We start from the raw sequence: 576716 nt of genomic DNA, 5'->3' as shown, positions 1-576716 counted from the left end.
AACTCCTTAGAACTAGACAGTGTTTCCCCTCTGGAACCATTTCAGGCTCTCAGGCAGGTCTGTGCCAAAAGGATGAGAAATGGCTGTGCTGCACACAGGCCCTGGCGAGCAGTCATTGCGGCCCAGTAGGGTCTATGCGACCGTGACCGTGTGCGTTACTCTCATGCATGTGTTCTGTCCACAGGGTCATGTCGGCACAACAGCAACCAAGAAGATCGACGTCTACCTCCCCCTGCACTCAAGCCAGGACAGACTTCTGCCAATGACTGTGGTGACAATGGCCAGCGCCAGGGTGCAGGACCTGATCGGGCTCATCTGCTGGCAGTACACAAGTGAAGGACGGGAGCCGAAGCTCAAGTAATCCTTCCTCTTTTTGGCTGCTCTAGTTTCTGGCTGTCTCCGGGCCACCCATGCTGCATTCTGGGCCCGGTCAGTCTTTCTAGGCATTGGCCTGGGAGCCAGACATCCACACGGATCCAGGTCAGGTTGCTCACCAGATCTTGGGCCTGGGTATCCCAGGCTTATCTCAGAGAATCCGCGTACAGAATAGGCTAATAAGTTTGTGAATCCAGACATGAGACAATATATTTTAGCAGTTTCCAAACCCTTTTATGATGCTTGCTGATAAAAGTTGCATGGGAGGCAGTAGGAGGGAACTAATATTTGTTGAACCCCTACCATGATTTGGGCAGTAATGCTAAACCTCTGCACGCCTGATTTCTCATTTAATTCTCCTGGCTCTCTGTGAGGTGAGCAGTGTGATCCTTATTCTGCAGAGGAGGAAACTCTGAATCAGAGAATTGATATTTGCTTAAGTTCACGCCATTGGGACATGGCAGAGTCCAGATTTGACTCCCGTTCTGTTTGATGCTAAGGTTTTTGCATTATTTCCTTTAGGTCTGAATTATAGTTTTCCTTGTTGTTAGTCAGTGGTACAGTTTTTCTCTCAATCACTAAGCTCTATTCATGATTAAACAATTATATGAAAAATGTAATGCTTCAAAGTAGAATTTCTACCTGCATATCATGTAAGGTGCTTTGCTGCATCGGTTCCCCCATACTTGAATATCTTATCTGACAGCCATCCTCTTCTGTTTGCTGTGCTCTCTTCAGCAGTAGGATTTACAATACAGCAAAATGTAGTGGATGCCTTCATTTTGGAAATGGATTCTCATGGAGACTTTCTCTTCTCTTAGAATGGTCCAGTCTGTGGTCAGTTGCTTGGTTGCTTTTTCTTCTTGAAATACATTACATTTGCACTTAGAATTATTTTTTCAAGTTCTCATTGACATTGCCTCCACTTTGCCTGAATACACTGTGAATATAATGTTTACTGCTCCTGTGGCAATAGAAAGCCTTTTCGACCACCTAGGCTCAAAAAAAGGCTTGACCAAGGCTGAGCTATAGTGTTACCCTTTTTTCAGCATGAAGTGTAAACAAAAAAGTACAGAAAGGAGTCGAAGTGCTGGTGACTTCACACATGTTGTCTGAGTTAATGAAGAGATTGCTTAGTGCAGGCACTGAGACCAAGAGACACAAAGGATTGCCTAGGGTCACACAACTAGTAAGGAACAAGAGTCAGGATTTAATTGTGACATACATGTTACAGATGAGGAAACTAAAACTTAGAGAGGCTAAGTCACTTTCCTAAATCACACAGTAAGTGGTAGAACTGGCATTAAGCCCTAGGGATCCCTGGCTTCAGAGCCCTGGCTCTTCACTATTACATTATACCCACTGTGACTGTGTTGCATTCCTACTTACTGCAGGCACAGTGCTAGATCTTGACATCCAGAAACGAAAAAGGCAGTTCATGCCATTAGAGAGCTTACTATCTAAGGTAGATAAGCAAGAGGAATACAGTACAGTACATGTAAAATCAGCTTCTGTGAGAATGTCTGATCCCATATTTGAGAATGAGAATGGAGTCATGAAGAGCTACCTTGATTATACATCTAAGCTGAAACTTGAAGGAGTAGGGAAAGTGATGCAGAGGGGTTGAGAGGAGGGTGTTCTAAAACAGAGGGAAACGCATGGACTTCTGTTATGATGATCCTTCACATTCAGGCTTTAAATTCTGAATTCTGTTCCAAATACATAGCAATGAGAAGTGAAGTATGTTACTGACGTACCTGTAGTTGAATAACAAGATAAACATCCTGGTAGGCTAAAAATGGAACCAGGTATGGAAATAGGCAGCATGTGCAGGGAGTTGATTCTTTTAGGGTGGTACTTCCCAAAAAACATGTTGTGATTATTTTCAGGCTTTGGGGTAGCTAGGCAGGGCCTGGGGTGGTTGGAGCCCCAGCTGGCATTTCTGGGTAGGGAAGAGTCTCATCCATCTACCCATGTACCATACTCATACTGTTATTTGCAAAGTATGCCGTGATGTCAGAAAAGAGTAGGAAACACTGCTTGAGGGTATGGAGACCAGAGGAACTTTGTGCCTGGATAGGGATCAGAGGAAGTCTCACTGCTAGAACCTGGGAGCTGGGATGGGACTGTCCCACTTATGAAAAGAAACTGAACAAAGCTGACTGAGTCTGTGACTTGTTTAAAGTGTGTTTCTGGGGTGGTAGGGGAATAGAGAGAGCAGTGCTGCTGGGACCTGGCCATGACATGACTGGGTTTATGATCTCCCTGGTGGTGTTTGCAAGGGATAGGGAACCCTGAGCTGCTGGTATAAGACCTGGTTGTATGGTGGAGGCCTCTGCTTGGACGGGGATGGAAGACGGTGGCAATAACTGTAAAAACAGGGAGGCAGGGAGAAGGAGGGAGAGAGAGAAAGAGAGAAACTGTTCCTATTCAAGAGGAGCTAGCAAATTAAAATTCTCAAACGAGTATAACTACTAAGACAATAATTAGGAGATGAATTCACTCCCAACAGAATATAGTAAAGCAATCTGCAAATTAACTTCAAATAAATATGTTTAAAATCATCAAAGAGATGAAGGAATAACATCCATGGTAAATTCCTAGGAAATGGTGAAACAAAACTAAGCAGATGAGAATTAACCAGTTAGAAGAGAACCGATTAAAGGTACTGGAAGTATAAAATGTGGTTTTTAAAGTAACAACAAAAGAGTATATGGGATAAACTCTAGACTGGACACAGTTAAGAGGGACTGAGATGAAAGATACTACCAGTAAATTCAACCTAGGACGTAACACTAACACACAGAGATAAGGAGACACAGAGAATGGAAGACGAGTAAGTTAAGAGACGTGGAGCAAAGATGGAGAGCCTCCCACTTGTGAGGCAGAGAATGGAAGGAATCTCAAGAAACAATATCTGAAGAGAGAATGCCAGAGTATTTCCTAGAACTGGAGGCCGATACAAACTAGTCTTCATATTAAAAGCACATACAAATGAAATGGATGAAGGTTAGCCTTTACAGCAAATTATGCTGGAGCAATGGGACATCCATACACCAAAAAAATTCAACCTAAACCTCATATACCTTGTAAAAAATTGATTCAAAAATGAGTTGAGAATGAAATGTAAAACTTTAAACTTTTAGAAGAAAGAACAGAAAACCTTTGGAACCAAGAGCTAAATGAAGAGTTCTTATACATGATACTGAAAGCAGGATCCATAGTAGAAAACAAAATGTTAATTAGGCTACATTAGAATTAAGAACTTTCCCTTCACAGGAGCATCTGTGTGGCTCAGTTGGTTAAGTGCCAGGTCATGATCTGGCAGTTCGTGAGTTTGAGCCCCACATTCGGCTCTGTGCTGACAGCTCAGAAACTGGAGCCTGCTTTGATTCTGTGCCTCCTTTCTCTGTGTCTGTGCCTCCCCTACTCGCTCTCTGACTCTCTCTGTCAAAAATAAATAAACGTTAAAAACAAACAAAAAAAGAACTTTCCCTTTACAAAAGATCCTTACTTTCTTTTTCCACTCCAGAAGCTGTCAGACAGCCATTCTGCCTTCTCCTTTCCCATGGGCCTAGAGTCTTCAGCTTTACCTGGCCAAGGGAGACAAAGCATGGTGGTGAGGTGGGGAGATGGGCCTGTTGCACAAGGAGTCAAAACAGTAGAATTTAGGGCAAAAACACATCAATAGGGATATTTTGGTAAACTACATAATGAAAAAAAGGAATAGCCCCACCAAGATAACATAATGCTTCTGACTGCATATGCACCTAGCAGTATAGTACCAAAATATTTTAAGGGAATTGTAAAGTGACATTGAGTGATCCATAGTCAAAATGTGAAATTTTGATGCATTCCTACCAAAAACTGATAAAGAGATGAAAAATAAGCGAGGATTAAGGAAGATTCAAACAATTTAATTAGCAATTCCAAACCCCCAAAGTAGAGATTATCTCTTGTACTAGTTTGTAAGCCTCTGAAATTGAATAAATCTTATTAATATTTATATTCCTGAGGTATCCAGCATGTTCACGGTTTTTAATAGTTGCTCTGTAAGTGTATTGTGAATTGCAAAGTTACATTGATTCTGAAGAAACCATTGATCCTTTGAAATTTTTTGCAATCCTCATGTAACAGTGGATTTCACAGTTTTGTTTGGTATAAGACAATCTATAAAGTAAATCCCTGGAATCTCTTCCTATCAGGCAGTACAGTACAAGGTATTTTCTTCCTGACCTATTTGTACTTAAAGTGTTAGAATAGATCCTTCTTTGATCTTTTCCAGTGGGTTGGCCCCGCAAAGAGCTCTTCATTCACAGGGGGCCAAATTGCTAGATGCATGGTTTCAGTCTGGTTGTTAAGAAAACAGTTTATTGGGGCGCCTGGGTGGCGCAGTCGGTTAAGCGTCCGACTTCAGCCAGGTCACGATCTCGCGGTCCGTGAGTTCGAGCCCCGCGTCAGGCTCTGGGCTGATGGCTCGGAGCCTGGAGCCTGGAGCCTGTTTCCGATTCTGTGTCTCCCTCTCTCTCTGCCCCTCCCCCGTTCATGCTCTGTCTCTCTCTGTCCCAAAAAAATAAAAAAAATAAAAAAATAAAAAACGTTGAAAAAAGAAAACAGTTTATTTAGAAATACTGCTCTCCTGTTTCTGTGCCTTGAAAACTATCAATAGTAGTAGGCTTTGGCCCCAGGGAAGGAATGGAGAATTTGGCTAGAATTTTTGACCTCCTTTACTCTTCTACCTGTTAACTCTTGAGCAAGATGGAATGTGGTACTTTAGCTAATTTCCTGCTTTTTTTCATACCCTGATTTTAGGAAAAAACATTTGTAAGAAATGAACTGAAATCATTTCAGTCTCTAGGTAGTTGAATTTTTATACTTTGTTGTGTAGATTCATGTTTATTGAATTTTCATCAGGAAACGTGGCCTGTAAAATTTCTGCTTAGAAATTTATTTGTTTATTTATTTATGGGGGCTTACTATACAATAAACTTTCATAAATATTTTGTGGATTCTGGAAACATTCTCTGTAGGTTATAGAATTCATTATATTCTTATTAAAATGATATATTTAATTACTATTACATTCTTATATTTTTGACTATTTGGTCTATGGATGATTAAGAGAAATGAATTAATGTTTCCATTTTCTTGTTTGTTTTTGTCAGTTTCCCCTATGATTTCAACAGTTTCCACTTTACATATTGCAGCGCACAAAAATGTTCGTGCATTTCATATCTTTATTGTGAGTTGTACTTTTTTCAATATAAAACAGCCCTCTTTGTTTCATGAATTGTGTGTCCTGCCCTTTTCTTTGCTTTATTTCAGTAATAGGAGCTTTTCCACCTCCTGTTCTTCGCGTTTTTCTAATCTGTCTTTGTTCAGCCTATTACCTTTGCCTTTTTGTTTTAGATATGTTGAATAATTTTGTGAGGTTTTTCTTTTTTAAACCTGCCTAAATCACTGTCTTTTTTTTTTTTTTTAAGATTTTATTCTTAAGTGATCTCCACACCCAACGTGGGACTTGAACTCTAAATTAGCAATAATCGCGCCTCGGATAAACCTCATTGGCTACAATACTGCCACTGCGCAAAGCTGAACTCTCAACCTCAAGTTCAAGAGTCACTGACTGAGCCAGCCAGGCGCCCCTAAATCATTGTCTTTTTTTATAGGGGAGTTTCTCTTACTAAACATTTTTTTAATATAAAATTTATTGTCCAGTTGGTTTCCATACAACACCCAGTGCTCATCCCAACAGGTGCCCTCCTCAATACCCATAATCCATCCTCCCCTCCCTCCCACCCCCCCATCAACCCTCAGTTTGTTCTCAGTTTTTAAGAGTCTCTTATGGTTTGTCTCCCTCCCTCTCTAACCTTTTGTTTTTTTCTTTTTTCCCTTCCCTCCCCCATGGTCTTCTGTTAAGTTTCTCAGGATCCACATAGGAGTGAAAACATGTGGTATCTGTCTTTCTCTGTATGACTTATTTCACTTAGCATAATACTCTCCGGTTCTATCCACGTTGCTACAAAAGGCCACATTTCATTCTTTCTCATTGCCATGTAGTATTCCATTGTGCATACGAACCACAATTTCTTTATCCATTCATCAGTTGATGGACATTTAGGCTCTTTCCATAATTTTGCTATTGTTGAAAGTGCTGCTAAAAACATTGGGGTACAAGTACCCCTATGCATCAGCACTCCTGTATCCCTTGGGTAAATTCCTAGCAGTGCTATTGCTGGATCGTGGGTAGATCTATTTTTAATTTTTTGAGGAATCTCCACACTGTTTTCCAGGGTGGCTGCACCAGTTTGCGTTCCCAGCAACAGTGCAAGAGGGTTCCTGTTTCTCCACATCCTCTCCAGCATCTATGGTCTCCTGATTTGTTCATTTTAGCTACTCTGACTGGCGTGAGTGTGGTTTTGATTTGTATTTCCCTAATGAGGAGCGACGTTGAACATCTTTTCGTGTGCCTGTTGGCCATCTGGATGTCTTCTTTAGAGAAGTGTCTATTCATGTTTTCTGCCCATTTCTTCACTGGATTATTTGTTTTTCGGGTTTTGGATACTAGCCCTTTGTCCAATATGTCATTTGCAAATATCTTTTCCCATTCCGTCGGTTGCCTTTTAGTTTTATTGATTGTTTCCTTTGCAGTGCAGAAGCTTTTTATCTTCATGAGGTCCCAATAGTTCATTTTTGCTTTTAATTCCCTTGCCTTTGGAAATGTGTCAAGTAAGAAATTGCTGCGGCTGAGGTCACAGAGGTTTTTTCCTGCTTTCTCCTCTAGGGTTTTGATGGATTCCTGTCTCACATTCAGGTCCTTTATCCATTTTGAGTTTATTTTTGTGAATGGTGTAAGAAAGTGGTCTAGTTTCAACCTTCTGCATGTTGCTGTCCAGTTCTCCCAGCACCATTTGTTAAAGAGACTGTCTTTTTTCCATTGGATATTCTTCCCTGCTTTGTCAAAGATTAGTTGGCCATACTTTTGTGGGTGCATTTCTGGAGTCTCTATTCTATTCCATTGGTCTATGTGTCTGTTTTTGTGCCAATACCATGCTGTCTTGATGATTACAAGTTTGTAGTAGAGGCTAAAGTCTGGGCTTGTGATGCCTCCTGCTTTGGTCTTCTTCAATATTACTTTGGCTATTCAGGGGTCTTTTGTGGTTCCATACAAATTTTAGGATTGCTTGTTCTAGCTTCGAGAAGAATGTTGGTGCAATTTTGATTGGGATTGCATTGAATGTGTAGATTGCTTTGGGTAGTATTGACATTTTAACAATATTTATTCTCCCAATCCATGAGCACGGAATGTTTTTCCATTTCTTTATATCTTCTTCAATTTCCTTCATAAGCTTTCTATAGTTTTCATCATACAGATCTTTTACATCTTTGGTTAGGTTTATTCCTAGGTATTTTATGCTTCTTGGTGCAATTGTGAATGGGATCAGTTTCTTTATTTGTCTTTCTGTTGCTTCATTTCTCTTACTAAATTTTATCTTCACTGTTGATGTGTTAGTTTCTTTTTTTTTTTTATTTAAAAAAAATTTTTTTTTTTAACGTTTATTTATTTTTGAGACAGAGAGAGAGCATGAACGGGGGAGGGTCAGAGAGAGAGGGAGAGACAGAATCCGAAACAGGCTCCAGGCTCTGAGCTGTCAGCACAGAGCCCGACGCGGGGCTCGAACTCACGGACCGTGAGATCGTGACCTGAGCCGAAGTCGGATGCTTAACCGACTGAGCCACCCAGGCGCCCCTAGTTTCATGTTAGTCAACTTGTTTTAAGCCTGTTTTTTTAATGCTTTCTTTGTTGTTGTTTTCTGTTTTTATTTATTTAAAATTCTGAAGTCAGTTACCCATAAGATTTTTAAAACATTTTTTATATTTATTTATTTATTTTTAAATGTTTATTTTTGAGAGAGATAGAGATAGAGCACGAGTTGGAGAGGGGCAGAGAGACAGGGAGACACAGAATCCAAAGCAGGCTCCAGGGTCTGAGCTGTCATCACAGGGCCCAACATGGGGCCCAAACCAGCGGACCACGAGGTCATGACCTGAGCTGAAGTCGGACACTTAACTGACTGAACCAGCAAGGCACCCCAAAACATTTTTTAAATAGGCTTTTTTGTTTTAATTTTTTTTATATTTATTTATTTTTGAGAGAGAGAGAGAGAGAGAGAGAGCACGAGCAGGGGAGGGGCAGAGAGAGAGAGAGGAAGACACAGAATCTGAAGGAGTCTCCAGGCTCCCAGCTGTCAGCACAGAGCCTGTTGCGGGGCTCGAACCCACAAATGGTGAGATCAGGACCTGAGCCGAAGTCAGACGCCCAACCAACTGAGCCACCCAAGCGCCCCATAAATAGGCTTTATTTTTTAGAGTGGTTTTAGGTTTATGGAAAAACTGCACAGGAAGTTCAGAGTTGCTACACATCTCATTCATGACACTTGTTTTCCCCTGTTATTAACACCTTGCATTGGTGGAGTACATCTGTTAACAATTGATGAACCAATATTGATACATTATTATTAACTAAAGACAATAGTTTACATATTAGGGTTCACTCTTTGTGTTGTTCAGTTTTTGTTTTTGTTTTTGTTTTTTTAGTTTATTTATTTGTAATCTCTATACCCAGTGTGGAGCTCAAACTCACAACCATGAGATCAAGAGTCTCCAACTCTCCTGACTTAGCCAGCCAGGCTCTGATGATTGCATCATCGCTAATTGTTTCACTGCCCTAAAAATGCCCCCATGCTCCACCTTTGCATTCTTCCCTGTTCACCTTTAGCAACCACTTATCATTTTACTGTGCCTACCATTTTGCATTTTCCAGAATGTCAGGTGTTTGGAATCCTACTATACGTAGCCTTTTCGGACTGTTGTTTTCCCTTAGCAATATGTATTTAAGGTATTTAAGGTTCCTTCATGTCTTTTTGTGGCTTGATAGTTCATCTCTTTGTATTGCTGAATAATATTCCATGGCATGAATGTACCATAGTTTGTTTTTCCATTCACCTGTTGAAGGACAGCTTGGTTGCTTCCAATCTTTATAGTAAATCTGCTATAAACATTTATGGCAGGTTTTCATGTAGACGTTAAGTTTTCAGTTCATTTTACGAATACCTAAGAGTGCAGTTGCTGGATTGTATGATAAGCCTTTGTTTATTAAATAGCTTTCTAAGAAGCTGTCCAAATGTCTTCCAAAGGGTTATACCATTTAACATTTCCATCATCAACACATGAGAGTTCCTTTTGCTACAAATCCTTTCCAGCATTTGGTTTTGTAAACGTTTTGGATTTTAGCTATTTTACTAGGTGTCCAGTGGTATCCCATTTTTGTTTTAATTTGCAGTTCCCTAAGGAAGTGGTCTTGAGCATTTTTTCACATGCTTTTTGACACCTATCTGTATTCTTTGGTGAGCTGTCTGTTCAGGTGTTTGGTCAGTTTTTTCGTTTTTGTTTTTGTTTTTAATTTATATCCAAGGTAGTTAGTATATAGTGCAACAGTGATTTCAGGAGCAGATTCCTTAATGCCCCTTACCCATTTAGCCCACCCCCCCCCCCCACAACCACTCTAGTAACCCTGTTTGTTCTCCATATTTAAGAGTCTCTTATGTTTTTCCCCCCTCCCTATTTTTATTTTTGCTTCCCTTCCCTTGTGTTCATCTGTTCTGTATCTTACAGTCCTTATATGAGTGAAGTCATATGATCTATGTCTTTCTCTGACTAATTTCGCTTAGCATAATAATACCCTCTAGTTTCACGTAGTTGCAAATGGCAAGATTTCATTCTTTTTGATTGCCGAGTAATACTGCATTATATATATATAATGGAGTATTTTATATATATATATATATATATATATATATATATATATATATATATATATATATATATAATGGAGCATTACACACACACACACACACACACACACACAGCACATCTTCTTTATTCATTCATCCATTGATGGACATTTGGTCTCTTTCTATACTTTGGCCATTGTCAATAGTGCTGCTATAAACATTGGGGTGCGTGTGCCCCTTTGAAACAGCATTCCTGTATCCCTTGGATAAATACCTAGTAGTGCAATTGTTGGGTCGTAGGGTAGTTCTATTTTTAATTTTTTGAGGAACCTCCATACTGTTTTCCAGAGTGGCTGCACCAGTTTGCATTCCCACCAGCAGTGCCGAAGAGATCCTCTTTCTCTGCATCCTCGCCAACATCTGTTGTTGCCTGAGTTGTTCATGTTAGCCATTCTGACAGGTGTGAGGTGGTATTTCATTGTGGTTTTGATTTGTATTTCCCTGATGATGAGTGATGTTGAGCATTTTTTCATGTGTTGGTCGGCCATCTGGATGTCTTCTTTGAAGAAGTGTCTATTCATGTCTTCTGCCTATTTCTTCAATGGATTATTTGTTTTTTGGGTGTTGAGTTTGATAAGTTCTTTATAGATTTTGGATACTAACCCTCTATCTGATATGTCGTTTGCAAATATCTTCTCCCATTCCGTCGGTTGCCTTTTAGTTTTACTGATTGTTTCCTTCTCTGTGCAGAAGCTTTTTATTTTGATGAGGTCCCAATAGTTCATTTCTGCTTTTGTTTCCCTTGCCTCTGGAGACTGGTGAGTAAGAATTGCTGCGGCCAAGATCAAAGAGGTTTTCGCCGCTTTCTCCTCGGGGATTTTGATGGCTTCCTGTCTTACCTTGAGGTCTTTCATCCATTTTGAGCTTATTTTTGTGTATGGTGTAAGAAAGTGGTCCAGGTTCATTCTTCTGCATGTCGCTGTCCAGTTTTCCCAGCACCACTTGCTGAAGAGACTGTCTTTATTCCATTGGATCTTCTTTCCTGCTTTGTCAAAGATTAGTTGCCCATACGTTTGTGGGTCCATTTCTGGGTTCTGTATTCTGTTCCACTGATCTGAGTGTCTGTTTTTGTGCCATGGCCAATTTTTTAATCAGGTGGTTTTCTTACTGATTTTTTTTAGAGTTCTTTGTCTATTTATCAGATATGTGTTTTGTAGGGATTTTTTTCCCCAATCGGTGGCTTACCATTTCATTTTCTTAACAGCATCAACTCCAACTTACCAGTTTTTTCTTTCATAGATTGTGTTTTGGTGTTGTGTCTAAAAAGTAATCACCAAACCCAGGGTTATCTAGATTTTCCTGTATGTTATCCTCTAGAAGTTTTATGTGATTTTTGCTTTACGTTTAGGCCTGTGATCCATTTTGAGTTAATTTTTGTTAAAGGTGTAAGGTCTGTGTCTAGATTTAATCATTTTTGCATGTGAATACCCACTTGAAAAGATTATCCTTTCTCCATTCCTTTTGCTGCTTTGCTCCCAAAGCCTTTGCTCCTTTGTCAAATATCAGTTGACTATATTAATGTAGATCTATTTTTGACATATAAAATTTTTTTAAACATTCCTTTTTAATTTATATTTAATCGGAATCAAGAGTGAAATAGTATCTTTTGAGTAACACCCATTCGTGAAAGAGAGAGAAATAAAATTCAGTGAGATTTTATCCTGTCAAGAACCTGAGGTGGGAGGTATATACTGCTCTTTGCACAGAACCACATTTACTCTACTTCATAGTTAATTTAAGGGATTTTTTTAAGGGTAATTTTGACTAGCCCCAATTTTGTGCAGAGACTGTAGTCATATGTTCTGACTCTGTGGTACACAAGAATGGCTGTTCTTTGCCTTCTTCTGTTCAGCTGTCCCTTTAACATTCAGCGTATTTCACTGGTCTCTTATTTACTGTTGCTCTTTATCAGCTACTGACAGGTGAGCTACTAAAAGCCTGAAGAGTTTTGCGATAGTCCAGAAGCTGGAGTAGTATACCTTTGAGATTATTGCATTGCTCAGGGAGTGGAAGTGTCTGGCAATAGAGCAGTGCTGTCCAAAAGAAATATAATGCAATCACCTCACACCTGTTAGAATGGCTATCATCAAAAAGACCAGATATAACAAGTGTTGGCGAGGATGTGGAGAAAAGAAAACCCTTGTGCACTGTTGCTAGCAAGGTGAAGAGGTGCAGCCACAATGGAAAGCAATATGGAGGATCCTCAAAAAATGAAAACTAGAACTACCATGTGCTCTAGTAATTCCCCTTCTGGGATCTTGAAGAGATATCTACACTCCCTTGTTCATTGCAACACTGTTCACAATAGTTAAGATATGGAAGCAACCTGAATGTCTGTCTATGGATGAAAAGATAAGATAAAGAAAGCCTGCCGTCTGCAACAACATGGATTGACCTTGAGAGCGTTATGCTGAAAGAGATAAATCAGAGAAAGACAAATACCGCATGATGTCACATATATATGGACTCTAAAACTGAACTCACAGAAACAGAGATTAGAATGGTGGTTACCACGGACTGGGGGATGGGGGAAGGGTGGGAAATACTGGTCAAAAACTACAAACTTCCAGTTAGAAAATGAATAAGCGTTGGAGATCTAATGTACAGCATTGCAATTATAGTTAATAATACTATTTTATATACTTGAAAATTGCTAAGAGAGTAGACCATTAGTATTCTTATCACAAAAAAGAAATGGTAACTATGTGATATGTTGGAGGTGTTAGCTAACTAACCCTACTTGGTGGTAATTGTTTTATAATAAGTATATCAAATACACGTATTTTACAAATTGATTACCAGGAATAAACTTTCACGATGTTATATTTCAGTTATATCTCAATAAAGCTAGAAAAAATACATAAAGCAAGCTGCAAATGTGAGCCATATTTACAATTTGAAATTCTCTAATAACCACATTTTTAAAAGTTTCCAAAAGATGGGTGAAATTTATTTCCCTAATAATTATTATAATTTAAGTAATTTTTATAATTTTCATGGGTTATATTTTCTTTAACCCATTGTATCTAACATATTATTATTTCAACATGTTATTGACAAAATTAAGGAGATTTTTAATGTTCTTTTTGGTCATAAGTTTTAAAAATTCAGTGTTTCTTTGCTATATACAGTCAGTTCAGACTAGCCATAGTTCAAGTGCTCGCTAGCTACATGTTGGAGAGTGCAGCTGTAGAGTATACCAAGACGCGGTGGAGTTCACTGGGTTTGCTTCATTCTGACATACCCTCAGCTTCTCAGAGCCCTTGGGAAACTGGGGTTTTGTAGATCGATCATTGAAGTTTATTTCATTCATTGTCACACTTTATTTTAATAATTTTTCATAGAGATTCTCTAAAATGTGTTAATATTTCCCCGTCTTCTTTTTTTTTTTTTTTAAACGTTTATTTATTTTTGAGACAGAGGGAGACAGAGCATGAACGGGGGAGGGTCAGAGAGAGAGAGGGAGACACAGCATCTGAAACAGGCTCCAGGCTCCGAGCTGTCAGCACAGAGCCTGACGCGGGGCTCGAACTCACGAACCGCGAGATCGTGACCTGAGCCGAAGTCGGACGCTTAACCGACTGAGCCACCCAGGCGCCCCTTTCCCCGTCTTCTTAATCAGAGTATAACATCGTGGGATCCAAAGCTGTAGTCTTTGTTTGAATTCTGGCATTAACACTTATCATCAGCATGGTCTTGGATGGATTGATTACTTCAGTCCTATGTACTCTAGTTATCTTGTGTGGAAAATGAGGATAAAAGCTTCTTAACAGGGTAGTTAGGAAAATAAAATGAGAAAATACATGGCAAGTGCTCAGGAAATGTTTATTTCTGTTGCTGTCAAATACTGTAACTACAGCCAGCTACTGCTACAACCAATACTGGTAGTAGTTCAGCAACAGTAGTATAACTTAGCTCTTTCTTAATGATTCAGAGAAATGCACTATGCTGTGATACAGTGGTGCCCTTGTGGGCTTATGTAAGCATATAAGAATATTTGACCTTCCATTATGTTTTCTGACAACTTTGCAATTTGAATTCTTTATATTTCCCCATTTTTGCATCTACATGACCACTTCTGTCTGCTCTCCTCCCGTTTGTAGGTTGCTGCTTCTAATTTATATTCCTTAGAGTCATCATCGAGAGGCACTTACCTAGATAATACAGCCTAAGAGAGGCCCTTCCCATTCTGACCCTCAGCTGTGATCCCATGCATCCTACAGATCACATTCTTTAACTGGCAGCTTCTTGACACTGATACCCTGTCTGCTTTTGCTGTTTCTTCAATCAGAAATGCCTTTCTCACTCTTCTCCTCTTGATATCCAGCTTAATCTTGAAGCCTTCAGTTCTTTGTTATTCCTTCATTCAGCAAATATTTATGATGGAGTTTCAGGCCTTAGGTATTGAGGATAAAATGAAGAACAAGAGAAATGTGATCGCTGCACTCAAAAAATGTGCAGTTTGATGGGGAAGAAGAAATTATCAATTGTAAGAGCACTTTGTAACTGGCTCGTTTCACTCACATTTGTATTCATTAATACATTCAATACATATTAAGTGTTTGTTATATACCATGCATTTTGCTGGGTATATACAATGGTGAGTAGAGCCAGACATGGTCTCTCTTTCATGAATTCAACAATATAGTGAGAGAAATGGGCAAATAATTCAAATAATTATATCAAATAATTAAGCCAAATAACGTTTGCATAAAAACTGAGTTGAGTAATCTGAAGGAAAGGAATGCCATTTATGAGAGCCTGGCCTTGGGAGTCAGGGAGAAATTCCCTGAGAAAGTGATACCAGAGGTATTTGGCAGGGGGAGGTTCCTGGCAGATGGAACTGCATGGCAGTGACACTGGCAGGAGGAAGCGGTGACACTGTGGCAGGGGACTAACAAAGGCCAGCATGGCTGGAACACAAAATAGGGAAGAGAAAATAGGATGGATGAGATTGAAAGATGGGCAGGGTCCACAGTGGAGATTGAGGGAAGAGGACAGATTCTGGAAATATTTAAGAGGTGAAATTCATAGGACTTAGGGATGAATTAGGTATGAGAAGTATGAGAGAGGAGAGGTACCAAAGGTGACTCCCTAGATTTCTGACTTGCACAACTTGATGTATTGTGCTGCTCACTGAATTAGGGGGCTTTGGAAGACTGGGTGTTAATTCGGTTTTTGATGTGTGTCGGGGAGTGGGAGGAGCAGCATGAATTTTGTCTTCTTTTCGAGATGACTTTGCTATACCTAAGAGAAGTTTTCAAATAGTTGTTTATACTTGCATGTTTGAAGTTTAGAAGAGAGAGAGAACTATGAGCTAGGAATGTGAATTTAGGAGTCCTATGCATAGAGAGATTAACTGGATGCGTAAGTGAAGAAAGAGAAGGGCCTAAGACTGGACATTGAAAAACTAGGTAGATGGTGGTGCTGAAATAGGGTGTCCTAGAGAAGAAACAGAGGTGAAGGAAGAGTTTGGTTTAGGATGAAATGAAGGCTGAGATGACTTGAGAGTTGTCCATGTGATGAAGAAGTCTTGTAAGCAGTAGGATAGTTATAAGTTTGGAGGCTGGACATTGTCTATTTTATTGTTTTGTTTTCCTTAGTCCCTAACACAATGCTTAGCAAATAGCAAGTACTCAATAAGTGATTTGTGGAATGGATGAGAGAACATAGGAACATTCAGATTCAGAGATGTAGACTAAACTTACCACTCATGCCATTGCCAGGGAAGAAGCCCTTCTCCACGTGTCTGCTTAGACAAGCTTCTGACGGTATACAAACCTTTATTCATCAAAAAACACCGAGTTAGATTGTCTCAACCTGGTCAGATATTTAAATGATAGATGAAGGTTTGGGAATACTGTTTACAAACACTGTCTTCATTGAGCTGCACAGAAATATTGCTCATTGTCAACATTTCCCAAGAGCCAGAGTCCTCACACTTACTAGGTAATGAATGGGTAGTTACGAACACATTGGAATGCCTGCTTTGTGTCATGACCCAGGCTAAGCATTTTACATATATTATCTTCTTCCTTATAATACCTCTGTAACTCTTAGATAACAATAGAGAAGCTGAGAATCAGGAATTTAAGGTAATGCCCAAGATCATGTATTTAGTAAGTGGCAGAGTCAGGATTTGAACCCGGGTTTGACTCCATTTCTCTTGCTCTTAACGACTATGTTATACAAAGCAATGAATTTCTTTTCCTGATAGCATCCGGAGACATAGGCATTTGAGATTTTCCTCCCTCCCTCCCTCCCATCCATCCATCCATCCATCCATCCGTCCGTCCATCCATCCATCTTTTTATTCTTGCAGTCATACACTCAGCAAGCATTTAGATGTTGTCTGCATCATCCCAGGTACTATACTAGGCACTGGGGATATAATGAGTCATAAAATAAAGCTTATGGCCTCAAGATTTAGGCTAATATATGAGACAGACACCAAATTACACAATTTTAGCTCCATTGTCATTGAGACTTGCTATAATAGTAGACATAATAGAATGCTGTGAGGACATAGAAAAGGGCTCTTCTAATTCTGCTGGAAGTTGGAGGCTTGGGTTGAGTAGGGGTGAGAGGAATGTTAGGGAAGTCTTCCCAGTAGAATGGATACTTGAGCTAAATCTCAAAAGATGACCTGGATAGACTAGGAATAGAGAGCCCCTGGGCTGAGAGGCCGGCATGAATAGTAACAGGAGCTAGCATGTATATATGCTAGGACCTGATACTGCAAGTACGTGGTGTGAATGGAGCTTAAGGTGTGTGTTCCGAAATGTCAGGAGATTGAGTTGAAAGCAGGGCAAAATATACTGGAAGGCTTTATGGAACCCAGGTACTATTAATGGTCTGTTTTGTTTTTATTTGAAAGGTTGCAAAAGGTTTTAAACAGGGAAGTGACAGTATCATGTTGTGTTTCGGAAAGATCCTACTGGACCTTTTCAAGGTCAGTTTGTAATAGAATGAACGAGTTTCTGAAACTTAGAATTTTGCCAAGTGAATTTGTTTTAAAAATGTCCGGTTCAGAACAATATGAAAAGAGGACTTCCCAGAAATGCCAGAATGACAGAACTAGCAAACAAGGATGTTAAAATAGCTATTATAAACATGTTCCATATGTTCAAGATAATACAGGGAAACATGAACATGATGAGGAAAGAAATAGAAGATATTTAAGAAAACCTAGATGGAACTTCTAGAGATGCAAAGTATAGTATCTGAAATGGAAACTATACTGCATGAGTTTAAGAGCAGATTAGACACCGCAAAAGGAAAAAATCAATGAACTTGAAGACATAGCAATAGGAACTATCTAAAAAAGGAGCTCAGATGAAACACTAAGAAGGTCTTGCTTTCATTTGGAAATTAGTGGGCATTTTCTCCTTAGAACTTCTTTGCCAGAAAATTTAGACTTAACTATTCTTGTGTGATGTGGTTGTGGCTTGACAAACCTTAAAATGTTATTTATCAGTTTTCACTTTATATTTATGGAGTTTATTTTGGAGAAGAGGAAATCTTGACAGTCTTAAAAGTCTTTTCTCTGACTTCAAAGAGATGAACTTCTGAGCTGCAATCCTCAGGGCCTTTTTTCTCTTGATAATGTCTGATGCACTGTTTATAATGATTCTGTCATCAAAATAAATAGCAAGACCCAAGTAATAAGAGTTCTGGACATTGCAGAATCGTGTGCTCTTTTTATTTTTCATCCAACCCCCCCCCCCCAAAATTTCATCTGTCCAGCCATCATGCTTAAGTACATTTTGCATGTTTTGAAGATAAAAGTGAATTTTTATGAGCAAATTGAACATGTCAGATCACATTTGGGAGAAATCTAGGATGCTTCCTGGAATGCTCCTGAATTTTCATATATGAATTAAATACCATCTATATATGGACTACAGGCTTTTGTCTCTTCATAAAAGCCAAACTGGCCTTTGAATGTGAAATGAATATTGATCAACAATTAAATGAAATAAATTTTTCTAATGCAAAATTTTGTTAGCCTTATTTGTGAAAACATGAATAAGTGAAATTCAATTGTACTCATTAACACTTTGGAGATTTAGATATATGTTTATACATACATTTATTTGTATAAATATAAAATCTCCAAAGCGTTAATGAGTACATTTAATGACGGAGTGTGTGTGTGTATGTATGTGAGAGCGCGAGAGAGAGAGAGAGAGAGAGAGAGATCTGTCCATCCTCCAGAAGGATCTCTTTTTGGCAACAGGCTTCACTTTGCATCCATTCACCGTTCTAACTTCCAGTCTTCTCACAAATATCATTGTCCCTGGAAGGGCCTGCTTTTTCCACGCTAACCCAATTCTAAAATTAAGCCTCTTTTTTTAGACACCTATGTCTTTTTAAGACACCTATGTTTTTATTGCACATTATTTACCATAACCAAGATACAAAACAACCCACGTTTTCTTCAATAGATGAGTGGATAAAGAAGATGTAATGTGATATATACGTGATATAGACACATGTATACATATATATAAATGGAAAAATACTCAGCCAAAAAAAAAAAAAAAGAATGAAATCTTGCCACTTGCAACAACATGGATGGATCTAGAGGGTATAACTAAGTGAAATAAGTCAGAGAAAGACAAATGCCATATGATCTCATTCATATGTGGGATTTAAGAAAGCAAATGAAAAAGATAAAAGAGACAAAAAAATAAGACTCTTAAATACGGAGAACAAACTGCTGGCTATTAGTCTTTTATCATTACTCAATCCCTGATAGTGACTCACAAATAGGACTTTTAGTGTTCTCTATCTCATGCTGTCCCCCATGCTTCTGTTAGTTAATTCTGCTTCTGTGTGATGAAAAGCTTAAGAGTGGTAGAAGAAATTTTGACAAAATGAGAATCTTTCTTCATGCCAGCTACTGTACAGTTAATTAACTCATAATCCTTATGAGATCCTTATGCAGCAGGTATGTATGGTTATTTTCTCCATAAATTCCAGGACTCGATAGAGAAAATGACCACTTAGGAATCAGGGGATGTGGGTGAGGCAGGAGATGCTGAGTCTCTAGAACAGGTGATTCTACAGTGGGGTGAGAGATTTCCCAACCTTTGTACTGTTCTGTATTTCTAAATTGTTCCATGTTTCTAATCATGCATTACCCTTATCAAAAAATAAGTATTTTATAAAGAAAAGAAAATGAAAGTTGTACTTAGTCATCTGGAAGGGACATCTGGGACATCTGGAAAGGACAGGAAAAAAGTGCTCGTTGCTCAATTGTAAACATAACCTTTGTAAACTTTTTGGGACCTTTCCTTCTAGGCTTTTTATATGCATACAATTAAACATTTTTACATAGTCGTAATAATTTCTCAGTGTTTTTTCTCCATAAAAAAAGTGAGGTGCCAGTACTCGTATCTTGATGAACCGTAAAAATGCGTCTTTGATCCTCACCTCTTCCTGGGACTTCTCCTTTTGTCTTGGTTTGCAATCTCTGGCACATGTGCATTGCCTAGAAAGCCCCATTTGGTTAACAGATATCAACGTGACAAGCAAGAAAAAGAAAAAGAAAAGCTTATTACTTCTCCTCATTAGCACACACATCATTAATAATACCCTTTATGTGTTTTTCATGGGTAGAGCGATTCAGTCTATACATTCATATATTCATTCATTCAACAAATATTTGTTAAGTGCCAGCCATCTTCCTCCTCAGTGAGGATGCAGAGACGATAGAATGATCCCTGCTTTTTAGGAGAACACAGAACAGTAAATAAGAAAAAGATGTGATAACTATATGCAGAAGTATTAATCAAGTTCTGAAAGACCACAGAGGAGAATCGCTTGGATTCTCCTAGAGGATCAAATGATTCTCCTAGAGAAGTCAGGGAAAGCTTTTTATAGATAAGAAAATGGAGCAGCTCAGAGAGATTTGGTCACATGGCTGGTTAGTGGTTGAGTTAGCATTCAAAGCAGATCTGACTGCAAAACCACTCTTTATTCTACCATACTAGGTCATAAGGAGGAGGCATCCCTGTTTTCATTGTTTTATCAGTTCCAGATGTCTGTATTTGGGGGATTCTTGAGTCATAGACCACAGCTTCCCCCATTTTCTCTCCCTATTTCAAAATGCCACCTGTTTCTGATTTGATCAAAGAGTAATAGAATGGCAGTGAGGAGACCTGAGTTCTTCAGAACCAGCTTTGCCACTTTTAACTGGATCGCCGTGGGCATGTTCTTCCCCATTTCTACCCATCTATTCCCCATCTGTAAAAGTGAGGAGTTGAAATAAATCTTTCTAAGCTTCTCATTTTTTGTAAGCTTCTCATTTTCCTCCTTCTTTTCAAAGCGCGTGGCATTTGCGTAGGAACAGGGGCTCCCAAGGGCCTTGGCGAGTCTAGACACACCATGGAATTGGCAGAGGGATAGGTGGGCGTCAAGGGTAAGTGCTCTTAACCGCCTGGGTTTGAATCTCAAGTCTGTCAATTACACACTATTTAATCTGGAGCAAACCATTTGACCGCATCGAGCCTCCCTTTTCCGATTTGGAAAACAGAAATCATAAGAAATGACTCTGAGAGTTGGTGGGGAGATTCAGGGAGCTTAGTATCTGTCTGTACTACTATGCACAGTGTCTGCCACAGAGCAGTCAGTGTTGCTAATGATACTAATAGCTATTGCTCTAGTACTAAGTTGGAATCCTGAAGAGGTTTTAGAAGTCAAAATACCTTGGTAGCTTTTTTGTTAATGATTCCTTTACAAAGGCACAAAGGAACCACTGTGTCCCTGAATAGAATGTGGAGTTTTAGTCATTTTCCCCTCAGATGTTCAGTTAAGGGGTCAAAAGGGTTGGAGTACTGTTTGCTGCTGAATTTTATTCATGACTCAGAAAAGACTCCCATTAGTCTTGTATAATATAGGGGAAATCATTCTTTCTTTTCTTTGCTGTGTTCCCAGCGTGCAGAGCAGGCTACAGTGCAGGGTCAGTACTTTGTGAGTTTCTTGAATGAAGAAATGATTTCACACTTTGTTTTTAGAAACTGAGGAGAATAGTAACACGCAGCAGTGAGTCTTTTGGCCCTCAGATCTTAGCCTGTGACATTTGTTGAGCTCGTTTTGAAGGGGATTTGGGGGCACCCCATGACAATCAAAACAGAATTCTTCTGATACCAATGTTTGGCTTTCTGCTTTGATCAATAGGCTTATTATTTGCCCTTGAAACCTCTGTGGTGCTGGGGAATCACAGACATTCCTCAGGACGATTTACATGGCAATAAATAATGTGTGCTGTCCATTGCCTGCTTCATCAGTGTCTGCCCTGTTCATAAAACCCTGGAGGCTCAGTGGCCCCAAGGCTGGAGCACAGTGGACATGTTAACTCCAGAACGTGTCGCTTAGTTTCGTTGTTGTTTTGTTGGCACTAATATGCATCCACAATTTCTCTTTAAGGACTGATGTAACTGTAGAAGTTATTTTCCATCTGACTTCATTATATAGTTACCATACTATACCGTACCATGGTTACCATTTATTTTTTTACCTCTGTTATATGGTAGGCTCTACATATGTTATCTAATCTTCACAATTACCTCTGAGTTAGGTTCTTGTCTTTTTATAGAAGCAGAAACTAAGGGGCGCCTTGGTGGCTCAGTCGGTTGAGCATTCAACTCTTGATTTCGGCTCAGGTCATGATCCCAGGGTTATGCGATCAAGTCCTGCGTTGGGCTTTGCACTGAATGTGGAGCCTGCTTGGGATTCTCTCTCTCTGCCCCTGTCCCCCACTTGTGCGCTCTCTCTCTCTCTCTCTCTCTCTCTCTCAAGTTAAAAAAAAAAAAAGAAGAAGAAATAGAAACTGAAACTCAAGGAAGCGAAGCTTATTTTCTGAAATCACATAGTCCATGAGCACTGGAGCTTAGGTTTTAAACTCAGGTCTTTCTGGACACAAAGCTCTTAGCTACTATACCATGACATTTTTCTTATCTAACAGACTTTCTTCTCCTATAGGTGTCTAGTGTTTGTGGTTAGCAACCTCTTGCAAAGATCCATAAGTTTCCCACATCATTCAGAGATGAATTTTAAATTTCTTAACAGCGTTGCAAATACGTGAAATTTATAGTGACAAACATAGCCAGATTACTTTCTTGTTATCCATCCATTTAGCAAATTTACAGTTCCCATTAATTTTAATCTGTCCTTATTACCTGTTTTATATAATAAATATCTCTTAGTCATGACAGACTGAGTATAGATCACCTGAAGTAGGCTCTCTCTCAATAACTAGAGTTGCAGTTAAAGATTTGTGAATTAATTGGGAAAATTGCAAATCAGGTAGTCAGTGAAATAATTCATTGTCACATCCAATCAATAAACTTTGTAAATCAACTCATTTAATTCAAAAAATGATCTATATAGATCAAGCAACCAATTAAACAATTAGCATACACTTTGCAATTAATTAATTTAAGCATCAATCATATAATTAAAATTCCAAATTTAAGCTGCACAATTTAAAACCCTACTGCCTTGTGAACTATTAGGATCATGTTTCTGAATGTTAGCAGATAAGCAGTTTCACAGTTTAACTTTGGAGCAAGGTGTTTTAAAGTGCTTCTAATTGATTTTTAAGTTTTAAATTGTCTTTATGTTGGTAGTTTCCCACCCCTTTACAGCAAATCAACTTTTTACTTCTCCGCCCAAGAAAGAGAAGGAAATGTGTGTTGACTCTAAAATGGGCAAGGCTGGAATCTGGGAGTATAGACTGGACATTGTAGGAATAGGAGAAAGGTCTAGAAGCAATGGAGAGAGCCGTTTATCTGCATCAGGATAAATCAGGTTATTTGCTTTTACTCTGTTAAGTGTCTTTGGTATTTGGAATCAGTGGATCAGTGGAATCACACTTGCTGTGTGTATTTTATTTATACTTATATTTAACTAACGTAGTACTTCCCCCCCCCCCCCGCCCCCGCTATACCATAAGCTTCCTTGAGGACTGATACTAAATATCATCTTTGATTTAAGGGACTAAGTTCTGTGTCTTATCTATAACAGGTGCTCAGTAACTATTTGTTGGAAGAATAGATTAGTAGAAAGGACCTCCTTTCACATTGCTTTTCTCCCCCTTTGTACTCCCATGTTTTCTCTTTATCAAATGAAGTAGGATTTAGGGTAATCTTACTGCTTCACCAGGCTTTCGGGTAAAAGAAGAGCAGTGCCCCAGTTTGCCTGCTGTATACTATAGCCTCTTATCTCCTTGTCCCTCCTTCACCCTGGTATTCACTCACTGTTTTGGTTTTCCTTTCAGTGACAATGTCAGTGCCTACTGCCTGCATATCGCTGAGGATGATGGGGAGGTTGACACAGACTTCCCCCCACTGGATTCCAACGAGCCCATTCATAAGTTCGGCTTCAGTACTTTGGCCCTGGTTGAAAAGTATTCATCTCCTGGTCTGACATCCAAAGAGTCACTCTTTGTGCGGATGTGAGTATTGACCCTGTTGCTAATTTCAGTATCTCATCTCTGCCTTTTAGAGTTTTTGGTTTTGCTCATCGTATGGATGATTATTAGGTATCTGGATGTCCCTTTATAGTGACTACTTGCAGAGATGTTGGGGACAGCATTTGCAATGTATTTTATGCCTCCGTACCTAGATTAAACACAGACTGCTTTGTAGTAGGGAATTGCATTAGGCAGATCTCTGAACGTAATATCTGTGAACCACGCCTCTGGACATACTGGGTGGAGTACTTTGGAGCCTGTGAAGCAGCAATTCTGAGTTTCCCTCTTTCTCTTCACAGACTACACACTAAATGAAAAATGTGCGTTGCAGCTACTTTTGTCTCGTGACTTAAAATACTTATTTTCTTCTCTCCAATTTTGTTCAGATCAAATTTGAGTTTTCCTTTCAGTTGTCCTCCTTTAGACTGATAAGGTGTTAACTCTCCTGTGCCTTTGGCAGTCTGGTAAAGCCTATAAAAACCCTTTCCAGAAAAGTATTTTTTAGGGTTTGTTTTGTTTTTTTTCTTTTTTCTTTTTTCTTTTTTGAGAGAGAGAGAGTGTGTGTGCATGCTAGCAATGGAGGGACAGAGAGAATCCTTCAAGCAGGCTCCGTGCTGTCATCCTCGTAGATCCTAACTTGGGGCTCGACCCCTCCAGTCATGAGATCGTGCATGACCTGAGCTGAAATCATGAGTAGGATGCTCAACCTACTGAGCCACCCAGGCACCTCTCCAGAAGAGTGTTTGTGAATGCAGAAAATAAAATCCACAGGAATACAAGAGAATTCCATTACATTTAAATACTTCTGAAATTATTAAACCAATCTGTGATATAGTAATATGCATAGTTTTACTAATATTTAATACCAAGATACGGCAGCAGGTCTGTCAGTAACTGCTGAAGTCTCTCGCCTCAAAGTTAAGTGATGAGTATAAATGTTACTTGGGAAATCTGCAACAACTGTAGAGTGCTGTGACATCTGTGTTTTTTCTGTTCATGGCACTGTCACTAGTACTGCCAATACAACTGGGGTTTGTTGACTACATTTATAACTCAAGGACATGGTAACTATCAGAAGTCAATGGAAATAAAAATATAATTTTTATTTATTCAAGTCTCTACGGCAGGTTTTACCCAGAGGTCCCTGTTAGAGGAAAACCCGTAGCGTTTTCTGACCAGGACTGAGACTGGCCGTCTCCTGGGAACAATAGTGATCCTTCTGGCACCCCCTGCTGTTAGGAACCAGCAAATTCACTAGCCAAAGGAAGGATTGCTTTAGAGGACTTTTCCTTGTCTCTTTAAAACATACTGCCTTTGTTTCAAATTTTTACTGAAAATAGGATTATGCTACTTATGATATATGAGTAGTTGGGGTCTCTCTACCCTTGAACAAAGAAAGAATGCTGAGTGCTTGGCGGGCAGGTAGCTAGGGGATGATTCCTCAAGTTTTTCTAGTTACCATTTCATCCCTGCTATGAAGTCACGTTTGATGTATGGAACAGTAAATATTTTCCCTCCTTTTCTATTGGGGAGGCACTAAAACAGCAATGTTAAAGAATATTGGAAGCAGTTTAAAAGTTATCCAGTGATTCCTCCACCCTAATATAACTGTTTTCATTTTTGTATCACCATTTCCAATATATGTATATTATAGTTTCACTTCTAGTGTACATATTGTGTTATTCTTAAAATTGCAAATATTTGATATCTGATCTTAGTTCCTACAATCTGCATTTATTATGTGCCAAGAATCTAGACAGAGACAACCCCTTTGCTCATGGAGCACACGCTACCTAGTGCAGGGGACAAGTCGTCAGATCATTAAAATGTGCTGAGCAGTACAATAGAGAAAGGTACAGGCTGCATCAGAGTCCTTTCACGGGATGTTTAGATTGTTTATTTGCTTTGGTTTTAATAAGTGATTCTATAATAATAGTTTTTATCTCTGTCCCTTTTATTTCTGTTGAATAACCTCCTTAGGAAGTTTTCCTGTGAGTAGGATCATTGGTCAGAATAGAAACATCTTTAGACTTGGCTTTGTATTGACATGTAGCTTTCTGAAAGATGTTCCGATTTACAGTGCTACCAATAGAATTCATAAACGCATCTTCAAAGTCTTACCATCACAGAGTGTCATTAGAACTTTTTTCTTTTCACTCTCAAAGATACGTATAGGGATATTTCAATAGTTTCCACTTGCATTTCATTTATTTATAGATGACTGGAAGAGTTGTTCTCATTAGCACATAATTTTTACTACATAAATATTAACATATGACCATAGCATTCTTTTGAACTGAAAGTCCTTTTTAAAACAAGTGTTTTTAAATCAGTGATTTTCAGTAGTTGGGGGTTGGGGTTGGAGGTAGGCCAGACATACCTCCCCAGGAGAAGCATCTAAAGACTACACAGTGTCTATGAACTCCAGCTTTTGGAGAATGGGATGAGGGAGGGGAGAGAGGTAGAGAGTAACAGCAGCGGCTTTAAACTTAACACTCTTACGTTTTTCCTGAACTACTCCCATCCCTGCACTCCCACTCCCAAATACACACACACACTAGTCAGTCCTCTTTCTATTTAAAGTTTTAGAGAGCTTATTCAACATTCCTGGAGTGTTTCTAAAAGCACAAGGTAAAGTAAAATCTTTATATGTGAGCATTTAGAACAAAAGTGTCAGTACATTTTCTGTTTCTTCTTTTTCTCAGTTGTCTGATGAAATAGTACAGATTACTGACCATTTGCCCTGTGTGTGTTTTCTTGCTTCAGCAACCTTCCATTCACCTTTCTGGTCTATATTTTAAGTTAGAAAACCCTCTCCTGCTAAAGCAGGACAGAGCAGACTTTCAAGAGTTACCAGGGATGTGTTCATAGTTTCAAGAGAGTGAAGTCTCAGCAAAATAAGTAAAGCCATCACTCCTTTTCTTCATTTCTCCCTTTCCTCCTTGCGTCTCTCTCCCAGGGGAGAATGGGCAGGGATGTATGGGAATACCCTGAACTGAACCAGAAAGAGGGAGCTAAGTTTTGACAATAAGAAGTGAATTAGTATTTACTAATTGAAACAATTTATACGTTATTCCATTTAATCTGAAAATAGCCCAGTTTTGATTATGACCGTTTTAGAGACATGAAAACTGAGGCTGACAAGGATTGCTCTCAGGCCGGGCTTCGCCCCCACGTCTGACTTCAAAGTCCACGCTCTTTGTGACACCCTGCTAAGGGTGAGGATGGCGGCAGGGAATCCCACTGTATTGAGGCCAGCATTCAGCTACTATATACCATAGTGTAGTAGATAAGAGCATGGTGGCCTCTGGAGCCAGGACGCTTGGGTGCCAAACCTGACATTACCCTTAGTACTGTGTGTGTGTGTGTGTGTGTGTGTGTGTGTGTGTGTGTGTGTGTGTGAGAGAGAGAGAGAGAGAGAGAGAGAGAGAGAGAGAGAGAGATTGAGATCTTGGATGAATTGCTTAACTTTTTTGTGGCCCAATCAAATGAGAATAATAATAATAATACCTACCTCATAGAGCCCCTGTGAGGATTGAAGGGGCTAATATATGTAAAGCACTTAGAAAGGGGCCTGTTTGTCTGTCTGCTGCAGTTATTGTTGTTATAACTAAACACTCGTCGAGGGCAAGAACTGGATCATTTATGCCCCACGAACACCCAGCATAGCTCCATTACTGTGGTAGGTATGCCACAAGTATTTCTTGAATGGGTAGCTTATTGAATAGATCTCTTTGCTGCTTCTACATTTTTCTTCTTCCCCTCCTTTCAGTTTTCTAACAGAGAGGGGCTGAGTGTGGGTAGACTCTGCCCAGCTTGCTGTTGGGCTAACTTTTGCTGAGTATGGGCAGGGGTGGAGATTGCAGATCTGTAGACTTTCAAATCCGTCCTCTTATGGACAGACATCCTTTAAGAGACAGTGGCAAGACCACAAATTCCTTGAAGGCAGGGTGCCTACAGTCTCAGTTATCTCTATATCCTTAGCAGCCAGCACAGGGCTTCTTAGAGAAGGAATGGATGAATCTTTAGGTGTCTGTGGGCTCCTGGGAGGGACCCTGGCCAAACTTTCTGTCCTGCCTCACTTTTTTTTTTTTAGCCCACTTGGCCTCTTCCTGTCTTCTGAATACCGTGCAGTTCCTAGGTTGCCTTCTGGCTTTCAGAGGCCCTCACACCCAACCACGAGGCTCCCGTATACCATCTTTCCCCCACTCCAAGTGAGGCCGCACAGACTTTGAGCGTAGTTAGCCTGACCTGGGTGCAAGTTTCAGTTTCACAGATGACTTTTGCTACATGACTGTAGTCTCCGTGTCTTCATCTGTAAAATGAGGGGAATATTAACTACCTGATGATATTGTTGTGAGGAATTTTATTAAATGTAATTTTCTTTCAAAGGAAAACGAATTCTCCTGAAGCCTCAATGTTTGCCCAAATTCGTTTTATTGTAGTGTTACTTAAATACATATAAATGTAAAACTCTAGCTATAAATTCCATGCTTTTATGCAACCCAAACAAAATTACAAATTTAATGCAAATAAAACTATAACATTAATAAAATACAATTAACAACTTAAATGCAACAGATGATGTTTTGCTGAAATTAAATCACTGATGTTGGATTTAATGGGTGTTGAATGTTTTACTTGTCAACTTGAGGTTTTTGATTTTCATACGAAACGTTGATTACCGTATTAATATTTGTCCTTTTAAACAATGAGTGTATTTTTAACTACTAGTCCATTATTTTAATGAGCCGGTTGATTTATAGTGCATCCCTTCCCCCAATTTTAAATGTGCTTTACTGGAAATAGTAAAGAACATTTCTGCAAGGATAACCAGTTTATGTCAGTTTGCCCAGGACTTTCTCTGTTTTGAAATTCAGAGTCTATACCCAGTAACCCCCACCCCTCAGCCCCAGGATAATTGATCACCCTACTTTCTGAAGTTGTCGATTGGTCTGTACCTAAATGGGCTCTCTGCCTAATTGATACCTGTACACAGTGTGACTTGGGCACTGCAGGGCATGACTTCTTCAGAGGTCAGCACGCCTGTGCCACAGGGAGAGCCTTGTGCCCACTTCTCCCATCACCACAGTGTTTTTGCCTGCAGCTTGCAGTGATGTCATTTGGCTTTGAGTCTATTAGTGATGTTAAATAACTCTAGCTGCTGGAACACACAGCCCCCCAAATCTCACCACCTCATCCAACAAGTTGGCAGACTTTTCCTATACAGGGCCAAGTAGTAAATATTTTAGTCTTGTGGGCCATACCTCTCTGTAACTCACGTCTGCCATAGTAGCAAGAAAGTAGTCATAGACGACAATACATCAACGAATGGGGGTGGAGTAGGTTTGTTGACCCTGGCTTACTAGTAAGTTTATTTCTTGTTCAGATCTGTCTAAGGAGGGTCTGGTTGCCCTCCTGGGTATTTTTCCTCTAAGCAGCGATTCAAGGCTCCTCCAACTGGGTGGGGAATGGGGAACGTGGAAGGCTATGAGTGGCCCAAATCTCTCTCTGTATTTATTTATTGTATAAGTTATTATATATATAATCCATATATAATATTGCTTTTCTAAATATATATCAGGTATATGATCCATATGTATGTGTGTGTGTGTGTGTATGTATGATTTTCATTAAACTAAAAGCAAAATTTTTAAATTCTGAAACTTAGCCTGTGAATTCATCTGTTAGGCCTGGGGGCCCTTGAACCTCAGGTAGGAAATGTAGCTATGAAGTTAGCTCAGACCCAGTTTTGTAGGAAGTGTTACATAGTTGCTTTTTTTGTTATTTCGGTCAGAGATTTAGGCTGAATAATTCACACTAAGGTGTGCATGGGGTTTAACTTTTCTTTCGGTTATTTATTGCATAATGAATACATGTCCATCATAGAAAAATTAGAAAATATGTTTCTTCACACAAAAGAAAATTTAAACCTTCACTTTCTTCCATCAGACAAGATAATCACTTACTAAATTATATAATTATTTATGTTTAGAAAGAGGAACTAATTAACTTAAATGAATCCCTAACTGGCAAAGTGTTCTGTGGAAAAGAATGTGAAGCTGAGTAGCCTCTGATGTTCTTACCAAGTCAGGGCTAGACGAGCCTTTCCCTGCCGGAGCCCTTGGTCAGAGGAGACTCAGGAAATAGAGTTGTTGTCTAGGAAAGGAGCATGGATTATGCTAAAAATTTGCAAATTAGTTGCGTTCTAATGGAAACTCTCTCCTTTTCCAGACAGGCAAGTGGATTTCTTTTTTTTTTTAATTTTTTTTTTTTTAACGTTTATTTATTTTTGAGACAGAGAGAGAGCATGAACGGGGGAGGGTCACAGAGAGAGGGAGACACAGGATCTGAAGCAGGCTCTAGCCTCTGAGCTGTCAGCACAGAGCCCGATGCGGGGCTCAAACCCACGGACCATGAGATCATGACCTGAGCCGAAGTCAGACACTTAACCGACCGAGCCACCCAGGCGCCCCGGCAAGTGGATTTCTAAGATATCCATTGTTCCTGATTGATTTTGGACAGATCAAATGTGCATGTAAACAGGAGTCCCTGACTTGCTGACTGCTAGCTGCTCTGAGCCTACGCATTGAAGGTGTTTAGGTATCAGGAGTGTAGAAGGAGAGAAGTAGGGGGCAGAAGTATGGGGGAGCATATGGTTGGCCCCCAAAACTAAATAGCTAGAGCTCTGCTGGTGCCTAGTATCCCAGGAAGTACTTCATGCCAGCAGTGACCAAACCAAGGCCTGCTGGGCCCTTAGCCATAGTGGGACAAGGGAGAATGAGATCTTGGAGTGAACAGGGGAGCAGCCTGCTTTGTCCCTGCCCGCCCCCCCCCTCCCCCCCCCCCCCCCCCCCCGCCAAGCCCCAGTACAGGGCCAATTCAATCAGAACTCATGGAACTGAATTGAGTTTAAAAGTGGCAGTGGCGCCTGGGTGGCTCCGTCGGTTGAGCGTCCGACTTCGGCTCAGGTCATGATCACACGGTTTGTGAGTTTGAGCCCTGCGTCGGGCTCTGTGCTGACAGCTCGGAGCCTGGAGTCTGCTTCGGATTCTGTGTCCCTCTCTCACTGTGCCCCTCCCTCACTCATGCTCTGTCTCTCTCTCAAGAATGAATAAAACTTCTTAAAAAAAAAATGGCAGTGATGATAGCAACTGTGATGGTGTCATTACATGTGGTGACATTGACATTTCACACTGGGCTCCTACTCGGGAAGGGGGAAGAAGGGTTTTAAAAAGGGAAGAAAAGTCCAAACCAATAAAATGGACAGACCCCCTTAATCAGAAGTCAGTAAGAACAATTAAACTTCTCTCCTATACATGTATTGACTTAAAATGTTTGATACATCAGATAGGCATGGGGAAGGAACCTTTGTAGCTAACAGCTACAGAGCAGAGCAAATAGAATCCAGGTAGGATTTTCCTGTTTGGGAAATGGATCACTGGGTAGTCAGTAGACAGTCTTCCGCCAGAAGCTGGGCTGCCTTGGACATTGTATTGTAGCCCAGAGGGTTCCCAGAGACTGCTGTGGCTTCTCTCGGCTCCGCATAAAGAGAAAGGTTAGCTGCTTTTTCAGAGGCATGGCCTAGATTCATTGCTCTTTGCCGTACCTGGGCATTTCCAAGGGTTGGTAGTTTTAGTAGACCCTCTTGATGAGATCTCCACAGTGTACCCAAAGCGACCAGACCTTTTGGAAAAGATATCATCAGTTTGAAGCCTCTCCTACTCTTATTTGATACTGCTTTGTGGTTTGGAGAGAAAAAACAAAAACAAAAACGAAATGAGCTTTTTTTACACTCACTCAGTTTAGTGCCTCTAGTAGCCATTATCTCATTTATTCCTTATAAGAAACTCATTTTTATAATATATGAGCTGAGGATCAGAGACAGGTAGTTATTTGCTCAAGGTCATACAGTTTGGTAAGGGGCAGAGCTAAATAGGATAAGGGGAAAAGAAAAACCGATGCCTGTATCCTTTGTAACCAGGCCTGACAATATGGGTATAAATTTCCTATTTATTTATTGTTTGCTCGAGTCATAGAGGACCAACTGTGTGTTGTTTCTTTTCATTCTGTTGTATTAGCAAACATTTTCATTGTCCAGATTGTCCTCGTGTATGGAAATGTAACATATGCAGCCTGTTTAATTTTGTATTTGTGAATCTGACTTGATTTCCTTTTTGGCAACAGCTACTGTCTAGAGAACAGAAAAGATTTTTCTTTGTGTCTGTTTAAAGTGACAGAAATATTGGAGCAAGTAATAAAGATGGAAAGCATTAATTACATACTTCTAAGAATTTAAAGGTCAGACAAGCTAAATATGTATGTTTTGCTCACTGGAATGTCTTGAAATTGTGCCAGGATACGCTTTGTTCCTACAATAAAAGCACACATTTTAGATAGCCATCAACTTACTTTGGTATCCAAAAATTAGACCAGTTTGTTGCTTTAGTTTCTATATATCTTAAAAGTTTAGGGCTCACATTTCTGACATTAATGTGATTTGTTTCATGATCCACCCCCTTTGGCCATGTTTAGTCACTATGTCTCATTTTGATTTCCTCTGTTCTCCCCTCAGCTTATGTTGGAGTCTGTCAGCTGCTGCTATGTACATGTCAGGCTAGTGACTTGTAATGTTTATTAATACAATGTCAGTCTTGCTGTTGAAAAAACTGTGATGCTTCTCAGAAGGTTGCAACAGAACGAAGCGTTTGATTTCCAGATCCTGTCTGCACTGCATGGTGAATACATTCTCAGATGTTATGCAGTTCACTGACCTGACAGTTATGGAACCCCGCCTGGGACCCCATTTCAGCAGGACATATTTGAACAGAAACAGTTTGCAAAACTTTACACACTTAAACTCCTGCCAAGGCAAACTGTTAGCCACTTGAGTTTGTTATAAATACCCAGTGGCAGTGGTTGGAAGTAGCCCACGGTGTGTTTTATATTCTGAACTGAATGTGAATGTCTTTGCGGTTATATAGAGTAGTAAATAATTGAGTTTGATTAGGGAGAGGGACCTCATTATCCCCCACCTGTGCCCAGCTGGAAGGGGAGGGTCGAAATGAAGCCATTAGCTGTCTCTCTTACTGGCATCTCAAAGAGCTCAAATACATCTGTGTCTTATTTTCTTTTCTGGCACAATCAGTCGAGCAAGCTAAGCAGGCATGACCGGATTTGGCAAGTCCCAAGGACTCTGGCAAAGATACACAAGGAGAAGGCGGAGGGCAGTCATTTTGGCTTCTCACTGCCCATTAGTCTAGCGAGTTATGTTTTTGGAAAATGTCTGTTTTGAAAAAGAGTACTTTGTCCAATGTCAAACATCACATACTCACACAATATGCTTTGATCTTAAAAAAAAATTTTTGTCAGTGCAAGGGGAAACAAAATGTGGCATTCACACTAGTGTAAACTCTCTTTATGGATAAAGTAATACCCGAAGGGCTTGCTTTAAAGCAGGCATGCTGCAGTTATTACAAGGCTTTCTCTTGCTCATATATTTTCATTTTCTACTTTGAAGTGCTAGAGGATGAACATGCATGGAGTTGGGACCCGTGCAGGCTGGGAGCTGGAGGAGTGTGTCTTCGTCACTATTATGGCCTGGTCAGGACTGGAGAATCGAGTGCTCCTCTTGGCAGGCTTTTCCCACTTCCACAAACCGAGACTGTGGCTCAAGAAACCATGACGTTCTTCAAGGGCTTTTAAAAAGGGATCTCGTAGTTCATATGGTTAGTCTAACAGTTGGGACATTTTATAACCAAACTGAATGTCACAGTGGAAGTTGAACCTTTGCCCCAGACTGGTCGGTAGTTCCAATCGGGAGGGTATGCTATCTGGAAGTCACTTCTTCCCCTGAGTCCTCAAGGCTCCCTTCTGGGCTACAGAGGGGTTTAAAACTCAGACTTTGGTGTCTGGCTGCCCTGGGTTCAATTCCTGGGTCTTCTACGTAGCTGTGTAGCTCCAGGCAAGTGTCCTAACCTTGCCCAACCTCAATTTCCTCCATTTTAAAATGGGACTGATAATAGCACCTACTTTTTCTGGAAGGATTAAGGGAACAAAGTAAGTGCTCAATAAATGTTCACAGCTGTCATCGTCTCATCATTTATTACTTCCTTTCTAAGAAAAGCCCGTAATTATTATATTAACTGTTGTTTATTAAACATTTATTGTAGACAGGTATTAATGTTAACTACTTTAGAAGTATTAAGCCCTCACAACAATCTTACAATCCTAAGAATTAGCCCTATTTTGTAGATGAGGAAACTGGAAGCTAGAGAGAGTATATCATTTATCCTGGGAAGGCAGAGCTGGACACCAGAGCAGGCTCTACTCTAGACTTGCTGTGTTCTGCCGCCTCTCGGTCACCACCCTCGTTCTTAGCAGGATATAGAGGGAAATGACCACTGTGTTTTGAGATATCTCCATCAAGAAGCTTTTCTGATCCCCTTCCCCTTCCCCAGCTTGGTTAAGTGCCTGTGTGTTTTGGTAGCACTCTGATCTGGCCTACATCTTTGTGCTTGTCACGAAGAACTATAGTTCTTTGTTTGTTTCTTTGTGTTTCTCTCCCCTGGACTGTGCTATTTGTGTTAGGGACCATATTGGTGATTTCCGAATCCAAAATTAGGATCTTTAATAGATGAGTGAGTTCAGGTAAATTCCCAAATTCTGCCTCCAGCCTCAGATTCCATAAAATGGATACAATAATAGCACCTATTTTAGGATTGAATGAGTTAATACAGATTTTTAAAGCTTAACATAGCACCTGGCACATAGTCAACGTCTAGTAGATAGTAGTTGCTGCTATTACTATTGTAATTGTTGAGTAATATCTTGTACTTGCAGCTCAGAAAGCTCTTAATAAGTCTCATTGAATTTCTCTGCACCACCACCATGATTTTTGACTTCCATCGTCCCTCTCCAAAGCCAGCGAGTTAAGCTGAGGTGCAGTATACCTGCTTCCCTGGTTTACTGTCCCAAAAATGAGAGCCTTGAAAACTGAGCCCAGGGTGCTCTTCTGTGAGCTTCAAGAGGGGGTTTGATGCCCAGGCCAGAGATAGTTTGCCTACAGTGCCCCGACTGTTGCCAACATGCCCAGCAAATTGCACGTTTTAATGGCCCTGTGTTACCAATTACAAGCAATGGTTAGTACCCGCTCCCCCAATAAGCAATCTCTGCTGATAGGGTAGGAGAGAGGGGGTAAATGGGGCCTCTTGTCTTGGAGCGGTGATCTGGAATTAGGAGAACACAAGAGAACTGACATTTCTAAGTTCCTTTGCCGTTTGCCAAACTTAGTGCCAGGTGCTTGGCGTGTACTGTCTATTTTATCCTCCCTGACAATTCTATAGGGAAGTGGCCTCCTCATTTCATGGATGCAGCTGAGGTTCCCACATGTTGAGGAAACATCTTGGTGAACTGTAGAACCAGGATTTGAACCAAAGGGTATTTAATTCCCAGCCCCTGTGTTTTCCTCTCCAGTAAGTTGCCTTCCAACGTGGATTCTGGTTCCAGCTCTGTCCCTGTAAATAGAATCTAAGCTTTTCAGATAAGGACCCTGTGCCCCTCCTTCCGCTCTGTGCCCGTCACCTCTGGTTTAATACTCACGAGAGAAATGCTCGTCCTGTTAGGTTAATGCTGGTATACAAACTTCCCTCTGGTAACTGAGTGGCTTTGCACTGGGACAGAGCTGAATTCCTCAAGTGAGTAATCTCTTTTTGAAATGCCCATACGTTTTTCAGTGGTTACGAGACTTGACAGGACGTAACTTTGAATTGACTGAAGCACTCCTGGCAGCATTTAGTCAGCTCCCCAAAGTGGCGCCTCGTCCTAGACCCAGCCCCGACAGCCCAGGGGGCTTGGAGGGCAGCTGCTTCTGCTCGGTGCCCCCAGAGTGCCCTGCTGGGATGGAAAACAAGCTGTCTACCCACGAGGGGAGCAGGAGGAAGAGCAGTTTCTGAGCCGAGACTCCGGGTCCGTAGCCCATCTGTCTATCCATCCGCCTGTCTGTCCAAAGGCTAGTCACCCCCAGCACGGGTCACACCTCAGGGATTGGAATGCAGGGCCACACGGAAGGGAGGCCGGACTAGCACCCTACCTGCCTGCTGCCAGCCTGTCCCTCGAAATCACTGTCTTCTCAACCGCAGACCCAACGCCCAACATTAAATAAAAGCGGCGCTAAAAGATGTATTTCAATAGACTTTTTAGAAAGCCCATAAAAATTCCTGGATATAAAGAAATGAGGCATAAAACCCAGAATGTTTGGAAGTGAAGCTGAAAATTGTGGAAGCAAGTCTCCATATCCATTTATTAAATGGGAGCATAACTTAACAGTTGCACTTAGATGTCTTCTGAGAACCACTTATATTCTGTCCTCTTGTATTCTAGAAGCAGTTTGCCCCCTTAAGTGCTGTAGACTTGAAGCAAGAGCCAAAGCTGGTGTTCGCCTGGAGGGAGAGAAGCGAGTGGTGTGGGAGGCTGGCCTGAGGAAGCTTTCATTAGGTCTGGTTGAGTGTGCCGTGTATGGGTCACGACCTCTTTCTCCTTTTAATGTGCACGATTGTACCGAAACGGAGCCCCAGAGTAAGACACCGCGCACTCGTGAAGGCACGTTCTGAGCGCCGTGCGTGCCCCTTCCCTTCACTGTTGTTTTCATTTTCCTCTCGTGAACCTTGCTACCCTGGCTTCAGCACGGAGGCTGTAAAGGAAGATGGAGAGCCGAGTTACCTCAGAATGATCACTATCGTTAACATTCACGGGTGGTTCACTTATCATTCCTGACTGCACAGACATGGCAGCCGCTCGGAAGCGTCCGCAGGTGTAGTGCGGTGATACATATTACATTGTGCCACAATGGATTTATGTATTCTGTAACAAAAGAAAAGTGTAATGAAAAAATACAGAAGGTAATCCTTTATTCCTCCACCACACAATTTATCAGTAATGCCTGTGGATGATAAGTGCCAGGGATTTCCTCTGCTTGCTTTAACCTTGTCACCCAGGTACGTTTTGGTAAAATGACAGAAAAATACAGACTAGGGATTTTCCTCTGTTCAAAAATCTTTCCAAAGGACACTTTTAATTTATGGAAGTTAGTCCAAACGCCAGGCTTTCTTTTGAGCTCCTGGTCTGCCTTTGCTACAAAAGATAAACGTATTGGTTTGAAATAATGCTGTCAGCCAGCAGCAGATTAGAAGAGAATGTAAGCAATTTATAAGCGGGCTCCAATCTAAAATAGTTCAGGTGGACCCCAGGTAGATGGAGGTTCATGAGATGTAGCCCATTACTAGGTTGCACATACCCGAGAACTTGTGTTCCCTTTTAGGCCCCACTCACCCATCGCCCAACATATTGTCACAGATGGAGCGCATACTGACTTCCGAGGAGAGAGCAGGGGAAGACAAGTCTGAACGCAGATGATTGGCGTTTGTTCCAAACACGCACTGGCCTAGAGCCAGAGCAAATACCCCCAAGTTTATAAATGCACCAGGCACTTTACATTTCAGTGCTCTTGCCAAAGTATCACTTACTGCATCGCTCCCTAAATATAGTTTTAAAAAAAAAGAGCTATTTCTTATTTTGCTTTGATCAGTAAAATAAACTTTTAAAGATTGTTCTGGGATGGGGTCCAGCTTCTGAGGTAAAGAATGGCTGGAGCTCAGGCATGATTCAGTAACAGAGTGTTCAGTAAAATTAGCTTGACAGTTCTCAGGCCTGCTGTTCAATAGCAAGAAACTTGACCAAGTTAAAATGGATGATCGTGCTGGCTAGACCAGCGTCGGCTTTTGCTTTTTAACAAATGGAATGTCAAGGATTAAACAGCAAGCCTTATGGAGAGGAGGGGTGTGGAGATGTCTTTGTATTAGGGAAGCAAATTGGGTCCTTGGTTTTGAGATCAGCCCCCAGCCCCTGTGGATAGCCGGCCACCTGGTTGGGTCGAAGCTAGGTTTAAGGGCCCCTTCCCAGCCTGTCCTACCATTGGGAAGCCTTTCCGTGGCTTAGCTTGGGACTTGGCTTTTCTTTCAGATGTCTTGTCAATATGAAGTTCTGCCATGTTTTTTGGCCGTGTGTTCTCCTTTGAGATTCTTATGAGGAAATGGGAATGCCACCAAACTCCTTGTGGTAATTCCCATGTTCCATAGTTGGAAACTTGGGTCCCATTTGTTAGATGAGCGTCTTGGAATTGGCCTGTTTTGTCCTGGTGCCCGAGCATAGTGAGTAGTATTTGTGATACTTGTTACTGCAATTAACAGTCTTAGTGAAGTTGTACCTCACCCAGGGATGGGCTTCTTTTTTTAGGGTACTTACTCCCTACCAGTTTTTTCCTGTCTAGGTGAACCACTCCCTCCAAGTTTAACTGGCTAGAAGTTTACAAGTAGTGTTCGTATTTTTTGTGTAATTATTTATGCTTCATTTCATATTTTGTTTGACCTTATAGGATTGAGTAGATTAAAACATTCCTACTGAAGTATACATAAACTGTATGGGTTTTGTTTTTTTTTTTCCTGAATGTTTATTTTTGAGAGAGAGAGACAGAGAGAGGGCAGGGGGAGGGGCAGAGAGAGGGGGAACAGAGGATCTGAAGCAGGCCTGCGCTGACAGCCCCAATGTGGGGCTCTAACTCACGAACTGTGATATAATGACCTGAGCTGAAATCCGATGCTTAACCGACTTTGCCACCCAGGTGCCCCCAAACTGTGTGTTTAAAATTTATTTATTTATGTACTTACTAGCCAGTTAGGAAGAGCCTTTTTTTCTCCTTTTTCTAAATTGCTTTGGGCTATCATATTTTCCCCTCCACCCTCCAACCCTCCTCACCCCATGAAGTTTTTTCCTCTAGGGCTCCGTGAGCTTTGATGCGATGGTGGGATCTGCCTGCAGTGACACCTGCTGACACAAGCCAAGTTTATTGTCAGTCCTTGTGCAGGATTTGGCTTGGGAGCCAACGTGAGCCAGCCCACGGCACTAGTGACCCACGCAGGCCAATTAGATTCAGTTTGAGATGAATTAGGAAAACCTTCCCTAACTCTGACCTTTCTTTCACTTGGAACTGTTCAGATTAAACTGCCTCTCTCTCTCTCTCTCTTTCTCTCTCTCTGTCTCTGTCTCTGTCTCTCTCTCTCTCTCTCATTGGAAGTAAGTTCGTTTAGTCTATTTTTAAATAATTGGCACTCTGAGGTATACTTAGTGTAAAACCTTGCTAAACATAGTGAAGACTGCAGTAACATTCCTCTGGTTGAACGTTGGTGATGATTTTGTATTTGTTTTTTCCTACAGAAATGCTGCTCATGGATTCTCCCTTATTCAGGTGGACAACACAAAGGTCACCATGAAAGAAATCTTGCTTAAGGCAGTGAAACGAAGAAAAGGATCCCAGAAAGTTTCAGGTGAGACCCAGGAAATAGACTGTTGGAAGTGCTTGGTGTGTGTGTGTGTGTGTGTGTGTGTGTGTGTGCGTGTGTGCATGATACGTGGCTAGATTGTTTTAGAGATCGTTGCTTGAAGGTTTGGTTAGCAGGTCTACAGCTTTTTTTAAGCTGCCTCTGGGCCCAAGGAAGGGGTTGGGTCAGTGGCATATGTGAGAAGAATGTGTTCATATTGACCATGGAAGTTCCATCATTAATAATTTGTGATAGATGAAGACAAAGCTATTTGAGCTATTAGTTGGTGCAAAGCTGTCTTGAAAACCAAATCCTAAATTTGAAGTGCTGCTTTCCATTTCATGTTTTCACTTAATTTTCCATGGGGGAAACTTTCAGTTGCTCGTGTTTGGGATATGGAATAAAAGAATAACAATTTTCATTTTTGCCAAATGAGGGCACCCATAAAAAGATTTTCTTAAAGATAAATCACTTGATAGGCACAAATACCTGTTAATCTTTAATTCCTCATTACCCAACTTTGTACAGAAAATCAGCTTATGGTATTAGCTACAGTATTTAAAGGATATGAGGGAAGAAATATTATCAGTATTGAGGAATAATTATTTTGAGAAATAGCTCAAAGATTTGTCATACCACAGACAACGTTAATATAAATCAACCTATATATGACATGTCAGATATCATAGCTTTATAAATAAATGAGACTTCTTAAACACCTTTGGTTTCATCTTTTGGAGAAGAAAAAAAGCATTACTCAGGTTGAAGAAAATAGTTTTGTGTTCTTTTTAAGGGGAGGCATATAATCTGTTCCAGATTTAATTAGCTATCTTCAGATGAAAGCTGAAGTTTTAATAAAAGTTAGAAGAGATAACACAGTGAAGGACACGGATGAGCTGTCTCAAGGCCATATTCCAGGGGAACGATAAGAGCTGTAAAAAATGGCAGAGGAGAGCAATTGAATGGAGCAATGAAAATCTGATTCTCATAAAAAAGAGAGAGAGAGAGAGATGCTGGTAGGGGCGGTTGTAGATGAGACCTGCTAGCGTCTGCAAGCAATTTGGATGCTTGCCAGGAGTCATTGTTCACCCTCGGCTGTGGCGGCTCTGTCCAGATGTGCCAACCGCACGTTTCGGCTTTTGCCAGCTGACTGCGCCGTTTGATAACCAGCTCTCTGGATGCCCATCACTGGCCGCAGAGATAGAATTAAATGATGATGATCTTCCCACAAGTTGGGAGAGGAAACAATGCATATAAATCTTGATTTCATCTCAGCATGAGAAGTCTTTATCCATCATCACTCATAATGAACAAGTCGTTAGCTGGGATGAATGGTGTTCTGGTTTTTCCAAACACCTCTTTTGTTCATTTTTTGGGTGACTTTTATCCATTGCATGGGGGTCAAACCTCTTTACATTTAAGGGATGATTGAAGAGGCATAGCCTCTCCTTCCCAGGGGCAAGTAGGTATTTTGGGGTTCTAGGTACCAATCTAATAGCATTTCAACAGCTTCAGATATTTAAAGATATTCAATAGGCATTCATCTTCCTTTAGGATCCTGTTTTTTCCTCTTGTTTTGTCCCTAAATTGTTTTGTATAATAGCGCATTTTGTGACACATTCATTATATTCAAAGATAAGCATTATTTCAGGTTGTCCAAGGGGAGGTGAAACCAGCTTTTTAAACCTTCTTAATAGAAATTCTGCTGTTGCAGATTTTTTTAGACCATGAAACCTCTGTGAACTTAGATGCAGCTGAACCCGTGTCTTTCCCTCTGTCTCCAGCTATCTCTCTCCAATTGTATACCTATTTATCTGTGTCCATCTCCAGCAACCACGTTTATCACACACACATTTATTTATGTTCACCTACGTGTCCACATCCCTGCCATTCCATCTGAGACTTGCCGTATCCAAAACACAGTGATCTGCATTATTTATTCCTTTTCAGACTAGAGAAGTCATTTGAAATTGATGTATTTACATAAATTACTGTCCATTTTCTTAATCCAAAAAGCTCTATAAGATGAGAAGCTCTTTCTATTGCTTTATGAAGTCTGGTCTCATGAAATAGAAGGATCTTCAGTTTGGCAAAGATGCTTATTTAAGGTTAGCTTGGTAAAGGTGGTATATTTTGTGGTTTTGAACTTTTGTATTCTGGCGTGGACTTGTTTTGGAAGGTAATTAACGAAAAGAGGAAAATCCTCTTGTCATAGACAGAAACACAGTATGTTTCCCTAAAAATAAATAAATAAATAAAAGTATGTTAGTGTTCACAGTTGGCTGTGAAATACTTAACACCCGTTATGACACATGAACTTATCATGAACTCAAGAACTTGGTGGCAAAAGATGCCAGGCTAGAGACGTTCGTCCTGCACTTCCTGAGTGTCTACCGCAGTGACCTGCACAGTCTTTGCAAGAAGGGGCCTGCCTCGCCCCACGTCCAGGACAGAAATGGAGTGCCCAGCCCTCTCTTCGAGAGCTTTTGCAGAACAGCACTTGTTTCTTGGCTGCTCTCATTTAACTGAAGCGAGAGGCAAGAAACGCCACTTGAGATGAAACAACATGTGCCATGCGAGGCGAGGGTCCTCACTGCTTGTTCATTAGAGGTTAGTTGCACTAGAACAAGATTTCAGAAATCCTTTTGCAGGCTGACAGTGAACTTCTGGTGCTTATCCACAAACCTCTAACTTCTCCCCTCTTTTTTTCAGACTGCCCGTACAACTCCCCATTTCATGATAATAATAAATTGAGAACTTGAACTATTTTATTATTAAACCCAGATGTGGGCTTAATGACTGTTCTAATGTTTAAATACTCTGTTGCTCTTCCTTCTGGCACTCCCTCCCCAATTTTCGTTTGTAAAAAATCAGAAGGTGGCAGGTATGTGAGCAAAAGAATTCTTCTTTGTTCAGGCAGATAGCTTTGTCATTGGAAACCCTTAGGGTTTTAAAGTATTTTTGCTTTGTATGGATAGAATATCATTACAGGCACTTGTAACTGATCTAGAATTTTGACTTGCATTATTTGTAATTATTTCATCGTCATAACTATTTATGAACACTGCAGGGTTTTTCTATTAATATTCATGTACTGAACTATAGTAATCTTTTTGCAGTGTGTTCCAGTCAGTTCTCTGCTAAGGCCCTTTTTTTTTTTTTTTTTTTTTTTAAACCCATCTTTAAATGTCTCTTTTAAAGTTTCTCTGCAGCTTTTCATTTTATTACTGACCCACTTGACATTTGAAAGCTACCTGCACTGGCAGAAGGTCCCCACTGTTTAAGAAAATTATAAATGGAGAATTGGGTTTTAGAAGAATTAGCTGAAACCTCTTTACTAATTTTTACAGTTGGGTGGGTGTGTTTTTGACATAATGAAGAGTAGCCTGCCAGGTCCCTTGATTTAGCTAGTAAAATACACTAACCCGTTTTTTTAGTGACTAAAGCCCTTAATTCCTCAAGTTCTCCTTTAGTCAGGTTCACCCTCACAGTTCGTGACCTTCTGAGATTCTTAGTATTTTGTTGTTGTTTAAAAATTGTATTACCACCAACCTTCACTAGCCTTCTGAAACATAGTGTTGGGTGTGGCAGGGACACTTCAGAAATGGAGACAGATAGAATTTCAATTTTACCTTGACACAGAAATATAGTTAACTCTTGATCTATAAAAGAAGGCTTCCTTTGAAGTGGGATTTTCCAGGCAGAATAGTTTTCTGCGTGGCTCTGTTTCAGTATTTGTTGTCATTTTGAAATGGAGGTATTTTTCTTTATCATCTATTGAAAAATTGAACCAGAAGCATATTAACTTTTTCTTACCCCTATTCATTCTTGCCTTTTGAAATGAAAGACCAATTTTTATTAGTCTGAAAATCCTTTTGCAAAGTTCTTACGGTATTATTAATAAAACTTGTGACATTCATTTTTGTTTTTCCCTCATAAAATGTTACCCAGATTTTGAAAGATAAACGTTAGCTTTGTCAAGTGAACTCTCTCTTACCATCTCTGTTTAGAGTCACAGACCACCTTGTTGCTTGCTAATGTACTGTGTTTTCACAAGACACCCAGAATATCATTAGTGATATGGTCTAGTCTAGGACGCCTCCACATCATTCCTAAATTACTGCTAAGCGCAGAGGGAGAGAGAACAGCTACCACGGGGTGCAGGGTTCTGATCAGAAAGACGGCTAATGATGACATCACTGGATTCTCGAGTTTTATATTAAAGGTTCATATAAAATTTTTGTAAACTTTGATCCAGAACGTATTTGTAGCTGTGTTGTACATTTCACTCCTCATGTGTTCTCAGGTATCAGGCCTGTGCTAGGTGCAGGGAGGTAGTGGGAGACAGATTCACAAGGCCCTTGCTGAGGAGGAACTTACATCCTTACATCCTAGATGGAGGATAAATAAGGGGCTGAGAGAGAATAAGATGCAGTGTATAGGATGGTCAGGGAACTCCGCCCTGAGAAATTGACATTTAAATTGTGACCTTCACATTTAAGCTGTGAAGAGTTGGGGAGGGCCAGTGTCATTCAAAGCAGTGGCTATTAAAGGCTTACTGTATTTTAATATAAAAAGAACATTGCAGATTACTTTGTAGTTAATTTACTTACCTCTCTTCCTCCTACCCACTGTTGAAAAAAGAAATGTAGTAAAATTGACCCTTGAATTGTGCCTTGTGTTAAGTCCCCACATCTTACCCACTAGCAGCTTGGATTTACCTCTAGAATATATCCTGAACGTATTCAGTCCTTTCCATCTCCACTGGATAAGTTCAGATCACCGTGACTTCACCTGGACTGTTGAGAAACAGTTTTTCTGGTTTTCCTGCCTCTGCTCTTGGCCACCTCCAGTCTGTTGTCTACACAGCAGCCAGAGAGATCTTCTAAAGTATAAATCTGATCATATCTGCTCCACATCCTTCGGTGACTCTCAGTTGCATTCAGAATAAAATTCAAACTTCTAACTACTATGAAATACTCCAAGGCCCAAAGAGGGGAAGGTACATACAGAGAATATGAGCACAAAGAAAGAAAAGAACTGGAAAGACATGCAGAATTGACAGTTGCAATATGAAAGAGGAATGTAGACAGACCAGGCGGAGAATCTGAGAAGCCAGGGTGGGCATTTGGAGCCTGTAACCTAAAGTTGTCTGTCAGGAGAGGAGTTGGTCTTTCCCCAAGATGTGGTTCCAGTGGGGTAAGAGCTGATTTATTGAGTGCCTTTGTGTACTTACACGTATTATCTCATTTAATCTGCAGACAGCAGTAGAAGGTAGATTTTATTGCGGCTGTCTTACAGATGAGACGTTACGAGAGTGTGTGTGTGTGGCGGGGGGGTGGGGTGCATGTTAGAATTAAGGAACTGTGAGGACAGTGTGTGTAATCACATACTTACCTCTCAGAGCCTCCCCTTCCTCTAAAAGAAGTTAAAGTTACCCAAATTTCCACAGTAAGTAAATGGCAGAATCTAAATTGGAGCCCAGGCTTTTTTGACCTCAAAGCCCATACTCTTTTTATTGTACCATGTTGCTTATTAGAACCCTAATGGGAGAACAAATTTAAAATTCTGTAAACAGAAATGTTCATTGATTCTAAAATCTAAATGCACTAGGGAAGTGCAGCATTTAGAGGAACCCTGTGGTGAATCTGGATATAAAGCCAGGAATTCTTTTTGTAATTGCACAGTTTGTCTGTATTGGTGTCAGTTTTAATGTTTTATGTCTAGCTTTCTTAAAGCAACATACACCTGTCCTGAGCTGCCCTATGGAAAAGAGAAGCCCATATGTTTTAGAAGAGGGATTTCTAACACTCTACTAACCTGAAATGTTCTCCAAAGACTAAAATAAAAAATCTTCTAGCTGTAGAGTTGAAAAGAATCTTACTTCATGTGTAATTGTAAAGGTGGAAAATCCAGTAACCTTTCTTCTGTGAAAGTAGTTTGCGAGCCAGAGATACAGACATGTGGTTTCCTTATGCTGTAGCTCTGTCCTTTCTTTAAAAAAAGAAGTAAAGGTAAATAGGACTGTTTAAATGTTCTTGGTCAAAAAGACAGTAATTTCTGTGGAAAACTGCACCTTCTCAAGAAATAATAAATAATCATGCTGATGCCACTCAGGCATGGGGGCCGGATAAGAAATAAAGACCTGATACTTGGTATCCAGTGCCCCAGTGGGAATATGATAGCGCAAATTAGGGCTGCTAAGGTGTTCAAATGTATAACTCAGAAATGCCCCGGGCAAGAAGCTCCAAGTTAAATATTCTTCCTTCCCTCTTCTCTCTGCCTGTTTATCTTGCTGTTTCTTCCCACCTGAGCCTCCCCTTGTCTGGAGTGCTCTGAGGCTCCTGATGGATCTTCTTGAGAATAGAGCAGAGCATGTTAAAGATGGCATTGCAGTCAACTATTTTATCTAGGAAGCCTGGAAATTTAGAGAATTTATGTCCGGCAAAAATCTTTGGGAACCACTTGAGAGACCCAATTATTTTAGAAGGGTGTTATGAGCTCTTGCAACTGCCACATCAGAAAAACCCGAAATACATCATTCGCCAAAACTACATTTGACCAGCGTTTAACTCTTCCTGCTAGTCGCTAATCTTTCAGAAGTTCCTTTTCCATCACAAAATCTATTCATTCACTCCATCTGGGGCAGTCACCAACGTGGATTAGATTAAAGCAAAAGCCGAATGAAAGAGAAAAGACATATACCTCTGACAGGCTGTGTGGTGCTGCAGGAGACACACATTTTGGAGTCAGAGGAACGACCTTTCTCTGGGCCACTAGGGACTAATTCTAGAGCATCACTAATTTAATAATAGCTTTTGAGGGAAAAAAAGAAAGAAATACTACATTAGGTGTACATATTGATTATGCCGTAGCCTGATTTTAGAAATGTTCAAAAGTGGGGGGGAAATACATCTTAGAATTAAGAACTGTGGTAGCTGAATGCATAACCCTGTGCTTATTTACTCTCTGAGCTGTGCTTTGATGTGGGAGAGGTTGAGGGAAGAGGCACGCAGGGCACCGTGGGAAGGGGGGGCAAGTGTTCTCAAGCTCTGTGTGGCTCTGACATACCCTGTTGACTTAAACAGTCATGTCCATGGCTGCCTGCTCTGGGCCAGCACTGTGCTAGAATCAGGTGGAAACCCAGTGAGAAAGCAGACTCAGAAAAGGGGGCAATAAAATATGGTAAATTCTCAAGCAGAAGTACATAAGCTACTAAAGCAGCATAGATAAGGGAGTACTTAAAACTACTTGGTGAGGCAGGGGGCTGAGAAAAGATGCTCTGGAGTAAATGATTTGACTTTTTTTTTGGAGATTAATTAGAATTTTGCTAAATGGGTAAGAGGAAGGACATTCCAGGCAGAGATGTTTTGAGATAGAGTAACAAACCATAGATATCCCAAATTACTGGAGCAAGAACAGGGCAGAGGATAAGCTGCAGAAGCCAGGCAGGGGCCAGATCTGATCGGGCAAGGCCTGATGTACTGGAAACCTGAAGGGCCGCGTTCATTTATTGTGACCTTATTTATTATGCTTATTATGCAGCAGACATTATGGAGGCACTTAGGAAATTGTTGAAGCCAAGAAGTGGTCCTTACCTTCAAGGAGCTTACTGTGTAGTTAGGGAGACAGACAGGCAGTTTTAATACCATGCATGTGGTAATTGGAAATAAGTGTAGGGGCCTGGGTACACACATCGCGGGATGGGTGCCCTCGTCCAGTCTCAGAGAGTCAGGGAGAACTGTCCTGAGCAGATCCTCCAGCTGAGACCTGAAGATGGCGGAAAAGATGGTGGCCAGATAAAGAGGGCTGGGAAAGAGCATTCAGGCTGAAGGAATGAAGTGAGAGAGTTTGATGCCTTCGGGAAATCACAATGTAACTCAGTATAATAAAGCAGTAGAGTAGGAGTTAGGAGGGTGGGGCGTGGTGAGGTTGAACTGGTCATTTGGGCGTAGGTCATGTTTGTAAGTAAACCCTGCTGAATTTGAACTTTTTTCTGTGGCAGAGGGGAACCATTGAAAGGACAGTGATAGAGTCAGAATTTCTTTTAGAAAGCACACCGTCTGCCTGATAAAAATCGATGAGAGGACGTAAAACAGGAGGCAGAGACACTGGTGAGAAGCTTTTGAGGACTCTGTCCAACAGCTGATGAGCCCTGACTTAAGGCATGGAGAGAAGCGAATGGAGCTCAGTTCAGGAAGTGGAGGGAGGGACACCTTAGTAAAGTCTGATCTCTTTCATTTGAGCTGAGTGCACGCTTTGGGGAGAATTGAAATACCCTGGAGCCGCTTCCAGTTCTGGTGTTCATATGAAAACTAGGTGTTGGTAAAAGATAGGCTTTAAAGATTTCTTTTTAATAAAATTAAATGCTTGTTGGAAGAAAATCAAACATTTAGGAAGTGTGTGAAGTAAAAAGTCTGTGAGGGTTTCCTCTGACTTTATTTGATACGAACCTTGTTTTTTTGTTTTTTTTTGTTTTTAGTCAATTGACATGCAGATACACATACGGGCTCTAAGTTTCATGTGGGCAGGACCCTGTTTTCCGGTTTTTGGGTTTTTTAAATCACTATATACCTAACATCTAACAGAGTGTCAAATAGAAGAAACTCAACAAATGTTTGTTAAATGAACTCATGAAGAATGTATCCACATAACAGTTTTAAAAAATGATACCATATAATGTTACATGATTTTGCACTTGTTTTTCACCGTCACGTCATAAGCACTCTATTAGAGTGACCCCTGCAGTTTTAGCTTTCTAGCTAAATGTATATAACTTAGATTTCTGTTGTTGGACATTTAGATCATTTCCAAATTTTTAGTTTAACATGTAAACGTACAGTGAACAATTTTGTATGAATATTCGTTGCATGTTTGTGGTAGATGTTAAACATGGAATTACTTGTCAGAGGTTCACTTACTTCAAATGTTGAGAAAAACAAATTGCCTTTTAAAAAATGTATACCCATTCTCTGACACTCTAAGAATCTAGGAGACCACCTCTTCCCCCACCCCCTTACTAACACTGATGTTATCAATCTTTCATTTTTGCCAAACTGATGGCTAGCAGTTAATATCTCATTTGAATTTGTATTTCTGGGTTTTTAGTGTAAAGTTAAGCATTTTAAAAATGTTTTTATTAGCCATTTATCTTTCTAAAAGATAGTTTTTAAGGCAGTTGTTTTAGTGAGAAGAAAGATTGAGAAGTCTAATTTCACAAAACTATTTTTAAGAAGTATCCTTTAGTTTAAAGTACACTTCAGCCCACCACCCCCTTTCCTGCTCCAGCAGGTGTACACACACACACACACACACACACACACACACACACACCAGTATGTAGAGAAAAGGCATACATCCAGTCCAGACCATTTTACTTTGTTTGCCTTCTGACCCTTCATTCACCAGCAAAGCTTTTGTTCATGTGTTTGGAGAAAGTTAGCTGGTAATTCACTAGATTCCAGTTCACCTCATTTAGGACCTTATGTTGCCTGCTTTGTCACAGAACTATTTGAAAAAACAGATTTTCTGTTAAATAGTTTATTTAAGTCTGGTACGTGTATATAGTACTTAGAAGATACATTGTAATCTGGAAATCAGAAATGTAGACAAAAAAGTTGTCACCCCTTAACAGGTTTATTTTGGGGAGGCACATCTAAGGACACGTCTGGCAGCATTATGAACAGCACTGGCACCAAGGGCAACTGTAGGGGGTTAATGGGGACCCTGCATCATTCCTTGCCATGTGCCTGGTGAGTTAACTCCTAGAAGTTTCTGGGAATGGCAGCAAGTGGGGAAAAGGCTGCAACCAACAATCAGTGTCACAAAGTGGGGATGACTAATTTGCTGAGGAGACCGTTGAGACAGATGTTTAATTAGCTGAAGTCAGAGTGGATAAATTGGGAGAGGACTGCCTATGCAGAGAGACGCCTCGTTCCCTCATCTCTCATTACCTGGTTGGGTTTTGGTTTTGTCCTTACTGTCTCTTTTTGAAGACGACAGCCTCAGACTCAGGGGAACTGGGAGGGGAGTAGGAGAGAAAGTACCCTTGGTACATTGACTGAACACTTACTGTATTTTTGTATTTAACCCTTACAAAGACCTTGTGAAATGGGCATTATCTATTTTTTATGGTTGAGAAAACAGGCTGTGTATTGTGTATATGTGTGTGCATTCTTGTGTGGGTTGCTCATGACTGACACAGGTGAGATTTGGACCTGTACGCCTTGATTTTTAAGCCCAGTGTTTTTCTCTGTACTACAACTTCCCCACTTAAAATGTAATGCAGATGAAAGAACTTTCTGGAATAAAAGTAAGCTGTATATTGACAGGAGCCGGTGTCGGACAGGTGTATGTATGCATTTGTTGGAACTGTCACGTGGCAGTCATAAAATCTGTGCATATCATTGTATGAAAATTTTACCTAAAAGTACAAAGAGAATCTCAGACAAATATTGGACACCAGTTAAGGTTCTGCTCACTGAATGTACTGATGTCTGCTCTTTGAAATGCATTAAAAAAAAAAAAAAGATGCATTGGTGGTAGATATGTGATAAAGCAAATGTAGTAAAATGCCAGTGGTAGGATCTAGGATCAATTTTTCTGTAGTTTAAAAATGTTCATAGAAACTCGGAAAGAGCTCATAAAAATTAAAAGTATATAATTTAGATTCTGCTTATATTAATTAAATTTCTGAAGTTACAGATAGATGTCTTTGTGGCATAGAAAGCACTAATCTTTACTTCCTATAGGATATTTTATCTTTCATTACCTCATATATGAAATGACATCTTTGAGATCACAGTTTCTTCCGTGGGCCTGTGGTTTTCAGCAGCATATAGAATTGTGGATATGATTGTTGTTACCACTTACTGAATATTAAAAATAGGCCAGGCAGTCTGCCAAACACTTTTAAATGATCTCATTTAATTCTTAAAACAACTATTTGAATTGGTTGTTATTTTTGTTTTATAAAAGAGAAAACTAGGGGCACCTGGGTGGCTCATTCGGTTAAACGTCTAACTCTTGATCTTGGCTCAGGTCATGATCTCACAGTTTGTGAGATTGAGCCCCACGTCAAGCTCTGTGCTGACAGTGCGGAGCCTGCTTAGGATTCTCTCTCTCCCTCTCTCTCTTTACCCCTCCCCTGCTCGTGTTCTCTCTCTCTCTCTCTTTCTCCCTCTCAAAATAAATAAACTTTTAAAAAGAGAGAGAGAGAGGGAACTAAAGCTCAGAGAATCTGTAAGACTTGTCCAGGGTCACACAGCTAGTAAGTTGGAGAACTGGGATTCAAACCCAAAGATACGATGTCAAAGTTTGTATTCCTTTTTTAAAATTTTTTAGTTATTTTTTTAATGTTTGTTTATCTTTGAGAGAGAAAGAGCATGAGTGGGGAAGGGGCAGAAAGAGAAGGGGACAGAGGATCTGAAGCAGGCTCTGCACTGACAGTGGTAAGCTCAGTGTGGGGCTCAAACTCACAAACTGCGAGATCATGACCTGAGCCGAAGTTGCACACTCAACCGACTGAGCCACCCAGGCACACCTCCCTTTTTTTTCTTTTTAATGTTTATTTATTTTTTGAGAGAGAATGCACAAGCAGGGGACGGGCAGAGTGAGAAGGACAGAGGATCCGAAGCAGACTGCGCTGACAGCTTTGGTGCTGACATCCCCAAGCCCAGTGCGGAGCTCAAACTCACGAACATCAAGATCAAGACCTGAGCCAAAGTCAGATGCTCAACTGATTGAGCCACCCAGGTGCCTCCAAAGTTTGTATTCCTAACTGCTAGGCTGTACTTCCTCCCACTGGCTAAGGTCCCAGGGTTCACACGTCAGTGGAGGCAGGTTCACTTTTCTCCCTAGAGAGACCAAGTGCACCTTCTTCATGTGGACGTGGCAGCATGATTCAGTGGAAAGAGTACAGGCTTTGGACCCAAAGCAGCCCGAGTCTCCACCCTGGCTGTGCCCTTCGGTCCAGTCTAACCTTGTGCAAGGTTAGACAAGTCATCAAACCTTTGTCACCTCGGTTATCTTTTCTGTCAACGGGGTAATAATACCTACCTGGCAGGGCTGCTGTTTTGACTAGTTGCATAGAAAACAGTTGATAGCAAGTGTTCACTGGATGTCAACTGCCTTTGTCCCTATTGCTACTGCCACACCAGGCACATCATAAAATCTGGCTTTTTAGGTTTTGATTTACTTCCTTTTCTACCCATATGACTTGGCCTTTGCCTGCAGCTTTTGTTTGCAATGAATGAAGTCTACAGAAAGCTTATACCAGTGATAGAACCAGACTGTGAATTGTGTTTGGAAATGGGTCTGCTGGAAACACCCTGTATTTTGAACAAGTAGAAAGCTAGATCCAGAGAGCAAGTTGTAATGATTTTTGACTAACAAGAAAACCCAGATCAGGCATGTAGGGGGTCCTAATGGTCACAAGGCTCATTTGTCAAGTAGCTTACATCAGCAAATTTAATTTGCTACAACAAAGAGTCTAGAGAGAAAGGGAACAAATTACAGTTACCTGTAACAAACATGTTTACAGGTGATTATAAAAAGCCTTTGTATGTACAGCCGAAGAGTTCACAGAGCCTGTTGCTTCTTCCAAGAAAACATTTAAAAGAGGAAATATAATGAAACACCAGAATGATTTTTGAGGAATGATTCTAGAAGTTACATAGAGGTCTGGAGTGCTGTGTCTGCCCCTTACAGCCTCAGTCAAGAGTCTTTGTCTCCCCCAGAGGAAACAGAAGATCCCTTTCTTTAGGGAGTTGAGCCACTTGCAGTGAAAAATCATCGCTTTATATGGGCTATGTCCCCACAGAAGACCGCTTTCAGACCAGCCCAGAGACCTGACACCCCCAGCTTCTATCTCACTGCTTTTAGAGGCCTGACACGAGAGCTGGTCTTCCCCCATAAGCAGTTTAAAAGGCAGTTTTACCAATTGCAATGACACCTTTCCACAATGAGTTTTTCCTTTTTGAGTATGTTACAAATACCGGTACTTTCTATAAGACCTTTAAATGCATTAAGAAAAAAAGAAGAAGAAAAATTGCTCGCCAATCAGGGCATTTCTTTTTCTGCCTTACAATGACAGTACCCAGAGACAAAGAGGACTTAAAATCAGGAAACGGCATTGGAGTGGCACTATGAGGCAGGTCTGGGGAGAGGACGTACCAGCACCTACTTCTCATTACCCTGCTACTGATCACAGTGGGACCGTCAGCAAAGTGGATAGATTGTACTGTGCCATCAAACCAATTTTTCAGATGGAAAGTCAGTGAGATGTGATTAAAGCCCAGGTGCTGCAGAAGATACAAGCCGGTCTATTGGAGCTCCTCAGTCTTCCCCAAAGCTGTCACAGGATCAGAGAAATATCAAATCATAACGAATGCCAGCTTTCCTTTTTTGTTTTATTTTATTTTGTACAATACATTTAGTAGAACAATGTGAATTAAGATACAATTAAGACAAACTATGACTTAAGTCTAAAGAATCCTGAGGGTCATGAAGATCTCTCAAACACAGTGTGTCCAAATCCAGACTCAGCACCCAGTAAATATTTATGGAGTCTGCTCCATTTTAGGCAGCGAACAAGGATGGCCTGTTCTCAGCTCTCCTTTTAGTAGGGTAGATGGTCAATAAAAACAGACCAACCAAGATACATTTGATAGACTCGTTTCTGGCTTTTGCCTGTCCGTTTTTTGACAAAAAGGACTTCTTTGGGTCTCCAGTTTTGTGAGGGCCCCTCCTGAAAGGAGTCCCCCTTGCCCTCATGATCAGGCATTACCTCTTTAGCAAGTTTCCATGCATCTGCTAGTTGACTACCAACACCACTCCCTGATTTAGGGAGATGTGGACAGGACAGCAGTGGCCGGGTCAATTCATGAGCAGTCAGTGACTTGCTGTGTCCAGATCAACAGTGTAAAGAAAGAGGTACAGGTTGTATCTCAGCTTTGGAAACTGCTAGAGAGAACACTGTCCCTCAGCCACTTAGCTCTGCATCAGAGGACCCATGGGTCTGCCGCAGTGAGTTCCTAATACATTGATCTTGCCAGATGTTGGTGAGTACCTTACCAAGTAAAGGGACGAGGACCCTCCATTTTCCTTTGGGATGGGGCGATTGAGCTTTCATTTGAGTGAAATGAGAGTGCTTTGTGGAGAACAGGTTCCTTTGTGTTTGCCACCACTGTAGCTGGCCTGGAGTTGGTGACCAGCATGTTTTGTGGAACGAGCTAAGGAGAAGCAGTGAAAGCCGATCTGCAGCCCATAGCTGCTTCACTCCCTGCCAGCCCAGGCCCAGGGCCACCCACTTTCTAGTCAAGAATAGATTCATTGCACTTTGATTATTGGAGATCAAACTTCCTCCAAGAATTAAATCATCGAATGAAAATGTAAATGTCTTAGAAATGAGACGCAATGCACATCAGTTGAAATTAGTGTTGCCTCCCAGGTTCCCTTAATGACATGAATCTGTAATGAGTCCTTGGGGAGCCAGTGGAATATCGCAAAAACAGACATTTTAAGCATTGATAATCAAGTAAGGGTGCCCAACAGGAAGAAGCTATTGCATACACTGTACTACAGAAAAAGAAAATTAAAGCAAATTCACTTTCCAAAGCAGGGTGTGGATGCGTGAAAGGTAGAGCACGCGCCAATTCCTCATCTTCCATAGCAGAAGTTAATACATACTGTCTGATACTTATAATCATTTTTAAAACAGCTGAGCAAGAATGCTAATAAAAAATAGGAAGATGAATACAAGGAGAAATAGCAAAAACTTTTTAAGGTAATCTCCTGTAAGAAGGGATTCAGGGATGTGCAGGGAGTCAACTTTTTCATTATAGGACTGTGGTATGATTTACTTTTAAAACTGTATGTACCGGTGATCCTTGACCAACATGGGTTTGAAGTGCATGGATCCACTCGTGTGGATTTTTTTACTGTACCGTACTGTAAATGTATTTTCCTTATTATTAGCATCTTCTTTAGCTTGCTATATTGTAAGAATACAGTATGTGATACATACACTATACAAAATATGTGTTAATCGACTGTTTATGTTATTGGTAAGGCTTCCAGTGGACAGTAGGCTATTAGTAAAGTTTTTGGAGAGTCAAAAAGTTATATGTAGATTTTCGGCTGTGTGGGGATTAGCACCCCTAACCCTGGCGTTGGTCAAAGGTCAACTCTACGTGTTCCTTCGATAAAAGTAATTTTGTTTTTTAACTTATAAAAAGAAGACTGCTTATTTTCAAAATCTAGAGCTGAGAAAGATTTCTTTCTTTCCCTTGTTTACATGGACTTTCTTCATTTGGTAACTTCCTTTCTCTTAAAAGCCACAATCCATTTTATTGTGTTGGATGTCAGTTTTCTGTGAGAACACTGTTATTAAATAGTTGCTTCCCATTACAAACATCTCCAAACCTTTCAAAACCAAAATGTTATATGAGTATAACCATTATATTGTGATTTTGCCAACATCTTGTCTCTGTGACCTGTATTTTCCGTAGGTTAAAGCACAGGCTATTAGCTGAGTACTCCTGTCCCATTCTAAGAATGACTAATATCTCAAATATAAATGAAAACAGCTGCTTTTCCATAACATTAGAGTTCCAAACAGCTGTCACATGTACATTTTGACATTCTTTTTTTTTTTTTTTCTTTTTTCCAAATTGGGACAAAAGTTCGTTTACTGAATCTACTAATCTGGTTAAGTATATCATCTAACTTCTGTGGAAAGGTGGAGAGGAGGTCACAGAAAAACCTCTCGAGCTAGAATGTAGCCATCTCCAAAGACTCAAGTTTATTTAACATAAAAACCCTCTGATGAGACCCCTCTGTGCCAAGGACATAAGGTCCGTAAGGGCCTGGCGGTGGCTGCCGCACCACTGCTGCCCTTGCCAGAGAACCTGCACCTCGGTGGACACCCATTGTTCTCTCTCTGGCTGGAGAGATGTGGAGCGCCACCCCCTTGTCTCCGGAAAGCCTGAATCTGTGCTGTCTCATCTTCTGCAGCCCTTGGAGGGTTTATTTCAGGGGCTGCTGTTGTGGATCAGAAGACCGTACTCCCTCTGTTGGCTTAAAGCTGGCCCTGCCACTACCAGCTAGGTGACCTTGGTCCGGTCATTCGCCCTCTCTGAGTTGCTTGCTTTGTTTTGATCTTCAGTAAAATAAAAGCACAACTAGATCACGGACTACTGGTTGGTAGTTGTAACTGTGGGAGAGCTTAATCCCTGAGTTCAAGAACCATCTCCCCGGCTCTGCTCTTGTTCCTGTTACACTCTTTCTAGCTCTTTGATGAGTTTCTTTACCTGTTTGAACTTCATTTTCCTCATCTATAAATGAGAATAATATTATCTTCTTTATGGCATTGTTGTGAGAATTAAATAGAAATCCAGGTGAAACACCAAACACTTAGCTATTACTATTTTATTACTCACTAAATGGTAGTCCTGCCCCCTCCCTTCAATTTCATTGTTATGAGACCCAGTCATACTCACCGTTTTGTGATCTAACACTTTGTTTTTTATGAGTGTGACTGCTTTGAGTCATGATTCAACAGAGACCCTAGCCGCGAAGGGACCCAGCTCGGATTTAGTCCACATTACGTACGGCCCAGAATGTGTGCATCTGTCTGCCCAGCTGCTCATTTGAGCTTTTCCAGGGGTCTGAGGCCCCTTGTCAGAGCAGCAAAGCATCAGTGAGAACATAGGTATGCACATGTAAGAGTGACCTGGCATTCCTCTGGAGCACTCTGCATCTGGGGCTGGATATGCAGAAGGGTTAAAAGCTGGAGAAACTTTTGTCATAAATTTCCTCTTCAGCAGGACTTCCCAGGGAACATCTGACATTAGGAGAGAGGAAATGCTGATCGGCCTCGGAGTCAGCTGAAGGAGACCGGAGCTGCAGTGGAAGCTGCGGGGATTTACTGTTATTAGCAAGGCAAATGGAAAGCCAGCAGGGCAGCCCCGCCCCCAGATAATAGATGTAACAAGAAGGAAAGCTCCCAGGAAGGAAGATGGCTGGCAGCCACGACTCCTCTACCTCCTCTGCTGCCATTTCTTTCCACTGCTTTTACCTTTTTGTTTTGTTTTGTTTTGTTACCTTCTCCTTTAGCACAAGGAGAAGCATACTTTAGCATCTTAGGTTATAAGTCACAGCTGGTTTAAAGTAAAACAGGATCTATAATTCAGCTTCGTACTGGCTTGATAGATTCATAGTTGAACATGGTGAAATGTGTAAAATTGTGTTGATATAGTATTAAGAAGTTGCCATTTATTGAGGACTTACCATGTGCCAGACTAAGTGCTTTACATGTGTTATTATCTCATTTAACCCATATAACAACTTCGTGCTTTAGAAATGATCATCATCCCCAAGTTAGAGATAAAGAAACAATGCTTAGAGCACTTAGGTAATTTCCCAAGGTCTTAAAGCTTAGTGGAGCTGGGATTTGAACCGTGCCATTAAGGTCCTACCAGTCCAGTGGAAAGTAAGCAAGAGCCCAAATGGCTATTATGGGGCCAGACGGGGTACTGGCAATAAGAAAAGTGCTTACTGAGTCCTGAAATGGCAGTGCTAACTGGGACAGTGGTGGTTAGAAGGAAGATGGGCAGGCAGAGGGGAGCCGAGTTAGCAGGCGGAGATGACACCTGAAGGGCCTGATCCCCCAAAGCAGGGAGCAGGGCAGATGGGCAGTTGATCCCTGAGGACCACAAGGAATGAGGGGGAACGGCAGGTCGTGGCAGCAAGGACCAGGGAAACAGATGATGCTCGGCATCACAAAGAGCCGTGTCCTGTGCAGGGTCAGGTCACAAAGGCAACAGGTGAGCAAAACTCCTATTGTCAAGATTACCTCTGGAAAAAAAATCCCTCTAAAAATGCCTGTGAGAGGCCAGCACACTGTAGGTTTTCTCATTAACTCCAATGCAGCGAGCTTTTGTTTTTCTAGCATGAGAACCAATGAAAACTAAAAGTACATATCTTTAAATGCTAAAATCAAACTTGGCACAGAAAGATGCTCACACTATGAGAGGAGCTACGCAACAGACACCAGCATCCACCCAATTAATTCAGTAAGTCATTCATCAGACGTTTACCAAGCTCTGTAGTTGCAACGATGACTAAGGCTCCCACCTCCCATTCACCTTCTTGTGGTTTATTGAATCACCAGGAAGACATGGTAAGTGGGATTCTCCAAACTATTTAAATTGTTCTCTTGGTCATTCCTCACTCTCTCTTTTTCCTCGTTTTTTACCAAACAAGTACAGGTGAATTCAGATAAATTAAATGTGTGGCTTGTATACAAAGAGATCCAGGCAGTAGGCGACATCAAGAACAGGCCCAGTTTCCTGAGAGGCACACTGAGGACCTAGCAGGGTACTAGACCCAGGGCAGGGTTCTGGGCAGGACTGGGCTGGGGGCAAGGGCAGTTACCTGAATGAGACGTTAAGGTCAAGATCAGATTTCAAGAAAGGAAATCTTGTTTGGGTTGGCCTAAAAGTGCAGAAATCCTCTTGCCTTAGAGCCGAGCCTGCAGCGAGAGGAATGTTAGGTGATGCAATTTTCCCTATTGTGGGAAAAGAAAGCGGGCCATTCTGGGAGTCTTGTCAGGCCCTGATGTTGTTACAGGAGTCAGAGAAAAGCATATGCAAAGAGTTGTGGAGGCCAGATAAGACTTAGGGAATGACCATAAAAGGGATGTGGTTTGACAGACTGCCAGCAGGCGGTGTGGATGAAGGGAGCCATGATACTATGCACTGAACAGGAAGGAGACCAGTTCTGCTGGCTCATAGAGGACATAGATGGGCAAGAAATTAGGATGAATAGAAGGGCTGGAGAGTAGGGTAAGGAAGTTGTGAAAGGATTTTAAGCATAAAAGTGATAGCCTTAAGAGTTGGACTCCAGAGATCCCCCTCTGACAGTTGGAGGAAGAATGGATAGCTGGAGGCCAGGAGATGAGTTGGGAAACCATTACTGAGGGCTGGACGATAAGCAGTGCGGAGGAGATGCGTTAAGTGGGTAGAGTCTGTGGAACTTGGGAGTTGACTTCACGTCAACAAGGAGGAAGGCTGTGTAAGAAGTATTCCAGACTTGCGAGTGCCTCCTCATTCACGACTCTGAATCCTTAGAGGCCAGAATCAACCTTCATGATCTCTGCATCTGTAGTGCATAGCCCGGGACTTGGCACACGGTAGGTTCAGTAAATGTTTGATGAACAACTGAGATAATCCATTGGAGACTTGTGGTGTCATCATTGGAAACCCAGTTACAAGGAAAAAGAGCTGGTTTGAGTAGAGAAGGTTCATTAGTTTGTAGTTGATTATCCTGTACAATTAGAATCAAATAGGTGCTTGGAGTTCTCTTCATTCCTGCAAAGACAGGCCTGAGTCACTTATTGTCAGCAGTACTTCCTTGGAGAGTTGGTGGATGTCCCTAAGAGGCCCTGCAGCCTTTTGTCCCGCCCAGGGTTAGAACCCCTTCCACCAGGGTCACTGGCCCCCAGCTGTTTATAAAATGCTGTCATTCCTGGTACCTGGAATCTGTTCAGTAGCCTGTCTAGTATATACAATTATTATCTCCATTTTCAGGGGAGGAGACTGAGGTTCAGAGAGGACATGGTTTACCCAAGCCAGTCTCTGCCATAAGCAGATTTGAATAGAAGTCTTCAGATTCCACTGGATCGTAACAAAGTCTGATGATTGAAAACAGTTGGCCCTAAGCCCTCTCTCCATTGACTTAGGCTGGAGTCACCACTTTTATATAGCTCAGAAAAGGCTACAGACAAAGTCTCCTTCTGGTTGTTTCTGTTGTTTTTGTCCTTAGGTGTTTGTGACTAAATTCACTAATTTTGCTGGCTGTCAAGGCTGTGTTAAGGAAAATGGGTTTGAACTGCTGTGGTTTTTGAGTACTGGACTGGATGTCAGAAACCTTTGCCATCACGGGAAATTCTGTCACTCTGGATTTACTATCTGCTCCCCACAGCTGAATTCCTCAGCAGTGTGATTTAGCACCCTGGCTCCCCATCAACCAGTTTTGGCATTTATTTGAATGCATTACCCCACTGGTTTCCATAAACTATTTTACAATTGTTTAAAATAAATGACTGTTTATTTCCACAAAAACCATCTGTATTTCTTTACAGAGTAGCAGATAACTGTACGTAAAATTTGGTAATGTCACAGTGACTCAAGTTAAGAGAAACAGATTAGATTGAAAAATTGGATGCTAAGGGACAGTGTTAAAGGTTTCCATCCTCTCTAACAAGTGATATCTGGATTTAAAGGAAGGGAAAAAAATGTTTCTCTTTTAAAAGTAATATCAGGCCTCCTTTCTCCAAAGGGAAGTGCATTCATGCCAGCTGGATAGGAACAGGATAGGGACTGTGAACATTCCTCTGCCCCTTCAGCACTCTCTCTGCCTGGGGTGGTGTGGAAGAGGCTCCTGTCCAGTGGCTTCCAGCCGTCTCCAAGTTTTGGCTTGTCCATGCCTTACCTCTTCTTGTTCTGACGTTGAGTGGATTCCCAGGCCTGTGTGTTGTAGTTCAGAGATCACTGGCAGGAAGCTCAGTGGGACAGGTTGCTGTGGGGAGAGAAGAGAGGCCTGGCTGAGGGAACTGAGCTGATGGGGAGGCAGGATTGGCCCCTGACAGTGGTGGTCTTCCATTCTCCAGCCAGTGCCCAAAACAGCACCGATCCACGCCAGCCCCGTCCATCCCCAGGAAACCCAACCAACCCCAACCCAGAGATGGAGCTGTCTTGTGATTATCGAAGCAGTGGGGACACATGGAGTCAGTTGGAGGTGGACCTCCCAATCTGCTTTGGAGGAGGAGGTAGGTAGTCAAGGTGGTAGCCAAGCAAGCTGTGTTCCCACTTAGTCACCGAAATATACACTGAAATCCACCTTTTGCTGTGACTGTCCCAGGAATGCAGAGATACTGAAGTGTGCACTCCAACCTCAGTTTGCATACAGTTAGCACAAGAGCCAGGTCCAGCCAGAGATCTGTTTAGCTGAGTCGCACAGAGCAGTCCAGAGGCAGTGGCACTTAGGCAGTTTGGACTTGTTGAGTAGGAGGGAGCGAGCACCAGAGACATGAAGAAGCAGGAAGATGACTTCAGACAGAGGGACTATGATGAGCAGACCACAGGGGTTGAAACTGCATGGTTTGGGGGATATTTCTGGATTATTGTGTAATTAGGTGGGAGTTGAGAGGAGATCACATCTGCCATCAGTGTGGCAGACCTTTAGAGGTTCCAGCCTCTGCTGAAGAACCATACCCCACTCCCCGCCCAGTGAAGTCTGGAAAGCAGAAGCAGAAACCCAGACTTGTGATCTATGGAGTCCTTGGAACAACTCTAAGAGGGAGATACTGTTATTATTCCTCTTTTACAGGTGGGAAAGCAAGGCATAGACAGTTTAAGTAACTTGCCCAGGGTCACATAGCTAGTAAGTGGTGGGACTGGGAATTCGAACCCAAGCAGTCTGGCTGATAATGAGGTCAGCGGGCGCTGCAGGGCACTCCCTAGAACACACGCACACTCAAACTACTGAGTTTAGGGCAGGGATCAAGTCCACACCTTCTTCCTGTCCTCCCAAGGTGCAGGGATAGACCCCTATCACACCGTCTCTTGTCTCAAAGCCTGAGTGGAGGCATCAGGACAATCCCAGAAGGAGGCTGAATAGGCCAGACGGAGACAGTAGGGAGTCGCCCGTTGCTTTCCACAGCCCATCTAGAATCCAGGAGGCAGACAGGGCAGGCATAGTTGTCTAGACTGTGGTGATAAGAGAAGCACATGGGCAGTCTGACCCTTGGTCTGCAGTCATGGCCTCTCTTTGTGAACAGCCTGGCCTCAGGTATTCCAGTGATTTTCACCTTTCCTGCCCAGCTCCTTTGGGCAGCTCTAGATAGCTCTGTGGTCCCCCCTGTGGCCTGACTCTGGACCATGGGAACCCGTGAAAACGCTCTGTGCCATTTTAGTTCCTGGCCCCCCAGCTGCTTACATGTCTCTCCAGTAGCCCCTGAGCCCCCATAATCTGTGAGGAGCCAGAGATGATGAGAGGAAGCTCCAGAGGCCAGAGTCCATAGCGATTCTAGCTGGAATCACCTCTAAAATTATTTAACCTCATTTTTTTAATTGGATTTTTAATGACAGAAGTGATACCAATGCATGTCAAAAATCCAAACAAGATAGAAATCCATAAAGTAAAAAAGCAAAAGCCTTTGTCTTTGCTACCACCCCATCCTACACACAAAGGTGATTCTGGTTAACTGAGTAACTGTGAGAACAATCTGGCTGATATCTTTCCAGATTGTGTGTGGGTGTGTATTTTCAACAACAACGCTTCGCACACACATATAAATGCACTTACATAATAGCTAGAGTTTTATTTTATTAATATGGTGCATACTCTGTACATTCTCTATCTTTTTTAATTTAATAATGTATCATGGAAATCTTCCCGTGTCTTATTAACTTAGTTTATTTTTTTCCTCAGGTACATAACATCCCAGTGTACAGATATACTGTAATTTATTTAATCATTTCCTGCTGGAGAATATTTAGGCTGTGTGCAGTTTTTGATTTTACAACAGTGCTGCAGTGAACATCTTTGAACATATATCATTGTGTACTTGGGAGTAATGCTCCTCAGGATAGATTCCTTTGTTGGGTCAAGAGTCAAGGTTGTTCAATTTTAAACGCCACCTTGTTGAAGTCATTCTATTGAACAAAGATTATTGAGCACCACCAGAGAGCCTGTTGCTGTGCTGGAGCTCTTGGGAATAGAGTTGGTTTTATTAAAAAGCCCCTTCACCCTCATCTTCAAAGATTTGCAGGAGTGGGGGGGGTAAACAATGACAAACAGGCAGAAATGCTTCTAATCCAGCATCCTCCACACACCCGGAGAAGCAAGGCCCCAAGGAAGTTGCAGTGAAAGAGCCCTCGATTTTGACAGGGATTCGGGCAGGGCTGCAGAGAGGAGGGGGGATGCCAAAAGGTGTGCCTCCCTACCCCTCCCGGGAGCCCATCTGTGAGGCTGGGTGTTCAAGAAGAAATTTGTTCTAAAGAATTATGATGCTCCTGCATTTTCTCCTACACAAAGAAGGAAATCTCGGCTGTACGCCCTTTCCTTTCCTCCTCTTGGCACTTTCTGATTGATGATTGGAAATGATGGCAATACATAAACTATTTTTCTTTTTATTTTATGACCTGGTAATAGCAGTAACATATTTCCAGTAAATGTTTTCTATCGCAATAAAAAAGTTGTAACAAGACTAGAAATGGGTATAGTTAAACCCTAAAGAAATCATACTTTCACAACTGTGGATTGAGGCAGTAACTCTGTAAATCATTTAACTTAGAGAAAGGTCCCCTCCACCCCAAAAAACTCAGGGCAAGCAGCTGGTGTTCACTCTGAGTGCTCGTTGGATAGATGCCTGCTATGCGGGCTGGGGGAGCCTCCAGTTTTGACCCCCATAAGACCCAACTACTCTCTGTCTTCCCACCTAGTTTCCCACCCAACAGCTCTGCTCCTTTCTGAACCAGTAAATCATCTCAACCTTACAATTCTTTTTTTCAACCCCCAAATCAAGAAGATTCTAGTACGCTCTTTCTGGAATACAGTGTGGTAGTGTGGTTAAGAGCACGGGCTCTGGGGGGCGCCTGGGTGGCGCAGTCGGTTAAGCGTCCGACTTCAGCCAGGTCACGATCTCGCGGTCCGTGAGTTCGAGCCCCGCGTCAGGCTCTGGGCTGATGGCTCGGAGCCTGGAGCCTGTTTCCGATTCTGTGTCTCCCTCTCTCTGCCCCTCCCCCGTTCATGCTCTGTCTCTCTCTGTCCCAAAAATAAATAAAAAAAAAAAAACGTTGAAAAAAAAAAAAAAAAAAAAAAAAAAAAAAAAAAAGAGCACGGGCTCTGGAATCACACACCTGGATTCTTGTCCTGGACACACTGTGGGCACATGACTTAACCACTCCACATTTTTTTTCTCCTCTGTAAAAGGAGGATGATAATGGGGCCTCCCTCATAGAGTTTTATGATTCAGAGTGCTAATGCATGTAAAGTGCTTTGTTAAGGGCCAGGAGTCCTCAGTGTCACTTACTGTTGTATTTTAAAAAAAGGGCAAATTGATGATTTTATTAAATTTGCAAAGCAGTACAACCACCAACATTTATTGAGTGCTTATTACGTCGTAGGCACTGTGTTTACTCCAGTTACTCAGTTACCCCACAAAGGTTTAGATCAGCTAATGTGCCCAGCGTCACATGGCTTGCAAAAAAGCCAATATTTTAATCAAGGTCTCTCTGACTCCAAAACCATTGTCCAACCGCCACATGTCACCTGCTAGGATTAGATACTCAATAGGAGCAGAGATGGTAAAACTGGTTAAAACTCCTCAAAAGTAGTTCTGTCTTACACAGCCATGGCCTCCTTTGGCTAACAAAGATTCTGGAGCAGATAGTGTTGAGAAACTGTGCTCTAAGAACTCCACGGTCAGGCAGAAGAAAAAAAAAAAGGCATTTCCTTTCCTAACTGCAGGCAGAGCAGCCTGCTTCTCAGCTGGTCCTTGTTTAGGGCCTGTGACTCTTCAGAGAATGAAGGTCTGCTTTTTCTGGTTGTCCGGTGTCCTTAACATGCTCTAAAAATTAGGCCTTTCCAGCCTTTGTCTTTAATTTCTGATTCTAGCTGACACCTTCATTAATGGTCCAGTACAAGCTTTCTGTCAACTTGAAGACTACTGTGTAAAAGTGGTTTTGCTGTCCTATCAATAATGGTCATAATTTCCCCAATACTCTCATCAGCAGTGAATTGAGTCTTGCAGCAAAGAAATGGAAACCCCAGTGCAGTGGTTTTAAAGTGATTTGTCTTGTAGACGGCGTCTTATTTCAGTAAAATCAGGTCAGTGCGGCACTGCTGGGTCAGATGTAAGTCTGATACAAATTACTTGGAGGAAATTGATCATTTGAACGTTAGGTTATTTTTAACTACTGTAGCTTTTTAATATCTCTTTATTTCCTTTATTTACATCTGTTTTAATAAACTTTAACCATCATCATCAGGCATATTAAATGTCTTCTCAGTTTCAGCCAAGCCTGTGAGAATAGGAAAGAGTACCCTCTGCCCACCCCGCAGGAGTGACCTTCCCTGCAGAGTTTAGGGGTTTGCCAGTTATGGCCTTGTTTAAACACTTAAGCCCACTCCTCCTCATCCGCCGGCTGGCCCCCTTACTGGGGTTTGTTTATTGCACAGACTGGCCCCTTGACCAGCCTGTTCTTCATTGCTATTGAAAGTTAATGGGGGCAAAATTGCATTCCCAAACATTTGAACCTGAAGTGGCCAGGGCCGAACTTAGTTGATCTCTGGTGATCGGTTCAATTTAGTTACGATTTTTTGCCATTAGGCTGGGGCTGAATGATGGTGATTTGGTTGAGGCCAAATGTCTGAAGAAAATTGGCTCTCTGATAAGAGTGCTGTTATCAGAGGGGGCTCCCTTCTCATTTACATTTAGATGAGTATTGATTATTTATTTACTCAGAGAAGTGAGATTCGTTTCCAATCTTATCTTTCTCGTCTCTGCTTGTCAGCAGAAAGAGAGATAGAGCTCCTGACATCAGGCCAAGATAACAGCACTTTGTAGTAAAGATAAAAGTTGGAATGGGCCTTTTTCTAGTCTTGACTGAAAGGATAAGTTTTAAAAATTAGAACTGATGGGTCATGCTTTCAAAACCTTTCCTGAAGGTTTTGCAGTTTAACTAGGCAGGAGAATTGGTTTATTGGAACAGCCTTGGTCTTTCTTCTTTTGTAATAGGAATTGTATTTAATTTGATTATATTCGGCTGTTTCACTGAGAGCAAATTGTGTATTGGCTCAGAAGAGGCTAAAGTGTGACCTTATTGTCATGTCAGCTTGTTCCTTTTTTATTATTTAAATTCCAAATTATCCAATCTGAGCCTCAGAGGGGGTATAAGCTACAGTGGCTATCACTTGAATATAATTCAGTGCTTACATTAAGATCAAGCAGAAAATGATTATAGTCTCCCCTAGAGGAAGAGTTGTAAGTGATGGCACTGACACTAAATGCAGATATTTTAGAATAGCTGATGTTGGGTCTGGGCTCTGATATTGACAGCGTCAGCTTGTCAGGGGTGGCTTTGGCTCAGTGAGGAACTCGGGATTCAGCCAGCCCCTGCCGTAGAGCAGGCAAGGCTTGGCACAGTTTGCCTCGAATGGACCTCCCTGCCACCAGTCTCCTCCAGCCCATTACCCACAGTGTCACCGGAAGAATCTTACCACAGTGTAAAGCTGATTATGTCACTTCCCTGCTCTGGTAGCATCTGTTGCTTATAACAGAGAATCCAAATCTTGACCAACAGTCTGAGCCAAGCCTGCCGACCCACTTCCCCTCGCACCCCAACACGAGCCTAGGCCTTGTCCACACTGAATTTCCTTCAGTCCGTGTGGGCTCTTCAGTCCCTCCTTGCTTTTGGACATGGTATTCCCTCTGTAGAAATGCACTGTTTCCCCTGGGTCATCTGGCTCTGAGTCCTCCTTCAAGACTCTGCTCAGATGTTTCCATCTTGGGGAAGTGGAAGTTCGGTGCTTCCCTCTTCTCTGTTTCCACAGCACCTTACCGGTCCCTGCCTGAAGGGGAGCACTGATTGGGCTCTTTGGATAATAGCTGCTCCTGGGTCTCGCCACCTCCCCCAGCCTGCCTGAAGGCAGGAATCACTAATTATTCATGTCTGTGGCTGGGACATTGTTGATGCTTAGAATATGTTTGTTCTATGGACATGCGGAAGGCATCGTAACTTCGCCTCTCCTTTGATATCTGTGCTGCCATGCTCAGCTCTGTGACCTTTACTCATCATTTTTAGACTATTTTTGTAGAACCTAAGCCTAGGGAACCTTAGGAATCCTGGCTGCCAAACAAGTCTCTCATCTTGTAGCTTAAAAGCAAACCTGTTTAAACAGATACGTACCCTCTCCCACCCTACACCCCTGCCTGGGACACACATGAGAAAGGATAGGACGTCTGCTTTGACGCAGCATTCCCCGCCACCATGTATCGTCCCTTAATAGGGCTGTTAGCCTGTTGGGACTCTTGGCCTAGGGGGTATACTTGCACCTCCCCACAGCCATCTCTGTTCCAGCCTGTGCTAGCAGGAACAGCCGCCAGCACTGAGCACTGTGCTAAGGAGTCAAGGATCATCTCTTCTAATCCTCACAGCAGCCTTCTGAGGAAGTTCTGTTATCCTCATTTTACAGATGAGAAAATACACAGAGATCAAGTAACTTCCCCAGAATGCATATCTGGTTGTGTTACTCCCTGAGAGGGTGCAAGCACCTGGAGTTTCCTGCTCAGAATCCAGCGTTTCCTCTTACTGGCTCATACTTCATCTTTTTCTGGCTACAAGAAGCTCTTTCAGATTAAAGCAGCTCTTGAAGCTGGTGAATGAAAAATAATTGACATGAAGGCACATCCGTGGAGGTATTCCACCTTCGACTTCCTCATTTTTCTCCAGACAGGTTTCTTCAGACCCTCAAACTTGTTCTGATGCTCAGCAATAATAACGATAGGTTCATTCATTTATTTATGACTTCAATCCAAAGAGCATTTGGAACATATACACCCTTACAATAGGATAAAGATACACGTATTGAACAACTACATGAAAGGAAAAGGAAAATAAAGATCCAGAGGGTTCATTGTCCTGGAAATGCGTGCCCAGTCAGCACAGTTGGGTCACGTGTTTAATGCTGAGCTTCCTAACGGGCAAAGGAGAAAGGGACGCTATCAGTTAGTTACAGGATTTATGTTAAACTGTCTAAAGATACAAAAGAGCAAGCCAGTTGCCCCAAGAAAGTACAGCTTTTACCGAGAGGTCTGAAGGAAGTTTCTCCCCTTATTTCTTTAGAAATAAGATGCAGAATGGTTGAGGCTATGGTCTCTCTCTTGGGGCTTCTGCACTTGCCTCCCGTTGAATTTCAACTCTCAGCTGGCTCTCAGCTGTTGAGGAATTGTGTGCTAAAACCTTTTATGTTTCAGCCAAGGATTGAAGGGATAGAGGAAGCTGGACTGACCATGTATGTATCCACCGTCCAACAGATACTACAGATTTTCTTTGAAACTTATGTGCTGAGATGTTTGCCTCAGGTTTACAAAATCCCATAAAAATCTTGCCTGGGTATTATAACTTGGAACCCTCCCAAAGTGCCCAGAGCAGTATATTGTTCCTAGACTGTCCAGTGACATGGTGTTACTGCAATAAATACATCATTGGAATGCCCAAGCAGGCTTCCTTGTCGCTGCATAGTAACTGCTTTGCGGAATCTTCCTTTTGTATCCACATCGACTGTGAAGTAGAAGGCATGTGGCTTCATGCGCAGCTGTGACATTTTAAAGCCTCTTTCCAAAGGTGGATGTTGCCTTGAGAGCTATGTCCTGTGCCTTGTGAAAGAGACTTTTATATTTTATAAAATCATTTCCTTAGCAAAAATTTATTAATAGAAACTGACCTCACAGCTTGTCTTTTTAAAATGGTTTTGGCTGCTGTTTTTTTCTTTTCTCCCATGTCAGCTGCCTGAAAATTAAGCATTTGATAGAAACTGTAAGTTGATAGATCTAGTAGGTCTGGGTTGTCATAATCTTGATTATCATTACCAGACTTTTATTAAAAACTTGTTATGAGGGAGGTGATGTGGTTCGTACATGTTGCAGAGTGCAGCCCTGGCTATGAATCCTAACCCCACCACTTCCTCTGGGACCTTGAGCCAGTTATTTAGCCTTTGTAAGCCCCAGTTTCTTCCCCTATAAAATGGAATTCATATTCTTTACATCCTAGGGTGACAAATCAGGCGATCTCTATAAAAGGTCTGGTAGAGTACCTGGCACATAGTAGGCCCTGTTAATGTTATGATCTCTTAGTTTTGTTACAGTCCTGTGTTGAGGATGTGGATGACAATTGACACTAGGTAGCACTGTTCATGTATCCAACACTGCTCTGCTTTACAACTATTAACTCATTAAATCCTCAGATAGGCCCATGAGGTATTATTATCTTCCCCGTCTTACAGATGAATAAACTGAGCGAGGTTGAATTGCCCCAGAACCATACAGCTAAGCTGCTCAGCCAGGACTAGACCAAGGCAATCTGGCCCCAAGCCCATACCCTTAGCCACCAGCTTAAGTTGCTTCTCATACACACCCTGCCTCTCATTACACATACGGCTTGAAGTTATCAGTCTGGCCTTTTCAGGGGAAAGTGTATATGACAGGCTTTCCATGTGAGGGGTCTTCTCCACTGTTCAGGCAAGAATTAGGAGAGAAGTTGATATTTGTAAGAGGCAATTTTCCATTTGGGTTTTGATCTCAAGTCTCATCTAGAGCTTAACCACCCTGCTTTCCCTAAAGTCAAGACCTATCAGTCTTTTGGTAAGTTCATAAATAGGTTTCCAAGTTGGTCTTTAGCTTTTATGGAAGAGTGGAGGGAGTACCCAGGGCAGAAGATGACGCTCAGAATTTCAGTTACTGACAAAACTGGGCACACATAGGCATATTCTTAAGGAAAGATGGAAGGAGAGAGTCTTCCTGGATGGATGGAAAAATAAGGTGATCCTGTCTTCATAAGGACCCAGGATACAGCCATTGGACAGGATATTTAGTATGTATGGATTTCATTAAAATAAATTATTTCAGATCATTTTCAGTTTGAATTTATAGAAAACCACAAGTTAAGTGATTCAGAACCCAAACAAAACAACAAATCTACAAAAATCTATAGTATGATATAAACTATGGCCTCTTTATAATTGGCCAGTAATTTATAGTTCACTATAAATAAAAGAGAAAGAAAGGTTCAGAACACACAGGCTTCAGAGCTTAAGACCCTTGGGTTTTATTTCCCCTGTCCTACTTCCTACCTTTGTGATCTTGGGCAAGTTACTTCACCCTGCCAACCTTCAGGGTCCCAGCCTTCAGGGTCCCAATCTGTCAAATGGGGATAATAGTATCTGCCTCTTAGAGTTGCTGTGAGCATACACTAAGGTAACATGTGGAGAGTGCTTGGCATATAATAGCCGTTCAGTAAGTGAGAGTCATCATCATATTAGGCTTCAGGGAGAAAGTCCTAAAGCTACTTTCACGAAAGAAACTGTCTTAATAGAAATATCTGCAAGACCTAAGAAACAAGAGAGTACATGTTGAATGATGGCAGTTATGACCTTGAGAGTGGTGCAGGGGCTCATGTTTGGGGACAAGGAACCTTTCCTAGTACCCCCTGCCCTCCCCTGCCCCCGCAATTTCCCTCATCATGTTTCCCAGACAGCTGCAGAGACTGGAAGGAAAAGAGTGCAAAGGAGACCAGCCTGAAATAACCCTGATGCACCCAGGCCTTGGCTCCCAGCGATCGGGAAAGGGGTGGCTCGTTTACAGTCCAGCTGTCAGGCACACGGCTTCAGAAGCCCAACCCCCTGTACCCTGGGCTCAGAGTCAGACTACGCAAGCCTAGGTTACAGGGTTACTTAAGATGAAAATAGCGATCTACATAAACAGACGAATGTCTGGTTTTGATTAAATTATCGCATGTGAAAGGCCCATTAGAGATGCCACAACGTGTGGTGATTATGGTATCCTCAGAAAAATGGTGTAGTAAGAGATCAGAAGACTTATAAGTATATATGACCTATTTTAAATGATAAAAGTAGCCTTTATTATAGGAAATGTAAAAAATACAGAAAAACACTAAGGAAAAATAAAAACACTCATTATCCCACTATCCAGTACAAACACTATTCACGTTTTTTAATGTTTATTTATTTTTGAGAGAGAGAGACAGAGTCAGAGCATGAGCTGGGGGAGAGGCAGAGAGAGAGAGGGATACATCGAATCTGAAGTAGGCTCCAGGCATGAACCTTGAGATCATGACCTGAGCCAAATTCAGAAGCTTAACTGACTGAGCCACCCAGGCGCCCCAGCACTATTCACATTTTGGAAATAACTTTGCAGTCTCTTTTCCCCTCTGTGACTTTACCTATATTTTTTCACAATTGCAATCATCCTGCATATATTGTGTTATAGTTTGCCATTTTCATAAAATAGCATATTATAAACATGTTTTATAAAATTAAGTATTTTTGCAGCATCACTTTTAATATCTCTGTGGCATTTCACAATATTTTGTTTAATCAGTCCCCTGTTGTTATATCTAGAGTGTTCCCAAATTTCGGCTGTCATTAAAAAAATGAATTATTATAGCTAAACTGTGTACCTGATTTCACTGTAAATCCATAGAGGTGGATGTCAGTGTCTTGCCCATTGTGTTGCTGGGAGGTACTGGGGGTGGGGCCGCCCAAGATTGTTTGACAGGCCAGCGTCTTAGAAAGTAGCCGTCTAGGTTCAGCAGTGACTCCCTTCCTAGTGGGCTGAAAGGCCCACAGCTATGAAAGGTAGGTGTTAGGGAGGGGAAAGGAGAGGGTGGATGGGAATCTTCTCGCCAACTAAGTTTTCTGAAAGTTCAGCTGGGCATGATTTTTCTGTGATTACGTCCACCAGTGACATCAGGAATCAACAGCAAACATGCCTGGTAATTGACAGATATCAGTGGCAAGTGACAGGTATTGAATACTAGGAATTACCTGTGTTTCCATACCTTTATTTGCTAAATCTTTTTGAAATGAAAATATAACTGGTGTATAATGTTGACCTGAATGTAGCATATTAGAGTTTATAGGAATCATGTAGGCTTCTGAGCATGTATTTGCATAAACAGTTGTATAAGTATTTTGAGCATTGTTTACTTAGTAAAAATTTAAGAGCTATCTGGAGTGTAAAAAAGACTGAACGTGTGTAATAACTCTGAGAATTGCTGATGAAATACCAATTAGAGGAAAGAGGGACTGTCCCATGAAACTGCAGTGCTCTCAGTGAACATAGAACATAGGCGAGGAGAATGACACGGAGGAGGTGAGCAAAATGCCTTCAATTGCTGAGGGAGAAGTACTGGGTGTGAATAACAGCAAGCTGACAACAGCTGAAGAACATATCTAAAAATATGTGTTCTGCCCGGGAGCCCCGGAAGGCCTCTGATGCTTTCCTCAGATCCCTTACAGCCCTCCTCTGTCTGACCAAACATGCCTTTCAGAGTCAAAATAAGAAGACAGTTTCTTACACCTCGAATCTTTTCAATAGCCATTAACAACAGGAGTAGTCTTTTGAATCTGATCATTGGACCCGTTAGGTGTTATCTGAGAAGAACAAGATTGTCACTTGGCTTGACAAAGAAATACATGAATAAATGTATAAAATGCCCAGTGTTTTATTAAGATCTGCCAGAACCCCCTGTGTGACACAGAATGGCTAGTATTCCTGGTTTTCAGTATTATTGAACCTGTGTCTTTGTGTTTTCATGAATGTTTCAACAAAAACATGAATCAGCAGCCACTGTCTATCACTGTAACCCTTAAAGCAGAGAATTTTTTTTAACCTCACCTGCTTTTTAAAATGTTTTTGAATTTTGGGGCTGTCATCATATTAGAATTCTACACATACTTTATCCCTGCTTATAATTGATTATGCATTATTATATAGTGATTATTAATAAGTACTTCTGTAGGAGTGCTTCCTATGAGGCAGGTGCATTACTATTTTTCCTGAATCATCTGTAATCGTCACAGTAATCTTTAAGGTATAAGCATTTCCCCCATCACATATTAGGGAACAGAGGCTCCGAGGGGGTAGGTTACCTGCCTCCTACCTGAGAAACCAGGTAACCCTGTTGTGATTCCAGGTCAGTCTGACTCAGAAGCCATCTGCCTTTCTGGGGGAGCTGAGCAGAAACGGAGCTGATAATAGAACAAACACGTGTGTGGAACGTTGTGGGGGAAAAAAAAAAAACAAAACCCAAACTCTTCCTTCTTGGATAGCTAGAGCCCTCAGACAGACCAGCATTTTCCTAATGCTTAAATCAGCTTTTTGCCAGTATTTGGGTGTTTTGTTTTGTTTTTTTCAATATTAAATTCACTGTTTCAGACTTCCTCCCCTCCTCCTGCCCCTTTGATCTTCCAGGCCCTCAGTACCGCCTGGAGAAGCAGAGTGAGCCCAATGTCGCCGTGGACCTGGAAAGCACTTTGGAGAGCCAGAGCGCATGGGAGTTCTGCCTGGTCCGCGAGAACAGTACGTTGGCCTCCTCGCTCCATGCCCGCTTTGTCCGTTGCAAACATGCTTAGGAGTCCTGTGTTTGGGAACACTCAGTGGTCTGGCTTCCCTTGGCAGCTTTGAGATGACTTTTTTTCCCAAGGCAGAGCTCAGCCTCCGTGCCAAAAGTGTGTCCCAAAATGAAATGATTGATTTTATGCATTTTGGTAAGAAGTCTGCATCCTGTTTAGCACTCTGTGATTAATATTTTTCTGTTGAACTGTATCTTCCTAAGTTAGGAGCAGCCCTGGAAGCAGCTTAGAAATAAATATGAGGCCTTTTCTGAGGAAAGACTATTTTGTACATAAAACAACTGGCCCCTGTCAGTATCACTGTTCAGAGTTCTAGTTTTAGAAAATTCTGTTTGCATATTTCTTAGTAGGAGGCAATGTAGTGTTTCCCAGAGCTATGCTGTAAACCCTTTTAAAACTTCGGTTAATTTCTTTCATTTTTTTCTTTAGTTTCCAAGTTGTGAATCTTTGCCATTCCCTCCTCTGTACTCCCGCTGACTTACGGGGCAGGTGACATGAAAACTGAGATTATGGCAGCCAATTCTCTGCAGTTATTCCTGCTTTGGGGCATTTACAGAGGCTGTTTCTTCTGTGAGGAACACACTTTCCCCCACTCCAGTTAACTGTTTCTCACCCTTTGTCTCTGTTCAAATGTCACATCTTCAAAAAGGCCACCTGTGATCTCCCTGTCCCCTGTCACCTAAACCTAATCCGTTCCTCATTTGGGTGCCCTGTTAGGTTCTGTCTCAGAGCATACTACTTTTTCTTCATTATATATATATTTCTGTTTATAATTATATATTTTTCTCAATGATTGTTTGATTATCTCCCCCACTAGATTGTCAAGTCTCTGAGCACATCTTTGGCTCATACCAGGTTGTCCCTCATTATTTCAGCAAATACTTGCTCATCATTCACTCTAGGCCGATACTGTGGAACTTAGTAAGTAAAGAATGAATGAATCAATGAATGAATGAATGTCAGTTTTTAGTCATGCCACTGGCCCTCTAAGCAAGACCAGCCTACTACTCATTGACCAGGGGCCCTGGCAGCCTCTGCTGGAGAGGCATGCACAAATTTCACCAGAATAGTGAAACACGATCTTGCCCTTAGCAACAGATTCTCAAAGGCAGAAGGTTGGTATCCCCACAGACTGCCGCCGGTTGTAAGTATCTTAAATAAATATGCAAAGAAATAAAAATTAATTGGATTCCCAAATGCTCCAAAAATTCAAATAAGTAGTAAAAAAAAAAAAAAAAAAAAAGTTTATCCCTGTCAACAATCTAAGATAGAAACATTTTAAAGCAACAATGTAACTCTTTTCACCAATTAAATAAGCTAGGTGTTTCCGAAAGAGTCCTTATTGCTAGGGAGAAATAGGCATATTCAAATACCTAAGTTAAGGCAAGTTAATGTAACAAAGTATCAAGAGACCTAAAGATGTTTTCCCCGGCGTGTCTTTTTTTTTCTCCTTTTTAATTTTTTTTTTAACATTTATGTATTTTTGAGAGACAGGACACAAGCAGGGGAGGGGCAGAGAGAGAGGGAAACACAGAATCCAAAACAGGCTCCAGGCTCTGAGCCGTCAGCACACAGAGCCTGATGCAGGGTCCGAACCCACAAACCATAAGATCATGACCTGAGCCAAAGTCGGATGCCCAACCAACTGAGCCACCCAGGTACCCCCTCCCTGGCATTTCTGCTTTTGGGAATCTATCTTCAGGAGAAAAAATCTAAAATGCAAAAAATATTTATGTGTAATGATAGTTGTTAGATATTTATGATGTCTAACACTAGAAGAGTAGTCAAATAAGGTATATCTATATTGGAAAATTGTGCAGGCATCACCTTTTGGTAAAGGCAGACTAAGTAGCTTGGACAAATTCCCCCACTGAAGGTAACTTAAAAAGCTGATTTTTTTAAAAAGCTGATTAAAATACATAAATCCTCACCCTAACGTCATCAGAAAACATGAGAAATAAAATAATTAATGCTCTATATCTGGAAGAAGATTGAACCTAAAGAAGGGAGATCAATACCTAGGAACAATTTTGTCCTGACATCATCTGAATTTGAGGACTACAATATTTAAAGGAAATTTTACCACCTTCAAATTCATATATTACAAAAGAAGAAATTCCAAGAAGTAATAAGCTAAGCATTCAGCTCAAGAAGTTAGAAAAGAAACCAAATAAAGAAACATAAAGAAAATAAAAAGAAAGAAGCAATAAAGAGCATAAATTAATGAAATAGAATATTTAGGGACATCAAAATCAAAGTTCTTAGAAAACACTAATAAATTACTAATCCTCTGATAAAATGGATCAAACACAAGAAATAACAGAAACAAATAGTAATAAAAATGAAAAGGAGGTTTATTATCTGTTTAATAACTACAGATCCAGCAGTTGTTAACAGATAATAGGAAATTAGTTTGAAAACCTCCATACCAAAAATTGTGAAAATGTGTATGAAATGACAAATCCCTAAAAAGAAAAAGGAAAAAAAAAAAAGACAGCTTACCAAAATTGACAGAAGAAGAAATAGGAAACTGGAATATTCCCATAACTATTTTGAAAATTGAATTCACGATTAAAAATCTGTCCACAAAGAAAACTCACACCTGGGTGATTTTGCTAGCTAGTTCTGCCAGATACTTCAGGAAGAAATAACTCCCATCTTACATCAACTATTCCAAAGAAAAGAAAAAGAAGTGACACTCTCTGATTCATTTTAAGAAACTGTCTCAGTCTTGTTACCAAACCCTAATAAGACCATACAACACAGAAAATTTAAATAGATGCAAATATCCTAAACAATATTAAACTGAATTCAGTATTATATTAAGGGAATAATATAGCATTCCCACGGTGGGTTTATTCAAAGAATTCAAGGTTAGTTTAACATTAGAAAAACCCAGTCAGGATAATTTGCCACAATAGCAGATTAAAAGAACAATCATCGGGGCACCTGGGTGGTTCAGTTGGTTGAGCATCTGACTTTTTAGCTCAGGTCATGATCTCATGGTTCATGGGATTGAGCCCCACATCAGGCTCTGTGCTGACAGCTCAGAGCCTGGAGCCTGCTTCGGGTTCTGTGTCTCCTTCTCTTTGCCCCTCCCCCACTCATGCTCTCTCTCTCTCTCTCTCTCTCTCTCAGAAATAAATAAACATTTAAAAATTTTTTTAAAAAAGGAACAGTCATTTCAGAATATGTGGAATATTCAACCATTGTAAGTTGTGTTTACCAAGAGTTTTCATAACAGGAGAAATAACTTTGATGTAATATTAAGAAGGAAGAATGTCAAGGATACAAAACAAGCTATATGGACTAATATCAACTATGTTAAAAAGAATAGAAGGAAAGTGTCAAAATATTAATAGTGGTCTCTGGTTGGCAAGATTTTGTGTAATTCATTTTTGTTCCTCTTTATACTTCATTTATACTTTCTGGAGTTTCCATAATGAGCATCCATGACTTTCTAAGAAGAAAATGCAAACAAACAATAAGGTCAAGTTGATATAGATAAAGATTATGTAATGAGAGTAGCTCTTAGTTTAATAGTCCTTGTGACATTTGAAATCTCAAACCAGGGGCGCCTGGGTGGCGCAGTCGGTTAAGCGTCCGACTTCAGCCAGGTCACGATCTCGCGGTCCGTGAGTTCGAGCCCCGCGTCAGGCTCTGGGCTGATGGCTCGGAGCCTGGAGCCTGTTTCCGATTCTGTGTCTCCCTCTCTCTCTGCCCCTCCCCCGTTCATGCTCTGTCTCTCTCTGTCCCAAAAATAAATAAAAAACGTTGAAAAAAAATTAAAAAAAAAAGAAATCTCAAACCATGTACAGTGCCACACCATGGCTCACCAAAGGGGGAATTAGAATAGCACACCCCTTTGTAACTTGCTTAACTAATTTTTTTTAACCTTATGTAAGTGGGTAATCCTTCCCCCCTGTCATTTTCTTTCATCTTTAAAGAATCTAGTCTAAAACAAACTGGGGAAACTGATTCACAGGAGTTCTGTAGTGGATTCTGTTTCAGAATATTGACTCCTTGTTAAATGATTAAGAGGAAATATCATTTGTTAGCATCTTGGTAAATTTTTTGGATATGTAGTACTTATTCACGTAAAAAAAAATTCCTCAGGTAACAAAGTGTCTCTAGTGAAAACTTCGCCTCTCTCCTCTCCCCTAGTTCTCCTTCCAGAGACCACAGTCGTTTCCAGTTTCTTTGGTGTCTTTCCAGGCATTGTCTGTGTACACGCAAGCATGTTCTGATTACGGATGTGACTGTACCCCCTACGTACATATATATGCTGACATGTATGCAATGTACACGTACATTTGTTCTTCCTCTTTTTAGAAACAAATGATAGTAAACTTACCATTAATGTTCTCATCTTTCTCTTTTCATTTTAACGATACGTTGTAGAGCTTTTTCATGTTAATCCACGTGCTGTTCCACATACAAATTCACCTCTTTCTGTTTTTTCTCTTTTTTTAAAATCTTTTTTTCACCTCTTTTTTTAACTGCGCCACAGTATTTCAAAGTGTACATAATTTCAAATCTGTTTTGTTTTGCTTTGCTTTGCTTTGCTTTGCTTTGTTTTGAAGATGAGGCCTATCGCTCATCCTAGGAAAGAGACACTGAGGATTGTTAGATAAAGCTTTGAAATCTGGGCTCTTATTCTCACTCCACTTCTAAGCATGAGCACAGTCTTAAATAACTTGTGTGATATCTGTGAGCCTCAGCATCTTAAAGGATTTGCAAGAAATTCCAATTGTCTCGCTCTGAGTCAAAATCACTGTGTTCACGAAAGAAGCCCTCACCAGCATTTACAAAGGGCACAAGGCAGTCAGTGGTTTGAAAAAGTGGAATATTATAACTACTCTTCATAAAGTGGAAGTAAATAAAAACAATTTACTCCTTTTCTAGAGAAGGGTTGTTTTTTTTAAATCTTTTTTAATTTATTTAATTTATTTTTATTTTAAGTAGTTCCAGTGTGGAGCCCAATGCAGAACTTGAACTCAAAACCCTGAGATCAAGACCTGAGATGAGATCAAGAGTCAGACACTCAACTGACTGAGCCACCCAAGTGCCCCAATCTTTGCTTTATTTTAAATAGAAATTCCAATGAGGAAAGACATATTGTTCTTCCAGTATTAAGAATAGCTTAATAGCTGTGTATTAAAAATTTGGGTTGAGACGTAAATATTTCAAAAATGGATTTTTTGCTTCTGTTGGTATGTTTGATCAGGACAAGCTTGCTGTCCATAAAGCCTTTTTTTTTTTTTTTTTACATTTATTTGTTTATTTTGAGAGACCATGCGTGAGTGGGGGACAGGCAGAGAGAGGGGGAGAAAGAGAGTATCAAGCAGGCTCCACGTTGTCAGTGTTGAGCCCAATGCAGGGCTCAATCCCATAAACCATGAGCTCATGACCCGAGCCGAAATCAAGAATCAGATGCTTAACTGATTAAGCCACCCAGGCACCCCCATAAAGCCATTATAGAAGTGAGCTAAATTGTGAACATCTATTATGCATTGTTTAAGGGACTATGCTGTTGAGCCAGACTAAGTAAAGGCAGTTTACGTTCTGGCCCTGCCACTTACTGGCTGTGTGACCTTGAACAATTTACCTAACCTTTATTGAGTAGTTTATCTGCCCTCATAAGGTTGATAGAATTCAGTGAGTTTCAATAATGATAACGTTCTTAGAATGGTGCCTGGCACATAATAAATACTCAATAAATGTTAACTGTAATTAATAAATAATGAAAGCAGCATTCTGTGGCTGACAGAGCAGATGGGCCACAGATGTGGAGATCTGGAATCATAGACCTGTCGGGGCCCACAAGGAGGTGTGTGATGGGAGAAGGAAGTGATACAGAATGGAGTGAGGAAGGGGAGTGGAGGGCAGGCATGTCTGTAATCTGTGTCATAAGATGAGAGAACTTGGAAGCAGGGTACTTTCCAGCATATATGCTTTGGGGTTCCAGAAGAGATGCATACCTTATAAGTAAAGCACACGACCGTAAAGGTAGATATAAGCCTTTCAGTTTTTCTTCCAAGTGGGATGGGCATACCTTTGTATCAACCACATCAAAGGATGTTTTTTTAATGATTTATTTAGGCCTTATTGTAAGGCATTGTGCTAGACATTTTGCAAATGCTCTCTTTTTCTCTCTCTTTTTAAAGTTTATTTATCTTCAAAGAGAAAAAGTGTGCAAGCATGCATGTGCAAGCGGGGAAGGACAGAATCCCAAGCAGGCTCTGTGCAGTCAGCACGGAGCCCAGCTCGGGACTTGATCACACAAACCATGAGATGGTGACCTGAGCTGAAATCAAGAGTTGGATGTTTAACCAACTGAGCCATCCGGGTGCCCCTACAAATGCTCTTGTAGTTTTCATAACCACCCTATAAGATACTGTTCTAATTGTGGAGAGAAGTTGTGACTTACCCAAAGTTAGCTAGCCAACAAATGTCAGAACCAGAATCCTCGGTCAGCTGTCTGATTCCAAAGCCCACCCTGAGATTGTTGATAAAATAACCTAAATTTTCAACCCTAAGAATTGTGATGACCATTGTCTTACACACTCTGAGAGAGAAGCTTGCTAATGAAGCTAATATGACAAGAGTGTCTGCCTGGGGACTGAGAGCTAACATTTGTGCTTGGATCTTGGCTTAAATAAGAAAATGACAAGCCAAAGTCCTTGAGCTTTCCAGTTTGGATTCTTGTCTGATAATCTACTACATCCTTCAGCCAACTGTCTGCCAGAAGCTGGAATCAGACCAGAAGGAGACATGAGTACATTGGAGAGGATGTAACATTAGAAGACTTCCATTCTTGTCCAAGCATCTATATAAATCCTGGCACCAAACTTGAGCCTCAGTTTCTTTTTGTGCCACGTGTTGCCGGTGACCTTTTCACTTACCCACTGATCACACATAGGTAGCCCATCCAGGTCCTTAGAAGAAAGACACAGTGTGAACCAACTTATTCTTTGCACAACTTTTAAGAGAGAAACTTGGGAATTCTCCACCGTCAGAGCTGAACTAGGCTTGAAATTAAACTGGCTTAACGGAGTACCAACAAAACGTCAGACACTGTCTTTACTGTTTGATCACTCAGTAGTCTGTCCTTCTAGTAGTTCAGCATAGTGTTTTGAAAGCACTATGCCTCTGCAGCCTCTGACATTAGACAAATCATGTTCCCTCTCTGAGCCTCAGTTTCCTATATAAATGGAGGTCGTTGAATCTGTTTTATAAGGGTTTTTTGAGGATTAAATGAGATACAAGTGCTGCCATAATAACAGCCTTTTAGGCCACTGTGCTCATCATCCTTAATTTATAGAAGAAACTGAAGCTTTACGGGATGATTTGCTCATGATCACATGAATAATGATGGGGGGTGGGGATGGGAGGCTGGAAAACTTTTCTGTCCAGTAAGTCTAGAACAACGGTTGAATCTGATTATTTTATTTCCTAAGTAGAAGTTGCCATCCAGAGGTTTCAGTTGTTCTCTAAATGCCAGCTCATCCTCCTTTGATCTTTAAAGGAGACCTTCTATTATTTCAATGCCTTACTGAAATCCTTAATTTCCTTAGGTTAAGGCTATACTGAGGAAGGCCTCAACTCAAGGTGGACAGTCACCTAGATAAGTGGACTGTGGCAGGACAGTGTCTCTGGGTCTTAGTCTGTGGGAAGCCTCTTTCAGCTTTGTTAGTTTGCCCTTGAAGACCGAAAGAGGAGGCAGCTCTGCCTAAAAAGCCTCCCAGACCACTCCCTGGACTCCGGAAGAGTCTCTCCCTACCCCAGTCTAATCACTGATTCCACTGGATGGATTACACTGGACTGTGACCACCACCACCCCTCGCCCAGGGCAGGGACCATCGGGTGCTGCGGCCAGGTATAGTTTATTCCCCTGGATGGAGTGAGCATCCTGAGTCCCTGGCATCACCAGGCCTCTCAGTAGGGCTCCAGGGGACAAGTACATGATCGCTTTTAAAGACCATTGGGGATTTAGGTAAGTATCTAAGCCTGTGTTTCTTCCTGCTGGTACTTGGGCTGCCCCCCGCCCCACTCCCTGCCGCTGCCCAATACTACTAAATAAGAAAAGAAGGCAGGAAGCAGCCATAGGCAGTGAATGTTTGTTAATCATGATGTGTTTCCAGCTCCTCTTCATGGTGCTTATTCATAGTGGGCTGATCCCTCCTCCTGTGTGTGCTCTGTGCCAGCCCTGGAGACTCCCCGGTGGTTCCATTTGGCTTCTGGAGGCTTTGCTTTCTTCAGCTACAAATTACTAATCTCTCCAATTTCTGTCATGTGACTTAAATGCCAAGGCTGTAAGCCTCTTTTATTATACCACAACAGCAGTCTTTAAATGCAAAAGGGAATGTGATTGTGCAAATAAACTCTATTTACAAATAGAAATGACCTGTGGTGTTCACGGTACGGATTTTAGGTTCAGTTGCTGCTGAAAGCCAGCTATGTGTCTGGCTTTGGTTGGGGGAAAAGCATTCACCATAAGGAGTTTTTGTACGGGTGAAGGTTTTTGCACATATATATTGGATAATAACTCCCTGCTTGCTGCACGCTAACAGAATTTAAATGAAACAAAAACGTTATCCCCAGTGTAAGAATACCTGTGTGTCTGCACCTCTTGCTTTCTAGTTAATGTGGGCTGGTTGGTAATGTGTTGTAGTGGGAAACGCAAGATGTTTACAGGTACTGTGTGACCTTGGGCAAGTCCTTCTCTGCCAACTTCGTTTTCCCATCTGTAAAATGTGATGGTAATCCCTATCCTTTGGCGATATTGGGAGGATTAAGCGACTTTGTGTGTACTAAAAGCACATAGTGATGTGTAATGCACAGGGCAAGCGTTGACCATTCCAGTGTTTGTCTGCTGTGTGCCTGAGACATAGGGCGAGCACCTGTGCCCAGACACCACAGCTAGTCCATTGCTTGTGTGTGATGGCCTCTTCCTTCCCTGTTATTCCTGGTTTCCCACTAGCTCTTAGACTTCCCACAGGCCCTTTTGGCAATGGCCAGCACCAAGGGTAGATGGTACCTAGGGCAAAAGACAGTGCTAACCTATACTAGAAGCAGACTTGTGCCCTGTCCACACCTACTTCTTCAGTAATGAATCTCTGAATTGTACTATGTGGGCTGAGAAATTCCACATGAATTGCATTTTTCGCTCTCCCCCTTTCTTGAAAGTTCCCCCCTTTTCATTTTATCATTAGGTAGTAATTAGTATTCAAGGGAAATTGGTCTTAATATATTGAAATTGGTTAAGTGCATTTAGACCTGTACCACAGCCAATGTCTTATTGGAAAATGTAATTGGGGACTCTGTGTATGTAATTAATTGAATTACAATTAAGAACTTTCATTAAGCGATACACTGGTACATTAGAGCAGTAAGGAAACATGTTTGACGAGCCACAAACCCTGTATGGGCTCTAAGTGAGGGCACAGGGATTTGCATCCCTTTGGTAAGCTCCTGGCCCCAGAGACCACCCTGCAGCCCCTGACTAATGGTTTGGTAATGCATCAGGTGACATTTCTGTAGTGATTCCCAGATGGGAGGTGGGGTTCTTCCAGTATGTGTGACCTCAGTTTCTGACTCTGGAGTCAGAGAGAGAGAAATAGAGTGAGAGGGCCTCAGTGTTGATCAGATATTACAGTTGTTAGGTATTTGGTCATGTCAGTTGTCAAAAAATGCCCAGGCTTCTTTTCCTGTGTTTTCAACAGTAACAAAGACACATTGGAGGAAGAGGAAACGATAGGAATTCTGTCATCAACCTAACATCCAAGCAAACCTGTAATGAACCAATGGTCGGGACCCTTGGATAGTCATGCTTTAACCTGTAAAAGGTGGTTAGTTTCATTCTGAGCACACATTCTTTTATTCCTCCCCAGAACCTTGATGGCATCCTCCTCCAGGCCAGCCACTATGCTGAGGCGGTGGAAAGGAGTTGCACATCATGGAGCCCACAGTTGTGATAGGTGCGACAAAAAGTATAAAAGAGTAGCTAGCAGGTGACTGGGGCCGTGAGAAAAGGAGAAAGCTTCCCTGTGGAAGAATAAAAGGAGTTTGTTAGTGAGTAAGGGAGGAATGTTTCAGTGCAAGGGACAGCTCATCTGAAGGCCTTGAGAAGGAGCTTGACCTGTTCGGGAATAAATGAATGGAGGGGGCAGGAAATGAGCAAGGGTGAGAGTGCTGGGAGTTAAGACGGAGGGCTGCGCAGGATCTAGAAAGCAGAGCCCAAAGGTCCTACTCTTTTTAGAAGTTCTGCAAACCGGAAACTGTTTCTTTCTGATCACCTCATAAAACAAGATTACCCTGATTTATTTGAAGGTCTGAAATCTCCCTGTGGAAAGGCTCTGACTCCAAGAGTTTAATCAATTAGGCCCTGACAGCAAGGATCCCTACCCTGATTGTTGCATGGAACATTCAGTGAAGGGCATATCCTACTATGTGATCCTGACGGCTTTGGAGAGATTACTACAGAGGGGCATGCCTGCACACATGTGTGTGTTATAGTATATCACCTATTGATTCTTTTTTAGAGACCAGCAAAAATGACTAGTAGCCAAAGGGAAGTGTTTAATAGAAGAGAAGTTTGGGGCTTATGAGGCTTTAGGGACTTAAAAGGCCTTTGGAAAAAAAAAAATGTGATGGATGTAGAAAGCAAGGGAGAGTTTTTCTCCTTGACTCACTTATGCAGCCAGCTTGGAGTCTTACAGAAAGAGTGAAGAGAATTAGGTTTTATCCCTGATTCTTTGTTCTGGCAAGGCCAGGCATAATTGTGTTCTCCTTAGATACTGTTATGGCCCAAGGATTTGTACATGCACAGCCCATCTAAGGAACATTTTTACCCAAAGGGTTATGTGGTGGGTAACGGCACATTTTTAGAATTAGACAGACGTGGGTTCGGTTCCTAGCTCCAGCTTATACGAGTTGCATGGCTATACCAGCCGGATGACATTCTAAGCTTCATTTTTCTCACCTGTGAAAAGTGGATAATAAACTACAACTTTGGGGAAAATTAAATGAGGGTATTGGGAAAATTAAATGAGATAACGTATTTAAAGTGCTGAACATGTGGGGCACCTGGTTGGGTGGCTCATTCGGTTAAGCTCCTGACTTTGGCTCAGGTCATGATTTCATGGTACATGAGTTCAAGCCCCACGTTGGTCTCTGTGCTGACAGTGCAGAGCCTGCTTGGGATCCTCCCCTTCCTCTGCCCCCTCTCCCACATACTCTTTCTCTCTCACGAAATAAATTTCGCCTTTAAAAAAAATAAATTGCTGAGCATAATGTCTGGCATATAGTAAACACTCAGTAAATGTTAACCTCTGTTGTGGTTGTTGTTGAGGCAGCATCCCAGTTTGGTGGGTTGCCTGAATGGAAGACTAGGAATGGTGTGTTAGGTTCTATTAACTGAGATAAATATGGGGGGTGGTATACAAACTCAGGTATACTGTTACGGTTAACCTGTGGTTCAGCAAACTTCACTCATGCCCCCAACGGCACTTATTGAACATCGACTTTGTGCTCTGTAGGATAGAATGTTCCTGCCCTCAAAGGAACTCATTGTGTAGAAACAGAATATAGATGTTTATCACATAAGAGGTTTACAAGAGCCTTCAGAATGACAGGGTTCCGGGAGAGAGATCAGGAAAGATTCTAGACTAGACCTGGAAGTGTACATATTTTATTTTATTTTTTAGAGAGAGTGTGAGTGGGGGAGAGGGGAAGAGGAAGAGAGAGAGAGAGAGAGAGAGAGAGAAAGAACCCCAAGCAGGCTCCACGCTCAGTACAGGACCGACACAGGACTTGATCCCACAACCCTGGGACTATGACCTGAGCCAAAATCGAGTCGAATACTCAACTAAGCCACCCAGGCACACTGAAGTGTATACATTTTAAAGAGTGGGGAGGATATTCTGCCAAATGGTATAACCTGAGCAAAGTCCATTTTAGCCAAAGTGCAGTGATTGTTCTATGTGGGGAATAGCAATAAGGCATCAAGATAGAGTAGGGCAGGGGTACCTGGATGGCGCAGTTGGTAGAGTGTGATCTCAGGGTCATGAGTTCAAGCCCTGTGTTGGGGGAGGGAGGGAGGAGAGTAGGGCAGAAGATGGTTTATCTCCTCTTGATTTAGTCAGTTATTTGTGCAGCAGTATTTTACTGTGTGCCAGGTCCTGCCATGGATACTGTCTCTGCCTTTGAAGAACTTATCCCCCTCCAACCCTGACTGTTTTATTTTCCACCACTCCCCTTCATACACTCTTTGCTCCAGCCAAATGCAAGCATTTGCTGATCCCTATATAAGTGCTCACACTTGGTGGACTTCATGTTTTCCCCATACTATTCCCTCTGTGGACTGCCTGTCCCCTCCCATCGTCTGGGTCTCCTGCCATCCTCCTGTGTTCCTGAAGCACTAGCATAGTCCCACAGCTGTGGTTGGTGCTGGCCTATTTGTGAACTTGATACGATCAGTCAACAGGATCAACTTGCTACAGAGAGTTAAAAGGAGAGGATGTAACAAAGGCCATCATCGTCTTCTGGTTGAGTTCTAGAGTTCGCATTGATCTTTTTGGAGAAGAAAGATTGAAGTTGTTTTAACTCATAAACTGGACTCAAGCTTTTTGACTTGGCCTAAGACTCGTTGAACCATAAAATGAAGTGTAAACTCCTGTGTAGTTTGTATCTATAAACATAAGACATCTGCCGGTAGCATACAGTGAGTTCATCTGAGCTTTGATTTGTTGATCAGTGCCCATTTGTCAGAAAGGAAGTCCCGTATGCACCTCTAAGTTTCAGTGAAATCATGTGTATGAAAACATATTTTAAATGTAAAACAGCATTAGTTATAATTCACCTTGATCTGATCACCTGACAACAAGCCTGTTACTCTTGTAATGTGTGTCCACGCTTTCTATTTGTGTTTGTTGTCAGATATGTAACACATACACAGCTGTAATCGCACTTTCACGTCTCATCATGATTGTCCAAAGGATATCCAGGGACTGAAAACATGGCATAAGAACCAATAAAGGCAGTGGCATGGCTCTCAAGCTTCTTGGTCTTAGACCCCTTTACACTCTTAAAAATTATTGAGGAGGTTGGCTGGGTGGCTCAGTTGGTTAAGCGTCCTACTTTGGCTCAGGTCACGATCTCGCAGTCCGTGAGTTCAAGCCCATGTTGGGCTCTGTGCTGACAGTTCAGAGCCTGGAGCCTGCTTGGGGTTCTGTGTTTCCTGTCTCTCTCTGCCCCTCCCCACTCACACTGTGTCTCTCTCTCAAAAATAAACATTAAAAAAAAAAAATTAAAAAAAATTATTGAGAACCCCAAAGAGCTTTTATTTATTGAGCTATATCTATTTACTAGGAATCAAAACTGAGAAATTTTTAAATATTTACAAATTTATTAAAAAGTAATAAATCCATTACATGTTAAGTTTTTATGAAAATAGCTATATTTTCTTTTGTTCTTTTTTATTTGTTTTGTTTTCCATTTTCTTTCTCTGAAGAGCATTTATTTTTGTTCCATCAGGAAGATGAATTGTTGGCTAATCACCTGAATACTATAGCGGGCACCGTTTTATATTTTTGCAAATTTCTAGAATATCTGGCTTTAGAGAAAACATCTTGATCTCCATGTCTGTTGCATTCAGTCTGCTATAACATATTGTTCCAGTTGTAGTAGGTGAAGAAAATTTGGCCTAACATAGATATGTGGTTGGAAAAGGGAGGAGTATTTCAGTAGCCTTTTCAGACAATAGTGGGTATTAATTTTCATTAATATGCCACAACTCAAGTGATTGATTCTTAAAGGGTAGTCGCAATGTGGAATCAGAACCATATCTATAAACTTGTGTACTAATTATTATTACTTTGTGCTCTTATAAGATAACAGGCATGAAAGGGGCAAATAATCTCTTACTATTAATATTGTGAAAATAGTATTGAGATTATGGCCGCCTGGACTGGTTCTTGGGGGTCACTCCCTCCAGTGAGTCCTGGACTCCTCTCCGAGAACCACTGGTTTGGGGTTTGCAGCTACCACCTACCCAGCGTCTCTGCTTGCTGCTGCTTGTAGGAATGCGGTGAGGTGGGAGGAGAAGGAGAAGCACAGCAGGAAGAACATGGATCGGGTTTAATAGAGCCGTCCCAGCTCTGCCTCTTCCCAAAAATGGTGTCTCGGGCAAGGTTTTGACCCACTCTTGACCTTTGATGTCAGAGTTAGGATTTGAACCTGCGTCTCTGAACTCTACGTTCTGGGTTCTTTCCAGTGTTTTTAAGCCTCAAGGCCACTTCCCAGCACTTGACTCTCTCAGCACCTTCTCTTTCTTTGCTGCAGGCCCTAGACTTTGCCTGCCTCCACCTTCCTCTCTTCTCTGCTTCCCTCTGACCCCTCTTGCCCTGGCCTGGTTTTGCCAGTAAGGTAGATACCCATTCCTGTTTCCTCCTTCCTGATTCCTTCCCCCACATAGCTAGGCTCCTTCCCCTTGTAGATTTTGCCCTTCAAACCTTTACCAATTGCATATGGGCTCTCTGCCATTCTTCCAGACCCTGGTGTCAGTCCATCTGAGCTCCGGTGCTCAAGTCACTTTTAGGTCCAACCCCAAAATTTGATCTATCACAATACATCTTTGAGTTATTGCAGCTCGGGCATTTTGACACGATACATTATGGTAATCCATAGCACATAGAGACATTAACACTCCCGACTTTGACAAAATACATTGTGAAGTCTTTGAAGGCACCATTACAATTTATCTTGTCATTCAGGAGGAGACCCAGTTCAGCATTAATGTAGATGAACACAGTGTGGCTTTTGTTTCATTTAATTGCTTATGACCTTTTTAATTGCTAATTTAACAAAATACCAAAGGGTTATGTTTCAATTAAATTAACACTTTGGGAGTGGTTTTTTTAATATATGTTTATTTTTAAGACATTCTGGCTCTCTCTGCTTTTTACTTGGAGTAGATAAAAATGTCTTCTCTTGAACAGAAGTGGGTTTTTAAATGTGAAGTTGATATATAGTAATAATTCTAATATGCAAATGATACAGTGCCTGCGTATGGTTGGATTCACTCCTTTCTAGAAGGATACAAACAGTAAAGGTATACATACAAAGTCTTTGAACTTTTCTGGTCCCAAAACATGCTTTTGGTATAATGCTCTGCTTTGGATGTTTGTCTTTGGATGTCATTTTGGATGTAAAATGTCTTTCGTACGCACCATTTATTGGGTGCTTCTTTCTGCCTTGTAATACTTTCTTTGTGTTCTGTAGCAAGTTTGTAAGCTCCTGAAGATCAGGAGCCCTGCCTTATCCTTACCAGTGTGCCTCCATAGGCGAGCATACTGCTGGCATGGGGACAGTAGTTGCAGGTTATATGGCTGACTGATCCGTACACACAGACGTGCCCCCTCCGAGCAGCGACACTCCTGAGCCTCTGTCAAAAAATGGCTCTATAACTCCGAAGACCGGAAGTTGTTCATGTTCGGCAGATGACCTGCTTGGGGGTGAGCAGCGTGTACTGGAGGCGAGTGCAGGGCTGTTGTCCTTTCCTACTCCCCCAGGAGCTGTTGCCCTTCTAATCATAAAAGCAAACACACCCCTTATCATCTGGGGCAAGGCTCAGAACTTACCTGAGTAACAGGGGGGCCTAAATCCTCAAATGGGATATGAATTTACACTGTTAGAGAGTAGAAGGTCAATGCAAGAAGCATTAGTGTGTTGAGCCAGCTCCAGCTACATAAGTCTTGAACAAAATTAATACAAGGGAATTGACAAGCCTTGCTGGTTATTCCATAGCTTTAAGACCTCTACTAAAATCCTATCATCTCATCTGCCCATTATTAACATTTCAGCAAAATATAAAGTTTTCATTAATCTCCCACAGCAAATTTAGGAGTGAAAACTGGCACTTGTTTGAGCTTTTAGGACTACATTAGCTGGTGTATTAAACAAAATATGTCATTCTTCAGTAGCTTCTGTAAGAAGCTAAATCAATTTCCAGCCATATTTATGCACCACTTTATCTAAAAGCATCTGAATTATCATTTACAGCTAAGATGCTTTATTAGCAGCTGGCATTGAAATTGCTCAGTAAAAAATTATATGTCACGTTATAGTAATTTTTAAATTGGTTTTAATCCAACATCATAAAATGTAAAACTCTTAAGTGTGTTTTTTTTTTTTTTTTTTTAGTAATTGGCATTTTAGCATAATGAGCTGTTACCTCTTTCCAAATCAAATACCTGCAATATTTAGAAAATACTAATTAGTAAAGAAAGCAGAAGTTCTTGAGCTAAGCTGTATCTAATAATGGCATTTTCTCAGATAAGATGACTTTAACTGGTTTTTAAAACATGAAAGGATTTTAACATTTTACCAAAAATTCTCCACAGCTCTCATATATAAAAGGTTCTAAAAATAGAAATAAACACATCTTCTCGGTTCTGTTTCAGGAAAGTGTATATTGGGGAAAGTGATTGATTATTTGAAACTCTATAAATTCTAGCCACTCTCTTGGTTTAAAATATGGACATTACCCAGAAGACAGTCATGCTCACAATGATGCCGTTTCTGTCCAAAATTACACATGTCCTAAAGAAAGGTAGTGAACTTACCTAATGATCCTCATAGATGTTGAGTGCAACTCTTCTGGTCCTCGTGATGTGATGTTGGCTAAGTCGCTCAGCCCCTCTGATTCTCCTGTGGCCGTGACAGCTGGCATTCATCAGTATATTTTTATTCAGCACTTGCTTTATCCTGGGCATGGTAGCACTAGCAGGGTTTAGGCTATAATGGTGAGTAAAGCAGTCACTCTGCCTGCTCTATTAGGGTTTGCAGTCCAGTGGCAGAGACAGACAATGACTAGCTGTGACAGCATTCTGCAGAAAAATGCTGGGTGCGGTGGCAAAGGGAGCTGAGCTACACTTGGGGGCCAGGGGTCAGGGAAGTTTCCCTGGAATGTCACTTGAGCTAGGCTCTTCAGGAAAAATACGTAGGACACCTGGAGGAATAGGTCAGGAGAGAATGAAGTGGGGAGAAGGGGACCTGGGCAGAGAGGACAGTATAATATATGCAGATGCTCAAAGATGGGACTGTATCACAGGCATGCAGTGAATGGTCCATTAAGGGAGAGGCTGCATCCTCCCTGAGCAGGGAGCATTATTGTGGGTGCTAGAGTGGTCCAAACTGGGAAAGTGTTTGGAAATCAAATGCACCGTTCCTAATAAAGGAGTTCAATGTGAAGGCATCAGAAACCAACTTTGACTTAAAAGCTTACCCTGTAGGCAATAACTGTGGGAAGGAAAAGCCTGTTAATTGTCAGGCTGCCAGTTATGTAACAGAATTTTCCCATTTTATACCCAAATCTAGAGTTTTCCGTTCCTCCAACTCTGTCCCAAGGAGTTCTCTTTGGGTTTCCCTGTGAAGCCATCTCTGAGTATTCAACACAAGGCTTGGGCACCCTGTTCTGGTTGGCCTCTGCCATACAGGTGCTTCCCTCCCACTGGTGAACGGTACCAGTAGCTGCACCTGCAGAAGACCACATTTTAAGCTGGGGAACGGGAAATAATTTAGCTTTGCTTAGTGTGGACTCAGGCACATGACTTTACCTCTCAAAGCCTCAGATTCCTCATCTGTATAATAGAGAAAATGAGTACCCACCAGGTTGGCATGAGGCTTAAGTGCATGTGTAAAGAGCTTAGCGCCATGCCTGATGTCTAGTGAGCACTCAAACGCACTGGTTCTTTATGTATTTTTTATTTATTTACTTAGCACAATTTAGTGAGGGCATACCAGTTGCCTGCACTGCTTGTAAATGATACAGAGATGAATGAGAAGCTTTACCGACCATCAAAAAGCTTCCAAATTAGGCCAGAGTGACCAGTCAACAATTCCAGTGCAAGATTGAATGTGGTCCTCTCTGACGGTAGAATAAAAACAATCATGACTGCTGTTTACTAAGTGTATTATGGTTAGATTCTTTAAATACATTTTGACATTCTGTGCATGGTAAAAACGGGCTCAGAGAGTTTAAAGTCACTTGACCTTAGATCATATAGCAAGTTAGAGGCACAGGAATTAAGCCCAGGGCTGTCTGGCCCCAGAGTCCAGTATAACCCAGATTCACAAATTCCAACTGCTGTGGAATTCAAGAGGAGATAGACTTTGAGCCGCCTTGAGTGGAGTTTTGACAAGTCCAGGGTAAGCTTGGAAGGCTACCACATGAACAAAGGGCCGGCAGTAGAAAAATCTAGACTTGTGTGCAGTCTGAGGAGTTTGGGAAGAGCTGAGAGAAGGTATGGCTGAGAAATAACAAGTAAAATTGAAAAATTACATGTTAGGCAGATTATGGACAGCCTTGATTGCTTGGCTGAAAACAGTGCCTCGTTCAGAAGGCCATGGGAAGCCAGGCAAGATTTTTGAGCACTGGCCTTCTTACTTGTCCCCAGTACACCTCTCAGGGTACTGGGCATGCACGAAGCTCTCACTAAACATTTGACGAGTGAATAAATGATCTAGGCTTTAGAAAGCTTTATGAATCAGACAGTCCTATGGTGGCTGGATCGCAGGGAGAGCTCGGTGGCTGGAAGGCCCATGAGGACACTGTTACACCCATCTGAGAGTGAGCAGGCTCGTGCCCACACCAGTGGAGACTGGGATGCAAGACGGGAAACTGATGAACACACAGTTTGAGAATCTTGCAAAGCACAAGATTTCTCCAAGAGCACGGATTACTTTTATGATCGGAAAAATTAATTCAGAAAAGAAGCAAGAAGGATGACCACCCATGCTTTTGTGGTTGTAACTTAACTCTCGTGGAGATGGAGAGCTTCTGGCGAGCAGCAGTTTTTCTATCCCTGTGAATCCCTGCTGCCCAGCCAAGGGCCTGCCATAGAATAGGCAGTGCTTGTGGTATTAATTGTTGAATGATGAATATGTTACCATTCTCTGTTTACTGGAATGGCATTATTGAGTCATCGCTCAGCCTTTTCTTCTCTAAATTAAATAGCCCATATTATTTTAATTTATCCCAGAGCATTTTAAGCAGACACCATTTTCCAAGCCTCATGTATCTTTATGTGTTAAACTGCTTTTTCTTCCCCAGGTTCAAGGGCAGACGGGGTTTTTGAGGAGGATTCACAAATTGACATAGCTACAGTACAGGATATGCTGAGCAGTCACCATTACAAGTCATTCAAAGTCAGCATGATCCACAGACTGCGATTCACCACCGATGTCCAGTTAGGTAAGTAAGTACATGAACCGATGATGGACTGAACCCTTCGTATCAGTGGTCAGTGTAGAAACAGGGAGAGAAACAACATCTGACTTTTATGTGACCTGAATGACTGACGGTAATTTGTTTTCAGAGAAAATGTTTAAACAGTGAAATATAAAGTACCTCCTTTTTCCCACCTGAGTGCTCTGTCTTGTCTTCTTTTTTTATGAAGCAGAAGATTAGAAATAGAACTAACCTGAGACTCTTTTCAAACTGATTGACTTCTGTGAAGTTCCATAAATCTTTTCGTTCTGTAATTTTCTACATGCTATCCTTAGAACCGCTTTGTAGCATTGCCACTTGCCTTTTTTAACCCAGGTGAATTCATTGCTTGTTCATTCATGACTTTATTCAGGAAGCTTTTTAATGATCTCAGAAGTTATATTTGGATCCTCACCGAATAATCCAGACCTTTCAATTAATATTTGGGATTAATCTGTGCTCGCTTCGGCAGCACATATACTCAAATATTTGGGATTAATCTGTTCCAATTAAGGCTACATTTCTGTTTTGACTTACATGTAACAAGAGTAGAAGTCTCGTAGTAGTCAACATAATATCATCATCATCACGGCTGTCATTTATAGGTGTCTGCTGTGTGTTAAACACTGTGCTAAGTGCTTTACATACTCTGCAAAACTACCTAGAAGGTGGGTATTTGTGTCTTCCCCATCTAACAAAGAAGGTAAATGAGGTGCAGAGGGGTGACGTCTGTGGCCAAGCTCACACAGCAGGTAGTGTGAGGAGCAGAACCCTGGTTTGGCCAACTGAAGTGCACCTGCTCCCTCCGAAAGGACACCGGGGGGAGCAGGGAGCAGGTGTGGGTGCCAGGCTTAGTCAGGGAGCGGACCTGGCTCTGCCACCTGCCTCTGCCACGCCACCCCTTCCCGGACCTCGTTTGCTTGTGTGTGAAGGGGGGAGGTTTGCGCTCCAACGTCGAGGCCCGCCGATTCTGGGTTTCTCACAAATGCTCCGTATGTGTCTCATAGTAAAGTCTTTTGTAATGCTGGTGTTAGTCTGGCTAATTTGTAATAAGCCTCAAAAATCTCTTCAAATACTCCTTCCCAGCCTCACTGACTGGAGCTTGAAACACGCTGACAGCACAGCTTAGTAGGTAAGAGGGGACCCTCGGATGTACAAAGCTCTGAATCGTGGCTCTGTCGGTAACCAGCTGTGTCAGGCAAGTGCCTTCATCTTTCAGAGCCTCAATTCCATTCTAACTGGGAATATCAGTAGCACCAACTTCTTAGGATTGCCTTGGGGAGCAAGTTAGGCCATGTGAAGCACTTAGTACAGGGCCCGACGGGTGGTGGACCCCCTGTAAAGGAGAACTTGTGGTGGAGAGGCAGGGCTTTGGACAGACTCTGGAGCTAGAGGCCTGGGTTCAAACCCTGGCTCGTTTGTCCGCTGTATCACCACAGGCAAATGACTCAGAGCCTCTGTTTCCTCATTTGTAAAGTGAGGATAATAATCCCTGTCTCACAGATGTCCTTACAGGGATGAAATGACACCACACATGCACACTACTCAGAAAGGCACCTGGCACATATAGCAAGTCCTCAGTAAACACCAGCTGCTAAGATGATGATGATTCGAACAGACTAACTAGATGGATTAGCACCCAGTAACTTTGAACCAAAACACAGAACCCACCTTTTTTTCCTCTTTCTGGACCTGTTTCTGCCTCCTTAAAAAAGAAGGAAAGAGGGAAGGAAGGAAGGAAGGAAGGAAGGAAGGAAGGAAGGAAAAAGAAAGAAAGAAAGAAAGAAAGAAAGAAAGAAAGAAAGAAAGAAAGAAAAAGAAAGAGAAAGAGGGAGGAAGCTAAATATCTAAATTGTAAAAAAAAATTGCTTATTTAATGTCGATTCTTAAACATAAAATTCTTTGGTGTTTTTCTTCCTGGAGCTGCTTTTCCTGGTACTTATAGAAATAAAAATAATGAGGCTACTCAAAAAGAAGCCAGATTCAAGAAAGGGGGTGGGGGGGGTAGAAGTACGTACTTTATTATTCCACTACGTACCATTCAAAAATACACAAAAATAGCGTTGGTGCTATAGTGGTGAGCGTAGCTGCCTTCCAAAAATACAGTCATCTGCTGTGCAGGAGTAATGAAGGTGGTCATCCTGCTGGGAGAGGAGGCTGTAGTGACTGCAGGGGAGACTTGGGATGCTGGTAAGGTTCTGCTTCTTGATCTGGGTACCGATTACATGGGTATGTAGACTTTGTGAAAAAAATCAAGTTACACTGGGCTCCTGGGTGGCTCAGTCAGTTGAGCTTCCAACTTTGGCTCAGGTCATGATCTCGTGGTTCATGAGTTCGAGCCCCACTGCAGCTCGGAGCCTGGAGCCTGCTTTGGATTCTGTGTCTCCCTTTCTCTCTGCCCCTCCCTAGCTCGGCTCACTCTCTCGCTTGCGCGCTCTCTCTCTCTCTCTTTCAAAAATAAATAAAAACATCAAAAAAAAATTTTTTTAAGAAAAAATCAAGTTATAGATACTCTTACAACTCATGCATTTTCTGTTGATATATTTTCAATTAAAAGTTTACTAAAATAAGAATGCTTCTCAGACATCTAGTTTGGGTTTGCCTACAGTACCTTCCCAGTAACAAAGGAGTGGCTCTGGTTTTAAGGAGCCCAGTAAGTAGCCGGACTGCAGCCAAGACAGAGGTCCAGGCTACAAGGCAGGGATTTTCCCAGGGAGCACAATCAGTAAATCCACCCATCCCCAAGGTAAAAAAGCAGTGCTTTGGAAAGATTACCAAGATCGTGAGCTTCTTTCCCTGTTTTTTTTTTCCAAAGGCAAAAAAGCCAAACTTTAATTCATTAGATTCTGACATGTATATTCATTTAAAGGAAGAAGTCCACAAAAGGATCTGTGGGAAGAGCCCAACTCTGTAGTCAGGATTGGGTTTAAATCCCAGCATTACCACTTACCCCCAGTGTCTCCTTGGACAAGTCCCTTTTCAGGCTTAGTTTTTGTCATCTGTAAAATGGGAACTCTAATGTTTACCTTTCAAGGTAGAATAAAATAAAGTGTTTGGCCCAGAGCAGCTGTATTCTGAAAGGAGGCTCATCTTAGTTGTTGTTACTATTGTCACTGTTACTTATTTTGCCCATGGCTTTCTGTCCAAGCCTACCATCTTGAAATTAGCCTGATCACTTAGATTAGGTAGTGGCTCTGTTGGCAGAGTTTCACTTGTAGCCACAGTGGAGGACACTTGTCAGGTAGAAGTGGATGATGACAGTGGTGAGGATATCTCTCCCTGGAGCAGTGGTTCTCAGAAGTGTGACTAGAGGCCAGGTCCCAGTCACCTCTGGAAGTTTCCAGTGGTACACATGGCACCCTCTGGTGGTGAGTCCTGGCTCCAAGGAGCTTCTGAACAGTCAACCGTCAGAATATCTGTTTCAGTTACGAATCTACACTCAGTCTTACAAACAGAGCATTATGAACAGAAACTTCATATATTAGTCCTAAGGAATTTTGTGACAGTTACATAAACTCTGCCTGTGAGTACTATACCATGTGATTAATAAATAAGCTCATTTCCTGTTGCCATGTAGATGAGTTCTATAACTTCAGATCCCCTTTCCCTCGCGAAGCAGGTGACACCCTTTCATTTTAACAGTAACGACAATAAAAACCGGCAGAATAATCCAGGAATTCCTTCTTTCCAAAACTGACTCTACTGTAAAGGATAGGGCAGCAAACAACGCACTTTTATGAGCATTTGAGTGAGCAGCTGGATTCTGAGATCAGTAAATAATTTATTTTATTTCAACTGACTAGCCAGGTGCTTCAGATCTTTCCTGACACTGATGGATGGTCTCCTCTGCTCATCCATCCTGTGTCAGTCAGAGCAGAGATTTCACTTGCCCCCTGTGGCAAGTTCTTCTAAGTGGTAAGTGTCTGTGTGCAGCATTTCCCCAGTAGCTCTGCTGATTCCACAGAAAACTCCCCGTCCACTCTGAGTCAGTGGTACGCAGGAGCACGCAGCAGCGATCAGAATTCCCCAGCTCCGCGGCATCATCACAGCTGCTTGTCTCCCGATCGGGTAGTCGTGGCCTGTGCTCCCGTTTTTGCCATCTGCCATCTGCTTCTGAGAAAGGCGAGGAGGGACGCAAATTTGGATCTGCAAGACCCTAACTTAAACTGATTTTCCACCAGACTTTTCTGTGATTGAAAAACTTTATTGGAGTCCCGTAGTGAAACCTGCGGCAAAGACCTGATCTTTGTAAATAATATTAAAAAGAATTACAATTTTCTTCAGTTTATTTATTTCTTTTGAGAAAAAAAGCACAAGTGGGGGAAGGGCAGAGAGAGAGAGAGAGAGAGAGAGAGGAGAGAAAGAATCCCAAGCAGGCTCTGCACTGTCAGCACAGAGCCTGATGCGGGGCTCGAACCCACAAACCGTGAGATCATGACCTGAGCTGAAGTCAGATGCTTAACAACTGAGCCACCCAGGTGCCCCAGAATTACAATTTTTAAAGGCAGTTATTTATCAAGTGCTTGCTATGTGCCAGGCACTTCGCTGATCACTCTTATATTCATTGTCTCCTATAATTATATCACTATTACTGGATAGTACTGATATTATCTCCATTTTTTATATCAGGAAACTAGGGTATAGGGAACAATTACTCATCAAGTAATGAAGCTGAGATCAGAATCCAGACTGTCTAAAGCTTCGTCCTGCACCTAACTACTATATTATGCCTTGAATGCAAATTGTCATCACACTAATACTCTTTAGCTCTAGGACAATTTTCAGTGTACTGTGAACTTTCCCCCCATCACCTTATTTAATCCACACAGAGCAGTGATGATGTTATTCCCATTTCATAACAAAAAACCAAGGCTTGGAGGAGTAAATGAAGTAATGTGATGCACATAGAGAATTTAGTGTTGACTGGCACGTAGCTATTACTTAATAAGCACTAACTTTCCTTCCCTCCCCCCTCCGCTCCCCAGCCATCAGGATAGACAGGGGGGTATCCAGTCCCAGTAACAGAACTGGGACTGAAGCCCAGTCCCATACGGCGAACCCAATCCATCAAGCCATGGATGTCTCAAATAATCTCTCTGAAAGGTTTCATGGTTTCCTTCACGAAGGAAGTGATTACTTCTAGTTGGCCAGTTCCAGAGATTCTGCACATCCTCACTCTTCCCCCTGCCCTAGCATCTGGGGGTCAGGGTCAGCATAGCATGCACGCCGCTGTTCCATCCTCTGTTCACATTGTCAGTCAGTCACTGCCCTTCTTCCCTCTGGGCCCAGAATCGTTTCTAACACAACCCTATAAGCGAGCCCTCGCAGTCAGTTCAAGTTGGTTCTTTTTTTTTTTTTTTTTTTTTTTAATGTTTATTTATTTATTTTGAGAAAGAGGGCGGGAGGGGGAGAGGGAGAGAATCCCAAGCAGGCTCTGCACTGTCAGTACAGAACCTGACAGGGGCTCAGGCCCACAAACCATGAGATCATTACCTGAGCTGAAACCAAGAGTCGGACACTTAACTGACCAAGCCACCCAGGCGCCCCTGAAGTTGGTTCTTAAGTTGAAATCTATTCACCATCCCTGCTGTGCCAGCCTGGAAGGTTTACCACACAAAACCGTCATGCCTAACCATTCGTGTATTCCTTGAAAACGTCCTTGGAATATTTCATCTTGTCTGCTTCCTCTCTGTGTTGGGCCTAAAAGTACAGATGCCCTTAAGTGTAGCCCTTGCTTGAGCTTATACCACGTTGAGGTCATTTCCATTAATGTGATCTACCCATATGTCTGATGCTGGGTGCCTGACCATAGGATCAGGCACTAGGACGTGTGCGGCCAAAAATGCCAAGGCTGAGAGCTTGAAATGGGTTTGGAGAAAATCAAACTCAAAGGGTCAAGTATGGATGCCAACCAGGATCTAGGACACCCATAGCGTTCTGTCAGTAAGTATTTGTTGGCCGCCTGGTAGAAGCCGGATTGTGATGCACCAGCCAAGAGGCTGCCAGAAATCCACGTAAGAAACGGAGCAGAGAAGGCCAAGATACCACCGTTGGGTACCTCTTAATTACGTAGTACCTCAGAGCAGCGATTGTGACCCTGACTGTATATCAGAGTCGCCGAGTCCCTGATCTCATCCCGGGCCTGCTAGTCAGAATCTCCCCGTAATTATGGGATTTGGGAAATGCAGCATCTCGGCATCCAGAGGACTTTCTTGCCCCTTACCTATTGGTCCAAGGCTTGTTTTTACTGGGAAGGTTGGCTTGGAGTCCCTGATATAGGGTCTGAGGCTGAGAAGTGCCTTGACAGTTGTGCCACTGTGCTAACTTGATCCCTTCCCTTTATCATTTGTCAGTATAGACCTATCCCCATGGCACCAAAGGTATAGGTCACTGAATCTGTAATATACCGTGAATTCCATCTGCGTCATAATTGCATATATAACCTAACATCATTCTGTGTAAGATGTACAGATTCTGTATAGGATTTACAGATAAAGACTGTTTCATAAAATCTCTCTGAAAGGTTTCGTGGTCGCCTCCACTATCTCTTCATAAAACAATCCATATGTATAATCGTAACACTTGTGATCATGGTAGTTATTTATCAAAAGTATCAAGTACAATAGCACATATCATAGAGAAGGCAGAGAGGTTTCATCTCATAAACTGACTCCAATCAAGTTTGTAATGGCTGCCCAGAGCATTATGCTGAGGCAGCATCTGGAGCTGCGTCTGAGGGCAACATAAAGAAACTCTGTGATTGATTAAAAATGCCTGCCCTGAGCCTGAGCATGATGAGAGGCAGCATATTTGCCATCTATTGTCTAACCTGGTTTATCTGTCCTGTTGCACTTACCATTTAACCCCCTGGTCAATACCTACAAGCCAGCACTCAAGGAGGACTTCATTACATTGCTATTTTTTAATATACAGCATGCAAACTTAAGAAGCACATTAATAACACAAGACTGAGTGAAAGCAAGCAGCTGTGGCCTGCACTTTTTTTTTTTTTTTTTTTTTTTTTTTTTACTCCTTGGGCTCACTCTGGTGCTGTGTGGCTCTATGAATAAAATATTTGCCCCTGTTATTTTCCACTTGGGGCACCTGTGGAGTATAGTTCGAGTAATTACATAATCTGGAAATGTAGGTTCTTAGCAAGTGAATTGATTTTCCCTCCTATTTCTGTTTCATTTTCTTACTGAGTACTAAGGAGATCTCCTCCTCCATTCAGACACATGAAAATGATCATGAGAGACATTCATCACACTTAGCTCCAAAATCCCTGGGTCCATTGAGTAATTTGAGGATGGCAATTCTAGTATCACATGATTATTCTGTCCCTGTTGTGACAACATTTTCTGAACCAAAATTTGGAATAGAGTTTAACAAGTACTAATGAGCTTATGAAATAGCAGGACAAATACTATCAAGACTGCCTCCAGAAAAAAAATTTTTTACCAGATTAGTGCTTACTGCAGTACTTGGGTTGAGGAAAGATCCCCTGATAGGAAGTGTCAGAAGCTCTAGGGGTTTTTTCTCACTGTGTACCTTCCTCTAATTCCTTGCTCCCAGATCTGCCCTTTTGAGAATACCTGTTGAGTACTCCAGGGCTACTAATGACAATGTATGAGGTTCCTCAGATGGTTAAGAAAGCCTTGAGAACTGGGAAAAGTGGAGAGCCATTGGCATAATGAAATTAATGGGAATAGGATAATGGAGTGTCAATCCAGCTTCTGTATTCCTTTTACCCTGCCCTCAACCTCGGCACTTGAGCTCCAACATGATACCAGGGCCTGAACATGAGAAAGATCTGGTCTTTCCACCCTCTGTAGGTGATAATCACAAATGCTCTTAGGAAATGACATACTGCTTCCTAACTGACGCTGAAAGCTCACCTGAAGCATCTACTTGCCAGGAGAATGTTTAGTTTGGGAATCTAACGCCCTCAGTACAAAATCTTTGTAAACGCCTTCTTACAGAGAGAGCTTAGTCCTCATCCAGGGACAGGTGTTACTGGGTGGAACAGTCTCGGGTCTCATCCAGTCAGCTCCACCCTTGTGCCCATGCGGTGCTGTGTACAGCTGTGTATTCATGGACTCATTCCTGTTCAGGCCACTGCTTAGTTTTCATTCTAAGGATAAAGGCCTAGTCAAGTATACTCACACTTGTTACCGAGTCCCTAACTGACCACACATTGGAATTGGTAGCTCTTAGCTATGGTTCCCAAAAGGTTTCAGATGATTAGCCCTTGAATGGAACCAGTGATTCTGGGGCCCAGTACCCCCACTTGATCTCAAGAATGTAAGGCTCCACTGGGTATCATTATAGTTGTGGCTAAAATATTGTATTGTTACCTATTTGGGGTCCCTTAGGGAGACAGTGCTTTTTATACTGTATTGCATTTGCTCATGATGTGAATATACCCACTATATAAACTTGATGCATTGAGACAGGAGAGGTGGTCTGTTTAAACCCTGGCCTGATAGTCTGGGGATGTGAATTACGGGTACAGCGCTGTCATTAATGGGTGACATCAGACAAGTCATATCCCCACCCTGAGCCTCAATTTCTTCATATGGAGAATGAAAGCCCCAGACTGGGTGATCTCTGAGGTCTCATTAAGCCCAAACAGCCTTTGTGTCTGATCCTGTGTGTAAATTCAGGCAAGTTTCAAAGACTTCCCTGAATGCTCTGTGGATGCTATCGATTGGCTGTGTGGATTCAGCACAATCCACTCCAGCAAAGAGTTGTTCATTGGCACTCCCAGGGGCTTTTCCAGGCTTTCACAGACTCTAGGTAACCCGAAGACAAGAGGATTGTAGAATTGTATAAAAAACTACTCCAGGATTTAACAACAGTGGAGCTTTTCTAGTCTTAGATTCAAAGTTGTAGGAAATTGATGAATGAACCACAGCTCGTGATGTCTGAACAAATAAATAACAACTGAGGAAATACACTGAGGCATGGAATATTAAATGCCCTAATTTTTGCCAAACTGGTGTTTTAGCTTCTTAGAAGGGCATTTTAAGCGTGCCTTAGGGGAGATTGTGCCTCCTGGGAGTCAAGCATGCGCCTCTGAGACAGTAGGAAGTGGCAAGCTGGTTGGGAAACAACCCAGAGTTGGTCAGATAGACCTGGTTTTCAACCCAGCTTTGCCATTTACTGACTTGATACACCCTGCCTAAGTACATCATTTCACCTTTCTGCAGTTCATCTCAGTAATAATCTTACTAAAACCTGAGCCCTTATTATTTTTTAAAAATTTGTTTTAATGTTTATTTACTTTTGAGACGGGGGTGGGGGGGGACGGGGCAAGGGCGCAGAGAGAGAGTAGGAGATGCAGAATCTGAAGCAGGCTCCAGGCTCTGAGCTGTCAGCACAGAGCCCAACACAGGGCTCTAACTCACGGACCACGAGATCGTGACCTAAGCCAAAGTCGGACACTTAACCGACTGAGCCACCCAGGCACCCCGAGGCTTATTATGTGCCAGGCATTCTGCTGAGTGTTTTACATGCTTAGGCCACCCCATCTTCATGGCATCCTGGGAGCTGGTACTGTTTGTTACCCCCTTTCACAGAGGAGGAAGCTCAGGCTTACCCAGGGAGAAGCACCTTAACCCAGGACAACAATGGGGATGTGCTGGCAAAATCAAGATCTAGAGACCTAGGAGGTGGCTGGGAGGTGCCGGGGGTTCTCCTAGCAAGAGTGGTCCCACTGCTCCAGCTGTGACAACGGTTTTCCTGGTGTCGAATATGGACTCTAGGTTGCAGAGAAGTATGGCCAATGACACTTGGTAATGGGAGGTTATTGCAAGGATGCGTGAGGGCGAGAATGTTGGTCTCCCCAGGCAGACAGTCATTCTGGATCCTGGTTCTTCCAAGGCTGTGATGTAGAGCAGGTCCCAGAGATAATGCCCCCAGACTAGGGCCAAGCAGATCCCTTGTTCACATCCCTCCCGGCTCTCCTTGTGCTCCCTGTCCAGACTTTCAGCACAGGGTCTGTGTCACATCCCTTAGCCCAGTGCCTAACTCCTGATAATGATAGTCATGAGAAATAGTGGCGTAGGTCACAGCGATATGTGAAGCCCTATTTCCAAGCACTTTACAAGTCTTATTTAATCCTCACAAAAGCCCAGAAGGTAGATTCTGTTATCATCACCATTTTACAGCACCTTGCCCAAAGTCACATAGTTAGGAATTAAGGAAACTGATATTCAAACTCAGGACTCTCTGACTCTGAAGTCTCTATGCCTAATCTCTCTGCACTACTGCCTTTAAATATAAAATGGGCTCTACTGCCTTCCAGATAGAAGTGGGTAAGCTCTCAGTAAGTTGGTCAACACAAAAGGACCCAGCACAGAGCTGCCCAAAGTAGATATTCAGTCTGTTAGCAGAAGATGATATACATGCTAATTTCCTTTTATGGCCATCTTTTGTGTAGTTAAAACAGACAAGGGTCTCCTTGTGATAACTCTAAAGCCTTGGACAAATAGTTTCCCCCAGAGAGTTGTATATACATTAGAGTTGCATTTTTGTTTATTTTGAGCTGTCTTGTTAGGGAAGGATTTATATGCTGGCATTGACTTAGGACAGCAATCAGGCATTGTTTTCCACCTTTGACAGTTGGCGTGATAGTTTGCTTCCAGTGAGGTTTGACTCACTATCTGGAAGCTGTCAGAAGTGGGAGCATGAAAAGGTCATGACGGATGGCTATGGATAAGTGGGTAGGGGGAGAGCTGGTTAAAGGAGACAGTTGGCCTCACTTATTTCTGAGGGAAGGGGCTGACCCTGTCCGCTTTGGGCCAGCCCTCATGCTCTCTTCCTCACCTACCACAGCTGGTCAGGTGAAGCCCTGCCAGGCAGCGTTTTGTGAGAGTGGCCCCAGGGTGGCCATAATGTAGCCACGGGAGCCCTTCCCAGCAGCCCAGCCACGTGGGTGCTTGAGAACTGCTAGATGGAAGTAGGTCTTTATGTAGGATTTGCCTTCATGACTATCAGTTACCGGATTCAGCATACTGCCTTCCCCACACCATAAAAGTTGGGAAAGGGTACTGAATTCTGAGTAGAAACCAAGAAAATGTCAGCTCCTAAAATGATGTTTGTTTTTATTTCGGGTGAATTTTTTGTTTTGTAAAAACACAGAAAAGGAAAGGACCTAATCCTACTAGCCAGAATTGACACTGTTCCCGTTGGGAACATATCCTTTTGATCTCTTTTCTATAAATATTTTTCCTGCTCTTTTCACTTAGCTTCAGAAGAATTTTTCCAAGTCCAAGCTTATCTCATACAGAATTTTTCGTGGTTGTGTTGTAGTCCATCGTAGTTGGATTAACTGTTCCTTTGTTGGCCATTTAAGTTGGAGAAATGGAAACTTCACAAAAGCCAACTTCCCTTGTTTTCATAGACATGTGTTTATAATTTGAAATACTTACACATACTGTGTAAGTGACACTTTAAGGAATGCCTCTGCCTTTCCTTCGGTGACTTTACACAAAAACTTTAGCCAAGGAAATTAAAACCACGCTCATTGGTCATAAAGAAGAATATTGCTAGGATTTCATGCTCCAGTTTGTCATGTCTGAACAAAAATAAGTGTGCATTTATTGGCACATTTGAATGTTTATTTTTTCCTTTGTAAAAATTTAAAAAGGACACTGGGGAGCTCAGTCAGTTAAGAGTCCGACTCTTGATTTCAGCTCAGGTCATGATCTCATAGTTCATGGGTTCAAGCCCCACATTGGACCCTGTCCTGATGGCGTGGAGCCTGCTTGGGTTTCTCTCCCTCTCTCTCTCTCTCTCCTTCTCTTCCTGTCCATCCCCGCTTTAAAAACAAAAAAACAAAAACAAAAAAACATTGAAAGAGGATACTAAAGACTAGCTGAGCAGAATTTCTCATTACATCTGGAACTCAACTGAATGCGTCCATGCAGAGCAGTGGGAAGTGCCATACTTAGGAACAAGATCGCTCTGGGCATGAAATGGCTTTTCCACTTAAAAGCTTCCCAACCTTGGACACGTACCTTCACCTCTCCTAGTGCATGTTATAGAAAATACCAAGCATGGTTTTTTGCAGAATAGCATAGTGGCTGAGAGGACAGATTTTGGGACCAAATTTTCTGACTTTCTCCAAATTCTAGCTTTGCCCCATTTTAGCTGTGTGATCTTGGGCAAGTTACTTAACTGCCCTGGGTTTCCATTTTCTCATCTATAAAATAGGAATAAATACAGTAACCAATTTGATCCGGGCATTGTGAGATTTGAATTCGTGCACACAGGATTTCTAACCATGCTAACATATATTTGGTGCCAGGTAATGTTCACCCCTCTTTGCCCCTGGCGTGGACTGTGGTGCCAGCCTCCTAACTGGTCTCCTCTCCACCAGGCTGCCTCCTCCTTCCAGCCAAGAAGGAGACCTTGGACCCCCAAGGCAGGGACAGAAGAGGTCTGTGTTTGCTTCCAGGCTAGATTCTGCAGACTGTCCTCAGCAGTGGGTTCTGGGTCTGCCCAGGAGAATGGGCTCCAAGGCTACGCCGCCCCAGGGCCTGCCAAACTGGAAGCAGAGGGTTGTCACTTGTCCAGCAAGCACAGATCAGCTCCTGTGGGCTGTGTGCCCTGTGTTATGAAGCTGAGACTCACACACATCTCAAGTACAGTGAGATTATTTAATGTACAAAAGGATTTTTCCCATCAGGAAAGATCCCCCTACAGGTTCCTTTAAATAGTGACTCCTCCAGGCAGGCGAGTGTTTTACAGATCATTAACTACTTGACTGAAAGCCTGCAGGGCAGAGAAACTTCAGACTAAAGTGTTGGGAGCCCCTGCCAATTACAGATCAATCCAAAATGAATATAAAGTATCTCTGGAACTAGAAGTCAGTGGGAAAATGTGATTTGATTCGGAAAAAATCTGATTTACAGGCAACTTTTTTGGAACACACCAGTTGTTTAAATGGTGTTCCACCTGCCTGCCCATCTTGAACCTAATGCATTCAGTCTCCCACATCTTCATCCCCAAACGCCAGAATTGGGGTTCCCCTCTGCGAACAGTGACTGCACAATAACCCCCAGAAAGGGCGTCATTGGGAAAGTGTTTTTGTGGCCATGCAGAGAGTAGGCAATTGATGCAGAGATACAGCCCGAAATGGATGAACTATACAGTAACAATTTGCAGATAAAAATAATAGAAGTTAAAGTGTACTTTACATGATAAAAGAAAGATGAAAGAGGACGAGAGTCTGTTACATCTGAGATGGTTACAAAAGTCCTGCTTTGTGAAGTAGGCTCTGTTGAAAAGATTGATGCCATGGGGAGTGACCTTGGCTTGGAGCAGGAGCTGGTGATGTATGTATGAGCATCCCTCTGCTAAATGGACCCAGATTTGTAGCACTAATATACATGGGAGCCCAGAACCAAACTCAGTACGGCAATAAATCAACAGCCACTTTGGGTGTCATTTCTGGTTTATATTCCACTATTGTTCTATCACTTTAATTCATGTCACTATCATCTTTTCATCTGGAACAGTTTTATATAATTTTCCAGTGGAGTTACCTGACAAATCCTATCAAATTAACAAGGTACATTAACAATATTGACTGACTACGGCTTCAGGAGTCGCAGGGCCGTAGAACAAAATTTTAAAGCTGTGTCTCTCTGGTGATGATTCCCCCCCCGCCCCCTTTCTGGGAAAGGAATGTGGGGCAGGGTTTATTCCACATATGAGATATGCACATTTATTTTGCTCTGCTCAGTTTTGACTGTTATAAATGTCAAAATAAGAAGAAGGAGGAGGAGGGACAAAAACAAAAACAAAAAAAACCAACGCACTTGCTACCAGCAGCCATGGCGTAAGTACTTTTCTTCTCTCAGGGAACTATAGAAATGTCCAGATCTTTAACAATTAATGGCCAAATTGGAGGGAGGAGTGTAACTGGGTAGTCGTAATCTATTTTAAGTGAAATGTAATGAAACTGGTCTCCTGATACATTCTCACCCTCCTGAAATCATCTAGACCTGAACGGCTGGAGTCCATTGGACTTATGACATTATGCCTGATTGAAATATGGAATTCCTGAAATATGTCTAATGACAAATTCCAGCGTTCAATTAATAAAAATATACCAGTTTTTCATCTTTTCCAAAGACCACACAGTAATGACCAGGGTTAAGCAACTGTGCCGCATCGTCTCCCGTGAAGACCGCAGACGAGACCGGTGTTGTCTGTATGGTCTCCTGCCTTTGTCTGACTGCTCTTTGGGATTTCTTTAGTCAGAAAATAAAATAGAAATGGAGTGTGTGGCAGACCTCATCACTAGAATGGTTTTTTTAAGATATATATATATATATATATATATATATATATATATATATATATATATATTTTGTTCGTTTGCTTAATTTTAAATTTGCTCACAGACTATGGTCATTGTGTTTTGGGGGGTTTTTTGTTTGTTTTTAATTGAGCTGTTTCTTTTATCTGCTTTTCCTTTTGGCCTACTAAGTTTTCTCAACGTCGTACTGAAAAATTTCTGAGGTGATCCATGGAACAAAACGAGTTAATTCTGATTGTCTTTTTGTTACAGTATGTACATTTGATGGCTTTAATTATCTCTTATATCTTTGCTTGATTTTGCTTTTTTTCCACTTTGCCCCTGACCTTTAAACCATGGCCTGAAATATTAGTTACTTTCAAGATTCTATCTGGGGCCCACTCTGGAAGGCATATTGAAGGTTTTTGTCTCACTTCATGAACAGATTCCTCAATTTTCAGCAAAAGAGGAAAAAGAGAGCATCTAGTCTAGATCGTGTGTGTCGGGCCGAGCATACGCTGCTCAGTGACCCTGGGAGAGCGATTGCTGTGCGTCGCCACAGTTATCCTAGGACACCTTTCATCCCAGGCATCACCTTTGTTCTCCCAACACCTTTGCTCCCAGTGACTGTACAGTATGTTATGTCTTTCACAGCTCTGAAAATGAAGCCCACAGTGCCAGTATTTAACCTGCTGCATTCCTGTTATAAAGTCTTTGTTGCATAAATCTCACACCCAGTGCTGTTTCTCCCTACGCTGGAGAAGCAGTGACCTCCGCAGACTGAAGCAAAGCTCCAAGACTTGAACTTGGAAGGTTTTATCTAAAGGACCTTTGATCCTCCTGTGACTTCTCTCAATCAATATAGCTTGGATAATTATTTAGTGTCAGAGAAGGGCAAAGATAGATTTTTCCTATTTTTAGTGTATTAAAAAAAAAAGAAGACCACTGATGAAAATGTTTTTCTTAACGAACTTTATGTTATGGTTTATTTCATTACCATACGGAGGTATAATGTAGGGTTAACTATGCAGGTGAACCCTGCGTTGTATCTGTAGTGCATCTAGGATGGCATGTTTTTTTAACCTTTCTATATGCTTCTTGGTGGTTTCTCCCCTCAACTCACCCACGCGGGAAACCAAGCTGTGCATCTTCTGTATGCCCTTTGGAATCTCCTTATGGCTGTCTTAAGCCAGTGGCATTCCCCAAAGCCCTAAGGAAGAGCTCTTGTTCATCTAATTTAAAATATACAAAACAGGTCAAATGATTACACCGAAATCACTTACACCTTCTACTTTTTGTGGCTTCTTTTTTGTCCTTCCCCCCCTCCCCCTCCCCCCCCACCCCCCCACCCCCCAACCCCGGCCTTACAGGTATCTCTGGAGACAAAGTAGAGATAGACCCTGTTACGAATCAGAAAGCCAGCACTAAGTTTTGGATTAAGCAGAAACCCATCTCAATCGATTCTGACCTGCTCTGTGCCTGTGACCTTGCTGAAGAAAAAAGCCCCAGTGAGTAGTCCCTTTTATTTATGTCTCCTTTCTCTCTTCCCCCTCTTCCCCTCTGTGTGCTGGGTGCCGGGAGAATATATTGCCACCGTGTCCTTTTTTCCTTGGGTCTGTTTAATTCATTACCAGAAATTTCTTTTAATCAGACAGGATTGTATTATGGTGCCCAGAGCCTGACATGGGCCCCCATCCTGTTCCGTCTTGATGGCAGCAGAGAACCTCACAGCCCTGGCTCCTGACCTCCAGAGCCCCGCCCTGGGGACTAGGGGCCTGGGGGCAGGTTCCTGCTGAGAACTGGACTCCCCAGAGCCCTCATTTCACTTTGTGCTCCCTTCCTCTTCCCATTTGGGGGACTTGGGCAGTCGGACCTGGACTTGCCTTCCTTCCAGATCGAGGGAGGCTGGGAGATTTCCTGTGGCAGCCTAAGACTAGATTTAGATATCCATCAAGCCGGAAGTGTCAACAGCCTCCAGATTATTGGCAGCTGCATGACCTACCAGCTCGTAATTAAACTCCTGCCTGGTCCTGCAGAAGAGATCACTGCTGGGCTGGCACTCCTCTGCTTAAATTATCAAAGTAGATACAGTCTGGTTGTATATTTTGGCATATTATATTTTTGCAGTTAAGTAATTGAGTGTAGCATTTAGATTAATCATTTTTAAGACTTCAGTCCCATCGAGAGGCAGAAAGGACACAGATCACACTGAAGTTCCTCCATGGGAGAAAAAAGTTTAAAGTAGACAAGAATTTGTTAGCTGCCTGGGAAAGGCTACAAGACAGTTATTGTCAGAGCCTGGTACGTATCGGTATCGCCTGTAGAGCCTGTTTAAAATGCAGTTATCCAAGGGCCCATCCCCAGCGGGTTCTGATTCAGTAACTTTGGAGAATGACATGATTTTTGTTAATCCCTTTACTCCAGTGCCTGCTGAATTGGGGAACAAGTGTTATAAGGAATGACGTACTCAAAAGGAACAATAAGAAATGTAAAGGCCAGCAAGTGTTTATCATATGGTTCAAGTTTTTGAGATAATACTGACTAAACTGGGACCTAAAAAGCAAAAAAAAACCCGAGGGAGGCGTACAGACAGAGCACCTGCCACACTGCCTCCTTTATGGGTGGGGTTTTTTTGGTCAGATCCAGCTATGCTGGGCTACGCAATCTCCTCCTTTCAACCTGTGAGGCTCCAGCTGGGCAAGAAGGGAGAACCTAGTGGTACCGAGGGGAAGGAGGCAGGCCGGGCCCACCCACCCCCCCCTCCCCCCAGCTTGCTGCCATTCCTGTCATCCCAGTGAGGAGATCCTGCAAGATGGCTGCCAGAAGGGGCTGGTGAGAAAATTGCTTGCTGCTCTGGGGCCCTTGCCTCTGCCTTTAGATAAACATCTTCCTAATCCCTCTCACTGCAGCTTATCAGCCAATAAAGATGTCATTGTTCTAGCATCTTTCTTCCCAAGAACTCAGGATGCTTTGAAAAGTAACATTTTATAAATTCTCCGTGTCTCTGAAAAATGAAAGGCAATCACATGTTGCATAGAGGGATAAGCTGGAGTAGAAAGGTTAGGGAAAGAACTAGAAACGGGATTCAGATTTCCCTTAACACTCATACCAAGACACTCACTTGCCAAGGAGTGTGCTTCGGGCACCGAAAGGTGAAGGGTGTAGCACAGCCAGTGTGAGAGGGAAGGAAGAAAGGATGCACAGACAGCACCTCCCGGTTGCCTCTGGCCATCAGTCAGTCAGGAAGTGATTAGCACACGTCTGTGACAGTGACCACAAGTTCCAAGCCTGGGGGATGCAGAGCAGACGTGGGGCCCACCTTTGCAATATTGACAATCCAGCAAGAGAGTCTTTTGTCATGTTTGCAGACCTACTGGATGGTTCTGTGTAAAAACCGCACATGTGGGTCGTAAAGAGGTTTCCTTCTCTCTCACTCTGGCTCCCGAGGTCTAAAAATTGTGACACTTGCCTGAACAAAGGAGCGCACTGGCCCAGTCAAACACTTCCTATGTCCCTGTGCCCTGTCAGTGCTTTCCAAACCATGTTCCTCAGAGGTCTGGGGATGGGGGAGGGGGCAGGTTTGGGCATAAGGACTCCCCTTCAACCAGTAGAGCTCTACTATTTTCTCTTTGGGGATTCTGCATTTAAAAAGTCTGTCGGGGGTGGCTCAGTCGGTTAAGCGTCTGACTCTTGATCTCAGCTCAGGTCTTGATCTCAGGGTTGTGAATTCAAGCTCCGTGTTGGGCTCTGCACTAGGTGTGAAGCCTACTTTAAAAAAAAAAAAAAGTCAACCGATAAAAAGGATTTTGCTACTTAAAAAAAATTTTTTTGAAAGTTACAGGCTCACCAAGTAAAATCCAGATTCCTCGGCATAGCCCTTAAAGACATTGACCACTTGAGGTTCATAGCCCATAATTTCCCATCCTGAACTTGAGCTGCAGTCAACTGTGAACTGCTCGCACACGAACACACCTCGAATTCTGTGCTTCTGCTGTTCCCATCACCTGGAATACGCCTCCACCCTGATTCTCCCTCTGACAGGCACCTCTGCTTCCTCAGGCCTGGCTCATTCATCTTTCTAGGGTCAGGCTCTCTCCACGACTTTGTCTCCAGGAGCTTGCACACGCCTGTGGTACAGTAGCTCTCACGCTGTGCCATATGTATCGACTTCAAGTCTGTCCCTCTCTCCCACCCCCATCTCCTTGCTGAACTAATTGACCCAGGAACTGCTTTCTGTGTCCTCAGTCTGCAGCACAGTGCCCACAGAGTTGTCCTCCATGAATGTTTGCTATCTTCGAATTGAACTTAATGTGGCCAGAATTTAGAAACCAAAAGTTACTCAGCATAATTTATGTTGTAAAGTACCCAAACAAAGGTGTACTAACTGAATCAGCTTGATGCTGTGTTATTTTTTTTTTTTATGATTTCCAGTATCTTCATCAAATTAATTCAGTGACTTAATCTAAAAAGTTCATCTTCAAGACCATCATCAGACCACAGAATTAATCTGTGGGGCTGTTTCTTCCTCTTCTTTTTTTAAAGGATTAATGGTAACCCTTTTTATCTTTTGTGTCTGTTGAACCTTAGAAAAAAAGTTATTTTAACAGCACTCAAGAAATGAAAGTCACTATATTTCCCAAGTTTAGCCTGTGATTTTTATCAGCATAGTGATATATGTTTGTAGCTGAGTTTACATCAAAAATTATTCTGGGGGCCTTCTTGAATGAATTATGGCAAAGAGAGAGAGTCTAGAAGTAGATAAGGTTTTTGATTTCTGCAATATATTTCCTTTTTCATGTTTTTATCTCTCGTAACACAAGCGTCCTGCCGAAGACTGGAACGTGTGACCAACTGGAATAATGTAGTTGTGAAAACAGCAGACGTGTTATTAAACAGCCTCTTTACAAAAAGGCAGTAAGTGTTGGAAGGATAATGAAGTTGTCCTGGTCTGTCTTGAGACATGTTTGTCAGAATTCTGAGCAGAAAAGAAATGGTTTTTAAAACCTTCGAATATGGCCAGTTTGCAGTGTTTATTGAGAAAGCCTCTGTCAAACCATTAATTTGGTCGTCATAAGGAACGCAGCTCAAGTTTAATTGACACCATATCCAAAAAGTATGTGAATAGAGGACTTGGCAAAGGGACTGAGCAACGGAGCGCCCGCAGTGAGACCCGTAATTACACATACCGTGGGTCAGAAAGACCCGGACTCTGCAGCCGTGCTCCATGAATAGCAGTTCTGTGGCTCTCTTTCCTTCTCCTAACTTCTCCGTCTTAGGCTGTGTTCTCAGAGGGAAGATTTATTGCTCTGTCCCTGTGAGTGTTTAAGGATCTGGAACTTAATGACTAAATAGATACATGCCTTAGAAGAAATTTGTACGTATAAATATAGACTCTCACCAGTTAGTTGAGAAAATCTGTGTATCAAAAGCCCAGAGAAATTGAGAATAAATTCTGCCTTTCCAGGTTGGGAGGGGGGAAGAAAGGCTGCATGCTGTCATTATTATTGCAATCAGTGACTTCTTAGTCTGGTTTTGCCACTCCTTAGGGTACCTTTTGATGTTTTGAAGGATGTCGCAAACCTCTAAAAGATGAATTAATTTTAATTCATCGTAAGTGAACAGATATGTATATGGCACATAGGAGGGGAGAATGTCTCCGTATCAGAAACTACCATGGCTAAATTATCTCAGAGAAATAATTCTCCATCCTTCTACAGGTCCAAACCTAGGCTTTAGATGCAGTGGGCTCTCTTTTTAAGTGCCAGCCTCAAACTCCAACACTGAAACAAAAGCAAGGCACCTTTTTTTTTTTTAAACTAGCGCCCTTCAGAGACTCTCAGGCTGGATTTAAATGAAGTACCAGCCTCCACCGTGCCAGGTCTGCGTTTATCATGAGAAGGTTGTGCAGGTTTCCAGGCTTCAAAGGAAGCAGCCTATCATTAAGAAATCAGATTTAAACCTTAATAAAGTAGCTGTCGTCTTTATAGCTGAAAAGAGCGCTGTATCTCAATTAAGTATAGATAATAGAAAATCTTAAGGAAGCAACATAATAGAGGTAACCTGATTATGTTCTCTTGCAATAGTATAATTTAAAGGAAATCTGATTCTGTTGATGCTGGTGGGGGATTGCTTGTTTGGTTTTTTTTATTGTTGTTTTTTGTTTTTGTTTTGTTTTGTTTGTCCAAAACAGTGTGTGGATACAGGATAGGAACTCTTTGGCATCATGAGTTAACCACAACTGCGAGAGACTGTCAAGCCCTCGTGAATAGAACCTGCTGGATGTTTGAGATGAGACTCAGTTAAGGTTATGAGTTAAATTAGCTGGGCTTATTGGTGACCTCCCGCTTAAATGAATCTTTCTTTTCATAAGTACTTGACAAGATCTGTAAAGTAGTGTATTTAATTTACTAATTAAATTAAAGCTACTGAATAATGATTTGTCCACATTGATTTAGCTTAAATAGAAAAGATCAGCATTGTTGTGATCTTCAGCCACCTTAATGACCAGGCCAGTTAGACACAAAGGCCTCTCGTGTTTTATAGGTCCGAAGTACGTAGGTAAGCCCAGGCTGTAATTGAATTGCCTGCACCGCACCCTGCAGTTGCAGATTCCCTTTGCCTTCTCGTTCCATTGTTACACTGGGGCTTAAGAGAATGTTAACGCGGTAATAGGCACAGGGCCTTCCCCATTATACGTCTTGCTATCGAGCGGTTCTGCATGACTAGTTAAAGAAGATGGCAAGAAGATTAATGAAAGCAAGGCTAATACAGAAGGGGGTACTTTTGCAAGACTTCTACCGAGGAGATATTAGAGCTGAACCAGAGCTTGGCTTTTTTCTTTATCCTGTGACCTTTGAACCTGCCTTACTGTTGAGAGCTGCCAGGGAAGTCGACATTTTGATTGATGTTGGTACACGAGTCAGTCTTTCCCATTGAATTCCACATCTGCACGAAAATAGCTTTTCCAGCAGAATTCATACTGGCCAGAAGTGATAGCCAAATTGATGGCTGAAATGCTTTTATGTAGTTTTCATTTAAACCTAAAGGTATTTGATGGTTTAATTCAGTATCCAGTTTTCATAGATTATAAGCATTCGCTTATATGTCCTTAATGGGTTCATCAACTCATAGTGAAACACCAGTATTGAGACTGTTCAGAGGTTTGCAAACAGACCTCCAAGCAGGCTTTATGGAGGAGTAAAAGCAGTCATCAAACAAACCTTCACCATCCTTAAAAAAGAAAAATCAGTCTGAGGGCCCAGGTTTTGTACATAAAGTAAAGCATCTCACTGTTTCTGGAAAGCTACAGATGGGGAAGTCTGAAATCTCTCGGTACCCCACCTCAGCCCCAGCTCAGAGGCTCTCCTGATCCACCCAAATGCTGAGTTCCCTGACCTTGCCCTTGGGACACTAGCATTCCTTCGGAAAGGGATTGTTCTGGTCTGCTTGTAAGACGGCCCCGCACAGATACAAACATCTTCATGTGTCCCCACTAATTCTGTGACCTTGCTTGTGGAGCTGCAGGCCTTTAGTGTGTGTGTGTGTGTGTGTGTGTGTGTGTGTGTGTGTGTGTGTCTTTGAATGCGCTTGTGTGTGCATCCCCCACCCCCTGTCCCAACAAAGGAGAGAGAACAGGGAGAGTGACAGAAGGATTCGGGTTTTGTTGCTAAAATCCACTTGGGTACACCCCAATCCATATGTTGAATCCTCTGATCCGCTGATTTCTTTTCTTCCTATTTGACAGGGGTAGTCATGCTAGCAGAGAACAAGCATGCACATGCACACATGCACACACGCGTGTGCACACGCACGCACACGCTGATGTGACAGGCATTCCAGTTCCTATGGCAGGAGATACCCAAGGATTTTGTCATTCTTTAGTTGCTCATGAGAATGAAAGAGAAGTGAGGAGGACGTTAGCCACCCCTGGATGAAAGAGCTGCAGCCCCTGAATGAGTGGGTGGATGGCCTTGACCGCACCGCGTGCTGTAGGCCCCAGTAAGTAAGGCACTGGCCTTTATACTCACACGGACCTGTAGCCCAGGAAGACCACAGGCTGTCCTGAGGCTCTGTTGATTCCCAGGAGGCCCGGGCATTCCAGGCATCAGGTGGATGGGCCATGTAGTGTTTTTACTCTCTGACGAGGGCTTATTTCATAAGTTCCAGATCAAATACGGTAAGTACTGCTAGATTACAGAACACAATGGACTCTAACATAGTAAATGCCCCAGTTATTGAATTGCCTTTTCATAAGAGTACTCTGGAGCACAATCAGGAGCAGGCAGTGCCTCATCCTTTTAACAGATATGTTTCCTAGCCCTATTAAAAGGGGTCTTCATCTATCCTGTCAAAGGGAGTCTGCTGGGGTTTTTTAGTTTAATTACACTATCCAATTAAAACTCCTTGCTGCATTTGGATGCGCCTCTCCTTGGGCCTGAGTGGATATGACATTTACAAGGCTCGCCTTTCAAGCAGACAATAGTGTGATTGATGAGGTGCACGTTCAGTGGAGGAGGCGAGTGCCTGTGGAAGTGCTGCTTAGTGCATTTTGATTTATTTATCATCTCCTTCCAAAACAAGGAAGCTGCTGGGGAGATGGGTTTAGGCAACCAGGGGGACCACCTCCATTTTCCAAGTGTGTGGGAGGGAAGGACCCGAGGTGTGCCAGAGAATAAAGGTGGGGGAAAACTCTTAAGTGTGGGGCCAGCGTGCATCATCTACTGCCAGGCTGTATTCTTAGGTTCTCTGACCCAGTTTGGTTTCCAGTAACCTCAAGCTGTGATCTGCTTTTAAATAGGCCATCACTATACTTCAGGGAACGGTTCTCTGGGGCTGGATAACATTGGCCAGGCCCCTGAGAACTCAGCCAGTGGGAACCAACCCAGCGTGTGTGCCATTGACCTGGTCATTAACTGACACCTGATGTTTGCACTTAAGCGTGCCTGTGTATGCTCCCATCTGCATCCTTTAGAGATCCAGCAGCTGCTGTCCAGGGGCTAACGTCAGTGCTCAATGACTGTCTAACTCCATCTGGCACCTTAAGCATTTAAAAGTTGCTTCTAGAATTTGGAATCAGTCAAGAGCAAGTGTGGCCATTCAACAAAGAGATATGGAAGCATAACGGAGAACTTCTCAAGGTTGTAGTGAAAAGGCAAACCCAACGTCTTGTTCTTAACCTACTATTGCAGTTTGCCCTCAGCATATGATAGATGGGACCAGTGTGCTTGTCTCTGTAGTTCCTGGAAAAGAGGTGCTTTGGTACAGTGTGTGGTCTCTGGAAGGTCAACGCTCTACGAATTTAGGAGGCAGGAGATTCTGCTCTGAGCCCCAGACAGGTGATAAGAACAACACGTCTCCCATATTCATTATCGTGTACCACAGTTGCTCATAGGAGCTATTGGGGGCGTGTTTGCTAACTACATAATGTGTAAGATTGTGTTTCTGAGGAAAATTGGCTGGTGCTGAGATATCCAGTGGGTTTTCATTATCTTCTTTGTAAACTTACTTCGTTTTTTTCCCTAGGACTTATTGATGAACAAAGAATATGTTTGTGTCAATTGGAATATTGATATTTGTTAGAGTAGAAAACAGTTTGGGGTATCAACTTTTTTCCCTCCCGGGAAAAGCCTTCCTTTTGCTATTAAGTTTTTGCTTAGTTGTTGACTTGGGTGTTATGGACCCATAAGAACAAAACAGGTATAATAGGAAATTTGCATACATTTACATTTTCCACTTTCCTATATTTTGATTACCATTTCTTCAGATTTTTTCTTTCTTGATTTTTAACATCAGAAGAGCTCCTAATTGAGAAGAGGGTAAGGGTAGAGACTGTTCCCTACTGAAAAACTATGTGAAAGATTTCTCAGCTGGATAAATGATAGGAAAAATCTGTTTCCCTTGCCTCCTGCCAAGCTCCAAATTGTGTTTCATAATAAATAAATGGGGTGCTTAGGTTTTAAGTTATTCTCATAGACATGGAAAAAGTAAGCCATTCGTTCATTAAAATCAAAGTATGTATGGCATACAAGATTCCCACAGGCAACTTCCAGGATAGGGTGACTGCTACCAGATTAGCCTTTCTATCATAAATGACCGGAAAACTGTACAAAATATAAGAAACTGTTTTCAGACACTGGAAAACAGGCAGTACAGGACTATGAGCCCTGGGAGAAGGGAAACAAATGAGGTGAGACTTACTATCACTTCAGCTTTCTTCAGGGTTTCCCAAGGAGAGTATAACAGGCTCACCAAGCTTGGAGACAGAAATCGGAGTTGGAGGAGGCTGAAATTTACAATAAATTAAATGTGGAGAGGAGGAAGCTACATTGAGAAAAAGATCCAGAAAGACACCTTGGAATCTTTTGTTGTATACGAAGCTGTGCGTGCCTGTGGTGGGACCTCACAAGCCTGGTAAAGCACGACCACTGGGCGTTATCATCTGGAGTTCTGACCAACGAGAGGGGAGCTTCCAGGACTTGTAGCTTACAGGACTTGTAGCAGTGACTCCAGAAAGACCATGGCTTAGGAGTAAGGCTAAACTACCCCTAGATTAAAGACTGCTCTAATCCTTGCCTAATAAAGCTTTTTTTTTTTTTTTAGTTTTTATTTTAATTTTAGTAAGTTAACACAGTGTTATATTAGTTTCACGTGTACAATATTTAGTGATTGCCCAATAAAGCTTTAAAACGAGTCCTAAAAGGGTGAAGATGATCCACAAGTAAATTAACTAGCTGCTAGAATAAAATCCGGTATTCTCTAAAGGATGATGACAGAATGCAAAAAACCCACAATGTAATGTTTATAGTGTCCAGCATTCAATAAAAAATTACTAGATATGCAAAGAAGCAGGAAAATGTGTCCTATAACCAGGAGAAAAGTCAATCAATAGAAACAGCAAGAAGTGGCAGGGATCACACAACTAGCAAGTGAGCACTTTAAAATAGAGTACTTTAAAACAGCTATTAGAAATGTGTTTAAAGATTTAAAGAAAAACAAGAACTCAAAAAGAAATGTAAACTACTTAAAAAGAACCTAATGAAAATTCTAGAGCTGAGAAATACAATACCTGAGTCAAAACTGATGCAGTTAGATTAGGAAATTTGCTTAAAAGGTCCGTGTGTTAGTTGTCTATTGCCGTATAACAAATTACCCGAAAACTTGGTGGCTTAAAACAGCAAGAACATGTATTACCTTGCAGGGTTGTGGTCAGGAATCCGGCACAGCTTAGCTGAGTCCTATTGCTAAGAGTCTCTCACAAGGTTGTAGTCAAGGTGTCAACCAGGGCCACAATCCTCTTAAGATTCAGTTGGGGCAGGATCTGCATCCAAGCTCACTGAGTAGTTGCTGGCAGAGTTCATTTCTTTGTGAACACCTTCAGTTCCTTGCCACACGGTACTCTCCGTAGAGGAGCTCACAAGATGGCAGCTGGCTTCATCAAAATAACTAAGAACACAAGAGTACTACTAGCAAGGAAGAAGTCACAATCATTTACAACCTAATCTTAGAAGTGGCTTAGCAATACACTTTTGCTTAAAAAAAAAAAAAAAAAAAAAAGGAAATACACTTTTGTTGTATCTTACTCATCAGAAGTAAGTCACACGGTCTAGCCCGCACACAAGACAAGGAGATGACACGATATGAAATGCAGGAGACAGGATCATTGGGGGCCATTTCAGAATCTGCCTCCCACAATCAGTAAACTTTAAGGCAGGACAATAAAACTATTCAGCCTGGAACATGAAGACCAAAAATTGATGAGAAGAACAAACTATGGGATAATATCAAGTGTTCCAACATATAGGTAATTTAGGTCTCGGGAATGAAAGGCAAAACTATTCCAGATTTGATTTAAAATATCATCCACCAATCTTGGAAGACCAGTGAAGGCCACACAGGATAAATACAGAGAAAACCGCATCAAGGCACATCATAATCCAATTGCTGAAAACCAGTGATAAAGAGAAAAATTTTAAGAGCAGCCAGAGAAACCAAGAATGATTGCTGACTTCTCATCAGAACTAATGCAATTCAGAAGACAATGGAGTGACATCTTTTAAAGTGCTAAAAGAAAACCTGTCAATCTAGAATTCTATCTATATTCAGTGAAAGGATCCTTCAGAAATAAAGGTGAAATAAAGACATTTTCAGACACTCAAAAGATGAAGGAATGTGTTGCTGTTAAGCCTTTCCTGCAAGAAAGGTTAAGGCTGGAGTGGGGGAAAATGCCAGATAAAAACTCAGATCTACACAAGTTGCCCTCAGAATGTCATTATTAGCAACTGCATGGAATGAGCCAAGAAAAAGGAAATAAACAAGAGAGACCTGTTTGAGCAGGGATTGGCAAACTATGGCCCAAAGGTAAATCCAGCCTACCACTTGTGAGCTAAGCATGGTTTTTATAGGTGAACATTTGCAATTGATTTGATGATAGGGAATACTGACGTTGAATTTCCATTTAAGGAAAGTTATTCACCACCCTCAAAAAGTTCTATCCTTCTCTTTGGTAGACTGTATTACACCCCCCCAAAAATTTGATTTGATCATTATATTTGATCATTATATTTCACATTTTGACAATAAGAAACAAATTTGGAATTTTTTTTCCTCATTAAGTATCTACAGAATATCCTTAATTTTGCCTCTTGGCCTGAAAAACCTAAAATATTTACTATTTCCTTTTCAGGTAAAGTTTGCTGGTCTTAGAGAATGGAAGTAAAAAACAGAGGGAAACTACCATGTAAAGGCAGTGTCCCCATGTACTTTATATATAAAGCACTATTTAATTTGTATAACAGCTCTATGAGGTTTTATATACATTTATTATATAATTCGAGCTGATTTTATCCTAGCATCAACACTGTGAAGCTGATATTATTCCCATTTTATAATACTGAGGAAACTGGGGCTCAGAGAATTTATTTAACTTCTCCAAAGTTATATACAGTTGACCCTTGAACAACATGGGGCATTAGGGGCATTGACCCCCACGTAGTCAAAAATCTATGTATAGCTTTTAACTCCCCCGTAACTTAACTACTAATAGCTTACAGTTGACCAGAAGTGTTACCGATAACATAAACAGTCCATCAACACATTTTGTATGTTGTATGTATTATATACTGTATTCTCGCAATAAAGTAAGCTAGAGAAAAGAAAATGTTAAGAAAATCACAAGGATTGCTTGTGAAAATAGCATTTATAATACTATACTGTATTTGTTGATACCATAAGTGTATAGATTCACTGAAAAAACTCTAGCCATAAGTGAACCTACACAGTTCAAACCCACGCTGTTGAGTGGTCAACTGTACAAATAGTAATAGAGGTTTATATTCTTCTCTCTGCCACTGACACAAAGCCAAGGCACCTAAACTTCTGGGCTGCTTTCGTGGAAGGGTATATCCGTAGCCCCAACTCAGACCCTATATAAAGTCTTATTTTTTAGCACATTTCAACCATGCTTGATTTTATGGGTTTTATTCCTAAAGAATATTAAATGCAGAAAATTGGAAGAGGAGGAGAAAGAATGACAACTTAATGAAGACCGTGGGAAGTGAAAACTTACAAGAGTTGACCAAAAATGAAACAAAAGAAAAACTATTAAAAAGCAGTCCAAAAACTCAGTAAGCAGAGTAGTATGGCAGCATGCTACTATTTTGTGCCAGACTTAGAGCCTTTTGAATCCTGAAAAAATCATAATATTCCATACCTATAAAGATGAACATAACAGGAATTTATTTTCCCTATACTCTAATACAGAAGGAAATTTTGTAATGTGGAATTTTAATGCTAAAAATTAGAAAAGGTTTTTTTTGCACAAAGGTCACCCTAGCTGTCTGCTCTAAGGATCCTGGATAGAAGGTATTTCATGTGTTTGTTATAATTTAGCTCCCAAGAGTACTTGGAAACTCAGACTTGTTGCAAACTGTGGAAGAAAGCCCAGATACAAAACTTGTTTCTTGCCTATCTACCTTTCTAAAAGCTAAAGGGTAAAACTCAGCCAGTACTTGATTACTGAAATGCCATATATTTTGTTAGAACAACTTGCACATGAAGAATCCAAAGACTCCATAAACCATTGCTGTGAATTCATTTCCTAACGTACACAAAGGCATTTCTGTTGCATGTGGGAGTAGAATACTTGTTTCAAGGAAAACATTCATACGGTTGTTTGAGTTGCAAGCTGAACTAGCCATTGATCTCACGGAACACCATCTTTTCATGAAAGAAAGACTGACAAACCATGCTTATTCAAATTTGAGTACTTAGCAGACATTTTCCTGAAAATGAAGGAGAGAGGCCCTTCACTTCAAAGAAAGTAAGTGATAATATTTTATTGCAATGATGAAATTCGAGATTTCAGGTGACAGTTTCTGACAAAATTCAGAATTTTGGGAAACTTGTATCTGTCACTGGGCTTCGTTTCTCAGAGCTTAAAGACTTTTCTGATGGGATCAGTGGTGAATGTGAAAGACTGGAATTTTCTTGTGATACTTTTTGTATAATGAAACATGTCAACATTTGGAAGACCTGCATAACTCCATGAACCAGTATTTTCCAGAAAGTGCCAGACCAAAAACCAAAGTGTCAGACAGACCAGTGGATTTTAATGTAAGAGAATACAGGCTTATTAATGTGGTTTTAAATTCCACATTGCGGCCACTCTAAGAAACTACCATTTATCAAATTTGGTATAGTATCAAAGAAGAATATTTGCAAAGAAGAATATGAAAATATTGCAAAAAAGAATATTTTTATATTTTCCAAAAACATATCTGTGTGAGGCTGGCTTTTTTTCACATGCTTCAACCAAAACTGTATATCACAGCAGACAAAATGCAGCAGCAGATAGGATAATCCCACTGTTTTCTGTTAATATTAAAGAGACTTCAAAACTATAAACTAATGCCACTCATTAGAATTTTTTTGTTTGAGGAAACACCAGGGTTTTTGCATTTTAAAAAAATACATTGTTTATATTAACTTGTAATGGGTTTGTTATTTTTAATGAATTAAATATTTTTTAAATTTCTTGGTTTGAATTTCAAATGCGATAAATATCGATGTAATTCACACAAACAAAGCTTTTTGGGTTCCTCGATAATGTTTATGACATAAAGGGATTCTGAGACCAAAGTTTGAGAACTGCCGATCTAGGGTCTTGAAAATCATCTTAAGTTTGGACTTCACTGTAAGGACAACAGGAAATGGAGCTGCGCAGTGTTTTAGGGCCATTATGTGTGTTACAAAAGGATGACTCCTGTGGCTGGGTGTTTGAATCTGAAGAAGACATGATCGAAAGTACAAAAACCAGAGAGGAGGCAACTGATGGTCAGGACCTGGGTGAAGACTGATGACCACAGGATGGAAGAGGGTGGAAGGTGACTATGTGAGAGAGCTATTTAGGAGACCGGATGCCTGGAACAGTTTTTGGTTTAAAGGGAAATATTGACATTGATTCAGGACATGCTGCACTGTAGGCCATGGGAAGGTGACAGCTCTCCTCACCAGCTGACTCTGAAACTCTGGAGAAAAGTCTAGGTCATATTTCTGCTTCAAGGTCATCAACATGAGTAGTAATTAAAACCTAAGGAGCAAACCTGAAAGAGGAGGAATGCAGTCAGAAGGAACGAGGGTCAAGCATAGGACTGGGAAGACTACCATTTAAAGGACAGGTGAAGGACAAGATCACAAAATAAGAATGAAGAAGATTGGCTGGAGAAGGCTACTGAAGAATCTGCTGACTGTGGTTCCGTGGAAGCCCAGGGAAGAGAGGAGTTCAGGGAGAAGTATCAAATACAGCTGAGAAGCCAAGCAAGCTAAAAGCTGAGAAGTATCTACTGGACCTCTCAACATAAAGGTCACAGTGACCTTAGCAAGAGTGTTTTCAATAAATTAGAGGAAGGAGGGGAATCACATTGCCATGGGAATTGTTATAATCAGAGAGCTTTAATTATGTTGATAGGAAGGAGCCAAAGAGAGAGAAGGTTTGAAAGATGCAGGCAGAAGTGTAAGTAGGTCAGACAAGGTCCCTGCTCTAGAGGTCAAAGAGGTCATTATAGTCCCTGGTCCTCTGCCACTGTAGGAGTGCTGGGGAAGAGGCACCAGCCTTTGCCAGTTGAATTACATTGGCCTGAAGTTCCCACAAGCAGCTCAGAACTGCTGCTTACAGTGGAGCCTGGATCCAGAGGGGGTTTCCACCCAGAAACCAAAGAATCCCAGCCCATCCTTTACCCCAGGACCTATAGGAAGGCACAGCTTTACCTAAAAGAACGGTGTGTTCCCATTTGTTTCTCCCCAAGAAATCCAGTAAGAGCTTCCTACTTCTTTCCAGGCCAGATGAACCAGAAACGAGCAGACCCTGGACACCCAGTTTTAAAAAGTATCCATGCTGCGGCAGCTGTTATAATTTATAAATGTTTGTCTTCCTTCTCTGGGTCCACAGGTGGGGAGGATAAATTTTGGCTAGGATGCACTGGTTTGCAAGGAGGCCTTTTAGAATTATAAAGACAGCAAGGGGTTGGGACCCCACCCTGTAGATGTTTGAATGCTATTTCTGCCACTTACACATTGGATAATCTTGGGCAATACGAATTACAAATGCCTTAAAACTCAGTTTCCTCAAAAACAATCCAATTCAAAAGTGAGCTAAGGACTCGAATAGACATTTCTCCAAAGAAGGTATACAGATGGCCAATAAGCACATGAAAAGATGTTTAACATCACTAGTCACTACCCATTGGGATGGCCGATATTAAAGAAAAAAAGAAAAGAACAAATGTGAGGATGTGGAGAAATTAGAACCTTTGTGCACTCCTGGGGGGAATGTAAAATGGTGCAGCACAAAACAGTTTGGCTCAGAAAGTTGAACACAGACTTACCATATGATCCACCAGCCCCACTTCTATGTATAGACCCAGAAGAATTGAAAGCAGAGGCTCGAATAGACACACATCAGTGTTCATCGCAGTACCATTCACAGTAGCTGAAGGGTAGAAACAATGCGAATGTCCCATCTCCAGGTAAATGGAGAAAAATGTGGTGTGTACATAAACTGGAATATTACTCAGCCTTGAAAAGAATGAAACTCTGATACATGGTACACAACATGGATGAACCTTGAAAAGTGCTAAATAAGCCAAACCAAAAGGACAAACACTATGATTCCCCTGCTCTGTGTCACCTAGAATAAGCAATCTCTTAAGATGCGGCAAGTGGAATAGAGAATAGAGGTTACCGGGAGATGGTGAGAAGGGAGAAAGGATGTTACTATTTAGTAAGTACAGTGTGTCTGTTGGGGATGATGAAAAATTTCTGGAAATGGATAGTGGTGGTTGCAGAACATTGCAAACGTACTTAATACAATTTAATTTTACATTTAAAAGTGGTTGAATGGTAAATTTTACCACAATTTAAAAAAGAAACTGTCTCCTGAGTAAAATTAGAATTATCTATCCTCTTAAAAAAAAAAAAGATCCATGCCTGATGTAAAGGAATGGAGAAAGAATCCAAATCCTCAATGTTTTGTTTATAATACTGGCAATTTTATAAGTATCTTAAATGCCCATGAGAGAGAGCATGAACCCTGATACACATCTACCTGTGGCAATAAAATGCAGCTATTGAAAAACATGGTTGTAGAGACAATGTAGCAGCAGGGAAAGGGCTATGGTAAAATGTTAACTAAAAAATAAAAAAAAAAAATTTTAAAAGGTCCCAAATTGTGGGATCCTGTCAGATTACAGCTATGTGAAAACAGACATGTGGGAATGATAAAAAAAAAAAAAAAAAAGACCATAGAAATCACGCTGGGTATTGGTATTAGTGGGGGGCAGAGTGTGGAGGTTTTTCCTCTCTTCTAAATTTTTAGTAGTTTTTTTTATATGTAATTTATTGTCAAATTGGTTTCCATACAGCACCCAGTGCTCATCCCAACAGGTGCCCTCAATGCCAATCACCCTAAATTTTTAATAGTTTTAAAATACATTGTATATGTTTTTAATTGAAAAGGAGAAGAAGGAATGTTTGTTTCTGGCTTTCCTGACCATTGGTGACACCTGGGGTGTTTTACACAAAGGTGGACTGCAGGCTCGGATTGAAAAGGCAGCTCTGCCCAGTTATTGCCAACCACAGTCCATGCCAGCAGGTTATGTTAGAAGGGGGCTCCTTTCAAATAGTAATCTCCATCCCATTTGCAGAGGAAATCTGGGAGCGCTTCTAGCAAACTATAGAAGCTCCTGTCCCTCTGCCCTTACACCGACCTTCGTGTGACATCTGCTTTTTGGGAATGATTTCTGGTCATTACCCTCTGAATGACCAGAGGAACCTGTTTTTCTGGCACCGCCTCTTGTTTAAGTTAAAATTCATAACACAGAAGGGAAATTAGAGCACGAAATCTCCAGCGTTTCCACTTCTGACATTTGTGCTGCTAATTAGTTTCCGTTTGGCGTTCCATTCCATCTTCTCTGTTTTACTTGGGAAAAAATGTATAATGTAAATACATTTTTACATATCCAGATTTCCCTTTCAGTGTTCAGAAGCATATGTATAGTTTCAGTGTCTGCCCTGAGCATGTGACCATAGCTTAGGTGCCCATTTTATGCCCCATTATATTTCATTTTCTTTCTACAACACTAAAAGCAAATCTCAGAGGCGGCCCAATTAAAAACACAGTCTTCAAAATAATGAGGATTTTCTCTTCAGATATCGGTTCCATCACATTTGTAAGAACAGTCGCCACCGCCCACGGAGCCCCACTATATCCGGGCGCCACACGAGATGCCTCGGGGCAGACCTGGGCACCTGGAGGGATGGTGCCTTGCCCCGGTCCTGCCGCTGGAACTCCCTCGCCCGTCTGAATCCAGAGCTCGCACTTTCCCCTCTGTGTCCCAGGCTTTTTGTCATGCCTTAGTTTCCAACCAGAATTTAGCAATCCAAGCAAAATAATTCAGACTGATTAAAGTATTAGATTTTGCATTTTCTTTTCAATCATGCTGATAGATAATTTTTTCTCAGCTGACATTTTTACAAAGACTGTTTGCCCCTCTGGCTTACCACCACCCCACCCCACCCCCCCACCCCCACCCCCCATGAAAGCGATGCTCTTTGAGTGTTCAAGGATGTGGATGACCTACCCAGCTCAGATTCCCACCAACATCCCAGGACAGATGTCCCGGTAGGCTGCAGCTCAGGAGGTCATCCGCCCCCTTCCTCCCTTACCTAAGGTGAGCCTGGAGGTGCCTGAGGCTGATAAAGATTTGATAACAGACTTTTCTTATTCTGTTTTTAATTGAACACCTGTTCAATTGGTATTGAAATGCCAGTGATTCCTTCTTCCCTTCTGCCTCTGGTGGAAATTTACCATGTAGTATGTATAACTCATGTCTATTGATGGATTTGTTTCCAGCAAGAGGTCAACGAACTTGTTATACCTTAATATATAGGTTTTGGACTCCATGAAATTACACAAGTGTGAATCCTGCTTATTAACTGTTACTCTGTCATAAAACAATCCCCAAATCCTGCCAGTGTTATCTTCTCTACAGTTCTCAAGTGAGTCCCTTTCTCAGCATCCTTTTTGCCCCCTGTGCAGCTCAAAACCGCATACACTCCTACCTGGGTGACTGGCTGCTGGTCTCCCTGCCTCCTGGCCCTGGGAGCCAGGGTGAACACCCAAAAGCACAGTTTGACCATTTACTTCACTGCCCAGCTTTGCAGCCCACTAGGGGCTCCCTGAGCTGGCCAGTCCAGCATTTCCAGCACTTGGTGTCTGCTGTGTGTCATCTCCTGCCTGCCCCGCTGCTCGTGAGCTTGCTCGGGTCTCCCGGAGGTGTACTGCCTCTGGCCCCCGTACCTCTGTCCTGACCCCGGTGCTTCTTTCCCCACCCCTGCCTTTACCCAGCCGACTCCCCATCTTCCTTTAAGGCTGCTCCAGTATCAGCTCCTCCAAGAAACTCTGATGACCCTTCCCTGCCTGGGCCACCCACCTCCATCTGGGGTCTCCACAGCAGCAACCTGCACCCAGCACCCTCTTGGCGCTCATTATTCTCGGCTCTCTGTTCATTCCTCTGGCTCTTGCACAAGTCTGTGCTGCTGGCAGGTCCTGAACTGAGTAAAACCGGCCACCAAACAAAACAGTCCTCACAGCAAAAACTCTCACTTGGATTGAGCTGACCCCATAGCCCATGGCTCCGGTATAAGTGAAACCATGGCTGCTGATTTTAACCTGAGCTTATACACTAGAGCTGTCCCTCAGGATTTCTCCCACAGAGTAAGAAGGGGCTGTGCTGTCACTGTCTCCCCACACCTCATCCCGGTTATTAACATCTGTGGCTCGGTAATAATCATAAAAGGGCTGATTCGTTGAAATTCAAATACAAGTACTCTAGATAACATTCTCAGTGTTCTCTTCTCTCTGTGATGTGAATGCTTTCCCTGGAAAGGACAAATAAATCAGAGGCTTCAGAGAGGCGGTGAGTGGCGGACTCTTCATCATTCCTGTCGGCTTCACTTTTCCTTGGAGCTCTGGAATGAGCACCGGGAACAAGCAGGGAACGCACGCAGCCCCCCAGTACAGCAAAATACAGATGTTAGTGTGCTTGTGTTCACCTGGCCCAAATATGCAGCCTTTCAGGAGACTTGGGATGTTTTCTTTTTGTTTTTCATGTGACCGTTGTACAGATGAGCTGCAGACCTCCCCTCTATCAGCCCGCAGTCGATACGCTCCACAGGCAGTGTGATCCCAAGAGGACAGGGTCCGGGTTTCTAGAGGCTCCCGCAGGCCGGTGCAGACTGCATATCACATATTGCCATGTATAGATTTGGCTCTCCCTAAACAGTGCAGAAAAGGTTTTTATAGCATTTCAGTTTTCGGGCAAAACATGGTCTAGCATCTTGAGGTTTGGTTTTGTTTTGCCAGTGATGAGTGGGAGCAGGTGGTGTAGACCGTCCATGAGATCCCTTATCAAAGTGGTCAGTGAACCCTGAAGCTTCAGGTCTACAGGCCTCCCCAAGACCTTCTGGTCCTTTTTAGCCCCAGGCCCTGGTGTCTGTGTCTGTCATGGCCAGGTGTCAGCGGTAAGGCCTCCTGGAGGGCGTGTCTCTGTTTGTCCTTCACAGCCCTGTGACCTTCATGGATGTCCCTACTTGATCACAGCGTGGCCAACGGTTAACTGCATTGTTCTTCCACACAGTGATATCACCATCAAGACTACTCTTCCAAAGCAGGTCCTGTGAAGATAAAGAAACACACACCATACATACAGATACATCTTTTTATGTGAGATTCACTTTCTTATCAGAAGCAAGTCATTTACATATTAACGGAATGATTAGCTTCTGGCTAGGAATTCTAACATTTTAGTACCATGATTTAGAATCAGGCTAAATTTGTCAAGTGACCGAAAGTGAGGTTTTTCAGAAATTATTAGCTAATTTTTTTCAATATAGAATTTATAGTCACAATTAGTATATCATAATGATGTTTCCAGGATAAAATACCAGCAGCTCAACTTTCCTGGCCACAAATGTACAACATATATCAGTTTATTTTTGGAGATCTGAAGAATTAGCTACTGTAAATAAAGTCCCCAAGAAGATTTCTCCGGGAAAGAAGTGAACTTACAGTAATATGGGTGATATATTATTAATTAATAACTATGACCAGGGCTGTTTCAATTAAAAGCAAAACGGATGAGAAGGCCTATTAGAAAGGATATGCTTAATCTCACCAGCACTGAGGTCTACAGAGCAGACCAGGGAAGGTTGTTTCTGAGGCTGTCTGCAGGAGGAGGTCACCAGCCGCTCCTGAGTCTGGGAACTTTGCTGAGCGCTGACTGCATGTCTCTCGGAAGCAATGCTCATTGGGTTGCCAGTAATGGAAACCGACTTCAAAATAGCTTAAGGAGCAAGAGGACTTTCTTAGAGTGCCACAGGGTCTCCCACAACTCAAGGACAGCACGTGCTGATGGGCCAGGGAGGGCTTCACTTGGGACTGAAACAGGCTGGCATCTCTATTTAGAGGAGGGAATGTGGCACATCTGGCCCGAAGGACAGGCACATCACCCCTGTCTGCAGGTGTCATGGACGATATAGGCCGCATGTATTATAGGAGGCCTGCATGAGAAGGGTATCTAGGAGTATAGCTAAGAAGATTCGCCCCAGGAGGGAGCAGGTGAGCCGTGTGACCCAGGGTCAGCAGGTCTTTTCCGGACTGGTCAGTGAGAGACGATGCCCCAGGCCTTGGCTGGTGGGCGTGTGCAGTGCCACGGGGCTGGCCTGTGCACAGGAGGACAGCATGAGGGGAGGCTGGACAGGAAGCAGTCCCAGAAATGACAAGGTTATCCTGAAGGTGGTAGGAAAGGAGCGTGCAGGAACTTGATTTTGGGGAAGAGTTGTGTGTTCAGAGGGTCTGGCCCCCCAAGGTCAGACAGCTGGGTGAAGTGCCGTCCTTCTAGGATAGAAGTGACCAGAGGTCCAGGAGCAGCTTCCACTCAGGGTCGCAAGACCAGGACTGCCCTTCCCTGCTGTAGCCAGAGCCACAGAAAAGCCTTGCGATGGCATTGCCGGCAGCCTCTGTCCTTCTTGTTGCTCGTTTGGCTTTAAGCACAGTTTTATTTTCACGGTAATCGTTTGGGGTTAACTGGTCGTGTACCTTAGAACTGCCACCTGTTCCATGTACTCACCGTATAGACATAGTTCTGCACAGCGTTCCTAATGTGGCATGCCCTGAACACGCTCCAGAGTGGAAGGAGACCTAACTAGCCATTTGATTTCTTTTTTTTTTTTTACCTGTCCATTTTCTCCCCAGCCTGTGATGAGAAAAATGAACTGCTCCTGGGAGCATTCGGCCTCACCGCCTCCCCTTGCTCTTGCTTGAACTGGAATACAAGGGGAGAATATGTGAGGGCCTCCCCAAAGAGAAGTCGCCAGAACCCCCTCATTGCCTTTTCTCTCTCTCTCTCTCCAGGTCATGCAATATTTAAACTCACGTATCTAAGCAATCATGACTATAAACACCTCTACTTTGAATCTGACGCTGCTACCGTCAACGAAATCGTACTCAAGGTGAGTGTTCCTCCTCGGCCCGTGTGCGGGGTGGGCTTCTGCACGGCCGGTTCTCAGGCCAGCGGCAGCCCCCTCCTCCCCGCACTGGACAGGGCTCCACACCCGCTTCAGCCAAAGCGGAGCCCCTGGGGCTTCCTCCTCCAGTAATCCTGCTTCTTCGCGTATTTATCCTTTTTATGCACCATTTTTCTCCTCCCATCCATTGTCGGGAGCTCCTTGAGGCTCCAGGAACGGGTTCCAAGGAGATTGTTGTTCTTGTGTGGAGACACTTAATGTATTCAAGGTAATTTTAGCAACCTGTCATAAACATGTTCAACTTGACGGTACAATCGTATGTTACTGGACCTCAGCCGTGCCCACTGAGCACTTTCTGTGTGCCAGGCTAGCATTCAGGATGCTGCGGTGACGGACCCGGCCCTGCCCCCAGAAAGCTCTTCCTCTGTCAGAGCAGACACACGTTAAACATTAGATTACACAGATTGTTAAACAGTCACAAAGGTACCACGTGGATGTGGAAAAGGTAAACTGACGGGGGTAGAGGGGACGGGTGGAGAGCTGAACCCTGACGGCTAGATGAAAGGCACAGATTTTACCAGGTGGGGAGAGAGAAAACGCATCTCCGGGAGCAGCCTGTGAAGGGCAGAGAAGCAGGGCAAGCGTGTGAGGCTGGGGGGTGGCACCCAGGCCCATATGGCTGGAGCAGAGCGGGGCAGAAAGGTCAGGTCACGCAGAACCTTGCAAAATGGAGACGGGCTGAGAAGAGCTCCCCTGGGGTCTTGGGAGGGCTGGGGTAGGGCCCGAGACCGTGCATCTCTAAGAGGTTCCCAGGTCCTGCCCAGGCCGTTGGTCTGTGCACCACACTCTGAGTCGCCCTGGACTAGTGGTTTTCAGACTTCTCAAAACCAAAAGTGCTTTCTTCAAGCCAAATCTTCCACAGACGGAACAGATAGCAACAACAGAGCTGCTTAGTTCGGGTGGAGCAGGGCTTACAGCCAGAGGGTGACTCTGGTAACTCTGTGTGACTCTGGCTGGTCACATCACCTCTCAGGGCCTCAGTTTCTCTGCCTGTAAAATGGAGATAATGGTAGGTACCCTGCCCCACGGCAGCAAAGGGCTCCTGGAACAGGGGTCGAATGAGGTCGTGTAAACCTACCTAAGTTAGTGTTCATTCTCCTCTTGAGAGTGGAAGCCGTCGAGTAATAATAATAAAAGTAGCTAAGCTGTACTTGAGGGCTTGCAGAATACAGGACCTGAGCTAAGCACTATCTACCTTCTTTCACAGAATCTCCATGGTTCTGCAAGACGGTACTGTAAAAATCTTTCCCACTTCATCCCATTTCCTAGATGAAAACTGAGACTCAGAAACAGATCTTAGCCAGGGCCATGAATGGCAGAACTGGACCTGACCGCAGGTTTGGCAGCTTCCAGAACTTGGGCTCCTAACCCCCCGGATGTGTGCACCCTTGAGGAGTTGAAGGAGAGGTTTCCATGAAATGGCATTGTTTTGCAGAGCCATTTCGAGGCCACGTCCTCATGGCTGCCAAACATTTCCAAAAGTAGTAGATGGACATGGAAGGATAAAGCTGGTGGGGGGGACAGTCGGGACCAGGGCCCACCTTGGACCAGGTGGTGGGGACACGGGGCGTGCTGCGGTGCCTGAAACCAGCAAGCTAATAGTTAACTTGCCAGATTGTCACCAGACAGCACAGGGAACTTGTGCAGTGTTCGGGGACCAGGTAAAGAAATATTCCATTACCCCATCAGGGGCTGGCCTTTTTTTATAGCCAGCATTAAAATATTCAAGACTTGAGAAGGATTCTAGTAAAATTATAATCCTGTGTTTGACATCAAAATAATTTTCACAACAGCAGATTGATGACAGAAACACGGGTTTATGACTTCAGTCCGAGGCTCTGCGAGAGCAAGTGCAGAGAAATCATTTTCCAGGACCAAATGCTCCCTCGAAGCAGATGCTTTTCTGCAAAATCCCTGAGGCCTGTCGCCTCTCCTGAAATGTCTGTTTTCATATGAAAATGTTTGCAGAAATATTGCATCACGCCCGAGACTCCAGGAGAGTCACAGCGAGCCCAGACCTGATTTACTTAGAGAGCTAATGGTCATGATCCTGATGGAAGATTAAATTTCATGTTTTCTGTCTCTGATTTTTATAGCAATTTAAATACTTAGCCTTCTCTGCCATCCCCACAGTGACTGCAGGCTTTGCACCGGCACCGAGTGACTGAGGCCCCGGCCCCGTGTCCCAGAATTTGCCAGAAATGTTTCCATCGGAGGCTCTTCCAGGTGTCAGGCCTAAACTCAAGTGCTGCATGTGGTGGTTCTAGAATTCAGAAGTTGTACATAAAATGAGAGCTTTTGATGGAAACTGAAGGGAGGAGATAAGGGCCAGAGGCCAATGTGAAGGAAGATGTTATGAACAGGCAGTCTCCGTCCAGTGATTTTATCCCGTCATGTTTTTCTCTCGTGTGGAAACATTAATGTCTCATTTCTTGAACGCTAACGGCATACAAGACATTGTATGTAATTATTTAATCTTCACGACTGCCCTGCAGAGTATAGACATTATCATCCCCATTTTGGAGATGAGGAAATAGAGGCCCAAAGCCAGAGAATGTGCTACGGTTGGAGCCTCTGCTTGAACGCCAGCCCGAAGGAGTCCCAGGCCTGTCCCTTCAACCCCGAGCTGTAACTGAGCTAAGCCATGTGTGGTCCCTAATTCTGCAGGCTTCGAGATGAATCTCAGAGGAATCATTGGTCTCTTCAAATTGGGTTCTTCTCGTGATCGAGTGATGGAGGCTGTGGCTTTATTGACCATGAAAACTCCCTATATTTTTATGCCGTAAGCTGTAAAATGCATTGAAAGTGAAACACTCTATAGTGCATAAAATTGTGCCAGTTTTAAGCCACAGCATATTAACCAACTAATGGCAGACCAAAGGGCGTTTTTATCTTTTGATTATTACATTAATCTTCCATTAAAATTATCTATGTGATTATCACAAAGCACTGAAGATAATAAATTTAGGAGATAGTTGGCTAGTTAAGGATCATTTTTAAATGCTTTTGTCAAGTTATGTGTGCCAGAAATACACTGAAAACACTAGGTTGGCTGAGTGTGCAAACAGTATAATCCAAAGATTGCTCTTATTAAGAATGATAAAACCTCTTATTTCCATGCATTGTAGTGTCCCACATCGTCAGCCCGGCCCCGCGGTCCTCATGATTTATTGCTCTCAGCTGGTAGCTCAGCGAGGCAGTGGGCCAAGCATGTCAGGCCTTCTGTACTCACACACCAGTCCTTAACGCCTGCTGCTGCTGGCGACTGTCAGAGCAGGAAGTTTGGAGGGGGACACCGTGTCTGTGAGGCATCCGTCCCGCACCGCTTCCCCACGACACCCCCGACTCCTTTCTCACAGTCAGCGCGGCCCTCGCCCGCTTAGGGTGTGGGACGCGGGGCCCTCAGAGGGGAATCAACGGACGTGGTGGCTGGTCGATGGAGTCAAAATACTTGGGTTCCCTAGCATAACTTTTAGATACTCGAGAGTGAAGAGAAAGGTGTTTGTTCAAAAAAAAGCCCCAGCCAGAGGGCGGCAGGGGCAGTGGGAGGAATGGTATCTGGGCGGGGTGGGGGGGCACGCCTCTCTGGAGGCCAGGGGCCTGGGAGACTAGAAGCATGTTAATCAAGGGCAATCCCGGCGCAGACACTTGCTGGCTTTGTGGCCTTGAGTAAACGCACCGCCATTCTGTGCCTTGATTTTCTCATCTGCACAAGGGGATGATGACGGCATCGATGTCGCGGGCTTTTGTGAAGGTTCCATGAGTTGGTCCTTGCAGAGCACCCCAGCAGCGCCACCACCACGCTGCCCAGCCTGGAGTTCACGGTCCACACTGTGGCACAGGCCTGATCCCGGCACCACTGCCCTCGCTGGCTCCTCCCGGCCCACCTGGACTGGCCACTAAGTTGTTCGGTTCCACGGATCCCTCGCTGTCTTCCGCTGCTGCGCTGGGACGCGTGCCGGTTCTCCCCTGCCCCTTGTACACCCCAGACCCCTATTTCTCTCTCAGAACCCAACTGGCTCATTCCCTCTGCAAGACGTCCCTGCCCCACGTCTCCCTGATCATTACCCCATTCTTTCGTGCTCCTTCTGTCTCGGGTGTCACACTTGTCATGCTCTTGGGTACTCACCAGGCTGTGAGTGCCTCGGAGCAGGGACCATGTCTTACTTATCCCTCAGTCTCTTGAACCAAGCATGGGGCCAGGCTCAGACACGGAGGTGCTTGGGTGCCGGAGGTGCTTGGGTGCCGGAGGTGCTGCGGACGTTGACCGTGCGCAGCCGCCACCCGGGCGCGTCCCAGCTGTGTGCTCCCCACAGAGGACCCTCCCAGCTCTGACCCTCGCCTCTGGGTGATCCTGGTCAGCGAGGTGCCCTTTCCTGAGGCTCACTCCTTTTTATCAGATGAGCCCAGGTGGGCAGGGTGCTCGTGGGCAGTAGAGGAAATCCCGTAAGTAGAAGCTCTGTACCTTCGGGGGCGGGGTGGGGGGAGGCTGCGTTCAGAGCCTCGGTTCAGTTGGTTTCTCATCCCTGCAATGTCCTCGTCTTTCAGACGAGGAAAGCGGGGCTCAAGGAAGTCCTGTGCGGGCCCAGGACTGCACAGCAGGCGGACAGAACCAGGAAGCCTGGCGCACGGCCTTCCGGAAGGCAGCGTGTGCTGAGGAGGGAGCACAGGCTCTGCAATCAGAAAAGCTCCACCACTGGTGGCTGAAAGGCCCGCAGCAGCCACTTGTCGCCTCCAGGCCTCCATCTTCCGGCGTAAAGCGGGCTCCGTCCCAGCCTGCCAGGTTGCTGTGGTGACTCGGCTCCGGGCACGAGAGAGCACCTGGGCTCCCAGCCTGGGTCAGGGCCCGTCCCTTCTTCGCCCTGGGCGAACGGAGAGGCTGCCGAGTGACTGGACTGTGTCCTCTTGCTTTCTAGGTGAACTACATCCTGGAATCACGAGCAAGCACTGCCCGGGCTGACTATTTTGCTCAAAAACAAAGAAAACTGAACAGACGTACAAGCTTCAGCTTCCAGAAGGAGAAGAAATCAGGGCAGCAATGACACCGGCCTCCAACCCCAATCTGTCGCCGTAGCTCAGAGCCTGCCTGCCGGGGCCAGGTGGCCCTAGAGCCCACCCCGTGTCCCGCAGTCCTCAGGGGCAGGCCAGCCCCTGGCTCACGGCCACAAGGCTGGGGGGCTCTTGGGGAACGGAGCCGGGGACATCTCCACGGGACCGAAGCCTGAGCGGCAGTGGCTTTGATGAGCAGTGCCAGGGGCCAGAACACAGACACCCCGCCCAGCCGTCTTCACTGCCCGACGGCCCTGCTGAGGATGTACATAGCCATGCCCAGACATTTCCTTGCAACTTGATCAAATTTCTTAAAACAAACGAAGAACAAAAATGTACATTTCTTTTTTTTTTTTTTTTCCTTTTAATAAACAGGTGTACTCTTTACCACGGTTGGTATGACGGGCCATTCTTTGGGGCAGAGGATTGATCATGTCATTCTCTTTAAAATCTGTTCCCATATTGAACAAGCAGATTGGAAAAGCTATGGCTCGATTTCTCAGAAGAAATGTTTAGGGCTTAGTCAACAGTTTTAACTACGCCATTTGTTTAAATGAGTGCATTGCTTTGAGGATAGTATCTTACTAAAGTTAGGAAGGGGAGCCGGCGATGTGTGTCCCAGGCTGTGCCCCTTCAGGCGTCACCTCTCGCCCGCTCATCCCAGAACCTCTTGGTTTTAGAGACGCGGCACTGCGTGCAGTTTATTCCCGGGGCGCCGGGAGAATGGGGTGACGGCTGGTCTTCGGGTCACGCTGAGCTCCCGGCACAAGCGGGCTTTTCCATTTCTTAACTAGCAAGTGTCCGTTTCAGCTAGCAATTAGACCTGCATGTGGACTTCTCCTGGAATTGGGAGAGTCTCTGCTCTACTGACTCAGAAGGGCCCCCGCTCCCCTTCCTCCTGTCCACACAGTGCCTGCCTCCTTGTCTGAGCAGGCGGGACGCTGCTTTGTCTCACTCTGTCAGGGCGCGGTGAGCAGAGATGGCAGGGCAGAGGGGCGCCTGCTCCCCCGGGTCCGACTGCGCGGGTGGGGGGCGGGCAAGGATCGAGCATCGCTGACACCACACCTCTGGCCACACCAGATGCCTCTGCGGTCCTCACCAGCCACTCCAGGGTCCCTCCCAGGGTGACGTCCTTTCGCACGGTCCCCGGCCAGGGTCGAGGACCGGATGTTTCACTGAGGACCCGCGTTTCAAACAGTTTTTTAAATTGTTGTACAGGAAGAGATGTGACGAAAACAGCATCTCGAAGTCGAGTGTGTTTCTTTGCACTGGGGGCATTTTAATGAATTCCTCTTTCATTCTGATCTTTGTTCAGCCAACAGAAGCATCCTTTTCTAACGTCTTCCATTCCTACCCACCCCAGAAACAAAAGAAATATTATTTGTAGCTTGCTATCTGTATTTGGATTTTTAGCAATTTTATATTTAGATACCTTTGAAAAATGTAAATGACTAATTTGGTCATTAAATCTTGTGACATATTCAATATTAAAACGATATTAAAATAAAAGTCATATAAATACCATCTTTTGCGTATTGCTTTGAATTCTCGAAGTCTCGAGCACATTATCCAGACTTGCGCGTCACTCTGGGGAGGGGCATTCGCGGCAGCTGATGTGCCGAAGGTCTCTGAAATGCACCGCGGGCCTCCTCACATACTGAGCAAGACAGGATGACCCTCTTCACTCGGGGGTGACATCGAGATCTTGACCTCCCTCCAGTACGAGACCCACCCCGTTCTCGTATCGGGAAGTATGGCACGCGTGCAGTTTACGTAAAGCTCGTCCATCCAGCTGACGCAAGAATTGAAGGGGGAACACCGTAAAACCACCCAGGCCGACCAGATATCAGAACCATTTAAACTCAGTTTTTCCTCGGCCCCTCTCTCACACCCCACACCTGGATTTTAAGAGGACCAGGAGCTCCTCGGGGATACACCTGACAAAGCAGGAGCTCAGCAGAGCCAAGGTAAGGTCCCCCCGGGCCCCACTTGCTCTCCCAGCAGCACCCCTGACCTGGCTCCGGGGCGGCCCCGCCCCCACCCCACATGACAGTGCGGGCAGCCCCGCTCCCTGGAGCCCTGGCCTCAGCTGCCCGCTGGGAACCACACCCCCCTGCCCCCCACCCCGGCCTGTTGGCCTACAGCACACCAGGCGGGCTGTGTGCTGGGCCCCGACCCATACGCCTGGGCCCCTGTAACTCCCACAGCCGACTTGTGGCAGGTCCTGGCATTACCTCCGTTCCAGAGGTGAGGACTTGGGGCGTGGAAGGGTCTCACCTCCCATTGGGACACACCACGACCGTCACCCGCAGCCACAGCTGGTGGCTTTGCGGCCTTGAGGTGGGCACTGCCTCCGCGGGGCCTCGGTTTCCTCATCCGTAAATAGAGATGCTGGAGTAGGTGACCTCTGTGGAGCTTTCTAGAGAGTGTCTTACATGTCTCGGAATCAGTGAGCCCAGCCTTCTTTCCGGCGGTTTCTGTTTGCCAAAACTTGCAGGAGCCTTTCTGCTTCTGAACAAGAATTCCGAGAAAGTCTCGCGGCCGTTTAGTCCATCCTCCTCTCTTGGGGCGGCAAGTGCGTGTGCCCTCCCAGTCTTTGAGCCCCTGCTTGCACACCTCCGCCAGTGGAGCACGCGCCCCCGTGCGGCTCAGTGCTTTTCCTGGTTGGCCCATTTGGTCACCCTAGGCTGACCTTCCCTAGTGGCCTGCCAGAACCACCCAGCGCGCCTCAGCCTCTGCACGTCAGATCCCTTTTCCACCCTGAGCGGCAGCTGCCTCCCAGCACCCCCTACCGCGGCCCCAGGACCGGTGTCCACACTGACCCCCACCCTGAGTCTTCTCTTCATGGTGAAGAAGCTTACCCCCACCCCCGTTGTGCCCCTGAAAACCCACCAGCTGCTTCCGTTCCCCGGGTCAGGTTGCCAAACATCAGCGGTGGGAGGGGAGCGAGGTTCTGACGTAGCGGTCAAGGCGCTCACGGTCTGGTGAGGCCAGGAGATGGACAAGTGATCTCCAGGCTACCCCGGAGTGGCTGCCATGGAAACTCTGGGGGGACCAGCGTGGGCCTGGAGGCCTGAGGTATGTGGTGCGGCGGCCAGTTCCAGGTGTCACGGGTGTCCTGGGGCTCCCTGAGGGGTAGGTTACACAGCGTGCAGGAGTGTGTCAGGAAGCTGGAACCGTTCCCACCAACCGGGCTGGAAGGGCCCGGCGTGATGGCCCCCGGCCCCCTAATCCTCCTTCTGCAGGTGCGGTAGCAGGCAGAGTAGCAGAGTCCCTCCCCTGGGAAGTGGCTAGGTCGGCCTCCAGCCTCCCGACCGGCCTCCGTCTTGGCCCCCGATGGCCGATGAGGCCTAAACGCCCTACATCCTGCAGGCACCACCAAGGCCCCACGGGGAGGGCCCTGCTGTTCACAGAGCAGCCCAGGAGGGGGAAAGAGTTAAGCCTGTCATGTTCCGTTCCCACCAAACACCTCTGCTTAAATGCAAAGTCCCAACAGGGTGGTGTTTGCTATAAAAGCCCTAAGAGTGATTTGTGAAGTCTCGAAGCCCTGTAATCTCGTCAGCGTAATGGGATTATATTTCAAATCACCACAGCCTGTTCATTACCCATTTAAACTCCTCTGACAGAGGAAAACTTACATGAAACGTGCACGGCAGCCCTTGCCGACTTCCCCACTCTCCTTCCTGATTAGACAAACAGATGCTGAGGTCTGGAATGAAAAAATAATGTGCCCATTTATTCATTTTTCTGACAAGTCACAATAGATTTTTAACTGCCAATGAGTGACCTCCCGGAGGTGCGGCGGCTGGGGAGGCGCCCGCCAGGCAGCGAGTGGTCATTTCTGCCCGTGCCGGCCCCTGTCCTGGCCGGGATTCCTCCTGGGACCAGAGCTGGCTGCCAGTCTGAGCCGCTCTCCCCTCCCCGTCCCGGCCGACTGCAGGTGCCCTCAGCCAGGGTGGGGAGGGCTGTCTGCTGGGCCTTTCCGCTGTCACCAACCCCAGGGGTTCAGGGGCCTCCTCCAGGATACAGCCGTGGCCTAAAGTCAAAGCCCCAGGTAGGAAGCCCCGGCCTGCCCTTGTCCAGCCAGGTGATTGGGGAGCCTCAGTTTCCCCATCTGTAAAATGGAGAAAGTAGAACTCCTCTCAGGGGTGCCTGGGTGGCACTTATCGGTCAGATAAGTGTCTGACTCTAGATTTTGGCTCAGGTCGTGACCTCACGGTTCGTGAGATCGAGCCCCGAGTCGGGGTCTGTGCTGACAGTGCAGAGCCTGCTTGAGATTCTCTCCCTCTCTCTCTCTGCCCCTCACCCACATACATGCGTGCTCTCTTTCTCTCTCTCTCAAAATAAATAAACTTAAAAAAAAAATGTTTTTTTAAATAAACTGCTTAGAGAGAGCTCATCTCAGTGATAAGGGGTTAGTGACCCAGCCTGGGCTGGTATGCACTCAGCTCCCACTCTGGGCTGCCTAGGACAACCGTCCCCAGTCAGCGCCCCCCAGGCTGTGACAAGGACTGAATGGGCCACCAAGTGCGGGGCCCTCCCTTGACCATGACCTCTAGTGTAATAGGCCTTTGGGGACCCTTGCTGGGTCACAGGGTCCCAGAGCAGGTGGGCAGAGGAGCCCCTCTGGCTCTCTGCCCTGTGACGATACCTGGAGCAGGGGTGGGCTGGGGAGAGGCACCTGTGTCAGGGACCCAGCTCTGCCCATCCCTGGGGCTCCCCCCTCCTAATTCAGAAGCAGGACACTGCTCCTGAGCTGCGCCACCGGCTGGAGGGAGCCCTATGGCAGTTGCATGAGGCATAAATAAGATAATGTCGCAGGCCTGGTGCACAGTGGGGGATGGGCAGCCATGAGACAAGGGTGCCCAGGTCACATACTCACTGGGAACACCCTGGCCAAGGTCTTCCCGGCCAGCAGGACTTCAGGCCTCAGGGCGTGAACCCAGGCCCCTAGGGAAGGTCTCTGAGCCCCCCTCCCCGCCCTCCTCTCAGTGCCCACCCGCCCCCTTCCACCCCACGCCCACCCCCCCCGCCTGCCTCTGCAGAGAAACTCCAGACAGAGCTCCCATCTGTATGCATTCCCTCCATGAATACGTAAGAAATACTGTGAGGCTAATTCTTTTTAAAATGATAAAATTCGTCTGTGTTATAGCATTCCAGCCCCCAGCTTCCTGAAAGCTAAAAATATTTTAATGTCATATTCCCATGTAAATTTTAGTTTAGAATTTAATACCCTTTTAACATACATTAAATTTTTAGCATTCTTCAAGCCCTTGACTCTTTTAAGGGTTTAGCTGATGTACATTGGAGAAAAAGGATGGCGGAGGCTGTAAATTAGGAGAGAAGGAAAGTTCTAGATCAAAGTGGCCCCCAAACCTCTGCACCCACCTCATCTTGGGGGTTACTCCTCTGGACTGGGGAGCATCTGAGCCAAACCCTGGGATCCTGGGGAGGTGTCAGAAGTCTCGTTTCCTTACTGGAAAGTCACAGCTGCTTTGTGGCTATGGGGAGAATTCACTAGAGCAGCCCCGGTCTGGGGAGCCAGGATGGCCCGGGGCCAAGGGCATGGGTGCTGCGGTCAGGATGGGGTCAAGCGCTAGTTCTGCCACTTGCCAGCAGGTGACTTTGGTGTGCTTTCTGTGCCTGTTTCCTGGCCCCCAAACAGGGCCAAGGTCAGCTTGTGCACAGGTGATGTTTGAGAGAATACACATGAAAGGGGGCTGTCATCGGCTCCACAGAGTAGGTGACCTCCAGGGTGAACTGGCTGGCCTTGCTGAGGGGTCCACGATGATGACATGTGTGCAAACTCGAGTAGATCGTTTGGGTTGATCTGTACCTGGCTCCAGCCCCTAGAGTGAGTCCTCAATCACCCCACAATGCAGGGCCCCCCAAAGCTGTCTTTGTGAAGCCTCATGATTGGCCCACCGGCTGTGGCCTCCTAGGACTCCCCCTCCCGGGGGGTAGGCCTTGAAGAGCCAGGGGAAGGCTCTGATAATGGCGGGGAGGGGGGTCCACAGTTGCCTTTAGGGGCAAATAGGGTGGGGGCTTCATGTCCCCCGGGGCATCCAAGGTCAGGGCCTGGGGCCTGCATGAACACTCTCCCCACAGCTGGCACTCTGGGGTCGGGGGCTGCACTGACCGGGGCCCACACCCTCCTGCCGGAGTCACCGTGCCAGGGTCTTGGAGTGAATCCTTCCATCTGCCTGACGGCCCATCTGTGAGACGCAGGCAGAAATAATAAGACGTCTCTCATGGGCTGCTGAGGGGATCCGGTGAGGTCACGCCCAGGGAGGCCCCGGGGCCATAGGAGCCGCCATGATCGAGGCAATGTGGAGGAAAGGCCTCTGTCCAAGCAATCACTAACCAGAATTACAAATTTAGCGCGGAGACCTGAAATCCGGTGAGAGGGCAGCTCTGCTTTCTAATGGCTTTCAGGGGAAGATAGAATGCCTTGACTGACAGAGACAAGCCACAGTTTAGACTCCAACCAGGGTCTGCGACTAAAGCAGCCGCCGTGTTAACTTAGATTTACAAAGACTGTCTCCATCCTGGCAAGAGGAAGGCATGGGGAGAGGGAGATGCTGCCATTGTGGGAGGCTGGGGGACCCGGGAGCCAGGTAGGGACCCCCGTCTAACCCACCCCAGAAGAAACCCAAGGAATCCTTCCAAGGCAGCTACTATAAGGTGAGAGCAGTTTCCTGATGAGGAGTGAGTTCCTCAACTCTGGCAGAATGTAAGCATTCAGCATTCATTCAACAAGCATCCACCAGTGCCTACCTTGGAGTCTGCCCAAACAGGCCCTGAATGTGTGGAAAATGATCTGATGTAGAGCCTGCCCTTGGGAACTCCTGGTCCATGAGGCCATGACCCTGTCTCTAAGTGCTCAGGTGGCCAGATGTCTGTAACAGAAGCTGCTGGGCCTGGGGAGTAGAAGCAGACACAGCCCTCTTCTGTTCGCGGCCAGGGGCTCCTGGTAAAGGCTCCGGGTGGCTCAGAATGATCTAGTTGGAGGACGACAAGTGGTGAATGCCGGGGGAGGACAGGTTCCAAGGCAGAGAACTGCAAGGGGAACTCTCCAAGGAGGAGAAAGGCCAGTGCCTTTCAAGTCCAGCCCGTCCGTGGGGAGAGCTGTTAGCAAGAGGTGACTCCTCGGCCTCCCTCTGAGCTCAGGCAGCCTTGCTGTGGGACCCACGGCCGTGGTGCCACAGGGGCCTAGAGCTCACAGATGGTTGTCTTCATGCTTAGCCAAGAAATCCTCCACTTCTATGGAGAGGGGGCCTCCCGGCGGCTACTCCCGGATGGGATTTCTCCCGTGCTGGAAAAGGAGACTTTTGGGCTCAGGGGAGGGACTTATCTCCCTGGGGAGCAGGGACCAGATGTCCTTCCTAGGCTGCCACAGAGCCCCTCCCAGCTGATACTCGCACCTCCCAACGCGGGAGACCAGCCTTTGGTCAACGTAAGTGTCACCAGTGCCCTGTGTCACCTTGATGCCCCTCAGCTCTACTGTCCCGTTTCTGGGCTTCATTTTCTGTTCCTGAGAAGGACGTCCTTGGGGCACCTGGCTGGCTCAGTTGGTAGAGCATGCAACCCTTGATCTCAGGGTTATGAGTTCAAGCCCCACCCTGGGTGTAGACATTACTTAAATAAGTGAATAAATAAACTTAAAAAAAAAGAAGAAGAAGAAGAAAGAAGAAAGAAGGCATCCTCCACGTGGCAAGAATGACCTAGACAAGATTTCCAAGCCTCAGAAGGATCTCTCTCCCAAATACCATATACACATCCCAGGCCAGGTCTCTGATTGGCCCCACAGGGATCACATGTCCATCCCTGGGCCAATCCCTGGGGCTAGGGGCTGAGCTACCATGATGGGCAGCAGGTCCATGACTTTGGGGCTCGGGGGAAGGGGCCCCATTTACCAGAGCAGGGGAGGGGGCAGGTAAAATCAGGGCACCTCTTTAGCAGTTATTATGTGCCAACCACTCTGCTAAATACCTTTTTTTTTTTTTAATTTTTTCAAACTCAGCGCGAAGTGGGGGTCCACAGCATCCTTCCACGATAACAAGGCCTAAAGGGTGAAAGAGTTTGCCCAGCAAGGAAAGGGGCGTTCGTGGGACCTGGACCTGCCTCTGACTCCAGTCCCGAATGTCCCCACCTGTAGGGCTCCCTCCTCCATACGGGCACAGTGGAGGTGGAATCCTCGCTTCGACCACAGCGCCCCCGGGGAATAGTGGTGTGTGTGTGTGTGTGTGTGTGTGTGTGTGTGTGAGCTTCATCCACCAGCAGCCCGCTAACCCTCCCTCCCCTCCCAGGCAGGGGCGCCCACCCTCACACACCTGTGCTCCGGGCACAGCCGAAGCTGACGGCCGTCTGCTCTCCGAGGAGGCCGAACACGTCTCCAAGCAGCCCCTTCCCCACAGCCGAACAGCTGGCCACCATCTTGGCACACGTTTCCCTGTCACATCTGATTTGCAAAGTCATGTCTGGAACAGACCCACAGGAGCGTCCATTTGGGGGCTTTTTCAGGTCAAAGAGTACTTTCCAGAGAGTCTCTGGTTCTTCGGAGGAGAAAAAGAATGTGAAGACCAGGAAAAGAACCCTGTCTCTGTTGCGGGGCCAACACTCCCACCAGTGGAATCTTCCTCTGGGCCACTCTGGGCTACGGCCTTTAAAGATCACCTTGAGGCTCTGTCATTATCCCATTTGACAGATGAGGAAATCGAGGCTCACAGGAGTCCTTCGCTTTCCCAAGGTCACACGGCTGCTGAGGGCGGAACTGGGATTTGAACAGGGCCGTTCCAGCTGCCCAAGCCCCTGCTCCTCACGTCATATCCACAGCCTTCCAGCAGATGCCTGAACTGGGCTGTCCGGCTGGCCTGACTCCAACACCTCCTCCTCCTCTAGGAAGCCTGCCTGAGCTGGCAAGGCCCGCCTCTGCTGCTCTGCTCCTTCCGCTGCTGACTGGAGTTTCTGGTTTCCAGGGCATCCAGGGAGGGCCCCGCCAGAGCTGGGTGGCTTTGACCCCCCGAAGGCATCCTCTTAGCCAAGGCATTTTGACTGCAAGGAACAGAAGCCCACGAGAACGCAGGCAACGGGAGCCCCATAAAAACCCACAGGCCTCAGCACAGCCAGGCACTGTGGGAACCAAGCGGGGCCCTCGAGGACCAGGCCACACTCCCCTTCTCAGAGGCCTGGGCTGTGGGTCACCTCTCCCTCTCTCTGGCTCCTTTTGGGCATCCTGGTGGTGAAGATACCCATAAGCACCAGCCCCCAAGACCGCATGCTCCCCATCTGCACGGCCACCACCCTGTCACTCCTTCACCTCTGAGCACCAACTCCCAGGGGGAGACTGTGGGGGCGTCAGAGAGCCCCGGTGGGACCAGCAGCTGGGCCAAGGAGGGGGTCGTGCAGGCAGGTATCTGTCCACAGGAACTCAGGAATGTGCAGGTGGGTGACAATCTTCTACACCCTCCTCCTGCCCAGGTGCACTGTCTTAGGGTGAAGGCCCAGGGAAGTGACTTACACTAACTGTCTGCAACCTGGGGGTGGGGACTACAGGGGTCAGTGCCTGGCATGTAGTATGTGCCCAACAAAGGTTTGTGAATGAATGGAACGAAGCCAGAAGGCGTCCCGGCCCCAGAAAGGGTTCCATGGACATAGATGGGAAATGCTGTGTTGTACCTGTTCAGCAGGCTCTTCTCCTGCAGGACTTCTCAGAGCCTTTAACTAACCACCGTTTACTGTGCTCTGGGAAGGGGCTGACGCAGGCAGCATTTCCCAAGCACCCTTTTGCCAAAGCATGTGTACATGTTTCTAGAACTGGGGTAAGTCAGAACTCAGGCTGGTAATGCTCTTTCAGGCAATCCAAGGGAAACCGTGTCAGGGACCAGCTGAGAGCGTGGCCTCCAGAGTCAGGCAAACCAGCTGTGTCGCCTACTAACTGTGTGACCTTGGGCAAATCACTTTGCCTCTCTGAGCCTCAGTTATCCCATAGGCTTCCATGGGGATCATCACTCCATCTTTGTCCAGACTCCCATCTTCACCATTCTGTACCACACAGCAGTGGCCTCCTCCCTGGCTTCTTTGGCTCCCATCTGCCTCTCAGCCTTGGATATGATTTCTGAGCCCGGGGGACTCAGGTCCTCTTGGTCCCCGTTCACTGTATTCCCAGCACCTAGCAGAGCAGGCCCTCCACACAATAACATTTGTGGAATGAATGAATCAACGAATGAATCAATGAATCAATGAACAATATTCCTATGTGAACACTCTGGGTTTAGTTTGGGGCGGGCACGGCCACCCCCCTCTCTGATCCTCCGCCTACCCTTCTTTTGCACCTCAGTCTGCCTTGAACCTGAAGGAAGTCTATGGCCCACTCAGCAAACATTTATTCAATTGGAATAAGTATACCCTTTTGGGAGCTGGTTGACCAGAAAGATGACTGGGAGAAATCCCATACACAGATATTCACGAATAAACCACGGCCTCCACCTCTAGAGGGCGGTAGAGGCTCCAGGCCTGGGCTCCACACTCTGGGTGCATAAGCCTCTCGACTCCACAGCACACACAGCAAGGGGAGGGGCGTGGGCAGAGCTATAGCACTGCGCCCATTAGACAGATGAAGAGAGTGAGGTTCAGAGTGCTCAGTGACTCGCCCAAGATCGATCACACAGCTAGGAGGAAGCAGGGCAGCAGTTTCGACCCAGGTTTCATCCGACTCCCGACCCAGCAGTCTTAACCCTCCATTGTTCTTGACCGAAAGGCATGGACACAAGGAAGAACACACACAGTTCTGGAGTCTGGATTGAAATCCTACCTCTCTGCTTTATCCCCTATTTGTGTGGCACTAAGCCAATCATTTCCCCTCTCGGAGCCTCAGTTTCCTTATCTGTAACATAGGGCTAATAATCCCTCTTCTCACAAGGTCGTGAGGATTAAATGAGCTAGTAGATGGGAGAGAGATTTCTGAGGTAGCACCAATTTTGTGGCCAGAGGACAGGGAAACCTAGGAAATGCCTGCCTCCCAAAGGAAGCCCTCAGCTGAGCCTGAGGCAGCAGGGACCACAGGGTGGCTGGCATATAACCGCTCTCAATAAACTGATGCAGAATGAATTATCATCTCCTGCTGGTGCTGCAGATTGTCCCAGAACACAGAGACACAGAGGCACAGAGTTTGAACCGGGGTTCCCCTTGGACAGACAATGGGAAAACAGGGGATACAGCAGAGCAGTGAGTTTGAGGCCAGGCACAGTCTAGACCCACACTGCAGCCTCAGGACCCTGAATGTGGTGCACATGAGCCAAGAGGACCGCCACATAGGCCAAGGCACCGCCTCTTCAGTCAGAATGGCCACCACGTTTGTCAAGATGGCCGCCACACGGCTGCCACATCTGCCCCCCAAAAGCTGAGCCCCGCTGAGACTGGACTTGAAACGGAACACATTAATTGTTAAACTGTGACCAGACTCCAAATGGAGTGAGTCAAAACCCAGGGCAGCCTACACACTCCAAGGAATAAGAAGAAACCCGTTAGCCCTTCCCTGTGCCCCTGAGAATGCTGGGTAATTACTTTTTCCCCTTTGTCTTTTTGTTTTCTTTTAGCAGAACCACCAGGAAGCGGCCGCAAAAATCAGTTAAAGCTTCCAAAGTGCTTCTTCCCCCAGAAATCTTTTATAAAAGGTGAAAGATTTACAAGACCCGAAGAGCAAACCAAGCAGGATAATTGTTTTTGGAATGACCCCAATATTTTCACCCCGGCGACCCCGGCTGGGCATCTTGCCCCATATTTATGATTCCTGGTCCTCTGCACGCCGCCAGGCGACCTTTCTGAGCCCCCTCTGTGAGCCCCCAGTCCCTTATCGGGCCTGTAACTCACCCTGACATTATCTCTCGGGAGGGTTTTATGCACTTTAATTTAACTCCCCCCATCATTATTTCCCGGACTTCAAGGTTTTCTCTTTCGAGCTGCCCTTCCCAGGACAAGCATAATCTGTTTGCCATCAAGCCCAATAAATATGTTTGTGCGGGAGACGGAACCGTTTGGGGAGGGTGGCCCAGGCCTGGGAAGCAGCCTCCGGCTCTCGCCGGGGTCTGGGCGGCAGGACTGGCCCGTGTGTCCTTGAGCCACTGTCCTGCTGGGAGCCTCTCTGCCTCAGGTCTCAGGCCGGTGGCCAGATCCAGATCGAGCAAACGAAAATGCAGGCCAGCCGGTTACATTTGAATTTCAGGTGAACGATGACTTTTTTTACTTTTAGTGGAAGTGTATCCCACTCAATTTATGCTAAAAAAAAAAAAAAAGAAAAAAAAAGTGTTTGTTGTTTATCTGTGATTCTAATTGGACTGAGTATCTTATGTTTCATCTGATCTCGGCTCCTGGGGGCCACCCTGCTCCCTCCCCTGAGTGTAGGTTAATCCACTGGAGAGTGGATTCCTTGATGAGGGCTCCCATAACACTGTACCACCGGCTTAAACAAAAGAAATTTACTTTCTTGCAGTACTTTTTTTTTTATATATATGTTTAATTTTGAGAGACAGAGCACAACCGGGGAACGGGCAGAGAGAGGGAGACGCAGAATCTGAAGCAGGCTCCAGGCACTGAGCTGTCAGCACAGAGCCTGACGTGAGGCTTGAACTCACAAACTGTGAGATCATGACCTGAGCCGAACGAAGCAGGCTCCAGGCTCCAAGCTGTCAGCACAGAGCCTGACACGGGGCTCAGACTCACAAACCATGAGATCGTGACCTCAGCCAAAGTCAGATGCTTAACCGACTGAGCCCCCCAGGCACCGAGCTTTCTTGCAGTTCTGAAAGCCGGAAGTGTAAGATCAAGGTATCGGCAGGGTTGGTTTCTCCCGAAGTCTCTCTCCTTGGCTTGCAGATGGCTGACTTCTCCCTGGATCCCTCTGTGTCCTAATTTCCTCTTTTCATAAGGACACCAGTCATTCTGGATCAGAACTCACCCTCATGACTTCATTTCAACCTCATTAATTCCCCGAAGACCCTATCTCCAAATACTGTCTCATTCTGAGGTACAGGGGTTAGGACTTCAACATACAAATGTGGGAGGGGACACGTTGAAGCTCCCAACAAGAGGTCCCAGAGAGTGAAGGGGGCAGGGCAGTTCTGTGCCGAATAAATAGTCCTGCCTGGAGCACAGCTGTTTACTCCTGACCCACCCAGCCCCCCACTCTCAAAGTCCGGGAATACCATGGTGAGAAACTTCTGTCCTCGTGGCCTGACGCGGGCCTCACCCTGCTGGCGTGGGGTGGGGGGAATGGTCCTCCCCTGGCGCCCGGCTACCCCCACGAGCCCCCGAGGTGCACGGAGCTGATCCCCGTGGAGCTGGTCCTTTAGGGCAGCACCTTGACGGCCCGGCCTTGGAAGACACTCTCGTCCAGCTCCACGGCGGCCTAGGCTGAGCTCTCGGAGGCAAACTCCATGTAGGCATAGCCCTCGGGGTGTCCGGGGAACTTGTCACACAGCCTGGTGACCCGGTGGGCGTCCCCACAGGAAATGAAGTAGGCCTCCAGCTCCTGGGCCCTGCCCCCTTGTCCACGTTGTCCACGTTGTCCACGTAGACTGGTCTTCGGTCCTACTCCACCTTCTCCGTGGGGGTCCCAGGGCTCATCCCTGGCCCTCGAGGTCCCTGTGCCCTCCTCCTCCCCGGCCTGGCCCTGCGCCCCGGGCTGCTTCAGCCCCTGGGCCCGCTCCATGGCCCACAGCTTCAGTTCGATGGCCTCCAGCTCCCGGTACCGGCCAGGCCCTCCCCTTGCAAGAGATGGATCTAACCACCTCCCGCGGCAAGTCAGAGTCGAAGGCGTGCTGACCAGCCACCCCGTGAAGACAAGAACCCTGCGCGTCTGGCCACCGCTGGCTCCCCAGCACCCGCACCTGGCTCAGAGCAGGGCCGCAGGGAATGTGATCGGGGCCCCGTCAGATGTCCTCCGCACTGTCACCTGACCTCGCCATTGTGCGTGGAGATGCTGAGCGGTCCCCGAGGGCCCCGCGGGGCAGGTATGATCGGTCAAGGAGTGCAGGAGTTCCTGGGCAGGAACGAGGCCCAGGGAGGCACAGGGGCAAATGAAGGCAATTGGAAAGTATCCAAACTATCCAATCCTGAACCGGTTCAAACGTGCCTATGTGGCCTCGCCCGTTCGTTTCCACACTAGAGGCTCTTCCGGCTCTGCCCAAAACACAGCCCATAGATATTTACTGAACAAATGGCGTCAACACAGACTTCCCTAACCATGGTTAATGCCAGCGATGAAATCACCACACTATACCCCTGACAAAAGGTGTCCGCGAGAACCTCCCAGAACACGCCCCCCTCAACCCTCCAAAAGAACCGGGCTCTGAGAGCACAAACTGTGCCTTGAAGTTCAAGAACAGTCAAAACTCCTCCATGCTGCCAGTTCCCACAGTGGGCCTACCGTCCAGAGCGCGGTCACACATGTACACACTTACGCTCTGTGCACCTTGCACTGTGAAAGTTGTACCTCGGTTCAAAAGTTAGGGGAAATAAACATAATGTTAAATGCATCTGAGTCATACAAACTGCATGGAAACACAGAAATGAAATCATGTGAAATCTGGAGAAATTTGTGTTAGGCTGTTTCTTTTTTTTTTTTCTTAATAACCTTTTTTAATGTTTATTTTTGAGAGAGCGCAAGTGGAGGAGGGGCCGAGAGAGAGAGGGAGACACTGAACCCAAAGTGGGTTCTGCGCTAAAAGCAGCGAGCCCGAAGCGGGGCTCGAACTCACGAACCGTGAGATCATGACCTGAGCCGAAGTCAGACAACCAACTGAGCCACTCAGGCGGCCCCCCTGATTTTCCTGGTTTTGGTAACGTCTCACAGCTCTGCAAGATACTACCTTTGTGGGAAGCTGGGGGAAGGGTATCCTGGACTCTCATGACTATTTTTGCAACTTTCGTTAAGTCTACATAATTAACGATAAAATAAAAAGTTAAAAAAAATTTTTAATGTTTATTTTTGAGAGAGAGAGACAGAGTTATGAGCAGGGGAGGGGCAGAGAGGGAGACACACAATCTAAAGCAGACTCCAGGCTCTGAAGTGTCAGCACAGAGCCCAACACAGGACTTGGACCCACGAACTGTGAGATCATGACCTGAGCCAAAGTCGGGCACTTAACCGAGCCACCCAGGTGTCCCTAAAAAGTATTTTAGAAAATTTAAAAACACGAGCGCTTGAGGGGCTCAGTCGTTAAGCATCTGCTTCGGTTCAGGTCATGCTTTCCCAGTTCATGAGTTCAAGTCCCACATCGGGTGAGCTCGAGCCCTGCTTCGTGTGAGCCCCGCTTCTCTCTTTCCCTCAATCTCTCTCTCTCTCTCTCTCTCTCTCTCTCTGTCCCTCACTCACTTGCGCCCTCTCTCTCAAAAAAAAAAAAAATGGAAAATTTAAAAATGAGAAATGTATTGAAATCAGAACCAAATTTTTATTTACATAACATTTATGAAGCCCTAGGGAGAATTAAAAAGAGTCTAGTGAGCCCGGGTTGAGCTATGAAAGATATGATAGATATGACTTATAAACACAAAGAATTTTGTGTGGGAAAGTTTATTAATACATAACAAAGCTTGGCTGATACTAGCATAAAGAGGCACACTAAAAAGAATGATAGTAAAAAATTCATAAACATTGGATGAAGTAGAACTCTAGTATCTTAATGCTGTCTGATTTTCTCTCCTGACCCCAAGGTTATTGGATTTTTTTGTGATCATTATCCAATCATGTGCCCCTTTGATGTGAAGATTTGCTTTTACTCATCTTTGGAAGACTCTATCAACTCCTAATACTTCTAAATATTATTAATATCTTGGCTTCTGTCCTTAATAGCCCATATGAAATAAAAAAAACCAAACAGAGAAAAAGAATACGCCTGAGTCAGAGAAAATGGCACACGAGGAGGAAATGTAATCAGATAATACAGTAAAACAAAGGCTTTACTCCAGGAAAGGCCATAACTACAGACGGCTGGAACCTGTCTGTCTCGTCACTTCTTATTCCTGGAGTCTGGCACAGAGAAGGCCCACGATAAATATTTGCTGAGTGAGTGAGTGAGTGACGCCTCGGTTGGACTTTGCCCCCAGCCTCACTGGCGGATGAGCCTCCTTGGGTTGGTACCCAGAACACAAAATGCTGCCATTGGAGGCCCAGAGGTCCATAGAGGCCTGGGTCTGTGCACTGGAGCCGGAGGCGGCCACTGCCCGTCCCTTCCCTGGTGCCCTGGGACCCGAGAATCCACCCTTCGGGGTCCTTGGCACTGTGGCGTGCAGAAAGGGGAAGACACTCGGGAGATGGGGGGAGCATGTGCTCCACTCAGGAGGCCTGGCCCAGCGGTCTGGGGAGGCCTCGGATCTGTAGAGACATGGTGCTTCTGGGAGGGTCTCCTGATACAATAAAAGATTATCAGCTAAATAAAACAAGAAGTGACTGGGGCCACTATGCCCTGTTGGATTGAAATCGTGTGAGCAAAGTGGTTTTCTCTGAGAGATTTATTTCCTGCGCTGGCTTCAGGCAGCCAGCCCAGCCGGAAAGAACAGGGCTGGTCTCCCTCTATGTGTGTTGGGGGGGGGTGGGGGGTGGGGGGGGGGTGGCGCGGGTTTTTATTTAATCTTCCAATGAGCTGGAACAGCGAAGATGGCGTGAATGGACATTAATTCTGAAACAAATTATTAAAGCGCGATCTGGGATTCCGGGAAAGCCATCTACCCCCTGCCTTTCTGCCACTTCCCCTCACCAAGGCCATAAAATCCCTCCTCTCCACTCAAAACCCAACACCAAGCCAACCGGGTCTCCCGTTCAGGCTGAGGAGAGAGGCCTGGAATTGACCTCAGCCCAGGGCCAATGGAGCAGGACTGTCCATGCCTCCAGACCTAGGCCACCTGCCTGCCTGGGCCTTGGCCCCTGACAAAGATCCCCACATTTCTTGCTCCCTCTTACTTGTATTTGCGTTCAAGGGGGCCACGAGCAAGATGGCCACCACCTCTCTCGCTCATGTGGGCTCAACCTCTGTCTCCTCCATCATAGGTACGTCAGCTCTTCTTGGGCCTTCCGGCCCCCTTCCTCACACCTAGCCCAGCCCAGGCCAGTGTGGATCCTGGATCCTGCCCTCTTCAGCTGACATCCCACACCTCACTGCCGGGCCCTGCCCAGGCCTCCCAATGCTGAGCCCAGAGGGTTCAGCATCTGAGGGTAGAGAGAGCCAGAGTTCAAGTAAGGAGCCAGAAAGCATGATATGGGGGTTTCTGGGGCCTCTGGCTGGGCCCTGGAGACACAGAGAAAAGTCAGACCCAGCACCCCTGGTGGCCAGTCTAGGAGAGGAGAGACAGCCATTGGTGAGCCTGTGCCGTGAAGAGGGCACACCAGGCATAGGGCGGTACACAGACTGATGAATCAAGTCGGCTGGGTGCCGGGGTGAGCCTGGAGGGGCTTCCAAGATAAGATCCCTGACGTGGACACTGAGTAAACCAACGGGACCAGGACATTCTGAGGGGGGAAAACAACATTTGCAAAGGTCTGGAAGTAGAATATTTATCGTTGTGTGCAAGATCTATAATAATAGTAATAATAATACCAACAACACTTAAAATTTAGTGAGAATTTACTACGTGCTGAGCTATTTCATGCATGTTCCCTAATTTTAGCCTTTCCAACAAGCCTATAAGGAGGTAGGAATTATCATTATTTCCATTCACAGATGGGGAGACTGAGGCTCAGAGAGGCCCCGTTGCCCAACATCAAGCCAGTATGTGGGAGAGCCAGAATTTGAACCCACGTCTGCCTGACTCCAGAGACAGTGCTCGTTGCCCCCACCATTCACTACCCCACCCCACCCCCCAACGAGATCCAGGCTTCTCCTGCTGGCCCAGCTGTGGAGGACCAGCAGGCTTTGCATCCAGGTCCATTCCCCTGAGTAAGACACTAGGGAGCCCAGGGCCCCTTCTTTTTTTTTTTATTTTTTTTTTTATTTTTTTTTTAAATTTTTTTTTTCAACGTTTTTTATTTATTTTTGGGACAGAGAGAGACAGAGCATGAACGGGGGAGGGTCAGAGAGAGAGGGAGACACAGAATCGGAAACAGGCTCCAGGCTCCAAGCCATCAGCCCAGAGCCTGACGCGGGGCTCGAACTCACAGACCGCGAGATCGTGACCTGGCTGAAGTCGGACGCTTAACCGACTGCGCCACCCAGGCGCCCCAGCCCAGGGCCCCTTCTGATGGAGCCGAGCAGCTCACCATGCCCATGGCCATGGGCCCACTTGCCCAGGACTCACATTCTTCAATGATCAGGAAACATCTGGAGGCCATATGGCTTGACATCCAATGTATGGCCACTCAAGGCTCCTGAGTCCCAGAGCCTGGCATGGATCAGAGCCAAAGGCTCGCCAGGGCTCCCATCAGGCCTGGCTGGGAGTCCCTGACCTGCTCCTTCTCCTGGCCATGGCACCTCCATCCACTAGGCTGCACGAGCCAGAAACCTGGGAGGGCCCTCCTGTCTCCTGCCTATCACTCCCCACCCCATCCCTCAGCAAGTGCCGGTACCCCCATCACAAAGCACATCCCCAAACCAACCACTCCTTCCTGTCCACCTCGCCCCCTCCCTTGGCCCAGCACCCCCACCCCTCCCCCTCCACGACTCCCACCCATCCTCCCCTCCACAGACTAAGGAAGATCCTTTAGAAACCCAGATCCAGTCGGGTCCCTCCACCTTCCCACCTCATTTTGTTTTAAAACGCCTCAACGGGCATCAGTTAGGCACCCGACTTCAGCTCAGGTCACGATCTCGCTGTTCATGGGCTCCAGCCCTGCGTGGGTCTCTGTGCTGACAGCTCAGAGCCTGGAGCCTGCTTCAAATTCTGTGTCTCCCTCTCTCTCTGCCCCTCCCCTGCTTGCTCTCTCTCTCTCTCTCAAAAATAAATACTAAAAAAAATAAAATAAGAAAATAAAACCCTCCAATGGCTGCTCCCCACAGGCTGTGGACCGCGCCCAGGGTCTTTGCCACGTCTGGGTTCCGACGTGCTTGTTTTCCACAGGCCTCACCTACCTCAGCCCTCACTACTCACCCCCTCTCAGAGCCCTGGCTCCATGGCTTGCCTTCCTGTCCTCAAAAAATGCCGTCCCTCCTGCTTCAGGACCTGCACCTGGCTGGCTGGCCCCTCCATCCAAACTTGCCCTTTGGGCCCTTCATTCTGTCACCTTTGAGGTCCCAGCTCCCACCACCCCCAGTGGAGACCAAGCCCTGCTATGAGTTCGTGTCCTCCTTGAAATCAAATAATGTATAATTAGTGTCCAGCCCTTGATAGACCTGGAACCCAGGGAGGCAGGGCTCTCGATGCTCAGCATGGACTCTGGCAAACAGTAAGTGCTCAATAAATGACTACTGTTTCGTAAAGAAAAGCAGCAGCCCCCAGCCCTTCAGCATCCCTCGAACCCTCCCCAGTGCCCAGCCCTGCTGGGGGAGGAGGGCTGGGGGAAGAGCCAGATGGACCTGCCCCTAAGGAGTCCAGATCGCATGGAGGGTGGGGTGAAGCAGGCGGGAAAGAGGGGAAGGCTCGGGAAGGGGGCGGGGTCATGCCCCTCCCTCCACGTGCCTCCGTAACTTCCCAGAAGCAGGAACACCTGACAGTTGTCCGTGTCGGGATCACAGACAGGGGGACGCAAAACCAGTGCGTGGTAAAAAGAAGTCGTCATCCTCTGAGTTCTCTGATGGCGGGGAAAGAGTACATTTTTCATCAGCCTAGACAACAAAAACAAAGCAAAACCAAGCATTTGGAAAGAACTTAGTTGGCCATGGCCCTTGAAGTGTGTCACCTTTCCAGCTAGTGATGCGCTCAGCACCCTGCCCGAGCCAGTGTGCTCAGCTCGTTTTGCCTTGCTCAGGACACAACGTGGAGTCTTTCTAGTTTGCCAGAATGATTTGCCGTGTCTCTTTATTCTCCAGGTCCCTCTGGGGGCTCTCCACTGGCCATAGGGCCAGGTGTCCCCCCGTCCCTGGATTTGGGTCTGAGTTCCTGGGAAGAGTAGCTGGGGACACAAGCAGAGGGTGACAATGGCCCCACCCCAAAGACTCATCCTGCCACCCTGGTGGGAACAAAGCCTTGAGGAATGAGAGAAGGGGGCGAGGGTCTGGGTGGGTGGCCAGCAAGAGCTCTTAGGGGGCTGGGCTAAGAGCCTGGATGGGGCTTCCTCAGACCGGCATTGACGATGACGACGAATCACAGGTCCCCGGGTCTGGCCCCGGGTGGAACGCTGGCTGCCCTAGAGGCCTAGTGCAGCCTGCGCTCACACAATCACCTATAGGTTCAGGACCTTAGCGCACAGATGGTGGGGTTCGCCGGTGTCACGCAGATAGGACAGAGGACAGGCCCACGTGCAGGGTCAGGAGGCCCTCGAGAACACAGTTCACCCAGCACATGTGGACGCGGTACAGCAAGACGGAGGCGGAAGGCCCGGCAGGTCCCCGAGGGTGGTTCGGGGATTCAGGATGTGGTCCAGCGCGGCTCATAGTTGCATTTGGATTTGAGGTCACCGGGCTGTCCTGTGGCGAGTAGGTGAGAGAGAGACTGGAGGGCAAGAAGGGGCAGCGGTGGCCAGAGAGAGAGAAGGGGCGAGGAGGGATAGTGGGCCAGAGAGCTCAGGGATAGGAGCACCATTGTCGCAGACATCTCTGCTTGGTGAGCAGAGCTGGTGGGGCTCCAGGTGTCCGGGCTCAGAGGCTCGCGCACCTGTCAGAGCATCTCTACCACCTGTCACAGCGTCTCCACCCTCTGGCTCCAGCCAGCAGCTAGTCTGCCTCCTCTCTCTCTCCTGCTGGCTCTTCCTGGTTCCTTGTCCCCAGCTGGAGGAGGGGGTTCTGAGCCCACCAGCAAAACTGCAGCCTCCTACCTTTGATCTGGGCAAGGCAAGAATGGGGGTCCCCCGGCCCCCGCCACTGCACTCCCTCACTCCTGCAGTCCCCACTGTGGCCACACAGCCCCAGCCCTCTTCAGTCAGGGAGCCTTCGCCCCCTGGCCGCCCCTCTTCTGAACCCTCTCACTCAGGAGGCCCAGGACAGCCATTCCTGCCCCCTCCAGCAAGCCCACCACTGCCATGACCGAGCCCTGGCAGCTGCCCCGAGAGAGGAACTATGTGTCTATTTTACACACAAGGAAACTAAGGCTCGGGAGGGGGCAGTGACCTGTCCAGGGTCACTCAGGGAGGAACTGAAGAGATGGGGTCCCTGAGATCTGTCTGTCTCTCAATCTCAGCTCTTTCCCCCTACCCAAAGCAGCTCCCATAAAGAAGGGCACGCCACACACAGCGTCAATGAACCTGCCGCACAGGAAGTACTTTATTATTTCTGATCTGCTCAGGGCTCTCCCAATCGCAGAACAGTGAAAATGCAAACCAGCTAAGGTCGATAAGGGATTTATGGCTCAAAAGCCAAAGAAAGAACGCGGTAGTGAAGGTTCCAAAGCCATTCCAGCAGAAAAGCTTCTGGCCAAGGGGGTCACATGCCCATCTCTGAACCAACCACAGCGCCAGGATGGGGCACTCTGATTGGCCAGGCCTGGATCATGCCTCCTTTGCTGTCCTCAGTAGTGGGCACAGGGCTTGCTACCAAGACGGAAGGGAAGAAAATACAGCTCAGAGAGATTAAGCAACTCTCCCAGATCACACAGCATGCCCTGAATCCGTGTGTGTGTGTGTGTGTGTGTGTGTGTCTATGTCTAGGTGGGGTGAGGGTGGTGACACAGTAGTTTAGGAGAGAGATTCTCCCGGCTTCTATGGGAGAAAGTTCAAATTTCCTCTTTTCTGGCACTGAGGTCCTCCAACCTCTGGCTCCTGCTAGGCCGTCTCTCTCCCCACGTCCCCTTCTGATCACCACCGCCCCCCAACACGTGCAGCCCCCAAAGATGTGTCCTACCTGCTCTGCTGGACTAGGTATGTCTGACAGGGGTGGGGCCTTACTCCTCTCTAAACCCCCTCTCCCAACCCTACTTCCCCGACTCCAGGCTCAGAGCTCAGGGCAGCTACTTATGAAATGTGTGGATTCTGGAATAAGCTGGAAAGGATACAACGGTCCTCAGGTCAAAAACCTCCACACAGTCAGCTCACCACCTCCAAGGCCATACAAATCTGCTGCTGCTGCTGATTTGGGGCAAGTCAGTCCCACCCCCACCCCTCAAGCTGGCCCCCCCGAGCTCACCTGCCTTCGGGGCTTCGCCTCCAGGCCTTCTCTGGGAGATCAAAAGTTTTCTTTGGGCCCAGCGTATACTCAAGAGGATGCCCTACAAAGACACACACTTAGATGCATGCACACACACACACACACACACACCACAGCACCCCAGCTGTTTCCTTCAAAAAGGGATGGTGACCATCTCCCACTCAAGTCTTCCCTTTGGGGAAGCAGCCCAGGAACCCGGAGATGGGGATTTAAGGGGGAGGAAGAGACACCCCATCTCTCTGCCCCTGCGGGGACCTCTGCTAAGAACAAAGAAAGAATTCCCCGGGCTGGACGCACGTGCCCAGCACCCACCCCAGGCACCCAAACCCGTGCACAGCACACGCAGGCCTCCCCATGGACTCTCAAGGCCGGAACACGTCCCTGTTCCCACTCATGACTACCCTCACCACACGGGTGGACTCCACTCAATGTCGCACAGCCACCAGGACCCTCCCCAGCCCCCCCACCAGAGCACAGCCGCTGCAGAGAGCCGGTCCATCCACCCCGCAGGCCCAGGAAAGCCCGAGGGTGTAGGGCCCGCGTCTCCGGAGCCTCGGTCGCCCAGGCCTGGGTGGCAGCTGCGGGGACAGTGTATGAGGTGGGGGATCCGGCCGCTCGAAGGTCCGCCTGTCCCCTGCCCGCGCGTCCGTCTGGGCCTTGGCCTTGGCTTCCGCCGGCGGGGGTGCGACCCCTAGCGCCCCAAACACATACGGGGGTCTCCGCGGACCGACGGGCCGATGGCGGCGGGGACGGCCACGCGGGACCGAGAACGGCCGAGACGCGCGGCCGCGGGAGCCGCCGGGGAGGCCCAACTGCAGCCTCGTGGCGCCACCTATGGTCCGCACTGCGGCGGCTTCCCGGCCCCCGGCGCCCGCGGCTCGGTCCTGCAGCCCGTCTCCGAGTCTCAGGGTGGCCCCGCCGCCCCTCCCGGATTCAGCCCCGGGGTTGGGGTTGGCGCGGGCGCTGCCACCGCGTCACGTGCAGAGAGGCCCCGGAGCCCGCAGCTGCGACCTCACCTGCCCCTCTGCTCTGCTGCCCCCCCCCCCCCCTTCCCGGTTACAGAAGGGGACACGGAGGCTCGGCCACAACCCGGAAGTGGAGAGACCAGGCCGGGACCTTGACTCTGGGGCTTGTGGAATCGGGACAGCTGAAGCTGGCCTGCCACCCCCCTGGCCACTGACCATGCTCACCTGTACCCACCGGCCTCATCCGAGAAGATCCATCTGCCTCCAGTCCTCCTCTGAGCCCCCAGCCTCCCCCTGAGCCCCCCACCCACAGCCTGCCCCTCGTCCTCGGGAACTGCTCCCACCTAACACTGTCCTGGAGTCTTAGAAAAGTCACACCAGGAAACAAGAAGCTTGGAAACCCAGCCTCACTACTCACCTTGGGCCCAGAAAACCGAGACCTGTGCAGTCTCCTTTGCCCTGGCCTGGCCTCTGTGAGTCAGATTGTCTGTCTAGACTGAGATCCTCAGGCCCCTCTGTCTGCCACCACCTACTGTGGCCTGCAGGGACAGGGTGATGACAGTGGTGAGAACCTTTGGAGCATATGCTCTGGGCCAGGCCCTGAAATCCTCACTCCGAATCAACCGGTGTGGGAGTATTATTACTATTCTGTACTGAACTGAGAATCAGGAAGCTCGCCGGAGCTCACATGTAGCAGGTGAGGGACAGAGTTGAGATTGGCCTGGTGACGTGACCCACCCTGGCACGACCCGCTCACTCATATGTACATCACAAGAGTCACAATAATACTGGTCACGTGTGTGAGATTCCAGCCCAAGCCTGGCCCTCAATGTCCCCAGCATGGCAGATGCCTCCAGGCTGACCCTCCAGGTTTACATGCGGGCAGAATGAGTCCACAGAGATCCGGGGCCTGGCTCAGGATCACACAGAGCTGCTGTGGCCTAGGCTGCTCAAAACCCAGGCAAGACAAGAGTCTAGGGCCCAGCTGGGCCTCCAGGGTCACAACCCCCACTGTGTAGGGTCAACAGCTCAGCTGCAGCTCTTTGTCTGGGAAGGGGGGGGACAGACATTGACACAAGCAATAACAAACTCAGAGGTCAGAGTTGACGTGAAGTCTTGGCTGGGGCTTGGAGAAGCCCAGGGAAGAGACTAGATGTGGGAGGGGCCCGTCAGGGAAGGAGTCCCAAGCAAGTGGCATCCAGTGGGTTTTAAAGGATGAGTAGGAGTTTGCCAGTGGAAAAAATGCAGGCAGGGATATTTCAGGGGACCCGGGGATTTCAAGGCCTGAGGGAGCATGGCCAGTTCCATCTATACCTTGGTAGTTAAGAGTATGGACTAGATAGGCCTGGATTGGGGTCCCAGTCCTGTTGTGTGACCCGTGGCAGGTGACTTAACCTTTTGAGTTTGCATTTCCTCATCTGTAAAATGAAAGCCATGATGATCTCTTCAGTCACGGGGCAATTGCAGAGTTAGCACAGGGTGGGACGCACAGAGGGGAACACACAGGTACCCAGTAGAAAAGACTAAAGGCTATTGGTGGGGACCAGATAGGAACAATGAATGATGTGGCTGAGGAGGTCATCCGAGATCAGATAGCGAGGGACCTTGAAAGTCAAGCTAAGGAATTTGGCTTCCTGCTGAAGGCAGTGGGAGGGCGTGGAAGGGCTTTGAGTCAAGGGGTTACAAATGGGATTTATGTTTTAGAGGGTGCCCACGGAGCAAAGGCGAGGGTGTCCCCGAAGAAGGATGGAGAAAAGGGCCCTGAGCTCTAACCCCAGCCGTGTCCTTGCCCCTCTGCCCCCTCGGCCCCGATGCTTCTCATCCTCAGCTCTGTGAGGTAGAGACACCGCCCTACCCGATTCTGAGGCTGAGAGGGGCTGGGGTGGGGCCAGCCTGCAGCTACGGCCCCAGACACCTCAGGCCCAAGCACCTGCATCCCAGAGAAAGACCCAGGGTTCCTGGTGACCAGGCCTCTGCCTTCCTCAGAGCTGCCCTGCCCCCCACCACACAGAGACACTCCGAAGTCCCCATTACAGAGAAAGGACAGGCGGTGCCGCCATAATTTCTATTTCCTTCTAAATAGATGCTCCCAGACCTGCTCCCACAAAACCAATTAAAGCACCTGCCTGGGATGGGGCTTTGTCAGCAAATTATTTCCAGGCTCTGAGGCCCAGGAATAAATCTCGGAAGGAAGAAGTGGATCAGACGAGGAGGGGAGCTGGAGATGGGGGGCCGGAGCAGCCAGGCAGGACAGAGGGTCACTCTGCGTCCAGGCAGCTGCAGACGGGGTCTTTTGCGCAGCCCTCAAACCCCGAGCCCAGACCTCTACAGCTGTGCCAGAGAATCGGTCACCAAGGTGTCCAGACATTCTGGCTTCGTGTCGAGAACTCTCCCTGGGAAGCTGCTTGGAAATGACTTCCGGGGCGGTGGTTGGGAGTGGTGGCCTGAATATCTCCACGTTATCCTCAACACCACCCATCCCGCACCCCTGGGGGGCTTCTCTACCACGTAGCGGGAAGCAGGTGCAGACAGCCTCAGTGGGAGTCGAGAGGCTTTGGCTCCCAACTCACTGTTGGGACCTTGTCCAAGTACTTCCCTGCTTTGGCCCTCAGTGTTTTTATCTGTAAAATGGAGGTGGATGGGAGTTTGGCCAGCCCTCCCAGCTCCAACATTACTGGCACCTGTGAAACTCCATCAGCCTTCCAGTTCAGGCCCAGGCTGGCCTTCTAGAATGCCATGGACTCTCTCCTTGGGCAGGCAAAGGCCAGAGGGTGGGTGGAGTCCCATCCAGTGCAACCATTATTGCACCCAGGAGCTCAGAGCCTGGCAGAGGGAAGGGAGGAGCTGAGGGAGCCCTGGATGGGGAAATGGGCAGTGATTCCTACATAGAGAGCAGAGGCTGTCCGGGGAGGAATCATCGGAACTATGCTTTGAAAGTCGAATGGAGTTCACTGGGTCGAGATGTCATTCTCCCAAAATAGAAATGGTTCCGGTTCACATTGGCATCTCTGTGAGAATTCGTAAAAGACACCCTTTCTTCCTCTTTACTCCCATCTTTCAGGAAATTGTCCTAACTTTAGAAAATCTGCCATGTCTTCGACATGAACAGTGAATGCCCCTGGGATTGTGCAGTGTACAACTTCCACAACTGCACTGTAGCTCTAGGAGAATCAAGCCAGAAGGGGCAAGGAGCTGCCCATCCCAGCAACCTTGAGAGGAACAGAGGGAGGAGCACAGAGTCCTCCTGCCAGCAGAGGAGTGCAAGGGGACGGTCCTCAGGGGTGACATGCGATGGACATGCTCCATCCCCCAAAACACTATCGACTCAGAAGAATCTATCTGTGGATACAGAAGAATCAGTAGAGTGACCGACACCACCATGAATCCTCACTGAACCCCGCAGCAGGACACAGTGGAAGAAACTGAGGCAGCTGGAGACCACGTCACAGAAGGACTACACGTCCATGTTTGGAGAGGCAGATACCACTTCCTCCCTCTCCATTTGCACACAGGCGACTGCGGCCCCCTGGTGAAGGGACAGGAGCGGAAAACCTGAGCAGGCTATTGGGTGTAAGTCCATGCCAGGCTGCGTGTGGGCACTCTGGCCAGTGTGCAGTCACTAAGCATCAATGACTTCCCACGGCCCCTTCGTGCCAAGTCTGTGGGGAGCCAGGGACACGGAGGAGTTCACCTTCTAGACACAACTTCTGTCGTGACAGGGGCGAGACAGAGGCTCAGAGGTTAAGTGCACATGCCCGAGGGTTCTTGGCTGGCACACTGAACAGGGGGCTTCCAGAATCAGCTCCCACACTGAGGAGAGAGAAGCTGGGCTTGCCTGAGGAAGTTTCCCGGGCCTGCAGGATCTCCGCAGAGCCTTGCTCTTGCACAGCTGGGCAGGGCTGGAAGGGCCTGGAAGTCAGGATTTGTTTTGGTTTTAGTTTTTAATAAAGGTGATTCTAAAAAGCAGCCTAGTACAATACAGTGATACAAGCTCACACAGCTTGTGACAAGCTGTGTGGCTTTGGGGCACATTACTCAGCTTCTCTGAGCATGAGCTTCCTCATCTGCAAAGTAGGAATCCTAACACCTCCCGCAGAGGGGCATTTTGAGGACAAAATGAGATAACGTATGTGTATCAGTTAATGTCCAGCCAGGAACACGGTATTTAAACAGGGAATGTGATCCAAGGAATTAACCACACAGGAGACAGAAGAGCTGAGAAGCCAAATTGGATAGGGCAGTGACCCAGAGACGATTGTAGCGGGAAGCCACTTTCCCTCTGGGCACAAAGGGAGGACATGGGGTTTCCAGGGGCCACCTGGTGGAAGCTGGAACCAGGGAGGACTCATCCAGGTGACAGGCGGCACAGCACAAAGTACCCAGCGCAGTCAGTGAATGGCTGTGATTCCTATTCTTTTCCTTTCTACTATTAAAATGCAGCCTCAATATATTAAAACTGCTTTGGTTGTAGCAGAAACCCACCCAAGCCAGGTTAAACATGAAAAAAAGCGAATTTAATAAAATGCTGCAGGGGAGTCTCTAAAACCAAAGGCAGGACCGTGGCCTTGACCCAGGACCAGGAAAGGTCTGGTCTCCCCAGCGCTCTCCCGCTGCTTCTCTCCTTGTGTCTGCTTCATGCTTGTGGTGGCACTCAAGGGCCTGAGCCCCCATGGCAGCAGGAAGGCCCCTGATAGCTCCCAGATTTCCCGCGGAGTCTGGGATTCCTTAGTCACCTTTCCAAATTCCTGGAGAAGGCCTTCTGATTGGCCTGGCTTGGGTACCAGTGCCCATCCTCGTCCAATCAGCTATAGCCAAGGGGGTGGAGTCACAGGCTGCCAGTCACTTTGCCCACCGTAGGTGGGGAGTATGGCCCACGGATTTGTGAGCCCGCACTGCAAAATCTGTTGAGACAAACAGAAAGTGTTAAAATGCACCTTATTGTTGGAATTATAAAGAAATTTTTGACTTTTCTTTTCAGATTTTTCTATTTTGGTTGGTCCTACCGTTATTTTTAACATAAACGATCTTGCAGCCAACAGCCTTCCCCCCCACCATGTCTCCTAGGGATGAATTCCCAGAAGTGACAGTCAACTACACAGCACCAGCCCACCAGCCTGGCTGAAAGGGTCCCTTTACTGCCCCTCCCCGCCCCCCCACTCCCCCCGACGCCGGCCATCAGTGGGTAAGAGCTGCTGGTATTTTCTCACGAATGATTTTTCCTTGCAAGGGGAGCCCGAATTGAGGGTTTCAGAAGCAAAAAAAGGCAAGTTAGGTATGACGGCTCACTTACCCTCCCTGTGGCTTTCTTTTGTTTTTTTTGGTTTGTACATATTTATTTGATTAATTATTATTTGATTATCTGATTAGTTATTATTCCAGACCTCAGTAATCCATTAATCAAAATTATACAGACAAAGTCTGGGCTTAATTAAATGGAACTTTGACCTCTGTTGGGGGAAAAGGAGTTTACTTAACAAGAAAAGAAGGCAAAATAATTTGTGGAAGCCAGAGGGATGATGGTTTTTTTCCCCCGATTTTTATTATAATTATTATAACTTATATATTTATAATATGATATATTATAATTATTCCATTATAAAAATTTCAAAACACAGGAAAGTTGAAAGAATTGGCCAATGTACACTTGTATACCCTCTATCTGGATTCAACAATGATTCATACTTTGTCCAGTTATCACTCTCTGTATATATATTTTTTTTCTTTCCTGAGCCATTTAGAAGAAAGTGGCAGACATCATGACCCTTCATCCCCAAACTTCTTTTCCTCTACTAAGATAAAAACATTCTTCTGTATAACAACAATGCCACTATTATGCCCACAAAAATTAAAAAATATTCCATCATTCCGTTAAGCATTTCAGAGGGATCAGTTCAAAATTCAGGGAGACTAATTGCCTTTGATAAGCAGGGTTTTTTTTTCAGTAGTCTCCACTCCCAGAATAGAGCCCAATGCAGGACTTGAACTAATGACTCAGATCAAGACCTGAGCTGAGATCAAGATTCGATGCTTAACCGACTGAACCACCCCAGCGCCCCAAGGAATAAATAATATGTGTAAAAGTACCCAGCCTAGTGTCTAAATACGATAGGAACTTAGTAAACTTAATAGACGAACTTCCATCACCACCACCTTTGAAAACACGGTAATTCTGACCAGCTTGCCTCTCAATGTGAGGCCACGTCAGAGCAGCGTGCACAGGCCTCCAGTGCTCCTGATGGGGCTCCCCCAACTCTCCCCAGCAGCCACAAGGGCAGACACTGAAGGCAAGAGGAAAATTGCTGGAAACAAAAGACAGAGTCACAGGGCGCTGAACTTGGCCTCAGCAGCCTCCCAGTAATGGCACCAGAGGGGATCCGTGCCAGCCCATGCTGGATGTGGCAGCCAGAGCCGGGCTCCTGGCCGGGGTCCCTCCACTTACCAGGGCAAGAGCGGGTTTTTTTTTTTAATTGTTTTCAAAACAGATTTCATGTGGTCCCAAAATGAGACCATGATTGTAAATTAAAGTGTAATTAGCCTTTACGCTTTTATATTCATTAACTCTTCTCTGTTAATGATGCTAGGCTAGAGCAGAAACCCTGCATTATGAAACCACATCCAGGAAATAAAATAGTGATTTAGATAATGGCCACAATGTATTGCTACTTACACATAATTAAACAAATGCTCCATTTAAACTTGGAAACATGACTGAATGTTGATTAACCCTCGCCCGGCGATTCTGTTCGGAACTGGGGAAGGAGAGGCGCCGTGAGCTGGTCCGGAACAAAGTGTCTGGGCCAGCCACGTCTGCCTGCCGCATCCGCCAGCCTCGTCCACCAGCTGCACCTGCAGGTCTCATGCCAGGAAGCATGGCCACCAGTGGCCGTGACCATGGGCCGTGACCCTGGGACCTCTTCAGAAACCATCACCCTATGTGAAATAAGCCAGATGCAAAAGGGCAGATAGTGTGTGATTCCTCTTAGATGAGGTCCCCAGAGCAGTCAAGTTCGTAGCGACGGAAAATAGACAGGCGGCTGCCAGGGGCTGGGGGAGGAGGGAATGGGGAGTTCGTGTTTAAGGGGTACAGAGCCTCAGCTTGGGGAGATGAAGAAGTTCTGTGGATGGATGATGGTGAGGGTTGTACAACAGTGTGAATGTGCTTCGTGCCATTATGTTATGTGTATGAAGCTCAATTTTCTTAGTTTATGTAAAGCTTAAAAAAGGGGAGCCTGGGTGGCTAAGTCAGTTGAATGACTGACTCTCGATTTCAGCTCAGGTCATGATACCAGGGTCATGGGATCGAGCCCCATATCGGGCTCCACGCTAAGTGTGGAACCTGCTCAGGATTCTTCCTTTCCCTCTGCCCCTCTCCCCAACTTGTGCTCTCTTTCTCTAAAATAATAAATAAATAATAAATAATAAATAAAATATTTTTTTTTAAATGATAGGTAAAGTGTAAGAAGAAGGGGGAGGGGGAAGGACTCATCCCATCCCACTTAGCTGCTGGACGGGTGCTGACGACAGAAGCTGTCCTCCTCAAGTCAACCCATTCTATCCATTGTGTCTTATGAGAACTGCCTCTGGTTTTATGGACAATTTTTGTATTTTTAAAAAATATTTTTTAATGTTTATTTATTTTTGAGAGAGAGACAGAGCACAAGTAGGGGAGGGGCAGAGAAAGAGGGAGACAGAATCTGAAGCAGGCTCTAGGCTCTGAGCTGTCACAGGCTCAAACTCACAATTTTTGTATTTTTAGAAATTATAATGAAGAATTGTTTAAAATGTAAATTATTTAAAATTAAAATAATAAAACAAAAAAAAGTCACTTATTCAGATACATTGACTAAAACGTAAAGTTTCTGGTTCTCAAACCCACCTAGAGAAAGTACTCAATAATTTTCCATTTGCCACTTTCCTGCATGTATCTTTTCCAGATAATGTGTGCCTTTGCTGGCTCCCCCAGAACAGACCCTGAGACGAGAACCAGAAGGCAGGTGGATGGTCTAGGAGGTGACCCAGGAAAAGCGAGAAGAGGAAAGTGGGGAAATCAGGTGAGGAAAGGGAAGGGACTGTCCTGGTCACTTATTGCTATGCAACAAACAGCTCCAAAAGCTAGTAGCTTAAAACAGCAACGATGATTTGCTACTTCTCAAGATTTCTGTGGGTTAGGAAAGCAGACTGCAGGGACGAATTCTCTCTCCTCCATAGTGAAGCCTCCGCTGGAAGACTCCAAGGCTGGGGCTGGAATCCTCGGAAGGTCTCTTGCTTACACGTGGGGTAGCTGATGCTGGCTGCCCACTGGGGGACCTAGCTGAGGCTGTCACCTGAGACCCCCACAGGTACCCTCTCCAGGTGGCCTGGGTTCCTGAAACATGTGGCCAGGTTCCAAGAGCAATCACCCCCCCCCCCCCGCCCCGCCCCGCCAACACACATACAGAAAACGTCAGGTGGAAACCATGGGTCCTGTCACCACCGGCCTCAGACGTCATGCAGCATCACTTCTGCCACCAGTCAGGAAGTTTCTGCCCGGGTTCAGATTGGGTGGAATGTCAATAACCCATTGTATGTGGGGAGATACAATTAGCCACAGTTACCAGGCAAGTTACCCTAGTGCGCGCTTGGAACTCAGTTCTACTGGGAGCCACTGGGAGGTAGCTGCCACACTAAAATTTATTGAGCATTCACAATAGGCCGGGGCTGTGATAAGGACACAGACCTTATGCCATTTCCTGTGCAGTGGCTACTGTTATTGCCCCCATTCTAAAGGCTTAGAATGTACTGGGGCAGAGACATCCCATCCATCCACCAAAACCCAACTTTTCCTCTTCCCAGACTCACGGCTAGACATTTTCCAGCCTCCTTGCAGCTCTGTTTGACACATGACTGAGTTCTCTGGCAGCCGAATGGGAGCCCAGGTCAGAGGTGCCCCTTCTAGGCCTGGGTCACGTGCTCCTCTATGCTCCTTCCCTTCAGGCCAACAAGGAAACACAACACAACACACCCGCTGAAGATGTCAGACTCTTCCTTCAGCCCGGGTCCCAGAAGCACCTAAGGGAAGAGAGCCCCCTCTCCTTCACTGATCACGCCTCTGTAGCCGGGGTCTGTTACTGTAGCAACAAACACGTTGGGTTTGTTTGTTACCGTAGCTCAGTCTGCGCTAACCCAAGTGCGCCATATTGGATTACGTCATCTGCAATTGCCACGTTACCACTTGGTAAATCAAAAATGGTCAAATGTTAGCAAGTTCAGATGACTCAACCCAATACACGAAACTTATTCTTTTCCCCTGTGGGTAGTCCCCCACTTGCTGAAGTACCTTAATTTATTTAACCACTCCCCTTTTGATTAAACATCTGTATCGTTTCCATTTTTTTGACCTCACAAATAACACTGCAGTAGACATTCTTCATTATTTATCATGATGAATTTGTATGGATGTGTCTGCCAGATAGAGTCCACACAGTGGCACTGCTGAATCGGCGCTGCTCATTTAAAACTTTGATAGGTAGGGGCGCCTGGGTGGCTCGGTCGCTCAGGCATCTGACCCTTGATCTCAGTTCAGGTCTTGATCTCAGGGTGGTAAGTTCAAGCCCTGTGTCGGGCTCCACGCTGGGCGTGGAGCCTACTTTTTAAAAAATGTGACACGTACTGCTCAGATCACTCTCAAACGTTTTCTAGCAATTATGTGTGTATGTGTATTTGTGCGTGTGTGTTTAAGCAAATGCTGTTACGGGACTTAACTATGTGCCAGTCGCTGTTGTATGTTCTTTGCAAATATTAATTTGCTTGATCTTCAAACAACCCTGTGAGGTAGGTTCTATTATTATCCCCATTTTACAGATGGGATGACTGAGGCCAAGAGAGGAAACCTGCCCAAAATCATGCCACTAATACGTGGTGAAGGTGGAGTTGGGATTTGAGCCCGGGCACGCTGTTCCAGAAGCATCTTTATGACCACTGTGAGGGTGAGGCTTGCCCTGAGAGGCCCCCTCGACTCCAATGTGGCCTCTGGGTTGGGTCCTGGGAGGCTTGCTCTGTCCCCTTTCAGGAAAATTAAACAAATAATGATAACAGCAGGGTCACTGCCATTGTGAGCACTGGGCAGTAAGGGCTGCACGTGCTCAGTAAAAAACAATTTAAAAATGAGTAACTCACAGGAATCTTCCCCTGACTTCCTTTCTTCTTACCCAGGTGCATGGCTTCATGTGTTTATTGGTCCCTGGAATCAGACCAAGCTGAGCATGCCATCTGGCCCAGAGGCAGTCATGTGCCCTTCTCTGAGCCTTTGTTCTTTTGTCGGAAAAGTGGGGATAATGACTGGACTTAGCCCAGAGTTTGCGAGGACGACGTGAGAGCGACATAAGTAAAAGCAGCACAATTTCCATCATTTACTTAAGAGCCCCTCGCTTAAACATGAGCAACAGTAGCACCAGGCCGAGAACCCACAGGGGTGGCAGCTTCCAGCGGCCGCAGACATCCCTGGCTTCTCAGGCTGCCCTGGGGGGAGAATCTTTCTCTGACCCCAAGTCCCCCTTCGCATCCCCAGCCCCTCCCACAATCATGTCAGGCCTAATATAGTATACACATGGGGGGCCCCCCGGGTGGCTCAGTCAGTTAAGCGTCCGACTTCGGCTCGGGTCACGATCTCACAGCCTGTGAGTTCGAGCCCCACGTCGGGCTCTGGGCTGACAGCTCAGAGCCTGGCACCTGCTTCAGATTCTGTGTCTCCCTCTCTCTCTCTCTGTCCCTCCCCCACTCATGCTCTGTCTCTCTCACTCTCTCAAGAATAAATCAACATTAAAAATTTTTCTAAAAATAATATACACATGATGAGTCCCTGTCCTGTAACACTCACAGTGGCTCTGCTTCCCGACCGCCACCTTGCCGGATAGCTATTGGCATTGGCAATGCTTCCGGAACAGAGAACCTTCAGGATGGGAATCTGGCATTGGTTCTCTGTTCTGGGTAGATCTGGAGGTGTTAAATACCTGCTATTGGGGTGCCTGGGGGTGCCGGGGACACTGCTGGTCCATGGCATGCAACAGTGAAGTAGTCACTTAAATTATCACCTTTAGACCCCTGCAGTCAAGGCCTCTGGCAGGCTCTGGGTGACCAAGCAGCAGCTGGCATAGCATGAGTCAGTGGAAATAAATAGGGACTGTGGGCTGCTTGGTTGCTTCTAAGTGCACTGGAAACTTTGGAAAACAAAGATGAGCTCAGGGCTTTCCAAATCAAAGTCTGACTGAAGAGCCAGAGGTCCTCTCTATACCTGGAGAATCTCTGGTGGCCTGTCCTGAGGTGGTGTCCTTGCAGGGGAAAAATGACCTTCCTCAAGACCACCTCCCCCCGCCCCCACCCCATTTCTCGTTGCTTCTAGATTTATAACCAGACTCAAGACCTGGAAGTTTCAGGTCAGGTATAAGGTGTGACCCATGAGGAGGCGTGGGACACACCAAAGCATTACAAGATGTTGCCAGCTCATATCAACAGGGAAACGTGTATGGCAATGGACCCCAAGTGTGGCACATCCTAACAGAAGGAATGCAATGTTGCATCTGGGGGAATTTATTGATGTGGGTGGGTGTGCTAAGCACCCAATCCGATCCTGGATTCCTTGTGTTAGCTCAAGCAACTAGAAGTGGCTCTAAAGGTTTGCTCAGTTGGTTCTTGAAACCTGGACCCCAAGTGCAGCCTACCCTGAGTGTAGCTGAGATTCTAGAATTTCTTTTTTATTTTTTTTTATTTTTTTTTTTAACGTTTATTTATTTTTGAGACAGAGAGAGACAGAGCATGAACGGGGGAGGGTCAGAGAGAGGGAGACACAGAATCTGAAACAGGCTCCAGGCTCTGAGCGGTCAGCACAGAGCCCGACGCGGGGCTCGAACTCACAGACCGCAAGATCATGACCTGAGCCGAAGTCGGTGGCTTAACCGACTGAGCCACCCAGGCGCCCCTAGAATTTCTTTAGTGTAGAAGAAAGTATTCAATAATTCAAGAGAGTGCCCAAATGCAGAAGTGGGCTTATTATTTAATACCTGTTCAACCATCCCCTAAGTTTGGGGGGTGGTCAGGGGAATGGGATTAATTAATTGATCAATCAATCAATCACAGTGCTCCCAAGACTGAAATAAGTGGGCAGCCTAATAAAATCTTGATTTGTATAAGCAGAAAACTGCAGGTCTGGTAAATAGAAATCTAACTGAAGCAACAAAGTAGAAAATGGCGGCCCCTCCAGACTGGGCCGTTCACGGACGCAGAGCCCCTTGAGTGAAAGAGGAGTCCGGATCCGCTTGAGGAAGGACCCTGCCACACAGCCACGTTGTATGCTGTAAAATTTCCTCCTGATTTTCCTCCAAAGGGCCCTGAGGCCACTTACCAGAGTGTGCATTGGAGAGAAGGAACTACAAGATATTTTAGGGATTATTGGAGGCTGGTTCGGAGCCAACATTAGTTCCAGAAGACCCAAAATGCCGCCACGGTCCACTCAGAGTCAGGGCTTCTGGAGGTATTCTGGCTATCTACTGCTGTGTAACAAACCACAACCATCTTCTTATCTTGTAAATCAGGAGTGCGGATGGGGCTCAGTGGGATTCTCTCATTCCTTGTGCGGTCAACTGAGATCACTGGCAAGGGGTGCTCTGGGGGGTCTGAGGTCCTTTCGCTCACATATCTGGTTCCCTGGCAAGGTTGGCTGGTAGGCAGGCCTCAGCTGAGACCGGTGACGGTCTGGGAGGAGTCTGACTTCCCTGAGCAAGTGTGCCAAAAAACAAGGTAGAAAGTGCCTCACCTTGTGTGACCTGGCCTCAGATGTCACACAGCGTCACTTCCTTTACAGTCTATTGCTTGAAGCAGCCACAAGCCCACCCGCAGTCAAGGGAAGAGGACACAGACCCCACCTCTTGATGGGGGAAACGTCAAAGCATGCATGGCCATGTGTTAAGAATACTGCAGGAAATCACCTCAGGTAATTAGGATAAGCTGGCTGAGCGCCAGGTCATGTGGACGCAGTAGGTCCCTGAACACAGCTCAGGGTTGTTTTCCCAGTTTTGGAAAGCACAGTTGGAGTTGACATCTTGAACAACCGGTGGTTCCCCTACCTGTGCAGTGAGGGCTCTTACGGGAGGCAAGGCCAAAAGAAAGCCCCCCACCAAAAGGGTAAGCCAGAAGCAAACCGCATTCCCAAAGGGATTGCAGGGAGAGTGTGCACCCCCCCAAGGACATGCAGGATGTGGGGGTGGTGATTCCCATGACGTCCCCATTCAACTCACCGAGATCGGGTCTGTACAGAAGACTGATGGAGCTTGCAGAAAGGCAGGAGACATCGTAAACTCATTCAGGTGGGGATCCCAATTGCAGCTGCTGTTCCAGATGTGGTTTCTTTGGCTGGAGCTGACCAGTGCATCTGGTACCCCTTCCCTGATCAAAGCAGTTAACTTTCAGTTGGTAGGGTGGGCAATAGACCCTCCCCATCCTACTTCAGGGCTGTGTCAACTATCCAGCCGTCTCTCACAGGCTAGACCACGGGGGCTTTGAGACTCCTCCTCTTCCACAGGCCATCACACTAGCGTCCTGAGCCCCCCGATGACCACTCCCCAGGGACATCAGACAGCTACCTGGCAGCAGGTGGATTACAGTGAGCCACTCCCATCATAGAAGGAGCAGTACTCTGTCCTCCTTGGTATAGACGCTTATCCCGAGCGTGCATTTCCCTGCCAAAACCACTACACCTACAGAATGCCTCAGCCACCATTGTGGTGTACCGACAAGCTTGGCTTCTGACCAAGGAACTCGTTTTGCACCAAAGTAAAGGGCCTGTGGAATCCCTATCGTGCTAAAGCAGGTGGCTTTATGGAATGGTGGAACGGCTTTTTGAAGATACACTGCAGGGCTGGGGCAGTGTCCCCCAGGATGGGCACGTGATCTGAATGAGTAGGCAACATGGGTTGCTATTGCGCCCACGGCCAGGATGCATGGGTCCGGGGGTCGAAGGATAGAAAAGGCCTAGCCCGTCTCCTTATCATCCCTAGTGACCCACTAGCAAAATTTTGTTTCCCATTCTGCAATTCTGAGTTCCCAAGGGAGGAAAATTCCTACCAGGGACACAACAATAGTTCCACTAAAGCTGGAAGCTGAGCCTGCCATCTGGCCACACTGGGTTCTTTATACAGTGAAATAGTGTTGCTAAATATATAGTGGGGGTTTGGACGGGTATGATTGGAATGGAAAACGGGCAGGAGCATTAGTGACATAGACCCTTCAGGAATGAAGGTCTGGGTCACCCCAGCAGGCAAGGAACCACACCGGCGGCTGCTTGACGTGGACAAAGAGCATGTGAAACGTTAGCGGAAGAGGAATTCATTCCAGCTCCTGCCATGTGGCCTGTGGTAGAAGCAAGGACTGTAGTCACTTGTATTTTTTTTTTAATTTTTTGATGTTTATTTATTTTTGAGAGAGACAGAGACAGAGACAGAGCACGAGTGGAAGAGGGACAGAGAGACAGAGGGAGACACAGAATCCGAAGCAGGCTCCAGGCTCTGAGCTGTCGGCACAGAGCCCGATGCGGGGCTCAAACTCACGGACCGTGAGATCATGACCTGAGCCAAAGTCAGATGTTTGACTGAGCCACACAGGTGCCCCTGTAGTCACTTGTATTTCTTCCTTGTCTCCATAGAGATGTATTTATATAGAATCAATTCTTTTTCTTTCTCTCCCTCTCCCATCACCTCATTAGAGAATGTGAAGTGCACGGAGGCAGGTATCGTGCTCCAGTCTAGGATATCGGAAGGCGAGTGTGACACAGTTGGAAGGGAGATAACCATCACCCTGACATCAAGGGGACTGTGTGTGCCTTGTGTAACCCACAGCTGCAGACCCCCCGAGGGGAGCCCCACATCAGCAACTGCCCCGCATAGACTTCTCCCTGAGCGCCCCCTTTACAGCCAACAGCTGGGTGGCTGGCCAGGCTTTGGACTGGCCGGCCAGTAAGACTTCCCCAGGTCCCCCAATTTCTCCTTCAGGGGCATCACTTTCCCAAGCCCTTCCACACCATGTCAGGCCTAACGGTATATAGACCGTTATCCCATAACACTCTCGGTGGCCCAGGAGGGACCCTGCTGGGCACCAGAGACACCTGTGTCAGGGCTGGGAGGTGAGAGAGCATAGAGACAAATTCTGTCCGGTCCTCGAGTGGAGAAGGACAGTAGGAAGCAGCTCTGGGGGAGGGGGTGGAGAGGAGGGCCTTGGTCCCTCTGCCAGATAGAGTTTTCTGCTCGAGGAAGCTTGTGGGACATGGCCCCACACCACCAAAGTCCCCTCCCTGCCCTTCTGCGGGGCCTTGGGCCAGGCCCTGCCTTTCCTGTGTCTGTTTCCCCACCTGTACGCAAAGAGAAAGAGTCATCCATGAAAGCATTTCCAGCTTCCAAACTTGCTGAGTCTCCTCTGGGAAGTATCTGGTTTGGGAGAACAGAGTATTCCTGCCCCACTAGACCTGACTCACATCTTGGAGAGCATAGCCCCAGCCCTGGGCCAGCCCTGCAGCGGGACGCAGACCCTGGGCCATGTCTGAGGTCGGACAGAAAGCGGAGTCTGGTGACCCACATCATCTCTGCTTGATGGATGTTCTCTAGCTGGAGGGCAGCAGGGTCCAGGCTACGCAGAAAGGGGACACTTCCCCTCCAAAACCAAGAGCACGTGGCCCTGTGATACTGGAAATAGCTCTGGTGGGGTGGCTTGGCGGGGACACTCGCCCCCCAGCACGGATGAGGAAAGCCAGGTTCAGGGAGGGAAATAACTCCAAGGCACCACAGGAAGTGAAGGGTGAAGGAGCCGGAGTCAACCTGGCCCCCAAGCCCTGTCCAGTGAAGACAGTGTGGTTTAGTGGCTGTAGGAGTGTTCTAGGGCCACCGCAGCAAAATCCCATAGCCTGGGTGGAGGAATGGCTGACACTTACTGTCCCATAGTCGTGGAGGCCAGAAGACTGAAATCCTGGTGTGAGCCAGGTTGATTCCTTCTGGGGGAGGACCTTTTCCCAGTTTCTGGTGGTCGTAATTTTTGTGTCCCTTGGCTATCCCTTCTGTGCTGTAACTTCACATGGTGCTCTCCCTGTGTGCTCTCTGGGCCCACATTCCCCCTTTATAGGAGGACACTAGTCTCCACCAGTCATACCGGATTAGGGCCCAATGACGAATGACTTCCTTACTTGAAGACAGGGTCTTTACAGAGGTAATCAAGTGTTGTAACCATTGCACTGACTCTGGGGGAGGGCGGTGAGGCGTGCTGAGAACTGGGGTTTGTGTGATAGATGGTATGAGCCACACCCCTCCATGGATGAGCCTGGGTCGGGGGGCCTCCAGCATCCAGAGCACCCAAGTGTTTCTCATCCCAGGACTCTCCTGTCAACCCGTAGATCATCCAAGATTCTGCACATCAGGCTTCCTCTGGGAAGAGTAGTCAGGGCTGCAAGGCCTCCAACCGGAGTCCCCATTCTCTAAGCCGCCCCCAATGCTCAGTCCATCCCAGCCCCACCTCCTCCAGCCCCTCCATCAAAACCTGCACTTCCTCCTACAACATAAAAGTAAAGATTTTAAGGGGTGCCTGGTGGCTCGGTCGGTTAGGCGTCTGACTCTCGGTTTTGGCTCAGGTCATGATCTCACAGTTCATGGGATCGAGTCCCACGTCGGGCTCTGTGCTGACAGCCCAGGACCTGCTCAGGATTCTCTCTCTCTCTCTGTCTCTCTCTGCCCCTCCCCCCTTTGCACTCGTGTGTGATCTCTCTCTCAAAATAAATAAAACTTTAAAAAAAGATTTTAACTTGATTACCACGGTAAAGACCCTGTCTCCAAATCAGGTCACGTTCTGAGGTACTGGGGGTCAGGATTTCAACATAGGAATGGGGAGGGGGATATCAGAGATACATTCAACTCCTAACAGTGGCTGAAAGCCCAGATTTGCTACCTGGGTCCTGGGCTGCCCTAAATCTTCCCTGGATGGCTTCATTGTTAAATTCACAACAGGCTGGTCTGAGTTCATTCAGAAGGCAGACTGGCAGGCTGCCCCTTTGGAGCATGTCTGGGTAGAGCATGGTGGCCGACAGCAGATGCCATCCTGGACGGTCTGATAAACCAGTTAAGCAGCTTCTGGGCAGAGCAGCCTCCTCCCCACCCAGCTCTGTCCTTGCCAGGGGCCTGGTACGGTGGGCACCTCACATATTCTTTCATGTGGGCCTCACAACCACCTGCAAGGTAGGGATACACTACTCCCATTTTACAGAGGAGGAAACTGAGGCTCAGAGGAGAGAATTCACCTTCCCGGTGTCACAGCTAATGAGTGACAGAGCCAGATTCAAAGCCTGACAATCCACCTCCCGAGCCTGGCCTCCCACCCCTCACACTCAGCCTCAGAAATGGATACAGGGCCCAGTCTACCTCCTGTGGGGCTGAGGGCATGGACTGGTGAGCAAGGGGGAAGGGAAGAGGAGACCCAGGTCCAGTGACCAAAGCCCGGGACACCAGCCCCAGGCAGGACTCAGCTGCCACCTGGACCTGGGGAGGAGTTAGACCAGGACCAGAACTGCCTCCCCAGCTTTGGTGGGCTGGCTTCCCCTCCAGAGCTCAGCTCTGCCATTGTACAGTAGAGATAGTAATTCCCAATGATTCAGGATGCTACAGGGCTCCAACAAGATCCACTAGGACAGCTAAGTGTCCATCAGGCCGGGGCCGGCACCTGTGTTATCCCCTTTTGGGCCCAGCCTGGCACTTAGTACAAGCACAACAGTAGACTTGCAGCTTCTATAAAGGTGGATAATTAACAAAATCACAGCTTTTCTAAGCTAAGGTTATGGGACCACTAACTAAACTCCAAGGAGAGACAGGACCCATGGTACAGACTTCAGACGCCATGCAAGCTGTTAAGAATTCAGGTAAAATGTGGGTAACTTGCTAAAGGTGTAGTGTGAGATAGTGTGAGGTACAGAATCCTGGGAGCTGCAGACACAGGGGAGTTCCTACCCACTCACAAGCTCGCCTCCAAATACCTCACCCGGTGCTCGTAAGAAAGATTGAGGGCAGGGCAAGAGGCCTCCTAGATCACTGATCCCTGTGGGAAAGGTATGAAGCCTTTCCACCCTCTCCACTATGGAACAAGAGCCTCAAGTAACCGAGAGCCAGTCAGAGAAAGCCCTCAGACCCATTGCAGTTATGGGAATCAAACAGAAACACCCTCCTACTCTGGGGGAGGAATAGAAATACATCCTGGGAGGGGTGCGTGGTGGGCTCAGTCTGTGGAGAGTGCAACTCTTAATCTCCAGGTCATGAGTTCCAGCCCCACGATGGGTGTAGAGTTTACTTAAAATAATAAATAAATAAATAAATAAATAAATGAAAGAAAGAAATCTTGGGCTCTGGGCATTAGAAAGTGAAATGGCAACCTGGAGAAGATATACATCTAATAAGGGATTAATATCAAGAATGTGTGTGTATATATATATATATATATATATATATATATATATATCAACTCAATAACAGAAAACCAAACACCCGAGTCAAAAATGGGCAAAAGACTTGAATAGACAATTCTCCCAAGAAGATATACACATGACCGATAAGCACGTGGAAAGATGTTCAATATCATTAATCATTAGGGAAATACAAATCAAAATTACTATGAGATACCACCTCACACGCATTAGAACAGCTATTATTTGAAATAAACAAATGAACAATCAAAACAGAAAAAAACAAGCATTGTTCAAGGAAGTGTTCAAGAAATCAGAACACTTGTGCCTCCCTGGTGAAAATGGAAAATGGTGCAGCCACTATGGAGACGGTATGGTGGTTCCTCAAAAAATTAAACATGGAATTACCATAGGATCCAACAACTCCACTTTGGGGTATACTCAAAAGAACTTAAAGTAGGGACTTGAAGAGATATTTGCTCACCCATACTCATAGCAGCATTATTCACAGCAGCTAAAATGTGGAAACAAGCTAAGTGTCCACCGATGGATGAATAGGTAAGCAAGGTGGGGTGTATACATACAAGGAGGTAGGGATGGGTCAAGGGCCAGCAGGCTTTCATTAGGAGCTTTTGGTACCATTTGGATTTTTTAAACTTGGTATTTGTTTGCTTTTAGGGGAAAAACTGCTTTTAGGGGAAAAATGTGTTTGCTTTTAGAGTAATTAAGATACAAATAAAGGAGTGCCTGGGTGGCTCAGTTGGTTAAGTGTCCAACTCTTGATCTAGGCTCAGGTCATGATCTCACAGATCATAAGACACCCCCACATTGGGCTGTGTGCTGACAGCACATAGCCTGCTTGGGATTTTCTCTCTCCTTCCCTCTCTCTGCCCCTCCCTTCTCGCTCTCTCTCAAAAATAACTAAATGTTAAAAAATGTTTTAAAAATTAAAAAAAAATACAAATAAAGAAGATGATGGGGTCGAACTGGTCTCAGGAAGTGTTCCCAGTTCTGCCAATCTGTGGTTCTACAACTGCCTTGGAAACTGGGACCTCAAGGACCGTCTATAATAGAGTCCAGCCTTGGACACATCATTACAGTAAGGCCCGAACTTCAACATCTGAAAACCCATTCACAAATCCTGCCAATTGTACTAGTATTTGCCTAATGATATGGCTAATATTAATATTTCAGAAGGTGTTATGGTTTGAATTGTGTCCCCCCCCCCCAAAAGATATGTTAAAGTCCCAACCCCCAATACCCGAGGATGTGGCCTCATTTCGGGAGAGTCCTTGCAGATGCAATTGAGTTAATGTGAGGTCATTAGCGCGGGTCCTAATTCAACAGGACTGGTATCCTCATAAGAAAAGGAGGGAGATGCATGGCCAGGAGACGGCCGTGTGACGACAGAGGCAGGGGCTGGAGGGGTGTGGCCACAAGCCAAGGACCCCAAGGGCTGCCACTGCCGCCAGAGGCTAGGAGACAGGAAGGGTTCTACCCAGAGTCTCAGAGGGAGCACGGCCCTGCTGACACCCTGATCTCAGACCTTGGCCTCTAAGAACATTAGTTTCTTTTGTTTTAAGCCCCCCAGTTTGTGCTGTTTTCTTACAGGAGCCCTAGGAAACACAGAAGGCAACGGAAAATCAGCACTAGTCTGCCATTAAATCTAAGACATCTACAATGTCTGGGCCCCACCAGCCCTGGCAGCTACACTGCCCATCCCGTCTGTGGAAGCAGGTCTGCCGACTGGGCCAGGCCTCGGGATGCCTGAAGAACTGGGCCCACTGACGCACCGTTTCTCCAGCCACCCATCCGCTGCCACTGGTGGCCACCGTCCTGCTGGCCGCTTCCAAATCCCTGCAGAATCTTTGGAAATGCTCTTTCTGCCACAAGGGAGGGCTCCTGCCCAGGTTAGGAGTCTCAGGGGAGATTCCTGGTGATGTACAGCTGGGGCGGGGGGGTGGGGGGGTGGTGTTACCAGGACGGTCGCAGGGGACTTCCCTCCCCAGCAGATGGAGGGAGCTGACCTGGCACAGATGAGCACACTCAGGGGGGCCGGACATGCCCTGGTGGGAGCAGTCCTCACAGACAGTCCTGCGCAGGCTCTGCCCTGAAGAGGCCTCTTCTCCCGCTGTCTCTATCCCTGCCTTCCCTGCCCCACAACGTCTTCTGGCTCGGTGCCTCTGACTCTTTGTCAAATGAGTTCATCAATCTGGAACGTAGGTTCATGGAGAGTTCCAGAGATAGGAAGAGAGTCCAGGCTAGTGGGAAAACAGCATGAGGTCAAGAGGCTAGGCTCTCTTGAACTTGGAGTTCAGACATGTGCCTCATGGTCACATGTGTGAATGCTGTGAGGATATGTGCCCGTGCATTGATATACATGCCTGTGTGTGCACATGGACACATGTGCACGTGTGTGTGTGTGTGTGCGTGTGTGTGTGGTTCAGACAGGAGCAGGGGAGCTCCATAAGCCAACTAGGCCCACTTAAGATGGCTTTCCATCCCCAAACTTTTTGCCCAGGAAATGTAATTAATTTAAACACTATTCCACCTCCTTTCCCCCCACCCCCAACCCATCACTATTGATCACAACAACCCCAGTCTCGGGTCCTCTGTTTGGAAAGTCTTTTTCAGCCTGGTGCTCACCAGCTCGTGACCAACTTCCAGGTAGAGTAAAGGATTAAATGGAAGGCACAATAAGAAGTGAAACAATTAGAATTTCTGCCTCATTATCATGGTAATCTTATCAGTCGGATAATGAGGTATTAATGGAGATTTAATGTGCATCTCATAACAGAATCCCTTGGAGAAAACACACAGGGAAATTGCTGTAAATCCACTTAATGATGGAGAAGTCCCAAAACACCATATTCCAAAGGATGAAAAATGCAGGATGCAAATGAGAAAGAATCAAGGTCAATAACACCACGGGGACAGGCCTAATGGCAGATTTGGAGATATATGTAATAAAAATTGCATGTTGCTTTTAAACCTCACCCTCTGTTGTTTTCAAATGTGCATTCCTAGTAATGAAACACAGAAGTGCAGCCAGAATGATTTGTATGTTTTAGAAACCATAGGGGGGATGGAAACATGTCTCACAACCCATCAGGCCCCCTGAGGGGAGCCATGGGAAATGGGGTGTTTTACCGAGAGGTCTCCAAGTGAAGGGGGGCAGAAGGAGAGCCCTTTGGTTGGCAGAGGGGGAAGCAGCCTATCTGAGTTCAAGGTCATTTGGGAAACAAGCATGCATTTACTTCCGCTCCTTCATTCAACCCTGTCAGTTGCCTGCCACGTGGCTGACCACAGACAACTCAGAAAGATGAAGGACACACACCGATACAAGCCAAACATAAGAGCTCTAATTCATAGAGCACCTACTATGTGCCACGTATGGCATCACTGAAATGCCATACATGGATGATCTCATTTAATTCCAACAGCAACACTGGGACAGAGAAACTATTAATATCCCCATTTCTCAGATGAGAAACTGAGGCTCAGAGAAATTAACAGTCTCAGGTTGCATCGTGGCCTGAACTTCACCACTACTGTATTAGGTTGAACCGTATGAAGCTGCCCATATTTGACCGGGACCCACAAAAAGAGTAATTTCAGATGGATCAGGCTAGTATTTTACTTTGTGGCTAGGGTCCCTTTCTAAGATATGGAAGCCTCTGAAAAAGGCAGAGAGAGGGACAGAAACCGTGCAGCTGAGTCTGCTCCGAGGGGCTGCCAGCTCTGAGGCTTCACAGGGGACCAGGGACGAGAACCCAGTGCTTCTGCTACAGCCCCTGGATTCCTATTTCCCACATCAGCTCTGGGGGCTCAGCCAGTGGGTGCTGAGTAAATGGAAAGGAAGCCCCAAAACACCCATCCGGTAAATTAAAAGCACTTTGTGAATCAGAAAATGCTAAGCAAATGTTGGCTGTTCAGTTCTTATAATTTATTGATGATAATAAACAACCCGTGGGCCTCCCAGACATTTACAAGGACTGAAGATCAAGTTAGCTCTATTTTCCACTTTAATTTTAGGGCACATAGATAAGGAGGGGTTTTGGGGACTCTGAGCACAGGGTGACTAACTGTCCGGGTTTGCCTGGAACTGTCTAGGTTTTAGTCCCGAAAATCCCACACCCCAGGAAACACCTCAGCCCTGGGTAAATTGAGACAGCTGGTCACCCCGCCCCAGAGGGACACCTGGACTCCCAGGGTCATGGGTAGGAGACATCAGGCCAGTTCCATCCAGCACTGGGCAGGCAGCCCACTGTACAGAGGTGGAATGGGAAGGCAGACAAGGAATCTTCACACGCAGCCACTGTCTGAGTTCTGGAACGGCCACTGAACATCCATCACCTCCTTATTCCTTGGGAACCCAGAGAGCCAGAGGAAAAGGGACCCACTATACAGATGAGGAAACTGAGACGTGGGCTGGTGAAGGGACCTGCCCAAAGTCACAAGTAGCCAGCGAGTGTCTGAAGGGCTGAAGAAGGGTGACAAGACCCTGCTTGAGGGTAGAAATGGCCCCCAGAGAAGAGGTCAGTCTCAACCAGGGAAAAGGCGGGGATCAGGCAACATTTCTGGAGTCTTGCAGCTGTGTTCCGTTTAATCACAGACTGCAAATTGAATGAAGTTAAGACAGTGTTGCCTCTTTGAATTTCCCCCAGGCCCTTTTTAATGAATAAATAGGCATGATTTGTAATTAGCTTATCCATTGTGCGAATCTTCTAGAGCACCTGAAGTGAGTTAAACATGCCCCCTGCAATCTCGTCGACAATATTAATTCGCTCAGCAAACATTTCTTCCTGATCCACTGTGCATGCGACCGAATGATCACATATTGCTCTGCAGTGGACGTATTGAGAAAAATTGGGATTTTTCGGCCTGGAAAGATGAAGACACAGTGTCCTCATCAGTTCTGCCTCCCAGTGTGGGATTTGGAAGCGACAAGTTGGGTTTGTTTTCATCAGCAAACGCTAGATAACCCGCAAAACAATCTCCCACCTTCCCCCTCACCCACCCAGCCTTTAAAATCCCCACAGCCACCGGCTCCAGAGGCTTCTGGTCATTAAGGCCACCTCACAGAGGGGCCCGAGGCGGGGGCCAGCGGTCCTCACCAATCTGGGCTGCCTTTCTTTTGTGCGAGCTGTCATCCGCCCCGGACCCGCCCGCAGCCGCTGTTTGAGTCCGCTGACTCCTGCCAAGCTAACGGGCGTCCTGTATCATTTATCCTGTAATTGGGGCCGCTTGTCACGAGTTTCGCCTGGTTTCTGGGCTAACCACGTGGCCGCGGCTGAAATTCCGAATCCTAACATTTCCCTGCTCAGAGCTGGTGGGAGGGCCCCTCGGCACAGGTAGCTGTCTTGATTGCCTCCACATTTTCCAGCAAAGGCGTTTCCATTCATCTTCATCATGGGCTCAATCTGTGCGCAGAGAGGAGGCGCTGCCCTGGTGGGTCCTCTCCACCCAGTCACCTGGAGGCTCTCTCTCATCTGTTCCTCTGCGTTCACAGCCGCATTTATATTCCGCCTGCCCTGCTGTTTCCTCAGGGGTCTGCGAGGGGTCCCCAGCAACCAGGCCCCCTCCCCCCACCGGTCCCTGCACGGGAGTCCAGGTGCCAGCCTGTCACAACAAAGGCGAAGGTCACCCCTTCTTCTGAACAAGGCGAATCAGGAGGTGGAGACGCTCCGTCTGTCCTTGGCGTGGCCTTGACACTGGCAAAGTGGACCGGGTTGTGTGTGGGGAAGGGGGAAGTAGGCTGTCCCTGCTCCAAAGAATCCTATTCAGCCTGATCTGCTGGTGCCCGCTGGGTGGCAGGCTTCATGTTGGGCACCGGGGAGGCGACTAGTGTCTAGCCCTGTCCTCCAAAGGATCGTCTGCGCAGGAGTGCACCCAGGATCAGGATAATGACCCATCATGGGTACCATCCTGTACAGTTTGCGAAGCTCCTTCTGCTCCCACCTCATGGGAGCTGCCCCTGACCCCATCCTGTCGGGCTGATATTTTGCAGAGGGCCAGACAGGACCCCCAAGTAGCTAAAAAACAAGGACTTGGAAATCCTCTAGACCTGGATCAGATCCGAGCCTTGCCATTTATTTTCTACGTGGCTTCGGATAAACCACCTCACCTCTCTGAACCTCAGCTTCCTCATCTGTCAAATGGGGCTCATAATACTACCCAGTTCACAGGTGAGGGCTCTGTGACGTATCGTGTATAAAGCACTCAACGCTGTGCCAGGCACATGAAGATGGTCCCAGAACCCGAGGCATTATTGTGACTAACAGTATGTGCACCCTCGGTAGCACCTCCCTGAAGGACAGGGTGCGAGGGTCCTCACAGTTTGAGAACTGGACTGTGTCCAGCAAGATCATCTCGCTTTGGAACCTGTCAGAGCTGGGCTCAAGTCCTGACTGGGTTACTCATTGGCTATGTGACTGAGGGCTGCTGCCTCATCTGTGAAATGGGAATAATAACCTTGCTACAGAAATACTTTCTAGATCGGGTATAATGGTTACTGTTTGCTAGAACATAGGGCGGGCAAAGAGGACTGTGGTGTGCCTAGTTGGGGGGGGGCATGAAGGAGTCCCGGGGTCCATCTAGAGCTGGCCAGTTTGGTGAAAGACCCGATGAAGGGGGCTGGTCCCTTCTGTGTCCAGGAGCCTCTCGCTCTCCTGGGCACACTGACCCCTCCTCCAAAGGGGCCCGGTGGGGTGGGGTGGGAGGGGGTGGCGGGGAACCTTCACCAGGAAGCCCTTTCAGCCAATTGTCTGTACCTGTCCTTGGCCACAAGATGTCACCCAAGGAACAGCAAAGCAGGGACCTGGGAGGAAACCGGCTAGCCCAAAGCCAGCCCAGGAAATGGCAAATCCCAGCCCTTCTCACAGGACCGCCCCCCCGGGAAGCCTCAGGGGTAGAGCCCGCGAATTGGACGTGCTGCAGTGAGTTCAGGTCCCAGACTTCCAGCAGGATGTGACCCTGTTGCCCCAGTGAACACTAGTTTGTATAGCCCCCCCCCCCCCGAATTAATAAGTAGATATGATAATTCCCACCTCACAGAGCAGGAGTAAATAGTGCCTGGGGAACAAGGGTGGGGAGGAAGGAGGCGACGACACCCACACTTTGGTGTGACTGGGCTACATTTGGGGCAGGCGCTCAGCAGGATACCTGACAGCGTCCATCCCTGCCCCGTGCTTGCTAAGGTGTGGGGAGCACACACTGAGAGCACATGCTCTGCACCCCCAGGCTCCCTCTTCTGATGACTCCACCTTCCTGGTTGTTCAGCTCCACGTGGCCCAGCAGGACCCGTACCAATTCTTTGTGTGGCAACCACCTGGTGCCTGGATCTAGAACGGGGAAGATGGGGAGCAAGGGTATGACTCCGGCCCTGGAGTCCCGGGGGCAGCCCCAAGTGAACCACCCCAATGGTGGGCAGCCCACAGTCTGGAGTCCGGGGACCCCCTGCCCAGCCAGGGCACGCAGCAGGAGTTGTCGAGGCCCAGCCAGTGCCCTGGTGTCTCCAGACCCGAGGACCAGCTGCAGGTGAAGAACCCAGGTGTTCTGGGCCCCCATCCTGACCCACAGGGCCTGCAGAACTTGACCCTGGCCCAGGGGCCCAGTGTGCAGCCTAAGTTCTTCGCAGACTTGTCACAGACTTGGCATAGCTGTGCTGGCACTTTGGTGGGTGCAAGGCTCCTCATCACTTCCTCCACTAGATGGGGCTGCGGAGGAGTGTCCCCCCACCTACGTGCCTACCAGGTGGAGGCCACGGGCTTGGGGCAGGGTGCCTTCCCAGAGGATGTGAAGGTGGGGAAAGAAGGAGGAACCCCCTTTGCTGAGGAGCTACTGTCTGTCCTCTCCTCCATCCCCATCTGCAGACATTTGGGGACACCTGCAATTTGGGATGGGACAGTCCCCTAGGAGAGCACAGACTCCAGGGAGATCATTGCTTTGTAGAGAAGTGTACAGGGGATGTGGCCTCACTGTGGACGCAGGGAAGGATGGGGGCATCTGGGAAGACTTCCTCCGGAAGGGACATTTGAAGTTGGAGGAGTGTTTAGGGAGAGGTATTGAAGCCAGAAGGACCCAGCAAAGGCAAAGGCTTATAGGCAGCAAAGCATGACCCTCAGGGTAGAGGTGAGAGCTTTGAGGCCCCAGGTGGAGCTGGAGAAGGAGACGGGACAGGGAGAGGCATATAGCTGAAAAGTAGGTTGGAACCAAAATAGAAGAGAGAATTTTAGGCAGAAGGGGAATCTGATTAGACCTAATTGTAAGAGCACCTAGGAGAAAGGGCCTGGAGGGAGTCGGAAGGTGGTTGCGGGAACGGAGGTGGGGGAAAACGGCTGTGGTAGTGGACGTATATTCAGGAGAAGTTGCTCGGGAGACATCAGGAGGTTTGGGTGACCCAGAGATGGGGGCAGTGAAGCAAAGCGCCAGAGGCAGGATGGGGCAGGATGCTTATGGACTGAAGTATCCAAATCCAGAAGGGTAAAAAGGAAAGCTTCAGAAATGGTTCCACTCTAGTTAGTATTCATGACCACAGCACAAAAGACGTAGGTTCACTACAGAGCCTTTCAGTTAAAAATGGGTTCCTTTGGAGTGGTTTCTGTGCTCACGGGTTGTTCATGTGTGCCTGGAATGTCTAGGGGCATAGCCACTGCTGCCCGTCTAGGGTGACCTCCACGGTGTCAGTGCGCTTTAGCTACATCCCTCAAACGATAGGGCAGGAGAAATATTTCAAGATGATATATATAATCCTAATATACATATGACAAAATCAGATACTGGAAGGGTCATTGAGATAATAGAGCCCAACCGGAAACAGCCCTTCGAAGTTGTCACTTGCCTTAGGTCTGGTTCGTGGCGAAGCTTAGAACCGTCTTCCGGTGCTACAGCCACACACAACTCAAAACCATGGCTTTTCAGGTGGCAGGAACCTTCCAGGGAGGGAAGACACTTCAGGCTGGTGGGTGTGGTCCAGTTTTGCAGTGGAGGAAGTGCTAGGGGGAGGCCCTTACCACCTTCCCTTTCTGTCATCTGTCACTTTTTTATGCTCTTCCCTCCTTCCCCTTCCTCTCCTGGAGCGGGCTCACTCCCCACTCGGCCCCAGGGCCTCATTAGTCATTAGCAACAGCCACAAGAGAAGGGACACAGGGTTGTTGGTGATCAAGAAATTAGGGGCACCTGGGTGGCGCAGTCGGTTAAGCGTCCGACTTCAGCCAGGTCACGATCTCGCGGTCCGTGAGTTCCAGCCCCGCGTCAGGCTCTGGGCCGATGGCTCGGAGCCTGGAGCCTGTTTCCGATTCTGTGTCTCCCTCTCTCTCTGCCCCTCCCCCGTTCATGCTCTGTCTCTCTCTGTCCCAAAAATAAATAAAAAACGTTGAAAAAAATTTTTTTTTAAAGAAATGAGTGGGCAGGAAGGAGGTAAATAAATCCAGGAGTTGGATTCCATGGATTGAGGGGCTTGGAAAGAGAGGAAAGTCAAGTCAGAAGCCAGGGGCTGCGAGAACTAATGGGACGCCAATTGTAAGCGGAAACAAAACACAACAGAAATCAGACATTTTGAAAGCGAAATAGTGAGGATTATGAGGAAGAAGATTAGACAAATATTTTTTTCATACAGAAATTTGAACACTGCGATCCTCTGGAGATGTTCAGGCATTTGAGATTTGGGGAAAAGATAGTTTTTACATAACCACCCTGGTTATGAGTAAAGAAAACACTTGTATTTAAGCAAATAAAAAGAGCTATCCTTACAGGATAAACTGGACTGGCCATCTGGTGAAAGTTGTGGTTTTTTGTTTTTTTTTTAAATATTTATTTGTTTTTGAGAGAGACAAGCAGGGGAGGTGCAGAGGGAGAGGGGGACAGAAGATCAAGCCCTCTGTGGGGCTTGAACCCACAAACCATGAGATCATGACCCGAGCTGAAGTCAGACACTCAACTGACTGAGCCACCCAGGCACCCCTGTGTAAGGGTCTGCCTTCCTCACACCTGTCATCCTTATAGGATGTGGGGCCAAGCCTTTAAAAATTGAACAACTTCTGCAGTGGATCCTGAATTTTAACAAGCATCAGAGTCAGATGGGGAGCTCGCTAGGAATGTAGATTCCTGGACTTTCCCCCAGAAATCTGACTCAATGGCTGCGGGGTGAGATCACAAGTTTATGGATGTCGCCAGTTAGGCAGTGCACGTGGTCCACTGGTTCATACTTGGTGAAAGGCTGGCTGTCATGGCACTTCTCAAACTTCCCTGAGGATGCCACCTGGAGGACTTACTTTTGTTTTTATATAAAAGAAAACTTTGAATGCTTGCCCTTAAAAATTATAAAGACTAGGGGCACCGGGGTGACTCAGGTGTCTGACTTTGGCTCAGGTCATGATCTCACGGTTTGTGAGTTTGAGCCTCATCTCAGGTTCTGTGCTGATGGCTCGGAGCCTGGAGCCTGCTTCAGATTCTGTGCGTGTCTCTCTCTCTGCCTCTCCCCCAGTCACGCTCTGTCTCTGTGTCAAAAATAAACATTAAAAAAAAAAATTGTCTTAATAATAAGGACTATACATGATTTGGAAATAAGACTACCAAACAATGGCCAAATAAGAACTGTCCATTCCATGCCTTCGTTTGGTCACTTGGTCACTCAGAAATAAAAATGTTATCAGCTACTGCTGTTGTTCCTTGTCACCTTCCATTATTTTTGTCCGTGAATTCACCATAGTCTATTTCCCTTTCCATATAAATTTGAGACCCTTCTTCGTATACCAATAGGCCACATCTCTGAAACTTGCCTGGAATAATGACATACTGTGCCACATTGTCATTTGACTGACATCACCCACTTGGTATGCTTCACTTTTCTCTTATTGCCACATCTCATTTGCTGCTGGAGAAAATACTGTGACTGGGTGTTTTTCTTCCACCTGTGTCATGACTGGGTCCTGACCCACTTGCCCTAGTAAATGCACACGATTCAGAGATCTTTCAAGAACGAAACTGCTCGCTATTTCAGACTCTGCTCTTAAAAACTGATCAAGTACCTGTAATACAGTTCTTTGAAATATGGCTTCTATTTTCTTTTTTTCTACAATTTAATCGTTAGCCTTTTCCTGACTCTCTAGGACCACTTGAGCATGTAAAGATTCCTGGTTCCATCCTCAATAAATTCAGATTTACAAACAAGAGTACCAGGTGATTCTCAACAGGGAAGTTTGGAAAAGCATGGTTTACAGAACTCCCTGGGGCATAATTTTAGGTCCCAACCCCAGAGATTATAATTCCTTTGACCAGAGTGAGTTGGAACAGAGCCCTTGACTCAATTCATCAGGAATGATCAAGAAACATCAGCGGCTATGTATATTAATCAACAGCCCTGGTTAAAAAACTTTTGTCAAGCCTACAAATTAAGAGCAGTAAGGAAAGCTGAAGTGAAAATGTCCTATATTTTTAAAAATCACATTAAAAGGGGCACCTGGCTGGTTCTGTCAGTGGAGCGGGCTAATCCTGATCTCGAGGTTGTGAGTTCAGGCCCCACGTTAGGCACAGAGCTTACTTTAAAAAATCACATCAGATACTCTTTTCACACGAACATAAAATTTAATGGTTTTGGCCAGCAACATGCTGAATTCCTAGTTAACAGAATTAGGTTTACTGTGGTTTTCATGTTCAGCATCCACAACAGGTTCAATGACTTGGAACTGAGCACTATTCCCAAATGCGGAAGATGTTTTCAGGATTCTCGCAACCAGAGATTTTCCAGCCTCTTTGGTCAATTTTCTAAAAAGTCTATGTACTGCATTTTGGTACCACCAAGAAGATGGAAAAGGATTCTCCTGGAATGAAATGACCGAAGCAAAAGCTCTCCGATGAAAACTGAAATCTCTAGTTTACAGCCAAGAGGAGCTTCTGAGAAAGGATTTCCCTTTTCAGGATCATGACACGTTTTACAGGCAGTGCTGCATGGAGGCCTAGCTAAACAGTGCCACTGGCTCAGCCTCCTTTGGGAAAAGCTACAGAGCCACTTCTTTGGAGAGAAGGGTTGAGTGGGTACAAATGTAACAGGAGTCCAAGCACACAGGTAATGCCAAGTTGGCAAGTAGAGTCGAATTCTATGTCCAGTTTTAGGCCAGTGATAGCATGAACTTTAATACTGAACGACCGAATGAACACTGAGCCCTAATCAAATTTTTTTAATGTTTCCTTCTAAATAAGGAGCAATCAATACAGGGAAAGCACCTTTCCACCAGCAAGGGAAGCCTGCAGAGTGAGCTTGTGACAAGGGCTCCTTGTCTAATAGCACCTCCCCTGGGCCGAAAAGGTTAATAAAGGCTTCAGGGAATACTGTGATTAGGACTTTTGCTCTCAGAACTAAGGCTGATGAATCGCTACCAAATACAAGGGCCAGATACAAACTGTGTTAAAACAGTAAACGTTCACAATCTCGTTAGTAACCGCTAGCTCATTCTAATTCCTTCCTGGACCACACTTAACAAATATCCTTAGATGTTCAGATGAAAAAAAGGCAAGTGTGAATTCTTGGAGAACATTAGTAATATTTGGAGTGAAAGAAACTTTCAGAAATGCTTCTGCGTACAAAATAGATGATGGAAACATAAAACGCAGTGAATTCAACTGCTCTCCCTTTTTAATCAGTTTTACAGAATGAGACTGTACATTAGTGATCACATTAGAAGACAGGATGAGTCTCCTGTACATATACAAGATTGTGCAAGCTCATTAACTGAGGCTTAGGTAAGGTTTTATCAGTTTCGAGAGGAGAGGCAGTACAAAGCTTTTTAGTACAGGAGAAGCACAAGAATACGGTAAACAAGACAGAGAGTATCAACTCAGCAGGGGTGAATTTTTAAGGCGTGTGGCCCCTGCCCACACTGTCTGCCATTAACCAAGTGGAGAGGACCTCCCCACTCTCGAACTTAACCATTGCTGAGCGCAGGCCTGTGGGACACATGAGCTCCACCGTGACTCCATAGCTCAACCACACCAACCGTGACAATGCGCAAACTATGTTTCCCTTTCTCTAAGTGTTCTCCAGGGTAATAAAGCCGTTCCTGGTCATCTTACTTCTTGGGTAACCTACATTCTAAGGTATATTAAGTATTAACCTGGGAAATTCTCAAGCATTTTGGCATTCAAAATATCTAAAATACCTCGTCACTGTTAATCTACTTACTAAAAATTCTTTGAGCTTCAAGATGGTTTCTGATTTCCCCCCACCCCCCGAATTATGGCAATCAAATACAGAATAAATTCACTAGATTTAAAAGAACTAGAAAGAGGGCAAATATAGACTTTTCCTTAAAGAAATAAAGCAGGAACGGAGAAGCAGGAGGAAAACGTTTAAGAAGCTAACCCCGCTACATTTCTATCCCTCCCATGCAACCCACTAATGATTTTGAGCAAGTGTGGTCCTCCTTTTCCCTTTCCACACCCAATCACATCAGAGAACGGGGTCTTTAAAGCCTCACCCATTTAAAACATGAAGTTGACCTTTACTTGGCTCAAACCGGAATCCGCAAGGCAGGTTACACAAAGATGGTGCTGGATGGGCACGCGCGCTCAGCTGCTGGGTCTGACGAGAGCGCAGCCTCACTACCATTTGGGCCAGGTTCCTGTTCTCTGGCTTAGCACCTCAGCAACGTGTATATTGAAAGTCTGGATTAAACAAAGGCTTCCAGGACGCAACAGGAAAAGGGAAAACCATGCATCACATCTATTTTCAATCCCTCACGAAGCCTAATTCTCTTACTACAGCAATTTAATATCTGTATAAAAAAAGGCTTTCATAAGCAGGTTTTAAAAAGAAAAAGCAGAAGCCAGCAATTCCTGGGGCTGAGACGTAAACTAAAGCGGAGAAAGAAAACAAAAACGTTTACCAGGTTTAAAAAAAAATAGTAATTTTATGAAGACAATCCTCAGTCTGTGTTTCTCCTGCTTAACTTTCAGGAAGCAGAATATTAACACAAAACATAAACTGATTTTTCACTAGAGAAGTTAACTGTAGAATATTTCAGTGAACTGAGCCACTCTCTCTCCATTTAACAACATCATTGCAAATTCCACATAATACTCAGCGGCTACTGTTTCCTATGGGTGATTTTATACTTTTGCACTAATCCCTCATAGAAAATAAGTGCTGGGAGGAAATGTAATAAGAACCAAAGAACAACTATCCCTCCTTCCCAAAGGAGCATAGTCAAATTACTCCCTGTCTCCCACCCTACCGCTGCCACGCAGATAGTCACCAACTCCTAAATTCAGAAATCAACACTATAAGAAAATCATGCCATGAAATCAAGCCAGCAAAATGGCTGATGCTGATTGGTTCTTGCTCCTAAAAGGGTTTGCAGAGGGAGATGTAGCTACTCCTTAAAGAGCCGGGCTGTGCTTCTCCGCCAGCTCCCGAGTTAAGCCCCAGGCCCCGGCCTCTGTCTCAGAGGTGTAATCGGATGCCAGATCCCTGGGGTTCCACCCTCACCCCTGGCCCCAGCACTGCATGGCTCTTACCTCCTGCCTCCAGCACAGCCCTACACCCACAGCTCACCACCTTCTCCACAGAAAAGAGCCCTGTGCAATGTCCACAGCTTCATATTTATTTCTATAGTGATAACACAGAATGGATTTAGCAACCATTTGGAGAGGAAAAAAAATCCGTTAAAGCCCATAAAAATGAATTTCAACTATTCCAAGTCTTCTATTGACTTAACATTTATTGACTCAAATACTGAAATAAATGGACTCGCCCTAGGTCTTAGAAATCGTGTCAGACTGTTTGTCTTGTAAAGTATTTAATGACAGGATCTGACTTCTAATACGTAGGCAGGTTTGACAGTCACAGCCCATGAAGCACAGGACTCTACACAGATTTCTTGACCTAACATTCAAAAGGACATTTTGTAGTACTAGTTTAATTTTGATCTCTCCCTAAAAGGCAGAAACCACATCCCACACTCCTATGTAACTTATCTCGGTATTCTAAAATAAATGAATGAGAAGAGATGGGAGCATAAAGAAAATCCAGCTTCTTTAGGCACAATTAAACACAGAGGTCTCGGAGAGAAGAAGATGGCCTCCGGATTCATCTGCTCACCGCTGTTTGTCACAGTTCCCTTAAAAATGCCTAGAAATGCTGCTAGCAACAAGGGACTCAAAGTATGGGACTGAGTTTGTTATAAAAGAAGCTAACCAAGTTTAGGAAACATACAGAGTGAGAGCAGTCGGGGATGACTTACACCCCAGACTTGTGCTTGAAGCTCTGGTGTGCCTCCCTAGCCAATTTCTCACACACCAACACCCATTCCTGATTAATTATCAATATACAATCAAACCAAAATACTGAAACCCAGACTTTTGTTCAGAAGAGGGAAATAAAGGCACAGAAACCTGCCAAAATAGATTTTTTTCCATAAGAATAATATGGTTGATTAAAATAGTTTATCACTAGTAAAACTTGTATCACTAGAGCAGACAATACAAATTAGTTTTTAAAAAAATGACATTCACTGAATTCCTGGTCTGTCATTCAATGTGAATAATCATCAAAAATATATTACAATGAAAGGTTTAAAAGGAGTTCTGTTTGGGGTTTCTACACTGTATTTAGTATGTACCACAGTAACATGTTAGGTATCTACTGTTCCTCTGTATGTAACGCATGGCGATTAAACAGTCTACCTCGCTCCTCCTGCAGGCTCAAAGACGTCTGTGGTGAGGAATGTCTAAGTGATTGTTATACCCCTCATCAAAGGCAGCCTTGTGCATCAAACTCCACACCTAGAAAGTTCAAGAAACTGTTTTACACTTTAATAAATATTTCTGTGTATTTGTTGCTTTTAAGCTCAGCTTAAACTTTGTCAAGGAAACCATTTCACAAGAGGGTACGTCACAACCTACTATCAGCAATATTCCTTGTTTATTAGAATCTGAAGATGTCCATATTACATCAAATATAAATATATATTATATTTACATTTCCTTCTTAGCTTTTCGATCTAGGTGAGTGTATTTATATAATGCCACTAATGTCACCACTATTATAATCCTCAGTGCAACTGCTATTTTCCTTCCATTAGATGCATAGAAGATTACGCAGCATCTAAAAAGAGGTGTACTGTTCTTTTCTTTTTCTTTTTTGTTTTTTTAAATAAAAGGAAAGAATGGGTATTCGTGAATGGAGATCTAGGAATTTTCTAGATTTTGTTGTGTTTTTTAATATTTCAAAATACCTGAAAAATGTGGTCCCTTTTTGCAGTACTAGTCTCTACTTGGGACAAGAAAATAACCAAATATGCAACAGAAAAGAAAAGAGCCCAAAGAAAAGAGAACCTGCTTGTTAGCTCATTAATCTGTTTAGTAAAGATCTGTTTTAAAATGTCTGAACGCTGTACAATATTATACAAAAACAATCTTCAGCCTTCAAAGCAGCTGGTACATTTTCTAAGAGAGCTGTTTGCCCGCCTAACAGTCTGCTGCCTCGGTGGGCCTTGGTCTTGGTCACTTCCGGTCATCAATCGTTTTAATGAATTCCACCGCTGCCGTGAACTGCATCCACCAGTAGGACTCCTCTCCAGACAGACAGCTGGCATAAAAGCTACTGATATACTGGACGGTAGACAGCAAACAGGGTGGATTTGCCTAGAGAAGTGAAAACGAAGAGAGTCAATTACTCAGATGTACAACTCCGCGAAAACCCTCTAAGCTCACATCTTTCAATGTCTTCCTATGAAAGAGACACCAGTCCTTTTGAAAATAATCCCCAAAGTCTTCTTCGGGAGCAATTTATAAACCTTAGCCACTATGAGTAACAACGGTATACTGGAAAGGCAACTCAGGTTCTAATGCCAGCTGAACTATCTAGACCTTTCTATCCTTGTAAGTCAATGAAGCTTGCTGGTCCTTATGGAGGCTGAGCTAATCCTAGTGGACTTTACTCAACACATCCCAGGATTCCAGAATGTTAGATAAGGAAATAAAGGCTGTACACCAATTGAGAAAGAAAAAAAACTAAAAAGATAATATGGTGAGCTGCCTGCTTTTTCACTTTCTTCACATAGACAGAAAAGACACAGGCGTTGTAAGTGGTTGGGAGGACACACTAAGGCCTGTGCCCCAGAACGAGCTCGCACTGGCTCTGCAAAGAACGAGACACATCACACCTGGAAGATACAAGGACAACGGCCGACAGCAGGAGTCGGGAAGGCTGACCGCACACTGATCCTATAGGCTGTCGACTGAGCTAAGAATTCAGATTGCAGAAATACCGCAATATCAAGAATTAGTAAAACCTATGTCAGATATACTTTAGACGTCAACAGGTGGTCTGAGCTAACTGGAACACATAAGTGACACAGTCACTTGGCAGCTGTGTGCGCTCAAACTGCATGGTTCCCCTGAAAATGCTCACAATAAACCATTTAAACGATGACATTTCAATTTTAAAGTAAAAAAAAAAACCACAAGAGACACCAGTACATTTTAAGATAATATGGCACAGGGGCGCCTGGGTGGCCCAGTAGGTTAAGCATCTGACTCCTGATTTCGGCTCAGGTCATGATCTCACAGTTCATGGGATCAAGCCCCACGTCAGGCTCTGTGCTGACAGCCCAGAACCTGCTTGGGATTCTCTCTCTCCCTCCCTCTATCCCTTCCCTGCTTGCTCTCTCTCCCTCTCTCAAAATAAATAAACAAACCTTTAAAAAGATAACATGGAGACAGGTGTTTGGTAGATTTGACGGTTCAGGTGACAAGGACTATGAGGAATTCAGTGTGGAAGAAGATGGTAAGAGCACAATAAAAAGAATTTTCCCTCATTCACTCACTCAATAATTACATACCAAGCCCCAACCAAGAACCTCAGGCATGTAAAAGTTGAAAATGTTCATCTAGGAATCCGGTCCTCCTATCCTTTCTTTCGAAAATCTTAACTTTTGGACAGAACAAGACTTCACATTAGACTCTTTCTGGGTAACACAGAGCTTGAGACTGGGAAGAGCACGTGAAGCCCCGCACCAACCTGCTTGGAACCGCCAAATAAACTCTCTTCATTAATAGTAGTGAGGGGCCCACCTTTATCAACACAAATACCAAAACAGGGACAAAGTCATCTGCTCCGGGGACGGAGTCCTCATTGGCCAGACTCAGGAGGTTCATGATCGTGGAGCACATTCGCAGGATGCACTGCACTTTGTCCCGGGGCGTCTTGTAAGCACTTATTGTCCTGATTTCTGACTGTGCGGATGGCCATGGTGCCTCCCGAAGATAAACCTAAGCGAGATCACAAACAGACCCGAATCTTGAATTCAACAGCAACTACAGGAAGCGACCAGGACAACCTCCATGTCAGGAAGCAGAAGGGTAAGCTTGGTGCCTTTTCCTTTCTTCTGTAAAACCAGATTGTGGTTCCCTCCCTTCCACTAAGACTGAAGTTTAGTAAATTTTTAAATAATTTGCTTTGCATTTTCAAATGAATCAATCCTCCATTAATGGAGGAAAGGACATATGATAACACCAACCTAGACCTCATAAAATGCCAAACAATTATCTTTCTTAAATAGCTAGAATGGAACTTATCTACAAGGAGCAGCTGATTCTAAAAGTACAAACAAGCTACTTCTGAAGGAAAATATCGTAAAAATATGTTACCTTTGTTGCAGTAGTTCTAGAAAGAACAGATTAAAAAAAACCAAGGTAATTTATAAACTTATACTGACACTTCATTAGTGGGGACACTAATAAAACAACCAGAAAAGTCAAATACCTGAAATTTTCCATTATTTTGTAGACGTTGTATGACACTAACAGGTAACTTTGATGTCACATTCAGATTCAATTTGTTCCCCTGGAATAGCTGTCACATTCTGTGGAGTGCCACCAGATCCCTTACTGGAATGGGACATTTCTGCAGAAACCTGGCTATAAAAACATCCCTGGAGAGCAAGGCTGCTGCAGGCGGAGCAGGTGTAGGCAGAAGCCCCGCCCGCACGCTGAGTGGCATCTGGGCAGGGGCCCCTCAGTGCAGCCCTCCTCCTCCTCTCCCCAAGGCCCCTTCCATGCCAGGATATGTTAATCCTAGGACCTCTGAGAACTTTAAAGTTAGAAATACCTTGAATGCAAATTGTGTTTTATAATTTATTATGTTCTGAACGTGCATACGGCGTTATCAAGCAACTACTAATACTACATAAAACTGTATTACCTCTGGTATCTGTAGAGCTCTGTGATTCGCAGTCACTACTTTAGACAATCTCTGAATATGTTCATGAAGGACTCTGAAAACCCCAAAAACACATATGTAAATACATATTTCAGAAAAAAAGGCACATAAAAAATGTTCTTTTTCAAAACATTTAAAACGTTAAAGACTTCTTTCGAGAGACAGATTACAATTACAGTTGAGACGCTTAGCTGTAAGTATTCCCTCTTGTCAAAAGTGTCTCACACTTAGGATCTCCTTAGAAATGCTGAGTGGGCTGAGGGGAGGCAAGGAGAGTAGGGACGTCCTTCCTTCCCAGCCCAGTTCAGCATTCCAAAGGAGAAAGGGGAGGAGCCCTAGCCCAGAAGCCACCCGGACACACTCATTAGTAAAAAGCACAGAGGAAGTAGAGGGATTAAAAGCCAGAAACCAAAGACCACAGAAGCTCAGACAGAGAAGGGACTCTGAGAACACTCAACCTCTCTCCTATTTCATAGATGAAAATAATCAGGCTTAGACAGGTGAAAAGCTTGCCTGAGGTCACACAAGGGTTAGCAGCAGGGGCTAAACCCAGCCTTCCTGGCTTCTACTGTTTTTTCCAGAGCACTGGTTAACTGTGCACTCTATAAAACCTGAAGACATGCCACGGAGGAGAGGGTACCTAATACTGCTCTTTGCAGGAAATACAGTTTGAATGCCCCTACTCCCATTTATCCCATTCTGGAAGCTAAAAACTGGTCTCCGGAAAGAAAATATGTCCCATTTGGTGAATGAGGCACAGAAGCCGGGGTGTGCCTCTTAATGTTTATTTATTTTTGAGAGAGAGAGAGAGACAGAGCATGAGCGGGGGAGGGGCAGAGAGAGAGGGAGACACAGAATCCAAAGCGCAGTCCAGGTTCCAAGCTGTCAGAACAGAGCCCGACGTGGGGCTCGAACCCATGAACCGTGAGATGACCCGAGCTGAAGTCGGATGCTCAACTGACTGAGCCCCCCAGGCGCCCCATGGGGTGTGCCTCTTAGACTATGAAGAGCGGGAGAGGCAGGCTAGAACAACCCTAACCCATTCACAGAAGAGTGAGTGCTCTCAAACATACATGTAAGACCTTAGCATTTCTGTGAAAGAAAGCTTCTATTAACCACTCATGACTCATCCTGAGGTCCTATCACATGGACCCCTTGAGAGTCACTGGCACAGTAAGCTGGTGTTACTGCTGGGGACAGAGTAGCCACCTCAACATGCCTGGGGCAGAAACAGGGTTGTGAAGCAGTGTTCAAGAAAGTGCGAGAGAGGGAAAATGAAAATGAGAAATCACCCATAGTCTCATTACCCCAAATATAACCACTGTTACCACTCCAGGTTTCTTTTTTTTTTTTTCCCCCAGGATAAATTTTTTTTAGGATTACTTTTTAAAACCAGCTTTATCGAGACATGACTCATACATCATAGATTTCCAGATATTTTTTGATATTCAAACATACAGCTTTTCATTCTTAATAAATAAATAATGAGCATACAGAAGTCAAGCCCTGTGCTTGATGCTGGGACAGAGTGGTAACTAACAGCGTTATGTTCCTGCTCTCACGGAGACGACAATCCAGTGGAGGAGAGAAGCGTTCACCAGATGACCACACACAGCAGGGATCACTAAGGGGGTGATTCTGCACCTCCCCTCCTCCCGAGGGACATCTGGCAATGTCTGGAGACATTCTGGTTCTTACAACTGGTGGGGAACTACCAGCATCTCCTGTGTACAGACCAGAGATGCTGCCAAACATCCTGCAAGGCACACAGCAGCCTCCCACACCAAGGAGTTACCTGGCCCCACGTGCCAGTAGTGCCAGGCCGAGGAACTGTGACTCTACCAGATGTGAAACCCCAACAGTGGCAAGTGCTAAAGAAAGGTACACAGGTCCGAGAGAGCCCTGCCAGGGACTGACCCTGGTCAGAAAGGTCAGAAGAGTGGTGCTGCAGTCAAGATGTGAAGGATAAGGAAGAGCAGGAAGAGGAAAGAAGGGGAGAACAGCTAAGGCAGAATAGCAGCAGGGCCTTCCAGGAAGGCCATACCGATTGATATGCCCTCCGGCCCAATTCCCCACTCCCTGAAAACAGAGTGCCATCCTTCTTTCTCCCTTGTCACTCAGATGGGGGAAAACGATAGCACGCATTGCCTTTACTGGCATCACTAAGTCTCATGCACAGCTTGTGTAAAACACGGGACTGGCTGATGTACCCCTACGTGGTCAACACAGGTGCGGTAAACATGGGAGTGCTCACTGGTCACGAAGTATGTCCCCATCCTGGTTAGGGTAGAAAGCAAGCTTGAAAATCCGATTCATCACACTTCGTTCAATGGCCAGCTGAGCATCCTGAAGCTGCTCCTCACTCGCGTTCTGCCATATGACGTCCTGGGCCATTGCACCATAAAGGAACTGCAGAAAATCCTCTACCTGAGCAGTTTTATCATCAGCTGCTGTGAGTTTCTGAAAGTCTCCAATGCAAAATAATAATTTTTTATAATATACTATCTGAATAATCTTAAAAAGGAAATTACAGAAATCATTTTAATCACTAGCTCTGCAGATATTATGTTCTTAAAGCCAAAAGTGTATATGGATATGGCTTATTTTAGGAGAATGTGGTCAGATCATTAAAATCAGAAGATAGGTAGGAGATATGCAAAAGTTTAAAAGCAAGGGGTTTGTCATTAAAATGACATACTTTGAAAAAAAAGGTTTTTTGACTTTAAGAAAAAAAATAAAAATTTAAAAACGATATAAAAATGACATACTTTCACTAATGTATAGACTTACTGAATCTCTACACTGTACACCTAAAACTAATAGAACACCATATATATATTATTATAGTGGAATTTAAAAAATTAAAAAGTTAAAAGCTTTTTAAAAATGATATGCTTTATTTTTAAATGTGAGAAAAACATACACAGGATCCAAAACTCGAACCAATTTTCCCAATTTTGTATAAACTACAGATATTCGATCCAGGATAAAAATGGAATGTATTGGTTGGACATTAAGGTTTAATTAAGAATCCATAAAACACGTGGGAATTTAAGGGACTACTTGTAGACATGCAGATACTCAAATCAGCAAAACAAAAATTTCCAAATCTCCCCACGAATCCATGGCTGAAGAGATGCTTCAACTAAAGGTCTTTAGTTACCTTGAATGAATTCCCTGATCTTCTTTTCTTTGCTCTCAAGCAGCAACCTTACACAGACGGTGGTAAAGTATCGATTGGCCACCTCTTTGTCCCGCAAGACCCTTTGCAGTAGCCTTTCCAGGTGAGCCTGCGTGGTCTGCAGTCCTTGCCGACAGCGAGTGAGATAAGCAATATAGGGGGCCCTTTTCCTAAAAGGAAATATGCTTTGCAGGACATCACATACGTACAGTGCACGCTTTTTTGGAGACTAAGAGTCTTAATTTTTTCTCTCATAGACTTTGGTTTTACCAATTAGCCACGTCAGGCTACAGACAACTGTCTTGAGGACTAATAATGCTGCCTGCTTAAGAAACAGAACCATTGTGCGTATTTGTGAAGAATAACGTCTACTGGGCTGAACACTTAGCTACCCAACTCACTAAATGTTGCTAAGTCCCTTGGCATCGTTGGTCTATTTTATCTTGGCCCACAGTCTCCATGTTGGTAGGATAGGACCTCATACTTCACAGGAAATTGATAGCTATAGAAGACTAAAATAATTACAAAATATAGGTTAATACACCACTAGACCATTAAACGTATCATCAATTATTTGCTTATAGTCTAATTGTAACAATCACTAAAGTGCCCATTCCCTAAGCCCAGGGGCCTCTTCATTTCCCAAGGATCTCTATTACATTCTTCTCCTGAACTGTTAGCAAAGGGCTAGCAGCAGACAGAGGGCAGCAATTTTTAGGCCTACTCCTTCCCTACTCCAGGAAATTGTTTTTCCTATCACCCCGAAAAAAAGGAGAAGGATATCCTAGCTATTCTGGCCTCACCTCTGCTAGCACGGCTTCTGTGCAAAGCTGAAGGAAACTGAATTTCTCTGTTAGTCAGAACTGCTCATTTACAACTACACTTCCAGATAAATATCCAAACGTGTTCGTCATCCGGGTAAACACAGCCAAGCACATTGCAGTAAGCCCAGATTCACTTGTGAAATAAAAAAAGACACGTGGAGCTGAAAATAGGCTGACAAGTGAAGCAAGCTGGGCAATTACCTGTAGTCCTCGGCAATAGAGGCCAGCAGTTTCCTACAAGTTCTGTTATCAAAGCGGCACACACAGCGCATAGTTTCTTGAAGTTGAGCCATTAAGTTCTTATCTTGTAAGTTAATTGCTTCAGCTATTTGAACTTTTAGGAAGCAAACAATTTCATTGTCTAAACAAACAAACAAACAAACAAAAGAATTCTGTTATTGTTGAGAATTTCCATTGTATACCATCCCTCAGCCTTTGGGATATCCCATTCTGCTCTACCATGGATCAGCAGAACTAAACCATATGGAATTGTTACACAGCTTAAATACAGTGGAATACAGGCGGTTTCATATGATCCAACCTATAAATACAGGAAAAACTTACCTTCTGGGTCTGTGTGGTCTGGTAGACCATTCCTTGTTGAATGGGTTAGCACTGGGAAAGCAACGGAATCCGCAGAGCAAAGAGCAAGTCTCAGTTTCTTTTTTGCATCTCTGAAGAATGAACCAAAAGTGCATTAATTTCTTTATCCAGAGATGGTCATATTTTATGAACACTCACTATACAAACTAATATGCTACCTCAGGACTCAGATGTTTCGAGCAGAAATAAATAAAAAATTAATTTTTAATTTACTGACAGCTCACTTAAAGGAACAGGCTTTACTTGTTACCCGAGGAGCAAGGCTATATAAAAATGCTCTGGGCAAGGACTATTCTGTAAAGTCACCAGAATCAAACAAATCCTTTTGGACCCTGTAACATAAACCAAATCCCACAATGGCCACTGGGAGGAGAATGAGAAAGCGCCATGATGCCAGGGTCAGGAGGGACCACAGAAGTCACCAGAACCATCTCACCATCCAAACTAAGGACACTGTCCACCAGGTCTCCTGAGAAAGGTTGATCTTGACACAAGACAAGCTCACCACTCGACAAGAAGCCCTTTCTATCACTCTACTGCTTGAAACTGCGGCTCACCCTACCACCCACTTGGTCTCCCCCAGCATTTCCCACGTGGGCAGAGAGCTTGGGGTCTGCAAAGGCACTGCCACTTGTTTCATTTAAAGGATGTATGTGGTCCCTGTGAGCACACGAGGTGGATGTTTCTTCACTCCTGAATTACAGTGTTTGATGTATGGAATCCAAAGTGAAGCAAGGTTTTCTCAGGAAACTGCATTTCATTCATTCTCTCTGCTTTATACATTTTTTTTTTTTTTTTTTTTTTTTGGTTTGGTTTTTTTCTCTTAAGAGAGAGAGCACAAACGAGGGAGAAGGCCAGAGGGATAATCTTGAGCAGGCTCCACACTCAGCACAGAGCCTGATGTGGGGTTCGATCCCACAACCATGGGATCAGGACCTGAGCCGAAATCAAGATTCAGATGCTCAACTGAACGAGCCACCCAGACGACTCCCCTGCTTTATACATTTACTAGGTGGCTCAATGAATCCTGACTTGCAGTGACAGCAGTGCTGATGGAAAGTCCAAACCCACAAATTCGCAATCCTCTCAAAGAAATACCTGTACGAAAAAGCGGAGTCCTGAGGGTGGGCCGCTTGGCTCGCGGAGTCCGGGAGATCATCAGCCGACATGTTCTGCAGTGTTTCCTCACGAGGAGAGTCCTGTGCACTCTCACCATCACCCATGACCTCTACACAAACCCACCCCCAGAGAGGATAAGCAGGTTAACCTGGGGGTCTAGCACTAGTACGTGTTCAGAGCAACTCAACAATAAATTTGCACTGTGCTTTTCAGCCGGAGTGCTTGGAGAAAGAAGGAAAAGCATTCATTTAAACAAGCTGATAGCAATGACAATAAATCAAGGGAGCAGTTGTTGAGAAGTGAATGATTTTTACTTCCTGTACCAATCTTAACTCAAAACAACAAACGTCTGTGACTAAACAGATAATGCTCTAATCAGATTCACTGAACCACAGAACCAAGAGGAGCCTCAAAAATCATTCTACATAAAACCCTCTTTTATAGACATGGGGTCTTGCCCAATCAGAAAGCGGCTTGCTGTAAAGCCCTGGGCTAGCTGGCTGCTGAGGTGAACCACGCGCCCTAGTAAGGAGGCTGGGAGACCTGAGCGCCCTTCCCACTGCCCAAGAATGAGCTGGGACGAACTCACAAATGCAGCCAGGACCGATCTGTGGTTCCCGCAGCGGTTTTTATGTTTCTAATTAACCAATTTAGAGAATATGTTCATGTACAAAATCAAAAGGAATAAAAATTCATTAGTATAATAAAGATCCTGTCCTTACGTAGAGCAAATATGTTTACTAGGAGATAATTTCAAATGCTTCAGGAAAAAATACATGGAGAGAAGGTGGCAAAATGTTAACACCTGATAAAGGTAGAGGGACTATGGACCTCCACTGTACTATTCTTTCAAATCTTTTGTTATTTATTTTTTCAAAATAGTCAGTATGGGAAGTTCTCCTCTACTCCGGCTTCCCACTGTGCTCCCTATGAATTTCCCTTGAGTCAGCTCACATTACAGCTTTGTCAGATTCTTCCAGAGACACTGTGCACATACAAGCATAAACACATGTGCATACAATTTATGCTTTTATATACTTTTCCTCTCCTCCTCATCATGGGGATTATACCATATTTTTCTGAACACTATTCAAAGTAGCTATTAAAAAGCTACTTTTTATTCAGATCACTTTTTTCACTGTGATACCAAAGTTAGTACAGTTGACCCTTGAACAACACAGGTTTGAAATGCATGGGTCCACATACATATGGATTTGTTTTCCTTATTTTTTTTTAAATTTTATTTTTAAGCAATGTCTACACCCAAAGCGGGGGCTCAAACTCACAACCCCAAGATCAAGAGTCATAGGCTCTTCCGACTGAGCCAGTCAGGCACCCCTACATGGATTTTTTTCAATAAATACATACGGTACTGTGACTGTATTTCCTTAACAATGATTTCCTTAACAACACTGTCTTTCCTCTAGCTTACTTTACGGTAAGAATACAGTGTATTAAACGTGTAACATACAGATATGTGTTAACTATTTGTTACTGTTAAGGTTTCCAGTCAACAGCAGGCTATTAGCAGTTAAGTTTTGGGGGAGTCAAAAGTCACATATGAATTTTTAACTATGCAGGAGGTTGGTGCCCCTACCCCCTTTCCCACCCGCCACCCCCACACTGTTTAGGGTTAACTATATTCAAATCTTTATCATGATTATCACCTGTACTTTCATAGTTTGCCATTGCTCCTTCACTGGGGCTGGTTCGTTTAATGGCATTCCTGTATTTGTCCAGAATATCCTCAGCGACCTGAGCTTGTGCACTGAGTCTAGGGCTGGGATCATCTGCAGGGGAAAGGAGAGTGAGAGAATTAGCTTCCCTTGGTTTGCACCAACTCTGATGTTAGTATGATACCAGTAGCATAATCCCAAAGACGGATTAGGAGGTGAGACTTAAAAAGAGCACATATCTCAATGTTAAGAGGCACCATGCAGCTGCCTGCTCGTCCCATTTCTAGGTCTGAGAGCCTTGCCAAAGCACGCAATTGGGAGGATTAGCTCCACTTTCTCATCATCGCCAAAATTCTGCATGATGGTGTTAAGAAATTCAGTGCAGACTAAATGGATGATGGGTTTCTAAAGTGCTTATAACTCAAGTCACTGTTATTAGCAATGCATGCTAACAGAACTTCCAACAATGCATTGTTATAGGCAGATTCATTTATTCAGACATCTCCATGCTGAAGGGTAAAAAAAAGTATCAAATTTAGAATTAATCCCTTTTAAATAAAAAAAAAAAAAAAGCCTTCTTCCATTCTTGCTGTATGACTTTCTCTCTCTACACATTTCAAACCTTTAGATATTAATATTCTGTCTCACTAAATCTGACCACGACAGTGAAGCTGCTGGAAGAGAGCACTTTTGTGAATCTAGCCACTGCTGGAGAGTGCTGGAAATGTACCCGGGGTATAGGGAGAAAAAGCTTATCACAATCACAGATGTAGCACTGTTTACTTTCAGGACCATTATCCTGTCAGCAAAATCAGCACACTGAAATGTGTTCCTGGAGCCTAAGATGGCAGAGTCATTAATTAACAGTCATCAAAGCAAAGAGCTGCTACAGATCTATGGGACAAAATAAAGTTCTATAGTGAAATGCAAACTCCTGAGATAGATCCAGACCAAGCAGGTAACCACAAATGTCCATATTCTGGTAGAATCCCATTTTTCAAGAAGTCTAACAACACATAAAAAATCACTAGATTATATATGTGGGTGCGTAATAGCAGCTAATAATAATAGCAGCTAACATTTCTTGAGCACTTACCACATGCCAGAAACTGTGCTAAGCACCTTTTACGAACAATCTCAATCATCACAACAACCCTACAGGGAGGTACTTTTATCACCTTCACTCTCTAGAGGAGGAAATCAGGTATAGAAAGGTTAAGCAGTATATGCTCATGGGCTCTTCCGTCTCCATGGAAAATAAAATTTAGTATCCATGTCTCTGTATAATTGCAGTAAATTACAGAAAAAGAGGATTTCCAAAGTAATTGAATCTTTCTGCTGTAATGGTATTTGAATTCATGAGAAAAGAGTTCTAATAAAATCTGATCTTCAAAATGTAAACTGATAAAACATCTATCATTACAAAATCTTTCTTTGGAAGGGGAGTACCTTTTTGCTATTGGTTTTGAGTGCTGTTGAGGGCTCTGAAAAAGGGAATAAAATTTGGCTAATCGTATAGCCATAATGTCACTTATAACCTCTAATTCTATGCCGTTCTTAAGAATTTTTTTCCAGGAAGGGGTACCTGGGTGGCTCAGTAGGTTAAGCATCTGACTTGACCTCAGCTCAGGTCATCATCTCACAGTTGGTGGGATCGAGCCCCACATTGGGCTTGGTGCAGACAGTACAGAGCCTGCTTGGGATTCTCTCTCTTCCTTTCTCTCTCAAATAAACATTAGCAATTAAAAAAAAAAAGAATTTTATCCCAGGAAAATAATGGAAATAAACAAAAAATGCTGTATATACGAAGCTGTGAGCATTATTTTCACAGTAAAAAACTGGATACCATTTAAGTATCCAAAAGTAAGAGAACATTCAGGAGGCCATAAAATGATATGACAGATTATCTGTGAGTCACTACAAATTATTAAAAACCAACCATGTCTAGTAGAAACTGGAGAGGGTTTATGAAATCACATTTGGTGAAAGAAGGATGCAAAGTTACACACATAATCTGATTCCGTCATGAAAAAGCCACATACAAATATGGAAAGACTGGGAAACAACACGGGGGAAAAAAAAAAAAAAGAACAGTTAGGGTGACTGGATTATGGACAGACTGTTAAGAAATATCCTTTCATAACATTTAAAAATTGTTTTAACGATAATTTTCAACAGGTAACTAATTAGAACTGGGTAGAAATATTTCTACATTAGTAGGGAATCTAAGTTGCTTGAATCAAATACAAAGAAAATGAAGTATCTTATGGAAAAAAAACTTACCCTACTTAGCTTCTAGATTAGGCACCAAGAACCAAGAAATATGTTTGCCCAAAGACACAAGTAAAAAATAACTTATAACTTCTCCAATGACTGATTCGACATTTTAAAAACAGATTTCATTATAAGAATTTCCCTCCATAAATGCTGGTGGTGTTCTAATACTAGGAACATGGACAGGAAACAAATGTTTCCAATTCTTCTCAATCAGACTGTAATTCCTGAAGAAGACGGGACATGTGATTTGACTTAATAACTACAACACTCAGCACAGTGCCTGGCACGAGTCAGATGTTCAGAAAGTATTTGCTGATTGAATAAGAGAGGCTTGCTGGCTCTCGCACAGAACCATGGCCTGGAAGCCCAGCGCCTGCTCTCCAAAGCCCTTCATTCCCACAAAGTCACCTCACCAGACAGTATGCTAGACCATGGAAATACATCCAATTAGAAGGAGCCAGATATTAGAATAACATGCATTAAAATGGGATTCTACCTGTACTATACTGAGCTCTCTGAGGAGGATGTTCTTTGGAAACCTATGCCATTTTTTAATAAAAATCTTCATTTTAACTTAGTGGGATAACATAATTGAAAATCAAGGTAAGAAAAAAAGGAGGTGAGAAATTAATTTCCCTCTAGATGCTCGACAGTCCTTGGAAACAGTACAAAGCCATCAGACTCAAGCTTGGGTCATTAACACTACTCCTCAAACTCATTCCTTTTAGGGTGCTCATTCATAATATGCCAAACAGAAAGCTGCAAAAATACAAATGCTGAATAAAGTAAAACCCAACCCCTAGGTGTCTTTTCCTTGGGCCAGACAGCAATGTTAAAAGGATTCAAGCTGTAAAAAACTGGCAAAGTTCATAAATTTATGATACTGTTTGAACATTTTATCACACAAAAAGGAAATGATTAGGTCAAGCAGAATTTCCCTATGATCCCGAATAATCAAGAACTATAGATGGAAATAAATTTAGAATTCTCTGATCAACATTAGCGAAAACTATACAATCAACGTTCCAAAGATGTGGCATGCATCGCACTAGAACCATCACCACACTCTCCTAAAAGGCACTGCGTGTCATCATCCCACTGACATGTCGAGTTGTAGGGAATGCCTAGAGGCCCAGGATCAGGAGCCTCCTCATAAACAGAAGTTATGATAATGAGGATGATGATGGTGGTGGCGGTCTGCAGGAAGAGCACACTGAGATTCACTGTGGCCACCAACTGGATACCACAGAGCTATGAAGAACATACTCCCCACTGTACACACACAAACACATTCTTCTAGAAAGGCAACGCTTATGGCACCCAAGAAAAAGTGTTATGAAATATGTGCTCTGGGAATGAAGGAGCCAGGAAGTCCATGGTCTACAAACCTGTGAGTGTTGAGAATCTGTCAGGCCCCAGATCATCTTTGTCTTTTTCTTGTTTTTCTTTCTTTCTAAATGGTATAGGAGCTGGAAATTAAATAAAGTCAGTAGTGTGACATATAACATACTGCACTACTCGGAAGACAGCAGTCATTTTGGAGTATTAACTGGTGTGCCAACATTTCTAAGTGAAAGGAAGGTGAAAAGTTTAAAAGCTAAGAAATCCCGAGTGTCAACTGATCATCGTTCTTAAGATAGCATTGAAGGTTCTTACAGAAGCTTGCAGAATCTGCTTTGGGGTCATCTGCCACAGGAAGAATGATTTAATTCGGATCTATTGGGACTAAATCAAAACCACTGCCTCTTAACCTCTGCTCAAAAACAACACACTCAAAGCTCTCAGTCTCATTCTCTCCTCATCAAGTGGGCTTGAGTGCGGCGTGAAAGCAGTGTTCCTCAGCTCCTGAGTGCCACAGTGCCGAGAAGAGGCCTTCAGAAGAAGTCCCTAGCTTTAATCCTGGACGATCTCTCCTTGCAGGAAGAGACGCTTTTGTCAACTCAATTCTCAATATCTACTGGTACAATGCCAGGCTATTCACAAGGAAAAAAAAAAAAAAGAGAAAGCAAATAAAACGATTTTATACAACTGCCTTCCAAAATACTCACTAATATTCAGGATATAAACATTCTCAACGAACATAACCATAAAAAGCTTAAGTTATTCCAGGAATGTAAAGGATAAATTTTCAATGTTTTATTACCAATAGCACCCCTTTTTCCTGCAATAATTATTAGCAATACATATGTCAAAAGTCCTATCTTTAACTTCAACAATATATGATATTTAAACAACCGTCACCTGCCTGACTTCCATGTATGAAACCACTACCACTTCATGCAATGAACAAGAACTATCATTTCTAAAGGTCTGTCTTAGCATTCACCTGAGTGAAACCATTCTCTATACCCTCAAAACAGCTAGAAACTTAGGCCCAGCAAGCCTCACAGAGAAGTTGACATACTGGCTCTCTGGAAGAGATTTGGGGGCTTTGCTTCTTGTTGCTAATATAATTCTAATATTTTATAAAATTACCTTTAGGCATGGCAGAAACAAAACGTTTTCTCCACCAAGGTCTGTTCCTGTCTGATTTCTCATCATCGCTATCTTTGCGTTCTTCAGTCTGTAGAAAAAGTTTGATGCTTTATTTGGAGTTGGACAGCAGGATAAATTACTATGAAAAGGATTTCAGTTTGTCTGTGAAATACAAAAACCACTCTTGTTTGTCTTAAAAGCAAACTGTTCTTATCGCTTCTGAAATATGGAAGTACACCTTTTAAGCACCAGACTATGATCTGCTTGAGGGCAGGCACTATCTCATTACTGTTAATAAACTGAAACTTTAATACAGAGCCTAGCATACAGCAGGCACTCAATAAATACTTAGGGAAGGTGTAAGCGTAATGCAAATAAAGTCTAGAGGGGTAGCAGAGACGACAGCAGCAGTAGTACTAATAAAACTGAGTATGCGCTGCGTGACAAATATTGAGTGTAAGGATATATATAGTCCCACTTAAACCTCACAGTCACCTTAGGAGATAAATACTACTATTAAACTTTTTACAGATGAGAAATAAGGGGCTAAAAAAGGTTATCTCCCCATCTTCCCCAAAGTTACATAGTCTGCCTGTGGCATAGCTGGGACTCAAACCCAGATCCAACCAACTTCAGAGTTCTTGTTTTGATCACCAATTATAATGAGTTATTAAGATCACATGTCAAAGAGCAGAAACTGTAATTCCTTTACTGGCCTATCATGTGGCCTCAGACAAATCATTTACTTTCTCAACTCAGAAGGAAACTGTAAGGTTTATGAAATTAAATAAAAAATTGCTTGCAGAAAAGTTGAAAGTGTCACAAAAATGCATAACATATTACTACAAAAGCAAAACAGTACAGGTTTCCCATGGACCACAGTTGTGAACAAACTAGATGGACAGATCACCCTTAATCATGACTACTGTCTGTCCTTCCTCTTAGATTTATATATGCCATGTTAATTTCAGATAACAAGACAGCCAGGCAGAACACTAAAGCTGACCACAATCAGCACAATTCTTCGATATGGCCTGTGTCCCATACCTCTCCTCTTGAGGAGTCCTTACTCGGGGATGAAGATGATGAATGAGGTGCAGCCACCAAAGAAGTAGCACCAATGGCTGCAGCTGGAGGGAGTTCTCGTTCTTCGTTCCCTGGACGTCGGTTCCAGCTGGGATCGCTCATAGGTCGCCGGACAGATGAGACTATATCAGAGCTCCTGCTGCGAACTAATCTTTCAGGGTATGAATGCCTTTGCTTGAATGCTTCCATCTCAGCTGGAGTTAAAACATGGGAACCAAAATTTGGCAACCTGGCCTCGTTTCCTCCCACAGCTCCTTCCAGGATTGGGGGATCTGGTGGTGGATGCGATGGCCTGGCATAGTGAACCTTTGGCCTTACCACAGCAGAAGCCCCTGGAACAAGAGGAAAAAAAGTTTGCAACTGAGACAGAACTAGGCATTTTAATGCCAAAAAAGGCATTAACAAAGGATTTTGGCTCTGTTCTCCTGCTCAGGGTAAGAGTCAAAAAGCTCATTTGACTAGTTTACCTTCATGTGAAGACAGTGGATCAAACATGGCAAGTAGAGACTCTGACTGAGAAGGAGGAGAGGTCAGCTGGTGGGCGCCTAAAACAAACAGGCAAACTATAAGAAATCAGAACTCATCACTCAGTAAGAGTTCCTACACAGTGAAAAAGGTTCTAGCATTCTTCCAAGGTTTTCCTTTTCTGATCAATAAAACTTGAGGGGCATATCAGGAAAAAAAAAGAATGTGGGGTGCCTGCGTGGTTTGGTCAGTTAAGCATCCAACTCTGGATTTCAGATGGTCATGATCTCATGGTTCGGGAGTTCGAGCCCCCTTCGGGCTCTGCCCTGACAGGGAGGAGCCTGCTTGGGATTCTCTCTCTGCCCCTCCCTTGTTTGCTTGGTCCTCTTTACTCTCTCTCAAAATAAATAAATAAACAAACATAGAAAGAAAGAAAGAAAGAAAGAAAGAAAGAAAGAAAGAAAGAAAAGAAAGGAAGGAAAAGAAAGAGAAAGAAAGAAAGAAAGAAAGAAAGAAAGAAAGAAAGAAAAGAAGGAAGGAAGAAAGGAAGGAAGGAAAAGAAAGAGAAAGAAAGAAGGAAAGAAAAGAAAAGAAGAAAGAAAGAAAGAAAGAAAGAAAGAAAAAGAAAGAAAGAAAAGGAAGGGAGGGAGGGAGGGAGGGAGAAAACAAGGCACCTGGGTGGCTCAGTTGGTTAAGTATCTGGCTTTTGATTTCAGCTCAGGGCATGGACTTGCAGTTTGTGAGATTGAGCCTCACGTTGGGCTCTAAGCTGATAGTGCCGAGCCTACTTGCGATTCTCTCTCTCTCTCCCTCTCTGTGACTCTCCCCTGCTCGTGCACACTTTCAAATGGAATAAATAAACATTTAGGGGGCACCTAGGTGGCTCAGTTGGTTAAGCATCCAACTTCAGCTCAGGTCATGATCTCACAGTTTGTGAGTTCAGGCCCCAAATCGGGCTTTGTGCTGACGGCTCAGAGCCTGGAGCCTGCTTCGGACTCTGTGGCTCCTTCTCTCTCTGCCCCTCCCCCGCTTGTGCTCTGTCTCTGTCTCTCAAAAATAAACGTTAAAAAAAATTTTTTTTAATAATAAACAAACAAACAAAAAAAGAACCTAATATATTCTGATTACTTCAAATTCATGGTATGTTTTTATCTACCTACATGGATTTTAATGACATTTAAGTGGTCTAGCATCCTCATGTTGATTACTTTTAATGGCCAAACTGTATTATATTTAATGTAAAGAGTAGAGCCAAAAAATGTAAATCACATCAAAATCTTCAGAATGTCACAACTTCCCTGAGTCTCGTCTTCCTTCTACCTATAAAAGTAAGGGCAATATTACCTAGAAGGAGTATAAATAGAAAGTTGTAAAATTTGAAATTCTGATATTGTTCTCAGCAAATGACAATTTATAAAAGAACTCATAACAAAAATGAATAATAATACTACATTACACCACAAAACAAACTCGAAGTATTTTCAGCTACAGAGTAAAAATGACTCCTCTAAGCATATGTCTACACAGCCAAAATCAGAAATATTAAAACAGCTAATTAAGTATGTAGAGGCTAAAATTTTTAAATATATAAAAGAAACTATTACTCTAAACTTTTTGAGTCTGAGCTCTTTCATGATAATGAATGCTAGTACTTGGATTTTAAGCCTTTTGATTCTTCTTTTGTTCTAGGTCTTATATTCACCTTCCTTTATTAAAATTATAAAAATAGTGTATTGTTATGAAAGGCAGCTTAGAATATCAGTTCTAACATTTTGGTCTTAGGACTCTCTCACATTCTTTTGTTGTTGTTGTTAGGACACTTTGACATTCTTAAAAACTATTGCCCCTCAGAGCCTGTTTATGTTGGTTGTGCCTATTGATAGTTACCAGATCATAAATTACAACTGAAAACAAACATAAATATTTATATATTAATTCATTTAAACATATCCATTAAATGGTAACACAAATAACTCTTTTTTAATGAAAAAGTATTTCCCAAAGTAAAAAACAAGTAGAGTGACACTGTTTGACATTTTTACGAATTCCTTTAACATGTGGCTTAACAGAACACCTCTGGATTCTCATATGCTTCTACTTTCAATCTGTTGCGGATGTATTCTGGTTGAAGTATATAAAGCTGGCCTCACGCAGACATGTAGTTGGAAATGGGAAGATATTTTAATATAACAGCCTTTTCAGATAACTGGGGACATTCTTCTGTGCTACCACACCAAATCTTGACAAGGAGTATTTTAAAGGTAAGCTACAATTTGGAATGTGATACCAAATCAATGAACTTTTTGTACTCTGTTACATTAAAATTAGTTGGTCTGTCTTTCTTGCACTTTAAATGATTTTTGTAACATCATGTATTCATCACCTGGAAAATATTGGTGTAATTAGATACACAGATCTTCCACAGGTTGACACATTTCAATACATAATATTAAAAAACCACAATCTTAATAATACCACCAATCTCCCCAGAAAAGTCTTTACGTATCAGAAAGCTGTCAAGGTCATGGAGGTGGATACAAGTTTTCCGAAATTCTGATTTTTATATGAAAGCGTGAATTTTATCATTGGCAATAAAGTCTATTGTCAGTTGTTTTCCTTGAAGCGATAGGCTCACTCTGTTAATTTTCAAGAAATGCCTGCCAAATACCCAAATCTGAATAACTACAGTTTTTGTCAGTCATTCTTTCAAGCAAAAATGGTGTTTTGTGAAGAACAAACAAGAAAAGAAACAGCTAGTTAAGCTCACAGCTCCAATAACCATACAAGTGCTTTTCCTTGAGACACTTCACCACATTTCAGAATGCAGGAGAAATGCGTTAGGGGTATTTCATATTTCCTCAGAATTTTAGACAGATGTGTACTCAGGGTTGAGATGTAATTAAATAATTTTTACTGCTTCATGAAAGACACTCTAAGTAAAGCTTTCTAACTAACGGAGTATACAGTGACCACTAAGACTTTGCTATCACTGCTCTGCTTCATGCTAAGGCTCCAGCAAATTTACCCACCTTGGCCTGTGCACCATCAGTGTCAATGTCGACACAGAGAAAAGACAACAACCTTTTACTATTATGAAAACAGTTCTGACATCATACCCTGCAGCCCCCAAAAGGGCCTTAAGGGCCCTTAGTGGTCCATGAAGACTATACTCTGAAAATTGCTCATTTAGAACAGTACTTCTCAAATCAGGCTACTTTGTGCCCCAAGGGATCATTTGGCACTATCTGGAGACATTTTTGGTTGTCACAACCAGAGCGGAAGAAGAGGGGTGCTGTGCTCCTGGTAGAGGCCAGAGATGCCACTAAACATCCTATAATGCACAGAACGGGCTTGCGTAACAAAAGAGTTACCTGGCCCCAAATGCCAATAGTGTGGAGGATCAGAAACCTTGGTTCAGAAAAAACAAAGAATTTTTTTATAAAAAAGAAAAAGAATCTAAAAACCCAGTACTCAGTACAAAAAACTACTGCTAGCATTTTGGTAGTTCTTTCCTGAACCTTCTCTATGATCGGTTTTGTAATGTTTCATTATCTTATATGTGGAAGTTCTTTAGGATAAATTTTCCAAAATTTTCCATGTTATTTCACATGCTTTAGAGGATTTAAAATCCAGTTGCATAAATTCTGAGTGGTTGCATCAAAATGCATGTAGGAATTCTAGTTTCCAATTCTCAGGTTGTTTCTTGTTTTCTGCCGAATCAATGTTATGGAGAACACCGGTATAAATGTTATGAACAACACCAGTATAAATGCTATTAGAAGCACAAGACTTTCTGCATACATGGAACTGTTTCCTTACGATTCATTCCTAAAGTGGACTAACTGAACCACATTGAGTTTTGAATTTTCAAGGCCTTCTATCCTGCTGCCAAATCATGCCCCAAAGTGCTAGAACAACTGGTACTATCACCAACAGACACGGAAGACTGCCAATGTCACCCACGAATGGGATCATTTTTAGGTCACTCTCATTTCTACTTCTTACCATGAGTTACTTCATCCATGTCTGGACTAGTGACAGAATCTTTACCCCCAAAATCAGAGCTGCACTCAGATCTCAGGTCTTCAATCTTATTGGGAATATCCTCGGAGGTTGCACTTATGCCTTTAAAATAAATAAAGTAAAAAATAAATAGCAAGAAGAACAAAATAACCACACAAAAAGTATATGAAGTTTGGAGAAATGTAAATATTCTCAAATTTTTTGTGTCCCAGTTTTATACATGTGAGACATTGGGTATCATATCCTTTTTATTGTACTACTGCCTAAATATGTTTACCTTGATTTGTACAACATAATCACAAGTATCATGTGGTATCTAAATACAGTAGCAGAGGCCACCAAGAACAGATAGAATTAGAGAGAGAACACGCACAGACCGTTGGCCAATTACTTCAACAGACTCCATAGAGCCACGTATTAAGTTCTCAGAGATTTAAGGTCCCTCAGAAACAATTCTGTTTCCAGAAAATTCCTCAACTCGTAAATAAAACATCTCTCTCTGTTAGCAATTTTATAAATGGGGAGGTGGGAACACACCTTGCAATCCTTATTCCTTAAAACAAGACAGACATACCCGACACAACACTGAGGCCTGGTGTGCTGGGGCGGGAACTGACCTCCCTGACATCCGTATCATCAGATGTGCTGCCCAGTCCAGAACAGCTCTCCAGTTCTTGTAGACGTTCCTCCTGCTTTAGATCCGGGGCCTCTAAATAGAAGACATGAGGCGCCACATTAGTGATTCTGTTAGTATGCCACAGTTTCAGCTTGTGACCCAGATGAGGAAAGCTACCAGAGCATGAATGAAATCATTGTAAACAGATTTCTAAGTCTGGGCCAGTTAGCACAGCTGATCAGATCGAGTGTTAAAGAAGTTGAGGTTGTGATTTTCATCCCAATATGAGCCAGTCTATCGTGCAAAAGTGAAAACTCCGCCTGCAGATCACTAATCTCATAAAGTATGCTGTTGGTTAACAAGTAAACTCAACAAGAAAATACAGAATAGCTTAGCATTAAACCAACTATTTTCTAAAAAATAACTCCTATGGATGCTCAATAGATGGTAAGCTAATCCTACTGTCTCCTTATCTAAAGGTTAGCATGTCTGAATGCATTAATATTATAAAACACATATCAGAATCACTTAACTATTCTTGAGCTGAGCAGATCACAAAGAATGTAATTCAGACATACAGTTACTTAAATCTGCATTTTGGTAGTTGACATTTCATTGAAAGCAAAGATTTATCTTCATAATCAGCAAAGCAGAAATGCAATACGTAAGAAAAGAGAAAGTACAAAACACTTTATATGCATTTATGATAATCCTGCACAAAATAATTCTCAGGACTCCAGAGTCTCAATTTCAGTACATTTCAAAAATATACTAGATACCTTTTAAAGAGTCAAGTTCTCACCAGGATAAATCTAGGCATGCTTACCAGACACCCAACCACTCAGGGTCCAAGTTGTACTGCTATTCCTATTTCGTGACGAGTTAGTGGGAGATACCAAACTCAATGTCCCACACAGAACTCCGGTGAGTTGCTAACAAATGCTTACAAGTAACTACACACAGAGTCAAAAAGCACCTGCCATCTTTGCCTATGTCCTGCAACACTGCATTTTTTCTTGATGGACAGAAAATGCCTTAACCTAACTGTCCATTTGAAATTCTTAGCAATGTGATTGCCTCACACTTAACAAAATGTACATGATACAGAAATTAAGATACCTTACATTTAAAACTTCTGTGCAAATCAGAAAGCAAACAATGACGGCATACTAACCTGAGTCACTTGGCAATACCTCTACACTCCAAGCTTCGCTTGTTGTCTCTGATATGGTAGAACCAGTGCAGGGGTCAAGAAGCACTGACCCTGAACCTGGCAGGCACAGTAAACTGCCTAACATGTTCTCTGCTGCTGCACCTGTATAACCAGTGGGGAGCAAAGGGTTAACGAAGATCCTGATGGAAAGAGCAGTGATCATGGAGAAGGACCAAACGCTAAAACAACACATAATCTCTACTCTACCCACAAGAAGGAAGCCAAGGTAAGTGTGATTTCAATCAATAACACCACTAAAATCACAAATTTCCCACTTTGGTCACAAAGGCACATGCTCCTTTTCCTCAGTTTCCTCCTGTTCACCTTGGACTCTTCATAGAGAAAACACACATTAGATCATTTCAGCTAGCTTTCATCTTGGTTTTTTAGCAAATTTTTACATGTGTCCCTAAGTATCTAAAATGTACAGTCCTAACAGGGATTAAAACCTCTCAAACAGAGACACTTAACCACAGAAAGGTATACTGGCCAGATACGTTTTCTTCTGGCACATCAGCCACATATTCAGAGCAATAAAATATATTTGCAGGAAAATACACATCTTCTGGAACGCTCACTCCACTGCAAATATAGCTCATTGCTCAAAGAGAGCTTATTGCCAGAAAAAATACTACTTTGGCACCAGAAGCAAAGTAATGCAGAACCAATTAACAAGTCTATTTACACCACTGAAAAATACCAATAGAAAGGACTGAACATTATAATACACCTGTGTTAAAAATACTCAAGTTCAGAATGCTCCACTACTTCTGATTACGCCTAATAAAAGAACAATGCTACTTCAGTGCCTGAAAAAACTTCTGGCAAACGGTTACTGGTAAAAGTTACATTTTTAAAGATACATCGTGAAATAATTACAAATAAAATAATGTCTGGAACTTGCCTACACAGAACTGGGTTGGGTTGGGGAGAGGATAAAAGGGTAGTGGGTGAGAGAAGAGATGAAACAAAACCAGCCACCTGTGTCTGTGTAATAGTTGAAAACGAGTGATGTGCACAGAGTTCCTTATTCTCTCTTGTATCTGCCTGAGAGGTTCCATGATTTAAAGAGAAAACGAAGATGGTGCTTATGAGACTGTATGAAACCTTTCAGAGCTCACAAAACGGTATCCTAAAAAGGGTGAATTTTAAATTATGGACGTTGTACCTCAATAAACTTGGTACTAAAAAAAAGAAAAAAGTAGTTACTCTTTGGAACTGAATTAATCCTTCCGGGAATTTTTTTTTTTTTTTTTTTAAGTAAGCTCTATGACTTGAACTCATGAACTTGATATCACGAGTCACATGTTTTACTGAATGAGCCAGTCAGGTGCCACATTAAATTCAATTTTTGGAGAATCTCAATATTATATTATTCTGAAAGTTTTAGGGCTATAATCTGTTAAGAATTTCCATCTTCACGTAATGTGCTTAGTTTCAAAAGAATATCCTAAGAATATGTACTATGTCCTGAAAACAAGAAGCTAATTCAGAAGATTAGTTTCTTTTTTGGTGGGGGAGGGGGAGTTAAGTGCAGGCAGGGAAAACACTACCTACATTTAGGCAAAGAAAAAAAATACACAAGTGCCTGGTTACATACACTTTTCTCAGTTCCCCAGTTAGTGCGAACACACACACCATGTCTGTCAGAGGCTGAAGTTCCCACCCATGAAGGGCAGGTGGATATGAATAACTAAATACCAATCTTCCAGAGAAATTTAACAGCAGTTACCTGCAATTTCTTGTAAGCGATCTTCATCAATGTTAGGGTCGAAATCACTTCCTAAGACATCTGTACTCCACGTCTCACTCACTGTTTCTGATATATCTCTATCATCTGTCAGTCCCATCATGTCACGTATTTCAAACTTTCTTAGCTTATCATCAAGATTATCTTGTGTTGTAGCTATCAAAAACAAAATTAAGCACTTTAAAAATGGTAGCACAGCTATAATTTTTTAAATCAACTTTAAAGATACATATTTTATCATTAACACAGAGCATGCAGTACCAAAACACTGCATCATTGCCCTATAAATGTACTCTTTCACCTTCTGAACTTTCAGCAATATGTACCCCCACTTCTGGTAGATTAACTGGGGTAATTTCTGCAGTGTGACTTTGATAAAAAACAAAAACAAAAACAAACAAACAAAAAAAAAACGGGAAACATTCCCCTCTTTGTCTTTGCAAAGGCCTTGTTACTTGCTTTGGCCAAAAGAGTAAGGAGGAAGTGTACCAGTTTCAAGGCTAGGCCTTAAAAGTCCTTGTAAACTTCTGCTCTCTTTTCACCCTTGCTTCTCCCATGAGAATAAGCTTAAGTTAATCTGCTGGAGGATGAGGGACCACACAAAACACAGCAAAGGTCATCCTAGAGCAGCTCCTCACGGGCCAACTGTCCCCCAGCTAAGATTAGCAGAGCTCCCTACTGGTGACTATAGATACATGAGTTTGCCCAGCCCAAATCAGAACCTCCCAGCTGACCCACAGACTTGAGAGCACAAATAAATGTTTATTGTTGTAAAGTCACTAAGTTTTGAGGTGGTTTGGTATGTAGCATTACTCTGGCGATAATCAACTGATAAACCCATACTAAAAAAAAAAAAACTTTTGTTTGACTTGAATACATCCACCTGATACTAGTTTTCTCTCTTCCCTTGACTAATGACAAGCAGTCTATAATTTGCCTCAATTTACTTCTTAACCTAGTGTTCACAAAATGTAGACCACCAACCACTTACAAGATCAATCACCTAGAGGGCTTGTTAAAAAAGTGATATTCTTGGGGGCGCCTGGGGCTCAGTCGATTAAGCGTCGACTCTTGCTTTCGGCTCAGGTCATGATCTCCTGGTTTGTGGGTTTGAGCCCCACATTGGGATCTACACTGGCAGTGCGAAGCCTGCTTGGGATTCTCTCTCTTCCTCTCTCTCTCTCTGCCCCTCTCCTGTTCATGCTCTGTCTCAAAATAAATAAACTTAAAAAAAAAAAAAAAAAAGGTGATATTCTTTCAACTTCTGTCTTAAGCTACTATTTTAGGTTTCTCTCTTTTTTTTTTTAATTTTTTTTTTTAATGTTTATTTATTTTTGAGACAGAGAGAGACACAGCATGAGCAGGGAAGGGGCAGAGAGACAGGGAGACACAGAATGTGAAGCAGGCTCCAGGCTCTGAGCTATCAGCACAGAGCCCGACGCGGGGCTCGAACCCACAAACTGTGAGATCATGACCTGAGCCGAAGTCAAACGCTTAACCGACTGAGCCACCCAGGCGCCCCTAGGTTTCTCTCTTATTTGCAGAAAATTTAAACCTAATTGACACAAGGACAAACTAATTCAGTAAAATTTAACATTACATTTATTCAAGCCACACATATCCCAACTAGCAACGCTCTTTTCCTTTCTAAAAATGGACTGCACCAGGATTTCTGGAAATGAGATATGGGAAATGGCCTTTTTTTTTTTTTATTTCCCAGGTAATTTTTATGCTCACCCAGGTCTCAGAATCATTGCCTCAGACCCAGTTGATCTGCATCTGCCGTCAACACTCCCTTGAAGGCCATCAGTGATCTTTTTTTTAAGTTTATTTATTTCTTATTAGAGAGAGAGAGAGAAAGAAAGAATGAACAGGGCAGGGACAGAGACAAAGGGGGAGAGAGAGAATCCCAAACAGGCTCCACAATGCCAGTGCAGAGCCCCAGGTGGGGCTCGATCCCACGAACTGTGAGATCATGACCTGAGCCTAAATCAAGAATCGGATGCTTAACTGACTGAGCCACCCAGGCTCCCCATGATCTTTAAATGGACAAATCCAAACAACTTTTTCAAACTAATCTTCCTAGAGCACAAAAGGGATCCATCTACTTCTCAGTCCTTACCCCGCATTATTCCCCTACCTGCTAGTTCCTGAGTAAGTACTATGGTTTCCCACCTCTACGACTTGCTTATACTACTCTATTCCTTCACCTAGAATGCCCTGTCTTTCGTTTCTGCCAACACAATGCCAGCCAGACTTTAAGGCTAGCATTTTTTCCCACTAAGCTTTTCCCTACACTTTAAGCCACATGTATCTCTAATTCAGAACTGCTAAAGCACTTTTATGATACTGTTAATTATTTGTGTACCATCCTCTCCCTATCTTAAGTTCCTTAAGCCCTAAGTATTTATCTTCATATCCTTTAAAATGTCAGTACTACAGAACTAAAATGCCAAATATTATAGAATTCAAGCAATTCATTTTAATTATTCTATGTAATTTAAGCCTAAAAAATTCATTTACCATCCAAACATTTTTAGGAACTCAAAGAACCATGTATAAATGCAGGTTTAACGGTCATTATATAATCAGCTTAAATTTATTCTTTTACTGAACACAGCTAGCCTACATGGAAACACAGTTTATCTCGCAACCAGGTAAATTCTCTGCTACTTGAGCAACTGTGTTCAACTTAACTTTACCTTGCTCATGCTCCAATAGCTGTAGAGCTTCGACTCCATTGCTCCCAGAAGGTCCTGCTCCAAGTTCTGATACAGACTCTCCTTCCAGGTCTAGAGAAGATACCGAATTGGAGCGATTTGAAGGACCTAGAGAAATGTTTCAACTGTGAGTGAGCTTTTTAATACTCGTGAGCCACCATGCAACTTTTCATGCCTTGATAACAGACAACAGATTAAGATGCTTTCATTTGTTTGTTTTTATTAAGGTGTTTTTAATACTGCATTTGTACCTTAAAAATATAAATGCCCTTTAAGCCAGCAATTGTGCTTCTAAGAATTTATCCTAAGAAAACAATTCAAAAATTCATGTAAGGTTGCTTGTTGAAGGGCTTTTTATAATTCTTGAAAAGTGGAAGCAACCTATATGTTTAACCACAGAAGAACGTTTAAGTAAATTATGCCAATTTGAAGTTAAAGAAAAAAAATTAAAAACCTAGGCTATTTAAGAATGTTAAATTACAAAGAGAAATATCACTGCTATACTGTTAGACAAAAAATGGTTACAAAAAAACATAAACCTAATTTGGCTATAAATAAACCAAATTGCTGTTACTAATAGAATGGTAAAATTACAGATGATTCCATTTATGTTCTGCATTTTCTAGAATGACTATATACTACCTATTCTGAAAAGTTAGAGAAAAAGAAGTTATTATTTTATGTTTGAAATGATAGTAAACTTGGGCTTTTTTCATTAAAAAAGTTTGTCCTTGTCCATGAAATGATGAATTCTCAATCTTAGCTTTCAACTTTCTATTTTATTCCTACTTCCATTCTATCTTCCTGCTTTATCAAGGTATGAGTGTGTGAATAAAGAAATACAGAACATTAAAAGTATACACAACATCCTGAAATACTAGTGAGTCCATTTATTTCCCACTTAGACATGCATTATCCTCTAAAGGAGCTCTATAAGCATTGGTATATATCAATACTACAGAAACTTGGTATTATTCAAGCCTCAATAAAGACATATCTTCTCCATTGTATACGATCAAAGGTCTCTTGCAATCTTTTTCTTTTTTAAATTTTTTTCTTAAAATCTTAATTTATTCTAGAAACAATCTTTATAGCCAACTGTTCAAGATCATTAGAAGAAAACTTCATTACTCTCCCCAGGGAGAGAAACAGATGGTATAATTATAATTTATAAGGCTCCTTTAAAGATCGCAAAACAAAGTATTACTTGAATCACACAACTCTTTGAATGAAGTAACCCTTCACCTTCAGATATTCCTTCCAGATTATCACTGCAGAGGGAAAAGCGCAAGGTTTTATCAGGTTTACCGTGGAGTTTGTTTTCATCGACAGGGACATCTCCTTGTCCTCCATCCGAAAGTTGCATGTTTAGGACCTGAAAAATAAAATGCCTTTGGTTTATCACAACTGAAAGACAGATTACTGATATGAAAACAGACCGCAACAAATGCATATTACGAGATTCTGATCAAGCTTTTAAGTACCCCTAGAATAAAAGTTTATCAGTTAAAAAAAACCTGAACCTATGCCTTTCCATCACCCAGTGTCAGAGATTGAACAATCAGGTATCAGTGACTGGTGGGTAGGATCATAAAAATCAAAAGGCTTCGGAATCAGCAGTGGGGTCTGTCTGGTTCTGCCATATACCAACTATGTAATCTTGGGTAAATTTATTTACCCTAAACCTCAGTTTCTTGATTTCTAAAACAGCAATAGTAACAGTATGCATGCCATGGAGTTGTTGAGGGTTAAATAAAAAAATGCACAGAAATCATTTTGCACGGTAAAATGACATTAAATTTGCAGTACATTTTTTCAAAAGTTAATAAACTAATTCAACAGAAAGAAAACATAGGAACATCCTGTTTTCTGTAGGCATCAGAATTCAATCAGTCTAGTTTGAACCTTGCCTTGATCACCATATACACAGCCACAAAAGTCCATACCAGAAGCTACAGTGTTTTCAGAGCCATCTCTAGCTTAGAGCTGATGGCCTTTTAAAAATGTTTTCTATTTGTTAGATGACTCCCAAATAACATAATTACTTTTCAATCCCCACAAGCCTCGTAACTCAGCTTTATATGTGTATCTTCAACTGAATGAAGAATTGAGGGCTTTGCTGGAAGTCAGCATGTTTTAAGCACACCCGGAACTCAAAATCACAGCCACCATGCTCCTAGGCTACTGGTAAAACATGAAGGAAGAATAGTATCCTCCCATGAAAAGGAAAAACAAACAACCGCTCTAGGTGCTTTTGGCCCTGCATTTAAATGAGTAAATTAAAGGGTTTTTAACGACTCTATACGTTTACTCAGGTGATGCTTTTAAAGTCATTTAAAAATAGAATTTTTTTCCTACTTGCTGGAAATTAAACGTGGACATAAAACTTTCACATTTTGTATTTTTAAGATAACTTGGATCTTTAAACTCCTAGTGAGCAATGTGTAAAGAATCTTCAGGAAAAATCTATCCAAAGGTCTAAAGAGCGATTTGATTAACGGCAAACAAAAGGCTCCTCCTACCACAGTGGAGAGACTGCCCTGCAAGGGGATACAGGCTGCTGTCCGCGAGGCTGCCAGAACTGTGAGCTGGGGGAAGGCTAACAGGGAAGGCAGAGTGCCACAGAGTTCCCTGGCTGAAATTCAGTGGTTGTTTTTCCTCATTCAGCATTCCCCTGGTTCTGGTAAGGCTTTTATTACATTCTGGAGTTCCTAAAAAGTTGATTCTGACAGTTTTTGCCAGCTCATTTGTGTGTGTGTGTGTGTGTGTGTGTGTGTGTGTGTGTGTGTGTGTGGACAGAGTTCTGGAGTTTGACAGAATTCTTTCGTATGGGTCATGCCACAGTTCCAAAAACCGCCTTACCAACCACCATCGTCACTTTATCAACCACTATAACTGGTCCCTTTGTCCCAGGCCAGGAATTTTTCTTGACTAATAAGCAGTCACTGTTGAATATAAAATGATGCTTCTTTTATATTTCTTCTTTCCTTTTGCCTCTGTCCCAAGCTCTTCTGTTTACAAATATCTTAAAAGTGATGCCCACACCCCAAGTCCACTTCTTCAAAATATTTTACTTTCTTAGTTTTCTTTTCAGTTATCTCTTCCATTTCTTCCTAACCAACCAAAGAACAGAAAATATTTCTAAAGAATGTCTGGCTCTTTAAAGCAGCAATACCACTAGTTTATCATTAAAAAGAAAAGAAAAAAAATTTCCTACAGGTCAATGTCCATACCACAATTTCCCAGCTTCCTATCTCTTCTATACTATTAGGAAAATTCCTCCTGGTGTGGACCTAATCACCAATGACAGTGCTATTGATATGTTAATGTGAAAGGCCCCTGAAACGTTCATAGGGAATTTGGCATTTAATGCATTCATTAAACACATACTGACTTATACATAAGAGACCATTAATTAGAAAAAAGAAGTAAGTTTCTTAACACTGATGGCTATAAGTTAAATGTAACAATACGTTCATACCTCATTTTCCGACATCATCCCTGGAGTGAGCTGGGGACCTGTCCCTAAGGAAATGACCAACACCTCTTCAGGCTGCACTTCCTGGATGGTTTCTTGAGATGACCCTTCATGGTCCATATGTAAGTCCATTAGCACATTGGTGCGGCTTCTACTCCGAGTTGCTAATAAAAAGATTTTCAAATACAATAATTTAGAGAACAAGACAAAACAAAGAAAATGGTACACTAAACACAAAAATATATTTTCTATTAATGTAGGACTTTTGCATATGCACAAAAAAAGGGTGGTGAGAATATGAATTAAAACAAAACCCTCCACCTTCCCAGTTCTCTGCTGATAACTAACACAGATCCTCCTTCAAAACTGATAGAAACAGGGGCGCCTGGGTGGCTCAGTCGGTTAAGTGTCCGACTTCAGCTCAGGTCATGATCTCACCGTCTGTGAGTTCGAGCCCCGCGTCAGGCTCTGTGCTGACAGTTCAGAGCCTGGAGCCTGCTTCGGATTCTGTGTCTCCCTCTCTCTCTGACCCTCCCCTGTTCATGCTCTGTCTCTGTCTCAAAAAATAAATAAACATTAAAAAAAATTAGAAAAAAAAAGATTTAAAACAAAACTGATAGAAACATTGATCTGTGTGCACCTACCAGGAAGTGACACACAGATGAGCGCACCTGCAAAACAGCAAACACATCTCTCAACTGAAGACTTGGGGTGACAAAAAAAAGCATTACCTTATTTCTTATCAGTGTACCTTCAACTCTTTCTCCTGGAAAATGACTGAACTGCCACAGGTCTCCCATACTAATAACTGAACTTACAATCATTTGAAAATTTCATATAGAGGGGCGCCTGAGTGGCTCAGTCGGTTAAGCGTCTGACTTCGGCTCAGGTCATGACCTCATGATACATGAGTTCTAGGCCCACACTGGGCTCTATGCTGACAGCTGGGAGCCTGGAGCCTGGTTCAGATTCTGTGTGTGTGTCTCTCTCTCTGCCCCTCCCCCGTGCTCACTCTCACTCTCGCTCTCTCTCTCAAAAATGAATAAACATCAAAAAGAAAATTTCATATAGAAATCTGCTAGCCATATAACGTACACTAATTAGACAATCGTTGACAAAATCAGAATCAGTTTTTGAAAACACATTGATTTTCCTGAAAAGTATTAACTTCTTTTCAAAGATGCAGAAAAAAAGATTTCCCTATGTTTGAGTAGAAGTTTCTCCTCTGCTTTATGGAAACATTCTAAATTAGTAAAAAATCTAATTATTTTGGGATTTTTCTTCCTCCTACCTATAAGTACACAAGTAATACTTTTTTCTAAAATAATCTGTCAGGGCGCCTGGGTGGCTGAGTTGGTTGGGCATCTGACTCGTTTTTGGCTCAGGTGATGATCTCTCAGGTTCGTGGGTTCAAGCCGTAGGTAGGGTTCCACACTGGCAGGGCAGAGCCTGCTTGGGATTCTCTGTCTGTCTCTCTCTCTCTCTGCCCCTCCCCTGCTTGCACACACTCTTCTCTCTCTCTCTCTCAAAATAAATAAACTTAAAAAAAAAAATACAACAAATAATCCATCCCACACATCTTACAAGAACTTTTAGACACCGAAAGACTTAGTTTGACAATTTCTCTACAAGTTTAAGTCTCCTGTGATAAATTCAATTTTCTTTCAGAGGGCAATAAAATTTGGTACAACTAGAATACTAAACAGAAATTCTATTTCAGTGCAAAATAATCAAAAGTACAGACATAAAGCAAAAACGCTCTGTAGCAACAAGTCTTTCAACCTCACTTTGAATGAAAGTTGACCTACTTGAAGACAGAATTATAAAGAATCCTCTCTACACAATGCTGTAGATGTGTTCATTAATCACTCTTACTTTCAAAATTCAGAGCACACGTCAATTTCCCAAAGTGTAACCCAGGTTCACTCCCACCTTTATTTGCTGACCCTCACTCACTGTTTTCTAACGAACTGTGAAATTAAATTCAACTTCATGAACAACTTATGAATCTTAAGCAACAAACTTTATAATTTATAAAAATGCAAGTAACAAAAATCCATATAGCAATTTACATAAAGCAAAAGCAACATCCACACAGAGCACAGTTTCATAAACTATTTCTTAAATGAAAGTTATATAAGAACAGGAAGAACAGCCTATTACGCACAAAATGGGGTTACTAGAGTAATATGAGCAGTTAGATTAGTGGCTGAGGAATCCCAGAGAGTGATGGCTGCTAACTGTTGTCCTGGGTTGCAAAAGCATTAAACAGAAAGAAAATCAACCCTCTGAATAATGGGCACATTTTTAAAAAATATGAAATAAATTCAGTGACCAGGTCATACGACTATACAAAGTATATGGGGCAAACATCTGAATATTTACTTTCCGTTATACCCATATTTAATGACACTTCTAGATGACAAGAAATGAAAGAACTCATGTGCAGGAGTGAATAATGGAGGAAAAAAATCTCTGATTTACCAAAAATCATTCATTTCTTGTTAAAAAAGTGCAAATAGGCTATAATATTAAAAATCCCCAAGTGTCAAAAAAAAAATCACCCAGTGTCAAAATTCATCTTTTTTCTATTTTTAATTCTGAAAACTGACATTTCAGGATGATGAAAGCCAAAGACTTGAAGAATATGATATCATATTCTTGTTGATATTATTCTATTAAATGTAAGATGGATTAATTTTAAGAAACTGACAATTCTTGGGGCGCCTGGGTGGCTCAGTCGGTTAAGCGTCCAACTTCAGCTCAGGTAGTGATCACCGTTCATGAGTTCAAGTCCCACACTGAGCTCTGTGCTGACAGCTCAGAGCCTGGAGCCTGCCTCAGATTCTGTGTCTCCCTCTCTCTGCCCCTACCCTGCTTGCAATCTGTCTCTCTCTCTCAAAAATAAACATTTAAAAAAATTAAAAAGAAATCAACAGTTCATAACAAATCAGCTCATGGAAGTTTAAAAATGAAATCCCATTCTGTAAAATGTATAAAATAAAGTACCTATTCATGTTCACTAACTTGCTGAGCTCCTCCTCATTTTCATTAAAAAAATGGCACTAAAATACTGCTCTCTTGGCCTAAACACTCTTTTCCTCCCTGTCTTGGCTATTTTGTCTCACTCCCATTCATCCTTCAAGAGAAAGTATTAGCTTCACCTGTTCTAGGATCATCTCCTGACATTATCACCGCTTGGACAACATGGGTGCCCCATAAACCTCCATGCATGCTTATCTCCATCAGACACTTAGTATAATGAAGGGAAATGGTCTCCTCTTATTCTCCCCAATAGACTATCAGCAACTAGAGAGTAGCAGCCTATCCTAATGCTCTCTGCATTCCCAGTGTCCAACACAGTGCCCCCACCCCTACCCCGCAGGATAGTGATTATACCTACTCTTTTTGTGGGGACTTTTTGCATGATTAAATGAAACTACATCTATAAAGTGCTCATCCAGAGTCTGGTACATGGTAATTCTGAATCAATTTGTGTGAGTGTGTTTATAGATAGATAATAGAAGTTTACTAGGTGAATAGAACTTAATTAAACCCAATTGTTTTAAATAAGCTTGACTAAATAAAAAGAAACTTTATTTTATAAAATACAGGTATCTTAGCTCACTTGATAAAACATTATTAACAATATTGGGGGGGCGCCTGGGTGGCTCAGTTGGTTAAACGTCCGACTTCAGCTCAGGTCATGATCTCGCAGTCTGTGAGTTCGAGCCCCGCCATTGGGCTCTGTGCTGACAGCTCAGAGCCTGGAGCCTGTTTTGGATTCTGTGTCTCCCTCTCTCTCTGACCCTCCCCCATTCATGCTCTCTGTCTCAAAAATAAATAAATGTTAAAAAAAAAAAAACAAAAAAAAAACCAATATTGGGGAAATAGTAACTGTGTATTTCCCACTTTACTGACAGAAACTACTAAGTTATTATTTTATTATTTAGAACTTTGAACAAAGGACAGGGCTACATAATCCAAATACTGACTACTTATAACAAATGGCACATCCAGATTTCCAAGAAAAGTTACTAAAATATAATCAAAGTATACTGTTGGTGCATGATCTCAATTAATTATGAAAAGTAGGTCTAGATAAAGCTAGAACTTACTCATAAACCATAACTAATTGGTGCAATTTTTAAAAATTGCATTAGTATCAGTAAACATAAAGAGAAAGGCTTTCCCAAATTATTCAAAACCATATTGCAAAACACTGAACAGAAACAAAAGCTAAAAAAATATATATATACTAAATTAAGGAGAGCCTGAATATGAGAAATTCTCTTTACCTATAGGCAATCGATTCTTCTTATTTGCTGGAGTGGTTGCTGGAGACAGCTGAGGAGTATTATAGGGAGTCATTTCTAAACTGCTACTTTTTCCTGGCTTTGCCTGGGGCAGGTTTGCCAATAAATTGTCAAGAGCCATCCTATCTTCTCTTAGTTGATCTCCAGACATTACACTCTTCATAAAATTCACCTGGCAAAAGTAAAAGGACATTAGCTAGTGAGATCAATTTTTCAAATACAATATATATTTCTCACACAATGTACTCATCTATGACTCTGCCCATGCTTAGATAAATGACTTTTGAGAAAATCCTATTAAAGAATAAAGCCATTACCAGAGTAATAAGCTGACTGTAGGTTATATAAACCACAGTTCTGCTCAATCCTTCCAGAAGATTAACGGAGGACATTGGAGGGGTCTCCACTGCGCGGCCCCCAATCACAACATCAAGGAAAGCAGCAACACAGCTCTGTTAAACAGGGAAAAATCAAAGTGAAATATTTCCCCTTTAAAAGAAGGGAACAAAATGTCTAATCAAGGGGGACAAGCATGCAAAAAGTTTTTCTTGAAAATTATATTAAACCCAACATTGTTTCAATTTGTTTCAAATTAAACTCTTCATGAATTAATATAGCATTGTCTACACAAAATTCTGGTAAGTGAAACAAACATGACACAGAACAGTGCACACTACACCACCATTTGTGAAAAGGGAGGGATGGGGTGCCTAGGAAAATATATGTAAGAGTTTGCTTGTTTACATATAGACCTCTTGAAGAAAACATAAAAGACTGAGAACATCAAGAACCTTTTGGGGAGGAAGGGTGCCTGGGTGGCTCGGCTCAGTTGGTTAGGCATCCGAGTCTTGATTCTGGCTCAGGTCATGATCTCACAAGTTCATGAGACTGAGCCCTGCATCCAGCTCTGCACTGGCGGCATGGAGCCTGCTTGGGATCCTCTCTCTCCTCTCCCTCTGCCCCTACTGCACACATGCACGTGCTTTCTCCCTCTCTCTCAAAATAAATAAATAAACATTAAAAAAGAAAAAAAGAAGAAGAATCTTTTGGGGAGGAAATAAAGGCTAGAAATCAGAGGTGGAAGGAGAATTTGACTATATAACCTCTGAATTTTAAACAAAGTAGAATGTATAGCCTACTTGACTATGATTAATTAAAATCTAACTTAATTAAAGTGAACAATGCCATAAAACATATTTATGAAATACACTTAAAACTATACAATTATCTCTTGTTTGCTTTAGTAACTTATTAAAAAAAGTTTTAGTTTTTATTTTTGAGAGAGAACGTGAGCAGGGGAAGGGCAGAGAGAGAAGGGGACAGAGGATCCAAAGTGGGCCCTCCACTGATAGCAGAGAATCCAACATGGGGCTCTAACTCACGAACTGTGAGATTATGACCTGAGTCAAAGTCAGATGCTTAACCAATTGAGCCACCCAGGCTCCCAACTTTAGTGACTTTTTAAAAAATTAAACTACTTATTTACTTAAACATTTTCAATTTTTTTAAAGTAATCTCTACACCCAACATGGGGCTTGAACTCACAACCCTGAGACTGAGTTACATGCTCTACCCACTAAGCCAGCCAGATGCCTTAAATTAAACTTTTTAAAATAATAGCTCTTTGGCTCTCTTATGGCATCTCCTCAACACTTCATTAATTGAGAATAATCTCTAGTGACATCATCATCTTTAAACTTTTTGTATTTTAGAGAGAGAAAGAGAGAGTGTGTGTGCACATACACAAGAGCAGGAGAGAGGGGCAGAGGGAGTGAAGGAGAGAATCTCAAGTAGGCTCCATGCTCAGCGTGAGCTACCCAGGTGCCCCATGACATCTTCCTTTAAATATTGCTTATCCAGGGTGCCTGGGTGGCTCAGTCAGTTGAGTGTCCAGCTCTTGATTTCAGCTCAGGTCATGATCCCAGGGTCATGGAATTGAGCCCTGCATCGGGCTCCTCCCTGAGCATGGAGCCTGCTTGAGATTCCATTCCCTCCCTTCCCCACCCTCCTTCCCACCTCTCTCTCCCGCTCACACGTGCACACGCTCTCTCTCTCTAAAATGAAAAAAATGAATGCTGCCGATCCAATATTGTATCCTTCTATGGCTATACCAAGGGTAATTGAAATGAATATTTAATTTATACACCACCGAAAGACAATAAAGACAGTAGTTAAGTTCACTAATACTCTGGCAAAATTGTCTATAAATAGTATTTCACACGAGACAGTATTCATTCTTACTTTGTCAAATTTTCCAAGGCTGCTCTTTGTCCGGGGGTCTCCCTCTTCAGAGCCAGTCATTGCCAATTGCTGCAAAAGGCGGCCAACCTGCAACCCAAAGCAGTGGCAGGGAGACACAGGCTATAGATACTTACAGATTCTTCTCTATGAAAGCACTTCCATTCTAGTCTAAACATCTGTTTCATAGTAATATTCACACAATCTGACCAAGCATGCAAAAGAGGGTCCCAAATAAAACGTGTATCTTCTCTACATCAGCTTTTACTATATTTAGATTAAGAGTTATGGACAATAAACAGAAAATTTTGCTTTATACATTATACTGACAATATGAAATAAAAATGCAACACCTTTGTTTCTGATATTATACTTTTCATACATTTAGAAATCTTAAAATTCATTTGCAAAAATTCAAACTACTTCAAGTTAATATGAAGTACTTTTCCCTTATATAGTTCATAAAATACTCAAGGTAGAATTTTTTTTTCTAGATTTAAAAATCCTACAGAACATAGCTGCTTGGAAGGTAAATATTAATTCACAGAGCAAGTTTCTTACTGGTAAGAGAGAACTGTTAATCTACTCTCTTTAAAGACACTTTGGAGAAAACTAATATAGCATTATCTTAATATCTGGGACAATTCCCCTTTTTGCTCATTTTGAAAATAAGTGACTCAATCTTTATTGGAACGACAAAAATAAAAACTACAACTACACTATCTTAGAATAAATTTAGTGTTTCACAGGTAATAAAAATTTTTTAATTTTATTTTGGGGATTCTTTATAGTTAATTGCTAAACATACCAATATAATAGAACTAACCATGAAAAAAAAGCTTATCGTTTAAAAATAAAATCATCCAAAGATATAATCTATTCCAAATAAACTCAATCTCTTCTTCACAGTATTTCTGTGGGATAGGATATGATTAAAAGATTGTCTTAAGAAGTAACATGATTTCAGTAGTTCAGATGATTGGGGGGGGGGGGGCGGTAAGGAATGCTAATACACACACAGAACTCCTCTTGCTAAAACTCTTAGGTCCTGAAGAGTTTCAGATTTCAAAATTTGTAATTTTTGAAAGGCTGATCAGTGCATAGATGTAACACAGCCAGTATTAAGGGTGGCATTCTGTAATCAAATGTATTAACATTTCTGCAGCAAAACAGGAATATTCATTAGCAGCAAATGGAGTAACGATGATAAACAGCCTCATGTGAGTTCAAGTTAAGTTTTGCTACTAAACAATGTATAGAAAATGATGTATAGGGGCGCCTGGGTGGCTCAGTCGGTTAAGCGTCCGACTTCGGCTCAGGTCACGATCTCGCGGTCCGTGAGTTCAAGCCCCGCGTCGGGCTCTGACTGCTCAGAGCCTGGAGCCTGTTTCAGATTCTGTCTCCCTCTCTCTCTGAGCCTCCCCCGTTCATGCTCTGTCTCTCTCTGTCTCAAAAATAAATAAACATTAAAAAAAAAAGAAAGAAAGAAAATGATGTATAAAGATTTTCAATCATGCTAGGTTTTGAAATCATGGGAAAGGGACGGTGGCCCTGTTCTAGACAATCTAACCAACTATACATTCAAATCTGAGGACTCTATTTAAAAACTAACACAAAATATTTTATGACTAAAATATTTGACAATATTTTTAAATCCCAATATAATAACTGCTTCCATTTCTTAAGAAGAAAACATTTAAGGCAGTTTGAGGCAAAGGAATGGTAAGAATATATAAATATTATCATCGTATTTTCTATTCGCATCTACCTAATCAAATGATTTTCAACTGAACGCCACACTAATAATAATAGCAAAAGCATACCTGCATCAGATTAAATCTTGCCACCTCATTAATAGGAGCATCAGAAATTATTCCATACTGTTCTGGATTGACAACTGCAGGACAGATGAAGCAGGCCAAAAGGAGATCAGTACACATTGCCCTGACTTCCCCAACTTCCAGTCTATCTACACAGGAGAGGGTTTTGTACATCTGTGACACAATCCACCTCAAACTATGTGGAAAGCAGTACGTGTTCTGTTTGAGATAACCAATGAATTTGTTCACCAAAGCCACCAGTTTGGCTTCATTGGAATCCACCATCTCTTGAACCTTTTGCCTGAATCTATCTGAGCCTTTCTCTCCGAAGAGTTTTTCCTGTTGAGATGGGGAGAACCTCTCGATTAGCTTGTTTGGATCTGTTTCCAGGTGATCTTCATCTTCAACAAGTAGTTGCATGATTGGCTCATGTAAAGTAGCTGTGAGAAAAAGTTTGGCAGAAAACAGTCCTTCAGAAAAAAGTTTAAATAAGATGCTGAAGGCACAAGTTCCTCTCCTCAAAAGTCGCCTGGGGTTGTCACTTTCTTTAAGTTCAAATTCAATCAAGTATCTCAAAACCTGAAGGAGGTAGCTTTCATCTTCTTGCATAATGCAGTTGCCATAGAGGGAGGTAAAAACTGTGTAAATAACACTTTGTGTGTTCTCCTGATTAAGTTTCTCCCCAGCAACCAAAGAGGAGGCAATAAGACGAGGATTTTCCCTTAACCGACTCAAGAATTCTCCATAAGCAGTCTCCTGAAATCCTAATTGCTTATATCCATCAACAAACTGTGTATCTTCCAAAATCTTGGCATGCTGGCAACATTCAGCAGGGGAAGCTTCAGCACTAAAAAATGAGCAGACAAGCAAAACAACAAAATCAACAACAATAATATAACACATATACTCCATTGAAACTCCACTGAAACTCCACTAAAACTCCACTGAAACGTAGACTGATTATAGTCCCAGCAATGAGATCACTCCAAAGTGCTCAAATCTTTCAGCCCACCAGCATCTCAATGTGTAAAGAAAGGCAAAACCAAAAGTACAAAGGAGGACAAATTCCTCATATTAAATCAGGTCCAATGAAAAGTATCAAAAAAATAACCATTATTCTGATTTCTTTTTTTAATTATATTTCTATTTTTTACATTTATTTATTTTTGAGAGACAGAGTGAAACAGTGCAAGCAGGGGAGGGGCAGAGAGAGAAGGAGACACAGAATCCGAAGTAGGCTGCAGGCTCTGAGCTGTCAGCACAGAGCCCAACGCGGGGCTCAAACCCACAAACCGTGAGATCAACACGTGAGCCGAAGTCGGATGCTCAAACAACTGAGCCACCCAGGCGCCCCACCATTATTCTGATTTCTCCCATCAAAGATTGGTCCTATTTTTTTTCAATGTCACATAAATGGAATCATACAGTATGTACTTTTCTGTGTCTCGCTTTTCTCAACGTTATACCTCAGCACCACTCTTCTTACAGTTAAAAACTGCTTCTTAGAACAATAGAACAATAAGGTATTAACACAGTGAAAAACATTTCTAAACGAAGAAGTAGACAAATAGTATCAAAACATGGAAATGTATACAGTTGGCCCTTGAACAATGCAGGCATCAGGGGCACTGACCCCAGGTGCAGTGGAAAATCCACGTCTAACTTCTGACTCCTCAAACACTTAACTACTAATAGTCTACTGTTGACCAGAAGAAAGCCTTACAGATAACATAAAGTCGATTAACACATATTTTGTATAAGTATTATATACTGTATTCTTACAATAAAGTAAGCTAGAGAAAAGAAAATGTCATAAGAAAATCATAAGACAAAAATACATTTACAGTACTTTACTCTAAAAAATCCACATATAAGTGGACCCGCCAAGGTCAAACCTATTTGTTGTTCAAGAGCCAACTATATGTTAAATAATATTAGGAAAAAAGGGCATGTCTGGCTGGCTCAGTCAGTGGAACACGCAACTCTTCATCTCAGGGTTATGAGTTCAAGCCCCACGTTGGGTGTAGAGATTACTTAAAAACTGGGTCACTCGCCTGGATGGCTCAGTCGGTTAAGTGTCCCTTGATTTCAGCTCAGGTCATAATTTCACAGGTTCTTGAGATCAAGGCCCTTGGGCTCTGAGCTGCTTGGGATTCTCTCTCTCTCCCTTTTTGCCTCTCCCCTGCCTGCACGCACAAGCACGCACGCACTCTCTCTCTCTCTCTCTCAAAATAAATAAATAAACTTAAAAAAATTTTTTTCATCTCTAAAATAACAACAGTAATATTAGGAAAGCAGAGAGGTGCCTAGCTTCCTCACTTGGTAGAGCATGAAACTCTTGATCTCAGGTCATGAGTTCAAGCCCCATGATGGGTATGGAGCCTACTTAAAAAAATGAAAAAAAGTGGAACACAAGATAATTTACTCTCAGCAACAATAAAATGTTACATATATAAAGAGACAAAATTAATTGATGTGGTATAAAATATTAACACTAAAGGTATAATTCTCTGTAACAGTGCTTAATTAATAGACAAAAACTCACCTTAATGTTGACTCAAACTGTCTGAAACCATGCACTTTGTAGGAAATAGATTTACAGTTACCAGTGAGCACAGAACTCCAGTGGTTCATAAAACTTTTTCTTTACCTGGTTATGATAAGCCGGTCCAAATTAATTCTCTGCTGCTTAGCAATCCATGCTGTCCGATACAACTTTTCAGCCGTCTTAAGTACATCTGCATTTAGCCTCTGAATGAGCTGTTTCTCAGAGTTTACATACAAGCGTTCCTGCTTGAGGTGATGGGCCAGAGTATGAATATCCAGCTTCACCATCTTCAAATGCAGGGCAGGTACAAAGGCTAATCACTAAGAGGAAAAAGACAAATTTAAAAATTTGATGTCACTTAAATTGTTTTCCAAAATCAAAAGGGGTAGGAGAATACATTAAGAATTAGGCTACATTTAGGGGCATTTAGTCAGTTGAGTGTCCGACTCTTGATTCCAGCTCCGGTCATGATCTCACAGTTCATGAGACTGAGGCCCAAGGAGGGCTCAGCACTGACAGCACAGAGCCTGCCTGGGGCTTGCTCTCTCTCCCTCTCTCTCTGCCCTCCCCCTGCTCATGCTCTCTCTCACTCTCTCTCTCGAATAATAAGTAAACTTAAAAAAAAAAAAGAATTAACATTACGATTGTACACTAGAAAATTACTATGACAGTATAGCTTCAATGTCCTTACCATAACTACAACAACAAAACGGTAATTATATGAGGTAAAGGAGGTGTTAATTAACCTTATTAACCTTTGCAATACGTTTGTGTATCAAATCATCACATTATGTACCTTAAACTTACACAATGTTATATGTCAATTATATCTCAATAAAGCTAGGAAAAAAGTTGTCCCAGCCAATCAGATTCACGAGTGACCTTAATGGATTTGGAATTGATAAAACAATACATTTGTAGTGAATTCACATTTTAACGGAGATGACAACCCAGACCTCAAAGCTCTCAATATGTTTACAGATCCATTAAAAACTGTTCACATATGGGGAGCCCGGGTGGCTCAGTCGGTTGAGCAACTGACTTCGGCTCATGACATGATCTCGCAGTCTGTGAGTTCAGGTCCCGCGTCAGGCTCTGTGCTGACAGCTCAGGGCCTGGAGCCTGCTTCGGATTCTGTGTCTCCCTCTCTCTCTGCCCCTCCCCCGCTCATGCTTGCTCGCTCTCTCTCTCTGTCAAAAATAAATAAACATTAAAAAATTAAAAAAAAAAACTGCTCATATATTGAAATTTTTTTTTTTTTGGTGCTAAGACCAAAAAAACAGAATTAAACATTATGGTAGCAGCTAGAAATGTTTTTTTAAAGCTGCCTGACATAAACAGGTTTAGCAATTAATAATTTTCATTTCAGGAATTTTTTTAACTTTCTTATTTTAATGAACTACTGAAAACTAGGAAAATTTCAGATATTACCATCTAACCTGAATCTTATTGCTTCCAAAGACCACTCTCTTATACTTTATCAATTCCCCAGCAAACCACACGAAGCTGTTATTCTAAATCGCCTGTATCATGAAGGCCCTCATATTGCTCTCTTCTCAAAAGATGTAAGTATGTCCACTAAGATGATTCATTGTTAATAACAAAAGTATCTGGGTACGTTCAAAAAATAACTGGTGACATACAGACATATAAAATCGTATTAACTCAGTTTACAGACAATTTGTAGACTTCCATGTGGGAACTCTAACATCCTCTAGGGGGCTCTAGGTTCATAGACTAAGAACAGAATCACTGAATAAATGATTGCAATTGTAAGAAGTATTACAGTTAATGAAAACAGTACTGAAATGGGCTCTTAAAGACCTGAATACTTCATTAATTAGTGCTATTACTTGGGCACATAAAGCATATTCTCTGAACCTCAGATTTTTTTCACCCATAAAAAGTGGACACAATATCTACATTTATCATCCTGGTACAAGCAACATATTAGGTACCAGAAATACAAAAGGAATAAAATCTAATGTGTACCCTCAAGAACTTCCTAACCTAGCAGAATGAAGCAGACGCGCAAGCAAATGGCTGTCCGAAAATGTAATGGGTGTTATGCTAGAAGACTGTACAATGTGGAGGGGGGGACAAAAAGAGAAGAAACGATTGAGGAGTTAGATACCTGCACCTAGTCTTGAAAGGCAAGTTGAGGGGCTGGGGAGGGGAGAGACGAGTATTTGCCAGACATAAAGAGGATGGTGGGTGGGGTGGAGTTCCAGATAGAACCAAGCAAAGGCACAGAGGCGTATAACGAAGAGTACATTTAGAGAGTTACTCATGGCTTCCTACAGTCTGGGGGACTGTGTCTGTGTGTTCAGTGAGGTGGGGAGAGGTGGAGAATGGGTAAAATGAGAGATAAGGCTGCAGAGACAAAAGGTACACAAAAGCCAGAGTCAAGAAACTTAGACTTTGCACTGTAGGTGTTGGGAAAAGTTTTAAATAGGAGTTTAAGCTCCTATTATGATAATATTATATTTGAGAACATAAACTCCAGCAGTAAGGAAAAAAATGAGGACACGGGGATAAGACTAGATGAAGAGAGACAACAAAGTTGTTGGTAGGCAGGAAATGCAGTAGCAATAGAAAGAACAGGACAAGTTTGGGACATGTTACGAGGCAGAAACACAAGATTTGTTCATCACAATTGGGGAAAATAAGGTAAAAGTTTCCAACTCTAGGAACAAGAGTAGGTATGGTATTATTCACCACAGTTGAGTATCATATGGAGAAACAGGTTATAAACTGAAAATGGTGCCTGGTGTGCTTCTAGGAACTTTAAACATTCCCTCTTCATAATATCCCTCTGAAACAAGGGCTCTGAAGCCCAGGAAACTGAGGCTCGGGGATGCTGAGTAATTTGCTCAGGGCCACACAAGTGGTAGATAGATGATACAGCCAGTACGCCATTATTATTACCCTGATCCCTACAAGAATGACGCAAAAATCCTGTGGTTACTCAGGAGAATATCTTATTTTTAAGAGATGCATGCTCAAGTATATAAAAGTATAGTGTTAAGGATGTCTGCAACTTCCTTGTATATGGTTCAGCAAAAAAATAAGAGATTAAAAACAATTTTTTCTTTATTTTTGACAGAGAGCGAGCGAGCCAGAGCATGAGTAGGGGAGGCTCAGAGAGAGAGGGAGATAACAGACTCTGAAACAGGCTCCAGGTTCCAAGCTGTTAGCACAGAGCCCGACGTGGGGCTCAAACCCACAGACTACAAGACCATGACCTGAGCTAAGGTCAGACGCTTAACCAACAGAGCTACCCAGGTGCCCCAGGAGATTTTTTAAATGCAGCAAAATGTAAACAATTGTTGAATCTAGGTGAAGGGTAGTTGATGATCACTATACTATCCTTCAACAATTTCAGTTATGTTAGAAATTTTTCATAATAAAAAACAGGAAAAAATATTTTAGAAATTCTCAAACTGTGCCATTCTTGCTGCTTTAATACAATTTAATTCAACAAATATATTACTGAGCTTTTCTGGAGCTTAGCCAGGTCCCCTAATCTCAAGGAGCTCACAGTCTAATTATAACCGAAATACTGTTCAAGATAGAGAGGACACATAAAATGTTTCCAGTGACATAGCAAAATATGAACCAATTTATGCAATTTAGAAATTAAAACCTTCAAATATAGCTTCACTTAAAAAAAATTTAACACATGCAAGTAATGCTCCACCTAATCTAAACAAGAATTCACCTTCTAAATCCCTCAATAGCTCCAAATCAAAGATATTTTAGGTAAGTCTAGACAAACTTGCTAAGCATTTTTTTTCCTTTCATCAAGTTCAAGAATTGTATGTTTCAGTACTTTTTCTTTCTATAATTAGCTGGTCTGAGTGGTGGCAAAAAAAACAGGTTAATAGGTTACCATACAAGATGATACTTTTTAAAACATTATTATATAAAAAAATAAAAATAAAAATTATAAATAAAATAAAATATTATTGTATAAATCCATAATCTTCTCATTACCATATAAACATAAGAAAATGTCAGTAAATGGCAATCAAACCAATGAAATCTTGCCATTTGCAACTACATTGATGGAACTAGAGGGTATTATGCTAAGCGAAATTAGTCAGAGAAAGACAAATATCATAGGACTTCACTCATATGAGGACTTTAAGACATTTGCAACTACATTGATGGAACTAGAGGGTATTATGCTAAGCGAAATTAGTCAGAGAAAGACAAATATCATAGGACTTCACTCATATGAGGACTTTAAGACATAGAACAGATAAACACAAGGGAAGCAAAAATAATATAAAAACAGGGAGGGGGACAAAACATAAGAGACTCTTAAATATGGAGAACAGAGGGTTACTGGAAGGGTTGTGGGAGGAGGGATGAGCTACATGGGTAAGGGGCATTAAGGAATGTACCCCTAAAATCATTGTTGCACTATAAGCTAACTAACTTGGATGTAAATTTTAAAAATTGAATTAAATTTAAAAAAAAAAAAAAGAAAATGTCAGTAAACCACTGGGTAAAATGTTAAGAGGTTAAAAATATGAACTCTGACCTACATTTATGTCCAGTTTACCTAAATTGAATTCATATGCTGAATACTATTTTATACAACATGTACCACACACTGGAGTATAATGATATTACATCTCTATCTCTCCTCTTAGACTGTAAACACTGAGGGAGAGAATTCAACTTTGTGTCCTAACATACCTCATGGCAGGTAGGAGGATCTCAATCATGTTAAGTGAACTCAAATCAGGTACAGCACCAAGATTATTATTAGCTCACACATTCTGAAAAAAAAATACTCCCCCCCCCTCCAACACACACAAATAATAATACCTAACAGGTCACTGCTTAAATTTTTTTTTTTTTTTTCAACGTTTTTTTTTTTATTTATTTTTGGGACAGAGAGAGACAGAGCATGAACGGGGGAGGGGCAGAGAGAGGGAGACACAGAATCAGAAACAGGCTCCAAGCCATCAGCCCAGAGCCCGACGCGGGGCTCGAACTCACGGACCGCGAGATCGTGACCTGGCTGAAGTCGGACGCTTAACCGACTGCACCACCCAGGCGCCCCAGGTCACTGCTTAAAAACAATAGTTGCCGGGGTGCATGGGTGGCTCAGTCGGTTAAGCATCCGACTTCATCTCAGGTCATGATCTCACAGTTCATGGGTTCGAGCCCTGAATCGGGCTCTGTGCTGACAGCTAGGACCCTGGAGCCTGCTTCGGATTCTGTGTCCCCTTTCTCTCTCTCTCTCTCTGCCCCTCCCCTGTTGCGCTGTCTCTCTCTCTCTCTCTCTCAAAAGTAAATAAACATTAAAAAAAGCAAAAAAAAAAAAAAAAAAAAACCCACAGTTGCCAAAAGAGGGTTGGAGAATGTAAAAAGTAAAGTCTATAAAGTTGTTCTGCTCTTCTAAGGCACCCTATAACACAAGAGGAGTTAACAGCTACCGGGAAATAGCTTAAATAAAATATAGGCAGAAACAACTAAAAGTGGGAAATTTTACCATACTGAAGACAACAGGAAAGTACAAACATCTGCAAATAAGTTAGTATCCTGAAAAGTAACAACATTGTCAATATCAAACAAACAATAATACTCTATCAAGCTAACATTTATTTAGAACTTTATTATTCCAGGCACTGCTATTTTTTCCTCATTGAATCCTTAAAACCCTATGATGACTGTGCTCTCATTAACTTCATTTAACAGTTGAGAAAAGTGTTGATGTATCTAGCAAGTAGCTACATCAAAATTCACACTGACTCAGTTCTGATTCAAAAACAGCCCTTGCTCTCAACAGACTAACCTAAACATTTTGTCACTCACATCTACCTTAATTTTCAGTTCTGTTAATAATTGACTCCTTAAAGTTCCTTTTATCTATTGGTTTTTACTTCAACTGGCTTCTAGTGATATCTACTTCATCTGAGTTTACACTCATTTAAAATACAGGTGGATAATGGCCCAAAAACAGACACTTAAATCAACAGAACAGAACAGAGAACCCAGAAATGGACCCACAAACTTATGGCCAATTAATCTTTGACAAAGCAGGAAAGAATATCCAATGGAATAAAGACAGTCTCTTCAGCAAGTGGTGCTAGGAAAACTGGACAGCAACATGCAAAAAAATGAACCTGGACCACTTTCTTACACCATACACAAAAATAAACTCAAAGTGGATGAAAGACCTAGATGTAAGACAGGAAGCCATCAAAATCCTCTAGGAGAAAGCAGGCAAAAACCTCTTTGACCTTGGCCGCAGCAACTTCTTACTCAACACGCCTCCACAGGCAAGGGAAACAAAAGCAAAAATGACCTATCAGGAACTCATCGAAATAAAAAGCTTCTGCACAGCAAAAGAAACAATCAGCACAACTAAAAGGCAACCAACAGAATGGGAGAAGATATTTGCAATTGACACATCAGATAAAGGGTTAGTATCCAAAATCTATAAAGAACTTATCAAACTCAACACCCCAAAAGTAAATAATCCAGTAAAGAAATGGGCAAAAGACATGAATAGACACTTCTCCAAAGAAGACATCCAGACGGCCAACCAACACATGAAAAAATGCTCAATTATCACTCATTATCGTGCTCTCATCTACTCGTGCTCTCTCTTTAAAAAAAAAAAAAAAAAAAAAAAAAAAAAAAGTGAGGGTGCCTGGGAGGCTCAGTTGGTTAAGCGTCTGACTTCGGCTCAAGTCATGACCTCACGGTTCATGGGTTTGAGCCCTGCATCGGGCTCTGTGTTGACAGCTGAGAGCCTGGAGCCTGCTTCAGGTTCTTTGTGTCTCCCTCTCTCTCTTTCTGCCCTTCCCCTGCTCATGCTCTGTGTCTCTCTCTCTGTCTCTCAAAACTAAACATTAACAGGGGTGCCTGGGTGGCTCAGTCAGTTAGGCGTCCGACTTCGGCTCAGGTCATGATCTTGCAGTTTGTGAGTTTGGGCCCCGCGTCGGGCTCTGTGCTGACAGCTCAGAGCCTGGAGCCTGCTTCCAATTCTGTGTCTCCCTCTCTCTCTGTCCCTCCCCTGCTCAAGCTCTGTCTCTCTCTGTCTCTCAATAACAAATAAACGTTTAAAAAAATTAAAAAAATTTTTTAAATAAACATTAACAAAAAAATTAAAGGGCGGGCACCTGGGTGGCTCAGTCGGTAAAGCGTCCGGCTTACACTCAAGTCATGATCTCATGGTTCAGGAGTTTGAGCCCTGCTTCAGGCTCTGTGCCAATAGCTCAGAGCCCGGAGCCTGCTTCAGATTCCGTGTCTCCCTCTCTCTCTCTGCCCCTCCCCCACTCATGCACTGTCTCTCTCTCAAAAATAAAAAGCATTAAAGAAAAATAAAAAAAAGAATCTTAGAATTGGTAAGGCTGTTAAAAGCCATCTTCTCCAACTTAATTCAATTCAACAAATATTTTCTGAATGTCTTCATTGTACCAGGCACTAATAGTACAAGACAGAACACACACAGCCTCCGTCCTCATAAAGTTTAGTCAACTTGGACGCCAGGAACAACTAAACTACAAGTAACTACAAGTATATATATATATGTGTGTACACACACACACATGCTCTACCTTTTATTTTGAATGGACTGCCTTTCTCATGATCAAAGCCAACCCTCACTTTTATGCTAATTTCCTCCCTTCACATCTATCTACTCAAGAATATTACTGCAGTAATCCCAACTACCCCATCCCCCCACCCATATTTCGCTCTCTACTGGATATTCTCACCAATATATAAACATGCTATTATTTTTCATCTTTTTTTAATATGAAATTTATTGTCAAATTGGTTTCCATACAACACCCATTGCTCATCGCAACAGGTGCCCTCCTCAATGCCCATCACCCACTTTCCCCTCCCTTCCACCCCCCATCAACCCTCAGTGTATTCTCAGTTTTTAGGAGTCTCTTATGGTTTGGCTTCCGCCCTCCCTAACCTTTTTTTTTTCTTCCCCTCCCCCATGGTCTTCTGTTAAGTTTCTCAGGATCCACATAAGAGTGAAAACATATGGTACCTGTCTTTCTCTGTATGACTTATTTCACTTAGCATCACACTCTCCAGTTCCATCCACGTTGCTACAAAAGGCCATATTTCATTCTTTCTCATTGCCAAGTAGTATTCCATTGTGTATATAAACCATAATTTCTTTATCCATTCATCAGTTGATGGACATTTAGGCTCTTTCCATAATTTGGCTATTGTTGAAAGTGCTGCTATAAACATTGGGGTACAAGTGCCCCTATGCATCAGCACTCCTGTATCCCTTGGGTAAATTCGTAGCAGTGCTATTGCCGGGTCATAGGGTAGATCTATTTTTAATTTTTTGAGGAACCTCCACACTGTTTTCTCGAGAGGCTGCACCAGTTTGCATTCCCACCAACAGCGCAAGAGAGTTCCCGTTTCTCCACATCCTCCCCAGCGCCTACAGTCTCCTGATTTGTTCATTTTAGCCACTCTGACTGGCGTGAGGTGGTATCTCAGTGTGGTTTTGATTTGTATTTCCCTGAAGAGGAGTGACATTGAGCATCCTTTCATGTGCCTGTTGGCCATCTGGGTATCTTCTTTAGAGAAGCATCTATTCATGTTTTCTGCCCATTTCTTCACTGGATTATTTGTTTCTCGGGTGTGGAGTTTGGTGAGTTCTTTATAGAGTTTGGATACTAGTCGTTTGTCTGATATGTCATTTGCAAATATCTTTTCCCATTCCATCGGTTGCCTTTAGTTTTGTTGATTGTTTCCTTTGCAGTGCAAAGGAAGCTTTTTATCTTCATGAGGTCCCAATAGTTCATTTTTGCTTTTAATTCCCTTACCTTTGGAGATGTGTCAAGTAAGAAATTGCTGCGGCTGAGGTCACAGAGGTTTTTTCCTGCTTTCTCCTCTAGGGTTTTGATGGATTCCTGTCTCACATTCAGGTCCTTTATCCATTTTGAGTTTATTTTTGTGAATGGTGTAAGAAAGTGGTCTAGTTTCATTCTTCTGCATGTTGCTGTCCAGTTCTCCCAGCACCATTTGTTAAAGAGACTGTCTTTTTTCCATTGGATATTCTTTCCTGCTTTGTCAAAGATTAGTTGGCCATACTCTTGTGGGTCTAATTCTGGAGTCTCTATTCTATTCCATTGGTCTATGTGTCTGTTTTTGGGCCAATACCATGCTGTCTTGATGATTACAGCTTTGTAGTAGAAGCTAAAGTCTGGGATTGTGATGCCTCCTGCTTTGGTCTTCTTCAATATTACTTTGGCTATTCAGGGGTCTTTTGTGGTTCCATACAAGTTTTAGGACTGCTTGTTCTAGCTCCGAGAAGAATGCTGGTGCAATTTTGATTGGGATTGCATTGAATGTGTAGATTGCTTTGGGTAGTATTGACATTTTAACAATATTTATTCTTCCAATCCACGAGCACGGAATGTTTTTCCATTTCTTTGTATCTTCTTCAATTTCCTTCATAATCTTTCTATAGTTTTCAGCATACAGATCTTTTACATCGTTGGTTAGGTTTATTCCTAGGTATTTTATGATTCTTGGTGCAAATGTGAATGGGATCAGTTTCTTTTTCTGTTGCTTCGTTATTAGTGTATAAGAACGCAACTGATTTCTGTACATTAATTTTGCATCCTGTGACTTTGTTGAATTCATGTATCAGTTCTAGCAGACTTTTGGTGGAGTCTATAGGGTTTTCCATGTATAGTATCATGTCACCTGCAAAAAGTAAAAGCTTGACTTCATCTTTGCCAATTTTGATGCCTTTGATTTCCTTTTGTTGTCTGATTGCTGATGCAAGAACATCCAACACTATGTTAAACAACCTCTCAGAACACCTGGGTGGTTCAGTTGGTTAAGTGTCTGACTCTTGATCTTGGTTCTGGTCATGATCTCACGGTTTGTGAGTTCGAGCCCCAGGTCAGGCTCTGTGCTGACAATGCTGAGCCTGGTTGGGATCGTCTCCCTCTCTCTCTCTCTAAAAGTAAATAAATAGGGGCGCCTGAGTGGCTCAGTTGGTTAAGCATCTGACTTCAGCTCTGGTCATGATCTCGTGGTTCATGAGTCTCAGCCCCATGTCAGGCTCTGTGCTGACAGATTGGAGCCTGGAGCTTGCTTCGGATTCTATGTCTCCCTCGCTCCCTGCCCCTCCTCCACTTGTGCTCTGTCTCTCTCTCTCTCTCTCAAAAATAAAATAAACATTAAAAATAAAAATAAAAAAACTTCAAAAATATTACAGAGATAATGACAACTACATATAAAGTGGGATCCTAGAACAGGAAAAGGACATCAGGTGAAAACTAAGGAAATCTAAATAACATATGAACTTTAATAATAATGTGTCAATATATTGGTTCAGTGGGGCCCCTGGCTGGCTCAGTTGGTTAAGCATCCAACTTCAGCTCAGGTCACGATCTCATGGTTCAGTTTGTGAATTCGAGTCCCGCATCAAGCTTTCTGCTGTCAGTGTGGAGCCTGCTTCAGATCCTCTGTCCTCCTCGCTCTCTGCCCCTCCCCCACTTGCTCTCAGAAATAAAAACGTTTAAAAAAACATATATATATATATATATATATATATATATATATATATATATATTCACTAAGTGTAACAAATATACCATGCTAAGGGTAAGATGTAAATGATAGGGGCAACTTGGTGCTAGGTACATGGGAACTCCTTATACTATTCTCTCAATTTTTCCGTAAAACTTAAACTGTTCTAAAAATATATAAATTTTTAAAGTTTTTAAAAGTTCATTTATTTATTTTTGAGACAAAGAGAGAGCATACACAGGAGGGGCAGAGAGAATCCCAAGCAGGCTCCACGCTGTCAGCAGAGCCTGATGCAGGGCTTGAACCCACAGACCATGAAGGAGATCATGACCTGAGCCGAAACAAGAGTCAGATGCTCAACCGACTGAGCCACCCAGGTGCCTCTATTAATTTCCATATAACAACAAACTTTTTAAAACTGCATTATAAACAGTAATGGTTGAGGGGCACCTGGGTAGCTTAGTTGGTTAAGCATTCGACTCCAGCTTAGGTCATGATCTCGCAGTTCATGAGTTCAAGCCCTGCACCAGGCTCTGTGCTAACAGCTCAGAGCCTGAAACGTGCTTCGGGATTCTGTGTCTCCCTCTCTCTCTGCCGCCCCCAACACTTGCACTCGTGCTCTCTCTCAAAAATAAATAAACATTAAAAATTTTTATATAAATAGTAATGGTTGAGCTTGAAAAGAATTTTAATTAACTGGTCATAGTAAAATATATCAGTGTTCAGTAAATACAAATAATAACTACCATATATTTCAGGCTTGTCATGTACTAGGCACCAACCAGGTGTTTTAAATGAATATTCTCATCTAATCTGTATAACATCCCTGAAAGGCAGGTATTCTTATCCATGTTTTACAGGTGAGGAAACTGAGGAAATTAATTTGCCCAAGGTCAAATTAGTAACTGGCAAAGATGAAACCAGAATCCAAGTACATGTGACTCACTGAGCTCTTACCACTACACCATCTGTGAGTGCTGTAATTCATAAGTCAAGGCCACTTCTAATCGCCCCAGTCTTTCAACAACTATTCATTGGTTAGTCAGTATCTGGACAAGTCCCTTTTTCTTTGAAAGTTTCAAACTGTCAGGGTGTCTGGGTGGCTCAGTCAGTTAAGCGTCTGACTTTGGCTAAAGTCATAATCTTGCAGTTCGTGGGTTCGAGCCCCTCGTCAGGCTCTCTGCTGTCAGCAGTTCGGATCCTATGACTTCCTCTCTCTCTCTGCCTTTTCCCTTTCACGCTCTCTCTCTCTCTCTCTCAAAAATAAGTAAACAGTAAAAAATGTGTGTGTTTATTATTAAAATAATAAGCATTATTTTTTTTTTTAATTGGGGTGCTTGGGTGGCTCAGTCGGTTAAGCGTCCAACTTTTGATTTCAGCCAGGTCATGATCTCATGGTTCGTGGGATCGGGCTCCATGTCAGGGTGTGGTGTGTGCTGACAGTGCACAGCCTGCTTGGGATTCTCTCTCTCCCTCTCTTTCTGCCCCTCCCGGCTGACACACACACTCTCTCTCAAAACAATAAATAAATCAACATTTAAAAAAAAAAAAAAAAGATTCACTCTCTCTCACTGATACCGTATTAACCCAATACGGCAAAAAGGACATGACTGCCAATTTTTAATGACCTACCACAATGTTAGCTTCCGTGGTTTATCAATCAAATAATTTAAATTTGAGGATCTGTTAAAAAAATTTTTTTAATGTTTATTCTTTATTTTTGAGAGAGAGTGAGCGGTGTAGGAGCAAAGAGAGGGAGACAGAGAGTCCAAAGCAGACTCTGCACTGTCAGCACAAAGCTCAACATGGGGCCCAAACCCACAAACCACGAGACCATGACCCCAGCAGAAGTCAGAAGCTCAACTGACTGAGCCACTCAGGCACCCCTTGAGGATTTATTTTAATTACCCACCACTTTTCAGGGATCTAACCAATCCATACAAGAGATGGACATCTTTTGCAAATATTTTTCATAAATAACCATTTTGAATTACAAGGATTTGTCTACATGTGTTTCCTTTTATAAAACTTAACCTCCTTCAGTGTGGAACAGTTTATTACTCATTTTATGTTTTGTTAAATTACATGATCTAAAAATCGTCAGGTATTAAAAATAATGAGTTCATCTCTTTCTAAAAAAAGGACAAGCACAGTAAACTTTAACACACTTCCTCCACTCACTCATTCAACAAATGTTTGTTAAAGATCTACAATGTGCTAGGCACTAATGAACAAGACAGGCAAAGTCTGCTCTTGAGGGGCCCTCATTCTCACAGGGATATGTGATCATAACAAATCTGAATAGATTCCACAGACCAGATTTCTACATACCCTCTGGAATTCTTGACCCATGCTTGTCACTAGCCAGTTAAATCTCACTTAAGCATCAGAGCCCAGCTCAAACCAAGGAGTCTTTCCTGGCCATTCTCATACTTTCTCCTTTGGGCTCATCTCTATCATAGCTTTCCATATTTTATACTGTTTGCAACAAAGTGTTGTTTTCTCAACAAAACTCCAAGTTACCTGAAGGAGTGACACAGTCATCTTGGTATCCCCATTTTCTTAGCAGACAGGCTGGCACTTAGCAGGTACTTGTTTAACATCTGAATTTATAAAAAATTATTACACAAATGACTGAATGACATATTTCTTCACAATTAAAAAATAGCTATTGGGGTGCCTGGGTGGTTCAATTGGTTAAGTGTCCGAAATTGGCTCAGGTCATGACTGCACATTTCGTGAGTTCGAGCCCTACACCGGGCTCCACGCTGGCAGTGCAAAGCCTGCTTGGGATTCTTGCTCTCTCTTCTCTCTCTGCCCCTCACCTGCTCGTACTTTCTCTCTCAAAATTAATAAATAAACTTTCAAAGAAATAAAAATAAAAAATAACCGTCAATGAGGAAAAAAAATGGAAGCAAATCATACTTTAATTATCTTTAGTTGGTATATTTGAAAAAACAGTGAAACACTGTAGGGGGAAAAAAAGGACTTAGTACCAACTATTCCTGGCACAAGTACAAGGAACTGAAAGGCACACTACTTTGAAGATGCAAGTCATATAAAGCCAGACAGTATTCACATCTCAAATTAACACCAAACCAGATTTCTTGCTATGACACCAAAATTCTACAGCCTGCCAAAAATAAATAAAATCCAAGCAGATGTCGATTTTTTTTGCCCCCAATACACTACTAATTTTCGAGAATTAAAGAAGACAGACTAACCACAAAAATAATGAATTCATGCATACCAAATGGCTCGTGGGTTAAGCTCAGATTTTATTACACAACCCAACTGAGAGAATATCAAAATCCCTGGACAGCAAATATGCATTACTTAGTAAATACTAATGTATCCTCACTTATTCCAGTTCGAAAACCTTGACTTTTTATTTATTTAATGTATTTACTTATTTTGAGAGAGCAAGTGCACACACGTGCACACAGTGGGGGCGGGGCAGGGAGATAGAGAGTCCCAAGCAGGTGCTTGGGGTGCCTGTGTGGCTCAGTCCATTAAGTGTCTGACTCTTGATTTCAGCTCAGCTCATGAACTCACAGTTTGTGGGATTGAGCCCTGAGTCTGGCTCCAGGCTGACAGTGCAGAGCCTGCTTGGGAATCTCTCCCTCTCTCTCTGCCCCTCCCCCACTCACCTTTGTACGTGTGCTCTCTCTCTCTCTCAAAATAAATAAATAAATAAATAAATAAGAGTTGGGGGGCACCTGGGTGGCTCACTCAGTTAAGCATCAGACTTCAGCTCAGGTCATAATCTCAAGGCTTGTGACTTTGGGCCCCTCATCTGGCTCTGTGCTAACAGCTCACAGCCTAGAGCCTGCTTCGGATTCTGTGTCTCCCTCTCACTCTGCCACTCCCCCGATGACGCTCTGTCTCTCTCTCGCAAAAATAAACATGAAAATAAATTTAAAAAAAAAAAAAAAGAGTTGGACATTTAACCAACTGAGCTACCCAGACACCCCTAAAAAAAGTATTACTTGAAATCATTACTAATGTAACTGACAATATTAAACAAGATTAATTTTGAAAAACATTGTTATGGTACATCTCTGTCACTGAGTACTACATAATTATTGAGAAGCAATACATAATTATTGAGAGAGGCACACAGAAAGTTGTCCATGGTGTACCATTACAGGAAAAAAGCACACTGAAGAATGATACCCAAGGTAAGACCCAAGAGGCAGCTAAACCACAAACCCTTGAGCAAGGCTCCCTGTGCTCCAATATCAGCTTGGCCACTCACTAGTTGTGCAACCTTTGATAATTCTCCTCGCCTTGCTTTCTTCATCTACAAAAGGATATAAAATAGAATCTACTTCATAAGGTATGTTCATGGGCTGTAAAAGTTTAACAAGTTAATATATGTAAAGCACTACAAGTATTGACAATTTCTGGGGGAAGAAAAGAAAAACTGAAAACATATAGCATGTGCATATATATGTGGGGAAGAAAAGCTTCCATTTTTTTGTATTTTTAGGTTTTTTTTAAACAAAGAACGTTACTTTCATAATTAAAAAAAAAAAAGAAAACAAAATAAAAACTTGGGACATGGGGCGCCTGGGTGGCTCAGTCAGTTGAAATTCCAACTTTGGCTCAGGTCATGATCTCATGGTCTGTGAGTTTGAGCCCCACGTCGGGCTCTGTGCTGACAGCTCAGAGCCTGGAGCCTGCTTCAGATTCTGTGTCTCCCTCTGTCTCTGACCCTCCCCCATTCATGCTCTGTCTCTCTCTCTCTCAAAAATAAATAAACTAAAAAAAAAAAAATTTTTTTTTTTTTTTTTAAATAAAAACTTGGGACTAAGATTCCTCCGCTAAATGATCTGTTAGTGCAATTACTTAAACACTCAGGACCAGACAAATTCCGTGAATAATAATATATTACACATGGGCAATTTTTATTTATTTTTTTTTAACATTTATTATTTTTGAGAGGGAGAGAGAAAGAGAGAGACAAAGCATGAGTGGGGAAGGGGCAGAGAGAGAGGAAGAGACAGAATCCGAAGCAGGGTCCAGGCTCTGAGCTGTCAGCATACAGACTGACACAGGGGTCGAACCCACAAACCATGGGATCATGACCTGGACTGAAATCAGATGCTTTTTTTTTTTTCTTAATGTTTTATTTATTTTTGAGAGAGAGAGAGTGTGTGTGTGTGTGAGGAGGGGAGGGGCAGAGAGAGAGAGAGAGACACACACACACAGACAGACACAGAATCAGAAGCAGGCTCCAGGCTCCGAGCTGTCAGCACAGAGCCCAAAGCGGGGCTCAAACCCATAAGCTGTGAGATCATGACCTGAGTCAAAGTCGGACGTCTCAACTGACTGAGCCACCCAGGCGCCCCATAAGTGAAAAATTTCAAGTGCAACAAAAAGGACAGTACTTATGGACACAGTTCAACAATAACAAGCTATACACTAATAAGCAGAACTGCAATGGCACCAATCTAGAAATGGGTATCAGGAACTTTCACAATTAGATAAATCTCCATTAATTTTATTAGTCTGAAATTAAATACCACCAAATCTAATTTCTTCCAATTCAACAATCTCTAATGACAACTCACTAGACATACATAAAGCTGGAGCTCAAGATAAACTACATAATTTAAATTAAAAAAAACCTAAAGTCCTTAAGAGCCCTTTGAGAATTTTGGAGAGAATGATTTCACCACCTCACATGCTTTGAGGAAGCTTTGGTCCCTGCATAAACTTAGCTTCCTCCATAAGTACAGTGGGTGTACAAAACAACCAAACAGAAAGAGAACTGTGAGCTTCAGCTGCATTTTTTGCTGAGCTGTAATACTGGTAAAGCCTGTTTCAAGATCCAAGAGTCCACCCTCAAAATTAGGGAAGGTATAATAAACAGCAGGCTGTCAGTCCATTTCATCAAATTTACCAGAATGGTATCTCATAAAATTATGAATATTTTTTAAAGTTTATTTTTATTTTGAGAGATGGAGAGCAAGCAGGGGAGGGGCAGAGAGAGAGGGAGACAGATACAATCTCAAGCAGACTCTGCACCGTCAGCATGGAGCCCTATGCAGGGCTCGAACCCACAAACTGATATCATGACCTGAGCCGAGATCAAGAGTTGGTCGGACACTTAACCAACTGAGCCACCCAGACACCCCATAAATTTATAAATATTATCAAACTTCAAGCAGCATTATTTATTACCATTGACTATGTTTTACCTAAAAGGAACCTCCTGGACCACAAAAAATAAATAAATAAAAATAAATAATAAATAAATCTAGTTGCCTAAAATAGCTTTTCAAAAAGAAATCAATCATTAAGATCCCTCCACAGAATTATGGAATTCATAATTTTAACTAGTTTACCTAATGTCTACAAAGAGAGAAAGAACTCAATAAATGCCAATTACTATTATCATTAATGATGGAACAGAAATTTACTCATAAGGACACTTAATAGGTCACTTTCTCAGAATCCAAGCTGGCCCATCACAACCTTGAATAGTTATTTATCAAAAAACACTTGGTTTCAGAGGACTCAAAAATTCCTTGGGTTCTAAAGGAGGTGATAAAGATGAAACAAATTCTGCAAAAATAATTCACCTATGCTTTCTTAAGCTCTTCTAGTACAAAAATCTGTATTTGTAAACATTTTGCAATTCTGCCTTACGATTTTTAGACCAAATGTATTTTTTATCAGCTAGTCATGATTTATAAGTAATGAAAGTAAAATCAAGAGATGGGTCAGTTTTGCATTAGAAAGTGAAAGAAGACAGTTCAGAGTGGGTTAAAAATAGGTGAGGTTAGCCTAAGTCCTTAAAACTTTAAAAATGAATGTATTTGGGTAAAATTCAGACTGCTTGGGAAGATAATTTGACTCTGATCCTATAAAAAGAGAAACAGGCTAATATCCCTTGACTAACATTTTTTTCCTTAAAATTTTCCAATTTTAATCAAAGATTCACAGAAAATAAACTGAAAACATAAATTAGTAAGTAAAAAAAAAGGAAGAAGAGCTGAACATGTTTGATGACATGCTTCCCACTAATCTCTAGGGTGGGTGTACCAGCATTACATGGGAGCAAGACCAAGCAAGCATCTTTTCAGACACAAAGATTAATGAGCAGATATCTCGCTGCTTTTACAGTTACATTATGCTTAAAGCCTTATATTTTAAATGGCATATGAAAAGGTATATACAAAGACAATTTTGGCTTGATTTATATCTGTCTATATACACATACACACATGCACACATATATACACATATATAAAATTACACTGTTAGCATTTGTTTAAACATTTGTTTAACCTTTTATTTATATATAGTGAATATGAGAACTTGTAGTATCAACAGATATTCACCACTTCTGACTACTACATTGCAGAGTTCAAAACTGGATTTCAGGGGCACCTGGCTGACTCAGGTGCAAGAGCATACAACTTTTAATCTCTTGGTCCAGTTCGAGCCCCATGTTGGGTGTAGAGATTGAACAAAAAAACTTAAAAAACAAAACAAGAGGTGCCTGGGTGGCTTAGTCGGTTAAGTGTCCAGCTCTTGATTTTGACTCAGGTCATGATCTCACAGTTGGTTTGTGGGTTCAGGCCCCGAGTTTGGCTCAGTGCTGACAGTGCAGAGCCTGCTTGGGATTCTCTCTCTCCTCCTCTCTCTCTGGCCTTCCCCAACCTGTGTGTGCTCACAGTCTCTCTCTCAAATAAACTTTAAATAAATAAACAAATAAACAAATAAATAAATAAAGCTTTAAAACAAAACAAAACTGGGTTTCAGCTTAGGAGCAGTGAAAAACTGCCCTACTGGAAATGCTTTTAAAACTAAAAAAAAAATGGGGGGGAGCATCCTGACTTCGGCTCAGGTCAGGATCTCACAGTTCATGAGTTCAAACCCTGCATCACAGCTGTCAGCTTGGAGCTCACTTCGCATCCTCTCTCCCCCATCTCTCTGTCCTTCCCCACTGGCACTCTCTCTCAAACGTTAAAAAAAAAAAAAAAAGAAAACTTTTTAAAAAATCGTAATACATATTGAAACATACTCCCCCAAATGTGAAAATATAGGTTAAGTATAAAGAAATTTTAACAAACTATAATTTAAAAACAAGAAATCAAACAGCTCAGTCCCTAAAGCCTCTTCTAAAATGTATACATGATACAGAAATTATTGGGCTTAGTTCCTTTAAAAATGAAAATACCTTGATTAGGATTACTTACAGAGTTAAATCCACAAATAATTTTTTTTTTTTTTTTTTAAGAGAAAGGAAAAGAGCACAAGCATGGGAGAGGGGCAGATAGAGAAAGAATCTCAAGAAGGCTCCATGCTGAGTATGGAGCCCAACTTGGGGCCTGATCCAACCATCCTGGGATCATGACCTAAGATGAAATCAAGAGCCCGACGCTCAACCAACTGAGGCACCCAGGTGCCCCAAAGTCACAATAATTCTATGAAAATAAAAGTTTGAGCAGTTCAAATGTAAAAAGTACATAACTAAAATCCTTCATGCCTATGAAAAAATTAATTCCAGAGAAGGAATTCCATGTGGTGAAAAAACAGAAAACTGCAAGGGAAAAAAAATTAATTAACCATTTGAGAAATTCTTTTTCAAGTACTGGTCTTTCCATAGCAAATAAAAGGGATTCCATTTATATAAGACTTTTACCAAAAAAACAAACAAAAAAATTACATTTTACCTTAGAGAATCCTAGAGTAACAAGTAACCAACTTTGCCTAATACAACTCTAAAAAAAAAAAAAAAGTTTATTTATTAATTTTGAGAGAGATTGAGTGCATGCATGGGGGAGGGGCTCAATCTCACAACCATGAGACCACAACCTGAGCTGAAATCAAGAATTGGATGCTTAAATGACTGGGCCATCCAGGCGCCCGCAAATTTTTTTTAAATAATGTGAAATGTCTTAGTATTGGAAATATAACCACTTTCCCTCTTCAATTTTCTATAAAAATTAGGGGTAATTTTTCCAAATAAATTAACCTGCTGCAATTTTCAGAATGCCATTATCAGGCATCACCTCTAAGGTGGGAAGTGCTCTGTGCCATCACTGGAAAGCAGCTCACAAACTTACAGTGGAGCCAACTGAGTCAACTGAGAAGTGACAGCAATGTGACAGTGTCCAAGAATGCACGAGAAGAGTAAGGCTTGTTTTAAAGTCAGGGATATGGTGCCAAAGAGGGAAAGTGAAAGATTGAGAGCTGAAGCATCAAAAGATTAACTAGCAACTACTGAATGAAAGCCACGTTCCTGATGCTTTTCATATGGTATTGTTATTAGTCAATCCTATCACCTCCACTTTACAGATGAGGAATCAGGTTTAGAAAAGTCAAATAACTTACTGACAAATCATTCAGCTATCATGCAGCAGAGAATTCAAAACTAGATTTGTTTGATTTCACAGCCCACACTCTTTTCACTTCCCTGTGCTGCCTCTCTGGCTCTTTATTGACTTCAAGCTCTCAGTGAGAAGTTTCACCACAGTGAGCACTAGGAAGGAAGTGATATACCTGTAGGCAAATGATCACATACTATCATCTGGGTAGCCCCATTTTCCAGTATTTCTTCATCCCAAGCTATCTTTACAATCTTTCCTCCCATTTTTCCATTTCACAGACCTAACACACTAGCCAGAAAAAAAAGAAAAAAAAGGGGGGGAGGGGAGAGACTTGGATATTCTAATTTACAAATTCCTCTTCTTTGTTCAAGTTGTTCCCTACACCTCGGGCCTTTCTCCGATAGCCCTAGTGCCAGTTACATCTATGATAGTTGGTCCAGTTCAAATGTCATGTCTTTCACACAGCATTCCCTAATCTTCCACTCTCCCATTCAGTAGTATCTCCAGTCTAAATATTCTTGACTCTTTGTACTGGAACCTGTATTAACAACTCATGAGTTTGAAAAAGTTTTAAAATAATCACCCCCCTGATTACTTATTAATTACAAAGGAAAAGAGTGCCTTTACAATATAAGTTTATTAGATATTACTTTATTCAAATGATCAAATTTACATCAATAATGAAATATTGAAATATTTGCATCACCTCTGATGTGATACACTGAGACATAAAATCAACTACACAGCATTCCAACCAAAAATGTTTAACATAATGTGATCATAAATATTCTGACAAATCCAAATTGAGGGACATCCTACAATACAACTGGTCTAGATACTTACTGTTATGAAAGACCCCTCCCCTCCCCCACCAAAAAAAAAAAAAAAAAGGCTAGAAAACCAGTCCAGATTCAAACAGGCAACTAAATGCAATGTAAGCTCCTTAAGTGAATCTTGGGGCAAACGCAAAATCAAACATCTAAAGACAGTATTGGGACAACTGGGGAATTTTGAATATGTACTATACATTAAAAAATAATATCCACGTTAAATTTCTTGAGGGTGACTACTAATTGCAGATATGTAGAAGAAAGTGTCTGTTCTAGGGAAATACATGCTAAAAGTATTTAGGGGTAAAGTGTTGTGAAAGTAACTCACAAATACTTCAGCAAAAAATTGTGTCTACTAGTGCATAAAGCAAGCAGAGCAAAACTAACAACCATCGAATCTAGGTAAGGAGTACAAAGGTGTTGTTATGACACTACTGTGGCAACCCTTCTGTAGGCTTAGGATTTTTCAAAGAGTTGGAAAACAATATTTAAAAGTTATGGATTTAGGGGTGCTTGGAAGGCTCAGTGAGAACATGCAACTCCTGATCTCAGGGTCATGAGTTCAAGCCCCACAGTGGGTGTAGAGATTACTTAAAAAAAACAAAAAAACAAAACAAAAAATTACGGATTCAAAACAACAAAATCAACAGAAAATAGGGAAAGGTGCAAAGATGATTTAGTACTTGTATTCTGCCTCCCAGAATTAACTGTTAACATCGCCATAGTTGCTTTCAGTCTTTCAAAAAAAATTACAGGATCATCCCCTTTGCCCCACCCATTCTAATTGCCTGCCAGAAGCTGGGAAATTATAGGTAGGGTATGCCCATTTTCAACTTTACTAAATACTGCAAACACTGTCTCTCAAGGCAGCTGTACCAGTTTAAACTCCACCAGCAATTTCTAAATTACCATGTTCAGCGACCTCTTCACTAATATTTGATACTGTCAGACATTAAAATTTTTTATCAGTTTGATGTGAACAATTCGGTGTCATTTGTAACAATCTAGGATCGCAAAGTAGAAGAGCGTTAGCAAAATAAGAACTTCCTCAACAGGGGTGTCTGGGTGGCTCAGTCAATTAAGCATCCCAGTCTTGATTTTGGCTTAGGTCATCTCATGGTTTGTGAGATCGAGCCCCATGTTGGGCTCTTCACTGACAGCACAAAGCCTGCTTGAAATTCTCTCTCTGCCCCTCTCCTGCTCGTGCTCTCCCTCTCAAAATAAATAAATAAACTTTAAAAAAAAAAAAAAAAAAGACCTTCATCCACAGACCCTTCCTTTCATCACATCACTGCAGAAAGTTAAAAATAATCAAACATGGCAACGTGTATTAAGAACAATTAGTCCCCACATGAACCAAATGCCCACAAAAACTCCCACATAATGTTTGGGAAATAATTTGTCTTTTAAAAAATGTAAGAAGTGGGGTGCCTGGGTGACTCAGGCAGTTAAGCATCTGACTTCGGCCCAGGTCATGATCTCACAGTTTGTGAGTTCGAGCCCAGCATCGGACTCTGTGCTGTCAGCTTGGAGCCTGGAGCCTGCTTCAGATTCTGTGTGTCTCTCTCTGCCCCTTCCTTGCTCATTATCTCTCTCTCTCTCTCTCTCTCTCTCTCTCTCTCTGTCAAAAATAAATAAACTTAAAAAAATTGTTTTTTTTTAAATGTAAGAAGAAAAGGTTCAAATTCAACCAACCCAGCATACATAATACTCCTTGGAAGATTTAAAAAATAAATAGGTTTTATTCCCAGAAATAACCTAGCTATTATAAATTAACTGATTTATTTACTTATTCAGCAACTATTTACTGAATACCTGTTACGGGCCAGCCACCATTCCAGCACCATGGCGAAGACAAAGTCCCTATTCTCACAGAGCTAACATTCTAATGGGGAGACAAAAATACCTACAAATAACATAAGATCAGATAAATACATTCTATAAAAAAATGAAGGGACGGGGCGAAGAATGACAAAGGAGGCAGCCTAAGGACACAAAAAAACACCAGGCAAGACCCCTGCAAGACAAGATCCCTCCAAGGCAGTGATTTTGTAACATGGTGTGTTTAATTCAACATGAAGTATTTCAGCACCAACATCGTTTCATAAAATACTCTCCTTTATTCCCCTTTATTTTTTCCAAAAAAAAACCCAAAACAGTTTGCTGCACTGGCTTTTCCATTATTGCTATTATCTTAGAGGAAAAAAAAAATTCACACAAGATATTGACAGGTGCGTCACAAACAGGTTCAAGTTTCAAGTCACACATATTCTAGAAGAAACTTTTTTTTTTTAAGTTTATTTATTTATTTTGAGAGAGACAGAGAGACAGTGCAGGAGGGGAGGGGCAGAGAGAGAGGGACAAAGAATCTCAAGCGGACTCCCCACTGACAGCACAGAGCCCCATGTGGGGCTCGAATCCACCAACCATGAGATCATGACCTGAGCTGAAGTCAGACTCTTAAACAACTGAGCCACCCAGGCGCCCCTCAAGTCACACATATTCTAAAGAAATGTTACACAGGGTGCCTGGGTGGCTCAGTCGGTTAAGCATCCGACTTCGGCTCAGATCATGATCTCGCAGTTCTTAAGTCTGAGCCCTGCTTTGGACTCTGTGCTGACAGCTCAAAGCCTGGAGCTTGCTTCGAATTCTGTCTCTGTCTCTCTGTCCCTCCCCCACCCCTCTCTCTCAAAAATAAATAAATGTTAAAAAAATTTTTTTTAGAAATGTTACAACTGATTTGTCAGTAAGGAGTTTGATGCCAAAATGGAGCTGAACTGCAGAATTTAAAATAGAACTTCAAGGGGCACCTGGGTGGCTCAGTGGGTTGGGTGTCTGACTTCAGCTGAGGTCACGATCCCACACTTTGTGAGTTCAACCCCGAGTCGGGCTCTGTGCTGACAGCTCAGAGGCTGGAACCTGCTTTGGATTCTGTTTCTCTCTCTCTGTCCCTCCCCCATTTGCACTCTGTCTCTCTCTCTCTCCCTCTCTCAAAAATAAACATTAAAAATTTTCAAAACAAAAAAACTGTTTTAAATAAATAAATAAAATAGAATTTCAAGAAAATGACTTACCAATTCTCCAACTCTATCACCTGCACATTTACTTCCTATCATACATGAAAAGAATAATAGCAATAGGAAAATGTATTGTAAGACAGATCTTGTAGTTTTTACTTAAGGATAAAAGATTTGGAGTCTACCCCTCTTTCAAAAGCCACACTACCTACCTACACGATTTAAAGAAAACCAGCACGCATTAAAATTTCCTTCCACGGGCTTACACAAGAGCTTAGAAGGCTTCAACCACTTAGAACTAGGAGGTGCCTTACTAGAAAAAAATCGAAGGGCCAAAGTGTTCACTTCCCTTTTTTCCTAAGTTTATTTTGCTGATTCCCCAGTACCCTGAATGAAATATCTGCAGTCTATTTTTCAAAATTATACCCTGACCCAGTCAAATCTTTTCTTTTACTTCCCTATTTACAAAATTCCCTCTTTCATCTAAACTATAATACTATCTGCCTTGTCTTTTTTTTTCAAACCATTTTTTTTAATGCTTATTTATTTTTGAGAGAGAGAGTGTGTGTGAGCAGGGGTGGGGCAGAGAGAGAGGGAGACACAGAATCTGAAGCAGGCTCCAGGCTCTGAGCTGTCAGCACAGGGCCCGACACAGGGCTAAAATCCACGAGATCAAGACGGGAGCCAAAGTCGGTCACTTAACTGACTGAACCACCCTGGCATCCCTGCCTTGTCTTCTATCTTAGAAAAAAAAAAAGGGTGGGGTGGGTGCCTGGGTAGCTCAGTCAGTTAAGCGTCCGACTTCGGCTCAGGTCATGATCTCATGGTTCATGGGTTTGAGCCCCACATCGGACTCTGTGCTGACAGCTCAGAGCCTGGACCCTGCTTCGGATTCTGGGTCTTCCTCTCTCTCTGCCCCTCCCCTGCTCATACTCTGTCTGTCTCTCAAAAATAAATAAATGTAAAAAAGAAAAAAATGTTTAAAAAAATAAAAGTAAAAAAATAAAAAAATAATAATTCAAATATCCTTCCAGGCAGACTTATAGATCCCCAAACACTTACTTCTACTTCAGGAATTATTAGTCTTTATGTACCATGTATCTGTCTGCTGAAGGCTATGGACTCTCTCTCAGATTGCTTTTATTTTTATTTTATTTTAGTTAAATTTATTCTTAAGGAATCTCTAGACCCAACATGGGGTTTGAACTCATGACCCCAAGATCAAGAGTCACATGCTCTACTGACTGAGCCAGCCAGGTGCCCCTCAGATTGCTTTTAAATGCATAATTAAATATTCAAAATTACAAAAGAAACCAATTATACTGAACTATTAGCAAACCAATTTAAAAATCGTAATTCGGTAATGTACGTGCAGCTTTAACATCACATTAAATAACAAGATCTAACAGTGTGTCTAATAATGCCATAAATTCGAAGAAATAAGCATAAATGATATTTTAAGATATCTGCAAAAACTGCAAACATGATACAAAAATAGTGGTAATTTTTATTGGTGACAAAGTCACAGGCACTGCTAATTCTACTATGGTTTAATGCCTACATTTATAATTGAAAGAACTAATAAATTAGTTATCAGATAATAACAACAGATGGGATTTTATCCCCATTCTACTTCAAAGATCCCCTATACTCTACCCACCAAATGGTGAAATCCCAGGTTAGAAATCCTTTCTAGTGCAAAGCGTGCGCAAACTGACTTCTGTCACAAATTTTAATGTAAAAATAATGATTCTTCCTTTGACCTCTCATCTGAACGTTATCACCATGCCTGTTTTTCCGCAGACTTATACACAGAACCCAATTTCTATGGTTTGCCTAGCCAGCACTCATTTACATTTTGACAGTCAATAAAAGGTGAAGTTAAAGGAAAGGAGATGGAGGCAACCAACAGTCCCTCACTTCCAAGACATCCAACAGCAAGTGAAAAGATGCCGAGAGAGAGAGAGAGAGAGAGAGAGAGAGAGAGAGAGTGTGTGTGTGTGTGTGTGTGTTTCAGAGGTGGGCTACCCCCAGATCCGTGAGTCCAGCTTGTCAAGAGTCCCGGAAGCATGACATCTTCACCAGCGGCACCCAGAAGACATTCCACCTCTTTCTCGCCCCCTATACTCAGTTCTCTACCTTCCAGGTCGCTCGCCTGTGGCTCCCACCCGAAGCCGCCCCGCGGTTCTCCGGTCCCTTCCCATCCCATCCCCCACGCGTCCCTCCCTCCCATCTGCCCCAGGGCGCCCTGGCCCCTGCGCGCCGCCGAATCTCTCCCCTGGGTCTAACCGTGTGTCTCCCGACCCCCACGTCTCCCGACGCGGGAGGGAAAGGCCCGGGGCCTAGGGGTCAGCTGAACTGGGCGGTCCGGCCATTAGGCGCAGGCTGAGGCCCTAGGCCAGAGCAGCCCGGCCGCCAGGCAGCGAGCCGCGCACTCCGCGATGGTTAACCGGCGACACGCACTCACCAAGAGGATCACACGGAGGAGGGCACCCAGGCCTCCGCCGAACCGCCACTCGGTCTCGGAACCGTCGCCCTCGCCGCGAACTGCCACCGCCGCTGCCGCCGCCTCCGCCGCCACTACTCGCTAGTTGGCTTCCCTGCGTCCTGCGGCGGCGCTGCCGCCACGCCATCGCGCGTGCGCGGCGCCGCGGGGGCCCCTGGGACTGGTGGTTCTTGCGCACGACCCGCCGAGTCCTTCCGCTTTAGCCAGCCCGGTCCGCACCTGGCGTGAGTGGTCGTGGGCACCTGCGGTACCGAGAAGCGCCTTCCCGAAAGTCGTTCCTCAGGAGACGCGGGCACTTGCTGGCGCATACGGTGCTGCTAAATGTGAAAAACCCTCAGGAAGAGATACGTGTAAAGTAAGACAATTTAGAGCTTTTACATTTTCGTTAACAAGTGTCACTTGCCCAGGACACAGACACACACACACACCACCTCTCCCTTTCTGTTAAAAGTGTCGCAAATTGCCTTCAGTGGTATCTGGATTTCCGGCTTTAAACCTGACTTCCCAGTCCTCATGTTATCGTTTTACTTTGTAAAGTTGACCATGCAGTTTGAGTTGACTGACTTATCATTTTACAAAAACAATTCAGATACATTCAAATGTGAAGTTAACCTAGCCGCAGTCATAGAAACTTTAGAATCAGAAGACACCCTAAAGGTCATTAGTCCAACTCCCGCCCAGGCAGGAATTCGCTCTTGTACATGGCAGCCAGATGGTCTTCCAACTTCTATTTCAACAATCCGAATTTCAGGGACCTCAAAATCTTAGGACAGCCTGCTCCACTGTTGGACAGCTCTTTTTAAAAGTTAGAAAGTTCTGCCTTGTGTGAACTGAAACCGGCTTCCCTTTTACTTCCTTCCGCTGCTAGTAGTTATGATGCCTGGAACAATTTAGAATGTTTTCCACTTGACAACCTTTCAAAAAATTGAAAACGATGATTATATCCTCCAACACTGAGAGTCTCCAGTCAAAAAAAAACAAAAGTAATAATAGTTTTCCAACCATTTCAAATATGAATCAGCTCTGAGACTGCTTTCCACTTAGTCATTCTCTTTAATGTATTACCCTTAAAAATTGTCAAAATTTGCTTTGTATTTATTGCCTCATTTTATTACCACGATAGCATTCTATAGTTAGCTACTCAGCTATTATCACTGTCATATTGCCATTCAACTGATTCAAGAATTCAGTTCAACCAAAGACGATATATCAACTTTGTTTTAAAGCATTGCCCAAAGCCTCAGGGGAATGAGAAAAAAAAAAAAAAAACAAAGCCACTAGATACAATTTACAATCTAGGGTAGTTCTATGAGAATCCCTGAGAAAAGCTTCATCAAGTTGAGGGGCCATGACTGTAAGAAGATGATGATACTGGGGAGTTACTGGATGGCTGGATTTCAAGAAGGGAGATGGCATGTGAGGATTGCTAAGGAAGAACCCATCCTAAGCAAAATGAATGTGTAAATGAACACATTCACTGTTTGCTTTCCCTTAACACTGAGTACTCTAGATGGGCTGGAGCGCACACACCCACGCCATGGAGGAGAGGAAGAAAAGGACCCCAAAAGTTGCAAAAAGTTCTTGAGGGTCGTGAAAAGAGCACTGGGATTGTCAATTGTTTTGAGCCCTACTCTGTCATCTATAAATGAATAACTTGAATAGGTGTGGTTTTCAACTTTTTTCCCACCTAGCACACTCAAGGAACACAACCCCCACATTAGAACAATGGATCACTACAACAGTAATTCTGGTGGAATATGTAGAAGGTAGTGTTCTTAACACCTTTTACACATGGAGGAGTGAACGCAAGAGGTGAAAAGATGCTCTGGGTGCCTGAGTGGCTTAGTCAGTTAAGCATCAGACTTTGGCTCAGGTCATGATCTCACGAACCCTGAGATTCATGGAGCCCTGCATTGGGCTCTGCACTGACAGTGACAGGCTGCTTGGAATTCTGTCTCTCCTGCTCTTTGCCCCTCCTCCATCTCTGCCCCTCCCCTGCTCTCTCTCTGTCTGTCTCTCACACACACACACTCTCTCTCTCAATAAATAAAAAAAAAAATTTTTTTTTTTAAAAGAGGTGCAAAGATGCTCAAAATCAATACATAGTACTCCCTGAGGGCAGAGAACCCGTTTGTTCCCCACTGTCCCTCTGGAACCTGGCATACTGCCTAGGATGTAATACATATTTGTTCTGTTTCTGTTTTCTTTTCAACGAATGGGATGAATAAAGAGTGAGCCCTGGCTAAAGCTCGTTGTTTTCCACTACACCATTCAGCCTTCCCTGATAGGATTATGTTCTACATACAGTTCTGTGTTTTGTAATTTGTTCTTTTCATTTAAAAATAAATCCTGAGGGGCGCCTGGGTGACTCAGTCGGCTGAGCATATGACTTCGACTCGGGTCATAATCTTGCGGTTCAGGGGTTCAAGCCCTGTGGAGGGTTCTGTACTCACAGCTCAAAGCCTGGAGCCTACTTCAGATTCTGTGTGTCTCTCTCTCTCTTCGCCTCTCCCCTGCTCATGTTCTCTCTCTCTCAAAAATAAACATACATACAAACATACATACATACATACAATAAAAGTAAATCCTGGTATGCCTGGGTGGCTCAGTCAATTGAATGTTGACTCTTGATTTCAGCTCAGGTCATGATCCCAGGGTCCTGGGATCGAGCCCTGGTTGGGCTCTGCGCTAAGCGTGGAGCCTGCCTAATATATTCTCTCCCACCCCCCTCTCTTCCTCTCCCCCCACTGTCCCTCTCCCCTGCTCTCTAATTAAAATTTAAAAAATTAAAAAAAATAAATCCCGAGCTTTATTCCATATCAATACATAAAAAGCCACCTCATTGTTTTGAACCTTTGCACAATATTTCCATAGAATCACTTACCACAGCTGATTAGCATCCCCTATTGATGGACATTTAGATTGACTGTATATTCTGAATAACGAAAAATTCACATGAATTAACTACATATTTTTTAACATAGTTAAAAAAAATTTTAAGGGAAAAAATTTCTAAAGCTCTGGAAATCTGTAAGCAAACAAAAATCCAGAAAGACATGCATGGAAGCTGTTCTATACACAGGTGGCAGAAAGTATTCCTTTATAAAATGCTTTTTGCTCTTTGGAACATCCCAGTTGAAAGTAAAGGACAAGACTTTAGTCACAGTCTTACTTCGTGTTTTGGGCCCTTGGTTGTCCTACAGTGGCCCCCACTGGCAGGCTCAGAAATAGTAGCAGTACTCAGAGGTGGATTTGCTATGAAGCGTGATTTAGGGCCACTCACTTGCCTGGGGATCCTTCTAAGGCCCAAGCAATTCACAGTCAATATGGTTTTGTGACATCTGCCAAAGAAATTTTAATTATTGGCTAAATTGAGGACAACAGATAAAAGCCTAGAACTTAATAAGGAGGAAAATGACTCCTATTGAACCATCATAAATCATGTAACTCACACTTCAGCAAAGTGAAATCAGTATCAGGATGTCCACACTGATGGGAGCCATCATGTTAATGCAACATAAAATTTTGGTGTGTTATCTGTATTTCATTTAACCTATGACTAATTATAATGTATGAAATATCTTTAACATAATTATATCTTACACATCTTTTACTGACAACCTTTTTGTTCTCTTAAATTACTTTTATTTATTTACATTTTAAGGTTTTTGGAGGATTTATTAATGTTTTTAAAAGAAACCGTTGACAAAGATTCACCAGAAATAATGTGAACAAGAAGGAAAATACAGTTAATACTACTGAAACAGTAAAATAATTCAAGCCTACACGGTTTGTCTGACAAAACAGTACTTCTTAAATCCTGTCATTGAAACAAAAATGGACTGCTTTTCTAAACAAACAGTGGTATAATTAACAATATTCAATACTATTTTTTCCTGAATATATAAAAATTAGAATACCAATTAAAAATGAATATATCTCCTCTTTAAATATTTCCTACAGATACAATTTCAATATTTTCATTCAACAGTGGTGTGGTTTAAGAGATTTTTCACTCACAAGTCAAATAACAATGCACCCAAAGGGAATCAATAATCTATATAGACTCCCAGTGCGAATAAAGACTTTAGGAAACAGCAAATGATATTTCTAGCAAAAATACCAAACAGATAAAATTCTTAGAAGATATATGCAATAAGGTCTACTAAGCAGCTGGCCACAGATGTAGAACATTTGATCATTTTACTAGTGATTTCAAGGGGACTCTAGATGTCTCCAAACTCAACTGGAACACTCATCTTAGGCTTTGTATTTTGCTTTTCCAGTTTCACTAATGACACAAACATGATTCAAATCCCTGAAATATTCATTATAGTCAAGGGCATAACCTACAACAAACTTGTCTGGAATTTCAAATCCAACAAAGTCTGGTCTGTATCCAACACTTCGAGGAGTCCTTTTCACCAGCAAGCTTGCAACCCTGACCATCTTTGGATTATACTGCTTGACCAAGGAAAGCAAGGTTTGCATTGTTTTGCCAGTGTCAATTATATCTTCAACAATCAAGACATTCTTTCCAGTTAAAGTTGAGAGATCATCTCCACCAATTACTTTTATATCCCCTGTTGACTGGTCATTACAGTAGCTTTTCAGTCTAATGAAATCTACAGTCATAGGAATGGATTTGTCACTATTTCTGTTCAGTGCTTTAATGTAATCCAGCAGGTCAGCAAAGAATTTATAGCCCCCCTTGAGCACACAGAGGGCTACGATGTGATGGTTTCCCATCTCCTTCATCACATCTCGTGCAAGCCGTTCCGTCCTGTCCATAATTAATCCATGAGGAATAAACACCTTTTCCAAATCCTGAGCATAATGATTAGGTATACAAAATAAATCTAGATCATAACCCGATTCATCATCACTAATCACAATGCTGGGGCTCGGCGTTGCCATAATGGAGCTGGCTGGTGCGTGGACTGAGGGCAGTTCTCTTCTGTATTACTTTTAGTTTTTAAGTTCTTTAAGTTTTTCAAGCTTGGTAAGTTCCTGATAGATAAACAGGGATTTTTTTTAATAACAAGAAAATGTAGATTAAAAAAGTAACATACTTATGATTTACTCTTTGAAAAACATAGATATCAACAAGTTTAATTTTTTTAATGTTTATTTTTGAGAGAGAGAGCGAAAGAGCATTAGCAGGGGAAGGGCAGAGAGAGAGGGAGACACAGAATCTGAAGCAGGCTCCAGGCTCTGAGCTGTCAACACAGAGCCCGTTGCAGGGCTCGAACTCACAAACCAGGAGATCATGACTTGAGCCAAAATCAGATTGGATTTGGCCACCCAGGCGCCCCAACAATTTTAATAGCTACATAATATTTCATCATACTGAAGTATCAATCTATGATTTTGAAATAAAAATTGTTTATTCCTGATAAATTTTAAATGCTAAACTCATGCAATTTTTAAAAAAATTCTACAATACAGAAATTGAGATGTAAGACTTTGTAAAGCTTATTTAAAAATAATGGTATAGTAGGGGTGCCTAGGTGGCTCAGTCGGTTAAGCATCCAACTCTGGATTTCAGCTCAAGTCATGATCTCAGGGTTTGTGCGATCAAGCCCCAAGTTGGGCTCCACACTGACAGCTGAGCCTACTTGGGATTCTCCCTCTCACTCACTCCCTGCCCCTCCCCTGCTTGCATGTATGCTCTCTCTAAATAAATAAACTTAAAAAAATAAAGATATAGTATTATCATATTGTTGAATAACCTACTTTTCTTACTTAATGTATAATAGGTTTGTTATGCCAACTTGACAAGCAAATTCTAAAATTTTTATGGAAATACAAGTGCCAAGAATAGCGAAAAACACTCCTGAAGAAGAACAATGTGGAAGGACCTGTTCTACTGGATATCAAACTATAGTAATTAAGACAGAAGCTAATATGATAAATGGTAAAATTCTAAAGACTGTAACAATAAAGAAAAGTTAACTTTTTTATGGAAGAGGGAATTAGGATCAGCTGAGGTGAAAAAGTGAGGACTTCCGGGTGCTGACAACATTCTTTTTCTTGACTTGAATACCTAGGGATTCACTTTATGATTATTCATTAAACTGTACAATTGCATTTATGAACTTTTCTGTATTCACATAGTAATTTATTAAAAAAAAGGTTTAAAATATGTAAAACATCCAGCACATAGTAGATACTCAATTAAAGGTAGCTACTATTGACATTTAAAAAAAGAGAGAGGCAGTGGATTTGTGACAATCTCCAAGAGATACAGCTAACTGCATGGAAGCAGAACCACCTGTGTAGCATGCTCCATCACTAGTTTTAAAACAGGGATATACATCCTGTATATGAATATGAATAAAATCGCACTAGAAGACTACACAAGAAAGTGGTGACAGTGGTTACCTTCACCAGTGTAGAGGGACAAGGCTGGGGATGGGGTGGTAGGCAGACTTATTTTCATTGTATATTACAGGTTGTACCCTTCTAATTTTATACTATGTACTTACATTTCTGATTTTATTTTTATTTAAGTATTTATTTAAGTACTCTCTACACCCGATGTGGGGCTCGAACTCGCAAGCGCGAGATCGAGAGTCTCATGTTCCTCTGATGGAGCTAGCCAGGCACCCCTATATTTCCTAATTTTTAAATGTAGAAATTTAGAATACATATCGAATATTACCACTCAGATTCTACAGAGGTAGCTCTTTATACTTAGTAGCTTATTTTACTTCAAAAGACAATTTAAAACAGAAGAATTAAAGGATTTTCTGTATAAAACCAAAAGGCTTTACAACTAATCAAATACCTTTATCGTAACAACAGCCTTGTTGTTGAGGCAAAATTATATACATTTTACAGATTAGTACATTTTACAGATTAGTAAACAGAGCCTCAGAGAGATTAAATGACTTGCCCTAAATCATAGCTAGTTAAGTGACAGAACTGGAACTCTAGTTTTTATGCTTTCAAACTCCATGGGCTTTTCTATCATACTATCTGACACTGCATGCCCTCCTAAATGCCTTCCACTAAAACAAACAAAAAAGTGAAGAGTAGAAGATGCACTGCTTGTAACTTTTCATTTTGTGTGGGGAAGGTTCCCTATTAATTATAAAATTCTTAAAAAAAAAAAGTCAATACAAAGAGGGAGACTTAATTGCATAGCACACTGCACTTTCAAAAGCACAAAAAAATGCTACATGATTTATACCTAGTATTGTTCCTGGCTCAGGTGTTAGGGAGATACTTTTGTTTTACTCCTGAGTTGTTTAATGAAGGTTGAGAAATTATTCCCACTCCCTTTATAAAAAAGGCATCTGGGTGGCCAATGTAAGAAAGTAATTAGATATAGCACTTTTAAAAGCATTTCCAAAAATCTGTCAAATTCAACATAAACCACCAAACATTATTTCCCATTGAAAGAAACGTTGAAAACTGACACTCAGGAGGTGGTTTTCTTGAAAGGCTTCTAAAATTTCTTCTCACAGGGGTACCTGGCTGGCTCAGTCAGAAGAGCATGTGACTCTTGATCTCAGAGTCATGAGTTCAGGCCCCACATTTGGTAAAGACTACTTAAATAAATAAGCTTAAAAAATATTTTAAAAAAACATAAACCCATCTCACAGTATATTCATATGATTAATAGCCTCCCTATTATTCTACAACTTTCCAAACACTTTCACATACAGTATCTCATCTAATCCTAACAAGCCAATAAGACAGGACAGAAATCCCTGACATTCAATAGATGAAGAAACTGAGACTCTGGTAGGTTAGTTTTTTCCAAGGTTATGTGCTTTAACTTTTAGCTGAATATTCTCACCAACAATGGATGTGGAAAATTCTCAATTACCAGGGTCTAAACATTCAATTTGTCAGTTATATAAGCCTTTTCCTCTTCCTTCCTGTTCTGTGCCTTTAATTCCCTTTCAGATAGGAAGATTTAGGAACTAAATGACAATGACATCCAATCCTAATCAATCCTAGCTCTGCTTAGATTTCTGAGATCAGATGGGAAATAGAAATCTATTTTCTTATCCATAGGAGCACAAGTGAAGCGAGCTGGTTTAAACTACTGGATAAAAACCTACATTTGTCTATCACTCATTACCAAAATATTTGCAAACTATGTAACTCCCCTATATCCTAAGCAAGATACAAATCTTGGGGTGCCTGGGTGGCTCGGTCAGTTAAGCACCCAACTCTTGATTTCAGCCCAGGTCGTGATCTCAGTTTGTAGGATCGAGCCCCAAGTGGGACTCTGTGCTGACAGCATGGAGCCTGTTTGGGATTCTCTCTCTGACTCTCTGTCCTGCCCCTGCTTATGCACACATTCACTCTCTCTCTCTCTCTCAAAATAAATAAACCAAGAGTAAGAAAAAGATACAAATCTTATAAACCCAAAGCTCAGGATGACAACCTAGACTACAGAAATTAAAAATCAAATTGCCAAAGCTCAAATCCCGGATCCCTATCTTCTCAGCTGTGTGAACTCCTGGGCAAGTTTCTTTACCTCTTGGGTCTTCAGATTCCTTAGCTCTAAAATAAGGATAAAAAAAAAAATGCTTTCGTAAAAAGTAAAAGAGATAATGCACATAAAGTGTTTAACACAGTGTCTGGTACTTAAATATATATAATTTGGCACCAATACGATTATTGGCATTAACATTCAGGAAACTAGATTTACCTATGTGCTTTTCTATTCAATCCATAAATGATCAGTTTGGATATACTACACTACAACCACCAATATACTAGTTCCCTTTGGAAGTTAGTTAGCTATCACTTCTCTAAATCTTAGAAAAGACAGAGTTGCAGAAGATTACTCCATCAATCAAGGACAAGGCTGAAATTAGGAGCTTTGTTTTAAATGGATGTTATACATACAAAGTTTGCTTGAAATGGTATGAAGCTGTAATGTGGCTGAATAGTGACTTCTATCCTGATAATGAACTGATGCAACCTACAGAGGGTCAGTGTCACAGCAGTATTACAAGCCCTGTTGTAAGATGGGTGATGCAATTTCTATAGTCAATTCTGAGTCACCAGCATAACCTTTCAGAAGCACTGAAGGAGAAAGGAAAATTCTTGAGTACTGACTCCTAGGCATCTTAGGAAACTGTATGTAAGAGGTCTCAATGCTATGTGAACATGGTATTGTGCATACCCATGAATCTCAAAAATACATCTAGTGGGAAAAATACTGGAGCCATCAGTTCCTGACTGTGACAATCTCCCGTGCGTTTTCTGTAAGCACCTCAAAATATCTTGTATCAGGCCTTCGGGTCTGTCGATAGCAGGTCCTCCAAAAAGATTTGTTGAATGAATTAAGTGCTTAAAAAAATTGTTAGGAGCATTGGCTACAGCGCCAAGCTGACTTGGATATCAATTCTAACTCCATCACTCACCAGCTATACAACTTTAAGCTAATAATTTAATATTTCAGTCTCAATTTTCTCATTTGGAAAATGGGAAATGCCAAGTATTAAACTGAAAGACACAGGAAACAGAACCATGCTTGGCACATAGCCTAAAGTAAACAGTAGCCTCTATTATCTTTTGCTACAGGATGGCTATACAAGAGTAAAGCAATATCAAGACATCTCTATCAGATGGATTTAAGCACAATCTGACCTCCTCTAGGAAGAGTGAAGTTAGAAAGGCATCAAGAATAAAGGCTCAGGAAGGCCTTGCAAACGATAACCCAAGCCACAAAGGAGAAAGATGGGCAGAGGAGGGGAAAGCAAGGGGTGCCAAGCTAGAAAAATGATACATCGCAGGGTGTGAGCGATGGCATTAGTAAGCTCTTCAGGACAGGGTTGCCACACTGGGGTGGGGACTCAGGACGAGGAGGCAGTTACTTTGGCCAGGCCTGTCACTTACCGTGGGGCAGGGCAATGTGGAGAAAACCTGGTATAGACAAAACTAGCTGGCTAGGGAGAGCAGGGCCGACAGAACTGGCTAAGAGCCACGATCCGCAGCTGGGCGGTGCTCCGGACAGGCCTCCGCTCGAGGGCTGCGGGCCGGAGAGCAACAAAAGGCCCTGAGGCTCGGACACTCCAGAACCGTAGTAGCTATAAAGGACAGAAAAGTTTTTTTCTGAGGTAATCACAGCATCTACGCTGAGACCTGCCTGCCTGGGACGGGATGGAGGCTGGAAGAAGGAACAGACGCTTCCCGCTTCGAAATGAGGGACGAAGGATGGACAAGAGGGCAGCGGAAAAGGAGAAGCAAGGACTCAAACCCCACCGCCTCGGGGGAATCACGCACTCCAGACTGGACAGGCCCCCGGGGCCCAGCCTGAAGGCGGGACTTCTGCAATTACCGGCGGAAATGGCCTCCGGGTGAGAGGTCGCATGAGGGACAGGCAGCTGCTGAACCAATGGGGCCTATGCTTGGGGAGGATGTTGCCTTCCGTTGGTGACTGTTGGGCGCGACCAGCAGCCAATGAGCCAGCCGAGGGGGCGTAGCGGTGACGTTAGCTGCGGAGGAGGCCGCTTCGAATCGGCTGCGGCCAGCTTGGTGGCCTGGACCAATCAGCGGCCTCCAACGAGCAGGGCCTTCGCCAATCGGTGGCCTCCACGACGGGGCTGGGGGGAGGGTATATAAGCGGCGTCGGCGACGGCGCGGTCGACGCTGGCCGAGACATCACAGATTCAACGGCTTGGGAGGTTTCGTGAATCCGAGAGGTAAGCGCCGCGGCCTGCCTTTCCGGACCTGCCCATCGCGTTTTCAGCTGCTCCTGCTCACCCCGGGCCCTGTAACCTCAGATCAGTAATCTCGGTGCGCCCCCGTGCAGCGGCCTGTCGTTGGATTGCCTCTGAGGTCCTGCCTGCCTGCTGACCGACTGACTGGCCTACGGCGCCGGCAAGATGAAGCTGTCCCTGGTGGCTGCGGTGCTGCTGTTGCTCGGCGCGGCGCGGGCCGAGGAGGAGGACAAGAAGGAAGACGTGGGCACGGTGGTCGGCATCGACCTGGGGACCACCTACTCCTGGTAAGTGGGGTTTGTGGAAAGGGGGGAATGGGGCGTGGTCTCCTGGGCTGCTGTGAGGATCGCAGTGCTGATTCTTTCCGTTCTTGGTGATTTTTCCGCCAGCGTCGGGGTGTTCAAGAACGGCCGCGTGGAGATCATCGCCAACGATCAGGGCAATCGCATCACGCCGTCTTATGTGGCCTTCACTCCTGAAGGGGAGCGTCTGATCGGCGATGCAGCCAAGAACCAGCTCACCTCCAACCCTGAGAACACGGTCTTCGACGCCAAGAGGCTCATCGGCCGCACATGGAACGACCCATCTGTGCAGCAGGACATCAAGTTCTTGCCTTTCAAGGTCCGACGGGGTTTTTGTCACCCGGATAGAAAGTGGGTGGTGGTGGGAGTATTTAGGATTAATAAGCTACTGAAAAATTGTTGAGATAACAAAAAGGATGCGAACGTGGTGTATATGTAATAATTTTTATTGAGTAATCTTAGTATGTTACAAAATCTGGTAAAGTAAGCTTGGCGTACGAAGAAATGTCACACGTAACTATTCGTCTGCATCGTTTAGTATTGATAGCCTGATTGAAACTGAATATGCTTGCCTTTGTAAGGCACTCCTCATGCTCCTTAAGTGTTGCTGGTCACTATTTAGCTCCAGGCAACTAAAGTAAACCAAATAATGGGGGAGGAAGTGGGCCTCAGACCATCCTCTTTATTTAGAGTTTTGAATGTTCTTCTGTCTGAAAATAATAATTCATTCTTTAAAATAGGTGGTTGAAAAGAAAACTAAACCATATATTCAAGTTGATATTGGAGGTGGGCAGACAAAGACATTTGCTCCTGAAGAAATTTCTGCCATGGTTCTCACTAAAATGAAGGAAACTGCTGAGGCTTATTTGGGAAAGAAGGTAAATATTTCTAGAACAGTGTTAAGTAATTTTGTTTTTACTATTGATTGATTGTGTTGCGTAGATGCCTTCACTGGTTTAATAATTAGAATCTGAATGATATCTGTGTATTTCAGTTTTAGTTGTTTGTATGTCTTACTGTAGGCCAAACAAAATACTAGGCACTTTTCACGTGTTATCACTTAATGCTTGCAAATCCGTGGTATAAGATTATGTATGTTGTGTCTAACAAACTGTGTCAGAAACTAAAGTGAAGGTTGGAGTGCAACATATGAGTTAAACGATGTGATAAAATATACTTAATTATCTTTTGTTATTCTCTTAGGTTACCCATGCAGTTGTTACTGTACCAGCCTATTTCAATGATGCCCAACGCCAGGCAACCAAAGATGCTGGAACTATTGCTGGATTGAATGTTATGAGAATCATCAATGAGCCGTAAGTGTTAAACTCAGAAGTATGGTGTATTTGCCAAATAGGGATAATGTAAACTTGACTAAACTTTTTTTTTTTTTTCTTCTTTTTCATTCTCTTAATAGTACAGCAGCTGCTATTGCTTATGGCTTGGATAAAAGGGAAGGGGAAAAGAACATCCTGGTGTTTGACCTCGGTGGTGGAACTTTTGATGTGTCGCTCCTCACCATTGATAATGGTGTCTTCGAAGTTGTGGCTACTAATGGAGACACTCATCTGGGTGGAGAAGACTTTGACCAACGTGTCATGGAACACTTCATCAAGCTCTACAAAAAGAAGACAGGCAAAGATGTCCGGAAAGACAACAGAGCTGTGCAGAAACTCCGACGTGAGGTAGAAAAGGCCAAACGGGCCCTGTCTTCTCAACATCAAGCAAGAATTGAAATTGAGTCTTTCTATGAAGGAGAAGACTTCTCTGAAACTCTGACCAGGGCCAAATTTGAAGAGCTAAACATGGTATGTTCCTTGTTTTTTGCTTTGCTAACGAGATTTAGTTAGACTCTGTTGGGGACACTGCATTTAGCTATTTAGACAGTATCTAGGTATAATAGGCATCATCACAGTAATTGTTTCCTATTCTAGGACCTGTTCCGTTCTACCATGAAGCCTGTCCAGAAGGTGCTGGAGGATTCTGACTTAAAGAAGTCTGATATTGATGAAATTGTTCTTGTTGGTGGCTCTACTCGAATCCCGAAGATTCAACAACTGGTTAAAGAATTTTTCAATGGCAAGGAGCCATCCCGTGGCATAAACCCAGATGAGGCCGTAGCATATGGTGCTGCTGTCCAGGCTGGGGTACTCTCTGGTGATCAAGATACAGGTAAGTCAGTGTCACAGCATCTTCCACAGTATTTCAATAGCTTGATAGAAAGAGTACAATTAGCTGTTGCTTTAGAAAGCAAGAGAGTATGTACAACAAGGTCATACAGCTGGTGAAGGGTAAAGTGAGGACAAGACCTGGCTCAGTTTCAAGATCCTTAGCAATTACATTTAATTTACTACTTCTGAAATGATTTTGCATACAACCTCTCATTAAATGGCAAGATGGAGAAGATAAAGTTACATAGTTCATGGGGAGACTGCTTGGTAGTGCTCCTGTGACTCAAATTAGAACTTAACCTTGGTTAATTTACCTTTGCAGGTGATCTGGTACTGCTTGATGTATGTCCCCTTACACTTGGTATTGAAACTGTGGGAGGTGTCATGACCAAACTGATTCCAAGGAACACTGTGGTGCCCACCAAGAAGTCTCAGATCTTTTCTACAGCTTCCGATAATCAACCCACTGTTACAATCAAGGTCTATGAAGGTAATGCTCTATCTTTGTTAATGACATGGTATGTTTGTGGAAAGTGATCTCTTAATATATTGTATTGAAAACAGAAGGGAAAGAAAGAATCTGCTGGTTTCAGACAGGGGTCCCTAATTTAACTGGTGCTGAGTTTGGTAGAGTCAGTCCTAAAATAATAGTTATCATCTAGCTATCTAGCATTCTTTGCCATTAGAAGTAACTTCTGAGCTGGCTCCTAGAATACCGTAAGAATAGAGTTCATAATGCTGTAGATGAAATTCAATTAAAAGTTAGTAGTAATGTAACAGTTGGGCCCACTTGAAATTCCTTGTAGAGCAATACTGACTGACCCCCTTCTAGCTTGATAAACACGCCCTTGCCACTGTAGGCTCTAACAGTGTAAGGATCCAGATAATACTAATGTTGTTAGTTGTTCCTAACAAGTTTTTTGTGTGTGTGTATACCTTCTAGGTGAACGACCCCTGACCAAAGACAATCATCTTCTGGGAACTTTTGATCTGACTGGAATTCCTCCTGCTCCCCGTGGGGTCCCACAGATTGAAGTCACCTTTGAAATCGATGTGAATGGCATTCTTAGAGTGACAGCTGAAGACAAAGGTACAGGCAACAAAAATAAGATCACCATTACCAATGACCAAAATCGCCTGACACCTGAAGAAATTGAAAGGATGGTTAATGATGCTGAGAAGTTTGCCGAGGAAGACAAAAAGCTCAAGGAGCGCATTGATACTAGAAATGAGTTGGAAAGCTATGCCTACTCTTTAAAGAATCAAATTGGAGATAAAGAAAAGCTGGGAGGTAAACTCTCCTCTGAAGACAAGGAAACCATGGAAAAAGCCGTAGAGGAAAAGATTGAATGGCTAGAAAGTCACCAAGATGCTGACATTGAAGATTTCAAAGCTAAAAAGAAGGAACTAGAAGAAATTGTTCAGCCAATTATCAGCAAACTCTATGGAAGTGCAGGCCCTCCCCCAACTGGTGATGAGGAACCAGCAGATAAAGATGAGTTGTAGACATTGCTCTGCTAGTGCTGTAATATTGTAAATACTGGACTCAGGAACTTTCGTTAGGAGAAAATTGAGAGAACTTAAGTCTCGAATGTAATTGGAATCTTCACCTTGGAGTGGAGTTGAAAATGCTATAGCCCAAGTGGCTGTTTACTGCTTTTCATTAGCAGTTGCTCACATGTCTTGGGGGTGGGGGGGGGAGGAAGAATTGGCTATCTTAAAAAGTGGGTAAAAAAGCTGAGTTAGGGCGTGTGTTCATCTTGGAAATGTTCTATTTAACAATTGGGTCATGCGCATCTGGTGTAGGAACTTTTTCTACCATAAGTGACACCAATAAATGTTTGTTATTTACACTGGTCTAATTTTTGTGATAAGCTTCTAGTTAAGTCAGTTGCTTCAAGGTCACATTCTTACTTGGTGGGGTTTTGAGGTAAAGAAACCTTTTTATTTAGTTGTTTCAGGGATCTTGCCCTAACGTTAATTTAAGAAAGGGGTGGGAAAGGTAAGAAACATTCTTACCTAGGCAAGAGTCATTTCACATGCCCAAGAGCAGAATTTTCTTGAACATAGTCGAAATTTCCAATTTCCCCTTACCTTTAAAACTTTCTGGGGGCTTTTTTTACTAATAATGCTTTGTAGCTGCTAGAATTCGTTGAGACTTGCTGAGTGATGGATCACTGATGTTAACTTTATACACTGAGATTCAGTTCATAATTTTAGGATATAAAGTATTTTATTATTTTTTATAAAAGTATATTTTAACTTCCACTATGTCAGAGTCTTCATCTCTGAAATTTCTTACTAGTTGTCTGGAGTGGGGTCTAGGATGGTGAGAAATTACTTTAAGCCCTATTACAACTGTGGATCAAAGGTAGTCATTTGTATCAAGGGAGGTTCAAGATTACTTGGATTGGCTTCCTGAGGGAAAAGGATGATCTAGATAAATGATTTTACATGATCAAAAAGGGCAGGCTCTCTGGGTGCTGATATGAAACTCAATACTGCCCAAGGATAGTAGATATTTTATGGGGTGGGCAATGGGCTAAAAGGTTAATTTTCTAACGTGTCAGAACTGGAACCTGATGGCATGACTGTTTTTAGTCGGAGGCCCACACTTCTGCAGTGCCCCAGAAGCATTTGGACAAGCATGGAGTAGAATACCAAGGGTGTTCAGGCCAAGTTCAATACAACGGTTAAAAGTGACCTGCAGTGCTGTATGTTGTGGGGTTAGCAGGTGGTTAGGAAAGACAAGGGCCAGTCTTCATCCCTGTCCCCAGTGGCTCTCACATGCCAACAGGCTGCACCTCTTTCTGGAGAGCAGCTACTAGATGAATACTAGAAAGATAGGCTTCAACCTGTAAATGTCCACACTATGGTTTCTACAGCTTAATTCTCCAACATTTTTGTGATCAGTATCTTGACCAATCACACTTACCACCTAGGTTGTATTGCTGGTAAAACCCTTTATATGATAGAGGTTTTTGCACTGGGCTATCCATTTCTTCACCTCCCAAATTAGGTAAGAGTTAGAGGGATATATAGTGCAGAAAATATTTTGGAGGTATAAAATAGCTAAGGTTTCATTTAACTTCCCTGAAAAGTTGTCATTTAATAAAAATGTGGGATTAGTCAACTACAGTCACAATACAGTCACTATAGATTTCCCCTTCTGTATTCATCCCGCCGAACACAAAACAAAGCAGTGTGTCAGTCTGACTTTCCTCATGTGAGTCACCACCTTGGGTCACTCCTTTGCTGGCGGAATCCCCTTTCTCAGCATCACAGTTCAGAGTGAGAGAATTGGAATCTTCTTCCTCAGAAGTACACATCACTGGCCATGGAATGACACACATGGAATGATCCAATCGTCCAGGGGGGAGAGAAGTATCAAATTTAAGCAAGGTCCAATGCTGCTTTTCTGTGTTAGAAAAAACAATATACACAAAGGCTCTGCGTCAAAAAATTTCCAGAAATGCTCAGTGATTTGCTGTTATCGCTAAGTACTAGCAGAAATAAGAAATAAAAGGAAAAAAAAAAAATCTATTGGCAGTGTTACTGCTTTCATGATGTCATTCCCTATAAGTTTGGTTTTCATTCCTTTGGGTTATTATTTTTGACAGAGCGGGGGAGAGTGTGTGCATGTGTGCAGGGGAGGGGCAGAGGGAGAGGGAGAATTATTTTTAAGTTTTGGGTTTTTTCAAAATTTATTTACTTTGAGAGAGACTGCAAGCAGGGGAAGAGCAGAGGGAGAGAGGAAGAATCTCAAGCAGGCTCTGTGCTGTCTGTGCAGAGCCTGACACGGGGCTCAAACTCGTGAAACTTTGAGATCATGACCAGAGCCAAAATCAAGAGTCAGACACTTAACCCACTGAGCCACCCAGGCACCCCTGATTCCTTTAGATTTAGATGCGGAGGGACCAAAATGAAAAACTAAAGCGCTGTGATACTTTTCAAAGAATGGTCGCATTAGTTTAAAGATCCACAGTGAACACCTGCTCACCTATGTGATACCGATGCATTGTGTCCAGTGCTCCTGTGGGAGTCATCCCTCCAAAGATGTACAGGTGTTTCCCCACAGCCACAGCTGAGTGGGCAGCACAGGCTGCGGGAGATGCCCCAGTGGGACTTAGCTGCTGCCATTTCATCTCATCTGCCAAGAGAAAGAAAGTGGGTACAACATGGCCTAGAATATGGATTCAACCTTACTTGTCAGACTTTTGTAGTTGGCAGACCAATCACTGAAGCTCATTCACCAAGCACTCTGAGAAGTATTACAAGGTTTATTACTTGGGGGAGCTTGAGATTCTGTTTGGGTGGTCCGGGGAGGGAGGAGAGGCTCCGGAATCTAGTTTTAACAAGCACCTCAGGTAATTCTGAGGTAAGTGGTCTTTGGAGCCCACTGAGTGATACTGTCTTTGGTGACTCACCATTTACTATTTTGGAGCCCACAGGAGGGGAGTTCCATGTCTGCGTGTGTGCATTTTAAATGTTAGCAGTTCCTTAGCAACTCTGTGAGTGCTGGCTAGGCACTAAATATTTCGCTCGCTTAATTCTCCTAACAGCCCAAGAAACTGCTATTACTTCTGTCTACCCTCGTTCTTACATTTGAGGAAATGGAATTAAAGAGGGCGAGGCTTGTCCGAGATCCCACAGCTAGCAAGAAGCACAGCCATGATACTCAGGTCTGACTCTAGAACCTGTGTTCTCTCCACCGTAATGTGCTGCCTCCAACACCTACTCCCAACCTATTTGTGCAAGGATATTTGTGTCTTTTCAAACAAGCATTGAAATGAGGCAAGATAGTATTGGATTTTAGGTTTAGAGAATTACTAGAGTAGGAAAGGAAGAGAAATAACCAGGAAGTAGCTCCTCAGCACAAGGAAATAGGACTTTTTTTTTTTAAGTTTATTTTGGAAAAGAGAGCGCAGGGGTGCACGAGTGCATGTGAGTAGGGGAGGCACAGAGACAGAGGGAAATAGAGAAACCCAAGCAAGCATAGTGATTTGCTGTCCGCTGTGGGTTCGATCCCACAGGTTCAATTCCACGATCAGTGAGATCAAGACTTGAAATCCAGAGTTGGACCGCTTAACTGACTGAGCCACCCAGGCACCCCAGGACTTTCTTTTTTCTAAATAAGCATTACAACCCTAGCTGACCGCTGCAGGGAACACTTCCGTGAAGATGTTTTCCATTTGTCACTTCAAGGCAGGGGCCCAGCATCTCAGGGTTGGAAGGGAGAATCACTCAGCCCAGCCAAAACTCTAGCCAATATAAGAATCCCAGCCAGTGTCACTTGGCCTCAGATGTCACCAAGCCAGAGAACTCATTGTTGGGCAAGGCAGCCCAATACACTGAGCAGCAGTTCTCATGCCTTCTTCCCACAGCTCCAATTCTTATAGTCTAGGGCAATGCAGAACATGTTCATTTGCTTGTCTGTCCACCCAAGATACACACTCATCACCTGCAATCTGCCAGATACTGTGTTAAGTGCTGGAAACATACCGGGGAAACAGAAAAAGCCTCTGCCCTAAGGGAGCTCATCATCTAAACGAATAACCCAGAATGAGTCCAGGATCTCTAAGACATGTCAGCCCTTCAGACACTGAAAGACGATTCTCACATTCTCCCCAGCTTTCCTCTTCCAGGGGTTTTTAACCATTTAGCATGGCAATTCTGGTCCCCAACGCCCAGACATACTCCGAGGACACACATATCCCTCACGGGCATAGGGTTAATGGCTAATGGCAGTCAGGGAATCCAGTCAGGGAACCCAAAGCATAATGAGTTTTAATGAAAGAGCAGGGTTGTTGGAAGCATAAGAGATAACTAATGGCTGGTACATAGCAAGTACTCAGAAAATTATTGCTTTCATTGGTATTATTATTTATTATTATTTAGGCCACATTTGCCAGAAATCTAGCCAAGATTCCACTGGCTGGCCAAATTACCCACACTTAAGAGCAAGGCTATATTCTATCAAAGTATATTTGATTTCATTTTAAGCAGATAACTGCCCATGCCCTCTACCCTACTTACTTATATCAATGCAGTGGAGATCATCATAGAATTTGTCCCCTGCCAAGCCTCCATGGATGAAGAGCTTTGTCTCTGCTGCCACCATCACATGACCATGCCGGGGGGATGGAGGTTTTCCAAGGGTCTCTGGCTGTGACCAGGTCAGAGTGTCTAGAAAAGTAGTCATTGGCATCAGATGAAAAAGCTATGAAGCAAGAACATGAGAAATACACCCAAGCTTCACTCCCCAGCAAGCAGAGACGCTGAAAGCAAAAAGTGACCTGGGGACATTCACTCCAACTTGCCAACTCAATCCAGACCTCCTTCCTTCTACAACCTGTAGAGCCTCTGCTTGGACACTTTCAGGGCTGGAGAATTCACTACCTACCACGCCTGCCCATTCTACTGGGCTTTAGGAAACCATTCCTCGCTTTGAATTTAAAAAGACCTCCTTTAAGCTTCAGCCTGGAACTGCAGCAAAATTAAAAAGAATAGTCTGCTTCTTCTGTGACAGGCCTCAGAGTCTTTTTTTTTTTCCCCAAGACAATACCCTTAATTGACTTGCTGGAAGCATGAGGAAATAAGGCTACTTTTGAAGTTAGCAGGGCCTGCTGAAGCCGCAGTATAGGATAACAGACCAGGGAAGTTGGAGTGAAAACTGGGTCATTTCACTGAATAACTTCGTGGCCTTGCACCAGTTAATGCTCTAAGCTCTAGCCTCTACAGTTGTAAAATGGGGATAGAGATAATACCTCCTTCTCAGGGTTGAAGTATGCATCAAATGAGATAAGCACAGACAAAGTATTCAATACGTGAGAGTTTGTGTGAGAATTACTGTTTGTGGTACGCCTGAAGGTTGTGCACGGAGCCCCACCGTTCAAAGGAATACAATCTGAAATAATCTGAGAAAGGTTTATGCATAAACACGTTCATCATGGCATTGTTTGTAATAAAGAATGGAAAATAGCTTAAGTGCACAGACAAGTGAATAGTTGTTATTGCTACAGTCGTGATAGAATACTGTGCATTTATTTAAAATGTTGAAGAGTGGAGGGGTCCCTGGGTGGCTCAGCCGGTTGAGCTTCTGGCTCTTGATTTCCTCTCAGGTCATGTTCTCACAGGTTTGCGAGTTTGAGCCCCATGTCAGGCTCTGTGCTGGTAGTGCAGAGCCTGCTTGGGATTCTCTCTCTCTCCCCTCCCCCACTCACCATCTTTCTCCCTCTATCTCTCTCTCAAATAAATAAATAAACTTAAAAAAAAAAAGCAAAAAAAAAAATGTCGAAGATTGGGGCGCCTGGCTGGCTCCGTTGGTAGAGCATGTGACTCTTAATCTCAGGGTCATGAGTTCAAGCCCCACGTTGGGTGTGGAGCCTACTTAAAATAAACAAACAAACAAATAAATAGATAAATAAATAAAATTGTTGAAGACTTCATGATCACGGGAGAACTGTGCTTAAGTGAAAAATACAAGACACAAATATTACATATGAAATTATTTCTGCTTTTTCTAACTTTTTTTTTTTTAATTTTTTTTTTTTTAATGTTTATTTATTTTTGAGACAGAGAGAGACAGAGCATGAACGGGGGAGGGGCAGAGAGAGACGGAGACACAGAATCGGAAACAGGCTCCAGGCTCTGAGCCTTCAGCCCAGAGCCCAACGCGGGGCTCGAACTCACCGACCGCGAGATCGTGACCTGAGCTGAAGTCGGACGCTCAACCGACTGAGCCACCCAGGCGCCCCTAACTTTTATTTTTAAAAATATTTGTTAATGTTTACTTATTTTTTTTTTTAATTTTTTTTTTCAACGTTTTTTATTTATTTTTGGGACAGAGAGAGACAGAGCATGAACGAGGGAGGGGCAGAGAGAGAGGGAGACACAGAATCGGAAACAGGCTCCAGGCTCCGAGCCATCAGCCCAGAGCCTGATGCGGGGATCGAACTCACGGACCGCGAGATTGTGACCTGGCTGAAGTCGGACGCTTAACCAACTGCGCGACCCAGGCGCCCCATGTTTACTTATTTTTGAGAGCGAGACAGACAGACCACGAGCAGGGGAGGGGCAGAGAGAGAGGGAGCCCCCAGAATCTGAAGCAGGCTCCAGGCTCTGAGCTGCCAGCACAGAGCCCCATGCGGGGCTCGAACCCACAAACTGTGAGATCATGACCCGAACCAAAGTCAGGTTCTCAACCGACTGAACCACCCAGGCGCCCCTATTTCTGCTATTTTGTAAAAAAAAAATTTAATTAAGTAAGCTCTGCCCCCAATGTGAGGCTTGAACTCATGATCCTGAGATTAAGAGTCACTATGTTCTCACGGTTTGTGAGTTTAAGCCGCACATAAGGCTCTGTACTCACAAGTGTGGAACCTGCTTGAGATTCTCTCTTTCCCTCCCTTTTTGCCCCTGCCCTACTCTCACTCTCTCAAAATAAATAAACTTACGAAACTTTTTTTGAAATAAAAAGTGCTTTAAAAGAATTGCAAACACCATTCTTTCTGGAAAGAGAAAAGTCATACTATACTCTGTCTCCAGGCTTCCAATTTCACTTTATAAGTTTGAAAGTTTGCTTACTGTATCTTCTCAACAAAAGGCTACATCTCTCTTAAAAAACACACACGAGGGGCGCCTGGGTGGCTCAGTCGGTTGAGCGTCCGACTTCGGCTCAGGTCACGATCTTGCAGTCCGTGAGTTCGAGCCCCGTGTCGGGCTCTGGGCTGATGGCTCAGAGCCTGGAGCCTTGTTTGTAACACATACAAAAATTAATTTATGTTCACTGTGGCGCTGTCAGCAAAAAGTCAATCAGTAAGAAAATGACTGAATAAATAAGGAATACCCACAGGATATGCTCTACAAGGAAACCGGTTGTGACTTAGAAGACATCCATGATGGATGATTAAATGAAGGGATGATAACACAGTTCATGTCCCTTGGGTGCCCCCTATATGCCAGGCACTGTGCTATGCACTGTATGACATTATCTTATTTAATCTTCCCAGTTCTTTTTAGTAGGGGCACTATTACCATTTCTATTTTACAGATCAACAAACCTAGACCTAGAAAGATTAACTAGTCACAAGTAATACAGGGGTGCCTGGGTGGCTCAGTCGATTAAACATCTGGCTCTTGGGGCGCCTGGGTGGCGCAGTCGGTTAAGCGTCCGACTTCAGCCAGGTCACGATCTCGCGGTCTGTGAGTTCGAGCCCCGCGTCAGGCTCTGGGCTGATGGCTCGGAGCCTGGAGCCTGTTTCCGATTCTGTGTCTCCCTCTCTCTCTGCCCCTCCCCCGTTCACGCTCTGTCTCTCTCTGTCCCAAAAATAAAAATAAAAATAAAAATAAAAAAAAAAAAAAAAAAAAAAAATAAACATCTGGCTCTTGATCTCAGCCCAGGTCTTGATCTCAGGGTTGTGAGTTCAAGTCCCGTGTTGGGCCCCATGTCAGGCTCAGCACTGGGCGTGAAGCCTACTTGAAAAAAAAAAGCAATACAGAAAGTATGTGTCAGATCTGGTCCTGAGTCCAGGTTATGTGGCTACAAAGGGCATGTTTTCAACTACTAAGATTTAGCCTCACCCCTGCAAAAGTAAGCTATAGAACTGTATTTATTATCTGATTCCATGTATGTGTTTTAAAGTTTTTATGTAACTTCAAAATTCATAGAAATTTCATAAACGCATAAGAATGTCCGGAAGGAGACATTAGGAACAGCTAACAATGTTTACCTCTGTTTATGTAGTGGGAAGGAAAAGCTAAAGGGGAAACTCGTACTATTTTCTTTATAAATGACACTTTATGTTAAAGTGATCATTTATACCTTTTTAAATGCAAATTTTGCTGTGGGAAGAAGATATTAGCTAAGGGATACACCGAAGACATCTAGAAGAGAGACACTCAGACAAAGTGTCATTTTCTAACCTCTTCTTCCTACACCAGGTAAGCTGTAGGCCAGGGTGGCTCTGACCTGGCAAGTGGCAACCCTGGGGTGCCCTCCAGTCCATACTTGCGTCAAACACATGCAGCTTCACATCCTGCACAGGCTGGGCGCCTCTCTCTCCGCCCCCAAAGACATACAGCTGGTTTCCAATGGCTGCAGACGATGTGTGGAATGTTCTTGGGCATGGCGGGGGGCTGGTCACCTCCGGCATGGTCCAAGTCCTGGTTTCTGGTTTAGAGAGAAGGCAGTCACCTAAAATATCCAGGCTGATGGGCCTCTCATCTTGACTCTGAGGCCAGGCAGGGTTACCTTTCATACCCCTATCCCCAAGGGGGACAGCAAAGGCCTAGGCAGGGTTCTTGTGCCACCAAAGTCAAGGAGGGGTAGTGGGTGATACTTAGAATTTTCCCAGATAGAGGCAAATCCCCAAGATTGAAAAAGTCACACATGCAATTAAGAATGAGGTCGATTTGATTTTGGAGGCCTTCCTTCAAACGTCCTCTCTGAACGCTCTTCTGCTTTGCTGACTACCCTGCCCTGTGCCCATTCAGAGGAGACCAACATCTGCTAAAATGCATACCCACTAGAAGTGAGAACTAAATGTGCCAAATTACCCCAGACTATGTGGCATTAAAAGAAAGTAGACAAAGTTATCACAGTTTCAGTAGTAATAATAATAGTTCCTTATAAATAGTAAGTGCTAAGTAAATAGTAGTTCTCCATTTTACAGATAAGAGAATTGAAGCGGAGACAGATGAAGTCATTTGTTTAAAATGACATGGCTAGGGGCACCTGGCTGGCTCAGTCAGTGGAGCGTGTGACTTTGATTTTGGGGTTGTGAGTTTGAGCCCAACGTTGGGTGTAGAGATTTACTTAAAAAAAAAAATAAAATCTTGGGGCGCCTGGGTGGCTCAGTTGGTTAAGGGTCCGACTTTGGCTCCGGTAGTGATCTCACGGTTTGTGGGTTTGAGCCCCGCATCAGGCTCTGTGCTGACAGCTCGGAGCCTGCTTCAGATTCTGTGTCCCACTCTCTCTCTGCCCCTCCCTTGCTCATGCTCTGTCTCTCTCTCTCACAAATAAAATAAACAAGGGGGACAAAACAGAAGAGACTCATAAACATGGAGAACAAACTGAGGGTTGCTGGAGGGGTTGTGGGAGGGGGGATGGGCTAAATGGGTAAGGGGCATTAAGGAATCTACTCCTGAAATCATTGTTTCACTATATGCTAAATAATTTGGATGTAAGTTTAAAAAAATAAAAAAATTAAATTAAAAAAAATGATAAAATAAAATAAACATTGAAAAATTTTTTAAAAAAACAAATAAAAAAAAAATAAAGGGACATAGCTAATAAATGGCTGACTTGGGATTCAAATTCCATCTTGATAACACCAAGATCTAGGTGTTTTCCACTCGTCTGACTTGAGAATAAAATTTCACTACCTTGGGAGGTGCACAGAAGCTTATTTCTTTTTAGAGTGAAGCATGAGTTTTATAGAAACAGATGCATTACATTGAGTATCTTCCTTGTGCAGAATCATTGCCCTTAACCTTCTGTCTTGTCATTATCCACTCAACTCTAGCAGGTGGCTGGAAAGTATCCTCATTTTGCAGATGAGGGAACTGAAGCTCGGAACATGCAAGTTCTTTCCCCCAGGTCACAGTGCTTGTGAGTAGCAGAGCAGAGGTTTGAACTCAGTTCTGTCAAGACTCCCACACTCGTGCACTGCAACACACCAGGGATTATTTCTTGTCTAGGAAATTCTGTGCCTTCTGTAAAGGTCTTCACTCAGTACACAGAGTACCACAGGAAGCATCTGGAATATGTATTGGACTCAAACATGAACCTTGAGATGAAACAAGTCTCAGCCTATATCTAAAGCAAAATGTCATTATCTCTATAGCTACAGACCTTGGAGAGCTTTTGGATCTTGGGGGTGGGGGGTTAGTCGATGCTCAACCTCCAGGACCAGAAGATCCTGGGACTGTGTTGCTGCCAAGTCAAACGCTGGCACAAATAATCACAAAGGACTCCTAAGCCATTTGGCGGACTAGCCTTAGTAACAAAACAGCTAATGATTCACTCACATTTTTCCTATATCTTGGGCATGGTGTCAAATTATACTATCTAGGAGAGAAAACGGATCTGGTAGAAAATCAATTCCTCTGACAGACGCTTTCCAAATTCTCTGTATTTTATTCAAGTGGATGCCATCATTGAAAGTCAGAAGCCCAGGGATCCAGAACTGATTTCCATCTGCCAAGCCACAGTTACGTCAACTGCCACCACCACAATTATTGAGCATTAACTATGTGCCAGATACTGAGTTTATTTGAATCCTTGCCAAACTTAACCAGGTAGAAACTATTACTATCCCCAAATGACAGAAGACCAACTGTCTGCAAACAAGCATCTTAGTGATAGAGCACTGGGCAAGAGTTGACTGGCATGTGAAAATGTCCAGGTTGCTAATCGTTAACAAAGTGCATAGTTAAAGAATTAGATATAAGCTTTTTGGGCTATCCAATTAGCAGTGTTTAAAAATGATAAATTCAGGGGCGCCTGGGTGGCTCAGTCAGTTAATCATCTGACTCTTGGTTTCAGCTCAGGTCATGATCTCATGGTTGTGAGATAGAGCCCCACGTCGGGCTCCATGCTGGATATGGAGCCTGCTTGGGATTCTCTCTCCTCCCTCCCCTTCCTCTCCCCTGTTCACTGTCTCTCTCTCTCTCTCAAAAAAAAAAAAAAAAAAGATAAATTCAAGGGTGGCTGGCTGGCTCAGTCAGTGGGGCATGCAACTCTTGATCTCGGGGTTGTGAGTTCAAGCCCCACCTTGGGCATAGAGATTACTTAAAAATAAAATATTTTTTAAAAAAAGATAAATTCAAAGTCAGCCAGGAGTGAAAATGCACTATTAAACACAGCTGGAGAGAGAAGCAGTTGGAAAATTCTGGAGAGCAATTGGGTAGCATGTATCAAAAGTCTTAAAGTTCACAGTGTTTTGTTTTGTTTTAGCAGAACAAAGGAGATAGAAGTTTACTGAATATACCACAATGGAATGGCAGGCAGAACAGCAGAGGAAAGGCTGTCGGGCTCAATGTTTTATATAGTCTTTTTATTCCTAGGCATGAATTCTAAGCAAATAATTGTCAGTGACTTCTGAGCAAAAATGTTCACTGCTTTGTTATTTATAATGGTGTAAATCTGACAACCAAATGATGGTATTGTCACAAAATGGAGTATCATGCAGCCATTAAAGGTGATGTTACAGCAATGTCAGCAGGAAGTAATTTCTGCAGTAATTATGAATTTTAAAAGGAAAAAGGTACAACAGTGTGCTGGTGAAATAGTATGAACTCAGGCTTACAAAAATGCAGAGAAATAAAAGAAAGGAAGTACTGAGATGTTCTCAGTAGCCTTAATGTCACAGGATTGTGGATGCCTTTTGTCCATTTATTTACACTTTCCAAAAATTTTTTTTAATTTGCTTTCAACGTTTATTTTTAAATTTTTTTTAATGTTTATTTATTTTTGACAGAGAGAGAGAGAGAGAGAGAGAGAGATGGAGCATGAGCGGGGGAGGGGCAGAGAGAGAGAGGGAGACACAGAGTCCGAAACAGGTTCCAGGCTCTGAGCTGTCAGCACAGAGCCCGACGCGGGGCTCGAATTCATGGACCGCGAGATCATGACCTGAGCTGAAGTCAGACGCTCAACTGACTGAGCCACCCAGCTGCCCCCACTTTTCAAATATTTTAAAATGAATTTTATTTATTTATTTATTTACTTACTTATATTTATTTATATATGTATTTTTTGAGAGAGAGAGAGAGCCTGTGCTAGAGAGGGAGAGGGGTAGAGGGGGGGAGAGAGAGAAAATCTTAAGTAGGCTCCACACTCAGCACAGAACCTGATGTGCAGGCTCAATCCCACGACCGTGAGATCATGACCTGAGCCAAAATCAAGGGTCGGATACTCAACCGACTAAGCCACCCAGGCGCCCTTTATTATATTTATAAAGAGAAAACAACAACAACAAAATTTTAATTATAATTTGTAACAAAAGACAAGTCCACCTCCCATGGGTGGTTCAGCAACAATCTCTTAGAAGAGATGTTCCCAAACTGCTTTGTCAGTGAGAAAACTGCCAGTGAGACTGGGTAGGAACTTTGCACTGTTTGGCTAAAAGAAACATAATCGGAGGATCTAGGTCAGGGTTTCTTAACTTTGGCACCATTGGCATTTGAGACTAGATAATTCGCTATTCTGGGGGGCTGTCCTGGGCATTGCAGGGGGGACAGCAGCATCTCTGTCCTCTGCCCACTAGATGCGAGTAGCAACTGCCCATGCTCCACGTTTGATCACCCAAAATGTGTCCAGACATGGCCAATTGTCCCCTGAGGGACACAATCGCCCCCAGTTAAGACCCCCTGATCTAGCTGACAGGTTCTAGGCTAGCTTAGTCACTGACTCTCTTAGGACTTTAGGAAAGTCACTTCCCCTGGACCTGGGTCGCCCACTTGGCATAACTGTTCTCTGAAGTTTCTTCCAGTTTTGGCTTTTAACAAATTGATAATTGCAAATGTTATGAGATGAGGGGGTGGGGGAAATGCAATTCTGTTCTTTTCAGATTTTGCCAGAAGTTAAAATTTCTGTTTTCTATGAGGCCAGCAAGTTAAACAGATTATTCAGTACAATCCAAATGAGATTTGCTATAGGAATTGGAATTGGATTTCTTTCCTTAGGTAAATAAAAGAACCTTTGGCTACTTACCAGGATTTAGAACTTGAAGGCAATTTCGATTTCCTGACTGGTCAGCACCTCCAAACACCCAGATGGTATGAGGAGCACAAGAGGGAACAAAGCTGGCATGCTCGTACCGGGGCAAGAGGCCCTCCGAGGTGGCTAAATCCCACCGGTGTGTTCCTAGAAAACATTTCACTCAGTTCCTGCACTGGAACTGCCACTGTAGTTTATGTCAGTTGACAAACTTGGGGGAGAGTAGTGAGGAGAAAAAGTCGAAAGCATAACCACCACAACCATCAGATCACTGGCAGGGAATATGGTCAAATTCCAAAAAGTTCTATAATAGAATTTCGGGGGCTGTCTGCCTAGTCTATAAAACCTCCTCTATGGAAACTGTCCCCATTCTCCCAACCAGGGGGGTAGAGATCCCAGAAGATCTGTTTGTACTACACCTTGACTTTCTAGCTTCAGCTCATTGGGTCAAAGGTAGTTACTTGACCCCAAATGGGTCAGATCTTCCCTCCAGAGAATCTGGAATTCGAACAGATTTCTGGATTTCTTCTTGCATGTATGGAGAAGCAGCTAAAGCCAAAGTATGGAGAAGAGAAAGAAAGAAACATCTACATAAAGAAGATCTTGGGGTCGTGGGAGGGGGGATGGGCGAAATGGGTAAGGGGCACTAAGGAATCTACTCCTGAAATCATTGTTGCACTATATGCTAACTAATTTGGATGTAAATTTAAAAAAAATAAAAAACAAAACAAGTTAAAATTTAAAAAAAAGAAAAGAAATACCAAATAACTACAAAAAAAAAAAAAAAAAGATCTCCTCAGAGATGAGGGAGGAGGTAGATGATCTCTGACAGTTTTCCAATTCCTGCTTCTACTCTCTCCTGAGTCTAGGCTTTATCTCCTATGTTTAGATTCTTTCCTTTTTTTTGCTGGTTTAAGAGAGTTTCTGTTACCTGCAGCTAAATGATTTCTGGCTAAAACAAGCTCACAACTGCTCAGGGAAGTAAGACAGTAGCCCCATTTTATAGGACACTGAAGCCCAAATGGTTTACACAGGTTAACCAGAGTCACAAAGCTAGTAATAATAGGTCACACCAAAAATATAAGCGGACTACTCAGCGAGTTTCTTGAGGGCTGGAAGAAATTTTAATTGCCTTTGAATTCCTAGTGCAGGGTGTAGAAATTCAAGTGCCTACATAGGAGGGAACGTGGCAAGTTGGGGGATGAGAACCCCATTTGATAGGCGGGGCAGCTCAGTGCCAAAAATCTGTTGCCATGTAGACATACAGGCCTACTGATGTCAGAGCTTCCAAAATCATCAAAAGAAGCCAAACCATCTCAATTTTTATATGTAGACCCTTGTACGTTTGGTTGGTAAACAACTTAGATTAAATCAATAATAGCGACTTTGCATGGGCCTAACAAAACACGTATGGGGGTCTGCCATCGTGTAAAGCACATGGTGGTCACCATCCGTTCGTTTTCCATTCATCATCCATCTATCCAAATACTTGGAAAGCACCTACTCTGTGCCAGGTGCTATGGTAGTGGCTGGGGGTACAGTGATGAGTAATATAACCATGTTCCTTGTTTCCAAAGAGCTTATACTCCTGTGGGGAAGACGGATAAGAAATAATCACACGTGGTAAGAGCTGTGAAGTGGAATAAGGATGGGGAAGTACAGGATACTATGGAAATCTAGAGGGTGGTTGTGACATTGTGATTTATTATTAAGAAATTGGGGCGCCTGGGTGGCTCAGTCGGTTGGGCGTCCGACTTCGGCTCAGGTCATGATCTCGCGGTCCGTGAGTTCGAGCCCCGCGTCGGGCTCTGTGCTAACAGCTCAGAGCCTGGAGCCTGTTTCAGATTCTGTGTCTCCCTTTCTCTCTGACCTTCCCCCATTCATGCTCTGTCTCTCTCTGTCTCAAAAATGAATAAACGTTAAAAAAAATTAAAAAAAAAAAAAAAAAAAAAAAAGAAACATATATGTGATCTTGGGGCACCTGGGTAGCTCAGTCGGTTAAACATCTGACTCTTGATTCCGGCTCAGGTCATGATCTCACGGTTCGTGAGATCGAGCCCCGCATCTGTTGTCAGCACAGAGCCTGCTTGGGATTCTCCCTCTCCCCGTCTCTCTCTCAAAATAAATAAAAAATATAAAAAAGAAAGAAAGGAAGAAAAGAAAGAAAGAAAGAAAGAAAGAAAGAAAGAAAGGAAGGAAGGAAGGGAGGAAGGAAGAAATATATATGTGATCTCTGTCAGTTCCAGGCACAGAGCTCTTAAAACCCTTGGAATTTCCCAAGTGATAAGATTGAAAAGGGTGTCTTTTATAAAAAGCCCCTGTCAACCACACCTGGATTTATGTTTACGAGGTGACTTCTGGAAAGCCCTAAGGATGGGGGCTGGTTGCCAGGGGAACCAACCATATGATTAGAGGGTTGGAACTTTCACCTAGCCTCCCACATCCACCTCTGGGAAAGGCTGAATCAATCACCAATGGCCAGTAATTTAATCAATCATGCCTGCATAAAGAAGCTTCCAGAAAAAACCAGGTATTTGGTGAGCGTCCAGGTCGGTAACCACGAGGAGGTACTGGGAGGATTGTGCACCCTCAGAGTAAGGATGCTCTGTGCCCTTCTCCCCATACCTTGCCCTATGCATCTCTTCTATCTGGCTGTTCCTGAGTTATATCCTTTTATAATAAAGCAGTAATCTAATATGTAAGCTATTTTCCTAAGTTCTGTAAGCCACTCTAGCAAATTAATGGAACCGTAGGGATCATGGGACTCTCCAATTTATAGCTGGTAGGTCAGAAGCATAGGCAACAGCCTGGACTTGGGGTTAGCATCTGCAGTGGGACAGGGGCAGGACAGTTCTATGGGACCGAGCCCTTAACCTGTGAGAATGTGATGCTAAGTCCAACTGGATCTTGTCAGAACTGAATCGAGTTGTAGGACACCCAGCGGGTGTTGCAGAATTGTTTGGTATGGGGAAAGACTCCCAGACGTTTGGTGGCCAGAAATAAAGTATTGAGACTAGTGCTGGGAGGAGAGACAGGAGTAGAGAAGGAAAACAGGATTTCTCCTTTCCAGTGGTACTGCCTAAACTAGCCCAGAAGTATCAGGGAAAGCTTTCTGATGGAAGTGGCAGTTAATGTGGGATCTGAAAGAGGAATAGTAGCCAGGTGATAAGGAAAGGGAAGAGCCTTCCAAGCAGAGGGAACTATAGGTGCAAAGGCTTGGAGGCCAGAATTTAAGACATGTTCAATGAACTGAAAGATACTCAGGGTAGCAAATATGGGTTTGGGAGAGCCAAGAAAGGAGCTGGGAAAGGCTTGAAATGTAGGAATGACATGGTCAGATTTGTATTTTAGACAATACTGTCTAGGTATGGAAAATGCACGTACGGTGCATTTACGGGGTAAACTTGGAAGCAGGGAGACCAGAAAAGAGGCTGTTGTTATGTCCAGTTGAAGAGTAATAATGTTTAGGGGGTACCTGGGTGGCTCAGTCAGTTAAGTGTCTGACTCTTGATTTTGGCTCAGGTCATGATCTCGCTGTTGGTGGGTTCGAGCCCCTCACTGGGCTCTGTGCTGACAGTGCAGAGCCTGTTTGGGATTTTCTCCCTCTCTCCCTCTCTCTCTGTCCCCGCCCCCCTCAAAACAAACAAACAAACAAACAAACAAACAAACTTTAAGGGCGCCTGGGTGGCTCAGTCGGTTAAGCATCCGACTTCGGCTTAGGTCATGATCTCGTGGTTTGTGAGTTCGAGCCCTGCGTCGGGCTCGGTGCTGGCAGCTCAGAGGCTGGAGCCTGCTTCGGATTCTGTGTCTCCTCCTTTCCCTGCCCCTCCCATGCTCATGCTCTGTCTCTCTCTGTCTCTTAATAATAAATAAAAGTTAAAAAAAAAAAATAAGCAAACAACTTCAGGGACACCTGGGTGGTTAAGTGTCTGACTCTTGGTTTCAGTTCAAGTCATGGTCTCACGGTCCTTGAGATTGAGCCCCGCAAAGGCCTCCGCACTGTCAATGTGGAGCTTGCTTGGGATTTTCTCTCCTCTCTCTGGGCCCTTCTCCCTGGCTTGCTCGCTCTCTTTCAAAATAAATAAATCAACATTAAAAAAACTCTTTAAAAAAACAGACAGGCTTTAAAACAAAAAGAGAGAGAAGTAAAAATGCTTGGACTGCAGTCATAGTAGTGGAAATGGACAGATGTGGATGAAGATAGAGACGTTTAGGGCTTGGTGATTAATGAATTATGTGGATGGAAGAGGAGGTGGAGCCATCAATATCTCCCAGAAAAATATCTGATGAAGCAATGGTTGGATGTCCGGGGCTCTATAGAGACTCTTTCACCCCCCAAAATGAGGTATTGGTTGGTGGACGTCTGCTGAGACGTTAGGGGCCTCTCAGTGACGTTCATTTTCTTAGAGGAAAACCCTGCTCTCTGGTCTCAACCAGTGTTCTTACGAATGGTCTGGTCATGGCCGGTAGCACAAGCCCTGCTCTCTGGCCACAGGGCACGGGCTCCGCAGCTGCTGGTCTTACCCAGATCCATGGTGTGCACATCTGAGAAGCTCCTGCTTGGATCTGCTCCCCCAACAATGAAGACCTTCCCTCTCTTGGCATCACCAACTGGGGGTAAATATGAACAGCTGTGGCCAACCCGAGCACAGGGGCTGTCTCCAGGGGGGGTCAAGGTGTACCTGCCAAAGGAAGGATGTATTCAGGAGACCTGAGCGGAGAATAAACGGGGCCGTGTGTTCTTTCCACTCCTCATGAAATACTCACCAGAATGAAGAGTCTTATACGTACACCCACCTTAAGTTGTATCCACCAAGGCAGTATTTCCCTCATTGATAATTGTCCCTACATTTGCACATAACCTTTGACTGTTCAATTTTGTCCCCACTTGTAGCTCACATTAACCTAATGGGGTTGCACTGGACTAGTAATTGTCCCCATTTGGCAGACAGGGAAACTGACACCCAGAGAAGTTCAGTGGTGTGTCCCAGCACGAGATGGTACCTGTGAGCATGGTTTGTGAATTCCCAGCTCAGGTGCTTTTGAGATGTGTGACCTTTTAGAAGTCATTTAACCTTTCCGAACCTTAGTTTCCTCATTTGGACAGTGAGGTTGGCAATAGTTCTTTGCTGTGAAGGTAAGATGAAGTCTTGTAACAGTGCAGGGAAGGACTCAGTAAATGGTGGCTAGAGCTTCATGGCCTCTCACGTAGGAACCTACAGCCCCAACGATCCTGCCGCTAACCCATGATGCTCTGTCAAGAAATATTCTCCAAAATGTATAGATTTTAAGAGCTTTTCCAGATTACTCAGAAAGCTTGACTCAGAAGCCAGAGCTAGGACTCTGAAAAAATCAAATACAGGATCCATTCATCCCATTCTCTAAAGTCACTCTGAATGCCAACCAAAAAACATAATTCAAACTTCCCGGTTGGAAAAGAAAATTCGGTAGCTATTTTTCAGGCACTGGCTCATTAGACCTCTCAGGCATCTGGTACTCCTGACTCTTTCCTCTTTCTTGTACCTTTCTCCTCACCTGGCTTCCCCACATCCCTTCCTTTTGGTTCTCTACCCATTGTTCTGGCTGCTCTTTTCTGTTTTCTTGCCCTGACTCCTTTCCTACCAGCTTTCTCCTAACCCTTAATACCCTTGGATTCTCTTCTCAGTCTGTGTTCACTTACCCTGTCAAGTTCATCTGCACTGATGGTCTCAATTTACCACCCATCTACATACTCATCAGCGATTTCCAGTCTCAATTTCTTTTCCAGATCCCTCTTCTGATAACCAGATTCACATACCCTATGATCACCTGATGATTACTAACAATGTACCGCGTAGGCTGTGAACTTTGTTATAATCCTGGTTTCCCTTAATCTGTACAAAACCCCTTTGAGGACGGTACTATTATCACCATCTGATTTTTACAACTGAGAACCCGAGACTTAGAAAGGTTAAATAACTTACCCAAGAGCACACAGCCACCCAGATACGTGGTGAATACGACAAAAAGTCCCTGCCTTCAGAGCCCTCACAGACTAGTTGGGAAGAGAAACATTAAACAGGTAATTTCACAAATACCCATTTTATTTTAATTGTGCTATAAAGGAGTACAGGATATGTATAGGGATATATACTATGAGAACATATCCTAAGGGGACCTCAGCCTATAAGGAGAGGTGTGAGAGGGAGGGGGTCAGAGAAGTCTTCCTGAAGAAGCACCATTTGAACTGAGCTCTGAAGTATGAGAACTTAGGTGGACAAAGAGAGGAATGAAAAGATGGAGGGAAAGAGTGACCCAGGTAGAGATCAGCACATACAGTACCTGAGTGGGCAGTGCAAGGCATGTTAACGAAGAGAAAGAGAACAAAGGATGAGTAAGGGTACCTGAGGTTGGAAAAGACAGGCAGGGACAGGTGGGCCATTTTAAGGACTCTGGTTTTTATCTTAAGATCAAAGAGACACAAAAGGGTTTTAAACCAGGGAATGCCAGGAGCAGATTTACGTTGGCTAGAGAGCAGGAGGGGACATGGGGAAGCCAAACTGGAGACCCTCCTCTCCAAGGTCCTGCAGAAGCATTGTCTCCTCTCTACAGCCTTCTGTGAGCCCTCCTTCAGTACTGATCACACTCACCGCCACCACCTGCTTAGTCCGTAACCCCCACTACTAGGAGACTATTCACCTTTGTACCCTCAGCACCTACACAGCAGCTGCCCGTCAGGCCATTGTTAGTTGAATAAAGCGTTGGTTGAGCAAGCAACCAAGAAGCAGTAAGGCCAGTTTAATCCAAATCCAATTCCCTGAGAATCTTAAAAATGAGTCACAGCTTGAGGGAAGACACAGTGTTGGAGCTGTGGATGCCAGATGGTCAGTGCCTTATTCTTCCTAGTAAATGGATTTTAATAAAATCAACATCTGCTCTGTGATAATTATTGCCCCACTATCTTTCCTCTGAAGACCTTTTCAGACAGTTTGAGTCTAATTACCAGCAACTACAGACAGCTTCGTCTCTACCCTTTCACAGAGATGATCAAATATGTTAGTAAACTACTTATAAATGAAACAAAAACTCTTGTTTTTCTCTGTCTGAATCCTTCCTTACAGACCATGTTGCTTTCCTGGGCTTGTCTCCAGGCCCCAAGACTGGCAGCAGCTTCATGGTTTCCTATGCATAAGAAAAAAAGGCACTTTTTAGACACACAGGACAAATCAGGTCACTTCCTTCTTTAAAACCTTTCCTTTTGATGTGCCAATTTCTAGGGCTTGGTTCATCTGAATAAGCATTACCAACCTTTTGACATAAACTTAAATTTGGGAGGCAAATATAACACAACTTTATTGACACAATTACAGGGTTTTTCTTTATTATGTTTTATTTATTTTTGAGAAAGAGAGACAGAGGGTGAGCAGGGGAGGGGCAGAGAGAGAGGGAGACACAGAATCCGAAACAGGCTCCAGGCTCTGAGCTATCAGCAAAGAGCATGACGTGGGACTTCAACTCACAAACTGTGAGATTATGACCTGAGCCAAAATCAGATGCCTAACTGACTAAGCTACCCAGAGGCCCCCAATTACAGAGGTTTTTTGGCTAAAGTTTTCTGTGTGTCTGTGATTTTCATGGAGAAGGGACATATGTCAAAATATTTTCAGGGGTGGGGCGCCTGGGTGGCTCAGTGAGTTAAGCGCCTGACTCTTGATTTTGGCTGAGGTCATGATCTCACAGTTGGGGGGATCAAGCCCCATGTCAGGCTTTGCACTGACAGCACAGAGCCTGCTTGGGATTCTCTCTCTCTTCCTCTATCTCTGCCCCCCCCCCCCCCATGCTCTAGCACTCTCTCTCAAAATAAATAAACATTAAAAAAATATTTGCAAGGGTCATAAGATGTTTATACTCATCAAAAGATAAAATATTTTATATTTTATTTTTTTTTAAGCTTTATTAATTTATTTTAGAGGTACCTGGGTGGCTCAGTCAGTTGAGTGTCTGACTTAGGCTCAGGTCATGATCTCACAGTTTGTGGGTTCGAAACTCAGATCATCAGGCTCTGTGCTGACAGCTCGGAGCCTGGAGCCTGCTTCACATTCTGTGTCTCTCTGCTCCCCCACTCACGCTCTGTCTCTCTCTCTCTTGCTCTCAAAAATAAAATAAAAACATTAAAAAAAATTTCTTTTAGTCATGTCTGCACCCAACACGGGGCTCGAACTCACAACCCTAAGATCAAGACTCACATGTTCTCCTGACTGAGCCCGCCAGGCACCCCAAAAGATAAAATACCTTAAAAGGTTGAGAAATACTGATCTCTGGGATAAATCCATGCCTCAGCATGGCATTCAAAGCCTTCTGGACTCAACCTTTTTCCCAGGGACTCACCTCCACTGCTATAGTGAGCTACTATTGCTATATTTGTTGTTTCTAACATGTCAGGCCCTTTCATATCTCGCATCTGCGTGCTACTTCTGGTACCTGAAATGTCCCTTCCCTTCTGGTCAACTAGGAAACTCCCAACCTCCAAAGCCCAGTTCAAAAGTCCCTCCCTCAGTATAACCTTCCCTGATTTGTTGTTTTCCATTTACATCCTCAAGTTACTTCCTTCTCCCTCTGAAGGTTATCAATGAAGTCACCATCGTTGCAGGGATCACTCTGAATGTGATTATCCATTTAAAAGTCCCTAGATTAGATTCTAGAGTAAATTCCAACAGAGCTGGGCCTCTCAGATTCTTTCAAAGAACCTACCAATCAATGGGCCCCGAGTTAGAGTAGAATTGAGGGATGAGTGAATGAAGAAAGAACATAGATGAGATTTCTGGGAGATGAACGAACAAATCCAACTTTTGGCCTAAGCCACTGACCGCGGTCCCCAAAGCCCAGTGGGTAAACTTCGTATGAGCGGGGACTTCATTGCAGCTACCTCTGCCAGTCCCATCCCCCAGTTCCATCCCCGCGTGGCAGCGACAGAGGACACAGTGTCGGGAGAGAACAGGCTGGTTTCTTTCCGTCAATGAGGCCGGGCCGGAACCCGAGCACGCCCTCCCCAGGGCTCTTCACCCGGCCCGGGCCCACTCTCCTAAAGGATGCGGCGGCTCCCGCCCAGGATCGCGTCAAACCCACGGCCCGGACACCCCCAGACCCGAACCGCATTACCTGCGGCAGCTTAGGATGGTCCCGGACTGTGGCTCCGCCCCTAACATGGGCGGGGGTTGTGCCTTCGCCCCTCCCCCAGGCCCGGAAGAGCGGGACTGCCAACCGCTCTCCGTCTCCCCGCGTCATTGGCCCGGTCCCCAGGGCGCGCCCTTTGGAAGGGGACCGGGAGGGCTCCTACCCGCCAGGAATGTCGGCCTGGCTGTGCGTGTCTCGGGAGCCAAACTGGCCGGCCGTCCCTGGGGCCTTTCCTCCCCGGCGGAGTAAATAAGCCAGGGCTCCTTGGAAACGACTTAACAAGCGAAGTGCAGGGGGTTGGGCATCGGCTTAGAGGACCCAAATTCCTTCCGCAGCTGGGCTCCCCTGAAGGAGCTAGGGTGTTTTCAGTTCCAGCGGATGTTATAAATGGTTTTTGAAATGGTTTCAAAGACCCTTTCCTAGGTGTGAAATGTCCCTGCTTGGTCTTAGGTCAGTTCAAGCTTTGGTGTCTTAAGCAGCTGACTCATTCCATAATTAGCGTTTGTAACTATGGCAGGCACTATGCTGAACCAAACGTGGCCCCTGGCCTCCTGGAGTTTACAGTCTAACTAGAGAGCGAGATTAAACAGAAAAATAATTAGGTACATTTGCAAAAAGTGCAAGGAATAAAATGTTCATCGACGAGAGCATTTGGGGGGAAGTTACTTTTCTCTGGGCCTCAGTGTCACCCATCCGTAAAATCGAGCTGGTAAGATTTCTGTCACAAGGTTATGGCGGGGAATAAATGAGCTAATGAATATAAAACGCTCAGTTCACAGTCGCTGGCATAGAGCTGGTCCTCTGCAAAGTATAATGCTATTCCTATAAATAAACTCTAGACACTAGTCCTGAGCTAGACTGCTCATCTGCATTACCTCTGATCTCCATGAGCATAGGTTCTCTGCAGCTTTCCTGAAAATGCAGAGCTGACTCACCTATGTATATGTTCCAGAGAATCCCACAATCACTTAGGAGGGCTGAGGCCAGTTGTTGTGTCATAGGAAACAGGAAAAAGCTAAGGAAGGAGATCTCAGGAGCTCCTGAAGTATAGTGCCTAGTGGGAACCAGACAGCCGTGCTTGGGTTCAAATCCAGGCTCCAGCACTAACCATCTAACCCTGACATTTACCAAGTTCATGATTCTTCCTGAGCCCTTTTTTCCTCATCTCTTGAATAGGATCATAATACCTTGAATACCAATTCTTGAAATTATAACAGGAATTTATTAACATTAAAAATTTTTATTAATGTTTATTTTTGAGAGAGAGGGAGGTAGAGCATAGCAGGGAGGTACAGAGAGAGGAGGACAGAGGATCTGAGGTGGGCTCTGCGCTGACAGCAGAGCCCAATGCAGGGCTTGAACTCACGAATCATGAGATCATGACCTGAGCCAAAGTCTACCACTTAACCGACTGAACAACTCAGGCTACCCTATAACAGGAATTTATTGACAAAATGGAATTCGAGGTCTGCAGCTCTCCTCACTGCTCAAATATCTTATTTCAAACACCTGGAGTCTTTATGAGTTCCCATTATTAATGGAAAAATCTCCATTGCTGTCTGCCACATTCAGTCATTCTGCTCTCCTTCAGGAAAGAAAACCAAGGCTAAGTTGGCTCTGCCATATGTCCATGTACATCTTGATGGAGATTTCTGCTCAGAGCTGTGGAATGCTCTGATGGGCCCTGTGTCTTTTGGCTAGCTCCATTTCAAGATTCCAAACTGGAGTTGCACATAAATAAGAAAAATTGGAAGAGGTCTGTGGGCAAAACGGCAACCAACTTTCATTGTGAGACCTATGTTTTACACTAGAAGTCACATTTCAGAAATTGCTGAAAGGAAATTTTGAGATCTATTTTTAAAATGGAAATTGAGGGGCACCTGGGTGGCTTAGTCAGTTAAGTGACCAGCTTTGGCTCAGGTTCCAGTCCTGCATCAGGCTCTGTGCTGACAGCTCAGAGCCTAAAGCCTGCTTCGGATTCTGTGTCTCCCTCTCTCTCTGCCCCTTCCCCACTCGCACTCTGTCTCTGTCTCTGTCTCTCTCTCTCTCTGTGTCAAAATTAAATAAACATTAAACAAAACTTTAAAAAATGGAAATTGAGGCCCAGAGAACTTACACAATAACTAGCCTACATAAATGGCAGAAACAGGAGCCTGGATTTACTGCTTTGCCAAGGAACACTAAGAACACATTCCAGGGGGCGCCTGGCTGGCTCAGTCAGTAGAGTATGCGACTCTTGACCTCAGGGTCCTGAGTTTGAACCACACATTGGGGGAGGAGTCTACTTTAAAAAAAAAAGAAAAAAAGAACACATGGCAGTCAGCATGTTCTGTACAGTTTTCAAAGTAAATGACCGGTGTGTCTATTACCTCTTCTAAGAGCTCACCAAACACTCTGAAGAATGCTTTCCTCATCTCTCTCTGCTGTGGATGTCAAGAGTGAGGTTCACTGAATGAGGTGGGGCTGCAGGAGGGAGTTTGCCAGATGGTTTGGTAATGTGGGAACTGCCACCTGCTTTCGCTGCAAGGGGATACCATCTGCTTTCATTACCTACCTGTTCACTGACGTATCGGAGAGGGAAACAATGATGCTGATGACACCTTCCTTTCAAGCACATTATAGTTTGTAAAGAACAGTCATGTCTATCCCCCTACTTGCCTTCCTTCCCAGTTCTGAGAAAGTATCTTGAGTAGGACTAATTCCCAGTTACTGAGGTTCAGAGCCAAAAAAGTGAATTGCCATCTTTCTAAAGAGGACTGTAATAATAATTTTAAAACCTCAAAAACAATAGCATCTTTTCCTCATTTGGAATTTTTTCTCCAAGAAATTCTGAGCATGCCATCCTTATGTTGTTTTTTTTCCCCTAAAATCTCAAATGTTACCTCTTCAGAAAGGCCTTTCCTGCTCACCTAATACTAAGAGCTAACACATTGCACTCACTCTGTACATGTTATCATTTTAAGCCCTTTCTATATATTAACTCTGTTAACCCTCAGTACAAGTCTATACAGTAAGTATTATGCTTATCATCTCCATACGATATGATGGCAGTTATTATCTCCATAGAGAAGCCAAGAAAACTGAGGCACCAAAAGGATAAATAACCTTGCCAAAATCATGGTACGAGTAGTAGAGCCTAGACTTGAACTCGACCATCTGGTGCTGGAGTCTGCACACTTTACCTCTACTATATTGCCAACCTAGGGTGCCTGGGTGGACCAGCCGGTTAAGCATCTGACTTGATTTTGGCTCAGGTCATGATCTCACGGTTTGTGAGTTCAAGCCCTGCCGTCCCCTCCCCGCCTCATCCATCCCCATGTCGGCCCTACACTGACAGTGCGGAGCCTGCCTGGGGTTCTCTCTCTCCCCTTCTCTCTCTGCGCCTCCCCAAGTTTAAGTAAGTAAACTTAAAAGAAAAATATACCGCCAACCTAAAGTAGGCTTCTTTCACTCCATTTTTCTTACTTACAGTACCCCTCCTTTCCCTTTTTAGCACTAATCACACACTGCAATTAGGTATTTGCTTATTTATATTTATATCATTTGTCTCCTCTGTCTCCATGAGAGGAAGGATCATATCTGTCTCATTCACATTATAAGTGCTATATAACTATTTAGTGAATAAATGAAGAAATGTCTACTTGTGGGCATCATTCATTCTGTAACACACTTAAAATTTTTTTTAAGGAGGGGCAGAGAAAGAGAGGAAGAAAGAAAGAATCCCAAGCAGACTCTGCATTGTCAGTGCAGAGCCAGATGCAGAGCTCAAACTCAAGAACTGTGAGGTCATGACCCAGCCGAAACCAAGAGTCAGATGCTTAACCAAATGAGCCACCCGGGCACTCTGCAACAAACTAAAAATTAATTTTAGGGGTGCCCAGGTGGCTCAGTCACTACTGAGCTGTCACTGCAGCATGTGCCTCTTGATCTCGGAGTTGTGGGTGTGAGTCCCACATCGGGTGTAGAGATTACTTAAAAAGAAAATCTTAAAAAAAAATAATTTTACTTTGAAACAATTTCACAATTACAGAATAGTTGGAAAGAACTTCATTCGGAGATCTCATTAAAGTTTAGTCAAATGTCCCCCAAATACACTTTAGCGCAAGAAGATCCAGTCCTGGGTCACTTGAACAAATATCGAGCACCTGCTAGTTTTGGATTTTATAAGTCTCCTAAGTGGTCTCCCAACTGCAACAACTACCTACTACAATCTCATACAGCAACCAGAGTGATACTTTTATTTTTTGTTAAAAAAAATTTTTTTTAACGTTTATTTATTATTGAGAGACGGAGAGAGACAGAGCATGAGCATGGAAGGGGCAGAGAGAGGAGACACAGAATCTGAAGGAGGCTCCAGGCTCTGAGCTGTTAGCACAGAGCCTGACGCGGGGCTGGAACTCACAAACCCAGCGAGATTATTATCTGAGCCGAAGTCAGACGCTCAACCAACTGAGCCACCCAGGCACCCCAGAGAGTGATCCTTTTAAAATGAGTTATACATGTTACTCCTCTGCTCGAAACCCTGAAGTAACTCCCTATTAGATTAAAAGTAAAACCATTCTTTTCTCTCATCACCTCTCCTCTTGCTCCAACCACATTAATCTTCCCATTTCCAAAATTCCATCTAGATATGCTTCCACCTTAAGTTCTCTGTGCCAACCTCTTCCCTATAATTGCCCTCAAGTGTCTGACTGGCTAACTCCCCTACCTCTGGTGGTTCTTAGAAATACATCACCCCATCTCCCTATACTGCTCCCCCACCCTGGCACTTAGCACTTTCTAAAATGCTGTAGTTATTTATTATGTTGTTTATGTTCTGTCTCCTCTTCTAGAATGTACTTACAGACAGAGGATAGAGATCTCTGTCTATTTTGCTTGCTCAATATCCTAAAGGCCTACAACAGTACCTGGCATACAGTTGGTGTTCAACAAATAGCTGCTAAATGAACAATTGTTGGTTATACTAAGTGCCAGGTTCTGTTTTTTGCACTGGGAGTAGAACAGAAGACTCCCTGCCATCATCAGACTCACACTGAAGCATACTTAAACCAGTTAGACCTATGTTCCAACCTCGGCTCCTATGCCTAGTTCCTGTGTAAATTTGGGGGCAAGTTACTTAACCTCTCTGAACCTTGGTTTCCTATCAACTGTTATGAGAATTAAACGGAAAAACAGCATTTATATATCATTTAGCATCAGAAACGCTTAATCACTGTTTCCTTTTCTCCAAGGCTGCAAGATTGGTAGCCTGATGTCCCTGACAGGCTTAGACGAGGTTTTCACGAGGACTTGGATAAGTACAAACAGGTAATTATGGCGAGGCTTACCCAATTTTTAAGATGTTTTGGTGACAGAATGCTTAAAAGGCTCGAACTGAGAAACCAAGGAATGGCTAGAGTCACCTACTTTGTCTTTTTGCATCGGAAAAGTCTCTCTGGGCCGGTAGAAGTGAAAGTCTAAAGGAAGGGAAGGGGAGTAAAAGAGAAGTAGCGGGCCACTACTAAAAACTACAAATCCCAGAACCCCAGGCTGCAGACAACTACGGGTCCCAGTAGGTTTCACGGTCTGAACTAGGGTTCGCCTCTAGAAACCTGCAGCCTGGGTTCAGCTGAAGAGAGCGTATGCCGTGCGGAGGTAGCGGGGAGAATCGGGTCAAGCTTTACGCCGCTGCGCAGACGCCTCACACGGGCCGGACGTGACGTAGGAAGAGTTCCGGCTTCGGCCTCCGCCGCTGCCGCCGCCGCCGCTACTACTGCCGCCGCCGCTGCCGCCGTCGCCGTCGGGGCTTGTTATTTCTAAAATGGCGCCCCTAGACTTGGACAAGTATGTGGAGATAGCGCGGCTGTGCAAGTACCTCCCGGAGAACGACCTGAAGGTGAGTCCAGCCGGGGCGGGAGCGCTGCTTGCGGGCTCGCCCCTTCCGGCAGTGGGGCTCCCGCCGGCCCGCCCTTCCTCTCTCCGCGGGACCCCCGCCGGCATCCCGTCCGGTCCCGTTCCGGTGGAGGGCCTATTGCGGGGCGAAGCGACCGGGTCAGACCAGGCGTCACGCGGAGAGCGGGAGGGAGCCCAAGTCCCCCAAATGCTGTCCTAGTTTCCTTGGAGGGGATCCCGAGGGATGTCGCGGCCTCTGCCCCAGGGTTGCCCCTCTTGGCCTTCGGACTACCCCAGGGCTCGGAGCCCTGACAGCTTTGCTTGGAGGACTCCTCTCCCCTCTCCCCGACCCCGGTCTCCCGGAGGCCGACCGAGTCCCAGCGGACAGTGCCCTCGGGATGGGGTCATCCCTCAGAAGTGGTGACAGGAGCGTGGGGTGGCCGGCGTCTGACAGGAGATGCCACCGGCTCCCGGAACGCGACCCCAGTGTGTTCAGGTCTCGGCGGAGTGAGAAGACGGTGGGCCAGGGCGGTCGGGTAGCGATGTCAGAGAACGCCAGGTCTTCCCTCTTTCCATACCCCGCGTCCCAATTGCTTGGTAGGAGCGTTGCTTTCCTTCTGCTAATTCAGATATGAACCCGTTTTCCAGTAGGTTGTTGAGCTAATTTCAGTGTGTAAAGTAGTAGGCCTTCCATGCAAATACTTTTCTGTTCCTTAAGTGTTGTTTCCTCATAATCCCTTCTTAACTCAAGATTTCATTTTCTTGGTTTCCAAAAGGAGACGAGTCGTTCCTTGCTACTGCTTAGTCCGGGTAACAACAGTGCATGTATGTGTGGGTAAAGAATGGATGTAAGAGAAGAGGAATTCAGTTTGGGGTTTACTGCTTTTCTGACAAGTGTTCCCATGCGTTTGTTAAAACCAGTGCTTAGATGTCTGACAGTGTTTAGCGGTGAGTCCTAGTCCCCGTTTTACGTGTTCAGTTAACTTTGATTTGCTGTGTAGTAAGTGGGTAAACTGTTGATGGTTTTGAGTCCTTTTTTTTTTTTTTCTTTCATCTGTGGATTTAAAGCAATTTATCTTTGTAAATTCTTTCTCTTAAGGAAGATATTACTGTTTTTTTTTCTTTTGCTCTGTTGATACAGGAAGTTGATATTTAACATCAGTCAACAAGTATGCAAAATGTTTAAGGTCACATCAGCTCTGGTGGATGTAAGTTAAGTGTACTTGTTGATTATATGTGCTGTATGATGGGGAAGCCATTCGTGTGCATTTTCCCCTTTTTAATAGGATAATTTGATGAAAACGAGGACAAAGCCGGTACTAGAAATGTAGCTTTTATTTATGTTCATCTGAGTCTTTCAAACATGAGTTTTGTAGCTTCCTTCTGTTATATGCTTTTTTAAGGAAGTGAGGATACAACCAACATTGGGACCTAATTAGTGGAAAACTAACCAGATGTCTTGTGGTAGCGTTGTTAATTCCATAGATGAACTTGATTTTTTCATACCAGTGATTTGATGTGGACTTTTTTGTTCTTTAGCGCATATAAAGCTGTTTTAAGCTTTGTGTTTATAATTAATAAAACGTTGCTTATTACAATATGTCTTGATATTAATTTGAGATTGGCTGTTGAAATTAGTTGAAAGATGATCAGTTGGATTTTCTTTAGGTAAACTTTTAGTTTGATAAACATTGGATTTCCTTCCCATCTTAAGGAAATATAGATATCAAACCATTTCATTTCTCTTTGCAACACTATTGGACTGTGCTTAGTATGTATCTGTTTCTTAATAAAAACAATTTTTTTTTAAAACCTTCCGGGCAACTACTGGGAAGAGAGAATTCTGAATTTTTCTCTGTAAGTGGAGGCTTTTCTTCTTTGTCTTGGAAATGGTTTGATCAGATTAATGTACTTGTGCTGTTCCTGTCGGAGTATTTTTAAAGAAATTTAATTTTGTTTCTATTTCTTGGCATGAATTAGAAACTAAAATTAGACAAGCCAAGAAAGTATTTCAGGAGTACCTTTTCTGAGGCTTTAGAGCCAAAATAAAAGATTGTGTCAGAGGAAAAAAACAAACCATTGGGGCTACTTAATGGTTTGTTCTGGTAGAAAAGACAGCAATTCACCTGTATTTTCAAATTGATTAGAAGTTGGAGGCACTAAATAAAATAATAAATGCATAGGATGTTTTAGATCTAATCACGATTTCTCTATATCTGAATTGGAAGTGGTCAGATCACTAGTACTGGATTGAATGTACAAAGTTGTTTTGTAAGAATAAAGATGAAGTATATGAAAGTGAGTGGGCCAAAACATAACCTTTCTTAAAAAAGAGCTCATGTGGTTCTCATCTACAATAAAGATTTCAGAGAGGATCATAGGAGATACAGATTCCATATCTGGCCAAGTGGAAGAACGAATGATAAAGGCAGGTTTACTGAATACTGAAGAATTTTGGGGAGTAGGGATTCTATAGCTTGTAGATTGATCTTTTGAACGGTTCTTAAAGATGACATGCAAGTAAAGAAATTGCACAAGGAACTGTGCAATTCCATAATAACCACTTTTGTGAATTAATAGTTAATGTAATCTTTTTGGAACTCATTTTTGTGTTTAGTTTGAGCCATCTCTGAGTTTTTCATATAAGGCTCCTGGGTCTGCAAAGTTGTATCTTTATTTGAAATGCTTCCATAAAGCTTCAAAAAATTCTGCCTGGATTTTTTCTGAGATTTTGCACCTCCTCATTTCAAACTCTGATTTTATAGATTCTCATCATAAACAGTATGCAACCCATTAGTTTAGTCACTCACCTTAGTGCTTGTGTTATTGATCATTCTGTTTACCTGAGTGGTTTTTCATTGTATCTTTTTCAAGTAAGGAAAATCAAACCCAATGCGGCAGATAGGAATATATTATGGCTTTGTATAGGGCTAGAAGAGTGTCTTCAAGACCCTCTCTGGTAATATCTGCCATTTTGTTTATCTTTTTGGCCACAGAATCAGTCTTCTATGGCTTATGAAAATAGTCTACAACAGTGCTGTCTGGTAGAAATAAAATGGTCAGAAACATGAGCCTCGAAAGGTCAAATTTAGAAAAAATAGAAGGGAATAGTTGAAATTAATCTTTTTTTTTTTTTTTTTTTAATGTTTATTTATTTTTGAGACAGAGAGCGACAGAGCATGAACGGGGGAGGGTCAGAGAGAGGGAGACACAGAACCTGAAACAGGCTCCAGGCTCTGAGCTGTCAGCACAGAGCCCGACGTGGGGCTCGAACTCACGGACCGCGAGATCATGACCTGAGCTGAAGTTGGCCGCTTAACCGACTGAGCCACCCAGGCGCCCCTAATCTTTTTTTTTTTTAAGTTTATTTATTTATTTTGAGAGAGTGAGCAGGGGAGGGGCAGAGAGGGAGAGAAAGAATCCCAAGCAGGCTCTGCACTGCCAGTGCAGAGCCCATCGCAGGGCTCGATTGACAAACGGTAAGATCATGACCTGAGCCAAAATCAAGAGTTGGATGCTCATCCCAGGTACCCCCCCCTTTTTTTTATCTTAGTAATATTTTATTTACTAGCCACCCAGGTACCCCCCCTTTTTTTAATCTTAGTAATATTTTATTTAACCCAATTTCAACATGTAATCAGTATAGAATTATTAATTTAATATTTTATCCTTTTTGGGGTACTGTCTATGAAATATGTATATTTTACGTTTATGACACATCGACATTTGGACTAATGGCATGCAGCTGTAGATGTCCTATGGAACAGTGCATGTCTCTAATGACTCCCTAGTCCCTTTTCTAGAATTTCAGAGCTAAGAGTAAATCAGAGTTCTTCTAGTTCTGTACCCTTCTTACTTTACTGAGGGGTACTGAGCTCCACAGAGTTTATGATCTGCGTAAGGATGTACACCTAATCAACGAACTAGGTTGGAAAGCCTCCCTATTCAGAGCTCTTTCTGATGCAGTTAATAGCTTTTTTAGGATGACAAATAGTATGCTTTTCTAGGTACATCTTCCACTTTACTTTCCTTTTTACTTCCCATTCTAAGCACATTGGACTGCTCTCTTCTGACAACATGCTCTGTACTTTCCTCCTCCTTTGCTTCTGCTCAGTCTGTTTCTATCACCTACTTTTTAAATACTTACATAACACAAATATTAAATCATTTAATACTCTATGAGTTATGTATAATATTTGCTCCATTTTGTAGACAGGTAATTGAAGCACAGACAGGTTAAGTAACTTTCCAAAGTTAACAAAGCTGGGAGGTAGGTGGAGGAGCTAGGATTCAAACCTAGGCAGTCTGGGTCCAGGGTTCACATCTATAACTATCACTTATATTTCTTCTGTACAGTACCCCCCTTGCCCCTTTTGGGCTCTAGCTCAGATGCCACTTTCTCTATGCAGAGCTCCTGGATTCTACAGTCAGAATTATTAGCAATGATTAGAATGTATATCGCTGCTTACAGTTTTCAGGGTACCTTCATGTTTATCATTTACACAGTTGTGTAAGGCAAAACAAATATCAGAGCCAAGACTTGATGAGGTTTAAGTGGGTTTTGCTATAGTGACTCAGCGGAGTATATACCTGAATTTATTTGCTCTTAAAAATTCCCGTTTTGGGGGGTGCCTGGGTGGCTTAGTCGGTTAAACATCTGACTTCAGCTCAGGTCATGATCTCGCAATTCGTGGGTTCAAGCCCTGTTTTGGTCTCTGTGCCTAGAGCCTGCTTCGGATTCTGTCTCCTTCTCTCTGTCTTCCCCTCCCCCGCTTGCACGCTGTATGTGTGTCTCTCTCAAGAATAAATTACCATAAAATTTTTTTAGAAATCCTGTTTGTTTGTTTTTTCCTGCACTGACCTTTGCCACATAGCACCTTATTGTTCCACTTTACCACTCTGTCTTCTGTGGTAGGAGATATGTCAGTCTCTACTAGACTGCAAAGCTTCTATTTTTTCTTCTTCTTCTTCTTCTTTTTTTTTTTTTAAATTAGAGAAAGTGCAAGCAGGGGAGAGGGGCAGAGGGAGAGAGAATCTTAAGCAGACTCCACACTCAGCGTGGGGCCTGATGTGGATCTTGATCCCATGACCCTGGGATCGTGACCTGAGCCGAAATCAAGAGTTGAACACTCAACTGACTGAGCCATCCAGGTGCCCCTAGACTACAAGTTTCTTGAGGGCCAGGATCACGTATGTTTATTTTTGTATTCTCCATAGTCTTAGAGAACACTGCATTGTATGTGATAGACAGGTAGTTAAGGTTCGTTGAATTTAGTTGTATACTGGTTTTTGGGGGCGCCTGGGTGGCTCAGTTGGTTAAGCGTCCAGCTCTTGATTTTGGCTCAGGTCATGATCTCGTAGTTTGTGAGTTCAAGCCCCGCATCAGGCTCTGTGCTGAGAGCACGGAGCCTGCTTAGGATTCTCTCTCTCCTTCTCTCTCTGCCCTTCCCCTGCTTGTGCACGTGTTCTTTCTTTCAAAATAAATAGACTTAAAAATAAAGTAAAGTATAGGGGCACCTGGGTGGCTCAGTCGGTTAAGCGTCTGACTTCAGCTCAGGTCATGATCTCGTGTTCGTGAGTTCAAGCCACGCATCGGGCTCTGTGCTGACAGCTCAGAGCCTGGAGCCTGCTTCAGATTCTGTCTCCATCTCTCCCTCTGCCTGCCCACCCCCCACATTCTCTCTCTCTCTCTCAAAAATAAACATTAAAAAAATTTTTTTTAATGTAATTTTATACCGTTTTACAAACACACATTTCTTCAGATGTCTCCTTTTGTCAAGTACTGTTCCCTATGGGTGCTAGAGAAAGAATCTGATACTTCTCTCTACCTTTGAGGGGCTCTCAATATAGTAAAAGAAATAGATAAACAAATGATTATTGCATGGTATGTTAGGTGATATAATAGAGGGCTGTTCAGGATATTGAGGAGCATATTAAAAGCAGCATCTAACTGGAGCCAGAGATGATTTCACACAGAAGGAACAATGAGAGGATGAGCAGAGTTTGTTCAGGTAGACAAAACAGGAAGGAAAGAATGTTCAAGCAGAATAAATACCATATGCAGTGGTATAGCTTAATCTGAAAGAACATGACCAGTTCAGGGAACTTCTAGTGGTTTGGTTGGCTGGAGATGGTGCTTGGAAGGCAGGCAGAGGCCAAATCATGGAAGATTAGGCTGATAAACTTGGATTTTTGTCTTTTAGGTGGTATATGTGTAAACACTTTGAAATGCTTTTATATTTTAGGGGAAAACAAATCATACTGTGACTTTGGGATGTTGTTTAAAATATAGCTAACTAAAGAGAAAAGTAGATTCAAAGAAAACTGTTACAGGAATACACTGTATTATAGTGTATACAACATACACTGTTGTATGTGGTGGGAATATGACAAAAATCATGAAGATGTTACCTGAATAGAGTTTTGGAAACACTGCCATAGACAGAGGAGTACCTTTGAGAGATTTTTAAGGAGGACTGTGACAGTAGGTTTTAGAAATCGGGGCGCCTGGGTGGCTCAGTCGGTTAAGCGTCTGACTTCAGCTCAGGTCACGATCTCGTGGTCCATGAGTTAGAGCGCCGCGTCGGGCTCTGGGCTGATGGCTCAGAGCCTGGAGTCTGCTTCTGATTCTGTGTCTCCCTCTCTCTCTGCTCCTCCCCCGTTCATGCTCAGTCTCTCTCTGTCTCAAAAATAAATAAAAACAGTAAAAAAAAAAAAAATAATTAAAAAAAAAAAGAAAAGAAATAGTTTGGCAGCATTTGTAGACCATGGTTTGGAATGGGACAAAAATGTCACAGAAGCGGTAGGCCGAATGACAGGAGATTTTGACATAAGACAGTGACAAGTGATTGTGGTGTTTAAAAGGAGATGGGAGCGCCTGGTTGTCTCAGTCAGAAGAGCATGCGACTCTGACCTGTGGGTAGTAAATTCAAACCCATGTCCCATGTTGGGTTTAGAGATTACTAAAACAAAATAAACTTCAAAAAAAACAACTAAATAAAAGGAGATGAAGAAGGTATAGTAGGACCTGTTGACAGGTTAGGTCTAGGTTACGAGAAAGAGAGGAGTTCAACGTAACCTCAGTTTCTGGCATAGATTACTTAGTAAATACTGAAACTAGATTAAGGAATGTAAGGGAGTTTGGTTTGGGCCATACTGAGTTTGAGATGCTGCCAAGTCAAGACATCGAGGTAGAGATGGCCAGAAGACTGTTAGATACACAGGCTGGTTAGGTAACAAATATTTATTGATTGTCAAATGTGTTTTCAGACACTAATAGTTCTAATAGTTTTAACTCAAGAGAAAAGTCTAAACCAGTGGTTCTGAACTGGGGGTGATTTTGCCCCTGAGAAGATATGTGGCAGTGTCTGGAGACGTTTTTGATAGTCACAGCTAGGGAGTTACTGTGGGTATCTAGGGGGCATAGAGGCTAGAGATGGTGCTAAATATCTTATAATGCACAGGACAGCAGCCCCTCACAACAAAGAATTATCCATAGTGCCATGGCTAAGAAACTTTGGTTTAGGTTGAAGATACAGATACTCCCTTCTGCATTGTAAAGGTGTGAATGTTCTTGTCATTTTGGATTCCAGCTCCTCATCCCCAGTGGTTTGTAGAAGTTCTATACAAAGGCTATATAAAAAATAATTTTAGATAGATATTTGTTTCTTAAGCCAAGAGATTTTATAAATACCAGTATGTTAAAGGAAATAGTATGCTTTAGCTAACAAGAGCAGATAAACATAGAATTACAAAATTTAAAGCCCAGTGTTTTAAATTTGAGGGGCAAGAGGGAACAGGAAGATAGGAGCAGAGAACAGAATGGAACCTGGACTATCTTGAGGGAAAGGTAGAGAAGGGAAATAGGTTCATCTAAGAAGGGGGCTATGAACCCTTACTTGTCCAAGGATTGGGAATTCATTGGGCACTGTGGGGAGAGATGGGTGTAGTTTGCCCTAAGATTGGGGAAGATTGAGAATCCTGCCTCAGTGACTGTTTTGGAGCAATAAGAGAAACCACACTGCATACAAACTGAGCAGTAGAACAAAGCTGTAAAGGGCTTTGGAAGAAAGGGTCGTGTGTCTTCCCCATGGCAAGGGTACACTCCTTGAGGCCACTGTGTGTGTAGTTGGCTGACTCATGTAGAGTTTGTACTGAGATTTCATAGACTTCTTACTTTGTATGTGCTTGGTTTGAACTTGTAAGCTACTGCTGAACTGGAGAGATGAGAGGAAATAGCTTTGGCTTAGAGATTCAGCTCTTTAAGTCCTCATTTGGAACCACAGAAGTGTCAGTGACAAGAGGCAGCTGTTATTTTACTCCAGGTAGTGTGCCTGGCCTTGGGTTGAAGATGTTGCCTAAGTAGTTTACATGTGTTCCCTAGACACTCACCAGCTTTTAAGATTGGCAAGGTTTCACAGTAATGTTCTTGAGTTTATGGTCTACTGTCACTTTCAGATGAGCCCTGAGGGGTATGGGCCGGTCACTAGGGGTGGCTAGCAGTTAAGGGGGCATTATGGGGTAAGAGAGCCAGACATATGTGGGTGCAAATTCTGGCACATTCAACATGGGAATCATGGAGTCCCTCAGGAATCTGTGCTGTCATTAGTTTCAAAATGTTAATGATATCTTACCTTGTTCCCAAAAGAATATAGAATGGCTTATGAAGGTGCATTCAATATAGCAAGGTAAATTACATTTAGAATAAGTAAGAAAAATGAGACAAAGAATGTAAAGATAGGAAACCAAGATGGAGCCAGTGGTAAAAGTAAGAATTGTATACAAAATAAAAGCTGTGATGACTAGATTACTTCTTTGAGATTAAGTCCTAAGTTTTCTAGGAGTCTACTGAAAGACAGAAACTGATCAGTTAAAAAATTCACCAAAGATTTGTCTTTGTCTCAAAGGTGCAAACACAATCTTCTCAGGGAAATCACACCTATCCCTGATAGAGGGAGCAAAGAGACATTCCTCCATTGGGTCCTCCTTGAAGGTAACTGTTTAATAATAGCATCCTATGCACCTTGTTTATAGTCTACACAGTGACCAGCTCTGTTTCCTAGAATGTCCCTTACCACAGCTGTATGGCATGATGTTAGAGTATAAATTTGGGAGGTGCGCCTGGGTGGCTCAGTTGGTTAAGCATCCGACTCTTGATCTCAGCTTATGTCTCCATCTCAGGGTCATGAGTTCAGGCCCTGCATTTTGGGATCCACATCAGGTGTGGAGCCTACTAAAAAAATAATAATAAATAAAATATATATGTATATCTATATCTATCTATCTATCTATAGAGAGAGTGTTGTAATTTGGGAAAAAGCAATTGGGAAAGGAGGGTAGTATAATGCAGGGTGAGGACAGGCCTCCCTGAAGGACAGATTGGCTTAATTCAGGATGGAGTTTGTAGTAGGTTTGTAGGTTTGTTTGGGTAACATTTTAGTAACTGATCCTCAAAGGGATGTACACAGTGGAGCCTCCAAATTTACAAGTAACTAACAGTTTCGTGAGAGTGGGCAAGTAGCCTGATCAACATGGTAGGAAATAGAGAACTTTTCCAGAGATGCATTATGGAGAGAAGAATGGGAGGTAGCTTCTTTGGCAGCTTGTGTCAGAGGATGTATTGGGGGAAACATTGAAACTCCTGGTATGGGTTCCGACCTTCACAGATGGAAGTTTGGCCTTTTCTTAAAAGGTGTAAAATCCAGAAGGGAGTGTGAATGAGGCAAATGCCTGAAAAGATGCAGGCCTCATGGGCAACACACAGAAAACTCTGCCCAGTCTTATACAGATCAGCAAAGTACTTCTATAAATACATTGGTGAAATTCTCTTTGAGAAGGTTTGGTGAGTGTACTTGAAAAAATAGTACAGATATTAATTAGACAAGGCATTATATCTAAATAAGGTGGGTGAGGTCCCAAGATAGGTACTTTAAAACATCACTGTAGGGGTGCCTGGTGGCTCAGTCAGTTAAGTGTCTGACTTCAGCTCAGGTCATGCTCTCACAGTTTGTGAGTTCTAGCTCCATACTGGACTCTGTGCAGAGCCTGGAGCTTGCTTTGGATTCTGTGTGCCTCTCTTTCTGCCCCTCCCCTGCTCACGCTCTGTCTGTCTCTCTCAAAAATAAACATTAAAAAAAATTAAAAATCATCATATTCTCTTATTTAAAAAAATTGTATAATATCAGAAAAAACATTTCAGAAATGTTTGAAATTGGAAGAGCAGCCATCTCCATAAGGAGTGATTTTAAGTGGTTTTTATCAAGATGGTTATTATTATTATTATTATTATTATTGTTTACTTTTGAGAGAGAGAGAGTGCATGCATACACATTGGGAAGGAGCACAGAAAGAGGGAGAGGGAGAATCCCAAGCACGCTCCACATTGTCAGCACGGAGCCTGATGCGGGCTTGATCTCACAAACTGTGAGATCATGACCTGAGCCAAAATCAAGAGTCAGATGCTCACGTGACTGAGCCACTCAGGTACCCCTAATTATTATTGTTTTACAGTAACAGGTTATGTATATACATAAAGACATATATATATATATATAAATAATAGACTTATTGAGTAATTTATATCATAAAATTTAATTTATTTGTAAAAGTTTTTTAATTTTTTAAATATTTTATATTTATTTTTAAGATTATTTCTTTATAAAGATGTTATTAAAATTTTTTTTAATGTTTATTTTAGAAGGAGAGACAGAGTGTGAGTGGGGGAGGGGCAGACAGAGTCGGAGGCACAGAATCTGAAGCAGGCTCCAGGCTCCAAGCTGTCAGCACAGAGCCTGCTCAGAGCCCGACATGGGGCTCGAACTCATGAGCCGTGAGATCATGACCTGAGCTGAAGTAGGATGGTTAACTGACTGAGCCACCTAGGTGTCCCTATAAAGGTATTTTTATGTAATATCTACATCCATCATGGGGTTTGAACCCACAACGCTGAGTCGCATGTTCTTGCTGACTGAGCTAGCCAGGTGCCCTTGTTTATTTATTTTTAAGTTTTTAATTTTAAAAATCTTTTTAAAATATATATTATTAATTTTTTATGTTTATTTATTTATTTTGAGAGGGGTGGGGAGGGGCAGAGAGAGAGGGAGAGAGAATCCCAAGCAGGTTCCATGCTGTCAGTGCAGAGCTTGATGTGGGACTTGATCTCACGAACTGTGAGATCATGACCTGAGCTGACACCAAGAGTTAGGTGCTTAACCGACTGAACCACCCAGGCACCCCTCCTTCTGGGTCATGTGTTATATAACTCATTGTACACTTATTATGTATAGATCAAGGATATAACTGTGTATGTATGTGTATAAAACTCTGCAGAGCACTTTGCATGCACTGTCTCATTTAATACTTAGAATATCCCCAGGTAGGTGTCTCTGTTTTGTGGATGAAGAAACTGAGACACAGAAATCAAGTAACTTGCTCAGGGATACACAGCTAAGTAATGGACAGTAAGCTAAGTAATCTGTAAGAGATAGAGCTGATTGTTTGGCCTCTGGTCTTTTTTTTATTTCAAAGGCTGTGCTCTTAACATCTGAACTATGCTATGGCATTAATTGGTGTGCCCCTTTTCTATCTTAGAGGATAAAATAATCTGGGATTAGTACTTGTTGATTAGGAATAAAGGAGTATTGCCTCTCAGCCCTATGCTGTTTCTCCAAAATTTGACCTTGCAGTGGCATTGAATATAGTTGATCACTCACTCCTCTTTTTCTTTCTTCTTCTTCTTCTTTTTTTTTTTGTCCCCGCCCTTGATCACTCCTCTTTTGAGTCCATTTGTTTACTGGACTTCCAGGATACCACATTGTAATGGTTGCCTTTCTGTCTCACCAAGCTGTCTCTTTCGCTTTTTCCTTCTTTTTTGCCTAACTTTTAAATATTGGTATATCTGAAGGATCATTTATTGATCTTATCCTTTTCTCTGCTTGTAGCTACCACTTTAGTTATATCTTCTAGTCTCATGTATGTATGTATGTATGTATGTACGTACGTATGTATGTACGTATATCCTGACAATCTCTAAATTGGTCTCTCTGACCCATAGCCTTTTCCTTGAACTCAAAACTCATTTGATCACTTGTTTACAGCACATCTGAGGCACTTGGAAATCTGATAGGCACCTCAGACTTAATATGTCAAAATCAGATTCTTCTAGCCAAATAGTGGAAACAACCCAAATGTCTAGCGACTGGTGAATGGATAAGCAAAATGTGGTAAATACATACAATGGAATATTATTTATTTATAAAAAAGAACAAAATAATAACAGGTTACAATATGGATGGACCCGAAAAGCATTATATTAAGTGTAAGAAGCCAAAAGGCCACAAAAGGCCACATGGACAGGAGCACCTGGGTGGCTCAGTTGGTTGAGTGTCCAACTTCTGCTCAGGTCATGATCTCATGGTTTGTGAGTTTGAGCCCCTCAACAGGCTGTCTGCTGTCAGTGCAGAGCTCACTTCAGGTCCTCTGTCCCTCTCTGCCCTCCCCAGCTTGTGCTCTTGCACTCTCTCTCAGAAATAAATAAACATTAAAAAAAAAAAAAAAAAAAAAAAAAAAGGCCAGATGTCCAGAATGGACAAATCCATGGAAACAGAAAGTAGATTGATTAGTAATTGCCTAGTGCGGTGGTGTGGAGTTGTGGGAAGTGACTACCACTGGGTACATAGTTTTTTAGGGGTGATGAACATTTTTTTTTTAGTTTGTAGCTTGAGGCATTTTATTCTAAAAAGCTGGCACTTGTATACATAAACTAACAAGAACTTAAAATTCATCACGTTTACTTCATTTTTTAGCTCGACCTTCTAGTAAATCTTTAGCTTTCATTGATTTTGGCTGCTATATAAGGAGATCCTTCCTTGTCTGGGTGATTTAAAAGCATAATTTGTTGATGAGCATCTCTTATTTTTCCTTTATTGGCAGTAGGGCTTACACCTAGTATTAATGCTGCTGCTTGTTTTGTTATTTTGGATTCAAACCCACCTCTGTAATAGCCATCACTGAAGGCAGAATTTGGTAGACTTTGAAAAACTTGTTTTACTTGAGGTTCCATATTGTATTTCATGGCTTGCAAAGCATAACGGCCTGCAAATCCTGCAGCAGCAACAGTCAGTCTGACTGCTGCCGCTGCACTGGCCATGGCTTTGGCTTGGTTCCCCCACCTCCACCGAGAGCGTGGTCCTTCCCTGCCCAGAGTTTGCAACCAACCAGTTCCCACACAGTGATGAGGCCACCACCAGCAGGCACCGAAAATGTTCTAAAATTAATTACAATGATGGTTTCCCAACACTGAGTATACTAAAAAACAACTGAATTTTGGAGATATTTTTTGGTATGTGAATTATATCTCAATGAAGTTGTTGAAAATCGAATTCTTCATTCCCCATCCCTCAAACTAAACTCAAACAAATCAAAACAGTCTGCTCATGAAAGAAATCATTGATAAATTAGACTTCATTAAAATTAAAAACTTTTACTTTGTAAAAGACATTGTCAAGAGAATGGGAAGATAAGCCACAGACTGGGAGAAAAATATTTGCAAAACACTCATCTGATACCAGACTTTCATCCAAAATATGCAAATCAGGGGTGTCTGGGTGGCTCAGTCAGTTGAGCATCCGACTTAGGTGCAAGTCATGATCTCACAGTTTGTGGGTTTGAGCCCCATGTCGGGCTTTGTGCTGACAGTTTGGAGCCTGGAACCTGCTTCAGATTCTGTGTCTCCCTCTCTCTCTGCCCCTCCCCTGATCACTCTGTCTCTCAAAAATGAATAAATTAAAAAAAAAGTTTTTTAAAAAATATGCAAATCAAAGAACTCTTAAAATTCAATAATAAGAGAACTGCTCCATTAATAAATGGGCCAAAGACAGGAGCAGACACCTCACCAAAGAAGATATACAAATGACAAATAAGCATCTGAAAAGGTGCTCCTCATCATGCATCATTAGGGAAATACAAATTGAAACAACAGTGGAATACCACCACAAGACTATTGGAATGACCAGAATCCAGAACATTGACAACACCAAATGTTAGCAGAGTTGTGGAGCAGCAGGAACTCTCATTCATGCTTAATGGGAATGCAAAATAGTATAGCCACTTTGGAAGATTGGCAGTTTCTTACCAAACTCTTACCATATGATCTAGCAGTCATGTTCCTTGCTATTTGCCCAAATTAATTGAAAACTTATGTTCACCCAAAAACCTATATATGGATGTTTATGGAAGTGTTATTTATAACTGCTAAAATTTGGAAGCAACCAACATGTCCTTATTAGGTGAATGGATAAATAAGTAGGTACACCAAGATAATGGAATATCATTATTATTTTTAAAATTATTTTTAATTTGATTTATTTATTTTGAGAGAGATTGAGAGAGAAAGCAGAGGGGTGGAGAGATAGGGTGAGAGAGAATCGCAAGCAGGCTCCACACTGTCAGCACATAGCCCAATGCAGGGCTCAAACTCAAGAACTGTGAGATCATGACCTGAGCTGAAGTCAGGAGTCAGTTGCTTAACCTCATGAGCCACCCAGGTGCCCCAACAATGGAATATTATTTAGCACTAAAAAGAAATGAGCTATCAGGCCATTAAAAGACATGAAGGAAGGGTGCCTGGATGGTTCAGTTAGGCGTCCGACTTTGGCTCAGGTCATGATCTCAGGTTTCATGAGTTTGAGCCCCTCATCAGGCTCTCTGCTGTGAGCACAGAGCCCGCTTTGGATGCTCTGTCTCCCCCTCTCTCTACCCGTCCTCCGTGCGTGCATGCTCTCTCTCTTTCTCAAAAATAAATAAGCATTAAAAAAAAGTGAAGGAATCTTAAATGCATATCATTAAATGAAATAAGCAAATCTGGAGACTAAGGTATGATTCAAGCTGTATGACATTGTGGAAAAGGCAAAACTGGTGACAGTAAAAAAGATCAGTGGTTTCCAGGGTTTGGGGGAAGGGAAAGATGAATCGATGAAGCACAGAGGATTTTTAGGGCAGTGAAACTATTCTGTATGATACTGCTATTCTTTATACATGTCATTAGACATTTGTCAAAGCCCATAGAATGTATAACACCAAGAGTGAACCCTAATGTAAACTGTGGACTCTGTATAATAATGATGTATCAATGTAGGTTCATTAGTAACACGTACCACTCTGATATGGGATGTTGGTAGTGGAAGAAACTGTATGTGTTTGTGAGCAGAAGATATATGGGAATTCTCTATATCTTCTGTTCAATTTTACTATGAACCTAAAATTGCTCTAAACATTAAATCTATTTAAAAGAAAAAAAAAAAAAACTGGGGCACCTCAGTGGCCCAGTTACTTAAGAGTGTGACTCTGGATTTCAGCTCAGGTCATGATCTCAGGGTTTGTGAGATCGAACCCCTAATTGGACTGCATCCTGACAGCGTGGAGCCTGATTGGGATTCTCTCTCTCCCAAAGAATCTACAATAAGAAAATCTTTACTTGGAGTCTTAACCATCTTGATAAGACTATTAACATCCTTGTAGTTACTTAAGCCAAAAACATTGAGTCATGCTTGATTCCTTTCTTTCAACACTCTATCTAGTTGTTCTCAAACCTAGTGGATACTACATTCAGAAAACATCTGGAATCCATTCACTTGTGATCATTTCCTATTTTCATGATGTTAGTCCAAGCCGGTATTAACTTTTACCTAGATTATTGTAGAAGCATCCTAACTGGTGTCCCTGTTTCTGCCTTTGCCTCTTCCCTACTCCCATGTTCCTCATAGACCATTTTTAACATAGCAGACATAAGATCATATCACTCTTCTGCTTAGGACCTCCTAGTGGCTTCCTATTAAAAGCCCAGGTCCTTACATTCACCCCAAAGGACCTAAGTGTTCTGTGGTGCACTTCTGTTTTTCTCCTCATTCAATCCACTAACTACACCAGCCTTGATGTTTCTGAAACACCGAGCATGCTTTTACCTCTGAGCATTTTTTACTTACTGTTCTCTCTGGCTTCAGTGCTGTTTCCCCAATAAACTTACCTTTCTTAGATTTTTGCTCAGAAGTTGCTTATCAGTAAGGCTTCTGTGCTCACCCCATTTAAAATATCAGTACCTGCTTCCCACCTCTGCCATTTTTATCCCTATTACAGGGCTTCATTTTTTTCCTTCCCTCTTATTACTATCTGAAAAAGTAATATGTATATATTTTTTACTTGTTTATTTTCTATACCTCTCTTTATTAGAGTATAAGCCCCTGAGATCAGGGCTTTTATTCTGTTTGGTCATTATTATTTATTTACTTTGTTTCTAGAATAATAACTGGTAATCATATTAGACTCTCATTAAATATTTGTTGTGTTGAACAGCTGAATATTCAAGATAGTACAGTGAAAAGAGGTAGGTAACCAGGATCCCAGATCTGTTGGAAAAATTAAGTAACATTGTGACCTGAATGCTTGTGGGTCTCAGTCTTATCATCTGGGTCCAGTGAGAGATTTGACATAGGAGGGTTTTTTTTTTTTTTAATGTTTATGTATTTTTGGGGGGGGGGGGGTGTGAAGGTGCACATGCAAGTGGGGGATGGGCAGAAAATGCAAAGCTTAGAGCCCAACCTGGGGCTTGAACTTAAAAACCATGACATTATGACCTGAATGGAAGTCGGCCACTTAACCTGCTAAACCACCCAGGCGCCCCTAATGTTTATTTATTTTTAAGAGAGAGAGAGACAAAGAGCATGCGAGTGGGAGAGAGGGCCACAGAGTATTTGAAGCAGGCTCTGAGTTGAAAGCAGAGAGCCTGGTGCCAGGTCGAACTCACAAACAGTGATATCATGACCTGAGCCACCCAGGCCCCCCTGACATAGGTGGTCTTTAATGCTGTGATATAATAGAAAATGTATATTGGTCTCTGCCCCCAGTTCCTATCACAGAAACCCTTATAATGTCTTGGGTGATAGGAATGTCTTGTTCTAATGAGGTAACCCTGGGTGGGCTTCTACATGGCTCCTGGATATAGGCTGGTCACCGGGAAGGCCAAACCGTGATTAGAAGTTTAGCATTTTCAGTCCTGCCCCCCATTCTTTTCAGAGAGAGAAGGGCTGAAAATGGAGTTAATAATGGATCATGTCTACATGATGAAGTCTCCATAAAATCCCCGAAGTATGGGGGAACATTCCATCTGTTGTTCATTCATTCTCTTTGTCATATTCTTTAATAAACTGATAAATGTAAGTAAATGTTTTCCTGAGTCTGTGAGCTGCTCTAGCAAATTAATTAAACCCAAGGAGGAGAACTTTGTAACCTCCATAACCTTTGATCTGTAGCCAGTTGGTCAGAAACATAGGTGATAACCTGAACTTGTGATTGATGTCTGTAGTATGTGTCTGTGGTGGGGAAGAGGTGGCACAGTCTTGTGGGACTGAGCCCTTGTGGGATCTGGATGGGTAGTGGCAGAATTGAGTTAAATTGTAGGACAGCCAGCTGGTGTCACAGAGAATTTCTTGTTGTGGGGGGAAAAAAACCTCTGCACATTTGGTGACCAGAATGTGAATGTTCTGTGTGACTAGTAAAGGAAACACACAGGAAAGAAGCACACACTAGGGAAGACTGAGTTTTTCCCTACATAGGAAAGAAAAAGCTGGATTTTTTTTCCTTTACAAATGTAAGCCAGGATTGTGTAACTGAAAGAACCTTGAGAGACCATCTTTTATTGTAAAAGGTAAGGCTCTGAGTTCAGAAACATTGTTTTACTCACTGGTGTCTATTCCTGTTATGAATAGTGGATGGATTATTGGCAGGAGTAAAGATCGGTGAAGCATCTGAAGATTGTGGGAAATTCAACCCAAGAGGGAGCTAGCTACACAGACACCCAAGGCCAGAAGGACTCTAGGCCAAACGAAAGATCTTGCCTTTGAGGTGGTATTTGAAGATCATGAACTTACCCTAGGAATAATAACAAAGCCATTTTATTTTGAAATTTTCTGAGCAGCTATATTTCCCCTCATTTTCTTTCAAGGGGCCTCCCCCACCCCCCACCCCCCTCCCACCCCCCCCCCCCCGCCCTCTCATTGTGAGTTCTTTCCTATGCTTGGCTTTGTATACAGTAGCTATAGCTGTTAAAGTGTGTCTCTCATATGTTTAAGTAAGTTGTTGCGTTTAGATTTTTTAATGTTTAAAATAATTTCATTATGCCTGTATAGGTTTTTTTTGTTTTTTTTGTTTTTTTTTTTTTTAAGAGTAAGCTGTACACCCAACCTGGGGCTTGAACTCATGACCCTGAGATCAAGGGTCTCATGCTCTACTGACTGAGCCAGTGAGGTGCCTCCCCTTTTAATTAATTAAGTAAGTAAGTAAAATTTTTAAAATACTTTTTTAGGGGCACCTGGGTGACTCAGTCGGTTAAGCGGCCGACTTCGGCTCAGGTCATGATCTCGCGGTCCGTGAGTTCGAGCCCCACGTCGGGCTCTGTGCTGACAGCTCAGAGTCTGGAGCCTGCTTCAGATTCTGTGTCTCCCTCTCTCTGACCCTCCCCTGTTCATGCTCTGTCTCTCTCTGTCTCAAAAATAAATAAAACATTAAAAAAAATAATAAAATACTTTTTTAATGCTTGTGTAGTTTAATTTCTCCTTTCTTGGCAGACCTATCATAAAACCCAGTAGGGCCTCTGACTGTAGTATAAACTGGTCTTGGAAAGTAGGTTCTCCTCCAGTTCTCCATGGAGAGCAAGATGATATACTTCCTTCTCCATAGCACTGTTGGGAGAATCATTTTCCTTCTACAAAATCTTTTGATATGTTTTCAGAAGACAAATAGTTTTTCATTAAGTTTTTTTTTTTTTTTTTTTTTTTTTTTTAATGTGTATTTTGAGAGAGAGAGAGCAAGTGGGGAGAGGGGCAGGAGAGAGAGAATCCCAAGCAGACTCTGTGCTGCCAGCACACAGCCTGATGCAGGGCTGGAACTCATGAAGCCTTAGATCATGACCTGAGCTGAAATCAAGAGTTGGGCCCTCACCCGACTGAGCCATCCAAGTGACCCTACAGTTCTTTTTAAAAAGTAGGGTGAGTCCTCAATTTTAGGTTTACATTTTGTAATTAATTAAATTTTAATTTTTATTTCGAAATAACTGGATTTATTTGTAGTTGAAAGAAATAATATTGAGAGATCCTATGTACCCTTTACTCAGTTTTCCCTAGGAGTAAGGTCTTGTAGAACTGTGGTAGCAGTACCACAACCAGGATATTGACATTGACACAACCCATGATCTTGTTCAGATTTCACCAGTTTTTATTGTACTCATTTGTGGTGTGTGTGTGTGTGTGTGTGTATTCAGTTCTATGCAATCTTAATACATCTGTAGTTTTATGTATCCAACCCCATATTCAAGACACAGACATTTCCATTACCAAAAGGATTCCTCATTTTGTCTTTTTGTAATCATACCCACTCCCCTCCTGTTCCTCCTAACTTCTGGACCCCTGGCAATCACTAAGCTGGTCTCCATTTCTATAAATTTGTTACTTCAAGAGTGTTATATAAATGGAATCATACCTTATGTAACCTTTTGGGATAGGGTTTTTTTTTTTTTTTTTTTTTCCTCACTCAACATAAATCTCTTGAGATTCATCCATGTTGTTATGTGTCAGTAGTTTCTTTTATTATTGAATAGTAGTCCATGGAATGAATATAGCAGTTAATTCAGTTATTCACTTGTTGAAGGACACTGATTTGTTTCCAGTTTTTGGCTGTTATGAATTAAGCTTCTGTGGACACTTGTGCACAGATTTTTATGTGGACATAAATTTTCATTGCTGAGTGCAGTTGCTAGGTCATATGGTAAGTGCATGGTTTGCAATTTACTTTAAAAATTAGTAGATAGAAATCAGTAGATAAAAAACTTTTCATGTTAAAATTATTTACTCTTACATTTATTTGTTTGGTGACAAACATCATTTTACAGTTTCTTTAAAGATGTTTTCTTAAACCTATTGTCTGTGTAGCCAGGGAGTTTGTATTTTGGAATAGCCATTGTATCGTTCGCAGGCATTATGAGATGAAGGCAAAAAACAGACAGAAATCATATCATAGAATCATTAAAGGGTAGTTTCCTTTCCTATGAAACAATATACATATTAGTTCTTGTCTTTTTTGCATTTGATCTTTAGTTTTAATATTGTAGTGAAAAGTTGCGTTCTATTTTCTCTTTCTACAGCGGCTATGTGACTATGTTTGTGACCTCCTCTTAGAAGAGTCAAATGTCCAGCCAGTATCAACACCAGTAACAGTGTGTGGAGACATACATGGACAGGTAAAATTTCATGAGCAGATTTTTAGCTTTTGTACTGTCCATAGTCCATGTGTGTTTCCATTTGTGCTGCGAAAAAGCCACCGGAAAAACAACAAAAACAGCTGGTCATTTGGTAGATTGCCTCAGTCTGTGTGACACTAATGATTCCTGGTTACTAATACAGTGAGTAAAAGCAGTGATCAAATTATTCATGGAATTTGTTGAAATTATACTTGCAAAGTGGATAGAATGTAGCATTATTGCTCTGTGGAATGGGGAAGAGAGAAAATAAATGTGGACAGTTCACAGTGATTGTGATTAACAGGAGGTGCTTTGGTTTTAGGCACTAATTTTCTATTCTATTCATTTCTATTTATTCACTTTACTCATTCGTGTCATATTTTAATGTATCATTTCCTTAGTGGGAATGAGATAGCAAAAGTTCAGAAAGATAAAATTGTTGGTGCGTGATTTCACAGCAAGTCACTGCTAGAATAGGAGGAGGAGGATTTGTCTCCTTTTCTCATCTGCTAGGTTTTTGTTTGTTTTTTAAGAGTTTCAAAGCAGTGGCAGGAGGAGTACACCTCATCTTTAGACTCTTACTGTCACCATATAGCCTAGCTGGAAACCCTCTGTGTTTTGTAAAGGTATTTGTATTTGTTTTTCTTTTTTTTTTTTTTTTTTGGTTTGGTTTTTGTTTTTTGGTTTTAAACTGGGAGTGAAAGCTGAACAAAACACTCACTCAGTCTGCTGTATACATACAATGGAATTGTGGCTGTAAGACATATGATACAGTAACAGTTTTGTGGACTCAAATTTTCAATCCTATTTTTTTCATTTGAAAACTCAAATTTTGTCATTGGCAATAAATACTGTCAATTGTTTCCTTGAAGTGACTGGCTCACTTCCTTCACTGTTGCAAAGATGTTTGCCAAATACCCATAGTATGTCTTTCATGATCTCAAGTAAAAATAGTGTTCCATAAAAAAAGAGGCTACTTTAGCTTGTGACAGGCCTATGCTGTCACTTTTTTTTTTTTTTTTTTTTTTTTGAGAGGGGCCAGGGAGAGAGAGAGAACAAGAGCGCGAGTGAGCAAGTAGGGGAGGGGCAGAGAGAGGGAGAGAGAGAGAATCCCAAGCAAGCTCTGACAGTGCAGAGCCCAATGCAGGGCTTGAACCCACAAATTGTGAGATCATAACCTGAGATGAAATCAAGAGTTGGAGGTGACCGATTGAGCCACTTGGGTGCCCTGAGGCTATCAGCTTCTGATACTTAAAGACTTTTTTGGAAAATCATACATACATACATACATACATACTTACTTACTTTTCTGTTAGTGTGATATTAACAAATATGATTTTTGGTGATGTATAATGAAATATCATTTCTGTTTTCCAAATGACCAGTGTGTTAGCTACTGAGAGTGTTAGACCAGTCTATCTTTGTTACTAACAGAGTAGGAAAGACCACTTGTCAAGTTTTGATGTATTAAAAGAATATGTACCGTTATTTCTTAAAGTTCTTAAAATACTCTTTTGTAAAATAAAAATATCCCAACAGGTTGAATGTAGAGTCAGGTTATGAAAATCTAGCCATATTCTATTTAGCCAGACATTAAATTTGTTATGTTTTTGAAAACATTGTTTATTTTTCATTAGAAATCTGTGTATGTTACTATTTAATGAGTTGTTACTGATTTAAAAAATTAAATATTAAAAAGTGATTAGTTTTGATTTCTAATATGGTTAATAGCAGTTGATATAAGCAAAAAACTTTTTGGGGACCTCTGATTTTTAAGAATATGAATTATGAATGTTCCTGAAGCTAAGAAGTTTGAAAACTACTGAGCTAGCCAGCTGTTTCCTTGCCTCAAACAATGGAATAAAATCCACTTCAGGATTGCTTGTGTTTTAAAATGAGAACATTTATAGAGTTTCTGTGATGTGGAAAACATAATACACGTTAGAGATTATTTGTGAAATGATGAGGTGAGCTTCCAGTAATGTAGGACAAGCTTAGTTGTCTTCACATGTTCTCAGTAAATGTTTATTATGTTCGTTAATTCTGACAAAACTTCCATTCTGGGGCAGGAACTGTTGGGTCCCTAAAGCAGAATATTTGATCATCTTTTAAATGTATATAGGGTAAATGGGAACTTAAAAAGTTTTTATTTAAGAACATATAGCTATAAGAACTATAAGAACTATAAACATGAATAGGAGTTAAAGGACACTTCCACCATACCTTTACAAAAGCAACTGTTTTATAAAACTTTTAAATGTTCCCTTTCTAACTCTCTGTGTGTACATACTCAATTTTTACATAACAAAATTGTGTAGTTTATTATAGGTAAACTTTTGTGTTACATTCTTTTCCCTAATTGTTTTTTTTATTTTGCTACATAGTTTCCATCATAACCATTAATATTTAAAAGAAAAAAATGTTAACATTTATTTTTAAAAGAGAGTGAGTTGAGGGGCAGAGAGAGAGAGGAAGACAGAAAATCTGAAGCAGGCTCCATGCTGTCAGTGCAAAGCCTCACATGGGGCTTGAACTCATGAACCATGAGAGCCGAAGTTGGATGTTCAACTGACAAGCCACCCAGGCATTATAATCATTATTCACGATTGGTCCAGGCCTTTGAGTTGGTAGATCATACTTTGTTAAAATAGTGTCTTATGTTAGTCGTGAAGGTTGTTTCTTTTGTTGTTATAAATGATGTTGTAACACATTTTCTGTATTTTCACACAGCATATATTTCCTTCCTTCCTTCCTTCCTTCCTTCCTTCCTTCCTTCCTTCCTTCTTTTTGCCCTTAGGATATAGTCAAAGAAGTGGAAATATTAGGCCAGAGTAACACGTGTGTGCACACGCACACACACACATACTCATATTATGTGTGTGTGTGTGTGTGTGTGTAAATACTATGTAAATGATATGTATATATATCATATATACATCTGTGGGTTGGGAATTGAGAAGTATACTTTCAAAGGGAAGGTCTTTACATAGTAGAAATGGACAGCAAATACTTTGGACAAAAGTTTACCACTTGACTGAGTTGAACACTTGTTTCATTTATTTGCTTGCTAATTTTAAGAAGATAGGAAAATTTTATTGTAAACTTGTTAAAGTTTTTCTTAACTCTAAGCAAGTAACAACGCTTCAGATTTATGAAACATTATAAAGAGTAGTGCTTTATTTCTTTTAGTAGTTAACATTTAAATTTCAGTTTTTTTCACTGTGACTAAGATTTCTGTACTGTTTTAAGTGTTAGAAATTTAAGTAATAATTTTTTAGTTTCAAGTGTAGAAGATAACTGTATAGGAAATAATTAGTTGTAGTTGGTATATTACAGTCAATTCCTTTAATTCAAAATCCTTTCTTAGAAAAACTGTGAAGTTTTCTTTAGAAATTAGGATTAAGATAATCTAGTTGACTGAAGTTACCAAATGGACAATTTATCAGTTTCCAATTTTCAGTCAAATAGAATATGATGAAATAAACAGTTCTGTTTTACTAATTGTTGAGAAGACACTCCATAGCTGTAGAGCCTGAGGGTACACACATCTCCAAAGTAGAGTGTAGGAAGGTAGGTTGATTTGCTCTTCAAGATACTATGAAGTATCATGTAAATTTATTCTTTGAAAGAAATTCTTATCCACTTGTTTTCTTATCTTTTGTCTCATTAAAATAGATACTGAGTATGTGGTGGGGTGGTTAGGTTAGCTTATTGACAAGTTAGATAAATGATCAGTTATTTCAAATACTCAAGTGATGGGGGCACCTGGGTGGCGCAGTCGGTTAAGCGTCCGACTTCAGCCAGGTCACGATCTCGCGGTCCGTGAGTTCGAGCCCCGCGTCGGGCTCTGGGCTGATGGCTCGGAGCCTGGAGCCTGTTTCCGATTCTGTGTCTCCCTCTCTCTGCCCCTCCCCTGTTCATGCTCTGTCTGTCTCTCTCTGTCCCAAAAATAAATAAAAAACGTTGAAAAAAAAAAAAAATCAAATACTCAAGTGATGGAATGCCTGGCTGTCTCAGTCTGTAGAGCATGCAAGTCTTAATCTCAGAGTCATGAGTTCAAGCCCCATGCTGTGCATAGAAATTACTTCAAAAAAAAATTCTCAAGTGATAGATGGGGAGATAAATGACAGAAATTTGAGGGGGAAGGCCTGTAATATTAATGATCTAGGAATGACTTTAATGGTAATTGTGAGATTTATTTTAGTGCTTTTTTTTAAGCTTGAGAGCTGTGTGCTTGGCAGTTTTGCTCACACTTAATTTCTTTTTGTAAGTGTAAATATTTGAGGTCTTAATTAAATGCTTCTTTACACATTTCGCTCTCAGTTTTATTATTTTACTCCTTCACAGGAATTTGTAATCAGCATATATTGCCTTTCTTTTATAGTTTTATGACCTTTGTGAGCTATTCAGAACTGGAGGTCAGGTTCCTGACACAAACTACATATTTATGGTACGTAAACCCCAATGATACCAAATATTTATTAAAATGGAAAGGATCTGACTTGCTACATGTAAATTATGTAATAATTTCATTGCCATGTGACATTCACTATTTAAATATAAGAAAAGGTGATTCTGTATTTTTTTACATTTTGCCATGTCATCTAGTTGAAAATAATTGCTTTAGTATATTGCTGTGTGCATAGGACTGGGTTGTAGCCCTAAGTAGTGACTGGCACAAATATAGCCCAGAACCATAGATTTAAGACACAAATCTTAATTTTACTGTTGTTTTATCACACTTTTTGAGCAATTTCATCGTTTATTAATCTGTGGATTGATGAATATAGGCATATACACATTTAGTATTAAGGTGGATATTTGCTTAGTTTCCTTTTGGAATGTAATGTTACTGTTGAATTTTGTCTGAATCCTGTCATTTTCCTCCCTTCTAAAGGTTTATGGGTCACTTTCCTATTCTTTTAGGTGTCTTCCTATTGTTCTAATATTGTCCCAAGTAAGACATTAATGAGAAGTGTAATTAGTATGGCTTTACATGCAGTTGTTAAATACAAAGCTGAACCCAGAACAGTAGTATAATTTTGGTATCTGCTTTTACAAAAATACTATTTCTTCAATTTGGTAGCTTTTCTGATGCAGTTAAAGTGATTTTTGAAATTCATCTAAAATTTTTTGATTCACACATGACCTTTTAGAAATAGCTGCTAGTGTGGGCGATAGAGAATTGGAAAAATGGTGATTTTCCAGGGAAGATCCTTGAGAGAATTGCACAGCAGGTTCCTGCACTGCTCTTGAATCCTAAGACTAGCACAGACATTTAGTAGAAATAGTTATTTACTTCAATTTGAATTTTTTGTTAAAATCCAATATTCAAATAATTCAATGTTTGATTCTTCATTTTTGTTATTTTTGACTGGGTCTGAGTTTGTACACTTTGGTATAATTAAAAAAAATATTGTTGCTATTGTTTCTAACTGTAAACTTTTATCTTACAGGGTGATTTTGTAGACAGAGGCTACTATAGTTTGGAGACCTTCACTTACCTTCTTGCACTAAAGGCTAAATGGCCTGATCGTATTACACTTTTGCGAGGAAATCATGAGAGTAGACAGATAACACAGGTGTATGGATTTTATGGTAAGACTTTCTATTCTCTGATTTTTTTTTTTTTTTGAGAGTAAGAGAGGCAGAGGGAGAGAGAAACGGAGTCCTAAGCAGACTCTGTATTCAGTGTGGAGCCTGATGTGGGGCTCGATCCCACAACCTTGGCATCATGACTTTGGCTCAACTGACTGAGCCACGTAGGCACCCCTACTTTCTCAACCTTTAAATCCTCTTCTTTCCCCAATCAAGAACCTTACCATGGAGAGAGAACTATTCTTTTTTTTTTTTTTTTTAAATGCTTGCTTATTTATTTTGAGAGAGTGAAAGAGCATGAGCATGCATGAGAGTGGGGTAGGGGTAGAGAGAGAGGGAGAGAGAGAATCCCAAGCGGACTCTGCACTGTCAGCACAGAGCCCATTGTGGGGCTCAGTCTCATAAACTGCGAGATCATGACCTGAGCCAAAATCAAGAGTTGGACACTCAACCAACCAGGTGCCCCTGGTGAGAGAGCTATTCTTAAATTTTTGGTGTGCATCTTTCTAGATGTGTGCCTCAAACTGTAGTGCTCAGTTTACCTTATTGGAATCATCTGGGGTGCTTGTTAAAAATGTGCATTGTTGGACCCCACTGAAAACCTTTTGGAGTGGGAATCCTAGAATCTGCTAAAGGTGAATGTTCTGCTCTTGAAAGTTTGAGAACCGGGGTGCCTGGGTGGCTCAGTCGGTTAAGCGTCCGACTTCAACTCAGGTCACGATCTCGCAATCCGTGAGTTCGAGCCCCGCGTCGGGCTCTGGGCTGATGGCTCAGAGCCTGGAGCCTGCTTCAGATTCTGTGTCTCCCTCTCTCTCTGCCCCTCCCCCATTCATGCTCTGTCTCTCTCTGTCTCAAAAATAAATAAACGTTAAAATTAAAAAAAAAAAAGTTTGAGAACCTATTCTATGTATATGTGTGTATGTGTGTGTTTGTAAACGTATTTTTGTGTGTGTACATACCTGCTTTTTTCACTTAATGCTGTGACCAGCCTTTTTTCACTTCATTGACATTATTTTTATAGTTGTATCATATTACACTATATGGATGTACTATAATTGATTAAACTAATACCTTTAACATTGAACCTTGGAGTTGTTTTTAACAACACATAGCTGAAAGAATATCCTTTTACATATGTAAAATCATGTATGTATGTATGTATCCATATGTCTGCCTGTGTGCTTGCTCCAGAGAATGCCAGGACCTCAGGGATCAGAAACAGAACTTAGCCACTAAAAGCAAAATATCTGCTTCTATAAAACTTTTATATGGTTGAAAGTTTTATTTATTTTTTTATTTATTTTTTTTTTTTATTTATTTTTGGGACAGAGAGAGACAGAGCATGAACGGGGGAGGGGCAGAGAGAGAGGGAGACACAGAATCGGAAACAGGCTCCAGGCTCCGAGCCATCAGCCCAGAGCCTGACGCGGGGCTCGAACTCACGGACCGCGAGATCGTGACCTGGCTGAAGTCGGACGCTTAACCGACTGCGCCACCCAGGCGCCCCTGGTTGAAAGTTTTAAAAAATGAGGTTAGAGAGAGGCTGGCTGGCTCAGTCGGTAAAGCATGTAACTCTTGATTATTGGGTTGTGAGTTCGAGCCCTACGTTGAATATAGAGATTACTTAAAAGTAAAACCTGTTAGGGGCGCCATGAATCAATTAATCTTTCAGGGGGTGCTGATGCTGTCAGCATGAAGCCTGCTTGAGATTCTCTCTCTCCCTGTCTCTCTGTCCCCAACCCTCGTCTTGTGCATGTGCACACAAGCTCTTTCAAACTTAAATAAAATAAAATCTTTAAAAAAAAAAAAAAATGAGGTTAGGAAGCTCTTTGAAGAAGATAGCAGAGCTATTGAGATTATTAACATGAAATTTCCTTAAGCACAGTTAAGGTGGATATTGAGAAATTTGAAAATATTTATCTCATGACCCTTTAGTTTTGGATTTTATATTTTGGATTCTTTTTTGTCATTATAAAGGTAAGCTAAAAGATAAAGATAAGTAAACTCTTAACTCTTTGATTTGTAAGCCATTGTGAATTATTAAATTGAGAAATTTTGATAATTTATTGTTTATATAACTTTGTTATTAGTAATTGAAAAGTTAGATGGCTATTACTTGTTTTTACAAGTTACTTCTGGTTTTCATTCATAAAATACCAAGTACCATTTGAATTAAAATTTTTTTATTCTTTTGCAAGACAGTTAATAGTTTGGATAGTACATACTGTGGTGTTAGTAAAAGCCAACTGGCTCTAAGCTTGTTATTATACATATTACTACACCCCCAAATTTGACCAACTTTTTTTTATGTTTACATTTTTTTTAGTGTTTATTTTTGAGAGAGAGAAAGAGAGAAAGAGGCAAAGCGTGAGCAGGGGAGGGGCAGAGAGAGGGAGACACAGAATCCAATGCAGTCTCCAGGCTCTGAGCTGTCAGCACAGAGCCTGTTGCGGGGCTTGAACCTGCGAGCTTTGAGATCATGATCTGAGCCCGTTGGACGCTTAACCAACTAAGCTACTTAGGCGCCCCAATCAACATCTTTTTTTAAATTTTATTTTTTATTTTTTAAAATTTACATTCAAATTAGTTAGCATATAGTGAAACAATGATTTCAGGAGTAGATTCTTTAATGCCCCTTACCCGTTTAGCCCATCCCCCCCCCACAACCCCTCCAGCCACCCTCAGTTTGTTTTCCATATTTATGAGTCTCTTCTGTTTTGTCCCCCTCCCTGTTTTTATATTACTTTTGGTTCCCTTCCCTTATGTTCATCTGTTTTGTCTTTTAAAGTCCTCATATGAGTGAAGTCATATGATTTTTGTCTTTCTCTGACTAATTTCACTTTGCATAATACCCTCCAGTTCCATCCACGTAGTTGCAAATGGCAAGATTTCATTCTTTTTGATTGCCGAGTAAATACTCCATTGTATATATATACCACATCTTCTTTATCCATTCGTCCATCGATGGACATGTGGGCTCTTTCCATACTTTGGCTATTGTGAATAGTGCTGCTCTAAACATGGGGGTGCATGTGTCCCTTAGAAACAGCACACCTGTATCCCGTGGATAAATGCCTAGTAGTGCAATTGTTGGGTCATAGGGTAGTTCTATTTTTAGTTTTTTTGAGGAACCTCCATACTGTTTTCCAGAGTGGCTGCACCAGCTTGCATTCCCACCAACAATGCAAAAGAGATCCTCTTTCTCCACATCCTTGCCAACATCTGTTGTTGCCTGAGTTGTTAATGTTAGCCATTCTGACAGGTGTAAGGTGGTATCTCATTGTGGTTTTGATTTGTATTTCCCTGATGATGCGTGAGGTTGAGCATTTTTTCATGTGTCGGTTGGCTATCTGGATGTCTTCCTTGGAGAAGTGTCTATTCATCTCTTTCGCCCATTTCTTCACTGGATTATTTGCTTTTTGGGTGTTGAGTTTGATAAGTTCTTTATAGATTTTGGATACTAACCCTTTATCTGATATGCCATTTGCAAATATCTTCTCCCATTCTGTCGGTTGCCTTTTAGTTTTGCTGATTGTTTCCTTCTCTGTGCAGAAGCTTTTTATTTTGATGAAGTCCCAGTAGTTCATTTTTGCTCAATGTCTATTTTTTTAACGTTTATTTTTGAGAGAGAGAGAGAGAGAGAGTGCATGTGCGCATGCGCTGGCATGCTCATGAGTAGGGGAGGGGCAAAGATGGGGAACAAAGAATCCTGATGTGGGGCTTGAGCTCACGAACCTACAGCTCATGACTTGAGCTGAAGTGGGACACTAAACTCACTGAGCCATCCAGGTGCCCCTGACCAACATTTATCAATGCAAGGCAAAAAAGGAGGAAGAGAAGGAAGACTTTTTTTTTTAAAGACAACATTTTAATCAAGATGCCTTTACCGAAGAAAATGACAACAGCATAACATCTAGTATTGAATTCTCTTGTTCCCAAGCTGTGCCCATCTATGGTTTTAATGACAGGAAGCCCACGAGCTCCTCAGGTGGGAGATAATTTTAGTCAACATGGAACTTAACATTGATTTTGAAGTAGTAAAAATGTCCATATATAGCTATTAATTATATTGGGCCTTCAGTTCACACTGATAAATGTATACTGAGCAGTTATTACGAACCAAATGCTTTGTGTATGTATGAAGATGAAAAAGACAAGATTCCTGTCTGCAAGCTCAGCTCAGTGTTAGCGCTCTCATGGTGAGTTTCTTTTTTCTTTTTTTTTTTCTTTCTTTCTTTTTTTTAAATATATGAAATTTATTGTCAAATTGGTTTCCATACAACACCCAGTGCTCATCCCAAAAGATGCCCTCTTCAATACCCATCACCCACCCCCCGTCAGCCCTCAGTTTGTTCTCAGTTTTTACGAGTCTCTTATGCTTTGGCTCTCTCTCTCATGGTGAGTTTACATAAGGATCCTGCTTCACACAGACATGTAATTTGGAGAATCATGAGGATGGACCATACCCTGTAGTCTTCTATATCATTGTAATAACGATATGTTACTTTTTTTTTTTTTTCAAAATTAAGGAAGAAGTCAAAGAACAGAACTTCCATGGTATTAATTGAAAGAAGAGATGAATATCCTATTAACTGTTGTAGACAGCATAGAAAGTGTTCAGCTAGGAATATGTAAGGACCTGATTGGCAGTCTGTCTCCCAGTGATGACTGCAGGTGTACTTACTGAAGCTCAAGTATTTCATTGCATGATTTGCAGAAATCTCAGAGGAGACAATCTAGGCCTGAGAAATGTTGAGATAGGAATTACCCATGCTCCTGTAATTAAGGGTCCTCTAATTAGTTTACCCTAGGAGAATAAGGTCTTCACATTAAAGAAATTACTCAGCTTGATAGAATTGTCCAGTGTGAATAACATACTAGATAAAAGCATTTGTTTGGGGTTATGTGAATTTAATATTTAGCTCTCCCTGATTATAGCATGTTGATTTAAGCTGCTTTGTAGGGCTGCTTCTCGAATGAAAAGCAGGACCACATTCTTAGACTAGTTAAACACTCGTCTCCTTCATGGCTCTACATGGAAGACCTACCAGGGCTCAATAAGTGTCCTAATTTGCCATCCTAGTTTAAGCTAAACTTCTTTATTATTGGAAGTATTCTTTATTTTTATCAGCAGATTCAGAACTTCATTAATGAGAACTCTTCTGTTTCTTTGATAGATGAGTGCCAAACCAAATATGGAAATGCTAATGCCTGGAGATACTGTACCAAAGTTTTCGACATGCTCACAGTAGCAGCTGTAAGTTTATGGAAATCTTTGTAAAAGCTTAAGTATTTTCCTGCCAGTAACACTTTGTATACTTTCATCCAATTGCCATCTCAATTATATTGTTATCATTAGCATTCATCGATGAATTTAGATATGACTGGGTTTATTATTACACTTTCAACTCTGTTATCCTTTTTGCTAGTTAATAGATGAGCAGATTTTGTGTGTTCATGGTGGTTTATCTCCTGATATCAAAACACTGGATCAAATTCGAACCATTGAACGGAATCAGGAAATTCCTCATAAAGGAGCATTTTGTGATCTGGTTTGGTCAGATCCTGAAGATGTGGATACTTGGGCAATCAGTCCCCGAGGAGCAGGTTGGCTTTTTGGCGCAAAGGTCACAAATGAGGTAAAGCCAGTTTTTTTGAGAAAATGGTTTGTTGGTTGCTAGTAGACTACATAAAGAACTATGTGGCTATAGATAACAATCGTCTGTTTCTCATCTAGCTTATCATGTATGTCTTCCTCAGTATCCACTTGGTAATATGTATAAAATAAATGTTTCTTTTCTTTCAAATATTGCAATTAAATGTTAATATAGCAAGGGCAAGATAGACACACACAGGTAAACAATTTTTACTATATTTTTAATTGAGATGTAATTGACGTCTAACATTGTATTAGTTTTAGATGTACATCATGATGATTTGATATGTGTATTTATAGTGAAAAGCCAACTTTTGAGGTTAGGCTGTTTTCAGTTAAAAAAAATACACACACATTACATACACATGTAGGGATGAGCTTATATAAGGAAGTAATCCAGCATAATGGAATGAAAGAGCTGGGTTCAGCATAATTGAAGTAAGTTATTTATGTTCTCTGAGCTTCTGTTAAGTTACAAAAGAAGGACGATAAATCTCAGAATTCTTTTAAGGATCATACTAAACCCTCAGTATGATAGATATTAATAGCAATATACTTATTATTACACCATAAAAACTTTTTTCATATCTGCTAGTACTTATAGAATGTTTTTTTTGTCCAGAAACTTCTAAGTAATCATGTGACTGGATGATTTCCATAACTTAGGCCAAAGCAGCTGTATTTGTGTGTAACTTACTAGAATTTTGGGGGTAACTAGTAGAATGGGTTTTGTAATCATGAGAACTCTAGTAGTAACAGGATTTATACTTCATTAGATATTATTCTTTTATTGATGTAGCATGATTTTTTTTTAATGTGCTGGTTACTTAACAAAACCTTTCTAAATTGCAGTTTGTTCATATCAACAACTTAAAACTCATCTGCAGAGCACACCAACTAGTGCACGAAGGCTATAAATTTATGTTTGATGAGAAGCTGGTAACAGTATGGTCAGCTCCTAATTACTGCTATCGTTGTGGAAATATTGCTTCGATCATGGTCTTCAAAGATGTAAATACAAGAGAACCAAAGTTATTCCGGGCAGTTCCAGATTCAGAACGTGTTATTCCTCCCAGAACGACGACGCCGTATTTCCTTTGAGGCCTTCGCCCATCCTGCTGACCCATTTTTCTGCCCTCTTCTTACCCCAACTCTCGTGTATTACCCTCTTCAATATACTTTTTATCGAGCACTTTGCTGCTGAAATGCTGCCTCTTGCCTTTTTTTTTTTAATTTTAAATTATCTAAATTTATTGTTTGTTACGGTGTCTATAGCAATGTTTTTCTATCAATTTTCTCCCCCATCCCATCCCCACCTTGGACTCATTTGAAAAGACTTGAGAAATGTCTTAATACTCACACTGCTGCATGTAGCTCTTGCTTATTTACTGGTCTGGGGGAAACAGGATGTGTTTCCTCTTTTTAAAAAGCCAATTGACAGAACAGACTACACCGAAATGCTCCTCCTTTTGTATCATTCAGCCTTTTGTTTTAGTTTGGTAAGTTTTAAGAAATTTCAGCAGCAAAGTTGTTATTCAGTGGGCACGATGGACTGCAGATGCCTCGAGTTATGTATACCTGTCCCAGATGTAAACGTCATTGTCCTTTGTTGGATGATATTTTAAGTGGATATAAAATAAATTGGTCTAAAGGGCTGCCCTCCTTGTTGTGTTTTTAAATTTTAGTTAAAACTGCTACAGCATACAACTTTGTACAGTAAGATAATTGTATTGATCTTTTTTCAGATTCCTTGTATTTTTTAATAAAGTACTCTTAAATAAAACCCAGATAGGTTAAAGTGTTAGAAATTTTAAACAGCTTACATTGTTAGTTTAAAGTTATTCTTTCCCCCCCCCTCCTAATCAGAGTTCTTGACCCTTTGGTTATTGAGTTTAAAACTTCAACTGAAATTCAATACTATTTATTTAAAAAAAAAAAAATCACTAAACTGTGCCTAAAGAACATAACTGCCATATTAATGTTTTGGTTTATATTCTCTAGAGTAATAGAAAAACATTTAATACTTGTAATGCTGATGTGTTCATTTGATACCAGTTGAGTAGAATGTGATCGATCCAGTTTACAAACTATCATGAGTATCATTAAGTAAAATCTGTGTACTTTTCGATGGGAATCATTCTTCTCTTGTTGTAACACTTGACCTTAACTTTTAGAAAGTGTTCATTTTTTAACTGCAACTGGAAAGGTTGAAAAGTCAGGACTCTTGTATTTGTGAACTGTAATTGGAAGCAAAATTTAAAAAAGTGTAAGAAGAAACAAATTGTCCTTTTTTTGTAAAGGTCTGTGATACCATGTTTCGGCTCTGTGTAAGTAATTTGAATATCCAAAGGGTGTGATGATCAGTTCTTTATATGCAACTGTCCACTTAATAAGGACAAGTGTTCCAGCGTCTCTTATGACTCTGGTCATAAGTGATGTCGGAATTTACTATTTTGTGAAATAGTTGGTATCCCTTTACTACTATAATTAATTTTTGTCATTCCAGGAAATCTTTGTGAAGCCAGCCAGTTAATAAAGCACTTTAGTATCTGTTCAGGTAGTTGTGAAAACCAACTTTTCCCCTTCAGGATAAGAACTTCCAGGTTACCTAAAAATGCAATAAAAAATCTTTATAGTCTAAGCTTCTGGGCACATAATTTTTCATCAGGGTTTTTTTTTTCTTTTTTATTAAATGAGCACAATAATGTTTTGTTTTTTGTTTTTTTTTCCACAACCACCTAGCTCCTTGTTCAGTTTCTAATTGTATAGCTATATGAAAGAAGTGGCTCAGACATTTGCTGCACACACTTGAACTGTTGGGTCAGTAGCTTTGTGTTACTGCCCTGACCCCAGTGTAATTCAGGGGGAAAGGTATTTTTATCTTACAGGGATATGTAGCTATGTATTTTACTAATTGTGAAACACTGGAAATTAATGATACAGACAACTTGGTGTGGTCTTTGAACAGCTCTCTGCAGTATTTTTTTCTGTTACCATAAATTGTATTTAAGTGCTTGCTCCTCTGCTTTGAAGTTGTATCAATAAAATCGGTAACCTCAGCCCTCCCTTCCCATTTGACACTCCCTAGCTCAGATTGATGTAGTTGTTTTAGTTATCCCTGTAATGTGACCTTTATTTTGAAGTCATGGTGTACTGCATTTGTTTGTCACTAGTTGGGCATGTGCCAATAATAATCTGTCCATTCCTTAATTGCCATCTCTATTTTGTCTGATTTTTTTCTCTTCAGCTGAATAACGGCTTTTTTGCATGAAAAAAAATAGTTTTTACTATTAGACATGTAAAGGGAAGAGAGAGTGAATGTATTGGACTTTGTAAGCCTAAAAGGAATATTTGGATCCCTCTACTAAATAAGGGCTATGTACGATATAGAGTAATCATGTAGTGGAAGATACTTGCAAGTCATAGATTTGTAGGCAGGAGGATCTGTTACTCCCTGTATCTAGGCTGAATGTAAAATCCTTTATGTTGTATTAATGGGGGTGATAACTATTTTTATTTGCTGATGATAATACTTGGTTTCTAATAAAGTGTCCTAGGCTCTAGTGAGAACTGTCTACTTTTAATTGCCAATGACTCCCTTTCCCCTCTTCCTGATACGCTCTTGGCTAGCTTTTTATAGGTTAATGCTTTTTTCTGAAACATGTCACCACTTTAAATGTGTTCATTTGGCTGTGAACGTAAAAAGCCTGGATCAAGAGCACATCTCATATGCAACATGCATCAGCTCCTACTCCGTCCGGATGACTAGAACTGTTGGAAGATTGTGACGTCTTAAACCCTGGGTTTTGCTTTTGAAATAAGGTTTGAAATACTGTTCATTGCATTAAGATTTGTGTGTTTTTGCTTTGTGAGCCCAGCACCAGGTTTTGGAAATGCCTGTATTGTGAAAGCAAATCTGAACTCTTTCTGAGCCTTTTTCGTTGTCAGAAATAGAATTGCTTTCCATCAGCCTCCAGAAAATTGTGTATCTGGAGTCGAAGAGATTTAACAGCACGAATCCAGATTTTTCATTGTAATTGTTTTTTAAATGCTAATGTTTGTAAAGCACCTTCAGTTCCTTGGATGAAAGGTGCTATATTCTCTCAGTGTAAATTAATAAAAAGATTATAGGAAGTTTGTCAGAAAATTTTATCTGATGCATAGTCTGTAGCATGTCCCGACCAAAAGTTAGCATTTTATATAACACAATTTAAACTAAAAAATGCTTATTCCTTCACTTGGTTGCTTGACTAGTAAACAGAAGCGAAACTTTTTCTTGTTTTGCATTTGACTTTGAGCTAAGTGTTCCAGTTCTTTAAAGGAAGTAGTCATTGTTATGTCCTGGACCCCATGCCCAGAACCATGCATCACGAGATGTCACAACTCTTTCAATTGTGTGTTTACAGTGTGTATTCATGCTGATGAAGTATACAGTAGTAAAACACCCAGAAGCATTTGCAAAGTCCCCTAGCATGGTGTCCGATACAGTAGATGCTTGGGGGACTGTTTGTTCCTTATTCCCCTCTTCTTAATTTTCTATTTCCTTACCAATCAGTTGGTGATTGCCTTTTTTACCCTCAGGAGAGTAAGACTATTCTGACTTGGATCACTCAAATATTTTCTTTATTCAAAACTGCATGAAATTTGTGAAGATTTTTTTGTGTGTATCAACAAAAATACTTACTACGTAAGTATGTTCCACTCAAACCCTGGACATCCACTATTCTCAGCACTCTGCTTTTGGGTATAAATGGGGATGAGATATAAAAGAATACATGGAGGCGTTATGGAATAGCATAAAGAATATAGGCTCTGGGATCAGATCTATGTAAAAACTCAGCTCTGCCAGGCAGTAATAGCTAACTTAGCTAAATGATGTACATGCCCTATTTTGTGTTTACCTTTACAATGGTTCTATGACTATATTACCTCTTTCTGTGCCCTGCCCCCCTGCCCCTTCAGATGAGGAAACAGACTTAGGATAGGTAACTTGTCCAAGGTTGCATAGGAGAGCTGGAACTTCAACTCCTTTAGGATATGCAAGAGTACATCTTAAACCCTCTTAAGCCATCTGAAGCATTATTGGTTTTTGTAGCTGTATGATCCTGAGTGAGTTGGGTTCTCTAGATCCTAAAATTCTGTGTCTAAAATAATACCATACAGGGTTAACCTCCAGATTAAAAACAGCACGCATAAAGCACCTGGTCCCTGGCCCGAAGCTGCTATTTATTGAGGGCTCACTCTAATATAGTATTTGCCCAAATTAAATGTAGTTGGGAAGTAAGAGTAATCTAAGGCAATAGATAGTTGCTAATATAGTGAGGCTTCTGGAAGTACAACAAATTTGGAGAAGGAAGTGTTTGACATAGGATAGAGTAATTGGGGAAGGCTTAAAAGAGGAAGTGTGAATTAAATGTGAACTGGAATGATGGGATATACATTTCTTATATAGTAAAAACACAGAAGCGGAGATTACTAGAACTTACATGTGACATGAAGATGGGACTTGAGGGTACCTCTTGGGAAGGCATAAGAAATGAAAAGCTACAGCTCTGTTGGCAGAACCATGTATCAGAGAGGAGTTGGCCAATTATGAAAGATCTTGAAAACCACATGGGATTTTAATCCCTATTTTTAAGAAATGTAATGCATGATATTTCAAAATTAGTCTTCTAGTGAGTTGGTGATCCTACCTGGAATCAGACCCCACCTGCCACAGTCTTATCTGAAAGATATTTCTGGTTTTTCCCCCTTCCCTTTCTGGTTTGGTTGACATTGAGACCGTCTAGTTTGTTGATTTGGGGATCACATAAAATATGAATTTGGGGAAACCAACAGATGTTCGACATGTTTTTCTTGTCAAAGCCATTTTAACCGACCCCCCTACAATTTACCATCATTGTTTTGTAGAAGGAATGTTTTTAACATGAAATGTTTAAAAAAAAAAAGGCCATCTCAATAAAAATGCCCTTTATGCCAAATAAATTTGGTTTTGTGAAAAACCAGTATCCTAATTTTTGCCATTTGTGAGGGTCTGTGAGAGATTTGTCCCCAAACTGGTGGTGTAATCTGCTCTAGGCTGTCACATTATTGATGCATAAAACATGTTCTAATAAATAGGAAATAGCAAAAGAGAAAGTTTTATGCCTCCTCCCAGCTCCAAATAGATGCCAGGGATCTATCAACAACAACAACAACAACAACAAAAACCTGTTCACATGGAATGTAGAGAGGCTGTAGAATACATTTAATTAAAGGGAACAATTTTATAAAATGTTAACGAGTTATGTCTTATTTTCAAGGATGATCTTAATGTAGAAGATGAACAGTAACATACTGTGCTTATGTGCTGGTAGTCTTGCATGCTTAGGTCTGTCAACAAATGCAGTGAAATTTATTTTTAAATTGATTAGCTGGCATTGAATTTACAATCATCTGCAGTGTCACACGACGGTTAGCACACACTCAAGGATCAATTCTATTTAGCCCTTCCAAAATGGAACATACTGCTTTTAGTTATGGCATCAATTCTGTTTGCAGTGATGATTTTTCTTTCATGGTAATTTTTAAAATCTCTTGCTTTCTTGGAAGCCAGCACCCAAGCTTGTGATCTTTTCTGCAGAGGACTGAGCATCTGAAACATGCTTTATTTTGGTAGACTCTTACAGTTTTCTTGCTGGATCCTCAATGAAGGGTATCTGTGAGCTGTGAGACCATTTCAGCATGATGTAGAGTCAGGGACCGCATTGAGGTGGTTCAAAATGAAGCTCGTTTTGGAGTTACCTCACCGTCGCACCTGCCAGAGGAGTTTGGGAAATTGCAGTGCTTGGCTGTTGGTCCTGGCGTGGTGCAGTGTTGGGGGGCGCCAGCAGGTGTGTGGAATGCAGGACGCAGAGCCAGGAGAACCTGCCGGCAGGTGTCTGGCGCCGGAGATGCAGTTTCTACTTTCCAGCGCACGGTGGCGCTTAAGTCTCCCCGGCGCTGCTAGCAGTCTCTAAGGCACCTCCGCCGCCACCTGCAGTCTCAACCAAACTCTAGGTGGCGGGATGTGACGGCCCGAGCGTCCAATCGAGCGCCAGGCTTTCGGCTACACTACAGTTCTAGCCAATGGGAGCCGAGGAGAGGCGCGGAGGAGGCGGGCCCCGCGGCATGCCAGGCAGAGGCGCGAGGCCCTCCTCCCGCCTCTCCGCCTACTCCAGCCTCCGCCGCCTCAGCTTCCCGAGCGAGCCCTGCGGCCGCCGGAGCAGCTCCCGCGGCGGAGCAGGAGCCGGATGGTCAGAGGAGCCCGGCAGCCCCAGCAGCCGAGGAGTCGCCTGGCCCCCAGGTGGGGCGGGGGCTCAGTCGAGGTCGGGGTTAGGGATGGCGTGGGGGCGCGGGAGCGGGCCCACGGGCAGCGGCTCGGGGCCGTGAAGCATTCGGGGCTCCGGGAGGGGAGGGGGGTTCAGGCTGAAGGGGGGGTCCGGGGGGCGCCCAGGAGCGGGGGAGCGGGCTGCGCGGCGATCGCATCCTCGAGGCCGGACGAGAGGGGCGTGTGAGGGAAGGGTCGCCGCGGGGTGAGGCTGGGGGCGCCGGGCAGGGAGGGGCAGGGCGTGCGCGCCCCGTGGAAGGGCCGTGGAATGCGGGGGGCGCGGGGCCTGGAGGGGCGGGGCTCAGGGGGGCAGTGCACGCTCGGGAGGGGGTGGGCACGGGAGAGGGGAGGCCGGAGGGGCTTGCGGGGGTGACGAGGCAGACAATGAGTAGGTGGAGGTGGGTGGTTTTGGGGAGCGGGGCTGTGACGAATAGGAGCTGAGAATGGAGTGAGGGACTAGAAGGGAGAGCAGGGTTTGGGCAGAGCAGACATTAGGGGAACTGTGAGTCCCAGGATTGCTTGGTCTTGGTAAATAGGGGAAACAGAGAGCATAAGGCATTTGTAAGGTCAGGTATGAGCCTAGCGAGCCTATGGTCCTAGAGGGTGGTGGTACGTTCAGTTCTTGACTGGCACAGTAGGGCCAGGAGATGTGTTCTTGTATATTACTTTTAGTTACCATCTTATTTGTTTGGTCTGTAGACTGACTGGCACGGTGGAGAAACCACCTCGAAAACGGAAAAGCAGGTAAGGCAAAATGCCTTCCTATTTTGCTTCGTGTTTTTCCATTTGCTTGGCTTCACCTGTGCCATACTGCATAGTTACACACGGTCGGTAGATGAAGTTTTTTATTTAGCTCCTTTCCTTAACGAATATAACTGCATCCAAGGTCTTTCTTTTTGAGGAGTTCAAAGTACTACCCTGTACCATTTGTGTGTATGTATGTAAGATTATATGGGAAAGAGACATGGGTAATTGAGAAATCTTAGTTTTTACTTTATTTTTTTAAGTTTATTTATTTTGAGAGAGAAGAGAGCACACACGTGAACAGGTGAGGGGCAGAGAGAGAGGGAGAGAGAGGATCCCAAGCAGGCTCTGCACTGTCAGCACAGAGCCCCATATGGGGCTCAATCTCACAAACCCATGAGCTGAGCTGAAATCAGGAGTCCCTTGCTTAACTGACTGAGCCCCCCAGGCACTCCCTTAGTTTTTTTCTTTAGCTGTAATTTCAACCTCTCCACCACCTCTGTTTAAAATGCTAATGTTGGGGCGCCTGGGTGGCTTAGTAGGTTAAGCAGCCGACTTCGGCTCAGGTCATGATCTCACGGTCTGTGAGTTCAAGCTCCGTGTCCGGCTCTGTGCTGACAGCTCAGAGCCTGAAGCCTGTTTCAGATTCTGTGTCTCCCTCTCTCTGACCCTCCCCTGTTCATGCTCTGTCTCTCCCTGTCTCAAAAATAAATAAAACGTTAAAAAAAAAATTAAAAAAAAAATGCTAATGTTTGGGGCGCCTGGCTGACTCAGTCTGTAGAGTGTGCTACTCTTGATCTTGGAGTCCTGAGTTCAGGCCCCACCTTAAGCGTAGAGCTTACTTATAAAAAATAAATAAAATATATTTAAAAAGTTATTGAGCATCTACTGTGTGCTGAGTATTATGCGCAAGTGCTTTATATGTATTATCTTCTGTAATCTTTTTTTTTAATGTTTATTTTTGAGAGGAAGAGCATGAGTGGGGGAGGGGCAGAAAGAGAGGGAGACAGAGACAGAGGATCTGAAGCAGGTTCAGCGCTGACAGCAGAGATCTCGATGTGGGACCCAAACTCATGAACTACAAGATCATGACCTGAGCCGAAGTCAGATGGTTAACCAACTGAGCCACCCAGGAGCCCCATATCTTCTGTAATCTTGAAACACCCCAAGGAAGTATGTATCATAAGTTATCACTGTTTTGCAGAAGAGGGAACTGAGGCACAGAGAGGCCAAGATCACTCACTCATCTAATAAATGATAGAAACCAGATCTGAATCCAGGCGATCTGGCTCCAGAGCTTAAGCTCTTACCCATTATACTATACTGCCTCTAATAAACATACAATTGAAAATAGATTTTCTTACTGCTTCTTTCTTTTATCATTGTACATAGTATGTAGAGTCTAATAAACAATCAAACCATAGGGAACTAGAAACAGGGGGCTTAAGGAGTCCACAAACAACTGAATTATTCCCTGACTAATGAAGAAGAGCATGCATCCATCCCACAAACTTTTTTGTGTGCATTCCACATGTCAGATACTATGTAGCAGTTCTGTGTGGTCATTAGAAGGGTTCTTTTTCACAGATACAGGCCTAGAGAGAAAATAAGCTACAGTAGTGAGGATGGGACCAGTAGGACGCCTGTCGTAGTTAATACTTGGTAAGTTACTGATGTTAGTACACAGAAAACCTCAACAGTAAGTAGATATGAAGTAACGGTGGAAATGCTGTCAGTTAAAGTTCCTTTGTCACTCTAGGCCTGTGCTGTTCAATATGGTAGCTATGTGCAGCCATAAAACACTTGAAATGTGGCTCACATTACTGAGGAACTGAATTTTAAATTTTATTATTATCATTTTTAATGTTTATTTATTTTTGAGAGAGAGAGAAAGATTGGGGGAGGGGCAGAGAGAGAGGGAGACAGAATCCAAAGCAGATTCCAGGCTCCGAGCTGTCAGCACAGAGTCTGATGCAGGGCTCAAACTCACAGACTTTGAGATCATAAGCCTTGAGATCAAGTCAGACGCTTAACTGACTGAGCCACTCAGGTGCCCCTGCATTTTAAATTTTATTAATTATAATTAATTTAAATTCAGAAAGTGGTACTTGACTCACTGGAAGGTATGTTTGGAACAATTTGGGCATGGGGATCTACTTTTTCATCTGGAAGTTTTATGAAATCTGTATACAAGTCCCGTATTTCCGGTGAAAATTTAATGTCCGAAACAAGATGTGCTTGAAGTAAAAATGCACATCAGATTTCAGGTGAATATGAAAAAATGAATGTGAAATTTCTTATTTACTAATTTTTGTAGTGATTAGATGATGAAATCATTTTAGGTCTAGTGGGTAAATAAAAGTATTACTAAAATTATTTTCACTTTTTTCTTTAACTTTTTCTAACATGGCTATTCAAAACTTAAAAGCTATATATATGGCTTATATTAAATTTCTTTTGGACAGACTTTAGCTCTCGTTACCCCACTTCCAGTCTCTTGGAGTGGCCTCCTGACTGCGTTCTCTACCTTAAATCTGTAATTCATTCATTACAAGTTGATCTTGTAATTCCCCTGTTTAAATCCTTCTGTGGTTCCCCATTGCTTATTGAACATAATTCAGACTTTTGAGCCCAATCATAAAAAGAGACTGCCTTTCTCTTCTCCCTGTCTTCCCAGCCACAGTTGAATACTGTGGCCATGGAAATTCTCAATAATGGATCTATTAAATATCTACTATTAAGTGACTTAACTTTCTGCTGAATCCTGCACTATGAATTAATTGCTGAATGTAACTCTGTGTTCTGTTTGCCATTCCCAGAACTTATATACTCTCTTTGCTTTGGGTTTTTGCACATGGTTTCTCTTTCTCTCTGGATTACTTTCTCCTTGCTCCTTGGCAGGCTCCCTCTAAGACTTAGCTCATATGTCACATCCTGTGTGCAGACTTTCCCAACCTCTCCTTCACCTTATTTGCTCCCATAATAGCTTGTACATACACCTAAGGGTAATGGTTTGGGCTGCATTTGAATCCTAGCTCTGTCAAGTACAAGTTATGAGATCATGTATAAGTTAATAAACCTCCTTGAGCCCCAGTTTCCTCATCTGTATATGGAAATAATAAAAGTTCAAACCAGGGGCTCCTGGCTGGCTCAGTCGGTAGAGCATGCAACTCTTGATCTCTTGATCTCAGGGCTGTGAGTTCAAGCCCCACGTTGGGCATAGGAAAAAAAATTTTTTTTAGGGGCGCCTGGGTGGCTCACTCGGTTAAATGTCTGACTTTGGCTCAGGTCATGATCTCATGGTTCGTGGGTTCAGGCCCGTGTTGGGCTCTATGCTGACAGCTCAGAGCCTGGAGTCTACTTTGGATCCTGTGTCTCCCTCTCTGTCTCTCCCCCGCTTGTGTTCTTTCTCTGTCTCTCAAACATGAATAGACATTAAAAAAATAAATAAAATACTTAAAGAATAATTAAGAAAGAAATAGTCCAACCTTCAAGGGGTTGTAAAGTGCTTACTACAGCGCCTGGCACATAGAAAATATACAGTAAATTTTATATGAAAAAGCAGCCATCAAATACCTTTATTTCCCACCCCTTTTCTAAATATATACAGGCTAAAGGATCAAAAATAAGGTATTAAGGTAAAGAAGAAATGAGAAAAGAATAATAAAATTAAATCAGTGGCAAAAAACTGTTTTAAACCAGTGGCAAAGTTGGTATATAGACTAGAAAATACTGCACAGTCACTAAAGGTGGGTTCCATATTTGGCTCTGAGTTTCCTCAAGCAAAGCAAAGAAGAAAATAAAGCTCAACTTCCAGATCCATGGTGTTTATAAAACCAAACACATGTTGTTTAAGAGAAACACAACTTTTTTTGAGGGTTAGTTTGAGAGAGATTTTTCTCAGGGGTCTTCATAGTGGGGACACTGGTTTTGTAAGGGGCAGAATCCCTGTGATAAACATAGTAGTGAGTTTTTAAAGATTGCTTCTTATAATGCTTTAAAAAATTTTTTTTAATGTTTTATTTATTTTTGAGACAGAGGGAGACAGAGCATGAGTGGGGGAGGGGCAGAGAGAGAGGGAGACACAGAATCTGAAGCAGGCTCCAGGCTCTGAGCTGTCAGCACAGAGCCCGACGCAGGGCTCGAGCCCATGAACCGTGAGATCATGACCTGAGCCGAATTCGGACGCTTAACCAACTGAGCCACCCAGGCGGCCCAACTTCTTGTAATGCTTCTTAATCCAGGTTCATATGATGCCAGTGAACATTCTCCAAAGAGCCAAAGCAGTGTTTAAGTGTACAGCTCACTGGTGGCTTGCTTGGCTTGGTTTAGAGATAAACAGGGATGAATAAGCTCCAGGGATTCTGTTTATTCCCAGCATCTAGACTTGTGTCTGGCACTTAGAAAACAGTTGGTTGAATTATTGAATGAATGTGTCCTTAAATACTTCTCTATGAATATTAGTTTTTTAATTAAACATTTTTTTTACTTTTATTTTTTTAGTAATCCCTACACCCAACGTGGGGCTCGTACTCACGATCCTGAGATCAAGAATCCTGTGCTCTTCTGAGTCAGGCACCCCAAATCTATTTTCTTAATCATACTGAGACATTACTTGCCTTTATCATGATTCTCTCTCATTCATGGTGTGATTTTCTTAGGCTACAATTAGCAGTGATTTCATTTTTGCTCTGAAGGCTCATGGAATGTGTGCTTCTGTATTATTATATATAAACTTTTCATTTTGAAATATAAATATCGATAGATATACCCACAAACAGAGTTTTCAAAAGTGTTAAGGGGCTCTGCGACCAAAAAGCTTGAGAGCTGTATAAGAGAACGTATCATACATAAGAAAGACTAATTTTTCCTTAACTCTTAATTCTTGGGATGCTCTTTTAACACTATGTCCCTCCTAGAGGCACCTTTCCTTCCTTTGGGTGTTTGACATTTAAGGGTCCAGAATTGTTACCACCAGGAGTCCCCAGTGTGGGCTGCCTGAATATTGTTTCTTGCAACTAAGTTTTGATCAACATCAGGCAACGATGAGTTTTATCTTATATTCTCAGTGAAGAATCATGAGAGCATGTATTTTGCATGTCTGATTAAGGTCAGAGCCTGTGATCAAGTCAGGGTTTTGACCTGAATGGACAGCCAACATAAATCTATGAAGAGATCCTATGGGCAAGACAAGATTTTCCTCAGAAAACAGTCCTGAGATTGCTCTAAAAATAGCAAACAAAATGGCCAGTTAAGGCCCTAAAGATGGATTATAGGGAAAAGATGTAATGGTCATAGCCAGATTTTTTTTTTTTTTATAGCTGGTGTTATCAGTTGCATACTGTGGTCATAAAAATTCTCAGTATCAAATGAAATGACTTTGTAATGAACACTTCCAGATGAATTAATTGTTGAATTTGGTCTTAAGCGTCCCTTTGAGTTGGACTGCTGTGTAGAGTTGTTGACTATTATACCATATATCCTATTAATGTTTGGAAAACTGTTGCCGAAAGTATCATTTTTATTTTTGGATACTTGCTCTTAAGTCATAGTGACTGAGGTTTGGTTTTTTTTTTTTCCCTTAAGTTTTTATTTAAATTTCAGTTAGTTAACATATAGTGTAATATTAGTTTCAGGCGTACAATTTAGTGATTCAACACTTCTGTACATCACCCAGTGCTCACCACCACAAGTTACCCTCCTTAATCCCCATCATCTGTTTCACCCATCCCCCACCCACATCCCTCCACGTCATCTTTTTTTTTTTTTTTTTTCTCCTCCACGTCATCTTTTGAGAACATTCCTGGTGTACACCAAACTATAAGGATTTTTTTAAAAAATTAAGGTAATATGAGATAAGCATTTCATATACTACTGTTACTAATTTCGTGTGTATTTCTTTCCTCACTAAAACTTTTATTTCTTTATCTTAGTTCATCTTTGTATCCCTAGCACTGAGTGGGTGCTCAATAAAACTATAGCGAAACAATAAATGAATTAGTAGCAAGAAGGAGTTCGTGTAGGATGAGGCTTTAGTGGTTCAAAATACTGTGACACTATTTAAGGACCCTGATAAACTGTACTAGACCAAGAGGAGTTTTAAGATTAGGAAACTTGATCTCTCTGGTTTTGGAAAATTGTGAAAACTTCAACCTGTTGCTTCGTAATGTTTGGGTTATGAGTTAGAGCATCTTCCAGATCCTATTAGGAATAAGACCCATTTGTTTGGATATGATTCATGTTGATTAAAGCTTTACTGTGTGATTTGGGGGGCTTTTTTTTTTTTTAGTGATTAAAGCAAAGAGATGTAAACATTTTGATGGAATATGTAATTTGTCTGCATTACATTTGTATTCTAAAAACTTTATTTTATTTTATTTTTTAAAGTAATATTTATTTTTAGAGAGAAAACATGTGAGCAGGGGAGGGGCAAAGAGAGAGGGAGAGAGAGAATCCCAAGCAGACTCTGTGCTGTCAGCGCAGAGCCCCACGTGGGGCTCGATCTCACAAACCCAACTGTGAGATCATGACCTGAACCGATATCAAGAGTTGGATGTTTAACCAGTTGGGCCACCCAGGTGCCCCTTTAAAAACATTTAAATGCTTTCTAGTCCTGGGTACCAAGGATATAGACATGATTAAGGTTTGGTCCCTGCTGGGTAAATCTCATATAGTAGAGAAGGCAGACCCAAACAATGGGAAAGTGTAATGACTTTGTATGTATACAAAGGGTTTTAGTAATTCTGCATACTGGTAGTCAGGGCACTTTCCACAGACATTTCATCTAAGCCTTGGAGGTTTTCAGGAGGTTACTTTGGTGGTAGTATGACTATTGAAATGACAGAGTAGACCCTGGATATAGATGGACTAATGCTGAGGACTTAAGTGAGCTGAACTCAGGACCTAAACCAGGTCAGTGTCAGGTATGGAAAGGAAGGTGCTTTTCAGAGTTCTGTGCTGTGGTGTCAATTTTTAGAGATTAAGCAGTGGTTCCCAACAAAGGCAACTTTGCCTCCCGGAGCCATTTGGCAATGCTGGAGACATTCTTGCTTGTTACAACTAAGGGCATCTGGTGGGTAGAGGCCAGAAGTGCTGCTGAACACCCTACAATATATAGAATAGCCTCCCACATTGAAGAATTATCCAGCCCAAATTGTCAGTCATGTTGAAGCTGAGAAATCCTGGATTAGGGTCTAATCTCAGCTCTTCCAAATACTAGCTTTGGGCTCTAGAACAAATTATGGATTTAATCTTTCTGAACCTGAACTTTTACAAAGTGCAGGTATTGACAGTGCTTACTTTGTAGGGTTACTAGCCTCCTCTAATAGCATATAGACCATGTGAGTGCAGAGATTTTTGTCTATTTAAAAAATAGATTTAATGGTGTAATGAATGTAAAGTACTTGATAAGTTACCTGACATGTTAAAGATTCAATAAATGATACCTGTTAACTATCATTAGTTTAAATATTTTTATTTTGCCTTTCCTTCTAGCCTTTTTAAGAACATCTTTATTGAGGTATTATTTATGTTTTAAAAAAATATGACAATTTTAAGTATGCAGTTTGATGACTTTGGACAAGTGTGTTCAGCTGTGTAATCACGATTTTGAACATCACCATTGCTGCCCTCCCGAAACCACTGATCTTTTTTCTCTATTGTTATACCTTTATCTTTTCTGAAATTTCATATAAGTAAATCATTCATTAGATAGTCTTGTGTCCACTTGGTATAACACTGTTGAGATTCATTCATGTTCTTGTTTGTAACTGTAGGTAACTTCTTATTGCTGAGGAACATTCCGTTGTATGATTTTACCACAATTTATTTACGCATTTGCCAGTTGGCAGACATTTGGCTCGTTTCTGGTTTCTAATATGAATACAACTGTTAATGAACATTTGAGTTAAGACTTTGGGCAGATATGTTTTTATTTCTCTTGAGTAAATGCCTATGAGTATACTTGCTGGGTCTTATGGTAAGTGAATGTTTAACTTCTTAAGAAGTTGCCATACTGTTTTCCAAAGTGACGGCACCATTTTGCATTCCTACCAGCAATGTTTGGGATTCCATATGCTCCATATTCTTGCCAATATTTGGTATTGTCTTTCTTTTTCTTTTATTTTTTTTAATTTTTTTTTATTTTTAAAAAATTTTTTTTTCAACGTTTTTTATTTATTTTTGGGACAGAGAGAGACAGAGCATGAACGGGGAAGGGGCAGAGAGAGAGGGAGACACAGAATCGGAAGCAGGCTCCAGGCTCCGAGCCATCAGCCCAGAGCCTGACGCGGGGCTCGAACTCACGGACCGCGAGATCGTGACCTGGCTGAAGTCGGACGCTTAACCGACTGTGCCACCCAGGCGCCCCTTTCTTTTTCTTTTAAACATCTTTGTTGAGGTATAATGGCATACAGTAAGACTCACATATTTAAAGTGTACAGTTAAAAAGCATTAAAAATTTTTTTTTAATGTTTATTCCTTTTTGAAAGACAGAGAGAGACAGAGCACAAGCAGGGGTGGGGTGGAGAGAGAGGGGGACACAGAATCTGAAGCAGGCTCCAGGCTCTGAGCTGTCAGCACAGAGCCCAACGTGGGGCTTGAACTCACAGACCCGCAAAATCATGACCTGAGCCGAAGTCGGATGCTTAACCGACTGAGCCACCCAGGCTCCCCTAAAAAATGTTTTTTTAATTTAGCCTGAGAGAGAGAGTGTGTGTGTGTGCGCACAATTGGGAGGGGACAGAGAATCCGAAGCAGGCTCTACACTGAGGTCATGACCTGAGCCAAAGTCGGATGCTCAACCCACTGAGCGATCTAGGTACCCCTAAGTTTTGACACATGTGTATACCCTTGAAATCATGTGTATACATGTATATACCTTTAAAACCATTGCCATTGTTTGCTGTTCTAGGGGTGTATGGTGATATATATCATTATGTTTTTAATTTGCCTTTCCCTAATGACTAATCTTGTTGAGTATCTTTTCATGTATTAATTTGCGATTCATAAAACTTCTTCTGTGAGTTTTCTTTTCAAATCTTTTGCCCGTTTTTTAAAAATCAGTTGTTTGTCTATGTATATAGTTAAAAGGGTTCCTTTATGTATTCTGGGAATAAAGTATTTATCAGATCTATGTTGTGCAGATGTTTTTCCCCAGTGTATGGCTTGCCTTTTCCTTTTCTTCACAGTATCTTGAGCTTTTAGCTTGAATAATAGGTTGGATGGGAACATTTTTAATTGAGACAACAGAGACAGGAGCAAGTTTGGAAGGGTAAGATTATGAGTTTATTTTGACCGTATACAGTGTAAAGTGCTTCAGTGAACACTGTCTCTCATCAGGCAGGTGAAAACATGGGTCTGGAGCTGAGAAGGGAGAGAGTAGGGCTTTAGGTATAGACTTGGAAGTCATCAGTAAATACTTAGTTATCCCGGTCATGGAATGGAATAACAGAGGGGGACCACTTCGAGTGAAATGTGAAGAGTAGAGTGTCCTAAAAACAGGCTGTGGAAGTAGACCAGACTGCTTTCTGTCTTTTGGATGTTCTATCTTTGCAGTATTGTCTGTCCTTTGCAGTCTTTCTGTATGTAGTCCTCAAACAAATAGTGTTTATCTCTGGGAGATAGATCTCTGTACTCTGGTGAGAAACTGAGATTCTGGAGGGAGTTATGTTGAAAACGAGATGAACACTTTCCAATTTACACTGAAACACAGGAATGTCCTCTACTTAGAGGGTTTCTGTGTGATAGTGTTTGCCTTAGCAACGTCCCTACACAAATGCAGTGGTGTTGGTAAAGCTGTTTCTTCCAGCCTGTGTCAGTGAAAACCTAAGGACATAACACCAAAATTCGGTTCTGTAAAAACAGATTCTGCAGGAGCCCAAGGTGGTACAGTCAAAGTGGTCAGCATTTTCATGGTAATACTGTACTCGAGTAAAACCTAGACAGGCTAAAGCAGTGATTATTTATTTATTTATTTATTTATTATTAGTTTTTAAACATTTATTTATTTTTGAGAGACAGAGAGAGACAGAGCATGAGCAGGGGAGGGGGAGAGAGAGAGAGAGAGGGAGACACAGAATCCGAAACAGGCTCCAGGCTCTGAGCTGTTTGTTAGCACAGAGCCCGATGCGGGGATCGAACTCACGAACTGCGAGACCATGACCTGAGCTGAAGTCAGATGCTCAACCGACTGAGCCACCCAGGCGCCCCAAGCAGTGATTTTTAAGCGTGTTAAAAAAATGAGCCCAAAGGTTCATTGGGACTAATTCGAGGACTCCTCGGAAGGCAGGATGTCAGAAGTAGGCAGAAGAAAGTTAAACAGCCTAGCCTGTAAGGCTCCACTTCTACTTTATATGTGTATGTATATGTATTTTTAATATGGAAAATTTCAGATACAGACAATATCGGAACGCTACAGTGAACTTAAATTGTTCACCCAGCTTCAATGATTATAAGCTAAATCCCGTTTCATCTGTATACCTTCCTACTCTACCTGAAGCATATGCCATACATAGTTTTCATCTGTAAATGTGTTAGTATGTGTTGTTGAAAGATCAAGGACTCTTTTAAAACACATTACCACAATACTATTGACAATAACTTAAAAATATTCCCTTAGTGTTATCAAATATCTTATCAGTGTTCAGATTTCTACATTTGGCTAATCATTTTTTAAAATATGTGTTTGTTCAAAGATTCAGATCAGGTTTGTAACTTGCAATCTTTTGATTAGCTCTCACATTTATTTACTTAAATTTTATTTTATTTTATTTTTTTATTTGAGAGAGAGAGAGAAGGAGAGAGTGAGCAGGAGAGGGATAGAGAGTCTTCAGGCTGAGCATGGAGCCTGATGTGGGGCTTGATCCCATCACCCCGGGATCATGACTTGAGGTGAAATCAAGAGTCGGATGCTCACCCCACTGAGCCATCCAGGCGCCCTTCACAGTTTTTTAAATCTGTAGTTTTCCCACTCTGTTTTCCCCCATGCTGTTTATTTGTTGAAGGAACCATGTTCATTATTAAGAGTTTCCCACAATCTGAATTAAAAAAAAATTTTTTTTTTAACATTTATTTATTATTGAGAGACAGAGACAGACTGTGAGCAGGGGAGGGGCAGAGAGAGAGGGAGACACAGAATCTGAAGCAGGCTTCAGGCTCTGAGCTGTCAGCACAGAGCCCGATGCAGGGCTTGAACCCACGAGCCGCAAGATCATGACCTGAGCCGATGTTGGATGCTCAACCGACTGAGCCACCCAGACTCCCCAAAGCTACTATATACTTTCTATAGGAGAGAATAGCCTAGAAAAAATTGTGGGTAATAGATTACTAATGGAGGGGCGCCTGGGTGGCTCAGTCGGTTGAGTGTCCGACTTCAGCTCAGGTCATGATCTCGCAGTCTGTGAATTCAAGCCCCGTGTTGGACTCTGTGCTGACAGCTCGGAACCTGGGGCCTGCTTCGGGTTCTGTGTCTCCCTCGCTTTCTGCCCCTCCCCCACTCATGCTCTGTCTCTCTCTCTCTCTCTCTCTCTCTCTCTGTCAAAAATAAACATATAAAAAAATTTAAAAATATATATTACTAATGGAAAAATCTTAATGGAGCAACCTGTTCAGAACTTTCTTTTATTTTTTTTAATGTTTATTTATTTTTAGAGAGAGAGACAGAGACAGAGACAGAGTGTGAACCAGGGGAGGAGCAGAGAGAGAGGGAGACAAAGAATCTGAAGCAGGCACCAGGCTCTGAGCTGTCAGTACAGAGCCCGACGTGGGGCTTGAACTCAGAACCGTGAGATCATGACCTGAACCAAAGTCGGATGCTTAAGTGACTGAACCACCCAGGCGCCCCTTGTAACTTTTTTTAAAACTACCAAGGTGGATAAGTTAAAAAGATATCCATAAGTTAGTAAGTTAGTTGACCATGTAGTAGATACAAATTACATTTAACAAAATCAGGTAACCAAGAAATGTTACAATATTTTAATTCCTTCAAATGAAATTAAATCCAACCTTGGGACATGTGCTCCCCCCACCCCTAATGCACCAAACTGATGAGAAAAATTCAATCTCAGTGATTAAGAATGGGTATCCATCCCTCCTTAGGGTGGTACAGGAATCTGAGGAACCAGGCAAAGGGTGAAAGGTTCGTTTTCAGTCCATAATGGCTGTGACTGGTAAGCATGTTGTGTAAGAGGATATGGTTCCTTGAAGTTCGGTGGCTCTAACAGTTAGGGCCAACTTTAGGCACACGGATTTTTACTAGGTGTGGGGATTCTGGTGTAGAAGTGTCAGCTTTCCTGGGTACAGCACACACCCACCTCCCTCTGAGGACCTGTCATTTATCTAGAGCCCTGGCAGGAAGTGGGCTTGCAGGCCTCTTCTTTTTGTGGGTCCCAAAGAATTCCTTCCCCTTACCAAACAGTTCACTCCTTTTTTCTTCTCGTTTCTACCTTCGTGCCCTCAAAGGTATTGTAGTTCCCCCCCCCCTCCCCTCAGCATCATCTCCTCAAGGAGCTCACGTTTTCAGAAAACAAAAACGAACCTCCCTTGAGGCAAGGACCGTCTTCTTGGGGTCTGGGGAATACAGTGAAAACAAAACGTCCATTGAGGTCTTAATAACTATCCAGCTCCTTTTTTTTACGTTCAACAATTCTTTTAGTCTCTGTAGTGGTTTTTTTTTTTTTTTTTTTTTTTCAACGTTTTTTATTTATTTTTGGGACAGAGAGAGACAGAGCATGAACGGGGGAGGGGCAGAGAGAGAAGGAGACACAGAATCGGAAACAGGCTCCAGGCTCCGAGCCATCAGCCCAGAGCCTGACGCGGGGCTCGAACTCACGGACCGCGAGATCGTGACCTGGCTGAAGTCGGATGCTTAACCGACTGCGCCACCCAGGCGCCCCTCTGTAGTGGTTTTAAAGACTGTCCACAAATTCTTTGATTCTCCTTTCTTTAAAAGATGGAGCTTAATTCTCCTCTCCTTGAGTGTGGGCTGGACTTTGTGCCGTGGAAGTGATGAGACCTCACTTCCCAAATCAGGTCGTCAGGAGACTTTGGTTTGTTTCTTTGCTTCTGTCTCTCATCACTCCCTCTGAAGGAGGCTGGCTGCCATGATGTGAGACGGCCCTGGACAGACAAGAGTCACTTGCCACGTTGTGGGGACAGGCAGTCAATGGCGAGGGCCACATGGTAAGGAAGAGAGACTGCCAGCCACCAACCACATGAGTGAGCTTGGAAAGGGATCCTGAATTAGTTGAGCCTTGAGATGACTACCGCCCTGACCAAAAGCTTGACTTACTATCCTGGCTTTACAAGGGCTGAGTTATATGAGCCTGTGATTTTTTTTGGCGGGGGAGGGAGGTAGTCTCTTTTCTTTCCACACTGGCTCTATTGTACCCAAGGGATGAATCTCTGGCTAAGTTTTCTCTCCTTCTGGATAGGTCTCTGATGGGCACTGTGTGCCTGTGTGTCTGTATGTGTGTTTTGGAAGCAGCTGTCTTTTGATTAAAGGCATTGCAGGACAGTTTACTTTCAGGCAGTGATGTGTGCCTGTTGTAATAGCTGAATCTCTACCCATTTGCTTTTCTCTTCGGAGTCCCTGGTCTTTTGTCCCACAGATTGGGAGGTAGTCCCATGCTCATGTTCACTCTTATTAAGATAAGAGCCAGAAGGTCGTAGCCCAGTGAAATTCACTTTTCCTCTGCCTGGTATCTGTCACCAGGTTTTGAACTTTTTTCCTACCCCTTCTTGGCTGTCTGGGAAGAGTGGACAGATCACACTTAGGTAAGCTACTGATGGTTAATTTTATGTATCAACTTGACTCGGTCACGGGGTGCCTAGACATTTGGTCAAATATTATTTTGGCTGTGTGTCAGGATGTTTTTGGATGAGAGTAACGTTTGAATTTGTGGACTGAGTAAGGTAGCTTGCCCTCCCCGAGATGGGTTGGCCTCATTCAATCAGTTGAAGACCTGAGAAGAACAAAAAGGCTGGATAAGGGGGAACTTATCCAGTCCTGCCAGACTGCTTGAGTTGGGATATCAGTCTTCTCTTGCCTTTGGACTCAAGCTGAAACCTTGCTCTTCTTGGGTCCCGAGCCTGCTGGCTCTCAGACTGGAACTTATACCATAAACTTTCCTGGTTCTCAGGCTTTCAGACTCCAACCAGTACTACACTGTTGGCTCTCCTGGGTCTCAGCTTGTTGACTGCGGATCTCGGGACTTTTTGGCCTCCATAATTTCATAATCCAGTTATTATCCAGTCTCTCTATGTAGACACACAATTACACATCCTGTTGGTTCTGTTTCTCAGGATAACTCTAGTATATAAGCCTTGTCTTTTTAATTTTTTAAATTTTTATTATTTTTTTAAAGTAGGCTTCACACCCAGCATAGATCCCAATGAGGGGCTTGAACTCACCTGAGATCAAGACCTGAGCTGAGATCAAGAGTCAAACTCTTAACTAACTGAGCCACCCAGGCGCCCCAAGCCTTGTCTTTTTTTATCGCCTTCTTTTGTCTCATCCCTGGTTTGCCAGAGTGCTCCTAAACTTGTCATAGCTTCTGCACAATGAGCTGTGGGTTCTCTTCATGGATGCAGTCTGCTGTAAATGGCCATCTTCACCACAAGCTCAGCAAAAGAAATGCTTGTGTTTTTGTAAACTTGGCAGTTGTTTTGGAAACATTTCACACTAAGGCTAGGCATCATTCTTTTTTTTTTTTTTTTCTTTTTTAGTATTTTTTTTTAATGTTTATTTTTGAAAGAGAGAGACCGAGTGTGAGTGGGGGAGAGACAGAAAGGGAGACACAGAATCTGAAGCAGGCTCCAGGCTCTGAGCTGTCTGCACAGAGCCCAACGTGGGGCTCAAACCCACGAACTGTGAGATCATGACCTGAGCTGAAGTTGGACATTTAACCAACTGAGCCACCCAGGTGCCCCTGCACATCATTTCTTTATATTCTTATTTTGCAGTTGGGTTTCTTTTTCCAGGCTCTCTCCATATATTCTGTGGGCCTCAGAAGCATATGTACCTGTTTGGCAGTATTCTAGAAGTTCTTCCTGGATGAAGGAACCCATGATGAGAGTGTTCCCACATGGTTTCCCAAAAGTGTGAAAAGTGGCAATCAGAACTTTTAAAGTTTTATTTGTTTGTTTGTTTGTTTATTTATTTATTTATTTATAAAGTAATCTCTATGCCCAGTGTAGGGCTTGAACTCATGACCCTGAGAACAAGAGTCATATGCTCTTCTGACTGAGCCAGCCAGGTGCCCCAGAATGTTTAAATTATTGTGATAATTTCCAAACTCTAGCATTATCTATATGTTTTTAGAGAACAGCTGCTGAAAATAAAGATTTTAGATTTAGAACAGTTGCCATTAGCCTGTCTTTCCAACAATAGATAAGCAAGTCATTTATCTATTGTGGTGACTCCTGGCTGGTGATGAGAAATTGTCATCAATGAGTAAGAGGATTCTTACTTTTTTATAAAATAGGAATATGCATCTGTATTGTCTTAAACCAGTTTTAAGTTATTAAGATACAAGCTGAAAAGAAGGGGAATGCTCTTCATAATTTATAAGAGAATTATAGAATGGGTACTGGAAAAATTAGTTATTGAATCCAGCCGTAGGCACAGTAGGAGAAATCCTACGTAACATAACAGAAAAGGAAGTCCTTTAAAATTCCTCAGTCTTGGTCTTTTCAGATGTGGCTTACTTACATGTTTACTAGTAATTGATATGTATTTGGTATTTCCTAAGAATTTTATCTAAATTAAATATCTCATGTACCTGCTATTGCGTATTTTGTACGCCCTTGTACAAAATACCAATGGCATCTAGTAGAGGTTATAGTGAATTCAAAGTACTTCTATCATTATTGATTTTTCTTAATAATCAGATAATAAAACCACAGCAATTGTCATATAGGTGGCCACAGAATTTTTACTCTTAAAAAGAGGGTCTTATACTTGAAAACATTGGAAACTACTGGATTTAGATATTTTTGGATCTATTTCTAGCTCTGATAGGTGGGAAAGGAACCGTAGCTTAAGGATGGAGTCTGTAAGGGCGTGTGTAAAGAGCATCACAGAACATGCTGATGAAATCCCCAGGGCTTTGGCTGGTTTCTTAGTCACTCCTTTTTCTTTTTTTTCCCACGTGCCCTAGGGGTTTGATTCATCTTTTTCCCCCAACATTCATTTGGTAATCTCTTGTTCTCTCTGCCCATAAACCCTTCTTTGAAAGAGAATGCAGGTGCCTCAGCTTTTTCCCTTACTTTGTTAACTCTGAAACTATTTGATGCTTTTTCATTAAAAAAAATTCTTTTTAATGTTTATTTTTGAGAGGGAGACAGAGTGTGAGCAGTGGAGGGGCAGAGAGAGAGGGAGACACAGAATATGAAGCAGGCCCCAGGCTCTGAGCTGTCAGCACAGAGCTCAACGTGGGGCTCAAACCCATGAACCATGAGATCATGACTTGAGCTGAAGTTGGACGCTTAACCGACTGAGCCACCCAGGCGCCCCGATGGCTTTTTCATTTTCAGGGGTTTCTACTGCCAGTAACAATAGGCAATGAAATGAATGAATAAAAATTTATGCATTTGAGAATTTAGAGTTTTATTAAAAGCAAGATGTTTGCCAAACCTTCATTGAAGGGTAAATGAATAAAAGCTCAGTTTTCTAGTAGTTGCTAACTAGTACCTAACCATTTTTTCTTCTCTATTGTTTGGCCCTGAAGATAATTACTTGTAGGCCACTGAAGTCATTTCATCACAGAGGAGGAGAAGCTCCAGGTTAGTTTTCAGTCTCTTCACCCCTTACAGGAAAAGTCTACTTAATAGAACCCAAAAAATAGTATTAAAAAAAAATCAATTTCGATATATACGGACACGTAACCTTCCATTGATGTAATAGACTGTATTTTCCAACGATATCTGCAATAGCATCGTTCATTACACATGTTCTACTTACATTGTGACCTTGACGCTCCTCCCATCTAGTGTTGAGATCTGTGTCCCCATCTCTTAATCAGAGCAGGCCTTTGTAACTGCCACCAATAGAGCATGGCTCAGGCAAACCTCTGTGACTTATAGGTTGGGTCATGGAGATGCTGTGTGCTGCTGCCTTCCTCTCTTGGGGTATTCACTTTTGGAACCGAGTTCCCAGGCTGTGCTATGAGGGCTCAAGTGGGAGGCCTGTGTGAGAGAAACCGAAGCTCCTGGCCCTCAGCCCCAGCTGAGCTCCCAGCTGACATCTAGCCTTAGCTCACCAGCCATGTGATGAGCCATTCTAAAAGCAGATCCTAATCCTCCAGATCCCCATCATACTGCCCCTGCGGGTGCCCACTAAGGGCAGAGAAGAGCTGTCCCTGCCAAGCCCTACCCAATTGCAAATTCCCAAGGACAATTAAAGGCTGTTGTTTTAAGCCACTAAGTTAGACAACAGAAGATGACTGAATTGGTATTCCATTTTGCCAAAGCTGAGAGAAGAGACCCTGCATATATAAAACTGCTTCAACTTACAAACAAGATGTGTTTCTACCTTCAGGACCACCGTCTGTATCATAAAAGAAAAAAAAATAGATTCTGTGTCCTGTTCCCTTATAGATTTTTATCTCATAGGCTTTCACTTTCTGTATTTATTAAATTATGTGTCTTTTTTTTAATGTTTATTTTTGAGAAAGAGAGAGAGAGAGGGAGGGAGGGAGGAGGAAGGGCAGAGAGAGAGGGAGATAGAATCTGAAGCAGGCTCCAGGCTCCGAGCTCTTAGCACAGAGCCCTCCTTGGGGCTTGAACTCACAAACTGTGAGATTATGGCCTGAGCCGAAGTCGGATGCTTAGCTGACTGAGCCACCCAGGTACCTTTGGGTCTTTTTATTTATTTATTTATTTTATTTATTTTATTTAAAAAAATTTTTTTTTAATGTTTATTTATTTTTGAGACAGAGAGAGACAGAGCATGAACGGGGGAGGGCCAGAGAGAGAGGGAGACACAGAATCTGAAACAGGCTCCAGGCTCTGAGCAGTCAGCACAGAGCCCGACGCGGGGCTCGAACTCACATACCGCGAGATCGTGACCTGAGCCGAAGTCGGACGCTTAACCGACTGAGCCACCCAGGCGCCCCACCTCTGGGTCTTTTTAATTAAGAGTAGTACAAAACAGCAAAAATTGGACAGTAATATCCCTGCCCATATAACTCCATTCTTATGTCCTTCTAATATAGAAGGTTGTGTGCATGTTAGTAATGAGCAGTGACTTTAGAATGATTCAGGTGAGGTATGTGACCTTGGAAAGTGACCTCTTCTCTGTAGCACAGTTTCTTAAATAAAATGGTATCTACTTCATAGGGTTGTGGTGAGCCTTCAGTGATACATACATACAAAGTGTTAAGATGTGCCTGTCACAAAATGTTGGCTCTTCTTACCACTGCTGGTCACTATCACTATTATTGGCATTATTATTTTTAGACAAGGGAGGGGAAAGATAACCAGCAGAAAGGTTGCAATCTGAAATGATGGAGTAAATATTCCTAAGAAGTTAGGGACAGAGGGATGCTCAGAAGTCTAAAAGGACTAAAGAATTAATTGTTTTAGTTTTTTTTTAAGGCTTAAGGCTTCACTTAAGAGGTGAAGACCAGGGGTGCCTGGGTGGCTCTGTTGGTTGAGCATCTGACTCCTGATTTCAGCTCAGGTTGGGATCCCAGGGTCATGGGATCGGGTCATGGGATTGAGATCTGTGTCGGGCTCTCAACTGAGCATGGAGCCTGCTTGGGACTCTCTCTTTGCCTCTGCCCCTCTCTGCTACTCTCTCTCTTTCTCTCTCAAATAAAATTTAAAAAAAAATTAATTAAAAAAAAAAAAAAGAAATGAAGACCAGAAGGACTTCTTTGGGAAAAAAGATTAGGGAGAAAGTGATGAAGAAATTTCAGAATAAGCGTGCTGGTTTTTAGACTTCTATTTTTTTTTAATTTATTTGTTTTTATCATTATTTTTTTTATTTTCAAGAAAGAGAGAGACACTGTGAGTGGGGGAGAGGGGCAGAGAGAGGAAGAGAATCTCAAGCAAGCTCTACATTTAATACTGAGCCCAATGTAGGGCTCTATCCCACAACCCTGAGATCATGACCTGAGCTGCTGAAATCAAGAGTCCGATGCTCAACCGACTGAGCCACCCAGGCACTCCATGGACTTCTTCTTCTTCTTCTTCTTCTTCTTTTTTTTTTTTTTTTGCTCCATGGGCTTCTTGATAATGACTGGCATTTATTGATGTATTAGCCAGTGGTTTCTCAAATATGTTTTTTAACAAACCTTTTAACTTTATTAATGAATACTTTAATGCATAAAATGTATAGATCTTAGGTATTGAGTTCACTGTTTGTTTTTATCAATTCTTACTTGTTTAGCATTCAGGTTGATTACAGAGTAGAGTTAATGAACTAAATAGGAGGAGGGGTCTGAGAGAGAATTACTTAATTCCCAGGGTGCTGGTTGGTGCTTATAAGCAGTTTGGATTTGTATTTGTTTCTTCATTAGAAGACGGATGGTATTGCTCCCATTTACAAATAGAGAAACTGAGGCTTGGGAAAGTGAAGTGATTTACCCAGAATAACACAACTAGGAAGTGGCTCAGGCAAGACAAACATAGTCTTTGTCTGTCTCTATAATATTTTTACTGTTACAGGCTAAAATAGTGATATTGGCTTTTTTTTTTTTTTAAGTTTTGGTGGAGATAATTTCCTATGAGGCTTTATTAAAGTCCCATAAGTAAAATGAAAACAGTTCTTTGATATACATGTCTTCTGGTTTCAAATTTCAAACTTCCTCAAGCTTCTAAAACCATTATTTTTTATTTTACCAATTTCTATAATTGACATAGTGTAATTTATCCTCTCTAGTGGTTATTAGGTAAAAGCAGTTGTTTGGGATAATGTAGTGCAACTTTACTTTTAAGTAGTCAAGAAAATAAAGACCATTAAGAATGAAAACAATTCTGTTTCCAGAAAGCTCATGCTATTGAGAGAGCTCAAGCATCTCTTAGATAGAATATTTAAAGGCAGAGATGTAAGTGATGTCACTTGATTTTCCTGGATAACAAACAGCCTCATGCCGGAAACTAGATAGTGGACAAGTAATTTGAAATGTTACCGAGTGGAAACATCTTCAGGTGCAGGAATGCAGTCTTTGATTTAGTCAGCATCGTATTCCTGAAGGCCTCACATTTTTCTTTCTTCTCTCATATTTTAGACTGTTTTATCCTTGGCAGCATGTTCTGGTGTGTGTGTGTGTGTGTGTGTGTGTGTGTGTGTGTGTGTGTTCTACTTGAAAATTGACACTACATAAAGAAATAAATGTAATAGGTGAAGGGTAAATGGGAATTGGGCCATTCATTTTCAGAAATTCTTTAAAAATTTTATTTTATGGAAAATGATAGCTCTGAAAATGTAATTAAGACATTTCATGTACAGGCAATCATTTGTTTAACAGGTATTCTAAAAGTATCTAGACATGCTTAGTATTTTTAAAAAATATTCTGAGGCCTTTTAATGGACAATTTACTTGATTGGGATTCTCTTAATATATTGATGGTTTTCTCTTAAATATTGTTGATGGGTTTGACCTTTTAAATTTTTCCTAGTATCTTACAAACTGTTAAACATCTAAGAGTTTTTATTTATAATACAATTTTACTTGTAATAAAAATTTTAAACATCCCAAGTTAAATTCAGTATTTCATATGACAATCTGCCCTGTGCTCCTGATATCTCTTTCTCTGCTCTACTTTTAATTAAAAAAAAATTTTTTTAATGTTTATTTATTTTGAGACAGAGACAGAGACAGAGACAGAGCATGAGTGGGGGAGGGGCAGAGAGAGAGGGAGACACAGAATCCAAAGCAGGCTCCAGGCTCCGAGCCGTCAGCACAGAGCCCAACATGGGGCTTGAACTCACGAACTATGAGACCATGACCTGAGCCAAAATCAGACACTTAACTGACTGAGCCCCCCAGGCCTCCCTACTTTTAATTTTTTTAATTAAAAAAATGTTGGGCTTTGTGGGTTTTTTTTTCATTCATTTAATCTGAGTGTTGCTTTCTGTCTTCTTCCTCTACTAGAATGTAAGCTCTATGAGGGCAGGGCTGTTTCTTTGTAAAGCACAGAAAATGCCTGGAATGCAGTGGGTTTTTAAGAAATATTTTGTTGAATAAATCATGTTTACCTTAATTAATTATTTTAAAATGAAATCTAACATGTATACAAAAAAAGCACATATGACATATGTATACTTTATTAAAAAAATTTTTAATGTTTATTTTTGAGAGAGAGTGAGAGAGAGAGCACAAGACACATGTGTGGGAGGGGCAGAGAGAGGGAGACAGAGGATCCTAAGCGGGCTCTGCACTGACAGCAGAGAGCCTGATGTAGGGCTCAAACCCACAAACCGCGAGAACCGCCCCAACGTATATATACTTTAAAGAAGAATAATAAAATTAGTATCTTTGTTCCCACTGTCCAGCTTTAAAATTAGTACATTATCAATACTTTGGAAGTTCCTCCTATGCCTCTCTTGTATGGCATTCACTTCCTCCCCTCTCCTGTTAGAGGAAAGCACTATGTTGAAATTGTTTCCATTCCCTTGTATTTTCTTTCATGGTTTTACAACATATGGGTTTAACTGTACATATATTGTTTGGTTCTAGATTTGTTAAGCTTTAAATACATGACATCATACTGGATTTCTTCTTTGGTTTCCTTTAGTCAACATTAGGAGTCTGAGATCTATTCACGTTGATGCACATACACGTGTGCCGTTCGTTTTCACGGTTCCGTGATGATGGTCTCGCAGTTTATCCATTGTCTTATCTATGAGCGATTGAATTGTCTCTCAGTTACAAACAACCACAGACATTTTCTTTTTTTTTTTTTTTTTTTTTTTTTACCACAGACATTTTCTTAAAGCACCTCCTGTACATGTGCAAGAGTTTGTTAGGATATATGTCTGAAGACTTTCAGGGTCATATAAAATGGGCATTGTCAAGTAAATATTGACATTGATTCCTAAAGTGGTTGTACTATTGTAAACTCCCACCAGCTACTTCTGTGAGAATTCCAGTTTCTTACTTTCTTGCCGGCACTTGGTATTTTAAAATTTGAGCCATTGTGGTAGGTGTATAATAATACTATTATGGATCTTTTTTTTTTTTAAGAAAACATTTAAATTTTCATTCTTAAATAACTACTGTCATTTGGGCCCTTCACTTCTCAAACCATGGGATCATATTGGATACCTCATCTCGCCTCCCATACCATATGATTTTCACAGATATTTTCTTTTTATGACAACAACAGCTGAAAAACCAGCTTCACAAGATATGACATTATTGAAAGGAATATAAAGTGCCCTAATGTTAGAACTCAACTACCTAGAAATTGTAGTTTGTGTGGTATCCGACAGATGTCACTGTGTTTCCCTTGAAAGTGTAATATGTCCTGCAGTATGCTTGTAAATTTGCTGTGGTGCCCTGGGTGCCTGGACACACAGTTTGGGAACCACAGCCTTGGAGTATTAATCATGGTTATCTTCAAGGAGTAGAGGTTTTTGTTTTTGTTTTTTTTAAGATTTTTATTTTATTTTTTTAATTAAAAATTTTTTTTAACATTTATTTATTTTTGAGAGAGAGAGGGAGACAGAGTGTGAGCAGGGGAGGAGCAGAGAGAGGGAGACACAGAAACCCAAACAGGCTTCAGGCTCTGAGCTGTCAGCATAGAGCCCAATGCAGGGCTCGAACTCATGGATCTCAAGATCATGACCTGAGGCAAAGTCGGAGGCTTAACCAACTGAGCCACCCAGGCACCCTCAATTTTTTTTTAAATGTTCATTTATTTCTGAGAGACAGAGAGAGACAGAGCGTGAGAGGAGAGGGGCAGAGAGAGAGAGGGAGACCCAGAATCTGAAGCAGGCTCCAGGCTCTGAGCTGTCAGCACAGAGCCCCACGTGGGGCTCAAACTCATGGACCGAGATCATGACCTGAGCTGAAGTCAGTTGCCTAACCGACTGAGCCACCCAGGCGCCCCTAAGATTTTTATTTTTAAGTAATCTCTACACCCAGTGTGGGGGCTCCGACTCACAATGCTGAGATTGATGCTCTATTGACTGAGCCAGCCAGGTACCCCAAAGGAGTAGAATTTTTATTTATTTGTATATTTTCTGGGTTTTTCACATTTCCTCTTTTTCTTTAAATTTTTTAATGTTTATTTTTGAGAGAGGGAGAGCGTGCGCATGAGCTGGGGAAGTGCAGAGAGAGGAGGACAGAGGATCCAAAGCAGGCTCTGTGTGGACAGCAGAGAGCCTGACACAGGGCTCGAACCCATGAACCATGAGATTATGACCTGAGCCGAAGTTAGATGCTTAACTGATGAGCCACCCAGGTGCCCCCAACATTTCCTGTTTTGAAAAAAAATTTATTACTATTTTTAAGTAAACTCTACCCCCAGCACAGGGCTTAAACTCACGATCCTGAGGTCCAGAGTCCCATGCTCTACCTAGTGAGCAGCCAGGTGCCCCCACATTTCTTTTATAATGATCATGTAGCATTTAAGAGAGGTCAGAGAAAAAATTATATATATGTACTATTTTTACAAGAAATTATTAACTGACCTCCATACTTTATTTTGCTTTTTTAAGTTTTTACCTAGTTTTCTGTTCTACACATGAACATTTGCATTACATTTATTTATTTTTCTTAATTTTCTAATGTTTATTTATTTTGGGGGGGGGGAGGGGCAAAGAGAGAGACACAGAATTCGAAGTAGGCTCCAGGCTCTGAGCTGTCAGCACTGAGCCCGATGTGGGGCTCGAACTCATGAACCATGAAATCATGACCTGAGCTGAAGTTGGATGCTCAGACTACTGAGCCACCCAGGTGCCCCAAACATGCGACTCTTGATCTCAGGGCATGAATGCAAGCACCATGTTGGGCATGAAGCCTACTAAAAAAAAAAATTAAAGATCAATCAATCAATCAAAATCTAGATGTTGAGTGTGCTTGTTGCTACTGGGGTACAGTGTTGTGTCACTTAGCATTCCTCTGATGATTAATGAAGGCAAGTACCTTTATATATGTCTCTTGGTTGTTTTTTGTTGTTTGGTTTTTTTGTTTGTTTGTTTTTGATATATCCTGTTTTTCGTGTGGCAAAATTTTGTCCAACAGCAGAGTTGAATAGTTGTGACAGAGACTGTCTGGCTCACAAAGCCTAAAATATTTACTAATTTACTATCTGGCCCTTTACAGTAAAAGGTTGCTCACACCTATAGTTATGATAACTGTTTTAATGTCAGTTCTGGGTTGATTTTGATTGGTTGATTTTTCTCATCATTGCTGGCCATGTTTTCCTGTTTCTTTGCATATCTTGCAATTTTTGTTTGGATGCCAGACATTGATTGGGTGGGGGGACTGGAGTTTTGTTTTGTTCTTTCTTTCTTCTACATTTCTGGAGATTTTCCTGGCTTGCAGTTAAATTATTTAGAAATATTTTGATCCTTTTGGTTTTAAGGTTTTTAAGCAACAGTGGGACCAAAGCAACATTTAGGGCTATCATCATTAGGGCTTATCATTCTTTACTACTGTGGCAAGATCCTTTGGAATACTCTACCAGGAAATTATAAGGCTTTCTAAGGCTGGCTAGTGGAAACAGGCACTATTACTGGCCTTTGTAAACTCTAGGCACTGTTGCCTCTAATCCTCTCGGATGATTTTTTTCCTCTGTCTTTGATAGTTTTCTTGCATGCATGGACTGGTGCATACTTTAGTGGAATACTTTAGAGGAATGCCCACAAATCTCCAGTATTTTCTCTCTGTTTAGCTTTTTCCTCTACAATATTCTGCCCTGTGAACTCTAGCTGCCATGTCTCCCTGGACTCTCAGCTCCATCTTTTCAATTTAGGATATTCCTTGGGCTCTGCCTGGTCTCCTCTTCCCTGTCACACCCTGGAAATGCTCTCAAGGTTGGTGAACTGGGGCAATTGTAGGATTCACTTTTTGTCCTCAGAAATCACTGTTTTTTGTTGCCTGATGATGTACAGTGTCTTGAAAACTATTGTTTGTTATCTAAACTATTTCATCTGCTTTCTTTTGGTTGTTTTAAGGGGGTAAATCTGGTCCTTGTTATTACATCTTGGCCAGAAGTGGAAGTCTTTGAGCTCTTTGTAAAAAAACATTTTTTTAACGTTTATTCATTTTTGAGAGAGACAGAGCACAAGCTGGGGTGGGACAGAGAGAGAGGGAGACAGAATCCAAAGCAGACTCCAGGCTCTGAGTTGTCAGTACAGAGCCCGACGCAGGGCTTGAACTCGAGAGCTGTGAGATCATGACCTGAGCCAAAGTCAGACGCTTAACTGACTGAGCCACCCAGGTGCCCCTTTGAGATCTTTTTTAAAATCCTGAAAGGGTGTTTAATTTTGTCAAATGCTTTTTTTCTGCGTCTATGGAGATGATCATATGATTTTTTCCCCTTTTTTTTTTCTATTAATATGTGTTGAATTACATTAATTGGTTTTTTTCTGATGTTTTAAATCAACCTTCCATTTCTGGAATGAACCATACTTAGTCGTGATGCATTGTCTTTTTTTATATATTGCTATATTTCAATTTATTGGTATATTTTTTAGAGTTTTTGAATCTGTGTTTATGTTCACATACTGCCCTTCTTTGGGTTTTGACATCAGGGCTATCCCGGTTTATAAAATGGGTTGGGAAACATTTATTCTTCTTCTCTAGAAAAGTTCTGTTAATACTGGTGCTTTTTCTTCCATGAACGGTTAGAAAAATTCTCTGGTGAAGCCATGTGGTGATTTCTTTTTTTTTTTTTTTTGTGGTGATTTCATTAGGGAAACTGTTTAATTACAGCTGATTTTTTAATAGATACAGGACCATTCATATTTTTCATTTGTTTACATTTAAGTTTTGGTCAGCTGATTTTCTAAGAAGACAAATGATCTGTTCAAGGTCATACATCTAATAATGAATAAATCTTCCAATCCTGTGCTTTTTCAAACTTTGTCATACCAGCATAATGTATAGTTTTAAATTTGTATACTCTTTTATCTTCTGCAGTAGATTATAAACTAGCAGGCGGGTTCTATCTCTGATAAAAATGTCACTGGAAGCTTACGGCCAAGTAGATACTTAAATTGCAAATAGATATTAAAGTTACATTAAGGCATACATGGGATTTGTATTGAGATTTTAAAAGGAGAGACGGTTATTTAAGTAGTTGTTACAGAACTTCATTTGGGCTCTTTCAGTCTCTAAAGGTACATTTTAGTTCTTTGGTAATGGGCTATTGTTGGCTAGAATTATTAAATTAAAAAATGGGAATAGTATAGTTCTTATGCTTTAGATGTATCGTTTATATTGTTGTATTTATTTTTCTAGATTTTGCTCAATTGTATCTTTATTTCCTAAAATTTAGTAGATTAGATATCTGTTTATAATTCTAGGGCAATTGAAAAAAGAAAAATAATTCTAATTCAGAATATGATTTACAAAATGATTTTTTATATCCATTCAGGAGAGATTGTAACTAAGATTCTATTGCGGAAAATTTAGTGAATCACCTTTCAATACCTTAAATGTGCCCATCTTGTTGTAGTAGACTTAGTTTAACATTCACATGTTAGGGGTGCCTGGGTGACTCAGTTGGTTGAGCATCCGACTCTTGATTTCAGCTCAGGTCATGATCCCAAGGTCATAGGATCGGGTCATGGGATTGAGGCCTGTGTCGAGCTCTGCACTGAGCATGGAGCCTGGTTGGGATTCTCTCTCTCTCTCTCTCTCTCTCTCTCTCTCTGTCTCTCTCTCTCTCTCTCTGTCTCTCTCTTTCTCCCCCTCTCTCCGTGCTCTCTTTCTCTCTCTCTAAGAAAAAAAAAAGAAAAAGATTTACATGTTAGGGAAGAATGTGTGTTTGAGTGGAGAGGGTTCAATTGAAGGTCTGTTTCTATAAAGTATGTAGTCTGTTGCCAAAAGAAATATTACCTAGCAGCAGTTTACATGTGCCAAGAGAGGCCAGGAAAGTCTCGTAGTAGAAGTTGTACAGGGGAGCTGTCAAACTAGATCCCTGAGGATGTCAGGCAGGAAATAAAGCTTACAATGCTAAAAAATGTTACTGGATGGCTAGGCCATTGGAAATAAATCTTCCAATGCTTATATTTTTTATCACGCTTTTATGTTGAACAGTCAGAATTATAGTTAGGTAATTTAAACTGTTTAAAAAATTTAACCCCAAATTTAAAAATTTTTCTAAGATTATATATGTGTATTTTAATGTTTTTATTTTATTTTTGAGAAAGAGCAGAGCACGAGTGGGGGAGGGGCAGAGAGAGAGGGAGACACAGAATCCCAAGCAGGCTCCAGGCTCTGAACTATTAGCACAGAGCTTGATGTGGGGCTCGAACTCACAAACTGAGATCATGACCTGAGCTGAAGTCGGATGCTCAACCTACTGAGCCACCCAGGCGCCCCAAGAATTTTTCCAAGATTATTTTGAATAAATATTAACTTATTTATATCTTTTTCCTACATACTGTTTATTCTCTGATATTAGGTTTAGAAAAAGTATTAGGAGAGAGGCTTTAAGTTCTAGGGAATAAAATATAAGTAAACAGTTTCCTTTTCTGTGCCCAAAATGGAAATGTAGAAAATGTAAAATAAGTAATCATGCCAAAGTATTTAGCTGTGGTTCTTTTTGTTTCTAAAATAAATATTTCCCGTCTCTATACATTCAGATATAGACTATACAGAATTACAGAAATTTTGAGCCTAAAGGACTTTTAAGGAATATCTATTTGGATTCCTTTATTTTGTGGGGAAGAGAAACAAGGCAGGTACAGCTGAGATAAGAGTAACTTAATTTGCCCAGTGCCATGAAGGGAGTAGAAACACCTGTAGCACTTGGGAAACTAGAGGCTTTCCTTAATTACTGTTGGTTTAGTGAGTTACTGGAAATTTCAAATGTATGGTGATGGCATTGGTTTTCTTACCACCTCATGGCTTCTAAATGTTGGAGTGTCAGCTTTTAGTTCCCTGCCAGTAATGGTGAAAACTGCCAAGCCCCTTTGAAAACCATTTATATTCAGGAAACAAAAACGATGTTGATCCTTTATATAAAATAAGAATAGGTTTAGGTTCTGAGAATTGAGAGGTTATTAAGAAATTATTTATAAGCTTTCTCGGCTGCTTCTGCATCGATGACACACTCTCTTCCATTATGAGCGCCCCTTGAAGTTCACAGATGGGTTTTAAACTGATGTTACAAAACACTAAAAGGAATAGAGATGGCCCTGCAATTTCGGTTGTAAGCAGTCATTGTAACTGATCTACGTTAAAATCTTCTCTAGGGCAAGACTTAAAATCAGTCTGGTTTACTTCTGGACCGTAGGATGTTGATATTAATTATTTAAAAAATGTATGCTGTTTTAACAGCATTAAAGAACTTTTTGAAGGGGCGCCTGGGTGGCGTAGTCGGTTAAGCATCCGACTTCAGCCAGGTCACGATCTCGCGGTCCGTGAGTTCGAGCCCCGCGTCGGGCTCTGGGCTGATGGCTCGGAGCCTGGAGCCTGTTTCCGATTCTGTGTCTCCCTCTCTCTCTGCCCCTCCCCCGTTCATGCTCTGTCTCTCTCTGTCCCAAAAATAAATAAAAAACGTTGAAAAAAAAAATAATTAAAAAAAAAAAAAAAAGAACTTTTTGAAGAAGCAAAACTTTTTTTTTCTGCTTAATGTGAGAAAAATTTCTTTTTACAGAAAAGTTTTATTTTGAGCTCAGGCTGCAGCTACATTATAGCCTGTCCAGCAGATGCAAGTGTCGGATCGTGGTCAAGAGCTGGGCTTTGCCCTTTACTAGCTCTGGACTGTTGAGCAAGGTACTTCACTTACATGTATCTCGGTTTCTTCAACTGTAAAATGGGAATAATAATAGTATGTGCCTCAGGTACTTTGCTTTGAGGATTACATGAATGCTTGTGAAGTGCTCAGAATAGTGCTTAACATGGTAAGCACTCTGCAAATGTTAGCTATTATTATTACTATTACAACATGTGAAGCTCTTAGAATCTGGCTTCCTAGGTATTCGGTAAATGTTAGCTCTTGATGTTAGGCATTTTTAGTTAGTATGTAACAGGCTTTAGGTTCTTGAAGTAAATTAGATGGTTTAAAGTAGCACTTCCCAAAGTGTAGAGCAGTAATTCAGTATTTTGCAACCCACTCTTTTAGCCATAAATATTTCCTTCCCTTTCTTAGGCTTGTAAATTTTAGGACTTTATGTATTCTGCTCCCCAGAGACAACCCAAAAGTCCCATCTAATCAGCACCAGGCTGAAGGTCCTGGCTCTTGTGATAGTTTCTCTGTGTCAGACCCGATATGGTCTTCACATCACTTACTAATGCGGTTCTCTCTGAGCTCCTACCCCATTCCCGGCATTCAGGGGTGGGTCAGGGAGGGCATGACTGCAGGAAATTCTCCTCTTCCCCCCTCTTCCTTCTCTCACCTTTTAATCCCTTTGTCTTCCTTGTCCTCTCCTTCTCCTTTTGCTTCTGCATTTGCTGTTTCTGGCACTATTTTAAGTTCTGATATGAAGTATATATATATATATTTTGGTAATTTTCTTTCCTTGGATCAGTTGTTTTCCTTTTAATCTTATCCTTTTGTCTTTTATCTTTAAGTTCTTGGTTCATGGAGTTCATTCTGAATTTTCTTGATTTATTCCAAGAATGAGAAGAAATGTACATGGAATATACTCTTCATCTGTATATTGAATATTATATTTGTTAGCCTATTTTTATATTTTACATAATTTTATATTGGTCTCTAACCTAACGCTCCATTCTTCTTTTAATAGACGTAGATTTAAATTCGATTTGTGGGGCACCTGGGTGGCTCAGTCGGTTAAGGCCGACTTTGGCTCAGGTCATGATCTCGCGGTCCGTGAGGGCTGTGAGTTCGAGCCCCGCGTCGGGCTCTGTGCTGACAGCTCAGAGCCTGGAGCCTGTTTCAGATTCTGTGTCTCCCTCTCTCTGACCCTCCCCTGTTCATGCTCTGTCTCTCTGTGTCTCAAAAATAAATAAATGTTAAAAAAAAAATTTTTAATTCGATTTCTGTCACTTGCACCCTTTTTGACTTTCAGCATTTTACTTAATCATTTGAGACTTAGTTTTCTTATTTTTAAAAGGCACTTCATAAGATCTTCTTTCCAAGTGTTATTATAAATTTAGATTAACTTTTGCTTAAAAATGATGTATTTCCATATGAATTTACATTTTTCTTTTGATATTAAAAAAGCAGAAAAGATTAAGACTATAAAAGGAAGGAAAGTGATTGAGAACAGAATAGCTGATGAGAGATTTAATAAAAATTTTGATGGCAGAGGGGTGTCTGCGTGGCTCAGTTGGTTGTGTCCGACTCTCGGTTTCAGCTGAGGTTATGATCTCACGGTTCTTTGGTTGGAGCCCCGCATCGGGCTCCATGCTGTCAGCATGAAGCCTGCTTGGGATTTTCTCTCTCTGTCCCTCCCCTGCCTGTGTTCTCTGTCTGTCTGTCTGTCCCCCTCTCAAAATAAATGCTCAAGTCTTAAAAAAAAAGGTTTTTTTTGATGATAGAAACTCGATAAAGGGAAAAGTAATTGACATAGTAGGATAGAGAGATGTTATTACCTTCTAGGTATTACCTTTAGGACCTGAAGAATGGTTCCTACAGGAAGCACACTGATTCACTTCACAAATTTCTCAAGAGGCGGCAGCTACTTCAGAGGTGGGAGTGAGACATTGAACCAAAAATGGGTCATTGGTTCAAAGTCTGTTTACCGAAGGGCTGAATCTCCAGGTCCTCTGCCTTACGCCATGCAGCCAGACGACTCCCTGCCCTCTACCCCTCAATTATTCAGAAATCAAATGTGACCAGGGGCTGCGGTCTCTTTAAATTGGAGACATTTCAGGATGGAGTGACTCACGGGACAGAAAATGGAGCTTATCTGAGTATGGAACGGTGAACCTACAACGTCTTACCTCATCTCCCAAACACACTCTGGCTCCTGACCACTGGCCACCAGACTTCTATGGCTCATTTGGGAGACTGAAGGGATCTTTTTCAGAGAAACTGAAGAAGACTCAAAATTCTTTCTCATGCTGACATTTGGGGGTCTCTAATAAAAGAGCTATTTCCTTTAGGGAAGCTGTCTGGTTGAAAACCCTGTCTGAGGGCTTCTGGGTGGCTCATTTGGGTGAGCATCTGACTTGATTTCAGCTCAGGTTGTGATCCCACGTTTGTGGGATCGAGCTCCACATCGGGCTCCACACTGAGCATGGAGCCTGCTTAAGATTCTCTGTTTCTCTCCCTCTGCCCCTCTCCCCTACTCCTCTCTGTCTTTCTCTCTCTCTAAAGCATAAATAAATAAATAAATAAAATGAAATCTAAAAAAAAATCAAAGATTCAAATATGTTTAAAAAAAATAGAGAAAACCCTGTCTGTATACAAATCTTTCAGGGCCTCATTCTTTTTTTTTTTTTTTTTAAATAGTGCAGCCACTTTTTTTTTTTTTTTTAATGTTTATTTATTTTTGAGACACAGAGAGACAGAGCATGAATGGGGGAGGGTCAGAGAGAGAGGGAGACACAGAATCGGAAGCAGGCTCCAGGCTCTGAGCTGTCAGCACAGAGCCCGACATGGGGCTCGAATTCACGGACCGTGAGATCGTGACCTGAGCCGAAGTCGGACGCCCAACCGACTGAGCCACCCAGGCGCCCAGCTCATTCTTTTTTTGATTTTTTTTACATTTATTTATTTTTGAGAGACAGAGCACAAGTGGGGGAGGGGCAGAGAGAGAAGGAGACACAGAATCTGAAGCAGGCTCCAGGCTCTGAACTGTCAGCACAGACCCTGACGCGGGGCTCGAACTCACAAACTGTGAGTTCATGACCTGAGCAGAAGTCAGATGCTTGACCAACTGAGCCACCCAGGTGCCCCTCAGGGCCTCATTCTTAAATAGGAACAGACAGCTACTAAGGATCTATGAGACATAAGAAAAAGCCTTCAACATGAACAACAGAGACCAAAAAAACACATTGCAGAAAGGATCTGGTGGAAACAGAGGTAAGGCAGGGCTCAGAGTCAAACTGTAAAATGAAAAAAAAAAAAAAAAAACCCCACCAAACCAAAATAAAACTTCTCTAACTGATAATGTCATAGAGATACGGATTTATAAAATAAGGACTGGGTTCGCTGAGGAAAGAACAATTCAGGAATAAAAAAGATCTTTTGGATATATGTAACTAGAGCAGCTCAAATTTAAAAAAGAACATTTTTTTAAAAATGGTGGAAACCAGGTGAAGTTGAAGAAGTCTCCCAGAAACTAGAAGGAAAGATAGTGAAGTGGTGGGAAGTAAGGGAGAAAAGATGCTCTTTGAGGAAGACAGGGTCACAGCTATAGTCGTGCCTCATCCGGCCACTCCTGCCCCTGCCTCTCTGCTCTTTGCTGTCCTGGAGGAACAAGGTCAGGAAGCTGTGCCATGGCCCCAACTTTTAAAAACACTGGGAACATACCCGTGAAACCACGAGGTAGCAATTCACAGAATTAGAATTAACCTGATCAGCCATCATGTAAAACCTTTGAAGAAGATATGTACTGACTTGATCAGAGGCGCAAAGGAAAAGAATGTGAAAGGATCAGTTCAGATGCCTACCAAGACTGAGAATCACTGCAAGAAAAACTCCTTGTGCTGAAGGCTCTAAGACCCAGATCCTTTTCAGATGAGGATGTGGAAAGGACTCATTGATTTGCACTCCTTCTGAGATTGTTAAACAGGTTACTGAGATTGTTAAGCAGATTACTTCCATCAGTATTGAGCCCTTGTCCAGGTTGAAGTCACCATTGCAGATGCTCCAATCAACATTTTTGATAAATAGATTATCAGTTGTTTCAAAAAAGAAAAGATGAGAGGCTTACAAAATTAAGTGAGGAGGTTCAATGACAGACTAATATAAGCTGCATAAGGAGAGACAAGAGGAAAATCTTATAAAACAAAAAATAAGAAAATTGTCTAGAGCTGATGTTTCCAGAATGAAAAGCCTCTGAGTGGCTAGCACAGTAGATGAAAAAAGAATGAAGTAAGGTATGTAGAATTTGACGATCATCCTTTAAAAGTATAAAATAAAGGTATTGAAAACTTGCACGCACACACACACACACACACACACACACACACACACCCTCACATCACTTTTAACGAATAGAGAACAAGTGTAGCATCCAATTTCTCATTTGCAACTCTAGAGGCTGAAAGACAATGGAATAGTGCTTGAAAAATTCTGATGAAAAAATTATTTTCAACCTGAATTTGATACCTGGCCAAATTATTAATTGTTAGCAGTATCATTCAGTATCATGTTTTGGTCATCGGGGATTTGGAAATTTTATCTTTCATGTGTCCTTTCTTAAGACTACTGAAGGGTACTCTTCGGCAAAGTAAGGAGGTATTCCATGAAAGATGATGATAATGGGCTTCGGGAAACAACAGCTCCAATGTAGGAGAACATTAAAAGGGAAGTTCCAGGATGACCCAGTATAGAGCAGATCTGAGAACAATCAATCCAGTGTGTTCAAAAATGGAATGTGATGGGAAAGAGGTGTCCAGGGTAAAATAACAGATTTTACTTGGGACAAATAATAGGATATATGATAGAGCATTAGGAATAAAATTGATACACGTATGATGGAACATTTTTGAAAACTTAAAGCTAGAGATATAGATAATAGTGTAAATAAGAATACAGGCCATGTATAAACACTAGGGAAAGAGAAAGCTCTAGGTTTTTGAACAGGTGGCTGGAAAATGAAGTTTTGGAATGGCAGTCTCTTAAATGTTGGAGTATTCCTGTAACTGGAGTTTCTGAGTCTAAAAATATTCTTGATTTTTTCCTTAAAATCCTAAGTGTTCAAAACTTACTACAAAGCTACAGTAATCAAGGCAGTGTGGTAGACACACAGATCAATGGAGTAGAATTGAAAGTCCTGAAATAAAAAACTGTACATCTGTGGTCAGTTGATTTTCAGTAGGGGTACTGAAAGAAGTCAATGGTGAAATAATAGTCTTTTCAATAAATGGTCCTGGGATAACTGGATATCCACATGCAACAGAATGAAGTTGGACCCTTCACCTCACATCATATATGAAAATTAACTTAAAATGGATCACACACCTAAATATAAGAGCTAAAACTAAAACTCTTAGAAGAAAACAGAGAACTAAGTCTTTGTGACCTTGGATTAGGCAATGATTTCTTAGACATGACACTAAAAACACAAGTGGCAAAATTGAACTATATCAAAGTGAAAAACTTACTGCTTCAAAGGACACCCTCAAGAAACTGAAAAGATATCCCACAGAATGGGAGAACTGGTGTGCAAATACCATATCTGATAAGGGACTTCAATTCAAGATACATAAAAAAAGATTCCTACAGTTCAACTATAAAAAGGCAGATAACCGAATTTATCAATGACAAAAGGAGGGGCGCCTCAGTGGTTCAGTTGGTTGAGCATCTGACTTTGGCTCAGGTCGTGATCTTGTGGTCTGTGAGTCTGAGCCCTTTGTCGGGCTCTGTGCTGACAGGTTGGAGCCTGGAGCCTGCTTCGGATTCTGTGTCTCCCTCTCTCTCTGGCCCTCTTCCACTCACACTCTGTCTCTGTCTCTGTCTCTCTCTGTCTCTCATCTCTCAAAAAGGAACAAACATTAAAAACAATTAAATGACCAAAGGATTTTTTTTCATTTCATTTTATTTTTTTTTTCAATATATGAAATTTATTGTCAAATTGGTTTCCATACAACACCCAGTGCTCGTCCCAAAAGGTGCCCTCCTCAATACTCATCACCCACCCTCCCCTCCCTCCCACCCCCCATCAACCCTCAGTTTGTTTTCAGTTTTTAAGAGTCTCTTATGCTTTGGCTCTCTCCCACTCTAACCTCTTTTTTTTTTTCCTTCCCCTCCCCCATGGTCTTCTGTTAAGTTTCTCAGGATCCACATAAGAGTGAAAACATATGGTATCTGTCTTTCTCTGTATGGCTTATTTCACTTAGCATCACACTCTCCAGTTCCATCCACGTTGCTACAAAGGGCCATATTTCGTTCTTTCTCATTGCCATGTAGTACTCCATTGTGTATATAAACCACAATTTCTTTATCCATTCATCAGTTGGTGGACATTTAGGCTCTTTCCATAATTTGGCTATTGTTGAGAGTACTGCTATAAACATTGGGGTACAAGTGCCCCTATGCATCAGCACTCCTGTATCCCTTGGGTAAATTCCTAGCAGTGCTATTGCTGGGTCATAGGGTAGGTCTATTTTTAATTTTCTGAGGAGCCTCCACACTGTTTTCCAGAGTGGCTGCACCAATTTGCATTCCCACCAACAGTGCAAGAGGGTTCCCGTTTCTTCACATCCTCTCCAGCATCTGCAGTCTCCTGATTTGTTCATTTTGGCCACTCTGACTGGCGTGAGGTGATATCTGAGTGTGGTTTTGATTTGTATTTCCCTGATGAGGAGCGACGTTGAGCATCTTTTCATGTGCCTGTTGGCCATCCGGATGTCTTCTTTAGAGAAGTGTCTATTCATGTCTTCTGCCCATTTCTTCACTGGGTTATTTGTTTTTCGGGTGTGGAGTTTGGTGAGCTCTTTATAGATTTTGGATACTAGCCCTTTGTCCGATATGTCATTTGCAAATATCTTTTCCCATTCCGTTGGTTGCCTTTTAGTTTTGTTGGTTGTTTCCTTTGCTGTGCAGAAGCTTTTTATCTTCATAAGGTCCCAGTAGTTCATTTTTGCTTTTAATTCCCTTGCCTTTGGGGATGTGTCAAGTAAGAGATTGCTACGGCTGAGGTCAGAGAGGTCTTTTCCTGCTTTCTCCTCTAGGGTTTTGATGGTTTCCTATCTCACATTCAGGTCCTGTATCCATTTTGAGTTTATTTTTGTGAATGGTGTGAGAAAGTGGTCTAGTTTCAACCTTCTGCATGTTGCTGTCCAGTTCTCCCAGCACCATTTGTTAAAGAGACTGTCTTTTTTTTCCATTGGATGTTCTTTCCTGCTTTGGCAAAGATTAGTTGGCCATGCGTTTGTGGGTCTAGTTCTGGGGTTTCTATTCTATTCCATTGGTCTATGTGTCTGTTTTTGTGCCAATACCATGCTGTCTTGATGATGACAGCTTTGTAGTAGAGGCTAAAGTCTGGGATTGTGATGCCTCCTGCTTTGGTCTTCTTCAAAATTACTTTGGCAATTTGGGGCCTTTTGTGGTTCCATATGAATTTTAGGATTGCTTGTTCTAGTTTCGAGAAGAATGCTGGTGCAATTTTGATTGGGATTGCATTGAATGTGTAGATAGCTTTGGGTAGTATTGACATTTTGACAATATTTATTCTTCCAATCCATGAGCAGGGAGTGTCTTTCCATTTCTTTATATCTTCTTCAATTACCTTCATAATCTTTGTATAGTTTTCAGCATACAGATCTTTTACATCTTTGGTTAGATTTATTCCTAGGTATTTTATGCTTCTTGGTGCAATTGTGAATGGGATCAGTTTCTTTGTTTGTCTTTCTGTTGCTTCATTGTTAGTGTATAAGAATGCAACTGATTTCTGTACATTGATTTTATATCCTGCAACTTTGCTGAATTCATGTATCAGTTCTAGCAGACTTTTGGTGGAGTCTATCGGATTTTCCATGTATAATATCATGTCATCTGCAAAAAGTGAAAGCTTGACTTCATCTTTGCCAATTTTGATGCCTTTGATTTCCTTTTGTTGTCTGAGTGCTGATGCTAGAACTTCCAACACTATGTTAAACAACAGCGGTGAGAGTGGGCATCCCTGAATGACCAAAGGATTTAAATAGACATTTCTCCAAGGAAGATACATAAATGGCCAATAAGCATATAAAAAGATGCTCAACATCATTAGTTATTAGGGAAATGCAGATCAAAACAAGGAGATACTGCTTCATTATAATAAAAGAGAAAGACAAGTACAAGTGTTGGTGAGGATGGATTGTTAAATGAGGTGCTCACTGTGGCAAACAGTTTGTCAGTTCCTTAAAAAGTTAAGAGCAGGGGCGCCTGGGTGGCTCAGTCGGTTAAGCAGCTGACTTCAGGTTGGGTCAGGATCTCGTGGTCTGTGAGTTCAAGCCCCGCGTTGGGCTCTGTGCTGACAGCCCAGGGCCTGGAGCCTGCTTCAGAGTCTGTGTCTCCCTCTCTCTCTCTTCCTCCCCTGCTTGTGCTCTCTCTCTCTCTGTCTCTCAAAAATAAATAAATGTTTAAAAAAAAAAAGTTAAGAGCAAAAAATAACCATGTGACCCAGCAATTCCACTTCTAAGAATATACGCAAGAAAACGAAAATGTACGTTCATGCAAAAAGTTGCACACAGATTTTCAAGGCAGTGTTATTCATAATAGTCAAAAAATAGAAACAACCCAGTTGTTTATCACCTGATGAATGGGTAAATATGATGTGGTATATCCATACAATGAAATATTATGCAATTATAAAAGTACTGATACATGCTACACCATTGATGAATTTTCAAAACATTATGTTAAATAAAAGAAGCGAGTCACAAAAGTCCAAATATTGTTGTAGGATTCCATTTATATGAAATATCCTGTATAGACAAATCCATGGAGACAACACTGATCAATGGTTGCCACGGTAGGGGAAAATGAGGAGTGACTGCTAATGGATATGAGATTTCTTTTTGGGGTGGTGAAAATGTTCTGGAATTTAGATAGTGGTGATTGATGTAGAATTTTTGTGAATATGCTAAAAATCCCTGAGTTATAAACTTTAAAGAGGTTATACCCTTCATGGCATGTGAGTTATATCTCAGTTAAACTGTTATTAAAAGAAAAAAACCCTAAATGTTATGAATGGCTTACTTTAATGACTAATAAAAGATTGTTTTGTGATAAAATATGAAGTGGAATCATAAAGCAATTAACCACCTCCAGATTGGGTGATGACTGAGAAGCAGTTGAGAAAAAATTGCATAAGCCTTCGGCAGACACCAAATAAAACTTGGCATTTATATAGTAGCTCCTGTATGGCCAAACATAAGGTAACATTTTTGTTGTTTAGGCTAGATTTTTTTGGGATAGGACATTGTGATATAAATTTGAAGATGGTTGTTAGCTTGAAATGTGTGTTTTGTTCTTGTAACAGGTTTTTACTTAGGTGGGTTAAAACAATGATTGTACAATGAGAACGTGAGAAAATAAAAACTGTCCCTTTAATTCCAGTTCACTGTCAATTCATTCATTAAACAGACAGAAGAAAGAACTATTTTGGCCGTAAATGTGTTTCTTCCTTATTGCTTAGATAGAAACAGATGCTCTCTTTTGGGAAACATGAATTACTTTCAAGAAGGTATTTAGCGGTTTTGCCCCATCGGCTTAGGTCAGTATTTTCATCTTACACTTGTCATTTGCTATTTTGGATGAATATTTGTTTTAAAAAATAGTTGAGGGGCGCCTGGGTGGCTTGGTCGGTTATGTGTCCGACTTCAGCCCAGGTCATGATCTCACGGTTCGTGAGTTCAAGCCCCGCGTCGGGCTCTGTGCTGACAGCTCAGAGCCTGGAGCCTGTTTCAGATTCTGTGTCTCCCTCTCTCTCTGCCCCTCCCCTGTTCATACTCTGTCTCTGTCTGTCTCAAAAAATAAATAAACGTTAAAAAAAAAATTTAAAAAATAGTTGAGCCATGACCTGAGTTTTTGGAATTGTACCAACACTACTATGGTAATTTTATACAAACATATCCCTTGCTTTATCAACATTCATTTATTGCTAGTCTGTGCTGGGTTTTAATGTGATAATGGAGGTCATAAGTTCTATTCATGTGATTAGCCACTCTACAGTTTCCTTTAATCATTAGAAAAAAAGATGTAATTTTACAGTATGATTTGAGCCAAGGGGTTATGTTATTTGAAGTAATGCTAAAGCTCTCCTAACTTTGTGAGGATGCACGCTCAACTGGTTCATTTGGGAAAGTATTTGACTGAGGGCCAACTAACCATTTGTGTCAGCTCTAGCCAGTAGCTTCTTCGAGATAATGATCTTAAAGTGATTTTAGATTTCTGTTGTAACAAGTAGTGCAAAGAATTTCTGTAAAGTATACTGCTAGAAACTATTTTGGAGCATTTGTGAATTTTTTGATTTGTTGGTTCTTCATTTAAAGTGTTAAGAGCTGGCAAATTTGATCTGACAGGCAGAATTAGACTGCACTCTTTTGGGGGTGGTGGTGATGTGGTTGGATTCTAAAGCCTAGAGCCTAGAGGAAGTGATGGCAGGAGTAGAACTATAAACCTCAAAATGCTAATAACCTCAGATCCATTCAAGACTCTTCTCCATTAAGATTTGGAGCTAGCTCTTTGAAAGTAGTTACAGCCTGTAATGTGTGTACCTCATACTAGAAACTCCTTTGTCATTTTTCCAGTTACTTCTGCCAGATGGGTTTTAAAATACTAAGAAAAATATGATGTCAGCTCTTTTGTACTTTGGACTAGAATGATTTTGTTCTCTTGTCTACTTGAAGAGTCCAGTTGAATCCCTCTTTAGTGACTGGCTTTTTTTTTTTTTTTTTTATTGCATTTTCTATGTGTCCATTTCCACTTGTGGTAATAATCCTGTTGGGATGCATATTACCAGCTGTACGTGAAGGTGTAGTTATATGGAGCATAAAATCAGATATGCTTCCTGCCTTTGGCTCACAATCTAAATTTAGTAGGCGAGAATCTCCTTTCCTAGATGTCATTAAAAATAGAAGATTCCCATCTGTCTGGAATGGTTTAGATACAATTCTGCCTACAGGCTTGGAAATGAACTATATAACGTTGACTTTCTTTTACCCATAGAATTCTTAGAAAAATAATATCTTCTTTAATACAGAAGGCCAAGAGTGTACAGCTTACATTGTTGATCTTAAATGATCCTGTAAGTTTATGACTACCAGGAAAACCTAAGAGAATTGAATTTTTAGGAGAAATAAGATGAGACAGTATCACTTGATTAAGAAAATTGGCTTTGAAGTAAAAGCTAGTTCCAATCTTATATTTACAATTTACTAACTATATGAGAGAACTATTTAATTCCTCTGAGACTGTAACCTCATTTATAATGCTGAATAAGTTAAATTAGTTAATGTTTGTAAAGTGCTTTCTTCAGTGCCTGGCATGTAGAAGGCGTTTTTTGGTGGTGGTAGTTACTATTGTTTATTGTATTGTAATAAACATAAATTGTGGTTCTGTTTCCCACCCCCCCCCCCCAAATTCTGCCATCTTGCTATTAAAAGACCTTACTGGGGAGCTCAGGGTATAATGGACTCAGAGATAAACAGAGAATCCCTGGGGGTACTTGGAGTGATGGAAATCATTTAGAAGAGTACTGAAAGTCACACCTAAAGGACTGCTTACATTTGGGGGTTTCAGAAGACACCGGGAAATACAGAACACTATCATTGACATGAGAGGACAACTGGGAGAGTGATGTCATGGAATTCAAGACATAGGTTGCTCACCAGGTCACATATTTTCTTCAGAAGTTTATTAAAACAACAACAAAAAACAAACGAAAGAAGCTTATTCAAAATATTAAATTTTTTAAAATCCTTTCTTTATTTTTTGGAGAGAGACAGACAGAGTGTGAGTAGGGGAGGAACAGAGAGAGAGGGAGACACAGAATCTGAAGCAGGCTCCAGGCTCTGAGCTGTCAGCACAGAGCCCAACACAGGGCTTGAACTCACGAACTGCGAGATCATGACCTGAGCCAAAGTCGGACACTTAACTGACTGAGTCACCCAGGTGCCCCTACTCAAAATATTTTAAACACTAGGTGGCGTCAGGTAGTGCCCTGAGGAAACCATTGAACTGGGCAGATAGGAGGTCTTGATCTTTGAGAGAATAGAGAAATGGCTGTAGACCCAGATTTTATTGGACAGAGAAGTCAGTATGAGGTGAGGAAAGTGAAGGCCGTGAGTATAAGGACTCTTATGAAAATTTAGTTGTATAGAGAAGGAGAGAGATAAACCTAAGGAGGTGGAGAAAAGATTGGGGTTTGTTAGCTTTGTTTAGGAAAGAAAAAAATGAGCATGTTTGTGGAGTATGAGGGAGAAATTAAACATATAACCAGATCATTGATGGGCAGGTTGTGGTATAAGACAAGTGAGAGTGGAATCCAGTCACAGGTAGAGGCTGAGATGAGCAGCTCTTGTTTTAGGGAAGGAAAAGAGGAAGACCAGCAAGTTTGAGACAGGCGGGGACAACGAGGAAATTTATGTCTCATGACTTCTATCTACGTGGGGAAATGGATAGTGAACTTCCTGAGATAATAACAGACCCCAGCAGTCCTCAACTGAGGATGATTTTTGCCTCCCAGGATATATTTGGCAGTGTCTGAAGAAGTTTTTGATTGTCATAAGTTGTGGGAGGCCCTACTGGCATCTAGTGTGTAGAGGACAGGGATGCTGGTGATGCTGATGAATGACCTAACATGTACAGAACACTTCCCCCATCAAAGAATGATCCGGTCCCAAATGCCAGTAGGCCTGCAGTTGAGAACTTGCCCTAGATCAGAACATACCTCCATCAGGATCTTCAACAAAAGCCAACCAATCTAGACAATGGCTTCATATATCCCCTCTTAGAAAGTCACAGTACATATTTTTGGAAGTCTGAAAAATCCTTAGGAGAAAATCTAAACTGTTTAACCAATTAACTGTTTCTCTTCCTTTCATAACAAGTGTTAACACTCTGGGAAATTCATTCAGGAAAAGATTGTACATTTGATTTCTTGGCTGGCTGGTATTGTATTTTCATCCTTCTATGTGAAGCTCTTAGTTCAGAATCTGGCATTTAGTAAACCATCAATAAATGATAGTTTCTATTATTACTATTTTCTCCTTTCCAACTGTGAAATCCCAGGCCATTTCTGATATGTGTTATGAGTTGTAATTTCATTTATTTATTTTTAAAGTTTATTTATTTTGAGAGAGAGAGAAAGAGAGAGAGCACACATAAGGGTGTACAAGAGGGGAAGGGGCTGAGAGAGAAGGAGACAGAGAATCCCAAGCAGGTTCCATACTATGAGTGCAGAGCCTGACATGGGTCTTGAACTCATGAAGCATGAGATCATGACCTGAGCCGAAACCAAGAGTCAGATGCTTAACTGACTAAGCCACCCAGGTGCCCCACAGATTGCAGTTTTAAGGTTCAGGTAGTCAGTGTGAACCATCAACACAAAAGACAAGAGATTCTTCTCATAGATCTGTAAAATCTACTGATATTTGTGCTTTAAAATCTACCATTGGAGTATGGTGGTTCCCCAAAGACTTAAACTTAGAATTACTACATGATCCACCAGTTCTACTTCTGGGTATATACCCAAAAGAATTGAAAGCAAGGACTTGAACAGATATGTGCATGTATCTGTTCACAGCAGCACTATTCACAATAACCAAAAGGGGGAAACAGTCCAAATGTCCATCCATGGGTGGCTAGATAAACAAAGTGTGTTTTATGTATGTATATAAAACATAATATTATTCAACCATAAAAGGAATGAAATTCTGGCTCATGGTGCAAGGATGACTTTGAAGACATTATGCTAAGTGAAATAAGCCAGACACGAAAGGACAAGTATTGTATGCTTCCACGTATATGAGGTACCTAGAGTAGTCAAATTCAGAGGCAGCAATTAGAATGGTGGTTTCCAGGAGGGGGAATAGTTGGTCTGTGGGTACAGAGTTACAGTTTGGGAAGGTGAAAAATCCCGGACATGTGATGACTGCACAACAGTGTGGATGTACTTAATGCCACTGAACTGTATACTTCAAAATGGTTAAAATGGTGAATTTTATGTTATGAATATTTTAAACACCCCTCCCCATCTCATGTTAGAATATTTAGCAACCACCACAAAGCAGTCAAGAAGCTCCCTGGTGGTTTAGTGGTTAGGATTTGCCCCTCTCCCAAAGCTTCACAAAGGTCAACAGAGATCAGTTTTAAATCATTGATACTGTTCTAATGGGGCAGAACAGACATAAACAAAAAATACATTTATTTATTAGATCATTAAATATATTTAACACCCCTACTGACATGCACATAATTTTCTCATTTTCATTACTACACAAAACTTCTGAATTTTCAGGTCCAGGGTTAATAGTGATGATTCTTATGTTTCATTCAAATAAAAGGTGTGTATTCGTTTAGAAAAAAAAAGTGATTCTTTTTATAATTCTCTAAGAATTAACATCATGGTTAGTTTAATTAACATCATGGTTAGTATCTGCATATATATTTTCTCCAAGATTTTTATATGTATTCTTAAAGAATGTTCAGAATGTAGCTAGCAGTATGAGAAAGAACCTCCATGGAAGTCACTTCCCTACATCTCAAGAAAATCTCCTACAAGTAAATCTGTTTTTAAAAATTGTCTAAAAATGTTTGTCAAAGGCAATATGGGGCATGCTTATCTAGGGTAATGGTTTTTTTTTTTTTTTTTTTTAATGTTTATTTATTTTTGAGACAGAGAGAGACAGAGCATGAACAGAGGAGGGTCAGAGAGAGGGAGACACAGAATCCGAAACAGGCTCCAGGCTCCGAGCCGTCTCATGAAGCGTGAACTCATGAAGCGTGAGATCATGACGCGGGGCTCGAACTCACGGACTGTGAGATCGTGACCTGAGCCGAAGTCAGCCGCTCAACCGACTGAGCCACCCAGGCGCCCCTGTTGTTGTTGTTTTAATCTGTGATTTTTCCAATTGAGAAGAAATGGAAAAAAGAGTGAAGGTTTTGATATTGTGGATGTACTTGCTGATTAAGGGATAAGAGCATATAGACACAAACCCAGGAATTATCTTACTTCTGCTAAAACAACAACAAAACCCTCAGATCTTCAGCACTAGTCTGTGTAATTGCTTTCGGCATAATAGCTATTACCTCCGACAGACTGAACGTTTAATCACTAGATTGGAGATTTCCCTTTGCAGTGCACAAATAGGAAAAACACCACCATGGAAGTTTTCTCTCACATCTGACCCTCCTGTTTCTTAACTTACCAGCAATGCAACTGCATTTCACTGCCATGCCTCATCTTAACATTCTTAAGTTGTAATGTTACAGATTATTAGCCCACCAAAGTTTTTGATATGTTAACACTGAACAGTTACAAATGAGTACAAAACAATCTTGTCATTCATAGCGTTGTCTTTTAAAGGCTTCTGTTTGTTTTTTTTTTTAATTTTTTTTTTTTCAACGTTTATTTTTTATTTTTGGGACAGAGAGAGACAGAGCATGAACGGGGGAGGGACAGAGAGAGAGGGAGACACAGAATCGGAAACAGGCTCCAGGCTCTGAGCCATCAGCCCAGAGCCTGACGCGGGGCTCGAACTCACGGACCGTGAGATCGTGACCTGGCTGAAGTCGGACGCTTAACCGACTGCGCCACCCAGGCGCCCCTAAAGGCTTCTGTTTGATTTTATGCACAAAGTATAGTCATCTTATGGAAAATAAATGTTATACTGCTTTCTTAAATCTCTTTTACACTTGTAATCTAGATTTAGTATCCAATAAGAGATCATATTTTCTTATTCTTTTTAAGTTTATTTATTTACTTTGAGAGAGAGAGAGAGAGAGAGCGCGAGCAGTGCTCAAGCAGGGGAGGGAAGGAGAGAGAGAATCCTGACCAAGCTTTGTGCTGTCAGCGCAGAGCCTGACGTGGGGCTCAATCTTACAACCTGTGAGATCATGACCTGAGCCAAAATCAAGAGCAGGAGGCTTAACTGACTGAGCCACCCATGCACCCTTACTGTTATATTTTCAATTATGTTCTAAATATGTTTGTAATCTTATATAATGTTGGTGTTAAAATATTGAGGTTTCTGTTGCTTGTTTTGACTGTTGTTACAATTATTGGAGGTTCATGAAACATCTATAAACTCTTCTTCCTTGAAATGTAGGTATAATTCAAGCAACATACGCTTCTGCAATATCCAGAATATATTTTGCCAGTAACAAAAGGGTATTTTTTGGAAACACCAAACTTCAAAGAGCGTTAGACTAACAATACACATACATATCATATAATTCTTCTTTATCTTCTGCCCGCCTCCTTAGATCACAAGACTGTAAAGAAGAACATCCTAACTTTTTACATGAATTTTATATGTATCTTAAATATATTTATATTTGTTTTAGTGTTAATATATTGAAGGCTATATATATGTAGCCTGTCATATATATAAACTATATATGATATATTAGTTTTTTTCAGGACTTTAATCTCTTTCAGGAGGTTAATGATACAGAATCAAGAAGATATAATTTAGCTATTTTTAGTAAATTCTGCCTTGCTTCTATTTGGTATTCCTAGAAGTCAATGTGTATATATAATCTTTTTTCTCATTGATGAACAGAACTACAGGTATGAACCAAAGAAGTTTCTCTTCTTTGTAAATTCCTTCTTCACTTCTCTCCTCCAAAAATTTTTAAAGTTTGTTTGTTTGTTTGTTTGTTTAATCTCTACACCCAACATGGGGCTCAAACTCATGACCCCAAGATCAGGAGTCACATGCTCCTCTGACTGAGCCATCCAGGCGTCCACCAAATGTTTTTGATGTTTATTTAGACTTCAAATTATAGGCAACCATATATCCTGAATAATAATGAGGTGTATGTATATTCTACAGTCGTGGAATATGGTCCATGAACTGTTTTAAGTGAAAAAGGTGAGGTATGTGGTATACCCTATAATTCCATTTTGATTTAAGAGAGTCACCGTCTATTTGATTTTGCACAGGACAAGGTTTGGCAGGGTGTACAGGTGTAATAACGGTGAGGAACCCTAGGGAATGGGATGGTGCTCGTTGGATATATCCAGTGAGATATATCCTATCTCAGGTTTGGGTCCCTGGAAATAGAACACGGGATGAGATTTCATGGGGGCAGTGACTTACTAGGAAGAATTTCAGGGAAACTTGGTAGGGGTGAGGAAGTGGCTCTGAGAAGAGGGAAGGGGACTGGAGGCCAAGCACGGGTGCAGCAAGGATCAAGCAAGATCTCAGGGAGGACACTGTTGGCTCAGTCCTGCAGGGGAGTTCTGGAGCTTATTCCTAACAGCTGTCACAATCAAGAACAAGACAAGAAGGTAAAGCCTTTATAATACTCCTGGCCCCATCAGTCATTGCATAAGGACTGCTGTCCATGGGGAGGGGTGCATAAGTGACCGGAAGTGCTGGCAGCCTGAGAATAGCCTTCCCATAAAGACCTGCATTTGCTGGCTGTGGTGAGTGAGAGAGTGCATGGGGCTGGGGAGGGACAGAGCACAGAAAGCAATTGTAGCTGTCACCCAGGTGACACAGGGGTTTAACAAGATAGAGGGTTGGCTCTTTCTCACGTGATGATCTTGTTTGAGCAGTCCAGGGCTGGTATGGTGGCTCCACAGGGTTCCAGGCTCCTTCTGTTTGGTTACCCACATCTGCATAATCTGAGATACTCAATTATTATGTCCATATTCCCTTTCAAAAAAAGGGGAAAGGTCAGAGGGAAGAGGACACATTAATTCCTCTAAGAGCAAGTTCTGGAAGTTATACACATCACTTAAGCTCAAATCTCATTGGCCAGAACTTAGTTACATGGCCACACCTGGATACACAGAAGAATAGTTTTTACTGGTTGGCCTTATGCCTAGTTAAAAACAGGGGACTCTTTTATTATGTAACCATTTCTGTAGAAGGAGAGAAAGCAATATTGTAGGACTATCTGTTATAAGGGTATTAATTTTCTACTTTATCGGGATGTAGTTTGTTGGTTTGTTTGGTTTTTAGTTTTAACAATAAGCGTGTCACAGGCTGGGGTCTCCTGGAGGCAGAAGTTGAGATAGTTTAGTGTGCAGGATGTTAAGAAGTGCCCTTCTGTCCATCTCTGTGGGAGGGATGGGAAAGAGGCAGGATTTGGCAGGGGAAGAAGTTGAGTTATGATGCTGTCCTGAACAGTAGTCTTAGCTGACCCTACAGGGAGCCTAGAGCTAAAATGGCCTTTTTAAGTTGTCCTGCACTGGGTTGAAGTGGCTGCACCATTATACCCTCAGCTCCATCAGTCACTGAATATGGGCTACCTTGGGAGGAACATGACCTTGGGCAAGGCAACTCTGCAGAGGTGATCTTTCAGGGGTGACAGCACTCCTAGCAAATGGGACACTAAGTCCTTCTTTAAAGGGAGAGCTAGGTGGCACATATCTATGTCTGTCACAATGTGTGTGTGTGTGTGTGTGTGTGTGTGTGTGTATGAGAAAGTAATTAATACATGTTTATGTATCCACTTATGTTTTACTTTTCAAGTTTTTATTGAAGTGTAGTGGACAATGTTATATTAGTTTCAGGTGTACAACATAGTGATTTGACATTTTTGTACATTACTCAGTGCTCATCATGATGTCTAGTTTTTGAAATAAATTTTTATAATAAAAAAAAGCTAAAATTTACTTAATCATTTCTTCCACAGAGTTTGTTGAGCAGCTACTATGTGCCAGGCTTTGTTGTAGGCACTAAAGATAGGGAAATGACAAAACAAAGTCCCTCCCCTTGTGGAGTTTATATTACATCTGAAGATAGACAATAAATAAATAAGTAAATTCATGATATGTCAGTGATAATAACTTGGGAGAAAAATAACATAGTATAAGGAAGGATCTTTCTTTTATTTAGAGTAATCAGAGAAGGTTTCTCTGATAAGGTGATTTGACCAGAGATAAGAGTGAGATGATGAACTAGCTATGCAGGTATTTTTTTTTAAGTTAATTTTTTTATTTTGAGAGAGAGAGAGAGAGCGCGTGCAAGCAGAGGAGAGGCAGAGAGAATCCCAAGCAGGCCCCTGCACTCTCAGCGTGCAGCCCTATGTAGGGCTTGAATCCACAAACTGTGAGATCATGACCTGAGCCAAAACCAAGAGTTGGACACTTAATTGTCCAAGCCACCCAGGCACCCTTTTGGGGATGAGCATAATAAGCTTAGATTATAGCACATTCCAAGACAACCCAGTGGCAGGAGTGTGTAGTGTATTGGCATGTTTGGTGATGTAAATCGTATTTAGAATTTTTGCTTTTTAATTATACCCATTTTTGGAAGGCTGAAATAAACTCAGTGAGTGACAGGTCATTAAAAGGGGATGGTGGGGGGAGGAGGCAGGAAAGGTTCTTGGCTAAGAATTATCAGCCCTAACTCTAGCCAACATAAGCAGAAGAGGAATTTACTGGAAGGTTTTCAAGTACCTTACAGCACTGATAGAAAGACTGGTTTAATGGTTTAGAAAGCAGGCGGGAACCAAGGGAATCAAAAGATCTGGAATTACTACCAAGATCACATCCCTGGAAGACCTTGGTTAAGGATGTCTGGTTAAGGATGCTGAATGTTTGTGTTCCCCCCAAATTCATATGTTGAAATCAGTGGTCTTAGTAGATGAAGCCTTTTGGGTGTGTTTAAGACATGAGGGTGGAGCCTCATGAGATTACTGCCTTTTATTTTATTTTTTTTTATTTATTTTTTTTTTTTTTCAACGTTTATTTATTTTTGGGACAGAGAGAGACAGAGCATGAACGGGGGAGGGACAGAGAGAGAGGGAGACACAGAATCGGAAACAGGCTCCAGGCTCTGAGCCATCAGCCCAGAGCCTGACGCGGGGCTCGAACTCACGGACCGTGAGATCGTGACCTGGCTGAAGTCGGACGCTTAACCGACTGCGCCACCCAGGCGCCCCAAGATTACTGCCTTTTAAAAGACGCTCCAGGGGCGCCTGGGTGGCTCAGTCGGTTGAGCGTCTGACTTCGGCTCAGGTCATGATCTCACAGTTTGTGAGTTCGAGCCCCGTGTCAGGCTCTGTGCTGACAGCTCGGAGCCTGGAGCCTGCTTTGGATTCTGTGTCTCCCTCTCTCTCTGCCCCTCCCCCCACTCATGCTCTGTCTCTCTCTGTCTCAGAAATAAATAAACATTAAAAATAAATAAATAAATAAAAGACGCTTCAGAGAGATCCTTTAACCCCTGTGCCCTGTGTGAGGATACAGAAGAGAGCCCTGGCCTGAACATGCTGACACTCTGATCTCAGACTTCCAGGCTCCAGAACGGTGAGAAATAAATTTCTGTGTTTATAAGCCAAACTACCAGTCTGTGGTGTTTTGTTATAGCAGCCAGAGTAGACTAAGACAGATGCTGTCGCTGCCGTTTCTGAACGCTGATGTTACATCTGTTGGAGGCCTGACTTCTGAACTTGCCATTTCTTTTCTTTTTTTTTTTTTTTTTTTTTTTTGAACTTACCATTTCTTATTTGAGTCACTCTCTCTATCTCAAAGACATTTAAAAAGATCACTCTGGCTGCTATGTCAAGAATGATTTAAGGGGTTCGGTAGTAGAAATGGGGGGAGCCAGTCATGAGGCTCCAATGTAGTGATATTAACTTATATTAGGATAATGACAATGGAGTCAAAAAGAATGGACAGATTCATGAAACAGCCCATTAGGTTGCCACTAAAATTCTTATCTTGGAAAAATTCTTTTTCTTCTTCATCCTCCTCCTAATTCTCCTCCTGTCCTTCCTCTTCTCCTATTTCTCTTCCTCATTATTCCTTCTTGAAATCCAAACCTTCCTAGAGGCCTTGTTGTAGATCCTATCTTGCACACGGCAGTGTAACTTATCTAACTTATATTTCATAAAATCTCACAGTGTTCATTATTTGCTCATTGAAGAAATATTTCTGAGTTCCTGTTATGTACTCTGGTGCTAAAGGAGGTTGCTAGTTGTATTCATTCTAAATGGAGTTCAAAGGGCCCCTGGGTGGCTCAGTCGGTTAAGCATCTGACTTCGGTTCAGGTCTGATCTCACCGTTCGTGAGTTCGAGCCCCACGTCAGGCTCTGTGCTGACAGCTCAGAGCCTGGAGCCTGCTTCCAATTCTGTGTTTCCCTCTCTCTCTGACCCTCTCCTGCTCACACTCTGTGTGTCTCTCCTCTCTCTCTCTCAAAAATAAATTTAAAAAAATTTTTTTTTAATAAATAAATAAATAAATTGAGTTCAAGTTTAGACGCTCAGAAATGGTTCTTTTCTTCCAGGGCACTTCATGATTGCTGACGCAGATCACCCTTTTCTATGTGTGGATAATTTGAAACCACATGATCTCCCTTCATCTAAACTTTTTTCTCCAGGACTGATTAGTCCCTTATTTTAGTCTTTTACATATCAGTTATAGGCCAAATGCATATCCATTATTTTAAAAATTAATGAGAAAGAAAATGGTATGTTTTTTATCCTCTTAAGACAGCGATTTTCAAATAAAACCAATCATCAGAAATGGCTAAAATGGTCTTTAAAAATAGAGCATCCCAGCCCTCCTGAATCATAACATCTGGAAGTAGGTCTCAGAAATCTTTATTAAAAGAAAAAATAAATATTCAGGATAATCTGCTGGGTTTGGGAACTATAGCTTTATGCTGTTGAGACTAGCTTTGCTCTTGGCCAAGAGAATTAATTAAATTCTTTTTTCAGGGCGCCTGGGTGGCTCAGTTGTTTAAGCATCTAACTCTTGATTTTGGCTTAGATCGTGATCCCAGGGTCGTGAGATGGAGCCCCACGTTGGGTTCTGCACTGAGCATGGAGCCTGCTTTTTTTTTTTTTTTTTTTTTTTTACATTTATTTATATATTTTTGAGAGAGAGACAGAGCGCACACAGGGGAGGGGGAGAGAGAGAGAATCCCAAGCAGACTCTGCTCTGTCAGCACAGAGCCCAATGTGGGGCTTGAACTCACGAACCATGAGATCACAACCTGAGCCAAAATCAAGAGTTGGGCACTCAACCGACTGAGCCACCCAGGTGCCCGAACATGGAGCCTACTTAAGATTTTCTCCTTCTCTTTCTCTCTCTCTCTTTCCCTCTGCTCCTCCCTGACTTGCATGCACACACACACTCTAAATAAATAAATAGAAATAAATTTTTCTAAATGGGAATGATCCATTATATAACTGTTGGTTTTCTCAGCTTGATTTTAAAATATGACATTTGTCTCATCTTTGAGATTGTTTTCATAAGATTATAGTTTTTTTTGGGGGGGTGGTGGTGGTAGAGGTGGATTCCATTAATTTTTCTCTTGCCCTGTGGCTATTTTGTAACTATACAGTATTTATTTCATCTCCAAAAATAAAAGAAACTTAATCTCTATATTACAAGAATATAGCTCACTAAACTTCAACTTCAAGCAAGTCTGTATTAAAAAACAGCTGGATCACTGCTCCATAAGCTTAGTGTGAATACAAATCACCTGGAGAGCTTATTAAATTGCGGATTATGATTTAGTAGGTCTGGAGTGGTGCCTGAGCTTCTGCATTTCTAAACAAGCTGGGGTAATGCTGATGCTGCTGGTCAGCAGATCTCATTTTGAGTAGTAAGAGGCTGAGGACGATTGTATTATCCTTTGAGCTTTCATCTTTGTATGAGTTACTCTGCTTTGGGGCATGTTTTGGGACTTGTTTAGTTTGACCAAAGGTTAGTAGTATATTTTAAGAAGATTGGATTATATAACCTTTATTGCTTTTTCCCATAATCTTGAAGGTTATAGTACTATATGTAGCCTAAGGTTTTAGTTTCAGGCTTTGGAACTGAATAAAGGAAATGTCAGAAGCAGTATACTTTTTATTGAATCATTAAATCTGTAGCAGAAAAATTGGGTTTATATACATGAAGTAGTCTGAACTACAAGTAGCGTATTGTTAACTGAATTCAGAATATGAAAGAAAGTGATACAAGGTTGGACATTATTAGTAGATATGCAGGATATACCTACGGATTGGGGAATCTGTGTTGTGCAGAATTGAGACTGCTTTGGATAAGATAAATGTTAGGGGCGCCTGGGTGGCTCAACCTGTTGAGCATCCGACTCTTCATTTCGGCTCAGGTCATGATCTCATGGTTTGCGGGATCGAGCCCCATGTTGGGCTCTGCACAGACACTGTGGGGCCTGCTTGGGGTTTTTTCTCTCTCTCTCCCAGTAGACAAATAACCATTAAGAAAAAAAAAAGATACATGTTAGAGCAGTGGATTCTTAGCGGGGAGTGGGGGATTTTTATCTCCCAGGAACACATTTGATAAATACCTGGAGACATTTTTAGTTGTCATGACAGCAGGATGGTGGTAGTGCTATTGGTGTCAGTGGGTGGAAGCCAGGGATGCAGGGAAACACTCTCTGGTACGCAGGACAGCCCCTCGCAATAGAGAGTTACTTGGCCTAATATGCAAATAGTTCCAAGATCGAGAAAACTTACGTTAGAGAATTTTCACAAGCATTTTTAAAATATTTTTGAATCAAAAATTGTTTTGCATGTTTATTTATTTATTTATTTTGAGAGACAAAGAGTAGGGGAGTGGCAGGGAGAGAGAGAATCCCAAGCAGGCGCCACGCTGTCACCAAAGAGCTCAGTGCAGGACTCCAGCTCACAAACCGTGAGATCACGACCTGAGCCAAGATCAAGAGTCAGACACTTAGCCAACTGAGCCACCCAGGGGCCTCTTTATTAACTTTTAAATTAAAAGTAATACAGAGGGGCCCCTGGGTGGCTCAGTCAGTTAGGTGTCCAAGTTTTGATTTCACCTCAGGTCACGGTCTCACGGTTCATGGGATTGAGCCCCACGGGAGGTTCTGCGCTGACAGCATGGAGCCTGCTTGGGATTCTCTTTCTCCCTCTCTTTCTCTGCCCCTCTCCCCCCCCCCCCCCCACACACTCTCTCTCTTTCTCTCAAAATAAGTAAACTTAAACAATATATACAAAATAAAAATAATACAGGAAGCAATCATTCATATTCCTACCAAATTCAACCTGTTAACAATTTTGTCATATTTGATTGTAACCTTTTTGTTTAAGAAATATCACTCCATTATATTTTTAAATGTTTATTTTTGAGAGAGAGGCGGGGGGGGGGAAGGGGCGGAGATAGAGGGCTACAGAATTTCCTGAGTGGGCACTGCGCTGACGGCAGAGAGCCTGTGATGTGGGGATTGAATTTACGAACTGTGAAATCATGACCTGAGCTGAAGTCAGACGCTTAACTGACTGAGCCTCCCATGTGTCCCTCACTCCATTATTTTTGAGAAAATAACATGATTGTAATTTTGAATTCAAATAATGTGGAAAGTTCAGGGATGAAAATAATGAAGCTAATCCACATCTTACCACCCAGACATACCCATCATAAATACCGGCTGAACATTAATCTTAGATATCTTTCCATGCATGTGTATAGATAGAAGAATAGAGAGAAATGCTTATATAAAATTGGGACCATACTGTAGATGAACCAAAAATAACCATTATGAAAAAATTTAAATCTAAAGAAAACTAAATGGAATTATTAACCCCATGTACTCTACTCATCACTGAACTTCAGCAGTTATGAATACAGAGCCAATCTGATTTTATATACATCCACATCTCTACCCACTCACCTGACCCATAGTATTTTGAAACACATCTCAGACATGACATCATTTCATCTGTAAGCATTTTAATGCCTATCTATAAAACTTGAGATCTCTTTCTTTGAGCTATTAATCACACACATACAATTAACAATTTTTCTGATTGATTCATTCCCTCCCTCCTTCCCCCCTCTTTCCTTCCCTTGCATTATGTTTTCTTCCAAATGGAAGGATATTTTTTCCTACTGAGGTTGCACAAAATGAAAATGAAACAGCAGAATTCCACAAAGAAAGGGAAATGGATGCCGCACAGGCCAAACCAAAGCTATCTACTGCAAATACTTTTTGCGAATTTCGTTTTTTCTTTCTAGAATGTCTTCATCTGTTTGGCAGTGCTGTGTAAAATAACGAAATACTTTATTTCTCTTCTTTGTTCATTTTTCAAGATGCCTGTTTTATCTTTTCCAGTATTTCTTTGAGATATCTCCCTGCTTTGATGTATTTGCTTACAGCAATGACCTCTGGCGACTGTTAGCAGGAAAGTACCTGCAGGAGTCATCTAACTGGTGGTTTGCTTCTTGAGGACAGGAGCACGTTTTACCATCTTTCTTGCTGACATGTCTTCAGTATTTGTCGGATGCTTGTTATTAATCTTGAGGGAAGCCTGCCAATATTGATTGGTATAGTAATTAAAACCATTTATTTACAATAAATGCTAACATTTGGTCCCTGTATGGTACCTGTGGGCAGTCTCCATATAAAGTCATGAAGCAGGGAATTCTCTCTGATCACATCCTCTTGTTTCTTCTGACACTTACAGGGTGACCATATGTCCTGGTTTGCCTAGTACAGTCTCAATTTGTACACAGTCTCGATGAAATATTAATAGTGTCTCTTTCCTTTCACAGAATTGTCCCAGTTTAGATGGGACTTATACCACATTTAATGTGTGCCAGGCTTTTTTCCAGACACTTTACATACATTCTCATTTGATCTTCGTGACAACCCTGAGAAGCAGAGCCCATTATTATCCCCATTTTACAAATGGGCAGGTTGGGGGCACGGAGAGGTCAAATAGCTGGCTGATACCACAAGGCAGGGTTCGAGTAGTAAGTGGCAAAGCCAGGATTTGAGTGCAGGCAGTTGGGTGCCAGCGACCTTCACCACTCTGCTGCGTTGCACCCGGACTGGCCCGGAGGAGATCTTTGTAGAATACCTATCGACCCACAAGGAGTCTCCTCATACTTAATCTGCATCTTTGTAGATCAAAAGGCTGGCGAAGCCTTTGGGAATTTGAGTGGTTTCCTTATCTTCACAAAATACTTGTCGTTTCCTCACATACCACCGTGCCAATCTGATAGAGGCGTCTTTCTCTGAAGATTGAACATGTACCTTTTTTCATTCTCTCAATGGCAGCTATTTGGCATTCCCTTCTAACTCTTTTTTTTGTTTGTTTGTTTATTCTTGAGGAAGAGAGAGAATGCGTGCATGAGCAGGGGAGGGGGAGAGAGAGAGAGAGAGAGGGACAGAGGATCCAAAGCAGGCTCTGCGCCGACAGAGCTAAAGTCTCATGTTCAACCGACTGAACCACCTAGGCGCCCCTGACATTCCCCTCCAGATGCTCAAGTGATGTATATCCTCAGCTTCTATAGATTGTCAGGTCCCTGCCACAGTCAATTTTCCTTGCTTCTGGCCATCGTTGGTGTTTTAAATTCACACACACACACACACACACACACACACACACACACACTGTCTCTAGCACCTACAACGGTGCCTGCCATAAACTACCTTTGATGGTCAGTTCATATTTTGGAGTTGTCTGGGAACAGTATTCAAGGCCCTGGCATAAAGTGCTTTGACGAAGGATATTCGAGAAAGCTACTGCTTTCAAGTAGCTTACAATCTAGTAAGGGGATGATGACCGTTCACAAATAACCATGACACAGAGCAGCTGATCTATAGGAGCAGAGTAATTTAGAGTTCAGAGGAACACAAATCGTTTCTGACAGGGTTGATCCAGAAACATCTTGTGAAGGTGGACACACTTGAGTCAGTTTAATGATTGCCTAAATCAGGCGCAGAAGAGCTACTTTCTTGTGCTAAGGACAGGGCTTAAGTCTGCCAAGAGTAGAGGCCTGACAGAAGAGTGCGATGTGATTAACTCAGAGGAGAGGAGGGCTCCAGTCAAGTTGACACTTGGTGCCCTTGTGAGAAACCCTCAGTCGCAGGATTGCTCTGTTTTTACGGTATCATCATCGTCATGGCACATGTTGACCTTCTAGGTGGGTTATAAGCAGCAGGAACAGATGGAACTTCTCAGGGGCAAGGAATTTTATTATTATTTTTAATGTGGAAGCCTATTTATTTGAAAAAATTTTAACTTTTTTGGTTTAAAGTCTTTTGATATACGCAAGGTCTTTTTCGCTAATAAAAACATTGTCTATTTCTCTTATACAGTTGACCCTTGAGAAACATGGGATTAGGGGTCTCAGCTCCCTGCATTGTTTGAAATCTGCATGTACCTTTTGACTCTCCCAAAACTTAACTACTGATAACCTACTGTTGACTGGAAGCCTTATCAATAACACAAACAGATGATTAACATGTATCTCCTCTATGTATTATATACTGTATCCTTACAATCAAGTAAGCTAGAGAAAAGAAAATGTTATTAAGAAAGTTATAAGGAGGGGCGCCTGGGTGGCTCAGTCGGTTAAGCGTCCGACTTCAGCCCAGGTCACGATCTCACGGTCTGTGAGTTTGAGCCCCGCGTCGGGCTCTGGGCTGATGGCTCAGAGCCTGGAGCCTGCTTCAGGTTCTGTGTCTCCCTCTCTCTCTGCCCCTCCCCCGTTCATGCTCTGTCTCTCTCTGTCTCAAAAATAAATAAACGTTAAAAAAAAAAATTAAAAAAAAAAAAGTTATAAGGAAGAGAAAACACATTTACAGTACTGTGCCGTATTTACCAGAAGAAATTTGCATATATGTGGACTCCACAGTTCAAACCCACGTTGTTCAGCATCAAGTGTAATTGCATTGACCTTTTTTACTTTTTTTTTTTTTTTTAGGATTTTATTTTTATCTAATCTCTATACCCAACATGGGGCCCAAACTCACAACCCCAAGATCAAGAGTCTTATACTCTATTGACTGAGCCAGCCAGGCGTCCCTTACTTTTTTACTTGACTATCTAAATAACAACAACAACAACAACAACAAATGATTAATTAGAATTTATCACAGCCTGGTGAGATAGAGCAGTATTCATTATCCTCACTTTACAAATGAGGAAATTGAAGTTAGGTTACCCTGTAAGTAAGCTATGTGACTTGGGTGCAAACGGCAAAAATGGGACTTCTACTTGGGTCTTCAGAATCGAGAGCCCAGTGTATATAACGTGGTCTCATTTAACTTAACAGATTAAAAAAATTTTACCAATATCCAGATAAAAAGGAACATTGAAAGTTGTGATTATCTTACATTTTAGCTCCTTTTTAAATGAATGTCATTATAGAATCTCGTTCAACCTAATTAGTCTGTTTCCGTTTCTGAGTCAACAGGCCTATTTGTTTTGATGAGTACAGATCCCATAAATTCTACTGAAAGGGAAGTCCCTTGGAGGCTGCAGGTGGCCTACACGCTACCTCTGTGCAGATTGGTAAAACAGTCTCTCCAGACGGTTTGGGTCGGTCAGAAGAAGGCATCTCCCCTTGGGCCATGTTCAGCCCACGCCAGGGTGCTGGCCTTGGGAAGTAAGTGTCTGGATTTTCATGTCTACACTGGCTTTTATGTAGCACTCAGAAAACAGCAGCCGGGGATCCTGTTCAATTTATGAGGCGCTGAGGCTTCTCTAGGGTTGTGTTTACAGAGCGCACCTGTTGCTTTTCCTCAGTATGCAGCGTGTATACCTCCCTCAGTACCTGTACTTGTTTGCTCCACCCGGACCCCGAACCTCCCTGACATTACATGCCTCACCCCTTCACTTCATCCAGGGCTCCCCTTAAATCTTCCCTTACCAAACGTCCCCTCACCTCCTCTGCCTGGAATACCACCTCCAGGCACGCTGCCCCTTCTTGCCATAGTTTCTTCATTATACTTCTTACCACCTGGGATAAGTAAATTCGTGTGTGTTTTGTTTTGCTTTTGTCTCTCCACTAGAAAGTGCACTTTGTGAAAGTAGGGGTTTTGCCTGTGTTGTTCACCACTCTGTTCCAGCAGCTCGAACAATGCCTGGCAGTGGGGAGCTCTCAGTCAGCATTTGTTGAATGAATGAACACACATCGGACTGTTCGTATTGGGATTGATGATATCAGTGACCAAGTTTAATATTTGCTACTTCTGCTGACTCTATTTGTACGCTTTCTGGACTATGAGGTTATGAATTTTGTCTAATTGAACCGTCACAATAGCAGTGAGAGGGGAAAATAATGTAATTCTTATTTTAGAGTTGAAGAAATATACCAAAACTTAGAAGAGTTCAATGACATGCCCAAAGTCAAATATCTAATCGTTAGAGTCATTCCCTTGACAGGTAGTTTTGATAATCAAAGTTCACTTAAAAACATTGTTTCAGTGATTCTTTAGGTCTTATGGCTTTTTTGAAAGAGGGATTTCCAATTACTGGTTGGGGGATGGGGGGAGAAACCTTAAAAACACTGTCAGCTATGTTTTAAGGGAAAGAGGAGGTAAGGCCCTTGGGATTTGAAGCTTTGGGATACCGGAGATCAGACAACTCTCCTTTGTAATCTTGCATTCTTATCTAAGGGTGTTCACCTTGAGGGTCCTTTGGGAAGAAGAACATGACTTTGGAGTCCTTTTCCAGCTGTGTACGTCTGGCTATATAACTTATCTGAGCAATTTTTTCATCTCTAAAGTCGAGTAAGAGTGTCTACCATATGGGGTATGAAGATGAAATGTCTGGCCTACTTTTTTGAGCTTGAGAGCTTGATTTCTCCTGTCCCCTTTTCTTTCTCCCTTCACCTGCAAGGGACTAGAAATCCAAGTTGTTTGAGCCCTCTTCAGGGTGATTTCTCTTCTTGATAACTTCCCTCCAGATAAGTAATCCTATATGTTAAACTGTTTTCTGGTAGTATGTAGGCAATCAAGGTACCTTTTATAATTTGCATGTTATATTGTTATTGCAACTCAGGGAGTAACTCAGGGTCTTTGTTTATTTTTATTTATTTTTTTCAGTTTATGTATTTTGAGAGAGAGAGTGTGAGTGGGGAAGGGGGAGAGAGAGAGAGAGAGAGAGAGAGAGAGAGAATCCCAAGCAGGCCCTGCACTGTCAGCGCAGAGCCTGACATGGGGCTCCATCCCATGAACCGTGAGATCATGACCTGAGCTGAAATCAAGAGGTGGATGCTCAACTGACTAAGCCACCAAGGTGTCCCCATGGACTTTGTTTATAAGTGTTGTGCACATACTGTTTTCACAAATCTTTGGGTCCGATTCCTGCTTTTGTAATTGAATGTTCATAAAAACTGTATCACTAGCTGGGAAGCCCTCTTTGTTTCTCACATCCTTCTCTCCACGTTCCATGAAATACCAGGTTATTTTAAGTCGTTGACGTGTTTGCTAACACGTGTAGGTTTAGATGCCTACTAGAATTTAAGTAGCATCTTACAATTTCTATAATAGTCACCATGTCCCCAGAAGAGTAGTGTCATATACAGACTCAGAAAATAGGGTTTCCTGAACCAATGAGTAATTGAGGTAGGTGAAAACCCAGGAATTTTTAGGCTCTTTCTCTGAAATTAAACAGTACAGCATTTAATTTCTAACTGAAAAATTATCCACTGAGAAATGGGAAACAAGTTAAAGGAGGTACAACCAACTTCTGGTTAAAGATGTCTGGGGGTCCTTCCCAATTACATGCTGATCTTCTCTTCTCTTAATACCCTATTATATGCTCTTAATACCCTATTATATGCTAATAAAGCATTAAAAAAGTTCATTATTTAAGCATTAATTATGGATTTAGCTGGAAGGTGTATGATTAAAGACTAACTGATTTAACCCCAAATAATGATATAACTATATTGGAAGGGACTCTGGGAGTATAAGAGAACTAATTCCTTATTTGTCATTACAGAAAATCTGTAATGTCAAAAATGGATGAATCAAGCAATTGCAAGAAATGATTTTTATGTAGGACCGTAGGGGACACTATCAGATGAAACAGCCACAAGAGGTGAAAGCTGTTGATGTTAGTGGACTAAGGGGGAGGCAGTGAACTACTGCTTTTCACTTAAGTCTTATTGGGTATTATTGAATGGTTAATTATGTGTATATTATTTTGATTAAAAAAATTTTTTTTAACATTTTTTTTATTATTTATTTTTGAGACAGAGAGAGACAGAGCATGAACAGGGGAGGGTCAGAGAGAGAGGGAGACACAGAATCTGAAACAGGCTCCAGGCTCTGAGCGGTCAGCACAGAGCCCGACGCGGGGCTCGAACTCATGGACCGTGAGATCGTGACCTGAGCCGAAGTCGGATGCCTAACCGACTGAGCCACCCAGGCACCCCTATTTTGATTTTTGAAATAAGGACTAAAAGGGCAAGAGAAAAAGTAGAAATATAACAATCTAAGAAAGTGAAAAAAACAACCCAAGAAAGGGAGAAAATGTTTGCAAATCCTTATCTCTGGTAAGGTACTTGTGTCTAGAATATACAGTAAACTCTTCCAACCCAATGATAAAGAACCCAAGTAACTTATTAAAATAGGCAAAGGATCTGAGGAACCATTTCTTCAAAGATGATATATTAAGGGGCCAGTAAGCATGTGAAACGACGCTCAACATCATTAGCCATCAGAAATGTAAATCTAAACCACAACCAGATAGTGTTTCACATCCCCTAGGATGCCTAGAATAAAAAAGGCAGATCGTAAGTGTTGGTGAGGTTGTAGAGAGATAAGATCTCTCATACATTGCTGCAGCTGTAAACTGGTGCAGTCACTTTGGAAAACAGTCTGGTTGTTCCTGAAAAGCTTAAACATAGCATTACCATCTGACCCAGCAACTCTACTCCCAGCTGTGTACCTAAAAAAAGTGAAAACACATGTCCACACAAAAACTCATATGCGAATGTTCATAGCGGCATTATTCGTAATAGCCCCAAAGTGAAAACAATCTAACTGTCCATTGGCTGAAGAATGGATAAATAAACAGTGGTATCTATAGATACGAAGGAATATTATTTAGCCATTAAAAAGAATGAAGCACTGGGGCCCCTGGGTGGCTCAGTTAGCTAAGTGCCTACTCTTCATTTTGGATCAGGTCATGATCTCGTGGAGTTTGTGACTTTGAGCCCCTCATTGGGCTCTGCGCTCACGATGAAGAGCCTGCTTCAGATCCTCTGTCTCCCTCTTCCTGCCCCTTCCACACCTTTCAAAAATAAATAAATGTTAAAAAAAAATTAAACAGAATGAAGTACTGATATATGCTAAACATGAATGAACCTTGAAAACATTTTAAGCGAAGGAAGCCAATCACAAAAGCCACATTTTGTATGATTCCATTTATGTGCCCATCCAGATGTTAAATCCATGGAAACAGAAAGTAGACTAAGGCTGAGAAGAGAGGTGTTTTAGGGGAAATGGAGCATGACTGCTAATGAACATGAAGTTTCTTTTTTGGGTGATAAAAATGTTCTAAAGTTAGGAGCACCCAGGTGACTCAGTCGGTTAAGTGTCTGACTCTTGGTTTCAGCTCGGGTCATGATCTCATGGTTTTTTAGTTCGAGCCCCAAATTGGGCTCCGCGCTGAAGGTGCAGAGCCTGCTTGGTATTCTGTCTCTCCTCTCTCTCTCTCTGTCTCCTCTCTCCTCTCTCTGCCCCTCCCCTGCGACGTGCTCTTTCTCTCTCAAAATAAACAAACTTAAAAAACATTCTCCAAAAAAATGCTCTAAAGTTCAATGTGGTGATGGCTGCATACTTATGAATGTATTAAAAACCATTGACTTGTACACTTAAGTAGGTAAATTGTATCGTATGTGAATCATACTTCAATAGAGCTATTATGTTACTCTATATAAAAATATAGATACATAGACATATAATCAAGTATTACTGCTTAAAAAACAGTTTTATTTCTCTTTTGATGAAAAGTTTATTTTTTTCTTACTTTTGCTTCCAACTTATTACACACAAAACCTGCAATTTAGGAAAACAAAATTGTCGTGGTATATAGATCATAAGTGTCTTTTAATGGTTATTTTTCCCCTGTTTAACACAAATCAGCATGATTTGTTGATCTGTATGCCTACAGCCTTCTCTCAGAGTATGCCGAGATGTTGGTTTTGGGTGGCTCCAAATGTTTTTCATGTTGCCTGTTTTTAGTGTGCTGTAGACGCAGACTTGGCTGCTGCCAGAGTCATCTTTGTATGTGATTAAGAAGAAAAATCTGTGTGGTCTGTCCTTCTTCATACACCGAATAGGAGTAATGTCTTGTTGGTTGGTGATTGAGATTCTTGCCTGAACTTCTTGTTCCCTCTTGAGTTTTTGTGTTGTGAATAAATGGCTACTTAAATTGAACTAGACTGTATTTGACTGCTGCCTCTGTGGGTTTCCCCACTGGAGACAGTTTTCATGAATTGTTAGCCTTAGGCTGCTTCAGATGATGTTTTCTCACATTATTCTCTAGGGTACCTGTTTTTGATGCTGTCTTTCGTTTTGTATATTTTTGTGTTTCTTGCCCCATTAGCTTCATAAATAGTCCTTGCATGAGTCTGGTTGATAGTCATTGTTTTTAGATGCCTGCCTGCCTGCCTGCCTGCCTGCCCTTCCTTTCAGTGCAGTGCTGTTAGGCTAGGTCTCCATCAACAGAGTATTGGGCTTTGCATATTTGTGCATGTTAGATTAACACCTCTCTTTTCCCACATTTGGTAGGCAAAATGATATCTTTTGTTTTTAAATTTTTTTCTAACGTTTTAATTTTTTTTTTATTTGAGAGACAGTGCGAGCAGGGGAGGGCCAGAGAGAGAGGGGGAGACACAGAATCCGAAGCAGGCTCCAGGCTCTGAGCTGTCAGCACAGAGCCCGACGCGGACTGAGAGATCATGACCTGAGCCGGAGTCGAATGCTTAACCGACTGAGCCACCCAGGCGCCCCTGGCTTCCTTTTCTGAAACTCTCTTTGTCCTCAGTTCATTCAGTTTCTCTCAACATTGAGCAATGAGCAGTTTGGTACCTATGCGTTTCTCTTACAGTTGTTCTTAAAGCATGTAACTTAACTTCGCATGTGGAAATAAGTCTGAAACATTGTTTTCAGAAAATAATTTGTATATAATTTGTGATAGTTTTATGCCATCTTTGATACATTGGAGATGCTTCCCATTCTGGTAAGGACCGGCGTTGTTCTTATTACAGGAATACCACCTGCGCCAGGCAGTGGCTTCTCGTTCCTTTTACAATGAGTATGTTAAAACCATCCTCATCACCCCTTACATACACACACACGTTCAAAATTTTTTTGGACTTGGTATTATTCAATTTACGCTCTATTTTGAGTACACTTATGACAGTTTTACAACAAATAATTTTAAAGTACATTATAATTTACAGATCAGTTTTACATCCATTAGTTCATTGTAGTGTCCAACAGCCTTATGGGATAGCCATTATTGTTACTATTTTTTAAATTTACATCCACGTTCGTTAGCATATAGTGCAGTGATTTCAGGAGTAGAATCCAGTGATTCATCCCCTACATATGACACCCAGTGCTCGTCCCAACAAGTGTCCTCCTTAATGCCTCTTCCTCATTTAGCCCCTCCCCCCACCCACAACCCCTCCAGCAACCCTCAATTTGTTCTCTATATTTAAGAGTCTCTTATGTTTTGTCCCCCTCCCTGTTTTTATATTATTTTTGCTTCCCTTCCCTTATGTCATCTGTTTTGTATCTTAAATTCCACATATCAGTGAAGTCATGTGATATTTGTCTTTCTCTGGCTAATTTCACTTAGCATAATACATTTTAGGTCCATGCACGTTGTTGCAGATGGCAAGATTTGATTCTTTTTGATTACTGAATAATACTCCATTGTGTGTGTGTGTGTGTGTGTGTGTGTGTGTGTGTATTTTTCAATTTTTTAATGTTTATTTTTGAGACAGAGAAAGAGCATGAGGGGTGAGGGGTAGAGAGAGAGGGAGACACAGAATCTAAAGCAGGCTCTAGGCTCTGAGGTGTCAGCACAGAGGCTCAACATGGGGGCTCAAACCCACGAGCCATGAGATCATGACCTGAGCCGAAGTCAGATGCCCAACCAACTGAGCCACCCAGGCTCCCGTCTCCATTGTATATTTATACCATATCTTCTTTATCCATTCATCTGTTGATGGACATTTGTGCTCTTTCCAATACTTTGGCTATTGTCGATAGCACTGCTATAAACATTGGGGTGGTGATGTGCCCCTTCGAAACAGCACAGCTGTATACCTTGGATAAATACAGTTGCTGGGTCGTAGGTTAGTTCTTTTTTTAATTTTTTGAGGAACCTCCACACTGTTTTCCAGAGTGGCCGCACCAGTTTGCATTCCCACTAACAGTGCAAAAGCGTTCTTCTTTCTCCTCATCCTCGCCAACAGCTTTCGTTGCCTGAGTTAATTTTAGGCATTCTGACTGGCGTGAGGTGGTATCTCATTGTGGTTTTGATTGGTATTTCCCTGATGATGAGTGATGTTGAGCATTTTTTCATGTGTCTGTTAGCCATCTGGATGTCTTCTTGGGAGAAGTGACTATTCATGTCTTTTGTCCATTTCTTCACTGGATTATTTGTTTTTTGGATGTTGAGTTTGATAAGTTCTTTATAGATTTTGGATACTAACCCTTTATCTGATATGTCGTTTGCAAGTATCTTCTTGCATTATGTAGGTTGCCTTTTAGTTTTGCTGATTGTTTCCTTCACTGTGCAGAAGCTTTTTATCTTGATGAGGTCCCAATAATTCATTTTTGCTTTTGTTTCCCTTGCCTCTGGAGACACGTTGAATAAGAAGTTGCTGCGGTGAGGTAGCCATTAGTCGTATCCCATTTTTATAGCTGAGAAAACATAATTTTGATACTCTCTTATGTTAATGCTTAATTATACAGCCATTCCATCTCTTTATATATGTTTTTTTAAAAATCTGAGTGTATAAGAAGATGATCTCTTTCCTACCATGTGATTTCTATAAATATACTCTCTTTTATCAGAATCAATTTCTATATTTTAGTTTCAGTTTCTACGTACTTTCGTTCTTTCCTTGACCTGCTTCCCTTTTAGGTCTTAGCACAGGGTAATTCTCTATTTTTTTTAAACCTCAGTAAACTGCAGAGTGATAACTATGGTGGTATTATACATTATCTACTGTCTTCAGACTTCTTTCACACCTAAATAACCTTGTTCTATCTTCACAACAGTTATTTGAGATACACAGAGCAAGTGCAAATTGCTTGTTTTTGTGAATTAAAACCTTGCAACTCACAGTGTTCGCTCAAGTTTTTGTTTGTTTGTTTACAGTCACATAACTAGGAAGTGTTAGGAACAGGAATACTCCGGCTTCTGGCCTAACATCGGGCACTTTCTGCTGCTGTTAGAACCCTGCGCTGTGCTCCCTCGCATGATGTAATGCACACTTAACCAGGTTTCTTTCATACTTTCATATTGCCAACCACTTATTCAGAATTCAACCCAGAGTAGCAGTTTCTCTTGTTTTGTCAGAAGACTTCCTATAAAAAGCAGTTGTCAACAAGACAGGCCAATAATTTGCCAGATGCTCTGTATTTCGCAGAGCAAGTCTTTGAAGTTGTCCCTACTTACTGCTCTTCTGCTGTGTGTCTATTTTGTAATCTCTGTCAGGACTGTTGTATATAGATCGGTTTCCTGGGGACTCAGTAACAAATTGCCACTAAGTGGGTGGTTTAAAACAACAGAAATTTGTGCTCTCACACTTTAGGAGGTCAGAAGTCCAAAATCAAAGTGTTGGCAGAACTGGTCCTTTTTAGAAGTTCAGAGGGAGACTGTTCCATTCCTCTTCCCTGGCTTCTGGTGGTTGCCAGCGATCAGTTGCTGTTCCTTGGCTTTGCAGCTGCATAATTCGAGTCTCTGTCTCCTTCTTCATATGGCTGTCTTCCCTCTGTGTCTGTGTCTGCATATGGCATTCTGCTCACTGTGAATGCCTGTCTCCTCAGCTTATAAGGACACGGTCGCATTGGATTAATACCCTGTTCCAGTACGACCTCATGTTAATTTACACCTTAATTACATCTGCAAACGCACTACAGTTGACCCTTGAACAACACAGGTTTGAACTGTGCTGGCCTTCTTCCACGTGGGTTTTTTTCAATAATCATATAAACTGACAATATCAATAAGTACATTATAGTACTGTAAATGTATTTTCTATTCCTAATGGTTTTCTTAATGACATTTTTTTTCTAGCTTACTTTATTGTAAGAATATGGTATGTGATACATGTAATATACAAAATGTGTGTTAATCAACTATTGACGTTATAAGGCTTCCAGTCAACAGTAGGCTATTAGTTAAGTTTGGGGGAATGGGTCAAAATTATACATGGATTTTCAACTGCACAGGGGTCAACTTGTTTTTTCATTTTTCTAATGGTGTCTTTTATTGAATACAATTCTTGGTTTTCAGAATGGTCTAATTTTTCCTTAGTGAAGAATGCTTTTTGGTGCGCTATTTAAATAATCTTTTTTTTTTTTAACCTCACTGTCATGAAGATAACCTCCCGTATTATTATTTAACTATTCAATTTTACCTTTTACATTTATATCCACAGTCTGCCTAGAATTGATTTTCATGTGTAATTGTGTGAATTTTTGTGTGAATCAAGATTCATATTTTTTCTTTTAATTTAGATATCTAGTTGACCCAATACTGGCTCTTTTTCTTAATTTTTTGGACAAAATTTATTTTTTCTCACTGCTTTACAAAATGCCACTTTTGTCATAAATCAAATGTTCATGTACATGTGTGTTATCTCTCAACTCTACTCCATTTTGCTCTTGTACCAATACCACAGTCTTCAGTCCTGCTTCTCAAAAGTCTTGATATCCAGTGGAATCAGTCCTTCCATTTGTTCTTCATCAAGATGATTTTAGCTGCTCTTGACTCTTTGCATTTCTGTATAGATTATAAGATCAACTTGTCCATTTGTCCAAACAAATCTACTGATATTTTGATTGGTATTTATACTGATCTGTAGACCAATCTAGGGAGAACTGATGTCCTTATACTTTTGAGGCTTCTAGTATAAAAGATGGCATATTCTGAATTTTCTGTAAGTCATTTTTAAAAAAAAATTTTTTTTTAAGTTTTTTTTGAGAGACAGAGAGAGACAGAGACAGAGACAGTGTGTGAGTGGGGAGGGGCAGAGAGAGAGGGAGACACAAAATACGAAGCAGGCTCCAGACTCCGAGCTGTCACCAGACAGCCCAACGTGTGGCTTGAACTCATGTACTGTGAGATCATTACCTGAGCAGAAGTCAGACACTTAACTGAGTCACCTGGTCGCCCCCTGTAACTCATCTTTAATTTAGCTCTCAAGCTGTCAGATTTTTATAGTTTTCTGTGATGAAGTCTTACACATCTGCATTATATTTATTCTTAGTTATTTGATATTACCTGATGCAATTGTAAATGATATATCTTTTTAAAGTTTCATGTAATAATTATTTGTTCTTTGGGATATAGAAATACTATTGGCCTTTTTATATTCACCTTATATCCAGCAACTGTGCTAAAACTCAGTGGTTAATTCTGATAACTTGTCTGCAGGTCCTTTTGAAATTTCTATGGAAAGGTTCATATCATCTACAAATAATGACAGCTTTATATTTATTTGATAAAAATATAATTGAGTCATGTCTGGTTTTAAATTTTCTAGCCACATTAAAAAGATGAAATTAATTTTAATAGTATATTTTATTCAACTAAAATACCAAAATATGATTTCAACATGTAACAAGGTAAAAATTATTAATGAGATTTTTACATGCTTTTTCATACTTAATCTTCTAAATTTGGTGCATTTTACATTTATGACACATCTCAATTTAGAGTAGCCATGTTTCAAGTACTTAGTAGCCACATTTGGCTAATGACTACAGCGTAGGTTTAGAGAATGAGGCAAACTTTTTTTTAAGCAAATGTTATATATATAGCTTTTTTATGTATAACTTTTAATGGAGTCACTGATGGGTCTTCTACTGTCTTGATTATATATAAGTGCCAAGGAGAGATTGAATTTTCAAGGAAGGTTATACTGAAAAGGTGTCATTTGAATGTCTTGAACTATGAATATAAATTTGCCAGGTGAACAAAATGGGCAAAGAGAATAACATGTAAAATTGTGATGTTATATTAGAGTAGAATTCGTTCAGAGCCTTGCAGATACTTTGCTGTGGGCGGAGAAGAGGTCACACTGCGAGAGTGGTGGGTGACTGGCTAGCAGTTCTTCCCCAGTTCCCTGTGTTATGAGTAATTTATTAGTAATGGTAGTTCACATGTTCCAAATAGATAAAGTAACATAAATTTTCAAAAGTGTAATTGCTGGGCCTAATAAAGTACATATATACCCCAGCACATACAGTGAATCTCGGGGTCTGAACTAATTTTTCTGCCCCTAGAAAATATGCTGGTTTCAGTGCATAGTCAACTGCAATAATTAGTGTACTGTATCTGTAATGGGTTAACTGTTGTATTAAGTTTGTATTTTGGGTTTTTGGGTTTTGTTTTTATTTAAATTCTAATTAGTTAAGATACAGTGCAATATTGGTTTCAGGAGTAGAATTCCGTGAATCATCACTTACGTACAACACCCAGTGCTCATCATAACAAGTGCCCTCCTTAATGCCCATCACCCATCTAGGCCGCCCCCCCACCTCCCTCCCTCCATCAACCCTCATTTTGTTCTCTATCATTAAGAGCCTCTTCTGTTTTCTTTCTCTCTTTTTTTCCCTCCTTCCCCTATGTTCATCTGTTTTGTTTCTTAAATTCCACATATGAATGAAATCACATGGTATTTGTCTTTCTCTGACTGACATATTTTGCTTAGCATAATACACTCTAGCTCCATCCGTGTTGTTGCAAATGGCAAGATTTCATTCTTTTTGATGGCTGAGTAATATTCCATTATTATATATGTATACACACACACACACACACACACACACACACACACACACACACATCACATCTTCTTTATCCATTCATCCGTCAGTGGACAGTTAGGTCCTATCCATAGATTAACTATTGATAAGGTTGCTATAAACATTGGGGTGCATGTACCCCTTTGAATCTGTATTTTTGTATCCTTTGGGTAAATATCTAATAATGCAATTGCTGGATTGTAGGATAGTTCTATTTTTAACTTTCTGAGGAACCTCCCTACTGTTCTCTGGAGTGGCTCTACGAGTTTATATTTTGTTGATTACTGGTAAAGTTTAACATTTTTTCTTATTAACAGTGATACATTACTACCTTCTAGTTCTCAGATTCCATTCAGGGTTTTCTAGTTGTCCCAATTATATCCTTTGCAGCAGAAAGATCCAGTTCAGGATCAGGCTTTGCACCTCAGTCTTCCTTTTCTTTGGAGGAAAAGGCATTTTCTTGACATATTTTACCTTGGCATTTTTGAAGATTACAGGTAGATTATTTTGTAGAAAGCCTCCCAATTTGGTTTTGTTTGTTTCCTCATGATTAGATTCAAGATCCAGCATCTAATTGAATTGGCAGGAACATTACTTCTCATTGTATCTTACCAAGTGGTATAGGACTTTGATTAGTCCAATTATTAATATTCACTTTGATCATTTGATCAAGGTAGAGTCTGTCAGGTATCACTTCTGTATTTTGGAATTTATGTGTGTTTTATGGAGAAGTACTCTGAAACTCTCCCACACTTTCCATTTATTCAGTCATTTATTTATATCAGCATTGCTTCATGGTTTCTTACTTTATTCAATAGGTTATAATCCATTATTGTCATTATTTGTTTTGATGCTGAAATTATCCCCGGTTTGGCCAGTAGGAGGTTTTTCAAGCTGGATCCTCCTCCTTCTTTTCTTAAATGCTTTATTTTATTTATTTTTATTTTTATTTTTATTTTATTTTTTAAGTAAACTCTACCCTCACTGTGGGGCTCGAACTCACGACCCCAAGATCAAAAGTAGAATTCTGTACTGACTGAGCCAGCCAGGTGCCCCTTATTTTTTTATTTTATTAATTTATTTTTCCAGTTTTGTTGAGGAGCATTGATATATAAAATTGTACTAGTTTAAGGTGTATGTATATATTGTGAAATGATTACCACAGTTAAGTTTAGTTAACATCTATCACCTCACGTATTTTTTTCTTATTATGAGAACTTTTAAGATGTACTCTTAGCATCTTTCAGATACACAGTTCATTCTTGTTAACTGTAGTCACCATGCTGTATATGTATCTCCAGAACTGACAGTTTGTACCCTTTGACCACCTTCACTCATTTCCTCTACCCTACCCGCACCTCCAGCAACCACCAATCTATTCTCTCTTTCTATGAGTTTGGTTTTTTTTTTTTTTAGATTCCACATATAAGTGAGATTATACAGTATTTGTCTTTCTCTACCTGACTTATCTCACTTACCATAATGCACTCAAGGCCCATCCATGTTGTTTTATATGTATGTTATATATAGGTTCCCTTGGAGATATATATATGTACCTGGTTCCCTTTATCGGAGAATGGTATTACAAGCCGAGATGTAGAGACTAGGTGTGTTCATACCAAGTGGAGGTGGTCACTGCTCCAAGGCCCTCTCAGTACATAGATTTACAGAGCTAGGGAGTATGTATGTGTGTATGCTTATGTATACACACAGAGACATACATACCCCATACACATTTATGTCTATATTCTTTTTTTTAATGTTTATTTATTTTTGAGAGAGCGTGAGCAGGGGAGGGGCGGAGAGAGAGGGGAGGGAGGATCTGAAGCTGGCTTTGTGCCAACAGCAGCGAGCCTGACATGGAGCTTGAACCCATGAACTGTGAGATCATGACCTGAGCTGAAGCTGGACTCTCAAATGACTGAGCCACCCAGATGCTCCTGTGTCTATATTCTAAAAGATCCATTAGTTCACCCAGAGCTTCCACAGGGTTTATTCTAACCTTTCTCTTTTCATATCTGTATCTCTCTTCTCTTATAAAGAGAATTCTGGGTCCCATTGTCCTTAGTTGATTTTCTTATTTGAAAAAATATTTTTTTAAATAAAAAAAACCTTTTTTTTTTTAATCTTTATTTTGAGAGAGAGACAGAGTGTGAGCAGGGGAGGAGCTGAGGGGAGGGAGACACAGAATCAGAAGCAGACTCCAGGCCCTGAGCTGTCAGCAGAGCCCGACGCGGGGCTCGAACCCACGAACCATGAGATCGTGACCTGAGCCGAAGTCAGACGCTCAACTGACTGAGCCATCCAGGTGCCCCTTTTTAATTTTTTTTAATGTTTATTTATTATTAATGAGAGACAGAGAGAGAGACAGAGCATGAGCAGGGGAGGGACAGAGAGAGAGGGAGATGCAGAATTGGAAGCAGGCTCCAGGCTCTGAGCTGTCAGCACAGAGCCCGACGCGGGGCTCGAACCCACAAACCGCAAGATCATGACCTGAGCTGAAGTCGGATGCTTAACTGACTGAGCCACCAGGCACCCCAGTTGATTTTCTTATTTGATGAATCCTCCCATATATGAAAAATCTCTTCTTGTGGCCTCTGAACCGTTCCATGTGGAAATACTCAGGGTCGCCTCACTCAGGGTTCAACCTCCCGTGTAGACCGGCCCTTTGTGTGCATGTGGATAGCCTCTTCACAGTTTGTGCCCTGTGCGTGGACACCTACTATGCTCTGCCCCACCTAATGGCTGTCAGACTGGATTGCTCAGGAAGGGGCGAGGGCTTCCTGGGAATTCTTGTTTCACCTGAATGTTTCTAGCTGTGGGGTTATTTCTTTATCTTTATCTTTTTTTTTTTTTTTTTTTTTTTTGAGCCCTTTTGGTTTGAGGCCTCGTACTTTCCCTGAGTCTGAGAAGCTTAATGGAAGTTTCTTCCTGAAAATATTTGTCATCATCTCTGCATATTTTTTCTCTTCTATATATACTGTCATGTGGATGTTGATTTCCTTCATTTCTCTATTCCATATCTCTTGATTTTTCTTTTATGTATTTTACCTTTTCCTGATGTCAGGCAAAGCCTGATACTTTAGCTTATTAATTTGTTCAATGCTCTCCTTTCTGCTCTTTAATACATTTATCCATTCAGTTTATTTCAGTGATTATATTTTTCATGCCCAGTATTCTTATTTGCTTCATTATGACATTTTCTTCCAGCTTTATTATTGTTTTTTAATGTTTATTTATTTATCTTGAGAGAGAGAAAAAGAGCACGCCCACATGTGCATGTGGGCAAGGAAGGGGCAGAGAGAATCCCAAGCAGGTTCCGCACTGTCAGTGCAGGGCCCTACATGGCTGGCGCTTGATCTCATGAACTGTGAGGTCATGACCTGAGCCAAGAGATCAGGAGTCTGACACTTAATCAGCTGGGCAACCCAGGCACACCCCCTTCCTGCTTTATTTCTAATATCCTTTCTTATTAAGTTTGAAAGTTTATTTTTAAGATTATATATATATATATATATATTTCTTTTTTTTTTTTAATGTTTATTTTTGAGAGAAAGAGGGCGCACACGCGAGTGAGCAGGGGAGGCGGGGAGAGAGAGGGAGACACAGAATCTGCAGCAGGCTCCACACTGTCAGTGCAGAGCTTGACACGGGGTTCGATCCCACAAACTGTGAGATTGTGACCTGAGCTGAAATCAGATGCTTAAGCACATGAGCCACCCGGGTGCCCTGATTTTAAGTAATCTCTACACCCAGCAGGGGTTCGAACTTGCAACCCCAAGATCAAGAGTCGCATGCTTTACCGACTGAGCTAGCCAGGTGCCCCAGTTTGTTTATTTTTAAACATTTATTTTCTGTCTTTTCTCCTGTGTCCTGGGGATATTAGTCACCTTGGTTCATGATGTATCTGAGGTGTGGTGAAGAAAGCTACAGTCAGCTTTGATGCCTAGTTTGTGCCTCTCCTGGGTTTAGAGAATGAAGGTGGTAGGGGTCCAGGGAGAGGACTTACCCACCGTCATTATACGGTGTGAAACCCCTTCTAAGGCTCAGCACTTTTTAAGGTCTGTTTCCATCTGTTAGAAACTTGTTAGTGCACAAAGTACAGAAAGCAGTGGTGGGAAAAGGGAGCCGTGAAGATACAGGGACCACCCACTGCCATCCGTGCATATCCCCACCAGCTGGCCCCATGGCACCCACTTGTTACTCTGCAGCCCCTTGACGGTTTCAGGCTTGCCGACAATCTTTCTGCTCTGTAACTGCAACTGCCTATTCAGTAAAATGTTGGAGAGAAAAATATTTACCGAAATAACTGCACCACACCCTAACTCTCATCTCTGGTGTCTGGCTCTGGTCTGCTCTGCTTGCATTTTCACCCTACATTAGGGCCAGATTTCCCTATGTTGTTCCAGGGATTTCTGTCTGTATGTAAACACAAATTAATTTTTTTGTTTAGTATAGGTTCATACTTCACATGCTGTCCAGCAGCTTGCTGTTTTTACATTTTATTTTTTAAAAGAGTTTTTTTTTTTTTTTTTTAAATGTTTATTTACTTTTGAGACAGAGCAAGATGGTGCAGGGGAGGGGCAGAGAGAGAGAGGGACAGAGTATCTGAAGCAGGCTCTGTGCTGACAGCAGAGAGCCTGATGTAGGGCTTGAGCTCACAAGCCAGGAGATCATGACCTGGGCCAAAGTCAGATGCTTAACCAACTGAGCCACCCAGGTGCCCCAGCAACTTGCTGTTTTTAAAATGACTGATTAGGGGCCCCTGGGTGGCTCAGTCAGTTGAGCGTCCTCTTGATTTTGTCTCAGGTCATGATCTCAGGGTTGTGGGATTACGGAGCCTGCTTAAGATTCTTTCTCTCTCTGCCCCTCTCCCCCACTTCTGTGCTCTCTACCTCAAAATAAAAAATAAAACAATTAAAATGGCTGATTAACATGATTGATTACATATGAAGGTAGTTTGGTTTCAATCAAAGATAGCTTTAATATATGTGTATGTATAGTTTTTATATCCCTTTTACACTGAGGTGTCTTCATATAATTACCTTATCTTAAATGTAAGTTAGTGATAGGGTAGAGTGTAGTTGTTAGTGTTCTGTGAAGCACTTGATAATTGCCCTCTTTGATTCTTTTAGGTTGTTACCAGTTTTTAAATACTGTATGATGATACTGAAATAAATATCTTTATGGATAAAGTGCTTTACATTTACAGATCATTTTCAAGGATGGATTTACAGAATGGATCAAATAGAGGAGTAGGTCAAAAGGCATTCAAATAGTATTTCCAATATGATGTACCAACTTGCATTCCTACTGACAATATTTGAGTGTTTTCCCATACCATCGTGCACTTAGGTTATTTTGATGATTTGACTGTGACCAGAAGAATTCTGTATCTTGAAAAAAATGCTATCAAATAATATAATTAAGGTATGTTCCTCATTTTATTCTTATCTACTGGATAAATGGACATATGTTTTCTTACAGGACTGAATTTGCTCTTAAAGAAATCATGTCCTCTGGAGGCGCTGAAGATGATATCCCACAGGGAGAGAGGAAAACAGTTACAGATTTTTGTTACCTTCTGGATAAATCTAAGCAGCTGTTCAACGGATTAAGGTTAGTGGACTCTTGACGCCTTAAACTTTTCTCTAGTTCTGTGTTTTTTTCCCTATGGCTGGTGTGTGGTAAGTTTCTGAAAGTTATGGATAGAATGTTTTATAAATACCTGTATTAGAGGTCAGGTGATCATGCTGTTTTGACCCTCTTCATTTTCAGATGAGAAGACAATAGGAAAGAGGAATACGGTTTCCTTCAAGTTGAGGCGAGCAGTTTTGTTAGATGGTTTTGTATACGGTATTCCACATCATACCCTATTTATTTATTTATTTATTTATTTATTTATTTATTTTTAATGTTTGTTTTTATTTTTGAGAGACAGAGCACTAGTGGGGAAGGAGCAGAGAGAGAGGGAGACCCAGAACCTGAAGCGGGCTCCAGGCTCTGAGCTGTCAGCACAGAGCCCGACGCGGGGCTAGAACTCACGAACTGTGAGATCATGACCTGAGCCGAAGTCAGCGCCCAACCGACTGAGCCACCCAGGTGCCCCCACATCATACCCTATTTACATCTGATTTTACACATTGGGGTATTGAAGTTAATGTATCTTTTAAGAAAACATTTACAATTGTAAAGATAATTACAAGATTATCAAATATTCATTTGATAATATTCCATGACCACTGTATCTAAGGTTACACTTTCAGTCACTTTATCCCTATATTCATTTAATTTTTTAATAAAACTGATGACTGTCTTGAGCAATCTTATTAATTTGCCTATAATGTCTTCCTACATAAAACTAATATTCCTAAGAATAGGACCCTGTTTGTCACGGTTTCTCTAGTACATAATGCCCAGGGTCTGGCCCATTGCAGATGCTTCATAAACATTTGTTAAATGAAGGATTCCAAAGGCAGGTTTCTTAACTTCTGTACTCTGCTGCTTTCTATTTTGTGCCAGAGAAGAATCTTTGAGATCAGCTTCTGGTAATAATCAGATTAATTGCAACTTTTTAAAGAATTATTTTCTGGGGTCTGGGTGGCTCAGTTGGTTAAGTGTCCGACTTTGGCTCAGGTCATGATCTTGCGGTTCGTGAGTTCAAGCCCTGCCTTAGGCTCTGTGCTGACAACTCAGAGCCTGGAGCCTGCTTCGGATTCTGTGTCTCCCTCTCTCTCTGTCCCTCCCATGCTCATGCTGTCTCTCTCTGTCTCTCAATAATAAATAAACGTTAAAAAAAAAAAAAAAAAGAATTATTTTCTGGGGCACCTGGGTGGCTCAGTTTATTGACCATCCGACTCTTGGTTTCTGCTCAGGGCATGATCTCATGGTGTGTGAGATCAGTTCCTATGTTCGGCTCTGCGCTGATAAGCATGGAGGCTGCTTGAGATTCTCTCTCTCTCCCCCTCTCTCTCTGCCCCTCCCTCTGATCTCTCTCTCTATCCCTCAAAATAAATAAATAAATAAAATTTAAAAAAGAAAATATATTTTTTCAACTGATTATTGCATTTCTTCCATATTTTTTCTTGTCCCTTGTCCTCCCTCCTTTTTATACTTGTAATGCCTAGAGTGAACATCCAGCTCAGGTCCTCTGTAATGACCTACTCTTGATTTTCATCTCTGTTCTCTTTTACATCATTTCGTTTTCAGAAAATGTCTCTAAAATTTGTCCACCATATGCCAGACATACTCTTTTTTTGTATTCATTTACTCTTTATGGGATGTATGTCATCTTGTCATTTCATATCAGCATTTTTTGCTAAACTGCTTAATAAAAAGCCCTAGATACTACGTTTTGACCCAAAGTTTACTAGCTTCTCTATATATTCTTATTTGAATATAAGAATGAGTATAGTATGAGTATGTCTTCACTGAGTATGTTTGAGAAGCATATTGAATTTAGTGGCATCTCCCTTCTTAAAAAGGAATTATTTTCCTAATCTGATTCTGGATCATAAATGACTCCTTAAAGCTCAAGTAATCTCTTTCTAGAGACTCTCCATCTGGCTAAAATCACTCTGTAACTACAACAACAGTAACAGTAACACATTTCCACACAGCATTCTACAGTTTGTAAATCGCTTTAAAGTACGTCTTCATCTTTAAGCCGCACGATGACAGTATATAGTACAAAACACGTAACTAGAGTTGATTGTTTTATTTTACCCTCTTTTTAAATGTGCAAATTTTAAATTTAAATTTGTTGTGCAGATCAATTTAACAGCTCAAATGTGTCTCATTTTGATCTTTTTTTAAAGTGCCATGTTAATGATCACACTGATTTTATTTTTATTTTTGAATTTTTGATTTTATTTAGTTTTAAAGTAATTGCAGAGTAAAATTGTGTCTGTGGGGATGGTAGGAAAACCTAATACATGGAGAGGTTACACGAGATCTAATCTTTAGGACTGCTTATTTATTGTTACAGAAATTTATTATAATATGCTTGTGATACCTATTTCAGTTTAGTTCTTGAGCTCTTGAAACTGTATCGGGTCCAAGAATTAATCCTTCTGGGCACCTGGGTGGCTCCAACTTCAGCTCAGGTCATGATCTCATGGTTCATGAGTTCGAGCCCCACTTTGGGCTCTGTGCTGACAGCTCAGAGCCTGGATCCTGCTTCAGATTCTGTGTCTCGCTCTCTCTCTGCCCCTCCCCTGCTTGTGCTCTGTCTCTCTTTCTCAAAAATAAACATTTAAAAAGAAATAATTAATCCTTTTGACTTTGTTTTTTGAAATATTCAGTACATGGGGCGCCTGGGTGGCTCAGTCGGTTAAGCATCGGACTTCGGCTCAGGTCATGATCTCGCAGTCCGTGAGTTCGAGCCCCGTGTCGGGCTCTGTGCTGACAGCTCAGAGCCTGAAGCCTGTTTCAGATTCTGTGTCTCCCTCTCTCTGACCCTCCCCTGTTCATGCTCTGTCTCTCCCTGTCTCAAAAATAAATAAAATGTTAAAAATTTTTTTTTGAAATATTCAGTACATAATTTCACCAGTTTGAAATTTCTCTTCATTTGTTAAGTCAATAATTTTGTCAGTATACATGTGTAACTTGCAGATACCATAAATTGCTACCCAGAAAGCACTATTTTTTTTTTCTTAACTTACATTATATCACTCTGGCACTGTGGCCACAGCTTGCTTGCTTGCTTGCTTGCTTGCTTTCTTTCTTTTATGTTTATTTATTTAGAGAGAGAGAGAACGCCCACACACGTGCAAGCGGGGAAAGGGCAGAGAGGGAGAGAGAGAATCTCAAGCAGAGCCCAGTGCAGAGCTTGATCCCATGAACTGCAAGATAATGACTTGAGCCGAAATCAAGAGTTGGACACAACCTACTGAGCTGCCCAAACACCCCTGAAAGCAGTATTTTCTATACTAATATATTGATTGCCTCCCAGATGTGGAGTAGTACTTCCCCAAAGTGCTATTTTTAAAGTTTGAGAATCGTGGGGTGCCTGGGTGGCTCAGTCGGTTGAGCGTCCAACATCAGCTCAGGTCATGATCTTGCAGTTCATGGGTTCAAGCCCCACATCAGGCTCCCTGCTGTCAGCCTGTCAGTGCAGAGCCTGCTTCTGATCATCTGCCCCCCTCTCTCTGTACCTCCCCTGCTTGCACTCTCCCAAAAAGAAATCAATCATTTAAATTAATATTTAAAAAATAAAATAAAATAAAATAAAATTTGAAAATACTAATAATAAATTTTGGCCTAGAGGAATGGTTAAGCAAATTCATCAGGGATTTATTTTCAGTGTTTTGTGTACAGGGCCCTCTTTTAAAAAATTTAAAAAAAATTTTTTTTTAATATTTATTTATTTTGAGAGAGAGCACGCACAATCAGGGGAGGGATAGAGACAGAGAGGGAGAGACAGAGAGAGAGAGAGAGAGAGAGAGAGAGAGAGAATCATAAGCAGGCTCTACAGTGTCAGCACAGAGCCTGATGCAGGGCTCGATCCCATGAACTGTGAGATCATGACCTGCGCCGAAATCAAGAGTTGAACACTTAACCGACTGAGCTACTCAGGTGCGCCCAGGGCCCTCTTTATTTTAAACACCCTTAATTATTTCTGTAATAAATATGGTGAGTAAAGTATATATATTCTCTGAATGCTTTTGGGTTGCTGTTTGAGAGAGATGTAGCTAATGGCAGTGCAAGTGTGAAGTTTCCTGAGAGATTAGTACTTTGATTCTCTTCCTTTTTTTCACTTTTTAAGAACATCTGTTTTAGACACATACACACACACAAACAGAATGATATAGAATTATTAAAAAGATTTGGTGGATAAATAAATGAAAAAGAGCGAATTACAAAAACAGTATGTTCTTCGTGATCTTGATTTATCAAAAATTCTATATTAAATTGATGTTCTGTATACCCTAGTAGCTCTTAGCGGGGACTGTTTGCTTTTACCGCCCAGTTTGGTCCCTAACCAAAGACCAAATATATTTGGGGGTTGATGTTCTCAAAATGTCTGGTACATATGGGGGTGTGTATTTTCTCTGCTTGTTTATCTAAATGAAAATGCTTTGTTCAGTATTAGGCCTTGGTTGGAAAGGCCTCTATTTATCAGTTCTGTAGGTTGTGTTTGAGTTCCCCATGGTGGTGGTTGTGGGGTGTGTGGCATTCTTCTCCACACTGCTCTCCCATTCCCTCTCCAAAGTAGCTCTTTGAGTTATGTGAATTAAAAACCTCTCTGCTTTTCAAGGGGTGATACAGTTTTAGTGCATTTCTTTTGAAATAGAGAGGATTTCTTTGGGAAAAATGAAAAGAAAAATTTTTTGGTTGTTTTCCCTCTTTATATCTATGTTGGTCTGAATAGAAAACAGGATCATAGTGCTTATAGAGAAGAAGAAATACATTGGTGGTGGTCTGGACCAGTTTTGGGACTTGGGGAAATGGGAAAGTGGGGACCCAGCTAGAGTAGCATAGCCTTTAACATGGGGCCCTTCCTTCCCGACATTCCTCTCACTGTTAGTGTTTATCAATTTTGGCTAGCTTTCCTTCATGCTTTCTCTATTTTTCTTGAGTTCACAAACTAATTATTAAACTTACAATGCAGTGTAATATACTTGCAGAAAAGTACAAAGATTATGAATGTATTTTTTGCAAATGGAGCATATCCATGTGGCTTGTACTTGGATAAAGAAATAGAACATATGGGGCCGCTTGGGTGGCTCAGACGGTTGAGTGTCTGACTCTTGATTTTGGCTCAGGTCATGATCTCAAGGTCATGGGATCAAGTCCTGCACGGGGCTCTGTGCTGACAGTGCAAAGCCTGCTTGGGATTCTCTCTCTCCCTCTCTCTGCCCCTCCCCTACTTGCTCGCCCTCTCTTTTTCTCTCAAAATAGATAAGTAAACATAAAAAAAAAAAACAACAACAGAACATTTAGCACCTCAGCAACCCCCTGTGTTCCCTCTCACTTGGACTTTTTAACTCCTTATGAGGAGAGCAAAAAAGTGCATTTCAGTTCATGAAAGGCTTCAGAGTTTCTATATAATGTCTTACTTAGATGTAATAAATTCCCTTTTTGCCCTTGAAGGTGTGTCTTTCCACCTTATATTACGTCGTTCATCTAAGTTCTCAGAACCTTTTAATTTTCCTAGGCATGAGTATTTTTTATAACGTTTATTTTATTTTTGAGAGAAAGCATGAGTGGGGGAGGGGCAGAGAGAGAGAGAGAGAGAGAGAGAGAGAGAGAGGAGGACAGATGATCCGAAGCGGGCTCTGCTTTGACAGCAGCAAGCCCTGTGGGAGGCTCGAACTCACGAACCACGAGATCATGACCTGAGCCGAAGTCAGATGCTTAGCTGACTGAGCCACCCAGCTGCCCCTAGATGTGAATATCTTAACGAAGTGTTTTTCTTGACTGAAAATATCTCCTTATATTATGTGCATAATAAATAAGCTGTTTCCACTCACTGTGTAAGAAAACATAGAGCAAGAGAGTGAAAAATAGATCAAATGAATGGTGTTTTTCCTTTAATAGCTCTTGCATGTAGTTACAGTAGTAATGAAGTGAGAATAATGTTAGAAATATCTTTGAATACTGTCAGAAAATGATCAAAAGCCCCAGTGCTTGCAGGGTTCCAGTTACCATGGTGACTAAGACTGCCGGAGCAGAATGGAATACTTGCTGGGATTATATAAGACAGCATCTTGAGACATGTATTTGAGATACACAGCTGTCCCTACCAGTGATATCCATGACTTTTGGGTGCCTTGAGACAGCAGAGGCCTCCAAATCACTGATTATTTGACTCTGGAAGAGCAAATACACATAGCTAAAATGAGCACTGGAGGCCACAAATATACATTGACAGAGAAGTGTGCCAAAGTGAATATAATGGTCTTAAATAAAAATAACTGCAGAAATTGTTTTGATTAAATAGGCTTCTAATATTTCAAATTAAAGAAGAAATCCCCCACAATGCTTCCTTGAAGAGCCTATTTTTAGGATGCCCTGGTTCCTAAGTAGGAAAGGGTAACTGGGAGATGAACGGTCTGTTCCCTTGTCCCTTTCCTCCCCTCCTGCAACCCTTCCTTCCTCTTTCTTCCTTCTTTATCTGCCCCTCCCTCTTCCTTCTCTTCTTTCCTCAAAAAATTCATACCTTCCTTGAGGCAAGCTCTGCACACCGGTAATAGTAGGGTATCTGTGGGGCGCCTGGGTGGCTCAGTCAGTTGAGCATCCAACTTTGGCTCAGGTCATGATCTCATGGTTCGTGAGTTCGAGCCCCACTTTGGGCTCTGTGCTGACAGCTCGGACCCTGGAGCCTGCTTCAGATTCTGTGTCTCCCTCTCTCTTTGCCCCTCCCCCACCCATCCTCTGTCTCTCTCTGTCTTTCAAAAATAAATAAAAACATTTTTAAAACATTTAAAAACATAGTAGAGTATATGTTATTTCAAAGATGATGCTTAAAGTAGCTGTACAAGCTTATAATAAATATTTTGGTTTTCTGTGGCTTATTGCTCAAAAGAATTGCACATGCATTTGAGGTAGACTGCCACCAGAGTGCAGTGGATATCTTGGTCACATGATGTAGAGAAGTGTGGACTAATAAAAATTTAATACAGACCACAAATGTGATTTTAATTGTCTAGTAGCCAGATCTTAAAAAATGTAAAAAGGCAAAAATGAAATTAATGTTAATAATTTGTTTGATCTAATATATCTAAAATACTTTATTTCAACATGTCGTCAATATAGAAAAATTATTGAGATCTTTTACATTCTTTTTTTTCATATTTAGTCCTTGAAGTACACTGAATATTTTATTAGCTTTTTTAATGCTTATTTTTTTATTTTTGAGAGAGAGAGAGAGAGAGAGAAAAAACATGAGTGGGGAAGGAGCAGAGAGAAGGGAGGAGAGAACAGAGGACCCAAAGCAGGCTCCATGCTGACAGCAGACAGCCTCATGCGGGGCCTAAACTCATGAATCACAAGATCATGATCTGAGCTGAAGGCAGATGCTCAACCAACTGAGCCACTAAGGTGCCCCCTGAATATTTTATATAAACTTAACATACATTTGAGTTCAGATGAGCCACTTTTCAGGTACTCAGTACCCATGTATGGCTATTGACTCAGGCAAAATTCCTCCCACTTTTAGCTTCTGTTCACAAAATGATCCGCTGTGCTTTCTGGAGAATATATACTGGCTGTTTTGGGGTTCTCTTCTTCACAGGTCCATCAGATGTCCCTGTTTGTTTCTTCTGTCTCTTCCTGTACAGATGCCAATAGCCTGCAGGTCTTTTGGCTGTTGGTGATTTGTCCCTACCCACCTGTATTTGGGGATTTGAAGGATACTTTATTACTTACTCTGTTAGTTTGCTAGGACTATCATAACAACATATCACAGATTGGGTTGCTTAAGCAACAGGAATTTATTATCTCACCGTTCTGGAGGCTAACAGTCCCAGATCAAGGTACTAGCAAGGTTGGCTCTTTCTGAGGCCTCACTCCTTGGCCTGGAGATGGCTGTTTTCTCACTGTGTACTTAAATCTAGTCATCCCTCCATATGTGCGCATCCCTGGTGTCTCTGTGTGTGTCCTTATCTCTTCCTTATAGGACACAAGTCAGATTATATTAGTCCCACCCAAAAGGCCTTGTTTCAATTTAATTACTATATTTGTTTAAAGGTCCCATGTCCAAATGCACATTCCGAGGTACTGGGGGTTAGGACTTCAACATCTGAATTTTGAAGTGACATAACACTTACTTTTGCTGAAGATGTTGTTTGGGGTTTTGGTTTTGTTATCTAATGTTTCTGTCTGTTTTTGGAATGTACCTGAGTAGCTGAAACTATGCTGCTGTCCTTTCCCCAGAATCCAGAAAATCAGCTATTTAAATGATATACCAAAATTTTAAACACTAAAATAGATGAGTATATTTCTAATTAGTTCTTTTTGACTATCAAAGTTCAGTATAACCTGACCTAAAAAGTTACCGTTTTCTAAGATCTTAATTGTCAGGCCTGGCTAGGAACAAAAATACACATCTTCACCTTTTTATTAAAAAAAATTTTTTTTTTTAAGTTTTTATTTATTTTGGAGAGACAGATCATGAGCAGGAGAGGGGCGGAGAGAGAGGAAGACAGATAATCCGAAGCAGGCTCCAGGCTCCAAGCTGTGAGCACAGAGCCTGACACGGGGCTTGAGCTCATGAACCGTGAGATCGTGACCTGAGCCGAAGTCTCAGCTTAACCGGCTGAGCCACCCAGGCGCCCCGACACATCTTCACCTTTATAATTGCTAGTGGGTTAGACCAGGGATTGGTAAGGGGGAAGGTATTTCTGTTTGCTTTTTTTGTTTTGTTTTGTTTTTGTCTTTTTGTGTGTGATCTTCTAAGATCTTCCAGGCGTAGTGTAAAGAGAAAAAGGAAAGATTTTAAGAATAATTGATTTCACTAAATCCTCAAAACAACCTCATTAGCACCTATTTTCTTGGTTCATAAATGAGAAAAACAAAACTTTGGCAGATAAGCAATGGCTTATGTTAATACAATGGGTTCTAATTTGGGAAGTGCTACCTCAGAGAAGTTTTTCCTTAGTGTAGGAGTAAGGATCCCAAAACTTATAGGGAAGCTCTGATAGCCTCTTCTCTGGAGGTGACACAGGATAATACTCTAATGATGTAGGAATGACGCAGTTCCTGGCTTCTTGGACTCATCTTCTTGGTTCTCTGAGAAATCCACATCTGTAGAACTCCTTTGGGTAACATCATACCTACAAAATAGTCACAGACCTTTGGAGGCACAAGGCAGCAACACCTTAGAGGACTTTAAAACTTGACAACCTTTTTTTTCTATGCGCAAGGGGCCAGTGGAAAATAAATGTATTTCTAAGTGTAAGATTTTGTATACTTCCCCTGGAGCTGGTTCACAGGAGGAGAGGACAGCATTCCGTAGCTTTATTTGGCTTGGCATTTCTAAATTCAAACTAAGGGTGATTATTCAAAGTTATTCAAATTCATAAACCATCCTTAGGAATGGAGCAATGTACTAAGAGCTTTCTGTGTGCCCACACCATTCTAGGTACAGGGCTAGCGATGGGAGCAGGATGCAGAGATAAAGGGAATGTCCACCTTCTACCTAATCAAGCACTCTTGTGCATTTTTTCTCAATCTCTCATTCAAAAAAAGCTTTTCTCCCTCTTCAGTAAACAAAAGAGTTGGGATGCCTGGGTGGCTCAGTTAATTAAGCAACGGTTAGTGAGACTGAGCCCCATGTCGAATTCTGTGCTGACAGTGCAGACCCTGCTTGGATTCTCTGTCTCTCTCTCTCTGTCTCTCTCTCTCTCTGCCCCTCTCCCACATGTGCTCACGTGTGTGTGCACTCTTTCTCACTCTCAAAAATAAATAAAATTTTAAAAAGTTGATATAGTGGTATCATTAAGATATCCTCCCCAAAGGAAACACTCAGCCTTAACAGTCTAGACCTGTGGATACCCCCAACACCTTCCAACTCACAGATCGATTCTTAAACCTAAATTTGGAAACCAGGTATGCCAGTTGGTTAAAAAAAAACAAACATGCCGGTGTTAAAACAAGGAATTGCTGATTGGCCTTGCAAGTCCTGAACACAATTTTGTCTGGCGTACAAATGAACACAGAGGCATGGATTAGAACAAAGATGTCACTGTATGTAATACAGTCTTCTCTGTGTAAACAAGAATGTGTGATGGGACACTGTGCTTCTTGACTGAAAACCTTGTTCAGAGGAGTTGAGTTATGCCTTTGACTACAGCTTTGGTCATAGCTTTGTTGGAGGTCAATTGCATCCCATGACCTGGGGAGCAGAATGAGCTCACAGAGAAGAAATTACTAATGTAGAATCAAAATCTAAATTGTTTTCCCTTATGGTGCAAAGAAGAGAACATTAGATTAGGGGTTAGAAGTTTTGAATTTGAATCGTAGTTCAACAATTTACTGGTCATGAGTTCCCAGACAACTCGCTTAAGGTCCTTGATCCTTAGTGTGTGTGTGTGTGTGTGTGTGTGTGTGTGTGTGTGTGTGTGTACGTGTGTGTATGTGTGTATGTGTGTGTAAATGTGTTTACATACACACATATATGCCCTAGAGAAGCCAAGCATTTAACTATGGGACTAAGGAAAGAGAAGCCAGTAGAAGAGAACAGGAAGGACAGAAAGGAGAGAATTCCAAGATGGTGGACATGGTGCACAGCAGCACGCCACAGGGAGGACGGACGTGAGGATGGAAAGGTGGCTGTTGGGCTGGGATGTCAGGCGTGGGTGGGTGTCAGCATCTTAGCTAATTCCGCTTAGTTAGGATGGTTGATTTGTAGAAACCCAGAAGAGGTTTCCTAAGTTTTGACATCTCAGCGTTACATTGGAAACATCTCTGAGATAAGAACCAGGTCTAATCATTTGCATGACACTTTTCGCTACTGTAGTCTCTGAACTTTCGTTGGTAGAGTTGAGGATTTAAAAAAAAAGAGCGAGATAAGTGTCATACTTTGAATTTCTACTAACGCTTTGGAAGAAGAATATGAGCAGTCAATTTATAACGTAGGTGCCTTTGCAAAAAGTGAAATATCAGGTCATTTGGCTTACAGGATAATTCACAGAGCCCCATTTAATTTAATTCTATGGACCATTAATTTCCCATCTCTGACATCAGTATTAATAACCAAATGATGTATTCAGAGTTTAAAACCATAGTCAAGCTCTGAATAGTAGAGGAATTTGTCTAAACCTCTTTATAAAATACCTTAGTTAGTTTTAGACTCTAATCAAATTATAGTGGTATGTATATTAGCTTCTGTGATAGGTCTTATTAGAGAAGGGGTGGTCACAGGACTTAGCCTTTAGGAAGTTAAACAAAAATTTAACTCTGTGTTGAAAAAGAAATTCCTGTCTGTATAGCTGTGTTTTAATTTTTTTATTACTATTTTTGTATTTTTTATTTTTTTTTATGTTTGTTTACTTACTTTTGAGAGAGAGAGAATGTGCAGGGGAGGGGCAGAGAGAGAGAGAGGGAGACGGGATTTAAAGCAGGCTCTGCACTGACAGCAGAGAGCCTGATGTACGACTTGAACTCACAGACCAGGAGATCATGACCTGAGCCAAAGTTGGATGCTTAACCAACTGAGCCACTCAGGTGCCTCTAATTATTACTTTTTTTAAAGTTTGTTTATTTAGAGAGAGAGAGAGGATGTGCATGCTTGAGCGAGCGTGGGGTTAGAGAGAGAGAGAGAGAGAGAGGATCCCAAGCAGGCTCTGCACTTACAGTGCAGGTGCTCAAACTCAGTAACAGCGAGATCATGGCCTGAGCTGAAATCAAGAGTTGGACTCTTAACCGACTGAGCCAACCAGGTGCCCCTGAGTTTTTGTTTTTATTTTTATGTATGTATTTGTTTGTTTGTTTATTTTTAGAGAGCATGCAAGTGGGGTGAGTGGCAGAGAGAGAGAGAATCTTAAGTAGAGTTCATGCCCACTGCAAAGCCCAACACGGGGCCCAATCCCACGACCCTGGAATCATGACCTGAGCCGAAATCAAGAGTCTGGCACTCAGCTGACTGAGCCACCCCAGGTGCCCCTATGGCTGGGGTGGCAGATGTTCTAAATTATTTTGAGGAAAATACTATAGAATTTGGCCAGCATTGTTCATAGCTATATCAGAAAATATTTGTATACTACAACTTACGTGTTTTGGCCTTTTGGATCACCAATTATGTGCTCTCAGCCCTCATACAAAATTCCCTTCCTTAAAGCCCTTTACACTGAACCCTTGAAATTATATACATAGTCATGACATAAAGCACTGAGTTGTATCTAGTTCTGTTTTCTCTCGTAACAGAATGTATTACTGAGGTTTATTAAATCTGTCAGTTGGGAAACTCGGAAGAACTTGGAAGCACATGCTTCCTTGAAAATTTGCCTAAAGACTTCACACAGTATCGGTAAAGAAGCACCCAAGAGTTGTCAGTTCCCGTGGAGGTGATGGTGATGTTGCAACTTAATGCTGTTATGTAATAACACAGTCTTCCTAGCAGCAGCTACATGATAAGAGTCTTAAAGATTCTGGCGGCAACTTCAATTTTAAAATATCTGATTAGCTCTTTCTCGCTGGAGGTACATGGAGACGTTAAAAAAGAGGAAAACTTGCAATAAATGTGGAAACTGGTGTCTGTAGTTAACCTATTTCTATAATCTGATATGACTTTCTCCTTATCATAAGGATAATGGAAATGGATTTTAAAATGCAGTCAGGAGCTCATTTGTGTTACGTACACCTGAAAATTTCATGTAGGGAAACCTTTTGCGTTTTTATTTGGTGTCTTAACATCTGGTAGAGAAATGCATATCTTCTTTCACTTATTAACTCCACTTACAGAATTTACCTTCTACTCATTATCACATAACTATTCAAAATTATTAGTATGAAGGTGTTCATTGCAGCATTTAAAAAAAATTGTTTTTAATGTTTATTTTTGAGACAGAGAGAGACAGAGCGTGAACGGGGGAGGGTCAGAGAGAGGGAGACACAGAATCTGAAATAGGCTTCAGGCTCTGAGCTGTCAGCACAGAGCCCGACGCGGGGCTCGAACTCACGGACTGTGAGATCATGACCTGAGCCGAAGTCGGCCGCTTAACCAACTGAGCCACCCAGGCACCCCTCCATGGTGTATGTTTTTTATCCATTCATCAGTCGTGGACACTTGGGCTGCTTCCGTAACTTGGCTATCGTTTCTTTTTTTAATGTTTATTTATTTTTGAGAGAGAGAGAGAGAGAGAGAGAGACAGAGCACAAGTGGAGGAGGGGCAGAGAGAGAGAGAGAGAGAGAGAGAGAGAGGGGCACAGAATCGGAAGCAGGCTCCAGGCTCTGAGCTGTCAGCACAGAGCCCGACACGGGGCTCGAACTCATAGACTGTGAGATCATGACCTGAGCCGAAGTCGGATGCTCAACCGACTGAGCCACCCAGGCGCCCCTGCAGCATTTTTATAACAGGGAAAAACTAGAGGCAATATAAATGTTAAGAAGGGATTGGTTAAATAATTTGTTTATTGCATACAGTGAATGTTGATATAATTATGTGTGTATTTAAAAACCCTGACATATTATTAAATTTAAAAGACATGTGAAAAGGCATGTTATAGAACATTATATGTAGTTTGATCCCATTTATGTAAAATAATAGAAAAACTCACATATTTACTTAAATGTACATAGAAAATGCATCCTTAATGGTGGTTATTTCTGGGGGCTAGAATTGAGGGGGAAAACAATAGGGTATTTTTTACTTCTTACTCTATATACTGTATAGCATTTTTGTTTTAAAAGAGACTTCTATTATTTTCAAAATTGAAAAAGAAAGAAACAAATATAAGATCTCTGTGGTAGATTGCCTATAAAAATCATTCCCTTCCTCGTATCCATGCCCCTGAGTCATCCCCTCCCACACTGACTCTGGGCTTGGCCATGACGATTCCTTTAGCCAATGGGGTGGTGCAAACATGATGCAAAGACTCAAAAAAGAACGATGCACATTAGAGCCGCCCTCTCTTTTGCTGCTTTTGGGATCCTTGCAACCGACCTCATGGAAACTGAGCTAGCCTATTGGATGAAAAACACATGACCCAGCACCCTTGCTGCCAGCCAGGCAACGGTGAGATGTCTGAGGGAGGCCATCCACCACTAGCTGTCCACAGTTGCATGAATGAGGTCTGGCTACGGTTTTATTAGCTGATAATTGCCTTTGTTCCTCTTACATACTATCTTAGTTCTATCTCTCTCTCTCTCTCTCTCTCTCTCTCTCTCTCATGATCTCTTCTTTCTCTTTTGCGTATCCATATCTCTCTCTTTCAGCAGCTTTCCCTGACTCCTCAAGCCCTCCAATATATCTCTTTTCTACAGTCTTCTGTTATTTTTATTCAGTACCATATAAGTTAATACTTATGTGCTATTTTTTCTTTTTCTGTACGTGTGTTAGTCTTTTCTATTTAACTAAATAATAAGCTCTTTGATTGTAGAAATCATATTTCACATCACATTCTCTGGCCTTTGTAGTACTTAGCACTTGGTAGAATTATATGTAGTAACTATACCTTGTCTAATTGCAGGGCAAGTGTCACCAATAGCAAGATACCTGACTGGGGCAGGAGAAATGCTATACAGGGGCGCCTGGGTGGCTCAGCTGGTTAAGCCCCCAACTCTTGGTTTCGGCTCAGGTCATGATCTCACAGTTTGTGGATTTGAGCCTCACGTCAGGCTCTGTGCTGACAGCACAGAGCTTGCTTGCGATTCTCTCTCCCCTCTCTTTCTCTTCCTCCCCTGTGCTCTCACTCTCTCTCCCAAAAGAAATAAATTTTTAAAAATTAAAAAAAAAGAGAAATGCTTTACAAACATAAGCTATATCTGTTTCTGCTCTGTAGCTGTCTTATTTCCATGAAATTATGTATCCTTTGTTAAGTAAATTAAAAAATATATAGCAGCTTTGTGTGTGAGTGTGTGTGGGGGGGGTCTCTTTCTTCTAATCTCAAATATGTATGTGTATTATACACCGTGCTACATATGTTTATATTAAACATGAAAAAATGTTAATTGTATATTAAGTGAAAAAGTTGACATTACAAAACAAGATAAATACTGTGCCTGTATACACAAATACTGTGTATGTATGAAATCTGGAAGGATTTCTCCCTCCACCCCCTAACAACCAAACAATAAAATACTACCTCAAATTTCTATATATTAGTATAGTTTACCAAGAACATTCAGCTTACTTACTTATGTGAGATAAATAAAGGGTTTCTGGGATGCCTGAGTGGCTCAGTCAGTTGAGCGTTGCATTCTTGATTAAAGCCCCAGTCATGATCTCACGATTTGTGAGACTGAGCCCTGTGTTGGGCTCTGTGCTCACAGCACGGAGACTGCTTGGGATTCTCTCTCTCTCTCTCTCTCTCTCTCTCTCTCCTCTCTCTGCCCCTCCCCTGCTCGCTCACTTGCTCTCTCTCAAAAAAAAAAATAAACATTAAAAAAATAATAATAAAGGATTTCTTTTATACAAGTTGAACTTAGGTTAAATGAGAGAATTTATATTTAAAAGTCTCTCCTTTTACTATGGGACATTTCAGTGTTTCTCTATTTTAAGTATTTTAGTAGACATTTGGGTTATAGGGATCATTCTAAAATATAGCCTGCCCTTCTTTTCTTAATTGAAAATAGTGCTAGTGGTGATCAGAGGGGTATTGATTTAGACAAAGTTATATTACCACAGACAGGTAGATTAATGAAAAGGAGTGGAGGGCCCCCAAACAAAAACACTTTATCTGACAACCGCAGGTAGAAGGGATCAGCCCCAAATTTATTATCTCTGAAGCTTGGGATGGTATATGGGGATTCATTGTACTATTCTCTATTTTTGTATATGTCTGAAACTTTCCACCATCAAAAAATAATTTAAAGACATAACTTAAAAAATAGATACTTTTCACAAATCAATAAAAATATGAGACATTGTAGTAATGTGAACTAAGAAATATTAGACCTTTGTGCAAAGCATTGTAAAATTTAGTGATTATTTTCAACATAAATGGAAAGAGATACTACTGACACTAAAAGTTACTTCTTTTAATTGTGTTATTTTTTTTTAATGTTTATTTATTTATTTTGAGAGAGAGTGCAAGTGTGAGCAAGGGAGGGGCAGGGTGAGAGGGAAAGAGAGAGAAAATCCCAAGCAGGCTCTGCACGTGAGATCATAACCTGAGTGGAAATCAAGAGTCAGATGCTTAACCGACTGAGCCACCCACGTGCCCCAACACTAAAAATTATTTTTAATATGGCATTTCTCCAAATGGATGTCTAGATTCATTGAGGTCTCATTAGAACCCATTAGGACTTTTTTTTTTTTTTTTTGGTAGAACTTTCATAAGCTAATGTTAAAGGTCATGGACGAATACAGGGAATCAAGAACAGCCGTGGTGTTCCTTAAAAAGAAGAAAGATGCCATACTTTTTATAAAGCTGTAATAATTAACAGAATGTTAATGAGGAAATAGAAAAACCAATAGAATAGAGCCGAGTCTCAAGAATAAGGGAAAATTGATGACTGCAATTCTAGTTCTGTCATATTAGTCAAGTCAAATGATTTATTTTTTTAATTAAAAAAATGACGTTTTTAATTAAAAATTTTTTTAATGTTTGTTCATTTTTGAGAGACAGAGCGTGAGTTGGGGAAGGGCAGGGAGAGAGAGGGAGGCACAGACTCTGAAGCAGGATCCAGGCTCTGAGCTGTCAGCACAGAGTCTGACGTGGGGCTCGAACCCACGAACTGTGAGATCATGCCCTGAGCTGAAGTAGGAGGCTTAACAGACTGAACCACCCAGGTGTCCCTCATGGATTTATTCTTGGGCTTTAATGAAGAGGTTTTGCCCTGAGAGTGAGACTCAGTTGTAAGTGGCATTTATAGCCAGCATCTCTCAATTGTATCTTTTACTTGTATGCATTAGAAATTGTTGTTATCTTTCAATTCTGGAAGTTCTGGAACTCGTGAGTTATCCCTTTTCCTTTCAACCCTGCTTGTAGCTAGTTCTTTTCTGAGTTCATCTTTCTCATGTTTTGTTAAGTGCAGCTAATAGCATCCAGGGCTAGTAACATACTTTTCCCGGTTTCTTTGTATAAATCCGTAAGTAAGTTAGTCACTTCATCTCCTTTCCAAGTGATTGCAGGCAGATGCTGTTTTGCCGCTGTATTCTATGTGTCATCATTTTCCAGCCTTCAGTAACGGTTTGGTGCTGCTAAATTCCAATGCCAGTGTTACATATGTTGTGTATTTGTTATGGAAATAGCCCATTCCTGGTATCCATTTCTGTACCGGCTTTTTCTCAATAAGGCTGCCGTAACAACTTCAACATTTTAGTGCGTTAGTACAGTAGAGACTTATTCTAGCTCCCATGTTAGCTATAAGATGTCTTCAGTTCTGAGGCTCCATTAAGTGTGTCTTACTCTGTGTTCCAGGCTGAGGAACAGCCCTATCTTGGTCTTAGGTTGTTGGGAAGTAAAAATGCTGAACTATGTAGTATCTCTTACGTCGTCTTCTCAGACATGGTGTGGGTAACTTGCCATTGTATTTCACTGGCCAAAGCAAGTCTTAAGGCCAGGCCCGTGTTCCTTATGACAGGGAAGAGTTTGTCTCTAAGGGGTGGACGGTGAGTCACCAGGGCCAAGAACAGGGATGTATAGTGTCACCCATAGGGAGAGGATAGAAGAATTGAGGACAACCATACCACCTGCACATCCACTTCTAGATAGTGGAGTGTTTTTCAAAGTGCTGAGTTCTTCTATGAAGATAATAAACATTTGGAATTATCAGTCTATAAGTGACTGTGAATAATATCAGCCAGGGAGAGGGAAGAGAGTGCTAGAAACCTCGTGGAACAGACATCTACAAAGGAGACTAAGGATGAACAGAGGTAGGAGGGAAGAATAGGAAAGAACATGTCCTGAGCTCTTGTTATAGAACCATTTCCACTCCCACAATTGTTACTTTTTTTTTTTAAAAGAAAGACTGGGGGTGCCTGGGTGGCTCAGTGGGTTGAGTGTCCGACTTTGGCTCAGGTCATGATCTCACGCTTTGCGGGTTCGAGCTCCACGTCGGGTTCTGTGCTGACAGGTCAGAGCTTGGAGCCTGGAATCTGCTTCAGATTCTGTGTCTCCCTCTCTCTGACCCTCCCCTGCTTGTGCTCCGTCTCTGTCTCTGTCTCTCTCTTTCAATGATGAATAAACTTAAGTAAAAGAAAGCCTGAATGCAAATGTTTTAAATATATCCAGTTTGTACCATCACAAGACCTAATTTCCAAATAGCGTAAGAAATTGATTTAATACATGTTTGTTTGTATTACAGAGATTTGCCACAATATGGGCAGAAGCAGTGGCAGTCCTATTTTGGAAGAACTTTTGATGTTTACACCAAACTCTGGAAGTTCCAGCAGCAGCATCGGTAAAGGAATTTTATAGTTACAGGAGAGTGAAGGTCCATTTTATATTAGTCCCACTTTTGACCTTTTTATCTCTTGGTGCATTTTAATATATTTCCTCTTCATGATGCAAATGAAAATGAATTGATTTTTTTCCTTTTTATTTAAGGTTTTAAAATGTAATGTTCTCATCTGATTTTTAAAGACAGTGTCATATCTGAAATGGTTCAGATTAACTGTGACATAGGTAGGCTGATTCATGGTTTCATTCTAATGTAGGCGTTGTTTATTGGCCAAAGCTATTTGGGGGTGTTGCTTTTAATTTTCATGAGCTTAGCTCAGAACGGTTTCTTTTCATATTTCAACTTACTTTAAATAGACATTTAATACTGCTTTTTGAATTTAATTGAATGATGATGTTGAAATCTCATGAAAAATTCATGAATTTGAATTCTGAATTGGGTGGTATTTTATCCTATTAAATTTACAGATTTGGTTATTTTTGGAATTTATAGTCTCTTATTTCTATTTTCTTATCTCCTATGTAAAACAGACAAGTCTTGGATAATCGGTATGGCTTGAAGCGGTGGCAAATAGGGGAAATTGCTTCTAAGATTGGGCAGCTATACTACCATTATTAGTAAGTGAATTGCATATGGAAAAAAATAAAGTGTTATCCTGGTTTAAACACAGCATGCAGAAGTATACTTACTTGGTAGGAGGGAAAACTGAGGAGGTACAAATGAAACCCCAGATCATAGTAATCAAAACAGTCTTATGAAATGATCTTCCATAATCCAAGTAACATTATTTGCTTAAAAGGCTTACCTTCCAAACAGTTTATTTGGACAGACGCATTTATAACTTAAATGATTATGATCTCCGTTTTAGATAAAGCATAAATACTAAATGAATTCATAGGTCTTAATGGCTTCACTTAAATCTTAATACATAACTTGTATGTTTGAATGAGTGGTTTTGGGGGGAATACTTTAAAACTCATACTTGTAGGATATATCTAAAAGGTTTTGTGAAGCAGATAAAGATAATTTTGATTATATCCTTAGTGATGGGTCAAGCAAGGAAGAGCACTCCTTTTAGGAATCTAGGTCTCATAAAGTAATATCAGTTATACCATAAAAAGCTTGGACCATATAGAACTTCTTCCTCTTCCTGTCTTTTGAGATACCATCCATCATTCCCCTGTTAAAATCACTCTTTCGGGTAGAATATTTTCTTAAGAAGTCCCTTGTAAAACTAAAGATGTTAGAGAACTGACTACATCGCCCTCTGAAGGTTCACATTGATTAGCGCATTTCTGAGTCCTGTGAGAAAAAAACTGAAGAAATGAACCAAAGGACAAATGACTGTGTTTGGATTTGGGGAAGGTCATGAAAGATGTAACTGGGTGGAATGCTGTTTGGAGAATCCCTTCAAAGAACGAAAATAATATGTACTTTGGATTGCCATCAAAAAAGGCTTGGGACCAGTGGAGAGGTTTTGTTTTTTTTTTTTAATTACTATTATTTTTACACATTGTAAGGGTGATGTGATGATTGCTTTGCTGATTCAAATTTAGTTTAGTCATTCCCATCCCCTCGTGTAGAGGAATAGCAGAGGAATGAAACAAGTATTCGTCATAAATGGTTTGAGACACTGTCAAATATGAAGATTTTTTTTTTTTTTTCCATAGCCTACGCACATCTGAGACCAGCTATCTGAATGAGGCTTTCTCCTTCTATTCTGCAATCAGACAGAGGTCATATTATTCTCAAGTCAATAAAGAGGACAGGTACGCACCTACTATGTTTTTAGAAAGAGAGAAAACACTCAGAATTTTTAGTCTGTGTGGAAATTATGCGGAGAAGCACACATTGGTTTATAACTTTTATTCATTTGAATGGGCTTTATTGAGTGCCTTACAATGTACTAGGCCTTCTTAAGCATACAGAGGTATGCTTACCTAAAAGCAATAAATGTTATAATATATGTTTAGCAGATGTCACAATACCTGAGTGGAGTCAGAGCACAAAGAAGGAGTTGATTGTTTCTATATGAAAGATTAAGGCCACACAAATTCTCATAGAAAAGAAACAACTCCAAAGTGAGGCTTCGCTGATAACCTTTGTCCTTTTTAGCCTGGGTAATTTGAATTCATATGCATTCAGAAGCCTGTTGACAGCTGTCCGTGGGACTAAAGAAAAGGCTGCCGGTGCAGTTTACGTTGTATTTGATAAACCCGTTATGTTCCGGTTGCATAGCTGTAGGAAAAAAAAATCAGATAGAAATCATTCATTCCAAATAATAATCTATTGAGCACTTACATATCTGGCAGTGTGGTAGATGCTTGGGTGGGAGAAGAAGAAAGAAAAGAAGGTATACAGGTGTTCTCTTTTCCTTTCAGAGGATTATCTTCTCATGGGAGTTACAGACATATTTGGGGCCCAGGTAGACTGTGATGTTAATTCCAGATGAAGACGGAATTGCTCAACAAGTCAGGGTTCTGCTGGAGAATCTTCGTGACTAGTATTCCCGGAATTGTTAGAAGAGAAAGTTCAGGCATAGTAGATCTGAATGTTCTCCCTACTACTGGCAACAGAACTCACAGTTATACAGTGAAAAGATTATATTCTCTTAGCAGTAGAAGAGAACATAATTTTGACATATTTTTCTAGAGAACACTTTGTGGTTTGGCTATCATAAGCCTTCCAGCTCAACAGCAACATGTTTTGGAAAGCCCCACTCTTGTAAATCCCCTTCATTCCCTAGCAGATCCTGTTCAGGCTTGTCCAGAGGAGGTTGCTTGATACAAGCAAGGCACACAGATGCTAGATTCTCCGTTTCCCCCCGAAGTCGTCACCGTGCTTCACTCTTCCATCAGAAGATCCGTCAGTCACCTCTCCTTCAGATTTTCTTATGGTTTCCTTCACGTATTTTCACTACAGTTATATTTCATCAGACTCCCACCCGCTTTCTTTCTATTCATGTTGTACAATTTGTCTGAATTCTTGGTGAGATAAGTTTTACTTCTAAAAATACACAGAAGGGCTATATGATATCTTCTCAGTATGAAAAAGACATATAAGGAAAGAACTATTTTAAGCAACAGTGAAACACCTTGTATAATTCACATTTCTGCATTTTCTAATTCACTCAAAGGGAAATTGGCCTTGGGCCCCTTGGCTTCAAATCCAGCAGTTTCATTTATGAAAATCATTTTCTGTCCTAATAGCAAATGCCACATATGAATGGTTTTCCTGTGCTGCCTCCTAGAGCAAGGCAGATGAACAGAGGCAGGATTATTTGGAACCAGGATGACAAAATCTCTTGCCTTAGGCCACCAAATTAGAATCAAAGGACAATCCTGTGTGCAAAATCTTGCCCTTGTTCGCTGTACCTTAGGAAGGACTTTACTCAGTTGGTAGGGTTGTTTGTTTCTTATTTCATACAGAGCAGGGAGACAGTCGGGTAGCTATTAGTGACAGCTGCTAAAATCAACAGCTGGTTGATTAAAACTAAGAAGTAACAGTATTGCACAATTTCACCATTGCCTTAAAAGCAAAAATCTCTCCTCAAAGGGCAACTGCTCTCTGCACTGTCTCAGTACCTAAGGACTGTTAAAGCCAGAAGTCACGGTACATTTCAGCAGTCACCAAAGTGACTGCCTATCACTAAGCATAAGCAAATGCTCATTCCAAGGGCCTGTCCTATTTAGTAGAGGAGACGTTGCCACATAATCACTTGTCCTAGGAGCCACAAACCCTGACTAGTATTGCAAATGGCTAAGGCTCAACCTGGTCGGAGTTAGATGTGGGGATGGTGAAGTTTCTGAGTACCCAGAAGCCTGGGGACACATTGCAGTTAGCCACCCCGGAAAATAGTGTCTCAGGCAAACATATAAAGAGTCAGTGTTTTAGAACTAGTGGGCCTGGCAGGCTGGACAAAGCTACAATTCTGGAGTGCCAGAATAACTTTGTCAAAAGGATCGTGATGTCAACTTCAGCGGTGACAGTGTTAGAAGTTTTACGTTGTGGGAAACGTGAATCTAAACTTGAGAACCTTGGCGCTTCCTAGTAGTGTTTATTGGGAGGATGTGATGTGGACCTTTCCAGTGTGATTCATTGGATGATTTTTTTCTTCTACAGTTTCATGTGTTATCAGGCAGTGGGCTGTGGGCCTGCCTGGGACAGCCTCTCGTGTGTATAAGTGGACAGCACTGACTTTTTTATCTGTGCTTTGCTGCAGTCCAACACAGTGGTTTCCAAAATAGAATACATCCACCTACTTCTGTATGTTTATTTAATACAGGGGTTGGCACGCTGTGGCCTGTTCCTGAACTGTCTGGTAGCTTAGAATCCTTTTTATATTTTTAAAGTGTTACGAAAACAGAAAAATATGCTACAGACGCCATATGGGCCTGCAGAGCCTAAAACATTTACTGTCTGGCCATTTACAAAACTTTGCTAATCCCTGGTTCAGTATGTTTGTGTAATCTGCATTACATAGTTGTATCATCTATGATATAGATTCATAGAACCTATTTTATTTTAGCAAAACATTAAAGGAATTGTCTTATTAGTATTTCAACTGTGAATTGACATCATCCTACAAATTTTCCTCCTACAAATTTTCCTTCTGTTTTGAATTCCACTTCTGACGATGTGGCAGGCTAGATAATCTAAAATACTGTTCCCCAAACACCTAGAGATGCTGACTGAACAGATCCCCTGTCCTTTTTTATTATTATTATTATTATTTTTTACATTTATTTATTTTTGAGACAGAGAGACAGAGCATGAGCAGGGGAGGGTCAGAGAGAGAGGGAGACACAGAATCCGAAACAGGCTCCAGGCTCTGAGCCGTAAGCCCAGAGCCTGATGCGGGGATCGAACTCACAGACCGCGAGATCATGACCTGAGCCGAAGTCGGACGCCCAATCGACTGAGCCACCCAGGCGCCCCTCACCTGTCCTTTTAAATGGACAGTTTAGCTGTCAAGAAAGTAAGGAGAATCCTCAGATTATCAACCCTGTGACCAGTGCTGTGACAACCTTACAAGAGTGTTTGGTTTTGGTGATGTGAAAGAGCTAGTAAGGTTTTCTTTAGGAAGAGGAAAATTGAAACCAGAAGGAAGGGGTGATATATAAGGATTGGTAAGAAAAAAGGTATTCCTTTGTTTCCTAAAAATCACGGACTTCATAAGACAATAATTTTAAGGATGGCTAATTGAGGTTATCAAGATAAAACGGGGCCAAATTCTGGATAATAATAACATGAAAGAAGAAAGAAAGTCAAGAATTAAATCATACCAATAAGATCCATTTATTGTTCAGAAGAAGCTTAGAGTAAGTAAAGTTTGCTTTTTAAAATAGTAAGAAAAATATTTTTAAATAACATAAGGAGAATGTGTAATTTCTAAACAGGTAGAAGGGGGAGGAAAGTGAATAATAAAATTATGATCATTACAATAAAAGTTAGGGAAGGAATGTGTACTAAAAAAAAAAAGTATAGTTAGCACAAAAAACAAAGTAGGAATAAATCGAAGTACACTGGTAATCATAGTAAGTGAAAGTGGTCTAAACTTCCTAGGTAGAAGTCAGAGATTATCAGTATGCCTTTTTTTCTCCTCCCACCACCCCCTCATGAGTATGCCTTTTAAAAGAAAATCCAGTAATCTAGTGTTTACAAAAGATTTTCCAGAGATACAAGGTACACAGAAAAAGATAAAGTAGATACCAAGGGAAGAAATGCCACGATAGATAGATAGATAGATAGATAGATAGATAGATAGATAAAGATATATTTAAGTTTATTTATTATTTTGAGAGAGACAGTGAGTAGGGGAGGGTCAGAGAGAGAGAGAGAGAGAGAATTCCAAGCAGCCTCCACATCATCAGCGCGGAGCCCCACACGGGGTACAAACCATGAACAATCCGTGAGATCATGACACGAGTTGAAATCAAGAGACAGATGCTCAACTGAGCTACCCAGGCATCCCGAAATGCCACTGTATTTAAGGCAAGAGAGCATTATTAAGGATAGAGGTTTATTTCATAATGGTAAAAGGAACAACTCAAAAGATATAAAAATTCTATGGGGCACCTGGGTGGCTCAGTCAGTTGAGCGTCTGACTTCCATTCAGGTCATGAACATGCGGTTCGTGAGTTTGAGCCCTGCATTGGGCCCTGTGCTGACAGCTCAGAGCCTGGAGCCTGCTTCAAATTCTGTGTATCCCTCTCTCTCTGCCCCTCCACCGCTCACACTCTCTCAAAAATAAAGATAAAAAACCTTTAAAAAAAAAAATATATATATATACATAAAAATTCTAAACTTTTTTATATGCCCAGTAATGTAACATTATAATAAATAACAAAAATTAGCTTATTTTCTGGGACAAATTGATAAATGGCCCAATATATAAGGAGATTTTTAATGTACTATATGAATCAGAAGACACGAAATGAGATTTATGTAACATAATTAAAAACTTGTTCTAATGTGCTTAATACTGCCTACAATAATAAGCAAATGCACATAATTTTCAAGTTTATATGGGACTTTTGTTAAGACTTATGCCTGACACAAAACAGGTTTCAATTATTTTCAAGTGTATGATATCTAACCATGGTGCAGTGCCATGAAAAATTAAGAATGACAACATAGTTGTCTAAAAAATCAATAAATGTATCAATTAGTAGACACATTTCTAAATAACTCCTGGGTCAAAGAGGAATTTTTAAAAATTTTATTATGGAAAATGTCAAACATCTATAAAAATATACTGTTGTAGGGTTATTATAATTGTGATGTAGGCTGTGGAAATTAGAAATATCAGGTTTGATATCCCTCATAGGGATGAGTATACAGGTTCAGGTGTGAAGAGCTACAATATTGATTGTAAATAGCCTTTGATAAGTTAAGAGTATGGGTTGCTACTCCTAGCAACCACTAAAAGAATAGTAAGGAAGAAGTATAAGTAAGAAACTGATAGAATATATAAAGTAGAATACTAAAATATAATTAACTGAAAAGAGCACTAGAAAACACAGATGCAGAAGGGGCAAATGGAAAACAAACAGCACAGGGTGGCTCAGTCAGTTGAGCATCCGACTTCAGCTTAGGTCATGGTCTCGCGGTTGGTGGGTTCGAGCCCTGTGTCGGCTCCTTGTCGACAGCTCAGAGCCTGGAGCCTGCTTTGCATTTGGTGTCTCCCTCTCTCTCTACCCTTCCCCTGCTTTACTCTGTTACTCCCAAAAATAAATAAACATTAAAAAAAAAAGAAAAAGATGGGGTGCCTGGGTGGCTCAGTCGGTTAAGCATCTGACTTCGGCTCAGGTCATGATCTCACAGTTCATGGGTTCGAGCCCCGCGTCGGGCTCTGTGCTGACAGCTCAGAGCCTGGACCCTGCTTTGGATTCTTTGGATTCCCTCTCTCTCTGCGCCTCCCTGGCTCACACTCTGTCTCTCTCTCTCAAAAATAAATAAACATTAAAAAAAAAAAAAGAAAGAAAGAAAACAGCACAGAGGCACCTGGGTGGCTTAGTTGGTTTAGCATCTGACTTACTTTTGACTCAGGTCGTGATCCCAGCGTCGTGGGATCTAGCCCCCAGCCTCCATGCTCAGCCGGCAGCGTGCTTAAGCCTGTCTCTCTCTCTCTCTCTCTCTCTCTCTCTCTCTCTCTCTCTCTCTTTGCCCCTCTCCCCGACTTGTGCTCTCTTTCTGTAAACAAAACAAAACATAAAGCACTGTAAGAGATGCAAACCCTTAGCCAAAGCAACAGTAAGATAAAATGTAAATGGTCCAAGTACCCGAGTCTATGAGGCAGACACTGTCAAAGTGGATTAAAAAGCTAACTCTACATTGTCTGCAAAAAATGGGTCAGGGCATCTGGGTGGCTCAGTCAGTTAAGCATTCGACTCTTGGTTTCAACTAAGGTCATCATCTCACAGTTTGTGAGTTCGAGCCCCACATCAGGCTCTGTACTGACAGCCTAGAGCCTGGAGCCTGCTTTGGATTCTGTCTCCCTCTCTCTGCCCCTCCCCTGCTCACACTCTGTCTCTCAAAAATAAATAAACATTAAGAGAAAATGGGTCAAAGTGAAAAGTCACAGGAACTTGAAAGTAAAGGAATAGAAAAAGACAGGGTATACAGACAGTAAGCTTAGGAAAACTGGTTTGATTATATTAATATCAGAAAGTAAGTTTCCAAAACAAAGAATGTTTGTCCTGGAACTCTTTTCACCTGTATTTTCCTGCCTGTTGTCTTCTACTCTTTATCACCTCACCTTAAACATCGCTGTCTTTAGGAAGCCTTCTCTGTGAGCTCAAATAGCATCCTTTCTCCTCTCAGTGTACTTATTCCACTGTGTTTTAAGTGTCTGTCTGTCTCCGGTACATTTTAGGTAGTTTCCTGTCTCTGAGATCTATGAAGAAGGGGCTGTGTCTATATTTGTTTGTCTTAATCATTTCTCTAGCACTTAACCAGGGTGCTTGATGCATCTAAGTTCTCAGTGGGTATTTGTTCAATGAATGAATTTGTGAATGAACATAATGAATCTGTGAGTAAGAAATGTGTTAAATGCAGCTGTAGGCTATATGCAGAAATGTTTGTTACTGTGCAAAATAGGATCTAAAAAAGTTTAAAAGCTGTCAGAAAGTTGGAAAAATCAAAGAGCATGTTTTCTTTTTTAATCTAATGAGTAATTTCCCATTTATCTGCCGTAGACCTGAGTTGGTCGTTAAGAAGCTTCGATACTATGCAAGATTTATTGTAGTTTGCCTTCTTCTCAACAAAATGGATGTTGTGAAGGATTTGGTGAAGGTAAATGTACTTTAAAATTATTAAAATCCTGGGGTGCCTGGGTGGCTCAGTCATTTAAGCATCTGACTCTTGATTTCGGCTCAGGTCATGATCTCACAGTTTGGGAGTTCAAGCCCTACATCAGGTTCTTTACTGACAATGTGGTGCCTCCTTGGGATTGTCTATCTCTCTACCCCTCCCCCACGTGTGTGTGCACACGTGCTCATGTGCACTTCCCATGTACACTCTGTTTCTCTCACTCAAAATAAAATAAAAAGAAATCATTATTTTAAAAATAAATAAATAAAATTATTAAAGTCCTACTCTGTAATTGTGTATGGATAATTCTGCTTTTTTAAAAATAGATTTAAGATAAAAATAATTTTAGCCTATCTAAATTTAGTATATATCTAAAACATTCAAAAGTGTGGTAACTTCGGACAAGGGTAATCTAAAAGAATATTCCTGCCCTCTTCATATTTCAGATACACACTAGCAAGAGACAGTTCTCTTAATTCTTTGTTTTTGTCCCTTAAGCGTGTTTTACATCTCACCACACATCAATGGATGGTTGCAAAATGCAAACAAAAGTTAAAATAATCAGTTTAAGAGGAAATAATTGAAAGGTTGGGTCAAGAATAAACATTTAATGTTTTACAAAGGTATTGCGAATGAGTTTGGGTTTTTCCATCCTTTTACTGTGTCTCCATCACTGTCCTTTGTTACCTCAGGTAAATTAGAGGTGGGTTCACTTAATGTCTCTAATTATTCACACCCCGTTCTCGTTGCACTCTGCAGTCAGCCAGCTGTTTCCACAAGATACCTCTTAAATTTTGGTACTCGAGTATCACATGTTAGTTTTGACAAGTCCTTCTCTGTCTTCCTCCACCTCTAGTTACTAATAAGACTGTTTCCAAAACACAGTATGATATGAACCCAAAGAAAATCATCTAGACAGTCTTTGTTTTTAAGCATTAAAAGCTTGGGGTTTTACCTTCAATAAATTAATTGCTGATGTAGAATTGAGTAGATATGAGTTGCTCTGGATCTTTATGAAGATCTTGTTGATGTGTATCATTCTGGAGTCTTTTATTTTAAAGCAAAATAAAGTAGTTTTCTTCATTTTGGGCTATAATTGGGACCATATATTGATAATAATCAAGCTTCTTTTTTTATAATAATCAGGCTTAACTATATCAATTTCTGTAAAGAATATGGTACAATATAGCAATCTATTTGTATGTGTATTTTCCCCATAACTGTTTTTCTTTGTGAAAAATTTAAAATCAGGAATTGTCAGATGAAATTGAAGATTATACTCACCGCTTTAATACTGAAGATCAAGTGGAATGGAACTTGGTGCTTCAAGAAGTAGCAGCTTTCATTGAGGTCAGTTTTTGACAAGAGAGATTGTCATAATTATGGAGAAGTAAATGCCTATGTGGCATGTTTTTATGGTGTGTATATGTCAATAAGAAGGAATAATTTATCATGTTGACATTTTGCCTTGGCCATCAACTACTCCTTTTTTTCTCCAGGCGGACCCCGTAATGGTATTGAATGATGATAATACCATTGTTATCACATCTAATCGCCTTGCGGAGACAGGAGCACCATTGCTGGAACAGGGCATGATTGTGGGACAGTTGTCTCTGGCTGATGCGCTCATTATTGGTAATTGTAATAACCAGGTAAAGAATTGTGAAGGAATTGTGCTTAAAATTCAATTTAAAAAAATAGTGCTTATTATTACAGAATTACAGATTAACATCATGTAATTACTGTTTCCTTGTAAATATCCTAAATCCATTTGTGAGGAAATGTTTGATTAAATAACACAGTGTCCACATATGGGCTGTATTACAGGCATTTAAAGGTTTAGAAAGAATTTGTAATCACAGAGGAAGATATAGTCATGATATAGTTAAGTAAAAGTAAACTTGGTATGGAGGTATGTAAACAGGATTATTTCATATATGTTAAAATGTCTGTATACATATATGCACAGGCAAAAGGACTAGGAAGAAATTTACCAATATCATAAAAGGTTTATCTCTGAATAGCAGAATTATAAGTAATTTTTATTTTCTTCTTTACAACTTTCTAAATCTGTATATTACTTTTACGGTCAGGCAAAAAAAAAAAAAAGAATTATTTTTAAGCATATTTGTCATAGCAAATTTCAGATTTTTTTGGTGACAGAATAGTTCCATGATGATGAGGATTTAATGTACTAGAAATGTAAATTTACTGGAAATTATGGGATATCAGAAAAGTGTCAAGTGAATACATTTTTCTTTTTTTTTTTTTTAAATTTTTTTTTTTAATGTTTATTCGTTCTTGAGAGACAGAGCATGAGTGTGGGGGATGCAGAGTGAGAGAGGGAGACACAGAATCTGAAGCAGGCTCCAGGCTCTGAGCTATCAGCACAGAGCCCAATGCGGGGCTCGAACTCACGAACCGTGAGATCATCACCTGAGCCAAAGTCAGACACTTAACCGACTAAACCGCCCAGGCGCTTTGAATGACTACATTTTTCTGTATGCATTATTTACATGTTTTAATTTTGTATCCTTCTCTTACACTTTTCATTTTTGTTACTGTTAACTTTTTCTAGTACTTCTCCAGTTTTAGCTGTTAAAAGCCATTGGTTTGCAAATTTAATTTAAATTAAAACATTGCCTGCCTATGGGCAGAAGCCAGAACAGACATTTCTCCAAAGACATACAGATGGCCAACAGACACATGAAAAGATTCTCAACATCACTCCTCATCAGGGAAATGCAAATCAAAACTACAATGAGATATCACCTCACACCTATCAAAATGGCTAAAATCAAAAGCATAAGACACAAGTGTTGGTAAAGATGTGGAAAAAAAGGAAGCCTCCTGCACTGTTGGTGGGAATGCAAACTGGTACAGCCGCTTTGAAAAACAGTATGGAGGTTCCTCACAAAATTACAAAATAGAACTACACTATGATCCAGTAATTACATTACTGGGTATTTACCCAAAGAATACAAAAACATATTTTCAAAGGGATACATGCACCCCTATATTTTTTGCAGCCTTATTTACAATAGCCACACTGTGGAAGCAGCCCAAGTGTTGATCAATAGATAAATGTATAAAAAAGAGGTGGTATATATATATACAATGGAATTTTCTTCACCCCTAAAACAGAATGAAATCTTGCCATTTGCAACAACATGAATGGAGCTAGGGAGTGTAGTGCTAAGTGAAATAAGGAAGTCAAGGAAAGACAAATACCATTTGATTTCACTCATATGGAATTTAAGAAACGAAACAAATGATAAAAGGGAAAAAAGAGAGAGAGAGACAAACCGAGAAAAAGACACTTAACTATAGAGAAGAAACTGATGGTTACCAGAGGGGAGGTGGGTAGGGAGAAGGGTGAAATAGATGATGGGGATTAAAGCATAAATCATGATTAATAATAATAATAATAATAATAATAATAAACATTGCCTACCTGAAGTTCTATATAAGTATTATTCAAAACAGAAAAGGATGCGGTCTTAAACATTGTATAAGGCCAAAATTTACTGAAGAGGTTATGAAATACGGGCCATAGCCATATTTCAGCAGGTTACCTTGCCAAAAAAAGTTGTTTTTGTTTTTGTTTTTTTAGCATGTTTTTTTAAGGATGCTAATATAGGTCTTGTTGTTTACATGACTACTTTTTATGTTTTTAAAAATACCCGAGGAAATTGATGGATAAAGATATAAATAAATGGAAAGATACATGATAAAGCAAATACAGAAAATTTTAATGGTATAGAATTTAGATGATACAATGTATATAATTCTTTTAATTTTCTGTCTTTTGAAATTTTTTATAATAAAACACTGGGGAATAAATTACCCAGTGTCATTAAGTACACATGAATGTCAGGAGTAATATTATGATCAGAGACTTCTAGGTCTGTATACTGTATTAATGGTAAGTTTGTTTTGCATGCAGGTTAAGTTCAGTGAGCTGACTGTCGACATGTTCCGGATGTTACAAGCCCTGGAAAGGGAGCCAATGAATTTAGCTTCCCAGATGAATAAACCAGGAATGCAGGTGATCTTCTCTCCACATTTGCAATTTTGGTAACACCATCATTGCTTCTGCTCCTCATGGAATGCTGTTATTCAACAAATGCCATGCATGCGAATAAAGAACTCTCTCGATGAGGCACAGGAGAGATAAGCACAATAACAGTAACATGGAGTAATGAAAAGATATTTGATGAAGAGTATAGTAAAAATAGGCATTGATAATTCATCCGTCAAAATCAGCCTGTATGTGTCTTGTTTTCTGTGTGTGAATATAGGAATCAGCTGATAAACCTACCAGACGAGAAAACCCCCACAAGTATCTGCTCTACAAACCAACCTTCAGCCAACTCTACACGTTCTTAGCAGCATCTTTTAAGGTATATATGATCCAATACTTTTTATTGTATGGGGGGAAGTGTGCCGTAAATAGAATCTGAGAGTCACTCTTTTCTTTGAACATTTGAGTCAAGAATGTAGATAAAATATGAAAATGAAATCTGCATTCAGTATACCTAATCACAACTATTTTAGGAATGGAAATTGCTTATGTTGTTATGAATGTTCCTTACCATTAATTAACGAGAGTATTGATTAATTATTCTTCTTTCTCCAGGTTTTTATTACTAACCTACTGTAGATATAACAGTCAGATTGCACAGGCATGTTATGTATTTAGGCAGCTCTGGGAAGCCCTGTGGTCATCTGAAAGAACCATGAGAAGTAGTGAATTCCTCCCAAAGTTTATGTAGAGGAAGCCATGGGCAGGAGTTTATCTTGTAGACCCATAGTCAGGATCTTTACTTCACCATTTCAAGGTTTGTCAAGAACATTCTCTAAATGATGAAATTTTTAAGGCAGAAAATGTCTTCAAAACTTTGGGCAATAGTTATAGATTATTGATTCATATTGACTCTTTGTTGTATAAACAGTTATGAGTTGAAACCAGCAAGAGTGACTGTCCTCTTGGAGAAGACAGTGATGCCTTACGTTAGGTTCTTGTCCCTGCAACTTTAAAATGTCAGGAACTTTGAATAAAACTGTTTTTTGTTTTGTATATGTGATTTTCTTTAATTTCAGGAGCTGCCTGCCAATAGTGTACTTCTGATTTACCTGTCAGCCACTGGCGTTTTCCCCACAGGTCGTTCTGATAGTGAAGGTACAATAAAGGAATGCTCCCTGTCGTGAGCAGGGCTTGAATTCTCTTTATTTTCTACAAGATGATGGCCCATAGCCCACAGACCATCCCAAGCTTTCCAGAGAGGCTTCCAGATTTGAAGCCTGGTCTCTTTGTTGAATTGACAATCTTGTAGATACCCCAGTCTGTTTTATTTGCTGAAATATTATACTTTGAAGTCCACGAATCATCAGCAATTCATATACTAAATGCATGCCTCATTATCAAATTTGCCAAAGGCACATATATATTTGTATACGTATGGAATAACTGAGCCTAATTTTCTACTTCACATCATTGAATTTTTCTGGGCCGTTAATGTGTCAGGGAATCTGGTCAGCGGCTTCATTGTGGCTGAAAGTCTTTGTAGAAATCAGTGCATTGCTGTAACTGTGAAAGTTCAAGTCCTTGTCATGATTGTGTTTCTGTCCTTTATTTCATTTTATGGATTCAACCTGAAGAATATTGGGATGCTATTTCAGAATGAAAACTTTTTAAAACTATTCAGAATATATGAGTCCAGAATGTATGAAATTGGTCAGAATAGATGAGTAACTTGAATGTAAATTAGGCAATTAGATCTTTGTCTGGACAAAAAAAAATTTTTTTTTCTTAACATCCTTAACATTTTCCTCTTCATCTGTTTGTTGAAATTTGCATTCCTTTATACAATGCATGTCCCTGCCATCTTCCTTGCATGACGTACAGGTCCTCTTAAAGTGTTAAAATGAAAACAAAACAAAATAAATCTCAATGTCTTTTCATTCAAGTGATTTTTAAGGGGTAAAATATAATACAACATTAAAAGTTACACACAATCATAAGCTACTTTGAAGTTTTTCATAATAAAGCTAGTAATTTTATTTTTAAATAAATGGAAATTTTGTAATTTTTTTAAGTTTATTTATTTATTTTGAGAGAGAGAGTGAGCGAGCAGGGGAGCAGCAGAGAGAGGAGAGGAGAGAGAATCGCAGGCAAGCTCTGCGCTCTCAACACAGAGCCCATTGTGGGGCTCGATCTCACAAACTATGAGATCATGACCTGAGCTGAAACCAAGAGTCGGACACTTAACCGACTGAACCACCACAGTGCCCCTTTTTCCATGTTTTATAACATAAACTGTTGAATCAGGTTTTCTGAGCTCCCATTTAACATATTGACCTCTTCTTTTCCTTTTTTTAAAGTACAAGAGGTACTAACTAAATGGTCCTTTGGGAGAGATGATTCCTAACATCCCATAGCTGTTCCATTTAGACAAGAGTTCAACTAACCAATGTGATCAGTAGGAAAGGCTAACTTTAAAACCGAAAGTACAGTGGCTGACATAATAGTGATAATAACAGATTTTTTCACACACAGAAATTTGGCATTCCTTTTCTAAAAATGAAGTGTTTGTATCAATGAGAATTTTCAAGTCTCACTCAAAATTTTTCCCTAAATTTTATAATTGGTGGCTCACTTAAAATTATATTTAAGAAATTATTAGGTCTTCTTTCTGCAACTTTCTCACTTAGATAATTTGGTTGAATGTGAGATTTTGATTTTGCTTGAAATGTAAAGATCATTTTGAACATCCCAGCTCTCCATCCCTTTTACTACCCAGAATGAGGGGGTGCAGTAGATTCTTGTTTTGTTTCTCATTATCTTCTGTTTGAAGAACTGACAAATAATTAAATGATTTTTTTAAATGTTGAAACAGGCAACATGCTGAAATCATTTAAATATTGCATTAAACTAGGATGTTAAATTTTAAAATGTTTAAAATGTTTTGTGATTATCTTCCACTTGTATCAATCAGAGATTCACACAAGACCTTTGAATTTTGAGCATCAGATCAATGTTATTGTCCAGCTGAAGTCTAGGATTCTTCCCTTGTTTTTATAGGTCCTTATGATTTTGGCGGAGTACTTACTAATAGTAACCGGGATATTATAAATGGAGATGCCATCCACAAACGAAATCAGTCCCACAAGGAGATGCACTGGTATGTATTCTGGTGTCTCTCCTTATTATAAAAGTAAACGTCTGTTGTAGAAAACATTAAGTGAATGGGGACTTTTTTTAGTACTAGAAGTATTCCCTCAGTATAACACGTATTTGGGTTCTAGCAATATTTCAGGCTCTGACTATCCTAGGAAATTAGAATTTTTGGCTGTTCTTTGTTTTTAAATTTTTCATTCAGTATTATATGTCAGGCACTATTCAGTCATGGGGATATGTCAGCGAACAAAATTAACATTCAAGTTGGAGGAGATTTTACGTGTATACATAAATAATATGTCAAGACATGATACATGTTAACATCCATGCAAGAAGCTTTTTTAATATAAGAGTCTGTTGTTTAGATATAGTATAAATGAACTTAGGTGTATGATTTTAAGGAAAGTTCACCTATGAATGTTCACTCTTTTTCTAAGTACAACACATTCACTGCTTGGGCCATTATTGGCTCTAGAATTTTTCTAGCTGAGAGATAGCAACTTCTTGTTATAAAGGAGACTGGACTTGTCTGAAACTGCATTTCTAATCGCATTTTACACAAAAATGTTATAGCTGTTCGTATTAATGAGAAAGGGAAGACAGAGAGGGAGATATTTCAAATTATGTGTATAGTAGCTAAGATTCCTCCAAGCCATATGTTGGTGCTGTCATTGACCTTAGTTGTAGATGATTTATATTAGAAAAACTTATGTTTGGGGCACCTGGGTGACTTAGTCGGTTAAGTGTCCGACTCTCGATTTCTGTTCAAGTCGCGATCTAGAGGTTCGTGAGTTCGAGTCCCACATTGGGCTCCACACTGACAGTGTAGAGCTTGCTTAGAATTCCTTCTCTCTCTCTCTCTCTCTCTCTCTCTCTCTCTCTCTGTCCCTCCCCAGCTGTTTCTCTCTCCCTCAAAGTAAATAAACTTTTTTTTAAAAACCTGTATTATTTAAAAGAAAAACTTACATTTGAAACATATTGGTTTGATGATGTTACTCATTGACACATCATTTTATATATTTATGTTTACATTTGCATTAATATTTTTACACATATACCCATTGTCCAGTAAGCTACAGATAAGAGAGCATGCACAAAATTGTTATCTTTTCCTATGCACTGGCTCCCAAACGCATATTGTGGGACTTCAGCCTTTGGGTGCCATAGGTCTTCTGTGGGCCAGTGAATCTATACGTTTAACAAGCACCCCATCTGATTCTGATGCAGAGGTACAGAGGAAACGTAAAGAATAGTAAAAGGAGAGCCTGTGCTTATTACTGCAATGTTAAGATATAGCTTGAAATATTAAATATCTTTAAAATAAATACATTGAAATACAAATCTGGTTGTGTTAGTACATCCTGTTTTCAGAACATTTTCTTAGAAGGAGCTTTGAAATACTAGCCCAGCACCTAAATGCTGACTTGTGGGATTTTCCTATTGTATGTTTTGTCCATCTGTATATCTGTTGACTTCTCTTTAGCTTGAATATTCCTGTATAATAATGATCTCTGAACATTTTTCTAGATAAAACTGCTAACGTGTGTATCCCAGTAAATGGAGACGTGTTTTGTCTCTTGCTGAGTTCATCTTTGTTTTTTGCTCAGTGCCATGATGAAAAGGAGATGTGAGCAGACCAAACTGAAGAATAAGATTTCCAAAACTTGGCCAGTTTAGTTGTACAGTTATTCATCGTTACCATTGTTTTGTTTTCCCAGCCTTCATCCTGGAGACCTCTATCCTTTCACAAGGAAGCCACTGTTTATTATCGTGGATTCATCCAACAGCGTTGCATACAAGGTGAGTTCCACCAGCACCATTGTGCATGTTAGACATTATGGCACCACTCCAAGGTAACCAGTCTTAACATGTGCCTTTTTATTTTGCTTTATTTTTTTACATTTTAGCAGTTTGTATTTAGTCTTTCTTTTCTTTTGAGGTTGTGCATGCTAGTCAGGATCTGGTGCTATGAATAGAAACAAGAAGAAAACGCATGAATGGACACTCAGTGGAAAATAATAAATCCTCCTGCAGGAAAAAAAAATTCAAGATTTCCAAGATCTCTGGTGGGAGGTTTATTTTTGTTATATAACCCAGAGTAATTTTCTTTTATAGGAGTAGGAGTATATAGGAAATTTTTATTTTCTAGTTTTCAAACGTTTCTCCTTTTCCACACTGAGCTGCTATAGTTTAAATGAAATTTCTATTCCATCTTACATAGTCACAGTCTGAATATCAACATAAATTGTTTTAGATGCACTTTTTTTTTTTAATTTGTGACACTAAGTAAAAAAAGATGGCCCTGAATGCTGAAATAAGTAACAGGGAACTAAAGTGAAAAACTTTTGGTTTTATATTTTGCTCTTGAAGCAATGGGTTTCAATGACTGTACAAAGAATGTCCATAGTGAAACACTTTAAAGTTGGATATTAGAATTCAAACTACAGTAATTTACAGGAAAATGAAAACAGAATCTTTGGAGTCCTTTGTATGTGGTTGGAATATTTCATTAGTCAACAATATGTTCAAAAATATGCTAGGAACACAGATCTGCCAATTAAAACTATTTCTGTTGTGGGTGTTCGTACAATTAGATAGAGAAGCAAATATTAGTAGATTTATTTTTGGAGAACAAGGGAAAAAATGTCTGCTAGCCAAGAGATGACTCCAAACATATGCTTTCTATCTAATTTTTATGTTTAGTTTCACTTTTTAGAGTTAGTGTCTAAACTTCAAGAGTATCCAATCCACCCTACATTTTTCAGCATATATCCTGCTACCCATTTTGTCAAGTTTCACAACTCTTGATGTTTAGGAAAATTAGCTGTCAACTTTATTAAATCATGTGTGTGTTGTTGCTTTTAATCTTTGAGGGGATGGGAAGCTGCTGAAGGAAAGAAAAGGTTTATTGGCTACCTCATTCAAATCTATAAAACCAGAAGAGTTTTGTGCCTTGACAGAATTCAAAGGAAGCATTCTGTGACCTTGTCAATGACAAGGAATCATTTGCTACAGTTTAATGATGTGACAATATGTTGATGTACTAGGTCCAGTGTATTACTGAATATGATCTAGCATGCGTTTAGAGTATTTTAGCAATCTATTAATTTCCCTCAATTTGATTGGATATTTGATGCCACCTTTTATAATCTCAAGAATATCATTCATTGTATGTGCCTGCTATTTCCAAAGTGCTGTTTGGTTACAGAATGGGTATTGAATGCTGATTTTTATGTTTTTGTTATTTTATTTTTTTAATGCTTATTTATTTTTGAGAGAGAGAGAGAGAGACATCATGAGTGGGGGAGGGACAGGGAAAGGGAGACACAGAATCCTAAATAGGCTCCAGGCTCTGAACTGTCAGCACAGAGCCCGACGTGGGGCTTGAACTCAGGAACCGTGAGATGATCACCTGAGCCAAAGTCGGACGCTTAATCGACTGAGCCACCAAGCACCCCTTGAATGCTGATTTTTAAAAACACTGTTGTGCATAGTTGGAAATGTATTTCCCTAATTATATATCATGATTTAATTTGAGATTTCAGTATTCTGATACCCAGAATGACAGTGGACTAATAGAAAGCTTTTCTTGTTTATTCGTTTGCTCTTGATGGCACATGCAATGTCACTCCTTTAAAAAATTAAATTGTCCAGAACATACTTATCTACATACGCATTAGGCAAGTCAGAGCATGGCAAAGACCAGTTCTTTTTAAAAATTAATACTAGGGGTGCCTGGGTGGCTCAGTCGGTTAAGCGTCCGACTTCGGCTCAGGTCATGATCTCGCGGTCCGTGAGTTTGAGCCCCGCATCAGGCTCGGTGCTGACAGCTCAGAGCCTGGAGCCTGTTTCAGATTCTGTGTCTCCCTCTCTCTCTGACCCTCCCCCGTTCATGCTGTCTCCCCCTATCTCAAAAATAAATAAACGTTAAAAAAATTTTTTTTAAAAATTTAATACTATTCGGTACCTCTAAATCAAGTATGCAGTCGTCTGTGTTGACATGTGAAAGTGTCTGATATTTACTTTTCCCACAAAGCATGTGTGAAGAGTCTTAAATTACCATTTAACATATTTCTAGTGAAAAAGAACTGTGTGATTGATACATTGTTTCTTGAGGATCAACTTTACTGTGTATGTTTCACATATATGAATGTTTCATGAGCATGTTTGCTGATGTTTTTTCATATAAATACAAACATTTCATGTATACTTCTTCATTTAAATATTACTTTTTTATTTTTGTGAGAATTAAGCTCCTGCATATGGTTTAAAACTGTCGCTCACAACTCTTTCTGTGTATCAGAAACATTCGAGTCCTTCTCAAAACCATTTGTACCTGGGCCCCAGCTCCTGTGACTCTGCATCACTTGACTTGGGGCCGGTCTCAGGTATCAGTACAATTCCAGTGTGTTGTCAGGGTGGGGACGACTCAGTCAGCAAGGTGTTACCAGAAACGGCAGTTGCCATACTCCTGCCAAACTCCCGTTTGCCTTTTCCCAGAGGCCACCAGTTACATCTTTTGTAGCTGATTATTTGTCTGAATAACATGCTCGTGTTGATACTTCTTGATTCTTCATTTTCAGGCATTATGTACTGATGTCCCATTGCGGAAGAGAAATTCAGCTCTTTCCTCTTCTTATCCTCTGCTCACATTTATACCTTTTACTTCCTTTTCTCCCCACAGTAGATTTCTTCTATCATGATTTTGGTTCACTGGATATTTCATGCTTATATTATGATGACTGTAAAATGCATCTAACAGTTAAGCCATATAGTAAACTTCTTCTTTTCCAAGCAACTTCCTGCTTTTCCTGGGGCAAATAATTATGTGACTTTGTTCCTTGTTTTTGTCTGAAAGTCACACTGATTCAGCCCCGGTCTTCTCACCGGGCACCTACGTCTTGTAGGTTGTTCGGATTCATCTGTCTCTTCATTTTTTCTTTGTGCTGAATTACCCCTCAGAGCCTCTGAACTGGTGCCCTCTACAGAACCCTCGTCCCAGAACTCCACTTCATTGTTATCCTGAGAATTCATTATCTCCTCTTTGTTTCCTGAATCCCATGTCTTCCTCTTGGACTCTCACGTACTCTCTCATTTTGGTGCAGCATCTCCAGGAGCAGCTTCCTAGAAAGGCTGAGCAGGAGGTAAAATATCTGAGGTCTTGCACTCCTTCAATTGTTCTTTAATTTACTGTCACCTTTTAATGATGGTTTTGGTAGAGACTGGAAATTATTTCCCTTCAGAATTTGGAAGGGATTGTTAATATTGCTTTCTAGCTTCCAATGCTTCTTGAGAAGTAGAAAAGCACTCTCATTCTGGATTCTTTTTGTGACCTGTTTTCAGTCTCTGGAAATGTTTGGGATTGTCAGTTTGTCCCCAGTGTTTTTCACCTTCATTACGGTGTGCCCTGATCTGGGTTTACTTCATGGTACATGGCATGTACTTCCTGAGTTTTTTCAATGTGGAAACTCTGCCCATTTACTTGAGTTGCTCATTGATCTCCTCTCCTCATTTTCTCTGTTCTGTATTTTGGGAATTTCTGTCATTCCTGTATTGGACCTTCTAGTCTAGTCCTCTGTTTTCTTGCCCTTCATTTTCCATATTTTGTTCCTCTTGCTGTTTAGGAGATTCCCTTGCCTTTATCTTCTAACCTATGAGATTTCTTACTTGTTTTCTAGATGTTTCTTTCATAAAGAAATAAATGTACGTGTATGTATATACAACAAATATGCGGACACGTATACAATCGTCTTGGTTTTGATCTTGTTTGAAATATCTTCTCTTACCTTTGAAAATATCACTTGATCATTTAAAAAATTCTCCCTGCATGCTGTCTTTTTCCTCCATGTTGATTTGTTTCTCTTTGGTTTTGTCTGTATATTTCTTATTAGAGACTTTTCTCAGAGTATCATAATGCTTGTTTGTCTGCTCAGGTTTGAGAGAGGAAGCTAGCACAGTGATTGGAATCTCTGCGATTGTGGGCAGGGCTTGTCACACTGACATGCTCAGTGTGATGGTTTAGCTGGACCATTTAGCTGGGTAACCTCTGATGTCAGCATCTTTAGGTCTTTTTTCATGGTCTGCTCAGATGCACCAGGATGTGATTATCAGTGCTATGCTTTGTTTCCCCTAAAGTCTGTGTGTGTGTTTCTATTTGTATATACATATATCTTTATGTCTCCATTGTCTTACACTTAAAATATTCTTAATAATGCATGTTGAATGATTAAATGAAGGTGCACATTATTATCTTTATTTTGTAGTTGAAGAAACTTTGCCAATGGAGGTTAGGTATTTTGCCTAATTGATTCCACCAGTCTTTGTTATTCCAAAGCCCAAGCTCTGTCTGTATTTAGGAAAAGAGGAGTTTTGCATGCCAGTCCTAACCTCATTTCAGAGGACAGTGATCGAAACACCAAGATATACATGGGAAGTATGGCCCAAACTTCCACTCTCAAATTGTCATTAGGGAATGGGCAGGTTGAAGTGGTTTTATATCTGTGGTCACATAGTACTAGCAGAGTAAAATAAAATCCCTCAGTCATGTTGGGTAACACGTCTTTCATTTCTGCTTTCTTTTCTTTGGAAGAAGAAAATCCTTTGAGTATTTAAATATTTGTGACAGAGCTGGATCTCTGCCAGTGAGCATAACTTACACATTTGTCAAAACAGTCGTATTTACGTAAACAGCCCCATCCTACAGTGTTTGACTGATGGATGCAGATTGCCGCAGGCTGTCAAGATGTTCACCTTCCTAACCAGAGCATGTGAGAACTCTTCTGCCAGCCAGTTGCACTCATTCCATTTCTTTTTTGCTACTTTGAAAGACCATCTCTTTGTTTTTGGCCTTCTGCAGTTATACCGTGATATGTCTAGGTTTTGCTTCTTTATATTTAACTCACTGGGATTTGTTGGATTTCTTGAAGTGGTACGTTGGAGTGTTTCATTATTGCTGGAAAATTCCTAGCCATTATCTCTTCAGATATTTGCTGTACCCTAGCTTCTCTCTCATCCCCTTCTGAAACTCTGATTATATATGTATATTTAATAGCCTAGCATTTGCACTGTGTCTTCCACATCTCTTGACTTCTCTTCTACATTTTCCATCTTTTTGTGTATCTGGTTGAGATTTGGATAATTTTTTCTGATCTGTTTTTCAGTTAACAAATTCTTACTTTAGCTGCGATTAACTTGCCTTTAAATCCATTTGTTGAGTTTTATATTGGTTGTGTTTCATTTCTAGACGTTCTGTTTGGTTCTTTTTCAAATAATCCATTGCCTTTTTAATTTTTAATTTTTAAAGTTCTTATTTATTTTATGAGAGAGAGAGTGTGTGCACGAGCAGGGGAGGGGCAGTGAGAGGGAGACAGAGAATCTGAAGCGGGCTCTGCACTGACAGCAGAGAGCCTGATGTGAGGCTCGAACTCATGAACCATGAAATCATGACCTGAGCCAAAGTTGGACACTTAACCCACTGAGCCACCCAGGTGCCTCTCCATTTCCTTTTTTATACCTTCTTCTTTTCTGTTTTCAGGTTTGTTCTTTATTTCTTTAAACTTAATAAGCATACTCATTTTACTCTTTATTATCTAGCTGATTAGGCTTATACCTGAAATCTGCTTTTGCTGCTGAAAGATACCCTTTGGTATTTTTGTATTCTTACACGCTTGATGATCTTTGACTGCTTTCTTCTCGTTATCCTTAAAACTATTTGCGGGAAATGGACTGAGGCCTGGAATGAAGATACTTTCATCCAGAGAGGGTCTGCATTTGCTTCTGCTAAATACTTGGAGGCACTACCAAGCCGTGACCATGTTTTTACGATTACTTCCATGGTATGAATTTGGGCTGCAGACATGTGAAAGGGGCAGCTTAGAGTTAGAACACTCAGGCACTGTTGTGTTTTGTTTGTCTCTGTTCTGTTCAGTACTGAGAAACTTCCCTGCAGGCCCCTTGAGGAGTGGTCATGGGGGAAGGATGGTAAAGTTTGGTTTGGGTTCATCCTTACACTAGGGGTGTAGCCTAGTTTAACAGGGCTGGTTTCCTGTTAGACTCCCGTCTTAGGCAGACCCTGAGCTTGGACTTGTGTCCTCCTCTCTGGATAAGACCTTTAAAACCTGAATTCATGTTGTTCGATTGCCTCGGGGCTAAAGATGTCTGGAGTCAGCTTATTTTCTCAGTTTCTTCTACTGGTTTTTCCACATTTCTGTGACGTCTTATCATTGGTGCACCCTGGGCTCTGTCTTTTTCCTCTTCTTTTCCAGCTACAACTCACTCTCTTGATGCCCTTATTTAACATTTGGGTTTTGTTCTGTTTTAATTTAAGTAATCTCTGCACTCACCACGGACCTTGAATCTCAAGCCCAAGATCAAGCGTCGCATGCTCCACTGACTGAGCCAACCAGACGCCCCGAAGCCCTTATTTAGTTTCATGACTTTAATTACAATCTCTATGCTGACAATTTCTAAATTCCTGCCTCTGGCCAGACCTCTCTCTGTTACTCCAGACTTAAGTATAATCTACCTGCTCCGTATCTAATTGGTGATTCCAATAAAGATCACAAATTTCACATGCCCAAGACAAAATCTCTAAGACCTCTTCCTCCTCCAGCTTTCCCCAGATCAGTTAATGCAGTTAATGACTGTTACTACACTTTGATAGTTGCCGCAGCCCAAATCCTTGGTTTCATACTTGCCTCCTCCTTCCCTCACATCCCACATCCATTTCAGGAAATCCTCTTGGCTGCAAATGATATATCCAGAATTGTCCCACCTCCACTGCCATCACCCTGACCCATGCCATCATCGTGTGGCCCTTGAATTCTTACAGGAGCTTCCTTAACAAGTCTTCCTCCTTCTGTCCTTGCTTCCTTACAGAGTGTGTCTATAAGTCAGAGGACGTCACTTCTCTACTCAGAATTTCCAGAGACGCCTCATCTCACTCAGAGGGAGGCTTCATGTGATCTGCCCTCACCTCCTCGCTCCCCTCAGATGCATCTCTGACCTTTTCTCTTGCCCGTCTCCCTGTTGTTCAGTTCTCTTCAGCCACATTGACCTTGGTATTCCTCTAACTTACCTGGCAGTCTGCTGCTTTGGATCTTTGTGTCTATTCCCCCTGTCTTGAATCCTCTTCCAAAGACACCCACGTTGTTCTTCAGGTGTTTGATAAATTGAAGCCTCTCCATAGAGTCTTCCCTAATTGCCCTATGCATTATTTTTATTATTTTTTAAAAGATTTATTTATTTTGGGGCATCTGGGTGGCTCAGTTGGTTGAGCGACCAACTTTGGCTCAGGCCACGATCTCATGGTTTGTGAGTTCGAGCCCTGCGTCGGGCTCTGTGCTGACAGCTCAGAGCCTGGAGCCTGCTTTGGATGCTCTGTCTCCCTCTCTCTCTGCCCCTCCCCCACTCATGCTCTGTCTCAGAAATAAATAAACATTTTAAAAAATTAAAAAGAAAAGATTTATTTGTTTTTGGATGAGCACGAGCAGGCAAGAGGCAGAGAGAGGGGAACAGAGGATCCAAAGCAGGCTCTGTGCTGACAGCAGAAGCCCAATGTGGGGCTTGAACTCAAGAACCGTGAGATCATGACCTGAGCTGAAGTTGGATGCTCAACCGACTGAGCCACCCAGGTGCCCCCCTAATTGCCCTATTTAAAATCATATGCCAGGGTGCCTGGGTGGCTCAGTCGGTTGAGTGTCCAACTTCGGCTCAGGTCATGATCTTGCAGCTCGTGAGTCCGAGCCCCACATCAGGCTCACTGATGTCAGCCGGTCAGCACAGAGCCCACTTCAGATTTTCTGCCCCTCCCCTGCTTGTGCGCTCCCCAAAAATAAATAAATATTTTAAAAAATAAGATAAAAAATAAAATCATATGCCCCCTTGCATTCTTTATACACCTCTTTATTTTTTCTTAATTATCATGACAGCTTCTTTATAGTGCCATCCACCATTCTAAGCACTTTACAAAGATATTTTTTAAGTGTTTACTTATTTTTGAGAGAGAGCAGGGGAGGAACAGAGAGAGACGGGGAGCGACAGAGACGGGACAGAGGATCCAAAGCGGGCTCTGTGCTGACAGCAGACAGCCAGTGTGGGGCTTGAACTCATACACTGCAAGATCACGACCTGAACCAAAGTGGATGCTTAACCGACTGAGCCACCCAGGCACCCAGCACTTTATCAGTTTAAAAAAAATGTTTAATCCTCAACAACCCAAGGTGTTACTTTTATTATTCCTATTTTTTTACTGATAAGAAAACCACTGCACAGAAAGGTTCAGTAATTTGCCCCAGGTCACACACACGATAGGTGGCTGAGTTGGGATTTAAACAATCTGATTGTAAAGTCTGGGCTGTTAACCATACTCTGCTGTCTTTCCGTTTGTAGCAGTTGCCACCTTCTATGATATTGTGTAACAACTTGGTTTACTGTGGGTCTCTACCGGCCACCTCCACCCCATCTAAATGCCAGCTCCTGGAAAACAAGATTCAAAGAAAAAATCTGTTTTGTTTACCCCTGTCTTCCTAGCACCTAGAACAGTGTATAGTCAGTGGGTTTAAGGAGTATTTGTTAAAGAAAAGAGATCTTTAAAAAGGACACTATGTACTATTTTAAAGTTACAGAGATGTTTTAAAGTATCATTAAATAGATAGTTTTATGGGAGAAAAAGAGCTATTGTCTATAAGAAGGAAATCAGAGCGGTGCCTGGGTGGCTCCCTCCGTTGAGCGTCCGACTCTTAATTTTGGCTCAGGTCATGATCTCACGATTTTGAGATCCAGCCCCGCATCAGGCTCTGCGTTGAGCATGGAGTCAGCTTGGGATTCTCTCACTCTTCCTCTCTCTCTCTCTCTCTCTCTCTCTCTGCCTTTCCTCTGCTCTTGTTCTTTCTCTAAAATAAATAAATAAACTTAAAAAAAGAGGGGCACCTGGGTGGCGTGGTCGGTTAAGTGTCCAACTTCGGCTCAGGTCATGATCTCACGGTCCATGGGTTCGAGCCCTGCGTCGGGTTCTGTGCTGACAGCTCAGAGCCTGGAGCCTATTTCAGATTCTGTGTGTCCGTCTCTCTCTGCCCCTCCCCTGCTCACACTCTGTCTCTCTCTCAAAAATAAATAAACATTTTAAAATATATAAAATTATTAAAAAGAACTATCCGTTCTATACCAATTAGGTCACAAGATGCTTGTATGACCTTGAGCACATTCTTGGTTTTACCTGTGCCACTTTTTCTTTCTCTGCAAAATAAGTTGGCAATACTGATCTTACAGTATTGTTAAGATTACAAGTAAGGATCTAAGAAGTCTAGGATGATCCCTAAAAGGCAGTATTAGCATTCAGTAAATTATAGAAATTATTATGATGATGACTCTTTCAAGACACAAATAATACACACAAAAGAAAACCCTACCCCAGATTAGTTAATCATTATAGATTAGAAAATTTTAAATAAAATACTAGGAAATAGACTTATTTATTAATAGAATAATCTAACAAAAGAGTTTATCTGAATCATATATGTATTTTGTGAAAATCAATCAATATTGTATCCTATGTCAATAGGATAAATAAGAAAGATCACATGCTTGTCTCAGGGGTCATTTTGTGAAATCTAATAAAATTCAGTACACATTCTTAATGGAAAAAAAACATAAAACTCAGCTTATGTGAAAAGCCTCTATATTAAGTAGCCAATTTTGGACTTCCGAGTGAGAAACATTAAAAGTATTCTTAGTTAAAATAAGAAAAAGAGAATGCCTGCTGTCATTTTTGTGATTGATTTTGTTTTAGTCCTAACCAGAATTGTTTAACATTCTCCAAATAAAACAATGAAAAAGATTGTCCAGACGAATATGAGGTGTAAATATTGAAAAGAAAGAAATAAAAATCTTTAAAAAAAATTTTTTTAATGTTTATTTATTTTTGAGAGACAGAGAGAGACAGGGCATGAGCGGGGCAGGGGCAGAGAGAGAGAAAGGGAGACACAAAATCTGAAGCAGACTCCAGGCTCTGAGCTGTCAGCACAGAGCCTGACATGGGGCTCGAACCCACAGACCATGAGATCATGATCTGAGCCGAAGTCGGACGCTCAACCGACTGAGCCACCCAGGCACCCCAGAAATAAAAATCTTCAATTATAGATGATACAATTTTACATTTAGAAAATCCTAAGGAATCACAAAACAACTTAATATACATATAGATCCAGCAAAGTAGTTAGATATGGGATGAATATACAAAAATAAATAGTAGTGTTATATATGAGCTATAGCAAGTTAAAATTTCTTCAACGTATGTTCTATTTACATACATTTGCCATAATTTTTCTTAGATATAATAGCATTAAATCATATAATCCCTACATGGGGCAATTATGAGACATTCCCAAAAACTTGCAAATAAAGAAAATAAGAATCATAAGGGAGTTAAACTAAAATTAATTACCAAATGGGTTAGAACCAGAGACACGTGAGGTATCTTTAAAGAAACAGTTTTCCAGGCCTAAAATTTAAATATAATCTGACTGAAGGGAATCAGAGGTCCCCAAGATCACCCCCAGGCTCAGCAGTTCACGAGGACTGATAATTCTCAGCCTATAGTCACACTCAGTACTGAGATTTCTCACAGTAAAAGTCTCAAAGTAAGAAGGCACATGCAATGGAGTCTACAGAACAGCAGGTACAAACTTCCAAGATCCCTCTCCAGTAAAGTCACAGTGGATGCCCTCAGTTTCTGTAGCAACAAGTGAGACGACGCAGGTGAAATGTTTACCAGGAAAGCTCACTAGGAACTCGGTGCCCAGGGTTTTTATTAGGGACTCATTGTGTAGACACCCTTTGCCTGGCACTTCCAAAATGCCATTCTCCTAGAAGGAAAGCAGGTGCTCAGCATAAACCATCTTGTTTACAGTCTAGATAAAGTGAGCCACTCTTACCAGTTCTGCTAATGGTGGGAACCCTCCCCAAATCTAAGTCCCCAGAAGCCAGCCTGCAACCAACTTTCTTAAGCAGGCCTTTCAAAGGATTGCTGTCAGGCTTTAATGAAAAAATGACTAACTCTTTGCACACAATATTTAAAGAAAAAAAGAAGAGAAAGGTTCGTCAACAAGAGAAACAAAGAGAAGAGAGACCTTGGGACATAAATAACAGCCATGTGCATTTTAACACTATCCAAGATCAAGAGCATCATGGCCAAAGATCCAGTAGGCCATTCCTGCAGTGTGGATAAATATCTCCAGCTGCCTTATCTGAAGAATGCTCCTTAATATCATTCATCTTGCTCCCTTTGTTTTGATTGCAAGAAATTGCTAATTTATTTGTTTAATTTTTTTTATATTGCTACTATATTCACAAAGTCACAAAATCAAAAATCTCAAAAAGGCTTTGTTATGATATCTCTTTAGCTCTCCCACTCCCAATTGACTCAGTTACTCTCTCTATGGGGAATTACTATTGTCTGTTTCTTGTTTACCTTTCTAGAAATTTTTTAAAAATGCATGTATAAGCCAAAACAAATACATAGTCTTTAGTCTTCTTGGCTGTATAAATAATACTAACATACTATACACAAAGTCTCTATAGCTTACTTTGTTTTCGCTTAGTAAGAAATGTTGGTGGGGGCACCTGGGTGGCTCAGTTGGTTAAGCGTCTGACTCCAGCTCACGTCATGATCACACAGTACATGGGTTCGAGCCCCGCGTCAGGCTCTGTGCTGAAGCTCAGAGCCTGGAGCCTGCTTCAGATTCTGTGTCTCCCTCTCTCTCTGCCCCTCTTCCACTTCTGCTGCTCTGTCTCTCTCTGTCTCAAAAATAAATAAAACATAAAAAAAAAGAAAGAAATGTTGGTGATCTTTCCATATCCCTTCATAAAGAACTTCTTTGTTCCTTTTTTATAGATGCATAGTATTCCATTGTATTGTTGTACCATAATTTATTTTTCCAATCCCTTGTTGCTGGTCATTTGGTTGTTTTTAGTCCTTTACTATTGCTAACAGTACTGCAAGGAGTAACGTGGGACTCAAAGTTATTATAGGTTTGAGAATATATTAGTAGCATCAATTTTTAGTTGTGGGATTGCTGTTAATGGAATATGCATCTGAATTTAATAGATACTGCCAAATTGTCTTCTAACGAGTTTGTACCAATTTATACTCCTACCATCTACGTATGAGTATTTGTTTTCCTATAGTCTTGCCAATAGTGTATATTCTCAAGCTTTGGTAAATTTTGCTACACTGGTAGGTTAAAAATGATATTGCAGCATAGCTTTGCTTTTATTGCTCTTATTAGCAGCAAGGTTGAGCTTCTTTTCATGTTTTTGAGCCAGTTGTGTTCCCTTTTCTGTGAATTTTCTGTGATCTTCCACCCATTTTTCTGTTGGGTCAGTGGTCTTTTACTTAGGGATTTGGAGAAGCTCTTTCTATATTGAGATTAATCTTTGTAATGTGCCTTGCAGGTATTTTCTCCAGTTTATCATTTCGCTTTTGATTTAGTTTATGCTGTATTTTACTATGCACAACGCTTTGGTTTTGTAACTGGGCTTATTAATCTTTTTAAGTTGATTTATTTATTTTTTTAGTAATCTGTATACCCAGATGGGGCTCAACATGGGGCTCGAATTCACAACCTCAAGGTCAAGTGTCACATGATCCTCCAACTGAGCCAGCCAGGCGCCCCTGGGTTTATTAATCTTGATCATAGTAGTTAGGAAGATCTTCTAAGGTATAAAAATCATCCTTATTTTCTTACATTTTCTTTCTGCACTTTTATTGTTTATTTTTTTTTTTATATTTAAATCTTTGATATATCAGAAATTTATCCAAATATGTGGTGCAAAGTATACAGCCAGCTTTTCTCTGAATGGCTATCTTAATTTTTTCCTACTGGGTAGCCAGCTAGCCATCAAATTTTCCTACTTCCTTTTTTTTTTTCCCCCAATTTTTAATTATTTATTTTAAGTAATCTCTATACCCAACATGGGCTCAAACGCATGACCCTGAGATCAAGAGATGCATGCTCTTCCGACTGAGCCAGCCAGGTGCCCCAAATTTTCCTACTTCATAATTTGATTCTTTTTTTTTTTTTTTCTTTTGAGAGAGGGAGGGAGGGAAGGAGGGGGAGGGAAAGAGAGAACTAGAACTAGTGGGGGAAGGGCAGAGAAAGACTCTTAAGCAAGCTCCACACCCAGCACAGAGCCTGACACGAGGCTCGATCTGATAACCATGAGATCGGGACCTGAGCCAAAATCAAGAGTCGGACATGTAACCCACCGAACCACCCAGGAGCCCCTTCTACTCCCTAATTTGAACTATCATCTTTATCACATATACTCAAGTCCTATCTGTTTTGGGGTCTAATTTTGGACTCTTTGCTCTCTTCCATTGGTCTTCTGCCCACTCTTATGCCAGTGCCACATATTTTTAATTGCGGAGGCTTAAAAGTATGTTTCAGTATCTCATGAGTCTAGTTGCCTCTCTTTGTTCTTCTTTTTCAGAGTTTTCCTGGCTAATCTACTTTTTTCCATATGAACTTTAGAATTATTTTTTTCAGTTGCAGGAAAAAATATCTGGCCATTTTTATTGAGGTTGGTTCAAATTTTAAAAATTAGTGGAATGATATCTTTAGAACGGGTTTCTAAGAACATCCTTTAAAGAAAGCATATCCTTAAGCGAAGAGTGGTCTAGTTTGAGTATCAGCTTTCATTCCCACTGTAAATTAACATACCGACATTCTGGTTTTATAGGTCATTCTGTGTGAGCAGTAATTTGATTCACAATGAGAAGTGGTTGCAAGTCTTCCCTGATTACTTCTCAGTAAGTCAGGTTTTAGAGCCCGTGAGGCTGAGAGCCAGATCCTAGAGCTTGGGAAATTCCATGCTTGTGTATATTGCCCAATGACGTGGCCTTTTGGTAGATAGCCAGATGACCTCTCCCAGTAACACTGCAACCATGTATATGCCTTTATTTTAAAAATCAGTAGTTTCCTTAGTAAACTGCACTATTTTTTAAAAAACAAATTTTTTTTTTTAACATTTATTTATTTTTGGGACAGAGAGAGACAGAGCATGAACAGGGAAGGGGCAGAGAGAGAGGGAGACACAGAATCGGAAACAGGCTCCAGGCTCTGAGCCATCAGCCCAGAGCCCGACGCGGGGCTCGAACTCACGGACCGCGAGATCGTGACCTGAGCTGAAGTCGGACGCCCAACCGACTGAGCCACCCAGGCGCCCCTAAACTGCACTATTTTAAGAAAGCCTATTTTGGGGGTGCCTGGGTGGCTCAGTCGGTTGAGCGTCCGACTTCGGCTCAGGTCATTGTCTTGCAGTTCATGAGTTCGAGCCCTGTGTCAGGCTCTGTGCTAACAAACAGCTCAGAGCCTGGAGCCTGCTTCGGATTCTGTGTGTGTCTCTCTCTCCCCCTCCCCTGCTCATGCTCTGCCTCTCTCTGTCTCTCAAAAATAAATGTTAACAAAAGAAAGAAAGAAAGCCTATTTTGCGTGGTAGTTATACACGGATGGCAGTCTCTTCAGCTGTTACTGATGTTTCTGCATCTGTCTATGAGTAAAAGGGCCCTATCTGTACACTAATGAGGTACTTTGACAAACTACTATCTTTGTTACAAAAAGTAACTATCTTTGGCCAAATCTTTAATGAAAGTTTTAAATTCTTATGTTACAGAATTTCACAAACTTATTTGGACAGCCACTAGTGTGCTTGCTTTCTCCTACAGCGTATCCAAAGGCTTTACAAGGTACGTTGTCGTTACCTGTTATATCAGTAGGTTGCAGATAACTACTGTGTACATTTTGAATAATACTGATCTCTGTCTTCCCAACCTATAATGATCACATGTGGCTTTATAGTATTTAACGTGGCAGCTTTCACTCTGAAATACACCCAGAAGTCTTGCCAACGACTAGACTTCTTTAATGTGCTACCATTAGGTCTTGAGATAATTCTGAAAGAAATGACAAATCATCCCTGAGAAAAATGTGGTTTTTGGTCCCTTACTGTTGGGGAATTCGTGATTTGTGAATTTTACAATTTGTTTGGCAGGTATTGTTTTCTTTTGTTTTTTGTTCTGGTCTGCCTGTCATCATTCATATAGCATGATTTCCTGTATCTCTGGCTACCTAATTTAGGCATCTTCTAAGACCATGAGATTTCTGGTCTAGAAAACTTCTCAGCCTCTGCCTAAGAGTTCGGAGAACCCAACTGGCACAACTTAAGGGTTTCTTTTATTCACATTTTTACCTTGTTGTATTTTTTAAATAAAAGAACCTCTTTTCAGTGTGCCAGGGAGACAGTGTGCCAGTGTTTTGGCTGTTTCTCAGGTGGCTGAGAAATGAAAGACTTTGTCTTTCATAATTTATCCTCGATAAGCAACACTAAAATCTAATTCTAACTCCCAGTCATTAAGCTATAGGTAAAAACTAAACAAACCTAACACTGTTTTAGCCGTACTTGTCACTGTTTCACTATCTCCCTGACTGCGAATAGTGCTGATGTCTCTCTGTGGGAGATGGCATTTTACTGCTACTTCCCAGCCAGAAGTCCTGTCTGCTGACATAGTTTGACACAGGAAGTGATGGTCAGCATTTGAAAGCCTGAGAGAAGCTGGAGACTTTTCACCGTTGTTTTAAGGTAAGTTTTGCTATTTAACAGGGAAGAACATGTAGAAACATTAAGTTCATGTATCCAAAAGCCAAATTACTAAGGGATAAAACTTACCTTCAAACAACGGTAAAATTCTCCTGCTTTGAGGACTTTGTTAACGTGTTTGTTATCATTTCTGGAGAAATATAACCTCTTCCAGTTATTTAAGAGTGCGTTTTCCTACCAATTTGTCCTATCAAGATGCAGCTTTGTTTAAAATTGCATGATCTAATGTGTTAATACCAAGATTATTTGGTCCAAAAGGCTTTACTGTGTAGAGGGTAAAAACACCAGGCTCTGGAGGCAAACTGAATTTAAATCCCAACTTAACCACTTACTCGGTGTGTGACCTTGGGAAGTTACTTAGCCATTCTGTGCCTCAGTTTCTTTCCTATCAAATGGAGATAATAATAGTACCTCCTTGTTAAATAATTCTGGATATATAGTAAGTATTCAGGATGTACTATCATTTTTTAAACTATCATTATTCTTGATGCTTACTACTATGCTCAGTTGTGGTGTATGTCCTTAACAGTTTTTAGTTTAGTACCATATCTTTGTGCTAGAAAAGCTCAGACCTTTAATCCCTTAAATTTGGCCTATCGGGACACAAAACTAGCGGATACCTAAGTATTTGGAAGGTCTAATTAGATTACTGCCCCTCTGGTATCTAAAGTATACAGTTCTGGGGCATCTGGGTGGCTCAGTCGGTTAAGTGTCTGACTTTGGCTCAGGTCATGATCTCATGGTTCATGAGTCCAAGCCCCACATCGGGTTCTGTGCTGACAGTTCAGAGCCTGGAGTCTGCTTGAAGTTCTCTGTCCCCCTCTCTCTCTGCCCTCTCCCATTCATGCTCTGTCTCTCAAAAATAAATAAACAATAAAAAATAAATAAAATAATAATAAAGTGTAGAGTTCTCTCTTTAACCATGAGTTGCATGATTTATCAGCAAACCTTTACTCGGCATTTATTTATGAGGTTCTGTGCTGAGCACTGGGGATAACACTCTAACCCACACAACACAGTATGCTCCTCACACAGCCAACTATCTCGCCAAAGATGCATTTCTTGCAGGTGTTTCATAGGAGCAAGCACATGGAACACATAGAGGAACTCCTAACTGGCCCTTGAAGGTGAAGAAAGTGGATAAAAAGATGTTAAAGTTGAAGGATATATTGAATTATATGAGGCTTGTTCTAGCAGAGCAATAGTGTGTGAGCCCTGATATAAGACCACTGTGATGAGAGCTTATGGAACATTTTTTTTTAAGATTTTATTTTTAAGTCATCTCTACACGCAACGTGGGGTTCGAACTTACAACCTTGAGATCAAGAGTCACACGCTCTCCCGACTGAGCCAGCCAGGCACCCCAGTTTATGAAATATTTAGAGAACTATAAGTACTTCCTGCTAGCGGAAGGGTAGGGTGTGGGATTGTGTGGCCGAATCACGGAAAACCTTTTAGGATTTGTGAAGAAATGTAACTGGAGGACAGTGGGGTATCATCAAAAGGTTGTGAACAGAAGAGTAGCCTGGAAGAGCATTCAGGCCACCTTGTGGAGAATGAACCGGAGAAGAACATTGATGGAAATAGGGAGATGGTGGCGGCTTCAAAAGATACTAAACCCAGAGAGCCAACAGGATTTGGCGATGGACTAGATATGAGGGAATAAGGGAGAGGAAGGAGGCAGGGATGGACTTCCGGGTTTCTGGCTGGGATCCTGGTAGAAATGATGGTAAGAAGCAGATTTGTAGAGAACAAAAGAGGGAAGAATTTGCTTTCAGTTTCTGACATGTTGGGTTGGAGGTTACCTTTGAGACCTAGGTTGAGTATTGTAGTCTTGAGCAATTCTGTTCAATAGGAAGACAATGTAATTCACTTATAATTTTAAGTTTTCTAGTAGCCACATTTCAAAAAAAGTAGAAAGAAACAGGCGAAATTAACATTAATATATCTTTTTGTACTGAGGCTTTGAACTCCCACTTATATTTTATACTTCACGGTGCACCTCAGTTTGGACACATTTTAAGTGTCCAGTAGCTACAGCAAGACAATGCAGTCCTAGACCTAACAAGCTCAATCTAGGCTGCAGATAAGAGAACTGGGAATTAGTTGGCATGTGATAACTGAAATTATGGGAGTAGGTGAGATCAGCATTGTGTAGGGGGAAAGAAAGAAAATACTGATATTTAAGGGCTAGGCAGAGAAAGAGCAACTACGAAAGGAGAATGAGAAAGATTGCCAATTCTAGTACTCAGAGAATGCTATCATGAACGGCCCACGTACTTGCCATATTTGGATGGAATTTGTTAGTTGGAGTGAACAAGGCAAAGGAATATGTACCTTTTCCGTTTCTCTTAAGTTTATACCAGGCTCTATCGTAAGTTTGTTCAGCAGAAAGTAGTGTGCCTGGGATGTTTTTGTAGTTACATGCAGAATCTACTTTGTTGTGATTTAATGATATAAATTTAATACATTGTCACGATATTAAATTATTCCTCAAATGCATCTCTTATTTTTTGCAAAACTGTTGTCTCTATATATAACATGTTTGTTATTACAGATCAATCTCAACGAGGTAGCCTCTTCACTCTCTTTTTGAACAATCCTCTAATGGCCTTCCTATTTGTCTCTGGATTGTCAAGCATGCGCAGAGGCCTATGGGAAAAGTGTCAAGAATATCTTCGAAAAATCAACCGCGATATTGCCCAGCTACTGACCCATTCACGTTCAATAGGTACCCTACTAATCTAACTGCACACTTAACATACTATAACGGTTCTTAAATTTTTGAAATTGTTTGAATTTTTAAAGGTATTTGTTGAAGGCAGGAAAGTTGAGAAGGTTTTCCTGATCTTTCTTCCCCTTGCAATGTGTTTTCCTTTTAAGCATCTTTTTACTGTCATCTTTCTCCTTTTTGCAGATCAGGCATTTCTCCAGTTTTTTGGAGATGAGTTTCTTCGCTTGCTCCTCACAAGATTTATCTTTTGTTCAGCCACCATGAGGATGCACAAGATTTTTCGGGTAGGCAAAGAATATTATTAATGACCAATTTTACCATTTTAGGAATTTAAGAATCATGTATTATATTTTATTAAATATGTTATATTAAATACAATTTGAATAGATCCAAAGGCATATTACAAATGAATATGTAACATAGAATGATGACCAATATAAGATACATCTGAAAACTCAACATCCAGTTTAAGAAGTAGAACATTTTCATTACCTTTTAGGCCCTTCCCAGGTCCTCTCTCTCTCTCAAATGAAATTAAAATCTTGAACTTTATACTCATCATTCATCTTTATGGTTTTGCCACATGTGTTTGGATTCCTGCACAGCATATGGATGGATCCACGTTGTATGTATTCTTCTACAGCTTGCTCTTTGTTCACCTGCTATTTTATTCCTGAGACTGAGCCAAGTTGATGACAACTGTAGCTTTCATTCATTTGTTTTCACTGCCCTATAGGATTCCATTGTTTGGCTGTATATCAAAAATTTCTCATCTATTCTACTGATGATGGACATTTAGGTTGTTTCCAGTTTTTTATTATTGTAAACAATGCCACTGTAAAACCTTCTATCAGTTCCCTGGTACACACATGTAAGACTTTCTATGGGGACTATACCTACAGTGGAATATGAGGTCAGATGATGTAAGTATCTTCAACTTTACTAGGTGATGCCAGACGGTTTTGCAAAGTGGTCGTCTCAGTTTACGCTCAGCAGCAGTATGTAAGAGTTATTGTTGCTCTAGTCCTCTCCAGCCCGTGTTGCGGTCTTACTTTATATCATGTATGCCTAATGGGTATAAAGTCATAGCTCACTGTGGCTTTAATTTTTATTTCTGAGATTGCTTTGAGGTTGAGCAACTTTTCACATATTGTTCTGTGTTCTTTTTCTTTAATTTTTTTTAGTGTTCATTTATTTTATTTTTTTTAATGTTTTTATTTATTTTTGAGACAGAGAGAGACAGAGCATGAGCAGGGGAGGGGCAGAGAGAGAGGGAGACACAGAATCTGAAGCAGGCTCCAGGCTCTGAGCTGCCAGCACAGAGCCCAATGCGGGGCTCGAACTCAGAGTGTGAGGTCATGACCTGAGCTGAAGTCGGACGCTTAACCGACTGAGCCACCCAGGTGCCCCGATGTTCGTTTATTTTTGAGAGAGAGTGAGAGACAAAGTGTGAGCAGGGGAGGAACAGAGAGACAGGTAGACACAGAATCCGAAGCAGGCTCCAGGTTCTGAGCCTGATGGGGGGCTCCAACTCACAAACCAGTCATGACCTGAGCTGAAGTAGGACGCTCAACCGACTGAGCCACCCAGGTGCCCCTCTGTGTTCTTGTTTGTGAAGAGTGTGTTCAGATCTTTGGCCCATTTTGCTATTAAGTGGTTTGGTTTTTTCTGTGAATTCGTGTAACAACATAACACTGTTCATTGACTTTTTAAAAATTTTAGCCATTATACTTTTCATTTCTATAAGTAACATTTGGTTCTTTTTCAGATATGCCTGAACATTTTTAAGTCTTTTGTAACTTTTAGTTTTAAAATATGTTGATTTTTTTTCCGTTTTATTATGGTGATTTTAAACATGAAAAAAATTGTACAGTGAATATCCATATATATACACTAGCTAGATTCTTCAGCTAAACATTTTGGTATATTTGCTTTGGAGTATTTGTCCATTTACCCATTCCTCTTTCCATTCATCAGTTTATCTCATTTTTTGATGCATTTTGAAATAAATGGTAGACATCAATAGCCTTTGCCTCCAAACACTTCATCATGCATATGAATAACTGACATAGGGGTGCCTGGGTGGCTCAGTCAGTTAAGATTAAGCGTCTGACTTCGGCTCAGGTCATGATCTCACGGCTCGTGAGTTTGAGCCCCGCGTTGGGCTCTGTGCTGACAGAGCCAGGAGCCTGCTTCAGATTCAGTGTCCCTCTCTCACTCTGCCCCTCCCCGCTCATGCTCTGTCTCTCTCAAAAATAAATAAACATTAAAAAATGTTAAATAAATAAATAAATGACATATATATACTCTTTCTTTTTAATTTTTTAAATTTATTTATTTACTTTGAGAGAGAGTAAGCACAGGAGGGGCAGATAGAGAGAGGGAGAGAGAGAATCCCTAGCAAATTCCACACTGTCAGCAAAGAGCCAAATGTGGGGCTCGAACTCACGAACCGTGGGATCATGACCTGAGACAAAATCAAGAGTCGGATGGTTAACTAACCGAACCACCCAGGTGCCCCTATATATTCTTTTTTTTTTTTTTTTTTGTAATGTTTATTCATTTTTTGAAATAGAGAGACAGAGACAGAGTGCGAGCAGGGGAGGAGTAGAGAGACTTGGGGGGACACAGAATCTGAAGCAGGCTCCAGGCTCCAAGCTGTCAGCAGAGAGCCCGACAAGGGGCTTGAACCCACAAACCATGAGATCATGACCTGAGCCGAAGTTGGACACTTAACCGATTGACCCACTCAGGCACCCCTATTCTTTCTTTAATGTAAAGTTCATGTACACTGAAGTGCACAAAACTAACCTGTGCTATGAGGTGCATTTTGACAAATACATATACCTGTGTAACTCAAACCAATCACATTATACAACATAGCACCAGTCCAGATAATTCTCTCTACACCCTTTTCCAATCAGTCCAGTACCCAATACCCCAGAGGCAATGCTATTTTTATTATGTTCACTCTAACTTAGTTTTACCTATTCATAAAGTTGAATTATACAGTATAGATTCTTTTGCGTAAACTTTCTTTGACCAAACATGTTGTTCTTGAGATTAATCCATGTTTCATGTATAAGTAGCTCGTTCCTCTTTACCACTGAGTAGTAATCCATTGTCTGAAAATACCACAGTTTATTTAGGCCTTCTCCCTTTGATGAACACCTGGGCAGTTTTAAATTTTTGACTACTATAAATAAAGTGGCTATGAACATTCTTGTACAAGTCTGCTCAGACATATGTTTTGAATTTTCTTCGTCATAGAGTATGTATGTGTTTACTTTTGTAAGAAACTGCCAGACTTCTTCTTAGAGTATTTGTACCATTTTATATTTCCAGCAACAGTATATAACAAAAGTTTCTTTATATCCTTGCCAACATTTGGTGTTGCCAGTCTTAAATTTCAACATTTTTGTGGATTTATAGTGTTTTCTCATTGTAGTTGGAATTTGCATTTCACTGAATAATGTGATGTTCATTAATAATGTGATATTAGTCATCTTTTCATGTACTTACCAGCTATATTTTGCTGTATTCACTGGTTGCCTTTTTTCTTTTCTTAACAGTGGCTTTTGAAGACTAAACTTTTAAATTTGTGATGAAGTTTCAACTAACCAATTTTTTTTTCTTTCTTTGTGGCTTGTTTTATCCAAGAAATGCTCGCCTATTCCAAAGTCACAAAGATTTTTTCTAAGTGTGCTTCTAGTTTTAATAGCTTTAGTGTTTACATTTAGGTCTGTGATCTATTTTGAGTTACTTTGGTTTACAGTGTGAGGTAAAGGTTAATGGTACTTTCTTTCGTATGGATATGAACTATTTTAGTATAGTTTGTTGAAAAGATTATCCTTTTTGCATTGAGTTACTGGTGTAACATTTTTGAAAATCTCTCAACCGTGTATGTATAGAGATATTTCTGGACTCTAAATTCTGTTCCATTGACCTATAGCATTTTTCTGCAATACGCTACTGCCTTGGTTATTCTAGTTTTATACTAATTCTTAAAATCCTATATGTGAACCCCCCTCAAGTTTAAGCCTTTTGGTTGTTCTGGTTCCTTTGCATATCTATTTGAAATTTAGCATCAGCTTCACATTTTCACTGGGACTGTATTTAATCTTTCTAACCGATCTGTGGTGAATTGTATTTTCATAATATTGAGTCTTCCAGTCAATGACTGTGGTATATTGCCCCATTTATTTAGGTCTTTCGTTTCTCTCAGCAGCATTTTGTGGTTCTCGTCTTACAGGTCTTACATGTATCTTAATAAATTTATTCCAGAGAATTTCAAGTTTAGTGATGTACTGTAAATAGAACTGTATTTTTTATTTCATTTTCGAATTATTTTTTGCTAATATATAGAAATACTGCTGTTTTTAACGTTGTTTCCTTGCAGTCTTGCTGAATTGAAATATTAGTTCAGTTAGCTTTTTTATACATTCGTTAAGATTTCATATGTACATGATCCTGTCACCATCAAGTAAAAACAGTTTAAAAAAAATTTTTTTAATGTTTATTTATTTTGAGAAGGAGATAGAGTATGAGCCAGAGAGGGGCAAAGAGAGAGGGAGACCACAATCTGAAGCAGACTCCGGGCTCTGAGCTGTCAGCACAGAGCCCAATGCAGGGCTCGATCTCATGAACCACTAGATCATGACCTGAGCCGAAGTTGAACGCCTAACTAACTGAACCACCCACACACCCCAAGCAAGAACAGTTTTACTTCTTCGTTTCCAATCTATATGCCTTTTATTATGATGGGCTTTTGTTTGTTTTGTTTTTATTTTTGTGCTTTATTTCAGGGTTAGGTCTTCTGGTAAAATGTTGACTAGAAATAGTGAGAATGGATATCCTTACCTTGTTCCTGATTTGGGGGAAAAATATTTAGTCTTTTGCCATAAATTCTGATGTTGACTATTGGTTTTTCATAAATGCCCTATTTAGGTTGATGGAGCCCCCTTCTCTGTTCCTAATCTGCTGAGTCTTTTTATCAGAAAGATTGTCAAATACTTTTTTGCTTCATTAATTGACCCGATATATATTAATTCTGTTAACATGATGAATAGCATTGATTGATTTTTCTAATAGTAAGTTCAGCCTTGTATATCTGAGTTAATGGTATCTTATGGTCATGTATTACGCTTTTGCATTGCTGGATTCAGTTTGCTAGCATTTCATTGTGGATCTTTGCATCTGTTGTCATGAATGAATATGGTACTTCATTTTCCATTCTTGTAATGTCTTTGTGGGGGTTTGTTATCAGGGTATTCCTGACTTCATAAATTGAGTTGGGATGTTGGGACACCTAAGTGGCTCAGTCGGTTAAGCATCCAACTTCAGCTCAGGTCATGATCTCATGGTTCGTGGGTTTGAGTCCCTCATCAGGCTCTGTGCTGACATCTCAGAGCCTGGAGCCTGCTTCAGGTTCTGTGTCTCCCTCGCTCTCTGCTCCTCCCCTGCTCGTAATCTGTCTCTCTCTCTCTCAAAAATAAATAAACATTAAAAAAATAAAAATAAATAAAATGAGTTGGGATGTGTTTCATTTTTCTCTCTTTCTTAAAGCTTCTTTAGGATTGATATTATTTCTTCCTTGAAAGATTGATGATAGCATTTATCAGTGAAGCCATCTGGACCTGGGGTTTTCTTTTGTGGAAGGTTTTAAATTAATGAATTCAATTTCAAAAGCTGTTCATGTTTTCTGTTTTTCTTAGTTGTTGTTTTTTTTCAATTTTTTTTTAACATTTGTTCATTTTTTGAGAGACAGAGAGAGATAGAGCACAAGCAGGGGAGAGGCAGAGACAGAGGGAGACACAGAATCTGAAGCAGGCTCCAGGCTCTGAACTGTCAGCACAGAGCCTGACACGGGGGCTCAAACTCACAAACTGTGACATCATGACCTGAGCCGAAATTGGCCACTTAACCGACTGAGCCACCCAGGCACCCCAGTTTTGTTTTTTAATGTTTTCTTTTTAAGTTTTTAATGTTTATTTATTATTTTGACAAGGACAGAGACAGATGTGAGTGGGGGAGGGGCAGAGAGAGAGACACAGAATCTGAAACAGGCTCCAGACTCTGAGCTTTCAGCACAGAGCCCGACGCAGGGCTTGAACTCTCGGACCACAAGATCATGACCTGAGCCGAAGTCAGGTGCTTAACCAACTGAGCCACCCAGGCACTCCTATTTAATTATTTTTGAGAGAGAGAGGGAGACAGAATCTCAAGCAGACTCCGTGCTGTCAGCACAGTCTGATGTGGGGCTCTGAACTCACCAACCATGAGATCACAACCTGAGCCAAAATCAAGAGTCGGATAGATGATCAACCAAATGAACCACCCACGCTCCCCTGTTTTTCTTATTGGTTAATTTTAGGGACTCTAAAATTGTACATGGATTTCTTTTTTTCCTTTTTTTTTAAGATTTTATTTTTCAAGTTATATCTACACCCGGTGTGGAGCTCGAACTTTCAACTCCGAAATCCAAAAAAAAAAAAAAAAAAAAGAGTTGCATGCTCTACTAACTGAGCCAACCAGGCACCCTGTAAAGTTATACGTGAATTTTCAACTATGCTGACGTTGACACTCCTAACCCCAGCATTGTTCAAGAGTCAACTGTATGCTAACTAATTTGGATGTAAATTATAAAAAAAAATTTTTTTAATTAAATAAAAAAATATTAAAAAAAAATAAAGCAAACAGCAGAAATATGAACACTGAATTTAACCGACCAGAAAATAAGAAAATCACCTACAAACCCTTGCAGGAGACATCTATTTCAGCAAGGCAGAGAATTGTGGACCCTTTATGTGATGAAATATGTAAGTAAAGATATGTGGGTCTGTGTATGGATGCAAAGTGATTAAATTGGGTACTTACTGTTAAAAAAAAAGTCAACTGTACTTTCATTTTATTTATTTAGCTATCTATCTTTTTTTTAACTTAACTTTATTTTTTATTTTTTAAAATTTACATCCAAATTAGTATATAGTGAAGCAATGATTTCAGAAGTAAATTCCTTAATGCCCCTTACCCATTTAGCCCATCCCCCCTCCCACAACCCCTCCAGCAACCCTGAGTTTGTTCTCCATATTTATGAGTCTCTTTTGTTTTGTCCCCCTCCCTGTTTTTGTATTATTTTTGTTTCCCTTCCCTTATGTTCATCTGTTTTGTCTCTTAAAGTCCTCCTGTGAGTGAAGTCATATGATTTTTGTCTTTCTCTGACTAATTTCTCTTAGCATAATACCCTCCAATTCCATCCACGTAGTTGCAAATGGCAAGATTTCATTCTTTTTGATTGCCGAGTAATACTCCATTGTATATATATACCACATTTTCTTTATCCATTCATCCATCAATGGACATATGGGCTCTTTCCATCCTTTGGCTATTGTGAATAGTGCTGCTCTAAACATGGGGGTGCATGTGTCCCTTCAAAACAGCACACCTGTATCCCTTGGATAAATGCCTAGTAGTGCAATTGCTGGGTTGTAGGGTAGTTCTATTTTTAGTTTTTTGAGGAACCTCCATACTATTTTCCAGAGTGGCTGCACCAGCTTGCATTCCCACCAACAATGCAAGAGAGATCCTCTTTCTCCACATCCTCGCCAACATCTGTTGTTGCCTGAGTTGTTAATGTTAGCCATTCTGACAGGGGTGAAGTGGTATCTCATTGTGGTTTTGATTTGTATTTCCCTAATGATGAGTGTTGTTGAGCATTTTTTTCATGTGTCGGTTGGCCACCTGGATGTCTTCTTTGGAGAAGTGTCCATTCATTCCTTTTGCCCATTTCTTCACTGGATTATTTGTTTTTTGGGTGTTGAGTTTGATAAGTTCTTTGTAGATTTTGGATACTAACCATTTATCTGATACGTCATTTGCAAATATCTTCTCCCATTCTGTCGGTTGTCTTTTAGTTTTAATGATTGTTTCCTTCACTGTGCAGAAGCTTTTTATTTTGATGAGGTCCCAGGAGTTCATTTTTGCTTTTGTTTCCCTTGCCTCTGGAGACGTGTTGAGTAAGAAATTGCTGCGGGCAAGATCAAAGAGGTTTTTGCCTGCTTTCTCTTCGAGGACTTTGATGGCTTCCTGTCTTACGTTGAGGTCTTTCATCCACTTTGAGTTTATTTTTGTGTATGGTGTAAGAAAGTGGTCCAGGTTCATTCTTCTGCATGTCGCTGTCCAGTTTTCCCAGCACCACTTGCTAAAGAGAATGTCTTTATTCCATTGGATATTCTTTCCTGCTTTGTCAAAGATTAGTTGCCCATACGTTTGTGGGTCCATTTCTGGGTTCTCTATTCTATTCCATTGATCTGAGTGTCTGTTCTTGTGCCAGTACCATACTGTCTTGATGATTACAGCTTTGTAGTATAGCTTGAAGTCTGGGATTGCGATGCCTCCTGCTTTGGTTTTCTTTTTCAAGATTGCTTTGGCTATTCGGGGTCTTTTCTGATTCCATACAAATTTTAGGATTATTTGTTCTAGCTCTGTGAAGAATGTTGGTGTTACTTTGATAGGGATTGCGTTGAATATGTAGATTGCTTTGGGTAATATCGACATTTTAACAATATTTGTTCTTCCTATCCATGAGCATGGAATCTTTTTCCATTTCTTTGTGTCTTCTTCAATTTCTTTCATAAGCTTTCTATAGTTTTCAGTGTATGGATTTTTCACCTCTTTGGTTAGATTTATTCCTAGGTATTTTATGGTTTATCTATCTTTTTTTTTTAAATGACCGTCATAACTTTGACATTTATTTATTTATTTATTTATTTATTTATTTATTTATTTTTGGGAGAGCACAAGCGGGGGAGGGGCACAGAGTAGGGGACAGAGGATCCAAAGCAGGCTCTGCACTGACAGTGACGGCATTGAGCCCAATGTGGGTCTCAAACTCACAAACCATGAGATCATGACCTGAGCCAAAGTCGGGCACTCAACTCACTGAGCTGCCCAAGTGCCCCAACTGTACTTTCATTTTAAGTTCCTCTTTTAATTTCTATATTTTTAAGCTAAGATCTGAAAACTTTTCTCTCTTCTTTTTAAAAAAAATTTTTTTAATGTTTATTTGTCATTGAGAGACAGAGCACCAGCAGGGGAGGGGCAGAGAAAGAGGGAGACACAGAATCTGAAGCAGACTCCAGGCTCTGAGCTGTCAGCACAGAGCCCTATGCAGGGCTTGAACTCACAAACCAGGAGATCATGACCTGAGCCGAAGTCGGGTGCTCAACTGAGTGAGCTACCCAAGTGCCCCAACTGTACATTCATTTTAAGTTGCCCTTTTAATTTCTGTATTTTTTATCTTAGATCTGAAACCTTTTTTCTCTTCTAATACAAGTACTTACCTTTAAAGCACTGCTTTAGTTGTATGATTTAAATAATTTTAAGTTTAGGGGTGCCTGGGTGGCTCAGTTGGTTAAACGTCCGACTTCAGCTCAGGTCATGATCCCGTGGTTTGTGAGTTCAAGCCCCGCGTCACGCTCTGTGCTAACAGCTCAGAGCCTGGAGCCTGCTTCAGATTCTATGTCTTCCTCTCTCTCTGCCCTACCCCCCTACTCGTGCTCAGTCTCTCTCTCTCTCTCTCAAAAATAAATAAACATTAAAAAAATTTAAAAATACGGTTATTAAATAATTTTAAGTTCATTGAGACGTGTTTATGACTCCGCATATGAATTATTTTGATGAAGGTTCTATCTGTGCTTGAAAAGAATGGGTATTCTGTTATTAGATGGAGTTATATATAAATGTCAGTTCATTCAATTTGTTATTGAACTGTTTGAAGCAGTGTTAAGTCCTCTGTATTCTCACTGATTTTCTGTCTGCTTGTTCTATCCCTAACAGGGGAATATCTAAACCTCTAATTATCATTGTGAATTGGTTGGTTTCTCATTTCGCTTTTGTTTTTTGCTTGTGCATTTTGAAGCTGTTTTTATTTTTATTTGTTTTATGTTTATTTATTTTGGGAGAGAGAGTACAAGTGCGGGAGGGTCAGAGAGAGAGGGAGAGAGAATCCCAAGCAGGCTCGGCGCTGACAGTGCAGAGCCCAACGTGGAACTCGAGCTTGCGAACAATGAGATCGTGATCTGAGCCGAAACCAAGAGTTGGACGCTTAACTGACTGAGCCACCCAGGCGCCTCTGAAGTTGAGTTCATACATATGTAGGGTTGTTATATCTTCTTGTTGAAATTACCCCTTCATTTATGAAATGTCTGTTGTTATGTGTGGCAATATTCCTTGATCTGTAGTCTGTTTGGTTTATATTAATATGACCATACCTGTTTTCTCCTGGTTTGTGTTTGCATGACCAATATTTTTTCATCCTTCAACCTATGGCTCTCTTTATATTTATTTGAAGTGGATTTCTTTTCAATAGCATTAGTTAGGTCTTGCTTTTTTTTCTAGTTTGACAATCTCTACCTTTCCTTTGACATTTTTTAGTTTTGAATTATGTTTATATTAAATGTAATTTATAGGGGCACCAGGGTGGCTCAGTCAGTTAAGCATTCAACTTCAGCTCAGGTCATAATCTCACGGTTTGTGAGTTCGAGCCCCATGTCGGGCTCTGTGCTGACAGCTTGGAGCCTGGAGCCTGCTTCAGATTCTGTGTCTCCCTCTCTGTCTTCCCCTCCCCCACTCGCACTCTGTCTCTCTCTCAAAAATAAATAAACATTAAATAAATAAATAAATAAATGTAATTTTTAACATAGCTTGACTTAAATAAATGCTGTTATTTAGGGGCGCCTATGTGGCTCAGTCAGTTGAACATCTGACTTTGGCTCAGGTCATGATCTCATGGTTCGTGAGTTCGAGCCCTACATCGGCCTCTGTAGTGACAGTTCGGAGCCTGGAGCCTGCTTCAGATTCTGTGTCCCCCTCTCTCTCTGTCCCTCCCCTACTCATGCTCTGTCTCACTCACTCTCTCAAGAATAAGCATTAAAAAAAAAATTTAAATATGTTATTATTTATTCTCTATTTGTCCTAACTGTGGTTTGTACCTTTTTTCTTTCTCTGCTGCCTTTATCTTCATTTGAATTAATTGAGGTTTGGTTTGGTTTTTGTCTTAGAATTTTATGTTAACATCACTAATGATTTATCTCTGTTGTTTTACTTCTGTGTGTGTGTGTTTATTTATTTCTTATTTTATTTCTTTCTGTACTTGATTTTCCATCTGATATCATTTTTCTTACTATAGAATTTCTGTATCATTTCTTTTTTTAAAAATGTTTATTTATTTGTTTTTGAGAGAGAGTGTAAGCACAAGCAGGGGAGGGGCAGAGAGAGAGGGAAAGGGAGATGCAGAGTCTGAAACCGACTCCAGGCTCTGAGCTACCAGCACTGATCCTGATGTGGGGCTTGAACCCATGAACCATGAGATCATGACATGAGCCAAAGTTGGACGCTCAACTGACTGAGTTACTCAGGCGCCCCTTTCATCACTTCTTATAGAGCAGTTCTGGTGGTGATTAGTTCTTTCATTATTTATTTCTCTGAAACAGTCCTTATGTTACTCTTGATTTTTTTTTAACCATGGGTTATGTAGGAATATGTTGTTTTGTATCTAAATATTCAAGTTATCATTATCTTACTGATTTCTCTGTTAATTCCTTTGTGGTCAAGTAATATACCTAATATGGTTTGAGTCCTTTTAAGTTACTGAGACTTGCTTTATCATCCAGATTGTCATCTATTATGGTAAATGTTCTATGGGCACTTGAAATAAACATACATGCTGCTACTGTCATATTGTCAGATGAAGAGTTTTGTAAATATCTGTTATAATGTAGTTCACAGTTTTTGTATTGTTACTGATTTTCTGAATGCCGTTCAATTAATTACTGTGATTTGTAATTCATCTTTTCTTTTTTCTCTGAGTAATTTTAAGATTTTCTCTTCATATTGATTTCCTATAATTTGGTAATTGTGTACCTTGATAGGGTTTTCATTCTTTCTTTTTTTCTTGGGGTTCCTTGAGCATCTTGGATCTATGGAATAGTTTTGGAATATTTTGGAATACTTGGTTTATTCAAATATTTTTCTCTCTTCCTCCATTGTCTCTAGAACTTAGTTACATATATATTAGACAACCTGTTACTAACCTTCTGATCACTTCATTTGCTCCTCATTAAAAAAAAGTCTCTTTCTGTTTCAGTTTCTATTGCTGTGTCTTCAAGTTCACTGATGTTTTCTTCCACAGCATCTAATATGCTGTTAATCCTTTCCATTTAGTTTTTCATTTCAGGAATTACATTTTTCTCATTCCTAGAAGTTCTGTTTGATTCTTTTAATATTTCCCATTTCTCTTCTCATTTTCTTTTCTTTGTGCCCTTAAATGTATGTGTAAGAGCTAAAGTCCTTGTCTGCCAATACTATATTCTCTATCATTTACAGCTTTGTTTTTATGACTTTTCCTACTGGTTAGGGGTTTTGTATTACTAATTTTTTGTATGTTTAGTAATTTTTCTTAGAGTGTGTGCATTGTGAGTTTTATGATGTTGAATTCTAGACTTTGTTGTCTTTCTTTAAAGAATGTTGGACTTTATTCTAGCAGGAGTTAAATCACTTGCACATTTCTTTGACTTGTTTTGTTTTGTTGTTTTTTTGAGAGGTCACAAGTGAATGAAGGGCAGGGAGAGAGGGAGAAGGAGAGAGAGAGAGAGAATCCCATGAGGGGCAGAGAGAGAGGGAGAGAAACAGAGAGAAGCAGGGCTCACCTGAAGTGGGACTCATGTTCACCCAAAGCAGGGCTCTTGTTCACCCCATGTCACCTGAAGTGGGGCTGTAGCTCACCTGAAGCAGGGCATAAGCTCACCCAAAGTGGGACATGAACTCACCCCATATGGGACTCTAACAAACCATGAGATCATGACCTGAGCTGAACTCAGATCCTTAACCAACTGAGCCACCCAAGCACCCCTCTTTGACCTTTTCATGGCTTGTTTTCAAGCTTTTTAAGGTAGATTTTAGAGTAATGTTAGCTTATCAATATACAACAAGGGATGATGTTTCTGGGATGTCTTTCATATGTCCTCTGTTTCCACAGATAAATCTTCTCTACTCTAGGAGGTGTTTGGTCAGAATTCAAACATCTCTCAGCCCTGTGTGAGCTGAGAGAATTGTTCACCTTACAATAGTCCACCAGTAGTTCTTGTTTTTTGGTTTTTTCTTCTTTTAGGGGTTTAGAACATTTCTTTTTTTGTCTCTCCTCATAATATTTAGTGTGGTAATACAAAAATGTGGTCTTTATAATTGTAATGAGTAAAGCCTACAAGCTGAAGAGAGATAAAAGTGACATTTGAGTATATGAAGTGTCATGTGGGATGCATAGAAAAGTAGTGACTTATTTCTCCAGGGAATTTTAAATGAGTGGCAAAATTATAATATATAGAAATTACCAAGTAAAGAAGAATTTCCAAGTGAGAACAACCTGATATTTAAAATTCTCTTTCTTTTGCTTCCATGCAATTACAAAAAGTTGGTTTTTTTCCCTTTTTCTTTGACTATTCCTTTTTTTTTTTTCCTGCTATTATTTCTTCTCCCTTTCTAGGGACTCTTTTTTTTTTTTTTTCATCATTCTCTTTGCTAATATTTTCAGACATCTCATCCATTTTCTTGGTTTAATATTTATCTCCATACAGATTATATGCGTGTTTACATATACTGGTCACACCTGTCTTCCGAGATGCAGACTTGAATTTTCGAATTCCTGTTGAGGGGCAGTTCAATTTGTATTACCCTATTACTTCCAATAAATATACCAAAAACCTGAAGCTTTATACTCTCTCCAAATTATTTCCTCTCTTCTCTTTTTCTCTCAATGGATCCCGGCTCTTGTCTTGTCACCTGTTCCTAAAGCCTTACAGTCAGCCATATTTGATACCTCCGTCATATAAGTAATTGCCAAGCCTCATTAATTTGCCTTTTTCAGTGCTTCTCATGTCTTTCCTCTCATTCTGAGTTCTGCTGTAACATCTATTTATTCATTCATTTAACAATTACTTGTTAAAATCCTGTATGTGCAAGGACTTTTCCCATAACAAGTAGGAATTATATGATTTCTACAAGTAACAGAATGCTCAGAAATGATAGGACCCAATAAGTACTTGTGAAATGACTCACTAAATGAATATATTAGGTTGAACTATGTGAAACTGTCATTTTTTAAGGTCACAGCGGCCAAATGTCAGCAATTTCATATGTCCAACAGATACACTACTATTAAGAATCATACTAATATGAAGGAAAGAAATACATACTAAGTTATTTCTAATGCTGTTAATGTTGTATATAACTTCTTTCATTAAACTATAAAACTTGACTTTTCTCTTCTTTGCCTACCAGGAAACGCGAAATTATCCAGAATCATACCCACAACTGCCGAGGGATGAAACAGTGGAAAACCCTCATCTCCAGAAGCACATTCTGGAATTAGCGTCCATTCTGGATGTTCGAAACGTGTTCCTCGAGAGTACCATAGATGACTATTAAAACAAAAACCCTCTTGTTGAAACAATTTTTCATTTGCCACAGATTTTACATGGTGCAGTTTTATAATGTGATGACAGACACATAGTGGTGTTACTTAGTTTTAATTTTTTTAATTTAAGGCCACCATTTTAAAAACAAACAAAAAATTGGTCAAACTTTTAGGGTAACCGTTTTAAAATACAGTCTTTCAAGTCTTTTAAAAAACTCAATTAATCTTGGAATTTTTACTTTTCAGTTTTGAGGTACAGCTGCTTACCTCCAACATTTAACCCTACACACAAACAGTCACTGTTCTCACCCTCAGAAGAGTAAATCATTTATTTTTATATAATGAGGAAAATCCAGCTCTTATACTTGGACCTTAAATGTGTGGATTTAGGAAATATCTCATTGTTCACAAAGATGAAACTAGCCAGCATGGACTATTAAAAATCAAGAACAGAGTCTTTCCATAATATTTCTTTTCATTCCAACTTAGTAGGGTAGTCAAATGTATGATTCTTTGAAGAATAATCGAGGCAATTTTTGAAATCATTTAATTCATTAAATACTGTCACAATTTCGGAAACTGTATAGGATCGATTTGCATCTTAAATTTTTAATTGGAGTCTTACGATGATAAATATCACTTGGAATGTGTGATCCCTGTGTTATCATGAGCTATGCTGGCATATTTTGTTTTCTTTGTAATCTGAATACTGGAAATGACAAAAAGTATTTCAGTCAGAAAATCAGATTGTTGGTTTCATAATACGATTTTTCCATGAGGAATTCTATTTAAACTCTTAATTCATGATATCAGGTTTAAAGATTATCCAGATTGAAGGCTGTGGCATATAGTACAGAGTTTCTAATCTTTTTGCCTAGTTCACATTTATGAAACTTCAAAGTCAGAGACGTCAGTAATTTTAGTTGGGGGCAACTGAATTGTTTAGCTTAAAATGGAAGTAACTTTTGCATTGACAATTTGGAAATAAGATTTTTAAGAACTCCTTATATTTAATATTTTATATTCATGCACAAGTTTTTTTTATTATTTTAAATAGGACTCAGTATATAATATAAAGATTTTTGTGTTCTTTCTTCTCTGTCATCCCCTTCATAATTTCATACGCATTAGCTATGATGTTTTGGATTTTTTCCCCCTTCTTTTGACTCGACAGCATTCAAGTTCCGAAATCTATGAATCAAAAGCCCTTCTACCTAATTTTCTGCGCAGGCTCACATGCTACCTCTGGCAGTTCCAGGGGACATAAGGTGATTGCTTTTGGTGCCTCTTTCCTGTGTCCTTAGGGAAATTTTACTGTAATATTTTTAGCTTGGTTTTCATTTCAGGCATAGGAAATTATTTGGGTCTAACTTATTCGTATACCTGTTCCAATTTGATGATTTTTTTCATCTGAAATCTTGAAATCATTGTTCTTAGGTTTGGGGGACTTTGTGATATTTCATTAATTTTTTCTCATTATTTTTGTTTGTTCTTTTAAACATTATTTGAGAAAGCTTTAGAAAATTTATCCTGGAGGGAGATTTCCTTTGCCCATTGGGTTGTTTTTCTTTATCAGATAAAGACTGTTTTTCCCATTTTTCAGTACCTTAATAAACTTAATAGCTTTCCTTCCATAACAGTGTTCACCTGGATTGCAGCAATAGACTGACCTCTTGTTTCAATTCCCCTGAAGTTCTGTGCCAGTAACATACCTAACAACACGTACTTTTCTGACTTCTGATGCTTAAAATAGTATTTATCCTCCTGAGCTTTATTCTTACCTGTTTTTAGCAGAAAGAGCACTGATCTGAGAACTAGGAGACCTGAGTTCTTGTCCTGGCTTTCTTGGTAACTAGCTTTATGCCCTTTGACAAGTGTCTTCATGTTTCTGTTTTATAGTATTCTCATCTATAAAACAAAGGCATTGACCCAAGGTCCTATTCAGTTCTCTGGTTCTGTAATTAAAATTTGGATTCCAAATAATTCATTTCCCTACCCCTGCCACCTGGAAAACTAGTTTCCGTGATTTTAGCATAAACATTTTCTTTTCTAAGTCATATCTAACTTTTCTTTATTCACGAAAGTATTTGGGTCTCAGTTAATGTAAAAACTAATCTCTTGAATAAATTAGAGCTTTTGCAATTAGAAACATGTTTGTCCAAGAACAAGGGGTCTTAGAAATCACAAGTTTAGATGATGACATTGTTTCTTGAGTTGATAGTAATTTCCTATTGGTAGTTAAAAATCTAAAGTGAGCCAAAGTGATCTTGAATCTTCAAGAGAGGAAAACTGTGCTAGAAAATTCTAAACCGTTGTTTCATTCATGCCTTCAAAAGAACATGGTACTGAACAACAGCTAGACTCCAGATTTTGGTCTAGGCATTGGGAAAGCAAACAAATTAGGTTCAAAATTCCTTGTCTTCATGAAGCTTACATTTTAGGAGGAGAAGCCAGGCAATAAACATAATAAGTAAGTAAATTTATATTAGACAGTTATAAGTAGTATGAGGAAAATTTGAGCATGGTAAGGGAAACGATTCAATTGTTTCTGGACGAACAGTGTCTGAGTGATCAGGGTAGGCCTTATTGAGATTACATTTGTGCAAACACTTCATGGTTTTTTTTTTTACACTTTTTATTGTGAAAACTTTAGGCAAACATAGAATTTAGCAAATTGTTTTATACCCATCACCCAGCTTCTACATTTTAAGACATTACTTTAATCAAGGAAAAAGAAATATAAAAGGACAATCACCTATAGACGATGGCAAATAATCTCTTTTTCAATGCATACTGTTCCCCTTTATAAATATAAAAATATTAAGCCCTTTATTTATTTAATTTTAGAATTCATAGAAATTTAAACATTGGAACTAAGAACAAAGCAAAGCAATGGGAAAAAGCACTTCTTTGTTTTCAAATTGCACAAACTCCCCCTGGAGATTCTGATAGTCTCTCACCTCCCTTAAGAATCACTGCAAACGAAACAAAGCGTAAGATTGCGAGAAGTCACTTACATACAAAACAATGTTAAGCACAACGGAATTATTTTCTCTTTCATTAATTATGTATTTCTGAAGTTGGTAAAGCAACTATTTTATCTCTTTCTCAGAAGAGAAATCTGAGACCCCAAAAAACTATAGGTTTATTCATAGTGGCAGAGCTAGAGCTGAAACTCAAATCTCCTAACCTCAGCCCAGTCTTACTAGTAGCTCAGGTTGATTTCTATAATGAACAAGAAAAGAATAATTAGAGATTTATATTTTGGCACAAAAGGTTATGGTATTTTAAAATTATATCAAATATTGAAACCAGGAAATCAGTCATCCCTCGCAAATTTTTATTAATTATAAGAAATTCCCAAGCCAAACAATTTAGTCTTGATTCTAGCCAGGATATATTTTTTGTATGTGTGTGTGTGTGTTTTCCTCCTAGGAAGTGGTGCTCTCAAAACCTCTCAAAGCACATAGAATTTATTGTACCCTTTATATTTTTACCAAGTTGAAATGTTTTGAGATTATAGAAGCAAAGTGCAATCTAGTCGTGGCTGAAATTTTCCTGATACAGGATCTGGGTTTTCTTTTTTTCCTTACTTGTGGCTACTGCCCCTTATTTTCTTCTTGTAATAGAATTCTCTGAAACAGATTAGGTGGTAATTGTACTGAGTTTCATTGAGGAAAAAACATCCAATCTGATTCATATAGCAATTGTGGGGTTTTCTTTAGCTTTCTTCTCCAACTTGAATCTCTGACCAGTATGACTTCGTAACTTTGTCTCTTAGAAGGGATTTGGACTCAGTTGAAAAATCTTGTAGTAATCCACGGGGACTTGTAATCAGCCTGATATATGCAGAACATTCTGGACTGGAAATAGAGTAAGGTGCCAAGGTGTGTAGACTTGGCTAGTGCCAGTGATTCAGAACCACCTCCCTACCCTAAGTGAGTAAAAAGATTTGACACGAATATGAATGGTATGAATCTCCTGGTGATATTTTGGGTGTGTATGTTGCTGTGTGTGTTTGGAGAGTATAAAGGGTATTTACATTGAGGGCTCTTTTGTTGACCTTATTTATTTGAAAATCCTATTTTATTTGTAATCGCATGTGTATATTTTTGTGATGCTAAATGCAATCTCTGTGTATACTTTTTTGTATATATGTACATATTTGTAAATATATTGGTATGCAGTGATACAGTATGTGTATATTATATACCCATACCCATTGTGGGCTGAATTTATTTAAGTTCTGTGAGGACATCATAGTGGCATTGTTCATGCTGCTGTAATTAGGTTGTGGCTGTATCTCATTCACGAGCCTCTATTTTGAGGGGCTTGTGTTTGGGTAAAATTGGCTAATTTGGAGTTGGAATTAGGATATGAAAACCTTAAAAGAAAGCAGGATATTCTTAGCTTTAAATCATCTGCCAATTTCCATTTAAACTGATGACAAATTAGTGATATAAACCTGAAAAACCTTAGTGTGTGAAATGGAGACACCAGCAGGTTCTTAAGCTATATTAGTCCTTTATTTTCTTGACCCATAGTTGAGTATTATTACTGAGTAGTATTTATATTAAGAATTAAGGGGCTGTGGAAAAATGACTTTGATCACATTTCAAGATAGATAGGAAACTGTCCTTTAAGTTGAGAGATTTGTTTTATAGTTGCCATGCCCATACCTGATGCTAAATTTTAATTTTGGAACAGTTTTTTCACCAATGTGTCTCATTTTATATCTGTCTCTGTGAGGCAGAGAAAGGGGCATTATTAGCAAGGGGAAAGCTTTACCTCGGTGGGGTGGGATTTAATAAGGAACAGGAGAGTATTAATCTGTATATTTGCAGCAGCTGTGGTTAATTTAGTCCTGTCTTGGCATTTCCTACTCTAGATTTTTCTTATCGGAGTTGCATATCAGAGATGAGTAGGCTCATCTGAGGAAATGCTTGCAGTGAATAAAATGCCTCCAGTCGTATTTCTTTGTCTCTATGAGACCACTTGTGTTCTGCAAATTGATGATATATTCACACATGAAATAGGAGTCTTAATATTAGATGCATGGCGTGCTATAAAATCCGGGCCTCCAAACCGCTACCAAGAATGATGGGGGTGGGGGGGGGGGGGCGGGGGGATATCCTCTTAGACGATAGTAAATATGTGCAGTGCCAACATGTGAACCTATGGAATATCATAGAGCATCGATTCTCAGTTACTCCTGTCTTCACCTGGCATGTATATTTGCATGGAAGAGTGTGGGAGATGTTTAATACACACTTGAATACATTCACCGCAAAAATTAAGTAGAGGTTATTTTTGCATGATAAAATATAACTGCAAAACAACTGTTTGCTCCATTATTTTTCAGAGACTGAATCTGTTTGATATAATATTAAATTTTCTTAAATAGAGAAGTTAGTTTTACCACCCAACAAATGTCACATTTGCCTCTTCACTATATTTTGTAATAAAAATCCCAACTATTCATAACACTTCTCAATTACAGTATTAAATTTAAGATAAAGTTATAATTGCCTTTTTCTTGAGTAAATCTTAAAATTTGGTAATGTGCTATTTCTGAAAAGTCAGTGAAAATGTCCATAGTGTCTAACATTCTGTTGTTTTAGTAACCAAATCATATATTGCAGTTGGGAGTAGCAGAGCAGATGTTATGCTATTTAAAATTCACAGAACTGACTCAGGCGCAGTATGGACATTAATTTGAGGAAAGGAGCCGCAACAAAAAGTGCAGTAGATGAGATTGACATTGTGACTATGACCTCTGTCTTTAACAGTCGTAAAGCCAGTTACTTGGCAGTTAAATAAGGTAAGAATGCTTAGGAAGCCAAGCCCTTTCCCCCATTCTGGGCTCTTAGACCTTGATACGCTATTCCTATTCATGCTGAACCTCCCAGTGTTTCCTGGATAACGTGACCACTTTGCCTTTAAAAAAAAGGCAATTCATCTTCCTCAAACTAAAATTTCAAAACACTCTATTACACTGTGTTCCAGCTTCACTGAGTTTTTGAGCAGACTAATTAAGCATGCCTTGTGTTTAGGAAAAAATAATTGATGTGTGAATGGAATCAATCACCTATCAAAGGGAAGGGTGTCAGGATAACGTAGGGGGACATACCCTTAAGTTGAGTAAAGATACATGCATTAAATTAAACTAATTTGTTGGTGCCACAGAAATATAAGTCTGTAAATATGAAATGTTTTCTTAAGCTAAAATTGGTATTTTTCACTTATTAGGTTGGTGTAGCTTTTGAGAATTCCATTTCTGTATAACATTGTTATTAATCACTGAAACCCCATTTCTTAATTTTAAAATATTTTTGTTAATTTCTTTTGTGTTTTCTTTAAAAGTTATTACTTCTCAAACTACTGTCAGCAGTGTGATTTTTTAAAAACATTATTCAAACAGTTAGATTCAGAGTTTTTTAATAGTTTGAAGTATATCTTATTAATTCTGCACTCCAGATTCACTTAAGCCTGAAATTGATCGTAAAACATACTACATATTAGGAATATTTTCCTAGACAATCATCTTTTTGGGCATAGTATTGTTTATTGAGATACTGGTAATTTCAGGGTTCAGACTTTTACTTTTCTGATAGGCTTATGGAATGAAAGTTAATAGAGTGGAGTGATTTTATCACTTTCAGAATGAGATCAGGAATTATAGCTAGCCTTCCTACAGGTCTGCAGTAAACAGTATTTAAACTTTTGTTATCACTAGCATTCTTTTCTGAAGCTGTTGTGAATGTACACTTGTCTGTGATGAAGATTAAGGTTTGTGAACATTAAAAATTTGTTTTCTCAAACATCAAATCAGTATGATCAACTACTATAAAATGTGAAATGATATTATGATAATCCCAAAGTAAATACTTCCAAACCATAGAAAAATAACCACTGCATTTAAAAATTTTTTATTCCTGCCCTCCCTTTGCATGTCATGACTTCCTCCTAAATTATGTGTTGTGATGTATTAAAGATCTGCAGAAAAAAAATTACTTAGAATGTTTAGGGCAATAAGAATTTTTATTATTTCCTGAAGAATGAGAGTGTGTGTGTGTGTGTGTTTTTTTTTTAGCTCTTAGTATCTTATTAAAAATAAATTTAACGGTTCAGTAAAATATTTGAGGACTTTGTAGCTTTTTCTAGTTCTCTGGATACATTCCTTTTGCCACATAGACCATATGGCTAGTTCTCCAATGATTTTTTTGTTTGTTTTTAATAAACCTTGCTGTTTAACAATCAGAGAGTCTTATATTTTGGACACTTCTCCCAGTTGAGGTAGACAGGACTTAGGCAGATACAATGCCCTAACATTTTCACAGTAGAGCTTACAAGTAAAGGAAATTATCCAAATAGGTTATCTTCATGTGTAGCACCAGTACAAATAGTGGTTTTATTAATCATTGAATCAGATGAAGCAGTTATAAATCATTTCTTACTTTAAAGATTATTGTCATTTCAGTCCACATTGTTTTCTCTGGTCAGTTTCCATTGTCAAGTTGAATATATCCTTTTTCTTTATTCAGATCATCACTAAAAGTTAAGCTAATCAAATAGGAGTTAAAATAAGTTGTGTTTGATCTTTTTCCCTGAAAATAATGGTGAACCTACTATCTAGCTTATGGATATCAGGCATAAATGCCCTTGTTTCAATCATAGCAGAAATTACATTTGGAGAATACAATTACTTGATTTTGTGGTAGTGTGAAATACTTTTTAAAAATTGTGCTTGTCTGTAACTGAAATGTTATAGAATTGTAACACTATAGGGATTATAGAGTTCTATCTATTAGCTCTCCTCAAGAGATTGAAGCACAATAATTTTCATGTAACAGTTCTTATCCAAGTGCTGCTAATCCGTGTGCAAATAACGAAGCTATTCGGTTGCCTATCTAGCTATTGATAAATCACTGTAATCCTTGAGACATAGTCTTGTTGCTCATTTGTATTAAATTTTTAGTATCGTGAGTTAATATTTTAGATCAAAATTCATCAACTCAGCTCTGTGAGACAGCAAACCATTTGGATTCATTAGTTTTATATGTTACCAGTAGAATAAATTTTGAAGGGGCTGTTTACTACCAATGACTAAGGGGGAAAATTATATCGTCAATTATCATCTGACTTGAGCATTTGTGGTATTGTGAAAGTCTTATTTGTTGTGTTTCTGAATTGCTTAAGCCATACATACATACTCCTAAAGATGTTTTCCTGTTGTGTTCCTTTTCAGTAGCCTTTTACTGCTGTGTCTGATTAGTATTTCATAGATTTTAGAAACTGAGAAGTTACTGAAACATGTTATTTCCTTGAGTTCATCACTTTTGACTCTTGTATGATATGTGATTTGTCATAAAGGATAGCAAGCCTTTCACTAACTACTTCACTAAATGAATTTCAGAGTAAACACTGTGATTCTGCAGAGTGGATTCAGTAGGCCCTTGCCTTTCCAATGTTTTCTTCTGTTACAGTGCCTGCCACCTTAAGGGCACTTAAACGCTAGAGGATGGAAAGTTAAACATTGTTGTTTTGATGTTTATTGAAAAATAAGATTACAGAATATTTGATTTTTGTTGTCAGTGTATTGAAAACATTTTTGCATTGATAAATGTTCTTTAGGAATGTGACTACATTCATCAGGTGTGAACTCTTGTAAATCAATTTTGTATCTTGAATCCACGTGTATATTAAGTGTATCATCAATATAAAAATAAACATTATTTGCTTAAAATTTTTGGTACTTCTTCAGGATTGTTAACAACATACGTGCTAAACTATTAGGGTTTGCTTCTTTCAGGTAACACCTCAGACACTTCAGACTGTCGAAGTCCGTAGGTTCAATGTTTAATCTTCTAGTTGATAAGTTTTTCTTTGGAGTCCTAGTCTTGGTTTGTTCCACCGCCCTGCTTGCGGTGGTCAAAACTGAGACACGCGGAGGGAAGATTGTTTGGGAGGTGGAGGGTGGAAGCTGCTGACTTTCCGGCTGGTTTTGGGTCTTGGTCAAGAACAAGAGCGACTTAAGTGTAGAATGTCTGTCTTGGTTGGCACTGAGGAGTCCAGAGACCCGACGTAGCCTACCAATTTGCAGGGTAACTTTGAACGAGGCAGTTTTGCCTCTCTGGACTTTGCTCAACTGTCGAAAGTTGGAGGCCCATTAGCAGATCCGAAATGAACGGAGTGGGCTGCCACCAGCTTGTTTATTAGTGAAATGCAGTATATCGAAGTGCATTATATAAGGGCCTGATTCTGGAAGCGCTTCTATCAATGGTACATTATGTGTGTCCTGGGTTGCGATATAAATCGTATAACTTGCAGTAGGTCATAGGCACAAAAGTTACAACACTCAGTCACCAGGCGCGAAGACCGAGTTCTAGTTTCTGGAGCCACAGGCTTGCAGGGATTACTACAAAGTGACAAGAGGGCCGTGTACGGTGCAGTGGGATTGGGATGCGGAGAGCGGAACGGAAACTCCCAGTCGGCTGAGCGCAGTCACAGCTTCGGGGTTTCTAAACCTCACAGCACACGCTGGCCCCACGGAACCAATTGGGAGATTCCCCTTCTGCCAGCAGGCTCCTCCCACTCCCCCCGCTCCGCACCGCCCCCTTAAAACAACAACAACAACAACAACAACAACAAGAAAGGCTTTGGCCACCCAGTCATCGTCCACATGTCGGTCCTCTGGCTGACGTGGCAGGCCGGCCTCAGGGAGCGCCCGGCCTCGCGCCCGCGCCCTCCAGCGGCTCCGTCCCAACCGCCGCCCCAAAGATCTGGAAGTCGTTCGCGGAGACCGCGAGCGGGCGCATGCGCACGGCAGGCCCGCCCCGCACGCAGCCACTTCCGGAGCGCTGGTGGAGGTGCGGTTCCGGGTCGCTGCTTTGCTAGCCGGCCGGCCGTGGGGGCTGGTGACGCGGGCCGGCGTTCGCGAGAGGTCCCGGAGGCGGGGCTCTGCCGGCTGCCCAGAGAGCGGCAGGTGCGCGGGCGGGGGCTGGAAATGCCAGCAGACCCCTCATTTTCCCGGTGGCCCCGGTCTGCCCCCAGAGCGGCCCGGACGGGGTTGCCCAAGACCCAAGGCGGGGGGCGGTGCCAGGGTTCTGAAAGGGCGGGGGTGGGGGCACAGGGGCTGCCGGGCCTGGGAGTCTGGAACCCATAAGTTTCAGGATTCCCCCCTGAGCGACCTTGGACAGTCACTCCTCTCTGGGTCTCAGTTTCCTTGCTGTCAAATGGGAGAGACGTTTGGGTCCCTCTTTTCTCTGACAGTCCAAACGCAGGTTCTCGAAGGAGCCTGAATGAGTGGGATCCAGACTCCCTTAGCAAGTTACCTGCCTGTCTCCCTGGGCGTTAGGCAGCTGTCTTTTACCCAATTTAGCCATTCTTTTTCTCAGCGACGTTCTTAGTGTAAGTCAAGTCTCTGTGACTGGACGGCCCCCGGTGTGGCCAGGTAAACAATGTGTGACTGCCAGAATCAACTGAGAAATAAATACCCTGGGAAACCTTAATTTCTTTCATTCAAGTTGGTTTTGCTTAGGGCTCCCAAGGTGAAGTGAATTTAGGCACCAGTGAGAGATTCTATTCTTTGTGCCTGTTAGTGCAGGTCTTGGAAAGATCACAAATGCAAAGGAGACCAGGGTGAAGGAAGGGCGCCCACTGAGGATTGTTGCAGTGACAGATTCTCCCCTCTGTCCCCTTGTTAATCCTCCCTGTCTCCTCTTCCATTTCCCCCCCAACATTTTAGCCTTACACTTGAAATACCCAACGCGTTTTATCTTTGTTTTCATGCAGGACAGAATGCTTTGACCTCCAAGCTGTTTTAAATCTGGCAGATAAGCCAGGTGAGTAGGTGGTTTACAGACATTGAAGAGTTGTACAGACTTAAATGGATAATCTGAAGTGCTCAGAAGTCATTTGTAGACCTTAGAGCAGAGCTTAGGTATCCTCCACAAAACATGGATATAAGTCAAGGTTGGAACCGGAATATTAGCGTTTCATACCACACCGGGAGGAAAAAACATTTGAATCTCGTGTAAAACATTCTTAAGAAGAAACCGATTTCAGGTCATTTTTTTTAATGTTTATTTATTTTTGAGAGAGAGAGAAAGCAGAGAGTGTGCAGGGGCAGGGAGGGGCAGAGAGAGAGAGAAAGACACAGAATCTGAAGCAGGCTCCAGGCTCTGAGCTGTCAGCACAGAGCCTGACACGGGGCTCAAACTCACAAACCGTGAGATCATGCCCTGAGCCGAAGTCGGACGTTCAACCGACTGAGCCACCCAGGCGCCCCTGATTTCAGGTCATTTTAATCACCCTTAAAGAGAACCATGCAGCATTTCCAGGAAATGTGTAAAGGTATCTGGTGCTTTATAGTATAGTTGTCTGGCTTGCGGGGTTTTTTTTCTAGGTTGTCGGCTTTTTCTAGTGAACAGCTGATTGCAAACCATCTTAGAACATTAGAATGTTACACCTTTATCCCCATATTGAGTTACATATTTCTGTCGTCATCTTAAAAAAAAAAAAAAGTAAACTGTAGTTAAACTTAATATTGGGGGAAGGATTCCAAGCCATGATGTGATGTTAATGTGTACTCTGGGAAATTTTACTAAAGTGTGTTATATGCCATAGCCAACGTGGTGTAATAAAGAAAGAGTAAGGACTTGTGAGTCAGAGTCCTCGGTTCAAATACCAGCCCTTCCACTTAACCACACACTCTTTGGCAGATTACCTCATCTTCTCAAGACTGGATTTCCTTACCTGTTTATGCATATGAAGTACCCAAGTGCTTTTTCAATGTTTAGCAATTGTGTTCTGTTAAATGTACATGTAAAATTAGGAAACTTAATTTTGAAACCTGAAGCTTAACATAACAAGTCAGTTGTGAAACCTCTCCTGTGTTTGACTTAGATCTCTCCTTCATCTGATTTCTAGGTACTGTGTTCTGTAAGCCGTTGGCCCACATTTAAGTGGGAATGCAGCTATCTCGGATGTCTGGAACTTTTTAGGCACCAGTCTCTGAAGTCCTGGTTGCTGGCCTAAGGACTAGACTACTGTGGTGGTTTCAAAAGCTGGTCATCAGTGCAGGATAGCCACACAGCAAAAATGTTTGCAAAGCTAAAGAAGAAAATAGCAGAAGAGACTGCTGTGGCCCAGAGGCCAGGAGGTGCTACTCGGATCCCACGGTCAGTGAGCAAGGAATCGGTTGCCTCTATGGGAGCCGACTCAGGAGATGACTTTGTAAGTATCTTCTCTAGTTTCTAATATTTGGCACAGTCTTGATACATTTTTAAATAATTCAGAGAATCCTAAGGACACCTGGATGTTCTTTTAAATATTTTTTTTAAATTGCAAGATTTTGTATGGTTTATATCTGATTCTTCTTACTCTAAGGTGCTTTCTGTTTATTTTTTCCTAATTTTTTCAAGTCCCTTTTCGTATTCTCTACAATGTCCTCTTATACTCTTTTTATACCTTGTGCATCTTGTTTTATATTTTATTTCTCAAAAAGACTTGGCTTATTGTCACCGCAGACAGATATCCTTTAAGTCATTGTTGCTTAACGTGGTTTGTGAGTTACGGTGTGGAGTTAGCCAGAGTGCACTATTTTATGGGGAAAGTTGATGAAAAGATGACACCGATGACTGCAGTATGTCCCTTATTTGTAAAGTGTCTTTGTTTTGGGAAAGATTTCAAAAAAATGAAGATGCTCCTGTGTTAGGTAGATGTCAAGCCTTAGGACTGGAAGTGTGTTTTTGGCATATGATAGGATCCTCTTTAAGTCAGATAACTTCTTTAAAAATTATTTATAATGCTTGACATATATGTAAAAGAATGTATGTAATATAAATGTAAAGTATAAAACATAAAAATAAAATGAATGCTTGTTAAGTTGCCACCTATCCAAAGAAATAGAACATTATGGGTACTGTTGAAGCCACTTGTATGCTCCTTCCCAGTTCCCTTTCTTCCTTCCTGCCCTCCAAATAACCCCATCCTAAATTTTGTGTATATCATTCTCTTGACTTTTAAAATGTCCTCCAGGATATGTACATATTTATATTTTTTTATATGTACATATTTATAAATAGTTTCTTTAATGTTGCATATTTGTGAACTTTATAAAACTGGTATGCCTTAGTCTTCTTGAACTTACTTTTTTTTTTTTTTAAATTCACCTTGTTTCCAGTGAAGCTGTGTTCCATGAAGCTGTGATTCATTTGTTTGAGACTCAGCATTTGACAAAGCCACAATTTATCTCTGTCTTTTCCTGATTATAGACACTTGAGTTGTTTCTGTGGTCATATGAGTCTTCTTTCTCCTTTCTTATACGACCTGTCCTGGCTCAGATTACATGGCAAAAGCTATTAGGTTATTGGGATGGAACAATAAGATTACCATATCTAGATTATTGGCTGCTATATTTACCAGGAAATATAATGCACATTTGATCCCCAGGCTGAAGGATATAGTTCCAATGCTGAGTTCTGTGGCAGAAGTACCTGCTTTACCTTCATGGTAACATGCTAAACAAAGTCTTTCATCTTGAAGGTATACCAGTTATAGATATTGGTCTAAATTCAGGAAATACTTTCCTTTGAGACTTCTAAATAATCTATTTGAAATTAGTGTGTATACATTTTTTAATTTTTTTTTTTTTTTTTTGAGAGAGAACATACAAGTTGGGGAGGGGCAGAGAAAGGGGGACAGAGGATCTGAAGTGGGCTCTGTGCTGACAGCAGAGAGTCTGATGTGAGACTTGAACTCCGGAACCATGAGATCATGACCTGAGCTGGAGTCAGATGCTTAACTAAGTAAGCCACCCAGGAGTCCTGACTGTGTGTGCATTTTGATCTTCACTCCCCATCTCCAGGCCTGTGTATCCCACTGCATACATTTCTCCAACGAGATGTTTTTCCTCTAGTGTCTCAAATTCTTTTTTTTTTTAAAGAGAGAGAGTGTACACAAGTGGGGAAGGGGCAGAGGGAGAAAGAGAGAATCTCAAGCAGGCTCCACGGTCAGTGAGGCGCTCAATGCCATACTTGGTCCCACAACCCTGGGATCATGACCTGGGTCAAAATCAAGAATTGGACACTGAACCGACTGAGCCATCCAGGTGCCCCTAGTGTCTCAAACTCTAAAAAAAATTTGTTTAATGTTTACTTCTTTTTTTGAGAGAGATAGACACAATGTGAACAGGGGAGGGACAGAGAGAGTGACACAGAATCTGAAGCAGGCTCCAGGCCCTGAGGTGTCAGCCTGGAGGCCGACATGGAGCTGGAACTCTAGAACCACGATATCATGACCTGAGCCAAAGTCAGTGGCTTAACCAACTGAGCCACCCAAGCGCCCCCTAGTGTCTCAAATTCTAAAACGAACCAAATCAAATTCGTTAACTCCATCTCCAGGTGTGCACTTCCATCCCCCAAGTCACCAGTATGAAATTTTGGAAGCATTTTAGACTCTTCCCTCCATTTCTTGGCGTCCAGTCAACAAATATTGTGGCTTCCGTCTTCTAAATGTCTCAAACTTTCTCTCTTTACTCCATTGCTAATAGTACATTTACTTCCATTTTATTTCAAGCTGTCTTTCTTTCTTGGAAAAATGTGGTAGCTTATCTGGGCTCTTTGCCTCCAGTAACTCCCCAATGCAAATGTGTTCATGTCTCTCCATTGCTTGTGTGTTCATGTCTGTCCAGCTCCTCAGTGGTTTCCCCATCACCTTCACGATGAAGTGCAAACTCATAGTGCAGTAGTAAACTTTCATGGTCTTGGCACAGCTTACCTGTCCACCATCCATGTTGAAATGACTGCATTTCTGGAATGGACAACATTCCTTCATGCCTACAGATTTTTGCACTTGCTCTTTCCTCTCTCTGGAATGTCTCTTGTCTCTTCCTTTCACTCTTGAGTTCCTCTGACAGACTTGTGCATCTTTCAAAACTTTGCTTACATGTTACTTCCAGGAAGCCCCCTTGACCCAGCCTGCCCTTATCACCCCCTCTACCCTTTATCCCTCCTAGCTGAGTTTAGTCCCTTGTCTCCTACTTACCTCTGTAATAGCACCTATTGCATTGTTGGTGATTTGCTTGTCTCTCAGTAAATTGGGAGCCTTATGAAGGGCGGTAGAGAGAAGCAGTTAGAAACTCAGGTCAAGGGGTGCCTGGGTGACTCAGTCAGTTAAGTGTCTTGATCTCAGCTCTGGTCTTGATCTCAGGGTCATGAGTTCAGACCCCATGTTGGGCTTTACACTGGACATGAAGCCTACTTTAAAAAAAAAAAAAGGTCAGCTTAAGGAGTTAGACCTGGATTTGATTCCCAGCTGCATCGTTATTATGTGACTTGAGGCAAGGTCCTATATTTTATTTCTTTGTCTTAGTTTCACATCTTAGAAACTGTACCTGTCTTGATACCATATGGTTTCACTCTTATGTGGATCCTGAGAAACTTAACAGAAACCCATGGGGGAGGGGAAGGAAAAAAAAAAAAAAAAAAAAGAGGTTAGAGTGGGAGAGAGCCAAAGCATAAGAGACTGTTAAAAACTGAGAACAGGGGCGCCTGGGTGGCGCAGTCGGTTAAGCGTCCGACTTCAGCCAGGTCACGATCTCGCGGTCCGCGAGTTCGAGCCCCGCGTCAGGCTCTGGGCTGATGGCTCGGAGCCTGGATCCTGTTTCCAATTCTGTATCTCCCTCTCTCTCTGCCCCTCCCCCGTTCATGCTCTGTCTCTCTCTGTCCCAAAAATAAAAAATTAAAAAACGTTGAAAAAAAAAATTATAAAAAAAAAAAAAAAAAAAAAAAAAAACTGAGAACAAACTGAGGGTTGATGGGGGGTGGGAGGGAGGGGAGGGTGGGTGATGGGTATTGAGGAGGGCACCTTGTGGGATGAGCACTGGGTGTTGTATGGAAACCAATTTGACAATAAATTTCATATATTAAAATAAATAAATAAATAAATTAGTACTTAAAAAAGAAAAAAAAGAAACTGTACCTGTCTTTATTAAAATATATGTGTCGGGGGGCGCCTGGGTGGCGCAGTCGGTTAAGCCTCCGACTTCGGCCAGGTCACGATCTTGCGGTCCGTGAGTTCGAGCCCCGCGTCGGGCTCTGGGCTGATGGCTCAGAGCCTGGAGCCTGTTTCCGATTTTGTGTCTCCCTCTCTCTCTGCCCCTCCCCCTTTCATGCTCTGTCTCTCTCTGTCCCAAAAATAAATAAAAAACATTGAAAAAAAATAAAAAATAAAAAAAAAAAAAAATAAAATATATGTGTCGGGGTACCCAAGGTTCACCCCTAGATTCAGTTATTTACTAGGAGGGCTCACAGGGCTCTGCATGGTTTTACTCACTGATGTCATTTATTATAGTGAAAGGATACAAAGCATAATCAACAAAAGGAAAAGGTGCGTGGGGGCAAAGTCTGGAGAAAACCATGTGCAAACTTCTAAGAGTCCTCTCCCCGTATAGTTACATAGGACACACTTAATTCCCCCAGCAATGAGTTGTGACAGCACATGTAAAATAATTGTCTTTTAGGGAAGCTCATTAGAGACTCAGTGCCCAGGGATTTTATTGGAGGCCCTTCACATAGGCACCCACTGCCAACCATTTACCAAAATTCCAGACTCCCAGAAGGAAAATGGGTGTTCGGCATAAACCATATTTTTTACACAAACACAGTTAGGTACAGTGAGCCATTCTTGTCGGGTGGTGGGAACCCTTTTAAGTGTTAAGTTCCCATAGGCCAGTCCAGGGCCAGCCTTACAAGCAGACCTTGTTAAGGATTGTGATTGCAGGCCTGCAGTGTTAGCTCTTATCTGCCTAGTGAATAAAACACTTAGCATAATGCCTGGCTCTTAACAGGCATTTCATAATAGTAGCTGCTTCAGCTGCTGCTGTTTTGGGTAGGGACTCTCTGTCTCACCTCTGTTCCCAATGCTTAGCACAATGCTGGGAATAGGATGTCTCACTAACAGTCATAATCATAATTTCTGCTACTAATAATAGGTGATATGTCTTAAAACTAATTATGTGCCAGTCTCTGTTTCGGGACTTGACAAGTTTTGATTTATTTAACCTTCATCAGAGCTCTGTGAGATTGATCCTGTTTGTGGTCATAGTTTACATACGAGGAAATCAGTGCACAGAGAAAGTGACTAATTGGCCCAGGTTCTTGTTTAATAAGTGGTGAGGACGGGACTTTAACCCAGACCTTCCACCTCCAGAGACTGCTATAAACTTTACCAGGTCTCATCAATGTTGGATTGGGCAAGTGTCTAAATATTCTAAATAAATGGATATTTAAAGTGAATTTTTCAACCACCTTTAAAGTATAAGATGGGGAAACATGACTAAAGACTAGATGTTAGGTAATATTTTAAATTTTGTTAAGCATGATAATGGTACTGTGGTTATAAAGGAAAATGACCTTAAATTTTAGAAATGTTTTTCAAAGTATTTAGGATGAAATGTCATGTCTTATTTATAGTACCTCAGTAAAATAAAACTTAATGAAGGAAATATGGGGAAATTTTAGCAATTATTAAAGTAGGTGGAGAACATTCATGAAACCATTTTCCCTAGTCTTCTGTATTTTTAAAAATAAAAATTTTTACAATTGAAAGAAAAAAGTTACTTATTAGCAATAGTAAGCAGTATTCAAAGTAATAGGAATATTCACGTATTTTAAAATAGATTGTTGGGGAAAATTGATGTCTCATTAATATATTGATTCTTGAATCCATATTACCGACTAAAGTTCTTGATGCATTTTAGGTAAAGATACTGAAACTTTTTCTTTTTTTTTAATTTTTTTTTTTTAACATTTATTTATTTTTGAGACAGAGAGAGAGCATGAACAGGGGAGGGGCAGAGAGAGAGAGGGAGACACAGAATCCGAAACAGGCTCCAGGCTCTGAGCTGTCAGCACAGAGCCCGACGCAGGGCTCGAACTCACGGACTGTGAGATCATGACCTGAGCCGAAGTCGGCTGCTTAATGGACTGAACCACCCAGGCGCCCCTATACTGAAACTTTTTCAACGTCTGTGATCAGTTCTTTACCAGTCTTTGCTCCCTTGCTAAAGAACCTTCTCCATTTTATCCCAGGACTTTACCTTGGAAAAAATAAAGTGATTTTCTTTTTTATCACTGAAAATATATTCTTTGTATTTTATGTACTTGGTGTGATATGATCACAATGGATTTGTTTATCACTGCTTATCGCAGTACCGCATACACACACACAAACATAATCTATCTGTTTAGCATCTTCTGTCTCCTTCTAGTGTTGCTTCTACTTTACAAGTAGATAGACTAGGGCCCAGGTACGTTAAGAGGCTCTTCAATGATCACGGTCAAAGTATAACCAAACCTAACATAAGACGTACTGCTTTCTGGTTCAGTACTGGGGTCTCACACTGCAGAAAACCCAAGGATGAATATGACCTCTTCTTGTGTCAATTTCAACAGGCTTCCGATGGAAGCAGCTCCAGAGAAGATCTTTCATCTCAGCTTTTGAGAAGAAATGAGCAGATACGGAAGTTGGAAGCCAGACTTTCTGGTATGTCAAAGAACTCATAAAAAGCAAGCAAAGAAAACTTGCCTTGGTTAACTCTCTCTTTTTATAAAATAGCCATGTAGTATAACCTTATAGTTATGTTGACATATTTTGATATATTTCTTAGTCACATTGGAGCAATTTGTACCCTTTTTGTTCCCTCCTTTTATTAGCGTACCGAATAGTGTAAATTCAAAACTGAGTTTTAAAGTTAAAAAAAAACAAACAAACCCAACAACTTAGGTTTTTCTGCTCCTGAGGTTTCTAGCCATGGATATCAAAGGTGTTAAAAGTGTATATAGACTAGCTATGACCATCTTTTACCCGTTAACATAGCCTACTTTCAGATGGAGAGGGGTAGGGAATAGTATTTATAGGGAATGGCCAATAGGTGGATTCTTCAGCACCAAAGAAGGTTTGGTGCTATGTGGTCACTTGCTACATATCACCTGTGTAAATGTCATTCTGGGTCTTTAGGCCACTTTTCAATGATATTCAACACCTGTATAGAAGCTGTAACTCTCATTATGTCTTTTGTGTGCAGTTTACAGTTACCACAACTTCCGTCATATCCTTGCCTGACAGGGCATGTTTGTGATAGAGTTGTGAGTTCTTATTTTGGTTTCTGCCAGTGGATACATTTTGAAAGTTTCATCCTGTGAAGTGGTCAATGGCTTCTGTGTTTCTTTTTGTCCCTTGGCCTTACCCACATTTTTTTGGAGTGAAAGCAGTAGACTACAGAATTCGCCAAATCGTATGTGAAGTATTTGTGTGTGTGAGTTACCAAGGGTCCGTAGCACAGCTCCCAGCTCCCAGCTGATCCATTATCTCATTTTGTCCTCACTGTAGCCTTATGAGGCTGAACGAGGTTAAGGTCACACAAGTAATAGTAGGTGGTAGAGCTGAGATCCAAACCCAGATTTGCTTGCTAGAGTCCATGCTCTTAACTACAGTCTTCCTTAAATTCAGTTGTGACTATCCTGTTGCGCCTGCCTGTAAGTAGTATCAGTAACAGAGGTGAAATAACGTCACATTTGCTTAATGTTGGGGAGAAAGCTGTAAAATACCATGTGCCTTCCCTAATATAGAAGGAAGAATGGTTTAGGCTTGACTTAAGTTAGAGGAGGGACAGGGAAGAGAACGGACACTTAGCCCAGTTATGTCCCGAGTATTTTCCTCCGGGTTAAGTATGAATAACAACGACAACAACATAGCAGCTACCTTTTATTGAACACTGTGTATCAAGTGGTTCTGGCATGGAAAAATACCTAGTTTGTTATCTAATTAAGACATCTAAAACACTTTGTTTATTAAGTGCATTTGAAGCAGGCACAATTAATATCATTTGATAAGTAAAGAAACTAATATTTAAGATCAATAATTTGCTTAAGGTCTCAGCTAAGGACTGACAGAGTTGGGATTTGAACTAAAGCTTGCCTACTTTTCCACTATTCCATACTATCTTCTTTGGCCACCCAGGTAATTAATTCTGACTTTCACCTTTAATATGGCATAGGAAGCTCAGTTTCTGTGTAGAAAAGAAGCTGACTTTTCTAGAGAATTAAGTACTTTCATGGTAAAGACCATACTGTGGTAAGGTGTTTGCTATCGCCCTAACCATTGTTACTCAGTTGTATGGACTGTGAGCTAGTGAGTTCCCTTTGACCTCTCCTATTGCTAATACTGGAAGGGGAAATGAAAACTGAGATTGGAAATTAAATAATGAGCAGAGCATTTCTGATGACCAGTCCAGGCCCAGTTCTTGTTCCCTATCCAGGCTGAACAAATCTGCCTGTTTGTACGCACCATTAACACCGTGGATAGTTTGTACTATACTTGTTTGCCTGTGTTGTTCATTGTTAACGGGAGGCTGTCTGCCTAGCTTTCCTTAACAGCAATGGTTTTCAGGTTGAGAAAATCATCATCATTTTCACTCATTTTTTTGTTTAATTAACTTCCTTTCCTGATGTTTGTCCATTCCTGGTATGTGCGTCACCCTCCTCACCCAAGACTATGCTGAACAGGTCCGAAACTTGCAGAAGATAAAAGAGAAGCTTGAAATTGCGTTAGAAAAACACCAGGATTGTACGTATTTTTTTCCTGCTTTTTTTTCAATCTTCTTAGGGTTTATATTTTTTTTTAAATGAAACAGTAGCATATGGATAAGTTTGTCCTTCGTCATAACTCCAATCTTTGTAAGTGTACTTAATCAGGTTGATATAACATTTGTCTGATATTTATAAACATACAGTTCCTATTTCTGTTACATGATGGGCATACTTCTTAGGAGAAGGTCATCGTGTGTATCAGCTTGTCTTCATCCAGCGTATTGGCTGCCCTTAGATTTTAGTAAAATAGTGTGCCTGGCCCTTCGGCCTAGATTAGGAGACTGGTTTGAGCTGTAGCTTCATGCTGCTGCATTCAGTAATGGGGGGATATCTTAAGCTGTCATCACTCCTCCAACAATGGTACATATTGTTTAGTCTATCCTAACTTATATGTTCTCCTTTGGATTCAAGCCAAGAAAGATGCTAACAGAAATAGAAAGTTATTTTCTGTTGATGTAATATATACTTAAAAATTTTTAAAGGAAAACAAAGTGAAAGAAGGTTTTCTTCGTTTTGCTAAGTTTTTATTTTTAATTCTGAGAAAGTGGTAGTAATCATCACTTAACAAAGGCATTATTGTTTTCTGGCAACCTACTCAACTCATGTTCTGTCATTGTGCCATTGAAAAAGTTACCTTTTGGCATCTTCCTAAACGTATATATGTGCTTATTACAAAAACAAAACAATAGAAAGCAAAAAATAATAATAATAATAATAATCCCAGCAACAAAAACAACAACTGTGGTCCAAAAGATTCTGGGAAAGTTGAGATGGATCAGGTTTTTCCCAGTCTCGATATTCACTTACGTGACCTAGATCTTTTTTGTTAGGTGACAGTTGTAATCACTGGGCTATTTGTCATGCCGTTTCTGAAATATTTCCATATCTCAAATAGAGCCTCTTTGTTAACAGCTTCCATGCGGAAATTTCAAGAGCAGAATGAGACATTCCAAGCCAACAGAGCCAAAATGGCAGAAGGACTGGCTTTGGCATTAGCCAGAAAGGACCAGGTATTTTATATGTGACGCCCAAGACTGGTGGAAAGATTTCACTTCGTGACATGATTTCAAAAATCATGAAATAAACCTGGTAGAAAATATTTATAGTCTAGGAGAGAAGTTGTAATCATGAAATGCATCCAGAATGTGAGAATGCATCCAGAATATCATCCTATCATTCTGTGTAGCTTTGTAAAAGGGAGAGGGAAATCATGTGTCCTAATCTGGTGGCATATCCCAAGAGAAGGAAAACGGTCTCTGTCCTCTAAAAACCCTGTCTCAAAGCCTAGTCCCCAAATATGATAAATCGTGGAAAATGCTATCAAGCTAGCCAGCTTCTATGATGTACATAGTTCTTAACAACCTCTCTTCCCCAGTTTCTTCAATCCCAGTGAGCTAGACAGAAAAGAACTCCTGTAATCTCACTAGAACCATTCATTGACAGAGACTGGAATAAGAAAGGAAAATAGTACTATTACTAACTGTTACAATAATTATGAAGAGTATTTCATTTAGTGGCATTTTAAGATAAACATCAAGATATTATGATAATCTTGATTTATTAAGACAGGGTCAATTTATGATGTTTCACTTAAGAAAATATATAATTCATCTACAGTAGGTGGGTGGTTGGCTTGTTGGTTGGTTTTAAAGTGAGTATCCATCATCTGGGACATTTGCTAGCCAGAAAAAGACCTCATTCCCGATACTTAGTGGATAACTATGGAATGAATGTATATAAATGAAGAAATCATCTAAAATTGGTGGATTCTGATTGTAGACAGTTGGAATATGGCTTTTTATACAAATGGTTATTTTTACTCCTGTTCTCTGATTTGTGAGTAAGGGGCATAATCCTTTTACCTTTAACTTATGCCTTATACCAAACACCATAAAACATACTGGTAAAATCAAGATAAGAAGGAAAATAATGATTAGGGGCTGGTGAAGACTGTCCCCCTCAACTTCAGTAAATTAATTTCTAAACATCAGTTACAGAGTTACCAACTCAGCCGGTCCCAGCTACCCACTCCCAAGAAATAACAACAATACTCATGGAAAAACACGTAGGAGTAAACTGAAAAGCTGCCTCAGAACACCACATTACAGCTTTGTTTGGTGCTCTACTTAGTAAAAATCTGCAGGCTTGTATTTGTGTTCTAGAATTTTTTATCAAATTCATTTTCTTCTCCTTTTAGGACTCTTGGCTTTCTTAATACTAAGCCAACTTTATGGGATTTTTTTTTAATTTGCTGTTTTGGTTGGTTGCTTGCTTGTTTTTCAGGGGGAATTAGGTGGTTTTGCTTTCTGAAAATCTTTGTTACTGATAGTCTTCCCTGGAAACTGTACTTTTTTTGTTGTTTTGTTTTAGGAATGGTCAGAAAAAATGGATCAGCTTGAAAAGGTTAGTTCATCTTTTACTTTTGTCTCATTATGAATGTTGGCTTCTTGGGGCTTAGAAAATGGTTTCTCCAGTACCCAGTGTACAGATTGCTCTACCACCTCTTGGACTCAAGGTCCTGGACAATTAGACACTAACTTGAAAAGCTCATGCGTTCTCCTTTCTGGATGGGCATGCTGGATATCTTTTGTTTTCCCCTCGCAATATCCGCTCCGCCCCTCTCTTACCTTTCTCTGTGTACCTGAAGGCTGTTAGAAACTGCATCAGCAGGGCTCCTTTGCCCTCTGGCTTCCGATTGGGTTCTGCCAGTGGGGAACTCCAAAAGACCGACGGGCAGAAGAAGAGTGTGGTCGGAAGGCTTTTATTCCCCCAGCCTTCTCCATGTGGGATCCATCCAGGTTGGTTGCATCCCATGACCAAAGGCCACAGCTTCAGTTGGATATCCCGGGGTCTCTTGGAATCTCCTCATCCCTTTGCCCCTTCATGCCCAACTGTTACTAGCGCATTATCTCTTTGGGTTTTCTTATCCCACCCACAGCTTTGAAAAGTCCCTTTATTAAACTCCTCTCAAAATACCCCATTTGCGACTGCCATATGTTTCCGACTGGGGCCCTAACTGGCACTGTGGTAACATTAGGAATTCTTTTTGAAGAGGCAGTGAGAAGGAGGGCATTTTTCAAGGCTCAGCATTAAGTAGATAAGAGCACTTCTTGACTAAACACAGATGAGGAAAATTGATTACTTCAGCACCATAGCTTGTGTAACACTGTGTAGGTGCTTAACGTAATGTATTCCTGGCTCCCAAACATGAACAGGAAGATGAAGCTTCAAGCCTACAGTTAGAAAAACATTTTAATTTCAAAATCAGCCCCCTCAGCCCAAATTATATGCCGCTACCTAATTCATTTTTTTGTTTTCATTGAATACTCCTAAGTTACTCTTCGTGGTAGAAAAATTATTTCTTAGACTGATTGATTCAGTTGCACAATATATTTACTGTTTATTTTATTAAACAGGTGAGTTTTATTGTTGCTACATTCTCAGGAGAAAACACCAAGTTAAACCAGCAGTTTCGTGTTTCTGTTCTGTAGAAATCTGATTATCAAGCTATCAGTTAAAAAATGCTTGACCAGAATGCCTGGGTGGCTCAGTCAGTTAAGCTTCCGACTTGGGCTCAGGTCATGATTTCACAGTTCATGGGTTCGAGCCCCGAGTTGGGCTCTGTGCTGACAGCTCAGAGCCTGGAGCCTGCTTCAGATTCTGTCTCCCTCCCTCTACCCCTCCCCCTGTCACACTCTGTCTCTTTCTCAAAAATATATGTTAAAAAAAATCTGAACATGGTATGAATGATAGTTTTCTTAAATATGGAGGTATGGGTTAGGTTCAAGTGTTCTAAACTCCAAAGATTGTAGCAATTAAAATTCTCGTTGATTTCTTTTTAAATTATGGTACAGGGAGATACATGTAGGACTGAACTAAATAAAACCTACTTCTGCTCACTGGGGCGAGCCCCTACCCCCACTACTCCCCCGCCCAAGGAGGGATTGAGAAATATTTTAGACCCAGAAAGAGCAATGAGACATCTATGTAGGTCTTTGAAGCCTGTAATTTTTGGAAATGTTATTTTTAGACTGTTTTGATTTCTTTTCAATCAGGAATTGGAAACTGCAGCGGCAGGGTTTGTCCTTAAGAGAATCTATCTTGGGAAGCTGTTATTTAGTAGATTGTAACCTGCTGACACCAGTCACAGTCATGTCTAACTTTTGTTGATGTCCTAACTGAAATTGCTAACTGATTCCAGTTCTACTTAAATGCATCTCATTTTTTCAGAGTATTCAGCCTTACTCTAGTGATTCACACCATTCAGCCAGTTCACTGTGTCACTTGAAAATAGATGTGTAACATGGATATCTGTAATTTCTTTTTTTTTTTTTTAATTTTGTTAACTTTTTTTTTGAGACAGAGAGAGACAGAGCATGAATGGGGGAGGGTCAGAGAGAGAGGGAGACACAGGATCTGAAACAGGCTCCAGGCTCTGAGCTGTCAGCACACAGCCCGACACGGGGATCGAACTCACGGACCGAGAGATCATGACCTGAACCGAAGTCGGATGCTTAACCGACTGAGCCACCCAGGTGCCCCTCTATAATTCCTGATCAAACTTAAGAACTTTAAAGTGTTAAGTAATGGTTGCTCTTGTTCCCTTTATTCACAGGTGTCATTTAAAACATTTGTTTTTGGGGGGCACCTGGCTGGCTTAGAGCGTGTAACTCTGGATCTCGGGGTCATGAGTTTGAGCCCAATACTGGCTGTAAAGTTTACTTAAAAAAAGAAGAAGAATTTTTTTTTAAAAACATATTTATTTTTAACTTAAATTTGTAGATAAGGCCATTTTGGTCCTATCACTGTAAAGTTTACCATTATCTAAAATTGTCTACTGACAAGAGTTTTTTTTAGTGGTGTTTATTTATTAAGGATTTTGCTGGGGGTACTTGGCCGGCTCAGTCGGAGGAGGGTGTGACTATCTCGGAGTCACAAGTTTTAGCTCCATGTTGGGTATAGAGAATACTTAAAATCTTAGGGGGAAAAAAAATCTCCCGAATAAAAATAAAAACATTGTGTAGATTAAAAAAAAAAATCTGCTTATATAATATGGATTTCTGGTGTCTTAATTGCCTGAGATGATGTCTTCTTCCTCTAAATAGGAGAAAAGGTTTCTGACAGCTCAGTTACAGGAAATGAAGAACCAGAGTTTGAATCTTTTCCAAAGGAGGGATGAAATGGATGAATTAGAGGGGTTCCAGCAGCAGGAACTAAGTAAAGTAAAGCACATGGTACGCATTTTTGTTTTCATAGCTAAATACTGAATAGATGATTAATTACTCTGGTTTTACTAGTCCTCACTCTCTAATGACTGAGAAACATACCCTAGTAGTCTTTGATATTAGTCATATTTGTATGTTTTTCAACTTATTATAATGGGAAGGTTCTGTTTGAAATGTGTTCCCTTTCTCTTTCTTTTTTTACTACTGGGTATTTAAGTCCCCTTATAAGCTCACAAAAATGTTATAAAAGTTTGGCTTGTTGATCCCTATTTTTAAAAATATGTCTTAGTAGTATTTCTTCGTAGTGGCCTAATGAAACTTTATATCTTTGTATCAGCTTTTAAAAAAAGAGGAAAGTCTGGGGAAAATGGAGAAAGAGTTGGAGGCGCGAACCAGAGAACTTACTCACGTCCAAGAAGAGTTGATGACCTCCAATCAGATGTCTTCAGACTTAAGCCAGAAGCTAGAAGAATTGCAGAGACACTACTCAGCGCTGGAAGAACAGAGGTTCTTGCTTGGTCTGTGGGGCCCATGGGAAGCGGTGTTAGTGTAGCTCTGGCTATAGCTCGCCTGCCTCGCCTGCCTTTCCCCACTGTTCATTGCAACACTTTCTGATCTCAGTTCTGGCAAAGGCTTCTGGATTGTCCTTACCAGCCCAGGGCTCAGGACCCTCTACCTCCCCCACCCAAAACCTTTATTCCCCTTCACCTCCCTAAGCTCAGCTTCCAAGCCTACCAAGCAATTAAGTATGTTTTTGTTTCTAAGCTATTGAGTAACCAAAGGCAGACTGGGATTTTTTGCTTAAACCTGGGTGGGATTTTTCTCTTTGGGCTTCTACTTCAGAAAGAGCCAAGGAGTCTTCTCCATTGATAATCTTCACATGGCTAACGTTTGCAGCCCTGACATATAAAGAGCCATCTGTATTTTTCCTGTCAGAAAGCGTCCTTTAGATGAGATTTCCAAATGTGTTTATTGTCTGCTTTCTTTCAACGAAGGGATCATGTGACAGCTTCAAAAACAGGTGCAGAAAATAAGATCGCAGCCCTGGAGCAAAAGGAACAAGAGCTCCAAGTATCCATTCAGCAGCTTTCCATGGATTTGAAGAAGGTAAGTAGAGTTCTAGGAGCGGATCCAGGTTGCTAGGATTCATGAATGGGGTAGAAACTAAATCTGTCAGAAATTTCAGTCTCAGGGTGGCTGCTGAAACTTCTATTTCTCATGCTGTCTGCACTGCCCTACTTCCTGGTCTAGCCAGGGTACATTCCCATGTAAGTGGCCACATGGCTGAACAAAGGTTGCTTAACAGAAGAGGTCAGTATTGTACTGGCAGGAATTCTCAAAGCACACGATTTGATCTGCTCACATTTGTTCTAAAGTACTACCTGGTGGACCTCAAGCATAAGAAGATGCAACCATCATGGCTGATGGGGCCTAATGCAGTTTGTTCAAAATGATAGTCATTACACTTCATTTGTTCATTTGGCCAACATTTATTGCCTTCCTATTACAGGCGTGTGCTAAGCTTGAGACTATAAAGAAGAAGAATAAAAAATATTATTATTGACTATAGAGTAGTGTTTCTCAGTGGTATGTTTCTTCTCATCAATTTGAATAGAATAATTGTATTGTATGATTGTGCCTTGCATTGCGGGACATTTAGCTTTCTGGCCCCTGGGTTCTTAATGCCAGCAGCATCCTTCAGGCATTGACAATCCAGCCCTTCCCATCATATGACAGAACATCCCCTGGCAGGTGGTACCACAGACTCTACCCCCATCCCTTGAGAACTGCTAATCTCAAGTGCAACAAAGACTTAACAGCATCTATTTGTGTAAATAGGAGTCTTCGCATACCTACAGATACCCAAATGGAACCTGAGAGAGGTTATATACTTTGTTCAAGAATTCAAAACTAAGTCACAATAAGTGACAAAGCTGGATTCTAACCCAAGTCTTACTCCAAAAGTCATGCTTGTGCTACTGGACTTTGTTGCCTCACCCAGTAAACAGACCTTACATAAATGAATGAGTGTGATATAAGGTCCCTACCCTCAGTGAACTGAAAATCTAGAGACTTAGTGTTTTCTCTCAGGAACTTACAGTTTCATTATAGAACTCAAACCTCCTGTGACCACAAGAAAAGAAATTCTCAACTCAGCAAGTCCCAAATAAGTGACATAGGTTTTCCATTGCAAAAGATAGGCCATAGGGAGAGTATGTGTTTCCAGCACAGGAGTCAAGGAACTCTTCCTGGAGGAACTGGAATTTCAAAGATGGGTAGTACAGCAGGAGGCAGAGAAAGCAGAAGGGCACAGAACATATGGGAGTACCGGAGATAACACACAAATTTTGGGACTCAAGAGACACTTTGATATCAATTAGAACCATCTGTCCATTTCAGGGGCAGCTGGCTGGGTGGCTCAGTTGGTTGAGCGTCTGACTTCGGCTAAGGTCGTGATCTCACATTGAGCTTAGGTCCCACATCGGGCTCTGTGCTGACAGCTTAGAGACTGGAGCCTGCTTAGGATTTTGCATCTCTCTGCTCCTCCCCCACTTGCACTGTCTCTCTCTCTCTCTCTCTCTCTCTCAAAAATAAACAAACATGTTAAAAAATCCATCCATTTCATAATTGGAAAAACTAATTTTTTAGATTGTGGTTATACTAATAAGTTCTCTCATTCATTCGAAAAATATGATTTGGGCCTTACTGTGTGCCAGGTTCAGTGCTCTGTGCTGAGTGTTAGAAACAGTGTGATGACCTTTTGGGATGAGCACTGGGTGTTGTATGGAAATCAATTTGACAATAAACTTCATATATTGAAAAATTAAAATTAAAATTAAAAAAAAAAAGAAACAGTGTGATGAACAGGGGCGCCTGACTGGCTCAGTCAGTGGAATGTGTGGTTCTTGATCTCAGGTTGTGGGTTCAAGCCACACGGTGGGTGTAGAGATTACTTAAAAATAAAATCTTTAAAAAAAGAAACATCGTGGTGAGCAAGACAGATACCGCACTTGCCTTTGTGGAACTTCTAGTCTAGAGGGGAAGTCAGATGTTAATCGGTAATATATACATAAATATATAATTACAAACCCTGATGCATGCAGTGAAGCAAAACTACAGGATATTGTGGCATCTTTTAATGGCATCAGATTAGCCTTGGGGGTCAACAAGTATTTCCTTTGAGGAAGTAACACTTCAGCTGCGGAGGGGGAGAGACAGTGGGAGAGAATTTTAAGCAAGGAGCAGTATGAACCAGAAACCCAGAAACCTTGAGGCAGGAAAAGGATTAGCACATTCAGGGAACTGGAAGAAAGAACACAGAGGAGAATGGATTGATTTAGGAGGAAATGTTGAGTGGGCGTCCATTTAAGAAGCTCTTATACCTGTTCAGGCATAACATGGTGGCTTTGACAAGAGTGGTGGTGAAGAGAATGGACTAGACATTTTGTGAAATAGTGAGGACACTGACCTACTTGCTACTGCAATGGATGTAGAAGAGGAGCAAGAGAAAAGTTTTGGTGATGGTTTCGGGTTTCTGGAGTGATCAACTGAGTGGCTGATAGTGTCAATCATTGAGCTAAGAGCACCAGAGGAAGGACAGTTTTATCACGAAGATCATGAGTTTGGAGTCCATTGTTTTGTTTATCGTTATTGAATAGATGTAACATTTACAAAGATAAGTAAGGTAGAGAGTATAACAAGTCAGTGAACCCCTATGTAGCTAACCCCCGGGTTAAAAAGAGTAATATGTTTATCTTTGAGGTTCCCCATGTGCTATTCACTGTTCCATCCCATTCCTTTTTCTTTTTTTTTAATTTAATTTTTTTTAAGTTTACTTATTTGAGAGAGAGAGACAGAGTGAGGAAGGGAGGGCAGAAAGAGGGAGAGACAGAACCCCAAGCAGGCTCTGCGCTATCAGTGCTGAGACTGATGTGAGGCTCGAACCTACAAACTGTGAGATCATGACCTGAGCCAAGATCAAGAGTAGGACGCTTAACCAACTGAACCATCCAGGCACCCCTCCTTTTTCTAAGTAAACACTGTCTAGAAACTTCCATTTGTTTTATAGAACAATGGAAAAAACTTCCATTTTGTTTTATAATTTTACCATTATTTTATCCCTAAACAGTATATATCTTCTTTTGTTTCTCATGCATGTTAAAATTATATAAATCATCGTGTAGGTATTCTTCTAAACCTTGTTTTTTGTGCTCAACATTGTATTCCTAAAAAACTTTCATATGGGTACATGCTGCTATAACTTGTTCTTTTCTCAGCTACATATTATGAAGTTACCAAAATTTATCCATCTTATTGACAGTCAACACTGGGGTATTTCTGGTCTTTTGCTCTTACATACAAGGCTGCTATGAGTTTTCATCCACCTGTGCAGGTTATTCTAGGGCATATTTAAGATATGGAAAGTTTGGGGGTTTTTGGCTGGCTCAGTCAGTGGAACATGCCACACATTGGGTGTAGAGATTACGGGACCTCTTAAGGGACATCTGGATAGCTCAGTTGGTTAAGCATTCGACTTCAGCTCAGGTCATGGTCTCACAGTTCGTGAGTTCAAGCTCCTCATCAGACTCTGTGCTGACAGCACGGAGCCTGCTTGGGATTCTCTCCCTCTCTCTCTGCTCCTCCCCTCCTTGTTCTCTCTCTCTTTCTCCCTCTCCCCCTCCCTCTCCCCCTCCCTCTCTCTCCCTCTCTCTCCCTCTCTCTCCCTCTCTCTCCCTCTCTCTCTCTCTGTCTCTCAAAATGAACTTAAAAATATTTTTTTTTAAATTACTTTTTGTATTTGTTGCTGGCCTATAGAAATATTATTTTTGTATATTGTTTTGTACAACTTATTAGCTCTTATTAAGCTTAATAACGTACAGATGTTTTTTAGTTTCTTAAATAGCAGTCATCTGTGAATAATGATGGTTTTTGTTTGTTTCAAATTCTTATACTTTTATTTCTTTGTCTTACTCTGTTATTTGTTTTCTTGTTGAATTGTAAGAGTTTCTTTTACATTTTGGATAGCACTTCTTTATCAGATGTGTCTTTTGCAAATATTTTCTCTAGTCTGTGGCTTGATTTCTTATTCTCTTGACATTGTCTTTAGCAGAGTAGACATTTCTAATGTTGATGAAGTCTGTTTATCAATTATTTCTTTCATGCATCACACCCTTGGTGGTATATTTAACAAATAGTTGCTATCCCCATGGTCATCTAGGTTTTCTCCTTGTGTTATCTTCTATGAGTTTTATAGTTTTAAGTTTGACATTTATATCTGTGATACAATTTGAGTTAATTTTTATGAAGGTTGTAAGGTTTCTATGTCTAGATTCATTTTTTTTCATATGGATGTCCCATTTGTTCCAGCACCATTTGCTGAAGAGGCTGTCTTTGCTTTATTGTATTGCCTTTGCTTCTTTGTCAAAGATCAGTCAAGTTATTTATGGGCATCTATTTCTGGGCTCTCTATTCTGTTTCATTGATCTATTCTTTTTTTTTTTTTAATTTTTTTAAAAATGTTTTTATTTGTTTTTGAGACAGAGAGAGACAGAGCACAAGCAGGGGAGGGGCAGAGAGAGAGAGAGAGACACAAAATCTGAAGCAGGCTCCAGGCTCCGAGCTGCCAGCACAGAGCCCGATGCGGGGCTCGAACTCACGGGCTGTGAGATCATGACCTGAGCTGAAGTCGGACACTTAACCAACTGAGCCACCCAGGCGCCCCAATTTGTTCTTTCACCAATATCATCCTGTCTTGATTATTGTAGTTTCATAGTAAGTCTTGAAGTCGGGTAGCATCAGTCTTCCAACTTTGTTCTTCTCCTTCAGCATTGTGTTGGCTCTATTGTGGGTCTTTTGCATCTCCATATAAATTTTAAAATCATTTTGTTGATACCCATAAAATAACTTGCTGGGATTTTGGTTGGTATTGCGTTGAATCTATAGGTCAAGTTGGGAAGAACTGATATCTTAACAATATTGAGTCTTCCTATCCATTAAAATGGACTCTCATTCCATTTATTTAGTTCTATTTTGTTTTTTTATTTCATCAAAGTTTTGTAGTTTTTCTCATATAGGTCTTGTACATATTTTATTAGACTTATACCTGAGTATTTCATTTTAGGGTGCTAATGTAAATGGTATTGTGTTTTTAATTTCAGATTCCACTTTTTTATTGTTGGTACATAGAAAAGCAGTTGACTTTTGTATAACAACCTTGTATCCTGCAACCATTCTATAATCACTTGTTATTTCTGGGAGGGTTTTTTTTTTGCCAGTTTATTTGGATTTTCTACATTAATGATCATGTCGTCTACTAACAAAGACAGTTTTGTTTTCCTTACCAATCTATGTACTTATATTTCCTCTTCTTGCCTTATTACATTAGCAAGGACTTTTTTTTTTTAACATTAGCAAGGACTTCTAATACAAAGTTGGAAAGGACTAATGAGAGGGGACATCCTTGCCTTATACCTGATCTTAGTGGAAAAGCTTTGAGTTTCTCATCATTAAGTATAATGTTAGCTGTAACATATAAGGTGTTGGGGGCCTGAAATAAAGCAGCCAGACTGGAGGGGAGGATCCATGTAGGATATGGCACACAAGAAGACTAAACAGAAATTGTAACTGATTCTTTTTCTGTCCCTAATTGTGCCTAACGCCAAAACTTGTTTGGTCTTTGGTTTTCACTATAAAGAGTCACCTATATATCTCAAGTTCATATTGATATGTAGTAGAATGAGTACAGGCTTTGGCTGCAGAAGACCTGAGTTTGAATCTTTAATTTCACAATAAGGTGTGTGCTTTTGGGCTATTTTCTAAGCTTCAGTTTCCTTATAAATGGACACAGTGAAGGGTGGTCGTAAGGACCAGGGATGATGGGAAGTGCTTACTCATGTTCTGCAGACTATAGCTGCCACTGCTGCACTCTGCTATACTTTCTGATTATTGCATTATTAGTAAGAGACCCCTCATGATTGGTCGTCATGGCCAAACTGTTTTTTCTTTCTCTCTCTCCCTCTGGCCAGACATCTGAGTCACAGACGTGGGAGTTGTCTTTACCTCTTTTCCCGGCTTTATGGTCATGCCGAACTTGTCCGGCACCTCTTTGCATGTGCTGTTCTTTACCCAGAATGCTTGTTCCTCTTTCACCCCCCTTCTACCTGATCTGGATACGCCTGATGTGATTTCCCCTGTTAATCCCTCCTTTCTCTGATATCTCATAGCACCTTATATGTCCCTCTGTTGCAGTATGATTGTATTGTTTTATAATTGATTGCATGTGTATGTGTCTTCACCACCAGCCACCATCTGTGGATCAGGAACTGTGTCTGGTTGTATCCTCAGAAGGCAACATACGGTATAGACTTGAGAAAAGTTTATTGAACTATGGAACCTTGAATCCGTGCTTCAAACTTCTCCTCTACTACCTATGCCATCACCCCTGTGAGAATGTAGAATGGCAAGTGTTTCTTCCTAAAACCCTAAGCCCAAGTTGCTACATTTTATTCTGAGGAGAGATTGACTGGGTTCCAAGCTGAACACGAAAGTCTGTAGCTTGAAATGGAGCAACAGAAGCATTAAGTAGGGGATTTTGAGGAAGCAGAGTATCCGTGAGGATGTACAAGTCTTCATGGTAAGATGTTGATGCTGTACGAACTTTTTTTGAAGAGAGGAGAATGGGCAACCTCAGTGAATACAAGGACCACTAGGGATCTAAGAACTTGTGTGTTCAAAGTTTCCTGGATCCTCTGTTGAACCAAGTCCCAACCCGTTGCCACCACCACTAACTACCATCATTGCTAAAGGGATAGACTGAAAAGGGGATAGCTGTTGGTTTGGGGCTAGGGTGTGAGATGTACAATGGATCTGCCCTGATCCCTGTGCTGGGAGGCCAGGGTGAAAGTCATCCTGTGTTTTAGAAGTTCTCTCTTAGGCCTTCATTAAGGCAGCTATGTTGGCATCATTACTCCTTCATCCAGCCCCATGTGTCCAGAAACATTGTTCTCTTTGGTCGTTTGTAGAGCTTATGGGGTCCTTCTTGAGTGGGATTAGCTCTGCCAAGTTTGGCGTGTGAGCTAAAGTTGTTGTGGGCCCTATTGGACTCTAGATTAATAGGATTAAACGTGTGCTTGATGAGAGTAAAAGGTTGTACATCATGACAGTATAATCTGATTGTCTTAAAAAGGAGGCGCATCTTCTCAGCGTCCTGGGTGATTCCACTAAGGGAATAGCCTTGTTCCTTCCCGCATCGTCAGTTGCTTACGTTGAATGAACGATTGATTGCCTCTTGCGGTGCTCAGTCTGAACCAGTGCCTGGGTGGTGCTGGCTCCTGATCTTGCATCTTCTGTGTCCCTTTTCAAGGAAGATATCTTGGCTGTTTGTTCTTCTGAGAGGCAGTTGAGAACAGAGTTTCGGGGAAACGTAATGATCCAAGAGGAGACAGGAAGTGGGAGAGGGGTCATAGAGAGTAACATAATCTCTGCTTTCACTTGCAGGCCACTGCCGATACTCAAGAAAAAGAAAAACTCATCACACACTTGCAGGAGAAAGTCTCATCCTTGGAGAAGAGACTAGAGCAGAACCTGTCAGGAGAAGAACACGTGCACGAGCTCCTGAAAGAGGTAGCTGGCTCTGTTAGGGCAGCCACTGCTGGGAAGGGAATGATAACACTGGAGATTTCATGCAGTCACAGAGCTGCAGGGCCAGAGTCCACAAGCAGCCGGGTGGGAGAGCGCTCCCTCCAACTTTTGATTGTCCTGCTTCCAGCAAAAAGAGCCCTGTCACCCATGTGTACCATGTTTTCCTCAGAAAAGGGAGTGCTTCATTCAGAGATGCTTGTGAATGAACAGCATCCCTCCCAATCGCCAATAAACTCCACCGGTGATATATGCCACTTGGGCTATCTTATCTTACCGCCCTGTTCTCTTCCACCCTTTTGTACTTTCCGGTGGCCAAGGAAAATTTTTACCATCTGCCTGTGGTGTGAACAAGAATGGCCTTCAGCAGTGAGGGGACTCTCCTTCGCTGAGGGAGGCTGTTGAGCGGACTGGCCTTTTGCCCAGTGGTATAGGTGAACTCACTTTCTCATCAGGCCTGAGCCCACTGTCTGCCCATATCCTACCCCTCCTTCCCTTTGTATCCCAGTGACTGGCCTCACCATGACAAAGGTGGCACGGCCAAGACCTTGGGCCCAGATTAGACCCTCCCTGTCTGTCTGCACTTAGTTTCAACTAAATATCTCCATCTCCACTGCCACCGTCGTCCTTCAGGGCTTCCAATTGCTCTAGCTGAGTTCATATCGGAAGTCTCCAGCCTGCCCTACCCAAAATAAGTCTGTCCTTCACCCCTGACAGTCTTCCACGCTCCCTGCCTAACTGATATTCCTGACTGCCTCATTCCCTTAACCATTTTCCCTAGCTCCCCTACAGTCTACAAGTGTATATACCCTGGGTTCTGGAGTGTATTGATTTCTAGAATCAGACTGTGTAGGTTTGTGTCTTGCCTGTTCTACTTACCAGTTGTGACTTAGAGCAAGTAACTTAATCTCTTTGTGTTTGTTTTCTCCTCTTTGAAATAGGGTTGATAATTGTACCAAAGAAATAGAATTGTTGTTAGGGTTCAAGGAGTTACAGTATGTGAAGTGCTCAGAATGAAGCTCTAGAACATAAGTCTCAGTGTATTTCAGCTGGTAATATTATAATCATTATTGTTGTGCCATCATCATCATTATAAAGCTTAGTGTGCGTAGGAGTTACTTGGGGAGTTTTTTTAAAGTGTATATTCCCACCCACAGATAGCCTGTTTTCAGTAGGCCAGGTGTAAACCTCCCAAGTTTAACAGCCAGGTACCCCTCCGCCAATCAAGTTAGTCTAATGCCAGTGTTTGGACAGCCCCACTTTAAAATATATTGCCTACAGGGGTGCCTGGGTGGCTCAAGGTTGGTTAAGCATCTGACTTCAGTTCAGGTCACGATCTCATGGTTTGTGAGTTCGAGCCCCACATTGGGCTCTCTGCTGTCAGCACAGAGCCTGCTTCGGATCCTGTGTCCCCCTCTCTGCCCCTCCGCAGCTCATTCTCTCTCAAAATACATAAATACACTTCATAAATACACTTAAAAAAAAATACATTGCCTGCAAAATTAAATTCAGTCTCCTTTCTGCAGCATAAAAAGCTTCTCATGATCTGGTCCTTTGCCTGACTTTCTCGTTTTGTTTCTTGACCTAAATCCACCATTGCTTTAGCTTTTTGGAAGTTGTAGTTCCCTGAGTGTCCCAGGCTATTTCACTGACCTTCCCTCTGCCTGGGTGCTCCCTCCCACCCCTGGCCACCTGTGAATTAGGAAGCCACCCACTTTCCTGAGGCGGCGAGTATCCTGCACAGGGCACCTCTGTGGGTACTTACTGCACTCTGTAATCTTTTTGTTAGTCTTTTGCCCCAGCCTCAAGGACTAAGGACTGTGTCAAATTTATTGCATACTTTTTTGTATTAAATTTTAATGCTTATTTTTGAGAGAGAGAGAGAGAGAGAGCACGAGCTGGGGAGGGGCAGAGAGAGAGAGATAGAGGGAGACACAAAATCCGAAGCAGGCTCCAGGCTCTGAGCTGTCAGCAGCACAGAGCTCGACACAGGGCTTGAACTCGGGAACAGTGAGATCATGACCTAGGCCAAAGTCGGATGCTTAACTGAGCCACCCAGGCGCCCCTCTGTGTATACTTTATGTAATGTGAAATTTATCTCAATCAGCCCTTATTTTTGTTAATGCATTTGTGTCCTTTGTGTCTTACACAAATCACAGTATATTGTAGGTATCAGTGAGTTTTTATTCAGTGGGAAAATGACTATTTTCTTATACTCTTCCTTCAACTTACAGAAAACAGTTGCTGAGCAGAATTTGGAGGATACCAGACAGCAGCTCTTGGCAGCCAGAAGCAGCCAGGCCAAGGCCATGGACATCCTGGAGACTCGGGTACTAACCTCACTCTTAGTGATTCCCATGTCTGGGTGGTAACCTGGTTGGATGACGTGGTTGTGGGAGAATCCCCTGGGTCAGAGGTTTTCTTTTCTTTTCTTTTGTAATGTTTATTTTTGATAGACAGAGCGTGAGCAAGGAGGGGCAGAGAGAGAGGGAGACACAGAATCTGAAGCAGGCTTCAGGCTCTGAGCTGTGAGCACAGAGCCCAACACAGGGTTCAAACCCATGAACCACAAGGTCATGACCCGAGTGGAAGTCAGACGCTCAACTGACTGAGCCACCCAAGCACCCCAGAGGTTTTCTTTTAAAGGGACTGTTTTGGATCTTACTTACACATGGTTGAGTTAGTCATTTTCTTCATTCTTGCCACATTGCCACCGTTGTTCCACACAAAATTGTTCTCGTTTATTCATTCCCTTTTATCCCCAGTCCCTTCCTTCCCACAGGAAACCATTCTAATTTTTGTTGTTGGGTTACCTTAAAATTGGTGGCCTTGTTCTGTGTGCGTGTGTGTTAATTTCTGTGAGTGATGCAGTTCCACATCCACTGTTCCTTTCACCCGCTCCATCTTCTGGCTGCGTCCACTGGATTGCGCTTACTACACCACACTGCGGTCATCTGCCAGGCGCTGGGCGTCCAGATTGCCGCCACCTTCCTGTCACCACAGAATACATGGCAGCAAACAGCTCTGTCCTTGTCGCCTTGAGGGTAGAGAATGACCTAATGTGACTAAGGAGGACGAGAATGTTCCTACAAGGGCTGCACTTGGCTCTACTCCCCCAGCATGCTGGAAGGGGTCCTATACCTGCTTTGCTGCCTTTTCCAGCCATTTCTTTATGTGTTTATTTTGCCAGTTTAATGGCGTGCGAAATGGTGGAACGGGTAAGGGATCTCTGTGGAGCCTCTTTCTTAAGGGCACTAATCCCGTCCTGAGGGCGGAACCCTCAGGACTTGAGCACCTCACCTCCCAAAGGCATCACCTGAACACCTCACCTCCCAAAGGCATCATCACCTCCTGTCACCGTCACATCAGACATTAGATTTTCAGCATGAATGACACAAACATTCAGACTATCACGAATGCTTAGCTCATTTAAAAAAAATTTTTTTTAATGTTTATTATTTTTGAGAGACACAGACAGAGATAGAATACAAGCTGGGGGAGGGCAGAGAGAGAGGGAGACACAGAATCGGAAGCAGGCTCCAGGCTCTGAGCTGCCAACACAGAGCCCGATGCGGGGCTCAAACTCACGAGCCATGAGATCATGACCTGAGCTGAAGTGGGATGCTCAACCGACTGAGCCACCCAGGCGCCTGCTTAGCTCATTTTAAAAATCTTATTTCCTGATAAAAATATTCAGAGGTATATTTTTCTCAGCACAGCTTTGTTTGCTTTATTAGAATTCATTTCTATTTCTGAATTTCTATTTTTTATTGCAATAAAATACGTGACATAAAATTTACCATTTCAATATAGTTTCTAGTGTACAATTAGTGGCATTAAGCACATTTGGACTATTGTGTATCCACCACCACCATCCGTGTCCAGAACTTTTTCATCGTCTCAAACTGAAATTCTGTCTGCATTGAATACTAACTTCCCATTCTCTCCCACCCCCAGTCCCTGGCAGCCACCATTCTACTTTCTATCCCTATAAATTTGACTACTGTAGAAACCTCATAGTAGTGGAATCTTACGATATTTGTCCTTTTGTGTCTGGCTAATTTCATTTAACATATGGCCTCAAGGTTCATTCATGTTGTAGCATGTGTCTGAATTTCATTCCTTTTTGAGGCCAAATAAGCCAGGGTTTTTGTTTTTTTTTTTTTTTCTTTTCCAGTTTTTTTATTTTAAGTAAACTCCATGCCATGGAGGCTCAAACTCATGACCCCAAGATCAAGAGTCACATGCCCTCCTGCCTGAGCCAGCCAGGTGCCCTGAGGCCGAATAAGCCTTTTAAAAAAAGGCTTTCATTCTTTTTTATGTCTGTACCACATTTTGTTTATCTATTCATTTGTCGACGGACATTTGGGTTATTTCCACCTTTTGGCTATTGTGAATAATGAACATTAGTGTGGTGCTGTGAACAAGGTTTTTGTGTGAGCTTTTACTTTGATTTCTGTTGGGTTTCTGTCTAGAAGTGGAATTCCCAGGTCATATGATAACTCTGTGCTGAACCTCTTGTGGATCTGAATCTTTCTGGAGCTCTGCCTCTAAATTGGGACCTGAGTAGATCCTTTCTGAATTCAGGAATTTAAAAAGCTAGGTTTCAGTTCTGGCTCTACCGTTAATAAAATTTGTGATATTGGACAAGTAACGCTATTCTCATCTGTGCAAATAATGCTGTTCTCAGGGAGTTGTTGCAGTTAAAGCTTACATGTGAATATGTATAAGGAGCCGTGAGACCTAAAAATATCCTCCGCCCATTGGGTACCTACCTCTCCGTGACAAAGCTGCAACCTTCCTTGTGTTTGTTTTCACAATAAGCTTCCTCAAGGTCAAATGTTATTCAGCGATCAAGAAGACTTTATAAGGGAAATTGGCAAAGACAGCTCAAATCAGATAAAAATGGCCCGTTGGAAGATCTGGCTCTGTGGACGGGGTGTCGTCCCATCTGCGGGGCCGGCCTAACGTCCTAGTGCGGTGCCGGGTACACAGTCAGACTCGGTTGACGTCTGTAGAATGAGTGAAAGTTTGTACGGTGAGCAGTCATCCCACTTCCTGGAATCTGTCGTAAGGAAGTGGCTCAAACCAGGTCAAAAACTGTCGAGTGAAGACATTAACTGTCTCAGACAGGAAAGCGGGAAACAACGTGAGCGCCAGCACAGGAGGCAGTGGGTCAGTAGATTGTGAAACATCCCTTAAGGAAATAATCCAGGTTCTCAAGGCTACACTGAAACACAAAAGGAAACTTGAGTGAAGAGGAAAAATACAAAGTTTGCCTAGAATTATTTTTTTTTAAAAAGTCACGAAAATAGACTGCAGGAAAAGAATGGTAGAATAGTGGTAATGATATTTAAACGGATTTGATTTTTAAAGCCATTTGTTCCCACCCTGTGACTTCTTCTGAATGAAGACGCTCCCTTTCCCCCTCAGGTGCAAGAGCTCGAGCACAGCTTGCAGGCTTCTGAGGAGAAGCTGAAGCACAGTGGTGACGTTGTGGCGGCTCAGGAAGCTCAGATTCGGGAGCTTGTAAGTGGTGGTTGTGGCTGCTGGGCTCTAGGCCCTCGATGCTTGCTTGCCCTTTATGCCTTTGCAGTCACCCCAGACTCACCCCGGTGAGGTGCTAGGACCTGACCTCAGATACACTTGTTGAACTGGGTGTGAGCAGGAGGGCAGCTGTGGTAGAGGGAGTCCGGACGCGCTACGTACTGAAGGATCTGAGTTACCCAAGGAGGGAGGGACTGGCTAATTGCCATCTGATGGCCGGCCATGGGGCCCGGCCTAGTTCTGGGACTATTAGAGGCGGTAACTCTGCCGGCAGTCAGACCTCAGCTTGCGGCCAGGACTGAGGAGAACTTGGCAAGGGGTTTGGCCAACCATTGCAGCCCCAGGTGGGGTGTTGAGTTAGGAGCTAGAGAAACGAAAGCATTATTTATTGTATGTTGGCCGTGCCAGTCACTGTGCTAAGTATTCTGCACGTGTTGTATTTAGTCCTTGCTATAGACCTAAGAAGTACATACTATTCTCATTCCCTAGAGGAAGCTGGTTCAGAAAGACTGGGTCACTAACCCAGTGGTCATGGTTTCCCTGCTGGTAAATGGCAGAACCCGCATCTTTCTTCGGTCAGAGCCCTTGTTCATCGTCACTGTACTGTACAGACCGTCCATGATTTATAATGGCTCAACTTAAGGATTTTCAGCTTTATGAGATGAGAAATCAGTACGCACTGAGTAGAAACCATACTTCAAATTGTGAAGTTTGAGCTTCTCCTGGGCTAAACGTGTACGATACAATATTCTTCCTCGATACCAGACTGTGGTGGGGAGCCGCAGCCCCTGGGCAGACTTTCTGTTTGTCACTTTCAGTGCAGTATTCAGTAAATTACAGGAGATATCCAACACTTTAATATAAAACAGACTTAGCCCAATTGTAGGCTAATGTAAGTGTACTGAGCATGCATTTATTTATTTATTTTTTTTTTAATTTATTTATTTTTTTTTTTAATTTTATTTTGAAGTAATCCCTACATCCAGCATGGGGCTTGTACTCACAACCCTGAGATCAAGAGTCACGTGCTCCACCAACTGAGCCAGCCAGGTGGCCCTCTTTTTTTTTTTTTAAGTAGCCTAGACTACTTTATTAATTTTTTAATTTTATTTATTTATCTTAGAAAATGCACGCGAGCAGGGGAGGGGCAGAGAAAGGAGGAGACAGAGAATCCAAAGCAGGCTCTGTGCTATCAGTGCAAAGCCCGATGTGGGGCTCAGACTCACAAATCGTGAGATCATGACCAAGCTGAAATCAGTTATTCAACCAACTGAGCCACTCAGGTGACCGTGGCCTAGCCTACTCTAAATGCTCAGAACTCGGGTACCTGGCTGGCTCAGGCCGCAGAGCATGCAACTCGTGATCTTGGGGTTGTGAGTTCAAGCTCTATGTTGGGTGTGGAGATTACTTAAAAATAAAATCTTTAAAAAGTAAAGTAGGCTAGGCTGAGCTATGATGCTTGTTTTGACTTAATACCTTCAACTTACAGTGAGATTGTCGGGTTGTAACCCCATCGTAAATTGAAGATACATATTGCCTCCCCAAGAAAAGCCTCAGCCATAGAGGGCAGTACCAAGTAGGGTGAAGGAGGGCTGTATCTTAGGACTGACTGGTGCCCTAAGCTGTCCTCCCAGCACCAAGACCAGTCCCAGACTCTAGCTCCTGAATAGGCCAGGGGTGCCCGGCAGGGCTGCAGGTGGAGACCTCAGCAGCGCCCAGGCCAGAGAACAGGAAGGAGAGTTGTTTCCACTGGACACCCATCTTTGGGTCACCAAGGGACAGAACGGATGAGGTCCTCACTGTCACCATGAATACTGTCCTCTGCAGGCCGCCGCAAACAAGGAGAGCAGCCAGGCACAGCAGCAGGTCCTCGCCCTGGAACGGCAGTGCATGGAGCGCGTCCACACACTGGAGGCCCAGCTCGCTGCCCTGGAGAGCGCCCGGGTGGCCGACCAGACCGCCGCAGAGCGGGAGGTGGTACGTGAGGAAAGGAGTGAGCTTTGTGAGCACCAGGTTCACACGTTGCTGGGCCGCTGGGTTGTGGACAGGAAGAAGACCAGCCTCCCTTTCAACAGAGAACCACTTTTTGGAGCAGTTTTTATCTTTCCATTGAGACACCTGCTCATGAGAATGGATGTAAAAAGGCTGCTTTTTATAAAACCCCAAACAGATGGGTTTTCTTTTCTTCTGGGCTGCGCAAGGACTTGTGCTTCCTGAGCAATCCTGTCAGCCTCCTCCCCTCTTTCTGCAGTGTTGTTGTTCCTCCCTCATGGCTTCTCCCTCTCTCTGATTCCTCACCGTCAGAGTTAAGTGCCATATTTCTTCTCGTGAGGAGGGTAGCTGAGAATTTTCCATCTCCTCTCCCACCCCTGCAGGGACACAGGAGGTGGGGTGCATTTGTAAAGTTCCATGTCTGTAGGACTGTGCCCAGGGGAAATAGGGAAACGCCCTTTTCGTTTTATGTATACTTTTCTTAATTTGCAGAGAGAACTGGAGCAAGAAAACGCAGCCCTTAAAGAAAGTAAGAATGAATGTGAACGTTCTTTGCAACACCACCAACTTGAACTAAAGAAGCTCAAGGTATTTATCTAACGGCGTCCATGTGTCACAGCAGTGGCCCATCTTTTATACGTGTATTGGGAGCAGCCCAGTAAAAGTCCTGTACTCAGAGTGGAGAAGGCGTGAACTGGCGTTTGCTCAACAGTCCCTTAGACGTTTGTTAGAAATGTCACCTCATTAAGTCCTGTCGTGATCCAGGGTGGGAGGAGGAATTATGCTCACTGTGCAATTAACGTCATTCAGGCTCCACGTATAAGTAATTCGTCTGAGTTCCATAGTTAGTTCCAGGTGGTGCTGGTCTGACTTCATGCATCCAGCCCTTCCTCTGTGTCATCGTCAGCAGCTTCCTGAAAGTCATGCTGTCAAACCACTGGTGTTGTTGATCTTTCCAGCGAGATTAGGAAAACAAGGGCTTAACTTGTCTTAAGGACCCCATCTGTTTATGTCGGAGACCACATGTAGAGATGAGAAACAGTCTGCTGGATTGTTACCCTTTCCCTTCTGAGAACTTGATTCTTTAATCAGATTCTTTAATCAGATTCTTTAATCAGACGTCGCCCCCTTCACTGCCTGGACGTAACTGGATGCAGAGAGTTTCTGCCACTTTCTTACAGGCCTCCAGCCTCCTCTGGCCCCGTTCGTAAGAGCCCTTAGATGATGGATCATTGCAGTACTTGCCCAGCTTGGTCACGACACAAAGATCTTGTGGATCTTTTGGCAGAGACCTTCTCTGAGAACACCCAAAGCTGTGGGTCTGCATTAAGTAAGCTTTCAGTAATAGTCTCTGCTAAGTTAGGTGCTAATGATGTAGTGCTATATCGTGGGAAACGTGTACTTTGGTGGCAGATATTTTTTCATGCATTCCTTCAGCAAAGAGTGGAGTACCTGTGGGCTCTAGTGTAGGTGCTGGCATGTGGCATTGAGCAAAACAGGCAAAATTTCCCTCCGGTGGCGCTTGTAACTAGATAATGAACAACTGATAAATAGTCGTAAGTGCAGTGCAGAAAGTAAAGCAAGTGTGAAGGACAAAGAGGAGAGAGGAGAGGGCTCTAAGGTGGAGGTTAGGGAGGGCTTCCGTGATATTTGAGCAAAAGCTCTGAGTCATGAGAAGGGGCCAGCAATGTGAATGTTTGGGAAGGAAATATTCCAGAAGAAATAGCAAATAGAGGGGACAAAACAGAAGAGACTCCTAAATATGGAGAACAAACTGAGGGTTACGGGAGGGGTTGTGGGAGGGGGGATGGGCTAAATGGTAAGGGGCACTAAGGAATCTACTTCTGAAATCATTGTTGCACTATATGCTAAGTAATTGGATGTAAATTTTTAAAAATTAAAAATTAAAAAAAAACAGAAAGAAATAGCAAATAGAAAAGCTCTGAGGCAGGGACACCTGGGTGGCTCAGTCGGTTGGGTGTCCGATTTTGGCTCAGGTCATGATCTCACGGTTCATGGGTTTGAGCCCTGCATCGGGCTCTGTGCTGACAGCTCAGAGCTTGGAGCCTGCTTCAGATTCTGTGTCTCCCTCTCTCTCTGCCCCTCCCCTACTTGCACTCTGTCTCACTCTCTGTCTTTCTGTCTCTCTCAAAAATAAACATTAAAAAAAATTAAAAAACAAAAGAAAAACTTTGAGGCAGAAAAAACACTTAGTTCAGAAAACAGCACCAAGGCCAGTGTGGCTGCTGCTCAATGGGCTCAGGGAAAAGAGGAGAGGAGCCAGGCAAGCAGACTTTGGGAGTTTTAAGCAAAGAAGTGATGGGAGAAGTTTTAAAATCATCATTCTGGTTCTTTGTGGAGCATGTTCTGGAAAGGAGGCAAGTACAGAAGCAGGAAGTCCTGTTCAGAGGCTCAGATATTACATTGCTTACCATGTTTAAAGGCATAAAAGACAAAATCACAAATTTCAGCAGAGATTTGGAAACTGTACTAAATGGAAGCAGTTTTAAAAGGGAAACAAATTAGAGTGTGGGAGCTGGAAAGTGTAGAGCTGAGACCCCAATGCAGTAGGCACCCAAAAGGCACAAGGAAACTTTTGAGGGTAATGAGTATTTTCACGGTTGTTATTGTGGTGATGGTTTCACCATAAGCCATCACATTCCACACTTAAAATATGCGCAGCATAGTGTCAGTTATACTTCAGGCAAGTTGTTTTAAAAACTAATATGTTTAACAACAGATGAGCACTCATAAGAGAATTAGTGAGACAGAAGAAAAGGCAGAATGAAATACAGAAAAAACATGAAAGAAGACAGGATGCTGCAAGGTGTTTGATCACCTGTCAGTGGGGGCCCAGAAGGGAATGCAGATGTGAGGTCGAAGCAATTATTGAAGCAACAGTAGCTGAGAATTTTCCAAATAGCTGAAAGCTGTCAGTTCACAGGTACAGGTGTGAGAATTCTTACAAATCCAAATGGGATAAATGTTATTTTTCCTTTTTCTTTAAGTTTATTTATTTATTTATTTTTTTCTGTTTTTTTGAGAGAGAGAGAGAGAGAGAGACAGAATGCAAGCTGGGGAGGGGCAGAGAAAGAAGGAGACACAGGATCTGAAGCAGGCTCCAGGCTCTGAGCTGTCAGCACAGAGCCCAACGCAGGGCTCGAACTCGTGAACCTGGGCCCAAGTCGGGTGCTCAACTGACTAAGCCACCCAGGCACCCCTAAGTTTATTTTTTTTTAGTAATCTCTACACCTGATATAGGGCTCAAATTCATGACCCCCCAAGATCAAGAGTCACATACTTTTCCAACTGAGCCAGGCAGGCTCTCCCAAGATAAGTTTTGAAGTCTGTACCCGGATACACAATAGTAGTAGACCTATAAAAACCAATAAAACAGAAACAAGGAGTGGAAACCAATTTGACAATAAATTTCATATTAAAAAAAAAAAACAACCCAGAAACGAGGAATTAGTCACCAACAGATTTGCCCTAAAGGAAGTGCTAGAGAGCATCATTCAGGTGGAGGAAGATTCTAGATAGGAGGACAGAAGATATAAGGCAATAAGAAAGAATAAAGGTACACAAAAAGAACCAGAAGATCTGTCCTACGGTCCAGTCACGGTCCAGTCAGGATAAAGGAACCAGACCCATTTATTGAAGTGAGAATTCTTTTTTTTTTTTTTTAACCTTTATTTATTTTTGAGACAGAGAGAGACAGAGCATGAATGGGGGAGGGGCAGAGAGAGAGGGAGACACAGAATCGGAAGCAGGCTCCAGGCTCTGAGCCATCAGCCCAGAGCCCGACGCGGGGCTCGAACTCACAGACCGCGAGATCGTGACCTGAGCTGAAGTCGGACGCTTAACCGACTGAGCCACCCAGGCGCCCCTGAAGTGAGAATTCTTGATCTCATGTAAAGTTTTTAGTCCAGCACTGAAACAGGCAAAAGATAGTGTGAAGGTAGCCACTGCAGAAACAGCTACAACTAAGGGAACAAAGCAAAGAAGGTTGAATTATTAAACTTAGGAATTAAGACAAAGGGCCCCACAGGTCTGGCACTTGGGCCTCTGAGCAGGGGACACTGTTCAGCGGGCGCTGGTGTGCTGGGGGACAGGGCAGCCAGTGAAATCAGTCCCGGGGGCTGGGGAACCTGCAGAGCGGATACAGATGCGGCTGCGGGAAGAAATTGCCTTCTTGCCACCGCCAGGGCAGTGCAGACTGCTCGCAGAAGCGGACAGGAAGGAGCAAGGCTTTTGCTGTGTTCTCCTGCTTTCCAGTCTGCCTCGAGCTCCTCCTGTTGGCAGAGGTTCACATGGAACCAGCTGGACGAGCAGAAATGTCATTTGCAGAGCCTCAGACCAGATGTAGCATCGTCGCAAAGCAGAGGATAAAAGGGGCAGTGGGGCCGATAGGCGGGAATAAAAACTGGCGCACACAGGCTGTTTAGAAGTGTGGTTAATTTTCAAATGTTTGCGGAATGTTCTCGATCTTGGATTTCTAGTTTAATACTATTATGATCAGATCATACACTAAATGATTTCAGCCCTTTGATGTTTACTGAGGTTTGTTTTATGGCCCAGCCTGTCATACAGAGTCTATTTTGGTAAATGTTTCAGTGCGCTGCTGCTGTGAGGGGAAAGCATTCTGTAAATGCTAATTAGATCAAGTTGGGTGATAGTGTTGTCCAAATCTTTTATGTTTTCTGATGTTTCTTTTTTGTCTTCTTGTTCCATCAGTTAGTAAGAGTGATGTGTTAAATCTTCAACTGTGATCACAGATTTGTCTCTCTCTTTAATCCTGCTGGTTGTCAGTCTTTGCCTCAAGTGTTTTGAAGCACTATTTTTAGGTGCATACCTATTTAGACTGCTGTCAGGGAATATACTCCCAGGTGCAGGGAGCTGCCACACGTGGGTAGCCTGGTGGCTCCTGGGGCCAACCCGGACTGTGCCGGGCAACCTCGAATCCCACAGTCCTGGGTTGCATGCGGCTCTGGCGGTAGCACAGACTTCAGAGCCACATAGACCCCGTCCTGTGTGCCAGCCTAGCCCCTCACCGGCTGACTCTTGAAGGAGTCTAGTTTCCCTTTTTTCAAAACTGAAGATAATAACCCTTGACCTCGAGAGGATTGCCCCGAGGCTCGAGGGTGACCATGGATAAAAAGTATCCCATGCAGTTCCTGGCATGGAGGTGCTTTGAGTCTCTGGTTCCTGCCCTGACCTGCTTTCCTGCCTCGCGCTCTGTCTGCTGGCCGTCCTCTTAGACACCAGCAGTCCAAGCTCTTCTAAACCTCCCCGGAAAAGCCTTCTGCCACCTGCCGCCTGGACTCGCAGGGCCACGTTTCCGTAGCTGCTTCTCCTGTATCAACACTGCCTCCCCCGCTGAGGGGTATTGTCTGGCGCAGCGCGGGCTCCTGCCTTTTGAATTCAGACGCTAGGTTTCCTCGTCTCTACTAGAGATGGACTCAAAGAAAGGTCAATTCTGACAACTCCACAGTAGGAGCCAGAATTCCCCTGGCCAGGAGGCCGGCGTCTCCTTCCATCAACTCACTTGTACCGACACAAATTGAAAGGTGTCATAGGGGAGTTGAGTAGCTCCCAGAACCAGAAAGACTTGTCCGACTGGAACTTGGGGGTGGGGGGCGCCTCAGGTCTCTTTCCTTCCTGCATCATGCTGTTTCTTGCCCTGTCAGTTACCCAGACTCTTGGCCTTGCTTTTCCCCACGATGCAGGTGACGGCCTTCAAATCGGGTGGTCATCACAGCAGCAGCTCCAAGCTGGTGACATGCCAGCTTAGGAAAGAGGGCTTCTCCTTGGCTTATCAAAAAGGCTTCTGATGTAAAAAGGGATTCTGATTGGTCCATCTTAGGTGACAGAGCCACCCCTTGAACAAATAATTTTGGCCAGGGGGCTGCAGGACTTCAGTTGGCCAGGCCTGAGTCCCATGCTTCTCCTTGTAGCCGCAACATGGGCAGCCCTACCAGAACTGCAGGGTAGAAGTGGGGAATAGCAGTGATGAGGCTCTTATCCCCCAAAACGGTGTGATCTGGGGTAGACACAAACCACAGATGTCCCTGACCAGAATGTAGGCACCTGAGAAGTCTAGGGGTTGATCAGTGAGCACGGCATTCATCTCCGGGAAGAGGACCGATGTGTCTGTCTGTCAGGAGGTGGTTCCTGTGCTGTGGGGCAGGCCAGGGAGGCAGCCCGGCTCCATGTAGAAAATTTTCTGGGTGGTACAGTCTAACATCCAGAGGCTTGGCTCTAAGCTCAGACGCTGGCTTCAGACCTGGCAATGCCACTTACTAGCTGTGGGACCAGAGCCTTTTTCTCTTATAAAATGGATAATTTTGATGAGTCTGTGGCATTTTGCCCTGCCCTATTTAATTCAGTAAATGCTGATTATTTTTCCCATAATTGGGTTGTTCTGGTCCACTAGTCCATTCACATGGCCTGAGAATCTTCCTTCCTATTCTGTGTTGATTTCATCAGACCAGCTCTTCTCTTGGAGTTCTGAGTCCCCTAACCGTGGCCCGAGGACTGGCTGGTGTGCCCATGGGATCCCCGAGCCTCGGCGGTTTGCCCTTGTGCGGAGAGGTCGGTGGGTTGTACACCAGGACAGCTCTCAGAGGCACACAGACGGCACCGCAGCGAGAGGGCAGTCCAGGGCCCTCGGGCAGCAGGAAGAAAATCTGTAGGACGGAGGATGGCATTCCCCCAGTGGGCGGCACATAACGTGCAGTGAAACACCCGTGAGGCGTTTGGGGGCTCAGTGTCCCATTTTCTGGATTGTAGGAAGAGTGGAGCCAAAGAGAAATTGTGAGTGTCGCAATGGCTCAAGCCCTGGAGGAGGTGCGGAAGCAGAGGGAAGAGTTCCAGCAACAGGTAGGCCCCGTTTGACCCTGAGGCACGGGCCAAAGGGTGGTATGTTCCAGCCTCGGGCAGGACCAGCCTGCCTCCCCATGTGTCCTCCTCCAGGGGGTGGACACAGGTGTCAGGAATGCCAGGAACTGTGTGACTGATGACCCTGAGGTCTCTAGGAAGGTGGGAGAAAAACGTCATAAAGAAATCCTCACCCCACGGGATGGCCTTTGTGGATGTTTGATGGCCGGTTACTGTTGTAAGCCTTACCTGGGGAAAAGCCCGCATCCAGGTGCCTCCTGGGCTCTGACTCTGTGAGGGGCATCGCTGCCCACAGGCCCCGGAGGACGCAGTACAGCTGAGCCCTCAGCGAGAAGGGTGGGCAAAGCTTCCTTTCAAGACAGACTCAGCATCGGGCCCCAGACCTTGTAGGGAATGGACTCTAGGCCTTCGGTGAGTCCTTAACATAAATTCCAGTCTCAGTTGCGTCTGCAAAGACTTTAGGATAATTACACCTTTCAGATCATAATGAGGTCATGTGTATCAAATGCTAGGCATGTCACAGGTACTCAGGACACGGAAGTCATGGTTATGACAGCTTGGGGAAGGCTGGGCAGAACAACCACATCTATGGTAGGCCCGCTAGTGGTAGGCTGGGGGGGTGGGGGGCGGGCGGCCTGTGCAGGGCCCTGGCCCCAGAATTGTGCTATGTCCATAGGAGTAGAGGGTAGCCTAGGGTATGTTCGAGGCTATAGACTTCCAGGAGGGATTCCTGGGGGACCCCGGGTAGCGGAAAAGTGGAGATTTCTTTTGGGGGAGATGCGGTTACTGCTGCCGGCCTTCTCTTACGTTGGCTTTTCTGTCCAGGCTGCTAACCTCACAGCTGTGGTAGATGAGAAGGAGCAGAGTCTGCAGGAAAAAGCTGAAGTGATTCTCCAGAAAGAGCAGGAAATTTTCCAACTGAAGAAAGGTGAGGAGTCCGCCCCTGCCGAGCCCTCTCACCTGCTCCCACCCAGTACCCCTGCCCTGAAGTGGCCCGGTCCTGAAGCAGCAGGAGTCACTGGTGCTCCCCTCTGCCCGGCCTAGGTCACGACTCTGCCCTGTTGCAAATGCACCAGCTTCAGAGCGAGCTGGAAGCCCTGCAGAGCCTTAGGGCGGAGGAGTCTGAGGCTGCCGCGGGGTTCGACGTGCTGAGACTGGCCGTCCCGGAGCAGGGGTTGACACGCTCAGTTCCCGAGCCTCACGTAAGTCCCCATCTGAGCCGCGGGCCGGTGTGACGGCAGCAGGACGGGGCTGCCTGCCGTAGTTTGCCAGTAGGAGGCGGTGGGAAGACGGGGAGGAGAGCTGGCGCTCACTAGCTGCGGGATGTTGGGCAGGTCACCTCCCTTTCTTTAAAGTAGGGGTGCCTACCTGACTAGGAGCTCGTGGGTATTGAGGAGCCCGTCGGATGTGGCGCCACGTGTCCGTGTTCAGTAGAGCCCTTTCCTTCCAAGCACGCTCGCTGCACGGAAAGCTGCCTGTCCCCCCGGAAGGCGCTGGACAGGATCTCTACAGCCCAGGTTTGGTTCCTGGCCAGCTAGCTGCCTGTTCCGGCACATCAGCCCGCACCTTTGGAACCAGTCTGGCCCCCTTTCCCCATGGACCTGTGGCTTAGCTTGACCATTACCTTGTCCATCCTGTAGGCGGCCTCGAGGGCCACGCAGGACCCCGCGTACCAGCTTCCGGCTGCAGAGGGAATCCCAAATGGTGAGGTGGGGGCTGTGGACCTAGGGCAGCTGCAGAAGGAAAAACAGGACTTGGAGCAGCAACTCGTGGAGAAAAACAAGGTGAGGGTGCGCTTTACCTCAGCTGTTGATCTCCCCGCCCTCTCCCTGTTCTGGGCCTCAAACCGTTCAGTCCCTTCTCCGAGAGTTCGGCTGATGCCCCCGGGCCCCTCTTGGGAGAGATCTTACCTCTTCACCAGAAGGGCTTCTTCCTGGACTTCCACCTGTGCAGTCTTCCTTTCACACCTCCCCCACGCTTGAGATAATGTCCAGAGTATTTGCGCTCAGGCAGTAGTGAGGCCAGATGTCACAGGTGCTGCTGTCACCAGCTGGGTCATATTGGACCCATCGCCTTACCTCTCACTTCCTTTCTGTGGCTGTGAAATGACCCAGTGATGCCTGTCTTCTAGCGGTTTTACTGGCAGGGGAGGGGCATCGGGGTATGAAATGAAAGTTTGTTAGCTGTCCTGTGAAATTTCTCGTATTTGGTAGAGGCTTAATAAATGTCCCGATTCCACCCACTCCTCAGGCCCCTGCACCTGCAAGTGCAGGGTCTCCTCTGATCCTGGTTTCCAAGTGCGCTGGGAAGTTAAGGGTGCTGGCTGGTCACTGCTCTGGCCTCCAAAGTGTGATTGTGGGTGTGTATTTTTTTAGATCTGTAACAAAAGGAAAAAATGCTCATTCTCACTTACACATGTGCATTTAATCTTACTGTGAAATGTAAACTACAGAAAAGTGCACAAACTCCGTGTGCCCAGGACCCAGCCCTCAGACCTCCTCTCTAAGTGGCATTCACTCCCTCAGAGTCCTGCCTCTACTGCCCACTTTGGGCGCCCACATCCTTATCTCAAGGCCAGACGGCTCCCTGGGGCTCTAGATTGTCTCTGTCTCCGTGGCAGTGTCTAAAAGGCATCTGCGTAAACCGTCCAAAACCCAACTTCACATTCACCATGCTGCCTAATGGGGGCTGCTCTTGTCTCAGTAAACGTAAAAGGTAAAAATCTTAGTATCCTTCTCAGCGCCCTTGTTTCTTACACAAGCAACATCCAAACCATTAACAAATCCTTCTGGCTCTCCCTTCAAACTATACCCCAAATGGGCTGCATCTCATCCCCACCACTGCTGCCACCGTAGGTGGGGTTACCATTTCTTCCCTGCAGGCTGGTGTTGGGCTTCTAACGGTTTCCCTGTCACCCCCTGTGTACCAGCCCTCTGATGACTTCCCCTGTCTCTGTAAATATAAGCCACATCCTTGCAGTGACCCACAAAGCCCTGTGTGGTTTGGCCCCTTAGTACCCTTTGTACTGCACCCCCTCTTAGCCACATTGGCCTTGCCTTTCTGTGACTGTCAAGCACCCTCCCGCCGCAGGACCTTTGTACTTGCTGAGCCTTCTGTCTGGAATATCCTTCCTGTAATCCCCTCACTTCCTTTGTGATGTCATTTTGTTAAGGAGGGCCCCCCTCCCCCCCCACCCCCCCTCCCCACTATGCTTGGCAGCCCTCACCATCACCACCAGAACTTCCTGTCCCCTTACCAGGCCTCTTAATACCTTCTTATGTAATGTACGGTCACTGACATTTTCTCCTCCTGAGAGCAGATACTTTTCATTTTTTTCTTTCTTTTTTTTTTTTTTAAATGTTTATTTGTTGGGGTGCCTGGGTGGCTCAGTCGGTTGAGCATCCGACTTTGGCTCAGGTCACAATTTCACGACTCATGAGTTTGGGCCTCATGTCAGGCTCTGTGCTGACAGCTCAGAGCTTGGAGCCCCCTTGGATTCTGTTTCCACCTCTCTCTGCCCCTCCCCCACTCATGCTCTGTCTCAAATATAAGTAAACATTTAAAAAAATTAAACTTAATGTTTATTTATTTTGAGAGAAAGCAAGAGACAAAGAGAACAAGCACACGGGGGAGGGGTAGAGAGAGGGGGGGAGAGAGAATCCAAGCGGGCTCTGTGCTCATTGCGGAGTCTGACGTGGGACTCGATCTCACAACCGTGAGATCATGACCTGAGCAGAGATTAAGAGTTGGATGCTTAACCAACTGAACCACCCACGTGCCCCTGAGCATTTCTTCTTTTGCTTCTTGCTTTTCCCCAGCCTCTAGGACAGCGTCTGCCTGTAGTAGGGATTTAATCAGTATTTGTTAGATGAGTTCATCAGTGAACCAAAATCCTAGAAAATCAGGTAAAATTTAAAATACATAAAATCGCAAATGTACTTTTGGGTGAGTGCCAGTGGTCAGTCAAGAGAATACAGATTGAAACAACACATTATCATTTATAAAATGGGATGTGTTGGAGGCCATTTAATGTGCTTGACGGGAGCTGGGTCTGTGGCAGAGCCATCTCAGTCCTGCCGAGAGACTGGACACACGTTGGAGAAAGGGAAGCTGCTGTTACTGCCGTGTTCAAAAATGGAGGCTCAGGGGCGCCTGGGTGGCTCGGTCGGTTGAGCGTCCGACTTCAGCTCAGGTCATGATCTCATTGTCCGTGGGTTCGAGCCCCGCGTCGGGCTCTGTGCTGACCGCTCAGAGCCTGGAGCCTGTTTCAGATTCTGTGTCTCCCTCTCTCTGACCCTCCCCTGTTCATGCTCTGTCTCTCTCTGTCTCAAAAATAAATAAACGTTAAAAAAAACTAAAAAAAAAAAAAAAATGGAGGCTCAGCGCCGCCCTAAGGCATGGGGCATCCCCTCGAGTTACTGTCACATTAGAAGTTAAAATTAAGGGGGCACCTAGTTGGCTCAGTAGGTGGTGCACACGACTCTTGATCTCAGGGTCATGAGTTCAAGCCCCACGTTGGGCATAGAGCCTACTTAAAAAAAAAAGAAGTTAGGGAAACCGTGGAAAGCTATGAAAACTGTGATAAATAAAAAACACACACTATTCACAATTCCAGCTACTCAGTGCAAGATCAGTGACTCAGACCTGAAGGTCACGGGAAAGACTAAGTTTGTGAGACTTTGGAGAAATGTTTAATGTTCTTTCCTGTATTGCTGATTATACAGTAAATTTTCTCATTGGGAAAACAGAGGTTAGCCTTTTTAGTGATTAACGGAGTGTGTAATAAATTACACTTAAAGCTCAATACTAATTAAACTCACTAAAAATAAAATAAAATAGAGAAGTACAGAAAAACCATGACCGTTTACACTGTTCCAAATAAGCATTGAAAATGGTATTTCCGGAGCAGTGGTGAGGGATCATAGCACGTAAATCTCATTCTGAAGGACAAGTCTACTGTGCAGAGGTGTTTCCAGACGCAGGCACCTGAAGCAGTCCTGAGGGCTGAGCCCGTGGGGAGGCCGGGGCAGCCCTGGGGCATGAGCGCTCCACAGAGGGTATGTGACGGCTTCAGTGGCCCTTGTGGGGCCTGGAGAGCATGTGCGTGCAGAGCAGCGAGAAGGAGGGAAGAGGGCCCCGGGCGGGAGGCACACAGGTGTGACAACACGAGCCCCTCAGAAAACGGGACAGTGTCTTATAACAGGTGTATAGGGTCCCAAGGGGGTGGGTGGCTGTTCTGTTGTCCTTGGCACCTTAAAGATGATGGAATGTACATGTAACAGATGGCTTTTTGCGGGGGGTGGGGTTTGTCTCAGACCATAAAGCAGATGCAGCAGAGGATGCTGGAACTCAAAAAGACTCTCCAGAAGGAACTGGTAAGTTCCCCTCTTCTCCCCACTGCCTGTGCCCTTCCTGGCTCTGGCCCTCCCGGGTTCCCTCGCCGCTTGACAATGCTCTCCCCCCACCGGTTGATTGCGAGGTCTCTGGGAAGCCAGATGTTGGCTGGTGGGACGGTAGCCCTGCCAGCTCGAACCTGTCTCTGAAAAGTAACTGTGTGACTCGGGGCACGTGCGGTTCTTCTCCAAGCCCGTCTGTGGGCTGAGAAGTCAGCGACCTGTGCGCCGCAGGTGAGCAGCAGAGCGCCGGGCCCAGACAGGAGAGCGGCACCTCTGCCCAGTTTGGGGTGCTCGCTGCCCCACAGACATCCTGACACCGGGACGGGGATCGTCCAGACTTCCCCAGACAACCCCCTCCTTCCTCTCGGGCCGCCCCGTCTGCCGGTGGGGGGGAGGGGGGTTGCTGAGCCTTCTTCAGGCACTTCCTTCCCAGCGGGGGCCCTTTCACCCTACTGTGGTGCAGGTGAGGCCAAGGAACAGCGGGTGAGCGCAGCGCAAGCCGGGTGACTCTCCCGGGTGATTTTCAGACCTGTCTTGAGGGGTTTGGCACAGCATCTTTCCATTGGGTTTTTAGAAAATCAGACCCGACAGTGAGCTCTTTGAGGTCCGAGAGAAGCCTGGCCCCGAGATGCCCAACATGGCTCCTTCCGTCACGAATAATGCTGACCTGACTGATGCCCGCGAGATCAACTTTGAGTACCTTAAGCACGTGGTTTTAAAATTCATGTCCTGTCGAGAGTCTGAGGTAAAGGGTTTCTGAGTTGCCTTTTGGGTCCTGAGCGTCTGGTTCCTTTGTCCAAGCCTCGTGTGGCTTCCCACCAAGTACATTGCTTTCTTCCTCTCCCACGTTCCCATTTGGCCACCAGTGTGGACACGTAACGGTTATTTCTCCAGCTGGCACTGACCTGCTGATGGTGCAGCCGGCAGGTGGGGGCCGAGAAGGGAGTCCGCTCCGGGGAGGCCGCGCGGGTTGGAGGCTGAGGCTGCAGTCCGGGAACGGTCTGCCCCGCGCTCCCGCATCCTGCTGAAGGGCAGGGTGGCCGCCGTGGATGTCCTGGGGATCTTGCCGGTTCCCGGAGGAAGAGATGGAGGGGAGAAAAGTCTGTCGTTGTCGTCAGACCCGAGGAAGCCCAACGTCCCCCTCCACGTGGTCCTTGCTAACCCGTGGGGAGCACACACCGGGAAGAGACCCAGGGAGCGCTCCAGCTAAGCCCCCCGATCCTCCCCCACCGTCCGCCACCCCAGGGCCCGTGGCAGCGAAACTCAACTTTGTTTCAGGCTTTTCACCTTATAAAAGCTGTGTCAGTGTTGCTGAACTTCTCACAAGAGGAAGAGAACATGCTCAAAGAAACCCTGGAGTATAAGGTAGGGTTCCCTGGCCTGCTGTCTGGTTCTTAGGAACTAGCCAGTAATCCCAGCACTGGCGGGTGAGCCCGTCCACAGCTGCATCGTCCGCCGAGAAAGTGCTACTGGATAGTGGACTCCTGTTGGGCCGTATTTACTGAGGACGTGCCTTGTGCACACGCGTCTGCGCGGTGCCCACCGACAGGCCTTATGTGTCCACCGCGCTTTCACTGACGTCATTAACGTCAACAGCCCCAGGTCCGGCCCAACGTCCAGATTTTTTTTTTTAAATAAAATATTCAGGGGCGCCTGGGTGGCACAGTCGGTTAAGTGTCCGACTCTTGATCTTGGCTCAGGTCATGACCTCACAGTTCGTGAGTTCAAGCCCCACATCAGGCTCTGCACTGACAGCGTGGAGCCTGCTTGGGATTCCGTCTCTCCTTCTCTCTGCCCCTCCTTCACTGTGCACACTCGCTCGCACGCTCGCTCGCCCTCTCTCTCAAATAAAGAAAAAGAGAGAGAAAGAGAAAGAAAGAAAGAAAAGAAAGAAAGAAGGAAGGAAGGGAGGAAGGGAGGGAGGGAGGAAGAAAAAGAGAAGAAAGAAACCTGGGTGGCTCAGTCGGTTGAGTGTCCAACTTCGGCTCGGGTCATGGTCTCACGGTTTGTGGGTTTGAGCACCATGTCGGGCTCTGTGCTGACAGCTCAGAGCCTGGAGCCTGCTTCGGAGTCTGTGTCTCCCTCTCTCTGCCCCCCACCCCTGCTCTTACTCTGTCTGTCTCAAAAAACAAATAATAAACACCAAAAAAGTTTAAAAACTAAAAAATAAAATATTCAGAATTTATAGAAGAAAAAAATATTTTCTGGAAGAATTAGGTACAATTCCACTACCTTGTTCTTGTCAACTCTGTTTCCTCCTGCGTCCCTCCCATACTTAGAATGGGCTCTGGGCCCCGTAGACGGGTTGCCACGTCCAGCACCTTCGCTGGGTGCTTGCGGGACAGGGAGGGGGCGCTTTCAGCTTCCTCTGCACCTAGTCCCGATGCTCAGAAGCCCTCTCTGCTTCCAACGCAGATGTCGTGGTTTGGGTCCAAGCCAGCTCCCAAGGGCAGCATCCGGCCGTCCATCTCCAACCCTCGGATCCCGTGGTCCTAGGTGGAAATCCGGCAGATGGATCTCCATGCGATGACACTTTTTCTGTGAAAAGAACACTGACACACCAGTCTGGGTGGGTTTTTAATCACTGTAACCGCAGTATTTTGTACAAGCGTCAGAGCATTGTTTACAAGACTTAAGGCCCCCTTCCCGACAGACTGATCTGAAGCTCAGGAGGTGGCTGATCCTGTGTCATTGTGCTCACCAAACGGGAGGGTCCTGGCACTACCCGCGTTTCCACAGTGCTGCTAAACTCCCAGCTCTGGCCAGCACCCGTCTGCACCTGAACCCTCTAACTGTTCACGTCAGCACTTGAAGCTGAAGCCGGTGGCATCGGGCAGAGAGGAGGCACCCGGCCCACCACGGGGTGCTGACGCTGGACGGAAAGACAGCCCTTTGAAATGGTGCCCGGCAGGCCAGACCCACCTGCTTCTGCCACAGACAGCCAGCTCGTTGGGGGTGGCTTTTAAAAATTCCCCTTCCCCGTCAGCATGTTTGGGTTCAGATGAGTTAGACGAGGCTTTTCAACCCTTCCTCTCAAGAAAACATTATCTCACCCTGTTTGTCAGGCCACCCAGAACTTCAGATGTGTACATCTTTAAGGTACTCTGGGGCCAGTGTGGATTAATGAATATGCAACTTTCTGACAGTATCTCATTTTCCTGAAGAAAACTAGCAGATATATTTAAAAAAAAAAAAAAAAGATCCTTAGCACCAAATACACTCAATTGCCTTTTTAATGAATGTACTTGTCTTGGATAGGTTGCTGGTAAACCATTTTAAACTATTTTTTATAGCTAAGATTCTTCGCTATTATAAACATGTCTCTGTATTATAAAATCCATTTAACTGGTGTTCTTAAAGGCAAATCAGAGCATCAAGAGGAAATTATTTCTAAAATTGGGATTCCTTTCCCTTTTTAATTTCACCGCAGCATTCTGTGGTCTCTGCTTCCCTCTGAAGCAGTGGTGGTATTTCATTTGCTTTGCTCTTAATTCCGTGTCGTAAGACGGAGCAAATGCTAATCACACGTTCGCTACGGTTAAGGACAGCCTGGACAGTCTGCTCCGCTCGGAGGAAGCAACAGCTGCCCCCCGCCCCCCGCCCCCCTCCCGGTTCTTGACCAAAACCTGGGAAGCGGTCTGCCTTGTACGTGCAGCTACCGTCTCTCTCCCTAACGCTGCCCCTGTATACTTAGGACGACACTACACCCATACATGGCATCCAGACGGCCCCAGACGGCTACAGGACTTGATGGCGTGCAGATGGCTCGGGTAGGGACCTTTAAAAACTCTTATTATTATTAAGGAAAGGGGAATATGCTTGCCCTGGATAGTCCACAGTATGGAATCTAAAGAGAAACTGTTGATTTCGTTTGACAAAAGTTTTACCGGCTAAATAAAATAAGTTAATAACTGGAGCTCCTAAAATTTATTGTCAGTTATCCAATGATGTTTCTCAAAAATGCTTAGGGTTATAATCTATAAAATCTGTCTCACGGCGAAACACCGATTTGCGGACTTAACCTAGTACATTTCCACAGACCTGGAAGTACCGAGCAAGGGCAGCGTCACCCTCATCCCAGCCAGGCTGTCTGCCACCCAGTGGCCCATTCTCCAGTTACCTACCTCCTCCCGTGGCTCCTCCCTGCATATGGCTTTCCCTCGTGGAGAATATCTTTTCCACTTACCTGGTGGGGACACACAATAGGAATGCCTTCCGTTCTGTAATTTGGAGAACAGGTACCTTTTCTTAGCTTTTCCAGGAGACTCCCCAAGATTGGGTGGTCCAGGGCTCACCAGACGGCTACCACACGGCGGCGGGAGCCCCGTCCCACTCTGCCGTGGCCTCTCCAGCCCTTGAGCTGGTCTCACCCTGCCCCAGCCACGTCCCCGGCAGCTTTAGGTGTAGTCGTGGGACCCATCACTCGGCCTATACTTGCCTCGGGAGGATTCATTCTGACTAGGCTTTCCTCCTGCATGTTGAATTTCCTTCAGCTTTAAGAGGAAGAGTGGAGTAAATATTCTAAGTGATTTAATGCACTTTCACTTGTATAAAAAGTTCTGTGATCGACAGTATGTATAGCCCTTTATATGAGCATTGGATTTGGATTTCTCTCCGGTTGTAAATAGGAACTGTATTATCTAAGACTGCTGTAGAAAATTCATTTGTGGTGTCACTTTTTGATTAAAGCTCTTTAATCCAGATGCAACTACAGTGGGTTTTACTTGATAGTCTAATGAAATTTAGTACATTGTGTCTCATATTTAATACTTCAAGGCGAACTTCAAAGACTACAGTACAGAGCTTCCAGGTGGCAGCACAGAGATGTGGGGAGAGTGGCTTCCGTGTTGGTGAGCACAGAGATGTGGGGAGAATGGCACGCTCAGAGAGCATGGAAGCTCCATGCCCTTTCCCAAGTTCCCTATGCATCTCTTCCATCTGGCTGTTTCCGAGGATATCCTTTTATGCTAAACCAGTAACCTAGTAAGTAAAAAAGGGAAGGGGACTGCGGGGGTGGGGGGAATGGCTGTAGAGCCTTTCTTTCAGAATCTCCCCAGATTAGGTTTAAGTACATGTAATGAAACCTGCAGCCTAGTCCTACCTCCCAGAACAGTGGAGCTTCTGCAGAGGAATTGAAAGGATTGTGTCACTTTGGTCAATGTCTATCGACAAGGCCCGCAGGACCAGGAAGAGCTTCAGAAATCTCAATGGGGTCCTTTAATAGAATGCAGACTGCAGTTACACGTGCTAAAAAGGCCAGAAAGACATCTTTGCTCTTCAAAGAAGCTGGCTGTTAGTGGTTATAGGGAACAAAATGTTCCTTTTGTATAGACTGATTGCTACCTGTTTCTGGCTTTTAATCCTTTAAAAGAACTTGTTTAACGGGGCGCCTGGGTGGCTCAGTTAGGCACTGACTTCATCTGACTTCAGCTCAGGTCACGATCTCACAGTTTGTGAGCTGAAGCCCCACATCTGGCTCTCTGCTGTCAGCACAGAGCCCACTTCAGATCCTGTCTCCTTCTCTCTTTGTCCCTCCACTGCTCGCTCGCTCGCTCGCTCTCTCAAAACAAAACAAAAAGGATAAAAGCAAAAAAACTTGTTTAAGAGTGTTCCTGCCACAAGCCCAAGTCAGAGTCAGGAGATGGTGACCGGGCCTTTCTGGGGCGCGCTCCCAAAAGATTCCAAGTGCAGTCACACAAACTAAAGACTTTGGAAGCCTAGACCAATTATTGAATGTTCGGCACTTTATTAAATTAAATAAGCTCCAAAATTACATACAAATCAAAAGGAGTAAAACCAATAAATAGTTATTCGGCAAAATCTCTCTCCATAGCAGCCAGCAGTGCCGAGCCCAGGCCTGAGGTCCTGCTGTGGCAAGAGGGCTGGACCGCCATGCTCACTCCCTGGGGACAGTGCCCCAGGGACACGCCCACCCCTCCACATCAGTTCTCATTCGTTTCCGTCCCATTCATTACTCATTTTACATACATGAAACACACCGCAAAGTACATACTAATAAGCCAAGAGCTTTATTGATGCAGCAGGCACTTTACAATGAACCCAAGAGAGCCCGTCTTCTCTGGGAAGACGGGATGTCTGTACAAACCCTTGAAGTTTTTACTACTTCAAAAAAACAAGCTCTCCCTTTTACCACAGCCCTTGGATCTGTACCTGCCCAAGTTGTCCCTCCCCCATTTTAAAGAGGCAGAGCACACAGGTACACCTGACCAACGCTGGCCAGCCACTCCAGGAGACAGTTACAATGTCAGTTCTGTGTTACTTGTGGACAAAGGCATAGACTATCAGATCCTGCAAAGGATTTAGGAAACAGACGATTTCTCCCTCCACCTTGAAAATAAAATACACTTCAGCTGATGCATGTCCTGAAATAGTTTAGCTGGGAGTTCCTAGGAAGATGGTCCATTGTCAATCCCTTCTTCATCAGCCTGTGCATCCAAAATTCTTCTCAAGGTAACATGAGTCCTTTTTTTTTTTTTTTTTTTTAAACAGTCTTTCTTGCTGTAAGAACTCTTATAATGGAGCCTAGTCCTCCTACTGCTAATGCCTGTGGGGGCAGGAAAAGGAAAGGAGTGAAATGAGACATGGCTGGCCACGTGGGAGCCTGGCTTGCCAGGGAAGAAGGGACCAAGCACATTCCCAGACCTAGGTCCCACCGCATCACAGACCCTCTCGAAAAAGGGTTCCTGCAACAGCACAGTTAAGGAGGTGACGAGAGAGCCCCCATTCTAGGCGTGGAGCCCTGTCCTGGAGCCAGGGGTCCCGAAGAGCTGCTAGCTCGAGACAGCAGAGCTGGGCTTGAGAACACTGTTACCAAGCACATACACAGCACAGCCCCCCAAGTTTCCCTTTTTGACAAGCTGTTTCCGGCCTGCCGGTACTGCCCTAGACACTTAAATAGACACGAGCTCATTATAGCTGCCTCCCTGAGGCCTCCTTAGAAATGCCAGCAGGGCTCGGCACCAAGTTGCCTTAAAGGGACCAAAGGGCCTGGCCTCCCCACCACACAGAGGGCTTGCTCAGCTCCCGAGTACCAGAGCTACCCCCACCAAGCCCAGGAGTTCACCTCCCGACGGAGCAGGCACAGCACACCCCACAGCAGGACCAAAGGCCACCACCGCGGCACAGCACCAAGGCTGCCCAAGTGGCTGACCCCTCAAAACCTTTATGGAGAGTTTTAGATACCGTGTTGGGAATAGCCTGGTCTCCTATACTGATAAGCGAGCTTCCTGTAGTTCTACAGGGCAGGGGGACATTGGTGCATAGGCAGGACACGGGCTAGATGAAACGGCTTGCTCTTCTAACGACCTGAACAAAGGACAGGCACAGCTTTTTATGCTTCAGGTGGATGAAGGCCCCATTAAGTAAACATTCAGGTTTCTGCCACTGCCTTCTCTGGCCTAGTGAAGCTGCAGCACAGCAGGAAGCCCCTAGAGTTAGCGAGGGGCTCAGCCTGCATCCTTAAGAGCCCCCCAACCGCCACCTCCACCAATGCAAAGCAGCTGCCTCCACTAAAGTCTTATGAAGCCCCAGCTTCAAGCCTGCCTCCCTCCCACCTGGGACTCCCTGTCCCTCTTCCCATGCCAAGTCACCTGTCCCCACGACATGCCCGGCATAAATCAGCAGCTAAAGTAATTGCAATTACCAGAGACCGTGAACCCCTACCAAGTGCTTCCACGGGAGAAGTGATCAGATGTCCCAGGTTGCTTTAGGCGTGGCCCCTTATTATTATGACAATCAGACTGTCCTATGTTATTGTGGGAGCTCTAGCCCGCGGATCTGAACCCTAGAACTGGGGCGAGTCCGTGAGCTGCCCGCATGAGCAGTGTGTTCACCTACCTTTTCATGCCATTGGAGTAACACCGCACTGCTGTTTTCTGTGGGCTTCTCAAACCCTTTATAAATGTACTTCATTAGCAAGTCAATGCCATTTCTGTCCAGTGACTGCACAGCCTGCTCAATTTCACTGCTCTTAAAATTTGTAAGCACTTTCAGCACCACGCCCTGGGCTCGTTCCTATAAAGGAAAGAGAAAGGGAGTGACACCCAGAGCCACAGCCCAGGCACATCCATGTCCTCCAAGACCGGCACAGAAATACCAAACCAAGTGGTCAGAACTCTTAGAAACACTGCCCAATTTCTAATTTGTCTGGGATGGTTAAAAACTAAGTGGGCTGAAATACCTTTATTGATTTAAATTTCAAGTATCCCTTATTCATGCTAATAAGTTATCCCACTTATTTTGGGGGAGTAAGTGGTTTGTCAGAGAGAAGCATACCTGCAAAGCCTCAGATTTCACAAGATCCTAACTGTGGAGATCTACTTTCTGAACAGGTGTACTAGGCTGCAGTTTCCCTCTGCATTCACCCCAGTAACACAGAAGCCACTTCCCTCTGCCTGAGAGGTGCAGCCATTGATTACATCAAGATGCTGTGACAAGACAGCAAAACCCCAGCTTGAGAGAGACCCCTTTCCCTGGACCAAATTTTAGACAGCTTCTAAACAGCTGTGATGCAGTAAACACAAATGTATCTTCTCACCTTGTTTTTAAAAGGCAGGAAATTTTAAAAGCACTGAAAATACTTATGCAAATAAAGCCTATTCGATAACCTTTAAAGCAGAAACTGCTAAGTCCCACGTGGCATGCTAATTTATAGTTTTGCTAAGCAGCAAGGGCTGGGCCGACTTCTCACCCCATGAGGCTCTGGGGAGAAGTGAATGTTTCTTTGGGGAGCTTTTACTATAAACACCGACAGCTTTGATGTCAGGAGTGCCAGCCAGGAGGCTTCCATGGAAGCACTGCCCAGTGCCAACCCACTCCCTTAGTAGAAACTCACTGATGCTAACACTAAATAGATGCTGTCTGAAGCCCCGTGGAAGTCACGCTCAGATGGGGACACGGACAACCACAACCCTGGTCCCAACACCACCCGGCAAAGCTGCAGCAGAGCCCCCTTTACCTTCACGGCCTGATTCTTGGTGTTGACGGGAGAGTTCCGCAAGGCTGCATGGAATGCCCGAAGCATGTCCCCTGTGCATCACCACCAGTTAAGGATGGCTAGGCTCAAGCATGTTCACACTTTTATTAATGAACTCATTTCAAAAACAGCTCAAGGGAGGAGTCAAGAGATACTCCCACCGCAGCTTCCAGGTGGCCACAGCCCGTTCAGAGAGTAGCCTGTGGCTTTCCTGAGCCACAGAGAGGAGAGGACACCTCTGCCAACAGTGCAAGCCCCTCCTTCCGCCGCCCCCTAAAACACATTTGGACACTCCTTCCCTCCCTGGAAACAAGTGCCCTCTTGGGGTGACCTGCAGCAAAACCTGACGGAGCTTGCTTACAACTGCTTGGTCCTGGGCACCACGTCTGCCCCATTGGGTCCTGACAACAGTGCGCGGCTACCATTCTCATCTTCTCATTCTCAAAGGAGAAGAATGAAGGCACAAACGGAGATCTCCTCTTAATCCAATGTTTTCTCAGTTAAACTGCTAAAGAAATTAAGATGTGCTAAAATTTCTATCTTCTTTTTTTTTTTTAATTTTTTTTTTAACGTTTTTTATTTATTTTTGAGACAGAGAGAGAGCATGAACAGGGGAGGGGCAGAGAGAGAGGGAGACACAGAATCGGAAGCAGGCTCCAGGCTCTGAGCCATCAGCCCAGAGCCCGACGCGGGGCTCGAACTCACGGACCGTGGGATCATGACCTGAGCTGAAGTCGGACGCTCAACCGACTGAGCCACCCAGGCGCCCCTAAAATTTCTATCTTCTAAGACCCACTTAGGTCTGTGAGGTCCCAGCTGCTACTAGGAGGGAGATTTATTAATCTAAAAGCTTTTCCCCCAAATATGAGTTGATCCTCTCCCCTCCCCGCAACCTTAGTTGCAATCCTGACACCTTCTTTGCTGAGTTCCAAATATACCACACTCAAAAGAAAATGACAATCTGGGTTAGGTCCCCAAAGGTGACACCTATTTTAAACTGAATTACATCAGCCAACTTTCATTTCCTCATCTGAAACACTGGCTTCAGCCAAAAAGCTTCAAAAATAGAACAAGGAATGGCTTCTACCCAATCAGGTCTCTACTCCTGTTCATGCAGTGATACCTACGTGTGAACAGACAGAGACTCCGGAGCAACGCCTAGTCCCATCTTCCCTAGTGTGGGCTCCATCTTGACGGAGCTGGGCCCACACCACTCAGGAGCCACTCTGGCTGAGCTCCCCGGGCCCCTGCTGGGCCCTGATCCACCTTCCACAATGGACAGACGGCCCACCCCCTATATCTGTTGGCTTTGGACTTCCTTTCCCTCAGCCAAGCGAGGGCCAGTCTGGTACCAGCCACTGATAACTTCTACCTTAGAAAACAGTTCTGATTTGGCGTCCCAGAACAATGAGCAGAGTCTCAGAAGCTTAAAGAAATGTAGGCTGACTCTCTTTGCTAACCAGCATGGCTGGCAAACAAAATCACTCAGGAGATGGATGGGGAAGGGCAGGGTAACTAGTCCCCAGGGACAAAAAGAGTCACCCTTTAGTTACCTCTGTAGTGCCAACCTACCAAGCATTCGCTATAGATGTTGATGGGTGGAGGGCCTTTAGCAGCTTGGGGAGTTCTGGGGAGGAGGGAGGGCACGGTATTTATCCAGCTGGCCTCAGTGCTCAGCTTAGAGAACAGGCTGGGGAATGCGCCCCCTTGTCTCCTCTAGATCAGGGCTCCTCAACCACAGCATTAACATTCTAGACCACATGATTGATGTGAGGTCTGCCCTGTGCATCACACAATATTTAGCAGCATCCCTGGCTGCTACCCACTAGATCCCAGCAGGATTTCCAAGTTGTGATAAAGTGTCTCCAAACAATGCCAAATTTCTTCAGGGGGAAGAAAGAGTGCAAAACTGCTCAAAACCATTGCTTTGGACCTGTTCCTGAGGACCAGAAAGTTCTTCAGTGAGGAAGAAAAGGAAGGAATACTTTAAAATCCTTATCCTGTACCAGGTGCTTTCACATGTCCTCTCATTACTGCTATCAACCCTCTGTGACAAGAATCATTATTCTCACTTGGAAGGCAATGGATTTGAAGCTCAGAAAAGGGAAATGACCTGCCCAAGGTCACAAAGTTAAGCTGTCCAGCCGGCCTTCAAACCCAAGGATGCCCAACTCCAAAGCCAAGCTCTTTCTCTAATCCCCTGCTGTCACTCTACCCACAGACCCAAGCTGCATGTCTAGGGCACTCGCTGTGTGCCCAGTACTGTGAAGTTTTTTGCAATGTTGTTCCGTGATGCTCCCGTGGAACCTGTAAGGCCAGCATGGTTCCCCTCCTTTTCACAGAAGAGGATGCTGAGGTTCAGAGAAGGTGTGAGGTCACATAGCTATAGCATGACAGAGTGAGGTTTGCATTGATACACAGCCCATGTTCTTTCTATTTCATCTGCCTGATTCCCTACCATGACTCAATTCCCTATGCAGCAGTAGGACAGGCCTCCTCCTCCTCCTCCCTACATTTCCCCACTCCAATCAACCAACCTCTACCCCTTCCTCTGGACTTTGTTCTAAGACTCTTCTATTAGAAGCCTGTTCTATAGTTTAAACTCAGTAATATCACTATAAGTCCAATATCTGGCACATGATAGGGACTCAGTAAATACTAGTTCTCCTTCCTCCTCCTTCCCTGGGCCCCACATTTGCCAGGATTTCAGTTCTCATTGCTAACCTCCCTTTCCCCAATCCCAAGAGGTATACTGTCCATGGTAACAAGGTTTCTGACACAGCCACTAGTGGAGAAACTGCACCCACTGGATGTGCTAAACCTAGGCCTCCAAGCAGCCTCAAGAAACCTATCATTAGGGGCATAGCAAGAGAGGGCTTTCAACAAGTCCCTGCAGCATCAGGACCAACACCTCAGATAACCAGACCTTGTTCTCCCCATCTGTACATAGTTCTCGGCCACACGCCTGACCCTGGAGTCTTTTTGGCATTGCCTGCCCATGAGCCAGGTTCTGCATCAGAACGCAGAATCAATCTTCCCTCATGAGGGGTCCTTCTCATGACCCCGATTCACCAATGGGGTAAACAGGGTGATCCTGATGGGGCAGGAAATACAAGTTTGAATCCCCACCTTTGAAAACACATTCCTGTTCAAACAAAGAAAGTCTGAAGGTTTTTGTTTCAAAGGCACGTTGGAGGAACACTGCAGGACTCCTCCCTAAGGTAGTCCACGGGCCTGACTTCCCAAGCTGAGTCAACTGATTAAACACTCAGAATCTGATTTATATACAGCATGAGCCTCCAACCCTGCCCTGGCAAGTGTGGGGGAGGGGGCAGGCACTTCCTGTAACACCATTTGAATAAAGAAAAATCCTTCCTGTGAGAATAAGTCAGTTTCCTGTGCTCAAACTGCTAAGGGACCCAGCGGGCTGTGACAACCACCTCTATTTTTAATCTTGTTTTCTAAATGCTTGCTCTCTGTGGTCACAGGAATAGTCATTTCCAGTCATGAGGCTCTACTTTTACATTTCACTTCATACTGTCTGGTTTTTCTTCGCTCTAAACTACTAGTTTTTCCCACTGCTTCCTGCACAAGAAGGCTATTGCGGGTAGGAAGCCAAAACTCACTTGTTGAACGTGGCTGAGACCATCAAGGTCCACAGCTCAAGGTGTTCATAGGAAACTGAGGACAGGTGCAAAACAGTGGCATTAACCTGGAGGGTCAGATTGATTCTGGGGTCGGAGGTGCACAATCTCTGACCTCAGGGCTGGGCTAGGGCTGCAGCCTTCGCTCCCCCTTGGGTCCCTTCTTCCCCACAGCCATCCACCCACCTATTTTCCTGTGGTGCTGCAATCCGGCCCAAGAGGACAGTGCCCAGGAGCCACCCAGGCTGCTCAATTACTCAGCGGGGGCTCACCTCTGCCCCTCCCTCCCATCAAGCTCGAGAATGGCCCCATTTCCTGCAAGGGAGGGACGGAGTGATAGGGAGCCCAAGCCACGGTCAGTCAGAGGGGATGAGGACACCGGGGGAGACGAGGGCAGGCCTCGCGGAGGAGTGCGGGGCCGGCCTGCGGGCGGCAGGCGAGTCGGGCGTGCCTCGGAGCCTGGCGAGCCGGCGGGTCCACCAGGGTCTAGGGGCCTCGTGGAGCCACGCTGCTGGGGGAACCTCCGGGGGCCGGAGCCCGGGTCGGAGGGAAGGCGGTGGGGGATACCGGGCTGAGGGAACCCGGTTCGAGGGGAGCCGGATCGGAAGGGACTTGGGAGACGGACCTCAGGGGCCCCGGGGTGAGACGAGTAGGGAGGCCCGCCTGAGGGGAGCGCGGCCCGCCGCGCCGGTTAAGGATATTGCCGCAGAAGGCCGTCCACCTCGCTAGGGTCCGGGCCTGGCTCGGCCGCCGCCGCCGCCGCCTCCTCCTGCTCGTCCACGAATTTGTTCTCGTCAAACTCGTCGATGTCCACCCGACGGAAGCGCGAGGACAGCGTGTTCCGGGCCATGGCGGGGAGTCGGCGCCCGCTCAGCCGCCTCCTCTCCGGGTCCGACCTCGGCTCTACTCCGTTCGGCACCGGCTCAGGCTCGGGGGCGGGAAGCGGCCGCCGGGCGCCTCCTCCACCTCCTCGGCGCGCAGACGCCGCTGTCCGCCCACTTCCGGGCCACGCCGGAACCGGAAGTGCCGGTGGGCGGGAGGGGCGGAGCCCGGTAGGAGACTGGCTGGAAGCGCTGGAGAATCCACCTTATAGTCGTTCCCACGGCCTTCAGCGGGACTTTCATCTTCGGGGAGCCCCAGTCTTGCTGTCTGAGTGGGCGCCCTGTCCCCACACAGGTCCCAACATCGTGGACGCTATAACTGCGCTCCTTCTTCGGCTTCTCCTGAATCCGAAGAGCCCCTGGCCTTGGAAGGGGCCTGCGCGGCATAGCCGCGGACGCGGGGGGGAGGGGGGGTGCGGCACGGGGCCCTGAGGATAAGGCTCCTGGCTGTCGGGTGCTGGGCAGGCTTCTTTGAGAAAAAAACCTTCGAGCTGAGGGATGAGTAGTAGTTCTACCTCTGGAAGTGACGGAATGGGGGGGCAGGCGGGGAGGGGGATCCTAATTCTACAATCTTAGGAGCCTTGAACGCCACCACTTTGCTCGGAGGAAGTCGCCTCTGCTTTGTACATAGTGATTCTATTGTGAATTGGGAGACTATACAGACGTTTAAAGTGTATCCAGAAGACAGACAAGACAATGAAAATATTTGGACTAGGCAACCTCGGGTGTAGCAGTCACATTGACCTGGTGGGTGGGAGGTGAGGGACATGACCCTGTGGTCCCCATGCTGACAGGAAGGGCGAGGTCCTGGGGACTGAGAAGCCGGTCCTGGCTGGAAAGGCATATTCTGATGGAAAGCTGAATCCCCAGAGTAGGAGATGGGGAAAGATGGGGCTGGGGGGACGTAGTGCAGAGTCAAGAATGACTTTGTGGTGCCAAGATTGAGTGGGCTGTTGGCTGAGGGATTCTGTTAATAGGCCTTAACCTTAGATTAAATTGGGTCTTTGTTTTCATAGAGTAGTACTTTTTTGTTGTTAAGATTTTAAGTAATCTCTTATGTGGGAAACAGGCAAAAGGAAATGTAGATAAAATGAAATTTCCTTATAACTTGCAGCCCATTAACAAATACTTGAGGCAGGCAAAGTACTACATTCTCCCAGAAACCCAATTAATACTTTGCTGGAAGGTAAAACAACCTTAGCTTGACCACAGGTAGGTCTCCAGGATCCTGTGAGGCTCTTAGCATATGAAAATCCTTTCCAAAACTTCCCCTCGCCTTTACCTCCCCCAGCTCCCAAGTGTGTAATCAGTCACTCCTCGCAATCCCAGTGCAACGCTGCCTGCAGGTCCTGTCCCTGTGCTTTAATAAAACCACCTTTTTGCACCGAAGACATCTCAAGAATTCTTTCTTGGCTGTGGGCTCCAAAACCCAACACTTCAAACCACATTAATCTCTATACCCAGCGTGGGGCTGAAACTTAGAACCTGGAGATCAAGAGTTGCATGCTCTACTGACAGAGCCAGCCAGGCACCCCTAATTGTACTGTTTTTGATAAAGGTCAATAGTTCAAGAAGTATGACTCGTTTTTATTGTTTCAAATGCTTTTCATTGAACTGTGTCTATAGATAAAAAAAAATATTGCCAGACTATGATACTTCTTTTTTTTTTTTTTTAATTTTTTTTTAACGTTTATTTATTTTTGAGACAGAGAGAGACAGAGCATGAACGGGGGGAGGGTCACAGAGAGAGGGAGACACGGAATCTGAAACAGGCTCCAGGCTCTGAGCTGTCAGCACAGAGCCCGACGCGGGGCTCAAACTCACGGACCGCGAGATCATGACCTGAGCCGAAGTTGGCCGCCCAACCGACTGAGCCACCCAGGCGCCCCACTATGATACTTCTTAATCTCAGGTGCTAAAGGTCCAGACTCTTACACTGGGAAATAAGTGCTGAATAAAAGTCTCAGAGGTCCTGGAAACAGTCAAAGCCCTCCTGCCTTTCAGCTCCATACCTTGAAAGGAATATTTGTGACCCAGGCAGGCCACATGACAGCAGAAATTCATATCCCCAGAACAGCCTGGGGAGAAGGAACTTTAAGCCAGAAATGCCCATTTTAGGGGTGCCTGGGTGGCTCAGTCGGTCAAGCATCTGGCTCTTGATTTGGGCTCAAGCCATGATCTCACAAACTGTAAGATCAGATCAAGCCCCAAGTCAGGCTCTATGCTGACAGCTGGAACCTGCTTTGGATTCCTTTCCTCTCTCTCTGCCTCTCCCCACCTTGCACTCTCTCTCTCTCAAAAATAAATAAACCTTTTCTTAAATGCCTAATTTATATGTAAGGAAATAGCCCCCAAATAAACTGGTGACTGAAATAATGGCCCTGCTTATGACTGGATCTCCCAGGCAGGGAGTCAGAATTTAATAAATCTATATATACTATCCTGGTGCACCTGGGTGGTTCAGTTGGTTGAGCCGCTGACCTTCAGCTCAGGCCATGTTCTCTCAGTTTGTGGGTTTGATCCCCGCATGGAGCTCTGTGCTGACAGCTCAAATCCTGGAGCCTGCTTCATATTCTGTGTCTCCCTCCCTCTGCTGCTTCCTTGCTTGCGCTCTGTCTCTCTTGCTTTCAAAAAATGAATAAACATTAAAAAAAATTTTTTTAATCTATACTATGTCAGGGATGACTGTGCTGAGGGTATAAAACCATGCAGGGCCTCACAGTACCTTAGGTAAAGTGGTCAGGAGAGATTTCTCTGAGGAGGTGACACATCAGGGACCTGAAGGAAGTGAAGGAGGAAGCCAAGCAAAGGCCCAGAGACAGGGCAGGTGTGGCATATTCCGGAAACGGGTCATACTGGGGCACAAGAGTGAGAAGAGATGGAAGCAGGAGAGGTTTTGTAGGCTGAGGGAAGGACGTGGTCAAACTCATGGGACAACACTGGAGATTCTGGGCAGTGACGTGATCTGACTTTAAGCTTGAAAAGTGTCCCTCTAACAGCTGTATTGAGAATATATGGGAATAAGAGCTAGAGAAGTGATTTAAAAGGTGACACCAATGGTCCAGGTGACAGGCAATGGTTAGCTCGGGCCAGACAGGTGCCAATAAGAGTCGTGGGAAGATGTTAGGTTATTGTGAAAGCAGAGGCTGCAGAATCTGCTGGTGTTTGGATGTGGCATAAAGGAAACAAGGGAGTAACAGATGACCTCCAAGTTCAGAAAGATGCACATAATCATTATTTCTAAAAGAACTATAAGCATTTGGAAAATATGACAGCAAAGTCCCCTCGCACCATTCAACTTTCTTTCAAGACTAATCCATGCCAAGATTGCCTTCCGTCTGCCCTCTCTTCCTCATACCCATCTACTTGGAAGCCGTGGTCTGTGGAATGCTTATTAATTCATTCATCCAACAAGCATCCATGTGCTGGGCCTGGAGACTAGATAAACTAAATCAAGTGTCAGCCAAGGTTCTACCCAGAGGGAACTTACAGGCTGGTTGTGGAGACAGACTTATAACTTTTTTTTTTTTTTTTGAGAGAAAGTGCGTGCGCCAGTACGGGAGGGGCAGAGGGAGAGCGAGGGAGGGAGGGAGAGAGAGAGAGAGAGAGAGAGAGAATCTCAGTATGGAACCGGAGGCAGGGCTCAATCTCAGGACCCTGAGATCATGGCCTCAGTTGAAATCAAGAGACGGTCGTTTAACTGACTGAGCCATTCTGACACCTGGACCTGTAAACATTTTAATTCAGTATATTTGGGGCTAAAGAAAGGATTGCACAGAAAGCTTGGGACATCAAGCACTTGGCTGGCTCAGTTGGAAGAGCATGACTCTTGATCTCAGGGTCGTGAGTCAAGCCCCACATTGGGTGTAACGATTACTAGAAAATAAATAAATTAATTAATTAATTAATTAAACGATGACGAAGACAACGACTACAACAAAACAAAAACAAAAAGAAAGCTTGGGACACAAAAGGGAGATAATATACTAATTTAGTCAAAAGCTAAGGATCATGGGTAGAACCCAATAAAGGGATGGAAGAAGCCTCCCTGGAACCGGACAGTAACAAGGGGGCAACCTGGCTTTGACTAGTGGTCTAAAAGGTGTTGGTTCATATTTGTACATGGCAATGGAGTGACACTGGAGTGATTCACGTTTGCTGGTTGGGGCAACTGCCTGGTCAGAAAGCCTGAGCACCTTCCCTGCTTTGTGAATTCTCCTTTAACTTTCAGGGCCCAACTCAAGTGTTCATTCCACAGGGAATATTAATGTCAATCATACTTTGAACGATTGCTGTGCATTAGATCTTGTGCTAAGAGTTTCTCGTGTTCGTAAGCCTCAAAAAATACCCATTTCACAGGTGAGAAAACTGAGACTCAGAAAGGGGAAGGGATCTGCCAAGAGTCCCAAGCGAACAAAAAAAAAAAAAAAAAAAAAAGGCCCTGAATGCTTTCCCCTGCCACGTGCTGCCTCCACTGGAACATTTATGGAGTTGTGAGTATAGCTGTCTGATCCCGCCTCTCCCTGCCCTCTTCGGATTTTAAATTCCTTCAAGGCAGAAGTTGGGTTCATTCATCTTTGAAAACCCTCATCCCCTCCAACCCCAGGGCACTGGCGCCCAGATCAAGGCAGCACAAATGGAGCGACCTGCAAAGGTCTACTGAATGAATGAATGAACGAGTAAATGACTGAATGGACGAATTCGAGTCCTCACTGTGCCATCTCCGGGAAGCTGCCAGTCACCCTGGGCCTCGGTTTCCCCAACTGCTCTGCTCAGGAGACATGAAGACCTGAGTAATCCCAGGTGCGGGGCTCCTCGGGGCGAAACTGGGCGGGCGGTACCTCGGCGCTCCCCGCGGCGGGGTAGGGATTGGAGTCAGGGGCGGAGCTAGGGCTCCCTCGGGGCGGAGCCATTGGCCGCGCCCGCCGCCACCCGGCAGTAGTTGTGGAGGTCAGCCCCGCCCGCTTCCTCTTTCCTTCGGCCTCTTTCCATCGGCGCGGCGGCAGATTGTGTAGACATGGTGAGGGCGGTGGAATCGGGTGCCATCCCCGCGCTGTGGGGCTCGGGGCCTGGGGTGGGGAGCTCGAGGTGAGCACTGGGGTTCCATCTGTCAGCCGGGCCTGTAAGGCGCCGTGCCGAGTGGCCTAGCGCCGCCACAGCAGGACTCCCGCCCTCTCCCTTGTTGGCCTGGGCCTGGAGAGGTGAGCCCGCGCTGCCGACGCCTCCGTCTTTCTGTCTGCTGAATGGGAGCAGCGGCCCAGCCTCGTAGCGGACCTGGGCGAGGGCGCGCCTGCGGGGGCCTCAGTTTCCTTGCCCAAGGCACAGACTAGGGGAGGGATGCCGGGCTCGCAGCCCGTCCTCCGGGGGCTGATCACGACGCAGGCGTAAGGGAGGATGGCCGCTGGGAAGGGGAGACAACCTCGCTGGGTGTTTGACCCAAACCCTTGATTGCGCACAGGCCAAAATTAAGGCTCGAGACCTTCGCGGCAAGAAGAAGGAGGAGCTGCTTAAACAGCTGGAAGACCTGAAGGTGGAATTGTCCCAGCTGCGCGTCGCCAAAGTGACAGGCGGGGCGGCCTCCAAACTCTCCAAGATGTGAGTGAGGGGCGGCAGGACCACGGTTTTCTCGGTGTGGGGGACACCTGTGCGTTGGAAGCATTTGTACAGTTTTCGAAGCTGGCTAAAGGAAATGTCCGTTTCATGGACCCGTGGGTTGGAATGTCATGCCCTTCCTAACCAGCCTTTCCAGGCTCGCCTTGCTCACACCCAGCTGCATGGGAGACCCGCTGTGTGGTTTTCTTCTTATCTGCATTTGACCATTTTGTCCTTTTGCCTGGAGTGCCCTTGCTCAGCTTCGCTGGTTGAAGAAAGAACAGGTTGTCCCTGAAGCCCCTTTTTTATTTTTTTAATCTCTTTTTAATGTTTATTTACTTTTGAGAGAGAGCAGGGGAGAGACAGAGAAAGCGGGAGACAGAATCCCAAGCAGGCTCCAGACTCAGAGCTGTCAGCACAGAGCCTGAGGCAGGACTTGAACCCAGCAACTGTGAGATCATGACCTGAGCCAAAGTCAGATTGTTAACGGACTAAGCCACCTAGGGGACCCCCTGAAGCCCCTTTTTAACGCTGCCTTGAAAAGCCTAACCGGACCCATTTCTCCCACCAGCACTTGGTCCTCCCTGCCCTCCTCCCTCACTTGGTAGATCAGTGCCTTGTGCCCACCTCTCCCTTAAGTTGGAGTTAACTTAGTTACATGAATCAAGAATCAGGACTTGTGAAAGGAACATGGGTTTGGAGTCTGTGGAACTGGGCGCAGATTCCACTTTTGCCACATCCTACCCGATGGGTGTGCTGACTCACCACTCAGAGTTGGTTTGTTGTTTTAGTTTGTTTTGCTTTTCTGTAAAACGGGCCCCCAACAACCAACTCGCAGTGCTGGGAGGGGATTGGATGAGTTGGGGAACACGCAAGCAAGTTGCATGCTGAGCCCTCAAGACTTTACCAGCTGTCTACTGAGTGGCCCTCCTTCATCCCCCAGCATGCCTGGTGTTCAACATTGACCACAAATCACTTATTCCCAGCTTCTTCCTATGTTCATCCTCTCCCCCCATGGCCTACGTCTTGTTGCTCTCCCCCCCCCCCCCCCCCCAAGTGGCTCTTCCTGTGACTCCTTAAACTTGTTGCCCAGCTTGTGGCATGATTTCCCATAGTCGACTTTGACTTTGGTTAGGTCTTTGTAGCTGTCAGGATATATGGCCTGGGGTGGAAGGTCTTTCCTGATCTCCCTTCTGCTTCTGCTCAATGAATGAATACTTCACAGCTTCTCAGAAGCACTGGGTATGCCAGCCCTTCCCTGTCCCCACTCGAGGGATACCCATCTTCTAGAGTCTTCAGACCTCACCCCCAGAACCACCTGGGCTGGGTTAGGCACCTCGGGTGAATATGGACAAGCTGGTGGGGAATAATACCGCTCTTGTCTTAGGACATCTGGGGTCCTGAATGAAATGCCTGGGGGAGGGGGGGGCACTGTATCTCTCCACCATCTTCACTGATGTCTCTGTTTTGTAGCCGGGTTGTTCGTAAATCCATCGCCCGCGTTCTCACCGTCATCAACCAGACTCAGAAAGAGAACCTCAGGAAATTCTACAAGGTGAGTCTGGGCCGGGGGGAGTCGGAGGGATGCTTAGCTGCAGGGGCAAAGTTCCAGCTCTTCCTTGGCCAAAAGGGTGGTAGGAAGAGGCTCTTTTCTGCTGGGGTGCATGGCAGCGGGCTTTCCAGAGCCTTCCCAACCTGTAGCTGGTTTCGCTTCCAAACCAGCATCTTGGCACTAGTCTGCATTTCCTCGGGGCCGCACTGGTCCAGAAATCAGCGTGGGGAGAGTCTGGCTGGAGCCTTGGGTTTTGAATCCAGCCTCACCAGCTGAGTAAGTCTGAGCAAGGTTATCAGGGCTCAAGCTGTGAAGCAGAACCAGTTGGAAATTTCATGTGTGTGTAGACATGCACTTGACTTATTACAGAGAATTGGCTTATGTGATCGTGGGGGCTAGCTGATAAGTCCAAAATCAGCAGGGCTGGCTATCGGGAAGAGAAGGTCATGGGCGGGCCGGAACTCACATGACACAGGTTGAAGCCCCTGTCCTCCGGTGGGATTTCTTGGGGAGATCCTCAGCCCTGCTTTAAAGCCTTTCAGCTGAAAGCCGCCATGTGTTCCTGGGTTAGCTGCCCCCAGGGATAGTAGCATGTGAGGGGGGGGGGGGTGCCGCCATCCCTGAATGTGTGTACATTGTGTGTGTGTGGGAATGTTTTCTGAGAATTGGGCTTGAAACTTTGATGTTTTTTATTTTTGAGAGAGACCGTGGGGGAGGGGCAGAGAGGGAGACACAGAATCGGAAGCAGGCTCCAGGTTCTGAGCTGTCAGCACAGAACCCGACGCAGGGCTCAAACTCACGAACTCTGAGGTCATGTCCCGAGCCGGAGTCGGACACTTAACCGATTAAGTCACCCAGGCGCCCCAGGCTTGAAACTTTGATCAGGCTCCAGAGGGACCATGGCAGAGGTGGTGGGCGGTCTTTCCAGTGAGTTCACCCCCTGCCAGGCACCACTCAGTCCAGGGGTGGTGGGGGGAAGGGTCAAGGTGAGGTCTCTGTCTCTAGGTTAGTGCTGTCGGCACGGTCACAGATGGCCACATGTGGCTGTGGTGGCTGAAGGCCTGGATTTTTAACGTAGGCCTCGCGTGGCCAGCGCCTGTATTGGCCAGCAGAGCTCTGAGGGCTTAGGAAACTTGAAATGGATGAGGCCCTGACCTGTGCTGTGGATAACATGGATATGGGTGGACAGAGACTCATGCTTCCAAATCCCCCGTCTTCGAGCTTACCCTCCTCTGCGCAGCTCGTTTCTGTTTCTGCACTTCTCTGCCCTGAGGCTGTTCCCCCTCTTAGCTCTCACACCACTGCCCTGTGCCTGTACCGCCTCTGGACTATTGGCAGTTCCCAGAAAGCGCCTGAGCTGGCATTCTTCAGGGTTTTTGTGCGCCCCGTTTTCTCCCCCTTGGAACTGGTGTTCGCTCCGATTGCTTGCTTTGTAGGCTATTTCCAGTCATTAGGTGGAAGCTTCCTTTATCTTTTCTCCTCTTCCCCACCGATGGGCCGCTTGTTAGCTGCGCGGTCTTACCCACTGGGTTGGGAGCTCCTTAAGCAGGTCTGATTCTTCACTGAGGTGGTACCCAGCACAGGGCCTCAGTCCCCTACTGGGCTGGTCCTATACCTCCTCACGCTCAGGTCTACACGTTAACCTTCGCATCCCAGTGGCCCCCTTCAGGCACTTCCAGCATCTTCCCCGTGCCCGCTAGCCGCTTAGTTCCAGCCTCGGAGGCTTCATTAACTGCCGCAGTAGCTCCAAAACCCTGGTGCTCAGATTCCCCGTGCTCTCCCATCACCCAGGGTAAGAAGTATAAGCCCCTGGATCTGCGGCCCAAGAAGACACGTGCCATGCGCCGCCGGCTAAACAAGCACGAGGAAAACCTGAAGACCAAGAAGCAGCAGCGGAAGGAGCGGCTGTACCCACTCCGGAAGTATGCGGTCAAGGCCTGAGCACCGGCATCAATAAAACACAAACAAACTGGCTGGCCTTGCTTCATGTTTGCGGGTGTTTCAGCGAACCGTGCTGGAGAGGTGGGCTGGCGTGCCCTGGTTGTGGTTGCTAGGGGCCTGGGGGCTTTGGCAGGCCTGCCTGCGGCTGTTGGCAGCCCCGGTGTGGGACCGTGACCAATCCTGGTCACAGGGATCTGTTGGGTGCTCTGTTCAGGTTACTTTGGGCCTGTGGCGTGCAGCTGCCCTCACTGTCCTTTCAGGGGCTCGTTCTGCCGGGTCCCATGCGCCCTGGGCAGGGAGAGACAGGCTTGAGATCAAAGAGCCATTTGTGGTGATGTTATATCTGAGAGGCTCTGGGTGATTTGATCGTGCATCGAAGTTGGCGTCTTGCCTGATCAGCAGCTCCAGACACTAAGAGTTTCCCATCTGGGGTGAAGGCACAGGCGTGGGCCACATCCAGGACTCCCTGCCGAAAGCACTTCACTGGGCTCTGGGAATGCGAGTCCTGCCTGCCCCCAACCTCCCCTAGCAGGCCTTTTCCTACACCCTTGGGTGCTACATCCGTGGATCTTACTTACCTTCAGAGTCTCAATGCACTTTCCTGTGTTGCAGTCCCAGACTTTGACCTGGAAAATAATAAGCAGAAGGGAGGGAGGCCTCACCCCACAAGTCTGGCGTCCTTGAAACCACTTTGGAGTGAGTCCCAGCCAACCTCTTTACCTCTTGGTCTGGGTTTTGTTGTCTGTGAGGTGTATTTAACATGCCCAGCATAAAAATCTGATGCGAAAATTCAGTGCAGTGCAGTTTTCTTTTCCTTGAAGCTATGGTGTGTCTTAGAAATGTTATTGTCACTAGCAGCTTCTGGGCCAGTTTAGACCTTAGTGCCCAGAAGTGGTGGGCACCTGGGTTCTGTCCTTGTCACCTTCCTGTTCGGGGCAAATAGGATGTGGCCCTTTCTAGACCATGCTGAGGGCTCTGGTAAAGGAGGATGTTGGGTTAGGAGTTCGCGAGGAGGACAGGCCTGGGGCGGGCGGCAGGGGGGGTGGTGGGCTTACCATATGGGAGTAGCCAGCGCTGGCTAGCTGTGACCCATCAGGGGAGAAAGCTATGCTCTTCACCCAGGTGACATGGCCCTTGAGCTGAACAAGCAGGTTTCTGGTGGAAGGCTTCCAGATGTGGATGGTCTTGTCCCAGGAGCCAGAAGCCTGGACAGCAAACAGCTCTAAGCCCATGGGTTTGTAGCCAGCAGAGGGCCAGCCTGGAACCCAGGGCAACCTAGCTCACCAGGAGGCCGGATGCTGAGTAGCACAGGCAGCTGATGTTGCCACTGTGGCCCTCCAGCTCTTGGTGGGAGATCACTGGGGTCCCTGTCCGCAGGTCCCAGATGAAGATAGCAGAGTCCCAGGAGCCAGTGGCCTGCAGACATCTGCTGTGAGCATGAACTAGCGAGCCCATGCCCACCTTTGTGGTTCTTAGGCTGGCCAGGCTCAGGAAGCAGGCAGTTTGTGAGCCCTGCTGAATTCCCCATCTTATAGATAAGGGGAGTGGCTCAGAAGAGCAGAGTCACCCAGTTAAGGTCTGAAATTCTGACCACTGCTCAGCCCCCAAGCAAGTAAGCGGATGTGGCTCACCAGGCAGTCTGAGCTGGGTGCGAAGTCACTGCTCTGGACAGAGTCTCGGTGCCCTCCTAAGTGGCGCAGCATCTGGCCAGACTGCAGGAGAGAGCCCTGAGCTTTGGAGGTAGCCCAGAGCCTTGTGGTGCTAGGTTCTAGGCCTCAGATGGGTCAGACCAGGAATGGGTCAGACCGAGGACCCAGACCAAGGAGGGGTCAGACTTCCCCTCCTTTCAGGGCTGCCTGGGTAATGTGATCACACAGGGTCTGGGGAGGTTACCTGGTCCTTGAGGGGAGGAGAGGGCAATCCAGGCCGCATGACCCTCACAGGCAGAGATCTTGAGGCACAGAGGGCTGGTGTGGCTGGGGATGTAGCTGCAGCCAGATGTAAGGGGGTCTTGGATGCCAGGTGTGGGCATGGGCAGTGGGGAAAATGGAACAACCTTTCTGGGGCACTGGGGTGGGGGTTGTCTCCTCCAGGTCCCAGGTCTCGCTCTGGCCGCCCCTCCACATACCTGCACCTCCCAGAGCACCACCCGCTTGTCCCAGCCACCCGATGCCAGCTGCTTTGAGTCAGGGCTAAAGCTAACCGTCTCCACACTCCTCTGGTGACCTGGTGGAACAGGATATGGCAGGGTCTAGAAAGGAACATAGGCTTGGCTACTTGGTCCTAGTCCCACCCAGTGCACTCACCCTTCAGGACATGCAGACACTTGGCTTCTGCTACATCCCACAGGCGGATGGTACAGTCACCAGAGGTCGTGGCAAAAAGGTGGCCATCAGGGGAGAAGCGGCAGAACTTGATGGGGCCTGGGTAAGCAGGCATGGTCAGGGAATGGGGTGCTGCCTTCCACCTTGCAGGCCAACCCCTGCCAATCTCTCTAGCCTTATCGCCTACCTACCCTCCTCCCTCCTAACTCTCTCACCCTCCAGCCATCTAGCAAGTTGAGCTTCCATGACTTGACCTGAAACACCCAACTTTATTTTGCCCATTTGTAAAATCAATGCCAAAAGCAAATGCAGGCACCTTCCAGAAACTTTTTGAGAGCCCAACCTGGGTTTGTTGCCTCCTTTGAGCTCCCCAGTCCTGGACTTTACCTATTAACAACATTAGTCAATCTGCCCTGTAATTACCAGATTTTTTTTTCTTGTTTCAGTAATAATTATAATAGTTCTATCTACTGAGTTCTTACTGGGCGCGAGGCACTTTGCATTATCTCATCCCACAGGGGAGCAACTGTCCCCATTCTAAAGAGAAGGAAATAGAGGCTCAGAGAGATGACATAACGATCACAGTCAAAGTGGTTAAACAGCTGAACACTCTGCTAAGTGAAATAAGTCATGAAAAGGAAGGTACTTAGAGTAAATTCATTGAGCTAGAAAAAATGGTGGTTGTCAGGCTGGAGGAAGGGATGAATGGGGAGTTTAATGGGTATAGATAGAGTTTCCATTTTGCAAGATGAGTTCAGGAGACTAGCTGCACAATGAACATACTTAACACTACTGAACTGAACATTTAAAAATGGTTAAGATGGTAACTATATTTTTAAACAATTTATAACAGTAGGAATGGGGACCTGACTCTCAACCAGTAGAGCATGTGACTCTTGATCTTGGTTGTGAGTTTGAGTCCCATGTTGGGTGTAGAGACTACCAATTTTTAATTTAAACTTAAAAAACAAAAAAAAAAAAACAAAAAAACCAGTAATAGGGTCTGAGTCCAGGTCTGTCAGAGGCCCTGTGTCCTTGCCCTCCTGCCCCAGCCCTGCCCAGGCTGTCTGGCATGAATGCCCAGCTCAGATGTCAGAGTGATAGGCTCTGCAGAATGCCAGACAGACCCGTGGGCCTTGGTCTCCACATCCAGCCTCAGGAGCCCCACCTGCATGGCCACCCAGCCTCCACAGCAGCCGCCCGCTCTGGGTCTCCCAGCCGTACACATAGCCATCCTCAGAGGCTGTGAGCAGCCTCTGGCCGTCGGGAGAGAAGGCTGAGGAGTTGACCTGGAAGGAGAGCACAGAAGTAGTCCCATCCTGGGGCAAGAGACACCTGCCTGCTCATGCCTGACCCCAGACTCCTGGGCCAGCCCCAAACACTGCCCCATGGGCCTGGAGTTGGAGCTTAGACTTCAAGCCTCACTCTACAACTAGAGCTCAGAATGCAGGAACCACCCTTGCAGTCAGAGCCAAGAGCTTGGAGCCTTCTCTGGAACCCTGTAAAACCTGGGCCTGAAGCCTGAGAGTCCTCACTGAAGGTAGAGGCTGGAGCCTTCTCTAGAACCAGAGCCTGGCACCCCAGAGCCAAGAGCCCATTCTAGAGCTGAAGCCCAGAACTAGGAGTTCAAAATCTAAGCCCTGAATTCATTTTAAAGCCAAAGTCAAAACACTGGTGTCATCCAGGAGTTTGCACCCTCTCTAGAACCAGAGCTTAGAATCTGTAGCCCATTCTGGAGCTGGGTGGGGGCCAGAGAACACTAGACAGAATAAGGAACCACTCTAGACCCAGAGCCAGGACCCTAGAGTCAGCAGAGCCCAACCGGACCTTACCTCCCCGCGGTGCTGGCCGAAGAATTTCACTCTCCCCACGGCCAGCGTTCCTGCGGACCGGCTGTTCATGGGCCCCGGGGCGCTGGTCCAGCCAGCCGGCCCCACTTGAGGTGGAGTGGATGGAGGAAGCTGTGTACAAGGGGTCTCCATGGAAATCGGGGCGGAGCACGCAGCCACTGCAGGGTCTCTGGGAAGCCACGAGGAGTGACAGGTTGGGAGAGACTGTTCTCGGCCCCCGGGGGGTGGGGCCGCGGCAGGCAGGACCATCCGCGGCTCTGAGAAGGTACTTACTTCCCCTCCTGGCCGCTGCCAGCCAGACCTTGTGCAGCCCCGACCTCGGGGCCAGACCACGAGCACGGCGACCGCTAGAGGGCACGCCAGCCCCACACACCGCCACTGCCTCCCCGCTGCAGAGCGTGCAAGCTCCCAGACCCCTTTGAGAGGAGCCGCTTTCCCCATGTGCGCAGTGGGGTGGCACATTATAGGTGCCCAGGAAAGCCCGCTCTGGTTCCAAGACCCCTTTCCTCCTGGAGTGCCCAGTACTGAGGCTGAGAAGTTCCCATGAAGGGGGCAGGAAACGATGCTATCTGCCCTCCAGAATGGGGCGAGCCTGAGGTAGTGTGTGTAAGGCACAGGGCGTTAGAAAGTGGAGTCCCTGTTAACATTCTGGCAGCACAAAATGTGGCCATCTGAGGATGTGGAGGATGTGGAGGCCATGGTAGGAGGCCCCAGGAGGTGTCAAGTTCCTTGTTGGATAGTTGAAGCTGAAACCAGACAGGAACAGGACTTGGTTTCAATGTTCGTTTTGCAGATGAGGAAATAGAAGCCTCATAGGTAGAGGGACTTTCCCCGAGGTCACTCAGGCAGTAGGAAACGAACTGGGACTTAACCCATGACTGTCTGACTTGAGGGCCTATATTAGGACCATCTGCCATGAATTCCAGGGGTCTCAAGCAGATGCCAAGGTCCTTAACTCCTGGTACATCTGGGAAACTGAGGCCCTGAGAGGGCAGATTTGGCCCAGTCATCCAGTACTTCTGTGGCAGAGCTGGGGCCAGGACCCAGTCCCTCCCCAACAAGGCACAGGGGTGGAACAGAGACACCCTGTCTGCCACTGTCCAATGGATTCCAGGCTCCTTGGGGGTGGGGGTGGGGCAGCGCTGCTTTGGGAGCCTCAAACTCAAGGATTCCCAGCAGTGACTCACACCCCTCCCCCCAGACCTCTTTCCCAGACTCTTCTCACGAGATCCACTGCTCTCTATTTTAGGTCTCAGACAGTCAGGCGGGAGAGGGGGTGACAATGCGGCTTTGAGGCGGCGCCACCCCCATCCTAACTCCAAGAGGGCCCAGGTCACTGAGTTGGCTCCTCAAGGACCCGTCTGGGTTGGGCCTGTGAGGCCACCACCCCATCCCTGGACATGGCTGCCGAACACAGTTCCTCAGAGCTATCTGGCCCCCCAGGCCCTCCCCACTCCCTCTGCGTAGGCAACTCCCTCCCAGTCCATGCCCCATCTGGCATCTCCCCAGCCACCTGGCTGCTCTTGCTTTACCTGGAGGGCCCAGAACCACCTAACCTCGTGCAGCCCATCACTCCCAGACCCCTGTGAACAGACCTTGTCCACCAGGCCCGGTGACTACTCAGCTGGTAGAGATGGAGCTATGGTTAAAATCTTCTCTTTTCTTTTCTAAGTAAGCTCTATGCCCAACATGGGGCTTGAACTACTCACACCCCCAAGATCAAGAGTTGCATGCTCTGCTGACTGAGTTTAAACCTTTTTGCTTGACACCAGAGCTGGTGGTTGGAACTACCCACCATGAATTCTAGGGGCCTCGGGGGCCATCCTGTCCTTGTCCTCCTGCCCTCCCACCCCCACCTTGCTCCCTGAACTCAGCCACAGGGCCCTTTTTTCCATCCCCTCCACCTTCACTCCCGCTCTGGGCCTGTGCACACAGGGTTTCCCCTCCTCTTACCTGCTTACCTTGGGATCTGCCTCAAATATCACTTCCCCGAGGTGCCTTCCCTTGCCCATCCCCCAGACAAGTCAGAGCCCCTGCCCCAGAAATAGGGCATTAGAGCCACCGGTCTGGGTTGAACCTGAGTCCTGCCAGCTACCAGCTCTGCGATCTTGGGCAAGTCACCTGATCACTCGGTGCCTCGTTTCCTCATGTGTAAAATGAGTGTACTCACAGCGGTTGCCTTGTGAGGAGTCAGTGAGATGGTGCCATCAAGGGCACCTGGTGTGCAGCAAGCACTCAAAGAAGTGGGGGCGAGGCTGTGACATCCACAAGCCTCAAATCTAGACACAAAGCTCTGAGTGCCCTTTGCCAGGCTCACCCAAGGGGCCCACAACCCAGGGATACCTCATGATGTAGAGAGGGCCTGGTGGTCGGGGGTAGCCTGTCTCCATGCTCAGCAGGGGCTGAGGATTTGGGCAGAGGCTGCACCCGCAACAAGGGATGGTCCACGGTCCACAGGGGAAGGGAGGGCATGGGTTACAGTCACCTTGGCAGCAGAAGTATTTCACTGGCCCGGGGTTCTGCCCATGAGATTACGGGACACAGATCCTCACCTCTCCAAGAGGGTCCTCAGAGGATGTCTTCCACCCCTTGACTATATTCCTTCTCAGAGAGCCCATCGCCTTCTCTCTTCCCCCAGCCCAGATTGTCTGGGGAGGTGTTTTGTTTAGTTTTGTTTTTCTGGCCTTTCCTACTGTCACTCTATCTCTTGAAGGTGACCGAGGGTCTTGGAACCAGCCTTGCCCCTCCTCACTATCCCAAATTACCTGCCTTCCCGGGCCCCTTGGTTCTCTCTGAAATTGCCATGGGTATGCAGTCATTTTAAAGAGGAAACTGGAGGGGTGCCTGGCCGGCTCAGTTGGTAGAGCATGCAACTCTTGATTTCTCAGGGTTGTGGGTTCGAGCCCCATGTTGGGTGTAGAGATTACTTAAAAGTAAAAATCTTTTATTTTATTTTTTTAAATTTATTTTCAGAGAGATAGAATGCACAAGCAAGGGAGGGGCAGAGTGGGGGAGAGAGAGAATCTCAAGCAGGCTCCACACCCAACGTGGACCCTGATGCAGGGCTCTATCCCCACACCCTGGGATCATGACCTGAGCCGAAATCAAGAGTTGGACACTCAACTGACTGAGCCACCCAGGCACCCAAAAGTAAAACTCTTTTTAAAAATAAAATAAATATAAAATAAATAAAAATAAAAATAAAGAGGAAACAGAGAAGGAAATGACTTGCTCAAGGTCACACAGCTAGAAAGTAGGAAACCTGAGATTCAAGTCTATGTCCAATAACCCCAAAGACTTCAGCTTATTGCTTGTACCAGACACTCTTTCAATATAGCGTGGGAAAGTTGGGGTATCAGCCCCTGCCCACCTCCCAACATATCTTACCCCTGTGAATGGGACCTCACTACCCCTCAGGACAGCCTATCCCATCGTAAGAAACTCCTATTACTGGAAGGTCCTGGATGAGTCGGAATCTGCCCCGTACTGTCCAGCAGAGTGGACAATGGGCCCAGCCTGCATCCCTGCAACTCCACTCCAGGGTCATAGCCAGCTAGTTCTGAAAGGCTAGAAACAACTCAAAAAGGCAAAAACTGTAGAAATACATGATTGCATAGTTGAACAATGACAGCTACCCAGCCAGGGAAATGGCCAGAATACAGCTCTGCATATCAACGTGCAAACATCTCACAAAACATGCTCCACAAAAAGCAATGTGGCCAAAGATGCTATAGGCCAGAACCCCTCATATAAAAGTCAGGACGTGCCAAAGGCAAACCCTCCATTACTCAGGCATATATCTGCTTGCACTGAAACTTGAAGAAAAAGCAGGGAGTGACAAACTCTCAAATAACCAGAGTGGTTAACTATGGGGAGAGGAGGGGAGGGGACACAGGGGCCCCGCAGTAGTACTTGCTCCTGGTGATATTCTGGCTCAAAGCTGGGCAGTGGGCCTCCAGGTGTTTGTTGGATTGTTCTTTTTTTTTTTTTTTTTTTTTTTTTTTTTTCAATATATGAAATTTATTGTCAAAATGGTTTCCATACAACACCCAGTGCTCATCCCAAAAGGTGCCCTCCTCAATACCCATCACCCACCCTCCCCTCCCTCCCACCCCCCATCAACCCTCAGTTCTCAGTTTTTAAGAATCTCTTGTGCTTTGGCTCTCTCCCACTCTAACCTCTTTTTTTTTTTTCCTTCCCCTCCCCCATGGGTTTCTGTTAAGTTTCTCAGGATCCACATAAGAGTGAAAACATATGGTATCTGTCTTCCTCTGTATGGCTTATTTCACTTAGCATCACACTCTCCAGTTCCATCCACGTTGCTACAAAGGGCCACATTTCGTTCTTTCTCATTGCCCTGTAGTACTCCATTGTGTATATAAACCACAATTTCTTTATCCATTCATCAGCTGATGGACATTTAGGCTCTTTCCATAATTTGGTGGATTATTCTTTAATAACCAGCCCTGCCTGTCCGGCCCCTGCCCACCTCTCCTGCTTGCTTCAGGCTTCCTCACCCCTTCCTCCACACCTTCTGCCCACCACCCCCAGTCCTGAGCAGGTTAGTGGATCATAAAATGCCAAGGCTAGGATGTGCTTTCTGATGGTACCCCGAGAAACAAGGAAAGTCCTCTTGTAGCAAGAGAGCAAGTAGAGGAAAGGTGGAGAGTCAGGCTGCCCTGCTTCCTACCAGCTTTCTAGCTCCCAGCTCTGATCCTAGAAGCTGTCATCCCAAACTGCACCTATTTCCTACTTCTGCTGAGTCAGCTCCAGGATAGTTTTTGTTTTTTAAATTTTTTTTTTTTAAGTTTATTTATTTTTGAGAGAGAGAAAAAGAGAGAGCATGAGTGGGGTAGGGACAGAGAGAAAGGGAGAGAGAATTCCAAGTAGGCTCTACACTGTCAGTGTGGAGCCCCATGCGGAGCTGAAACTCACAAACTGTGAGATCATGATCTCAGCCGAGATCAGGAGTCGGACGCTTAACCAACTGAACCACAACCACTAGTTGTACTAACTAGGTGGACTCACCCTTTCTGGAAAAGTAGGACCGCAGTGCTTTCTTCTCTCTTTTTGTGTTTTTGCTCACTTGCCTCCCAAAGGGCTTTGACTAAAACATTTCTGTAATTTTCACAGCTGCTCCCCTTTGATTATGCCTCTCGGGCTTCTCCTCTGGGCTTCCTCTGCTTCCTCTGCAGCTACTTGCATTCTGGGATCCTAGCTCCCCAAGTGTGATCAACACCTTTATTGGAATGCACTGCAGTTGTCATTGTCCCTCCTAAAGTGTGGAGACCAGAACTGGAAACATACTCTGTATGGGCCAACAAATGCCAAGTTGAAAGATACTGTCATCTCCAATTTTCTAGACACTCAATCTCTAGCAATGCAGCCTGCATTGCTAGAGGCATTTGTCTTTTCAACAGCTATGTTATTCTGGTGACTCAATGAATCTGCAGTGAGAGCTTTTTCCCACAAACTACTGTCCAGGCAACTCTCCCTCCCCTATAGAGTCTTTGCACAATGGATTCTTTGGAAACACACAAAACCTTACACTATGCTGGTTAAATGTCATTTTCTGGATCCCATCCACCCATCTAATCTTGAAAGTATTGTAAGTGTGGCTTCCATTGCATAGAACTTTGATTTCCTCACCGTGGCAGCTGGGAATTTTATGAGCAGGCCTTCTGTGTTCTAAATCCAAACTGTGAAAATGATGATCAATGGGACTACCACTAGAGACTTCCACTGATTTTCACCTTCTTTTGCACCCATCTGCACCCATCAGGATCATGAACTAATTGTGAGGGGAAGGAGGGTCCACTCCCTTAGGAGTGGGGTCTGGGTGGGAAGGAGAGTGATGAGCTCCTACCTCCACCATGGCTCTCTGATTGCAAACAACACAAACCCACCTATGGCCAAAAGAGATCATATGGGAAGGGACTGGGCGGTGGGGGGGAGTGGGAATTAAAGATGGCAACGCAGTAACACCCAGGAAGTACAGGAAGCAGGGCTGCTAAGCCACTACGATGCCCAAGCACAGGATCCTTGAAGACCATATGATTGGTCCAGCATGGGTCACGCCAGGGGCGGGGACCTTGACTGGCAATCCTGGTATGACCTGGGGTTTTACCTCGACCTCCACCCTCCTCTACTAATCAATCAGGGATCTCTAGGCTTAGTACCTGCTGTGCACATTGGAGTCAGAAGCCGGAGGGGTGCGTTCAAATTGGGCTCTACCACCCATCCGCTGTGACCTCGGGAAGTTGTCTAACTGTTCTGTGCTTCCTTTCCCTCGTGTCTACAATTAGGATAATGATTAATACTCACCTCATAGGGTCTGCTTTGAAGATTGAGTTTTAATACATGCAAAGTGCTTAGAACAGCGTCTGGTGCACAGTAAGTGCTCTGTGTTGGTCAGCTGTGTTACTGAAGTATTATATCGTGAATCCACAGTTTTCTAGTGTAGCCCGAAAGATATGAAGATAAACTCCCATGTCTTAGAGAAACTCAGGTAGGTGTATCTGCATAGGGCACTGTTGTCCTGTTGGCAAAGGAGACAGGCAAGAGCATAGAGTGGTTTACTTCCCAATGACCGCCGTTGGCAATGGTAGAGCACGGCCTTTCCTGAGCGCTCTCAGATCATGGCTGGATAATCTGTCCAGGACTGCTTGGCAATCAGTGTTGTGCTAACTAGTCCTTGATTGTTGGACTCACCCTTTCTGGAAAAGTAGGACCGCAGTGCTTTCTTCTCTCCTGGCCCCTGGCCTCTGGCAGTGCTCTGTGGTGTCAGAGTTCCGCCTTCCACTCTGGCTCTGTTGGGCTATGATTTGCTAGAGCTAGAAACTTGGTTGTATTTATTTATCTTATTATATTTTTAGCATGTTCTTTTCTAAAACCATCTTTCCGTTTGGGTAGAGTGACCCGGACGCCAGAAGGAACCTGAGAAGCTCAGGGGGCCTGCCCACCCTCCAGTGTCCCCGGCGTGGGCTGTGGCCCCGTGCCTGTGTTCCAAGCTCTCAGGTTCAGGGACTCTTCCCCACAGCCCTCTTCAGCCAGTCCCACGTTCCAGTAACTCTTACAGAGAAAGAGAAACCTCCTAGGCCCTGGGACGAGCACCACAAAGGTCATGAACATACCGCCTTAGGACCGGATTAGGACCAAATGAGGGGGCCAGGGGTGGGTGCCCTGGCAGGGCCTCTGTGACAGGCCCATCCAACTTGTGGAGATGGGGCCACAGCCCAGCCAGAGAGGACTTTTATGGCATTTTATTTAATATGTAATTTTTTTTTTTGCAGTAAAAAATGAGTTTATTTTTTTTAAGTTTCTTATTTATTTGTTTTTAATTTACATCCAAGTTCGTTAGCATATAGTGCAATAATGATTTCAGGAGTAGAATCCAGTGATTCATCCCCTACATATGACACCCAGTGCTCGTCCCAACAAGTGTCCTCCTTAATTCCTCTTACCTATTTAGCCCATCCCCCCAACCACAACCCCTCCAGCAACCCTCAGCTTGCTCTCTGTATTTAAGAATCTCTTATGTTTTGTCTCCCTCCCTGTTTTTATATTATTTTTACTTCCCTTCCTTTATGTTCATCTGTTTTGTAACTTAAATTCCACATATGAGTGAAGCTATCTGCTATTTGTCTTTCTCTGACTTATTTCACTTAGAATAATACCCTCCAGTTCCATCCACATAGATGCAAATGGCAAGATTTCATTCTTTTTGATTGCCGAGTAATACTCCATTATATATATATACCACATCTTCTTTACCCATCCATCCGTCGGTGGACATTTGGGCTCTTTCCATACTTTGGCTATGGTTGATAATGCTGCTATAAACATGGGGGTGCATGTGTCCCTTCGAAACAGCACACCTGTATCCCTTGGATAAATGCCTGGTAGTGCAATTGCTGGGTCGTAGGGTAGTTCTATTTTTAACTTTTTGAGGAAACTCCATACTGTTTCCCAGAGTGGCTGCACCAGTTTGCATATTTATTTAATTTTTTACATTCTCAAAACAGCCTGGACACAACGATGTTAAATAGCAGTCTGAGGACAGAGGGACAGTCACCTGTTTTTCCAGGTCTATGAGGTCTGTGCCTGCATCTCTGATGATTTCAGACAGCACTTGCCGGCCCCCCCACAACCCCCGCCATGACCCTGAGGTTCTCGTGGAGATGGAAGGGTTGGGTCCAGGCCTTGGGGATCGAACCTGGGTCTCTCTGACTTCTCTATGCCTCAGTCTGGACGCTCTCACATTTCTACACAGCTTTATTCCTAGCACACAAACGAGTTTTTAGTTTAAAAAATGTTTTAAATTACATGCTGGCTGCAAAAAATATATATGTATATATAGAAGTCTGAAAAATAAAAGACACAAGTGGCCATTCACTCCCCCATACCTCTAGCCTCTCCAGAGGAGGCAACTGTGAACAGTGGCGGTGAGGGATAGGGGAGCAACCTTTCAGTGACTTCTCCTTTGAACCCTGTGTTCCCTCTGTAAAGTGGAAACAGCGATGCTTGGTCCAAGAGGCTCCCAGAGGTGAGGGGTGGCCTAGTCAAATGAGACAAAGTTAACAGAACCTGGCCTGGGGCCTCGCACAGAATAGGTGCTCAGGAAATGGCTGTTGGTTTCCCAGTGGTGTGCCCCCTCAGGCCTCAGTCACTCCATCAGTCTCCCCAGCTTGCAACCTGGGGCCAAGCACCACCCACTGCCTTCTCAATGCATCCAGAAGAAATTAGCCCCAGGCCAACAAAAATTAGGGAAGAAGGAAAGGGAGTGAAACAGCACTCCAGGGCCTGCTTGGGGTGACTGACCTCAGTCGATTCTGCCACCTGACTACAATCTTATTTTGCACAGATGGGGAGACCAGAGTCTGAGTGGGGAGGTAACTTCCCCAAGCCAGAGTGATGGGTGGGCAGGAGAGCCAGAACGGAGGCCAGGCCTGAGTCCCAAACTCACGTTCTTCCTGCCCTGCCACACTGACTGCAAATCAGTCATTCATCCCTGTGCTCAGCCCAGGCCCAGAGGAGGTCTTGACAATGCTTTTTTGAGTGATTGGATGCATGAATAAATGAATCAGTGGCTACATTATGTATATTATATGGTGCTCTGATCTCTACTCCCTTTCATATCCTTTATTTCCTATGATTTTTTTTTCACAATGACCCTACCTGGCAGGAAGCTTCACCCCCATTTCACAGATGGGGAAACTGAGATTCAGTTTGCCCCAGGCTTTAGCCTTAGCATGAGAAGGAGACAGAACCAGAACTCAAGTCCAAACTGTCTGAACTCAGAGCCACGGTGAACTGTTTCCACTGGTCCCCACAGCTGTCTCCATGGTGCCAGCACCAGCTCGGGGGCCTCTGGAGCCTAGCGTGTGCTCAGGAGATATTGAACCACCAGATGCTTGCATGAATGCCCTGATAAAAGTTCTGAATTACTTGTTTTCTTGGAACCAAATAAATGGTGAGGCCTTGGAACACTTGCCCAAGTCCTCCGGATGCCCATCCCTACCCTAGCTGGGTTCACCCTCCCCTGAATCCTGCAGGTTCCAGATGAAGCTGGCATCTGGCTCCTTGGTCTCCGTGTGTCCATCTTGGCTCTGGGGGAAAAGAGTTGAGGAGAAGGATGAGGTCTGGCCCAGACTCTGGGGCATCTGTAAAGGTAGCAGACCAAGGTCAGCATCTGGTGGCCTTCCCCTCACCTCCTGGGTTTTTGGGGGAACTTGACCCTACCCTGGAACGTACCCAGGAGGACAGATCATCTAGGAACAGAGCCCTGAGAGATGGAACCAGTTGCACCCAGCCTGGCTGACCCAACAGCATCAGAAAGACAACCACGGCCACAGCTCTGCTCATGGAGTTGGACTAAACCCTTTCTTACTTCATTGAGTCCTCCCTGTGTGGCCCCA

At 42.6% G+C, this 576716-nt stretch overlaps 12 protein-coding genes, 1 long non-coding RNA gene, 1 other non-coding gene and 2 pseudogenes across 38 annotated transcripts in view; 6 read left to right on the top strand and 10 right to left on the bottom strand.

The window, feature by feature from the left end:
- Positions 1 to 135592, top strand: part of MAPKAP1 (MAPK associated protein 1) — a 257275-nt gene extending 121683 nt beyond the window's left edge. For 5 of the 9 annotated variants that reach the window (XM_078436493.2, XM_060608659.3, XM_060608652.3 and 2 more), the window contains 9 exons: positions 185 to 357; positions 23515 to 23691; positions 38980 to 39089; positions 59755 to 59913; positions 72142 to 72249; positions 91417 to 91557; positions 107251 to 107388; positions 128847 to 128944; positions 133936 to 135592. In XM_078436493.2, the coding sequence (XP_078292619.2) occupies positions 185 to 357; positions 23515 to 23691; positions 38980 to 39089; positions 59755 to 59913; positions 72142 to 72249; positions 91417 to 91557; positions 107251 to 107388; positions 128847 to 128944; positions 133936 to 134061 (1230 nt within the window). In that variant the 3' untranslated portion in view covers positions 134062 to 135592. Of the gene's footprint in view, positions 1 to 184; positions 358 to 23514; positions 23692 to 38979; positions 39090 to 59754; positions 59914 to 72141; positions 72250 to 91416; positions 91558 to 107250; positions 107389 to 110700; positions 110795 to 112070; positions 113084 to 128846; positions 128945 to 133935 lie in introns of those variants that run through there. The other 4 variants (XM_060608655.3, XM_060608656.3, XM_060608657.3 and 1 more) reach the window with 4 other exon arrangements.
- On the bottom strand, positions 5842 to 5969 carry LOC132663987 (U4 spliceosomal RNA; annotated as a pseudogene).
- Positions 135593 to 145668: 10076 nt separating the features above from the next.
- LOC132663990 (U5 spliceosomal RNA) lies at positions 145669 to 145781 on the bottom strand. The gene has a single exon (XR_009603364.1). It is a non-coding gene; the product is annotated as a U5 spliceosomal RNA (small nuclear RNA).
- A 9603-nt stretch (positions 145782 to 155384) lies between these two features.
- Positions 155385 to 158692, bottom strand: LOC132663919 (uncharacterized). Its single transcript, XM_060610464.2, has 4 exons — positions 158652 to 158692; positions 156759 to 157254; positions 156271 to 156352; positions 155385 to 155678 (listed from the first exon to the last, which is right to left on the bottom strand). Exons 1-4 carry the CDS (start codon positions 158690 to 158692, stop codon positions 155572 to 155574), a joined length of 726 nt encoding a protein of 241 aa, XP_060466447.2. The 3' UTR covers positions 155385 to 155571.
- Positions 158693 to 188322: 29630 nt separating this feature from the next.
- GAPVD1 (GTPase activating protein and VPS9 domains 1) lies at positions 188323 to 259729 on the bottom strand. 6 transcript variants are annotated; one of them, XM_060608666.3, is made up of 26 exons: positions 259564 to 259722; positions 233460 to 233677; positions 230813 to 231656; positions 228993 to 229079; positions 227069 to 227203; positions 226734 to 226923; positions 222439 to 222599; positions 220203 to 220332; positions 218940 to 219065; positions 216220 to 216393; positions 214449 to 214589; positions 213233 to 213367; positions 212641 to 212760; positions 208638 to 208715; positions 208132 to 208502; positions 207085 to 207172; positions 205998 to 206078; positions 202324 to 202446; positions 200636 to 200765; positions 199499 to 199608; positions 199136 to 199295; positions 198093 to 198280; positions 197184 to 197397; positions 194912 to 194984; positions 193783 to 193980; positions 188323 to 192351 (listed from the first exon to the last, which is right to left on the bottom strand). In XM_060608666.3, exons 2-26 carry the CDS (start codon positions 233642 to 233644, stop codon positions 192211 to 192213), a joined length of 4383 nt encoding a protein of 1460 aa, XP_060464649.1. In that variant the 5' UTR covers positions 233645 to 233677; positions 259564 to 259722; the 3' UTR covers positions 188323 to 192210. The 6 variants fall into 6 exon arrangements, with proteins under 6 accessions (XP_060464649.1, XP_060464650.1, XP_060464651.1 ...); XM_060608667.3 differs by having other exon boundaries at positions 220266 to 220332; XM_060608668.3 differs by lacking the exon at positions 205998 to 206078.
- A 3485-nt stretch (positions 259730 to 263214) lies between these two features.
- Positions 263215 to 270025, bottom strand: LOC132662945 (hypoxanthine-guanine phosphoribosyltransferase). 4 transcript variants are annotated; one of them, XM_060608685.3, is made up of 4 exons: positions 269912 to 270025; positions 269470 to 269660; positions 268100 to 268125; positions 263215 to 264612 (listed from the first exon to the last, which is right to left on the bottom strand). In XM_060608685.3, exon 4 carries the CDS (start codon positions 264517 to 264519, stop codon positions 263863 to 263865), a length of 657 nt encoding a protein of 218 aa, XP_060464668.1. In that variant the 5' UTR covers positions 264520 to 264612; positions 268100 to 268125; positions 269470 to 269660; positions 269912 to 270025; the 3' UTR covers positions 263215 to 263862. The 4 variants fall into 4 exon arrangements, with proteins under 4 accessions (XP_060464668.1, XP_060464669.1, XP_060464672.1 ...); XM_060608686.3 differs by lacking the exon at positions 269912 to 270025 and adding an exon at positions 269857 to 269872; XM_060608689.3 differs by lacking the exon at positions 269470 to 269660.
- Positions 270026 to 270163: 138 nt separating this feature from the next.
- Positions 270164 to 274617, top strand: HSPA5 (heat shock protein family A (Hsp70) member 5). Of its 2 annotated transcripts, none has more exons than XM_060608675.2 (9): positions 270164 to 270275; positions 270386 to 270580; positions 270683 to 270914; positions 271336 to 271473; positions 271799 to 271911; positions 272013 to 272403; positions 272530 to 272767; positions 273089 to 273256; positions 273710 to 274617. In XM_060608675.2, the coding sequence occupies exons 2-9, from the start codon at positions 270459 to 270461 to the stop codon at positions 274270 to 274272; spliced, it is 1965 nt and encodes a 654-aa protein (XP_060464658.1). In that variant the 5' UTR covers positions 270164 to 270275; positions 270386 to 270458; the 3' UTR covers positions 274273 to 274617. The 2 variants fall into 2 exon arrangements, with proteins under 2 accessions (XP_060464658.1, XP_060464657.1); XM_060608674.3 differs by having other exon boundaries at positions 270357 to 270580.
- Positions 274618 to 274881: 264 nt separating this feature from the next.
- On the bottom strand, positions 274882 to 302128 carry RABEPK (Rab9 effector protein with kelch motifs). Of its 3 annotated transcripts, none has more exons than XM_060608681.3 (8): positions 302045 to 302128; positions 294588 to 294646; positions 292010 to 292167; positions 287480 to 287632; positions 282776 to 282937; positions 278803 to 278952; positions 276767 to 276916; positions 274882 to 276184 (listed from the first exon to the last, which is right to left on the bottom strand). In XM_060608681.3, exons 1-8 carry the CDS (start codon positions 302057 to 302059, stop codon positions 275892 to 275894), a joined length of 1140 nt encoding a protein of 379 aa, XP_060464664.1. In that variant the 5' UTR covers positions 302060 to 302128; the 3' UTR covers positions 274882 to 275891. The 3 variants fall into 3 exon arrangements, with proteins under 3 accessions (XP_060464664.1, XP_060464665.1, XP_060464663.2); XM_060608682.3 differs by having other exon boundaries at positions 301966 to 302071; XM_060608680.3 differs by lacking the exon at positions 302045 to 302128 and adding an exon at positions 296624 to 296742.
- A 194-nt stretch (positions 302129 to 302322) lies between these two features.
- On the top strand, positions 302323 to 337617 carry PPP6C (protein phosphatase 6 catalytic subunit). The gene is made up of 7 exons (XM_060608684.3): positions 302323 to 302513; positions 322698 to 322793; positions 327178 to 327243; positions 328250 to 328391; positions 333569 to 333648; positions 333821 to 334030; positions 334900 to 337617. Exons 1-7 carry the CDS (start codon positions 302439 to 302441, stop codon positions 335146 to 335148), a joined length of 918 nt encoding a protein of 305 aa, XP_060464667.1. The 5' UTR covers positions 302323 to 302438; the 3' UTR covers positions 335149 to 337617.
- On the bottom strand, positions 315333 to 315669 carry LOC132662946 (mitochondrial import inner membrane translocase subunit TIM14 pseudogene; annotated as a pseudogene).
- A 3587-nt stretch (positions 337618 to 341204) lies between the features above and the next one.
- SCAI (suppressor of cancer cell invasion) lies at positions 341205 to 494362 on the top strand. 4 transcript variants are annotated; one of them, XM_060608676.3, is made up of 18 exons: positions 341205 to 341371; positions 342095 to 342139; positions 416297 to 416428; positions 434724 to 434819; positions 435350 to 435436; positions 436490 to 436588; positions 443519 to 443615; positions 444885 to 444983; positions 445133 to 445285; positions 447580 to 447681; positions 447935 to 448036; positions 448737 to 448815; positions 450718 to 450817; positions 452532 to 452613; positions 467485 to 467557; positions 471026 to 471199; positions 471386 to 471486; positions 485537 to 494362. In XM_060608676.3, exons 1-18 carry the CDS (start codon positions 341319 to 341321, stop codon positions 485681 to 485683), a joined length of 1821 nt encoding a protein of 606 aa, XP_060464659.1. In that variant the 5' UTR covers positions 341205 to 341318; the 3' UTR covers positions 485684 to 494362. The 4 variants fall into 4 exon arrangements, 3 of the variants coding, with proteins under 3 accessions (XP_060464659.1, XP_060464660.1, XP_078292620.1); XR_009602764.2 differs by lacking the exons at positions 471386 to 471486; positions 485537 to 494362 and adding an exon at positions 468307 to 468450 and having other exon boundaries at positions 471026 to 471129; XM_060608677.3 differs by lacking the exon at positions 435350 to 435436.
- Positions 494363 to 495536: 1174 nt separating this feature from the next.
- On the top strand, positions 495537 to 544719 carry GOLGA1 (golgin A1). Its single transcript, XM_060608691.3, has 23 exons — positions 495537 to 495657; positions 496467 to 496516; positions 497604 to 497909; positions 504131 to 504221; positions 506229 to 506303; positions 507239 to 507336; positions 508697 to 508729; positions 511432 to 511560; positions 511889 to 512058; positions 512547 to 512658; positions 520048 to 520173; positions 522423 to 522518; positions 525622 to 525717; positions 527563 to 527712; positions 528220 to 528315; positions 534517 to 534606; positions 535450 to 535552; positions 535669 to 535826; positions 536265 to 536408; positions 539940 to 539999; positions 540595 to 540765; positions 541299 to 541385; positions 542436 to 544719. Exons 3-23 carry the CDS (start codon positions 497775 to 497777, stop codon positions 542514 to 542516), a joined length of 2301 nt encoding a protein of 766 aa, XP_060464674.2. The 5' UTR covers positions 495537 to 495657; positions 496467 to 496516; positions 497604 to 497774; the 3' UTR covers positions 542517 to 544719.
- Positions 534603 to 536976, bottom strand: LOC132662951 (uncharacterized). Its single transcript, XR_009602767.3, has 6 exons — positions 536885 to 536976; positions 536535 to 536763; positions 535993 to 536357; positions 535432 to 535491; positions 534853 to 535080; positions 534603 to 534757 (listed from the first exon to the last, which is right to left on the bottom strand). It is a non-coding gene; the product is annotated as an uncharacterized LOC132662951 (long non-coding RNA).
- Positions 544720 to 546026: 1307 nt separating the features above from the next.
- ARPC5L (actin related protein 2/3 complex subunit 5 like) lies at positions 546027 to 553657 on the bottom strand. The gene is made up of 4 exons (XM_081790942.1): positions 553361 to 553657; positions 548998 to 549070; positions 547878 to 548054; positions 546027 to 546585 (listed from the first exon to the last, which is right to left on the bottom strand). Exons 1-4 carry the CDS (start codon positions 553507 to 553509, stop codon positions 546523 to 546525), a joined length of 462 nt encoding a protein of 153 aa, XP_081647068.1. The 5' UTR covers positions 553510 to 553657; the 3' UTR covers positions 546027 to 546522.
- A 4782-nt stretch (positions 553658 to 558439) lies between these two features.
- RPL35 (ribosomal protein L35) lies at positions 558440 to 562658 on the top strand. The gene is made up of 4 exons (XM_060608698.2): positions 558440 to 558560; positions 558999 to 559135; positions 560606 to 560687; positions 562476 to 562658. Exons 1-4 carry the CDS (start codon positions 558558 to 558560, stop codon positions 562623 to 562625), a joined length of 372 nt encoding a protein of 123 aa, XP_060464681.1. The 5' UTR covers positions 558440 to 558557; the 3' UTR covers positions 562626 to 562658.
- Positions 562659 to 562948: 290 nt separating this feature from the next.
- Positions 562949 to 566877, bottom strand: WDR38 (WD repeat domain 38). Of its 3 annotated transcripts, XM_060608693.2 has the most exons (9): positions 566782 to 566877; positions 566118 to 566238; positions 564932 to 565048; positions 564754 to 564851; positions 564257 to 564337; positions 563910 to 564041; positions 563681 to 563830; positions 563204 to 563251; positions 562949 to 563091 (listed from the first exon to the last, which is right to left on the bottom strand). In XM_060608693.2, exons 1-9 carry the CDS (start codon positions 566848 to 566850, stop codon positions 562963 to 562965), a joined length of 945 nt encoding a protein of 314 aa, XP_060464676.1. In that variant the 5' UTR covers positions 566851 to 566877; the 3' UTR covers positions 562949 to 562962. The 3 variants fall into 3 exon arrangements, with proteins under 3 accessions (XP_060464676.1, XP_060464675.1, XP_078292621.1); XM_060608692.3 differs by having other exon boundaries at positions 562949 to 563251; XM_078436495.1 differs by lacking the exon at positions 564257 to 564337.
- Positions 566878 to 576716: the final 9839 nt, after the last annotated feature.

The sequence above is a fragment of the Panthera onca genome, chromosome D4 (assembly GCF_046562875.1).
Source record: "Panthera onca isolate mPanOnc1 chromosome D4, mPanOnc1 haplotype 2, whole genome shotgun sequence".
NCBI classification, from domain to species: Eukaryota; Metazoa; Chordata; class Mammalia; order Carnivora; family Felidae; genus Panthera; species Panthera onca.
The sequence above is the reverse complement of the archived record's forward strand: the minus strand, read 5'-3'. Positions and strand labels throughout refer to the sequence as shown.

Coding starts and splice junctions, on each gene's coding strand:
- LOC132663919 (XM_060610464.2), bottom strand. CDS start 158,692: ATGGCTTTCATTTTACAGATGAGGAAATGCAAACTCAAAAG. Junction 157,255..158,651: donor AGGAAATGCAAACTCAAAAG/GTTAAGTCACCT, acceptor ACGCGGTGGCAG/CGCCCGCGCCAACCCCAACC. Junction 155,679..156,270: donor AGGCGAAGCCCCGAAGGCAG/GTGAGCTCGGGG, acceptor CCGTCTTGGTAG/CAAGCCCTGTGCCCACTACT.
- GAPVD1 (XM_060608666.3), bottom strand. CDS start 233,644: ATGGTGAAGCTGGATATTCATACTCTGGCCCATCACCTCAAGCAGGAA. Junction 220,333..222,438: donor GGATGATGTCGGAAAATGAG/GTATGAACGTAT, acceptor TTTATTTTTCAG/GTCCTAAACATGCAACTTTC. Junction 200,766..202,323: donor GGCAAACTATGAAAGTACAG/GTGATAATCATG, acceptor GGGTTTGTGTAG/AGGTCATGGGTGATGGTGAG.
- LOC132662945 (XM_060608685.3), bottom strand. CDS start 264,519: ATGGCAACGCCGAGCCCCAGCATTGTGATTAGTGATGATGAATCGGGT.
- HSPA5 (XM_060608675.2), top strand. CDS start 270,459: ATGAAGCTGTCCCTGGTGGCTGCGGTGCTGCTGTTGCTCGGCGCGGCG. Junction 270,581..270,682: donor CTGGGGACCACCTACTCCTG/GTAAGTGGGGTT, acceptor TTTTTCCGCCAG/CGTCGGGGTGTTCAAGAACG. Junction 271,474..271,798: donor AGGCTTATTTGGGAAAGAAG/GTAAATATTTCT, acceptor TTATTCTCTTAG/GTTACCCATGCAGTTGTTAC.
- RABEPK (XM_060608681.3), bottom strand. Junction 287,633..292,009: donor TGTGCACACCATGGATCTGG/GTAAGACCAGCA, acceptor AATGTTTTCTAG/GAACACACCGGTGGGATTTA. Junction 278,953..282,775: donor GCTGCATGTGTTTGACGCAA/GTATGGACTGGA, acceptor CTACTTTTCTAG/ACACTCTGACCTGGTCACAG.
- PPP6C (XM_060608684.3), top strand. CDS start 302,439: ATGGCGCCCCTAGACTTGGACAAGTATGTGGAGATAGCGCGGCTGTGC. Junction 327,244..328,249: donor ACACAAACTACATATTTATG/GTACGTAAACCC, acceptor TTTATCTTACAG/GGTGATTTTGTAGACAGAGG. Junction 333,649..333,820: donor ACATGCTCACAGTAGCAGCT/GTAAGTTTATGG, acceptor CCTTTTTGCTAG/TTAATAGATGAGCAGATTTT.
- SCAI (XM_060608676.3), top strand. CDS start 341,319: ATGGTCAGAGGAGCCCGGCAGCCCCAGCAGCCGAGGAGTCGCCTGGCC. Junction 435,437..436,489: donor CAGCTATACTACCATTATTA/GTAAGTGAATTG, acceptor TTTTTTCCATAG/CCTACGCACATCTGAGACCA. Junction 450,818..452,531: donor TCCCACAAGGAGATGCACTG/GTATGTATTCTG, acceptor TTGTTTTCCCAG/CCTTCATCCTGGAGACCTCT.
- GOLGA1 (XM_060608691.3), top strand. CDS start 497,775: ATGTTTGCAAAGCTAAAGAAGAAAATAGCAGAAGAGACTGCTGTGGCC. Junction 522,519..525,621: donor TGGACATCCTGGAGACTCGG/GTACTAACCTCA, acceptor TTTCCCCCTCAG/GTGCAAGAGCTCGAGCACAG. Junction 535,827..536,264: donor GCTCAGTTCCCGAGCCTCAC/GTAAGTCCCCAT, acceptor TCCATCCTGTAG/GCGGCCTCGAGGGCCACGCA.
- ARPC5L (XM_081790942.1), bottom strand. CDS start 553,509: ATGGCCCGGAACACGCTGTCCTCGCGCTTCCGTCGGGTGGACATCGAC. Junction 548,055..548,997: donor CCAAGAATCAGGCCGTGAAG/GTAAAGGGGGCT, acceptor TTTCCTTTATAG/GAACGAGCCCAGGGCGTGGT. Junction 546,586..547,877: donor TACTCCAATGGCATGAAAAG/GTAGGTGAACAC, acceptor CTGCCCCCACAG/GCATTAGCAGTAGGAGGACT.
- RPL35 (XM_060608698.2), top strand. Junction 559,136..560,605: donor GCCTCCAAACTCTCCAAGAT/GTGAGTGAGGGG, acceptor TCTGTTTTGTAG/CCGGGTTGTTCGTAAATCCA. Junction 560,688..562,475: donor ACCTCAGGAAATTCTACAAG/GTGAGTCTGGGC, acceptor CCCATCACCCAG/GGTAAGAAGTATAAGCCCCT.
- WDR38 (XM_060608692.3), bottom strand. CDS start 566,850: ATGAACAGCCGGTCCGCAGGAACGCTGGCCGTGGGGAGAGTGAAATTC. Junction 565,049..566,117: donor GAGGCTGGGTGGCCATGCAG/GTGGGGCTCCTG, acceptor CTGCTTACCCAG/GCCCCATCAAGTTCTGCCGC. Junction 563,831..563,909: donor ACTCAGCATCCGGCCTCCTG/GTGAGCTAGGTT, acceptor TTTGCTGTCCAG/GCTTCTGGCTCCTGGGACAA.